Source organism: Drosophila biarmipes, chromosome 3R (assembly GCF_025231255.1).
Source record: "Drosophila biarmipes strain raj3 chromosome 3R, RU_DBia_V1.1, whole genome shotgun sequence".
In the NCBI taxonomy this organism is placed as follows: Eukaryota; Metazoa; Arthropoda; class Insecta; order Diptera; family Drosophilidae; genus Drosophila; species Drosophila biarmipes.
This window is the reverse complement of record NC_066616.1, coordinates 31,259,171-31,716,254: the sequence shown is the minus strand read 5'-3', so window position 1 is coordinate 31,716,254 and position 457,084 is coordinate 31,259,171. Positions and strand designations below refer to the sequence as shown.

Genomic DNA, 457,084 nt, shown 5'->3' with positions numbered 1-457,084 from the left:
TCAAGCGACGTGGGTCTCGACCAGGAAAACAAACAGGATGTGGATGTCGGCTGTGGCTGGAGTTTTTGAGGTTCGGAGAAGACAATTGCCAAATGGTTTATTGTTTTTGCGGCTGCTCTGTGGAGCGTTGATAAGTCCACCGATTTCGCCTGTGTGTTTGATGATGTCGCTGCTGGATAAACAGGGTCTTTACAGGGTTTTTTTACCCACCCCTTGGGGCAATATACTTTTGAAATTGTTATTAAAATCGCCATGCGATAAGATGCCACGGGTGTATCTTTTGGCAATTATTTCGATTTGCTTCGCTTGAGTTGGAAATGGAACTGAAAATGGTACAGTTTTGCAGGATATTTATTTAGTGAAAGATACGAAAATCTTCGAGATGAATTTCAGAAATTATCGGTTAGTTTGAATTTTTAAGATAGTGGGAAAAGGTCTCTTTAAATTTATTTCTTCAACAAAATGGTCTTTATAATGTTTTCAGTTGAGAAAACTCGGACTGACAAATTACAGAAAAATAAACATGAATATTTGCATTATTAAATTATGTATTTAAAGTTATTAACTCAGATTTTATATCTCAACAGCTTAACTGTAGTATAATTTAATTTATTCATCAATTATCATTCGCAAACTTGTTGCGGCTTTCTGCAATTATTAATTCGCGCACTGAGCAAGCCGCGTGGAAAATGATTTCCAGCCGATACGTGACATTGGGCGAAACGAGACGACTGGCGACATTCACCTTCGCTTGTCAATCGCTAAATGCCCTGATTAATCCACTCCAAACAGGGCGAAATTCAGTAGAATCCGAGGGCGAGATTCAGTCACCTACGTGGAGCGGCGGCAAAAAGTGGTTGTGCCGAAATGAAAATGCGACTCGGCTGAGATACTCGCGTATCGCTACGTGCGAGCCGGCTGATTGCATTTACGTGTTGTCACCCAGTGCACCCGTCTCCCATTTAAAAACCCCTTAAACCCCTTGACAACCCTCCTGAAAACGCGCTGAAAGCCCCCTCTCCTACCCTCAATCACTGCACTTCAGTCTGCAACTAATGCGAATGAATGGAGGCAAGCCACACGCAGCCATCGATAACCAGCTCGCTGTTTGCCCTCCTGTTGTATGTTACCCGAAAAGCGCCCAAAATCCCCCGAAAAATCCCCATAACCATCTCGTAACCCTTCCCATATCTTACCCCCTCCTTTTTTGGCAACACCGAGACATGGCAAACTTCGAGCTAATCAGATGCAGTTGTAATTGCAAAACTCCAGCGTTGAGAGTTCCGAGAGTAACGAGGTTGGGAAATGGGATTACCAGGGGGTTCTAGTTCTAAATTGGCGAAACGAGGAAATCCTTTTAATGTGATAAATGTAGAGAGAGAAGACATACTTAACTCTATTCAAATAAAACCCTTGCCGATTATAATTTAGAAACTAATGTTATTCAATTTCTATAAAATCTATTCAGGGTTTTTTAAGATGTGGTTTACGGAGAGATTTTTTAAAAATTGTGGATAGAATTTATAAAGAAAGATAAGGTAAGGATAAGGCTTTGAATCTTTATGGGGTGTCCACATATCGCGCTTTTCAACGGGGTGGTATAGGAAATCAGCTCATGCCCCCTGTGAAGGGTTATCTGCGAGGGGGATCTCGAAGAGAGATAGTGGTTGGGACAGTCGGGGGACTGGGAATGGGAACGGGAACGGGGCAAAGACGGAGGCACGTCGGGAATTCTAGACTTTGACTTTCGGCAAACTTTAAGTAAATCTGCTTATCTTGCTGGAAAGTTTCGCTTCTACGTGCCGCCGTCGCGTCGCGGTCGCCAGTTGCTTTGTTCCACCCACTAAACCACTCAACCGCCAACCAGCCAACCACCCACACCCGCTATAGGAAAGCCACCATCTAGAGAGCCCCTTTCTGAACCAGGAGGAATGCTGGCTTGTCATAACGTTGACAAAGTCTGACACGTTGGCATTAGGCCGGTCAAAATGCGGACTCCCTATCGCAAGGGTCGCTGTCAATCATCCAAGTTTGTCTGAAACGGGAATGGAAGTGGAGTCATGTGCTGATTCCACACTGTTGCCAAGTGAAATTTAATTGAAATTCCTGCTTGCAGCTGGAAATCATTGGTAGTGTCCTGTTTGCTGGGGGAATCCTTTGCTGCAGGGGTGCAACGATGGTCCTGCATGTGTGTTTGCTCAGGAGGAGGAATAATGATGATGGTCTGTTGACAATGCATCAGACAAGGGAGAGGTTGTTCATCGATATATACCATCTTGGAGTTCATTGTTTTGTGATGGTGTGCACAAATCATTTGAATTGTATTTCATGAAGTACTAGAATAAATAGATATTTAAAATATTAAGAACAATACTATTAATTTAATCAAGGAATGCTTGCAAAATCGGTAGGTTCATCCTGGTTGCGAAGCCCTTTCAACAAGACCTTTGTCGATATCTAAATTTAATCACTGGATTCAACATGCATAAAATGAAGTTACTATGAAAATACGATCAGGATTAACAATTTATTATGCTGATTAAACTATGTGCCACGTCGTAAAATTTAAATATAGTTTTTGAGTAACTTTCTCACATGCTGAGGATCCAAGTATCTTTTCCTACCAATCCCAACTCCAGATTTAGTTTTATTACCTCATACATCCTTTGATTTAATTCGCAAGTTTATTCCTTTAACGGCACTGGCTGGGAGCCATTCAACCCATCGAAGGCCTTCCTCTTGACTGGGGCTCTTAAAGGCATCTGGCGCAGGACCTCCATGGCCACTCTATCCCCGTTTCGATTAAAGGACTGCTCCCATTACCGCCCTGGCCAAGTGCAAGTGCATGGCCCAATTTATGGTCAAATGCTAATTTTGGCCATGTCCTCGCACAAAGCGCGAATTGCTCTTGTCGCAGGGGGAGGAGTGCCGCAACCAGGATCTGGACACCACTTTGAGGACTCCTCTGTTGGAGTCCGTTGCGGGCCAGTGGCTGCAATAACTCGTCTCCGTGTCCGCTGGTCTGCTCGTCTGCAGCTGCCAGATGGCTCCGAGCACGGGGATTCCCCGGGATCCCGGGATCCCGGCAACTTTGTGGCTCCCGGTAATCCTTGTTGCATTTGTTGTACGCCTCGCCGTCGTTGCCATTAATGCCCGCAAAAAACCAGGGGGTGGGCAGCTGCGGAGGCAGTGCAAAAAAATGCTATTATCTTTTTAAATTGTCTGCCAGGCGGCGGAGCAACGGCAGCAACAACGGCCAAAAGCCACAGCAGCAACATCAGGCACGGCAGCAGCATCAGCAGTAGCAACAGGGAGACGTCCACTCAAAACAACTTAAGCCAACCTACTTAAAAATTAAAAAATATTTCCTTGAACCATAGTACTTACTTAAATGTCCTAAACACATCCTTTATTAAAACAAAATTAGAAAAATATATGTTAAATCCTTCAAGTTCCTTCACTACGTATGTACATTTTTTATAGGACTTTTTTCCGAGTGCTGTGACAGAAGAAAATATGGATTAAAATGTTGCCCGGGGAAAAGCCAGAAGGAAAAGTGGAGAACGGCGGAGGCTAGGATCCTTGTGTGGCTGGCGCGTTAACTTGATTTTTTAAGTGCCTCTCCAGCGCATTATGAACACGGCCCAGCCGATTACGGCTACCATTTTTCTCCATTTTTTCCGCCCCGCTTTTCATTTCTGCTCATGCATACGAAATTAGTGGCGATACGGAGCCAAATTCGCTGTGAAGTGGAGTAAAAGTGGAGGAAGCTGTCCAGAGAAGCGTTTATGGCTTACAGCGAGTTAATCGCGCTGTTATCATCCGTCGCTCGTTTGTCCAACTCGCGGCAATTGTCGCAATTGCAGTTGTGTATATATGTGGCCCAGTGTTTGGCGCCCTTGAAGTAAGCGGCTTAGTCGGCTCAAATCCACTAAAAAATCTTCGAGAAATGAAACTTGAGACTCCTGACGGAAAGGCCTTTATTGTTTCCCCCTTCCGTTATCGAATAATGGTGACCGTTTGTCTGTAGTACACAAATGCGGGTTCCTGTACTTAAAGGTAGGGGCGTACGACTTTATAAAAAAACTGCGGTCTAAATCTACTTGAACAGTCTTTCTGTTGATTTCTGTTAATTTTTAATCAACTGCTTACTGCTTGCCAGCACGTTCCAACCGAAAATTCCTCTAAGTGGGTGTGGCGGGGTCGTAAAAACTGATTTTAATGCTCAGCCCAAACTAGGGGGCAGTTCCGAAAGTTCCAAGGCCTCACCCCCCAGCTGGCGTCTTTGTCTTTTACAACCTTTTGTCAGTCGTTAATTTTTATGTTTATAGCGCAAATTCTCGCCTTGCTGCACACACGCTCACTGAATTTTCAAAACCGCAAAATGGCGCGCCAATTGATAGGTGGAGGGGTAAATTTCGGGGACGAGAACGACGTCGTTCAAGGTAGTTAAAACAATAACAATTAGCTGCAAGCCAAAGTCGTTGGCCACACGCCGAAATTAATTAGCGAGCGAAAGCGCTCCCTTTTCAGGTTAGGTTGAGTACAAAAGTGAGGTTAGCTCGGGGCTCAGAGTGAGGTTAGGTTTCGTTCAGCACACACAAAGTGCAACAACCAAATCGGAAAAACCAAAGTTAAATTATTGTGCTGACTGGACTAAAGTCAGTCGGGGCTTGGGTGGGAAATCTAATCAAAGTAGTGAAAACTTTCGACCGGAAAAATTGCACATTGAAAGTTTGTCCGCCTCTTCAGAGAAAACTTTTTCTTGCCTCTCTCCTTTCCTCCTCTTCCTTGGGCGGAATAATTGCCAAAATGGAAAGCCAAAACTTAAACAAAAACGCAGACATTAATGAAATTTTGATAAACTTTTTGTCGAGGCTGCAGTGCAACAATGAAACAGACGAAAGAGATAGAGAGCCGAGTGCAATTTGAGCAGACAAATCAGAGCAAATTATGATTTATTGAATTTTAATTTAGTGCCAGTGCGGAAAATTTCCCATAAATATTTGAGGAAGCTGCGCCCGGAGCTAAAGACTGAATCAGAATTAACGCTCATTGCGAAGTTTGTGGGCTGTTCGAGTGCTTTGCAACCCTCGGGGTGGCGCCGAAAAGTACAGTCGCCCCCAGCTTTTAGCTCTGCGCGTGCCTGACTCACGCATTATTCAGTAAATCGGAAAAGGAGGGGTACGGCTACAGCTGCCCGGAGTCGTATTCTGCTTGCTTTTCGGGTGTGGGCTAGGCCGGGAGTTTGCAAATGTGCGTGTGCGTATGCAAATTACCGGCCACATGTCATTTCTGACCATTTCCACTCGAGGAGTCGAGTCAGTAAAGCCCAAGGAGCTCAGAAACAATAGGGGGAATATATAACTTCCGCAAACGAAGTTTAAAATACCCTTACACATTGATCGCACTCATCGAACTATTTCATTCTCAGATAATTTTTAAAATAGATATATAGATATCAAAATTTAAAACTTCCCAAACTATCTCCAAAATCGTAGAAAATGAGGTATTTTTATTATACTACAAAAAGTTTTAACAACCATAAGAACAGCTAGGAAACCAAATCAGTTTAAAGAGTATTTAAAGGGTATTTAAGATATTTTTAAATACCTATTCATAATACCCACTGGAGGGTATTAAAATAACAAAATAGCAACCCCTTGGTGGCTAAATCGGGGTGGCTCTGGCGAGTTCCAGCTTCCTGATGGGGTGCCTTATGCGACTTGCGAACTTTTTTGCAACTTGTTTTACCCACTGACCTTGAAAAGTGAATTCATGCAAATTGAGCAGCTGAAAAATCAACAAAAACAGTCCAAGGGGTGGCTGTGGACCGGCATCAGGTTGCACTGGAATACATATATCCTGGCCATCCCAACCCCCTTTGGAAACCTCGGCGGAATGGCGAAAAATTGCATTATTTAGCAGCAAGGGAAAACAAAAACAGAGGGCGGGAATCGCTCGCTTATCAGCGATTCGCTTATCGCGAATTTCCACATGGAAATCCATTAGTCAATCCCCTGTCTTTTTGCCATATTTGTTTGCTTGTAAACCTCTTACCTCACCACTCGATTGCCTGGATAATCGCAAAGTCCCCCAGGAAAATTCCCTCCTTTTCGAGATGATTGAACAAATGGCTCGGGGAGCTATCTATTTCATAACAATCTATATCACTTATTTGGCTAATCAGGTATCTTTTATGTTTATGCTTAAGACGCAAATACATCGAAGAATTTGTTTAAAAGGTTTAATCACATATAACAATGGAATTTGATGGATTTATCTTGGAAAGATAAGCCGAAAATGGATGAACTGTTCAGTAAACCTTAGGAATAGATAAGAGATTCCTAACTAAGGTTAAAATACCCTAGCATTGTATATTACTTGTCTATAATGTTTTTAAATATATTAAACAATTTTAAATTCGACAACCTTAAATTTTCTGTTGAGGTCCTGTTGAAATGTTTGCATTGTGATAAGGATGCTTATTCAGTGCGCCCGTCCCCGAGCAAAAATTTGTTAATGAAAAATGCAAACAATTTCGCTTCTTGGCCTGTCTGTCTGCCTTGCCAGCGAAAACATGGTGAGAAACAAAAGGACAGGAGACAAGACTTTTCATTAAAATTGCACACAGGCGGAGGTGCGGAGTGGGTGGAAAAGGGGGCTTATGAGGTGGTTTCGGTGGGTTGGTTCAAGGATTATTTATGGGGAGCCCGGCGGAAGCTGGGGCGCAGCTGCCCTTCACTGGCTGCAAATGGCATTGCAATAAAACGAAATTAAATTGCTATTTTGCATACATATTATGTGTGTCCCGCCTGTCCTGGACGCATACTCCACCCATACCCCCCATACGGTTTCGCATCCATAGTTGTCTGGCTGGCGAGCAATAACCGAAATATCCCGAATCCTTTGACAACATCTGGCCTTCCGAATAGTTTTCCAGCCCCTGCCCCCATCGAAGCCTCGACCTCAACCCTTTGTAATTGCCTGACGCTCTTATTAAAATGCATAAATTAATAGAATTACTTTCGGGCCAAAGACACCTTTTTGTGGCCGCCATTTGGGGCATGTGTGGAACCAGCTTTGGGCCGCACAATTTGTGCGATGGCTTACGGCCAAACAATTACAAATGACGAAGTTAAGATCCTCGCCAAATGCACCACAAATGACCGCAATTAGCCACCCTCCCCATCGTTTGGGTGGGTATTTACAGGGAGAAAAATAATTCCTTGTTTATTTGCTTAAGTATAATTAACAATTTTTAATTTATTAAGTATTCCTTTTAAGACCCGGTATAATATTTATTAAAAAGAGTAGGTATTATTGTGAAAAAAACCATATTATTTTGAATTTAATCCCCATTTTTCCTAGTGTGCTTTGAGGGCATAACGAAAACCACTGAGGCAGCATCCATCCGCAAATCAGGGCAATTAATATTAAGTGGATTATTATTTAATGACCACTGCACGCACTCGGAGACACTGAAGAACCACACTGGAGCACCCCCACCACCATGGCAGCCACATCAACTCCAATCTCATTGCGTCCTAACTGTTATGATCTCCCCTTTTGATTGCCATATTCTAATTACAGGAGAGCACGCGGTTATTACACAGATACGGATGCTGCGATTTGATGACCTCTGACCCCTGACCCCTGACCGCCCAACCCACTGTACATAATAGTTGTGGCAGCATTAAAATGGCAAATTGACGTTCGTTTCACGTGCCAGTGGACCGTATCCGGATGTGCGGCGACATGAGCATAGTCCTCATTGAATGGGCGTCGCTAATTGATAAATTGCGCAGATGCGTGGCTGGGATCCATAGTCGTGCCCGTATAATAGGCACTCAAATGCTTTAGAAATGCTTAGGAAAAAATCTCAAGAGTGATTAAGGAGAAGTTCTTTAAACCTTATTTCACACGTTAATAGAACATATGTTAGTTCCTACGTTCTTAGGGTTTTAAAACCACTTTTTACTCAGTTATTTACAGATTTATAGTAGGCCAGGACAGTGAGAAGCGAGAAGGTGATAAGGAAACTGCGATGCAAATTGTGGAGACAATAAAAATATGAGATTGCATCGCCTTACGTATGAAGGCGAGATCCACGTCATCGCGGAGGTTCCGACTTAGTCAGCAGGCTGCCAAGATGGCGCCCGAATCCCCATTCCGGCGGAACCTCTCCGGACGGAACAGCAGGCCGTGCGCACTGGGTCCAGATACTGATAGGCTGGTAAGGGAGAAACCCTCGTGGAACAGCAACCAATTGAACAACGTGGCCCCACTTTATCAGGCGGAGAAGAGGGTGTCACTGATAAGGTAGAGAGCTCCTCTGAGCCTAAGAGATCCCTCGGAATATTACTGCAAGATCTGAATGATTTCGCGCTCTTAACAAACGATTAATGTTGGCAAAATATACAATGTAGATGATCTAAGGTTACACCAGGATTAAATATATTTTAGACCATAAAGCTCTTATACCTTTTTTTTATTATAAGGTATAAGAATTATTTAGAATGGAAGAGTTCCCTTTTGCATGCTGCTTGTCATATATATTTTTAAGAATTCTAATTTATTTTTAGGAACGTTTTCAATCACCCCCCACTAAAGTTCAAAGCAAAAACACCACAACATTCTAGAACATTAGTTCCATTGTTCCATGTGGTATCCGAAGTACACTGCCTGCTAGCCAGCGGCGCTATCAGCGAGCAGACGCCCCGCATTGAGGACCAGATCCCAATTGCAAACCCCAACCTTATCAGAGAGGCACAGTCTGCTGTTCTACTAGTTGATAGTCAGTTACTTGTTGTGTTTATTTGTTCAAGCGGTAACGTACATGCTAAAGATACATTTGCTGGGGCGAACTTGCTAACTTATTCATGATAACATTATCACAATCTGGTGTGCTGGTAAATCAAGGTGGACTCGTGGAGGGGGTGTAAATCATTCATTTTTGGCTGCTTTGATAGTGTTGCTGCTGCACTGCGATTTATTGATGAACAAACCAAGGAAACAAACTAATTTATAGGGGAATTATGAGAGCAATTTTGAGGGAAAAGTTTGGAGGAGGAGTAGGTGGAGACCGCTCCTTACTGCTTCTGCAGGTACTCGTCGAACAGGTAGACGGACAGGGATGGGTCCGGCACCTTCATCAGCTTGGCGAGGTCGTTGGCATAGCCGGACAGCTTGCGCACGGTCTCGGCCTGCTTGCCCAGGAAGTTCTCCTCGAGGTAGTGGGCCAGCTCGGGGTCGCGGTCTCCGTCGGCGGCGTGGGTGGCGCGGGAGTGGACGTGGGTAGCTCCGACGGCCAGTTGCTTCTCGGTATCCAGGGCCAGGGCCAGGGAGTGCAGTTCATCGACCTCCAGGGTGCCGCGCTTGGTGCTCACCGAGCCGGCGGACTCGTGGCGGGTGTTGAAGTCCACGATGCCACCACGGCGGGTCACCTGCTTGATCAGGGCAATGCTGTCGTCGAAGGAGCGGTCCGAGAGGCCCTGGTACAGCTTCTGGAAGCCGGGCCGGTTCTTCTGGTACGAGTTGAAGTGGGTGGCCAGCAGCAGGTAGTCGTAGGACTTGGCCAGCTGGGCGTTGATGTACGACTGGATCTCGGGCTCCACGTGGTCAATGCCAGCGAAGCGGGCGTTACAGATGGAGTTGCCTGCGGAAGGGGGTGAACAAAAACATTATAATCTATGGTAATGGGAGCGAAAGGCACACATAGAGGTCGTTTTACATGTGGTTCCTAACCGGAAAGAAGTACATTTAAAGTTAGAATATAATTTAAGGTTGGAGATAGGATGGCTCTAATTTTTGTTTGTTTTTTTTTTTTAATATTTAAACTAAAAAGTACAATTTTTTTACGATAATAACAATAATTTTCTTCAAACTCAAATTGGAAATGTGCTGAATAATTTTAAAAAACATTTTCTAAACATCCATTCTACTTTTCACTTACTTTTGCCTGTGAAAAAGCCCGTGAGCGCTTGTTTTTATTATTTATTATTATTATTTTCACAAAGATACAAAAATAGCAACAACACAGGGGACACAGATTAGGTTCTCTTCAAGCGAGAGGCGCTCTCTTTCTACTCACCGGAGAAGGCCGAGGAAGAGCAGGCCGTGATTACGGTATTCTGGCAGTACTCTTCGTTGCTGGCCAGGGCAAGAGAGCCGAGGCACGCGAAGAGAGCGAGTGCAATGAAGAATTTCATCTTGACGGCTGTTTACTGCAAATTAAAATCGAAATTGGAATGCGAAAACAAAGGAAATTAGTTTCACAACAGTTGACAATTGGAAAACAGCCACTTTTCCTTTCGTTTTGTGTCGAAACGGCCCTTTTGCGTCGCAGAGTTTTCTTGAATTTTCTCTGCTCTTTGTTTTCGTTTTTCACAACAAAACCAAACCACCACCGACGGAATTTGTGTTTTCCCTGTTTTCTGTGGTTTGTATTCTGTTTTCCAGAAACTTCTTGGTAGTCGCTGGCCAGTAAGCACCCACTTTAAAGTTAGTAATTGATTAAACTCACTTGCAGTGCGATTTATTGACTTTTCGAACGCTGCTTTCGTGTGCTGCTTGTTGGAACTTTGAAAATGAACTGCTGTTTATAGCGTCGCGTTCGTCTCTTTGTATGCGATCGATAAGCAGCGTGTGTGTGTGTGTGCCTGGAGAGAGTGCATGGGCATTTGTGTTTTGCGCTCAGTGCGGGGATTTCGCCGTCACTCAAACATGGCCGCTCCGCCGTGTTGCTGTTGTTGCCCCCTGGAAGGTGACTCACGGCAGGGTTGTCACCGTGTGCAAAAAATGGACACTGCAGTTCGGTTTCAAGTGGTTTTTGAGAGTTTTATCAAGAAGGGAATTGATGTTTCGCAAAAGATAGGTCATAAACAAACTAGAAAAAAATGAAATCTATTTAACACATTTATAGTTCAGTTGGCCTAAATATTTTTATTTGCAGCTAGTATTCTAGCACCTTAGAACTTTCTATTTATGTTGTGCGGATTCATGCAGGATACCATTAGATTTGGCAAGAATTTAAAGAGAATGGACTTTTGTAACTCTATGGAATAAAAAGGGGTTCTAAGAAAACATATAAAAAGTTCGATGTCTCCACACACATAATTTTTAGTTTTGAAAAAATGCATTAATGTCTCACAACGAGTATGCTATATTGTAGGGTTTTCCCAATCGAAGAAACCATGATGTAACAACTATAGTTTTCGCAGCATTTATCCCCCTTATCAAGTGTCACTCTGGAAGCTCTGCAAACGGCACCGAGAAAGAGCCGTCGCCATATTTAGTAGCTATCAGAGTTGCTGATTGATCCCCCCGCCGAACGTGACAAATCAACTTGACTAAATAAGAATTAAATTGTCATCGGAAATTTAAACCGCCTGGCAACCCATGACGTGTGCTCTCTCCCAGGGCCAAAACAAAAACAAAGAACAGCTGACGCAGAGCGCAAAGAGCGGCCATGTTGATGATACTGTGACTTTCTGTGTGCACTCGGATTATCTGAGGAGGAAACCCGACTTTCCACACAAAGTATAGCCGCATTGAGGACGTGTGTATGAAATCAAGTGCGTCTATCATCGGGAATATTCAATTATCGGCCATTAAAATGGTTGACAAAGAAAGGCGACATGTTGGAAGTGGCCAGATAACAGGGCACACTCTCCCACTCTCACGCACACACGGGCACCCATGAGAGCGAGTTCCGTTTAAAAGTGTTTTGTGCGCCGTTTGGAACGACAGTTCGCTTTCGAGTTCGCTAAAAACACAAAGCAGAGGCATTAGCTCCACTGAAAAATCAGATTAGAGCTGTCAAGGCAGAAGGTACTGGAATCAGAAGTAATCCCCAATCAAGCCCATCAAGTCGAAGCAGGCGTCGCCTTCTGCGCCAGTGTGTGTAAAGGCAGCTAGCTAAATAAGAGCTATTTAACATTGTAGCCCAAGTCGAGTAGCCTCATTCTCATTGTGCATCTCAAGCAAAACAAACTGAAAGTGACAAGCAAATTTTGGTTCTGTGATTTTCGTGTTTCAAAGACTTCTACGACGAACAAAGATGGTGAAATTGATCGCTAGCCTGCTCCTGTTGGCCGTGGTGGCCCAGGCCTATGGAGATTTCAAGTGTAAGTACGATTATTGAGTAGTATTTACGACAAATTTCAAACAAAACAAAGGAAAAACACTGAATTTCGACGCAATAAGTGGAGAGCGGAAAAGAACGTTAAGAGCATGCGCGCACTCTCTCGGCGCTCTTTCTCTCTCTTTATTTTTGGAATACTGGACAAAAGTGAAGTTACCAAACCAGTTGATTTTAAAAATATTGACACTTCCGTTGCGGTTTGGGGAAATGGTAAACCCGTTTTATAAATAAATCTGCATTATTAAAATATGCGAATTTCACTTTCAATTCCATGAATAAAACAACTAAGTCAGCCTTACGTTTCCAAGTTCATTCCAATTCCAAGCTCTCTTTGCACACGGCTTGCGCTGTGAGAGAGAGATAGAGATGCCCTCAAAAAGCATGCTTTTGCACACGGCACCAAACCAAAACAAATACCGTTACTATGGCGGCGAGCAATGCGCACGTTACCAATGCATTTACCAAGAGAGTGAGAGAGGAGCCATTGCAGTTTTGCACACGGTCTTTGGTGCCCTAGAATAACGGCATTCCAAGCGCAATTTCAAAGGTTTATGCAATACCGCCCTCTTAAATGCAATAACCCAGCACCCCTCCCCCTCAGCCAAGCCAGAAAGCAAGAGTTTCGCCAGAGAGCTGCAGAAAGAGCGAGAAAAGCAAAGGCAACAGGAAAGCAAAAAACAAAACCCAAACCATGACGGAGGTCAAGATCAGGGGTGCAAAGGTTTCTATAACAAGGGAACGAACCCAAGTCAGGCTTACCACGGTCGAATTTTGAGTAACCTAAACATTGTTTTAATTTAAAAGAATTTTAATGGTTTTTAATATTTTATAATAATATTTTTAATTATAAATTCTAATTTAAAAAAACTTATAAAAAGGTTACCTTAAATAGTACCTATAAGAAAGCATTAACATAAATAAATTCGACTTAAGCCTTTATTATTTACAATACACCCCCTATTAAATCCTACCCTATACCATTACAGGCTCTCTGGCTGTTCCCGAGATCACCAAGGATTGGGTGGACCTGAAGGATGCCTGCTTGAAGGGCATGCGCCACCAGATCCAGGAGGAGATCAACGCCTCCTACCAGTACTTGGCCATGGGCGCCTACTTCTCCCGCGACACCGTCAACCGCCCCGGATTCGCCGAGCACTTCTTCAAGGCCGCCAAGGAGGAGCGTGAGCACGGCTCCAAGCTGGTGGAGTACCTCTCGATGCGCGGACAGTTGACCGAGGGAGTCAGCGATCTGATCAACGTGCCGGTAGGTCTAATGCCCCAAAGAAACCCCTGGAAAGCCTACTAATCCCGGCGAATCCTCCACAGACTGTTGCCAAGCAGGAGTGGACCGATGGTGCTAGCGCTCTTTCCGATGCCCTCGACCTGGAGATCAAGGTCACCCGCTCCATCCGCAAGCTGATCCAGACCTGCGAGAGCAAGCCCTACAACCACTACCACCTGGTGGACTACCTGACCGGCGTCTACCTGGAGGAGCAGCTCCACGGACAGCGCGAGCTCGCCGGCAAGCTGACCACCCTCAAGAAGATGATGGACACCAACGGCGAACTGGGCGAGTTCCTGTTCGACAAGACCCTGTAAAGTGGGCGGAGATAGCGAGTGGAGCAGCCCGGTCACGCATCAAAATTATCAGCCAGTCGACTTCATAACGTGTTCTGTTGTTATCTGTTAGCCCAAAGAGCCTTCCCCGAGGGTCCGCTTCTAAATCATCCAACCAACCAAGTCAACCGAGACTGGCCAATAAATTATCCGTTCGACTGCGATCCTCAAAGCAGCACAGCAAAATTCCACGTCTGTTCTTTCTTATCGTACATCAACAAAGCAGCGCATGTCTTAGGTATTTAAGTTCTTTGAGTTGTGATTTTCCGTACACCTCGGGAGGGGCTCAGCATTATGCAATCGCCGAGATTTCGCCTAGGTTTAAGTGGAAGCGATCACGCGCATAGGAAGACACTCAAGCACAACCCATTCAGCACATCCTATATCTTTATATTTTTCTGTCAATTAGACGAGCAAGTTCTTAAATAAACAATATATATGTAACTAAATAAATCTGATATTTGCAGTTTACTGGGTGTTGTTTTTCAGACGGTGAAACTGGTTATTTATTGAAATAAGATCTAAAATATCTATACAGAGTTCCGATAATACCTTTGTTGTTCAAGTAAACCTTACTGGTTGCAAAGGGTCCCTAGAGCATTGAGTAAAGTGCTGATCATTTGATACCCCCATTCAATTGGTACACTTAAAACTAATACTTCGGCTAATTTGCTCTCCCTATAAGATCCGCTTGGTAAGAGGATAATATGGCAATCCCTCTGTCAGCCGATTAACCCTTTATTGTCCCATGACAATGCACTTGATGAGCCGTATCTGGGATCACGTCTCGCCTGTCCATCAGTGGGCAGTGCCTAATGGCTCGTTCGCATCGCATATTCCGTTTGATAAACGTCGCTTCTTCGTCCCGAGTCCCATTATTGACCCTTTCATGTAGTCACCTCCCACCGAGCGTAACCTCGAACCACCAACCCCTTTCCCAGGCTAATCTGATTGGAAAACACAAAAAGCCAACCATAAGAAGGGAGCTAGGCGAGACGAAGAGTGCACTGAGAAAAAGATAATAAGGATTTATTATAGAACTTATATCTTAAGATACATATTAATAACAAATCAAATTATATGAAAATTAAATGTTTTATATTTAATTAGGGCCCTCTTATCATTGCTTTCAACATTATTGCACCCCATAGGAATATATATTTTAATATATTTCGGATCATAATATTTTAGAATACTTTTCATGGTTTTATTTTCTGTGTGGGACTTGTAAATGGACAGGGGAGAGTACGAAGAATAATTCATAAGTCACTTGTAAAAATGTCCGCAACCATATCGGCCAAATCCACCCCCGCCCTTGGGCTAATGTGTGCCCGGTTCACCCCTTCGATGTCCACGTCCATGTCCATGTCGATGCGAGTGATTGACAGGACATGCCATGCATTGAATTATGATAAATTGTGGCAACTGTCAAAAGGCTGAGCTTGGGTTTCCTTTTCCTGTCCTCCGCCCGAAACCAGATTTTGCGATTTCGGAGCGTGACCAGAGTGAATGGGTTAGTGCCTGGCATTTTAAACAATTTCATAAGCTAATATTTGAGCAGATGTCCTTGCTCGATGCGGATTTAAAATTGCAGCAATCCGATTCCGACAATGGGCCGCAAATTCTGTGATAAGCCCCGCAAATATTTAAGCGCGATTCGTTCGATTGACCAAAAAGGGGCGGAGTGCTACGGGTGGTGTGTCCAGCATATAAATGGTCCTTCCTTGGCAGTTGGACCCACTATCAATCTTGGCCAGCCGAGGCCAACTTTTCTTCATGCCTCTCGACCAATTTGCCAATGATTTTTATTGCATTTTTTGCGAACGTTGTTTTTTATCAGCGATGGGCACCCTTTAAATATATAGTCAAATGGAGACGAGTTATGGTTTCAGAGGGTTTTTTGTTTAGTAACATAAAAAAAACAGCTGAAATTTCTTTAAAAAGAGTACAAAAACAGCACTATCCATTTTAACATTTTTAACAAAATTTTATCTCAGCATAAACCTTTTTACGTTTTTTCCAATTTCTATTTAAACATGATTCATATATTAGTCTGATCTTTATTTGTAATTCTTCCATTAAGTGGTTAATATAGGGTATTTCGATTTAGATCAGTAGACCATATAGTTTTTTCCATATTTTGTTTAGGGTGCGGGGTTAGATAGCCAGCCAATTTGGAAGTGAAATATTCCGGGCAGAGACGTGCGAGTGATTCATCCTGCGCATATCCTTCAGATAAAAGTGCCTGCACGCTTATCGCGCTGACATTTGTCCTGCTCCTCGTTCGCTGACAAATTTGCAACGCCGGCCAGGACAATGGGCATGAAATGGAAATGAGAATTGGAAACGAATGCCACGGAGTGGTGTCCTTTCCGCTTATAGGATCCTGTGTCAAGCCGAACCTAACCGAACCGAACTGAACTGAACCGGTTCTGACTTGAAGTGGCAGCAGCCAGCGCCGCAGGACATTCGCCGCCTGCCGCCGGGAGATGATTTATGTCCGGATAGCTCCTTTGTCTTTCACTCATCGGAACACCACTCCTCGCACTCCGATTATTTTCCACTTTCTCCGCTTGTTTGCCGTTCTCACCATAAATCTCTGGGCGCCCATTTAGGAGTGACAGCCATAGCCCCCGGGAAATCCTTTCAAACCGGTTGAAAAAGTCAGCCGAGCAAAATAAATTGGAAGAGTACGTACTACGAAAACGGCGAAATTGCTTACTTATCCATTGAGATCAATATATGGCATAACTCAGAATATTAGGGAATTCCACCAAACACTCAGAGGTATCCCTAATCTTAATCAGAATCCGAGTTTTGGATTTTTATTCTGATACCCAATATTTAAATGCAGACTGTTAAAGAATTAAAACACAAACTCAAAGAGGTATCCCACATCGAAATCGAGATCAATTTACCCCAGTTATGGTTTCTAGAAGTGCAGTTTTTGGCTCCTATTCTGAAACCCATGGGGAATACGGAAAAACCGAACATGAAAATGGGTTAAAATTTTGACCCTCGTAAAATGGAAATATTTAAATGCAGACAATTAGAGAATTAAAACACAAACTCAAAGAGGTATCCCACATCGAAATCGAGATCAATTTACCCAAGTTATGGTTTCTAGAAGTGCAGTTTTTGGTTCCTATTCTGAAACCCATGGGGAATACGGAAAAACCGAACATGAAAATGGGTTAAAATTTTGACCCTCGTAAAATAGAAATATTTAAATGCAAACTGTTTAAGAATTAAAACACAAACTCAAAGAGGTATCCCACATCGAAATCGAGATCAATTTACCCAAGTTATGGTTTCTAGAAGTGCAGTTTTTGGTTCCTATTCTGAAACCCATGGGGAATACGGAAAAACCGAACATGAAAATAGGTTAAAATTTTGACCCTCGTAAAATAGAAATATTTAAATGCAAACTGTTTAAGAATTAAAACACAAACTCAAAGAGGTATCCCACATCGAAATCGAGATCAATTTACCCAAGTTATGGTTTCTAGAAGTGCAGTTTTTGGTTCCTATTCTGAAACCCATGGGGAATACGGAAAAACCGAACATGAAAATGGGTTAAAATTTTGACCCTCGTAAAATAGAAATATTTAAATGCAAACTGTTTAAGAATTAAAACACAAACTCAAAGAGGTATCCCACATCGAAATCGAGATCAATTTACCCAAGTTATGGTTTCTAGAAGTGCAGTTTTTGGTCCCTATTCTGAAACCCATGGGAAATACGAAAAAATCGAACATGAAAATGGGTTAAAATTTTGACCCTCGTAAAACAGAAATATTTAAATGCACACTGTTTAAGAATTAAAACACAAACTCAAAGAGGTATCCCACATCGAAATCGAGATCAATTTACCCAAGTTATGGTTTCTAGAAGTGCAGTTTTTGGTTCCTATTCTGAAACCCATGGGGAATACGGAAAAACCGAACATGAAAATGGGTTAAAATTTTGACCCTCGTAAAATAGAAATATTTAAATGCAAACTGTTTAAGAATTAAAACACAAACTCAAAGAGGTATCCCACATCGAAATCGAGATCAATTTACCCAAGTTATGGTTTCTAGAAGTGCAGTTTTTGGTTCCTATTCTGAAACCCATGGGGAATACGGAAAAACCGAACATGAAAATAGGTTAAAATTTTGACCCTCGTAAAATAGAAATATTTAAATGCAAACTGTTTAAGAATTAAAACACAAACTCAAAGAGGTATCCCACATCGAAATCGAGATCAATTTACCCAAGTTATGGTTTCTAGAAGTGCAGTTTTTGGTCCCTATTCTGAAACAAATGGGGAATATAAAAAAATCGACCATGAAAATGGGCTAAAATGTTGACCCTCGTAAAATAGAAATATTTAAATGTAGTCTGTTAAAGAATTAAAACACAAACTCAAAGAGGTATCCCACATCGAAATCGAGATCGCATTACCCAAGCTATGGTTTCTAGAAGTCCAGTTTTTGGTTCCTATTCTGAAACCCATGGGGAATACGAAAAAATCGAACATGAAAATGGGTTAAAATTTTGACCCTCGTAAAACATAAATATTTAAATGCACACTGTTTAAGAATTAAAACACAAACTCAAAGAGGTATCCCACATCGAAATCGAGATCAATTTACCCAAGTTATGGTTTCTAGAAGTGCAGTTTTTGGTTCCTATTCTGAAACCCATGGGGAATACGGAAAAACCGAACATGAAAATGGGTTAAAATTTTGACCCTCGTAAAATAGAAATATTTAAATGCAAACTGTTTAAGAATTAAAACACAAACTCAAAGAGGTATCCCACATCGAAATCGAGATCAATTTACCCAAGTTATGGTTTCTAGAAGTGCAGTTTTTGGTTCCTATTCTGAAACCCATGGGGAATACGGAAAAACCGAACATGAAAATAGGTTAAAATTTTGACCCTCGTAAAATAGAAATATTTAAATGCAAACTGTTTAAGAATTAAAACACAAACTCAAAGAGGTATCCCACATCGAAATCGAGATCAATTTACCCAAGTTATGGTTTCTAGAAGTGCAGTTTTTGGTCCCTATTCTGAAACAAATGGGGAATATAAAAAAATCGACCATGAAAATGGGCTAAAATGTTGACCCTCGTAAAATAGAAATATTTAAATGTAGTCTGTTAAAGAATTAAAACACAAACTCAAAGAGGTATCCCACATCGAAATCGAGATCGCATTACCCAAGCTATGGTTTCTAGAAGTCCAGTTTTTGGTTCCTATTCTGAAACCCATGGGGAATACGAAAAAATCGAACATGAAAATGGGTTAAAATTTTGACCCTCGTAAAACATAAATATTTAAATGCCGTCTGTTAAAGAATTAAAACACAAACTCAAAGAGGTATCCCACATCGAAATCGAGATCAAATTACCCAAGTTGTGGTTTCTAGAAGTGCAGTTTTTGGTTCCTATTCTGAAACCCATGGGGAATACGGAAAAACCGAACATGAAAATGGGTTAAAATTTTGACCCTCGTAAAATGGAAATATTTAAATGCAGACTGTTAAAGAATTAAAGCACAAACTCAAAGAGGTATCCCACATCGAAATGGATATCGCATTACCCAAGCTATGATTTCTAGAAGTCCAGTTTTTGGTTCCTATTCTGAAACCCATGGGGAATACGAAAAAATAGAACATGAAAATGGGTTAAAATTTTGACCCTCGTAAAACATAAATATTTAAATACAGTCTTTTAAAGAATTAAAGCACAAACTCAAAGAGGTATCCCACATCGAAATCGAGATCCAATTACCCAAGTTATGGTTTCTAGAAGTGCGGTTTTCGGTTCCTATTCTGAAACCCATGGGGAATACGAAAAAATAGAACATGAAAATGGGTTAAAATTTTGACCCTCGTAAAACATAAATATTTAAATGTAGTCTGTTAAAGAATTAAAACACAAACTCAAAGAGGTATCCCACATCGAAATCGAGATCGCATTACCCAAGCTATGGTTTCTAGAAGTGCAGTTTTTGGTCCCTATTCTGAAACCCATGGGTTTATGAAAAAACCGAACATGAAAATGGGTTAAAATTTTGACCCTCGTAAAATAGAAATATTTAAATGCAGACTGTTTAAGAATTAAAACACAAGCTCAAAGAGGTATCCCACACCGAAATCGAGATCAAATTACCCAAGTTGTGGTTTCTAGAAGTGCAGTTTTTGGTCCCTATTTTAAAACCCATGGGGTTTATGAAAAAATCGAACATGAAAATGGGTTAAAATTTTGACCCTCGTAAAATAGAAATATTTAAATGCAGACTGTTAAAGAATTAAAGTACAAACTCAAAGAGGTATCCCACATCGAAATCGAGATCGAATTACCCAAGTTATGGTTTCTAGAAGTGCAGTTTTTGGTTCCTATTCTGAAACCCATGGGGAATACGGAAAAATCGAACAAGAAAATGGGTTAAAATTTTGACCCTCGTAAAACAGAAATATTTAAATGCAGCCTGTTAAAGAATTAAAGCACAAACTCAAAGAGGTATCCCACATCTAAATCGAGATCAATTTACTCAAGTTATGGTTTCTAGAAGTGCGGTTTTCGGTTCTAATTCTGAAACCCATGGGGTTTATGAAAAAATCGAACATGAAAATGGGTTAAAATTTTGACCCTCGTAAAATAGCAATATTTAAATGCAGACTGTTAAAGAATTAAAGTACAAACTCAAAGAGGTATCCCACATCGAAATCGAGATCGAAATACCCAAGTTATTGTTTCTAGAAGTGCAGTTTTTGGTCCATATTCTGAAACCCATGGGGAATACGAAAAAATCGAACATGAAAATGGGTTAAAATTTTGACCCTCGTAAAATGGAAATATTTAAATGCAGACTGTTTAAGAATTAAAACATAAACTCAAAGAGGTATCCCACATCGAAATCGAGATCAATTTACCCAAGTTATGGTTTCTAGAAGTGCAGTTTTCGGTTCCTATTCTGAAACCCATGGGGAATACGAAAAAATCGAACATGAAAATGGGTTAAAATTTTGACCCTCGTAAAACAGAAATATTTAAATGCAGACTGTTAAAGAATTAAAACACAAACTCAAAGAGGTATCCCACATCGAAATCGAGATCAAATTACCCAAGTTATGGTTTCAAGAAGTGCAGTTTTTGGTCCCTATTCTGAAACCCATGGGAAATACGAAAAAATCGAACATGAAAATGGGTTAAAATTTTGACCCTCGTAAAATAGAAATATTTAAATGCAGACTGTTAAAGAATTAACACACAAACTAAAAGAGGTATCCCACATCGAAATCGAGATCAATTTACCCAAGTTATGGTTTCTAGAAGTGCAGTTTTCGGTTCCTATTCTGAAACCCATGGGGTTTATGAAAAAATCGAACATGAAAATGGGTTAAAATTTTGACCCTCGTAAAACAGAAATATTTAAATGCAGCCTGTTAAAGAATTAAAGCACAAACTCAAAGAGGTATCCCACATCGAAATCGAGATCCAATTACCCAAGTTATGGTTTCTAGAAGTGCGGTTTTCGGTTCCTATTCTGAAACCCATGGGGAATACGGAAAAACCGAACATGAAAATGGGTTAAAATTCGGACCCTCGTAAAATAGAAATATTTAAATGCACACAATTAGAGAATCACACAATCCACCCACCTTTCTCCGTTTCGTTATTCACTTTCTCCCACTCTCGCTATCGATTGAGTTGTAGCTAGGTAGCATTCCCCACTTGGGGCTGCATCACGCAAATGATTAAAATTCAACAAACATCGGTCGGGGGAATTCGAGAGGAGCATCCAGCCAAGAAGCATAAGCGTTGTCGCCTTCGGATGTACCAGCATATATACCGGCTTCCAGCTTTATTGAAATGTCTTAGCAGCTGTCCAAACATCCTTCCCGGTGAATCCTTGCAGGGGAGGAAAGGATTCTGCTGATTTAGCATATTGACTCCTTGCCAAGGAGCGAACTTATACAAGATTTATGCGCCCGACGCACGCCAGGCGACAGTCGAGATAAAAAGGATTCGTATAACTCACGCCCGGCCAAAGGACAACCAGGATGGGAGCACTGAGGAAAAAATACTTACAAAATTCACTTACATATTAAAGCAAATTTCTGGAAGTCTAAGTTTGTTCCACAAAAACTTTTAAAGCCTTAATGTTTTAAAAAGTTTATGTCCAGTAAACCAATATATTTTACAATATTTGATATTTTTCCGTAATTTTGTCTTACACATAGTTTCCAACATGAAATAACTATTTTGAACTGAAGTATGAGTTACAGTATATATTTTTCTCAGCGCAGAACAGAAAGTGTAGAGTTTGGGGAGGGCAGTGCAATAAATTGGATTTGCATATTAGCACACTACCCGAAAGGAAGCCGGGGGAAATGGAGAGGCTGCGCCCTTTTATCTTGGAGGCCGGGAATTCCAGTGCCAGAAGGACCGGGTGACCACTGACCTTGTGCCCCGGGGGTGGTGGGTGCCAAACGGCCATTAGGCAGAGCGTCTTAAGTACCAAATCTTGCTTAAATTGGAAATAAATCATTAAAAATATGTCCACAAGCGGTGAGGAGGAGCGGGGCCACTGAATCCTTTGAGCTGTTTGCCGAAAGGGTTTGCAACAATTTCCACAATTTGCGGCATTCACATGTGGGCTGTATTTCTGAGAGGGGGTTGAGAATATGGGCTTGTAATTCCCTTTGATTTATAAAGATAACGACGCAGTGTCGTGTTTAATTTGCAGCCCACCTCCTCGCCCTCTAAGATTTACATACATAAATCCTGGCACAGGACTCTTGTCCGTTTGGTCACTTGGCAGGAGTATGACTTATGGGTCCCGGCCGCAAAGTTTGGTAATTATGCATGCCCAGACATATTACTTTTGCCATACTTCGGTGCCCTTTGTCTCAGTCAAGCATCTTCAAACGGGGGTTGACATTTTTTAACTGACCACTTTCATTGCCACGAGGGAACTGCCAAAGTTTTGGGCCACAAACTTTGGCTTGACATGGCTGAGATGAAGATTAGGTCCTGTCCCCAGCACTGAGAAATGCGTTTCGGAAGGCAAAAGCATTTAAGGTTGAAAAAGGGATTATGAAAGAGTAATTTCTGAATACTTAAGATCGTAACTAATACTATTTTACATGATTTTGGTTTTAGAATATTTTAAAAATATATCATAAAACATTAAAAAGAAAGTCAGTCGGTTCCATAAATCTAAAAGATAATAAACATAAACCATTGAACATATATATTTTTGCTTCAGTATTATTTGTTATGAAATGCAGCCAACTTTCTATTTCATTTCCCCAAATATAAATAAACTTTTTGGCAGTGCTGCAACTTTGGCTATCGACTGTTGTGTTTATTGCCTGTCCCTCTGACTTTTTAGCCCCGAACAGTTCAATGGCCACCAGTATCAACTATGAATTTCCCCAGAGGGTCATTCCGTGGCGAACTTATGCACCCAGGTTGGCACTCTGGGATCGGGATAGGGATCAGGATCTGAGAGGCGAGTCAGTCGGGAGGCCAGTCGAATAAAAAGCTGATTTGCATGCTCCTCCGCAGCCTCGGACCCCGAGCATTAAAACTAAAGAGCAGCATCAGCAGCAGGACCTGGAAAAAGGACCTGCAACGTGTGAGGTTAAATAGATTTGACGCAAGGACATGGGCGGGGAAATCGCCCCCCCTTTCGCCTGTCTGCCCCACGCGCAGTTATGCCGCAGACATGGCTCGCTTTTGATTTAAGCGCATTGTTTGCGTTAAATATTTGCCATGCCGGCCACGTTACCTCCCCTTCTTTCGGCCAAGCCAAACCAAAACCACCTAGGACCATTTCCTACAGTCAGGACGAGGACCAGGACCAGAGCCCGGGAGCCAAAGCCAGAGCCACAGCTGCGGCCAAGAGCTCCGGGCTGAAAGGGAGTGGTCTGGAGCTGAACCTGAGCCCGCACCACGAACCCCCCTTTTCCGAACCCCGAAAGTCAGCGTGACAGGGGGCACTCGAGAGGAGGAAACGTTTCTGCACTGGGAGAAATCAAACAAAATTGAAATCTATTTATATACAGCTAATCAGAAAAAGAAAATGCAATTATAATTCTGTACTTATTTTATAAGATAAATTGAGGATACTCTATATTAATTATCATAGAAATCGAACACATTTTGAGCTTTACATTTTAAATTCCTGGTTTAGTAGTCATATTTATTTCCCTCAGTGCACCTTCCTTGCTAATCGGACGAGGGAGTACTTCCTCCCTAGCACCAAGATGCTCATCTGCGGGCTAAGAAGCGAGCAATCCTCGCCTCGTGTTTGATTTCCGCTCTCAGCTCCTTGACTCGCCGGGCACACACATCCTGGGGCGAGGCAGGAGTCCTTCGTGCCGACCCTGCGCCCGCGGCCAAACAGCTTAGACTTCACACGCAGACACGTCTGCGGGAAAGTGGAGAACTGCGTGGTGCGAGGATATTTTGTGGGCAACTGGGGGCCTCCTCACCCAGAAGACGCATGAAGTGCATTAGTTGCAATTGAATTTGTACATTGTGTGTGGCAGTGGGAACGGGTGAAGCAGACTCCTTTCGAGTGCAATTTTGTTGCCGAGCTGAAATTGGATTCCATATTGCCACTCAGCGAACGTCGTACAGATGTGGCTAAGTCCGCAGCCCGAAGTACCACATCCACATCCACATCCCCGGCAAAGTTAATTAGAAAGCCGGGCAGGTACTCGGTAGCTGCTTCAAGACGCTAATTGAACTGCCACAGCTGGACTCTAGCTGCGATTATCGGCTAAGCTAAGGGAATTGACCCCATCCCAGGTCGCCCCACCGAAAACAAAAGTGATTCTGCCCCAAGGGCACTTATCGTTGGCCACACATCAATCCGAACTCACTTTATCCCATTCTATTCACAGATTACTTAGCTTATGGAACTACTAAGCTCTGGACACAAAATAAAGTACTCCAGTAAATGTGGCGGCAGAGCATCGGCAGAAGCTCACTAGATAGGCCTTGGGGACTTTATAATCCTGTTTCAAAAAACCACATTCTCATTTAAAAATCTATCCACCCATCCAATAAATACAAATTTCCTAGAGTTTTGGGTTCTTGATGATTATAAGCGACAATGGTCGCGCTTTATTGAAAGTTTCTTTGTGTTCTTTAAGAGTCTGCTGGATCGATCCAACCCGATCGCTTATACAAAATATATATATATATATTTAGGTATATAATTAGAAGTGTAATCGATTCATAAGGTAGTACATAGTAAATGTTACATATTCTGTATATTATTACTTTATTATTATTATAAATAGAGACAAATACGCATATCATGAGTGATTTATGTATGAATGTGTTAAGTGCTAAATGTGGGAGTACAATATATGCTTGTAGTGTGTTTCTAGTATTATCTTTTCTTTTCTTTTATTTTTTATATTTTTTTAGTTTGATGATGTAATGCCAATGATGAGTGTAGATGAGTGTGGATGAGGGTGTGAGTGTCTAGATGAGTGAGTGTGTCGAGTGTGTGTGTTAGCTTAGAGAGAGGCTGGCAAAGGAATATTGCTGCTGGTATCGATAGACGATATCCGGTAAGCTTCTACGGGTTAGCTTTCTCCGAGTTAATACTAATTTTACATTCGTTAGCTTTTTGGTTTGGTTTTTCTTTTTCGGTTGGTTGTTCGGAAGCAAAGTTGGGCTGAAACTATGGATCGAACAGAATTCACGGTGTGGTTCTCAGACTCCGCCTGCCTATCGACACCAATCGATAATTATCGATCAGTTTGCCATTTCAACTTTGTTTCGATAAAAGATCCTCTCACAATAAAAACAATTTGTACTTTCGAAAAGGGGGAGGGGCGCTTTTGCTTTTGCTTTCGCTGACTGCTTTCTCTGCTTTCTCACTGGCTCTCTTCGCCTTCTTGGCTCTCTGCCTTCTTCGCTTTCTTCGTTTGATTCGCTAGGATTTGTTTAGGGTTATCTTTTTTGCATTTTGTTACATTTGTGTAGGATGCAGGAGTGCTGAGGTTCATGTTTTTTGTATCGTTCAATGTTACTTTGTAATTTCTCTCCGCTCGCTCTTCGCTTTGTATATTTGCTTTAGTTTTCAACAAGGAAATCAAAGGATGCTCGCTTTTTGTTAGCTTAGTAAGAGATACACAATAAATATTCGTTTTACATTCGCTTTCCAGGCAAAACCCAAAATGGAGGAGTGCCCAAACAGGATGAGGGACCCACATTTCGTTATTCGATTTTTCGGTTTCGGCTGGAGCCTGTTTCTGTCCCCATCCTGCGGCACATTTGTCTATTTTTAGCAAGTATTTTATTTGATTTCTTTACACATTTAATTGTATTTTTTTGTGGTTTTTGTATTTTGTTTTTGTTCAGGTCCAAAATCAAATTTGACTAATTCAAGGAATTAAAGTTTCATTGCATCTAAATAAGGTAAAGTGTACTTTGTTTAATATTATTATCTTATTATTTGCATAAATTTCCTTTTCAATAATAGAAACGAAACAAAAAACTTAAACAAAATTCCACTATGGCTCCTCTACTTCTCGCTCTCTTTCCTCGCTTTCTCCACCTTTCCCGCTTTCTTCTGAGCCTCGAAGTTTGAAAGAGACGGAATACTAGTTTTAACTAAATAAACGGAATTTAACACAAAATCCTTGGCTCGATGCATCCCGTCCTGGGTCCTTCGGAAAGGGGCGGGGGTGGTGGGCGTGTCCTGGACCGGGCGGGGCGTGGTCAACGCCTTTACCTGAGCAGCAGAAATTCTTCTATGTGAGTAGGCGCGGCCACGCCCAGCCGAGGCTTCAGGACCCCGTCCCGCCCCCTGAGGAAAGGACCTCAAGGATGACCAGTGTCGGTGTGTTGGTGTGTGTACGAGTGTGTGTGTGAGGTGAGTGAGTATGAGTGGGTGTGTGTGTAGGTGTGTATGAAATATGAAATACTTATAACGAAACATACAAGGATCCATCTCCAATAGATTATTAAATAGTACAATGAAAACTTCATATACAATATATGCCATATATAATAGATACTCGATACTCGATACTCAATAATCGATATACGATACTCGCAGTGCGTAATGCGTAATAATGCAATAATAATAGCCAAGATCAATATATGTTAAAAGATATACATGTATAAAGTCCCTACAATATGGTACTCCTCTCTATTCTGTCTTGACTTTTTTTGGTTGAGCTGGGGCTTTCTTAGATTTTTGGGAGTTCGATTTGTGGGAGTGGCAGCTTCGATATTCTTTGTTTTTGGCAGCGTTCTTGGTCTATATGTATATGAGTATTTATATATAATATTTACGGGGGAAACATTAAAAGTTTGCATTAATTTACTTTAGTTAGTTTACTTGACTTGGTTTAGTTTAGTTGAGATTGCATGCATTTTGATGTATGTGTGGTATTTGCTTAGGTAATTATGTGTTATTCCTTCTTTGCCTTTGTATAATAAATTGCTCTTGAATTTTACTATTAAAATTTCTCATAACTCGCCATTAAAAAATGCTCGTTTCGTTTCGCTCGTTTTTGCGGAGTGTATAAGTGATTTTCATAATATTTTCGTTAGTTTTGCTTTTTGGTTTTGGTTTTCTCGTCATTTAACATTTATATGTATATTTGTAAGAATTAAACTAGAAAAATTCTAATCTGAGGTAATTATTCCATTAATTTGTATTCGTGTGTGAGTGTGTTAAGAGAGTGAGTACAATGATGGACCCCTTGGAGCCCCTTTTTGGGCCCAGGGGGTTAGTTGGGAAGCGTGCTTAGCCTAGAGCTTAGATGTCTATGCCTGGGGGTCCTTAGGGGACCCAAAAGCGGTTCTACTTAGCGAGTGATTAACCTTTATTTCCTTCGAGGCAGCCACAAAAATGTTTCTCTTTCAATTTTGATTAACTTAGGGGAGAATCTGTGTCTCGAATGCCGGCGATTGTGTAAATTTCGTCACAGTTATGAGTTTCGAAAGGGGCATGATTGTTTCGTTTCCTAGCAGATGTGATGCAGACTCATTTTCAATTTTCGTGGAAGAACTAAACCTAAGCTTACCGAAGTACTCGTACAGTATCCAAAATAGACGATCGAATTCGATTCCTATGCGAATTTTACAAATTTCAAGCCAAAAAATATACCACATACGATTTCCTTAAATTTCATTTGATTTCAGATCTCTGACATCTTCAATGCGCTCACAGTTGGTGTTCCGAATCCGAATCCGATTTGACGAATTTACGGATCTAAATACAAGTATATATAATCCTTAATCTCTTTCGAACTTAAGTGCTAAGCCAATGCTCACAGATGTTGAGTTTCCTTCGCGTTTCTTAACCTCTTCCCTATCCACTTCGGTTTCAAATTCAATTTTGCAATTACCAATTAAATATCACATATCGGGGAGCTCTTTTCAATCGGAAATCAAGTGAATCCAAGTGCAAAATTTAAAATTAGGTGCGTTTCAGTTGCAAAATGATTGTTAATGATGCCAATTCTGGTGCTTATCAACTATTTTGTGGCTGTCCTGCTCGTCGCTTAGCCTAAATGATTCGTTTCGAGTGCTTCGATTGGAATGATTTGATTTGCCTTGGTGTTGTCTTCTTGCGCGTGACTTCTAACTCTGGGTATCCCTAAGATAATGGAATGCGATGATACGAGTGGGTCCTGAGACTGTGGCAGTGTGTGTGTGGCGTTTGACTGTGTGTGTGATATGACTGACGTGACTGGAGATGAGGTGGTATGACATGGAGATGGAGATGGAGTGATGACTACTAACTCGTAATACGTATTCAAATTTACACTGACAGTCCTTCATCTCGTCTCCTGCTAAATCCTCTGTTCTCTGTTCTCTGCTCTCTGCTCTCTCCTCTTCCCATTTCAATCTTCAAATCTCCTATCATCGATCATCGATCATCGATCATCGATCTTCGATCTTCGATCTTCGATTCTTGGTTGGTTTTTTGGTTCTGCATCTGAGGTATTGTCGGGTGCTAAAGAGCCACACACTCGGCTACAAACGTTTCAACAATGAGGTAGAAAGTTCTGTTTGCTTTTGTTGCTTCGTAGTTAGTCTCTGTGTTCGCTGGAAGTCCTTGAATTCTTGATTAGTTCGCATACCTGAATGGCCTGGATGTTCTATATAGTACTTATGCTTTATCCCTATCATCTGCCTTGCTTGGAGTTATTTCAGTCAGTCAGTCTTGGATCACAATTTCAAGTATCGACACACACGCGCACAGGATCAGTCCTTTGATTCCGGATGTCCGGTTATCGCCTATCGCTTCTCGCCCTCCCTATCCCTACACTCTACGTACTCTATATACTATATACTAGATATATCTGAAGCTTAGGCTATGCTATAGTCCTAGTCTAGGGTAATACATGATCCTACAGAGAACAAAACACAACATCGAGGGTTATAAGTTAAAAACGAACTGTGGGCACTGCTAAAACCTAAGTACAACACATAGACACGACTTGGACTGGTGACTTATAGCGAAATAAATGGCAACGATTGTTCGACAATTCATACTCCACATCATAATCAGCACGAGTTCGCCTCGAAAAGATATATAATATTAAGTAGATATAGTGTGTGCTGTGTGGTGTGGGGTGTGGCTTAGTGTGGCGCAGTGTTTCCTACTATGTAACCTATTAGCTAAATCAAAAAGCCCAGAGGCGGCGAGTCGGGGCTCTTGCAGTTTCCGCAGATTGGCTGCCTTGTGGGGCCTTCGCTCGTATTGCTTGCTCAACACTCCAGTTTTCGGTAGGTCACCGGTGGTGGGTCACCTACACGCCTACGCCTACGCCTACGCCTACGCCTAGTAATAATGATCTTACGAGGACCCAAAGATCTGATCAACCGACTGTTGGTCCACTTAACCAGCGGTTCGTCACACATCGGTTCTTCCTTCTCCTGCTCGCTTACTTAATCTAGGGATAATTCCAATACAATATTCAAATACAATACCAATTACGGACACGAATTATAGTAAGTAAACCAAATTCGTTTCTAGCAAAACCTGTGCAAAATGCCGAAAATGCAACTAAAGTTTTCTTTGGGATCTCCTCTTTATATGTATCTTCTTGACTCGCTATCGTATATAAAGTACACTTAATGCTAAACAAGTGCAGCCCATTCCTGGGGACGAGGCCGTGACGCCCTCAAGCGAACTTAGGTTGGTGTTTATAAACTTCAAAGAAACGGGGACCTGGGATAGGTATTACGATAGGTGTTTAGGAATTACGAAGAATTGATTTAAGGTTTGTACTTTGGCTTGAAATCTTCAACTTAACGAGAACAAACGTGAACAAAAATTCGACTACAACATTGACCATCATCCTTCTCATCTCAGCTTTCTGCGCTTTCAACTCAAAATTCAACTAAGAAATTGATTTAGTGCATCAGGGGACGCAGGTAACTCAGTAAGCAAGTTGGCTAAGGAACGGAAAGGGTGTAATCCAAAGTCGGGGACTAGGCCGGGGATCTAAATAATCGTTGCACACTCCTCATACAACTCTGGGTGTTCTAAGCTATCCTTGTGATTCAAAAGCTGCGATTAACATGTTCCTACGTCGAGTAAATATGTACTTTAAGACTTCAAGACCCTATCGATGTGGCTAAACTGAGGTAGCTGCTAAACTTAGTCGCGATCGGAGGAGACTGGATCGGGAGCCAAGGTCTGGGTGGGTAGTTCCCCACCAGATGCTAAGCAATACTGCTCCTTCTAGTCGGCATTTCTTCGTCCGGCAGTTAGTTATATCTCGTTATCAATGCAGTTGCAACCGAAATAATACAGGGTACCAAATAATATGTGGGGTAAATAAAACCAAAGAGAAATTATTAAAAATATTTCATTTAATCATTTGAAAATTCAACAAAAATTCAATATTAATTGTAGTAATAATAATAGCAGAAAGTGTGTAATTTTTGTCCTTTTTTCGTTTTTATTGAAATACAATTAAATTTATTTAGTTTTCCATACGGAGTACGAATAATAATAATAAAAATCAACTAAAATATTCAACTAAATTACATTAAAAGTAGACATTCAAGTTGAATTGCCAAAATGTGTAGGAGAGGAGGAGCGTAGGGCGAGGGGATTAAACACTGGGCGAGGGATCGGTTCCTGGCGGGGATCGGGATCGTGGGGATGGTGTATAACATAAAAAGGTACAAAGTATACATATATTACACATTATGAATTAGGCGTAAACAAAGTGTGCTAAGTGTGTATATTTAATTAAACAAAATTACATTCGGGAGCATAAAATCAATCTATAAATTTGGTGGATGGGTTCGGGGTGGATACAGAGTGGGTGCTTTTTGGGAGTATAATTTCGGAAATATCTGCTGCGCCATATTGCCTTGGCCTTGGGGAATCGGAGGCGGGGAAGGATCGCGGTTGAAAGTGCCTAAACTTCACCAATTTGTACATTTCGTCATCAGATGATCTGAGAGAGCTCGGAGGGAGCCATCAAAAATTGGTTTTTAAGAATTTCGGTTAAAGTTTAAACATTTTGCTGCTGCTACACGGGTTTTGGCATGTTCCAGAAACTGAAGACCGTCAGAGGACCGAAAAGGGGCGGGGTGAAGGCGCGCAAATATTTCATTCGTTAACATAAAATATAAGTGTGTTTTACTGAGTAGAAATTATGAACTAAACAAAAACTGCTTTTAATCGTTTATAATTAATTACTTGATTTAAACGTACATATTTTGTTTTACTTCGCCTTGATTTATCATAGTTTAATATGCATTAGAAAACATTGTTACTTGTTATTCGTTATTTGTTATTGATTTTTGCTAAGGAGGTAATATAAATTACATTTTAATGTGTTTTACTCTCGCTCAAACGCCGTCTCTTCGTCATTTCTTAAGGACTCCTACTATGGTATCCTTCGCCGTCTAGGGTTTACGATTCATTAGAGTTAGTTGTGATCGGAAGTCTGACTATTAATGTTTAGGGCTCTCTACAATTCGATTCTCTGCTTCGTCTTCTTGGTGGCTGAGGTGGGCATAAGTTTGTGTTCCATTTATTTAGCACATTTAACTAAAACAAACACTGAATCAAACTAAAACACGGGCTGACTTACGAGTAGTTGGTGGTGCGGGTGCCACTGCCTTTTCTCTCCCGAAAAGGCAGCCTTAGCTTGCGTAGAACTTATTACCAATATAATTTGTAGTGTAGTGTAGTGTAGGGCTACGGGTTACTCCAATTAAATATCTATATAACTACATGCTGTATCTGTATCTGTATCTGTGTCGAGTGTCATGTGGGGTTTGCCTATAAGTAAGTTCATTCCTCTCCTTCCTCTGCGCGTACATGTATATTAGATTAAAACCTTAAATTTAGACGAAAATTATATATAACTGTGCCAAACCTATATATAATCCTCTCAAGTAAATGCCAAAAGTGTCGCTTGTCGTTAGTTTCTATCAATTTAGGTATAGGTTTAGGTTTAGGTTTAGGTTAGTTAGGTGTAGGTTTATAGGGTAAAGGTTGTGTTCTTATAAACTTAATGGTAGTTCTATAAGTAGGCATAACGAAGTCGTCTCGCTAGCGTAGGTTTGTATACAAAAAATTTACTATCACTCAGTTTGTCCCTTCCTGCGTTCTGAAAAATTGTCGTTAAATTAACGTGTATTATTTGGTATGTAAAATGGCGGCAATGCTAAATGCCCAAAAGGAGGCGTTCGATTTGTGATTACTGGAAAACTGCAGCACATGCGGGCTTGGGATCCCACTCCTGATCCCCAGGGTTTTTGTATTTCAAGCAGGTCCCTCACCAAAAGTCACCAAAGGGGGCAAATAGGGGTTGTTGGGGGTTTTTGGGATGGGGTATTCACAGATACTTGAGGGTGGTTTTGAATTCTTTTTGAAAAAATTCCAGGCAATGCCTTGATCGAAACACAGAAGTGAAAAACTATCCAAAATGAACGGAAACCAAGGAGGTTAACTGCCCATTCTAGGCGCCTTCACAATTGCTTTCGGGTTTGGGGTTTTAAATTTTTCTCAAAATCAGAAATCCTTTCGAAGGATAATTTCACAGGGGGTTGAGCAAATTGGGGGATCTCACAGTTTGGCTGTCTTAAAGGAGGCAATTTTGGTTTGGGGTCTGGGTTTAGACATTTTCTGAAAATGTTTGTTCTCAACTTGGTTTCACAAGGGATTTTTTGGCCTGGCCTAGTCACAATTTCGTGTGGTTTTAGAATTTTTTATAAAAATTTCGTTCTTTTCGAACTTTCACAGTGAAGGTTTTTAAAAAGAGTCGCAACTTTTCGCTAATATCTGTTTTTCGGAGAGGAATACTATTTGGAGAAGGAGCGACACTCTGCTCACAGATGATTTGACGAAGCTTAGGGGTCTACTTTTTAGGGTTCGTAACGAACACGAGGGTTTTTCAGGGAATGGGGTTATGTAACACAGTTCCAGCTGATCGATTTATGAGTTTAGGCTGCCTAAACATTTTCTCACAGATGGGAGGTTTTACTTTTAATTTTATTAAAATGTCTCACAATTTTAAAATGGGAAAGTATAAGAAATGAAAAACGAGTATAAGGTTTAGCTGGCCTAACCTTTCTTCACAGATGGTACCATATCAAGGGTTTTATTTTTAATTTCATTAAAATGTTCACAGAATTTTAAATTGAAAAATAAATAAAACCAAAAAGGAAAATTTAACACAGATTCAGAGAGTTGAACTGGGTGTCACAGACGGTCATATCAAGTGGGGTTTTACTTTCAATTTCATTAAAACTTTCACAGAACTTTTGGAAACGAAAAAGAAATAGTTTTTTAAGGTTTAGCTTGCCTAAAGTCCTTTCACAGTTGGGTCATATCAAGTGGGTTTTATTTTCAATTTTATTAAAATCGTCACAGGGTTTATGAAAGAATTTAAATTGGAAAAGGAAAGGTGTCCTAGACTATTTTTCACAGAGAGGGGAGTATCAAGTGGGTTTCTATTTTCAATTGAATTAAAAATTTCACAGATAGGGGAGTTAAAGTTCAGGCTGCCCAAACATTTTCACAAATTTGGGAGGGATGGGGACAGGAGAAGGACATTTACCCCGGGGATTTGGTGACTTTTCTAAGCACGGAATAAACACAAAACAGGAAACATTGAACCGCTCTATAAATTGTTGGATGTTTGCTCGCAAACCACATTTAAAATTTAGAAAAACCGACCTTACAACTACTAAACCTATCGACAGTGAGTGCCGCATGTGTGTTTGGGCGCACCTGCGGTCGTCACTCTACCTTTAGAGATCCATCACATACGGCTGCTCTGCTATTTAGACGAAGAGAAGAACCCTAGACATTTACAAGATCGCTATAACCTAACCTTAGCTTAATAATTAATGATCACGCTGCGCCGAAAGTAGTTTAATTATATTTTCTTTTTCGAGGACTTAACTAAGAGAGTTGGGGGCGTGGGTGGGGGTGGGCTGCTTGAAATACTCCCGAAAGGGGTGGTGGTGGTGGTGACCTTGCTGCATGTGCCGCCCGGCTGCTATGGGTGTGTGAGTGGGTGGGTAGGTGGCGTGTTTGGGGGTTGAATTACCTTGAGGACCTAACTGAACTGTTCCGAACTGGAGGGAGAAACTTAATCGGCTCTAGAGGTTCTCGTTTCGCTTACTAAACTAGGAATAATTACCAATCGCTTAGGTAAAGATGTGCAACTTATCGCTTATGTTGTTTGTTAAATTTAGGTTTTGTAATTACGTCTCATAAATTGTAGCAAATGTTTCATATTCTCCCCTTCTCGCTTTTACTCTCCTACTCTACTCCTTCCTTCTTTGCTTTTCTCGCATTTTAATTTGTGTTATTGAGCAGCACAGCAATTATCATGATTTGTTTAAACAATTTAATGCCCTGCCTTCAATTTTTGCTAAATAAAACGTGTCCCTCAATCGTGATGTAAATGTGTTTCTTTTTTTGTCCCTCTTTCCTCGTTTTCCTTTTTTTTTGTTTTACATTTCGCTTTGTTTTTTTTTGGTAAAATGTATAAAAAATTTGCTTTATAAAATAAAACTAAAAATTGCTTCTCTTTTCTGTTTTAGGTAGGTGTGTAAACAAAGAACTAAAAAACTCAACAAAAATAACAAGAAATCGTTTTTAGTTTGCATTGTTTTCTCTCGCTTTTTAGATGTGTGTGGTGGTTGTATAAAAAATCAAATGATTTTAAAAACTAAAACTCTCGCTTCTCCTTCCACTCCTGCTTACTCATTTTTCGCGTGTTCTTTTTCTGTTTAGATAAATTTAGCTAGAGTAACAAATGCTGCAGGCCTGGCGTTTAGTTCATGTTGAGATAGTCGTTGAAGAGCTGCATGCAGGCGGCGGCGCCGCCAGTGGGCTCCTCGTTGTACAGCTGGCTGGCGTACTCGGGAAACCTCCAGATGTTGGCCGCCTCCAGGAGCTCGCCGGCGGAGGAGGAGGAGTTCGAGCTGACGTCCGAGGCGGAGGCGTCCACCTTGGCTTGCTGGCCACTGCCGTTGTCCTGGCTGATGCTCAGGTTGCACAGGAGATCGGTGAAGAGGTCGTGGCTGCTGGCCGGAGTCCTCTGGCCAGCCGACGATCCCGATCCCGGCAGCTCCCAGATGTTGGGCTTGCCGTAGTGCGAGGCACTCCAGCCGTTCGAGGACGAACTGGAGCTGGTCAGCGAGGCCGTGGGCGAGGCTGCGTGGGCGTGGTGGCCCTGCTGATTGTGCTGCTGCTGCTGCTGTTGCAACTCCTTGAATCCATCCCTGAGTGTTGCTGCTGCTGCTGCACTTTGCGGGGAGCTCTGGGCCGCCGCCCACAACATCATCTTGGAGCCATCGTTGCCATGGCTGCTGGCCGTCGGGCTCAGCGAGGGCTGCGATCCGCCCGAGGAGCAGCCGCTGCTGCTGCTGGAGCAGCCCCACAGGGCCGAGATGGCGTCGCTCTGGCCCCAGGTGGGCTGCATCTTGCCGCCTGGATTGCCGGCTGAATTATGGCTAATGATTAAGTTACTAATACTGCTGCTGCTGCTGATGCTGTTGCTGCTGTTTGTGTTGCTGTTGGTCAGCAGGAGGCCCTCGAGTCCTTTCTGTGCTGCATGTTGCTGCTGCGGCGGCTGGTTGTGTTGCTGCTGGCGCTGTTGTTGATGCTGCTGCTGCTGCTGTTGCTGTTGCTGCTGCTGCTGGTACTTGCTCATCACATCTGCCATGGCCATCATATTCATGGTTTTATGGGGCTGCTGAGTGAAGTTGGCCCTTTGAAATGCGCTAACCGCAGGCTGGTGTTGCTGCTGCGTCGGCTGCTGCTGCTGTTGTTGCTGCTGCTGCGGCTGTTGCTGCGGTTGCTGCTGCTGCTGCCGCACCTGCTGCTGGTGCTGCTGGGCATGCGGATGGGCTCCGATCAAGTCCGGATTAATCTGCTGCTGCAGCGGGGCCGAGTAATCGATGGCGGCATTGTAGAGCGGCTGCTTCGCTGGCTGCTTGTTGCTGTTGCTGTTGCTGCTGCAGCCGGAGGCCGTTGGAGCGCCCTGGGCATTCGGCACCTGCGTGGCGGTGGCACCTGTTCCCACGGGCGACTCCAACGGGGCCTCATGTTATGCGATCGTCGGCAGCCGCGCCGCCGGGCTCTTGGCGTAGCAGAAGCTCAGCGGCTTCACGAAGTGCGTGTCCTGCGTGTTGCAGTACGGGCAGGTCACCCCGTGCGAGTAGTCACTGTAGAAGCTCAGACGCTGCTGCGGATGCATCAGCATCTTGAAGCAGTTATTGCACTGGAAAGGCAGGGAAAAGATGGGGAGTGGGTCAATTTAAAACGAGTTCATGCAAGTATTTGGGTAATAATAGAGATATAATTTAAGGTCATATTTGGGTTACGCTGCCGCCACACTCACAGTGTACAGCAGAAAGCGGACCCTATTTATGGTTAAGAACACATTTTTCAAGGCATAAAATATAGGTTTTGATAAGTAAACCCCAGCTGAGCTTCTCAAAAGACCTAAAATACAACTTATTGGACTGTAAACTCACCTTGAACCTCTCGGAGCAGCAGGGCATGGCCGCAAAGATGTCGTAGGCGTACATGGTGCCCAGCACCAGGCTCGAGCCATCCCAGGGCTCCTTGCAGAATCTGTGAACGAGGCAGAAACACACAGTTTATCATTTATTTATGCATTACTACAGCCTTTCCCCCGATGATGCTCACCTGCAGTTGATGACGCGGCTGCTGGAGGTTCCGTCCAGGCAGCTCATGCAAACGGAGGTCAAGTAGAGAGTGCGTCCCTCGTATTTAACCTGCAAAAATACAATAAAAAAGAGGATTGGAGTCAGGGTTGTGTGAAAGCGGAAGCGGTGAAAAAGGTGCAGACAAAGGGACAAAAAGGGGCAGGACCCAGCCGCATAATTCAAGCAGGAGCCCAGGGGCCGCCACACCAGACACTCGCCAGCAATGAAAAATTATGGCAGGAAAAAGAATGAATTGCAAGGGCGACTTCTAAGCCCCCGAACACTCTGCGCCAAATTTGAGGATATACCTTTGTGTTAGCCGAAAGACTTTGCATAAATAATTGGGTTTCTTTGGGGTATTAAAGTTGGGACTTAAGTTTTGATTGGCTCTGCATAATGTTTAACAATTTTATTTAAATTTTTTAACAAATGTCTGGCAATAGTAAATATGTAAGGGGCTTATGCATTACTTTTTAAAAATCCCTCACTAAAGTAATGAGTAATCCTGCATATATTCCGTAGGCAAACAGACTGCCAAAGATCCTTTTGGCAGACAGTTTTCGTTTTGCTAACAAACTTACAAAGGAATTACGTTTATTTTTGCCCATTTAAATACCCTTCAAAGCCCTGGCAAGGCAAATAAACCGCCAGTTAGCAAACGGCTTCTTTTGTTAGGGTATCAGCTTTCCGCTCTTTGTGAAAGGGCGAGGAAGCGAGGGTTTTTCCCAGAGAACTGAGTGCATTCTTGCATGCCTCCTGACAAAAGGCCAAGGACTCGGGGGGGAAGGCGCAGGAGTGGAGCTGCCAGTGCGACGCGACATAATAATTTCAAATAAAATGCAAAATGCATAAACTTGCCCAGGAGACTGCCGTTGGCCGCCCACGAACAGAGGACTGCGGAATCGCAGTGCCCAAGTCAAAGTCAAGGGAGCAGAGGCACACACTGCACAAAGGAGCCAATTCCGATTGCAGCAGCAGCAGCTGGCAATGAATTATAAATCCAGGCTTAATTTAAAGCCCCCAGAAGCCGGGGAAAAGGGGCATCTAGCGCGACTGACAGGCAGCTGGGGAAAGGCAGGGAAATCGGGGAAAAGTAAGGCCCATGGAGGCGTAGGTCGTGCGTGCAGTACCTCCATATCAAATGCAAAATGTGCAAGCTGCAAACTGCAAACTGCAAACTGCAATCCCCGACTCTTCTTGGGGGCGCTGGCGTAATTACGCTGACTTAAATGGGTCATAAATTGCGGGGTCTGTCTGTCCCCAGAAAAAATGGGAAAAAGACGGAAAATAGGAGTGGCTGGCGGTCGGAGGCGACTCCAAATGGAGGAGATGGAGCAGCTCGCCCCGCTAATTGCAGCTGAAAGTTCTCCGGGGCACGTGGGCGAGTGAAAGCTGCGTGGTCGTGGGTGTGGAAGAGGTTGCCATGCCACATTGGACGTTTAATAAATGATGGGTACACAGAGAGAAACTATCACTAAGGGGACAACAAATATGTTCAATTCATATGTGAACCAAATAATGTTTATAATCAGTCACAGATAACAACATTTATAACATCTTTTGGTCACAGAAAAAATATTTTAATATTTTTTAGTTACAGAAAAATATTTAATCTTTTTTCTAAAAATTGTTTTGTTCCTTTTCTCAGGTCAAAATAAATATTTAAGCTAGATTTTCAATCCATTTAATTAGTAATCACTTTATCCCTCTGGATTATATTGTACTATACTGATAGTAGATCATTTTTCTGAGTACAGGACATGGGCTAAAGACTTGCTAGATCGTTTCTCACCTCGATGCAGCCGCTGGAATGCTGCTTGGGACTCAGGAAGAAGGAGCCGTCGACCAGGGGATAGCGATCGAACACGAGCAGCGGCTCCTCGCACAGAATGCAGGCCACCCGGCTCATCTGGGACTGGGCCAGCGAGGAGAGGATGAAGAGGCGCGTCTCATCGTTGCCGTGGTTGCCCTCGTCCTCGATCTGGAAAACAGAAAGAGAAAATACAAAAATATTAGTATCTAAATTTAAAAGGACACATCTCTGGCTAGAATATTGAAAAACACAACCGAAATAAAGTTCGTCTGCCCTGAAACCACCGAATTCCAGCTCGAAGCCGGCGGTCCCATGAACATTCCGAATATATGTCTGCCGAGGGACTAAACGAGGCAGCCAGCCAGCGTCTAAGCGCCAACAAATGAACCATAAAATCCAAACGTGCCAGGGCAACTCTCCTCCGCGCGTTGTCTAAGCCAAAGTGGCCAACACGTTGCCCAAATTGAATGCACACAGCATAGCCAGGTGTGCACAGGTGTGTGGCTGTGTAGCCGAGTTAAGTCAGTCAGCCAAACAACAGTCCAGGCCAATTCCCAAATCGATAATCAATATGGCGAGCCGGCAGATGGACTCAGACCAGCGCACTTTCCTTTCCCACCTGGTAATAAAGCCGTCAAAAAGCCAGGAGGTGTTGAAAGGATCCACGGAATATATGACTAAGGTGGGAATAGTGCGGGCCACCGCCAATCAGAGCCAACTAACCCAATGATGAGGGAGTATTTGTGACTCTGTTTGGGTAATTGACGATGGTCCGGCACCTGACCAGACGGCATAACAGCACTCAGACTCGCACGGAGGGGGCTCCGACCAGGTTGAATAATTCACCAGAGAGAGTGACACTCGAATGTATCGAAATGACGGCGAAGGACACGTAGTGCCAATCAATTGCAGCCGAGGAATGTCTTTCTGGGACAGGTTTAATGCACTTTTAATATGGCTCGAAAGCCCGGGGCAACTCTTGCCAATATTTGCCCAGAACTTTGTGCTCCGGCGGAGATGACACCCGGTCCCGCCTCTCCAGCTAAATAATCAACAAATTAATATTTGCACGGGGCCCACATTGCAGTGTTTGTCTGTTTGCCAACTTCTTGGGGGACCCGGCGAGCTCATAAATCTTGGCAACAATAAAATCAACTCCCAACATTGTTCGCAACACAACGGATTCGATTAATGAATGTTTGCATGCCGAAAAAGCAGAAGGCAGGGAAATGGGAAATGGCAAGAGCGTTTCCCCGCGTAAGCGATACCAGGCACAATTTTCACTCATTAAACAAAAGAATCCCGGCCCAGAGTCTCGGGGTGAGTTGCTAAAGCAATTAAGCTGATTGCTCAAGGAGAATGTGCGTATCTGTGGGTGAGTGGTCCTTGTCTAGGATTACGGACAATAACAATAACCCAGATAGCACGGGCAACTCAAATGCAGCAATAATCCATTCCTGCTGCTCTACGGCTCTGTACATGGCCAAAAATGAAATAAAAAGGATGCAGACGCACATGTAGCGCACATTCCATCAAGCCTTGGCCCGACTTTGCAGTTTTTCTAGGGTTTCGCTACACAGGAAGAAATGTTAAAGTCTTATAACTTTCTTTTCGATCGCTAAAAAATAATGAGGTACATTTTAAAAACTTCCTTTATTAAGTAGCTGCTGTTTTAAACTTAAGTTTTTTGTGTCTGCCGCCTCTCTGCCGACACACGCACAATATACACCCACATTAATTAGAATTAACACCATTGTATCTATAATCTTTAGTTGTATCCTCAATTCACAAATTATTGACTGCTCCCCCTCTGCCGACACACTTACAGTACACACAAGCACAAACCTGATTTTAAATATCGACTGTTTTTTTCTCTGCTCGAGCCATAAATATATTCGCTCCCCATGTTGGCTACGTGACGATTTGCTAATTTCATCTGCGCTCGAGACCTTCTGAGATGACGGTCGTTGGCCAAAAACAGGGAATGAACTCCGAGTCGGGGCCAAAGGATTGAGGACCTCCTCTCCTCTTCATAATTTATGGGAGTCGCGTGTGCAAAGTTTTGGCAAACCGCATCGGGGAACTTGAACAAATTATAAGCATGAAATTATTATTGCCAAAATTTCAGATTATTTGCTGGTGAGCGCAACAACTTTTCATGGCCCCTTGACAGAAGTCAAAAGTCGAAGTGCAATAAACTCCCGACAATCTCTAGAACTGAAGGCTTTAACCGGGACTCCGTCGGAGGACACTAATGAAGCCATTGAGTTGTCACTTCCCTTGGACGCATAAATCAGGCAGCACTTCCGAGCGACCATAATAAATATCAACACCCAAACTCGCTGGGGCCACAAATCAAAAAGGTTTTCGCCACACCCCAAAGGCCCGGAGACCCAAAGACAATGGGCTCTGGAAACTACTGCAATTCAATTGAATTCGCATTCGATTCCCTTTAGTTTGGCCTCAAAGTGCTGGGCTTTTCATAAACACATTAAATTAAATGGCATTTCTCGGCCTAAGTGCTGACGGAAGTCCAGGGAGTTGCTGCTTCTATTAATCCATTAAAAATGCCAGCCATAAATATTGTAGCTCCCAGACTTCTTTTCTGGCTTCTTTAAGCTTTGCGCTAAAGTTAATAAAAGTGTTTAATATTCCAATTTGGCTTTGTGAGTTTTCGCCGAGTGTTTGTGCAGACAGTAAGCAAACATGTGAGCCTCAAATTTCGCCAGCTCCAGCGCTTCGGTTACCTTTTTCCCCAGCTTAAAGGGCAGGAAAATTCCTCATTAGCCAGCGTGGGCGTAGCTGCCGGGAAAAACTATTTTATTAGCCCGGAAAAACTGTTTGTTCTCAATTGTCAATCTCGCGTGTGTGTGGGGAAATTGAAAAATTGTCTGCGCTTTAAATGGTTTTTCCGCACTGGCAGAGCCGTAGGCGTTTTCGCCACGCGAAAGACAAAAGAAATGGCAGAATAAATTTGAAAATTGTCATCGGCAAACTGACAGTCCTCGTGGGCTGAGTGCGGCCCCCAGTGGGCGTGGTGCTAGGTGCTTAATTTAAGCAGCGGAATAAGTTTGCTGTCTCCCCGGCAAGACACTTTGATCAATGGGCCAGATGTGACCTGTGGATTAGGAGTTAAAGCCAATGACAAGCCAGCCGCAATGGCGAGCGACGACTGCTCCTCCAACCGGCAAGACAAATACAAAATACCAAACACAGAACGCAGAACACAAGACACTGACAATGAAATGGAATTGCAGTTGGAAAATCCCGCAGAGGGGGCCGCAGCACTCTTATAAATGAAATGGAGTAATAATATTTTGCGACAACAAATGCAGCGAATAACAGCAAGAAAAACATAGCATACCGCCATGAGCAGCTGGGCAGGATATCCTAGGAAATATAAGCAGGGGGGAAATTAGGGGCGGTGGAAAGCGCCACCAACAACTACACAGGGAAAATAAAGGGAACAAATGTATTTTTAATAATTAATAATGCGAAATCATAATCCGGAATTCAGGAATCATTCAAAGAGAATACTATGTAAATTTAAAAGCATTCTTAGAAACTGTAAATCAACTATTCCTGGTAGGCCATTTTTATTTTCTCTGTACCTTAGGGCATGGCAGACAAACAAACGTTTCAATAAATTCAAAAAGTACCAAGCCAGACAATGAAAACTGCACCGAAACGGGGGAAAACAAGCAAAAGGAGTGCCAGGAGCCAAGTCAAAGGGAAAAGTCGACGGGGAAGGCCGAGGGGCGGCCCTGCACTCTGTTGTACAACTGTGAAGTGGCTTAAAAGCTTGTCGAGGGTTGCAGCTCCTAAGAGGCAGCTGCTATTCGCATTGTTTTCCCCCGGAAAATCTCATGTCATTTGCACTTAATTCAAATGCGCGACACAATTGCGAAATAAAAGTACGCAAAAATAATAACAGAGGGGCGGGAGGAGGAAGGAGCTTTGCATATCTAGTCAGGGTTTGTCTGGGCTATAACTTCATTAGGCGGCGCAGTGGAAATGCTTTTTTGATAAGCTGCCTTCGCTTTTTCGCAGAGTTCAAGAAACTTTCTGAGCCCCCGCCCCAAACTCTGGGCCATGTCCTGTGCCAAGTTTTTGATGTCCCCCTGTCATAAGCACAGTTTTCCTTTCGCTGGAAGCTTTCCAAGAGCAAATTTTAATTTCTCCGCACTCCAGTATATGTACGTTCCTCGGCATCTTTTGCATTCGCCATTAGCCAAATGCTTTTGATGGCCCTAAGCTGCCCTTGGCCGGTTAGTATCCCTCTGACCTTTAAATATCAATTTGCAAATAAATTGTATTTGGCCCTTGTGTTGCCATAGACTGGACTTGGGTCCCTCGTTATTTATCGGGCGTTCAATGTGCTATGGCATAATGGCTTTCTTCGATTGGCCAAGAGCTTTTTGTATAAGCCAAAAGGTAAAAACAAATGCAATTTCCAATTTCATTTTTCTGCCCAGCAAGAAGCGCCCTGAAGCATGCTTTTGCCTTTTTACTCGCAGTTTATTGAACTGCATGCCGCCGCGAGGCTGCTTTCCCTTTTTTTGCACATTTTTCCTTGGCTTGTCCTCCACTTTAAACCTTATTCTCGGCCATAACAATTATTTCGGTATGAAAGGCAAATTTCAAAGGCATCTCCCAGACATTCGCCAGACATTGATGGTTATTGGATCCGCGTACTCCAGGACGCCCCCGCACTTTCCTCGCTAAGCAAGCAATTTAAATGCATTCGGTGGCAGTTAATAGTTTTATTATGGTGCTCTTGTTAAACCTAATTGTTTAATTATTTTTTAAGGCACTCCCTGCTTTTTTCCTTTTTATATATTTTTTCCAGCTGCATTTTACGGAGTCTCAGTACATTGCTTTGATTCGAACTTAATCCCCACGACATTAGCAGCCAAAAACTAAACGAACTGTAAGCCATTTCTCTCGGGGGAAAGCCGGGGAACCGAAGGAGAAAGAGTAAGTGTATCCTCTTTGGTGTAATTTCTTCCACTTAACTTAATCCCCCTGATGCTTTAAGGCAAGCAAACATATGTATCGTTTCGACTCGGGAGGTGATGTGATGCAACTCACTCTGTTATTTATATAACGGCTGGGAAGAGGGGTTTCTATTTGTTTTTCTTGGCCAGCGAGCTGCTTATCAACTTGGCAACGGTGCGTATGCGTTATGTGCGCTGCTGTAGAGTCAATCTAATTACATTTAAACGAGTTTAAGATTTGTAAAAGTGGTTATTAATAAAGGAGAATTCAAAAATGTAATTCGATTTAGTATTTACAAAGCTGTCTAAATGTATGCAACAAAAAATAAGAAATCAGAATACTGTTTTGTTGCATACTTGCAGACACCTTTGATAGCCATTATTCTACTTTCTGACAAAACTCGCACTACCTGCATAGTTTTTTGTTCAGATATTCTCCACATCACTAGCACTCTAGGGTTAAGCACCCATTTGTAGCTCCCTCGAGGCTTTATCGCACCCACGGATCAATGAACCTCAACCGAACTAGACTTTTCCAACTCCAGGCGATAAGTGCTGTCAACAACAGAAATAGTCGGGCACATATAACCCGTGGACAGGCCTCCATTTCGAAGTGCAAATAGTTGGTGGAAATGGGGGGGGAAAATGGGGAAACACAGATAAGAGTAGGGCCAAGTGGAAGTCAACAAACTGAGACGGTTGCATTTGCCCACCAATTGATCGCCTGAAAGGGTGAGGAGCCCAGTTGAACCTAATTAAATTTGCCTTTTTCCAGGCGGTTTCTATTTTCTCCCAAGCATTGCTGTAATTTTTATCGCCCAAGAAATGGCTTGGAATGGAACTCATTTGGAGCATATCTTTATAATTGCCACACAGCCAAGCTGGTTGAAAAAATACAGAGAAATGCAAAAATAGTAAATAGAGGAGTAAAGAAAAAGGAGCAAAGACAGCCGTCTGCATTTTAATTACAATACAAAAGAGGAAAAGCGTGGAAATTCTAACCTCAGGGAAAAGTTATAAGCTTGGAAAACAGCAAAAAAAAGAGTAAGGAGGGGGGCCAAAGTTTGATTAAAACAAAAGAGACGACAAACTTTTGCCTTTCTGGCCAAAAAGGACACTCGATAGGCAACTGCGAAGGAAAGTTTTTAAGAATTCCATTTCAAATGCAAGTCTCTGCCACCCAAAAAAGAACCAAAGCAAATGCACTCAACTCTGTTGGGAAAACTTTAACATTTCCAGGTTAAAGGTTCAAAATAATATAATTAAAAGGGGGTTTTGACTCCAAACAAAGCTCAAGTGAAGGCCAGAAAGGAGGTGGTTGGATGGCAACCATAAAAAACGCAGCCAGACGCAGACAATGAATGAATATACACACACACTTAGCCACAAACAAGATACGCACATAATGAAAATGTCAAAATAAACACGACATTAAAAACCTCCAATCCCCGACACCACAATTCCCCTCCCAACTCGTCCTTTTAGCCAGAAAATACAGCACACACACCAAGAGTGAAGGAGACAGACGGCGGGAGTGTGAAAGAGACGGGCAAACAGTTGGACAGACAGACAGACAGAGACGGGGATAGAAGCCACTGCACTCGATGCCGCTCTAAAGGCCAATAAATGACGAGGGTCCTTGTGGCTGCACCTCAATGAGGGCTTATTCGGCACTCCAAGGATCTGAAGGATTTTCCGAAGGGGGAAGCAGAGGCACTTAAAGTACAATGCAAAACACCGAAGTTTTTTCGGAAGAGAGGCTTCTTTAATCTAATCAACTTTTGCAATAAGTTTATTTCTTAGATATCTTTATAAATTTCTTTTCTATGTTTACAATTTCTTCAGCATTTCCTTCAGAGACAGAACTGGTTCTGTCCGTTCCCTTTAAAATCGAAGCACACCCATTCCTGATACCCCAACTCATGTGATGATATGGCGATGATATCAACCTTTCTGTTGCTCATCAAGAGCGCTAATCGTGCCACAAAAGAACGCAAACGCAGAGACAATGCTCTCTAAATCTGCCACCGAAATCCCTGAAATCCCGAGAACCCCCATATCCCCGACTTCCACCTGCGGTTGAATCACTTTCGAAGGTGTCACTAACATCGCTAAGTAGCTTTTTTGGCTGGGGCTTTGGCTCATTAGCATTTCTAATTAAAGAGCACGAGCTTCTCGTCGCCGTCGCCTCGCATATGAGCCGCAAGGATAATGACACCTGCCACAGTTCAGACGCTGAAATGAGGGGGATTTTCCAGCGAAATGGAAAGTCTTTTTCCCCTCATCGCATTCAATTTAAAGCTGGCCAATGGCCATGTAAGCTGCATGTTTAACGGCAATTAAGAGCGTACCGCCCCCGAAAAGCAGAAAAACTGACCCAGACAGAGAGGGCGCGGCTGGGCTTCTATTAAAAGTGAAAACATTTACATTAATAATTAGCCAGGGCCCCCGGCCCTCCTGGAAAATACAGCACTTTGTTGGACACTAAAAACTTCATCAACAACACAGCGCACACAAATTGCAATTAATCAAGAAAAGCGTGGAAATGGCGGGGAAATCTTGGGGAGTGAGTGGCTGAGTGAGGGGTTAAAACTGCTCTCGTCCAAGCTGACAGTTTAACTGACTAAACAAGGTGCGATAAGTGCTTTTTGGCTCAGACGGCAGGAGCAGGAACACAGCCAAGTTGAACAGCCAAAAACAGAAATCAGCGCAGGACAATGACCAAGAAACAGATGGAGGAGGGTCCTGGAGCTGGGAGACACGACGCAGGACCTGCGAGTCAGGAGGAGGATCCGAAAGGAACAACAGCCACAGCTGCTGTCAGCGCTCAGCTGAAAATGAAAATGATTTAAAGCACATGGCCAGCAACACGAAGAAGGGACGTGCACTCAAAAAAATAATAAAACAAAGCAAAAGAATTTTTCAAAAATTTTAATTTAGCCGAAAGTTGTAAATAAAAAACGAAAGCACTACGTTTTAGAAACCACTTATGTAGCTGCCTAAAAGTATGCCAGGAATGTGACTTAAATGTATGCTGCAATATATAATTTCTGGACAAATTTGTTGCATACTTTCAGCCACTTTTATAAATGATTTCGAAATTTAAAACATAATTTCTGTCACTGCAACAGAGGTGAAGTGCCTTTGCCACAACTCCTTGGCAAACTTTCGCTGGTTTGTTGGCCCACAGCTTTTGTCAAGTTGTTCATGTCCTTTTTTTCTGGTAATGGCTTAAAGTTCAAAGTGCTATCAACTCGGGGTAACTTCTCTGATTGCGTTTCTGAATTTTTCATTGCATATGTTTCGGGCGGTCCGAAGGATACCACGCCTTTCAGTCCCCTCGGTGCTTTTGCAACTCCATTTCGGGGTAATCAAACTAATGAACATTCGAGCTGAGTTGAGCTGGGGGCACAAAAATGCTTACAAATTGCACTGGTCAGACGTTATGTGTGAGGGTCAGTCAGTTGAGTTTGCGTTTTCGTACGAGTTTGAGCTGCCCAGGTGCTTGACTTCGCTTTTATGAAAGGCAAATTCCTGGGCTTCCAGCTATGCCAAAAGGATACCCACATGCATAGGAGCAAACTGTTTTCCAACAGTAAACCGCAGAGTAATTAAATTGCAGGCGTCTCTCGTCTGCTGCCTTTTATTTTTTCATAAGGCCGGGATTCAGTCACGGTTCAGGACTGAAGGACGAATTTTGAACTTGTCCGGGGGATAAGGATAAGTGGGAATTTGAAGCACGCAGGATAATTCCATTACACCCGCACAGAATGATAGACAGTGAATCCCTAAATGAATCCCGAAATGCCGAGTGCCGAAATAAATAAATAAAGGGCACAACGGCGCAGCTAACAAAAAATTCAGCAGACACAAGACATGAAAAGGGCGTATCATGGCTTTTTCAAAAAGAGCCAGGGGCGTGGCCCTTCGTTAATTAATTTTTGCAATCACTCCGCCGACTGAGATTTTCCCAATTCGACTTGAGCTGCTTACTGCTAATGAACAGAAAATAACAAAACAATACTTAAGGGTAAGGCAAAAAAAGCAGAAGGTAAAAGACAAATCAAAAACCAATAAAAGGCAATAAAGGCAAGTGCTGCAGGGACAAGTTCAATGCACTACTCAACTAAGATTTCTCCTTTTTTTTTGGATATTTATTTAAAAGAAGCTTAGGGATCAAAGGAGGAGCTGGCTGATAGCAAAGGCAGCGCATAAATTTTGCCGGCGCTGCAGAAATAAAAAGGAAATCCATTCAAGGATACAAAAACGCGTTAAGTGCGCCAAATAAGGCAAAAAAACGAGAGAAAGGATATGCCAGCGATATTGCAAAGTTAAATCAATAAATAAAGCATCAAGAGGAGAATGGAGTAGGGGCAAAAGGGGGTCTGTGGGGAGTGGCGCCCCATCAATGTCATTAAATCAATGCTGCCTGTCGTTGCCAGCAATAGATAACGACCAGGACAAATCGAAGAGGGGGCAAGTTTTGGATGGCGGGATTCTATGGGATTCTACGGGAGCAGAGAGGAGGCACATGAGACAATGACGGCGGCGAAGACGACGACGATGCAGCGAAAGTTTGCCAAGTGACATTAACACAGGCGCTGGGTTGGGTGGGTTCAAGCTAAGGATCTGAAGGTGGCCTAGAAGGAGCCATTGCGAGCACTTAAAATGCAGGAAGAGTACACGGAAGAAAGTGGTGTCCAAAGTGTTAAAATTATCTACATTTAAAGGTATCAGTATCATAAGATCAAATCAGTTATCATAAGATATCACAGGTTTTATGTTAGGTATTTTAAAAGGTATGCTGGATATTTCATAAATAATTCATTAATGTTGGGGCTCAAAAAAGGATAACAACTAAATCTGATAATAGATAAAATGGATAAATAGATAAGTGATAAATATGATAATCGTTAAATATGACAATGAATAAATATGATAATGGATAATTACGATAATGGATGAATATGATAATGAATAAATATGATAATTGAAAAACTTGATAACAGATAAATATGATATTTGATAAAATGGATAATAGATAAGTATGCTAATTGGTAAGCCAGATAGGTTTTAACCTATAACTTTGTAATAGTTTATAGATTTTAGACTAGAAACGTAACTTATATATTTTAAAAATTTTTTTCTTTCCGTGTTCGAGGAAGACACCTTCTGCATAGTGCGAGTATCCTTTCAAAGAAAACTCCCGCTGAACTTTGGGAGCAGGAAAACGGAAAGAGGACCTGTGACAAGTGGCGTCTGCCGAGAGTTGTTGTCAGACACAACCCGCGACAATGCCAAAAACACAATTGGGGCGTGTCCAGGATTCAGGTGGTGGCAGGGGTGAGGAAGTGCCAGGATGGCCAGGAGGAGAGTCCGCAGGCATGAGTCTATCTATCCCAAATCCAGCGCCCACTCAAGCCGAGACAAACTCAATTGTTTTTGCGCAAAGCCAAGGCAAATTTTTGATTGAAATGCAGACAAAAGAGATAATGACGGGGGGTTTGAGAGGGAGGTAGGATTTTCTGAAGGAATATCCATCATGGAACTGCTGATGGATTAGTTTAATGAAATTTAAGCGACCGAACCAAGGACTTGCATCAGATGTGGAGGATTCAAGGTTTAACCTGAGAGATGTTGAGGCAATAACTGAAATAATAGTACATTAAAGAACTAAATTTTTCAGATTTCTTGCTCAAATGATTTACTTACAACACTCTTTATAGAAACGGGATAATGAGTATTATGATTTCTAATTAAATTAGTTATTTATAAGCCCCTGAAACTGTCGCCTCTATGGGGTTAAGCTTATTGATTACTGCGACTGGCAACTTGTGTCCTTGATGCCTGAAAGGAAGTGAAATCCCCGACAAACAAAATCGAAGAGCAAGTTAAATCCCGACAGCGGCACGTGACCATAGGCGTCCAGCAGAGCGGAAATGTTTGTCTGCCTCTGGTCCCTCCACAGCCCATACTCCCAATGTATATCTACGGGATGATAATACCCCCTCTGAGTCCCTGTCTGGCTGCAGACTTCTAGAAATCCAGACGGCAGCAACAAGATATAGCCATGTAGATGGGCGATAAGGCGTCAAAGTGGCAACAAAGTCAATAAGCAAAATGTTTGTGGTGCACAAAATGTTTGCCACCAGCCCAAGGCATTGAAATCCTTTAATGTGCTGTTAACGATAAGCCAAGAGGGCGATAGACAGAGAGGGGCGTGGACTATATACTATATACACACCATTATCCCCCACGATATGCAAAGGACTTTGGGCAAAAACTAGCAAGAAAACGAGCAGCGAATATTAAAACAAATAAGCCGGCACATAATGGACTGCCCCAGGATGGCTATAGAAGGCGAAAGCATGAGACAGGGGCGACTAGAAAGAGATAGAGTGCCGGGAGACGACTAGAAAGGGATAGGGCTCGCCGCTCTCACACTCACAGCCCGTTCGACCCATGTCAAATAAGTTAAACAGACATGAAAGGCTCCTCTGTCCCTACAAACCGAAAAAAGGCGAAAAAAAGAAAGTGGACACCGGGGAAAAAGCGAAAGAGACGGGGGGCCAGTCCAGAGAAAGAGACGGGGATATGTTAGGGACCGAAGTTGGTCAATGACTCTGCAAAGTCTGGAGTTGAAGATTTGCCAGCAAACACGAGCAAATAAAATAAAATTAAACAACAAACAAAGTGTATTTACTTATGCGAGAGAGCCAACGGATGCGACTAATTGCCGCCTAAACTCGAGGCCAAATTAATGAAAAAATATGCATGTGAGGGTCCGATTTTTTTGCAGGTAGGAACCCGAACCCGGCACCGTGTGTGCGCAGTTCGATGAACTTTACCTTTGGCTGGTCGTAAAAATCAATAGGCGGCCCCTCGCCGCCTGCCAGTTTTAAAATAAATTTTACATTTCTCCAACGCCAGCGAAATGAGCATCAAAGGCACTTCAAACATCTCGGCATCATCAGCATGTTTCGACAGCCGCTCCGTTTATGAATGAACGAAGTGTATGTGTATTTGGCGGGTACAAAGCCAAAAGCCCGCAAAAAACACTCCGTCGACGAATTCAACTCGACGGCAGACTCACTTGAAGTGCAAGTTTTTGGCTTTTGGCACAGACTGCAAGGCGATTTCTCCCCATCTTCCGGCTATTTAAAGGCATTTTTTGCGATTTTTACGAGCCACACGACGAAGAAGCTGAAAACGAACTGAAATCTGCAACTGCAAATGAAGGAAGCCATTAAAACGCCTCATAATTTAGCCCGTAAGCACGTTTGATTGGAGCAGAAAGGGAAAAGCACTCACTCAGATGCAGTAATGATGGCATGTGCGGTTTCTAAAATAAATAGGGATTTTATGACAAGCACAAAAACTGGTGGGCTACTATTTTGTATGATAATGTGTAAAATTTAAGCTAGAATGTCACGAAAATGTGCTAGTATTGTAATGTTTATTATTTATTTCTGTGTTTCTATTATTTTAACTTCAACTTTTCGTATCTATTTATGAGTTTTACACCATTTTAAAGTTTAAATATTTTTCTTTACACTTTGGATTGCAGTTTCAGAAGCCCAATTGCTGTTTATTCAAAGCTCGAGAGAAATCAGCTAACATCTAATTTTCCACTGAGCCCGTAAATAATGCCTGGTATTTTTCTGCTTCTTTATGGGCGTTACTTCTGATCGCCTTTTCCCGATAAAAAGCTTGCCACACGCTCGTGCCCCCAGGAGAAATGAAACGAAAAAAATGTGCAGCAGCTGTGGGTAATTGAGTTGTTGCAACTAGCGAGCTGTAAGTTATCGCTGATCTGCAGCGATTTGCATTATTAATTAGAGGCGATTCAAGCGAAATATTACGCATACGTCCCATGGGCAGGCTCATCTTAAAGAGCCGCGCTGATGATGATAATTTCGCTCTTGGCCAAACACCATTCATCAGAGAGCCGGTAAGCCACAGCGGCAGCCAACGTTTACTTAGCCCAAGTGGTAGGTGTCGAACCCCCGGGGAAAAATTGCACAACCTTTTTCGGCGGCCTGCAGATAATGGAAAATGAAAATGGAAAAGCGCCGAGAGTCGTCGGCAGTCGATTCAAATTTACACAGTCAAACAGGCGGCGGCGAAGTCAACGAACTGCCGTTCAAATGAAGGCCCTGGTGCTGCCTACTTTGCGGCTGTCCTGCCAAATATCAGAAATCAGACAAACAAAGCTCTTTTTCTTTATCGCTGTTGTAGATATATATATTGTATTTGAGTGCCCTATCTCCTCTACTTTGTTTGCTCGGCTAATTATTGTCATAGGTTAGTGTGTAGGCAGCTATGAAAAAGTTGGCTGAAAAATGCTGAAAGCAAAAGTAGGTGTTGCTCGGCGTTTATGGCCACACAAGTAGAATATTTCTAGAATAGAATATCGCACTATTACAAATTGGAGTTCCGTTTTCCAGAATGTATATCTTATAAAAACTTAAATTTGATCTTATATTTCAGTGATATCCCTAATGTATTGATTTTAAAACCTAAAAAATGATTTTTTCAATACATATTTTCACATAAAAAACTAACGAAAATAACATCTTTGTTGAACTTTTCGTCGCGTTTTCCCCCGCCTCTTTACATCTTGATTTTTTCGTATGTTTTCCTTTCGGTTTCTGCTTTTTTGAGAATTATTTAAGTGCCGCATATGCTGGGCTGGCGTTTTTGCTGGCATTTTGTCAAAGCGAACATGTGCTAGCCATCTTTTGGACTGGCCGTCTCTGTCTTTCGCTGTCATTAGAATGGATAATTGTGGAAGACGACCACTTGATTGACAAGCTGACAAACGAAAGGAAGCGAGTGGAGCGGGGTTTTTAAAAAGTGGCGGGGCAAATGCAGAGGTACATGCCGTGCACCATAGAGCAGCGTGTGGCAGATGTCAACAATTGTTTGCTTTTATGGCCGGGCTTCGTTTTAGAGCCACATTCTTACGTTCTTGACGACGCGGCGAAGGAGAGACGCTCGAGCGCAGCCAAATGGCAGATTAAATATCGCTTACATGAGAACCAAGACGGGCCACAGTGGATGGAAGGTCTTGGGATAGGAATTTCATTTGAGAAATTAAATTTTAATTATTAAAAAAGAAATATAGGTATATTTTATACCTGGTTGAAGAGGTTAGGGATTGATATAGGTTAACTTAAACTTTTCATAATATTTAATATTTTCCAATACCTCGTAAATTCATATTATCCTATTTACACCTCTAAAACTGAGAAAATCCCTTAAAAAATAACAATTCTGGCTTCAAACTCTTCAAAATGTACTTAACCTACAAAATATTAAGTATCCGCCTCGTTGTCTTGCATTCCAATCATATGAAAACACAAATATTAAGTATCCGCCATGTAATCCCTCGAATTGCAAAGCTTTTGCTAACTACATATTTAATAATGGTTTAACACTCCACAACAAAATATCTTTGTATGAACCTTCAGATAAAAGATCTCAAACACATGTTCCCGAGATCATCATCATCTCCATGTTGACCCCTTATGGATACTATTTTCGGCCCCACTGTGCGCTTTTAATTCTAATTTGCATTCATCAGCGCGCCAACTAATTGCACAATGTGCGAGTGCGACAGGGACGGCGACGGCGAGTGCGTGCATTGTGCTATTTCTCGGTTTCTGCCGCTCTCCTCTCACTCACACACACTTGCATTTCGGTGCCGTTGCAGTGCAGCCGCGGCCGCGGTCGTCGTCGCAGCCGAAGCGAGGCGGGTTAGCGACCGCAAAACTATCTGACATTAGATTATTGCGATGGCGGCCAAACGACAACAGCCGACGTCGACTGCGGCAGAGGTGGGGGCCGAGGCGGAGGCAGCGCGGCAACTGCAACAACGTTGGCACGTATGCACTCACATGTGCGAGGGAGATGGAGAGTGAGAGGGGGAACCTGGGCGATTATGACACCACACGATGCCAAAAACGTAGGGGACCTCAGCGGTTAAGCGGGCCTCGGGGGGTTAAGAGCAGGAAGAACCGTGTGGCTCCGGGCCAACTTACTTTACCAACTGTGCGTAATATCTGTGACAAATGCTGCCTTAAAGCCCACCGAAAAGTTGAGTTGAGTGGGTTAAGGTGGTGGGGCATGAGTGGCTCAGAAAAATATAGTTTTGGGAGATAGATAAATAACTAGATTAACTGTAAAATATATAGATTTAACCATTGATTTTTAATAGAATGATAAAACCTATCCCATACCTATTCATAAGATATTATCATCTTCTTATTAACTTATTAAAGCTTCAAAGTATTTCAAACCCCTATACTATATGACGAATGGTACTTCAGCAAATACTTTCCATAGATTGCATAAAACCCAACACTTATATCTTTTTAAGTCCGCGCAAGCCCCAAAAACCCACGGCAAACCCCATAAATAAAGATACATACCCCCTAATCTCTGCGGCAAGGCATTCACTCAGCTGCTTAGCTCACTTTGGCATTCGGCACTCGACATTTTTAGCCATTTTCTCGAGGCAGCGGATCAAAAAAGCGCTGAACAAGCGTTTTATTTCTATTTAGTTTTTCGCGCGAATTTTAAGTGCAATTTCTTGTCGATTGGCAACAATGTTGCTCAACATTTTCTTATCGCGCCGGTGGCATCTCGCCCCCCCTTCGGGGGCGGGGCGGGGGTGTTCGCGGCTCGAGATCTCTCAGATAGATTGTAGCACTCGCGCTTGATTGACTGCGTGCCTTTGGAGCCGCAACAAATCAATTTACTCGGCGCAAACAGCCGAGCGAGATGGCCGATGCGAAGTTTGTTGCACATGGCTCTTGGCTGGGGGCACTCCCACACCCACTGGCCCCCTGCCCCTCCGCGGCCACCAAAAACTCCACCTTGTGCGATGGCCAAATTAAATGCCCAGCAATTTATTGTCTGCAAATGCAGCGAAAATTGCAAAACATTTTGCCATTTGCCGCTTTTGGCGGCGGCAGCAAATGCACACCGGCAACTTGCAACTCGCGATGTTGCACTTTGAATAAAAGTCGTGAAGGTATTTAAAAAATAGTTCACAAAATATTTTAGCAGTGCGTGCCCAACTCTTTTTCTGTTTAATTTTTCTGATTTTAATAAAATTATTCTTCCAATTAAAAAGTAAAGTCACTCTGTATTAAACAAATAATGATTTAAAAATTATTTTTGTTGTTCAATGAAATACTTTCTAAACATTTTCCTATGTCTTTCTTAATAAGTTGATTGTCCTAAATCCAACTGTTATATTTTTTTCAGTGCCTAGTTGACGCTGCGCGTTGGTGGCGCCTGTCGATGATCGCAAATTTGAAAATTGCCAGTTTACCTGGTCGCCTCCCCTGCCCCCCGCTGTTAACCCTCTTCTGCCACTCGCTTGGCCAAATTTACAGCTTGTAAACTGGTGCCGGGGCGGGGGGCGTGGCACGTCTGCAGCCTAAGTGATTTGCCACAGGAATACCCCCGTATTTTGTCTTCAAGACGGAAATGCCGCGGTTTTGCTTTTTGGAGCGTCATGGAGCTGCTCCACCCACTCGAAGTGGTGCGCATTAACCCATGACTGGCCGAGCGGCCTAAAAAGCAAATCTCTCATAATTTCGATTCGATTTCGCTGTCTTTGATCTGCTGCCGAAGGTCTACGATTGTTTTTCTGGGCAGCTGCCCGTTATTAATTAACAGCTGTGCGCTTATTATGCAAATTAGCCCCCATCTGTGGCTACCAGAATGATTGTGTGGGTAAAAAAGTCGAACAAGCGGGTTTTGATTCATCGTTTTGTCTCCGACTGCCGCTTTGTACTCACGATTGCAGGGAACATATAGATCTATAGAGGAAGTCTGCTTGGAACATACCTGCAACGAGATAAGAACGAGAAAAAGGTGATTAATTAAAAGGTAAGGTGGGTACGTATACCAGAGATAAGGGTTCTGCATAAATAAAGAAAATTCTACAATGGTAAAATATAAAATTCAATGATCGCCATACGAAGACGTAAATGGTGGACTGCCATAAAAAAGTATCTAAGAGATACAAAATCCAATGAGTTCTATCAAATTACATCTCGAAACTGGTAGCCATGGCCGGCTTTCAAGGCTTAACCCACAAAAGCGAATCTCCTTTTAAGGAATCGCTGGCCGAATAGGCACACAATTTATTTACCCATTAATTGTCGAGTGCGCTCTTCTCTTCCCCAGCCAGCCCCAGAACTTGCAAACTCCATAATTCAGCATTAAATTATGCAGATTATCCGTGCGCTTCCTCTGGCCACTTGCCACATGCATCATCTTTGGACAATGTCAACTGCAGCAGTTGGCGGCGACTAATGAAGAAATCGCGCACTCGAATTTATTCCGCAATCAAATTGACAAATGTGCAGAGCCTACATGGCCGCAAGATGGCCGGCCAGAGATAGCCGCAGGCCCAAATGGCCAACAGCCAACCGCTTTTATAGGTCTGTGGGATACGGGGATGCCAAACGAAGTAGCCGCCGTAAACACACATTTTGTGGCCAATTGTTTCGAGCGGCCAAGAGCACAAAGGCCAGGCTGACCCGTACAGTGCGCGTCATAAATCCAACGCTCACATCACCGATCAGCTGGCCAAACACGGGCAAACATTTTTATGGCCGCCTCATAAATGTCAGCGAATGTCTAAATTAGAAGCCAAGGGGAGACACAATTTAGGGGAGTGCTCTCGCGGTGAAACGGATTTCCCGACATTGACCCAGTTCGTTAAAAGAGGAAACTATATTGAAACGAACACCAAAACACACAAGTTAATTATGCAAATTTGTGTCTAGTAGGTACAAATTATAAGAAGGTAATAAATGGGTGTATCTCTTGTAGAGCACTGGGAAAAATATTTGAAATGTGGTTGCTAAAAGGCAACATGTAGATGCAATCCTCCAATATTAAAAATTCCTTTTTATATTATTTTATTTTATAATTCAGCAAACCTTTAATTGTAATGATTTTCCACATCAGTGTGCCATTTATTCGTGTCTTGTAATTAAAATGCATTTTGAGCGGCCAACCTCATTAAGGTCAAATTACAGTCAAGCCTCGCTTTGTCTGTCGTCTGCCGTCCGTCTCGGCGTTGTCCATTGTCAGCGCCTGTAATTATGCAGCCCCGCCCCTTTTCTATGTGAGTATGGCAGACAAAACCTGGCAATTAATTTGCCGCCAGACATGTGCAACTTTTCAAGAACAAATGCAAAAAAAGCAGAACACATAAACTGCAAGTACAATTTGCTGCGCCTGATCTGCTTCGATCTGTAGCCGCCGTGGGTGTCACATGTCACCCAAGTCGTGACCGAACTCAATGCCTCCGATAGATGGGGATTTGTCCAATAGCCGATAAATGCCCTGCCAAGTGCAGTGCCTAGCGTCGAGGAATGTATTAATTAAAATATTTAATTAGCAGTTAAAATAATACCATTTTCCATGGGTTTTTACTAAGATCATCTAGGTTAAAACTATAAAATGGGGACCCCCCTATAAGGGGCTTAGGTCTGCAGCATATTGTAAATATTTAAAAAATATATAAATATTTTTAAAAATTTTTTAGAAGTATTTGTTCGACCCTTTTACTCTATCCCCATCCTGCCACTAAAAATTCCTGACGTGCCACAAACAATTTGTTATTTAAATGATTTCTTCGCAATTGACGTTCGTCATTATTGTTTATGCTCAGAGGCCGTCTCTTTCGCCCCCTGTACTGCCATCTCTTTCGGCTGTCCGTCGCTTGTTTGCCGCCGTTTGCCTCTGTTATTTATGCATTTTTGTCATGGACACTCCGCTCGTCGGTCATTACCATGAAAACCTCGAGAGCAACTGCCATGTAGAACACCCCCTACTCTCCAGCGGCATTTTACCCGCAGCAAACATTTTTAATTGATTTTCGCATTTAAATGTTTGGTGTGAAAAGTGATGAAAATGCGACGACGACGACGACAAAAACGGCAAATGCAAATTGCCAGCAAGCTGTGAAGGACGATTTGCGTCTGAGTTGCGAGCATGAGTCTGATTTATTCATGAATTCATTTGCCAGAGTGCGTGTTTTAATGCGGGGGAGATATGGGAGATGGGGGTTCCGATCATCGATCGTTCAGACGGCGATAATTGGTGTCGAGTGCGGGCGGCAAAAAATATGAATAATAATTGGCTGTTAATTATGACATTTGAACGCCGAAAGCGATGCAATACCATTGAAGGTTCTATGACGCCCTAAAATCTGCATATATTTGAAAGGCTTTTCAGATTCAATTACAATGTATGCCGTTTGTTTTTTCATCTGTTATTATTTACGTGACTGAACTATTACCTCCCCTCGTCAGGCCAGGCAAAAAATGTGCTAATGCTGTAATCCGAACAATCGACTCTCATAATTAACACATTTAGCTAATAAGTTGGCGCAGAATAAACAACATTAATCACAGTTTAATGGCGAATTAATCAGACAAACAGCTTCAGCTGGCGAAGGAGCTCCCGATCCCATCTCGCTGACTCTTTCTGTGGCAAAGCCCACGGCGACGGCGACGGCAACGGGCAACTTTTATTGAAAGTTCCAATAACAATAAAATAAATCTTGGCCAAGAAAAAGAGATAAAAACAGCATTAGCTGGCCGTAAAGCAGCCGGCCCACTCGACTTGGTTGCAAAAAGGGGGAGAACGAATATTGTCAACCGATGTCTGGCGAGAAAAAAGCAGAGATATATATATATAGTCAGGCAGACAGACAGACAGACCGAAAGACCGAGACGGAAAGTCAGACAAGTGCCAAGTTAATTGCATTAAAACTGAAATAAAAAGCGAAGCTCAAGATAGCACAAATTATGAAGTGCAGCAGCGACGTGGCTGATGGTGCTCTTGTTGTTGCAGTTGCCGCTGTTGATTGAGGCGCATAATCAGCGGCAAGGGGGCGGGCAGGTGGCGGGGCGGCGGCGACAAGCGCATTAAGTTGTTAACAGCAAATATTTGCTTCATTTGCGCTATGATTGCAACAACAACCAGCAGCAACAGCTGCAACGCAGCAACGCTGCAATGTGCAACATCCGGTCAGCAACATCTCATGTTGCAGCCTCTTCTTTTCACTGAGCGATGTGATCATCTCAAACGTCAGAGTAATCAAGCAGGGAAAAAACACATTAAACTTTAACTAGTTTATTTGAAAATCTATATTTGCAAAATGCTGAAGAATTCGCGTTCAGTGAAAAATTACATTTTTGTAACTTTAAAGTGGCGTAGATGCACAGCTTATGTGAACATTTAATTGGAAATGTTAATTCATCCAAAACGACTGATTTCTGGGGAATTCAATTTCGAATTTCCCCGAATCACTTGAGTGAAATTCCTTATGTGACTGGATTTTTTTTTAGTGGCTTAATGGCTTGCGCAACTAGCTTAGTTTTAGTTGTTTTTCGCGGCATTTTTTATTTTTTGTGTATTTTCAGTTGTTTTTGCCTCCGTTTGCCACATTTTCTTATCTATAAATAGTTGGGCGTGCTGCCAGCGGCGCTGCTGCCGACGTCCACGGCGCTGCCGCTGAGCTGCCCACGCTGAGCGGTCAATAAACTTCGTGAATCGCGACACATGCAAATTGCAGTCAGCGCAAACAATTAGCAACAGCAGAAACATGCAAAAAAAGAAGCACAAGCTGCAAAAAGGGGGAAAAAGCGGCGGAAAATACGCGGCACACACATGAAAACTCCGACCTATCGCACATTTTTTGCTATTGGGCAGTCGCCCCGTCAAATGTTTTGTTGTTACGTTTGTGTTTTTTCTCTGTGCGCTGCCATTATCACAGGAGGCGAGAGAGAAGCGAGCGCTTAACAATTTCGCTTTTTGTTTTACAACTACATCAGCTTTGCTCCACACCCGAGTCATAGATTGCACAAATAGCTCCTTCTGAATGAAGATACAAAAAGTATCTCAGAAATAAATGTGGGATATGCAGTTGTTGAACCAAAGGCCTTCAGAATTCACATACAAAATGGTATAAAAGATACAAAAAAGCATCTAAAAGATACAACATTTTATAGATCTGACGATTTCCCGGTTCATAAAATCAAAAAGACCTCAAAGTATTTAAGTATAGTATCCAAAGAATTCGCAGCCAGCAATTGTATCTGAGAAATTGCTTATTTTGCTAGCTATCTATTGTATCCATATAAATGGTTATGCGACTAGCTAGAAACTAGCTAGGTACACAGCCCCACCGCTGCTCTCTCACCTCTCCCACCCACTCCCACTCCCACTATCTGTGCTCCATCTATCGCTCGCTCCATCGCACACTATTGGCGCTCTCGCTATGCCCGTCTCGCTCTCGCCCGCTGGCCGAGTGCATTGCACTCATTCCTCCCGGCGCTCATCAAATGCGACGCCGGCAGCGCAGCTCGCTCAAATCAAATAATGCAGCAACAACAACCAGGCAGGGCAGCGTTCGTCATCTGTTGTTGTTGTTGTGTATCTGAATTTGACTAATTGCATTGAGCAGTGTTGTTGCTGCCTTTGTATCTTTTGCTGCTTTTGATGTTTCTCGCGGATTCGACTGTTGTTGCTTTTTATGTGCAACATGCCGGTACAATTTGTAATTAGCCGCTAGTTGCTTGGCTTTTAATGTATTTAATGCTTAATGCTCCCCGTGTTCACATTAATTTGCATTGTTTTTCCTTCTGGTTGTATCTGTTTATCTGCTTTTTATTCCTTTTTTATAATTCGCACAACGGATGTTTGGCATCGTTTTTCTCGCATGTGGGAGAGTGAGAGCGAGACAGTTGATTGAACAAAAAGATCTAGCACACACAAAAAATGTAAATTAGAATTCAATAAAATGTGCCGAAAAACAAACACACCGCTGGTCGTTCAAATAGTTTTTCCCCAAACTCGGTAGTTAGAATTCCAGTTCAAACGAGTTTAAATTGTTAACACCAGCCACCTAAGTTGATTAATGAATGGCCCGCTTAATTAATTATTCGATTAAGCGATGTGTAATGAAGTCATCAACCAATCATTGGATAATAAAGACATTATAAAGTAAATAAGTTTATTTGAAATGCTGAATCACAGGCTTTGTTTCGGTTTTTTGTCGTTATAAGTATGTATTATTCTGGTATTATTAGTAGTAAAAGAAATAGGAAAAAACTATTATTTCTTAGTGTACAGATCCAAACTATGTTGTATAGATTTTTATGAGCAAATCAATTACAACATATGTTCTTGGTATATTTACAAAACCCCATGTAAACCCAAGATCTTCAAATATTGTATATTTCAGTTGCCCAGAATCATATTTATCTGACCCGGACTATAGTCTCAAGATCTGCGAGATAGCAGAGATCAGCGATCATCGTTTTCCGCTGAGTGAACGCTGCACTTCGGAGGCTGACGATGATGCTGATGTTCTCGCTATCTGATCTGCTGCCTCGGCCAAGAGTCAATAGCACACACTATCTCAGGGATCGGAGATCGGAGATCGGAATATGTATTTATTTTCTAGCGCTTACATTTATATCTGTGTTGAGATACACACAGGTATGTAACCTCCACCGCTCGCCCAGTTCAGTTCAGTTCAGTCCGTTTCATTGAATTGGAGCGATGAACTCGCTTTGCTTTTGTGAGCGTACGGGAAATGCAAAAACGCAACGAAAACTACTACAATTTCAGGCAGTCAATTGTTTAACGATGCCACACATAGTGTATATATACGCAACTAGGAAGATGCATTGCCAAAGGTGTAAGAAACTGGAATCATAACTACTATTATTCTATGCTTCTTAATGGCGAAACAACATTAGCTGCCGGGTCCCTAAGACTTGTGTTCATGCCTATTATGAAAAACTGCATGAAAAGCGAAACGAAGTGGAATGCTACGCTTTCAATCCCCCTGCCTCCCCCACGGAAAACACCCACGCCCCTGGCAGGCGGGAAACTTGAGGTTTTTATGTGCCCCAGACAAGGTTTATGGTTTTGTTTTCGATCCCCCCACACAAGTACATGAGAAAAGCGCATAAGTCACGTCCTGGGACAACATAACACTGCTCTCCAGCTATGGTATCCACACAGTATCCACAGATCCGATCCCCACACGAACAACCGCAAATGGCATCCGTCCGCGATTGTTTACGGCCACTATTTCAAATTACACAAAGTACTGCGCACTGCTCAAACATATGTGCGCCTAGTGATATGTGCCCCACTGTACAAAATATCATATAATAAGCAGCAAGCACATATATTTGAGTCCGAACAACCTTCGGGGTTTGCGGACTGCCCCCCTTATCGAACGCAAACTTTGTTGCCGCTTCGCTGTTCCATTTACTGTTTTTGTTTTGCGGGCATACCCGGTATTTTTAGGGGGTATACAGGGCGTATTCGCTCACCTAAATGTAAGTAACAATTAATTGGCATACGGTTCCGATCCTAATTTTAGGATGTGCATCATGCAGTGTTTGATCTACCTATTTGCTATGATTAGGATCATTATCAAGCCTGATCAAAGCCAGGATCAAGAAAGGAAGTTGGTACAATAAACCCAATTGAAGACATTTATATACACTTTAATATCATAAGTTATTAACCATTATCGCAGCAAATTAAAGAGACTACCCATAGGGTATCCCGATAGCCTCCCCACTTTCCCCCAGACAAAGGCAAGACCAGACTCTCGAGTCCGGCCAGAGTCTCTGATTTACTTGAGCTTAAAAAAGCAATTTACTCGCATTTTTATTACTTATGGTAAATATTGTTGGGGATTTTATGGCACTCGCATCCTTGAGCAGCTCAAGTTGTAGCCGATTGAACCTTATCGGACCGAGCAGCCATAAGTCGGCGGGTTCAGGGGGTAAGGTAGTGCCATCAACAAGTAGAAATAGCTGCGAAATCCCCCCGAGGAATTTGCGGTTCGCTGCAAATTGGGTCGTACAGCTCATCGAGGGAAGGAGAGGGGAAGAGCGATTTCCACCGTGTATATAATAAATTAAACAATACCATGACGCAATTTGGCTCAATCTCCCTCTATTTTCGTCTGAATTTTTATGCAAATTGAATGGTTAAAACAATAAACACAAAAACAACTGCAAATAACATGGCTCTCTGATCATTTGCATCTCAATTGAAAATTTCGTGTTGTTTTTTAAGAGAGAATCGGACGGATTAAATGCACTTCCCTAATGCGAAGTTGTCATGCCAAAGGAAAAAGCATTACATAACTGAGGAAAATCTTCATAATACTAACTATGATTCCCATAAACTATCACTAATTACTTAAATAAATAATCTAGTTTATGCTTCAGGCTTCTGTGATCGACAATCAACCTCACGTTTTAAACTGGTTTAATTAAATAAACTCCCCTTTCAAATCCTTAATCATCTTTGAATTTCTCAACTTAAATTTGCGATTTCCCCAGGGCACTGAATCACACTTTGTACATCAAGAAATATTCGCCTTTTCCATCTGTTGTGCACCCCGCTTATTGGGTTAATGTCTCATTGTCTCCGCGGCTGCAGACGATTCAATTTCGGCGATAAATAAAATAAAATTATAACAGATACCAGACAAAGCTGGGCGACCTTAAGGTGCCTCAACTTTTCGGAGGGGCAAGAGCACCACGACATATGTGTGCTGTCTCTGGTGACCAGGGCAATTGCTTGATTTATATTCCGGCAGATACAGCACGACGACGAAGGAATAAATACGCTGAAATGAGTTACAGCCCATGTAAAGTAGGGAAAAGTATCTGGCAGATACAAGAACGCGATCTCCTCGCTGGAGATAGCAGAAAATTAGCCGGAAAAAAGGCGACGTGCCTACACGTGTGTGTTCGATGACCCAAATGCGATTAAGGGCCCTACAAGGGGGCAAAAAAGCCCCACAACTAACTAACTAAAATCCCAAGGTGGGCCCTTCTATGCTGATTCTATCGGTCGGCGCGGATTTCTCATAAATTTCGAAATTAATTATGTCACATTATGTAATCTGATCAGCTTCGTTGCGGTTGCCGCCGAATGCCTGGCTTGTCAACGCATCCCAAACTCGACCCTTTTCACAAAAACTGGAAGGGGTGGCAGACAGATCAATGAACAATGGGAAATGCGAACTGGGATCCGAAAAAAAGAGACCGAAGAGAAAAACAACAGCGGCACGAATTCCAGTTCTTCAGGTAGGACACACAGAAGGCAGAAGATTCCGCCTCTTCAGATATTTTATCTTCGGAGGTGAGCTCTCTGCACTGAGAAAACTACAATTAATCATAGGGGACTGTGGAAACTGAAGAAGAGTTAAAGATTTTAGGTTTAATATTTAGGTTATCAAGAGGAAATCAGGTATGATATCTTTAAGAACTTAATAATGATATGATCTATGGGTTCCTTGGAAATTCTCTTATCCTTAAAATTCGTTTAAAAATACGAAAGCCTTTAATATTTCCCTTAACATTCCTATAAAATACATATTACATTTGAGAATCCCGGTTTTTTGCAGTGTTCTTGCCTTTGGCTGGCACTTGGAATCGGATTCAACTCCAGCTTTGGTTCTACAATCAGGATTTGGCTTTGTCTTTGCTCTTTTCATTCATCGAGCAGAAGCGGGAAATTTAAGATGACAAACCGAGCGAATTCGGATTCGGGGCAGGTAACGAGGGCCATATAATTTGGGTCTGAATTACGATACCCGCCAGATACTCGGTGTGGCTATCAGCGCGAATGGCGAATGGGATCAGTTGAGATCGGTAAACTCGGTTTTTGGGGGCGTGCATTGTCAATGAGGTGGAGAAATCGGCAAAAGGGGATAATTAAAGGTAATACCATACATATTGAGCAAAGTTTATTGCTGTAACCGGAGATGGAGAAATCCCAGCTTGGGGAAGTGGAAATCATAAAGAAAATGATTCAACCCATCCCCTAAACAGCTCTTTATAACCATTCAAAGGGATTAGGCATCGTTAAGGACATTAAAAAATGTATAATTCGAATTTATGGAAGTAGTAATAACTTCCCCTAATAAAAATAAAAAAGGGCAGGGGATGGGGGGGATATAAAATAATTTCCTTGGGCATCCAAGCTTTTGTCTCTTCTTCCAGTTGGTTGGCATATCTAGTGGATGTAACTCACGGTCTCCTGAACTTAATCCCCATCTAATGTTCCCTAAACCCAAATTATGAGCCCTGCGGAAAACCCTTTCACTTTAACCCCCGCTCAAAGCCATTGATAAATCAAATTTCCATATCCGAAAGAGGTAAGCGAAATGAGCTTAAAATTAATTGAAATTGTATCTTTTTTGTGCAGCTCGAGAGCATGAAAATAAAAACGCATAATTGGGGAAAAGCTCTTTAAGCCCCGGCCAGCGTAGTTTGTGCATTATTCAAGTGGCAGGAGTTCGTGGCGACTCCCTGCCTGGGCGAAATAATTCGCTTTTAATTGCATTTTTAGCGCTTCGCAGTTGAGAACTACCCATTTTCAATGGCTGGCCAAAATGTTAAAGCCAGTCCGCTTGTTTGGCTTTCGCTCGCCGCGCAGACTTTGTCTGGCCAATTTAAATCCATTTTGCATTTGCATAAGGCCAAAAGAGCCGGGGAACGGGCAAGGTTGGCCATTTTTACTTATTTTGACTGCAAAACTGCTGGAAAAAGGGAAAAATGTGTAAAAGGAGTAGGGAGTCGTCCCCAAGGAAGCAGACCAAGTTGAAATGTTGTCGTTTGTGTCATTTGCATCAGAGCTTCAGCAGCACACAAAATGCACTTTATCAACTACTTGCAATCTTGCAGAAGGATGTCCTGGCTTTTTGCTCCTTTTCCTGCCGCAGTTATTCCCTGAAACGACCGCAGAAGTAAAGAAAAATGGGCAAAAATATGATTATTTGCGGCGATTTATTAGCCGCAATTTAAATTCATAATTTCAGCGAAGTTTCCATTTCCATTTCCAGCAAGTGGCTGGCGGATTGCAGTTGGTAAAAATAAATATAAATAAAGGAGACTGGCCTTTCGAGGAGCATGCCAGGCCGAGGAGGACGAGGTTTGTGTTATGCTAGACGGCTAATCCCAGAACGACGTCTGTCTGGTCTGCCGAATGCAGCTTAGCCTCATAATTGGCAGCCTCGAAGAGACTGCACGGGCTGCCACATCGATATTTGCATTCCATTTGTGTGCGGAATATATGGAAAACGGGCGGCAGACGTCTGCAACATGCAGCAATTAGGGAAACTACTTGCAACACTTGCACACAGCCACTCGTGCGGCAATTAAAAACGAGTTGCCAGCAATTCAAACGTAACAAATTGAGGCGGACGCAGACAGGATCATCGCAAAGGACGAATGCAACTGCATGTGCAACCGCAAAAGGGGTGGCAACCCCTAAAAAAGGTTGCAAGGGGGGAAGAGTTCACCAAATTATAATCTCTATTGTGGAATTTTTACTGGTGAAGTAAACAACATTAAATATGCACAGCTCAAGGTTTCTTTCCTAAAATATATGAATGCAATGGAACCAACAAATCAGTGGATTGTGCTTATTGAAACTTTAGATATAAGTTTTTCTAAGCTATCTTAGGTAACCCCATTATTCATCATAATAATACCTAACCTCTTTCCCCAAAATTGTATAAGCTCCCATTTTATTAACAGCGACTTTGCAAAACAATCGCCACAATAGGCCCAGGCAGCTGGAAAAGACTTATGTAATTCCCTTTGTCTGGGTCCCTTTGTTCCCTTCGATTTGATGATCTCGCCCTGTGTGTTCGGGTTCTTTCCGTCCAACCAGATCCTGACTTCTTGAATGATAGGAAGGGGTGGAGATCCAGCAGAATATACCCCCTGAGCAGGCGGAACCTGCGCAGTTGGAATTGCGTCGCCAGCTGAGCCAAAAGGATTCCCCGAGCTCGTTGAATGCGCAGTTCGGCAGATTGACAGGCATTCCGATACCCGAAAAAGGAAGGTGTTCGAGAAGTGCGTAGTTCTGCCGCAGGCTTCAAAGTGACAGCTTATAAAGGACTCGACACCGCAGATAAGCCCAAGGACGAAGCAACTCGAATTGAGACGCAAATGGGTAGCGACACTAAGCAGCGGGATTAGGAGTGCTGGGGGACACAAAAGAAAGGTAAACGGGAGTCAAAACGAGTGGTTTGTTCACCTTTTCAGCTCCAGCGAACTGCGCAAACAAACAGCGGCAATAAAAGCATACAAATTCAGCCATTGTTGGCCATCGCAGCCAATAAAATTGGCCCGCCAAACATAAACCAGCAGCGAAAACAGAAGCTGCATATAAAAAGTTGAGTGGGAAAGAGGAAAATGCTCTAAATAGGGGTGTACTCTTCATAGGAAGGTATACCAATTATAGGAGAATATATGTATATTATAGGTAGAAAATATATACAACTCATAGATGTGCTCTACAACTCCAACTGGAATGACTTGAGTTCTCAGATTAACCAATACTTCCAAGTCCCTTCAACCTTTAACTTTATTGAAGAAGTATCTAAGAATCCATCTACCTTTAGGAAGCGTATCTCCCAAGCCCGCAGGACAGACAACACGTCGTATGAGCGATGAGCAGAGGTACAAACTAGAAGAAACTGCTGGCTGGCTGGCTGGCTGCTTGGATGGCTGGCAACTAATAAACTTTTTGCCATTCCCCCTGGCCAAGTTGTTGGCCAACTTAATGCAGCGGAACTTCGCCTCGGCCATTTCGCCGTGTTTTACAACTCTTTCGGTGCAGCAGAAGGCAGCAAAAACAGTGTGCAACGTGCCGCATTCGCCATGTGCAGCGTGTTTATTAAGCGCATTTATGCGTTGTAAATAAAAAGCCAAAATTACGCGCTCAGGAAATTGCATTTCGCATCGGAAAGAGCTCGCAAGTGGCTGCCAGGCACTAGGGGGTTAAAGGGAGAGTGACACAATTTGGCCCATAAAAGTTTTGAATGCCCCAGACGTGTGCAGACCTTCCAAAAAGGTGTGCTCAGCCAGGCTTAGCCCTGGGGAACTCTAACTAATTTTATATCTCAATGCATAAAAGAAATGCTTTAACTTTGAGTGACGCACTTTGCAGGCCATCATTTGTGGGCTTTAAAGAATAATCCATGTAGTTAATCAGATTTTGGATAATAATTAATGCATGCAAGAGCATCAAAACGTGATTTATGCCGAGGTCTATATAAAAATGCATTTAAATTGTGAAAAAGCAAAGTTGTTTCCTTTCCAATATTTGCTTTACATCTACAAACTAGCAGACCAACTCACCCGAGATTACCATTATCATTCGGTAGAGGCAAAAACGTAAACTCACCTGCAAGGAGAAAGAAAACATATGAAATTAATATCAATTAAATGGGATTTGTGTGTTTTGTTTGGCGAGGGAAAATTAAAATTTAATTACACTTGCGTCCAGACGAAGGCCACAAAAGGTCGGCGGCAAATAAATGAATAAGAACCCAAGCCCGGGAGCTCAGTGAAAGTTTTCCCAGGCTGTGCCAGGACTTTCCCCGGACCTTCTCGTTGAAACTAACATAAACTCCTCTCTTTTCCCGAGCTATAAATGTTTTTGCCCTGGCCATCCATTCTGGTCCGTTCAGATCCCATTTTCCCTCCCTGGAGGAGCGCCGAGCACCTGCAGCTGCTGGCAAGGATTCGGATTCTTTGTCTGGGCGAGCGTCATAAATATCACATTTGTAGCAGACACATTTCCACACACACGCCTTGAAAGCCGTGTATGTTCGGGGATATGGCTCTGAAAACTTATTTGGCATTGTGTTGCATACAGCACGGCGCATTTGCCGCATTTTATGAGGTGCAAATAAAAAGTTTGCCATAAAAAAAGCTATAGACATGTGAGCACAGCGCAGTGGAAAAGAAACTCGGACTGGGAAAATGTATAAGCTGATAAATAGTTTGAGTTGGTTTACGTACCATCATAAAATATACCATTAGTTTGGTCAATAAATATTTTCCTAGATATATTTCGTAACTATCAACTTTGTTACTTTTATCAAAAGATTTTAAAAAAAGGTATTTAAAATCTAGCGTTTTTAAATCTAGAGATTTGAAATCTAAAGATATAAAATCTTAAGATTTAAAATCTAGAGATATAAAATCTAGAGATTTACAAAAGATTTAATATTAGGGAGAGATATCTCTTAATGTGGATGACCAATTTAAATGGCATTTTCTCCCTGTGTAAGCTCCTCTGGTCGGGACAGCAAACTAAGTAGAAAAATGCATGTCTGGCACTCTGGAGTGTGTCTAACAAGCAATCGGAAACACGCCAAAGGAAGTTAAGTCCCCGACCTCTGAAGAAGTTCCCTTCCTCGCTTTTGCCCCGTCATTTCCGCGGGCTTAAAGAGAACCTTTTCAAGGGCTTTAATTAATTTGAGTGAAAAACGCACGTCAGGCACAGGTGCAACTTGCACATACACTTTGCCCACTCCTTTGGATACGCCCCACCGAAAGCAGTGCTTGAAACAATAATCCTTGACTGAGGAGCAGCACATTTATTATTGAACTATTTATTCCAGGGCCAAGTCAAGTGGAGTCGCATTTCTACGTGCCGCGCGAACTAAAAAGCCAGCAGACAGGAAAATAAATCGGAGGGGGAACCACTCGCATGTGTCAACGACATTCGCCCACTGTTCCTTCCAGAACCGAAATTGAAATTGATTTGCAAGTTGATCTCCGGCATATTAAATAAAAATGCTAGTCGAGTGGCTCAAAGCGAATGTGTGTGCTCTCCGAATAATTTTCGGGGGGAAAAAGAGGTGAAGCCCCGAGTTTAATTGCCAAAGTAAACAGAATGTAATTAGGGAAACAAAGTTGGTCTGTGGAGTTGGGCAAATCGAATTAGTTTCGTTTACATTGGGGATTAGTTGCATTTAGTGGGGAGTTTGCTCGCTTTCCAGTGGCAGCAGCAGGTGCCACATAAATGATGCTCCGCCAGCGGAAGTGGACTTCAAGAACTTACTTCAAAATCGAATTTCCCAGCCAGTGCTTTATCGGCGAAAGGTCAGACTTTTTGGGTGGGTGGCACTTCTACAAATTTCTTATGCACACAAAACTAACAAAAAAGTGAGGGGGAGTGGGAAGAGGTAAGCACTTGGCGAGTCTATGGCCCAGACACTTGAGTCGGGTCGAGCGGCTATAAAGGTGACAATAACTAACGAGCAATGAACTCGGTTTGTTGTAGCTGCCTGTTCTTGATGAGCTTGTTGTAGTTCTACACGGAAAGAAATGAGGTGCCTATTCTAGTTAGAAAACGAGGAAACATTTCAATAGAAGAAGTTCACGTATTATTTCCCAATTTCGGTTTTTTAATTTCAGCCATTTTTGATATAGATTACTCCTCCACTAAAAACTCTCTATTAGTTATTTTATTCTGTGAGTTTTAAAACCAAACACATTATTCCCAGTGCACCTGTTTTTGTTACAACTTCTGTGACCGGCGACGATGTTGCAAGGAAGTGCCACTAAATTGTGGCAGATAACAACTAAAAGGTAGGGGCATGTGGTCAGAGCCCGGGTCTTCCCCCAGTTTTTCCCCTAAAGTTCCAGCCTGTTGTTCACTTGCACCCACCCTTCTTTCCGCTGTTTGTTATCTTTGAAGCCGACGACGACGAAACTCTTCAATAGGTAGGAGCCCCGAAAAAAAGCGAGGAGAAAGAAAACATTTTTATATGCTTGCTCGAACACAACAGTGCGTATGATGAATGGCAGTTGAACTACCGAGTTGAGCTCCTCCAGCTGCTCCTTCCCATTTTCCCCGATTTCAGTCCGTTTGTTGATTTGCACGTGTGAACCGGGGAACAGGAGACAACGAACCCGAAAGCGAAGAAATGAGCTGCTGAAATGGCAATTTAAGTGACTGTCGACCTGAAGTGAAGAGCTAGGGGATCGCAGGGGAAAAGGGAACTGCTGTTTGCCAGATGCCAGGATAAAAGCTCAAAGGCAAACACATTCCCATCCAAAATACCCAGCCAAAGAACCAAACATACAAATATTCAAACACAAAAGGAGCAGCCGAGGCAGCAGATGAACAACAATAATAAGGGTTACCACTCAAGTCAATGGTAAAGTACTCTCATTTCATAGTATTCAAATTTGCAGTTGATAAAGTAGTTTCTCTTGTAAAAAAAAAAACAAAAAGATAACAAAACTAAAAAAATTTAACTTACACAAAAGGTGTCTGAAAGTATGCTACATTATAGCTTATTATTTTTCATTGCATTTTTCATTCCAATACCGCTATTTTCACCTCATAAAACTAAATTATATGTTCAATAAGTATCCGTAATAACAGGGTATAAAAGCCATGCCACAAACACATTTCCATCAATTTGCAAAACGAGATTGGAGCAGAAACACAAGAAATCTCCTGGTTCACAGTCCAACGCCTCTTCCCTCATCATTTGAGATTCCTGCGCAGCTCATTCCCCATTCATTCGTTCATTCATTCAGTCAGTCATTCATGATGGATGCACTTTCAGGTGAGAAGCACAAGCTGCAAATGCATCAAAGTGGAAGACGTCGCTCAAGTGGAAGCGGCGGAAGGGAAACCCGTGGAAAACCCGTGCCGGAGGAAAAAGTCATTAAAATCGCATAAAAGTGGGCCCAGGAAGAGGTCCAACATGATGTTAAGGCTTTGACATGCTCGGTCACTGGCCAGAATGATTAATTGTTCTTGCCAGCCAGCTTTCGCGGTATCAAAAAGTCATCAAATCCTCACCTCAATTTATATTAATGACAAAAGTGTTTGACAAAATCATTAAATGCCCACCAAAAAAAAGACTCATAAATAATTAAATAAACACCCCGAAAAGGGAATATTAAAATAATAAAGAAAACGTTTCGAATGCTTTTTTAATAACTTTTGTGACCGCGAAATAAATGATTCAGACTGGAAATGTGAACTGCTCCCAAGCGCTCATTAATTTAAAAATTTTCGAGGAGAAGGGGAAAAACTCATTGTTTTTTTTTCTTTTTATGTGAAAAATCATTTACGCTTTTTTCCCAAACACTTTTTTAAACCGCAACGGCAATCCCCGACTGACGTGAACATGAACCATTAATCATCGCCAAATGTAAGCGTCGCACAAAAACACAGCGAAACTTGTCACAAAAACTGCTTTTCGGTGGGTTCATACATGTACAACATATTTATATGCATTACTCCATCTTCAAATAATAACTCTTACTTTCCGCTGAATGTCAGGCAATTAAATGACTCCCCCGTATGAGTCAGCCACTCGTTTTTTTGTAGCTTGCGATTTTTCATTAAGCGAAATTAAACTGCAGACAGCGCGGAGTGCAAATAAGAGGCAAACATTGAAAAATGAAAACTCAAACAGAAAAAACACAGAATTGCCAACCAGCCAAGAGGAAAAAAATAAAAGAGGAGCAAAAACTTGACATTAATCATTACAAGCGCAGACAAAGAGCAAACGCTGCAGAGAAATGGGGGAAAAAAGATTGTCGCGTGTGTAGTTTTATTTTCCATTTTTTCCTTGCAAACCATATGGTAGAAGTCGATGGGAAAATGGGGAAAAACCGATGATATACGGTTGAAGTAACTGCTAGCTAACCAGAAATTAAAGAGCACCAAATAGTGGGCGAATGAATAATCGCGGAATTATTTCAACAATCTTAAAATATTTATAAATTAAACCATTTAAAATGCAAAATAAAGCATATATTTATGCAAAAATGACCACACTTAAATTGGTTTAAATTTTAATGAATATGTTTAATGCATGAGGCCATGAGGAAACCTTATTAAAATATTAATTGATTCAATAATCTATTCAGAAACACCTTGCAAATTTCTGGCAAACCAAAATTAAACTTTGAAATACCCAGAAAGCCTAATTTGGCAACTCTTTCACCACGATTAAAATGTTTTCATTGAACATTCCGGAAAGTGAAAGATTTCTAAGATGCCTAGACGAAATTCAGGCCCCATTTGGCCCTCCGCTCTGCCGAAAATTCTTATTCATAGGTCAAAGTGGAAACTCATGGGGAATTCGGGCGCCCCGCGTTTCGCCATCAGCCGTTGATGTTAAGCGCAGCAATTCCAACGCCATAAAGTATGCCATAAAAAGCCAAGTATTTCAAAAATAGACAAGGATAGGCCCAAAAGGACGCCGCAAGGCGGCACGCCATTAGTCGCCACATTAGTCACGGGGGATTTCAGAGGCTCCTCCAAGCACACACACACCGCCGAGGAAACTTTCTCAATTTTCCAAGCTGGGAAAAGCCCAGAGGTTGTCTCTACACGGCTGCAAAGGACATTAAACCCGCGCTGCAGGATGGGAAAATCGCCGAGAGAGAGGAGAGGTTCCCACGCAGGCGCCGTAGGCACCCAAAACACCGAGGCTCCTCCATTCGGGAGCTTTTCCGGCGAGAGAAAAGCCGGCCGGCTTCGGGTTTTCCTCTCATGGCCATGGCCGTGACAATGGCCCTGGCATTGAAGTGCCATCGCCCCCACTTTCATCCCCCTTTCGTCCTTTGAATGGTTGTCCTTGCACTTGCCCTTGCGTAGGCGCAAAATGGGGGCCCCTAAGCCCGAAATGAAAACTCCCTTCCCTCCGCCCTTTCTTTTCAGGCTCAACCTCAGGCTGTTTTTCGAGGGAAAAAGGAAGCAGCAGTGGGAAAAATAGGAGGTACTTTTGCACTTTAATATAATATATGATATGATATAATGTTAATATGGTATTATATAATGTGATATGATATGATCTCATCAGATATATATGATGATATGATATATGATTTTAAAATACTAAAATAAAAATGTTTTAAGGATTCCATTACATTAAGCCTTCTTTTTCTCCATTACTTATTTCACTTGATGGATTTTTTACTTCTGCAACTAAAATGTTTCTCCCTGTGTAAGAGCCTCCTTGTGAATGTTAATAAACCGTGGCTACACACTCGAAGGCGTGCGCAGGCCTACACCTCCGCGGAGCCCCCCGTTTCCTCACCGAGGCCCAAGCTTTGCCGGGTGCTTTGACCTTGTCCTTGCACCTATCTCCCGCCCACGCCGCCCCCTTCCGCCTCCTGTGGGAGTTATTTGGCAAATGTGTGCGGCACGCAGACTTTCTGACCCCACCGAAAAACCAGACTGACGCATTTATATATTATTCAAGGCGAAGGTCGAATTCGTGAAGAGGGGAACACCGCCTTCCATTTTCATATATATATGCGTGGGAAAATCTGAGTTTTCAGGTTACAGCGGCGGGGGCGGGGGGACCAACTTTAAGTGGGCTTTTTATGGCATTTCGTTGTAGACACAATTTAATATCAAAAGGAGAATAAAAAGTAAATACGGCGCAAGGTGTCTGAACCGGCAGACAATAAATAGTCGGGGTCCTGGCAATAAAAGTTGATATTCCTTTTCTGAACTGCGACCCCGTCCCATAACTGTAAATATTTGATATTTAAATTTCGGAATTTCGGAACAAAGTCAAAAGGAGGCGAAGCTTTGTCATAAAATTGATTGGTTGCCCTGGCTTTCTTCCATTTTTCAGGTTCAGAGCGCATTTTCAGCGGGGTTTTGCTCTTTTTTCTGCGTTTTTTTCAGGCTGACAGGTGTTGGAACTGCTCAGCGAAGCGAAGTGGCAAAAAAGGAAAAAATAAGATGAATAAAATAAAGCGGCAGCAACAACAATTACTCAATTGAACGAGGTCAGTGGCTGGTCGAAGGCAAAAAGATATAAAAAATTGTGAAAAGGAAAAGGGAAGTGGAAGTGGCCAGGGAAATGGAGTTGGGTTCAGGCTGCTGCCACTGCAGCTGCTGTTATTAAAAAGTTTTCGCCTAATTGGCAACTTTGTAGACAGACGAGTGCAGAAAAACCGCCAAAAAAGCACAGGAGTTTCGGGCCAAAAAGAGGAAAAATATGCTGGGAAAATTAAAAGAAATTGTAGTTGTCACTGATTAAAATACTGTAAAATTTAGTAAATATTTTATGGAATTTATTTTATTAGAAAATAGTTTAGAGATCCTAAATATACCCGAAAACATATTTAAAGCACCCAAACTAATTAAAATAAAATTATAAAACCTATAACATTAAATAAAAAAATTAAAACCAATTCCATCTCCCCAAATGGCCATAAAAATGCACAGAAAATAAGGGAAATTGAAAGCAAAATTCACCCAGGATGCATCCTTAACCAGATCCCCCGGTAATGGCCCACATAAAGCCAGCTTAAGAGTCGTTATGACTGCAACACCAGAGTGTGCAGCAAATGTTGCAAGTTGGAGGGATAAAAAGCAAACACTTGGGGTTTGGGGCACAGAATGGCCAACTTGTTCTCTCTTTGATTTTATGGCCAGAAATTGGTGATTTCAACGCACATTGGATCAGGGCAGATGAGGCGAGCGAGGATAATGACGTTGTTGTCCCTGTCGTGCTGCATGCGAATGGGCCATAAAAAGCATTTGGCCCGGCTCAGGGCAGCTCAGAAATATCGTTCGATTATTTGGCCATAAGCTAAAGCCAGTCAACGATCTTTGGTAACAAAGTTTTTCGGCTTTCTCGGCGAGAGAAGGGGATTCGCCAAGGTCCTGTGACTTGTGCTAATGGTTAAAAAATAACCCTGAGTGCCACTGCAATTTAAGTACCTTAACAAAGGCATAATTAACATTTTCCATTTACTTTTGTTTATGCACCAACTGGCCTTGTTGTTTTTGGTTGTTCGTTGTCATCCGTCAGCCCAAAAACATTAAAATTCGCTTTTGCATGCCCCCCATCGCAGGCAGCCGCAAAAAATTACTACTAAACAAATTAAGCAATTTATTTTCATTAACGCAAATAAAACTAAAGACTGCAGCCGTCAAGCGTGGCGCACACATCTGCGAAATATGTGACCAAGTCGAGGAAAATTTTAATTGAATTTCGCTCACATGCGCTGACACTGCGCCACATTTTCGCCAGCGTGAAAAACCAGCTAACAATTAAGAGAAAAATGTAGCATAAATCAAAGTCAAGTGGAAAATCGAAAACATGGGGCACTAAAACTAGAGCCAAACTAGGCAGATTTATAGAGCTTACGAAAACTAAGAGGGTGATGTATGTAGGCGGCTCGACTTGAGGGTGGCACTCTGTAGGAATTATGTCATCGCCAGCGCTGAAATCGAAATCGATTCAATTAAAATGTTTTTTTTCCAGAGGGGGCTCTCCGAATCTGGGGCCTGCCAGTCGGGCGAATTACAATAATTTTCAATAAGCTCTCCTTCAGTTGCAGTTGCTGTGTCGCTCCTCTGACACTCGAAAGCGCTCGACACACGGCGATAATGGTGATTGCACTGGCGATGATCGTCATTAGCATCGGGGCAATCGGACATTATGTCAGTCAGCCAGCTGTCATACGGACCCCAGACCCCAGACCCCGGGCCCCGGAGCCCGATTGCCCGCAGACCGGGACTTGAAGGCAAACAATCCCCGAAATTCACTCCGGCAAATGGAATAAATAAGGGGAAAAGTGAGAAACGTACGTACAAATTACATTTCAAGACTGTGGACTACTGCTGCCCATGCATATGGCATAGGCCCCTGCTCATTTTGGCCAATTTCTCCTCGCCATCGCTGCCCAGCTCAAATGATGCGTTAAAAAACACTGGGGAAGAGGCGAAAAAACAGCAAACAAAATTGCAACCCGATGCGGTTCAGTGGCTCTTCAACCGGCAGCTGCAATTTCAACTGCAAACTGAAAACCGAAAACTGAAAATGCAACTGCAAAATAATTCCAGGCCGAGCCTTAAAAATTTCAATTAACTTTCCAGCGGGGAAAACAATGCCGAAGAAATGTGGAAAGCGGCCGGGGAAAAATGTGTTAAATATATGAAATATTTAACCGAACCTCGAGGGCAATACAAGTCCTCTTCAAAATAATTAAGTGAAATGTATTTTCCTTTGGCTCTGAGTTAATTCATTTTAAATTTAATTACTACGATTGCTAGCTTTAATTTAAGTCAAATTATTAACAATATATTTTCCATTTTCACGATTTATTTGCCATGATTGGCACCTTATCGAGTTTGCCTTTGAAAACACGTACATTTAAGTGGAAGCTGGATTGAAATGTCAGTTGGCCGACCTTGTTGCACTTTTAGCCAGCTGAAAACCTTAAACAATTTTGATTTTTATGTCCACAAAGGCCTCGAGTCGGTGTCCGAAAATTCCAACACCTCCTCAAGTAAGCTAAGAAGTGCACTGAAAGAAATGTTCATATGAAAAAAATCCACTTTAAAAGTTAAATTAAAGCATTTTTCTATAAGAAATCCATATTAAGTATTTTTATTTTACTGGAATATTTTGCAAAATACGAGTCTAAATTAATTTGTTTGTTTTCTGTGTAATTGCTATAAACAAAGCCCGGCTTTTGTTGTTACTTGCACAACTTTTGGTGTGTGTGTGCGATAAATCTAAATGAAATCATAAAGTTGAGACGAGACAACGTCGAAGTTTTGTGGGTGTGAGATTAACTCAAGCGGAGAACGAACATTAAAAAACACAAAATAAAAAATCGCCTTTGTTGCTGCTGCTGGTTTTCTCACTCTGGTGTTATTGTTTTTATTGTTGCTCTTGTGGATTGTAAACAAATGCTTAATTGTCGAATGCAAATGACGCTGACATGTGTGCTTTTTTGTGATTTTTTTAATTTTTCGAATGTGTGGGCAGCAGGCTTTGAAGTGCTTTTGCCATTTTTTAGGTTAAATAAATGTGCGTTTGTGTGCGTGCTCGTTAACATCGCAAGTCAATGCATTTTAAATTTGTTTAATGCGCGCCTTTTTAGCAGTTGCGGTTGTAATTAGCGCGGCCAACGAGAGTTCACTGTGGAACCAGTCGGTTGGAGATTGTCAAAAAATAAGTATTTTGAACTTCCTCGAAATGTGGTTATTATTTTATTAAGATAAAAACTGATGAGATTTTTCGTATAATACAAAAAATAATAATTTGCAGATTCTCAGCAGTGTACTCCATTTTTGAGTCACTGGTAGGCTGCATGATCCCCACATAAAAATCCATGTAATAATATTGACAGCTATTCTATTAGCTGATTACCAAGCCCTGTTTAATCATTTTATTTGCGTTATTCCTCCACCCATTTCCACTGTGTTCTCTGCCTTCACAAAGAGCTAATCGATGTGCTAAAGTAAATATTCGATGCGAGATGACGGGCAGGACAGACCGCGAGCCTGATGCCTCCGTCGAGCTGTTCATCAGCCTCACCTTCTGCCATAATCCACCTGGGTTGACATTTGGCATCTCTGTTTATGGCGGCAGAAAACCGAGGCAGGTTCAACAGCATTTCAATGTCGGTCGCTGGGTCCTCAGACTCCTCACCCCGGGTCTTCTGGACCCCACCTGGAACCCCTCCTTCGATCATTCTCAATGTCTGTCGGTACATGTCCTCGTCCCTGTCTGTCCATGTGTCCTTGTGTCTTCCCCCTCATTCTGCAGGGGGACAAGGACGGCGCCGGCATTATCCTGTGCCTGTCTCAGCCAGGCGGCAATCTTAACGACGGGAAATGCCAAAATCACCTACACACAGAACGGCAGAGCAGCGCGGAAAGAGATGGACTGAGGCGGGAGCGAGGGAGACAGAACCGCAATAGGTTGATGAGGAAAATTGAAATTAAATTTTCCCACAAATGCCATTCAAAACTGACTACCGAAAAAGGACCCTAAGCCGTTGGGTCACTGAACTTTGTTCTGGGTTGAGAGATAAGTGTGCATAAATTGCTTAAAATAGTAGAAACACACAATTATACATTGTAATCGATAAATTCGATTTTTAAAACGATAGTGTCGATAAAAGGCTCGATTTTTTCGATACATAACTTTATTATAGGGCTTTATAGCACACTAAAAAAACTCTGCATATCTCACCAATTTTCAACCGCAGCACTACTGTCTTGGCCCCGAGTGTAGACATCTCCCGGCTTGCTTATTAGAAATATGTTTTTGTCACTGCCTCGGAGGCATTTAATTAAGCATACCAAACAAGCAGGGGTTAAGAGGCAAGAAAGGGGACACGTCGCACACAAACCCCATGTGCAATATGCAGACAAACATAATTATTCATTTTCATTGTGCACTTTGGAGGCACTTGAGCAAATTTTGTGCAATTTGCACCACGCAAAAGTGCAGAAATTGAAATAAATGGATGATAAGCAAAAGGGGGCAAAATGTGGGGGATAAATGAAGTGGAGTGCGCAATGTTTGTCTGCAGCAGCAGCAGCAGCAGCAGCAGCAGCAGCAACAGCAGCAGTGAAATGCAAACAGCAGCAGCAACAACAATTGCAGCGGTGTCTGCAACATGTTGCCATGACAATGACTGTCGGCGTTTGGCGCCGTCTGGCAAACATACAAGCATGCCCGACGAGCACACACAGCCAGATCTATAAGTACACACAGAATCAGCTGAAATGCAGACAGACACACCACAATGCATATCAAATGCTTAAATGACAGCAACATCTACTCTGCCAGCAGCAACATCAACAACTGCACAGGGGAAAAATAGTTAAATGGTTTAACCGAGAGTTAGCTAAGAGTTAAAAGTTAAAGAGTTTTAGGAAGAACCACCTTCAAGGCGTAAAATTATATCTAATAAAGGTGTTAATTGCAATGTTTTGTAAAACATTCAGTTACTGATTGAAAATCGGAGGATCTAAGTTTAACTGGTGGTTAGCTGAGGGTGAAAATGGGCATCCGGCTGGTAGTTTTACTGGCGGTTTAATTTATGGTTCTAAAAGTTATAAGAAATGAAGACCTGCGATCATCGATTGTCATTTACACTATGCATTTTATAATTTATTTTAACAACTAGCTTTAACTGGAGGTTAAATTTTCTTCTCCGTGCAGTGGCGACATCAACGTGCGACAAAGAAAGTGGCGGGGGAAATGCAGGAAGAGCGGGAAAAGTGTCAAAGGCAAATGGCAAGGGTATATATCCCCCCAAAAGACAGTTACAATAAATGTCATGTTTAAGGCAGTCAAGCGAGGCACATCACTCCTCAAGAAGAGCAGACGACTCGACGGCCAGCCAAACTCCATCAGCAACATCCGCGCACACAGCAGCAGCAACAGCAGCAGCAACAACAGCAACATGCGACAATAGCAACAATGGCAACAACTTTGGCAAACATGGCCCGAAGCAATTCCACTCGCACCTGAGTGGGCGTGTAGACATGTCTGAGTTTGGAGAACTTTTGCATAAATTTACTGGCTTTAATAAAAATTTAATTCCAAGTGGAATTTGCCCATTGCAACGACGATATTGCTACATATGCCACATTTTTTCAGCACTCTTTTTTCGACTGCATAAATTTCGGGCCTGTCCAGTGGCGCCCATCAACTCTGAATTTTTGTCTCCGCTGCCATTCCGCTGGAATTCGGCTCAAAAATCGCTGACACTGGCAAAGAACTGAAAATGGAAAATGGAGGACTCTTGGCGCTCTGAATGTGCAGCCATCAATCTGGGAAAGTGTCGCCACTCCAAGGACCACTAAAAATATTTGGGAAAATCATAAGGCGAAGTGAAGGTAGAAATACCCTCTTTTAAACTACTCTATTCAAAGATTTGAAAAGGTTTTGAAATTCTCAGAAATATATACATCAAAGTATATCACTTCTTAAATATTAAACCTATTGTTTCACTACAAATCCTATATCATTGTAACCCGTTTGATGTCCCTTTCTAAGAGTATCAATAAACCAAGAATCCCGCACCAATAAGTGCCTGTCGTTTCCCTTCAACTTTTGAGTTCGACAACAGCTCGGGAAAATTTCCGCCAGCCAGAAGCAAAAGGAAATGCCCTGATGTATAGTGTCAGTCTGAAATGAGTGGGGGAAACACAAAAAAAATGATCCCAAACAGCCAGCGAACATTTATTTATTTCTATTCAAATTTGAAATTTCAAATTTCAGACTGCGATTGCGATTTCGGAGCGAAAAGCACAGACACACATGGCGAGGCGCTCATCAATCATTCATATAAAAACTTATTTTCTTGCTTAAAGTTCGCCAGAGACAAAGATTGATTGGCGTATTAAAAACGCGCAGAAAACGGTGCAGATCTGCGCTGAATCATCGGTCACGCCCCTCGGAAAAAAAGAAACCAAATATAATAAGGAAAGGATTAAGGAAGAGCCGAAACAATTAGCAGATGCGCGGAGTCCGAATTGAAGTCCGATTCCCGGGGCTGTGTTAATTATAATTATAGCTGCCTCGTTTTTTACGCTCTCGTTTTTGACGCAAATCCCCTGACAGCCGAAATGTTGACAGCTGATTGGGAAAAAGGTTAACCCCCAGAAGTCTATGATATGCTGATTAAAAAATCAGCGAGGCGGCAACAACCCTTTCGGGAACCGTGGAGTGCCACGGCAAATTGCTGGATGATTAACAAGTTGACTTGTCTCAATTATGACGAACCGGTTTGCTTTTTATCCGTTTTGTTTGGCTTGGAGATTACCCGGGAAATCCTTTGGGCAAACAGCGAAAACTTAGCCCGGACAAACTTGAATTTTCCTTTCTATTCCCTGTTCCAGTTCTTTAAGCCCGGCTAAAAACTTCAACCGACGAAATCCTAGACAGTTTATCCCAAAAAAAAAACGACACGAAACGAACATCTCGCCTGGCTTGCATGGCATTTTGGGATGGCATTAAATATTTATAAATTCAATACGAAATGCAATTCGGAATGCATGCCAAAAAGGGGGATTGAATTGTAAAGTTTTTAAAAGCAATTCGCTGCCAGACAATGCCTTCTCTTTCTGCTTTCCTGCGTGCAGACATCGCATAAGTTGGCCAAAAGGGAAATTCCCCGAGACCAGCTGCAGATACAGATACAATTTTGGCTACGCAAAACATATTCAAAGCTCTCTGGGGTGGCTGCAGCTGGAGCAGGGCAGACAGGTGAGAGGCGCGGTGCAGGCCAGGACTTCCCCTCGCCAATTGTCCTGCGAGGAACTCACTCTGTCTGCCACTTATGAAATATTCAGGGCGCACTCCAAGGACCTCTGTGCATCCCCATATGCACACATACCTCGCAGATACGTATATGTTATGATTTCATGAGCTCTGACCAGGATGATGGCTGGTCGGTTTGGCAACCGCAAATGCCGAGGCTCGCCTGCGAGGCTCGCTAATTGCCACTTGAAATAATTCCCAGTGCAGACTTGCGGCCTCAAATCGGTTTTCCTCGGTTCAATACCCGTCTGCGCTCGCCTCAGCCTCAGCCTCAACCACAAGCCCAATCATATATATCAATCGGAGCAGCAGCAACAATGGGATTCAGCCGGGCATAATCCATAACAGTCTGCGGCTCGAAGGGCTCAGGCGGGCCTCAATCTCAAGACCCAACGACTTGCAGGGCACCGGAAAAAATAAACAATAAAATATAATCCACACTCCAAGTGAGTCAGAATGATATACCATTTTTTAACAATATTTATATTTTTTAAGCATTGGCATTTGATAATCATAATCAGCATAAGCCTTTGTTGAAAATATTTTATTTTAAGACTGCAATTTTAAAAGAAATATAAACCTGAATAAAAATTATTATTTTCAAGATAAAAGTTACTTGAATTGAGAACATATTTTTCGTGAAAGTACATTACTCTACAATACTTTTTTAATTACAAGATAAAATTTTCTTGAAATGGGAGTACGTTCTTCTTGAAAGTACCTACATTTTTATTTATCTTTCCTTATTTTTTTCAGTGAAAGTGACGTCACATTGAAATCAACTTACACTTGAGCCAGCCATCTCCCCTACTCCCACAACCATGAAATTGTTTGGCTGAGCATTACACCGAGTGTAAACAGAAATCCGAAACAACTCGCAGGGGAATCGAATCGGGGTAATATCGGGGGCTCTATATAATGGGAATAATGGCAGAAAAGGGGGTATTGAGAAAAAAGGCTGAATGAGGCGGCGAGATTGAAAGATAGGCAGGCGGCCCTAAGAATTTTTCCTCTTGATTGGCTTCCAATGCACTCATTCACAATCGATGATGAGGTGCACCGGGAAAATAAGCCAAATAAAATATGCAGTAAATACATATTTAACTTTTGTGAATTTTAATATATATATTTAATTTATGCGTTAAAATGTAAAGAAGATCTTGCATTATCTTGCCTTTGCAGTCAAGCTTTTTGCTTTACTCATGTGACTGCAAAAATAGCTTAGACAATGAATATTTGTATTTTTCTACGCTGCACTTCCCGGGAATTCTAGCTCAGCTCGGCAGCCTCCGCGGACCAGCTGGAAATTATCTAATCCAACAAAAATAAACCCCCATTTAGACCAGGGCATATCCAGTTGCAAGTTTGCCGAGTCAGGCAGATATTTGTTTGCCTTTCCTTCCCAGAAGGCAGCCGAGTCAAGCTAACTCTGCGGTTTCTCAATGAGTGAATAAGCGAAACACTCAATGAGTGTGTGGGTCTGTGAGTGGATAGCCTAGGATTTGATTTATTTGCATTTGTATTCATAACTCACCTTGACTTGATAAGAATTCAAACGAGTCTTTGGCAGCAAGTTGAACGACGAAAAGTCCAGGCGACGCGAAAAGATACCATTGCAGCCAGATGTGGAGCTGAAAAGAGTCGCAGAAGGGAAATATATGCATAAATCAGAAAAAGATAGATAAGCGAGAATAGGAATGCACAAATTCCTCTAAATAAAAATGTAAATTCTCTGACAGCTGGAAAATTGCAAATATGACAGCCGAGCGGAAATTCCTCTGGTCTCGAGTTCAAGCCGGATAGAATGGCGATAAGGATTTCCCTCTCTAAAATGCCATACACATAGTTATTGGCTGTAAGCCACGTAACTTGGCATTATTCTGACTAATCGAATAGTACGTGACTTCTTAAGTTTATTTTTCTCTACAGCATTTTCTTGCACACACTGACGTCAGAGGGGCCCGAAATGAAGTGAAAACAAAAGTGGCTCGAGGGGCCTTAAAAGCTTGAAAATGACTTTATAAAATTAAAACAAATAAAATTATATTTAATTCCCTGCTGGGTGTTTTTCACATATTTTCTTTTCAGCTTGCTTTATGGCCTACGGCCAAAGCAAATAAAGTTATCAACAATGCCCAATACAAGGCAGAAAAGCTACACAAAAATGTACAATAAAAATAACGAGAAACGAAAGCAAACAGAAATGTGAAAAAGTTAAAGAAACGACATGAGACAAACAGTCGAATTCATTTGTTGACCTTGACATTGAATAGATTTGTTTTGTTTTATTTTTCCCGGCTCCCCCGGGCTTTATTTGCATTTATTTTAATTTTAGTGCTATTTCTACAGCGCTCTCCTCGCGCTTATCAACTGGAATTTCAACTTATCTGGGCGGTTCGAAAAATACCTTATCTGGCTGTTGGACCCGTAAGCTAAAGCCATTAGGAACGCTATAATACGTTGTTTATTTACACCTTGGCTTCGATTATATAACATAAACAAAGCAGACCGAATGTCGCGTCATTCCTCGACTTAGTCACCGCCCTGCTAATCAGCAAAGCGGTGCGAAATTTGTAATTTATTTTCGAAACAATTACAGGCTGTGGGGAAATTCATTTCGAAAGGTTAATTAAGCCAAGCGGCGTACATTCCAGCGCTCGCCCCACCCACAGAAAGCCCCTCGAGATGCTTCCGCTAATTTGGGCAATATGAATTCTAATTCGAATCGAAAACACAGCTGGTCAGTTCGGACCGCTCATATATCGACCCGCTCTTTATTGTTAGCTTATTTTATTGATCGGATCTCGCACTCCAGATCGAGATGTGCACGGCTAATGAATTTTAATGGCCCAAATGCGTTGGCCTTCCTTCCTTCCTTCCCACCGCCTATTATTATGGCTCACTTTTGGCCCGAACACGTGCGCTCTGCTCTTTCTTCTTCCCATTCTGTAGAATCGACAAAAGGCCCCTCCCATTAAAAGCGATCTTAATTTTTATGAGTGTACCCTTTCTTTATAAAGGGGGTGTACCGGGTGCTAGAATAAAATCGAGCAGCCTATTTGGGCTTGGGTTATGAATTTATCGATTTTATTTGGTCAGCGCATTATGGATTATTATCACATATTGCTTATGCGAATTGAATTGGTTTTTAATTGTCAAAGTTTCGAATTTTTATTAGTATTCTAAAACTGCACGAATGATATTTCGTTGAATACTAACTATATTATAGTTTATTAAAGAATTTAAGTACCAATTTTATGGTAGTTTAAACGATTCATCCAAATAAGCCTAACTGACTGATTAAACTAATTATGTTCCTCATCGACTATCAACTTAATGGCCAGCTAATTGACAATTCACATGTTTTCAAATCAAACCTCTCGTTTGAGCAGTGTATCATTGTTGGATTTTTAGAACCCATTATAGCCGAATTTTTAATTCGACCAGGCCAATCGTTTCAAGATCTCTGAGTCAGATCCGCCTCCTGTCAGCCCCGGCTATATGGCTTATGGCATATACCATATAGCACATAGCTGTCAATGGAACAATCAATGATTTGGGGGCTGGCCGGTTCTTCCTGTCTGGACCTGAATGGAGTTCAAAGTGAAGTGCAGTCACAGCTGGCGAAGTCCGAATCGGAATCTGAATCAGAAACCAAGTCCAATTCCAAGACCGATGAATGTGCTGTAATTTATAGGCGGCGTCGCTTCCGTCGCCTGTCAAATTGAATGAGCCAAATGAGTTGAGCAGCCAAGACAAAGGCGTTTCAAATTAGAATACCAAACATTATCACATGTTCCGAGCAGCTGACTCTGACCTTGAATGGCCGAAAAAAAACATGGAAACACAAGCGAACTGAGTTGCCATATAAGCTAGTTTGTAGCCAAATAAGGTCGTTTTTAATGGGAGAAAATAGTGTAATTTAGAAAAGGTTGAATTTTAGAGTGACCATGGTTTATTAAGAAGCAATCGATTCTTTAGAATGGTGCAGTGTGACCTTACCACCTATAAAGGGATATTATTTAGGTGTTTTTATTTAATATATTATTTTGACTGGAGTACTCATACTCTATAGGGCGGTCGGATCGATCAGGCGAGGCCTTCGGCCTGCTGTCAAATAAGAGATGAAATGTCGGGAACCCAGGCTCAAGTCTTGCTGTTGCTGCGTGAATCTGCGGATGGGCTGCAGTTTTCTGGCGCTATTCGAGATTTTCTCATCGATACTAGGGATCTTTGCGGGAGAAGGTAAGCAGAGGTAAGCTCTGACTTGAAATTTCGGTAATTTAGATTATAATTTAATTTGGCAAACCATATGTTATATGAAACACAGGTGCTCGGCTTTTGGTGATTGGCAGGGCTGCCTATATGCTGCATTTTATCGGATCCATTTTCCTTCTGATAAGCACTTTCATGGTATGTCATGACCATTTGAAGTCCCCTCTCTGATCCCCATCTCTTGCAGCAGATCGAAGTGCTGATCCTCATCTATCTGGTGACCAACATAGTCCATCTGATCTTCTCAACAGCCTTCCTTATCGAGTACGCCGCAAGCTGCGGTTTCTGCACCCTGGAAGCCATTCCGGTCTTTATCACACTGAGTAGGTACAACATTATACAGTGGCTCGAAGCTTATTTCGTGCAAGAGAAAAATTAAATTTTAAATCGTCATTGCTGCTAAACTAGGAACGATATCAACAAAATTTAAACGCAGTAATTCAAATAAACTCTTAATTTATTAATATAACAAAACAAAATTACTTAATCTAAAAAAACAAAACAAATTTTTATATAAAACTAAAAAACAAGGCATTTCTGGCGTCGAAGCTTAATTCGTGCAAAGACTTTAAACTCAAAAAAAACATAAAAAAGGGACTTTTCAATCCGTTTTTTTTCTGTATACTTGTTTATTTGTATTCTTAAATAAACATTTTATACGTTTTCGGAGCTGGTTACACTAAAGTAAAATTTACCGGTAATTTTTGGCTATGGGTCCGCGAACAACGATCGAGCAAAGGGAATTAGTCCTTAAACACTTTAAGGATGGATAAACCCAGCGTGCCATAGCCGAAATGGTTTGCTTAAGCCCCAGTACGGTGCAATATATAATTCAAAGATTTGTTCGCGAAAATCGAGAGGAAGATAGGGGCCGAGTTGCGCCGAACAAAATTTTTAACGACCACGAGGAGCGCCGAATAGTCCGAAAAGTTAGGGAAACCCCCAAACTATCGGCTCCAAAAATCGCTGCAGAGATAGAAGAGGAAATGGGCAAAAAATGTTGCCCAGACACAATTCGCAACGTACTGCACAAGCATAATTTTAATGGTCGAGTTGCTCTAAAGAAACCATTCATCAGCGACAAGAACAGAATTGTTCGTTTCAAGTTCGCCAAGGGGATGGAGACTAAGCCGATTTCGTACTGGAATGACGTTATTTTTGCGGACGAATCCAAATACAACATTTTCGGGTCGGATGGGAGGCATTATGTTTGGCGGCGTCCGAATACGGAGCTAGATACAAAAAATCTAAAAGCTACGGTCAAGCACGGTGGAGGCCATGTTATGGTTTGGGGCTGTATGGCTGCGTCTGGGGTGAGAAACCTAGTCTTCATTGATGGCATTATGGATGCTAAGATGTATTTAAATATTTTAAAAGAAAACTTACTACAAGGCGCAGAAAGCTTGGGAATACTGGACCGTTCCATTTTTTATCAAGACAACGACCCGAAGCACACTGCTGCCGATGTGAAGTTTTGGTTGGTCTGGAACTGTCCACACACCATAAAAACACCAGCACAATCCCCAGATTTAAACGTTATTGAAAATTTGTGGGAGATTTTGGACCAAGCGATCCGCAAAAGGAAAATTTCTAACAAAACTGAGCTAAAGAGTGCCTTATTGGAAGAGTGGCGTAAAATTCCTGTGGAAACAACAAAGAAATTATTGGAGTCCATGGGAAATCGTCTTAAATCGGTTAAGAAACAAAAAGGCGGTCCAACAAAATATTAAATTTAAGAAATAAAAATGTTACAATATATTTAAGTGCTTGCACGAATTAAGCTTCGACGCCAGAAATGCCTTATTTTTAAGTTTTATATGAAAATTTGTTTTGTTTTTTTAGATTAAGGAATTTTGTTTTGTTATATTAATAAATGAAGAGTTTATTTGAATTATTGCGTTTAAATTTTGTTGATATCGTTCCTAGTTTGGCAGCAATGACAATTTAAAATTTAATTTTTCTCTTGCACGAAATAAGCTTCGAGCCACTGTATATGTTATGTCCAACAGTCAGTGGATTTTCCCTCAGTTTTAAGCCTATATTGCTGGCTGGTGGCCTTCTCCTACTTGCGACGCCTTCAATGGGAAAACAATCCCGAAAACGACGACTGAGGCTGACGGCATATATCGTTAATTCTGGATCTTGAGTGTTTATTCTGTGCCTTTTGTGTTGCTTCAGCGCTGTGTACTTTTCGTTTTTGGCCTTAATTTCACACTAATTTGTAAATTTGCCTTTAATGCCAAAGACAAAGAAGAAACCGAAAAGAGCAAAGTTCCGCAAATTGTTTGCACAGGGAAATATATATTTTGTATTCACCGAGTAGAGGAAGAAGTAAATGAATTGCAGGCAATCGGAATTGACGAGGAGGGGGGATAGAAAACTATGTATTTTTCCTTCTCGGAGGAACCCAATCACTTCATTCCCGGGCAATTTTCAATCACGTGCTAAGTGCTGCCAGACAGAAAAGAGTCGATTTGTCTGCCCTGCCACGTTAGCGTGCAGTGCACGTGGAAAAGGGGGGAAATCGGAGGAAAACTGGAGCTGATTTGTGTGCTGCATAATTTTCCGTGCCACAAACAGAGCGGAGGAAAAGGGAGCGAGCCCCCATCAAGTGGCAAAACTATTTGCCCTATCACGTACAAATTAAAAATGTGAAATGTTTCAATTTCTGTGGGTCTCCTCCGACTTCTCGGTTTTTGGGATTGCCTCACACCAAACAAAAACAAAGCACTGAACTGAGCTCCACTCCAACTTCGATTGTGGATCCCCCGGTGCCCTGGAGGCCCCTCCTCATGCCATCCACTATCCATCGGTTTATGTAAATTCATTTGCGGTGACTTTGCTTGGCGCCCAATTAGTTTAATTTATGCAAATACAGCGCGGGCCACTGACAGTGCGTGGCGAAAATATAAGTCAACGGCTGTGTAGGGCCGCCACATGGTGGCAGTAATCGATAATTGGGTGATTGGATAATTAACAAACTGAATGTGTTCAATGTACCACTCGAGAGGCCATTAATCGATTATGGGGAACCGTTTAATTTGGGACAGCCGACAATGTAATCACACATTTTCCAACTTTCGATAGGGCGGTAAACGATAACTTTAAATTTGAAAGTTCAAATCATGTTGGAATAAAGCTGATGGTTATCGAATGAGAAATGGTACAGTCCCGAAAGAGTTCGATTATTTTACGATAGATCATCGAATATAAATGTATTTTACGATAACTGATCATTATGATACGTGGCCTTATTTTTCTGTTCCTTACTGTCCCTCTATGATATTCATACCTCGAGGCCCGCTAAATTTAGACATGTCTCCAAGCAGCTGCCTCGGCGAATTTAATGATTTTCATGTTTGTCGATGTTTCGTCGGTCAAACTCTGCTCTGCTTCGATCCGAACTGATCTCATTTTCGTTTTGATCATTTAATCACTATTCAAAGAGCTTCTTTAGGTCAGTTTTTTCTTACGATTTTGGTTTGGCCTCCAAGCAAATGTCATAGCAGCGTGATTGCAATTAATCGATAACTTCTGGGCGCCGCCAATTGTGAATCTATAGTTAAATATTTCCTTTCGCAGTACCTGTCCGTGCGATTCCTCAAGCGCCTCAAATTGTCGTTGAGATTTGTACACTTGATAATTTGATTGCGATTGCTGTTATTTCTGCTTTTGGGGGCCACACCTCTCAATAAATTAGACACTGCCCAAAATGCGCAAATGCAAAAATAATAATAATAATGGCCAGAGTAAATAGACGAGCGCCGTACACAGTTTTCGTGCAATCGCCGCTTCTCACGTTTTTCCCATAAATAACTGGCTGTGGGCCACATTGCAATTCAATTTTGAAAATATAAAAATAAATAAATCCATGCATACTTCTTTGTTTGCTGGTGGAGCTGCTGCTGCCGCTTCTGGTTATTGATTAAGCCTGGCAATCCCACCGCCCTCCTTCGGTCACGCCCCATCTTTTGATTGAACTTTTCCCTAAGCGGAATAAAAATTGGAAAAACTGCAGTAGGCCAAACAAAGACAAAGCCGAGATAAATCAATGCAAAATCGGAGAGTGGTCTTGGTAAAATAAAAAATAGACATGAAATGGCAAAGTTAACACCGCAAGCGTCGAATCAAAGTCCAAATGAGTTTCCATCTCGCACCGAATAAGCCAAATCAAATTAAACGGCAAATCACATTTTACTTTCCTTTCTCTGTTGGCGAATTTTCCCCTTTATTAGGCGCTTTTTTTTACTACTCTGGTGCCTATGGGTGCGGTCTTCAATATTTCCCATGCTCTAAGCACGCACCCACCTAATAAAAAGTAAATAAAATCCCAAATCCCAGGCCAATTTATTAACATTTAAATCGAATTTTTCCTTATCGCTTTTTTGGGAGAGGAGCTAAAGCATTTCCATGTACTGGACATAAACAAATTACAAAATATATGTGAAATTCAGTACAATTATGTGCAATCTCGCCTGCAATTGAAACCAGTAAACAGTGGGGACTGGGAAGGTGAATTCATGTTTTCTCCGATTTTTTAAAACAACTGAAAACTAAAGGTACTCTTCCTAAAAGGCACTTCAAAGACTTTTAAATACAAACAATTATTAAGCATGGTTATATTTTATTAAGAAACATTTGTTTCCTCTTTATCCACTACCCACTGTACTGCAATCTGAGCCCGGGCCAAAAAACTGACCGCATCGCATCGCAAGATCAGCGGCGAGTGCAAATTGATTAATGGATGCTAAATATTTAAAACATTTTCCAGTTGTTGCGGCCAGTAGTTGTTGTAAGCGAAACCATGAAAAGTGGCCGCTGCGTTTGTTGCTGTTATTAATTGTTGTAGTTTATGCCTTAAAACGGCAACCAGTTTAGTTGAACCCCGTTCCCCCACCAAAACCGAGCTAGGCCGACTATCGCATCTGTTCGATCTAAGCAAACGATCTCGAGTTGCAGTGGAAAATGGAAACAAACTTTTAGCTCCGCTTAATTGCGCAAATTTAGCCAAGAGGCTCTGATTTAATCCGTGGAAATAGCAAATGTTAATCATGTGGGTTGTGTCTTTTGGGTCTCACACAAAGATACATCAGGCGGACAGACGTACGAGCTCGTTTCTTGCCACACACTCGCGGGTGCTTGGCTTTTTCGCCTTTGTTCCAAGTACGAAGCGGGCAAATTAATTAATAAAATACAGAAAAGTAATGGAGGAAAAGGGAAACAAATCGAAATAAGCATAAACAATGCTGAGCTAATTAAAGCAGCAGCCCGCAACAACAAATGCCAGGCCAGACCGACCCACATCTAAAAGTTGATCGCTTTAAAAACGATTATGCTCGACCATCAAAATACTCAGTGCTTCAGTTGGGGTATTCAAAATGTTAATGCTCATAAATATTAGAAAATTGGAAAGACGAACTACATAAAGCAATATATGTGTTAGAAAGAGATTTATGATTTTTGTAACGTAAGGTGTTTATCCTGCCTTTGTTGTTAAATTTAAATACCAAAACAGAAATATTTTATCATTTGGAGAGTGGCAAATATTTAGTTGCTCCTTAAATCACCCTGTTACCAACCGACTTTACAAGCCATTAAACCTCCTCGCTCTCCCACTACCCCTTTTAATACAATAAAAACTGTTGCACTTGAAGCGCAACGTGGAAACATAAATCATGGCAAAAGTCATTTTACAGCGATGCCAAATCGGAATCCGCCGCAAAGGCCAAATGGAGGCGGTGGGGCCAAGGGGCAGGGGGAGGGGCGGACAAGCCACGCATGAACTCGAACTGAACCTGGCCTGAACTTTAAGCCCAGTAGCAATTGTTGGGGGAGGGCGTGTGCCAACCGCCGACAACCGACAGTCACAAATAGCAGAGGGAAATCTGAATGCACGGAAAAAAAACTCGAGCTTTTGTATAAGTATACCAAGGAATTCTTTCCTAATGTCAAGTACAAAAATCCTTTCCCGTGGTTGTATGAAGTTTTTTCCCTTACCTTTCATCACTGCTTTATAGGTTCTAGGAAGCATTCCAAAAAGTTGAACCTTTTTTTTATTTTTCGAATTTTACTGAACACAAAACTGACAGAAACGCTTAATAATGCTAATATAAAATCATCTCTTAACTGAAATCGGAGTTTATTAATTTTGTTCTTTATACTCCCCCTCTGAAAACTGAGACTAGTTTTCTCCTGTGTACCCCTAGTCGTGCTCGGTAGTAAAATCAGGTTGATGAGCATTGGACAGTCGCTGAAATTAAACTAGTTCTTGTGCGATCTCCATCTCGCGAGGAGCAACAGGCCAGCTTATTCTGGGTGCGCTAGCCTCCTTTTGCCGGCACGAACTGAAACTTTAAGCCAGGCCAGAATGCACATAGCCAATAGCCGGGGGAACAGAGCAGGCTTTAATGCCTTTCCCGGGCCCCGGCGGAGAGTGCAAGAAACCCATAAATTAGCCGGACTGCGCCTTCGTCCATGTGTGTGCCGTGGCGGTGCTCCATCCGAGTTTGTGGTCAAATAAATAGAAAATTAGCCAGACATTGGCCAGCCAAGCAGCAAAAGCACAAGGAACGTACAAATAATGTGGATGTTGCAGCAGCATAAAGAGAGCAATAACAAGCCGAACAGCACAAACAACACAGGCAACGACGCACATTAGTTGCCATAAACCCTGCGAGTCCAGAAATTCTGGAACTGAAACCGAAACTTCGGAGGCAGAGGCCACAGCTCATTGCCGCTAATTAATTGCGAGCGGTCAGGCGGGCCCCACGAAGAGGTGTTGGCCATAAAAAATGGAAAGGGGAAAGGGCGTTGATAGGGGCTCCTATAAATTTGCCCACGTCAGCAGCTGCTGGTCAGGAATTTAAGGCTCCTTCAGCTGGAAGAAAGCAAGACGAGGCGGTGAAAGGGAAAATTCCTCGTTCTGCTTTAAGAAGATGTCTAGCTAATACTTCCCCAAGATTGCCTTTCAAACAGCACATCATATCGAGTTAACTCCCAAAACTGTCACGGCATTTCGGCCAAGTATACCTAATCCTTTTCCAATCTTACCTCATCGGTACCTCCCATTTTCCCGGCCCCACCCCAATATGAATCACGTAGAAACGTCCGAGACTTGTGAATATTTTTTACGCTCGCGTGTTAATCGCAAACAAATTAAAACCAAGACACACACCGCGAGCCAGACTCATATGAGGCCTGGGGAGGAGGGGGCTGTTAATGAAAATGCCACAAAATTCCCATAATGCATTTCGAGCCTGTCTAGGAGACAACTTCGACTTCACGCTGCGCCACACAAAAAAGACTACTAGCACAAAAAAGAGCTGTGAAAAGTCTCATTACTTTGGACAAATATGCAGTGCTGGTGGGGCAGAAAGAGTTGGGGGCAAATGTGCAAAGTTGCCAAGTTTTTGTGGGGCCAAGCTGAAAGAAGAGGGCAGCAACTAGACCGCAGCAGCTCGCGTGTTTGCGGTGGCAAGTTCATAGATACAGTGTATCCATGGGGCAGGCCAGGCGGCAACTGTGACTTGATCCCTTTTCACTACTTCTCATGCCACACGCACAGCCTTTGCAATTAAATGGATATTCTGGCCCTCTTGCAACACACACAGCGCACAGCACATGTGGGGACACATTTTTTCCAGAGGCGTCAAATTAATTGCCACAACTTTTGCCAGCCACTAACATTTTATTTCGCATTCAAATGTTTCACTTTCGGGGAAGGGGCGAGGGCACTGCCGGGCGACAGATCGATGGGCAACATGTGTAAGCCAGGCCCAGACACATTTGAATATTATTTTCTGTTTAATTAATGCCTGCCTTTCTCGGCTTTTGCCGGGCAAACCCTCTTAGTTACATTTAACCCAAGAGCCCGAGAGTTTCGTGTGAAAGAAAAACATTTACAAAGCATGCTACTAATGTGTGTATTTACTGGTCTTCACAACTTAGAGACTGCCTAACGATCGATATTAAGGGGGATTATATTTTATTAGTCAGAGAAATGGAAAAAACAAGAAATTAGCTGGTAAGCCCGTGCTAAACCGTCCTTGAAAGCCGTATTGTTTCTTTGAAAACCCTAACAAGTAGTCCCAATATTTGGGCATTAGTAGCCTGATCCCCTTGACTGAATGTGCCAGCAAATCAGGCAACATTTTGGATATTTGCAGTTCGCGGAATTCGTGATCAATCAATATTTGGGCAGCTCAAATAGCGGATGGTAAATATGGGGGATAGCTCAGAGACTCCCATGCGTAATACCAGTTGGGAGATCTTTGGGCAAATAGCAACCAGGAGAAGGTCGCCTCCAGTTTCGTGTGTATCTTGAGTATCTTTGAGTAACGTGTCTGCAGTATCTGTATCTCATGACAAATTGAGCTGTCAGCGGCGGCTCTTTGAGCCGGGCGGCAAACTTCCTCTATAAATCAATGTGTTTTTCGATTTTCGTTACTTTTGAACAGCCAAATAATGCCGACAAGTGCAAATAGCAGAGAAATATTCAAAAATAATTGGAAACATGTCTGCGCGACTCTGAAATCTCATCGCGAGTGCCCACATTAATTCTAATTGGCAATATTTTTCCAGCGCTCGCCGTATTTCAGTTTCATTTGTTATTTTTTGTACTTTTTGTGTGTGTGTCTAACTATTTCTTTGGAACGCCGATGGACGAGAGACAAAGGCACGATTCGAGGTGATTCGAACTCCACCCATTTTCGTTTTCAATCCACATTTTCAGATTCAGAGTTTGTGCAACTGACACTTGACATGCCAGCGAGGGGCGGGATCGAGGACTCTAAATGAATGCACTCGCTTGATTTATGCATTCAATTAAGCACGACCACTGTGCGTAGGAAAACTTTAGGCCATTTCGCAACACAAATTTCAAAAGCCCATATTAGCTGTCATAAAAAAGTTCATATTTATTTCTTTAACAAACAAAATGATGAGGATTTTTAGCAAATCATAAATATACATGTAATCTCCTTCACCACTTTTACAACCATCAATCAGCGAGCCATAAATGTCTTTGGAGCCATGTCTCGCACTGTACGAACAGCCATTTCAGGCAAATCGCACTTAAACTTTAATTGCAATTATCCAATCGACAAACTCCTAAAAATGTGCTCATGGTTTCTGAATCATGTCTCGTACTTGTGTATTTAGTTACAAAATCATTTTATGCGCCTTTCTTCTGGCGGCTGCTGGTAAACAGTATTATTATTATGGCTGGCCAGTGGCATTGTTATACTCGTACTATTGTGGCCGTCTGGCTTATTTATGACCGCCAAGCTTAGGCTTAGATTTTTAATTAATTCAAGGCTCTTGCGCCACGCTCCCCCTCTCGCACAATTGTGTAATTGTTGTCTGTGGTCAGCCAACGCACACTGGAAAAAGAAAAATATACCTACGGAACATAAAATGAAAACAACCACCTCCCCCCGTTCGTTGAGTCATCATCACCTCATCGCCACACAATTTGTTACGACTTCGTGGGCGTTGGCGTGAAAATTCTGGGGTAGAAATACTGCGGAAAACCGGGGAAAATGTCAGCGGAAAATTGTGGGAATTCCCTGGCGCAGGGGTCACAGTGCACTATGCCCCTCTCCGCTGGGCAAATTGCAATTAAAATTCATTAGCGAGCGGACGGCCAAAAGTAAAACAAACGAAATTAGTCGAGTCACAAGGCAAAGGCAATTCACTTAACAACGCGGCAGCAAACAAAACAGCAACCCACATGGCAGCATAATTAGACCAAAACCAAACATGTTTGCTGGCCAACTACAAAGGCGGCTCTTTTTACACTGCTTTCGGTGACAACTTGGGGGAGAAAGGAGGGAATAGACCATGAAGTTGGGTTGGGACCAACCATAAGATTCGTAAATATTTGGATTGAATTCCTGACCACCCAGGTACTTAAGAAGATTCCAAAATGCCCTATCTACACTCAATGATAACATATTTACCAGCTAACTTATAAAAGAAAAGCAGATATCTGATCCCCCGAGTACCGAAAACTTTCTAAGCAAATTAAGGCAACCTCTTACAAAGAGTAGAAAAATATACGGCTAGGTACAGCCGAAATAACCAAGCGAATTTCATATGAAATATGGTCAAAATAAAAATGGGAAAAGGGGAAGTGAGACAACAGAAAGGGACCCAACCAAGACCAAGGGCCAAATGTGTTGAGACCACAACATGTTAAGTGTTATTTATGCGGTCGGGAGATTTCTTATTAAGATAGGGCTAGACTTCCCCAAACTTCTTTACCTGTTAGGGCCTTAACAAATGTGGCCCAGACTTATGACAACAAAAGGGTTACTTTTGGTTTGTTTTTTGGGGTACAAAAACCTACAAGAAATTGCTAAGAAACAGCTGGCCAGACAGGAATGGGAATCAAAATTATTTTTTCCTCAGGGAATAAGCGGAAATCTCGCCTCGAATCGGGCATGACATAAGCCACCGCACAGGAACTTTGAGTGAGTGCACTCACATTAAGCATACGCCGGGTATGCAGGCGATAAGAAATTCAAACCCGCTGGGAAAAAATAACGATGGTGAGCAGAGCTCAAACAAAGGAGCGGGCAGTGCGATACATCCAATAAATATTACACTCGGCTTGGGCGAAAGAACAAAAAATAAAGTAATTATAATGATAATCGGCTCACACCGCTCGACATGACTAACTGAAAAAGATCTTTGAATAGTGCTAGAAAATACCAGGAAAACGCCCATGCAAAATATTCTATTAGAAGCACCAGTGTCAAGAACACCAGACAATGTCATCATCATAGCAGATATTACTAAGTGCACGGCGTAAAAATAGATTTAGCTCTATGCAATCCATAAATTACTAAGCGTTTAATTGTTATTCAAACAAAAGCGATAAACCCGCCGTCAACTAGAATATTTTCTGTAATTACTGCAATATTCAATTAGAGGGAGACTCAACTCGAGTCGACAGTTGCGATCCATTTGCGATCGATCGTTCATCGATCCAATCGATTTGTGCAGCGACATTTCATTAATTACTGCTAATTTGCCTTCTTGGGCGCGAGAACGTGAGAGAATGCACTGAAATTACGTTTTTCACTTTCACTCTAACATTTTAAACTTGCAAGATATTTTAAGGTTAAAAGTATCTTAAGATTTTTCATCTGTCCGAAGTCAAAGATAATTTTTAAACTGACTACTGAATAAACCATGGTAATTCCCGTTTTTCCGCGTGCAAGCATTGCGCAAGCTGACGAGTGAATCATTCGAATCATTCGATTGAGCAGCTCTAGTCGTTTTGTCGGTTTTATTGCTATTTGCCATTTTACTGTTAGAGCGACAACAAGTTGACTTAAAAGTGCATTGCAATTTCTAGCTAAATGCAGCAACAACAATAATAATAATAGTATGATGTCAGCGATTCAGAGCTGTATCAATAAAGAGAAAGAGAGGGCTATGTGGGGGGTGGTCGAAAGAAAGAGAAGGCACTCGCACTCACATTGTGTGTGGGCGACAAGTTCAATTTGGTTTCATTTAAAGCTGGAGGAAGAGGGAAAAACATTGAGAAAATGAGAGGCCAGTACACAAAAGCAAAAAGCAAGTCCATTTTTTATATATAGGTAATTCACAATAATTGTTAACAATGACGTTCGTTCGCGCGCTGCCCGCTGAGGCAATTTAAATGCAAATAATTTTGTAAGAAATTTACATGGCTTCAAATTTGAATATAATTACTCGAATTAGACGCCGGCAAAAGCAACAGGCATATGGACAAATTGCCCGAACAGCCCACGCCCACAATTGCCCACTTGTTGGCTTTCTACTTCATACACTTAAAAATTAATTTTGCAACAATCACACACCGGGAGCGAAAGACAGAAGCAAAAGCCACTACAACAAACGAGGTTCAACAAACGCAAAATTGTGCAAAGCGCAAAAAAAATAGTAAAAAATGACAAAGCAAACAACAAAAGTACCAACAACAACTAGGCAATTGTTTAAGTAACTTGTAACAGAAGCAGAAAAAACGAATTTATTTGCCATTGCAGCAGCAGATGATCAAAATGAAGCAGCAGGAAAAGTGACGTGGACAGTGGGTTATAAAAAATTGGAAAATAAATCTATTAACAGAGTGGATTAAATGAACAGCTACAGGATGAACATTTCAAAAATGAACGTTTAAGAAATGAACCTTTGAGAAAATCATCCAAGAAATGAACATTCATGAAATAAACTTTCAAGAAATGAACAGTCCGGAAATGAACATTCCAGAAATGAACATTAGGGAAATAAACAATCAAGAAATGAACATTCTAGAAATGAACATTGAGGAAATGAATCTATAGAAAAATGAACTTTTTTAAATGAATCAAAAAAGTTTATACAATTGAATGGTAGTGAAATGAATACACTATGTATTCCAACTGTTTGAAACCACTATACCTTTGCTACCGATCGCTAATGAAGATGATGTTGCAAAAAAGCGAACACGGGTAATAGAAAAATAACGGTCGTTGGCAGCTGCCAACTGAAAAAAGTGGGCGTGGCAAACAGAAGCGAAAAAGAGATGGGGACAGGCAGATTGCATTCAAGTTGATACCGAAATTGAAAGCGAATTTGCTTTCCATTTTAACTGTGCTGCAGTTTGGAAATTTAATTTAATTTTTTTTCCAGGGTGACAGGTGGGCTTCGAACTGCAAAACTAATTAAAAAACCTAAGGCAGAGTTTCGTTTTTTGTTCTCACGCTGAGGGGGACAAGCTTTAAAATAAAATTTAAAAAAGCTGCCAACACGCGCACGAAATTTTAAGCACATTTTATTTGCTATTATTATGTGGATTTTGTTTGCTTTTGCTTGGGTTTTTGCTTTTCACCCACTTACCGCAGGAAACGTGCCAAGATCGACGGTGCCTCAGCCCCCTTAAAAATAAACAAAATTAATATGCAATTAATCGTCCATCACAAAGGAACATGCTGCCAATACAAACACACTGGGCTAAAAAATCTTAAAAAATAAAAACAATTGCCGTACGTGCACATGTCGCTCGGCGAAGAGGAAGAGCCACGATAAACATCTGAAACAGCTGAAAAGTCACCTACTCACAGCCCCAAAACGAAAAAAGCAGGAAAAAACAAATCGAAGCAGGCCAAAAAAGCCGAAAATCAACAAAAAACCGCGGGGGGAGGGCCTGAAGAGCCGCACCCTGAAATGTGTCAAAGATCAACTGACAAAAATCGTCAGACAACGATGAGGGCAATAACAAGAAACAAATGTTTTGCAGAGAAGAAAACATTTGGTTTTCATATGGATACAAAGAGATGGGTACTAAAAATAAATATTAAAAGGAGAAGTATTTATCAGATTAAAAAAAAATATTATAGCAAATCATTTTATTGAAATAATACATACCAAGAACAATCTTATTTTGATACTTATAGCAAAAACAATTGCTTTCTATAATAAATTATAATTATTTTTTTCAGTGCAAAAACACACCAGAAAGTATTAAAAAGTGCAGAGACCCGTCTTAAGCAGAGCAGGAAACCAGCAGACAGCCGAAGTGCAATTGAAAACGAAACTGCAGAAAGATACCCAAAAACCATAACTTTGCGCCGTGCGAATATTAATTTGGATATGGACGGGATTGGCCGAAAACTTGGTCGGGTCTTTATCTCATGGGAACAATCGTATTCTCCGCGGACGTGGGCGGTGGGGCGTGGCCAGGGTTAGGCCAAGTTGACCAGAAGATGGCGCCAGGAAGGAGACCCATGGCGAAAACAATGCAAGTCCATTGACGGCGGCGAACCAGCGACCGCAGAACAATTGTCAATATAATTCCTCATTATTGGTTAGCTAATGAAAGGGCGCGTTTATTCTGTGCAATGCAAAAATAAATCTTGTAAATGAAAGTCAGAGTTTAGTGCCGATAAGGCTGTGGGCGCTGTTTGCTCAAGAGCCAGCTGCAGTAGGGAAAAAGAAACGATAAGGTCCGGCCCCCTTCCTTTGTTCAAAAGGCTTCTTATCACGCCACGAGCCCAAGCCTTGAGCCTGAAAACTTCGCTATGCACACACAGCTGTGTGTGAATTACTGGCACCAAAGTCGAAAAGCACTTGAAATACCTACGTATGCCGAATTTCGTGTCGATCTAGCGAGGGGGTACCAATAATTTTCCAGTTCTGTTTGATCAGTGATCCATAAACTGCGCTTATCAGGCTTGGAAATGTGGCTTCTGGAAGAGTGGGTAAATCTCTGATTGGTGGACTCGCATGTGGGCGAAAACTACAAGGCACTTCGACCCCAGTCGTATGCAGATACACTCAAGTATGACAGCTGATCTCTTCAAGTGACCCACTTAGCGTGTGCTGTGTACTTTCCTTTTCACAGCCCCCAAACAACAATGCAGGTCTTTGTGCCCACGAAATGAGGTTTGTTTCACAAATATTTGCTGCAATCCGAGAAACTGAAACTGAAAACGAAACTCGCGCAATATTCGGCCTTTTCCAGCGGCTCTTTTGGGGAACTGTATTTTTAGAAAGTGCGTGCGTAATTGAAGTTTTAGTCAAGTTGGCAAATAAATTGCCGCAGCAAAGTCAATAAATTAAGCAAAAGCAGGCGGCACAAGCCCAGAGCAAAGGCAGCGCTGCCCGTCAGACGGCAGCAGAAACTGCCACTGCCACTGCAACTGCACTCGAGGCGAATGAACGCAATGCAACGCTCTGCTACCGCCGGCTGCTCTGCCGGCAATGCACTTTGCCAAGGACAGATCCATTGAAAAACCGCGAAGCAGCGGCTCTGTTGCAACGACGGCATCGTGCGGCGGTGTGCTGAAGTACACGGGGAAAAATAGGTGGCTTTCATTAAAAAGTATTACATTGTAAGAGGTGGTATATGAAGTTATTATGATGATACTAAATCGCCTCATCGCGTGAAATTGCACCTAATATTTAAGGTATGTACTATTAAAACATGAACTCTACAAATGTCCTCCTCAACAATAAAAGTAATTATTAATATTTTTTTACTTTGTCCACTTTTTAGTGATCTGACATAATTAAAATCCTATATGCATATGTCATATGAAATCATAGTCTCAAAAAATCTCTGAGTTTCTCCCGGTGCACCTGTGTGCCAATGCCTCTCCGTTTTATGTGCGTGTAATTTATAAATATAATTAATAGAATTACACGGCGTACGGGCGCAATATTGACACTGATATCGTAGACTTTCGTCCCATCCCGCTCGCCCGCTCGGAGCTACTCTTCTCTCCCACAGTCGTAGTCGTAGTTTAATGCCCGCTGAAACAAAGCCCCAAGGCTATAACAAAAATAAAAAGAATGCAGGCAGAGCCTAAGAACCCGGGGAAATAAGAATAAAAGCACGGAGGGTCGGGGCAAATAAAATATAAAAGATTTGAAATATAAAGAAATGCTAAGAAAATTATTTGTATAATCTAAAATACTATAGATTTCTGCTGTATCTAGTTAAAACACCTTGAAATACTTGCATTCCCCAAGTTTGACTGTGTTTTAACGTGGTTTTAGGGATGGAGAACCGTTCCCGGCAGACCACTAAATCCGATTGCTTTGTTTTGGTATTTCACTTTGCGCTCCTTACACATTCGAGGCACGTTCAAGGCTTCCCTAGGCTCCCCACCCACCCACTGGGCTCATCCAGTTGGATTTTCGTATATTTTTCTACACTTGCCACTGGTTATTTGCTAACTAGGAATTGGCAGTTGAACAAATGGTGCGCTTTTCCCTGGCACTTATTTATCCCAAAAATTTCAATTCCATTGCGCCCAGCTCTTTGTGTTTATCAGCACATCAATCAACATGCAAATTTAAAGAAAATTGAAAGTTTCCTTTTTCGTCAACTGGTTCGGATGGCTAATTAAAAGTCATAAACTGTCGCCTAATGCAATGTGAATATTTCATAAAATTCGCCGGTGTACCCGTACTCCTCATTGTAACTTGCGTAAAATGGAAATGGAGGTATGAAAAAAGGGGCGTGGCAGCGTGTGCAGAGTGCATTTACCTCCCAGTGCAATAAATAAATAAATAAAGAAACAAAAAAGAAGCCAAAACCACGGGCGTGTGATTGACTTCACTCAAATGCGTGGCACGTCTTTTTGAGCAATCACTTCGCATTTGGTTAGAGGAAAATAGAGAGGGAAAGGTAGAGTGTGAGCTACGAAATTTTTTACTTTGAAAACTAGTTTTTAACGCGTTTTTCCATGGCCAATTTCAGCGATCGAGCGCATCGGATACTCGGGCGTATGAGTAATATTTCCCAGCGGCCAGCGAGTTAATTAAATGCAATAGCCGAAGGATGGGGTGAAATATAAGAACTTCTTCGTTGAATCACCCGCTGGTCGTAAATTCTACTTTTTATTACAAATTATATTTAAAAAAAAATTCCCTTAAAGACATTTAAAAAAAACTCAAATTGTTGGGAAATAAATCCATACGTTTTCAAGAACCATTAAAGTCGTCTTTTAATTAAAGAAAACATTAATGTCATGTCTCAAAAATTAAGATTAAAACCAATTAAAATGAATTGCAAAATATAATAATACAAAAAATAATAAAAAAAAATATAAAGAATCCATTTAAAAGGCAATAAAATAATGGTAAAATAGTTTTTAAATGTAAACGAATTGTTGAAATGACTGTTGAAAAAATACATTTAAAAAACACTAAAATATTGAACAACCCATTAATAAAATGCCAAATTAAGGTCTCAAAACTTAAATTAAAACTGCAGTCTGCCTTTCTGCTCGCAAAGCAAGTTGCGTATTTCAATTCAGGCGCTTTTGCTTTACTTCATTTTGCTTGCGTTTATTTGTTGATATTTTTTTGTTTTTATATTTTTTGTTGCTACTCAAAGTTTACGAATTTGGCAACTGCAAGTCAAATTTAATTTGACAGGCCGCGTAATGAACGAAAAGAGAGAAAAACCAAAAGTTGAAAACTGAAAAATGGCAGCTGGCAGCCGAGTGGCCAAAAACAAAGCTTTTTATGGCCACAAAACCGAGTTTGAGCTTTGACTTTTTGTTGTTATAAGCAATGGCAATATTCGATTTGGATTTTCATCGGCCGTTTTTCCAGTGGCAGGCGGGCAGGGAAAATGCAAATCAGCGAGGATGACAGTCCCAAAATTAATGACGACAATAAACAATTATTGAATAATTGAAATTGACTGGGGGAAAATTGATTTGTGGACTGCAGAGCTGCACAATGGCCCCACATAACAAAACTGTAATCATAAAGGAGCCAAAGGACAGCAAACAAGCTGGGAAAACGGGGGAAAATTAAGGAAAAGCCAGACGAAACAAACAAAGCGGAAAAATGTTGACAAAACGTGAAAAGCAACCAGCTAGGGCAAAAAGAGAAAAGAGTTGCGGCCAAATTGAAAAATAAAAGTTACGTATTAGCCAGACGACAGCCAGCCATAAAGTTGGATGAATGAAATGTCTGGCTGGAAAACTCGCAGTTTTCCCCGGCCCGAGTTGAGTGGTGCTTGCGAGGAGGAAGGACGACAGTTGATCGGGTAATTAGCGTGTCTGACCTTCTGCCCCACCCCATTGCCTTCCATATAAATCGGAAAACTCGGGGGAGGGGCTTTCTGCGGCACCTCTGGGGCCACTTGATATGGCCCTTGGTAAGTGCCTGCCAAGATGGCGCCACGATAATTCCCACTGAGTAGCGAGAAATGGAAATTGATTGCCGGCATTTAAATATTTTATCGATTGGGGGGAGGCACCAGCTTTAAGGACCTTTCTGCGTGGACAGCACAAAGTCAATCAGTTCCAGTTAATCCTTGGTGAATTAAATACATAATCTATCTTTAATCCCATCTTTAGGCCAATGGTTCTTAAATATATAACAAAACCAAATGACATTGAAAACTTTGTTTAAAAACTAATCTGTTTATAGTGGACACTCAATATAGGGCTTAAAAAAAGCCCAAAGACAATGTCAAAGTCGAGTTTAAAGAAAAGCCTCCCGCTGCGCTGGGAAACCTTAGAAAAGCGAGGATGACAAAAAAGCCAACTTCAGCTTAAGACAGCTTTAAGCCAAGTGCAGTCGCTTACACTCGGCGAAAAGGGGTGGGTTAACTCCAGCCACACTTAAGAAACTTGCTCAGCTGCTGCTGGGTTCAATATCCAAAACAAACCTGAAAAATGTATTCAATTAAAAAGTTTTCACTTGCAACACGCTGGCACCTCTTGGCCCTCAGCCTTTTAGCCTTCTTTTCTTGTTCTGCTCCTTTCGCAGTTGTAAGAGTTCTGCTCGTTTTTTGCCAAGTTGCCTGGGAATGCTCTGCATAACTGTAAATGAGCCAAAGGAGGGGGGCGGAGGGCGTGGCAACCACATTGCGGTTGCCTTCTGTCTGAGCTTCGGTTTTCCCCCCGGTTTTCCCCGCCCTTTGTCTGCCTGCTTAGCATGTAAATAATGTGCACGAAATTATGAATGCAGCTAATTAGCAGGGTGGCAGACGAGTCCTGGGATCCTGGAATCCCCTTTTGTTAGCCAGCTTCTTGTTGCAGGCTCTCCTGCACAGGCAGAAAATGTATATCTAGAAGAAAGAGCCACAAACTCGGACCTGCAAAGGTCTTCCTAAAATTTGTGGAAAACTTTAGTCATCCACTATTTAAGCCCCTCATTTTTCCTAGTGTTTAAATTCATTATGTCATTGAACCGTTAAACTGCTCTTAAATGCTAGCCGCTTGTTTTTGTTTATGGCGCCACGGGGAGCGTTTAACTTAAAGCGTCGACAAATAATTCAGAGGGTCCGGAGGAGAAGTGCTCCCCGGGAAAACCCCATCTCTGGCCCATTAATCACCTTCCTCCCACCTGGAGTATGGAGCCAAAGTTCTGCGTTTGCCACTTGCCGCGATTTATTGCCTCTGCACTTGAGAAAAGGGAACTCGACTTACCTGCAAAGATAAAAGGGAAAATATACTTGGGATTAGCTTTGAATTGATGGAAGGCATTGGGGATTTCGTTGAAATAGGGGCAATGCAACTAATATAGTTTGGGCTAAGCTCAAGTATACTTAAGTAATAAATGATGTCGGTAATTTTTACCCTTTATTTCCCCCGCTATACTGCAACCTTGCTTAATTAACCATAAACATTCGTACTGATTATCACCTGAAACAGGTCCCGTTCTGCTCCAACTCTTTTTATAGGCCTGGCCGGAAACCTTGACAAGTTCGGTTCTTGATAAGGAGAGCCCTCGCCCTGCCCCAGAAAAAAGGGAATTAAAAAGAGTTGGATGTCAGCTTGCCCCGCAGATGCTGCCTTAAGATTAAGACCCCGCAACCTTAGCTTGGCAACGGAGGCTCAAGGCTTTTGTTGTTGCCTGAATTTACGTTTAAGCACTTTTTGCTTTTTCCCTGGTTTCTTTGTACAACAATTTTATCGCGTGCATAAACAAGATGCGGGACAAAAACGAGAAGAAAAAATATAAATAAAAAACGAAACGAAGTCCACTCCGGGCTGAGTTTCAGGTTTACTACAAAGTCATGCAACACGGTCATGTGCAGCACCGCCAGAAACCCGGCTCCTTCTCACCCGCACTTTCAAGATCTCGGCCGCTGTCAGTCGAATGCCGCAAATTATTGCAGGACATTGGCCGAATGGCCAAAGGGTAAACATTTTTCGTTTGCATTTATTTATTTTACTGCAACAGGCGAAGAAGGTTGAGCAGCCGCCACAAGAGAAAGTGAAGAAGGTAAACAAGAGGCCTGAGATGGGGGTCCCAAGAATGGGATACCCTCGCAGAATCACCACGAAACTAGGGATTCGAATGTATTTTGGAACAAAAAAGTATTGTATAAAATATGATCACGATATTTTGCAAAACAAAAGAGTTATTTGACTTTGAAGAAGTTAAGAACTGTGATGGAAAATCCAAAATATCTTTTTTGCTATGTCTTCAGTAACACCCCGTGGAAGAGTATTGCAATCGCTTTCAGCACGAACTGCGAGAAACTCGTACATCAACATGAAACAGGAGGGGAAATAAGAAAAGGAAGCTGCAGTACTATCAGTCAAAGCAATTACAAAGGCATCGACAGCCACAGCGTTTATTATGAGGTGTGCAGGGCTTTCGATTTTCCAGGTCAGCGGGGAAACAGGAACGAGGACAGAAAAAGAGCCAGAAATCGAAGGCGAGAACTGTAAATATTTATTTATAGGCTTTTTCGGGGCATATACATTTTAGTGGCCGAGTGTCACTTTCCTTCGCTTTTGACCGTTTTCAATTTATGTATTTTTATTGATTTAAATCTCAGGCAAACGCAGTCTTTTTCATTGCACTCACATTTTCAATAAAACGAAACGAAAGTAAAGTTGATCGAGGCAACGGCCATATCATCGATGAAATGCCCCTCCGCCGGCTTCCCCCAATAAATGTTGCATTTTTATTATCATTTGCCGGCGGGCTGTCATCAGGTGGAGTGGCGAGGAGCGAGAAGGGAGGAAAGGAGTTGCACTCGAAAGTGAAAGTTAACTTTTTAAGGCAGAAAGAAAGAAAAAAGATTGCTTGACTCAACACACATGTGTGTGTCTTTCTTTTTTCTGGTCTCCTTCGTTTTCGAGCCCAATTTTTGTTGATTAGTTTTGCGCCTTAATTGAATCAGCGACAACATTTGGTCCGTTTAAGGTTGGACACACTGCAGTTGCAGTGGCAGTAGAGTTTGCTGGATGCCCCCTCCTGCTGCCACTCTTAACATTTCATTTTAATTGCCCCTGGCGCCGCCTGCCCAAGTTCAATAAACTCGTCTTGCCTGATAGCAGCAATGATGATGATGATGATGTTGCTGCCAATCGATGTGGCATGCTGCAATAGATACAGATACGTTGCATTTTCGCATGTGCAACGAGCCTTTCAGCAATTGCCGCTCTGCCAAGGCACACAATGAACTGCAGCCGTTCCCCTTCCGATTTTCCTCGCCTCGATTCGATCCAATGCGATCCGCTCCGATCATCGGATATCAAAAGGCGGCGATCGTTGCCCCAAAGAGTTGCACACTGTGTATACGTACGACTCTGTTATTGTTAATTGCAAATATCGGTGATTGGGTTGCTCGGCAGCAGTGTGTGCACAATATTGAGCATAGGAATAATGGCGTGAGAAAGTTTGTTGCGAGCTTGTGGGAGGGGATTCCCCGCTGGGGATCTCTTGGGGGAGGTGGATGGGGTCAGAAAATTGGTTATTGGTTAATATTGATGATATGACTTTATGATATCATTTTATGTTCTTCAGAACTTAGTATTGGAATCAGTAACTTTATATTATTAGTATAGTCCTTTAGGTTCGTTACGCTCCTCTTCCTTTTTTTCTGGGCCACAGGAAATGAATTTCGCCTGATTATCCTGCAATTAGCTTAATTCCTTTCCACACTTTCCCATTCCCTCATGCGATGAAGAAATTTGGTGTGCTTCCTTTGTTTCCCTTTTCTCCCCATTTCCTCGGGTTTATTTTTTAGCGATTTTTTTAGCCCTCTGCTAATGATCTGTCACGCCCCGAGGCGAACGCAAAAATGCATTTGGTGTCGTCGCCTCTGAAGTAATAAAAAAGGCGAAATAAAAGAGGGAAAAGCCAAAAAAAGGGGGAGCACCCAAGGAAGAGGCTGGGACGAAAACCTACAAAAATGCATTTATTTATTTGCGGCGGTTTGATCGTAAAAATAATTTGCTTTTATTGCCCAAAACGGGGCACATGATGTGGCCGCTGGTTGCATGCACCCAAAAATGGGGGGAGAAAAATGTGTAAGAGACCTTAATGCGTTTTATGTCCTCGTCATGCTGCTGCAGTCGGGACCTTTGAGTCTCCCTGTGTCTTTAATTTGCTTTACTTTACTTTACCCTTTTTTTTTGCAGCAGAAAATCCGCAAATCAACGCCTCAAGCCTCGAATTTTTATATTTATTCTTGTACCCTGGGAGCCATTGACATTTGCCGGACCGCCCAGGCACTTATTCAATTAAACAAAACGCAATTGTTGTTAACACGAAAGAAACAGCACTCCGTCTCTTTCGCCTTCGGTAGCCCATCTCTTTCTGTTCGCCTGCAGCATATTGTCCCTATCCAAAGTCATGAAGCGTCAAATTGTTATGGCCAAAAGATGGAAAAGATACAAATGGCAACGGTTATCGCACAACAAGCGCAATCAGTCGTGTCGCAGGATAGAGATAGCCATAGTGCAGAAGAAAGAGACCGCGAATGGGGACAGACAGCCAACAAACAAACAAACAAGCTACAAACGGGCAAACTAAGGGGCGGGGTAAGCACTTGCCTGAGTGCAACTAAATAGATATTATATAAGCATAAAGAATATGTTTGGCTTCAGCTACGCACCCACAAAAAAAGCAGCTTTAGCTACTAGAACAAATATCAAATCAGGGCAGTAAAGCCAAAAGGATATCCTGTATACCAACAACATCTAAAGAATTTTAGGAAAATATTGCTTAAACGATATGAAACTTTGTGGACTGTTGTATTATGGCCTTAAACAACATCCTGTTGAATATTAAGCTTGTAAGTATCTTGTTTCAAAAGTTACAGCCTATCTAGTAGCTAAGTATCCCTTATTTGTGTACCCCGAATACAGGGTATGGCAAATGGTGGAAAGAGAACTAAACAAGCTAATAATCATAAAACCAAATGACTTTGAACGGCGTCGAAACGTTCTCGCCGCTCGTTGTCCTTCGACAGGATGCATGGAGCACCCAGATGAAGAAGAGGAAACTGCAGAAGAGGAAGAAGAGCCCAAAGGCGAGACGGAGGCGGAGAAAAGCGTGGAAAAATAAGACGAGGGGCGGGAGAATCATCAACATTATCGTCAGAGTGACGATTAAAATTTAAGCTTCATTTGTTGCTCTTGTCTGACTCCTTCGAGAGGGTGGGGAAAACGGGGGAGGGCAAAGAAATAAGAGAGTGATGGGGGTTTTTCATGGCTAAGCCAAGGATACTGTGATTGAGTAGGTGTCAAAAGTTGAAGGGGGAAATGGAAAAACGGCAAGGGTTAAAATGTTGCTGCCAGACTGTCAATTTTCAATTTTTCCCCCTCCACGTTTCCCCTTTTATCTAGCTTTCCCCCACTCACCAAATGAAAATGCAACTAATAAACAAATAAACTCGGAAAACCGAGAGGCAGGGCAGAAAAAATACAGAGAAGCCAAAACGAACTGCAAGCGACACAAATTGCAAATGCAACACAAAATCCGTACAGTTCAGGGGGCACCACGCCCACAAAAGCCCGAATGCATTCGCAATCAGATTGAATGGCAAAAATGAAAGGGGGCAAGTGGGGAATTGGGATCGGAGAAAGGGGGAGAAAGTAGGGACAGGGTCAGGGGCAGCAGCCAGACGCCGAATGTGGAATCGTTTTAATGGATATCAAATAGGAAACAAAACAAACATTCCCACACAAATATACACATGCGATGCAGGCAGTCCAAATGCATAACCAGCACTGTGAGAAAAGGGTTCCGATTTCAGCAGAAAAGCGCTTAAAGTGTGCCAATCGTTGGAAATCTTGGTAGCTTGATGTATTTCGATGAAATTCCTCGGAAAATAGGGATTCAAGTGTAGTATAATCCAAACACATCATTATATTTTTAATTTAATATGGTATTGAGTGCAGCGAAAAAGGCCTGTTCTAATATTATTTTTCCATTTTTTAGGCTTTTATTAATTCAATAATGGGAAGCCCCGGGAAAATATTCCGTAAGCCATCAAATATACATGGAATCCATTACCCCATTTGCTTTGTTTTTTTTTCAGTACAGCCTGATAGGATCCCCACTGCAGCAGGAGAGTTCCAATCAGAACTCCAGCTGGGTCCGAGAGAGACCGACAGATAGGGCGGGAGTGAGAGGGAAGAAGGAGGAGCCGGAGGACCAGGACACAGTTTTGTTTCATTTGCACAAACATTTCGTGTTTTGTGTTCCGTTCCTGTTCTGTTTCAGTTTTCTGTTTTACTTTTCGCTTTTCAACTTGTTCATCCACGCCCCCTCCGCCCACACCACACCGTATACCTTTCATCCTTGCTCTTTCATTTCGCCAGGCTCGTTTTTACTGTTTCCACTTCTTTTTTGCAGTTTTTTCTCGTTTTTTGCACGTTGCGTTTTATTTTTGTGTCTGGCAGCTGCTCGACAACAACAACAATATTGATTGCAATTCCAGCCTGCAGTGGAAAGGAGAGGGTGCGGGGAGGTTAGGGGCAGTTGGGGGGAGTTGGGGTTCTTCTCTTTCTCATTTGGCTGAATGGCCCAACACAAAAGCCTAAAAGCACACACACAGACGGCAGGCAGACAGATAAACACTCACACACCCAAAAGCTTGGCTTATGAACCAGCAGACGACATCATGCTGGCAGAAACGGGGAAGCAGTGCAGCAAGCAGTGGGTACCAGGGAAGCAGTGCACTGCAGGAAATCCTTACGATCCTGAGATGATAGTCAAAAACTACTTTATTTAGGATATGTGTAGTAGTACTGATTTCAAACCCCTAGGTTCGGCATAAGCAAGGCTTAATACACATGAACTGAAAGTTTCATAACAATTAGTTAGCTTTTTGTTAAACAATTTTTCCTTCCAGCAAAACTGAGGTAAGAACCCTTCTAATTGTTTTCCGTGTAGATTTAAGTTCTGCATAAGAGGATGAGGCAGAGGGCAGTGGAGAGGGACGGAAACTGCTGAGCCAACGAAGCCTTTAAAGTTGGCAAAAGCCTGCGGATGGAGCCGCACACATGTGTGTACATATAGATGGGTGTGGATACGGATGTGGGTGGTAAATACAGGAGGAGGTTCAGGGAAACGGGAAGAGCCGGAGATGGAGTTGCCCTGGCATTGTCTGTTGGCAATGAAAATACGACAATAATGACGTCGAGGGAACTTTCCGGCGTAGAGTCATGCGCCGTTCGATAGGCGCCCATAGAGTGTGTGGGTGTGCGGACTGCTGCAATGCACCAGATACAGTGGTTAGATATGCAAATTTCCAAGTGCTAGCGAGTTGCATTTATTTTTTATTTTAAAACGAAGGAAATTGGGGGACCCAAAAACTGAAATTCAGGTCGTTATTAACCAATATGAGATCCTCCTCTGCCGGCGCACACAGTAAGCTTTAGTTAGACCCGAGTTAAGTCCTGAATCTTGTGTCCCAACTCGCTGCAACCACTGTATCGTTACCCCGATGTGCATATGTTTATTTAAGTTCCAGTGTGCGTGTCGTTTTGCAAAGATTTCATTAATAGCCATTGCGGTTGTGAGGGCGGAGGACCAAGTGGAAAACGAGTAAGCAATGCACACTTGATTTGATATTCCACAAAAGGTGAGTGTGTTCCCCCGACTTCCTCGACTCCCTTCGCAGGCCGCTCCTTTTCCCCGGGCTTCCTCCATTTCTCCGACATTTCTCTTTCTGCCCACACATCGTTATGCGCTTTAATTTGCAAATGGTTTTGCAGATTTGGTTGCGGTTACGAATTTTGTGGGGGAGTCTGCCACAGTGGTCACCCGTTGTGATGGAGTCACTCAGCGTGTCCGCAACAAAGCTTCCAAAGAACAAAACGTGTCTGGTGTGGCGCCGTTTTTTAATGTTTCCTCAATTTGACTGCCCAAAAAAAGGTCGTTAATTGCTTAGTTTCCCCATCCCCTCGAAGGTCTTTTATGGACCCTATGTGTAAAACGCACTAACTACACATCAAGAAAAGGGAAATATTTAATTTTCATTTCTAAGTAACAGATTGTTAAGCAAATTTGCCAGATATTATGTAGATTAGTATCACAACTTATCAACCATTCTTCTATAACCTTCTTAGCCTCTGCTTTTTAGTGGTCCCTAACTAACTTTAATTTTTTCTGTGCACATCCAATCCGCACCATTTCATTTCATGCTCGGCTGCCCCCGTCTTTTGTTTGTTTATCATCGCCCGGCGAAAAGTGAAACCTAACCTCACACAGAGTATACTGAAATATATAAACAGAGCCCCAAGCTGCCGCCTTCCATCGACCAAAACAGGCAACAATCGTCATCGATATGGATGGTGTAATGGGGTTCCGCGTTAATAAAAATTTTACAGTGCAGAAATTTATGCTTCGAGTCTAGACGACAGTTTTTGGAACGTGCTCAATTAGCACAAAGCCGAGGGGGGTATGAAAACCGAGGGGGGGCGAGGAAAAACTAACGCGAAAAACAAAAACAGAATTTAAATGAAATTTTCGCCAGGCCGCCTCACGACCATAATTCACTCATATTTACTGGGGAACCCAGAACCCCGCGGGTCTCAAAGATAAACTATGCACCGATAGGGAGTATCTCTACCTCGTTCTCCCTCTCTAAATCTTGCGGTCTCGTGCTGTCTCACTTTCGTAGCTGTAGTCACAACAACAAAAGTCGTGCGAATGTTGTTAATTTTTCGTTATAGTTTTGTTTTTCACACCATATCACAGCACTCGGAATGGAGGGGGATTGGCATATTGTCCGACGATCTGAACAACAAATATAAAGCGAGTGGTTCGGGCGTCGACGGGGTGAATACCTCAAATTCTGATGTTACAGTGCTGGGGATATGAAACTTGGCGGTAAGATGTATTATGACAGTATAAACAGGAACCCATAGGTTTATTTCGGATATAACAATGATCCGCCATCATATCATACCACATTATAGTATGAATATGAATTGTAGTATATGATATGAAACTTGGTGGCAAGATGTATTATGACAGTATAAACAGGAACCCATAGGTTTATTTCAGATACAACTGTGTTCCCCCATCATATCATACCATATTATAGTATGAATATGAATTATAGTATATGATATGAATCTTGGCGGTAAGATGTATTATGACAGTATAAACAGGAACCCATAGGTTTATTTCAGATATAACTATGATCCGCCATCATACCATACCACGTTATAGTATGAATATGAATTATAGTATATGATATGAAACTTGGTGGCAAGATGTATTATGACAGTATAAACAGGAACCCATAGGTTTATTTCAGATACAACTGTGTTCCCCCATCATATCATACCATATTATAGTATGAATATGAATTATAGTATATGATATGAATCTTGGCGGTAAGATGTATTATGACAGTATAAACAGGAACCCATAGGTTTATTTCAGATACAACTGTGTTCCCCCATCATATCATACCATATTATAGTATGAATATGAATTATAGTATATGATATGAATCTTGGCGGTAAGATGTATTATGACAGTATAAACAGGAACCCATAGGTTTATTTCAGATATAACTATGATCCGCCATCATATCATACCACGTTATAGTATGAATATGAATTATAGTATATGATATGAAACTTGGTGGCAAGATGTATTATGACATCATAAACAGGAACCCATAGGTTTATTTCGGATATAATCATGATCCCCCATCATATCATTCATTATAGTATGGTATCGTAACTTCAACGAGAGATACAGCTCTTACCTCCCCATATACCCATTATCCACCCGTTACTTATGAAATATCCGACTAGTCACGCCCTCTAGAGCCCCCCGTTGCGTTTGGTATGCAAATTCAAGACGCTGACTTTGTTGCTTCTTTGTTTTTATAGCTTGTAGCTGCAATTTGTTGTGGATTTTCTATTCTCGGCGTGCCTTTCGCAATTTATTTGCAGTTGTGCCCGCGATATTTTGCGAATGTTCGGGAAAGTATTGCGCCACTACTTTGGAGATGGGGTGAAACTTGCAAATAATAAGGGGGCAGAGTGCTGCGCCCACGTGAGAGTTTTGGGCCTACGAATTGGGAAATTATCTGCAGATGACGGCGAGAGAGCGACAGAGAGAGGCGAACGGGAAGAGCTTTTCTGCAAAAAAGTTGGGGAACCGAACAGACTTCCGCACCACCCACCCACCGAAAATGAATACATAAAATGTGTCTTAACCTTGACATTGGACGCCAAATACAAAATGCAAAAAGAGGAAAACACAAATGTGCCGGCAGACAAAACAAGTTAAAGAGCGAGAGCGGGAGAGCCAGCCATTCATTCATTAAACAGAGACGGCAAGTTTAAAGGGAAAGGCCAGAACTTTTTGTGACTTTCTTCGCTTTTGCTCACCTCTTGAATCGGCAAAGTTTGTTTATCGTGGGCCACAACAACAACAATCAAAGCACTGAGCAAAAATTAAATAAAATAAAAATGGGCCGCGTGTGGCGCTGAAAATAAACGCCAGTAAATACAAACAAAACAAGAAATAAAAAATGGAAATAATAAAAAAAGCGAAAGGCGATAAACAATTTTATGGACGTTTATTTTTGAATTAAACGCAAATCATCACAAAAAAAATGCTGATAAGCAAAAATTGCAGGCAAAGAGGAAATAAAAATAAAAATACTACTAAAAACCAGGGGGAAATATCAAAACGAATGTAGTATTCCCTTTCAGTTATAGTAAAAACTTAAAAGATGTATTATTAATATTATATGATACCTTAGTTGGAAGCAGAGAACAATATCATATGGCTGGATTCCTAAACCTTATGAATGGGAAAGTTGGAACACCCTCTGGAAGGGTATAAAACACACAAATATAGTGGCCTTGAAAAGTGGGCAAAAACAGAAAGCGAAGAGAAAGATGGAGAGCGAAAGGCAGAAGAATGAATGGAATTATGCCGTAGAAGGCAAAACAAAGTTCCCAGCTTAGAAAGAGAGGGCCGTCCGTGGAGTGAAAGAGACGGCCAGAGGGTGAGGGGTTGAGATTGCGATTCTAAAAACCTGAAGATCGCGTTCAAAGCGACAATAACAGAAACCTACAAAAGGCGATCCAATTCTTTTTCGTGTTTTTCTCCCTCTGTTTCTCTTGGCTCTTTCGTTGTATCTTTTTCTGATCGCTATGAAATAAATAATAACTTTTTGTTGCTCTTGGAAACGGAAATATTAAAATTCGGCATAAAATAAATAAAATAACACATGTGGAAAACATACCATACGAGAAGTGTCTGTTGCTATATGGCAGCAAATAAATTTCAATAATTTTTCGTTTCATATGATTTATGAATAAGAATTCTGGGCAAAAGATACAAGAATCGCTAAAGATACGAGAAGCCTTGACCCAAAGCAACAAACAAAAAATAAATAAGAGCCAGAGAAATTCCAAAAAATGTGAAATTGGGGGAATACATTTAGAGTGTTCTTTTTTGTATCTCTTGAAAAGATAGAAATCATCAACTTCCTTAGGAAAATATTCACGAATTTCGCAGATAAACAGCGCATTTTATTTAATATTTCTGCAAATATTGTCCGTATTTTGCAGCTGTTCGGCCACCAAGGTTATATAAGCTGTGGAGCCGGCAAACGAACGAAAAACGGGCAAACAATCGCGGCAATTGTTGATAGCACTGTGCAACACGATAAAGGAACCCAGAACATCAATCTGATATCGGAAATTGGAATTCTGCTTGATAAAGTGCTGTGACCTAAGAGTTCTTAGCAAGAAATGGCTAAAGAAAACAATGAGGTAGGCGTATATAATAAAAAATGAAAAAATCTTCATGGGCCTACAAATATTTTTGGTAAATTTGAAATAATTTTCTTGAGTTCTAAAGGAACTAAGTTGTACGAAACAAAATTGAAGAACTTTTCCTCTGCTCTCGTCGGCTAGTGTAGTTGGTAAAAGTTTTGTGAATAAATACTAAAATTGCCGATGTGCTCAACCCACATGTTGGGGAATTTCGCTCAAATATTTCGACCTTCCTCGGCTTTTGCTTTGTCAAACAAGTTAGCCAAGGTTCTGGGTTCAAGACCAAGCATAATTAAAATGTTCGCCTGAAGAATTCGCGTTCTCCGCTCGGTACTACAACGAACTGTTTTTGCACGGGTAGCTCAGTGGATTGTGCGTTCGTCCCAGCGAACTTGTAGCTTAAAAGGACTGAAGAATTCGCGTTCTCCGCTCGGCCTAAACGACTGAAGAATTCGCGTTTCTGCACTTACCGCACTCGCTCGGAGTAGAGTTCGACCTCCTTGTTCTTCTGTTGCTGCACGAGCTGCTGCTGCTCGTAGCTGGCCAGGGGCTTAAAGTTGCTGATATTGGCCAGGGCGGGCAAATTGTTCTGCGCCTGCTGCTGCTGCTGCTGCTGCTGCTGGGGAGCCATCAGGAGGTTCTTGGACAAGCCGAGGCCGTTCTGCAGAAAGCCCACGGGCTGCATCAGGAGCGTTTGCTTCAGCTGCTGCACCGGCGAGACGGGGAGCTCGCCACTGGACTGGGAGGCTGAGGGCGATGTGGAGCCGCTGCCTGCTCCGCTGGAGGACAGGCTGCCCGCTCTGGCCCGCAAGTCCAGGCCGAGGACATTGTTGGGATTGAGGATGTTGCTCAGCGTGGCCACCACACTGGGCTGCAGCAGGTCCGAAGGGGCGTTGTTGCCACTGCTGCCGCCGCTGCTGCCATTGTTGTGGGGCAAGCCCGACCCTATGACGCCCACGTTGGGATTGGGCGTCAGGGCGCCGTAGCTGCTGCCGTTACTCTGGCTCAGGGGAGCCTTGGCGCTGCCATTGCCGTTGCCGTTGCCGTTGCCATTGCGATTGCGCTTCTTCTTGGCCTTCTTCTTGTCGTCGTCCTCGCTGAGGTTGCCGTTCAGCCCACTCGAGCTGCGAGTGCCCGAGCCACTGAGGTACAGGACGCCCTGGCCGGCGGGGGCCACCCACTCGAGGTCCTTGCGCAGCTGCCCGCGGCCGCACTTGCAGCTGCAGGCCTTGTGGACCAGCTCGTAGCCCTTCTTGGTCCACAGGTGCTGGAGGCGCTGCCGCTCCGACCAGGAGCGGGCCCTGCCGCTGGCCTTGAGCGTCTGCAGCACGCCCGCCTCCCACAGCTCGAAGCACTCGCGGTGCATGTACTGGCCGGCGCTGCAGTTCTCGTTGTTGCACAGCACCCGGACGCAGTCGGCCAGGGCCGGTTCGTTGAGCGGTATCAGCGCGTCCAGCTTGCGGCACTCTCCGCTGGGCAGGCAGCAGCGCGCCACGCCCCCGCCAACGCCTCCCTGCATGGGCGCCATGAGGACGCCTGAGGAGTTCGCGTTCTCCGCGTAGAACTGCAGCAGTTGCTGCTGCTGCGTGTGGTGTTGCTGCTGCAGCTGTTGCTGCTGCTGCTGCTGCTGCTGCTGGGTGCTGCTGTTGCCGCTGCTGCTGATGTTGCTGTTGCGCCGCGGAGCCATAAATTTATTGTTTTTCCCTGCTCTCAAGTGTGCACTGTGTTGCCTTTAAACAATTTGCTGGGCTGCCTCGAAGAATCCCCAATCCTCAATCTCTATTTCGGACCAGCATGTTTGCCACCATTTTAAACTTGAAGATATTGCTTGTTGAGTCTGGCCGCGAATTTATGCTGTGACTTGTGGCCCATAAATGCTCTCGGTGTATACTTATCGAATGCCTCCAGTGCCTTGTTTTCGAACCGATTTCAGAATATTTTCGAACCGATTTTTGGGTATTTCCAGTTTGGGAAATTATTGGCCACTTCTCATTGGCTGCTCGAAAATTATTTTCTCTTAGGGACTTTTTATTTTGTAGAAAAGTGGGGATGGCCAGACAAAAGTCTGTTTTTATCGGAATTAAGAATGTTTTTTTTTTAATTTTTCCGGTTTTCAAGTTTTAGTTTGTCGGAGTTTTATTAAGTTTTCTTGTAAATGCGACTTTTTAGATTGTTTTTAGATTCTTGGTTTGGTCAAGATGGTTTTGTTTTTAGACTTGGTGATTGCTTTTTTATTGCTTTTAAAATCGTACACCCCTGGCTGTGTGTATCAAAAATATTTCGAAAAATTCCCGTTTACGCAGTCTGCTTTACTCTTAGTTTTTGTTGTACCTGAGCTGAGTTTATTGTTGATGTAGAACGTTAAGTATCAAAAATTGTTGCTATTGTTTATCTTCGATCGCCGTCCCTCTCTCACACGTTCGTTTTCTCTCTTTCACACACGCGGCGCCATGTCCGGCAATTTTCACATTTTGCTTCGCCTTCTGCGTTTGTTTTTGCTGCCTCTCCTTTGCCGCTCTTTGTTTTCGCCGGCAAACGGGGTCGGAAAAGCAAGGAGGAAAATCCGCGAGATGTCACTGGGATGCAGGACTTCCGATTGGTTTCCATACACAGGACAAAGATACAAGTGCGAACTGCAGTTTGCTTTGCCTCTTCTTCGGCTTCAAAGTTTTCCTGTGTTTTCCGTTTTTCCCACCTACGAACGGCGCACGCAGAGAGAAGCCAAAAAACACAACCAACCAGATCGAAAGCGAAATTCAAACTGTTTTTCGTTTGCGTTTCGTGTTTGCCGCTGCGTTCGAACCTCGTGCGTCGCCGTCGACGGCGGCAGACCGCGCGGCGACCGCGCTGCCGGCGCCGCTGCTTGGCATTGGCAGCGAAGTTGGAGTTTTCCCTCCGCTTTTCCGCCCGCCGCTCTTCCTCCTCGCCGTCGCCGGCTCTTGGGGGTTGGTGGGTGGTGGTTGGCTGGTTTTCACTTTCCACCACCGCCGCCAACCGCTCGCTTTTCATTCGGCGGAAAACTCCACAGATTTTGGCGCTAAACAGGGAAACGGTGGGGGAAAATGGTGGAAAGGGGTTGGGAAATCGAAGGTGGGGACTTGTTGGGGGTAACAGGAAAATAGATGGATTTTAGGGGACTTAGTTTAATGATATTCCTTCATTTTATATGGCACATGGACATTTTTTAAAATATTTTTATTCTTATTTTAAGGGAATTAAAGGAAGATATTTTTTAGATTTTTTCTACACTTATTTTCTAAATCGGTTCTACAAATTCTGAAGATATGTACATATAACTACGACTTTTAACTTAAGCATTAAAACACCTTTTGAAGTACAAATACATAAATCTTATTTTTCAGGAAGTTTTAAAACCCATAAGATATGCAGACAAATAAGATACTTTTTGTTTCTTTGCAAATGATAAATTTTAAAGAAATGTACTGCGGTTATTTAGTATTTGGTAAATAAATTGTAATACATTTTCAAAAAAGATACATTTAATTTGCATCCTCTATACGCTTTGCAAAAATTCACTTTCGTTGCGGTTCGACCAGGTTCGAAGCGAGTTCGAAACCGGCCTTCCCCTCCAACACGCTCGACCGCAGTTCCAATGCCAGCGTCGAGCAGGTTCGCTCTGACTTCCATGCATGAAGGTGCACTGGTGTTTGTGCAAAAAACCGGCAAAGTAAACAACATGGGAACAGGGTTGCCGAGTCTCGGGAACTCGCAGCGCACTTTTGCTTTCCTTGGCTAATCTCTTAATTCCAGTGGAAGTGGAAATGCTTGCATCTCTCTTTGGCGGAACTAGCCCTCCTTCTCGCACTCTTCGCCTGCGATTTTATTTTATTTGTCCGATTGTACATAATCCCCTATATGTAGGCACACACAGGCTGACAAGCATACAAACATTGCCTGCGAGTGCCGGCAATAAAAGAGGCCTTAAAAAACACACACACAACAACGGCAGAGACAACAAAAAAGGAGAGAAGAAATATAAAAATGGGGATATTCGACTTGGAGGTACCCTGCATTGATAGAAAGCTAAGAAATTCCAAAAAATATGTTTTAAAATTTTAAAAATTGAACTCCAAAATGTTCAAATTTGCTCTTAGGCTTTCATTATATTCAAAAATTTCTCAATAAATTCCACAAAAATATTTTTGGAGACCTTTATTTAATAATTTTAGAATGAAGTAATTTAAAGCATTAAACTGTTTAAAATTGAAATTTTTTAAAGTATCTAAATATTATCTAATGTTTCAAGCCCGGCAATAAAATAGGCCTTAAAAACAGACACACAACAACGGCAGAAACAAAAAAATAAGGAATAAAAAATGGGGATATTCGAGTCGGAGGTACCCTTCAATGATAGAAAGCTTAGACATGCCAAAAAATATGTGTTAAAATTTTAAAAATTGATTTCGAAAATGTTCAAATTTGCTCATAGGCTTTTATTATATTCAAAAATTTCTCAAATATATTTTGAAGACCTGCTTTAATAATTTTGGAATGAAGTAATTCAAAGCACTAAGCCATTTAAAATTGCAATTTTTTGGAAATACCTAAAAGTTATCTAGTTTTCCAAAGAAAGGGTATCAATGGCGTTGCCAATTAGATTCAAAACGTAGATCCTTTTTATTGCATCGCCGCCAGCCTTATGTATTGTCCTGCCCCTCTCTTCCTCTCATTCCCTCCGTTTTGACTCCCTTTTATATAAAAATGCCCGCTGCGCGTGTTGCAAAAAAGTATGCGAAAACGAATAAGAAGAAGCGGTAGAAGCGGCAAAACAAGGGCACGTGTGGAATGGAAAGTGAAAAGCGGGTGAGGGGAGGGGCCTCGGAGCCAGATGAGGATTTCTTATAGGACTCAGGACCCTGGTGCGGTACTGGGCTCTATTCTTTCGGGGACTGCGGTCCAAAGTCAAGGTCCAATTCCACTTCTTTCCAGTCAAACTGCGCAGTTTCCACTTCTTCCTCTTCCGACCTGCCAGGAAGAAGGGAGGGGAAAGAGGGTTCTGATATAATAATTAAGTCAGTCAGGTAGGCAGATCGGCAGCCATTGCGTAATAAGATCGTATACGGGTTGTTTGTTGTTCTAGCTAAAGGATCGAAGGCACCCAGATGAGGAGGAAGAAGGAGAACAAAGGGAGCTGAACTAGTTTGTTGTTGTCATCGCCGCCTTATAATTCTCAAGGATTTCGCTTTGTGTTCCCCTCGGCTCTGACCTAATTTTAATGACCAATGCATAACGAAAAAAAATAAAAAAGAAGAGGACGACAAAGCACACGATGGCATGTGTTAAAAGATGGAAGAAGGAGGGGAAGAGCCCAGAAGGAGAGGAGGAGAGAGTCTGGAAGCCTGGGGCAAAGCTGAGCTCATAATTCTTCGGCGACACGCACCAAGTTGAATTTGCATAATTAATGGCAACGCTGGTTGCCCGAGGGGCGAAAAAGAGTTGCCAGGCTGCAATGTGATGCACTGGCTGGGGAGAAACCGAAATAACACAGTAATATTTAGGATTTATTCCAGAATTGCCAAGTGAATACTTTAATTTTAACCATTAAATTCGATCTTTATATTTTCATGGTTGTTTAAATGATATTTGCCAACCTCTAACCTAAAATCATTTTAATAAATCAACTTGTTCCTTTATTGGTTCCAATTTCAAGTACTGGTGTGATGACTTTGCTTGCTCTTGGCAACTTTCTGCGTGTTGCTGGGCTTCCTGTTTGGGCTTCTAGGGTGTGAAAGCGTGTTCTTCTAAGGAACTTTGCGGTGGCGTAAGAGTATCCACAAGATAGACAGTCCCAATCCCCTACCTCCGCCCACAAGTTGGCCCTCATCCATTTATTCCAGGCCTCTCCTGGTGTTTTTCGCATTCGCTCCGTTTGAAAAGCCCTGGGGGTGTTTCGGGCAGATGTGCTCGACACCCACCCGAACTCGTACTCCTCCAGCTATAAAGCCCTCCGTTGCCACTCCGCTCCTCCCGGCAGAGCGGCATTATTTGTAATTACCCATACTCCCGCACTCACCCAATCGGAAGCAACTTTGAAACCCAAAATAGGGTTTGAAATTCGACGGCCATGGCAACCCAACTCGACCTCAGACCGCCGGAAGAACTGCGTACATAACGGTGAACATAATACATGCCCGGGAATATATAGCCATAAAAAAGAGACAAATCGGTGGAGAGAGTGGCGTTTTTCGGTCGACGGAGGGTGTCGTAATTTCGTTTCGTTGCCCAAAATAACCCAAACTCCATTTTGTTCGGCACTTGTCGAAGGACGATGACGGTGGTCCGCCACTCGGGATGAATCCCTTTTTCGCCCCTTGTGCAAGGGATCCGGATTCCAGGTCCCAAAGTGGGTCTGATTCACGCCGCTCTGCTTACATAAGCGAAACGAAGTCAGCATTCGCCCCATAGACATACATATTCCCGTTTAGCGAACGGATGTAGTACTCTCGAATCGAATTGGAATCATTTTCGCATCCATGAGGACCACGCATTTGGAAAACTTTCAGTAATTTGTATAGTCCTTACTTCAAATTGTGCTTAAATTTAATCGCTTGAAAAAATGAAGAAAATATATGAAGCGTTTTTAGGTAATCGGAAGAACTAGTGATACAAAAATGTATCAAAAACATGTTTTTCTTGAAATTGTTCAGGAATAACGATATCTTTTTGGAAATGGAATGTTTTTATAATAGCTGATAGCTGATAATATAAAATACATCGGAAGAAGAAAGATTTTAACGATCCCCTTAGAAAACAGGGTCTTCCATGTTCCAAGTAGTATTTTAGGAGGCTTGGGGGTTGCCAAGTTCCCTCCCACTTTGGCCTGTGTCCTGTATCCTCCTTTTGTGCGGACCTTTCTCCGGGGCGCCAAGTGAAAGTGAGCGAGACGGCACATCCGTGCTGAAATTTCATTTGTCCTTTGTGGCAGCAACCACAAGGATGAAGGATAGTGGTAGGGGGTGGTGGAAAGAGAAGGCGCGGGAAGGGAAGAGGAGCAGAGAGGCGGATGACGAGGCGCACGCACTTTTCGGCTCAGCATTTTCGGGGTTATTTTTTATGCTGGTACTCACACATTTAGAATAATATATGTATCTGTACGTACATAAGTACAAACATACAGGGTGTTCTTTCTGAAATACTTCTTTCATTTTAGCCCTAATTCCAGAGGTAGAATGGGAAACTCCGCCCACTCATGACCGAAAACATTCTTCTTTCAGGTAGAAATGCCCAGGTAAGCCGGAAAATGAAGTCGGGAAAACAAACATTTTCATGAAAAGGAAAATGAAGAACATTTCTAGAAATGGCGGCAGTATTTTATTTGGTGATTTTTCACGAACCTAAGAACATTTTCCAAAAAAGTGGCGGTTTAGTTATCGATAAACTAAGTTTCCCTCTATAAAACTTTTTAAGGTTATTAGGACCAAGCTTGAGTAAAAAGATCTGGCAACTCCAGATAGATTTGGTATTTTTATAAGATTTAGGGGGTATCACCTTAATTTAAGGTGTTTACTTACAAGATAATGAGATTATAAACAAGGTATATTAAGTATTTCCTTCAAGTGGGTCCCTCGACGTTAATTTATCTTCTAATCCTAGCAGATTTTGGTCCTTCCATCCTTTTGAAAAACAAGGCATGACTTCAGTTTCTAAGTATTGTCTGTTTAAGATTCTTTTTATTTTTGGTTCTCTTTTTTAGACCTCTGTTCTTCCAAGTCACTAAGAAACTCCAATTTAATTTTTTAAGTTTTAATCAAGTTTCTTCCTGTTTTTCCCCTGCTTGAGTGAGCCAAGCTTCTTGTTTGTTTGCCGAACTGACCAAAACTCCCTAAAATTTCGATGTGACCAAGTTTGATAAGCCAAAACACACGAAAACACATGCAAAATAATGCAATTTTCGCTAACACGCTGACCTTCAACATCAATTTGCGAACGAGAGAGGAAGAGGGAGAGAAGAGGCAAAGAAACAGACCCAGGCGGCGCAAAAAAGAAGAAAAAGGAAGTGGCGAATCGACGGAGAGCTAAAAATATGCAACTCACAGACATACACACGTGCATATGAAGCCAAGCCACTAACACCATTGCAGAGTGCGCGATTTTATAACATGAAATTGAAATTTGCTGCATGAAAACGAAATTTGCAACATGCCGAAAATGAAACGCAGTCGCCGCTGGCGGCGCAGTCACCGTCGCTGCCGCAGTTCGAGTTGGAGTTGCAACAAAGCGCAGGAGAGAGCGAGTGAGAAGAGTTGCGCGCGCATTAGAACAACAAAAACAACTGCAGCTGCAGCGTCGACGGCGGCAGCGCTGCCCGCACTTCGGTTTTCAAGTGCAAGGTGCTTACGCCCCCAACCCGCGCCACGCCCCTTTCCCCACGAGCTATTCAACTTCCAAGGGCAACTGCAGCGACAGCGCCGCCAGCGTAGGCAGCGGCAACGGCAGCGGCAGCGGAGTTCTCTCCACTCTCTTCTGCACTTCTCTCTCGATTCTGCAGACCTTGAAAGCAGCTTCTCGAATTTACTCTTCTTCCTTTGCAACTCTTCACAGAGAATAACAGGACTAGTATTTCATCAAGAGGATCCTGGAACTTATTGGAATGTTCCGCAAATGTTTTTCAATTTTGTATCTGTATTATATATTTGTATTTCTTGGTACTTACATATTAAATTTTTTTTGGGTTATTTAAATGTATCTTTTTTTCCCTGTGCACCCCAATGTTTGAAGCCGGAGAAGCGGCAGAATTAGACTTGAGTGGGCAGCAGTGTAGAACAGGCTTCTTCTTCCCCTCCCAGTCTTCGATTTTTCGCCATTCTCTTCTGTGCTGCCCACTTTTTGACATTTCGCCCACTTTTTCCTGTTCTTCCGGTTTTTGTTTTGCCTGCTTTCCTGTTTTCGACCCATAATCCTGTCCCGCAAAAGTCCCTCTCCGTCTTCTTCTGTCCATCCCCCGGGATCCCCGCCTCTCCGGAGATTCGCTTATGTAATTCCCAAAACGTGTTTGGGACTTGGGGCTTTGTGACAACATTCTATGTATCGAAATTGAATGAAATTTCTTTTCGCTTCGTTTTTTTGTGGGGGAAACAGTGATATCAAGCGGGGGTTTGGGAAGATTTCCAGGGGGATAATCCGGAAAAGTTTGTACATATTTTTATGGCGAAACTTGGAGCCCGGTTACCTAAGCTCCATGTTGTCAACAACTTTGTTTACAATAAAAGGACATTATTTGGCTCTCGGAAGAGTATAGGAAATCTATCGATGACAAAAATTGTATGTAAATGTTCAGAAATACATTGGAAGGTTACAAAAAAGGAGTTTTCCTATTTTGGAATGATCTTAAACATAAATAATGCTTTATGAATACATTTTGTTATGAGTTACAATTGAAAACTATAACAGAAGCACACTCTCCAGTGTTTAGAGGTACTTGCTTTGAGTGTTGAGAAAGACTGTGGTTTTCAGTGTTGAAAAAGACACTATTCTGCATTTCTTTAATTCGTTCTTTATTCCTACACTTTTTCCTTAAATATTAAGTACTTAACGTTAAAACTACATATTATAAATATTATAAAACCAAGATTTTAATGATATGTTTAAAATTGTATAATTTTGGCAGGACTTTTCACAAAAATCTTCATATATAAAAATGTGTTGGCTAAAAACAAGTTAATTAAATTTAAGTTAGGTACATATTCCTTTTGAATTCCTCTGTATTTCAACAAATTGTAGTTCTATCCTCCATTCAATTGATTTTCCCTTCTGACCATTTTGTTTTGCGCTCCCCTTTGAATGGGCAGGAACAAATGAGTCATTTGTTTTCCTTTTTTAGCAACCGTTGTCCTGCGTCCTCTCCCTTCGCGGGGCCATTATCTATGCCAATGTTTTCCTGTTGGCCCAAACTCCCTGCTTTTTTTATGCCAACTCCAACAAAACACGTGGTATCAAAATGCTGGCCAAAAAGCCGTGGGCCATAAATAAACCTCAAAGTCCTGGAAACCCTGGAAACTACGCTGTGGGAGAGGTAGAGTGTTCCTCCCACTTCCACGCCCGTTCTACTCCCTCACTTTCCCATTCTTCTGGAAGGGGGCAACAACAAAAGGTAGGCTGCCCTTGGGGGTGAAGGAGACAGAGAACCAGCCCAGTCAAACTCCATTAGCTATCTCCTTCTCGCCCACAGCCCCACTCCTTTTCCCCACACTCCTTTCGCTCTCTCCCTGGCTCTCTCTGCGCAACCTCTGTAGAAAAACACCACCAAAGGAACCCCCGCCCTTCTCCTCCTGCGAAGATTTTTGCGCGTGTCGCTCTCTCGACTCCAAAAACTCCGAAGAGAGCGGTGGAGAGAGTGAGTGGAGAGTGCGGGGAGCACAACTTTCCATGTTCTTGATCGTGAATTTTCTATGCTACTGGGGCCTTGAAACCTTGAAAAATTGTTGTTGCCGACCACGAATGGAGTGGAAGTGGAGCGAAAGAGAGGATGGAACAGTGGGTGGGGGCGGGCGGCTTTATATGTGCAGTGGCGGAGTGGGAGAGGGACGGAGATAAATTGGAGTTTGGCGCAGCATTTGCCGCATTACGTCAGTACGTTCTCCCTCCCTCGTCCCCCTGCGCGCTCCTTTGGAGTCGTGTTGGTGTGAGTGGAGATTTCTGGAATACAGCGGTGGTCAAAATAGTAGTAATTCCAGAGCTCTAAGTCTTCGTTAGCGTGCAAAACTATATTTTTGTAGAGTTTTAATAACTAACCTTAGATGACATTGTTAGGGGACTGCCAGTATAAATTCATAGCCTACTTTATGGCGCGTTTGCTTCAAAAATTATAAGGTTCCTATAAAATGGTTTTAACTTCCTTAAGGTATAACAAAAATGAAAAACTGTTTTTTTTCTATATTTTATTAAAAGAAATGCTCCTATTTTTTTCTTATGATATTTACCTTTTTAGATTATATTATTTTGCCAGAACTGTAAGTGTGTGGTTTTGTGACGCCTGTATGCCTGTATGAGTGTGTGTGTATTTGCACATGAAACATTTTTCCATTTTCCTAGGCTGTCTTCTGCGTTGTTTTCCGCCTCTTGGGTTTCCTTTTCATCGCATTTATTTGGCTTCGCTCGGTTCCCACTTGCCCCACAACTCCCTTGTCCCCCGATTTATCCACCCATTTCACCCCACCCACTTTCCCTTCTTTTTCTGCGGAGTTTCGTCGAAGTTTGAGAACATTCTCTTCCTTAACCGAGGTCGTGTTTCTATGTATGGGTGAATGCGGCGTGGGGTGTCATAAAAAAGTGAGTGGGCGGGGAAGAAGAGGAGGGTAAAAGTGGAGGGCACAAGGTGTTTCTTATTGGGATTTTCCACATCCATATATAATAGAAAAAATAAGGGTCATAATAAAATCCTATGTTAGGGTGTTTGTTTGCAAGAATTATACAAAACATAGTATTAAATACCATGATATTATAAAAAAGATATATATTTCTCTTATTGGGATTTTTCATATATAATAAACAAAAGGGTCATAATAAAATCCTATTTTAAGAAAAATTGTCAATGTTCTTAATTTAAGAATAAAATGATAAACTAATATATACTCTATCTTACAGATAGATAGGATAACCCTAAGATATTAAAAATAAATTGATCGCAAAGATATAGACTTAATCTTTTTCGGTGGACTCTGTCTCCCTTTAGAAACTAGAAACTTCTGGTGGGGATCTTTTGCTTTATCGGCTTTTTATATCGCCTCGTTCTGTTTATTTTTACTGCGCACTTTGTTGGGCGATTTTGTTATTTTGTTGCGTAGATTTCATCTTTGGGGCAACATACTTATGCTCATATTTAGTTCTGCGGTCGTCCGAGTGACTCATAAAAATTCTTGGTGGGGTGTGGAAAAGTGGGCGGGGGTCGCTGAGAGGGCGGCTAGCAACAAATTCATGTTTGCTTTGCCATAAGACGCTTACACGACTTAATAAAGTTAAGAACACAAACATTTTCCGACATAATATGGAGAAAGATGAAAGGAAACATGGACAAAAGCTAAACCTATAGAAGAAGGGAAAATTTGTGTGATCTCACAATATGTTCAAGGTGTTAGCTTAAGAAATTTGTTTTTTATGATGTTTTAAGGTCAATTATTTGATGCCTTAACTACAGTAATTTAAAGGAATTAAATTACCAAAGTAAAATTGAGTTGTTACGTACTAAAAAGGATGGTATGTTTAGTTTTTAGTTTGATTTTGAGGCAAAGTTTCAAGATCACTTTTAGAAAGTATTTAATACACTACATATTTTATTAACCAGCCTTATCTATAGGAATTTTGTATAGGACTCGGAACCTTCTTTCCCCCTTTGAACAAACGAAAAATGTTCTGTGCCACGTCATTCGCTTGGCTGATTTTCCTTTTGTTTTTCCGTTTTTGTTATTTTTTCTCGCTTTTGCAAATGAAAATGAAAGTTCTGGCTGCGAATACAAATACAAGCACACTCACCCGGAAGCAACCCCCGAATACACAGGAAAATGGCATGTGTATACAGAAAGAGCTCCACGAAATGTTGGGGCTCCTCCCATCGGGAAATCCCCAACCCTCCCCACTCGCCGCCCACTCCGCTGCTTAAAATTTCATTTACTTATTTTTGGTCATTTATTATGGCAATTTAAAATTTTGCTAGGGCCGCCAGCGTTCTGCATCCCAATCTCTCTTTTTCGGTGTGTATATGGTACGTATGTGCAGTCTGCGACATGAATATCAGGCCAGCTGGCGTCACAGCGGTTTAGCAGGTTAATTACATGGCACCAGACCACACCTCCCGATTCCATCCCCCATCCCAGTTATTTGACAGCCCAACTTGCAACAAGTCGGTGGAGTATATGGATTTTTGAACTATGTGATTACCTTTTATAAAGGTTTTATACTACTATACTATGTAATGATCTCAAGAATTAGTATGCGTAGAGAAGTTGTTCTAAAATATAGATTTACATAGTGTTTCTATTTATTTCTTTATAAGATTTTGAAATAGTACTAGGGAATCTGAAGAATTCGCGTTCTGTTGTTAGCGGACAAAAGCTCAGTAGCATGCGTAAAGCAGCTCTTGCGTTTAAAAAAGATACAAAGCAATCTCACTTTAAGACTTTATGTTTATTTAAAGAATTTCTTAGTTAAAATACGTTAGCCTGTCAACTGACTAGATCTCCAGTATACCTTTTTTATCGGTAATTACAGGGTACACAACTACAGTTGCCTCAGTTTTGGCAACCTGCTTTTCAGCCCGCCCCCATTGTAATGCAATTTTGCTGTGGCAAAGAATGGCGTAGTTGGGCATAAATATCCAGGGGCTGGGGAGGAGAAATGCGGAGTTGGACCTTTGTTGCACTTTCCACGAACATCGCGTCATGCGATTTTTTTGTCGTTTGCTTGTGGACCGTTACATCCGCTGGCGCTCTTGTGGGGAATTGTCACAATTGGAATTGGATTAATGCGCCTCGCTGGTCCGAAGTCGCCCCTTCGGACTGCACGCCCCTGCCATTTTGCATTTTGATCAAATTTTGCATGTCTGCTTAACCCTTTTGGGTGCAATTAGACCATGACCGTCAGCGGTGCGGGGAAAAAGTGTGGATGTTTAAAAAGAGTAATAAATCCTGGGTAAGTTAGTTATAGCACGGAAAACTTTTAAGTTATTTTTGAAAAAAATATACTTATATTTAAAATAAATTTTATAGAACAAAAAACCCCCATATAACAAAAACATTATGAACTAGGGTGGAGCCACTTGATGAAAATATACAAAAAATGATTTTTTCATCCTTCAGAACATTCAAAAATAATGACCCATTATTATGAATTGAATGACTTCGTAGTAGTTTTTATTCACGCATGGCCCAACTATTTCTGAGAAAACTTTCCCACAGGATTCCACTTACCCCTTTTGAGAGTTCCATGTCGGAATTGCCTCAATTGTTGACTTACGTAATGCTGTGGCCCCCGCCGAAGAAAAGAATCCCATATATCAACACATCCGCTCAAGTTCCAGGAACCGCCCATTTCAGAGGCTCCGTCTATTTCATTATAGAATGAAAACCAAATTGTTGCTATTTAATTGGGGGCCAAGTGTGTGGGGGACCGGCCATCGTAGGAGACTGTGCTCGTTTTGGGGGAAACCGAAGTCTGGAGGGCTGTCGGCGTGCGTAACTACGCATTGGATTGGATAGGAGTCGAGTTGGGTTGGGTTGAGGAGCCCCAAATGGAGGCAGGCAAAATTTCGGGGCATAAATCATTCACATGCTAAGCAGCCATGGAGATGGGGAAAAATAACCGAAAGAATATGCATAGAATACTCTTTTGCAGAGAAACAAACATAAGTGTTCCAATAATACTCTAAAAGGTGCCATAATTATAAAACGTTTTAAAATAATACTGCAAAGAGTTTAAACATTTTTTTAAGATCAAAATATTTAAGAAATCACAGAATGAGTTTTTATAATCATTTATACTTTATAATCACATTTAATAGTAGATCAAGATCAGCCCCCGTTGATCTGTTATTGCTACGCTTCTGAAACTGGAACCTTGAGAAACTGTCTCCCTGCCTGGGAGCCCTTGAAGACATCTGCCCATTCGAAATTAGACAATCCCCAGAGCTTACACAGAAAAGATCAGAAAAAGCAGACGTTGTGGTAAATTAACAAATTAAAATGGACCGAGCTCGAGACCGTCTTCCCATTTCGCCCCAATCCCCTCAAAAGTCAACGATTCCCTACGCACATATCGGAAATCTTTACTTTTTGTGCGTTCGGCCCCGCTTTTTATGAATCTATTAATTTTCTACGACCATAGATTTTGTGTGCTTAAAGCAATCAAAGTGCCGCCTATAAAATACGGGAATAGACCGAAATTTGCGTGCCCCAAAAATGTGACCACTGAAAAAGGCGGGGTCAAGCTGTCATCTATAAAAACGGAGCGCGTCACAAAAGTTTTCCTGGAAGTTATTGTGATTCGCAGCGGTTCAGTAAAAAGATAAAAATGGGATAGTTTTGGGGAACTTTATTTGAATTATAAGTTTAATAAATAAATACTATCAAATATAAATCTTTAATTTTAATATTATAATTATTAAATAATACCCCTATCGCATTAGTATCTGTTATGCAACTTGTGCCATTGTTTAGGCTTTCCAATTTCCATCTATCAATTCATCTGCCAACCCTTTGGCATGCCCACCGCAAAGTCAATTGGCTGTCATTAATTTGTGACTGTTGTGTGTCCAGCTCATTGGTTTTTCCTGGAAAACGATGTGTTCACACTGCCAAGGGGCAAAGTTCTGCAGAAAATCGGAATTCATTGGCATGGCTCTTGTGCGAGTGCCCATGCAACTGGCCCCCAAAACGCTGCAACGAATCTGCTGCAAATTGGCTAACGAGCCACTATCTAGTGGGTTGAATGGCCCGCAATCTGTTGGCCGCATTGAGTAAATGAGCAAAAGTGGGCGGGGCCGGCAGTGCAACCGGGCTCAAAGGCAAACAATGGCCACTTCGTTAGCCGCTTATCACTGTGGCGAAAGGGAAGGGTTACCATCCATACGGCCAGCTGCAACAACAAATTATCTTTTGACAAATTGTTTGGTGTCAGCGCCTGGGGAATTGATGGGCCGATCGGTTGGACATGAGAGCCTACATGGGGAAAAGCGTAGGAATTAATTTTAATCTTTACGTAAATCATTTACATTTTGTGGTTCTCTTTAATATTAATATTTAATATCTTTGTTTAATAGAAAATATAATATTTTAAAATTTATTAAGGAATCTAAAGAATTCGCGAACTGTACTTTAAAGCTCATAAGCACTTGATAAGCGATCATAATAAACTATTCAACGATCATATTTTCATACTTTTCCTCATTAGTGTTATAAACCAGTGTTGTAAAGTCGTTTGTAAAACAGTACAGAACAATGTGTAATGAATTATTTTAAAATGAATAGTATTTACAGTGTTTCACTATATGTTGATTGAGAGTATTTAAGTACTGTTTCAGAATTTTAAGAAAACGTTTTCCCTGTGCACACATGGGTGGAACAGGGCGTGGTCGTCAACGGCTAATCAGTTGGCAACCGACTCGTTCGGCTATTAGCTAATAATAGGAGAGTCCGCGCGAAGGGGCACACACATTTCCCTGGCCGGCGAGGTGTTTAAACTTTTTCATGGCCAACCGAACCCATGGCGAATGCAGTTGCAAACAATTGCAGGAAAATCGAGGGGGAAGGTCGGGGCGAAAAAAGGAGGTATTTTACCAGCTAACAAAGCAAACGATAAGCCAAAAGAGAAGGCAGCCCAAACAAAAGGCATGAAAAGTGAAACAAATGGCAGTGTCAACGCCGCCAATTGAGTCGTTTGCTGTGGAGTGTAGCACCACCCCCCCTTGCACCACCCCCCGCCGCACCACCCGTAGCCTTAAACTTGAGGATGGCTTTGTCGCCGTCTAGGTTTCAAGGCCCCCGAGTCCCTTGGCGGATTCCCCCTCCCGCTGTGGCTCCCAAGTCATATGCAAATGCCCGGCGGACGAGGCTGAGGGCCTAGGCAACATCGGCACCACCAGCACAAATATCAGAAACAGAAACAGCACCACTTGCACCACACCATCATAATCGTCGTACACCACCATGCCCAAGCCCCTGCCACAAGCGTACGGCCGGGCACTCAGACACTCGAACTCTCATATGCCAACCCACACGACTCCCCACTAAACAGTGCAACGTCGCTAGTATATCTGATTAATTTTAAAACATTTTCTGGACTGTTAGAATCATTGGGTGAAGAATTGGTAGCATTGGATGTTTTAACACCAATATTATAAAATCTAGAAAAGCTAGAAAATATATCTTCTATATCTTCTTCTTTTTTTAATGATAAATACATATCAAAGATTTTAAAAGTTTTGTAAATAAATGAATATGTCTTTAAAACTTGTAATATAACATCTTAATAGACCACTTTTGGATTTATAGAAATATTTATTTTACATTTTTGTATACCCCATCTGAATTTCAGGAGTCTTCACTGTACCTGAAGAATGCATGGGTCTTTGGTTGTGCGGATTCTAAAGTTAACCGCATGACGAATCACTTCGCATAAATTGAAACGCTACGTTGCATGCACCATGTCTGGTTAGAGAAAAGAGGCAGAGGCGGGGGAAAAGGGGGCGGCGGAAAAGCGAAGAAAATGGGGCGGGGAAGAGGGGCTCCGGGGAAGATTTGTAGCTGTTGCGGCTCCTTCAGCGAAATGTGCGTTGCTGCCGCCTCATAATTCTTCAAATGCGTGTGGTGGGTCTCAGGGGGTTAAGAGAGGGGTTTGGAGGGCAAAGGGGGCTGCCCTCAGGGTAAACTGAAAAAAAAATCTGAGGAAAAGTAGAAGAATACAAAACTTACCTAGTTGCTAACTAGTTTTCTTAACTGGTAAAATGTATTGCATAGTTTTAGGGGACACTCATTTTGGTATGTCTCCAACAATTTTTATACCCTTGCAGAGGGTATAATGATTTCAGTCAGAAGTTTGCAACGCAGTAAGGGAGACGTGTCTGACCCCATAAAGTATATATATTCTTGATCAGCGTCACTAGACGAGTCGATCTAGCCATGTCCGTCTGTCCGTCCTTCTGTCCGCCCGTTTGTCCGTCCGTCTGTCCGTCCGTCCGTCCGTTCGTCTGTCCGTCCGTCTGTCCGTTTCTACGCAAATTAGTTTCTTTTTTTACTTTTGATCTAAATTTAAAAAGATATACACGATAATGATGTTTAAATTCCCATAAGTATTTGTAATCCCACATAGTATACTATTTTTTGTCAGTGGAAAGGGGGTTGGTCAGGGGGCCTCAGCACACTACTGACGCGTTGATGAAAGCCTCTGTCTTCTGTCCCCGTCTCCGTTCTCCTGTCTCCGTCGCAGTTCGCGTCGCCGTCGCAGTCGCAGCTCGTTAAATCGAGCGGCAGACCCCTGCGGACCCCCTTCGGCCCTACGCCCATGGTGCTTAACCCGCAACTGGCAACAATTTATTTGCGTGCATGCTAATTACGCATACACACACACGTGCACTCACTGCCCTTCGTGTGTATGCGTTTACTTATCAAGATTACTATGATAATTCTTCTGCAGCCTTTCTTTTGTGCAAAAGTGCTGGCGGGGCTTAACCCTATAGGGTTCCCCAGAAAGGGTAACGCTTCATGAATGGATTGGCGAGGAAGAGGTTCTTTCAGCTGCAGAATGGATATGTTAATTGATGGTAAAACTTCACTTTTATGAAACAGTGTTTAGGGTCTTCAGAAGGAAAAGGTAGGTTGGGGTGTTTAAAGCATTTGGTTGATGGTTTGCAAGGGATTAATTATTTTTTTGAGAGGAAACACCTAAATACGTATACGTAATTTTATTAAAAATGTGATTTTAAAGCCGATAAAAATATTATTTGTTACATAAAGTATTACAGGCCTTTCTGGACTTCCATAAATTATAGCTCCTCGCCCGAAAAATGAATATCTCACGTAGTTCTCATTACTTCTCTGCTGCACTTTGTGTCATCTGCTGCTACCTTATTGAGTAAAAATGCATAATTATTTCTGTCTCCTGCGGTTTGTCGGTAACTTCGCTTTTCAGCAATTTTGCATTTATGCCCTTTGGATTCTACCTTTCGCACCGTTTTGTCATCCAGTGGAGTGCACTTGAAAGTGCGCCTGCGATTGCAATGGCAGTGCGACAAGGAAAGTTGCATGATAATTTGCAGCTCGTTCTCTCTGCACTCTCCACCTTCTGCCCCGACTCGCCCTTTCTCCAGCCATTTCTCCGGGACAAGAGGCACGCACTGGCCATAAAAAGGGTTCACCTCCCCTGCAACAGTCGCAGTCACAGACGAGTAGTTCATAAATCCATACTTTAATTGGATTAAAAACGGCTCGACTGGGCTCGGCTCGATGCACTCAGAACAAAAGCTAGCAATAAGATAGAATAAAAAATATTTTATCTAAGAAGTAGAGCAATATATATCTTAAATTCATTGTAATTTCAAGTTTCGGATTATAAGAACTGTGAAATATATTAAAATGTAATAGTATATTTTGCACTATTAAGATACATAGATACATGTGTATCTTCTGTGGAAGAGTTTGTAGAAAATGTCACCATTTTTATAGATTCAATGTCTTATATAAAATGAATATGAATATTTTTAAAGAAGGTTTTTAAAATTATTGGTGTTACCTTTCGAGTTTTGGTGTGCATATTTGCCATTAAGTATATGAAATCTATCTTCCAGTTTGTAAGTTGTTCAATGCCTTTCTGTACACTTTTTCCAGAGTGTAGTTTACAACGTTAGGGAGGTGGTTCACGGCTTGGGTCGTTGGCTCATTGTTGTCATAGGAGCAGCCGCCACGTCTGACAATCTCCTCGAAGTATGCGGCTCTACAGAGCTACGGAGACCCCGACCCAGACCCCGTGATTGAGATGATTGAGAGGGGAGGGGTGGAGCTGCGGAGCTGCAGAGACAAGCCCACAAGGCGGGGACAACTTTATTATCTAATTCGAGCGACATGTCAATGCGGATTAGGGTCACACGTATCGCCGAGCAATGCAAAGCCGACCATTGAGATTACGGAGTGCCCGGAGCAGAGCTCTCCATCCCCGAGCCGAGACTCCAGAGCCAGCTGCACCTACCTGAAAATCGTTAGAAACACCTAAGCCCAGGGCCTGTATCTGAAGTTTATCTCTGGTGCATCCGGTGCAGGGTTTTTGCATTCGCCTCCGCCACGAAGAGAAGGGTCTTCCTTACTTGTTTTTCTCCTTTTCAGCCTTCTGCCGGCGTGGGCAGATCCAGAAAGCCATTGTCTGGGCCTTTTTAATGAACCCTTGAACTTGACACGGCCGCCAGGCCAGGCGGCCCATGTTGCATTGTCTGGCCGGACATAAACAATAATTAATGTGCAGCAGTGTCAGGGCAGCAGTGCCAAAAGGCCATGACCAAAAATGCAGGCGCTCCGGGTCCCTGGGCTGGCCGAAACCAAAATCGAAACCAGCAACAGAATTTGGATCACACTCGGAAAACTGCAGTTTATGTATTGGAAGTTTATTTCAAATTCAAGAACCCCCTAAAAATATGAAGTTTACAATTGTAAAATTTTATATTTCAACCTTCATACTATACTATATTGTATTTATTTAAACTTTAAGATATTTGAAAAATATTTCTTTTATATTATATCTTATTATAATATTCAATATCAAGAACATCTGCTCTTAAAAACTGTTTAGTGATTTGCCTGAGTGCACCATCGACAGGCCTGAGTCCGTGTTTTGGTTTCGCCTCCTGGCCATTCCTCGACTTCTGGCGAAGGGGTTCCTGTGCTCCCTTCTTCGAGTGGGTCAGTGGTTAGTTGGGCACCTTTCGAGGGTCTGGAGCCCTCGGTTTCTGAGCTCTTTGGCAGTCCGACGTTAGAGAAACTGCACACTTGAAATTTATGCCCGGAAAGGGAGAATCGGGATGTTCTGCATCTTCCATCATCTTAAATTTTGAGTGGTTGTGTCGTGTCTTGGCAGGCGAGGACATAAAACGAAAACATTTGCACCCCTTTCTTGGAATTTTGTACTTTTGATTAACCCTAGAAACAATTTAAGAGAATTAAGGTGATCATTGAAAAAATGTTCTTTGCATTTTTAAAAATATTTTAAAAAAGAAAATATAACAATGAATAATTCACACAAAAATAAAAAGAATTTTCTGGGCTTAGAACTTTTACTTGTGGCCAAGAATTTGGCTCTACTCGTTTCGTTTTCGTTCGGGCCAAGTGAGTTGGTAAGCTGGTAGGTTGGCGAGTCTGCGGCGGAGGCATTTTCAAGGCCAGAACCGAGAAAATGCAATTTCAAGTGCGGCTCGCTCCCACGAAGGAGATGAAAAGGCCTGAAAAAGCGGGCGGATCGGGGGGCTTGGGCAGGAAGACGTTCTTATTTTTATACTTTAATGCCTTGGCGTATCTGTCGACACCAGCAACAGCAAGCAGGCAACAGCAACAGCAACCAGCAACAGCAACATTCATTGCAACTTCGTGCACCGCGTGTAAATATTGCTCCAGCGGATGGACAGGGGCAGGATAAGGGTTAAGGGGCCAAGGGGAGGACAACGACGACATTTAGTGCTAACAATGTTTGTTCTGGCCAGGCGTCGTGCCAAGGCATCCCGAACTCCCAATGCAAGGCACAGTGGGTTCGGGGTACTTTATTGGAATTAAAATATTTTTTAAAAATAAAAAAATGGGTTAAAGAAAAATCATATAAAAACAAATTACAAATTATTTGGAAATCCAAAATATTCTGAGCTATATAAAAATTTCAAGATATTCAACAAAGTTATAGATTAAATTAAGAATCTACAGATCAGTTTAGTACAGTTTTTTTTGTGGAAGCATGGTGCAATTTTCGATAGTGATTGCCCTACTGATGTTGATGGTGATTTTTTAATAATAAGGGACAGTTTTAGCCATATAAAAGTATATTTTTTTGCTATACCTTGAACCACAGTGCGCTGATTCCGCTGTTTACTTTGCACGCCGCCTTTGTGCTGATCCCGCGACCAAAGGAAACTCGGAGCTCTGGAAGATTTGGGGGAGTGGGGGCTGGGAGCTGGGAGCTGGAGGATGGCAGGCGGAGAAACCAGCCCTCTGGCTGTCGTTTTCAAGGTTTTCTGGCGTGGGCCATCCTCCATCCTCCAAGCCCCATCCTCATCTTGTCTGCCGCGAAGTTCCCGGCATGCCGACCGCACATTTCGATGTCATTGAGGATCGCAGTGGATTCTCCGGCGATTGCATGACTGATGAATAGTTGCCCCACGAAGGGGCTGCGGCTCTGGGATCCGGAAAGTATGGAGGGGTATCAAAGGGGCGAAAACCGGCAGTACGGCCTCCTGCAATTGTGCGTTAATTGGGGCGGGTGTGAACCGAACGGGATGCTGTTTCCAGTGGCAGAAGTAATGAAAATTATCCCTATTAAATGCGCCGATCATAAATCATATTTATGGCAATTGAAAGGCGCGCTAAAGAGAGCCCCTTCCCCCTCGCGGGCACCATAAATTCTAAAACTAATTTCCACAAGGCAACCCTTTGAACTCGCCTCGGACCTTTGGCACCAACCCCCCTGAGGGACCATAACAAAATTAGCCCACTTTTGTTGTACGATTTTTTTCCCCAGCTTTTCCACATTTTTTTGCTTACATTTTTCGTGGCATTTTTAAATTGAATTTTAATTTCCTTGGAAGCCGTAGGAAAACAGGCCGGCAGCTAATTTAAATTGAGACACATGCAGGCGCCAAATAATTAAAAGAGCCCTTTTCCTTATACTTTTTTTTTAGTTTTTCCCCTTTTCTTTGAGCCTGCAACCTGAACCCTCTGCTCGTGATGCAGTACATTTTCCACATGAAATAACCACAAAAAGCGAGACATTTTTTTTCGCATTGGAAATGGGTTAAATTTAATTGCTTTTGTCATTTTGATTTGCATTTTGCCCTGTAAGCAATTTGTTTGTGGGCGGGGATTGGGCAAAATGTTCCCCAGAGTGTCGTTCATCAGGGGAAGTCTTTGTGCTGCCCAAGGAAGAAGTCGTTTTTCAAAATTTATTTATATTTTTCGGTTGTATTTTTTGCCCTGACTTCGCGGCATAATTAGTGCGGGGTTGGAGAAGGGTTAAAGGTGGCCACTGTCAGCACTGGAAAACGGAGGCCATAAGTTTAACTTGGGATTTGTGCGGACCTTTGATTTATTGAAGGTCACCGCTGGGGATCGAGGTCCTTTGGTTATCTTCCTTGGCAGTCGAACTCTGAAATTGAGATCCCTCCCTCAAAACATAAAAACTTTATTGTTCACTGCGATCGATGGGCGAAAAACAAACAGTTTGATTCTTCTTCAAAAGAATTACGCCTTTTACAGGCGAAGAAAAAATGTATATAATAAGAAAACTTATGACTAATAAATATTTTATGATGAATGATGTACTCTATAATATTTGGCAGATTTCTATATAAATATTGTATAAAAATAGGTTGAGTTTTATTAATTTTTGTAATCTCCCATCAGACCCAAGCCTAATCTTTAAGATTTTTTCCAGTACACTTGGAGTTCCTCTCGAGTTGTTTTCGAAACGATTTCGTTATTTATGGCCATCGCTGAGCCGCACTGAGCTAAGCCAGAACTTGACACTTTGGGGCATGGACATTGTGTCACGATGAAATGGAGCCACATGCTTAGAGGAGCACAAGCACGACCGGGGGATCGGATCGCGTGACAAAACATTTGCTGGCTGGGATTTATAAGGCCAGAGAGCCAGAACAAGTGTAAATATTTGGAATAAATCATTCGAGCATGTCGGAGGAGACGTTCGAGAGGGGGCCAGAGGGCTCCAATTAGCGGCCGTCGAGGATGCCATTCCCATGTTGCAGTTCATCAGTCGCTGACGACCCCACACCGCCCACCGGGCACACATATCCAATATCTGCGACTTGAGATCTAAATACTCGGCGGTACTATTTTTAACCAACACACTCTCGCCAAGGAGGAAGGAGGATCCCATCTCAGCTGGAGTCGGAACGTGATCTCGAGCCGATAGCCCCATCACGATCCGCGATTAATCAGCCGGCAGCTGGAGATTCATCCTGGATGAGAAATCACTTTTCATTGCAGTGGGTATTCGGGTTTTTAGGAGGGTATTTTGGGTTTGCTGGCAGGAGTAGTAGTACATTATGATAAGTTACCTTACACACCATAAATAGTGCAGATTATTTCGAATGCGAATAATAAGTTTCCTTACGATCTAAAAGGCAATATACAATAATAATGGGTGCCTATTATTCCAGACCCTCCCCTCCACCAGGCTGCAACAAAGTTGCATCCGATGAGCTGTCTGCCGTCGCGGGGAGTTGCAGAAGGGTTAAATAATTAAATGCCCATTGTGTGGTGGCTTAAAAAAGAGCAGAGTGGAGTGGGTCGGAAGACTGTTCTATCTGCACATGCCAGCAGTCCGAGAAACCTCCTGCCTTACTTTAATTTCTGCTCCTTGTGACACACATAGATGCACATGGCGCACACATACCACATAGTCTTCCCAACTATGTGTATGATGGGGTCTACCTACTGACACCGACTGCGGCAACAATTGTGTCTACTGCTCGGCCCCCTTTTTACCCACAGCTCGCCTGGTCTTTGCTCCCTTTGAAAATACCCATGGAAGACCCCTGGAGTCCTCCGGTTCCCTCTATCGCATTCTCCCTTTCAACGATCGTTGTGCAATCAGTGGAGCATTAAGTGCGATCGCCTTCGCTTTTGGCTGCTGATTCTACAACTCTGGATAGAGCGGTAGTACAAGAGTTTACAAAAATCTAGCTTAATACAATATAGAACAATACAGAACACTTAATGGGAGTGTGACCAAAAATCCATAAACAATTTTGTTTATTGTGTTTTAAAGTCCAAACTTTGCTATTACAACCAAATTGAATGGAAATCATAAAACTAATTTAATGTCAGGAAATTGTTCAACCATTGTGGCTATACGAAACACATCTTGCTTTTAGTGTGACCAACTTCATATAAGATGCTTAGCATTTCAAGGTAGGAATTTATGTATATCTTTTTAAGGAACTACTATTATTTTGAAGCTATCTGTTGCTGCTTCAGCTGCCTGTTCCATTTTTATGCTGCGGCACGTAAAGCTGTAACATTCGTTCGCATCGGATCGTCAAAGTTCGGTACGACGTTGGGTACATAGCCAGTTCCCTCGCTATATAAGGCGCGTATGTGGAATTCTGCGTTTGTGTGAGGGGGAATCTGCAAGTTGGCGCTGTTGTTGGGCACTAAATAAAAGCGAAACTTGTTTGCGACTTTTTTTCCCAATGCCCCTCACCCATTGTTCTTCCTCTTGCTGGCAGTCTGCTGGTTGGGGCCTTGAATGGGATCCTGCCTCGCAAACTTGAACTTGCTGGCGTGTCTGTGTGCGAAGAGTGGGGATGCAAGTGAGTCTTCTGCTGTCTCTTTCGCTCGTCAGTTGGAGTATGTACACTCGAAATAAATTATAGCTGAAAGCAAAGCCTAAAATTGAGAGAACTTATTTATATGCTATTTTTTCATTTATATAAATTTCAGATAAGAATCGTAAATTTCCTACAGAAATCGTTACAGGTTTGAAACCATTTATGAATACGTCGAAAAGTATGCAATGGAATTACATTCAATATTTTATTTCAAAGTGGTAATCATAAACATGGTATTGTAAATTCGTTTGGAAACATGAACTTTCAAAGTTTTTTTTTGTGTACTACCCCTTTTTCCCCAATGCTTTCCTGGCCCCCCAATTTTCTTTTCTGCGGTTTATTTCAGTTTGCCTGGCCTTACTCGTCTCTGGTGCTTTCTGTTTCTGTTTCTTCGATGATATCATGGCTGTATTTTTCTGAATGTGTGTGTCAGTCAGACAGTTGCTACTTCAGTTTTTGTGCCTCTCCTCTTATAATTTCTTCTCTGCGTTTTTTGCAACATTATCGCTTTATCAGTTGACAGAGAAGACCTTGAGACGCCTCGCTGCCCATTAAGAATCGCTGCTTAGAAGGGTCCCAGAAGGGGGATAAAAACACTTAGGAAGAGCAGCCCAACAGGAAGCCCTGTCCCCCCGCGAAAAAGGGAAAAATATAAATTAAATCAGTTTTAGCCAGTGCTTACTGCACTTGTTCTTGTTATCCTCCTTTTTGGCCGGCCACAAAAAATGAAACCCCAAAAAAGCAGACACCAAATTATAATTATAATAACCATGATGATAATGAACCCTACCCACTGTCCACTCATCAGGGCTTTTGTGTGTTCGGGGTTTCGGGGAAGCTCGCTCAGGTGAAACAGGTTGAGCGACCACAAAAAAGGCAAGATGCATTCACGAGTAAATACATATGTTTGTGCATACGATTGTGAGGATAGGTGCACTGAAATAAAATAAAATAATTCAAGGTGACTAAAAGTAGGCATTAAAAGAATCAAAACTACGCATACGATTGCTAGCATAAGTGCACTGAATTAAAATAAAATAAATAAAGGTGACTAAAAGTAGGCAATATTATATCTTTGCATTTAAAAGTTTTAAAACTATTCATCAATGTGTCTAAAAGTAGGCAATAGTGTATTTTGGAAATGAGTTGACAATTGAAAATACATTTTTTTGTTACCAATATTTGAATATATTTTTTAGTGTAATAAATATGTATTCGTATACTGCCATTTGCACACTCTTGACGTTTACTCATATTTTTTGGACATATATTTTTATGACAACGACAATTTGACAGGCAGACGGACCAAGACAAGCGGAGGGATGGGAGTGGTGGAGTTGGGGGAAACGGAGCATAAAAAAGAATTATCATAATTATCGAAACTTTTGTTTATGGCAAACATCAGGAGCAGCTTGCGAAGGCATGTGCCTGTTTAAATTGTGTGAGGACATGTGTAGAGGATGCGCTGCCCATTTGCTCAATTTTGGGACCGTTTTATGGGATTCCTTTCAGTCTGGTACTCAAATGCCTCGCTCAAAGTTACACAGAAAAATTTAAATGAATATAAAACATCACAAAAATAATATGTTCAACTGAACTATTATATTTTGTCTTGCCCAGTAAAGCTTTATTCCGATTCTGAAGAAAGTAAATGCGATCGCATACTTCAAGAACCCGCGGTATGCTAATTTCATTAAAAAGAATCAACAGATCCACCTTGTTGATTCGCTTCCTGGCTGGATTATGCAGTTTTCCGGTGAGCAGAGTTGTGCCTGTCATTGGAGCTATCTCCGAAATAACCCAAAACAATCCTGGCAGTCATTAATCAAGAGAAACTCACTCCTCCCTGCTGTTGCCCAACACCCTTTCCACTAACTGTTACTTCTGCTGACGGGTTCTGTTTACCCCGCAGTTTAAATGAATTTTTTCCACACTTCATTTTCATTTATTCTGTGTCATGCTCTATCATCATTAAAACGTCCGAATCGTTTCCTTTGTGCCTCTATTTTTCGGCAACAATTTGCTTATCTTGATTCACCATCATCGGGCAACACGAGGGTACCACAAAGTACAGGTGACTGGGTGCATGGGAGGGGCACGTCTATCTGGGGTCTGTTGGTGGCATGGAAATCACTTGAGCGTGTTTCCTTTTGACCAGGCCACGGCGGTTGTTCAACGTTTGCACTTTGCGGCTTTCCATTTGGGCTAGCCGCCCTCCGCGCCCCGCCCCCTTTCCACCTGCAGCATTTTCACACTCACTTCATTTAATTTAATTTGTGCACATTTTTTCGGCCGCGGCGAGGAAAAACATTGTAAACTGATACGAGCTTAATGATGTCGAATCCCCCGCCCTTTGCCTGGGTCCTAGATGTGTGTTTTAGGTGTTTTTACACTGTAAAAAAATACAAAGCTTTCATTTGTTAGCCATAATATATTATATATTATATCTATTTTATACGCTTATATATATAGGTTTATTTTTAAAATTTTTAATTTTTTATGGGCTTGGATTTTCTTTTACAATTCTTAACGGGGAAAAAGTAAAAATTATTTTATCTACTGAAATATAAGTTGATTTTTGAATTCTATTTAATTCGAAGTAATAAAGGTCTTAGTTTAATGAAATAAATTAGTTTAGGATTTTCTTTTCTAGTATAGAGTAAGGAATTTTTACTAGTGTTCCCGTTTCAAGTTGTGCCTAAGCATTAATTAATTTTAATGAAGCTGTTGCCGATGTGCGTGTGAAGTTTCGCAAATTAAAGACAAAGGTCCGAAAGTTTTATTTTTCGGGAGTGACAGTTGACAGGCTGAAATTGCGGCGATTAATGCTGCAGTTGGTCTTTCATTTTTTCGCGGATCGTGGACGCGCATCGATAGTTAACCAAATCCCAGATTCGTATCTCCTTGAAAGACCCGGGCTCCGAATTTACTTTTCGTTTTGGTCAAGTGTCGATAAGACAACCTTTGGCTTCTCTCACCCTGCAAAATATAAAAGGGGGGCAAGAGGAGTTAGGACTGCAACGACGTAATCGAAAACCAGTTCTGCGGCTGCAAAAATGTTCATTATAGGGATTTCTCCTTTGTATATTGGGTACATAAGGCTCTAAAAGTGGTTTGGCAACCCTTTTTGACACACAAACACCATTGCAAACCCTCGGGTAAATGCAGTTTTTTAACGAGGCACGTACATATGCCTGTTTAGATGCCACTTCGATGCATTTGCAGCTTTTTTTGCTGCATTGCAATCACGCCGCTGTTGCATGTTGCATGATGCATGTGCGTGCCCCTGGCGTCGACAGTCAGGGTGGTTCACTTTTGATCTTGGGGGATTATCTTTTCAAGGTTGCCGGTTGCTGAGAAATTTGTTTCCCCCTTGAAGATGCAATGTTCTCAATTATTGTAAATAACTCAGATATGTGCTCAGTGATTTAAGTATTTACAATTTTAATGTTTTGTTACTTCACAAAAAAAGGAAATAATTTCCTAATCATTTTGACGAATTAAAGGTATTTAATACCATTTTTAGCACAAAAGCTTTGTCCGCTCAAGAGAGCGTCCGTAATTTTTAAAAGAGTTTTGGGAACCCTATGTGTGAATATTGTTAGTGAACCTGAGACACCCTCCCAACATTCAAGCGACTCGCTCCCCCAGCTTTATATATAACTCGATTTATGTACGTGCCCCGACAGACTTTGTACATACATTGTTTATGCAATTCTCGTGACTCCTTTTGGTTCTGTTTTCCGCTCGTTGTGGTTTCATATTCGCTGGCCCTCTGCTGCTCCTCCTCTCCGGGCCTGCTGTTATTGTTTATTCCGCTTTGGCAGCATTCATGCCAATACCATATAGCCGCTCCTCGGAGGAGCAGTCCGTCCGGGAGTCCGCTGCTCCTTAGACCTTGACCACTAACATAGAAACAGGCCATAACCGGTTGGCGGGCCAACTCGACTTGCACAATTGGCCGTCCTGCCAGCAGACCCCTCGATTGCCAGACCCCCAACCACCGCACACTCGTATATCCCATATACAAAATAAATGCACATACCTAGCCGACGGAGTGAAGCCGGTTGTGCGATTCAATTACCGAATCACACCCACGCAAATGGTAACTGCGATCCGTGGATTCCGCTTTGAGGTCTTCAGCTGTCAAACCGCCAATTAATGGCCCAAACGTTGACGGACAAAGAGTGTCGCAAATCATTGAAAGCGTTTTCTATTATCATAATTATACCCTTTGATGAAGGGGAGTTTAATTAAGTGGGAACTTTAAGAGGGGTAAAGCAGGGCATTTAGATAAAAATCTATAGCTCTAGTGAAAAGGTGTTTGAAATAATATATATCAAAATATTATAGTTATTTGTATATTTTTTAAAGTTAGTACAATTTAATAATTCCCACATATTCAAACAGTTTCAAAGGGTGCTTCAAGTGGGTCCCTCATAGCTGCAGTCCCCAATTTTCGGCTATTATAATATTTATCTAGCAGTCGCACGCACCTCAGCCAGTCATGTCTGGTGGGTGGGGACTATTACCGCCTGTGCATTTTAATTGATGCGGGATTGCGGGTGCTACACAGCCAGGAGGCGACCAAAACCAAAGGGTTGCCGAAATTAATTACCAAAATGTTTGTTAATTTTCATAATTACAGGTCTCGGAGCTGGCACGACTTTTCCTCCTTGGGGGGAGATCGTGTGTGCCAGCGGAGGAGGAAGAATCGAAATTTGCCGCTCGATAAAGCCACTTAATGGAGGGCCTTCAGCGACGAGCTCTGAGAATGTCTTCCGGAGTGTAGAGACCCTCACACCTTTCCCCCGAGACCCTGAAGCCCCGTATCATTCCCATTCCCCTTCGAGATGACCTAGTTCTTGAGGCTTCGAGGAACAAAAGCAACCTACTTGTCATAATAAAAATTATTCAAAAACCGGCATGTGTGCATGGTGCTCCCCCCTCTCCTGATGGCTTTTAATTTCTGTTCTTTTTTTGGAAATATGATCCCCTAATGTTGTTGGCAATCACGGGTTCCGGCCTTCGATTCACCACGTATCATTTGACCCCTTTTCCATTCTGGATTCTAACCCCCGTTCGGGGGTCGAGGGATCTGGAGCTGAAAGCAGATGCACTCGTTGTCGATTTGGAACCCGACCTTGTTTACTGTTCTTAGATTTCAAAACAACCCAACTAATTGAGAGCCAACTTGTTGATGAACTCTGCCCAAATTGGAACACAAAGAAAGCACTCACTAAGCTCTTTGGGCGATTGAATATTTATTTGTTAATTGAACGGCTTGAAAGTTGCTCAGAGGCTGGTGATGGCACTCTGCGAGGGGCACGAAATTCATTACTCATCAGATTAGCAACAGTTTTTAAGCACCACTTACTGCCAGATCGCCTAGGCCAGCATTATCTGCCTTATGTAGGGGGCAGCGGCATCGGCAGCAGCGGCAATTGTCTTGGCACTCACGGCCTGAAAATAAGTTAGATGTAAATACTGTTCTTTCTTTGGAATATACAACTTAAAGATAAACTTACTCCTCCTTCGGCTACGATAGAAGCGCTATCAGACTAAGGAAAAATGAGGAAACATATGTCAGTATTTCTTCATTGAGTAGACTGTCTACTTTTTCTATCTTTCATTCAGGTCCTTAAATTATGTCATTATTAAAAGCTTACCGAAAGACTGCGACCCTGGGGACCCGTCTTCATCTGAAGACTCAGACTGGTGATGGCGTTCTAAAAAGATTTTTGAAAATAAGATTGGTTTTTGGGGATAGCTCACATCTATAACTTACAGCCAAGTCACCAAGGCCAGTGCCAACTCCACCCAGAACATCGCCCAACAGATTGGTGGCCTCGGGTTGCACATAATCATTCTCCACTCTCAAACTAGTGATGGCGTTCTAAAATATTGGGAGGTACTTTTAAAAATTCCAGATTATCTGGAAAGGATCTCACAGCCAGGTCACCCAGGGCATTTCCCATATCGCTGAGGATATTCAGAGTGGTTGGCTGGACGAAATCCGATTGGGAGCTGGCCACAGCGTTCTCCAGTTGGTGGATGACCTTCTCCCCAGCGACGGCCACTTGGGACACATCCCCCATCAGGGATCCAAGGTTGAGGGAACCAGCCTCGGCTCTTCGGGCCACCAGGACGATGGCAAAGAGGGTTAGGATGGGGAAAGACTGCATGTTGGTGCTCTTCGTAAAACACATGAATTACTGAATCACTTCCAGTAGCCACACTGCATTTATAGGTCGTTCTTATCGCTGGGTTTTTGGGGGAGTTACTGACTTCTTTGACGCCGCCAATAAAAGCAAATCACTCCTGAGTGTTCAATGATTCCCCTGATAGTCGGCAACATTTTGATTCTGATTGATCAGTTATTTGACTTAACTTCGGGGTATTCCTTACGATATCTACCACGTTATGAATTCTTACAGACGACAGTCTCAAGAGGTTTTTAATAGCAGGAGGCAAACAAATAAGTCCAGCAGTCAAAACCAATAATTACAGGGGTTTATCTGTAGATCTGGGGCTTAAAACAATAAAAAATGCCGCATTGTTAATTGCTCGTTCATTTATTGGGTTAAATGAGTAAAATTACAGAGGGTTACTCTAAAATATCGAGTGGAAAATGCTGCCTGCATCATGTGCAATATCGCCAGCGGCATTTGCAACATCTCCAGCCACATTTCCAGCTGCATTTGCAACATCACCGGCAACATTTCCAGCTGCATTTGCAACGTCTCCAGCTACATTTCCGGCGTCATGTGCAATATTTCCAGCCGCATTAGCGACATCTCCGGCAACATTTCCGGCTGCATTTGCAACATCACCGCCAACATTTCCAGCTGCATTTGCAGCGTCTCCGGCAACAGTTCCAGCGGCGCTAGCAACGTCTCCAGCTGCATTTGCAACATCTCCGGCAACATTTCCAGCTGCATTTGCAGCGTCTCCGGCAGCAGTTCCAGCAGCATTTGCTGCACTTCCAGCGGCATTTGCCACACTCGAGGCCGCACCGGCAGCATCGTGAGCAATAGTTCCAGCGGCGTTTGCTGCACTTCCAGCTATATTTCCAGCAGCATTTGCTGCACTTCCAGCGACATTTCCAGCTGCATTTGCCACACTCGAGGCCGCACCGGCAGCATCGTGAGCAATAGTTCCAGCAGCATTTGCTGCACTTCCAGCAACATTTCCAGCGGCATTTGCCACACTCGAGGCCGCACCGGCAGCATCGTGAGCAATAGTTCCAGCGGCGTTTGCTGCACTTGCAGCTACGCTGCCCGCCGCACTTGCCACACTTCCAGCGGCATTCGCTGCACTTCCAGCCACACTCGAGGCCGCACCGGCAGCGTCGTGGGCAACAGTTCCAGCGGCACCAGCCACACTCGAGGCCACACTTCCAGCAGCGCCGGCCACATCATGTGCGGCATTTGCGGCAGACTCAGCCGCCTTTTCTGCGGCCTTGTCAGCAGCTCCATCATCGTAGCAGGTGCAAGCACAGGTATACGCAGGACTTTCAGAGCCAGAGACGACTTCTCTCTTGGAGGCAGAGGTCTAAAATATGCGAAAGTTAATAAAATAATTAATATTTTTGTGCTAAGAAATTGTTTAATCAATAATTACTTTAGTTGCTTGGCTGGCAGATTGCGTTTTGCGTCCTGCACTGGCTGCAGCTGCCTAAGAGACACATGTTAAATAATTGTCATTACTACTATAATATATTTTATAAAATATTTATAGCTTACCGCCTCCTGGGCGACTTGGTTTCCAAAGTTGATGGCACTGTTGGCCGCCTCATGTCCTAGTAAAGTGCCCTCTTCTCCCAGTTCGTGACCAAGAATATTGCCATCCATTCCGAGCTGCCAGCCGGATGAGGCATTTGCCTGTGAAAAATACATAACATATGTATTTGAATATTATAAAAATTACCAAAGGTTTTTGCTACCCACCGCTGCCTCTCCATAATTCAAGATGCTTTGGGCGCCCGCTTGACCAAACTGAATGATCTCTTGTCCCAACTGATCGCCCAAAGTGGAGGAATCTTCACCGATTTCGTTGCCCTAAAGTTTGGTTATACCATAAATAAATCTCATCAAGTATAATATATACTTAATTACCAAGGTACTATTCAGCACACTCTTTGCACCGATCTGGTGTTTTCCCACCAGGGAAACCACCAACAGAACACTGACTACTATAATTTTCATAATTGAATATCGAACTAAAGATATTGGCGTGCTTGGCTTGGTTTATATAGCAAAAGTATAGCATTTTATCGTGGGTGCAAAGTTCTTATCGAAGTCCCCCTTTGTGATCGATCCATTTTAAACACTATATGACTTTTGACAATTATTTCCTCTAGTCTGGGTGGTCAGGAAAGGAAAGTACACGAAATAGTATGAGATAACGTATTCAATGTCTCCTAGGTCTGGTACCCTATCTGAAAAGTGTCTAGCATTTGATTAAATACCTTAATTATGTCTTAATTACATATATATTGTATGATAGTAATGCACTTGATTTTATGATTTTATCACCTTCACAGAGTTCAAGTAAAATTTTTTTTAAGCCGCCTTCTCTTCTTATCAAATGAAAACAAAATGAAAATTGACTAATTTGGGTTACTTTTTTGGTGAATGAACAAGCAGTAAGAAGTTATTTTTATTATCAGTGAGTAAACACTTTGGGTTCATTGTGAAAGCAAACAAATCAATAGATAGCGCGGTTTTATTTCTACATATCTTCGCCTTTGAGCGGAAAGTACTTGTAGGGATTGGGCATTCCATTGGGCAGAAAGCGACTGTGAATTCGTCGCATTTTCACCTTTTTCGAGAGCTTCTTTCGATCCAGAGACTTTCTGGGATTGCGGTAGTTGTGAAATACAAAATTTAGGAAATACTCGGCTTTCTTCTTGTTCTTGCCAGTGAAAGTAGGGGGTCTTTTTCCTTTAGCTAGTTCGTATAAAAATCTTATGTGGGCGACGCCGGCGGACTTGATGTTGAAACTGTTGCTCTCCTCTGAGCACGACTAAAATGGAAAATGAGGTCCATTAAACTAAGTTAAGCCAAGTTTTTGATTAAAACTCCTTACCCTTCCCTCAATATGTTTGGAAACCAAAATGAAAATACCAAGAAGTATTAACAGAAGGGCTGACATCGTAAAACTGGCTTACAAAAAATGTAAATAAAGTCCCTTAAGTCTGAAACATATAAATCAGTTGGATTCACTTAATTAGATTTGAAACGCACTTCAAATGGATCTCGTATTTATTTATTTCTTTATATTTTGAAAAAATCGAAATGGAGAAATATGAAGATCTTAGAATTAACTAAAAGTAAAAAGAGCCCATTTTGAATTTGCTGTTACATTATGTTGGGTCTTTTTCTTTATAAAGTCTCCGAGTTTCTTCTGAAAAAAATAATAAAAAATAAAATACATAAAAGATAATAATTTTTTTAGATTTAAAAGGAAGCATTATGAACTCACGAATGCCTTTAAGATAACTCTGGAATGCTTTCCGTCGATGCCGTTGCCCTCTTCAAAACGCTTTGCCATATAGCCCATCGAGGCCTCTATACTATTTTCAATCTTTCCAATCTCTAGGGACTCTTCTGACTGGTTATTCAGTTTCGCAGATTGGGTACAAGCAAAGAGGAGAAGGCCTGCGACGGCCACCGTTTGAGTGACCTGCTGCATCTCATCGACTGGAGTGCTTAAAGTTGCTTTGTAGTACACTATACTATACTTGTAGTAATACCCTATTCGATACGGAAAGCGCTTCAGTAAATCGCTTCGTTGCACTGCTCCAGTCTCGAATATATCCATGTCAGCTGCTGGAGTTCTGAGCCAAGCCCAATCGCTTTACGACGATTTTTATGCAGCCCGCCAGCGATTTGATGGATTTTTGCATAAAATGATTCCCAGCACTTCCGTTACGTGACATTTCGGGTGGTGTTCGCCAGCTCACTCGCCTAATGTAAACAAGTTATAAAACGCTCGTAAAAGGCCAGTGCGAAAGCAAAACTATGGCCACATAAAAAGACCATAAAATCTGTAGCTTCTGTTACCGCTCTGTACAAAAAACGACAGGAGGAGCAGGGAAGTGCAACAGGAATATCCAATACACTTCTATAAATTAAAAAAAACCAAATATTTGAACTTGTTTTATTGTTTTAGTTTGTTTATGCTCTATACATTAGTTTTTATAAGCCAGCAATTGTATCTATTTTTGTCTATCTTTAAATGCTTTAAAACTTTTTATTAAATAATACCAATAAATGTTAGTATTATATTTTCTAAATAGATAGACATTTACAATTTTTTATAAAATTATCTGCTTGCCTAAAATTCCTAGAACCCCTTATAAGGAAGGGTAAACAACAATAACAACAGGACATATTTTTTACGTCTTTTGCGAACTTTGCAAAATGCCGAAATCGTAAAGCAACCTCATGACCTCAGAAGGGGGTTCAAAAGGCTGATGACAGGGGAAGTTCATGTCAAAGGTGTCCGGGGCCCGAACCACCATTGTAACCCCAACTCTCATTATCGCAAAATCAAAATGCGTTTGTCAATGAATTAGAACCGCTTCGATGGCAATGCCGCTCGTAAAGTATTTGCCTTTGTTACTGACTTTTTTCGGTAATTTTACTACCGCTTAAAAAAGTACGCAAATGTATAGTGGAGGAGGACCTGCTTGGTTTATCCTGAAACAGTTTACTTATTAATTTTTTGCTCGATCTTAAGCAAAAACACCCGTAAATTGACTATACTTATTTGCTTACTAAGTAATACTACTTTTTTAACTACTCTTTCTGAGCAAGCGTCGGCAACACTGCCCAGAAACCAACCCCAAAACTATGCCAGCAAACGTAGTGTGTTCGGGCCCAACAGCCGCTGTCTTGAAATCTCACTTTTGACACAAACCGAGCACAGGCAGCGTGGCCGAGCGGTCTAAGGCGCTGGTTTTAGGCACCAGTCCGAAAGGGCGTGGGTTCGAATCCCACCGCTGTCACAGGGTTTTTTTGCTTTTTTTTTCATTTTTAAATATTAAATAAAAATGTTATTATTATTGCGGGGTAAAGTGAAGCTTCAAAATGTTCTCTCTCCAAAACCACCTCGGCTACTTTTAGCTTTTAAGCAAGTTTATATATTTTAACTTAAAATTAAAGTTAAGCTAGAAGAATGTTATTTTTCAGAGCGCACTGTATTGTAACCACATTTTATTTTAAGTAATCTTATTAACCTTACAGGTGATCGATACTTACTTACAAAAAGATTGAAAGGAAATTGCAAAGATAGGTAAATTAGTATTATTTTTACTAATTATTTATTTTTATTTCTGTTGGGCTTAACTTTATTGTTGTTACTCACAAAAAAAAAACCAATTCATTAACTAACTTCCTTATAGTAATTGTTATTAATTGTGCCATTTGTTTTTCTCGAGTCCAAAACGTGTTTTGGACTGTGGGTCTTTAGATCTTAAGAGGCTGTTTAAGGCTTATCTAATGTGTTCTTATATATTAGAAGATTATCGTCATAATAAGCATTAAACAAAGGGGAACATATGTAGAACAACTGCCGTGCTATCCTAGCAAATAGTGTGCTATTTAGCGTTGAAAAATTATCCAGCTTGAGGCTAATTACAAACACAATTACCAGTGAGCCATTACTCAAATAGAATTGTTCTAAATTTAGAAAAAAAGCATTGTAGTTGCTGAGAACCTTTTGTTCAGTAGGTGGCAGATGGCGCCTCGTTGCGGCAGCGTGGCCGAGCGGTCTAAGGCGCTGGTTTTAGGCACCAGTCCGAAAGGGCGTGGGTTCGAATCCCACCGCTGTCAGGGTGAATTCTTTTTTTCTAATTTTTTTCACTTAACAGCAGGATCCTGCGTTCTAAACATATTCCACGCCTAATTAGACCTCGCGAAACGGGACCCCCTGACCCGGGGCTCGCTTTTCCGGGACACAAAGACTCCGTTTATCTGCTGCTGACATTTTCCGCGTGTGGCCTTTCAACTTTCAACTCCGCCAGGCCAACCCTTTCTGCGGTAACATGTTGATCCCGTTAACAACCCGCAAAGCGAAAGGGAAATGTCAGGAAATTAAGGAAAGGGTTTGCCGTCGAAATCAAATGGATAAAAGCATCAAATGTCCGAGACGTATCCCGCGGTTATTTCCGGCCACCAACTGACTCTTAAAGACCGCAAAGATTGTTATTGCAAGATAGGCCACTGAAACACTGGGTTTTGTGCGCATTAAGAATTTACGTAGCTCATTTACGAGATACACGGAGAAAATAATAACTATTTTTGGAGATTTTTTCAAATGAAAATCATGTTTTTTGTTTATTAATGAGTACCCCCAATTTTCACGCTCTAAACCACTTAAAAGGCTTCATTTTTAATAGCTTACCCCATACCTTTTTTGATTGGCTGAAAACCAATTTCATCACTTGATTAGGGAATTCCCTAATTGATTTGAAATAATCCTATTTTCTCTGTAAGTTTTCATGTTTTTCTCATTTGTTTCTTTCGCCTATGGAAATTTTTCAGAATCTTCTTCGCGTTAGGAACTGGTTTACATATGTAGCCAGCACCTCGTTAGCTGGTAAATCACCTGGCCAACCGGGGAATGACAGAGTTTGTTCCGCCGGTGGATTTTGCATGAAGTAGTTGATATATATCATTGACGAGAGTACAGGTCTCTTGCCGAGAGATGATGCATGACAAACGGGCAAGCCCCCAAAGGGATGCATGCACCTCTTCAGATACAAATACCCTTGAATTAGACGTGTCATAAAACGATTCCATTTAGAACATATATCTTGCATGAGTAACTCGGGTAGAATTAGACTGCTTCCTATTCGTCAAATACATTGTGACGTGGACAGGAATTCCTAGCCAGCGTCATTGACTCGAGGTCTTGGCTTTCCTAAGTTCGTTGCACCCTAAAAGAGAGGTTTTCTTGAGCATAACTTTTGGAACTGAAAACCTTCGGTGTCACCCAGTGACACGCATCTTTGAGATACTTCTTAATACTAGCCACTAGACTTAAAACACCTAACCGCAGAGCGCAGAACAGAGGCCCTCTATTGATAAGCCCGCTCTACAGAGCTGCGATCGAGAACCGATCGAGAGATCTCGGTCCACGAGGCCGAGCAGCTGCGGCTATAAAAGCTCGGACCAACTCCAGGTATCTCACAGTCTGTTTTAACGGGTCAGCTGGATGCCTTACCACTCGGAAGTGATTTAATAGCTGGGGAAATACAAGCAAAAATGAAAGTGTTCGTGGCGGCTGTTCTTTGCATTCTGATTGCCCACGAGGCCAGAGCCCAGTGTGAGTGTTGAGTGGGCCTGAACGGTCCACTGAGCATTGAAAAATGCCCAAAATCAAGGGGAAAACGCCCAAGTGCACTTCTAAATGAGCCGGTTGAACCTGTTAACCGGGTGAATTGCACGCGCCAAAAGCCGAAGTGGGCAGTGCCCCGAGCCAAGTGATTTGTAATTGTGGTCAAGTTGTGATTGCATTCGGGAAAATAGGATTAAATCCCCAATTACATCGGAAAATTACCCAGGCAATCATCACTGGATTTGCAATTCAATTGAGTGTAAAACAAAGTCATTTAATATTTGAAACAACTTTTTTATTCGTTTATAGCTTTGTTTAGTAAATATTTTTTTATAGGAGTTTTCGAACTTATACTTATATGATATACCCTAAGGATTGTCCTACATTTTACAATACTTGAATTTCAAAGTTAAGCTCAAAATACCTATGGTTATACAATTTAAATTAAAGATTTAAGACCAAGACATTAATTTCCCAAAGAAGTGCAAGGCCAAACATATTACCTTCGTGTTTCTTTGAGTGTGTCATGATCAATCTGTAGAATGGAGCACCTGCTGCGACCGCAAGAATGTCAGTGAGGAGGCGCGTGCACCTCGGGGCATCCCCTGGAGAACCAGATTGTAATTTTTTTCAATATCTCTTCTGCAGATTCCAGATGCCTGAACCCCAACCAAAGGCCGGGGCTTTGTGTGCACATCAATGAGTGTCAGACCCTGTACGCTGTGTTGCAGAAGGCCAGGTTAAGCGATCTCGAGAAGAGTTTCATCAAGAACTCGGCCTGTGGAATGGGCGCGGATAACCGACCCTTTGTCTGCTGCACTCAGGACACGGGCTATGCGAGGAGTCAACGGAGGACCCCTTCCTTCCCCGACTACGACGGCTTTGGGGGAGACTGGGAGGAGGAGAGGCCGCAGAGCTTCGTTTTCCCCAGACAAGAATCGCGTCCCTGGAGCTTTGGCAGCCAAAATAACCAGCCTGCCAGGGAGAGAGTCTCCATTCAGCAAACCTCCACCGGTGATGGCTCCAGTCTACTGCCCCAGCCGCCCAGCTGCGGGGGCGTGGCCATCAGGAACAGGATCTACGATGGCCAGGACACCGATCTCAACGAGTTCCCCTGGATGGTCCTGCTGGAGTACCGCCGCCGAACTGGAAATGGCCTGTCCACCGCCTGCGCAGGATCCCTCATCAATCAGAGATACGTCCTCACGGCAGCCCATTGTCTTACGGGAAGAATCGAGAGGGAGGTCGGATCACTGTGAGTACTTTTAGGGGTAAACCCTCTCTATAGAGAGTAACGAGTGCGTTCTTTGAGACCTCTGTTTTCTTATGTTATGCTAAGTTTAGAGCATTATTATTTTTGAGAGGCAAATCAGGCAATTAATTGGTTTGATACATTTGTTTTATTTAACACTTATTCAGAGACCAGTGTATCCAGATTTGGAGAGGTTGTTGTGAGTCTTAACAGTTCTTCTTTGTTTTCATTTAGATAGTTAAACTTAATGCGGTTTTGCCTTGCTTATGTAGATATTTTCTAACCGCAAGTTCGCTAATCAAAGAGAGGGGAATTTTCCTATCCTTAACAGATCTATACACATTTTTAGAGGCGCCAAACAAACACTCGAGTCACCTGCCCCTTTTAGATAAACTTCTCCTTAAGTGATCCCAAATAACCAGATCTTAAAAATGACTGCTGATGTTCGTGCCTGTAGCATTAGGGGGTTTACTACAGATCTGGCCAACGGATTCCGATTCATGAATGGGCGGCAGTTCAATAGCCCACCGGTGAATCCAGTTTGAGTATTACGAATGCTGAGATCTGCTCTCCAATCCAGTTTCTCTCAGTGGGCGAAAGTGGCTTATTCACGCTTGTTTGTGCGATAATTCCGAGAAACCGACTGCATTCTCCGGCTAAAAATCGGCCAACGAGGTTAAAGGGATCCCCAGGCCCGGACACTTGGCTAATTTCAAGAATATTCATTAGGCGGCTAGCCAGCTAACCAGATTGTTTCGGTGATTCACCTGCTTGGGCCGGGGCATGCGGTTCTCGATTCGCTCTGCTCTTGATTTGGCCAAGCCCCAATTAGCGGGTTAATTCTAGTGTTTAATGGCTTAAACGCTCATTAATTTGTTTCGGCTTTTTGTCCGTTTCTTTGCAGTGCCTCGGTGAGATTGGGCGAGCATGACACACGCACGGCGGTGGATTGCCCCCCGGGTGGAGGAAGTTGCTCGCCGGAGGTCCAGCGCCTGGGCTACGAGGAGATCCGGGTCCACGAAAGGTACAGCGAGAAGGCCACCAACCAAGTGCACGACATTGGCCTGATCCGCCTGGAGCGCAATGTGCGCTACTCGGACAACATTCGCCCCATCTGCCTGCCCTCGTCTGTGGGGGCAGAGACCCGTCAGCCGGGTGAGCAGTTCACCGTGGCCGGTTGGGGTCGCACCCTGAAGATGGCCCGTAGTGCCGTCAAGCAGAAGGTCACCCTGAGCTATGTGGACCCCGCCAAGTGTCGCCAGAGGTTCGCGCAGATCAAGGTCGCCGTGGAACCCACGCAACTCTGTGCCGGCGGACAGTTCCGCCAGGACAGCTGCGATGGCGACTCCGGCGGGCCTCTGATGCGGTTCCGCGGCGACTCCTGGGTCCTGGAGGGCATCGTCTCCTTTGGCTACAAGTGTGGCCTCAAGGACTGGCCCGGAGTCTACACGAATGTGGCGGCCTACGACATCTGGATCCGGCAGAATGTGCGGGCCTAGAGGAGTCCACTGAGCCCCCGCAGGCTCAAAGCGAAAATTGTGATCTTTACTATCATTAGCTTAGTTAGCACTAGCTTAGATTTTTATTAGTCCCTTGGAATATTTATATTTTATGCAAATACAAATCTTAGAAAAATTATAAGCGTCTTTTTTTTACAGTTTGGTGAGGGAAAGTGACTATGCTTCAAAGATAGGTTCTTGAAAGGCGAAATATAAAATAGTTTCGCATATTTTTTTAATTTATTAATATAAGCGGGATAAAAGAAATTCTCTGTGAAAGTCAAACGCATTTGAACTCCTGGAAGTATGCTTTAAAAACATATTCTACAAATTACAGGAGTCTGTTTTGCAGTTCAAAAGGAAATACACAGATATCAGATCCTAGATAGTTTCTTTCTAATTTGTTAAGGCATACAACCAACTTTTTACATAGATCTTTGTTTTGCTGAAAATCAACCAACTAAAAAGCCCCTAAATAAAGCCTATAAAGAACTATATAATTTTTAGATATACCTACAAATATATAATATATTATCTTTGTCTTCGCCATATCATAACTTAACTATTAGAAAATATACAATCTTCCTTAATGTTATAATTGTTCTTATTGTTATGTTCTGTTATAAGCCCGTTTTTATTATAAAACGTCCAAGTTATAAGTTCAATAAATAATATATAGCTTTTGTAAACATTTCCTAATTTTAAGCAAGCACTATTCTTAACCAGTTGTGTAGAGGGTTTGAGTTTGGAGCCTCCCCAGCAAGGTGAGTGACCGGCGGCGAAGAACCTTTGGATTTCCCAGCAGCACACGGCACCTCCAACAATCTAGAGCCACAATGACATTGCCACCGCGCTTTAATTGGTGGCTTTTACGGCGGTAGAAAACCACAAGAAAACTTCCGGTATTGGCAGGTGTCTCTTGCTTGGCTTGGACTTTGGCCAAAACGAGGCCCAGAGCTTTGTCAATTCGATACAGCCCCCCAAAAGTGGGCTCCATGTCAGAGCCAGAGCTTTGTCCGGGCCGCGACGCGAGTCTCACCTTCAACGAAAGTGAAACCAGCTGGCCAGCTGAGTGGGTTATGCAATGGCTATCATAACCGGACCATCCGGACGATCGGTATCAGTCGACCTGCCGACTACTGCACTTTTGGACTCGTTTTTCGCCGCCTAAGTGGGGCGGGGGCGGGCTCATTTGTTGACACCTGAGCTGGAGCTTTTGTAGACTGAAGACTGACGACTGAAGACTGCCGACCGGAGAGCCGGCGGGGTCTTTCTTCTTCGGCTCTTCCGACTTTTCGGGGTCTTCGGTTTTTCGCTTTTTGGCACTCCGCTCATACAAACTGCGTTGCCATTCAGTTTCGGTTCGTAAGCCTTTGCCGCCGCTTCTTCTTGCCCAGTCGATCGGCAGTATTATATTGTATCTGTGATTCGAGACCATATGTGCCCCATGCTCGGTTCGCTTCTTCGACTATGGATACTCCTCGGCTGCTTCTACCGCTTCCTGGCCCTCCAGGAGTGCGACATCCCCAACGAAAGCAAACGGGGAGTTTGCCTGGAGGTCAGCCGGTGCAAGGCCTATCTTCAGGTGCGCAACGCCACCAATCTGCCGGCGGAGAAGGTGAATTTCCTGAAGAAGGTGCAGTGCGAGGTGGAGCAGCAAGCCTCGGAGGCGGAGGGTTCCTATGAGTCCCTCGTTTGCTGCCCGGCCAATGGCCAGGAGTACCTCTTCCCCGTGCTGCAGTTCTCCAAATTCGAGTACCGCAGATTTCTGGATGTCACCGCTCGCTTCAAGCGGAAGAAACTGAAGCGGAGAATTCAAACCGTAGAGCCAAGCTCGGGATTTAATTTGCTGAACGAGTGCGGCAAGCAAGTTACCAACAGGATCTACGGAGGCGAGATCGCCGAACTCGACGAGTATCCTTGGCTGGCCCTGCTCGTCTACAACTCAAGTGAGTATCCTAACAGATGGGAGTACCAGCAGTACTACACATTTTTGTTCCTAGAAGATTGACTCTATTTAACCCCAGGAATTACGTAGTAATTTGTTCAAGTTCCCTATAATTTTCTCTATATTTTTTTAGATGACTATGGCTGCAGTGGAGCTCTAATAGATGATCGGCATGTGCTAACAGCCGCGCATTGCGTTCAGGGCGAAGGAGTGCGCGATCGCAGAGGATTGTGAGTAGAACTGAAATATACAACCCCAGTTTTCCACAAGAACTTTCCTTTTCGATTAGAAAGCACGTGCGATTGGGCGAGTTCAATGTGAAAACCGAACCCGACTGCATCGAGGAACCCAACTATTTGAGCTGCGCAGACGCCGCCCTGGATATTGGCTACGAAAAGATCCATGTGCACCCGGAGTACAAGGAGTTCTCGAACTATAAGTACAACGACATAGCCATCATCAGGTTGAAGCATCCCGTATCCTTCACCCACTTCGTCATGCCCATCTGTTTGCCCAACAAGTCGGAGCCCCTGACTTTGGCCGAGGGCCAGATGTTCTCCGTTTCCGGTTGGGGTCGCACGGATTTATGTGAGTATATCACTAGTGTTGGGTCTGGTAAGCATAAGTTATTGATCTTTAAAAAACAATATAATTACTTATCATACAGGAGGTTGGAACCTGATCATACAGCTTTGTCTTGCTTTTCTCCGTTTTGAATCCAAGTAGACAATGCGTGCTTGATTAAGGGGAACACGAACCAATTTAGTGATAAATAACACTGTTTACTGCTCTGCCAATGGAAGTTTTTAATAACCAAAGAATGGGTTTTTCCTCGGCCACATTAGGCGCAGTTCACATAATTTGTTCAACACGGAAATCTGCTGTTCATACAATCTGTACCTATAGGTTTAATTGTCTGACTGAAGAAGATGTTTATTTAAAGTATGATAAACAGAAGTTTTAGTGTCATATTTTAAAGTTACTTAAAAATAATGGGATAAAAACATATGTTATCAGTGCTTTAAGAATAGGCCATCTTATATCTCAGATCTTTAAGATACATTATTGTTTCCTTCTCCTTCCGCAGTCAACAAGTACTTCATCAACATCCACAGCCCCATAAAACTGAAGCTCCGCATCCCCTACGTGTCCAACGAGAACTGCACCAAGATCCTCGAGGGCTTCGGGGTGCGACTGGGACCCAAGCAGATCTGTGCCGGCGGGGAGTTCGCCAAGGACACCTGCGCGGGCGACTCCGGAGGACCTCTGATGTACTTCGACCGGCAGCACTCGCGGTGGGTGGCCCACGGGGTGGTCAGCTACGGGTTCACCCAGTGCGGAATGGCCGGCAAGCCGGCTGTCTACACCAACGTGGCCGAGTACACGGATTGGATCGAGAGTGTTTTGCAGCAGCAGCCGAGGAAAAAGAGCCAGGCACAGACGCAGCAGGCCCAGCTGCCTTGACGTCACCTCAGATTTTTTCTGCTTTCGGGCGGGGACGAACAATGGGCGCCTAATTGAGGGGCATGGCTCCGATTCAGATATATTTACCTCTACCATATTTGTACATATTTTGCTAATTATCTAACAGCCATCAACTATTTGGTTAAGCGTGTATGTGAATGAGTGCGGAATGCGAGTTCTCGCTAACAAAAGTCTGAAAAACATGTTTCTATTTAAATAAACTACTGAATATTTACCCCTGCTGTTGGGTTTAGTTGAAAGGCGAGCGGGGAGGGTGAAAAAGTTGCTAACGATTATGAGGTACTGCTGACTCAGCCGGGAAATCGTGTAATAAAAGTATAAGCTATGACCAAAAACAGTAAAAAATGTTTCAGTTTTTTTTTTTCATTCATTAAAAGTTGGAAAAGTGCTTTTTATAAAAAGTGTGATGTTGTATCACGGCATTATTTTGACCGAAATAAAATAGTCGCACTCAATCAGAAAATTGTTTTTGTCTTAAAAACAAGTTTTATTTTAATTTAAATCTTGTCATTAAGTATTATTAACAATTATGTCAAGTAAATATTTTGCTGCAATCCTATTGTTAAATTTAAACCTCATGAAACTTGTATCTTTAGGTAAGCTATAATTTTTTATTTAAAGCAGCTTTTATCTGGGCCCCCTAATTTTTTCGAGTGCACTTATTGGCTGCTTATCGATCTGGTCAGCTGTTCGCCCGCTCGGGCCGCTGGTCAAACCCGCTGGTGCAGTGGTCCTCGGCTTGATGTCGTCATTGATTGCCACACTTTGCTTTCACCCGCCGTTCGCGTGCACTCAAAACGTGGCTCAAAGGAAAGATACAAATACGAGATACAAGGTGAAAAACAAATGGCCCAGTGATGCAATGGCTGCCAAAAGCCAAGAGCCGCACGGCAGCCCATCCAAAACTCAGCCAAATCGCTGCCCAAATCGAAGCCAGGCCATTCATCAGGTCTGCTTTGGGTCCCAAAATAGCCAGAAGCCCAGAAAAGAGCCGATCCGCTGGCCATTTGTATGCGGTGCGCAGGTGTCGTGGCCAAGTGCCAGTGGGCCACTGACCAAAATTGGCCAAAAACGGGCGAGTCGAACAAATCGAGCAAGAAATCGAATGAACCGAAGTCCAAAACTCGCGGGGCACACCATGGGGAGGGGTGACTGCTCATCAGTGCGTCATGGAGTGAAAGTGAACTTGACTCTTTCGACGGGCTGCATTTGATTTAATGCCCCCAAGCGGTGATTATGATGTGTGCATTAATATTCATGATGTTTATCAGCTGGCGACGACACCTGCTCGAAAACCAGATCCCAGATCCAAGACTTTGGGGCGCCGGTCCCGTTCCACAGCCATTCATACCTATGCTTGTGCAGCTCATTATCGGCTTTTTGGCGATTTTTTTCGGTTAACCTTGAACCACATATGCGGATACAGATACAGATACCCATACCCACTCGCAGATACAAACGCTCAGCCGGCCGAAATAGATATGGGAATTGGCAAACATGAATGACATTGAAACGCAGGGCTTTTCGCGGAACGGTCGGCCAGAAAATGGGTGAGATGATAACCGGTTTTCAATAGGAACTTAGGGTGACTACCCCAACAAAGAGGCTTCTTTAATGGTGTACTGATATTTTGGTTTTAAATTAAGAATTGGAATAAATATAATAGGTAGGAGTTAAGAAAGTATTTTGGAAAAAGGTGTTTTGAACTGCAACAGTCTGTAATTTCTCACATAAACATGGAACACATTTATCGTAACCTTGAACTGAATATTTATATTCTATGTATATTTATATTCATTTTTATTAAACATATATCACTTATCATTCGCACTGGCACTCTTTCCCCGGTTTGTCTGCAACGCATAAGTCTGTTTTTGCGTTTTAAATCAGTTTCTATTAAAGATACAGTGCATAATGTTCGAAAAAGGTATTAACGCTCGCTAAAATTGAATTAAATATCAAACCATATATTTATATAAAATATTATTTGACCCTAAAGCTAATCTGCACAGTTGCCGGGCCGGCAATTCCCGTGTCAATCAAAACATCGACCGACTGGCAACCGCATTGAATGGCCAACTGGGCGTAGTAACTCGGTTATGGCCACGCCCAGCCGGCAATTATGAAGTCAATTTGAGCTACTTTAGCAGGGGTCCAAGGACCTGGAAAATATCACAAAAGAGTGAAAAGCGGGAGCGGAGGAAAGTCTTCTAATCAATTTACCAGAAGGCAACCCCTCGGAAGTTTGATAATTGCATTGGGCTGCGCTCTGTGAAAAGTTTGTTTTTGTGAAGAGTGGGAAATTAGAAGGCAGGCTGGAAAATTAGCCATATGGCGGCGGAAGAAGGGGTTTCCAGGTAGAACAAAGCTTTTTCCTTCTTTCCTCCCATCGTATAAAACTGGCAATTGCATTTCCATTTCCATTTATCGGCAGCTGAGACCCCATGGACTATAAAACTTTATCGACTTGTTAACTGAGCGACGTATCAATAAATGCCAACGTGCCACACAGACGTTGACATGCCATTAAATGTCACTGCCAAGTGCGTCTCAGGACACATATCCTTCGTCCTTTGAATTTTTGCATGAGCCCTAGGGGTGCTCAGAGCCCCTCAAACCCCCGAAAGCCTGAATATACAGCAAGGGTAACTGCCAGCATTTGGGCCAAATTGTTGTATAAACTCAATGAAATTAAAATGCGAAAAAGAGGGAAATGAAAATAAAAATGGCAAAGTATCCGGATCGCTTTCATTAGTTAATGGATTGTCCGCAGAGAGAGGGCATTTCCCTCCTATCAGAATAGAAGCATTTACATAAAGACGTAGTATTGATATCTCAACTGCATTGTCGTTCATTCATAAGAAGCGTATAATGCGAGCTGCAACTATCACTCAAAATGTGCAGCTCAAGTAAATGGGTCGTAATGCAAAGCGGTCTGCTGTTTTTTTTATTTTGCGGATTTGTAATGATTGACGGACAGGACACTCAGTCCCCAGAGGTAAGACAAAAAATAACATATTTATAAATCTTATATCTTAATATACTCTTTTTATTCTAAGAAAAATACCTACGCTAACACAAAACTATCTGAAAGAAATATTTACTACAGCAACACTGAGCCTTTTCTACACAGAGCATTTAAAGATAAGGTAGGTATTTACAGACACGTATATAACTCCAGTCTTAAGAATTTCCTCAAGCAGATAGAAAATGTCTCCTCAACCACAACTTTTCCAAATATTTATTTTGAGGTAAATTTAAATGCTTAAATCTAAGTCGATGCTATATTAGTATTTTATTCTATCTGACAGGCTGATTACTCTTCGAAGAACCGCCTGAACAGATCGAGTTTTGGTGTACGCAGACAAACGGACCACTTGGGCAGAAGAACTCGAAATCATCGTCGAAAGAAACACTAAAATTATGCCACTTTAATACAAAAATTAAGTTAAGATAAATAAAAAATATTTTACCAGCTATTATTCACATCGACTTTTCCAGTGCACCTTAAATCTTGGAGCCACATTAGAGAATTCAACCAGCAACTCATAGAGGTATGCCACTTTAAAATCTGGATCGAATTACCCAAGTTATACAAGTCCTAACCAAAAAATCTGGACAAGAAAATGGGTTAAAAATTGGACCCCCGTGTTAAAGAATGGTTTTAATGTAGATAATCAGAGAATTAAGCCACAAACCCATAGAGGTATCCCACATCAAAATCGGAATTCAATCACCCAAGTTATCCAAGTTTGAAGTTCGGTTTTTGGCTTCCATTGTGAAAGGCATTGGAATACCAAAAATCTGGACATGAAAATGGGTTAAAAATTGGACTCTCGTTTTAAAGAAATATTTGAATGTAGATAAACAGAGAAATAAACTACAAATTCAAAGAGGTATCCCACATCAAAATCGGAATTCAATCACCCAAGTTATCCAAGTTTGAAGTTCGGTTTTTGGCTTCCATTGTGAAAGGCATTGGAATATCAAAAATCTGGACATGAAAATGGGCTAAAAATTGGACTCTCGTTTTAAAGAAATATTTGAATGTAGATAAACAGAAAAATAAACTACAAATTCAAAGAGGTATCCCACATCAAAATCGGAATTCAATCACCCAAGTTATCCAAGTTTGAAGTTCGGTTTTTGGCTTCCATTGTGAAAGGCATTGGAATACCAAAAATCTGGACATGGAAATGGGCTAAAAATTGGACTCTCGTTTTAAAGAAATATTTGAATGTAGATAAACAGAGAAATAAACCACAAATTCAAAGAGGTATGCCACATCAAAATCGGAATTCAATCACCCAAGTTATCCAAGTTTGAAGTTCGGTTTTTGGCTCCCATTGTGAAAGGCATTGGAATACCAAAAATCTGGACATGAAAATGGGCTAAAAATTGGACTCTCGTTTTAAAGAAATATTTGAATGTAGATAAACAGAGAAATAAACTACAAATTCAAAGAGGTATCCCACATCAAAATCGGAATTCAATCACCCAAGTTATCCAAGTTTGAAGTTCGGTTTTTGGCTTCCATTGTGAAAGGCATTGGAATATCAAAAATCTGGACATGAAAATGGGCTAAAAATTGGACTCTCGTTTTAAAGAAATATTTGAATGTAGATAAACAGAGAAATAAACTACAAATTCAAAGAGGTATCCCACATCAAAATCGGAATTCAATCACCCAAGTTATCCAAGTTTGAAGTTCGGTTTTTGGCTTCCATTGTGAAAGGCATTGGAATACCAAAAATCTGGACATGGAAATGGGCTAAAAATTGGACTCTCGTTTTAAAGAAATATTTGAATGTAGATAAACAGAGAAATAAACCACAAATTCAAAGAGGTATGCCACATCAAAATCGGAATTCAATCACCCAAGTTATCCAAGTTTGAAGTTCGGTTTTTGGCTTCCATTGTGAAAGGCATTGGAATACCAAAAATCTGGACATGAAAATGGGCTAAAAATTGGACCCCCGTGTTAAAGGATGGTTTTAATGTAGATAATCAGAGAATTAAGCCACAAACTCATAGAGGTATCCCACATCGAAATCGGGATTCAATCACCCAAGTTATACTAGTTTGAAGTTCGGTTTTTGGCTCCCATTGTGAAAGGCATTGGAATACCAAAAATCTGGACATGAAAATGGGCTAAAAATTGGACCCCCGTGTTAAAGAATGGTTTTAATGTAGATAATAAGAGAATTAAGCCACAAACTCATAGAGGTATCCCACATCAAAATCGGAATTCAATCACCCAAGTTATACAAGTTTGAAGTTCGGTTTTTGGCTTCCATTGTGAAAGGCATTGGAATACCAAAAATCTGGACATGAAAATGGGCTAAAAATTGGACCCCCGTGTTAAAGAATGGTTTTAATGTAGATAATAAGAGAATTAAGCCACAAACTCATAGAGGTATCCCACATCAAAATCGGAATTCAATCACCCAAGTTATCCAAGTTTGAAGTTCGGTTTTTGGCTTCCATTGTGAAAGGCATTGGAATACCAAAAATCTGGACATGGAAATGGGCTAAAAATTTAACTCTCGTTTTAAAGAAATATTTGAATGTAGATAAACAGAGAAATAAACCACAAATTCAAAGAGGTATGCCACTTTGAAATCGGTATTCAAATTATCCAGATTGCAAAAAAATCTTTAAAATTGTAAACTAATAGTTCAGACCGCTTGGTTATTCACATTTCTACACTTGATGTAGAGACAGCACATCCCCATAAATATGCAACCAAATTCGCTAGGAAAGTGTAAAGCCAAATTCGGGACTGTACCCACTTGAATAATAATAAAGTCGTTCCGCGCACGTGACCTCCAAATTAAGAGTAAATAAAATCAGAGTTCGGAGTCCAATATCCATCGCATGCCATCATCATAATCGCTCTGTAATGGGAAAACTGTCTCGCGATAATAATCATCGTCATCACGGGTTTTTTTATTCCAGCAAAATAATAATGGCGCACGTGAGGCGAGCAAATGATGACTTTCGCTTTATGCGAAAATTATTATTCGCAAATTTGCATAGGCCTTTGGCAACCCTCGCGAAAATCTGGCACTTGAACCCGCGTTCAATGTTTATTAAAAATTAGCAACAAGCTGTTGAGAAATCACAGCACAAACAGAATGTTATAGCAAAATCAAGCAGTCGCTCCATTTCCTTCCGGTTATAATTTTTTGGGGGATTAAGGTTTTGAAAATTAAGTGTGGGTTCAAAAATGTTCTCTCGGTGGAAAATTGGATAAGAGACTTTCTTTAGAATGTAAAGAATTTTATTTGTAAAACCTGATGAAAAGTTACACTTTATTTAAAGGAAAGAATGTTATTATATCGGGCAGTGGGTCAGCCCTCCAGGGCACTTTAAGGTCCTTCGATAAAGGAATATTTAATTCCAATTACACAAAGGAAGGCGCATTTGCATACGAAAAGTGAAACTTAATTACAAGCATTTTGTAACTTTTTTCTAATTGAACTTTTCAGCCGCTGAGCAAACAAACCACCGCCCTGAGGGCATTTTTTTCATTTGGTGGGTGTGGCTGAACAAACAGCGACATATGTGAATGTCAGACGGAGAAGGGTGGGGTGGTTTTCACAGCGTGTTCGCGACTGTACCAAGATGACAAATTCGTGTAATTTGGGCAGCGAAATAAATAAATAAGGTGAGCAGGAAATGCCACATATGAGGGTAAGGAGAAACACTTGCAAGTTTCCCAAGGTTTCAAGAGGTTTTCCCCTTATACTCCCATTTTTTACCTCCTTGAAGAGGTTGCCAAAGTTGAAGTTGCTCAACATGGACAGTTTTTGCACATTAGCACGCAGCACTCGAGATAATGCGGTGAATTGGGAAAATCGGGGCGAAAGGACCTCTTGAGCCTGTCAGTCAGACACTTGGAGGAATTTTTCCCCCTACCGCTCAACAGATTTGGAAAGTCAAATACAATTTGATAGCCGGGTCGGACAAAGCCGAAAAGACCAGTTAACGAGGAGGGAGAAAGGTTAGAAGAGCCGCAGGCGGGACTTCAGATACAAAACGTTCCAAATTGGACCACATGCGGACCTTGTCCTTATCCAAACCCAAACCAAACCCATCCCAGCGATCCCGAAAACATTTGGGCAACCCACCAACTATGCAAATAACATTAATTGTTTCGCCAAACAAAGGAAATGCAAAACAATAATCACGGAAAATAGGGAAAAATGGAAACGGGGGAAGACGAGGAAATGGAAACGATACAATTTGGACTTCGAATTGATGTTGGAAAATTATAATGCACATAACCCTAACTCCGGGCAGTCGCGCTAAGCGGAAGCGATTCGTTTAAATTTGATATGGGATATGGTATGTGGAAGGTACAATACGGCACAGACAGTGCGGACCCACCCCATAAGGCCATTTCAATGGGCCTGCAGGGGTGGGAGACGAAAAGTCGCCGAATACATCAAACACCAACATCCCTGGCGCAATTTTTGGGTTACGAGGTGAAAATCCCCTGCTCCGCAGACTCCTTTAAGACGCCTCTCGATCCCAACTCACATGCCAAGAATGCACTTTGGAAAATCAAAACGAATAATATTTGAAATTTTGTTTATAAAATTTAAGGTAGAATTTTTAAAATATTTTCAGATTTGACTACTAATTTTAAAGCTTTCAATATTTTCCTTACATTGGTTTAACTTAGGGATGGTAGAGTTACCTCCTTTTATTATTAAGTTAATTTAGTTATCCTTAAATAAAAATCATTTCAGAATGATTTGAGAGCTTTTTCCACTTTTTCTGGCAGTGTCTTCCGCAGTTTTCTTTTAATCGCTCACAGCGAATGGCGAACAATGAGAGCAGCCTCTTTCCATTTCCTCAGCCTTTTCCCGTTCCATCTGCTTTTCCATCTCCAGTGACTTTTCCCTCTTCACGGCCTTGTTGTTGTTGTGCTTGTGTTACAGTCCAGCGATTTGCATATGAATGAACGTAATAAGGCAGGGCAGGCAAATTAAAAGTAAGCAGGGTGCTCTCCATCTTCAGAGCCAAATCCATTCGCATCCTCACAAAAGAAGGCACACATGGAGTATCCGAAAGTGCCGCTTGTAACTGGTAATGAAACATTCCACGAGTGCGGAATTAATGGGAATGATTTGTCTTTTGTTGTTGGTCGGGAGAAGGATTCTCTAAATTGCATTCAAATGTTTAATTGGGCGGAAGGAGGAGGACCAACACGTAGAGCTCTCGGGGGGAGAACAATGAGGAGACGTTTGATAAACCAATCCATTTATAGGGTCGAAACATTTGGCTATTCAGGGTTCTTCCATTTAGAAGAACACTGCCATTGGAATATATGAAATATCATTATGAAATAGTAAGCAAACACATTCAATAAAAAGAGTCTTACTAAGAATACTTATGACGATCGTATCTAATGATGGATTCTCCTTGAGAGCTAAGTCCCTAGACCATTCCAATTAAACTATTACCCATTGGGCTCGGCTAAATTAAGGTATCCCCCTGAAGAAGTAATAGCACAGGCCGCTCTAAGGTCCAAGTTCCTAATTGCAGTCCTAGTGAACTGTTACTAATCAAGTTCCATTTCCCACTCACGCCATTCCCTTTGATTGACTCCAATTATCGGTTTGCTCCGCCAGATCCGAATGCCATGTATACGTATCACAGGCCCATGCACGAATGCTAAAGAAGGAAATTACTTAAATCGAAATTACGCCGCATTAGAAGGAAGGCCAAGGGTCCAAGTCCGTGTCTAGTTCCTCAGTCCTGGCACGACATCAACATTGAAATTTAATCAACTTGGTTTTTCCGGCCAACTACTCATCGATGTTGAGTTCCTTCTTTTTTACTATGCTAAGCGCACACATCATCTGAGACGGAGTGACCAGGGGAAAGACCCTTCTCGGCACACGCATGGAGTTCATTGATTAACGATTTCCACAAAGGCGAGGAGAGAGCGTTCCACCCGAGGGAAAAGCAGGACACGCACACATCGCATAATCAAAAAATTAAAATCTCTTTATGTTTTTATGCGCGCTGATTGAATGGTTCCATTGTTGTTATTGCCGGACAGTTTGATGTGCCATTGATGGACTCAACTAATCGCCGGACCGTCCACCCCTCGGAGTCATCTCATCGGAACACCCCTGGTCATCGCCAGTCGAGTGTAATGGATACGAGAAAAGGACCAGCAACATTATCCTTTGGCCGCGGGCGTTGGAAAAGCGCCGGGAAAAGCAGTGGGAAACCGCGACGGGGAAAATGGAAATTGTTGCTCCTTTGTGTGGCTTCACTTTCACATGTGGTTTCTTTCATTTTCCCGTTTTCCCAGGTAGCATTTAATTAAGCCCCAGTGCCGCGAGCTTCCTGCTAATCTCTAATCAGGTTATTACATATAGCAGACTTTCCAGCGCTTCCCTTTGAGGTTGGGTGCTCTTTGATTCGCTAATTGGGAGTGAGTGTGAGCAGGGGATTTCACACCTCGTGTCCTCGCAAAGACAAGAGAGCCGGTCTGACAGGTTTAAGGTCCTTTGAAGTGGGCCTGGAACAAAGAAACGCCTCAGTTTGGCAACTTTTAAACCACTTTTCAATGCTTGCACTGGGAAATATTATTCTAGAGTTCTAAATTTATTTGGAATTAATAAATTTTACAGATTCAAACATAATTTACATCAAACAACGATTTATTTTAACACATTTTGTAAAGGTGTCAAAAAGTATGCTGTCTTTCGCAGGAATCAATATTATTGCATACTTTTCAGAACCTTTGTTAGAAATTTTGATTATGAATATAATTTTTTCCTGTACAAGCACTCCAAACTAGAAATCTTCTAATGGGAGTGACCCTGGACAGCTGCTGGAGGAAGGCAACTGGAACTCCTCGAAAGCGCTTCGCAAAGAGCCTTAAAGTATCACTCGAGGAATCCAATAAGCCGCCCGGGGCCAAGACAATGGCGCACCAATGATGACAATCATCCGAACGATGATGGGAGCTTCGGCGATGAAATGAGTATGATGACTAAGCAAGGTCCACCCTCGGGGAAAGTCGTTACCCCCGCTCCATTTTCCCTCGCTTTTATTGCAATTTGCGAAAATTTACTAGCGGAGAAAGTGAAAGGAGCAGCTACACACGATATTTGATTACGAAACGCGGGGGAAACTATTCACGAGTCAATAATGATAAACATAAACCCAGAGATTGTGAGCAGTAGAGTGCTGACATCTGATGCCCAAGGACTTTCGCCAAAGGACCTTCGCCAAAGGACCCCCAGTGGACCGAGGCAGGCATTAATTGCCGAAATTAAATTTATTTCCTTCATTAATACATGGATACACCAGGCGAGATGTCAAGTAATCAAGCGCATCCTGTGCCCGGAAAATGAGGAAGTGGAGGGCACGTGGTACCCTATACATTGGCTACATTTGAATGACAGCCGAGGTTTGACATTTGCAGCATGTCATGTTGCTTATTAAAAGCATAAATAAGTATAAGTGGATAGTTGAATGACAGCGATAAGGGGAGGATTATGTGGGGGTAAGTCCACCCCCGGGCCGAAATATAGAACAACCAAAGGCTTGACCACGGGAAACCCTAGATGGAAGCCAGGTACTCGGTTCTCGTAAAATTCCAATCAATTTGCAACAAAGAAAATGCCTTGAACTCACCGCATGACATTTTACGGACTACAATGCCGGACAATTTGACCCGAACAAAGGCCACAAATCAGTGTGGAAATTGTACAAATCTCTCTAGGAAATTCTGTGCCGACAGATAAACAAGTTTTTCCTACAAGGCTTCCTTTCCCCTTGTCAAAATGTTCCACTTTTCAACTGTTCGTGTCGTTAATCAATTAACTTTGGACCACTTTTCCTGGGCCGGACACGCCCCCTCACTTTGGTAACTCCCTTCTCCGCTTGACCACTTCAATATGTCAAACAAATCAAACACATAAATCCACCCGCCCAGTTGTAGTTAGGGCCAGATGACAAAAGATGTTGTCCGAGCAAATATTGAAAAGTGAAAAGTTTATATGCTGCCAATATGCGACTCCTTGTGGCCGTCCTTTCATCCTTGATTTATGTGGCAAATTTCTGTAATTTATGGCCGCGTGTTCAGGGGAGGATTAGCAAGGACTGTTGGTGGAATATTTGATATCCTTGAGATACTACTTGCAGCGCATGGTAAAATATAATTAAATCTCTAGGGTATCTAAAATTAGAATTGTTCAATAAAACTTTGATTTATAAAAAGGTGTCTAGAAGTATGCAATAGCTTATCTATTTAAAATATATGGCTGCATACTTTCAGGCACATTTATAGGTGATTTAAAAAACCTGTGATTTTAAGACTAAATGGTATATGGTTTTCATGACATACCCTGTAACATCGAGGGGTGAGTACTCATTGGTTATGGTCTTGATAGATTTCTTTGTGTTTTTCTTTGTCCGGCAAGGGCAATGATTGAAAGTAGTAATTTGCAGAAGTCTTTTAAGTGTAGCAGGCATAGATTTATTCCCCAGCCCGGCATTTTGCCGGGCAATTAAAAGGATACTCCCCCGAAATCAAATGTGCAAGTCAACGGGACGGATGACGAGTGTATGGCTGATTAATCCGCAGTCCAGTAATCAACTGGTTGCCCAGGGCCAAGATCCAATCTGTGTGGGCAGCCCTAAAAGCCGTTTTGCGGTCACACACGTCCCATCCTCAGGACCCTTCTGCGGTTAGACCCCATCCAGACCCATACCGCTGACCAAACTGACCGAAAAGGGACATGGAAAGGGCGTTCTGGCGTTATGTAATCCGAGGACCTCGTTCTCATTTATAACTTACCCTTCCGTTTCCCCGGGAAACTAGAGCTCGAGACTCGGACTGATTGAGCCCGAGTGATGGCAACAGTTGGCATGATTGAATGCCGTCCCTTGGCCCCCGGCGTAGTTTCCATCCGGTAATATATTTCATCGCCTTGGCAATGATGGATTCCCAGTGAAATTAGCCCAGTAATTCCGACTAATTAGTGGCAGTTCGCAGCTCACAGTTGGTCGACATTAGTTACGGCACCTTAAAATTCCATCAACCGAGGATGGCCACCCAAATGGCCCATTTCCCTACACTTGGCACTCTATAATAATGAAATTATGAGTGCTTATGACCATCGAGAGACCCCTTTACTCAACCATCGCCGCCCTCGGCTTTCACGCAGATGCTGTCCTGATCCTGTGTCGGGTCAGACTTTCGCCATTAGTCTGGCAGTTCGTCCGGCGAACAAGGAATCCATTTCCGATATTGGGTGATAAAATTTTATGAATGTAATTTGCAGCGATTTGTTGCGACGTCTTTCGAGCTGGTCCTCCCAGAACGGCGAAGGGGTTGTCCTTGGGGGTTTTTTCTCCGGCACAGGATGCCTGTGTCATTGCCAAATTGTTATTGACAACATGACGGGCGAGTCGTAAATACTTATCTAAATATATATCTATGAATGTAATGTGTAATGTGCCATCTATAGTCGGACGTTTGCATTTTCCCTAAATAATTGAAAGCATTTTCCCCCAGACAGCCAAAAAATGTTGTCGTTTGGATAAAAGTTTGCCCAGACATTTCTTTCTTGGCGAAAGTTCAGCAGATGCTTGAAAGATTAAACGCAAATTAGCCACAAGTTGGGCTTTCAAAACTCGCATGGCTCACAAAGGCAGTTCTTTTAAAAAGATTTGTAGCTGAGTTGCAGAACTTAAATTTATCCTAACGAGAGTGACTATTTTACTTAGAATAAAATATAATTTATTGAGAATTCTTCTTCTTTTCTATAAATCACTGGATGTGTTTAAAATTTGTTTGCACAGAAGAGAAAATCTCTAAGGCTTCGTTAACCTTTAAAATTGTAGTTCGATGATCTGAAGTTTAAGTGTTTCCTCTCTTATAAGTTAAGTTCTAAGACTGTAAGCCTTTTTATGGCCAAGGCACGTGGGGTCTCCTCTCAATTAAAAGCTCTGATTTCCCGATAATCTCGATGGCTTCTCAGCCAGATAATAATTCATAATTATCCACAAGCGGTTTGGTTTATCGCCGAAGTTTTCCCGCCACGCCCCCAAGTCATTGAGGATGATAAATGACGTCACCTAGACCTCGTCGATCTACTTAGCATAGAAAGCACATAAAATCATAAACAGCTCGCATAAATAACCACATTAAAAAATCGAGAACAATGGCTGCGGCGGAAGGAGAAAGTCGGATGGCGGGGGAAATTTTGAGAAAATAGTGAAAATGTGCAAATTAGACATAGCTGGCGGTGATTTTATGGGCCATTTTAAAACATTAAGTTCCGGCGGGCTGTGGGCGCCACTCCCCCTACAAAAATTTGGATACACCACCTCATCTGCACGCATGCGAGCTGATTTATGGGCAAATATGCTTGATAAATGTGCAGGATTTGAGGGATTTTGCACAAATTACAATGAGAAGAAGGCTGAAGAGGGCGACAGAAGTGGATGTCCTGCATCCTAGAAAAATCCTCCGGCTCCTCACATATGCGCATAATATTCTCGGCAACGGAAAAATTCGCAATTTGATTTATTGGCCGACTTAGTGAAGGGGAAACATCTCGGAGGAGGGGTGGCGGACGTGCTTTTGCAGCTGAAATTGATTTACTTTGATTTTCAGATTTTGCATTTTAAACCGAGGGTTGCTGGTATTAGCCGGGCAGAATAACAGAAACCGGCACCAGGATCGATGTCAATTGGTGACGTCTTTTTGGCGCTTTTGTTTCCCTGTCGCTGCCAATTTATTTTCAATATCACACGGTGTGCGCCGGGCCCTAAGCAGCCATAATTCCCCTTGCATTGTACGAGCCGAATGACAAAACACTCGAAAAGTCCCAGGAAGAGCACACGCGGCCTGCACGCAATTTTAAATGGATTTATTGATACGCCTCGGCAGCCACAGCAAGGGGAAATGGAAAAGTGCAAGGACCAGGGGGTTACAATGTTTGCAAACATGTTTTGGCAGCGGCTATTTCTCAATTGTCACCGGCGGACGACGGTTTGGCGAATTAACCCATCGGAAAGGTCGATTCGGCAGCCTGGGAACCCGGTTGGCCACAGCTCACTTGATTACGCGCATCATTTGCGAATTTCGATTTTAATGGAGAGACCGGATTGCGTTCAGAAATTGAATTTTGATTGGTTTCCAACACGCGACGGGCGGAAGAACGTTGAGGGTCCTTTGATTGATGCGCCTTATTTGTCAGCGATGTCAGGCTGCGGTTGCATTTCTGGGTAGCCCATTTGCTTGCTGCCAAGTTATGGAAATTAGCCCGTAATTGATATACTTTTTCGACTTGCCTAATTTTAAATTATTCCACTTTTGCGCGGTAATTTCCCCCGAATTGGTGGCGCAACATTTTCATTTTCCCCAGAAGCGGCCGCCTTCCTCTTGAGGTTTTCCTTGGAGTCCTAATTGAACGAGTGGCCTCAAAATCAATCTAAGGTGAGGCAAAAATTTAAATATTCCCTTAAAAATCTCTGGAAGCATTTTCAATTTCTTTGTCCCCCCACCAACACAAAATAAACACACTTTTGCGTATGCACCGAGGACGTTGGCAAACCAATCTAAAAACCCGAGACCCTCCTTTCGTATGCATTGCTCATAAATGGACGAGCAGGGAAAATTTAATGGACCTCAACCTCAGTGCCACAGCAGTTCCGTAGAGGACACTCACAAAGGCGGCACCACAACAACAAGAGTAATAAATAATAAATAATATTTCTCATAAATAATTGCTTCCCCTTTGCCCGCACATCGCCGACCCGTGCCACTGGCGCCCGACGAGGAGAATAAAAATATGTTAACTAATCACCGTAGGAAAGGATTTTTATGGGCTTTCATTTCCGCATATAATCGACTTATCCCCAGCATTTTCCAGCGGCCAGTCAAGGGGAAAAACCAAAGGCGGATATGTGGAACATTTGGGCCGAGCATCTCTCCGCATTTCGAGGTGATATATGTCAGTTGGCGAAAGTTGGGCCGTAGAAAAATGTCATTTCCCCTCCAGAAGAGCCGGCGGAAATGAGCGGCCGACGGCGGGGGAATATTATAACCTTATAACGCAAAACCATAAACAATCCCCGATTGAGTGGCCCCACAACTTTTGACACAACCAAATCAAGTGAAAGTGCAGTCAAGTCGGCGGGCAATAAAAACTCCGGGGGCTGGGCTAGTTTCTCACATTTCTGTATTTATGGTTATTGAGGCCGATAGCTGGACGACCCTCCGTCGGCAATTACGGCGGCTTAATGACTCGGAGACTCCTGCGAGGGCGCGGACTGGAGGTTGCCAGGATACCGGGATACTAGAATACCATAATACCAGGATTCCTGCAACGCTGGCCAAAAGGGCAGCCAAGGCGACCGGCGACGGATGTCACTCGCAGCGCTTTTGAATATCCTGCCACGAGGTGTCCTGCGCGTAATTAGAATCCTGAGACGCGACGCATGCCATATTCCAGATTCCGGATAACAACACCGCGGTGGTCTGGTATTTACACTCAAAAAATATTTGTTAAACATATTTTTAAGAATATTTTTAACATTTTCCTCCCTAATAGAAAACAAAATGCCTTATTTTTTAAAATTCAAACTTCGTTCTATATTGAATACTTAGAAATAAATTTCATAAATTTAAAATACATTTTTTTTAATTTCAAGTTTTGTTTGGTGTTGAACTCAAGCTTATAAGCTACGTTTGGGGACTTAAGCAATAACATAAAGCACTAAAGGATATAGAAGCACACATAAATAATCAATATAAAATTGAAATATATTCATTTGTCGCTAGGTATTTTTCAGAGTGCACCTCTAGCCCTGCCTTCGATTGGCACTCGTCACTGACCCGCGAGGTGAAATAAGTTAGGAAAAAAGAGGAACACAAAGGAGGACGCCACAGGACACTGGCTGAAAGGCAGTTCCTGCTCTCGAGCTTTATCAATTGCCACACACCATGACGACCCCAAGGACTCGAAGCGTCCGCGGCTAATTGTAAATTCAGGACTCCTTCTTCCTTCCTGCCAACTGCCCTGAAATACGACTGGAGAAATTTATTGCGTTCCCTTTTTGATAATGACATAATATTTTACGCTTCGACAGAGACCTGGACGGGGCACCACTTGAGCTTCGCGGGGTTTTTATTTAAATTTTATTTGTGCGTGGCGTTGGCTACACATTTCCATTAATTTTAAGTGCTCACTTCGGGGGACTTCCCCGCCAGGTCCATTGTTCGAGCTAAGGCGAAGGCGACAGGATCTGTATCTGTATCTGCATCTGCATAATGTTATTGTTATTGACTTTTGCGCGCCGCTCAATCATAATCATAATCAATTGTTGGCCGGAGTCTTACCTGCTGGAATTCTTATCGCCAGCTGCCATTTGCATAATGGAAAAGTTTCCGTTCCTGTCAGAAGTGGACACACTTTTGTGGCAGCTATGCTGGAAATTCAATCCAATTGGATTTGGTACACTCTAAAATACAGTCTGCAGTAAATGATAAGTGGGAAATGGATCATATTTGACTTGCATTTTTTAATCTAGAAAAATATATATTCTAATATATTGTTCATTCTGCGAATACTTATCAAGGTGGTTTTATTGTGAATAGACATTCTAAAACCTAAAATCTAAGGAATACTTTTCTCTGCAAGGCAGAGCACTGAAAGCTTTCCCTGGAAGTCCAGAAAATGAAAAGGAAAGATGGCCCAAGTCGCTTTGTCGGTGGCATCACGATAAACCGCTTGAAAAATCAAAGATTTGCACAACAAATAACATTTGGCAACATGTTTACCGTTCGACTTAAGAGCCCGCAAAACTGAAGAAGGTCTTTTATAAAAATCTCGAGTGGTTTTCGGTTGAGACAACTACGTGGTCACGTGAGCTGCAAGCGGAATCTTCAAAGGTACCCGGCCAATAGGCAAACACGGAGTGAAATGCGCAAAATTGCGACCTTAATTTGCCAAAGTAAATACGGAAAATAAAAGAAACACAGGCTGAAAGGATTTTCCAAATCTAATTTCCAATTTTGTTGGCGGAATTGGCGGTTTCCCGGGAAGGGGAACCCCTTTTTTTCCTGCCCTTTCTTTGGGAAAAATTTACATGCCATGGACACGCACTCGCTAAAACACACACATGCGTATTATTTGCAAATTAGCCTGGCTGGCGGAGGACCAAGGGGATGCGAAATTGGTTGGAGTGCTCGGAGCCCACTCCTCACATGCGAAATGGAACCAATAAAGCGTGAAGCACGCAGTCGTCGGTCGCCGGTCGCCAAACACCAGCCACGGCTCAATGGTCCTGATTGTTGTCCTGATTCATCTCAGGGTCCCCGGTTGTGGTCCAGAGTTCCAGAGATCCCGCTCCTGCTCCTGGGCCAGGTCCTCGCCGGGATGTCATTTTGTCAAACGCATTTGAAAGTCGCTGGCCCGAGGGTTGGATAAGGGATATGTGAGGATGGAGTGGGTTGGCTGATATAGGCTGGGGCCTTTGTTTACTTTAAAGTTTGCTAAATTTGGTTTAATGCCCATTGATGGAGGGTATTTAGGAAGTTTTTAAAACAATTTCTAAACCTATGAAATAGTCAAAGTCCGAAAAAAACATTTTTTAAGGCAGCTTTCCTGTTCAAGAATCTTGTATAAAGGTGTTGAAAAGTATGCAGTAAAATAATAAGTGTATGCAATATGATTCTTAAACAAAAAATTTGTTGTATACTTTCAGGCTCATTTAAAAATGATTTAAAAATACCAAGGAGTTCTTCGTTATTTCCGGTATCCTGTGCCGTGTTGTAAACACTATTCCGTTTAGTGGGTATCTTTTAGTCCAAGCCTCGATATTATGCCGTTCGAATTTTTTCTGTTCGTTGTCCTTTGCCGGTTTCTGCGGCAACCACACGGGCGTTTCATTAAAGGGTTTGCCCAGGGGGAGATACAGGGGACAGCGATATCTGGTAAACTGACATTGGCCCTGTTTGTCATGTGTGGCACATGATTTGAGGCATTTCTGCTTCGATTGGCTTGAATGGGCTGCTCCAGTGCCGGTAAATTGGGAATGATGAAAGAAGAAAGCCAGAGCGCCATTTGCATGCCCCCTGCCCACTTTCTCCCACCCCACCTTTGACTTACAGGCCATGCTTTGAGCACAACTGTACCTCTCAGAATTGATGACTTAGGCCTTCATCTTGACTTTCAATCGCCCGCCGACAAGCGGTCATAAAAATTATTAATGAACCATGTTAACAGAGGAATGAATAATCTCAATTTGGATGCAATAAAAAAACGAACATATCAAATTTCGGGGGATTGCAGCTGCCCCTTCGATCGCGTGTGCCACCAAAACAAATCATTAATCATCGAAGTGTTGCAATTTCTGTGGTTAAAATTAATTTCGTTGAAGAGTACAAAGTGCCGCAGGACGAAAAGGACGAAGTGCCCGTAGCCTCGGGGAGCAAAGCAACATTAAAAACTACTAAACAGGCGTAGACAACCCCACAATGGGGGTCCAAAAAAGGAAAGGGCGGTGGAGTGCCCCTTGAGCCTGTGGCTGACACATGCGGAGCTTCGTTTTTTACTTTTTTGGGGTGCCACCGAGCGGCTGCGAGACAGAAAAAACTTTCACACATTGTTGTGAGGATGTGTAGCGAAAGCGCCGCGGGATATTTTTTGGACCCCGCCCACAGGACGGCGTGAAAACGCACACATTACAAGGGGGTGGGAAGCTAAGGGTGCGGTTGTACATTTCAAAAAATTGCCATTTAAGTAACACTATTTGTAGAATTGTACATTTTTGAAAATGTATTATAAAACACTTTTTATATGCCCAAAAGTATGCAACGTGAAATCTCGAAATTCGATTTACAAATGATTTAGAACTTATTAAAGCCCACTTTTAGACACTTTTTTAAGAGATATATTAACCCGATTTGTTTAAAAACTGTTGAATATATAATCATTTTACTTTATGAGTATTTAATATATAAAAATAGGAGAACTTTTTCCAAGTGTCTAAACTCTTTGTTGTGCCGTAAAAAACGATTTGCGACGATTTGTGTCATGTGAGTGTGCTGGGCTGACGACGGCGCTCCCAAAACCGGGGGAAAAGGGATCGAAGGACGGGTTCCGAGTCATCGGCAATGGCATTGATACTTTGTCAGACGTGTAAATTACATGGCGCATTCCACATGCTGAATTCCGCGCAACCCAACCCCGATTTTCCGCATGCAAATTTTCCCAAAAATGCGGATGAAAAGCCAGCGACGACATCATCATCATTATTCAAAGGACTCGACGATGTGGCGAAGGAAATCCCAAAGGGTTTCGAGCCCGGCAAACTACTTTAAATTTCAACCAATTTCAAATGACTTCTTGTCACACATGTGTGGATTACACGGGGGAGTGTGTGAAGTCGGTGGGAGGGTCTTGTAGGAATTGGGATTGCATCGTTAGTGCAAATCGCATCATCATCAGATCGGCGGAACCAAGTCGACGCTCGTCGCGTGTTTTGATTGATGTTGGACGCTTGTAAGTCCCCGAATTCCCAGTTCCAAATCCTGCCTCCCCTATCCCTTTTTACCATGCGGTTTGACTTGGGAAACCCCTTCTCAAATATTCGATTCTCAGACGGGGTTGGGGAACGCACACACTTTGCATCCGCGTTCATATTTCGTAATTTTTCACTGGGAATCTCTCGCTTTTCCATTTGACGGCTTGATTTATGGTGAGTATCGGGGTGATCCGACGGGGTTAAGACCCCTGACAGCTGTGACTTGTTTATAAGGGTTAAGCTGTTTCAATTTCACCCAGTTATTAGGTTAGATAAAGGCAGCAATGATAAGGTTGTGACAGGCCTGACATCGTTCGGCTAACAAAAAATAATAAGCGCGAATAACCCTTTAGAGATTGGTATCGCGAAATGGTGAAGAGTATTTAATTGCAAAAAATTTTATTACAAAAATTTTAAATAATAAAATATAAAGTTAAGAATAAAATTTAAAGCTAAAATGACAGTTTTGGGTTTAAATTCTAGATCCCCTTGCAATTACGGAAAATTCAGTCATGAAAATGGGTTAAAAATTGCACAGTCTTTTTAAAGAAGTTTTGAAAGCCATTGGAATTACCTAAAATTCTGACATAAGAATGGGTTAGGCATTTGACTTTCGTTTAATAGAAATTAAAAAGAAAATTAAATTAAAAGAAAACAATCAGAGAATTAAACCACAAACTCATAGAGGTGTCCCACATTAATATCGAGATTCAATCACCGAAGTTATACAAGTTTGAAGTTCCGTTTTTGGTTCCCATTCTGAAAGACATTGGAATTACCGAGAATTCTGACATGAAAATGGGTTAAAAATATCATCCTCCTCTTAAAGAAATATTTGAATGTAGAGAATCAGAAAATTAAACCACAAACTCATAGAGGTATCCCATATTAAAATCGGGATTCAATCACCAAAATTATACAAGTCTGAAGTCCAGTTTTTGGCTCCCATTATGAAAGGCATTGGAATTACCAAAAATCTGGACATGAAAATGGGTTAAAAATATGACCCTCCTTTTAAAGAAATATTTGAATGTAGAAAATCAGAAAATAAAACCACAAACTCATAGAGGTATCCCATATTAAAATCAGGGTTCAATCACCAAAGTTATACAAGTTTGAAGTTAAGTTTTTGGGTCTCATTCTGAAAGGCATTGGAATTACGGAAAATCGGGACATGAAAATGGGTTAAAAACTGGACCCTCGTTTTAAAGAAATGGTTGAATGTAGAGAATCAGAAAATTAAACCACAAACTCATAGGGGTATCCCACATTAAAATCGGGATTCAATCACCAAAGTTATACAAGTTTGATGTCCAGTTTTTGGCTCCCATTATGAAAGGCATTGGAATTACCAAAAATCTGGACATGAAAATGGGTTAAAAATATGACCCTCCTTTTAAAGAAATATTTGAATGTAGAAAATCAGAAAATTAAACCACAAACTCATAGAGGTATCCCATATTAAAATCGGGATTCAATCACCAAAATTATACAAGTCTGAAGTCCAGTTTTTGGCTCCCATTATGAAAGGCATTGGAATTACCAAAAATCTGGACATGAAAATGGGTTAAAAATATGACCCTCCTTTTAAAGAAATATTTGAATGTAGAGAATCAGAAAATTAAACCACAAACTCATAGGGGTATCCCACATTAAAATCGGGATTCAATCACCCAAGTTATACAAGTTTGATGTCCAGTTTTTGGCTCCCATTATGAAAGGCATTGGAATTACCAAAAATCTGGACATGAAAATGGGTTAAAAATATGACCCTCCTTTTAAAGAAATATTTGAATGTAGAAAATCAGAAAATTAAACCACAAACTCATAGAGGTATCCCATATTAAAATCGGGATTCAATCACCAAAGTTATACAAGTTTGATGTCCAGTTTTTGGCTCCCATTATGAAAGGCATTGGAATTACAAAAAATCTGGAGATGAAAATGGGTTAAAAATATGACCCCCCTTTTAAAGAAATATTTAAATGTAGAAAATCAGAAAATTAAACCGCAAACTCGTTTAGGTATGTTACATTAAAATCGGGATTTAGTCGTCCAAGTTATGGAAGTTTAAAGTTCAGTTTTTAGTTCCCATTCTAAAAGCTATTGGAATTGCGAAAATAGTTTTAAAGAATTTTTTTAATGTAGATAATCAGAGAATAAAACCACAAACTCAAAAATATATGCCACTTTGATATTGGGATCTTTGTACCCAAGTCTTTTGTGCTTTTTTTTGTGTTCCATTTTTAAACACTGAAAAACCTAATAAAAATTTAAGCAATTTTTCAACACTTGTATAACAAGTTCAAAAACAATTGTGATTTTAAGCATTGTCTGAAATATAATTTTACATAAAATAGTAATCCCCAGCAGAAGTGCAAAAGATTGCTTGAATGGGCTGTGTCAGTGGACAACTGTTTAACTTGTGTGCAATGAGAAAGCAATTGTAGCAACGCCCGAATATTGCCCACTCATGTGAGACAATTGGACAGGACGAGCCGCCGCGACCCGCTTGACCAGCCATTTGTCAAATTTGACAGTTGCCCTCGCACGGGTGGCAACCCTGGTCGGCGGGGAAGCCCACGGGCGCGGCAATCCCGGCAGCTGGTCAACCTGTTTGAGGTTGCAAGCTCAAGCGACAAATGTGCCACGCAGAGGACTTTAAATTCAATTCACACACAATGACTTTCAATTAGACAGCTGGACGCCGAGTGCGGGAAGGGGTTGTGCAAATCGGGGGAAAACACTTTCTCCGGCTGGTCAAGTGGTCAACGGTCTGTTAATTGGCCAACACGGAGGCTAAAAGGGTTGAAGGTTGCCATGATGATGATGCTGCTGGGCGAACTTCAAAACGCATTTTACGCTCGTTAGGTCCTGTTGGGAGGTCTTCAATTTAGAGGGGTTAAAAGGACACTGCTGGTCATCGAGGGACTTTTTGGCCCCCCGACTAATCAATGTATTCATGAGTCGAAAACGGTACAGTCACGCGTAGGATGGCTAAGAGATACTTTTCACACACCTCATCCCCCAAGTCGGCTCATTCGCTGGGAATCAGTGTTAACACGAAGTGCAAATCAAATTTGCCTCAACTTGCCATTTTTCAAGCTGTCACTAGCACTCATGGCCTTCATCCCGACCCTAACCCCGCTTCCCTTGTTTTCTCAGATCGCAATCTTCTCATGACACAATGAAGATGCGAACAAACATATTGACAGCTCGTTGCCATTTAGCGAAATGTTTAAATAAAAATTTGCATTCATTTAGCGGCAATGATTTCGCCGCCAGAAGGAAGTTATTCCTTTGGCAGTGCTGGCTGCTTGGCTGGTTTATAGCTAACAAGGGTAATTGGTAAAAAATTTAGATTTAAAATTTGGCATTGAAAACTCAATCCTGAAACTTATCAGTATGCACCTAAATAGGAAGATGGAAGAGATGAAGTACATTTTTATAAATTAAACTTATCTTTTATAAAAATCTTTGAGGCCCTTTTAAATTTTATAAACCTTATAAAGTAAAATGTTAGTGGTTTACAAAGGCTTAAACAATTTTATTTTAATAAGTCTTATATGTTTTTAAGCCCATATCTAAATTCATAGATTTGAGAATTATAAAAAGTATGTTTATCATTTTTATTGTAATCTATTACCTGGTTACCTTCAAGCTACTCTGCTGCATTTTCTGGGCATCTCTGCTCGCCACCCTCCAAAAGAAGTGGCAAACTGCCATTGGCGCCAATCAGCAACACGTCAAAAGTAACTGGCTCTCGAAGACACTTACCAACTCCGTGGAACTCGGCGCAACATATGTTCCAGCCAACTTCCTTTGCGAATTTATAAAATTGCGAATGCCGCGACGAACACAATAGCTGGGGAGGATTCTACTTTTTTTCGGATTCCTTGGGTGAAAGTGTCCTGGCGTGACAGAAATGATTTGGGCGTTGATGTCATCAGCATCAGCATCAAAATTTAGACGTTGCGATTGTAAAAATTAATGATGTTTTGTCGCTAAATAGTTGGGCTGGGAATCAGGGCACATGTGTGACGGAGTGACTTCCTGGGAGAAGAGAAGGACTTTCCATATCCGTTTGCAATTTTTAAGCCCTGTGCAAAGTGTTTTCGTTGGCTTTTCTTTGGGTTTCACTGGGGCTTTTCCTCTTCCGTCGCTGGCGCGTAAATTGACACGACTTTGCTTTCTTTTCCCCTATTTTTTCCTTTCTGCCTCGTTATGCTAATGTCCTTTGGGCCGTAAAAAAAAGAGTTTTGATTAATGATGCCACTAGATGATGCAAAGCCGTCGCAGCTGGCCCACCTATCTAGAATTGTTATTAAAAAATATGGTAAAGCCCTGTGGAAAACTCTCCGCTTACACTCCGCTTCTAGTTTTCCTTTTGAGGGGTAGCTTCATATCAGGTTAGCCTCGAGTTACGCTACTTTACTCTTTCAATATTTAATCAATGCTGAGAGCAAACAATCAACCAACGAACCAACAAGGCTGGGAAACCGAACCTTAATCAAAAAATCAAACAATTGACATTCAATATGGTCTAATTTTTTACGCTGCCATTAAACAAATTATTGGGGAAGTTCGATGGCGAGATGAAAAACCCGAAACGAGTCCTGGCAGGCCATTTCCCCAGAGGACCTGGAGAACATATCAATAAACCAAACAACGGCCAGGACAAACAATGCCTCTGAAGAGGATGGCAAAGAAAACTGAGCCCTAGATGGGTAATTGAAAAATGGCAATGAAACTCTATATAGAGCACGGGCCATCCCGTAATTGGGGAAAGCTGAGCACGACTGTACTGGGCAACGAGGTCAGAGGTCAGACTGTACCTGCCGCTGACAGGAGTACAAAGAGCGACAATAATCGCGCCAAATTTTGTGTAAAATGAGGCGGAATCGTTGGGAAAACTCAGAAAAACTCTCTGCAAGATTCACGCATAATTAAGTGCACTCAAAAGGTGGCCGCACAATATACACTTCCTTTGGAGCACTTGAAAAAACTCCGACATAATTTAAAAACATAAGAATTTATTTATTTGGGAATCCTTTTTGATTATTATTCTAATAACATTTATAATGAAAAACGGAAAAATATTTACGATAGGCTGAAATATACCACTGAAACTATTAAATAATATATCATCAAAAAGTAGGCAACACTATTTTGTATCTTATCTTTTTTCATTGCATACTTTAAGACGCCTTAATAAGAGTTTTGAGAGCACGTCCATTTTTCTGCTTTATATCAGAACTAATTAACAAATTTATACTTATATTTTTATAGAAGCAGTTAATAGGATTTCACTTTCATTATTATTTTTCTCAGTGCAGATTCGAGCTAAGCAGTGCCAAAAACCGTACCAGAACAGGACAAGAATTCACATTTACATAATGCTCTTTAGAGGGCAGAGGATTTATGTGTGGCACTTGAGTGCCGCAAATTAATTCAAATGAAATGCGTCCAGAACTTAATCCTCTGGTCCATTGTTGTCCTGGATGTCCTGGATAACCAGCCCCTTTCAGGACGACTAATTTGGTGCAAGCGCGACACCTAGGAATCGCTTTCTCTTCTTTGATTTGCGCTAATCGCAGCAGTGTCAGCCACCAGGAGAACTTGGTGTTTGCCTCGTTTCCGCGTTTAATCACCCCTGGCACAAGGTCCTTTGTTCGCCGGCACAGAGACCCTGGGAGACCCAGATTCCGAGATGACAGAAATCAGAGCAAAACTAATTTCCCGTTAATGAGGGTCGCTCGTCCAATTTTCCTCATTTTCTTGGATTCCTTCTTTGACCCTGATTACGAATTTTTCCCACTCACCCACACATGCGCCTCATTAATAATTTTTTCGCCACTCGCTGCCAGGATCGAGATTAATTTACGCCTCGAAAGGATCTGACGTGTGCCTGTCAGTCGGAAATGTCTCTCTTTTTCGGACCAGCGCCTTCTTTCATCCTCGTAATAGTATTAGGATGTGGCTGGGGAAGTCCTGACTCAGTTTTCCCTACTTTGGGGGCGGAGCTGCGCTGAGGCGTCAAATTGTTATTAATTGAAAGTCAAAAGTTTGCTGTGCGGTGCCAGTTTTAATTGGATTGTTCGCTTATCTGTGCGAGAATTAATTAATGAAAAATCAGCAACGGAATATGAGGAAAGCTGTTCAATACAATGAGGTTAGTACTCTATACATGGCAATGAAATACTCGTACATAGATATTTATGATAAATAAACACTCAACTCCACACATTTTTAATAATTGGTAATGTTATAAAAGTTGCACTTTTTGTAACAATCTGTTTTTGAATGTTTAAGGTAATGTATCTTATTTTAACTTTTCAGTGTTCTTTCCTCCCATCATCGGTATTCCTAATAAAAAACCCTGAGCCCATGAGGTCATCCAGTGGTGACGCATTAAGTGAGGCCCTAACTCCGCCCCTTGGGCATTCATATTCATATTGCCGAGTGGAATTTTCGGCACTGCGACCTATCTATCTCTCCTCACGCGATCTGATCTATGGGATCTCATTGGGAGGCAGTCGCCTGGAAGCTGACAACAATTGAATTGATTTTATTGCCCGGGAAAGTTATGCGCTGACAGGACCTTGGTTCACTGGATGGGCACAATGTCTCGGGTTCGGCAGGATGAACACAATAAAAAGTGCCTATATGCCGATGCCAAACAATTTCATTTCGTTTGCCCTGAAAAGGCACCCAAAAGCCCGGCCATTGTTGTTGGACTGTTTATTAAATTGTTGGTCCAAAAGGGGTGAGTCACTTATGCCAGCGGAGGGGGTCCAAGTCCGGACCCACCTTTGTTAATCGTCAAGCCGGCAATAAATCTTGGCCTTGCCAGGGAATCCCGGTTGCGTATGTGTAATTCCCGACTTGACATTTTCCACGAGCACTCCACTACCCACTCGCACATTTATTTTGCCATAGACAAAGGACGCGGACCGGAGGGCAAGGGTTCGGGGAGAAATATTTCATAAATTGAATTGTTTTGCATTGTTGTCGCCCGAAGAGTGCTGCTCTTATTTCGCATTGCCTGACAAATCCGAGTGAAAAGCATCCAATATGAGTTCTCGAGGGCAGACAAGTGTGCACATGTATGGGTTGTGTATCTGTGTGATTTATAACTGATTTCTAGCTTTATTTTTTCAATGTTTTAACTTTTATAAATAATTTTCTTCTTCTAATTTAAATCTTTTAATGCTAATTGTGTTTCCGCTTGAGTTCATTCGATTTATCATTAAGTTCGTTATTTTTGAGACATGGATTTGATTTGTTCCTCCGCATGTACTTTTTTTGTTTTCGATAAGAATTTGTACACTGGCACTCTAATCATGTGATATCAAGACTGCTTCTGGGAATTTAAAAAATATGTATAAATACTTATACAAAAGCATTAAAAGAAACATTGTTGTTTAGCTAAATATTAATATTTTATAATATAGTACTTCTGGCTTTCAGATTTCATAAGTTATGCCTCTCAGTATATACAGTTTTTGAAATAGTCGGGTATATAGTATTGTGTACTTTCAACACCTTGATACACGAAGAGGATTAAAGAGTTGAGTGTACTTTAGCGGAAGTCCTGGGTCCTCGTTAGCTGCCTGGGAAATACGATTATGGCGTTTTAAATATGATAAATTGTCGCTCAGAGCTCTCAAATGGAATTGCCAGAAAGTGAAACCGCAGCTTACTTTGTGGACTGGATAGGACGGGGTACCATTTCCAACTGCTTCTGACACTCTGGAGAGCGAATTGAATTTAAATTTGTTGATTATGCTCGGGTGGTGCGAATAATGGTCGTATTGAGCCATAAAAGAAATTAAGTCAAACATTATTCTTGGCCGAGCACCCCGTCTGTGGGGAATATATTTTAAAACAACTTTCACCACCTCTGAACTGGCTGGGCAAATATTATTGATACATCGGCGGCTTCTCAATGGCTGGTGAACGATTTCTGGAGAGGATTTCGGTTTTCAAGGGGCCATCCAAGCGGGGGGCCACATACTTATTCCACTTAACCCGCAGCTACAACGCATATTACGCTTTTTGGCAACAGATTCTCGAGTGCTGTTCGAGGGGCTTACGCATGGTTTTCCGGGATTTGCTTTATGAAAATTTCAAATTTTACAATCTGCGCCACGGGAGGGCCGACTCAGGAAATTGCACCACGAGTCTACCTCTCCTTTTTATTTTTTATGTAATTTCAAAATGATTATTACTGCGAGGGGGTGGCGGAAATCAATGCATAAATTACAAAACACAGCCGGCAGACAAAGGCCGATCTTTATTGTTATTCAAATTCAAATCATTTGGCAGCTGCCACGGCTCCAACTTGAGGGCTCCGAGGCGCCGGGAACGGTGATAATGATTGACTGGCAGACAATCCCGGTCTAATCTGTCAATAATTCAGAGCATGTGCTCTGGCTTTTCGCGCTTTCCAGCCCGAGGCGTCGAGTTTTGGCCGCCAAGCTGTCGATTTCCCAGGCGAGTTGGCCTAATCCGCGGCAGAGCCGTGTAATTAGGCCGCCGCGACATCGGAAGTGCCTTTAGAATTGATTCGGATGCGGTTTTTAAATTCAGCTTCGGGCGCTTTTATTGGAAAAATAAGTACTTGAAAAAATGGAAAATATTGCCTGCTCGAAGGGTTTGTTACCAAATGCTGAACAGCTTTTTTTATCAGATAAAAAATGCATTTAGAATGTAAATCTTCGTTGGTATATTGTTGCAATGGGACATTTTCTAACAACTTCGTTACTTTTATCTAACACCTACATATATTCTATGTTTTATTATCAAATAAATATTTATTCATAAACACGAATTTATTGACTAACAGAATATTACAATTTACTTATTTTTGGTTAGTTATGTCTGGCAGATTTATAGAGTTTTAAAAACACATTACATTTCATACTACGTTTTGTCGTGGAAGGCAAACCTTTATGCGTATTAACATATTATGGAAACTGTATTTTTTGGTACTTACTCTGAAAATCCCATTAATTTTATATGACCATCCACACAGATATTCCAATTTAATTACCCCCCCTCCGAGTGTTTTCCTTTCGCGAAACCTGTGGATCGTTTGCACGCGGGCTCCGATAATTTAATGTAAACTTTGCGGTCACGTGGCGCGACCTCCGCTCTCATGTAAGTAAATCAAAGCAAATGGCCAGCCGAACACACAAAATGCGAAGTACACGGCACAACACACAGCACACATGGGCCAAGGGCAACTCTCACCCACTTCCAGCATTTGGGCACCCCGAGACCCCGCCCTGAAAAGGGTCCGCAAGTCGCAAGTGTTTTGACATTTAAACGCGTTTTGTGCCCGAAATGACCGCCAACAAGAGGTGGACCCGGGGCACAAGGTCGACGGCCCAAGGGAGCCCTTACACTTGTGCCCTCGTCCCGAGAATGCCCGGGAAAACTGTGGGAAACGGGAAAAGCCCAGCCCACCCTGGGAAAGTGTAATCAACCCGGGCAACACCGTAAACATAGACACATATGCACATGCAAATTACGGGGATGTAAGCTAGTTTATTCCTATGTGTGATTGCAAATAAATAAGTGTGTGTAATTAAGCAGGTGTCCTGGCGAGAAGCCCTTTGCAGGACTTTTAGAGCTCATCCTCTGGCGGTGGCTGCCACATTGGCGGCTTGTTGCGCAATCCCCAGACCTTGAATGGTGGCATCTCGAGTGTGCTGGCCAATGCGCTCCTTAAGAACAAGCATATAACATACATTATAACATTTGATTACTATAATTATATCTTTTAAAATAACTTACAATTCTCTTGCCCAATTTCTTCAGCCAACCTGCTTCAGATTGTCCGAAACTAATCGCCAGGATGAGGGCCACGAACACGAAGATCTTGTTGAAGTTCATAGTGGGATATCTGGATAGGATTCCTTGGTTTTAGAAAAGATATTCAGCTGGGGCTGCGGGAACTGAGCGACTGATGATCGGACCTGTGGCAATGGCACCTTTATAGCGCAGACAGCGGTTCTGATAAGGTGTCGAGGGGGATTTTTTCGCCGCGAGGTGGATCCCCTTCTTTATGCGGCACCTAAATTATCTGTTTGTCCAGCTGCTAATAAAAATAGAGCTTTCCAAGGGATGAAACAGCCCACGCTTTTGGGCATTTAATATTTATCACTTTTAGAAGAAAGCGAACATTTGATTTACTACTTTGATTTAGCTACTGTTTCTCGTAAACTCTGTTAAGCCCATGAATATTTAAAGCTTTTCTTACATTACCTATTTTATAACTTTGGTATTTAAAACTGATATATAGACAGCCTAAAAATGGTCATTTACAAACCGAAGAGCAGGATTAATTCACCATAAACACACTCACGCAACTGTACTTGATTTCTAAGAGGGGGATGGCCCGGGTCTCAGACCTTTTCACATTGGCAAACAGTATCAACCACCACGAAAATGTAACTTTAATTTCAACCATAAAAAACCAACTCGAGGGGCACACAATAGACTCGCAAAGACAACAAATGAATTAAGCCGGCAGGGAGGATACATGGATATAAGCCCATTGGGGTGGAGAGGGGACTAGGAGTAGGGCAAAACCGAGGATGATGGGCGCCCTGTCAGGATATGCCACTAATTTCCTTAACAAGTAAAAACGCTTTATCCATCTTGGGCCTTGACTGCGCTTCCTTTCCGAACCGATGTTGCTCCTTTCCGGTTGCATGGCCTCTGCGAAATGTAAATAAAATCGCTCGAATTAACCGCTGAGTGACAGCTACAAGTGGCAGACGGGGACACAATGGAGGGAGCCGCCAGTCCTGCGTCATAACCGCCAGGACCGAGTCATCCTCATCCCCATCCTCTGGAGCAGCCGGAGCTGGTGGAGCCCACAGCAGCGGAAGTAAGTCAGTAAATGCCGCAACTGGTTCCGAAGGATGGCTCAACTACTCCAGCTGGAGGGAGGCACTCCCAGATGACAGGAGACTTAAATGACATTAAGGTGAGGAAACGGTTTGGGAGGTGAGCTACTACTAATTCTGGAGGGGAACTTATAGAAAAGTAGAGAAACTTGATGGTAAGTACAAGAAAGATACTTCTCAAATATGTATCTTTTGTTGTCTCAGGTTATATAATTTCAATCCTAGCGCTATTTTTTATTTATTTGTTATTGAAAACCCACTTTTGTACTACATTTGATTTTATCTTATATATTATTTGTATAAAGTTTGTAGAATGACTCAGTCGATTTTCAGCGACCTTATAAGCAGGCTTCCCCGGGCTCGAAATTCCCGTCCCAGTTGGCCAAGATTAACAGTCCACCTGGAGACAATGGCTGTGTCAATGTTTGAGCATCTTGGCCTTGCCTCCTCGATAGGGAAATAATCAGCAGATGCCGTCGGGGAACTTTTTGCCTGGGATTCACATTGACAGAGACAGCGGCACCTAAATTGATAAACGAGAGTTCCACTGATAAAGAACAACGACCATACAGCCAGAGGAGAGGCAAGAATCAGCTCAATTACGGGTGTGCCCCGCACCTTCAAGTCTGAGAGATCACTCACCTAAATCACAACAATAAATAATCCGATCTACTGGCTGTGGGTTCCCACTTATTGGGGGTAGAGAAATCACCCGCGTGCAGTTCCATTCATAAAACTCAGTCATAGTAAAAACCGTAGACCCATTACGAGGGGTATTTACTGGGTGCACATTACTTAGCATATAAAACATAGAAAAAGCTCTAATTAACTGGTTTATTAAGCGTAGGTTAAATGAGGTTCTCTACTCAAATAAGACATTCTTCTAACAGTCACCCGGTATCTGTAAGATCCGTCGTATCTAAACATCTGTTGACTAACAATGCCCTAAGTCATCAATTAAGACTAGTTCGAGGTACTGCGTATGTGTCAGTAGATTCTACGATCGTTCAACCCGTTGAGTAATCGCCAGTTGTTGTTTTGTGTAGTTTTTTGTTTTCTGAGTTCTGTTGTGGGGAAGCCAATGAAGCGGGCTTGCTGATTAATCCATTTCGCCGGCCGCTCGAATGTTTGGCGGTATTTCCCGAACTTTTTATTCAAATTGCTTGTAACCACAACTAGTGGAATTTATTACTTTTTGAGTGGGTAAAAGAAGGGAGTGTTTATTCAGATTTGTAGTAGAGATACCTTAAAAAGCTATGGGGGTAGGGGGGATTTCTTATGTTCAGGAAATAGGTGAGAGGTGGAAACACAGTTGCTATGCCGAGAGATTATAGGAATTCAGTTGTTAGCCCTACTGATAAGCCATCGCATTGTGATTACTGGAAGTGATGCCGGTAAGGCGACAAGGGGTACTTTTCCGGCAAATATGCATGAAGAGCCACGAACCTTTCTCTTCATTGAGACTGGATCCTAGCAGTTCCATTAAAAATCACTCCAAATAACTATTACTATTTTACCATCGAATCTCCAAAGTTAGGGGTAGAAACAGTTTTCGCGCAAGAACAGCACTGCGTAATATACTAGCCACAACATTTTAAATGAATAGAAAGCAGACGTTGTAAATTGCGCTGAAATACAGAGATATAGCTGAGGTACTACACCTACAGAAAGGAACTCAGTATTAAACTTTACGTACCACCGAGCGGACGGATTTTAAAACTCTTCATTCTGTTCTAATAAGCTGATACAACTCGAGCATTTAATTTTGGGTTGAAAGTTCTGATCTGAGTCCATCTTGTGAACCTTTGTCGCGTCAAAAAAATCCCCGTCTGTGCAGCAGCATCTTGTTTTCGCTATATAAGCTCAATATCTTCGATGCCCAGTCATCAGTCTCTCAGTTCCCAGTGCAACCACAGCTTTCTTTCAATCCGGAAATAAACCAGCAATCTCATCATGAACTTCAACAGTATCTTCGTCTTCGTGGCCCTCATCTTGGCCATCAGTTTGGGAAGTTCAGAGGCCGGCTGGCTTAAGAAGCTGGGGAAGAAAATCGTCAGTATTCCTCTTAAAAATAAATATGCCAATATTAATTTACGTATTTATAGGAACGCATTGGGCAGCACACTCGGGATGCCACCATCCAGGTCATCGGGATTGCTCAACAGGCCGCCAATGTGGCAGCCACCGCTCGAGGTTAAAAAATCTCGAGAACGCTCACCACACCACTTAGACTTCCTGTTAATCTAATTTATTTAATAGTAATCCCCCAAACACACACCAAAACGTGTTCCATATGTCAATCTAAAGAAAAACATATATAAAAAAACCAATAAATATAATTAAAATAAAAATAATTAAAAAATCAAGTGCTGATAACGTGTTCATTCACATTCATGACCTATGTGTTTTCTTTACAGGCAGTTTTGGCAAATTATTTCAGGCTTTTCACTTTTAAAACAAGCGACATGAGGTTCCAAAAATATTGCGCAAAAAGCCCGGCTTTTCCATACAATTCCTATGATTTTATAAAACTAAATAATTTTTATACATTTACTAACAGTTTTAAAGTGTACTGATAATAAAAAGGAGTAAAAGCAAGGAAATATGTTTTTCTGTAATTTATTTGTGATGTTGTACTTAGAATTTAATTTAATAAGAATGTGTATGATTTTGTATTTATTCCTTGTTGACAAAGTAAGTATTTATGCCAATAGCCGGTGATCTACCGCCCACGACAGTATACATTCAGCAACGAAATATGTTTCGTGTAATTATAAAAAAGAATTAATTAGCTAAAAGACACATTTTTTGTTTAACCTAATTGCTGAAAAAAAAGAATTCGATATTTTAAATTAATTTTGAGGGAATTAAAATTTTGTTGGCCAATTTCAGTTTGGTAGTTTTTAAATAAATAAATAAGGTCCTAGTGAACTTCAAACTCATCCTCTAGCTGTGGCAGCCACATCGGCGGCCTGTTGTGCGATCCCCAGGCCCTGGATGGTGGCATCTCGAGTGTGCTGGCCAACTCGTTCCTGTGGAGGAAAATCAGCTTAAGTCTCAGATAAAATCTGTAAAAACTTAGGACTTACAATTTTCTTGCCAATTTTCTTTAGCCAGCCAGCCTCAGATTGTCCCAGGCTGATGGCCAGGATGAGCGCGACGAATACGAAGATTTTGTAGAGGTTCATGGAGATTTAACTGGGTTGTAGGGCAAATAACTTTTGCTTCAGATATTACTGTCGCAATGAGAACTGGACTACTGTGGATGCACCACGAATGGAAAGAGCTTTTATAGAAAAATCAGCCTATACATCGGTTCCTGATAAGAGGGGGATTTTCACCACGGAAAAAGTCCACTGGATTGAATCCAGAATCAGATTTGGGGGCTTTTGCACTCTTTTTTGTTTTATTGAAGCACTATTTATTATTTGCTGAATATAAGATAATTTTAAGAAGATTTTATGCACAATATTATATTGACTTTTGAAGTAATTTTATTTTTAAAATACTCTTTCCAATTCAACTACTGCAATTTCTTAGAATAGCACTTGAAAATTATCCTTTTTGACTGCCTCTGGCTGTGGCTGCGACGTCGGCTGCCTTCTGTCCGACCTCGATGACCTGAAGGGTGGCGTTTTTAATGTACAGCAATGTGTCCTCCTGCGAAAGGTTCTTTTCTATTATTTAAACTCTAAACCAGGCGCTTCGACGAAAATCCACTCACAGTTCTTTCTTTAAATTTGCGTAAAATATTAGCTTCCGCTTGGCTCCAGAAAATAGCCATAAAAAGCGCAATAACAGCGAGGATCTTATGGAAATTCATGATTCGTAGGTTTTATTGCTTTTCTGTTCAAAGACGGCGGGGTTTCCCGAATACGAGCACTAGGCGACTGTTAAGACTAACATAGAAGGCTGGGCTATTTATAGGCGATTAGACGGCTTGAAAGGTCGCAGATAAGGCAATGCTGATTAAGTTCATAGCAAAATAAGTTTGCATTTCAGCTGTTGTACAATTATTTTGGATAAGATAGTTATTTTTCACATGTTTTATTTCTTAGGACAATACAATAAATAGGATTTTTTAATCATAGATATGAACAGCTGTTGATCATCGCGGTCCACCTCGGGCAGTTGCTGCCACATTGGCGGCCTGCTGAGCGATGCCCAGACCCTGGATGGTGGCATCTCGGGTGTGCTGGCCCACGCGTTCCTATAAAAAATAGAGCGATATTAATATACCATTCATAACTTTACATTATATAATACTCACAATTTTCTTGCCAATTTTCTTGAGCCACCCAGCCTCCGATTGTCCCAAGCTGATGGCCAGGATGAGGGCCACAAAAACGAAGATCTGCTTGAAGTTCATGGTGATTTAAATTCAGGGAAAGCAGAAGTAGTTATTCCTTTGATATTGCTTCTGCAGTGACAGCTGAGCGACTGATGATTGCAACAGAAAGGTTGAGCGCTTTTATAGGCGAATAAGTTTACAAGTCGCCGCCTGATAAGGCCTAGCCGGGGATTTTTTTGCGGAAAAAGTACACCGGAGGAAGCCAAGCCCGGTCGAAGTCACTCTGAGCAACTGGACCGAAGAGTCCAAATCGGATTCAGGGGGTTTTTATATGATTGACATGGCTTGGCTCAGGGATTTACTCACCATTGGGATGTACCATTAAATTCAAAAATTTTAAGAAAAAATACATTTTCAGTTTTAGAACCCACAACACATCATACAACATATGGTCAATACGCTTTAAGGTTAGTAATTGGAAAAATATTATTCATGATTAAATTATTTATTTGTTGAAATATAAAACAAAAGAGTAGAAGCTTTAATTTTATTTATTTTAACACTGATAAGACATATCGGTTGCGTTTTGAAACGTTTTATAGTAAATCATTTCATAAATTCTTCAAAACCTTGTTATTTCTTACTGATAAAAATATCATTCAATCAATATAAAATTATAAACCCTTGGCAGTAATTGCGACATTGCCTGCTTTCACGCCGACCTCTGCTACGTGCATAGTTGCATTGAAAGCATACAACCCAACTCCCTTCTGTGGAAATCAATTTTACTCAGATCCAATGAAAATCTCTGAAGGAAAACAACTTACAAGAGTTTTGCCAACATCATGTATCCAGGCAGCCCTCGATTGCCCTATGTTGATAGCCAGCAGAAGGAACGCAAAGCCGAATATGTTTTTAAAGTTCATTCTTATTTCTTTCAAAACTGACTAATTGAGTTTAATCTGTTTTACTGGGCAATTGGCGAATGCTAACTGGAATTTAAAAGCAAGCCCCTTTATAGGGAAAAACACTTGTTCATTGAGAGATAAGACGTAATCGTGGATTTTCCCAAGAGATTTCAAAAATATTGGGAAGGGTCAAGATCTTAACATAATTAATTGCTTGGGTCTCATGCCTTTATGACACCATCTTTCAATTCTATTTACTGGCTGAATTTTGTATTTATTTTGACAAGAAACCTGATAAGGTTGGTAAGATAACGTTGATTTTTTTTTTGTTTATTTTAATTTATTTTACTGTTTCCCATGTTAGTTACGATGCCCGACGATCGAAAGCTGCCAATAAATTACCCCCAACAGGTCGGCAAGAAATCATTCGAAGTTACTAAAAACACTAGATTCTAAATCTGAACTTTATCTATTAACTGTAATGCATAATATGATGAATTCTGGTTGTGCTTGTAAGCTTGAATTTCTTATAAAACTAATTAAAAATGGTGTACTTTTTCTCAGAAATTTTATTTACTTAGAGCCATAGAATAAATAATAGTTTAAATTTATATCCATATTTGACGGATATTCATCGCAGTTAACCCCGAGCAGTTGCTGCCACATTGGCAGCTTGTTGCGCGATTCCCAGACCCTGGATGGTGGCATCTCGAGTATGCTGGCCAACACGTTCCTGTAAAAATAGTCGGGAGTTAATTTCAAAATAAAAGTATTACAAAACGAAGGGCTTACAATTTTCTTGCCAATTTTCTTTAGCCAGCCAGCCTCCGATTGTCCCAAACTGATGGCCAAGATGAGGGCGACGAAAACGAAGATCTTGTAGAAGTTCATGTCGAAGTTGCTGGTTTGTTTTTGTTGATTACAAGAAGTCGAAAGTAGTTGATACTGAGAGGGATTTCAGCGACTGATGACTGGGTTACGAAAGGCATCAGCTTTTATAGGCAAACGGATCGCACAAAAGCGCTGCCGATAAGGCTAAGGGGATTTTTCGCTTAGCGAAAAAGTACACAAGCCAGTCGGAATCAGATTCTACGGATTCAGATGCATACTCAAACCAAAATAACCAAGTGATATTTTAAAAACCCATTGCCAGATAAGAGTAATAAATACAAAAATGTTCTTACTAAGCACATACGAATTTATAAATATATTTTCAACTGTTATGGGTTAACTATGTTTGTAATGGGCTAATGCTTCAATTGTTTTTTCAGCAAGCCCTCTTCCTTTACCTTTAATATTCACAATGTCGCTATCCTGAAAAAAGTAGTTAATATTAATCTTAATTACTGCTATGATGGATAGTTAAAACATACAATCTTTTCAAGTACTCGAAAAATTAGTTTTGCTTCGGATTGTCCCATGGCCAAAATAACAGTGAGGAAAACAAAGATCAAAAAGATTTTCATTATCTGGTTTTTTGGTTGAAGAAAGAAAATAATTGTAATTGTACTATGAGGAAGAATGTAAAGAAACTGATGAGCTGGTTTAAAATCGCACCTTTTTTATAGACAATAGATATTCAGAAAGCACTGCCGTTTATTTTTAAGGGACGATTTTAGTTAATTACCATACAAAACGTGATTTTGCATTTTTCTGGCTTGCTCAGTTATATTCATATTCATTTTTTTTAAAGAAAAAAGATAAAACTTAAGATAGATAGGGCACGTGCAAGCCACAAAATGTCTAGTTCAGGAACCCTTGTATTTTTTTGGTTTTTCGTAAGTTATAGTCAATATCATAACAAACTATTAGTTTCTGGTGTGATTTATATATATTTATTAACTAAAAATCGACTAATTATGTCAGCTGATAAATGCTTAGTTCGGATTTAGGAGGAAATCAGTTTGGGAGAACGAAAAATAAATTGAATAAAACAAAGCGCATCCTAACAGCTCCTAAAAAAGGAACAACTAAACGCCTTCAGTTCTGCGTATTTTCGGTGAGAGCTTTTGTATGTCAATTACAGGAGGAAAAAATGTGAAAAGTCTTGGAGATTTAGAATGTTCGCCTTGTCAAAGGTTAACTCGAACAATACATTTATTGAAAAATATTAAGTTATTACGCCAGAGTCCATGCTTCATACGGCCTTGGTAAGGGATTTCTCAATGGGCTCAGCTATACGCAATCCAATTTTTGCTAGCTTGTGGAATATTTCCTCCTAAAGTAAACGGAAATAAATGTATTTACTTTGAAATAAAATATCTCCTGGAAGGCGTCGTCAAACCAGTTGTTGAAAAGGTCCGATAAAAATAGCCTCCGACTGTCCCAAGATGGCCAAAATGAGGGCGACGACGATAAAGATCGCAAAGTATTTCATAGTAAAATTGCTGGGACTTGAAAATGTAAAATATGTGGACTGATGTTCCCGGTGCGACTGATGGCTTATTCTAAAAAGGCAACCGTTTTTATAGGCAAAAGAACGCTTCCAACAATAAGTAGGTTATAGTTAGTAGGTACTTAAAACCGTTTTATTCATGATCACATTGCTTTCATGGAAAAATGTTAATCAGTGTAAGCGTTTCTGTAGAAAACACATAATCAATATAAGCTGTTTAAAAAAACGTGCACGGATTTCCTAATAAATATTTATTTATTTTTAACCCAACAACATCTTTGTTAATGGCAACATAAATTAAGTTTAGTAAAATCTATTTTGTTTTCTTCAGCTTGGTATTCACCATTATAATGTTAACCCAAACATGTTAAAAGATGATACCATTTGTTATGTATTTATTACATTTTTGAGATACATTTTAACATAACTGTTTTTAAAAACTGACCTTTGTTATGTAAAATATAAATAACGAAACCTAAAAATATGTTTATACGTCTTTACTTGTTTCTACATTTTTAAGGACTAGCAAGCCTGGTCTAAAATGAAAACTCCACAAACATTACATTAAATAAGCATCATTTATTTATTTCAAACAATACATTTTTTGAAAGTAATAGATACAGTTGCTGTCGTCACTTTTCCCTGAGCATATTACCGATGGGATTAGTAATTTTGAATCCCATTTGTGCGGCGTTGTGCGCTATTTCCTCCTGTAAAAATACACATGTTTTACTTGGTTCATAATATTTTTTGAAAGGGTCAACCAACCAGTTTTTTTAAGAAGTCAACGATAAGAGTACTCGATTCACCCTGATGGATGATGGCCAAAAGGAGGGCGACGAGGATGAATACTGAAAAGTAATTCATATTTATTTTTGATTTTCCGAACGTTGCTTGGTGAGCCAATGTGAATTTTGCTACTGATGACTTACTCAGAAAGGCAAGAGCTTTTATAGGCTTAAGTGGGGGAAAATACGTTGGCAATAATAAGTAGTTTTAATAAATATTAATATTTCAACTTAAAAACAATGTATTTTTATATTTGTTTTTTGGAACTTTAAAGGTCGTTACAATAGCAGTTTTCCATTTTGTTCTTTGAAAATCTCGGCGACCCACTCTAAGGGCGAAACGCACATGCGCTGCGCAGGAATTCCTAGAATGCCTAGAATTCCTAGAATGTATTATAGCCTTTTTAGTTTCCGAAATTGACTCTACTAACGTGCATACATATATAAAAACTCTACTAACGTATATAAAAAATGTTTAAAGAAAAACAGAGTTTGCGAGTTAATCAATCATTTATTTGAAACAAAATAACTAAAATAGTACAGACGTAAAAAAAATATTTACTTCTTACTGCTTACTAGTTTTAAAGAGGGCAATCTACTAACTAGTAGACCAATAATAACTAAAAAATCAAACTTTTACCTAATGTTTATTAGTTATTATTGGTCATTATTACTCCAGAGACCTTTGGTTTTTATTGGCAGGGTTGAAAATAAGTTGTTTACAGATTATTCGGCGCTATTAATATTTATTTATTTTGTAATCTTTCAAAATATATGCCCATATCTTTATATTTGTTTTTACATATTAAACAACAGTTTATGCTTCAACATTTTTTATTTGCGAAAATTCAAATCACATTAAAAGAAACATAGAGTTCAAAGCTTAATGAACTTATTGCTTTTAACAGTACTTTTTTAAAAATTACTTCTTAAGACTTCCTACTATAGCACCAGCGAAGGGCTTTGTAAGTTCAATCCCCTTTTGTACCACGTTGTGCGCTAGTTCCTCCTGCAAATATAGAAATAAGTATAGATTCTTTAAAAGATCTTACTGTGTGTAGAAAAGAGCCTACCAGTTTTTGAAAGAAATCAATGATAGGAGTATTCCCCGATTGTCCCTGGTGACTGATGGCCAAGAGGAGGGCGACAACTACGAAGACCGAAAAGTAGTTCATCTTTTTTTTCTGATTTTCCGAAGGGGTTTTTTCGAACAACGAGAACTTTACTACTGACAACTTGGTCAGAAAAGCAAATGCTTTTATGGGCTTTGAAGGCCGAAAATACGTTGCTAGTAATAAGCAGGTTCAGTAAATAGTACATTTTTAACTTTAATGCGGTATATGTATATTCATGAGTTTGTTTCTTTTAAAGGTCGTGCAAATATTTTACCGATAAGCCTCACAAAAGTATTTGCCCAGAATTCTGAAACTTGTCTGTTCGTCCACAAGAATTAAAAAACAAGAAAGGAAGTTGACTTCGGCAAGCCGAAGTTTGTATAACCTTGCAGCTATAATTCTAAAAGTATAAAAATGTATATTCCCAATATTATAAGATAATATGTCAAAAAGCCCCAAAGCTATAATTTGTTTCACATTATTTCCCACCAATTATCCGTTCGTTGCTGTGACAGCTATATGATATAGTCGTCCGATTTTAATAAAATTTAATTCGAAATTCAGAACTAATTAAAAAATGTTATTCAGAACTAATTAAAAAATGTTATTTTCAAGCTCATAAGGTTATATGTTAAAAAACTCGAAAGATATAATTTTTTTAAAACTTTTTCCCCGATAGTTCCTATGGGAGTTATAAGATATAGTTGTCCGATCCGGCTGGTTCCGAATTATTTACTACCTGCAATAGAAAGAAGACTTTTGGGAAAGTTTCAGCCCAATAGCTTTAAAACTGAGAGACTAATTGACTGAAATTATAATACCCTCTGCAAGGGTATAAAAATAAATTATGAACAGAAAATATTTCCTAGTTTCAAAGTACTATATAACGGGATGGGAATTATTTTATGTTTTAAAGGACACTTTTAAAATTAAAATTATTTTTAAAATTGGCGACCTAGCCAAAGGGCCATAAAAAAGGAGTTGGCAAAGTGGTTCGGCACAAGCAATAATACGCCACCCGAAACCACTGCAGCCTTCTCGTCTTTCTCCGTTTTATACTAAGGAGAGAAACGAACTTTGGATTTGATTCAACAAACATATGCTTCTTTAATGAAATTATTGTTTTTAAATAGTACATTTATTAAAAATTACTCCTTTAAACTTCCTGTTATGGCACCAGCGATGGGCTTCGCAAATTCAATCCCCTTTTGTACTATGCTGTGCGCTAGATCCTCCTGCAAGAATAGGAACAACTATAGTTTCTGTAAAACATCTTACTTTTTGAAGGCTGGTTATCTCACCACTTTTTGAAAGAAATCCAGGATTGGCGTATCCGCCGATTGTCCCTGATGGCTGATGGCCAAAACGAGGACGACGACGATGAAGATTGAATAGTAATTCATAATTATATTTATTGCTCTTCCAATAGTGGGAACTGTGAAGCTGATGAATTAGTCAAAAAGCTATAAGCTTTTATAGGAAATACAACGCTGAAAACCGTTGCCAATAATAAGTAGACTAAATAAATATTAAAAGGTTAACTTTTAAATTATTTTAGTACTGTAGAGCTTCCCTTTTTTGAATTTTATGTAAAACTCGAAAAAATCGGGAGTTATGCTAATTGCAAAATTTTATATCAATGAAAGAATGTTTTTGAGCCTAAAGAACATTTTTCTTTCTCTTTTTTCTCTAGCTCAAGGTCTGTATACAAATTTAAAACTCGTCAGACCGATGTTCGAGTTTTCGAAGTTGGACTGTATGTTTATGTTCTTGTTTTGACATTCAATGTGCTTGCGACAATTGTATGCATGAGCATATTTCTCTCCTGAAATAACGACAAAACTTAGAGTCATCAAAACCTCAAGTCATTAAAAAATCTTTAAAAAACACGTACAAGTTTTAAATAAATATTAATTCTCATCTGGAGGCGGGCTAGCGCCACCTGTCGGCACATGCCGCAACAGCAGCGGAGACACACACTGCCAAACCATGGACACAAACCTTTATTGTGGAAATACATTTATATTTCAGACTGCAGTAATTACACAGCAACAATAATGTATTTGTTAAAAAAAGGCTTTTTATATTTAAATTTTTATGAAAACTATCAACAGATTGGCATAATTTATTATTGATATTATTTTGATACAAGAAAGTTGTACTAGTGGTATATTTTTCAGAATTCGGCCCCGTTTACACTAGGCTGAACAATTTAATAGGTACGGTATTCCCTTAAGTCTTGAGTTGCTGAATTTTTGAATTAGGCACAGATGTTTTTTAAGAGTTTCTTAAAAAAATAATTGTAAAACAATCTTTCGATAACAAGAGTTACTTATTTTATTAAAAATAATCACTATTATATAGATATCTGCGAACCACTTATCGAAGAATCAAGCAAGAGATGATATTTGCATCTATGTTAGTTATTCTCAGCAATTTAAAATTAAGAAAAAATGTTGTATAAGTGTAGTTCCGAAAAATTTGAGAATAAGGTAAAGTATTACAATTAGTTTATAAAAATAAAAGTAATACCCCATACGGCTTCCTTCTAGTATATTTTGAGCTTGAAAATGGTATTGTTGGTATATTCTAGCGATTACACCGGGTATTTTATGGATTTTCGTCATCACACTGACCGCGTGGTCCGACTTCCTTTTCCTGTCAAATAGTCGACTAAGGTGGTACTTTTTTTCTTTCGCCGCTGAAAATGGCCAAATTCCGCGTTAACCACAACGCAGTGCAGCAAAATATTGAGAGAAAACGTGCGAGGGGGAGATCCTCCGGAGGAACCAGTGAAATGCTGGCGGAATGCCGGCGATTCGCGACTGTACTGCGTTGTGGTGGGGCGGCTTACCTCAGCGATTTGTGTTTTTAACTAACTGAAACCCGAAATGCGGTGCTGACAATTGCAGATGGCTATCGGCTCCAAGATTATCAAGCCCGGCGGCGCGGATCCCGATGATTTCGAGAAGTCCATTGCCCAGGCCCTGGTGGAACTCGAGGCCAACAGCGACCTGAAGCCCTACCTGCGGGATCTGCACATCACCCGTGCCCGCGAGATCGAGTTCGGCAGCAAGAAGGTATAACCTAAGTGGACATGAACAAACTGCCAGTTGTACTATAACCCAGTTTCCCCCCAGGCCGTCATCATCTACGTGCCCATTCCACAGCAGAAGGTGTTCCAGAAGATCCAGATCATCCTGGTCCGCGAGCTGGAGAAGAAGTTCTCGGGCAAGCACGTCGTCGTGATTGGCGAGCGCAAGATTCTGCCCAAGCCCACGCGCAAGGCGCGCAACCCCCTCAAGCAGAAGCGTCCCCGCTCCAGGACTCTGACCGCTGTGTACGACGCCATCCTCGAGGATCTGGTCTTCCCCGCCGAGATCGTGGGCAAGCGCATCCGCGTCAAGCTGGACGGCTCCCAGCTGGTCAAGGTGCACCTGGACAAGAACCAGCAGACCACCATCGAACACAAAGTGAGCTTTAGAACCAGAACTCTCTATAAGGGGGGTGTGCATCGTGTGTTTTGAGGAGCGTACCCTCGATATTTGGGCTTCCTTTGCCGTGGAGCCCAATCTTCGCCAGGGGACGCAGAACATTCAGGCCAGTTACTCGTTATTGCAGGCATTACAAGCCTCTGCGGACCTGCATCTCCAAATATTGGCCACACTCTGGTCTCAAGCAACGTTCTTGTGTTATTCGCTGGCAGTCTTAGCCAAAGCCAGTGATTGTCAAACAGAACGTATAGTAAAAACCAGGCAGCTAATCACTCCATAATGTTGAGCCGGCTTGCCAGGGCTTCTGCATTACTAAATGTATGCCACATTCCTACATCTTCATTATTTGAAGTGCCCTTTGATACAGCAGTTTAGAACTTCAGGAGATGCCAATTATACACACGTTTTATAGGACCGTTTTTGTGTTATTTGCTGGAAGTTGTATCCAAAGCCAGTGATTGTCAAACAGAACGTAGACTATACACCAGGCAGCTACTCACTCCATAATGTTTATCCTACGACAATCAGGGATTCTGCATTACTAAAGGCTTGCTACATGCCTATTAGGGAAAGGATATTCTTGGATCCCTTTAGTTTTATTTGCTGGTTGCTTTATTCACAATCAGCGGTTGTCAAACAGAACGCAGATCATACTCCAGGCAGCTACTCACTCCATAATGTTTATCCTACTTCAGCTAGGGATTCTGCATTACTAAATGCTTGTCACACGCAGATATATGAACCTAAATAGATCGCCACACCGTTCTTGTGTTATTTGCTGGACGTTTTCCCTAGTCCAGCGATCGTCAAACAGAACGCATAGCAAAGCAACTAATCACTCCATAATGATGGGCCTACTTTGACCAGGGCCTCCTCATTACTAAATGTTTGCTACAGTCCACAACTCATTAGGAACCTTGTCTTCAACACCGTTCTTGTGTTATTTGCTAAGCGGTTACCCAAGCTCAGCGATTGTCAAACAGAACGCAAAGTAAAGGCAGCTAATCACTCCATAATGTTGAGCCGACTTGCCAGGGCTTCAGCATTACTATATGCGCGCCACACTTATGTCAACACCTCGATTCCAGCACCGTTCTTGTGTTATTTGCTGGACGTTTCAAAAGTCCAGTGACTGTCAAACAGAACGCAAACCAAAACGCAACTAATCACTCCATAATGGTGCGTCTAACTAGCCAGGACTACATCATTACTAAATGATTGCGACATTACTAGACTATGCTTACTATTGCTTTGAAACCACACACGATGCACTACGACAGCCGCCTATTTGCCTCCCGAGCGCCGTTTATTTCGCCTGGTGCCTCGGGACTTCCTATATAAGCGGGAGATCAATCCAGCTCTCCGTGCGATATCTTCGCTGCAGTTTTCCTGCTGCAGCGGAGGTCACGGCAGCTGTACACCCTACCATAAGCCTAAAACCCTTGAGATCGTGCCACTAATATTTGATGTTTCCCCTCCTCCAGGTCGACACCTTCACCTCGGTCTACAAGAAGCTGACTGGTCGCGATGTTACCTTCGAATTCCCCGACAACTACCTGAATGTCTAGAGCGGGTTCTCGTTAGCAAGTCGCATTGGTTCGCCGGTTCATCTGGGAAAATCACCGCTATTCTGTAGTGCAGAAGATGAGTTTTTTACATGAGCTAGAGAACGTGAATAAAAATTAAACAATTTAAAACTAAGCCAACCTCCAATCAAGCCGACCTCCGCTCTGTTGTCCTGTAATTAATCAGCGCTAATGGGGTCTACCTTCGTTTGACATGTAATCCTTTGGAACAGCATTGTCCTGCTGGGATGTCTCACACAGTATGATTAAGGGCAGCCATAAAAGGCGTCATTATATGGAAGACTGGAGCTCTTTTGTGCCATGTGCTGTCTTCTGCTGCTTAATTAAAAAGTGAACTTCGTATGTTCATTATAAGAGATCCAAATTGTAGCTTTTATTTGAAAGCAGCACGTGTGTCAAAAGGGGTTAATCCTGTGGTGCGTCTCATTTGCATGTGCTGTAATAATAGGTTTTCCAGAATTTGGTTAAATTACACGCTTTACGCTTCTGAATAACCACATGTGTGATTGGGGGTGGTGGCAATTTGATAGTGTGGGTTTTCTGGGACTGATTAATTTTTGATTTTCGGGAGCAGAAAGCTCCGGCATGGAACACCCTATTTAAAGCTTTTTAACCGCCAGTTTGAAGGGTTTAAAAACAATTTCTTCATAGGGTTGTCCCCTAGTTTCAGGATTTTTTAAAAGTAGTTATAGGTTAGCATGTTGTTTTGTACAGTTTTGGAACCTAGTTATAGGTTTTTAATAGTAATTTTCTGCTTTGGATATACACTTTCTCCTGAAACCCCTTCGTGTGTTTTTGTTTTATCACCAAATCAGTATAGTCACTGCGTTGACCAGAAAGGCTTTGTTTAACCAGAAGGCTCCTGGTTTATTTAAGGCTCTGCTGCATTCCTGCCCACTTAAGCTGCCCCAGTCGATTGATTGCAGCTCTGAAATTCAATTAGAAGCCGCCGCGAAATCACGCAATTCCCCACTTCCGAAGGGCTACAAGCAAGGGGAACTACGGGCAATGAAATTAATACTGGGGGTTAAAGTCAGCGGACTGACAGGACATGAACATGAAAACGAACACGAATGGTGCTTTAAGTTGGGCAGCTCTCCCTGCTCCCTAATAGTGCTCGTGGCACTTTCGATTTCCGACAAATTGTTGATGTTGTGTTTTTGGGGGACTGTTGTGTCTGGGGAATTCCCGGCGGGTGGCGGCGTCGCAAGGGGGCGTGACCCCTGGGCGAGACAGGTGCTGCGTTGACAAGTTGGTGGGATTTCTGGGGGCGGTGGCCGCCGACTATCGGTGATTCCATCTAAATGACCCCGCCGGGTCATCTATTATTGATGTTGCCTAATTGTGCGCCATTCTAGACGAGCGGTTGTCATTAGGGGTGCTGTTCTGCGGGCGGCGGGGGTGGTGTGGTCTCCGTTCGTCCTTGGACCCGCCGCTGCGTAATGTCGTCTTGAGCAACTCCGTTCCACACCCTAATTAAAACGCAGCCCACACATTCGAGGGCAGTTTGTATGTAGATTTTATTTGACATGTGCTGGGCGGAGAATGTTTATGACAGCCGCAGTTCGGTTCCCACCACATCCTGGCGCTGGGCTGGGGATGGTGAGACCCCTCCAGGACGCGTCAGCGCCTTGACAAATTATTATGTCATCTGTGACGATGGCGACGGATTTCTGAGTCACGCCTGGGAATCACAATCTGCAGTGAGCGTGCCTGAGTTATCAGTGGGTGACCAATCAGTCACTGGCTTATTAATCCATTAAAGTGTGGTGCGGTTTTGAGTTTGCAAGGATTGCTCACAAAATTTTATAACTAAGACTACAATTCTATTTTTTAATATATTTTTATTACCTAATGAACTTAGTGAAAATATATATACCTTAAATATTATACTGATTTTGAACTTAGTTCTTCGTTACTGATAAGATAATCCGTATAAATGTGCACTTAAATGCTGATTTAAATTTCGGGCTAGCTAATTTCTGCGTAACTAGCTTTTTATATCAGGGCAATAACAAAATAATACCACGAATCCATATCAGCTTTGAGAGCTAGTGCAAGCATTATCGCAAGCACACAAAAAGTAAACGTACAGTACCATTTCAGTATATGAAATCAACATAAAATATGCCACAAAGTTATCGAAAGCACAGAAAAATAAGTTATTACGTACAATACCATTTCATTATATAATTCCCAATTGAGTGCGGGAATTGGATAGAATATTTTTCGGAAGGTGAAGTCCGCGGTTGTAGGAAGTTTATCAGCTTGTCGGTTGATCGGCTTTGAGCACTGGAATCCGCAGTGCACCTTTGGGTTTATAAGGGGCGGACTCGGGGGGATCTGCTGTGCGTCGAACCAAAGAGTCGGAGTGGGCCAGACACTGGCTGATAAGCCCCGATAAACCAGCTATGAGGTTGGTAAATCATCCAGTGAGCCCCCTGCCGTCTGATGACCGCACAGGCATCGTTCAGAATCTCTTGCCTCGCTGCGTTTTCTATATTTATCCAGAGCTAGCGTTACATCATGCCACTAAAGATGTTTTTTCGAAAGGAGGCAATAAATTATGAGTATTACCAGGGCGAGTGGATTTCACTCGGTGCTGTTTTTATTTATAAGTCATACGTTTTTTACGCTTATCGTAGCCCGAAGGAATTTAGGTAGTTGCAGCGATAGCTTCGAAATTGGGCTTCCGGTTTTGGAACGGGCTTAAAAAACGAGGTTTTCCCCTATAGAAGCGAGCTAATCTCTAACCTCTTTCGGTGTTATTATCGGTAGACAAAACATGAAAATATGGCAGACCCTCTATCTATAAAAACCAGAAAGTGAGAAAGAAAACCGATAAAAGCGACGAGGCGATCATAGGCAACAAACAAGTGGAGAGAAACTTGGGCTTCACTCTCCCCCGCTCTGGGAAAAGTGGGCCAGTGGGAAGAGTGAGCGACGGCGACTGGGAACTTGGCCGATATTTACAGCGCTGGGATCTCACGCGATGACGAAACGCGGCCCTCGCGGCCCACTACTCGTATACGTGCTGTGGGCTCCTCTTGGCCACTCGCCTCGAGTGCCGTATTGAGTATACGACCCGTTGCCGGCTTCGCGGCTGTTGCTGCTCTGCCGACGCCAGCGTCTGCGCCGGCGTCTGCGTCTGCGTCTATGTCACACCTACTCACTGTGGAATACCCTACGACTCTCCGGTTGAGCATAAATAGTTTCTGGGATGGTGTATGAAAAAACAATGCGATGTAGGAAAGGTTTTATACCAATACGACTTTGGGTGGCATGCAATTTATTCTTAATTTTGAAATTAAATATTAAATAATAAATTAAATACCAAAGAGAACTAGTCAAGTAGGGTACCCCTGTTCGCCTACGCCCCGCGGTTTTCCCTGAGAAGCGGCCGAGTCGCCAGGCGGCAGCATTGACTTTGAACCGAGCGTTGTTTGTGTAATGTTTACGGAATGTGTGAGCACAACAGAGAACGCAAACAGAGTGGGCGGAACGGGGGGAGGAGGGGCCTGGCGAAAGGGGGTGCGGACGAGCGGGCCAGGCAGAATGGTAGATAATAACTGTAGACGCAGCGAAGCGACAACAAATAAACTACAAATTGAATGCTCCCCACCGCGGCCGGCGTCGCGGCCGCAGCTGGCGTCGCTGCCGGCAATAGTTCTGGGTGCCGCTGGGGCAGCGCAGTCGACGCCCGCTCTTCGGGATGTAAAATGTCGACCGCCTTCAGCGGGCTTCGTTAGTCACTTGAGTTCGTTCGCCTGGTCAACAGCGGCGGAGAAAGCGAGGCGAGCAGAGAGAGCGAAGCGCGAAGAATCCCGGCGAATCCGTGTCCCGAGAGTCCCGACCATCCGATCCGTAGTTCCAGAGTTTGCGCCGCGGAACCGCGAGTCCCAGCCACCCAGAGTCCCGAACCTCACCAAAAGTAGGTTCCCCAAAAGTGATCTCAGCCATATGGCTTTCTTCCAAGAGCTCTCCAGAGTCAGCAGCTAAAAAGCATAATAGTGATATTTCCAAGTTCCATTTCCAAGCCTCAGACCACCTCTTTAAACACTGACTTTGTGAAGCGGGTTGGCATGGTGCATCTCATCGAGAACTACCTGAATCTCCTGGATACTTCCAGTATAGAGCATAAAATGCGGGCCAATAATCAGCCCACGCCCACTTCCAGTGCCATTTGAACAGTATTCCCAGTCCCCGAACCCATTCCCAGTGCCCACCCTCTCCAAGCACACCGCTCACATGCAAATTGTAACCCAATTGTTTGCTCACTTCTGTCATTACCAGCGGCGATTGGGGGAGTGAGTGGGGCAGTTCGGCGGGAGTCAACAGAGCGAGTAACATGCACACACCACCTCCCCCACAGGCAACCTCCAGAAGAACCTCCCCCAGGTGTTAGCTCTCGGACTGGGCACACATTATTATCCCTCACGATTTGATGGCCGCGACACGCGTTGACCCACATCAATAAGCCGACCCAAACAGACTGACTAACTAAGGAAGGGGTCCCCGAGACCCGAACTCCCGATGGAGTCGTGAAGTCCCACTAATTTGGGGAAAGGAATTATGAACTGCTCGCAAGCCACACTTAATTTCACTGAACTGTTTAATAGTGTATGCAAACGAAGGAGTTGCCAAGTCGCCGAGCATTTGACAACAAAAATGTTTCTAAAACCGGTGATTTCGCGGTTTGGCGGAATCAGTTATCGTTCTGTTCGTCGTCATAAGTACTTGTTTGGGGAAAGTGGAGGGTTGCTTTGACATTCTTCAGATCGAATCGCCCCCAAGTGGCGACCAAAATAAATACCATTATCTGTTCATGCTAAAAAATTGGTCACATATAGCACACTACAACCTTAGTACAGTATGCTAGGATCAATAAGCCAACTCAAATAAAAAGGGGTTCTTGGAGAAGCATTCAAACCGCTAGTTCCTTGGAAACCCTTATCGTCACCCTTCTACGGGAACAAACAGAAATACACAGTGGCAAAAAACGGAAGAACGTATGTTTTTCTTAAATGGTGACACTGTGAAGCACATTTTTCTTGGACCTAACAAAACTTAGTGATTCTTCAATAGTCTCCCCTTGAACAAGTAGTGTTCTAGCTCGTATTTCTGCCTGAAGATCACTTCCAATTCAGGTCGGTTCTTTCCCGCAGTGTAACTGTAGTGCACCAACGATCTGGCCTGAATTATCTTCAGATAGCGAGTGCCTTCAATTACCCCGCGACCATTAAAAGCTCCAATTAAAGGTGGCAGCCGGGCAGCAGGTGGCGATTCGATACTTGATCTCTTGCCGTCGCCGAGCTGGGAAATCAGTGGGGTTTTCTTTTCGCTCGATGCGAGGCGAAAAAGCTCCCTGCTGTCACACGGGGGCATGGAAAATTCCCAATAAAATTCGGCACTTCGCCATTAAAATCGCTCGCTGGGTGACGGTATAGGAGAATAGTTGGTGATACGTCGACGTGCGAGCCATCAGGCAATTAGCCATGTCTGCAAAACGGGGAGCAGTACGGAAATCGGGAACTGGGAACGGGCTCCGCCGAACCTCTCGATGGGCGGTCAGCTTTATCGCGAAAAGCACTCCAGAGCGAATGGGGCGCGAGTGCCCATGAAAAAGTGGTTCGGCGGACGGTGTATATGTTTATTATTATTTATTATTGGGCCGAAAAGATTGTTTGTTTGCCTGAGCAGTTGCCAACGAGAGTGAAGTGGCTCTCTTTTCCATGAGGAATTTAATTTATGCATGCCAGAGTCGCGTGCTCGCGGCCCATGAAGGCGTTGATCAATTCCTGTGACAGCGTTCGTCAGTGGAAAGCGCCCTAAGATAGCCCATAACCCTCGGTTTCTTCCTCCCTCACTCAAACTAGCGTGCGTGGCTACATTTTCTAATTAAAAGATGGGGCGTGTTCGGAGGCCCCCAGTGCGCCGAACCCCTCTGCGTCTGCCCTCCTATCAATATGTAAATCGATCAGCTTCCCCGGCAATCTTATCGCCCCGGCGACTTACGTAAGGGGAGCGATTCCTCGGCACCCCCATTACTCATGCCACTCGGAACACCTGGAGGGGTCAGACAGGGAGTGAATCACGAAGCAATAGGCGCACTTGGAGTGTTTGCCATGGCGATAGGGTCTTATCAATGCTCTTAGCCCGAAAACGCTGAATGAATCAGGGGGGGGCCGGGGGTGGTGTGGTCCGGCCGGAAAATGTGGGCCGGGTGTGCCAGGTGTGCAATGCTTATCGGCAGGGCAATAAGCCATCACACGCACGAGAAATGGATCGACCATTCCCTGGCCGAAAATCGTAGGAAACGTTCTGTGGGGGCGTCGACTATACGACTTTACTACCCAGTGTTCCGAGGGTCCAAAGGTATATGGGGTGCGTAGTTCGGGAGGGAGTGCGCCACGGTAAAATCAAAAGCTCGGCAATTTACGAGTGCAGTTCTCAGCTAACCGGGCTAATATATCATACTTCGCCCACCCTTAAGACATTCCAAAACACACTTAATCAGGAGTGGAATATTTTCAAGACTGGAAGCTAATCGGAGTGAATAGAAATGTTACGATCTATACTAATGGTTTTAAAATAGTAATTGGACATGTTTTATTTAACGTCTCATTGAAAATCAAATCAACCTAATAGCCTATCCTAACATACAATGTGTGTGCTTTCCGATTTAATGGATATACTGCTTTCGTTTTCCATCGAAGAAAATCTAGGAAAATCATAAGTTTTGCTATGTTTGTTTTCTCAGCTGCCCAAGCTATTTAGATGTGTTTGAAAATCTATTCATGATTTTCGCACAGCCCACATCTATTTATTTGTCTGAGGTGCATTAGTAATAGGATTTAAAGTTGGGATATGGCAATAAAATGTTGGCTATTTAAAGAAATAAATATTTTTTATTTATTTTGTAAATTGAAGTAATAGAATATAAAGCAATATACATTTATCAGCATCTAAAAATAAGTGCATAATTTTTTGCTCATAGCTGGAGCCTCTTACTCAAAAACCTCTGGCCTGCAGACTAAGTTGTTATGTTTTATTGGTAGATAGAGGCTAGGGGTGTTAAGATAAGGAAACTATGGAGCAATCGGGCGCAAGAGATTAGGAATGGTCGCAATCCCGGCAATTCGCAGAGCCGAGTGACGGGGCAAAACCATCCACCCGGTGCCTCTGTGTCACACTATCCCTCAAGCCATTAGTTTGAATTTTGGCCCACCTGCGTGGCTCGTGCTCGGCAGATCCACCTGTTGGCCACCTGCCTGTGACTCACTGTTGTTGCTTCTTTGCCAGCCGTAATGATGTTGTGAAGCTCTATTTGTTTCCGCCCAGATAGTGGCCAACTTGCAGATCGGTGATTGCAACATGGAGCTCGGCAGGCGATAAGCCGCGATAAGGCCGACCCTGAGTGCCGCAGTTTGTTCCACAAATAAACGGAATTCTGTTAATATCCAGAGCAAACCCTTTGGGCCTTTGGGGGCTGAGGCTGGCAACAGTTTTCACACCAATTACAGTCGAAGCCCGCTGAAAGGCCTGCTAATAGTGCGCGCTTATAGCCATCCTAAACTTCAATTAGCGCGTCTCTGTGGATTTGCTTTGATAGCACTGCGAGAAAAGTTCTATTGTGGATGATGGGCTCTTGAAAGCCGTAACTAGCTTAGCAGTCAACAGCAAATGTTTACCTTATGAAGGGTTTATTAGCCTTTTACTGTTTGCCTTGGCATTACTCATGGTTGGCTAGAGGTGGCTTCTTTGATCACCAGATTAGAGATCATGGTGCTGAGCCTTTAATCCGAAAATACCTAATGGCAACACTGCGTATGAGCCACTTTTCTGTGTGAGAGTTATTTAGAGAGATCTCCCCATGCTTCTTTTGTCATCTATTATCACACAATAGATTTAGTTGAGCTTTGTTGTTATATTTAAACGTTTAAGAAAGTACAACCATGAATCGTGACTTATGATCAATTAATTACACTGAGAGCGTTGGTTTATTGCATGTGTAATTTCATAGCACCCTTAAGTGATTATGACATCTTGTATTGCAGCATGTGCCTTTCATCCCCGGTTCCCGGCCAGAAGCAGGCGCCTGCCGTGGGCCACTGCAACGGATCCTGCAGCCTGGACAGGAATGGCAATCGCAGCTCTCCGAGTGTCCCCAACGGAGGCGAGCTGAAGCACAGAGGCACCCATGCCACAGACGCTACATCACAGACCCTGATCCAAGATGAGGACAATCTGGGGTACAAGGAGGAGAATGCGGTCTACAAGGAGAATGTCCTGGAGAAGCAGAAGTTGTTACTCGAGCAGGAGCAGAAGGTGAAGGAGTCGCAGGCGGAGGAGGAGGAGGAGTACCACCCACAGATCAGATGGCCCGATCTGGGGGCCCAGGCCTTCCTGCACATCGGCGCCCTCTACGGACTTTACCAGCTCTTCTACGCCAACTTCTACACATTCCTCTGGGGTGAGTGTCCACTGTTCGGAATCCCCCTGCCCTGGGTAATTAGCATCTGGGCAGCTAATGAGTTGCCGCCCCCGCTGCCACCTACTGGCCACCAATCTGCGTAATTGCATCTGCCAACATGCAAACAGTGTTCCGATAGTCGGGCATTAGCTATTTTGTAACCCAGCGCCACTTGCTGGTAACTGGGCCAGTTTAAATTAGCTGTCTATATTACAAATTCCCGGGGGTGAGGTAATCATCGAGTTCTAAATGGAGATGTGGGGGATATTAAGGGGAAACAAAGTGTGAAGTAATGGGAATCTAAATGTTTGATAAGGTATCGGCAGAACACCAGATATAGAAAGTGTTATTTAAATCATTTTTTTTTATATTGTTTAAATTAAAACCCAATAAGAAAAGACATTAATACCATTTATAAAACAAACAACTCACTCAGGGAGCTTCAATACTACATACCTAATATGAGCAACAGATCAAAGATCCAAGATGACGCACGTCGTGGAAATCGAAATAAGTTAATATTATGCAATAGGTAAACAACCATCGCGTGAACTTTGACCGCTGGCAATTTAACTTAACGAACGCTTCAATTGCCCGATATAATTCGGCTGGTGATCGAAGTCGAAGCATAGGAAAGATTTCCGAGCGAGCAGGCGACGAAATAGGCCACCCCGAAGAAAGGGGGAATATGTAGATATATTTAGAGTCCAGAGTTGTGTCATCCGCTGAGCAAATCAAGCGAGAAGCGTCACCAGCACACCAAACTATTCAGATGGGTCGGGCAAATGTGGTACATAGTATATGTATGCTCTGTTTGTTTGTTTGGACAATGACAAGCGTCTGTTCCCCGCTTTTTTTCAGTGGTGGTCACCGTTTGGGTCTCCGGAATCGGCATCACGGCGGGAGCCCATCGACTCTGGTCGCACAAGTCCTACACGGCCTCCCTACCACTGAGGATTCTGCTGGCCTTCGCTTTTTCGATCGCGGGGCAGGTGAGTATATCATAAAAATGATAGCTTGAAACGATATTTGATATCTAAATCCCCACAGAGAGATGCCTACACGTGGGCCCTGGATCACAGGATACACCACAAGTTCTCGGAGACCGATGCCGATCCGCACAACGCCAAGCGGGGCTTCTTCTTCGCCCACGTGGGCTGGCTCTTCCTGACCCCCCACCCCAAGGTGGTGGCCAAGAGGAAGGTCATCGACATGTCCGACCTGGAGGCGGATGCGGTGTGCATGTTCCAGCGGAAATACTACATCCCGCTGTTCGCCCTCTGCTCCATCGTCCTGCCGGTGGCTGTGCCCTGGTACTTCTGGAACGAGGACCTCTGGATGTCCTTCTGGATCAACTTCAACATGCGCTTCACCTGGACCCTCAACGTGGCCTTCTTCGTGAACAGCGTGGCGCACATGTACGGCAACAAGCCGTACGACAAGTAAGAGAGACCACTGTAGCTCGAGGGGGTAAATGTGAAATCGGAAAAATGTAATCCGTTTATGTTTAGTAGTCAATCTATTTCCAATGACCCCCTTATCTACTTTTATATCAATCCATATTTGCTCTATGTCTATTCAAAGTCTCTTTTATTCATTTTTGATCTACAATTTATAGTCAAATGAGTTTAGTTCCAGACTGTGAATGCTAGAAATAGGTTTAATTGGCTAATAACTCATTTTGATTTACTTTCTACGAGTATAATGCGAATTATTTCGATCTATACATATGCATACATGTGGTTTAGTTTTTCTGCCAGAACAGAAAATTGTAATTATTAAATGCCGAATAAATAGAAGATTTAGGAAGAATGATGAAAATATAACACTAATGGTACTACCATCTCTTGCAGGAACCTTATGTCCACTGAGGCTCCCATTGTCTCCCTGCTGGCCATGGGAGAGGGCTGGCACAACTACCACCACGTCTTCCCCTGGGACTACAAGACGGGCGAGTTCGGCAACTATAGCCTGAACATCACCACCGGGTTCATCGACTTCTGTGCTTGGCTGGGCCTGGCCACAGGACGTAAGTTAACCCTATACTTCTTAATAAATCGCCACTAATAATCCCAAAATCCCATAGGCAAATCGGTGTCCCCCGACATGGTCTTGAGGAGAGCCAGGAAGTGCGGCGATGGAACCCGCTTCCTGGACGACGACTTCGCCCACAAAGATGCGGTGTGGGGATTCGGGGACAAGGACATTCCCCGCGAGGACATCGTGGAGCTGGCCAAGATGCAGAACTAAGCTCCGGCCATGTATTATGTTTTCAGCCTGTGGTTTTCCTAGTATTAAGTTTGTAGCACCAAGCCATGCCTTGCGCCTCAGCTTGAACGATCTGAGCTTTCATTTGGGGTTCCTCGGAGACTTCAAATGACAGTTCAGACCCTTCGGACTGGGCACTTGACCCATCCCCCATCCCATCCCATCCCGGATCACTAGGATCGTCGCATAGGGACGCTAATCGCCCGTCGTTGCTTTCGTTACTTACCTGCGGGTCAATAAACTATGTTTTGTATTATAACGCCGCTCCACTCTGAAGACCCTTGGGATTCTCGGGGCTATGCATAGGCAATTGGCCTATGAATAATCGAATGCCGATCGCCTCATTGGCTTTGGTAATTATGGCGGGGTTTTAGTATAGTCCGAGCTGCCGCAAGGGGCGGAACCAACTGGGATTCAGGACAGGGAGTTGGCATTACCATGGGGGAAACTAAGGTAAAGGAGCAGGATTCTGCTGGAGATTCCATCCTCAAGAAGCGCGATGCCATCTGGCCCTTGGTGCTCTTCTACATTCATGTGAACATCCTCGGCATATATGGAATTTACATTCTGCTCACCAGTGCTTCGTGGGCCACGATCTTATTCAGTGAGTTCGCCGGGTTAAGTAGCTCCACGTGCCGCATCTTAAATAGAAATATCTATCTATCTATTAACTTAGCTGCCCTATTAACTCTGCTTGGCACCTTGGGCGTGACGGTGGGCGTTCACCGCCTTTGGGCTCACAGGACCTTCACCGCCTGCAAACCCCTGAAGGTTTTCCTCATGTTCTGCCAGACGACCGCCGGTCAGGTGAGCAACCCCCCCGCAGCTTTTACCTACTACGCCTCTGGTAAAAGCTCTTGCTTGGGTTTTTACCTGGGACACAAACCCTATTGATAGGGCTTATAAGTTCGGTTTTTTTGTTCCGGTTCAGGGCTCCATCTATAGTGTGGTTCAGGCCCATCGCCTGCACCATGCCAAGTTCCAGCAGGACGAGGATCCCTACTACAGCAAACAGAACTTTATGTACGCCCAGGTGCGAGGGAGTCTGTTGAAGTACTCTCCCCAGCAGGAGGAACTGCTCAAGGATGTGGATATGTCGGATCTGGAAAGTGACACCATTGTCATGTTCCAGAAGCGGTGGGTTTTTATGGTTTATAAGTCCAACTTATTTTAACTAACCAACTTATGATATACTTTCCAGGTTCTATGTCCTGCTGTACATCTTCCTGAATGTACTGCTCTCGGTGAACACCCCGTTCCAGTACTTTGGGGACTCCCTGGCCACCTCCATGTTCGTGGGCTTCTGGCTGCGCAGCCTGATTGTCATAAACCTGGGCAACCTGGTCCACTCATCCCACTTCATATGGAGCATACACAAGGGCTTCAAGCCCACGGACTCGAACAGCATCTTTCTGATCACGAAGAGCTACTGGCCGCAGTACCATTACCTACTGCCCAGGGACTACCAGAGTGGGGAGTTCGGGGACTATGCCTCGGGCATAGGATCTGCCATGATCCGGGTCTTTGCCGCCCTGGATTGGGCCAAGGACCTGAAGACCATTGGATCCGTGGCCGTGCGTCAGGGACTCACGAGGGCGGTGGAGACGGGCCGACCCATTGTGGAGTGCATCGAGGAGCAGGTGGAGTTGGAGGAGAACGCCCTGCCCGCCAACCATTTCCTCAACCGGGAGAAGTTCATGTGAGCACATTGCATCACTATGCGACAAACGGTCGCGCCAGTCGTAAAAATAAATTAACCGCCATCGAGCAGGCGGGGTAGAGTAAACTGTGAGCCTAATTATTGGTCGGCATAAAAACACGGTAAACAGAGGTGCAGTTCGTGGGCTGGAGTGGAACTGGAAATGGAGATGGCGATGGCGATGGCGACGGATATGGTGACCCTCCAAGTGGGCGTGCCTGGATGCACTTGGCGGCCCTGTCTTGCCCAAGAGCAAACAAACTAGCTTACAAATCACAGTTCGGCCTAATTATGCATTCCCATTCAGACAAAGGGAAATTCATTCACCTAATAGTATGGGGTTTTTCATCAGCTATGTAGGTGGTAAATAAATATGTCGGATATGTTGATGCTGGGCACATGTGGGCTTAACTGTATTTAGTTCATGTTGGTGGACGGCTCTTATGAAATGCGATTTCAACAACAATTATAGAGATATGTTGTATTCTGATAAGAGCTAGTAGGTGTATTTTCCTTCTGAGCACTCCTACGATTTGCAATCCTAGCTCGAGTTCGTCACCTTCTCCTATCCCCTTTCGGCTGTTTACGGATGCCAATTCATTTGGCAATCGCTTCGTTTGCTTTCCCAAGCTCGAATCGGTTGGGTATCGGGATTTGGCTACGGCTGTACACATATATTAGTTTATTTTCGGCAGCAGGTGCTTTCGGCCGGGTTTTATGGGTTGCGCCTAATGATTTTATTAGCCATACGCAATGTGTGCCCAGTGGCTGCGAGGCTGATTGATTCGTCAATATTGACACCGCACTCAGTCAGTGGCCGCCCAGAAGCCTTTCCCAACCTATCCTGCCTTTTGCTGCCAGCGTGTTTGCCCATCAAACGTGGTTTAAGCAAACTGAGCGCCTGACTTGGATCACATCGATCGGTGCTAAGGAGCCTGGCTGCGCCATTCTAATGTACACATTCTAATACCCATTCGCGGAGCATAATACACCTGGGTGTGAACATTCCGCACTCAACGCAACCCCACTGACTCACATTTGAGCCGGCCACTTGTACCAATTCCTAATGACTCCGCACTGAAGTGATTACTAATGAATTTGCCTGCTAAAAGCCGGCACACTTAAAACCTTTTGTGGCCCATGAAATTACTACAAAAATAATAACGTTTTACGTCAATTTGAGTCTGATCAATAAGTTAAGTTCAGAACTGTAGAAAATATGCTAGATCAATGGAATAGGCCATGATATGTTATATAAGCATATACATTAAAATTTCATTTACGGAATAACCACTTGGGAATTATAACAAAAACCTTTTGCAGAGCTTTTTGTACCAAACTATTTTAGCGTTTTTTATCCGCCTTTCAGCGATTTCAGATAGTTTTTCTCGCTGAGTGTATCCCTATTCGCTTTAGCTGTTTGCGCTGTGGCAGATTTAAGATCTGAGATCCGCTCCGCTCTGTGGCAAATTGCAGTCGCGTCGCGTTCTGCGCTTTGTTTAGTGTTAATTTGTTTTCCATAAGCCGACTGAGCGACAGTTGAAGGTTGCACAAATACGTGGAGTACGCAAAATCGCTGTTGACTGGCGGGCTTGTGCAACTCCATGGCAACCATGGGCCACCACGGGCCCGGAAAGTGCCCGGTTCCGATTTGGGCAGGTGCTTGGATGCTGGGGGCTCAGCCCTGCTGAAAACACCTCACCATTCACGGCCTAATCGCTGGCAAATTGAAATATCTCGCGCATGAATGGCTGTCTTTTGAGCCAAGAACAGTGGAACGGGAAGCGATTAGGCGAAGAAAAAGCACACACATGTGTACCTCACATTTATGGGTATGTAGGCACCCGAACAATAGTGAGCTGGCTTTGTTCGGGGATTTTTTGCACTTTTTTTGGCCAGAACCCTCATATAAAACGCTGACAGTGCGAAAAGAGGAGCTGCGCAATATATCAAAGTGGTTTCCAATGATTTCGAGTAGGCCGCCTTCCCCGCCGTTTGTTTATAAACAAAGCGCAGGCAAAGCGGACAATTTCCAAGCGTTTTTCTGTTTTCTGTGGCTTTGCATAATTGGCTAATGGGGCCTTACAACATCAGCACCTCATCAGCAGCAGCTTGCAGATATGCCATATGCCATATGCCATGCCATCCCATCCACAGTGGGTCGAGATCAAAGGGTTCGGTCGCGTGACACTGCAAACGAACGTCCGCAGATTCGGATTTCGGATTTCGGCAATGGTTCGGACTTTCAGGGAGAGCAGAGCTGAGAAGCCGTAAACCCAGTTTTATGATGGGCTTCCTTGGCTCTGGGGTTTTATTTCGCCGCGGGTTCGCCGCTTTTGCTTTTGGCTTTTAATTAAGTTCGGTTTCTGTTTCTGTCGCCTGGGTTACGTAAAGAGAAAGCCACTCTCGTCTTCTGCGTCTCCGGACTTCGGGAGCTGAACTTCATGATCATCGAACGGCTTTTGACTTTGGCCAACAGCACACACACAAGCCCGGCCCAAAGATGACGACTGGAATCGATTTTTATAAATACATCTTGGGCTTGCAAAAGGAGAGATTGTCCGTATGCAAATGGGCAGCAGAACCGCAGAATCCGGCGACTGCGTTGAAATAGAAATCGCCGGCAGGGAAAGGTCTTATTTGCATACTATACCCCCCTGGGTCGAGAACCTAACGGGCGTTCGGGCTCGGGGCCCTTGACAACAGAGATCGAGTGTGCGAATCTGTCATGGAGGAAGCCTAACTCTTTCAATTAGCGTGCCGCAACACATGGTCCGCGTTTCGAATTAGATTTCGATTGCCAAATGCAATTAGAACCGTCTGAGCGGGACCCGTACACCGGTAGTATCTCTGGGTCTTTCGTGAGTAATCGTGAAAAGTGCCGGCAGACTTCTTGTCGGTCTCTGGGTTTGTATTTTTCGAAGCGGTCAGAGGGGCATGAGTCGGGAGCGAAAGAGACGGGTGGTCGAACAGACAAGAATCGAGTTTTGGGGGAAGACCCTATGTTACTGTGCAATGCGTTATGGTCGAAATACTCAGGGGTTTGTAAGCAACTTTATGGCCAACATTCTTTTTATAGATTCTACATCAATTCATTTTTTTCTTTCATTGAAGTTCCTTGGTTTCCCTAAAAATGTTGATGGAGATCAATGATCCCAATATCATATAGTACTGATTCGTTTTCTAAGCAATATCATTAGATATAGCTCGGTTTAGTTTAGTTGATCTAATACCCAGTGCCCCTCTGCCCCAGCCCAACTATTGATACTTCAGAGCCAGCTCGCAGGTGAACGTGAGTCTTGCCCAATTCGGAAGCCCAAGCCCCCGAAAACCTTTCTTCTGGGTCTTGCGTTTCCAGCGGGGACAGAGTGTGACCTACTGATGCACGACACCCAGAGACCCACACACTCGGCCCAAACTCGAGGTAGCTGGAAGCCCGGAGCTGTTGACTGCGCGGCTGATTCTTCTCTGCGACGGAGCTTCGGGTCCCGAAGATTTGCTCGAACTACAGCCGAAGCCGAAGCCGAATCCGAACCGCAGACACAGGTGCTTCGGGCGTGTGCGAGTGGTGGCATAATCTTGGCCTTCTTGGCCATTTCGGCTCTCCATTTCTTTTCCTCACCTTTGTGCGTCGGATCGGAAACTCCGCTCCGTCAGTCAGTCGGTCAATCAGTCAGCTTTGGAGCTGCCTTTGCTTTTGGCTTTGGCTTTAGCTTGGCTCAGTCGCCGCCGAAGTCGAAGTCGAAGTCAAAGTCGCTGCCGAAGCCGAAGCCGCCGCTCTGCCCAGGTGAGCCAGCCGCATAGGTAGGAACCTACACCTTTGGCTACGATCATTTGTCTACGGAACGGCGCCGCGTTGAGTTCGTTAGACGCGGAAAGGAAAGGAATCCCCCACGAGTAGCCCAAAGCCCTGAAAACCCCCTACGAGCGAACCGCGTCCGCAGAAGTGACTGTGTGCCCGCTGGAAGAAAGCCAAGCCAAACTCCACCTCCTACTGGGAAGCCAAGTGCTCCGGCAATTTGAGTGTTAAGTTGTGAAGAAAGTTCGGCGAGTGTTTCGGCGCGGCAGTTACGAAACGCGGTTTCCGCCGGCGAGCCCAAAACAAAAAGTACAAATAAGAGCCTAAAATGGGTCATCTGTCCACCTCGGAGCGAGTGTGCAGCAAGACGCCGGCTATTTCGCCTGACTCCAGTCCCCCTCTCCTGGCCAGGAGATCCAAGCTGCCCAACGGGGATGCCCAGCAGCAGGTGCGCCGCGGCGAGGATTCCTCGCCAGAGTTGCCGCCCCGCGGTAAGCTCCAGCTGCCCCAGAAGCGGGAGGAGCTGCCCCGCGCCGTGATCCCCCAGGAGATCGCCAACCACGTGCCAAAGGACGCCATCGACCTGGAGGAGTACACGCGCACCTTCGTCGGCGACCGCGTCCTGGGCTGGCAGTTCCAGGCCCCGCTGAAGTGGGACAAAGTCATCCAGATCTCGCTGCTGCACATCGTGGCCGGAATCTGCCTGCTGACCTATCCGCTGCGCAACCTCAACCTGTACACCACCATCTGGTGTAAGTATTGGTGCCATCTAGGCCACCTGTCCATATCCATTCCATTCCATTCCATCTCATCACATCCCATCCGGCATTGCGTAATGCCCACTCTCTCTTTCTATCGCCTCGAATTTGGAAATGGTGGTCGGGCATAGGTGTAAAAAACAAAGAGTCATCTCTGATCGATGCTGTAAAGGGGGAAATAGTGCACTGGGAGAAATCGTGGGGTCGTGGCATTGATAGGCAGCTTCGCAAAAAATATATTTCATCAATTTCAACTGGATACGAAATTCTAATATATGTTTTTGCATATTTGGCTTATTTTTTAGGGACCCAGAAAAGAGTTCAGAAAGAAGGAATGAATTCTTGTATCATAAACACCCTGCTTAAAGTTGGTATAGGAGTATCTTGTTGTAACGTGACTTGATATTTTTCTCAGATGGTTTCACATTTTTCTCCGAGTGTAGAGAGTGGTTGGCGCCGCTGATGATGTTGTCTTTGCGGCTCCCACTCCCCCGAGAAGAGAGTCTGTTGCCCCACCAATTATTTGCAATTTAGCGCGCCCAGCGCCTTAAGCCCGCGTCGTTTCTTTCTCTGGGCCATTACAAAATGCGTCCCCTTGTTATTGCCTTTAATTGATTGCCGCTTAACACTTGCCCCCCTGGCCTTTCCCCAATACCCTGCCATTGTGCCCTTCAGCTTCTGCTTTTTGTTATACGACGTGTGTTGAAACCTCTTTCATTGGCTCCACTTTGGGTTTGGGTTTGGCTTTGCTTTTGGGTTTTGAGTTTTCAGTTTTCAGTTTTCGGCTTTCGGCTGGCGTGCAATTTCAGTCTCAGCATAAAAATTGACTGACACAGGTGGATTGCAGAAAACAAAACCAAAGCGTGTTGCTTTAGATACGCGGCCAAGAAGAGAGGTTGCCGGAGGGAAAGAGCAACAAGAATCGCTTGACACAAATTTATTTGGGGCTTTGAATGATCTACCCCACTGTCGGCGAACCTCGAAACACGGTAAGCAAGGTTGAGCGAGAAATATCTGGGATTTCAGCCAATACATCAGCGTTTTCGAGGTCTAAGCTCGGAGAATTGTCACAAGAATGCATTACTTCAGTATTATGTAAACGGTTCATGGTTTTCAAGGAAGTTGTAGTAATATTTGGGATTATAAATATTTGGTTAGAAATTTCTGGGGTTTCAAAGCTTTGAAAGATCTTCAAGGTTTCCAAGGTGAATCAGAGTTTTAAATGACTTTACCATTTTAAATGGTTCCCGAAGTTAGGCTAGAAAATTCTAGGATTTTCCGATCTTAACTGGCTTCACAGCACCTTAAGGGGATTTTTCTGCTGGGTAAACGCAGACCTCAATAGTAACCAAGGTTTCGACAAAGTACTCTACCATTTTAGATCTCATTTTACATGTCCCAAAGTCGCCGATTTCGCAAGACAAAAGATGATTTATCTGTTCGTTAAACACCGACTCAATTTATGGGCACTACACATGCGAGTAGAGCAAAAAATCAGTTGACATTGAGACAGACTCCGCGGGGAAATCAGTGGGGGCATCCTCCACAGCCGATTTCGTTTTCATCGGAATTACCAGGGGTACTTGGGCACTTCCCTCTTAATGGCTGTACAGCGAAAAATGCCTTAATACCTGGTCATTTTCCATATTTATTGCGCATTGTGTGGCATGACAGGCTAAAAAAACGGCGAGGTACAAGGAGTATCCTTGCACGAAGCGCATCCCCTTTTGGGGCGTCGAGCTCGTAAATATTTTGGCAAATTGCCGGACGAACGTGCAGCGCCTAAAGAGTGCTCCCCGCATGCTGGGAATTATCATCTTTTGCCGGTTTGTAGATGGCGAAAATTGTCGTGCTCGGTCCCAGATATTGATTAAGTTCAGCGGGCTGGAAGACAAAAGTGCGGGGGGAAAGGCCGCCAAGGGGCCTTACATAAACGCATTAACATTGGGCGTTAATGAAGCTGGCCAAAAAACTAACATTTATATAAGAAGCCAAGTCGGCAAGTCAACGCACCTTCTGCTGGCCCAGGGACACCTGTTTTTTCGACTTACTGGGGATCACCCAAGATGGTCAGCGGAGTCAACTCACAATCTAATTTCGAAACTATCTGAACCTGAACCCTTGCCCTTCTGCACTGCACTTGAAATGCAAATATCAAAATGGAACACTCTAGTCAGGCGATTCGAAAACATGGGAAGTGTGCGTTTTAGAGTATTTAAATAACCGACAACTTCAGTTCAGATTTTGAAGACTAAACTACTATCCAATGATAGCTAGGGATTTTGAAATATCTTGTGGTATAATTTTTATTATACCCCTAGATGGGATTATTATTACGGTTCCTAAGTTACACCTTTAAAAGTAAGCCATTTGTGGGCACCCAATGTTGAATTTGATCGTTTCCGCACTCTGCGTTGGCCTTTAATTGTTCATTTCGGTTTTTTGGTGAGACGGAACTGGTTTTTGTCGCAACATTGTGAAGGCTAATCTTTCCTCCAATCGATAAAATTCCCATTCAGAGAAATCGTTAATAGTTCATTAGTTGGTTGCCGAAATGTGCGAGCTATGAGCTATTTCCGTAGGATCCCCCGCCTTGGGGCGTTGGGTGAGGCGGAAACCCCTCTTCGGATCAAATAGTCATTACTTCTAATTGCATCTACGGCCATTACCCAATTCAATGGGATGGTGACAGTGGCGTTTTGCATATTCTAATTGAGGAACTAATGGTGGAGATCGTCTGGAAGGGTTTGGCATCTGGTATTTCTGATGATTGCCGGAATCGTGATCAGTCATTCACCGGGCTTCCATAAAGATCCCCTCATCGGGCAGCCTTGGGCGAGCTCGGGTCTCTTTTATACTCCATTTGTTTGTCGGGGGAATTAGCACCCAGCCTCAAATAGCTCAATTTGCGGAAATGTAATTTCGGGTTTTTCTTTTGGCATCCAATTAGCACTGCGTTTGTCCGAAAACTTTATGGCCGACACTTACATCTATCTTTTTATTATTCACTATTAAATCCTCTAGCGTTCTTCGTCGGTGGCGTGGCTGGCTTCGGAGTCACCGCCGGAGCCCACAGATTCTGGACCCATCGCAGCTACAAGGCCAACACCGTACTGCGCTCCATCCTGATGGTCTGCTACTGCGTGGCCGGACAGGTGAGTTTTTGGGAAAAGGGCGGGGATCCCTCGACCTTTAGCACACGTAATGCCACCTGAAGACTTGTCCGCAATTTGCCAATTCACCACCTTCGTTTTTTCGCCTTTTGGGGGCTGCAATGCAATTAACATTAATGGCATCATTAAGTATAACAACTTAATGCCTGTCGCGACTGACAAACTGTAAAATTGACAATTCCAACTACTCGGCAAAGTGCTTTGTGTATCCCGCAGATACATTTGTCTTATTTAATGACTGCAGCGATTAAGCGCAGCCGCAGAAGCTTAGATGCGGAGCGTGAAGATATATATTGTAGGTACTGAACGAATGCGAACTGAGCGACCTGGAGACTAAGAGGAGCATCAAATTTGATGGCGTGCTAGGTGAACCCCGCTGACCCGCCAAAGATTGTCACTTTCCGACGCAGATACTTTAAGAGATACACGCGTTTTACGATCAGTTTTAATACTAGTTGGTCTGCTTTTTTATGGGAGATATTTTCTTGATGTGTTAGATGTGATCGAGAAATCTCTACTATAACTTTTTAGGAATTTCCTCATCTAATATTCCACAAACCCTTCCAGAACACCCTGTACGACTGGGTGCGGGACCACCGAGTCCACCACAAATATTCTGAGACCGATGCAGATCCCCACAACGCCAACCGGGGATTCTTTTTCTCCCACGTGGGCTGGCTGATGATGCTGAAGCACCCGGAGGTGCTGCGTCGCGGTCGCCAGATCGACATGAGCGACATCCTGGCGGACCCCGTGGTGCGCTTCCACCAGAAGTACTTCATCCCCCTGAAGACCTTCTTCTGCTTCATCTTGCCCACCGTGATCCCCGTCTACTGCTGGGGCGAGTCCTGGACCCTGGCCTTCGTGCAGCAGTGCCTCTTCCGCTACGTGAGCAGCCTGAACTTCACCTGGTCCGTGAACAGCGCCGCCCACCTCTGGGGATCCCGCCCCTACGACAAGTGAGTATTGCGGGGAGACTACATTGTTATTATGTCAGCCAGATGCTGACACTTGCTTATTGGATTCGGAGCACGAATGCAGGTCATTTTCCCACTTCTCCCATCGCCACATTGCTGCCTTTGTGGCTCGTTCTGATGACATAGCAGGCGAATAGCAAGTCTCACGTGTAAACACCTTGCAGATAAAAATAGAGTGAAGAATGTGCGTGTTGTATAGAAAAGACAAACAAGAACCGCGGCCGAACAGCTTAAACTATTTTCATTGTTTTGGTTTTGATGCCAATTCTTAAAGATTGTGTTGCTAATAATGAAATTTCTTCATTGCTCAATTACAAATATTGTAATATATTGAATGATAAAATATTTATAACCTCTCCCCCAGGCGGATCATGCCCAGCGAGAACATCTACGTGTCCCTGCTGGCCATGGGCGAGGGATGGCACAACTACCACCACGTCTTCCCCTGGGACTACAAGGCAGCGGAGCTGGGCAACTACACCGTGAACTTCACCACCATGGTGCTGGACGCCTTCCACAAGCTGGGCTGGGCCTGGAACATGAAGCAGCCCTCCAAGGAGCTGGTGCGCCGCACCCTGGAGAAGTACGGCGACGGCACCCACGCCTCCCAGGCGGGCGGTCCCGAGGAGTTCAAGGACGGAGTGGCGGCCGGGGCCACCATGGTGGGCCACGTGCACTACGCCGAGGTGCCCGACCCCGATCTGGAGTACGATGCCGAGTCCAGCAGCACGGAGAGTGCCAAGCTGGACGAGAACGAGAACGAGGGCGAGCGGATGAAGAAGTCCAAGTCCAAGGCGGCCAACTAGGGAGCTCGGTGGTCGGGACACGGGATACGGGATACTGGCGTCCAGTCATCCCCAGGCGTCCAGAGATCGAGATGGGCTCGCGGATCGCTGATGATGGGTTGGGATCGTCACTTAATCTTGCGTCTGTGCGAGGGCGGGACGTAGTCGATAATCGTTTTTTAAATTAAACCCTATTCTATTTTATCATTATCTATATATCCTCACACCAGATCAACACACCTGCACCGCAACGGTTAACACTCACACGAATCAAAAGAAACACCCGCATCCACTCATTTTCGTATCTTCATTTGTGTAGGTTTAGGTATTTAGCAGATAGCACGGTACGACATAAGTTATAAGTCACACACAAACATTTACGTATAAACGACAACAACTTCAAGATATGCTCTCCGTCCGAGACAAATAAAATGAAAGTAAATATTTACAAATAAAAACAAATTAAAAATTTAAAGAGAAGCGCATTTCAATTGGTCGATGATCGGGGGTCTCTGAGCAGCATGAAGGTGACTAATATCCAGGCATAAATGTGAAGTAATGCCATTCACTCTGGTACGATCCAAAGATGAGATGCTGGAAATTTTTGAATGCCTGGAAAAAAACTCCCTATGCAAATGAGCCGCAAGTGCGAAAAGTGTTTTTGAATTCATTTACCCGACATGGGTCACTTAACGTCACTTAAATTTTGGATCGTCGGTTCTAGGAAGCTCTGAAAGTTCTCTGGGAATATCAATTATGGTAAACAAGATGTGCGAAAACTGTTTCTGATTACCACAACCTAGCCTACATCAACTATTGACGTCAATGCTAAGGTTGCGAAATCGGAAAACAAACCCATTTTGTGAATTCTACCTTATAATGGCTAGTGAGTCACAAACAATAAATAGGGCAAAATGTGCTAAGATCGATTACAAATAATTTTCAAGCGAAAATAGATCTATAGAGGTCCAGGAGATATAAATACACAGTTGAAAATGGTGTACACTTCAAGTGGTTCTACTTAGTTGGGCTTACACTGGCGGAATTTAGAGTGTTTTGAGGGCTTTATTTGCTCATCTGTTTTTCTGGAAGTACAACTTGTCATATTAGACACAAAAGCATCTCCAGATTATAAAAGATGAATGTGCTAGAGCAAATATGTACCCCTATCAAAGGTTACAAAAAGCGGTGATAACCGGAGCTGCAAAGAGGCCACTTCGAATGTATCTTTACAATTATAGCAGGTGAAAATATCGCCCACTTTGAAGCCCATTTTAAATTATTCGGTTTAGATGCAAATTAAGCTAGCAAACCCACGGTGGGACTTCCCCCTCAGCCACCCACTGAAACGAAACTATTACCGCTCACACTTAACCATAATTTGAGGCTGTGACGACATTAAGATGCAAATGAAAATGAAAATGGGAAATGGAAACGCCTTTGTTCCATCTAAAGCACCACTATGTGGGATGTGGGCCGGGGAGGAGGCGGGCCTTAGTCGGCGTTAGTCGCTGTGTTTAGACGCCAACTGGTTTCCCTTGACTTTGGACTACGTGACGAAAGAGGCATCCCACTGGCAGCTCCAGAGATTGATATGTGCTTTGGTGGCAGGAACTGACGCAAGGAATCGCGACTAGACTGTAATAGTTCCTTAATCGATTAGCTTCCTCGGCTGCCACTGAGTTCCTCCACTTGGACGGGCCTACGTGCACTTGGCACGTACACCGAATAGCGAACTCAAGCTCAATCTCAAGAACGAGAACCTTGAAAAGGTTCAAGCCGCAGACACTCAAGGGGAATTCCTGGAGCATCGCCCTCTTGAGCAGGGGTCTCCAGCCTCAAGAGGATGGGAGTTCCCGATCGTCATTACTCCTGCCCCACTTTGTTTTCATGACTTGTATGCTTACAGAGGGAAATTATGATTGCCTTATGAATATTTATGAGGATTTTTGTGATTTATAATATGTATTTTAAATAAATAAAGGTGTTATACGGACAGTTTTTGGTATAGTACATATTATTTTTCGTGAAAAGGATGATCAGACAGTTGAAATCCCATAGTTTTTGCTGCCGTGTACCCAACCTGTACTTCAATTGGCGGGAAGGTCAAGTGCTTTGCCAATATCAACAGTCCAAGCAATGGCCAAAAAATGCCAGGCCAAGACCCCTTCGTGTCATCGTCACCTCATTAGCGTTTTCTGTGTGGCTGGGCCGTCATCGTCACCTAATTGGTGACGAGCCAGTGGTCACCAAACGAGCTCTCCATTCAGCCCATTTTCGTGGGCCTAGTTAATTGAAGGTTGTGCCAGGGGGCTGGATCGGGATTGCATCAGCCCACTCAGCGGAAAAGACATGTGAACGGGTGAGCGAAAAAATATCTACCAGGAATCCACCTAACTTTATTTTAAGTCCGTTAATGCTGGCAGAACTTTGCCAGTTTTTATTAAATGGCCATTTCTCTAACATATTTTTAGTTAGTTAGAAGCCCTTATACAAAAAAGACCAACAAGACCATGGAGCCAAATGAACTTTGTCCAACAAAGCCCGCTAATCAAAATTAGGTTCACATCGTTTTAGATTTACATATAAATACGGAATCAATAAAAATCATTCGGCTACAAGAAAGAACCTATAAAATGTGATGAAGAAGATTCTACTTGTGGCAAAGAACTTTGATTTTATCTCTATAACGCTCCTCCTAAAACGCGACACGTGCCTCTTTACTTTCATTTAGCAGATGCCCAATCTAACTTTTTAGTTGTATTGCGTTCGCCTTACATGTTATTAATCATACCGGTTGGCTATTTTTAACCGGCATTAATTAGTATTCTTTGGTTTCGAGTGGGAGATAAACAAATGAGTCTCGTACCATCTTGACCGCCGAGTCCCTTTGGGGTAAACAGAGGTGGCCCTTCCCTGAACCCTGCTTTATCAAGAGATTTATGCGAAAGACACCAGATTTCTTTTCGAGCATTTCCCCCAATTTGGCGCGGCAAAGCCTCCGCATTTGGTAGGCCAACGCCAGGCCTATGAATTTGCATAACATTTCAGAGCTGGCTGGCTTATGGGTATTTTGGCAGATCAGGTCCGCCTCCGGCCGAAAAAAGGGCCTTGATCGCCGCACGAGAGTAGTGTGGGTGGTCCCACCGCCCCTCCGGCGGTGTCTTCTGTGGATGGGCCCATCCACAGATGCGAGTGTCTTTCTCCGGGGAAGTAGACAAAATAAATACCCGGCACAATTGCTCGTTAAAGATTTTAATTACGCGCGGGAAAGAGGTTGCAGCGGTCGTAAAGCAATCAAGATAGCGGTCGTTTAATGACGTGACCGGGCGACAATTTCCAATTCCTAAGCGCTGGCCAGCAAGCCGTTAATAACCTTGCGATCCGGACTCCGGAGTTTCGAAGTGACGAAAACCCCGCAGAGCCGCGACGAGGGCCCGAAATTTGCGTAACTTTTGCGAATGGAAACAGAAAGCTCCGACGCCGGCACTCCGATCTCCCTCCCCAAGATCGGACTTCGGAGTTCGACTCTCCACGACCCACGGCTAATTGGAAGCCGATGCGATGACATCGAAGACCCGTACCCATGGTAAAGGTGTCGGTATAGGTGGACACCCATGATCATCGGCGAAGTGCAGCCTCTCCTTGGAACTGGTATCCATAAGACACCCATCTACGACCTGAGTGTGAGCGTCTGTCTATGCATTGTCGATTTTGAAAGGGCACCTTTGGTTTGATGGATTTTGTAACCTGTGCGTGCTGTCGGGCTTTCAAGTCTTCGGTTCTCCTCGGTGGTCCACGGTCTCAAGTCCAGTCCAGATCCATGTCTCTGTCCATCATTAGCTCTTGATGTTCGGCTCGGCATTTGATTTATTTGCGTTTTTTCGGCCCATTGGGCGTTTGGCTTTGAAATTGATTTCTTCGATCGCGGAGAAAAGAAACCGCTTTGTGGTTCCATTTTTATTGTCCCGCCAGCGGCTTTTGCAATGCGTGGAAACCCGTTTTAAAAATTCGTCAAAGACAATGCGAGCAGCCACAGAAAAAGAGCGCTAAAACATACAAAACATATTTAGTTCAAACGTCTTGTGACTTGCACAAAATGTTTTGAATAAGTGAGACATCGGGCATATGGCGTAGAGTATCTCCGCAGCCATATTTGTGTATTGCCCGTTCATGGTGCCGTTGAAGCTACGACCGTCCAACCATCCGACGGAACGTCGACCGGAGCCAAAGCGACTGGTTTGGGGGCTCCACGTGCTCGTGCTTCTCCCCCGATTATGGATGCATTCTGCAAATCATTTTCATTTTCCGCGGCAACAACGGGCAGTTGCGAAAACCCTTCAGCTGTCTGTCTGAAATTGCAGCTACACGGCCAAAAATCTGTGACCGCTGATTATATCACATGGATTGCAACCAAACTCGCACTCCCATCCTCCAGCTATCTGCGCATAAATATGCAAAATAGATGGCATATCATATGATAAATAGAAATTTTAGGTGCCTTATAAATTCGGAAAAGGTAAACATAGATGATCTTATCAACACGGTCTTCCACATTCGAGGTTTTGGAGGGGTTTTATAAGAAACATCTCTAGAAAATAGCAATTCTCACAAGCTTTCTTAAAGATTTTAGAAGTTATTTACAAAAATAAACAGGTTTTGGTTGGGGTTTTGATTGTAATTTAGGAACAAGAGGTTTTCCAACCTCCCTCATTATGAACCTTATGCTTTTCCCGGTGTAATCCCTTCTAGCCTGCAGCACCGCCCGCTCAGACATGCAGACAGTATGTTGATCAGTTGTGGGACTGGCTGAAACCTCGAGTTGCCGCAACCACTTTGACATTTGTCCCCCTTTGTCAGCGCTGGTCACTGGACAGCGGACAGTGGACCCCGGACAGGGCACAACAGCAAAGACAGGGCTTGCGCAACTCTGAGGCCAGTTTTTCTCGCTGGCCCCGCAGACATTTTTAAGTGCATGCCATTTCCGGAGCCCCGGATCTCGGCGGCTGCATTTCGAAGCACTTGCCAGCGCAATTTGCAATTCAGAGCTAATGACATAGACCTTACAGTTTCAGAGGCGGAATTTGCATGTCTTGGTAATGGGAATTCGAGCTTAAGGCTATTTATTCGCTTAGATATTGCGGATGCCAAAGATGGGTGACTGCTTGACGAACTCGTCGAGCTTGGACTGGAACAGCTCGGAGGTGACCACCGTGCCGGGGGTCCACAGCGGGTCCCGCACCACGAACTCCACCCACACCTTGGCGTACAGCTGCTGCAGGAGCTCCTTCACATTGATGGCTGTGGTGTCCGTGTTGAGAACGAATCTGGGGATGGTTTGTTCGGGGAGAAGAGTGGTCAGACGTCGTATGAGGAGGCATTAGGCGAACTAAAGTAGTAGCAGTGCTGAGCTAACTAAAGTAACATGAAGTATAGTGCATGTTATGGGGCTGCGTGCTTGGTTTGATCTCAATGATCATGCATATGGTATGTTGGGTGGTATGCCTATGATGGTTGGGAAGCCTTAACCTATGTAATCAAAAAGAAAGACTTACTTTAAGCCAGAGGGAGTTTCCAGATAGTGCAGGGCGTATCTGTTGGTCTTATAGTACAGGAACCCTTCCCGCGGATCGTGTGGCGATATCTTGCTCACAAAGGACTTTATGGAGAAGAGCATTCCGTAGGTGAGTTTGGCTTCCTAAAAATGAACACATTTAAAGAATCGTAAATGATATTTCTGAATTTGCAGCTTACTTCCTCGCGGGTGATTCCTGACTTCTTGGTCCGGTTCCACTCTGCGTAGTGTAGCAGTGTGCCGAACTTGTCGAATATGTACAGATTGAAGATGGTCATCTTGTTATGGTTAATAGGAATGGCATTAGCCCCAAAAGCAAGGGTTCTTTCACAAATTTATGGAATGCAAATTACTATAATTTTCGATCCAATGCAAAACAATAACATTAAAACGGGACTGCCAACTTATTACGTTTTAGTACCGAAAAATACTGAAAACAGCTGATGGAAGGCGCTAGCTGATTTTGTGGCCAGTGCTGCCCATCAAACGTTGCTTTCATTAAATTTGAATTTGAAATGATGTTTTTAAAGGCAATCTTTCTAATTTATGAAATTAAAGATCTGGTATTACAAAACGGGTTACAAAACAATTTTATTAAATGCCTTTGCCGGGTTTATTTGGTTTGTGAAAAACAGTAATTTGGATAAATGTTTACTTAGTTCCTTTACTTTTTCTTATCGCCTAACATTTCTTTAGATTTTGCAGAAAAACTTCCCTTTTTCTTTTTCTTTTCTTCCTGCTCGGGAATCTCTATTACAAATGGATACTCCTTGGGATTGTTCACTGGTCCACGGCTGCACTCTTGGCTCTTATTCTGTGTAGTATCGGGCTTGGTATCCCTATCCGTAGCCTTTTTGGAATTCTTTTTGATTGCCTTCTCTGTCGAGCTATTACTTTCATCGGTGTCCTCGCTCTCAACAGTCTTTGGATACTCGTCGAACTGGATAGTTTTTCGTGACTCAGTGCTGGTATGAGAGGGACTTTTGGAACAAACAATACAAAGAACATCTTTAGATAGGGAATACGATCACCTACCTCTCTGCTCCACTTTGGAAAGTAGACTTTTTCCTAATACTACTCCGGTCCATTTCAAAGTATCGTATTGGGCACGCGATAGGGTCTGTAACGATGACTGGCATCCTTGTTGGGATTACCTAGTTAGCAAAATATTTATGAAAAGTGGTATAAAACTGATCGATATGCCCCAGTTTACTTACTCGATTTCATGTTCTTTTGGGTTTCCCTTTTGTCGAATTGGCGATGAGGTCCTATGAAGTTGTCCTGTTTGGTGAGTAAAGCTCCCTCGGAGGTGGGATTACTCAGGCTTTGCCGGAATCCACCTGCCCCACTCGCCTGCAGTCGCCGAGCCTGGAACTCTCGATTCTCCACCTTCAATCGCTCGTAGTGATCTTCCGGAAATTGCCTTCTAGTTACCCCAGAATTTCCGTTGCTGCTCCGTCGCTGTCGTGCAGGCTCCTCAGGACGACGACCTTGGGGAGGATATGCTTTCTCCGCAGGACGACGGGACTTGGCTTCGCCACCACCTCCTCCATCTCGATGACTATGAGAGGGTCGACGGGACTCTCCACCACCCTGGGGATGTGAGCTCCTCCGGGATTCCTTCGTTTCAGTGGACTGTCTCTGCGATTCCCTTCGGGACTCTCTTCGAGATTCCTTTACTTCATTGCCAGTTTTTCTCGATTCGTTGGTATTGCTTGTGATATTTTGAGCCCTACGGGAATCCTTTACATCACTACTAGTCATGTTGGGCAACCATCTGGATTCATGGGTATTGCTGGTCACTTTCGGTATCCTTCGGGCTGCTATGATCTCCCCACTGGTTATGTTGTGCAACTTCCTGGTTTCGTTGGATATCCTTCGGTATTCCCCACTTGTGATATTTGGGAGTCGCTTCAGCTGCTCACTGGTCACATTGGATAGTCTCCTGGCTTCCACTACCCCACTGGTGATGGTCGGGATTCGCATGACATTCGAAATCCGCTTGGACTCGCCTCCTCCACCACCTGCTCCTCCGCCACTGCCATGGTGAGCTTTCTTGGAGGAGTGGGGCAGTTCCCTTTCCGTTTCCGCGTTAACAGACCGCCAGTAGGGACGCTCCTGGCGGTGTTTCCCCGCATCCTGCGATTCCCTATGAGAAGAGTGACCTCGGGAACCACGGGATCCCCTCCTGTTCTCCTCATCCTGCCTTTTCCTGGGGTCCGTTTGCAAGCTGGTGGTCCTCAGATTTTTGGTTTGCAAAACAGGCAGTAGCATGGGCATATTGAGGTTAGTCGGGGTCACCATGCCACTAGTGTATTGCTGAACCTTTGGACTGATTAAGTACTCCCCTAAGACATACAAGTTAATTACAGGGGGTTTGTTTCAATTATGGCCATAATTACCAGGTGAATCGTCCGTGTCGGATGTAAACGGTGGCAGATTGGCAGAGGTGCGAACATTTCGGAACATCTTTATACCCCTGTGACCAAATTGGCTGATTTCAGGGAAGAAGGTCTCCCACTAAGGGTTCAATAGTATTGGAGGATTATACTTCAAAAATTAAGATCCTCTTTTACCAGGTAGAATATCCCGTAGGCCAGCAAAATGGCCAGCAGCAGGACGGCCGTGAACTTGGTGAACTGCAGCAGGATGAAGAGGACCACGCCTGCGATCACCTCCGTATGGGCCACTCCGAGGAACTCGAGGCAGTGCCGAATCTCGCAGATCCTCAGCGTGATCAGGTAGTTCACCACGGAGTTAAAGGATTCGCAGGCGCATCTGATTGCGTCCGCCATGGTTCGAGTCGAGGTGTTTGTGTGGCTCCCAGTGAAGGCATTTCTCCCTGGCACAGGGTTTTCAAAAAGGCTTCAAATGCGGCGACACTTTACTGGCAAAGCAAAGGCAATGGGATTTTAAATTAAAATAGGGGACTGAAGTTTAGAGAGAGGCGCCCAATTGCTTTAATTTAATTTCTAAGTAGAACACAAAATTGTATTATTTGGATTGTATAACTTGGATCAAGTTTACTTTTATTTGTACATGGTATTTAAAAAATAATGATTTGAATTTTCCCGCCTAAATTAGTATTTTTATAAATTTGAAGTGTAATTCGGTCACACTGCCAAACAGCTGATTGCTTCACCCTTGCCTTATTGTTTTTGTTTTTACATCTGCGGATTTCTTATCAGCGAGTTTTATCTACTTTAACTACAATAATAACTAGTTATCCGGGCTTATATATAAAGCGAATTATCCATTAAACATTTCACAATTAAATGCTGAGGCGCACAATGGCGGAATTCGACGTGAAAGCCGGCTTGCAGCACGTGTTGAAGCGGATTGACGAGGTGCTCCTGCAGCGTCCCAAGGTGAAAGTGACTTCTATAACTGCCATTTATGATAACCCACAAGAATGTTACTATCTTCCCCACAGGATGTGCAGGCTGCAAGACCTCTTCTCGTGGCGGTCAGCAAAACAAAGCCAGCGGAGGCCGTAATCGAGGCCTACGAAGCCGGGCAAAGGGACTTCGGCGAGAACTACGTGCAGGAGCTGGAGGAGAAGAGCCGCCACCCGGACATCCTGGCCAAGTGCCCCGACATCAGGTGGCACTTCATAGGCCACATGCAGAGCAACAAGATCAACAAGGTCCGCCGATCCATAGCTCTATAAACAAAGGAGTTTTTGGAGCTTTCAATTAAGATTTATATTTTCAAAGAAAACCTTCGGAAAACTGCACTACAAAAGTGGTTAGACTTCAGTCTATAGGGTTTGTTATTAGTTTAACCTTTAAATGTTCTATGAGAAGTTGCAAGAGGACTGAAATGGAATAGCAAACAAATTGTCGAGCCTGTAGTAAAGGTGTCCCACAAGTGGTGGTAAAAAGATACTAGTTAAAAACTCGATTTCTTAATAGTTTAGGAGATTGTCATAGGTCGTCTAGTTATGAAATGAAATCTTTTGAAACTCCTTAAATTCTTATATTTTCTGTTCTACCCTTTCAGGTACTTGCCGTGCCAAATCTGCGTATGATCCAAACCGTGGACAGTGAGAAGTTGGCCACCAAACTGGACGCAGCCTGGGCCAAGCGGCAGCCAGCTCCTGAGCAGCCGCTGCAGGTGCTCATCCAGATCAACACCAGTGGCGAAGAGGGTGAGTCTGGTGCTCCTGGCCAAGTCAACTGTATACTTACCACCCTCATTACTTCTCCACCTAGTCAAGAGCGGAATCGAACCCAAGGATGCCCCTGCACTTTACCAGTTCATCAGGAGCAACCTCAAAAACCTCAACCTTTTGGGCATAATGACCATCGGTGCCTATGGCTTTGATTACAGCAATGGACCCAATCCGGACTTCGTGTCCCTGATGCAGGTGCACCGATCCATCTGCGAGGCGAACTCCTTTGCCCCCGACTCGGTGCTCGTCTCCATGGGGATGTCCAACGACTTCGACAAGGCGGTAAGTTGGAACCCGACTGGCCAGGATGCGCCTCTATAATCCGAACTATTCCCCCAGATCGAAATGGGCAGCACAGTGGTACGCGTTGGCTCTTCTATTTTCGGCCATCGGGCGGCCAAGGCGTGAGGAGAGGAGCGGAGCTGATCGAGGAATGCGCTGCGGGCACTGAATACAGTTGATTCCCAATGACGTCCGACCTCCCGAATGGGCAGCCTCCAAGTTCGCCTGTGTATCAGGTGGAACTCTGTGTGTACCTATAGTAAATCGTTAAATATGATTTGGCGTTTAAATTTAGAAAGCCATGAGATAAACAAATGTTACGTGTGGGCTGTTATAGTTGCCCCTATTTGATTGCTAACCTCTCCATAAACAATGCTTCCAGAGTGTCAAAACCATTAATATTGCCAGATGCAGAAAGTATCTTGGAAAATTGAATACATTTGACGCAGTTTTCATTATTTTAACATTCCTCCGACTGTTTCTTGCTCTTTTTCTGCACTTTGTTCTATTTATATTTTCGCGCACATTCAATGCTACATTGCGTATTCGATTGTGGGCAGTTTTTCCTTCTATACCATCTTGTTTTTCTTTTTTTTGGCCCGAGGCCAAAATGACGCCTGGTTACGTGCCAAAATTGCAGCGCCAAGAGAGTTTTCGCAGAAAATCACTTTCAATGGAGCACGAAGAAGACTGCAGCCGCAATCGATTTTCATTATGTCTGATCGATGAATTATGAAGGCTTTCTCGCACGGACCCCATATTTAATTGAAATGTTTTCCGTTCGATATTCATGCGTTAAGCCCTCATTAATTATAATATTAGCCCAAGCGGGGGAGAACTAAGAAATTCGGGTGGCAAAAATGACGTCAGATTAATGTTGTTTCACGAAATGTTTTGCCATATATTATAAAATATTATTCGCAAGGCTAAGGACCTTTAAAAAAACCGTTTTCATACAATAACCGTAGATTTATGCCAGTTTAATTATATCAAAGAATGTGTAAATTTCTATAAAATTGTAAGTGGACTATACGAATACTATTTTATTTCAGTTCATTATAGACCTCAATTGCTTGTAACAAATGATAACTACAATGAAAAGATAAAAATACATTTTCTATTATTTTGAAAAATTTTCCATATGAATATCTGAAATGTATAAATATAAACATAATAGATAAAAAATATATGTTGTATCGAGGTTAATGTATCCATGACGTGGTAATACAATGTTTAGCTGACATAATTGAAATGGGAAAACGGAAAACCTGAAGTCTTCCCATCGTTATGCAATGTCCATGGATGACTAGCGTATAGATAGAGTCAGATGTTTATTCCACATTTGTTGCCGAAATAACTCTGGTCCAATATCGGGTTCGTTGGATATTTATGCGACACGAAATCCGCCCGATCTCTGCGTGTATACCAAGGCAGATCTATAGATTTGGAATTCTCGGCGCTCTATTCATATTGCACACTGTGCGGGCATTTCGAACAGAAAATCAGAAAAAGAAACGTGGGCAAGGCAAAACATCGAGTATATAGGCGTGAATAGACACTTAGACATATGCTATATGTTGGACGCCCGACGTATGTACGCTGGCCGCTGCCAAGGGAAATATAGGTGATTTCAGCGCAAGAGGACACCTTTGGGAGGGTGGCCTCTGGCAGAGAGATGGGCCGACCCGCGCCGAGCAAAATAAAAGAAAACAAAACAACGTCCGAGGATGGGGAAATGTATCCACAACAGAGAGCCGGCCAGAGTACGAGCCAATACGAATCCGAATCGAAAGCCCCGAAATAAATTCCGAACATATGTATAGGCTTGTGCTGCCCAAAGCCAAAGGCAAAGCATTTTCTCTGCCTTTTAAAATTAGATTTTTGATTAGAGCAGCGCCCGATGAGTAAACAACTCGGATACCACCACACCATAGGCTAGGCTATGGCTATAGCTATATCCATATAGATATGGCCGTCAGCACCCCGCCGATCGCCTGGGCGGACCTCGCCTTGCAGATACTAAAAAAGGCAGCACGAATATTGCAGATACAGATACAGCGGCTGCCGAGTGCCACCCGAAGATCCCCAAAGGGGGCCGAACCCCCAACGAACGGCCCCGACGGGTGGAAGAAGCAGAGCGCCTCCGAGCTCTTAAAACATCATTGTCTTGGCGATAAAATCAGCCAGAGATTCAGTGTGCTCTGACGGCTCGACTCGATTAGACAACACATCCAAGTTCAGCACCATGGTAAGGATACGTCCCGGAATACATCAGCAGAACCGAACCGAACCGAACTATACCCAACTGGATCCCAGTGCCTGGATACATGCAGCAAGGATAATGCCGAGCAGTGCATCAGTGAAACATTTGCATTTGAGAAACACTAAGAGATTCCGAATATGAAGTGAACTCGAACTCCAACGGCGACCCCAAGTCACCTTTTCGAGTAGTGAGAATAGTGCAGACGATTCTATAAATGGATCGATCCGAGTCCGAGTGTTACGCGTCAGTAACGTAATCCGATATCCGTGGCGGGGAGCGAGCGAGACGGCGAGTGGCGCACGGCGGAGAGCTTACGTAATATGCGTCCGGTTTATTTATAGCCAAGTGGAAAACTTTTCGCCCCAGATACATAATTCTGGCCAGGAAAAATTCCTGATGGATAACTTTTGACTTCAGTAAGGGTACATCCTTCGAACTGGATAACTTTCGGGAACACTTCCGGAAGGCTTCCTTGAATTGAAAACGTTTCTATTGGATAACTTCCGATTGAAGTAATTCTAAAGTTAGGACCTTCTATCATTAGGAATCTATAGATCCTTAAAAACTAGATCCCTCAAGCTCCGAATTTCAAAGGAAGATCATCTGAAAGCAGACTATAGGACTGACCTACCTACCCATATCCCTTCCCTGCCGAACCCCTTACTAATGGAACCCCTTCTTTTTCCCCCAGGCCGATGAGAAGAAGAAGGTTAAGAAGAAGAAGACCAAGGAAGAGGGTGGTACTTCCGAAACCGCTTCTGAGGCCGCATCCGAGGCAGCAACCCCGGCACCAGCTGCCACTCCTGCCCCGGCCGCATCTGCCACTGGTTCGAAGAGAGCGTCGGGCGGATCCCGCGGCTCCAGGAAGTCGAAGCGCGCTGGCTCCTCGGTCTTCTCTGTGTTCTCCCAGAAGCAGATCGCCGAGTTCAAGGAGGTGAGTTTCGGCGCACCCAACTGCACATCACTGCGAACCCATCCTATCATCCCACCATCCCACACCATCCCGTGCCATCTATATACCATCCATACTTGTCAAAGTACCAAGTCACCAACCCGCTCTTTCTTTCTCTCTATCTCTCTGTTTCTGTTCGGAATCGGATCGATTGGATCGATTAGGCCTTCCAACTAATGGATGCCGACAAGGACGGTATTATTGGCAAGAACGATCTGCGCGCTGCCTTCGACTCCGTCGGCAAGATCGCCAACGACAAGGAGTTGGACGCCATGCTGGGCGAGGCCTCGGGTCCGATCAACTTCACCCAGTTGCTGACCCTGTTCGCCAACCGCATGGCCACCTCCGGTGCCAACGATGAAGACGAAGTTGTTATTGCTGCCTTCAAAACATTCGATAACGATGGTCTCATCGACGGTGACAAATTCCGCGAAATGCTCATGAACTTCGGTGACAAGTTCACCATGAAGGAGGTCGATGATGCCTACGATCAGATGGTGATCGACGACAAGAACCAGATCGATACCGCCTCCCTGATCGAGATGCTCACCGGCAAGGGTGAAGAGGAGGAGGAGGAGGCCGCCTAAGCAGGGCAACCACCGATCACATCCTAACTTCTAACTCAGCATCCATACAGCCAGAATCAGAACGTTAAAAATCAATCAGTCAAATCAGTAATAATAAACGTAATTAAAAGAAACGCTCGTTTACATATGTAGATTCTCAGTATCTTGTAATCTCTTTTTGTTAACCATCACCAAGAACCAAGTACCAAGTACCGAAAACAACACCACCAACAAAGATCAACAACATCCGATCAGAACTGAAAATGAAAACGAAACGAACTTCTTCAGCAACACTTTGGTAGCGATCAGAACCATTTACCATGTATCTGTCCATCATAGTTAGGGATACTCACGATCACGTTCACTGTCACGGCAAGAACTGACGCGTAGTTTTCTAGTTGATTTACTGTTAAATTTTACACGTAAAATTTATAAAACAATGCTATCTATTTATTTAAAACACCTATAAAATCAACAAAAAAACTTAAAAACAACAACCAAGCCGTGTCTATTTTTATACCGCTGAAGAACCTCAGAGAGAGATGAGATCGAACAGAGGATGTGATGATATAGGGAGGTCGAGGACGAGGACGAGGATGATGATGATGATGATGATGTTGATGGGTAGTCAGGCTGGATTCGTTAGCTCTGGACCCACGAGTTGAATTTGAATTTGAATACGATTATGAATATGAATATTGAACATGAGTTTTTAGCCAGTTTTGTGAGTTTAATGTTTTTGATGTTCGTTAAATCTCGCAGGACCAGGAGAGAGAGAGGCAACCTATAGCAAACTATTGTTAGGGACATTTAACTGAGAGCCAAATATTTATCCTTCTATCACAACAATATTTATCGTTATGCATATCTATCTATATCGTTCGTTACGCAGTTTCAATTTCAATATCAATTACGATTATCAGTTATGAGTTACCAATATTATTGCAAGTTATCGAGAGTTAGGCTAATAACAGAGAAACATTAAGTTCATTCACTCAAATTGTTTAATGCGAATTTACATAACTTAACCACCACCACCGCCACCACAACTTTCTGCTTATGAACTATCAGCGTTATAAACCACCCGAAACAAACACCAAACAGAACCCGAAATGATATCTGAAATATGAAGAAACGATCAAACAACCAACCCAGTGTTTCTAGTTAATGCGTTTCGAAGCTTCGAGGAGGATCCTCCTCCCCCCGGGGATACTTTGTAGTGGGGCGGGGGGGTTTTAGTTTGATTAAGGTACCCTCAACCACTAGCACCTAGTACCTAGGCTGATCGGAAGAAGCCACCACACACCACTGTATACTATGTACTAACACTCGACACGAGCACACACCACACACCACATACTGTGCACACCAATCCATTTCAAAGTGCAACATGCAACAAGTTGTTAAATGCGAATCGAATCTTTACTTCAGTATAAATTAAGCTATACACGGCAAGATGAGAAAATCTGAAAATTTTTTAACCCGGTCAGAAATATTAACAGAAAACAATCTAAAAAAAGAGTAGAAACAAGTAACTGTTTTTATACAACATAACTAGATGATGATACGATGACGAAGTCTTGGAATAAAGCATAAGAGAGTCGTCTTGAAAAAACAACTGAGCCATTGCAGTTTGACTTTCCCAGGGGAGGGGTACACGTCTGACTCAGCTGAGCCGTGCCGGAAACCAGTTCCAGGTCAAAACAAAACCACCGATAAAGCTGGGAGCTGGGGAGCCAGCGAAGCAGTGGGAAACTCCCCACAGCTGGCCAAGTCGATGGCCAAAACCAAACCTTCGAGCGACCAGTTTCCAGTCGAGTTTCGAGGCGCACGCATGCGCACTGCGATGTGAAAGTCTGCCACGCTTGCCACACATACTTGACAAGCTCTCGGTTGCAGAACCAGGTTATTCCGGCAGGGAAAACCAGAACTATGGCGCAGGCGGAAGGCCTTTTGTGGATCACCTCGGTCTGCTGGATTGCATCACGGATAAGTGGAGGTAAGTGCTGGGAACCGAATCGATTGCATTGTATGCAGATCGCACATTGCGTGGCCGAAGAAAACGAAAGTATCTCAGGCTGTGTCTAAGACATCTCACCATGCTCTCGAGGGCACTGGGAAAAATCAAGGGGTAAAGTGATTTGTAACGAATCATGCAAAATCGTTAAGTATTCAAAAAGATAAGAGCGGGTAATGAAATCAGTTTTGTCATATGTGAGTTGCTTTCATGATAACTTGGCGTAAAATACTTTGTTTTAATATTTATGATTATTATTTCTTAAAATTATTTTCCCCTCTGTGTCTTTGTTGTACCCTAACTCACCACAATCTCGTTTGTGGCTCTCAGCTGACGCCCAGCACCTGATCGCCTACATCTCGCAGAGGGGTCTGCACGGAGAGATTACTTTTCGGCAAATGAATGCCACCACGGTGGAGATCAAGGCCAGCCTGGAGGCCACCCTGCAGTATCCCGACCAGGTGTGGAGCTGGGCAGTACGCCGGTTCCCAGTGGATTACTCCAACACCGATCCCGAAGGGCGCTGCGAACTGAGTCGCTTGGGATCCCAGGTTGTATCCTTCGACGAGGACCTGGAGTACCTGGTGCTGCCTGGTAACGAGACCGCCACCTGGGAGCGCAACATGCAGCTGATTGGGGATAGAGGGATCTGGGGCAAGTCGCTGGTTCTCACGGAGGTTAGCTCCAATGCCCGAATTTGCGCCACCATCACCACCATCCAAAGTTCCGTCGAGCACATGGCGGAGGCTCGTTTCAACACACCCGTGGCAGGATCTGTCCACTTCCGTTGGCTGGCTCCTGCCGAGGGAGCAGTTGGGGACACGCTGATCTACTCGGATCTGTACCACATCAGGGAGCAACCACCTGCTCTGGACGAGGGTAAAAGTAAAGCCGGACCCTTTACCCAGCATCATTGGAAGATCTTTGTGACGGATATCTTCAAGCACGATCACCATCGCACGGAGGACAACTGCAACTTCCTTCAGCTGGTCTTCGATCCCCAAGGAGGTGGCGCGGGAAAGGGAATTGGGGATCTGGATGCCCGTCTGGGCCGGATCGGAGTGGCCAAGAATGCACTGCGCTCGCCACAGCGCAGTGTATTCCGGGATGCCCAGCTGGCCCTGTTGCCCTCGGATCTCACCATTCCGCACAGGACCCTCTACCTGGTGCTTTTTGATAACCTGCATCCGGATTCGTATCTGGCTTGCACCAAGATTCGCCATGTCCAACCGCTGACCTACAAGTGAGTGGCATCTAACTAAGGCTTTTAGTAGAGTTTTTCGTTATATTGTTCTTTTTTCAACCGCAGAACTTTCATCAACTCTGGCGGGGTCAAGGGAGAGGTCACCTTCACGCAGCGCTCCAAGTTCGACCCTACTTTCCTCAATTTCACCTTGGGAGCCCCACTTTCCCAGCGTGTGAGTCGCAAGTTTGCCGAAGATGTGGCCGCCTTCCGGATTCACAGCCTGCCACCGGTGCCCCAGAGGATGGGTCATGAGGACTACTGTTGGACCACCGGGGAGATGCACAATCCTCGCGAGACAAACGATAACATTCCCCCACCCGGCTATGGCACCCAGGAGCAGTATCCCCTGGGCGATCTCTCGGGGAAGCTGCAGGGCCGCAACAAGGGTTACTTCCATCAGTATGTCCTGCCAGGAACGAGCTCCGAGTTGAATGGCCTCTACTGGGACGTCTTCCTGCCCCTCCAAGGGCGGCATAGCATAGCCCAAAGGAGCCTGGTCATATACACCTTCAATCGCACGGATGTTTCCAATATAACCAAGATGATCTGGGGCTGTTCCACCCTGGGGCAATATCAAAGGAATGGAGTCTACCAGCAGAACATGGTTACAGCTCAGGTTGGTGATCCATTATCCATTACTTTATGTGATTAACATAGGTTTTCTTTATAATTTCCAGGTCCTTTTCCGTTACCCAGTGGTGGGTCGTGTGATCTTCCGGCAGCCGGCGGAGCAGCCTTGGCAGGACACCACCGTGCTCTTTGAGTACCTCATCCAGGCGGATGGTTCCACGCAGAACACCACCCATGATCACCGCTGGGCCATCCACAGCAATGCGCCTGGAAAGGACTTCTACGACTGGCAGCAGAGGTGCATCTCCGCAGGACCCGTCTTCAATCCGTTCCGAGTGGACTGGGGCAATCGCAGCGTGGATGACTTCTGCCAACCCAGCTTACCCTCGATGTGCCGAATGGGAGCCATGGATGCCAGGTTGGGGACTCTAACCATCGCCGGAGGCAGGAGGGTGGCCCAGAAGATTAGCCGAAGGATGTTCGTGGACGGCAATCTGCCGCTCTCTGGCAGACACTCGATCCTCGGTAAGTCCCTGGTCATCTACGAGGATAATGGCCCCAAGGCCAGGGGCGAGAGGTTGGCCTGCTCCGCGGTAATTGGTCATTTCCGGCGGAAGGTGGTGGCCAAGGAGTGGTATGCCAACGGAGATCCCCTGACTGTGAGTGGTCGCCTGGAGATTACCCAGCAATCGGAGTACGATGTCAGCAATGTGGAGGTGCAGCTCAAGGGATTGCAGGATAATTCAGGGTATCATATACACAGGGTAGGTACATTGAAATATAAGAAAGGAGTATAAACTATTTATGAAACCCTCAATTGCAGACCCCTGTGGAAGCCAATCTGGCTTTTCCCTGCGAAGCCTCCACTTTATATGGCCACTGGAATCCTTTCGCGGTCAACCCCAAATCTTCACCGCCCTCCAAGAGGGGAACAACCGATCAGTACGAGATGGGGGATCTGAGTGGAAAGTTTGGGGGTCTTGAGGGAGTCACCCAGTTCGAGGATGCCTACAACGATACGAATCTACCGCTCTTTGGCTACAACAGCATCATTGGAAGATCTGTGGTGATACAGAAGAAGCAGAAGAATGCGCGCTGGGCCTGCAGGTGAGACACTCCCCTTCCTCCCAGATTTCTTTTTACTTTAAGCTCTCATTCTAGTACCCTAGAGCGCGGCTATAGTCCCAGTGAGGCCAGGGAACTTAGAGCCATTGCCTCCTTCCACCATCCCACGGGCTATGCCTACGGTTATATAAAGATGACGCAGTTGATCCACAATGATGGTAGCCAATCGGAGACGGTGATTGAGGTGAAGTTGCGGCATCCGGGCAAAAACGACAGGAACTCTACGAGAAACCACAACTGGCAGATCTTCGTTAATCCCGTGGGCGTGGATGCAGCCGTAAAGCCCACAAATACTAGGTGTGTGGCTGGAGGATACGTTTGGAACCCGTACTACACGCAACTGGCAGATCCCCTGAATGTTTGTTATTGAAACGAAGAAAGTGCATTTACAATTTTAATATAAATATCCTTTTTAGCTGGATCTCTATGAACAGGAGTGCAGTCCGGACAATCCTTTGCGCTGCTACGTCGGCGATGTGGGTGCGCGTTTGGGAACTATAGGTAAGGGATCTTTAATCCACCCAGTTTTATAATTGCTAATAAATGGTATTTCCAGATCTTGGGGGCGAAAGGGTAGTCCTCACAGACTCCAACTTCCCCCTGGAAGCTCCTGTGGGAGCCATTGGCCGTTCTATTGTGATCTTTGGACCTGATAACTCTCACGAGAGGTTCGCCTGTGCGAATATAGAGCCCGATCACAATGTCATTAAGTACATCAACCTGCAAAAGCCACCTCGCTTTGTGGTGTAAGTATATACAACGCTACCCCAAATGTACTTCAGTTAATAATTCTTGATAATATTTATTACTCAGTGCCCAGTTCCTGGAGGAGCTGAGAACCGTGATGGGCATTCCAGAGTGGATGTTGGATGTGGATGCCCGAAAGACCAAGGAACTTCATGGCGGCGCTTGCATCCAGATGATCATCCACTTTAAGGGACCCCTTGCCCACCGTTTGGAGCTGGATATGTCCCGCTTGATAGCCGCCGGGCGGTTGGATGCCCCTAGTCTGTTCATCCCAGGTTATGTGAACCAAAAGCGAAAGGCGACCATTTCATACCGCACCTGTGGTGTAAGGGATACCAATGAGAAGCGTAGGTAGTCCTGCTGTGGAGACTGCAATCTCTAATAATATATTCAACTTTACAATAGGAACCAAGAATTTCAGAGGTGGCTTCTATTCCTCGAGCTCAGCTTCAACCGGACCAAAGCCATTCGTATTAGCTTTTGTAGTCATTGGCTTAGCCCTTAGGTTCCTCTAAGTTGTATGAATGATTTTATTATGTCAAATACTCAAATAGATTTAAATATCTGCGTAGTCACTAGCTTAGTTTCTAGATGGTTGTAAAATGTAGAGCTGTTCTTTTATTTTATTTCCTGTAAATATTTTGTGTACAGTAATGTTATCCAAATTGTTGTCTAATATGTATTAAATGTAGTACAGGAGTCTAAAATTCCTGAGCATGCCTTTTCCTTAGAGTGTTTAAACTAAAGATACGTTACAGAAACACATGGTGCTCAAGTTGGTGGTGGGTTTACTCTCCCTTCGTAGCCCAGAAGAACTGACCTGGGAATTCGAGCATATTCCACCACCCATGGAGACCCACCACTTCTGGTTTATTTCTGCGCATGAGTCTTGCCCAATCGATTTTTCAGTACATACATACATCCCCCATTTCAATCGAGGGCAGCCCGTCTTTGGTGTTAGACGCACATTTCCAGCCGACTCTCCAGAATGCAGCTGATTCTCGTTGCGACCTTGCTGTCCGTGGCACTCGGCAGCTGCAGTGCCTCCATAGCCGGACCTTTTATCCTCTGGGGTCACTCCAGGGTAACCGGACTGCAGACTCAGGCTCTGGTGGACTCTAGCAGCAGGGAGCTGCCGCTGACGCAACTCTTCACGGAGGCCAAGGCGATTGTGGTGTTCGTGCGGAACTCCACCAACCGACTGGAGGGCACCAAGTATCCCAGGTTCCAGAACCTCGTCAAGAGCGGAGCTTGGACCTATCTGCCGCAGAGGAGTCTCGCAGCGGAACCCTTTGGGCTAAATGCTAACATTGAGGTGAGCTGGGAGTTATGAAATACTTGAATTTGAGGAAAAATGTTCTATTAGTCAAGTCATTTTTAATACCCTTTGGTTTATCAGGTGGTGAGCCTCTCGGGACACGGAGAAGAGGATGACTCGGAGATCCTGTCGGCCTACAACGAAGCCCTGAACACGTACGGCCGCGGGGAGGTGCTGGGCATCCTGGCCAGCCGCGAGGAGGAGGCCCACTTCCTGGCCAAACGGGAGGCTGCTTCGGCTGCCGAGGAGGAGGAGAAGGAGAAGGAGAAGGAAAAGGAGAAATCCAAGGCCGCCGAGGGAGGCGGACCAGAGGAGACCGAGGCCAGTTTCATCTACGTGGCCGAGGGCAACAAGGCGGTGCTGAGCCTCAACGGACCTCTGGAGCTCCGGCTGACCAACGACACCCTGAAGCTGGAGGAGCACATCAAGCAGATCACCTTCGACGACCAGCGGGCCAAGGGATATGGCCGCCTGAGCATCACCTTCATGCATTCCGGGGAGAAGTGCACGCTGCGCTTCAAGTTCTCCCTCACCCGGGGATCCTGGACCCTGAGGAACGTGGAGGTGGAGTACAGGGATCTGAAGAGTGTCCTGGTGGCTCGTGGTGACGAGTACACGCTGCCCAATGCCCCGCTGGGATTCTCCTACCGCTGCTCGGCGGAGAACGTGCACTTCCTGAATCCCGCCAAGAACGAGACGATTCAGGGCCTGGTTCTCAGTGACTTCCAGGTGCAGCCCTGGCTGAATGGGCGCCAGGAGTACGGCGAGGTGTACGATTGCGTGGGCTTCGTTTCGGCCCCCATCCTGGCGGGACTCTTCGTGGTGACCCTGCTCCTGGGCATCCTGGGACTCGGAATCTCCGCCATGCTCAGCATGCACACGCCCAATCGATTCGAGAGCTCGCGCAGCAAGCAGTTGACCTTCACCATCCAGGAGTAGGGACCTCCGATGAGCGAAGAGAGCTCCGCCAGCCATGTTCATCCAGATCACCTACGTGGCTTTCAAGCCCCTGGCCCTGTTCACCCTGGCCATCGAGCTCTTCCTCATCCACCTGCTGTTCGTGCTGATCGTGCTCTATGTGTATGTGCTGTGGTATTACTGAAAGGTCGAAATCTCGAGCCGAACGATCCAAAATATACGTCTGCAGTGCAAGCCAAAGCCAGTGAAGTTTCCTTGAATGTGGTTAAAGTTTGGAGTTATCACATGAAGTATTTGTTACAAACAAACTAAATATATCTGCCATGCACTCTTAAAAGATTACTAAGCAGTCAGACATACTTACATATTTAAAGGGCTTTAACAAATATTATTACACTATTATGCCAGCTATAAGTCAAATAAGGCTATAACCTATAAAAATCTTTGGGTAAATGAGTTCTGATAACAATAAAGCTTGCATTTACTTATTTCCGATAGGGCTGGGGAATGTTATTAGAAACCCCTTCTACAAGTACGTTCCCAATATATCTTATATCCCGAGCCTCTCTCTTCGATCTCAAGCCAAAGTTCAACCGACAGAAAAGTGAAAAGCGATGAGATTCTGCACAGACTGCCAAAAAAGGATGAGGGGAGTTGGGCTGGAAATTCTGGTTATCTCGGCGGCGGCTTACTTTTGTTTTTAGCCATTTCCCTCGCCGGCGATCGCCAGCTCACTTTCATTGGATTCGTCGGATTGGTCCCACAGCGGCCGAGTGCGCAATTAAGCGATAGAGATGCGTGCGGCAGCTGGATTTGTGCACTGAAAAAAATCAGTAACTTTTGGGAAAAATGAATTCGATAAGTCGAAGTCGGGATTCTGCCTCAGAAGTAGTTTATATATATTTATTACGTTCTTAATTCATGTTAATAAGTCTTTTGTTAAGAACATATTTAATATTTCCCTAACATGTTGGACTAAAGATAGTATTTATTAAATCGTATATAAACATTTAGGCTCTTGTTCTTCAAGGATGTAAATCACGGGATCCAAGCATGGTAGTGTGAAAATCCTTTTCTCCACAATTTATTTCCCTGTGCATTAGTATCTGTATCTTTCTCTGGACCTCGAACCAAGCCCAGTCTGGTAGTCGGAGGCTCGTTTATTTATGCATCATTAAGTCACGCCAGTGGCTCGTTTGGGCCACTTTTGGTTTATTTTGCGTGTGCGTTTGTGCGGCCAGTTTTTGGGTTCGATTTCTGTTTCTACGACTGACACTCGACACCCAAAAGAAGACAGTGGACGGTGGACGGTGGACAGTCGCTGCTGGCTGTGGGCCACCCACTTTTCTCCACAGATTTCCCAAAAATATGTGTATATGGAAGCAGCATCCCCGCTGCCCCCCGCCGAGAAGAGATAGAGATGCAGATACGGATCGGGGCGACTTATTGTTGGGATCGGGAAGTGGGTCGCCTTCGATTGCGTTCACTTTTCCCGCGCGGCTTTACTTTTACTGTCAACCGAACGTGCCCCAAGTTGCAAGTGGTGGCGGCCAGTTCAGTGACTCAAAGAGAGAGTGAGAGTCCGCACCTGATTCTGTAATAAGAATCGCGATCGCTGGCAAAAGTTTGTGAAAGTTGTTGTCAAACGGCTGGCCAAACCGAGCGGAGCCAAGGCGAACCAAAACGCCTGTCAAGGAGCTGCGCATATCAGCCACATGATGCGCCGATGCACTGAGAAAAATCATGTAAAATACATATGTATTTGCTTAGTTAGGTGATAGCTAAGAAAACATTTTCTAATTCTTATTCAAAAGGGTAGAATTGGTTTGAAATCCTATTTGCAAGTAAGGGTTTAAACTTGTCATGACAAGATACATATTTTTGTCACCTATAAGTGACTTTCTTAATAAAATCCAAAATATTTCTCTGTTGGCTGGAAAGCTCAGCCAGCATTGCCTTTCAATCTCAGAAGCGGGCTAATTTCTCCCCCATCCAGCAATCACCGAAGTGACGAGTGCGCTGTCCATTTGATTAAATTGCAAGTGCAGCCGCAGTAGATACTTTCCTCGAGGGCCTTACATAAGAACGCAATCCATAGAGTAAGGGCGCCCAGGTAATGCGGCATGAAATTGAATTATTTTCACGGAAGCCAGGGTGAGAGATTTGAGCCGCGGATGCACCACAATGAAGTGGCTCTGCGAGGGGGTTTAATCAATTCAAAGGGCTGCGAGCAACGGAAATGGGCTTTGTATCTGCAGCATTGTATCTCCGTATCTGCGACGATTGCCGAGATGCTTATCTGCGAGATTCGTGCACTTGGCTCGGTGAGGTAATGCTGGTAACATTCATGGGGACTACGAGTGCATCTCGGGATGATGGGCCAGTAGTCCGTCTGCGGGATGCACTCAAGTGGTTTCTCCCCTCCAGACTGACCAACTTCTGCTGTCGCCTGTGAAACAAATGGTCATGGCTCAAGAAATCGGGCCAGGCGATCAATCCTAACGATCAATCCAGCCGCTGAAAGTGGCAGTCATCCCGCGTCCGCGGCTTGTGAGGGGCCATAACTAGTCGTGGGTCTCATAATTACTCCGCTCAATATTTGTGTTAGAGTTTTACGATTATTGCCACATTTTTCCAGCGAAAGAGAAATCGCCAATTGGCAGGACTGGCAGATGTCGCTGGTTTCTGCCGCGTTTCGTGGCACAAACAGTTGCCCCAGCGGGCTGACAAATAACTAATAGCCAAGAAAAGTGCGCAGGCGCACTCGAAACGAAATGGAAAAGCAAAGTGGCTGAAAACTGGCGACATTTCGCACATGAACATGAAGTGCGGCTCGTCGAACAGCAAACTTTACCATTAGCCACCAGCCAACGGGCGACAATCCGATGCGTTTAGTAAATCAAAGCGTTAATTACTTGATTTGGTAAGCGGTTTCCCAATGCCTCGCTTTTTTGCGCTTTGTTTTTCCTGCTTTTTGCTCTTCCTCTGCCCCATCTAAACAATTTCTCGCGAATATTTGCCCACCTGTCTGCCGCGCAAAAGTGAAATGCGTTTAGAAAGGAAAAGGAAGATCTGCCATCCGCGGTCCACTCGTTCCCCAGAAGAGATGGATGGCTTGGTGCGCTCCATTGCCGGGGACCTTGACTTATTAACACCCAATCTCAGAGACCTGGTAGTCGGTGGGATTACGGCAGATGAGTACGCTAACTCCGCCAGATGTACTGGTGTTTCTTTATTTTGATGGCCGTGTCGCAAGCTTAACGCCCTGTTAAGCCGGCTAAATGCAAATGCGGCACATAGTTGCCGCGAATAAATGGGCTCGATCCGAAGCCCCCTCCCCGAAGACCCCTGGAGGAGGCCCCCTTATTATTCCAACTCACCTTTGTGGGAGCTCGTTAATTGCTCCGCTTTGGCTGGCTTACGGCTTGTGGAGCGTCTTCCAATTGCGCGCAACACGTGAAGGTGGCGCAATTTGGACCCGCGGTTTACGGGGTCTTTGGTTTGGGTTTTGATCTACATGCATGCAGATAGACCGTTTGCCCCGAGGCCGAATCTTCGGCCAAGGCGCTGGCAATGGGCCGCCCCAATCAGTTCCCGCAGATCTCGGCCCATTCTGGCGCATTTTCCCCCACACCGAAAATAATCCAGCTTCGATACTCCAAATAATAATATGGTGTTTCTTTGTCACAGGAGAATCCCTATTTTTCATGGTACTTATTTTACTTCTTTTACCATATTTACCACGCCAATAAAAACCTGGAATAAACTCAATGGATATTGTTAAATTCATATTGAGCGTTTTTGTGATACATATTAAAAATATTTCATTTAATATCTAAAGAAACAACTTGTAATCTTAAAAAAAAATACTCTAAATTTCAAAGCGCTATTTAAATAAGTGTAAATTGAATTTGCAAATTAGCGGCTTTTTCCCCGTGCATGCCAAGCGATGGGAGTTGGCAGTCAGCTCTGGCTCGCTTTTGTTTTTGAGCCAACATTTTTCACCGCTTGCCACTGGTGCCGGTGAAATTAATCCGCCTCAGGCATTGGGTAATTAAGCTAATTAGCTGAGACTGGGCTGAAACCCCAAGTGCAGCCCACCCAAAAGCTGTGCAAAACTGAAGCAGAAAGGTGGCAAAGGCCCTTCCCACAGTTGCATCATCTGGAGTCATAAAATCCGCAGATTCTTGTGTTGGATCTATGATTTTTTGCAGCCTCGCATCTGTAGAAAGCTCGTCTTTTGGCCGATTTCCTCGGCAACTTGCTGCTGCCAAAACCGCACACACTAACCCAAATTCCGCAGTCCCATGATGCGCACAGCCCCCCGCGAAGGCGTCCATTACTGCAATTAAACTAACAATCGGTAAATTGTAAATGGTAAGATGGCAAAAGAGCAGCTGCATCGGCAGCGGTGGCTTTTTGGCTTGCAGGCTTGCACTTTCCGCCCGAAGCGGCGAGCGCTTAACTTGGCCAAAAACAAACAAACACCGGCCATTAGTTGGCTCAATTCAAATCGTCGGGCGGCGGCAACAGCTGCCACTGTCGGTGGTGCACTGAAACTTGAGTTTTCGGAAATAAATATATTTAGAACAATATTGTACTACAAATCAGCAATAGAAATATTATTTATTATATGGATGCCTACCTTTTGGACGCTTAACCGTCACATTCTCTTTGGTTATTTAGCTAGTTTTAAGAAAAGAAGGCCTTAGAGCCTGACATTCTTTATTCATAATAATACCTGATTGATATTCTTTATGTAGTCGAGCTAAAGAAAGTATCACATTACTAGAACCAGCTAAGTTAGGATCATTATAGGTAAAACTCGAATGTTGAATCCTTTTATCCCTAAAAAAACACATTTGGTAAACATTAAGATATTTTATTTCATTATTATAGGGAAATTTAATAAGTATATAGTATGTATTAACTTATCTAATAAAGAATGTTCCTAAATATATCTGATTAAAAGGTATTCGAAGCTTAAACTACTAAGGATCCTTAAATATCCATATTAAGATCGTTATTTCTTTCTGTGTACACCTTAAGCTGACCAAACCGCTTCTGCAGAGGAGCTAATCTCGGGGTCTTCGTGGGGCTCTTCTGGGCCTCTCAGCTGCCTTGATCTGCGTCTTTTGAGCCGACTTTGAGCTGAAGGTGCGCACTCGCCCCTCTCTTTCAGCCCGACCCTCTCTCCGGGCTCTCTTTCGCCACCGTTAGTAGCCGACAGTCTGCGCCGCTTGGTCATGACATTCGCTCGGTTTCAGTCTGCTTTGGACTTTTACTGCGATCGGTCGTGCTCCGCTCCTCGCGATTTTCCATTTACTACCATACCATACCGTACCACACCGTACCACACCATACGATACCATACCAAACCATACGATACCATACGATACCATAGCATTTCCCAATTTCGATTCTCCTCCGCTGGAGACGCGTGCTTAAACGGTAAACTGTGAGAAGAATCGGGCGCAGTGGCGAGGAGTGAAGAGTGCGCATTGCAGAAGACTGGCAGTTTCTTCGCGGAGACGAGGAATTTCCCGTGGCATTTGCCACACAAATGTTAGACGAGTTAATGAAGTGCAAAAATGTTTGTAGACTGAGTTGTTGCCGCTGCCAAGTGAACACGAAGACGCCGTCAACTTTGTGACTTGCGGTTGCATTCTGCGGCAGATACAAGCTATCCCAAGACCCCAGAAGAAAGACAGCTCGTAGCCGTTGACCCTGTCGCTTTCGGCGGCCAAGTGAAAATTGCTCGGCAGCCGCGGAAAACTGTGGAGAATCTGCGACTTCTTTGGTGTCGAGCGAGAAGACGACCTGGCGATTCTCCTGCGGATTAGTGGCACACTTACCCACAACCAGCGCCGCGCGAAACCATGTAAGTGGCACGAAAACATCTCGAACTTACTGTGTGGGTGTGAACGGAGTCGAGATGCAACTACCCAGCGGGTTGAACGCTCCTAGGATAGAAGCATCACAGAAATCTCCACGTATTTAGTGGCAAGCCAAGCGCATAACAACCGACTTTCCTCAATCGGTTGGGCACCACAACTGGGTGTTGTTAAGGCGAAGATTGGTAGTTTCAATCTAAAAATAATACACTCTATAAAAGTAGACAAGTTCAATACATATTTAACCTCATTTTGATCAGTAAAATGCAGGAACGTCAATGTATTTGGACACACCCAGAGAAAACCAATAGAAATACCTCAGAAACCATAATTAAAAGCTCACAGCCTGTCATGCAAACTGCCCAGTTAATTGCTTTCTTTTCTGAGCTCTTAATTATTTCCTCTAACAAAGACCATAAAGATAGGTTGAATACTCCCCAACAAAAATGAGAATCCGCGCATAATGAGATGCTTTCCTCAAATCGGATGCTTAGTCCCTCATTATGGCTGCTTAGGCAAGGGCCTGTGTCTTCTGTGCTAATTCATGCAGATTCAGAGGCGCGTTTCCAGAGAAGATCTTTCCCAGAAAGGCAGACTCTGCGGCAGGCGACGCCAATTAGCGAGCCAACTTGCCACTTGGCCGTAAAACCCGCGCTGCGCCTATTCTAATTGAATGAGTGGAATTAACCCAGTTTCGGACGCGACTTGTTCCCATCATAATTGAGGTGGTGCCGCTGGCCAGAAAAAGTTAATACGAATTAGATTGTTGGGGAAGCCGTCAAACTTTGACGGGCTGGTCGTCAGCCCGAAAACCCAAAGTAGGTGAGCTGTGCGAGGGCCGCGGGGCTCTCCCTTTTTTGTTTTAGCCGCGGACTAAATGTGCTTTATGATGGAATCAATCAGTTAGATCGTATGTATAGATATGCTAATTTTCGGCCGATCTGGAGACCTCGACATGGGAACTGAATGGGGCCGTTCTTCCCTTTTGTGGCCTAGGTGCGAGGAACAGTTAGCGATCGTTCCACAAACGAGTTTCTTTGGCACTCTCTGTGTAACATGCAGAACCTGTGCGTTTGTTCTACGACAATAAATTCGCGACGCTTTTTGTGCGGCTTTCGTCGGGATTTGAGGTCAACTTGATTGGGGCGCTCTCTTTGATTAACGACTAGCGGAATGGACTCGACTGTGCGTCTGTCCGCTGTTCTTCTTGCCCTTTTTTGGCAGTTCCCGTCTGGCGGCTTAGTGCCCCGGGCAGAGGTGTACAGGTGTCCGATGGAACCCCAGCATGCCACAGATTGCGGATCGCCATCAAATCTCAATGACGGCCGCACGCCAGCAATGGCTCCCAGCTCCAACTTCACTGCGAGCTCGTTATGGATACCATTACGACAAAGTCACAAATCGAGGGGGAGCAGAAGGAAATGGGAGCTCTAGAGCCCGGGGAGTAGCCCAGGCAGTACTCCTCATTTGCCGTAAGTCATGGATCAGCTTTCACAAATATGACCTTGGGCTCTTGGGCAGATAATTGCCCTTAAAGTAGACATACCGAAGTTTAAGTTTTTAAATTAAAAATCCCAACTGTAGCAACTTAGGCAATACTGGATTTTTATTACCATGCGCAGCTCACCGTTTCGGTAATACATTTTAGATTCACAAAGATGGCCTTGGGTATGCAGCTAGACAATTGCCTGTTAAGTAGCCATACCAAATTTCAAGTTCCCAAAATAAAAATCCTGGCTTTCAGAGCACCTATATATATTTTTATAGTATTTATATAGTAATGCAGACTCTGCTCTCTAACATACCCCTGAAATCCCCCACAAAATCGGATCCAAACCTAGCCAGAATAAGAGCCCCCTCGATTGCATGCAGAGCACGGGGTCGGGGCAATTAGAAGTTTGTTGGCCTGCGAAAATATCAGAGCCAGCGACTTCATAACGAATTGTTGTAATAACAATAATGGCGAGCCCGCGAGCTGTGTTCGCCTTGTGGCCGGCACAGCAAATCATTTCACATCGCCACATTTCTATTTTCGCTGGGTTCATTAAACCAACTGAGGCCCGGAGTGTAACTAAAAGCCGCAGCCGCAGATACAAAGATACAGCGATATGAAGATACAGATACAGATGGTGTACAGACTGGTGTTCTCGGGCTGTGGCGACAAGTTTGGCTTCCGTTCTCAGCCCGCTCATTTGTCACCGGCTTACATAACACATTCTCCGGACCCCCTCCCGGGTCTTCTGTTTTCTTTTTTTATAGCCCGCGAACCCGCCGAAGCGCATCCCCAGTGTCATGGCCACGTTTCTATGGCTTTCCCAGCAGCTCAACTCCGCACGATGGCATCTTTCAATTTGTCGCCCGTGTACTCATAATTGTCTGGTAATCTCGGGGCCCTTTCTTTGTGTCGGTCATGTCTGGGTTCTCCGCGAAATGCGGTAACTTTTGTTTATCTCTCGCATTTCGCACACTGCACACATGCGGTGAGAAGATGATCCTGCCCGCCAGTTTGGCAACACGTACGCAGATCGGAAAATCCGCTGTACGATCGCAGATGTGATCTTGTTCCCACAGGGCCACGCCCTCGGGGGGAGCATTCTTTCCCAGCCGGAGGAGACACACCCATGCGCCGGCTGGTAACGGAAAGTATTGCCAAAGCGCACTTACCGGGCCTTCAATTAAGGCGTCTACCTGTCCGTTAAGCCGGTTCAGGCGGTAATGCACGACGTCTGACCTTTCCGAGCTGGGTCACTGTCACCTCCGGCTCCAAGTCGGTTTTTAGCTGGAAGTGCCACACAGACACTCCAAAAACCCCATTAATTGGAGTTACCAATTTGAAACCATTTTGGGTGCACGCAGAACGGAATTACAAGGGTTTAAGTTAATAACTAAGGACTTATGAAGTTTCTAGATTATAAGAAAATAAACATCTGGGTGGTTCCATAATGAACTGTGTTATATATTGATAGTTATTGTTCTCAAACTAAGCCAATTGCAGATACTTCTTAGTAATAATATCTTTTAAATTGCATACGTTTTATGTAAGATTTCGTGTTGTGTGATCTATAAGTAGGATGTAAGCTATTTATATTCGGCATGATATGGTTTATATAGATAGTTTTTTGAGTTTTTAGATTAGCTTTTCAAACTCACTACTAGTTTTTCCCGGTGCAGCCATATGAGAGCCACTTACCTAACCGCTGTGCTTGGCTGCCCTTCCGGACTTTTCGGCTTGTTGGTAAACATTAAACGCTCTCCTCTGGCCGATTCTCGATTCTCGGGAAGACAAACATGGTCAGTTCTTACTTTTCGGTTCGGGTTGGTTGCCCCAGTGTCGGATTCCGATTCTCAGCTGCTCCATCTAAGCACTCAGTCCCCGGAAAGGGGGAAAAGCGAGCCTATAAGCCTGCAGGTGCCCCAAAGTTCTAACTCAAATACCTTCAAAACTCTGTTTACTCATTAACCCCGCCTAGCAGTGCATTACCCACTCCGAAGCCGAAATTTTCAATTAAGTGCACTTGGGGCGGGGGCTAAACGGCATTTTCCTGGCCACCTGGGAAATGGCTGGCATGCGAGAGGTGGCCTTTGTGCGGGGGCCCTAACCATTTTCCTAGTTGTCTTGGTTGAATGGTAGTGGTGGAAACTCCCACAACTAGCTGACAACTTGTGCGATTGTACGGGGATTGTGTTAGGCACGCATGTGGCTAAACTTATGATAAATTATGTCGGCTGGTCTTGTTGCGCCGGAGAAAGTGCCAATTGTTTGTTTGCGCGAATTCTTGCCGAAGAGATTTCCTACTCGCCATTAATTGTGGTATTGTGTCTGCCTGACTTTCAGTTTTCCAGGGAGCCCGCCCCCGGAGTTCGGAGCCCAGACCCCAAACGCATCGTCATGGAGCCCGCGCCCACACCCAATATGCTGTAAGCAGTCCCACTGAACTCGCCTCTCAAACTCCGCATCCGCATCTGAACTCGCATCTGCATCTCACTGACTTCGCATCTGCATCTGTAAAAAAGCCATCCCATTAACCCACAAGCGAGTCAACCGAGTAATCCGCATCTCCACACGCCTCCAGGAAGCAGTTGCTGCTGAAGAACCACCAGGACGCCATTCTGCAGCTCCAGGGGAGTGCTCCGTCGCCCCATCTGACCTTTGGCGCCGCTTCCATGGCGGACAGTAGGGAGCGCATCCGCGGACCCTCCCGCGACGGCCGGGAGTTCCTGACCAGCCCGCGGCAGGTGCTCCGCCGCCTGATGCTCCTCTCGGAGGGCAGACAGTACAGGGAGGCCGCCGGCGTGGTGGGCAGACTGGGTCCCTCGGTCCTGAGGTCGGTCATCGCCGAGCTCCCGCTGGACCTGCTGCTGGAGCACCTGCCGCACAGTGCCTACCTGCTGGAGTCATTCTTCACCAGGTGAGTGGTCGGCGAACCTTAGACTTATTTCCAGTTGCAGGCTTACATATTTAGTTCCGATATTACCTACTGTAACCTAAACCCCATTTCCCCTCCAGGCTAACCACCTTGAACACCACTCCAAAGCCAGAGGTGCCCAGTGAAACGGTGGCCTGGCAGCTGGTGCGTCTGTTTGCCAATCCCCACGAATCCGGGCTGCGGCAGCGGTGCACCCGACTCCTGCAGGCCCTGGCCCAGTATGAGCCAGCTCTCCGGCAAACCTTGAGGGACAGGAGACGCAGCTTCGATAATGCTGTCCAGGGCCTCGGAGTCCACGGACTTACCACCGACGCCTCGGGACAGCTGATTTCCCTGCATGTGGCCCTGAAGACAGAGCTGCAGCGCCATGTGGACACCTACAAGATGGCCATCCACAAGCTGGAGGAGCTGAGCATGGTGACGGTCAACCAGGACCCCGCCCACTCCTCCCACCAACGCCTGCTGGCCATCAACTACGGGGACATCCAGCAGCGACTGATCGACAACAAGACGCTGCTCACCATGCTGGACAAGCCGGCCCTGAAGCAGCTGGCCACGCTGGTGGAGAACCTCAGCACGCGGGTGGAGAACGACAAGGAGGTGCTGACCTGCGTGGGCCAGGTGCGTCGTCTGGACGCCCAGGCGCTCGTGGAGAAGCGGCCCGCCGCCGGCCTGCTGATGAACTTCTCCCGCGGCTGCGAGGTGGTGCTCCACATGATGGGTCCCGAGGGCGGTCCTCCGGGCTCCGCGCTGTCCACGGGCAAGGCCACGTCCCCCGGCGGAGCCAGCACGAGCAGCTGCAGCGATGGCTACCACTCGGATGACTCCGGCAGCGATGACGGCAGGTGGGGATGCTCTCTATCTTCTATCTCCCAAGAATAAGCCAGTTATTAGAATAAAGTAGGAATACCCATTTTCTCTGCCTCCGCTCTGCCAACACACACACAGTATACACCATATGCCAAGCCAGAACAATTGTGTAACATAAAAGATACCAAAAGAATGAGGTATTCCATATTTCTACAAAATTTTATAAGACGTTCTTTATAACAAATGCCATTTCATTTTATACATGCCTCAACACATTGAGGTCATTTCTATGACTCGATTCTAACACTTGACCGAGTTCCAATAAGGTTAACACCCACATCACACTCCCAGTCAAATCAGATCGCGGCCGCAGCCAACTCTCACTTGCCCACATCCCATTTCTGTTTCTATCTCCATAGTATTTCTCATTCCACTTCCATTTCTCCACAGCGAAATGGTGTCGCTCTATCGGAATCTCTACGTCGAGAACCGAGCGGACGCCTTGGAGGCGCTGGACAGTCTTCCGCAGATAAAGCACGCGCACAGCCTCAAGGGGAAGATACTCTTCTCGATGATCGTGGTGAGTATGGAGTACCCGAGCTAAGTACCTGCTGTGGGATCGGTGGTAGATTGCCGCTGGAAGATACGTCCGAGCACTCATTTACGACTTGTTAAGGGGCCGAACTCAATTCGAGATTACCTCAATCGGGAGAAAAGAGTGCCAATTGGGGGCAGACAATGTTTTCACTTTTTGGGGGAGATAAAAAATGTCTTACTGGGTGTGTTCTGTTAAATATTACAAGTAATTACAAGTTTTAATTTATAAAAGAAGCCGAAAAGCAATAAGATATTAAGACAAGCAAGAAATGGCTGCCAATTGCACAGTCAATCATTCACTTGTCGCTGGAACACAAATCGCCAACAAGGGATTTTTACCTCTGTAATTATCCCCCCGTTTTCACTTGTCAAGACAACACAGAGTTCGTTTGTGATTTATGGGTGTTCGTAATCTTTTAAAGTGCCAATTCGGTGTCAATAACATTTTAACTTTTCCATAGATTAGAGATATTTCTCTGGCAGCTATTCAAATTCTCAAAGCTCTTTTGAATGTTATATTATTGTTTTAAAAATGGGACGATCGCGTTCCAATTGCCATTTAGTAAGTCAATAGCTGTCAAAAGAATTCAAAGAACACCCATTAATAAGGTGACATTCGATGCACAAAAGCTGAAAAGTAGTTAAATTATTATTTTAAGGGGCCTGTTTGCCAGCCCAGTGGCTCTCAAACTGTAAGGCCAGTTTAGCTGGCGAAGATTGCTTTCAATTTTCAAGAGCTCGGAAGGCCGTCAATTACGAACCAAGAGCCCGTGGGCTCTGGATGCTTCAGATCCTGTCAGACCGCAGATGGCGATTGCAAAATATCAATTTGGCCAGATCGAAATCGCGTTAGAGGATGATTAGGCGTTGGAGCAGCGAAAATGTGAGGGAAAGTGGAGCCCCCAGGGCGCCAGAAATGACGTAGGCGCCGCGGATCGAACCTGTAGTGATCGAATCACTTTCGATCGGATGTGGGATGAATGACACTTTCCCAGGGAAAAGGCATTTTCAGTGCCAAGATCATCACTTTAAGTTATGGGAAAGATTGCAGCCATGATGGTAGCTGAAGCCAATTTTAAATCTAAAGATATTTTAGGTTTCAAACAATTGAAACATGGCCCTAATATTAGCTAATACCGTATCATACTTTGTTGCCGGACAGCTCTCCTTCCGCCTCTGCCACGGGATGCGCGAGAGGAAGGTGCTGGAAGTGCGGCGCGTCCTGAACTGCCCGCTGGACAGCAGCAGCGAGACCACCTTGTCCCTGGACAGGTCCGTGCGCCAGCACCTCTTCGAGACCGCCGACAGCTTTCCGCTGGGCGAGATCGAGCGGTCGGTGTTCAACCAGGTGCTCTCCACGCTGCACGAGTACCCCTGCCTGGAGTCCTGCCCCCCACTGACGCACTACGTCAGTGCCTGCGTGCGCCTGGCCTGGCGGATGATCAACCAGAAGGCGCCCTACTACCTGGACATGGACTTTAACTTGGGTTTGTGCTCTTAAATAATGTGTATTTAATTGACAAACTTAAAACTGATATCCCATTCAGGCTTCCTGAGGCCCGAGAAACACGAGCGGCATCCCCAGGCGGACCGGCGATCCGACCTTATAAAGGCCTTTCTGTGGCCCGCCTTGATGCAGAACAACCAGTGCGCCTTCAAGGCGGTGGTGGCCACCTGAGGATAGTCCTAAGTTAACCCCATTTGTACATACATACGCCCCCACTCTCTTATGCAATAAAGATTTACCCCCTAACTAAGCGTAGCTGATGGGCCGCAGTTGGATGCACTGACTCCGCACTCTGTTGGTGCAGAGCAGGGGATGCTCCGAGTAGAACTCCACGATTTCGGAGGGGGATCCAAAGCAGCGCTCTTGGGCCTTCTTTTGGCCTATGGCATAGCGCTGTCTCCTGTCCACCTGCCTTATGAAGAGGTGATAGAACTGATCCGCCGCCCAGATGCTCACTATGTAGCGGATGCACGGGTCGGCTGCCTTGAAGGGACGGACCAGGCAGGATCCATCCTCGCGGCCATGGAGCATGCGTTCCGCCGTGGGTCGGTCCACGGTGAAGTAGTACTGCTCCTGCTCCACATGCCGCTCCTCGATCTCCGCGTAGTTGGCATCCGCATCTTCTATGGGGAGAATGGAATTTGGTTTCACTTAGTGGGGTATCAGAGTATAGGTTACTTATATATCCTTGGTTCTTCAGGAGAGTGGATCTTAAGTAGCTTAGCATATCTTGTAGGGGAATTAATAAGATATTCTTAGTACACACCAAACTCTAACTTTCATAACTATCTCTGTTTTCTAAAGCCTTTTGTAACAAGCAGACTTGTTATCAGATGCTTGTTATCTTATTTCCCAATTTAAGAATTCGCATTTGTTGACTGTTTTTGTTTACGTTTTTCACTCTGTGGACTTGGCTTGGCTTGGGCTCGGCGAGAACTCACCCACAATGACGTAATCCCGACGGGGCTGCTGATGGGGATCGTCATCGGCGCTGGAAACCCGTTCGGCGACGTCACCCTCCTCGCTGGCCTGCCGCCGGTAGCCGAAGCAGCAGCCACAGCAGAAGGGGGATCTCAGCTCCATGAGGTTGTCCAGCAGGCGGACCAGAAGGTTGTGCAGAACCGTCCAGTAGACACGTGCGCACCAGCAGCACATGGCGCCAATTGCAACAATCGGAACTATTATCCCCGCGACCTTGGCTTCGATGGATCGTTGGGAGTGGGCTTGGAGTGGGCTTGGAGTCGGCGCGGCCGGCGCACATCTTTCGCCGTCAAGCGGCGCCGAAGACTGAGCAGCTAGTAGTGAGCAGCCAGCACTAGACATGGGACCACAGCCAGAGCCCAGAACTCGGAACCCGAAACTGGAACTAAAACTGAAACTGATCAGAAGCCGAGCCAAAGCCGGCTCGTCTGGCGCTGCCTCTTAATTAAAATGTGTTTAATGCGCGCTCGAGGGGCAGGGGCTGCAGAAATGCCCATATGTAAATAAGATATGGATACGACTGGTAAACAAAACTCACAACGCTGAGGGGTGGCGATGCACAAAGTTGGGGCCCAGGAAGCAACTGGATACCCCAAGTGCTGGGCAGTGCAGCCAAGTGCAGATCATTGTCGTGGTCTTTTTGGTTTTTAAGTTTAGTTAAACACTACATATTGCATTTCTTAATCCATAGTTAATAAAAGTTATCCATGAGGTTAAAAAATTATATTTATATAATTCTAAAAAACATTCTGTAGACCTATCAAATACACATTTTTTGTAAAAGAATAATTTAAATTATATTTTTATTAGAGTGAAATTTTGCTTTACAGTGTACAAACGAGCAGCAAGAATTATTAAACGTTTAGCACCCAAGAATGTTTGCTCCCCTCTTCTTCTACTGACTGCGGAATTCATTGAGTGGGGCTGCAATTTTGGCGGGGAAGGGGATTCCCATATCACATTTCTGTTGACAGTACAAAACCGAAGTCGAATAGAGACGAATGGCCAACATGTGATTTTGAGCACTATGCGCGCCTTATTAAAGAATTGAAATCATTATTTATCTGAGACCCTTTCTTTATCGATGTTACGAAATCTGTTTCTGCCCTAAGAACATTTTTCACCAGGGAATGAAAGAGCTAGCTTTCAAATCAAAGCTAAACAGTGTCCAAACGTGGAATGTCATATCGCGTTGAGCTCGTAATAAAATTTCCAATCGATTGGCGTTCAAATCTGAATAACAAATTTTTAGACACTTTTTTTCACAAAAATCTGATGCACCCCCTTAAAAAAAAATTAAAAATTTACCAAAATTTAGATTTCCCAAAATCTTTCCGGAATTTATGTGGATCGTTAGCTTAGGTAGTAAGCTGATCAAAACAGTCTTTCTTTTGGCTGAGGGACTCCCATTTCCGAAATTACCACAAAAAATCACACAAAAAAGTACCTGTTTTTGCCCCAAAATTAAAATCCTGAATTTTATCGAAGAAATTTGTGATTTTTGGTCGAAAAAACGACAAATGTTGTCCAAATGTGGAAAGTAACACCGCGTTGAGCTCGTAATAAAATTTCCAATTGATTGGCGTTCAAACCTGAACAACTAATTTTTTGACCCTTTTTTTCAAAAAAATACAATGCACCCCCTTACAAAAAAAATCAAAAATTGAAAAAAATTGAGATATCCCAAAATCTTTCTGAAAATGATCTATATCGTTAGCTTAGGTTGTAAGCTGGTCAAAACAGTCATTCTTATAGCTGAAAGACTTCGATTATTGAAATTATGACAAAAAATCACACAAAAAAGTACCTGTTTTTGCCCCAAAATTAAAATCCTGAATTTTATCGAAGAAATTTGAGATTTTTGGTCGAAAAAAAGCCAAATATTGTCCAAATGTGGAAAGTAACACCGCGTTGAGCTCGTAATAAAATTCCCAATTGATTGGCGTTCAAACCTGAACAACTAATTTTTTGACCCTTTTTTTCAAAAAAATACGATGCACCCCCTTACAAAAAAATCAAAAATTGAAAAAAATGAGATATCCCAAAATCTTTTTGGAAATGATATACATCGTTAGCTTAGGTTGTAAGCTGATCAGAACAGTCTTTTTATAGTTGAGGGACTTTTATTTCCGAAATTACAAAAAAAAAATCCTACGAAAAAGTTCCTGTTTTTAAAAAAGAAAGGTTTTTGAAAAGATTTTGGAATTGCAGAGGTGAAATTCAGTGCTGTTTAGATTGGACACCAACCTCTTAAACTTTTCCATGAGCTTACACCACAGCTACTGTGGTGAAGCTCAGTCTCCGTCACTTTCGCTCGCTCCAACCATCTCCCTCGCACGAATTGAAAAATTTTGAAAAATTCAAAAGCAATTAGAGTGCGGTCGTAAATCGTGCGAGTTGACGACGTTCCGAATGGTTGCAGCCAAATCTCCTGGTAGAACCCCAAATGGACGTGCAAATGGCCAGCACGTGGCCCCTACCCGTAGATATGGTCCCCAGCAGATCCCACAAATCCGGCCGAAAGTGCTGCTCATTTCGTTACGTATACGCCCGAGGGGCTGCAGCGAGCACTGCGATTTTGTTTGCACATCAAAAGCAATGACTACCCGCAGACAAACATCTCTGCAGGCCGGTCACGTGCTCGGAAAGTCAATAAAACGAGACTCCCCTTCGATGGTATGGCAAGGGGCATTAATAACGCCCGATAGTCGAACAATACGATCGCGCACTCCGCCTCCCAAACAGTGGCAGCCATAACGTCGGGCAATTAATATGCGGCAAACAATTTTGATGAACTGCTAACAAGCCGGTGGCTCGGTGGCTCGGTGGATCGGTGGATCCGGGGGTTTTATGGGGCGCTCTATGCCGCGAAGGCATCCCATAAAGCCACAAAATGGCACAAATTGATTTTGGCCAAACGAGTGCTTCGGGGGTTGCGTGCTCTCGGGCACATCCGCCTGGAAAGCGCCATCCACAGCCCCTCCGCCACCTTGCCCGGAGCCAAGGATCAACCAGCCGGGCCATCAATTTCAATGAGTCTCAGCGGCGATTGATTGAGAGACCCTCAAATTGATTAGCACGGGTCCAAGAATAAAACGTTTACGTCTCCATTATGTTGGTGTAAAGAATATACACTCATACATAATTGGCGGAGGGCAGTGAAATCTCGGCGAGAGCCATAAAGAATAAGGGCCAGCGTATGCCGGACGGAGGCCAAGCCGTAGAACTGCAACTCACCACGCTTCTCCGCTGTCCGGCGCTCAACAGGCGCTCCTGCCCGCGGTGGGTGGGCGCTACGAGGTGCGGACTCGGGTTCCGGGTTCCGGGGGCCCGTCCCGAAGTCCCGGGCCCAAGTCGCTACCGATTCGCACTCGGATGCTCCGAACCGAGTGCGCATACGAGTCCGAGTCCCAACCGCTTCAGTTTTTGGTCCGCGGCAAGCATTCGCGCATTTTGCCGTCGAGCGTTGGCCAGCGCGGTGGATATTTCGCGTATCCGCAGTATCCCAGTGCGTAACGGGTATTGAAATTCGATTTTTAAACTTCGAGCGCCATAAAAAATAAATAGCATACGCAAGTTAATAAACAAATCCGGTGTGCGTGCCAGTGTCTGTGTGCTTTGTCTCAATGAAATGCCAAACTAAATAAGCTGGAAAAGTTTTCCATCCAGTTTTTATGGCAACTTAGTGGGGCCCAAAAAAGTGTCAATTGAATTAGCGTCTCGGGGTTTTTGAAAAATCGAAAATTTTAAGCAAAAGAGAGATCAAGGCGCAAGCGGCTGATTGGATCGCGGACTTTATTCGCATTTGCAGTGGCGTTTCTTTCGCCACAGCAAAAACAAACCACCTGTGGCTCCGCCTCCTCCGATTTTTTGGATCCTCCTCCGATTCCGGGTAACTACACTACACTATTTGCCCAAGCAGTTTGCTTTAATTTGTGTCGGCCGCTAATGGAAGCATATGAGAAAACCACATATGTGTGCTAGACCCCCCATCGAAGGAAAATCAATAGAATTCGGACAGCGCATTATGTTTATGCTAACCGCGAGGGGGCGAATTATTTACTTTTGAGGGCGGCAAAAGTGGTGGAGAGCAGCGAAAACTCTTCACCTGTTGCACGTATCGCATGTCCTGTCGATTGGCTAATTGATAACAGCCAGTTCCGGCCATCAGCCAGCTATACGTCCACCAGTCCATCCATAAATCCATCCACCCATCCATCTATCCCACCATCTGCTCTTGACCCTGCCAGCGGGCTGCCCATTAAATCATCGCGAGCAAACAAATTAGCGGAATGAGTGCATCAATAAACAAAGTTCACCTGTGGCCCCCCGTAATGTCCCAAAAATAAAGAGAAGACATCTGCGGTGCGCCCCTAGAGATGCAGCTTGTATCTTTTGGGTTGCAGTTTCCTACGACTTGCGGCGGATTTTTGGAATTGCGCTCGATGGGCTGGGAAATAAAGCGAAATGAACCGAACCGGGCGAGTGAACATCAAAAGCGCTTTATCGCCGTGGGTTTGGTTGGGATGGCTGGATGGCTGGCTGGCTGGTAGGGCGGGCGTACTGTATCTATCTATCTATCAGATGCACACGGCGCTTGTAACCGCAATTCGCATGCTACTGCACCGCCTCCCCGCCGCCCCGTCCTTCGAGCGCCTCAAGTCGCCAGTGCTCTTGATTGCGCCTTTGTGTATAAATTAATTAAATTAAAAGTTTCCGGTTAAGCCTCCAAACGCCGACAAACGCGCCACTCGGACGCAGTTGCATTCGAAATTGCAGAGGCGAAGCGATGGGATTGCCGCTTTCACCGCGCCTTCGAGGAGCCTCTGGTGCTAATCGCACCCTGTCGATAAAAAAGAAACCCTCTCCTGATAAAAATAAATAAAACCAGCCCAGGCGATGCAAATATTTGGAGTTTGTGTCAACAAGTGCTTGGGATTCCCCGTTTGAAAATATAGAGCTCGATTGCAATGGCCTCTTATCACCAACTTAAGCTGCTGCAACAATTGCGCTGCTCTATAGATACAGATACACGCAAAATTTACAAAAGAGGTTGAAGAACCCTCTGATAAAAGCATACATATTATTACAAGCAAGCAATAGATAAATAAAGCTTGTATTTTATTTTTGTAAGCAAATTTAATAATACTAAGCTTGCTTAAGTAGTTTCTTGCTCACGTGACTCATTTGGAATTAATCATCTCAACTAAATACATTTCCTTATCACCATATGTCTGACTTCCAGGAATTTCCGGACCATACTTTGTTGGGGTAATACTCTCGAATAAAAAAGTTGGAATAAACACTCATATTAGTTAAAAGAATGCTTTCTGTGTTTATAAGTACATTTTATTTACAATATGTATTTAAAGAAGTTTCGGAAACATTTATCTACCATTTAAAACAGTTTTAAGATCTTGTGGACCCTTCCCCCCAACAAGATACAAGCTTATGCACCAATTGAAATGACCTTAAAGAGCACATGTAATTTCTTTGCCTTTGTGATAGCCGAGTGGCTATTTCAGGCACGTTCCTCGGGCCCAAGGCTCCCCGTAGCTCCCTCATTGGACCGGCCATCCCTTTCCTGGGTAAGCGAATGGGAAACCCTTCTCCCCGCTGGGAGACGTGTGCAGCGAGTCGGCAAAGTCGAAGCCCGAGATGGATTCATTAGGCTCCTCCTGACACCGCCTGGCACCCATGCCCTCCCATCTTATCCGGCCAACCCAATTGCTTCTATAAATATTCGGCAGACACATCAACAACCTACCGAAAACGTCAGCACTTGCCAAAATCCAAGACCGCGACGCTGGCGATTTCCAAACTGCCCTGTGTCTGTGTGGCCAAGTCAACAGCTTGGCCAAATCTGATTTCGATTCGATTGTACGAATTTAAAGTAAGTCACGCAGTGTTTTTAGCATCTTCCCTGGTCCGAAAAGCGAAGGTTTGGGGCTGTGTTTACGTAGATACATAAGTGGGTTGCGGCTGGGAATTAGCATCCAATTAGAAGATAATCGCCCGCTAATTCGCTGGGCAAACTGCTCGCGAAAAGATGGCCCAAAAGTGTCGCAGATTTACGGGGCTTAGGCCACGCCCCAACCCTGTAATGGCCCCCTTACCATCCCGTCCCATAAAAGTCCTTGAGTGCCTGCAGTTAATGTGCAGTCGACCTTCACGCCAACTAAAGGCCAATTGTCAATATTTTGACACGGGGCGAAAGGGGTGGGCTTTCGGTGAGGGTGATGAATATGTTGGCGACATATTGCAAATCCCAGTGGATGAGTTCGACCCACGTGTCCAGGAGCGGGCGGTGGGCGGTGGGCGCTGGGGGTGGGCGTGGCTCACCTAATGTTGACATCACTTGGCCGTTTGATGGCCGCCTTTATGAGGGCTTTTACAACCCGATGATAAAGAGGCCAGCGCGATGTGAACTCACCGAACTGGAGGAAAGTGAGGCGCCCTTGAGTGGACTCCAATTGATGGCCAATTTAGCGCGGCTTTTTGATCCCGTGCTCGGTGCAGAAAGAAGAAAATGTAGGTTTAGGGAAAGAAAAAGGGAAAGATACAGATACAGATTCAGAATTATTATTATTACGACAAACTAATAAATATAATAAAGAATAAAATAGAGATAGCATAAATAATAGTATTTTTGTTTTTAATTGCATTTCTGCTGCTGAAAACCTTGTTTTCTCTCAGTGTAGGCATTTATATTGGCTTCCCCAATCACATGCTCCTCCATCCGGCAATCGCCATCGCATTGTCCTCGCATTGTTCCCCGGTCATATGGTCTGGAACCCTTCAATTACATTTATCCTGCCTCAAATTGATGGGGCTACGAGCAACAGTTGTCGTACAGGGAAAATGGAAAAATTGCATTAAATTTGCATTGATCAGGGCGTCCTCTGCCCCCTCGCAGCGGATAAACCTCCGTGGTGCCGAGATAAAGATGCAGATGCAGTTCCCCGACGTGGATTAGTTCACTCAACTGATGGCCCCGCCTGAGGCCATTACCAGTGGGGTGGATCTGAGTGGATTGCTCCCTGCAATAGCCACCCGCGAGATGAGAAATTATTATATTTGCAAATTTTACATAGTACCAAAATAGAAACGAGCATCGCGCATCGAGAGATTCGTGATTCAGGGCCGGCACGTGATGGGCAAAAGTGAGGAGCAGGAGGTGGCACCCAATGGACTGTCCACAGCGCAAAAATGCCCATTAATTGCTGCTCAGATTCGAGTTCAGCCAGCTGGCCATTCGGCGGCTATGGCATTTGTCTGCCTGCATAATTAACAAGTCGAGGCGCTGGCTTTGCATTAATTATGCTCGAATTAAGTCGGCGGACGGCATCAGAACAGAACAGTCATCTGTTCAAACCCTGCAAGTGATAATTCCCCCTTTTGGCACCCAAAGCCCCTGGTTACCGGCGTTCGTATGTATGTCTCCAGTGTTTACTCGAGCCATTAGACTCCCAGGTAGTCTAATTGGTGACTCACCGCGATCAATTTAATGCCTGCCCGTAACCAGTATAGCATTCGTTCGTATATTTATTTGCTTTTGAGCACATTGCACACTGAAGAAGTTAAAATTATTCGGAATTCTTAAACTGTTTACAGCTGTGTCTCTCTGGGTGTGAAATATCGAGTAAAATATTCAAAAAGAAGGCAAACGGAGCACAGGGAAGCCTTAAATGTTCCACACTTCTTCAATGGAAACCCCTCGAGGGTTCCTTTTTTAGGAAATAACTATATATGCTATCTAAAATGTATAGCTCCCCTTGCAACTAAGCTCTTTTCTTCATTTAGGGTTCATAATACATTTATACTCTGTTTCATAGATACATCAATACTTTGTTAACATAACTAACTTATATAATCCTTCACAACAAGTGTCTCATCCCCTTGGAACCCACCCTTTAGAGCGATCTGGGCTCTTTCAAAACCCTGCCAGTCCCACCCAGTGCTCCAGCTGCACATAACCCATTAGAGCTCTTGATCACACCCACATCCGGCCGAACGGATGGGTGGTCCGGCTCACCTGAGCACGTCGCGGTCCACCCCGAAAATGGGTGAACGCAAATCGGAACGCAATAAACTTTAATAACTGCGCATCCCTAAACGACAATGGTCGACAATATTCGTTGTTAATGCCGTTTGGGGCTCGGTTCGATGGACAGAGAATCCGAGATCGTTTAAATGCAAATGCCAAGTATTTTAATGGTTTTCTAGCGAGGAGCAGGGCGGTGTGCGGGGCTCCAGCACGCAGGCTGCATTAATTTACTTGCAACTTTGTGGAATCGTGGACAATGCGAATCACATCCGCCGGAAATGGGCAACTTCGGTCGGGGCGAAGGGGGAGTGGCAGTGGGCGTGGAGGTTGCGGGGGTGGGTCCTCTAAGCCAACTTGCAAAGTTATTAAGTTTCAACTAAGTGCGCCACTTGTTGGCCAAGTTCCTCTTTCAGGCGCAGGGATAATGGATGGGCCCGCCGGCCACGATGGTCACGTCCTTATGAACAGCTCCACACATCATTAGCGGCGGCCTAGGCTCCTCCGGCCTCCAGCGACTCCGGTTACAGGTTATTTTTTCGGGGCACTGCAATTAAATTTAACTGCCTGCCAGGAGGCAGGCGAAACTTTCCAGTAAGCTGACAGCTGGCTGAAAGAGGGCACTGCGTCCCCGCAGATGATCCTTCCAGCGCTGGCAGGAGTAATGCGCCATTAACACCCAGGCGAATGCCTTCCCGACTGGCCCCTGCTAGCCCCTGCGCTCTCTCATCCCCTACTGACATTCATCCGCCGGAGAAACCCCCTCAATGGCATTCCGAATGCAGAGCTGACAGGACGTAAGCTCCTGGCGACGGCCACACATACACTCAGCCAAAAAGCTAGAGAAAGTTCTGTAAAATACTGTCCAAGGTGGGGACACACTTAATATGATTTAAAATTGCCAACCCCAGAAAGGAAATAATATAGAACGCAATATTCCCATTATTTGATAATATAATATACCATATCATTTGCTCAGTACACTTAATATCTTGTTTTTGTTAGCTTTTTTTTATAGTATGTGGTGAATACATTCCTTAAATAATTACCATTATAAATTATAAAAAGTATCTGAAGTTAACTATAAGTTTTAACCGATTGGATTGTCTAACCATTAAAATTCCCCATAAGTAATCCCTAAATTTCGTATAACTATTTTGAAGCTCCTTTCCCTCTCCTTTTCCTCTTCTTCCCTAACCCCTTTCCCTTAGTATTTTTCTTCAATGAAACCCTTTTTGGATAACTGGTCCACTTTTGGCAACCCGAATTCCTCCATGTTGTGCGGTTAACCTATCAAGTCCCACATTCCGCAATGGCTACTCTTGAAGTGTAGAAGTAACTGCTGCGCAAATCGCCAACCCGGGGTCAGGGGCTCGGGCGTCCGGGGGCCAGTTAGCAGGGGTCAGGGGTCAGAGGACAACTGGCTGGGACCAGCCAAGCGGCAACTGTAACGAGCTGCGTGTCATTGCGCCAAAATCAACAGAAATGCAAACGACGAAACGATGTGTGCTGTTGCCGGTCGACAGATACATGTGGACTTGGGCTGGCAAGCTGTCCACTCCTCCCTGGGAAGCTGGGTGTCCAACAGACTGGCCGCCCTGTTGACAATGAAATGCCAATCTGCCAAGCCGAGGGATGTGCCGGCGCGGTCAGGACGTGGTGTAGAACAAGCAAACATCAATGAATCTTTATTGGCTCCATAAATATTTGAGCTCCGCCAAGAGGTGGGCCTCTGTTCGAGTGCCAACCCCTTTAAGGGGCCCGGGGATCGGGGTAACTTATGCAAAGCCGGGGATCCGCACAATCCCACATTTGTCCTTGGCAGCGGACGTCTTAAGCGGCTTTAAAACCAACTTTCTGCCGGAGTGGGCCAATCTGATGGATGCGGCCGCTGAATCTTTGTGACTCCTCATGCGTAAGCCGAATTCAATCACAGGACCTCCTAATGGCCGGCGAAAAGGGCTGGGGAGCCGGGTCCTTGGGGGTTGGTTGGCTTTCGGTGGCTCCGCCAGAGCTTCTTTATGGTTTCCACTGAAATAGAAAATGAAATTAAGATGGCAGCTGTCGGTTTTTTGGGGCCAAGGGGGCCTGCAGCTCGGGGGAATACGAGTCGTATGAAATATTACGCATACGCAGCGTTGTGCCGCATTGCTTTGTGTGGTGAAATGCGGTGTCTCCGGCTTGATTGATTCGACTGTCCGGCTGGTGGACGAACAGAGCCACTGAAACATAGCCCCCCAGAGGCTATGTGTCCCACATACGGATGCCAAATAGTTGGGAGACAGCCTGGGACCCCGAGAAGGCCTCGAAAACAAGGCGCGCAGATAACAAACTCATAACATTTAATTACGTACAATTTACTCATATGTTTACACCGGCCCAAAAAAAGTGCGATAAGCGGGCCAAAACGATGATCTCGCATTTGTGGCTGCTCCATTAGCGATGGCTCACCTCGGGGCACAAAGGCTTTTCGCTTTTTTCGGTTCTGATGGAGTTGTCACTATCACTATCACTACCACTGGTACTACCATTACTGTCACTGTGACTGTCATTGGGATTGCGACGGCGGGTTTCACTGGGCAATGCGGTAGCCGCCGGACTTTACTCGTGTTCCCCGGCCATATAACTCATATAACTCCTAGGCCGATTGGCGATTGTCAACTGCCGAATTGGGAATTGGTGGGACAACTGCCCATCCCGTTCTCACTGCGCCGCACAGTGGGTTCGGCATAAGTTCCTTATATAAGGTATGGAAATACAAGGAGATGTGGGACCTTTATGTGTTATAAACACTAGATACTAGAAACATAAAATATATTTGAAATCAGTGATAATTATATTGCTTATTCTGTACTTCTAAGCTTACTTATAATGAATATTAAGGTCGTACATACGTACACTTTCCTAATTCAAAAGTAATCATACTTAAATTCTAAATAATGGTTTTAAAATTAAAATACACTGGAATTGTTTATACTTCCCGATAAATAATATTTTTCAAGAAGCTGTATATCCCTTAGTAAATTTTCTTTTATTACTTACTCATTACTAACTTACTTATATTGCCTTACAGTACAATCTATCTTTTGACTTCGTGAAGTTTTTGATTACTTCAGCGCCTCCTCCCGACCCACTGTGGCCCGTCCTGACGGGTGATTATTCACCCCGCGACTTTTGCTGGCCCGGCGCATTTATCTGCCAGACCAGTCCCCTCTTACTATGTAGTTATCTATCAACATGCCAGCGCCCTGACATGGGAAACCCGTCACTTGTTCCCCGGAGACGAAGGATCCCTCTGTTATTTTTCCAGTAGGGCCGCCCCATGAAAGATCCCCCATATCCAGTATTCAAATGCAATGGGCGGACTGCACGTGATCCCAACGTGCCTGGGCCCTTCAGCAATGCAATCCCCACCGGAATGGGGAAATCGAGCAATCCGGCAATCGAACAGCCAATCCGATCCGATATTGCCAACGATGACTGGCCGATAAGCCACCTGTGACGTGTGAAGACTTGAGCTATTTATGGTCTCGTTCCCAGCCACTGAGGAGATATCCAATATGTATATTTAGCACCAGGCTTTTTCCTGTTTTCCCTTTTTTTGTTTCACTCGGAACCGGTTGGAGCCGGAATCTATATTGCATTTCCAGTCGATTGCCCTGATGAATGTGTATTTGGGTATCACCCCATTTAGAAGGATTCGCAATTACGAACAAGAACTATGCAAAGTGCAATCAGCTCGCGCCGAGGCCGAGGCCGAGGCAAGAGAAGAACTTTTCGCCAATTAATTTGCCAGCTCTGCAAAGCGGAAAAAATGGCATATCACCGAGGGTGGAGACGGGTGGTCTATATTGTTACTATATATAGGGGGTTTTCCAGCTGCAGCCACTCGTTTTGCCGTAATTAAACGTGTGAAGCGACGCAGGATGACCACGCACAAAACGCAACGAAGACAAATGGCCCGGGGAAAATACGGAAGTATAGAGTGGGAAGGAGGAATATGGAGAGCCAATCCTCAAGATGCAGCTTCGCCCCATTCTAGATACATTTGAATCCGAGCCAGCAGATGGAGAACGTGTCGACTGCATCGGCCATCGGCCACAGTTCAACTTTTACCAGAGGGGTTATGCGTGAAGGTCCTTGGACCGCGGTTCTTCCTCCATCCTTATCGCCACCCTCATTTTTCAACGCCCCTCCCCAGATAGCGTCCTGTAATAGAAACGCACTTTATCTGCTGCCAAGCAGCTCAAAGAGCAGCCACACTGAGGCAAATCATTGATATTTTGGGGCATTTAAGAACTATTTTCAATAGTCACATTGACTTTTAATTATATAATACATCATAAATAGCTATAAGAACACAAATATATCTTGAAGATATTTCATTTTCATTTGAAATAGATTTACCGCGTGATTTATTGTTTGAAGCTAGTCCCCAGTTTCTCTCAGTGCCCAATTATGCTGGAAGGAAAAGCGCTAGTGTGCACTGCAGCTGCAGCGAGCTGGAAACACTTTTCTGGCTGTTATTCCGCTGGCAAGGCCAAGAAAGTGGCCAATTCGATGGCGACATGGTAATAAACTTAATGCCAACTGATTTTGACAGCCCTGCACTAAGGCCTTGGGAGGGGGGTAGCCGGGATTAGGCGGAGTCCAGGGAAACGGAAGCCCACGCCACTTGCCACCCCTTCATGAGCCTGACAAATGCGCGAAAAGTTTGAACACTTGTTCCGGCTGGGAAATCGGCGAACCTCGGGGCGTATGAGTTATGCCAAGGAGCGCCACCGCCTTGAACTGGAGCACTGGGTCCGCTATACGGCGGATTCCGGTTCCCAGTCACGTACGCCCGCCAAGCAGGCATACCATATCATGGCACAGGCCTGTCCTAGAGACCGATTCGAATTATGAACGCGTTAGAGCTCCCTCGCAGCTCGTGATTGAGCTACGGCTTGTCATGCCGAGAGTGTCATAATGAATTCGGCAAATGAATTCAAACAAATCATAGGTGTACTGGCAGAAAAATGTACTTAAATTCATATAGTACTGCTTAGTTTTATATGGAAGCATTCTGTACATCTTCTTCATGAGAGGGGGATGTGAACTGTTTCGAGAAATCTGTAAGTTCTTGAGGGAGACGTAAAATTCCCCACATAAGATACAACATTCTACCCCTAATTCTTCACGAGCTTCAAAGACTACCCCTGGTTTCTCCCAGTGCACCGATTAAGCGCCGAGGTGTCAGGTGCACTGACCTGAGGCTCTTCTTGGGGGCGACTCTTTGGCATTGGCCTCACGCAGCCCATGGCCACGATCGCTAATTGCGTTTGCCAAATTAATTAAATCGGGCCATTTGTTGATTGAGTTTTTAACTGAAACGAGAGTGGAATGGGAATGGAAGGGGTAAGAGAACGGGAGTGGAAGGCCATGGAATGGGAACAGAGTGGGAACGGGAGTGGGAATGCAAATGTCGCCTGCCTGTTGCTGCCCCCTTGCGATTGAATTAATTAGGCAAAAGGCAATTAAGTGAATCGACCTGCTCCGGATGTCGACCCGAGGACCCAGCACGCGAGCAGGGTCTACGGGGAGTACTCCTGACCCCTGACCTCGCCTCAGCATAAATTCCATAGCCAATAAGTTGGGCAATAAGTGGGTGTCTCCCACAAGGGCTGGCTAAATAACGGCGTTAATTCGACAAGCCCTTGGCCCGGGCTCTAAGTGCTCCGCGTTGATGAAGTACAATAACCACCTCACCCCATCCTCGCTGGCTTTCACTTTCCACTTTTCCACATTCCACTTTTCACTTGATGAATCGCCAGGTGGCGGCGAAGGGGGGCCGGGGGGCCAATTAAATGGAAAACGTTTTCATGTCCCGCAAACTGTTGTCGTGGCTTTTGATGGATGCACTCTCGCCGCCAAAACACTCGATTGAGCAGTCTTACCCCTGTCCCTAGCCACCCCACGTGTGCGTCCCATCCATCCTTTGCCCCCTCTGGTTTCCCGTTCGCCTCCTGCTCCTGAGTGACGACTTCCGGTTGGCAACCAGCCGCTCTAAGCCCGCCGCTCACACGCTTCCTGATATCGCGGCGCGACTTCCTGCAGGACAAATCCCGGGACCTCTCTCAGCCCCACTCCACGCCCGAGTGGCGGTAAACAAGGGAAATCCTACAAGAGATACGGGCAGTGCACCCGGAAAAATCAGTCCGAAAGTCTGGATACTCCTTAGTCGTGGCTAGCTAGCCGTGAAGTAGATTATCCTTATTATTGTACTGGAAGAATCCCGATACTTATATATACTTTTTAAGCACTTCATAACCTTGCTAAAGAAACGGAGCATGAAACATTTTTAAATAAAGCTAGTGAGTAAGTAAGTTTATAACAATTAAATAATTTAAATACATTTTTGATAAGGAAAACTAAAGAATAATGAAAGCGTTGACGTTGTATTGCCGAGGTTTTATTTTTAATTTTCATTAAACTAATCTTAAGTAATGACTATTTATTTCTAGTGCAAGATGCTCTTCCGTCTGTTTCTGTATTTTATTTTTAATACATAAAAAAAAAAATATAAAATATAATAAAACTTTTTTTTTCGAAAGAGATTTATGTTGTTTTCAGGAGATTACATTTTCTTATAGCTCCAAAACTAATCTTGAATGACTGTAAATGTTTTTTCCCAGTGCAGGATGCTCCCTTATTTATGGAACGTCTGTTTCTGCGTTGTTCTCGCTGTTCCCCTTCTTTTCATGCGTTTTCTATGATGCTCTGCAGCACCCGGTTCGATTGTCTGGCAATTGATTTCGTCGCTGGTCGGAGTTTGTTTGCTTTTCGAGCTTTGTACTTGCTGCACGCGAATCAGATAGCTGTGTGTGCTGGCCAGAGATACCCCCCACTCCATCCCCCATAAGCCAAAACCAAAACCACCCTGGAAAGCCATGGAAGTTTCAACATTTTTCAATGTAATCCTTGAGGCCAGAAATTGATGGCCCTCGAGTACCATCTGATTATCCAGGGTACTTCATAGTTGGGCGTTGCCTTTGTTGTTTTCCCCGCTGTAGCTTGCCGCCTCCTTATCGCCATGGACATGTATTTTTTGGCAAATATTTATCAATTTACTACACTAAAAAATTGCTACAATTAAGTAGTGTGCTGCGTGTGTGTAACAAACGTGCCGAACGATGATTAAGTTTTTCTCTTTTTTCCAGCTAAATACAGAGCGTTGACAGCAGAAAAACAAATACATCGGGGCAAAGGAAAGCAGGGGAGAGAGCGGTGAAAGCGGGAAAGCAGGAGCAACCGCAGGGCGGCGGGCATGGCGTATACGCAATGCGCAGCATGTGCCATTACTATCGCTGCTACTGCCACGGCCACCTCGAGTCAATTAGGGAGTTCACACGCCAGCGGGCACTGTAATTGAAGTCCACCCACCTGCTCCACCTGTTCCGCCCTGTTCCGCCCTCCATTAGCCGCTGATACCAGCCTCGAATACTCGATCGGAGGAGGGAGATCCCTGCCCGGGAAAACCGAAGCCAAAATGTCCGCCTTCCGCTACTTCTCGATCACGGACTTCTCCTTCGAGGGACCGCTGCTCCCGCTGCACGCGGCCCCCACGCCGAAGGATGTGAAGGGCTCGGACAGCCCGAGCTCCGACCTGAACATACCCTACACCGTCTTCGAGGTCCTCGTGGCCATTGTCAGCATCATCGGCAACATCCTGGTGATCATCGTCTTCCGGCGGGAGCGAAAGCTGCGCCGCCGCACCAACTACTACATAGTCTCGCTGGCCATGGCCGACCTCCTGGTGGGCTGCCTGGGCATACCCTTCGCCATCCTGGCCTCCATCGGCCTGCCCAGGAACCTGCACGCCTGCCTCTTCACCGTCTCGCTGCTCGTGGTGCTCTGCACCATCTCCATCTTCTGCCTGGTGGCCGTCTCCGTGGACCGCTACTGGGCCATCCTCTATCCCATGGCCTACTCTCGGAACGTCCGCACGCGCACAGCGATTTGTGAGTATTCTCTGGTGGTATGGAAGACGTATAAAGGTTATAATGCAGTCGTTGAGCCCAGAAAATAGATAGAGATATATATGCCAAAAGATAGATAGATAAATAATTTCCCCTAGATATAAAAAGTATATATATCCAGTACTCGAAGTACAAGCTCTAGGGTTGCAAATATTTTTGGTCTAACACCTACATATTTTAGAATAGGGATAAAATCTCAAGGAGAACCATTCGGTCCCTTTAAGGTGAGCCCCTTTATAAGGATATTGTCAAACAATTCTCGCCTTCTGGTGTCCATTGTTTGGTTTCCTGCCTTTGTTGCCGTGATGCTAATGACTCTGGTTGGCTAATATAAGCCACATTGTTCTCCCTTCCATTCTGGCCATCGACCATGTTTGAGTTGTGGCTTGGCTAAGACAAAGGGCTGCCACATCCGCACTGCAATGAGTCCTTAAAAAACAAAACAAAAAAGGTCTCAACTAAACTAAGTAACGTCCTATAAAGCAGAAAGAATGCTCAGGATGAAGCTACATTTTCTGAACTTCTGAACAGCAGCAGAATCAATGAAGTTGTATAGCATTTTTCAAACTCAACTGCTGTCCCAGAAGATGAGTGATTAAGGTCCACTTTATTTGCGTCATTTGGTCAGAGCCCACCCTCTGCGACAGTTTAGTTCCCCGCGGCTCAATAAAAGTTAATATAAATCCGTGCGGAGAAGCAGATAGTTTGCTCCGGGGACTGCCTGCTCTTCAGGGGCTTCGGTTCATGGCCCTCTGTTAAACGCGTGTCCATCTTCCTTGCAGTCATCATCTCGATGTGCTGGGTGGCCGGCACGATAGTGGGCTTCCTGCCCCTCTTCGGCTGGTACAACACGGAGTTCAAGTACGACGAGGAGTGCCTCTTCGTCGAGGTGATGGACTACAACTACCTCGTCTTCCTCTACTTTGCCACAATTATCACCCCGGCTCTCCTCATGCTGGGCTTCTACACGCACATCTACCGGGTGATCATTAAACAGGTGAGTGGGGTGAATGTTACAAAAAAGCCCATGAACTATGCCTAGTTTAAAAGCCATTTATTTTGTACCCATAACTTTATTTCACCTGTCCTGCAATTCCGTTTAAAGATTAAAGTCACTTCTCCTCTGCACAGCACATAGACTTGATATTATTCCCTACACCTTTTCCTTGTTGTAATCGTGCTAATCAAATCGAGTTCCGCTACCCCAGGTCCGCCAGATCGTGACGATGAACCCCGCCTCCGATCTCAGTCGTCGCTCCTCGGCGGCGGTGGTGCAGGTGACGACTCCCGGACGCGCTGGGCACACGGGCACAATGCTGCGCGTGCTGGGTGCCGCCAGGAAGCGGGACGTCAAGGCCACCCAGAACCTCTCGATCATCGTGCTGTTCTTCATGATCTGCTGGATTCCCCTGTACACGATCAACTGCATCAAGGCCTTCTGCCCCACCTGCTACGTGGCGCCCAGACTGACGCTCTTCTGCATCATCCTGTCGCACCTGAACTCGGCCGTCAACCCGGTGCTGTATGCCTACCACCTGAAGGACTTCCGGGCTGCCTTGAAGAACCTGCTGCTGAAGATGATGGGCGTGGACATTGACCAGCAGGCGGAGGCCATCCACCGCTTCTCGGTGGCCAGCCAGCACCGCCTCCAGTCGATGGACTCCAACATGCGCTCCACGCAGCCGCGCCTCTATGTGGGTGAGTGTGAGTGCGCGTTGTCCCCTGGGATTTGGCTGCAAAACCCCTATAATTTGGGATACCTCTCTCCGCAGATTCACCCATCTGGCTGAGGCAGCAGCAGGAGGCGCTGAAGAACTCGCAGCTACTGCCCAAATGCGGAGTGGTGTCTCCCTGCTTCAACAACATCAATCAAACGGTGGCCGCCGTCGCCTCGGTGACCACGGAGATTGAGCGCGAAATGTGGAACATTGTGGAGGCCTCCAGTGGCGCCGAGCTGGGCGAAACCAGCTACGAGTTCCCGTCCCCCGCCGCTCCGGCCTCCCAGCGAAGCAGCAGCTCCACTGTGCCACCTGCTCCTCCTGCTCCCGCTCCCGCTCCTGCTTCTGCTCCTGCGTCGGCGAAGCCCACCGTTCCGTCCACCTCCTATGACAACCACAACTATAGCTTCAGTCAGGATGAGGACGAGGATGACGACGATCTGGACTTCGAGGATGTCTTTGTGCCGGCCAGCTCTGTGCCCAATCCCGCGCAGTCCGGCATAGATCCTGTGGAGCTGCGACGCTCCCTGGCCTTGGTCATGCGGGAGAAGCTGCGCTCCGACGACACGGACTCCAGGTCGCAGATGGGAAACTTCCAGGATCTGCCAATAGACGCAGAGTCCAGGGAGAGACCGCTGTCCACACAGATCTCCCCCACAAATGGCGCCCTTCCGGCTCTGCTGAGGGCCAAGCTGCTCGCCGGCAGCTCCAACAGTGCTCACTGCCTGCCGGCTTCCAAGGATTCGGTGTCCGGATCTGGTGTCTTTGTGATCGACAGTGAGGCGAGCCCCGGTTCCAACGGGCACAAGCCCAAGTACCGCAAGGGCACCGCCATGACCAGGAGTTCCCTGAAGAAGAGCAGATCCTGCAATTGCAGTGCCATTGCCAAGGGACGGGGAGCACCCGAGGAGCACAGCAGGGATCCGGATCCGGGCCAGAGTTCCTCCGCCCCACTGCAATCGCAGCCAGCCAACCAGCCCTCGGAGAACTTCTTCGGTCCCTTGAGATCGGTGGGCAGCTTCATGCAGCATTCCAACCTGTTCCACTTCCTCCAGCCGCACAACGCCCGTCCCACCTCATCGACGGCCTCGTCCTCGGCCGCCACACCCACGCCCTCGCCACCGCCGCCCCTGCTTCCGGCTGCGGTTCAGGAGCCGTCGCCTCCAGGGGCCACTTCCGGTCTGACCGCCTCCTCGTCCTCTCTCCTGGCGACCAGTGCGGAGAGTTGACCTTCGCCAAGTCGCCGGGGTGTTCCAGGCGAAGAGGGGCACAGTCAGGATCAGAAGGATGTGGAAGGGGCAGAGGACGACCCCTGAGGAAATACTCGCAAGTCAAAGCTTTTACCTTAAGTACTTCTCTCTGTCTCTGCCTCCCCGCAAACGTTGTCAAATTCTCCATGGGATCTAGATCAATTAGCTGGGTAGTGACATACGAGCCTAGGAGCTACGCGCATTTATTTCGAGTGTACATATGTTTAATGTTGTTAGAGTATTTAATGTGTATGTGTCTGCTTATGTATACCTGAACGTCTGTGAAAACCAAGTTAAGCCGTGCGACATGAATTTCCAAGTTGAAGTTAATAAAGCGATTAAACATGAATAGGTGGTAGTGGATGGTTTGCCTTTCAAGGGGCCCTATGGATCTGAAATTGTTTATCTATATAATATCTTAACGCTGTTCAAGAGTAATATAGGGTATGAAAGCAGTCGTTGTTTGGCACATTTCCCATAGCGAATGGTGGTGGCAAGCCTGTTTTCAAAAAGCTTGAATGCAGCTTTTTGGAGCTGACGCCAAAGCAGCTAGAAACCTCCCCCATCGATAGGGTTTCAGTCCCAGCTAAACTGAGATCTAAAATTTGAAAATGCCAGCAAGCCGATAATATTACGTTAGAAATACTATTTTACTATCTGCGACAACAGCACAACACTGAGGCACTGCTCTGGAGACATTGAAAGCGCGCCGGAAATGCATTTGGGAGTGCTGATCAGGGAGCACAGCAGCAGAATCCAGCGCATTCCGACAGTGGCCCTGCTCCAGCACCGCCAGCTCCACCAGGAGCGCCCCCACACCAGCCCCACCATGGACCACAACCACCCCACCGTGGGTGGTGTGACGGCGGAGGTGCTGAAAGGCGTCGTTTCGCAAGCTCTTCTGGGCAAGTTCACAGCTGTTTTCCCAAAGCTCTTCAAGTGCCAGTGGAAGACGTACGAAGGTCAAAAGAAGGTTAGTACATCAGCAGACGAACCTCGAGGTGGGTCGGGCAAAATCGAGAAAATAGGGGATAACTAAGAGGAAAAGTTGACGGCGAGCCTCCCGTCACCGAGACACCCACCTGAACCTATCAGTTCCCAACACTCGACTTATAGACACCCCTGTTCCCAGTTCTACGCCAATTTCAGTACCGAGTGCACCGACAGCAACACCAGCGACACCATGAGCGGCCGCAAATTCTGCGTGGGAGGCAACTGGAAGATGAACGGCGACCAGAAGTCCATCGCCGAGATCGCCAAGACCCTGAGCACCGCCTCCCTGGACCCCAACACCGAGGTAGTCATCGGCTGCCCGGCCATCTACCTGATGTACGCCCGCAACCTGCTGCCCTGCGAGGTGGGTCTGGCCGGCCAGAATGCCTACAAGGTGGCCAAGGGCGCCTTCACCGGCGAAATCTCGCCGGCGATGTTGAAGGACATCGGCGCCGACTGGGTGATCCTGGGCCACTCGGAGCGCCGAGCCATCTTCAATGAGTCGGACGCCCTGATCGCCGAGAAGGCCGAGCACGCCCTGGCCGAGGGCCTCAAGGTCATCGCCTGCATTGGCGAGACGCTCGAGGAGCGCGAGGCCGGCAAGACCAACGAGGTGGTGGCCCGCCAGATGTGCGCCTACGCCCAGAAGATCAAGGACTGGAAGAACGTGGTGGTGGCCTACGAGCCCGTCTGGGCCATCGGCACCGGCAAGACGGCCACTCCCGACCAGGTGGGCTCCCCCCTCCGTATACCTTGATGCTGCTGGACACTAATCCTTGTATTTCTCTTGCAGGCCCAAGAGGTCCACGCCTTCCTGCGCCAGTGGCTGAGCGACAACATCTCCAAGGAGGTCTCCGCCGCCCTGCGCATCCAGTACGGCGGCTCCGTGACCGCTGCCAATGCCAAGGAGCTGGCCAAGAAGCCCGACATCGATGGCTTCCTGGTGGGCGGCGCCTCGCTGAAGCCCGAGTTCGTGGACATCATCAATGCCAGGCAGTAGGGATCCCGCAGTCGCAGTGCCGATCTCCAAGCATTCGATCACTTGCTAGCGAACTGCCCGCGGCTAAGGATCTCTGGCGGATCTGCAGATCTCCGGGTTCCGGACTTCGGATTCCACGCCGCATATGCATTACGCACACACCTCGTCACCACCAAGTGCAGTTCCAAATTCATAGTTACCTCCCTGTTGTTAACCGTATAGTAGTCCATTGTGTAAACCTTAAATTATTCTGGCAATAATTATACGCTACTCATTTACTCATACACCGAACGGAAGAAATGTCTTACTTTTTGCTAGAATTCCTGAGCTATTTATAGGGAAAGTGCTTTGATGACAAGGTGGGGCAAGTTGTGCACTCATAAGTGCGGACCTTAACCGGCTGAATTATTACTTAACCTTCGATAAGAACGCGTAATATTGATTTTATAGATTGGCAATGTGTCATCAGATCGCCTTAGTTGAGATTAGAAAAGAGAGTGGTTTATTACTTATCAGGGTGTTTTTAGTTTACGGGTACACAAAGATCAATTATTATGCCAACCATTTGTTTTTGATTAGAAGAGAATGGCTCGGCACAATCCATATAATCCAACAAGGCGAAACCATATGTCCCAACCCCAGTAATCTTTGAGATCCTGCAGTCCGACAACCTCGTAGCTTGTCATTTTTAGTCACTCTATCTTTAACATTCGTTTCTGAACACATCGATTTTATCCAGACTGGAGTTTTATATATTTAAAATTGAACAACGTTTTAGCCAAATCTTTAGACAGTGAAAAGAGTTACCAAAACCGATTTTATCTTTACTTTCGCGAGATGGCGCAGACCTACGTGTTCGATGTGATCCTGGTGAACTCCAGTTTGCCGGTTCCTCGTAAATCCGCGAGTTTCAGTGCAGGCAGTGGGAGAGCCGTCTATTCGGTAAGATTGTTCGAGGACTTCGAGGAGTTGTCTATGGAGCGTGTTCTGGTGGACCAGTTCCCGGCGGAAGCTCTGGGTGGCTTTACCGCCAGTCCCTGTGAGCTGATCGGAGCCCTGACCTCCAAGGGCGTGAGCGTGACCCTGAAGGAGAACGACGAGCTCATAGGGTCGGGCAGTGCCATGCTGGACTCGCCCGTCCTGCGGCAGCTGACGGAACCCACCTTTTCGGTCACCGAGAAGCTGCTGGTCGAGCTGACCAAGGGCAAGAGCAGAGTTGGCGAGGTGGAGCTCCTCTTGAAGATCAGCGCCGCTTCCCCAGACATCAAGTAAGTGCACTGCCATAGCGGACTATGAGAAGTTATAGATAAAAGCTCGCATCGTTTATCGTTTACCCAATCCCTATGGTTGCTTCAGTATCATAAATTGCGATCCCTTCCAGCCACGGCTTGATTCCCTTCGGCTGCTACGATGTGTGCAGGCCGGTGGAGAACACGATTAACAAGAGGGACATCATCTTCACCCTGGGCCGCTCTGGGAAGTGCCCCACTAACAGTTGCATCACGGATGAGCGCCTGATGTCGCACGCCGGAGCCCCCTTCCAGTGTCCTCATGCGGCCGGCGCGAATGAGGAGGACCAGGACCACAGGGGCGGTGCCACCTCGGGATGCGGATGCTTTCTGAGGGGGATGCAGGTACCCCAGGATGAGAAAGCGGCGAAGAAGCGTGAGCGTGCTGCCCTGAAAAAGCTCATCGACGAACTGGGTCTGGATCGCACGCAGGTGCCCATGCCACCCAGTTCACATGACAAGTCCCGGCGATGGCACTGCAAGTGCCGCTCCCCCAAGACCAGCAGGGACACTTCCTCCTCGACGTCCTCCTCCGACGTCAATGAGTTCAAGGCGGACAGGCCTCCCAGAAAGAGGAAGGCTCTCTCCCTGACTGCTTCCAGGGAGCAGGCGGCGCGTCGCCTGCTGTTGGGCCTGTGCCCCCTGAAGGAGCCCCAATTGATGCAGCAGGCCTACAGGCCGCCTAATCTCTGCCAGCTCTGCCGTTCGGACATCAGTTGGCTGCCCCAGATCTCCGCCTGCCCCTATTGTGGCTACAAGACTTTCGAGGACATACATCCCAGCGAGGAGCCCTACGATCTTACGACCACAGCTCAGCAACTCCTCAGGGACTCCCTGCGCAAGGAGCCCTGCGAACTGGGCTCCTCGAAAGCCTCCGAGGGTGATCAGGCGGTGGGCGACAGGATCCGGAAGCTCAACAATGATCCCAATGTGGCCAAGCAATGCGGCTGTCTGGGTGGGAAACCCTGCACCAGATGTCGCATTCGCCAGCTCTGCGAGAAGTTCTTCAAGGAAACCGAGTGTCCAGTAAGGCCCGTTGCCCTGCCACAGGCTCAGCCAGGAAGCACGGCGAGATCCTTGCCTGAAATCCAGAATCCGGCGCGGAAAACCAACTCTGACACCTCCCAGCGTCGCAACCAACTGATCTCCATCTTCACGGAGATGCGGAATATGTATGGCAAGAAGAAGGGCGCCGACGAGGCGGATGCGGTGGCCCAGGAGCTGAGGAGGGAATGCGGTGCAGCCTGCCGGAAGTGCAAGTCGCTGAAGGCGCGCCGAAAGGCCAGGAAGTCGCTGCAAAGGGCGCTGGACGAGATTGACCGGGCCTACCCCAAGCCGGCGAAAATCAGGGTCAAGAGGAAGCCCGTCCCCCGCAGGAAGTCCCGATGGTGAGAGTTGATATAATCGAGTAGAAACGCTCTTAAAATCGAAACGAAAGTGACCTCGAATTCTTTTTTCGAGATATGGCATGTAGTATGTAGTATTGTTTTGGTTTTGATAAGAAAGTACTTTTCAAAAATTCATATTAAAATCAAATTACTAACAAGACTATAATGGATTAATTAATTACTTAAATGGAATACAACATCTGATCAAAAGAACGCGGAAATTCGCTGACTTAATCTTAAACTTAAATACATTTTTTAGCTTCACCTTTGAATTTAAATAATTAAAAATAAATCAATTTAGAGTTAAGTTTTTGATTTCATTCAGCAGTGCAGTAACTTTTTCATTTTTGTCAGTGTATTTTTTTTGTTATTAATGAATGCTTCCTACAGCTACACCTTCCTGAAGGCGAGGAAGGAGTCCAAGGACCCCCGCATCGGGCACACCGACTGCATATCGGACAGCAAGTACACCGGCTACTGCAAGATACCCTGCCACATGGGTTGGATGTGGACCAAGAGCGAGATGGCGCGCCACAGGTCCTGGCGACCCGGGGCCATTTCGCGGCCAATCCGCCAGCTGATGGCCTACTTCCTGAAGGACTTCCCCGCCGACAATATCTGCCTGTCGCGCTACCACTACCGCCGGCGCAAGGGCCCCAGGGATCGGGGTGACCAGGAAGATGAGCCCCTGGTGCAGCACCCCACGCTGCACATTAGTCGCCGCGGGGACGAGTACATCATCACGCTGCGGCCGCTGAAGGAGCCCCGCGAGCTGGCCACCAGCGCCAACCCGTATGCGGACATGAGGCCCGTGGTCTTCCGCATCACCAAGGATCCGCTGGTCGCGGGTCTCCGCCAGATGCGGGTGGCCCTGCAGGACAAGGGGTTTGCCCCCTGCACCTGCCGCCGCCCGGTGGCCAGCTGCTTCTGCCGGAGCCACAACGACAAGAAGCGGATGCAGTTCGAGCTGGCCAGGGAGTGTCGCCAGCGCGGCTGGCCGGACAACTCGGACACCTTTGTCTACTCCCCCAACAGCGACGACGACGACAGCGATCGGGAGTACGAGTTCGGGGTCACGCCTCCCGCGGGCGTTATTAAGCCCGACCGCCGGCGACAGCCGGACAGGGCGCACGTGGAGACCCAGTACGTGGATCACGACTGGACAGCGCCCACCATGTACCCGCACCCGGCCAACATGATGGTCCAGCACGGCGGCTGTGTGATGGGCGAGCGGAAGAAGAAGTTCCCCTGGCTCTACGGCAAGGGCCACATCCACGCCGATCCTCCGAAGCCCCGCCTGCGGAATCCGCCCAAGAAGAAGCCACGCAAACAGCTCCCGTTCCGAAATGTGGGGGGCTACGACGATCCCCGCCGCTTCGACCCCACCCCCCTCAACAGACCCTGGCACAGGTCCAACCTCCCGGGGGGTGGCCACACTTATTGATCTCAGCCATCGTCGTTTTAGTCCACAGATAGACTATGATTTTAGCATTTCTAGTAAAGACTGCGATTGAATTCAGAACTGATGGGCAGGTTTATGATCTCTGAACTGACCGCGAGTTTTTAGGAGATAGCCTGTAGGTCGGACCATAGGAAAGACTCTACACCTTAAAAAAAATGCAGAGCGTATACTTTGAGAACGAATGTTCTTAAAAATCTACCAAATCGGTCTTAAAAAAGAATTTGCACTTAACTATAAGTGCAAGGCGAATTTCCATTAGATTTTAAAAAGTTAAGTTTAAATAGTTATAAGCCTAAGAGGAGCGCGCTCTTAAATTAAGAATTTATCGTTCTTAAGGTAACCTTGCCTTGTGTGCTGATTCCGTTTTTGTCTTTGCGTCAAGTTCTAAATTTCGGTCTTGAATTATTCGAAAATCAATTGAATTTCTCGATTTTAGCTCATTCGTTCTTGACTTGACAGCGAACTACGCTACTTTTTCCTGAGTGTACGGCCCACATCTTTATGCGATTGTGTTGTGCTGATAAGATTTGGCTTTATATACGTAGTACCTAGTCTGGGATTTTTGGAAACGACTAGGAATCGCCATTCTGTCACTTATGTACAACGTATGTCGGGGCCTATAAGATTGGAACACCTCCGGGCTTGAGCTCAGTTCCGTTTTCGCAGTCGCTGATACACAGTTCACGTACTACCCAAGATGAGTCCGCGCATCTTGGGAATATTTCTGGTGATTTCGGTGTTGGAGCAGCTTCACCTCGTCGCCGGTACCAATGGAGTGCAGGAATCGCCGAGGTCCGATCTGAGTTGCGAGAGCGCATGCAAGGAAAAAATTGATCTAAGGGATCAAATTTGCAACTTTAAAAGTCAGCTGGCAATCACTATAAAGGAAAAAGAAATGGCTGCAGCGATTAATGACTTAAACAATAGGTTGCTACTTGCAGAGCAACAACAAAAATTTAAAGATGAGCTCCTACGAGAAAAAGCAAACGAATTGGAGAAAGGTGATCTCATCAAAATGAAAGATAGGCAAATACTCGAAGAAAAAGAAAAGGTGAACTTTATGATGGGGAATATAAGTAGTCTGAAGCGGCAGTTGGCGAAGGCAAGAGACGAAAGTACTGCTCAAAGGACGGACATTACTGAAAAAACAGAGCAAGTGAAGAGTCGAGATGACATTATAAGATTAAAAGAACAAGAACTAAGTGATAAAAGTGAAAAGATTAAAAATATAACTGAAGAAATTACCAATAAAGATGCCCAACTGCAGAACCTGAGGGCCCAGATTTCGAGCAAAGACAGTGAAATAGATGCCCTTCAAAATCAGATTAAATCTGATTCGCAAAAACTAACTGAAGAACGCTTTCAGTTGGCCAAGGCAAGAGACGAAATTAATGCAAAAAACAAGGATATAATTAATGAAACTGAGCAAGTGAAGAGTCGAGATGACATTATAAGATTAAAAGAACAAGAACTAAGTGATAAAAGTGAAAAGATATAAATTATAACTGAAGAAATCACCAATAAAGATGCCCAACTGCTGAACCTGAGTGCCCAGATTTCGAGCAAAGACTGTGAAATAGATGCCCTTCAAAATCAGATTAAATCTGCTTCGCAAAAGCTAACTGAAGAACTCTTTTTGTGTCGTGAAACGGAAAGTTGTCCAACTGGCCGTCCAAATGGAATATACAAAATTAAAAAACCCGGAATACCTATATTTGAGGCTCCCTGCAATTCGAGTGGTTGGATGACCATTCTAAGGCGACAGGATGGATCCGTGGACTTCCGCCGGGACTGGGTTAGCTATAGGACTGGGTTTGGAAACTTAGAAGGAGAGCTGTTCATCGGACTGGAGAAGCTGTATCAGATGACTAAGGATAAGCCCCACGAGTTGTACATTAAGCTTGTCGATTCGATGGAAAATATAGATCACGCTCACTATGACAACTTCCAAATCGGAAGCGAGCGGGAATCCTATGAGCTAAAATCACTGGGAACGTTTTCTGGGACAACTGTGGATAGAATGACAGCCAACAAAGGAATGAAGTTCTCTACGTACGATCGGGACAACGACTTGAGTTACTATAACTGCGCTCTAGAGTTTAATGGTGGTTGGTGGCACCGAGATTTTGAGGATTGGAGGTACAAAAATTAAATTCAAAGCAAATTTAAATTGCATCACCAAGAGAAAATTTAATTTCAGCTGTCTTACTGTAGAATATCCGCAATGGGTGCCTTTCTATGTACTTACCTTTTCTGAAATGTTGATCAAGCCGAAGTCAATATGATCTTTAAGTGTAATCAATTTATGTGCGCAAACTCAAAAAATTAAAAATAACAATTATGAATAGATTATTTTCTCGACTTCTTGTTATTTCCCAGATAGTCACGGTTGCCGAAAGTGGTAATTCAATCACCACTCAAGCGAACCACTCTTCGTTAGGTGCACTACATTTACACCTATTAATTTTTTATTTTTTTGGCATAGAACGTACTTGTCTTCTCGTTGGTGGATCCCAGGATGCCCTGATTTTGGCTTCGCCCGACTCTCCACGTTGATTTGCCACCGCACTCATTCTCTATTGAAAGTTCAGGTCGATCGCTTCGGGCTCAGGGTCCTAAATAAATTGTTAACTTTTATGTGAATTGTTGAGGCGTTGCTCGAGCGCTTTTAAATTATTTGTGCAAGGAAATTCTTGACTCGTGGACGACCCGGGAACCCCAGGATGGAGAAGTTCCAGTGCAGGCCGGAGCCGGCGGAGAGGAAGGAGAAGCCGGCGGAGGAGCTGATGGACTGGGACAACTACTACAAGCACCGCGGGATGATCAGCACGCGACTGGCCAGCTGCAAGGCGGAGTACATGCACTGTTCCACCTACCAGGAGCAGGGCAGCAAGGACAGCAAGGACAAGAAGGACAAGAAGGACAAGAAGGGCAAGAAGGGCAAGGGCGCCTCGGCCTGCTGCTGCTCCTCCTGTCCGGTGCGCAACCGCGAGACGGTCTACGAGCCGCGGTGCCCGGCTCCTGGCCAGAAGGGCAAGCCCAACCGGGACTACATGCGCTGCTTTGCCGCCAAGCTGATTGTCCAGCGTCTGGACATGCCGGGCCGGGACTTCGAGTGCCGGGACAAGCTGCAGGTCAGAGCCAGCGTGTGCCGCGGCTGCAAGATCTGCCTGGATGCCGGCAGCATCGGGGTCAACTGCCTGCCTCTCAATCCCGACAAGACCTTCCAAATGGAGCCGGAGTGCCTGCAGCGGCAGCTGGCCGAGGGCATCACCATTTCCGTGGTCTACCTGCGCAAGGAGATTGGTGAGTAGGCTGTTTTGCCTGACCGGGGCCCCCTCATCCGCCAATCTCGTCCAGCTCGCGGCTGCTACTTCCCGCCCGCGGCGGTGGTCAACCGCATGATCAACGAGTTCGAGGAGATCGTCCACGATGCCCACGTGGAGCTGACCTGCAAGGGCTGCACCGTCGGCCTGTTGAACCTCCGCTTCGCCATGCAGATGCGCTGCCAGACCCTCAAAGAGTAAGTAGCGCCACCAAGGACCCGATCCTTGATAGCACCTGAACTTCAATAGAGACGCGGTCGTCGGACGACGTTTGGCGGGCGGCCAGGAGCGGCCAGGATGCTCGGCGGGCGGCGGCATGGACATGCACGTGGATCCCCAGGACGTCTCCTTCATGTCCTCCTCGTCGCTTGATCCCTGTGCGGGCTTCATGCCCAGCGACGTGGAGGTTTCTCGACGGGATTCCCCCTCCTGCAGCGAGGATAGGCGCCAAAATTGCGGGGACTGTCTGGTATGAAATTTTGTTGGCATTTATTTACTAAATTCATTTATAATTTCCACCGCAGGACGCCCCTCCCCGATTGGTGGACATGGCTGGTCCCTATCCCGTCTACTCCTGCCCCAAAGTGGACGACTGCTGTGTGTCCTTCGCGCCACCGGCGGGTCCTGCCACCCAGTTCTCCTCCTGCCAGCGGAACATCCTGGGTGAGGGGAACTCCAATCGCCTCTGCCCGAAGCATTCGGCGCCCAAGCTCCGTCAGATGCACATCAGCAACACCCGAACCTGCGTCCTGTGCGGCGAGGACGTCTCCTGGCTGCCCAAGGTGGCCGCCTGCCCGGCCTGCGGCTACAAGCCAGTGCCAGAGTTCAAGGAGCGCCCCTACGACGAGGCAGCCACCGCCCAGTCGATTCTTCTGGAGCACTTGGAACATCCCGTCGAGGAGCTGAGCTTCGACTTGGGTTCGGTGGAGGGCTGTGCGGCGAGTGGAGAACGGGGAGATCCCGGACGCACTTCGGAGGCATTCGAGACGATTGTTAGGGACTACCAGCTCCTGCGGCGCAGCATTCGGGAATCCAACACCAAGGCCGCTGCCCAATCGGTGGCCAAAACTGCCCAGGAGGGTGACTCCAAGCCCCAGGAATTGGCCAAGGTGTTCGCGGAGCTGAGGGATCTCTTCAAGGTCAAGACCCCCCACGATGAGGCCCAGAAGATCCAGGACATCTGCACGGAGGCTTGCAATCTGGCCAGGGCGCACAAGAAGGCACAACCGGAGCGCCGAAAGGCGGGAAAATCGGAGTCTCCGGAGGCTGCCTGCGGAAAGCCGGCTAAAGCCAAAAAGCGTCACTTGAAGGCCAAGCGGCCCTTCAGGTCCAGGTACTACTCCATGTACCGGCCACCGGAGAGGCCGAGAGACAAGAAGGATTGCCCTGAGGCGGAGAAGAAGGTGCCCGGCCACATGGGCTGGCTGTGGACCTCCCATCCGCTGGCCTCCAAGCCGGGATGGCGACCCGGCGCCATCCGCCGCTCCATTCGCGGCCTGATGCGTTACTTCCTCAAGGACTTTCCCGTGGACTCGGTGCCCGTGTCCAAGTACATGTCCTACTACCGGCACAAGAAGTCGCCCAAGTCGCCGGCCGGGGAAAAGGCGGAGGATCTCGTGCAGGTGCCCACCCTCCATATAGAGAAGAAGAACGATGTGTACACCATCACGCTGCGTCCCTTGAAGGATGCCAAGACCCTGGCGCGGTCCGCCAATCCCTACGTGAAAATGAAGCCCGTTCAGTTCCGGATCGTGAAGAACCCGCTGCTCAAGGAGCTGCGCGACCTGAAGCGCTGCCTCAAGGGAATGGGCTTCAGCAAGTGCTCCTGCCACAAGCCCCTGATGAGCTGCTACTGCCGCAGTTTCGTGGACAAGAAGCGTCTGCTATATCATGTGCGGCGGGAGTGCGAGCGCCGCCAGATAGATTCCTGCGAGGATGAGTTGCTGCTCACGGACACGTCGGACAGCGAGGCGGAGTTCGACTTCGGGGTCACGCCGCCGGCGGGCCTGATGCACCCGGAGCGGCTGAGGAGCTCCCACGTGAAGCACAGCGAGACGCAGTACGAGGAGAGCGACTGGGTGAGGCCCAGCCTGTTCCCCCACATGCCCGATGCCACCGTTCAGTACGCGAGCTGTGTGATGGGCGAACGGCAGAAGCCGTTCAACTGGATCTACGGCAAGGGCGTCACCCAGGAGGAGCCCAAGCCGCCCAAGATGCGCAACATCGCCAGGAAGCCCAAAAAGCAGAAGCCGGTTCCGGGCCGTGTGGCCGGTGGCTTTGCAGGTGCCCAGGAGCCACAGGTACGCCGGCCTGCTGCAACCATTCGTCCTCCGCCGGACTACAGCACCGACTCGGAGCTCCCGCTGAGTGGCAACCACATGCGGCTCCTGGATCAGGCCGCCTATCCACCCTCGGCCCCCCAGCGAAGGGAGCCCTGGTCCCGGGAAATGGCCAAGGAGCGCCAGAGGCAGCGGGCCAGACGCAGGACCAAGAAGCTGGTGCGATTCGATCCCACCATCGGCCCCCACTCCTCCGACAGCGGAGTCCCTTAGTTTCCCCTGACCCTGGGGTCGGTCCACATCCCCCCTTCCCCGTGCACTCACGATTTTAGCCCACCAACGTTCCGAGTTTAGTCAGCCGCGTGAAATTTTAAGTTTTAATAAACAGCTAAATTATGAAGTGCGACTTTTGCAATATAGACGTTTATAACGATTAAAGGCTTTTTATATTAGAGCAAAAATTATGTTAGTTTCAAGAAAGTTATAAATGAATCGATGGACTCCTGACATACCAACATTAGGAACACCTCCCAACTCAAGCTGTGGAACTACAAATAATATATTATAATCCCCACTGAAAACTTTGGTGTTAGTTTATGCAACGTGACAGCTCTAATCACATCTCTCTGTAATTATATGTTTTTGTCTGCTTATCTAACCTTAGCCTAAATTGACCCGCAACAATTACTCCACGGATCCTATACTTTCCGGCAATTATTCGAAGGCATTTGCTTTGCTAACCCACACCTACGCGATGGGTAATACTCACGTTGAGGTCATTACCCCAACGCCAGTTTGTTTATCTAACCTTAACTGTTCAACGCACTTACCCGCTGAAATGGTTAAAGCACTGGGGAGCCCTCGAGATCTTGCTCAATCCCGATTTGTTGGCCCAACCTTTGTCGCACTGCTGGTGACATAACTGCGGCCCACAGGTGAGTTCAGCTCGCGGAATATGCAAATTTTCGAGTCGCCCGCCAATGTCTTTCTAATAAGGCGAGTTTACCCGAGATTCCCAGTGCACCGGAAAAAAATTGAGGCTTGAAAGTAATTCAACTAAATATTAGCCATGCAATTACGAACCATTCATGCTGGGAAAGAAGCAATTAATAAGAGCCAATTGTTACAACTTATCATTCAAGAAGTTATGATCCATATATTTTCCAAGATACAGAATTAATAAACGTATCTTTAAAATTCTTTTCTCTTACATTAAGATACATTTTCATGAAAGCTATTCAGGTTTTTAATATGAGTACGCTGGTCAATGGATATGATAATATTATTATTGGAGCTGCCCGTATGTCATGCGTCGGGTAAATTCTCTGCCTGTTAGTTTCGTCGCGCACTGTGGCATCTGCTCTATCAGCGGCACCATCTGAGTTGGTTTCCATTTGTTGAATCACTTCCCTAGGTTTTCCTGCTTTCCTTCTTATCTCCTTTGGCGAATCGTTATCGTTATTCAATCAATCGTTGGCCATCTGACATCGCGAATCCGCAGTCCACGGAGCGTTAAAGTCGCGCCTCCGCCTTACGCTCACGTTTCCCGACTAAATGAATATCATACTGAGTGATTGCCGGCGGAGCATGGGGCATGTAATTCCGCCCGGCTTTGGGTGCTTTGCTGCGGAGTCTTGGAGTCGCGATCAGACGAACTCGAGCCGCTCGCACGACAGCATGTGGTTGGTGCGCATCTTGCATTGGCTGGGTGTGGGGGCCCTGCTTCCACTCTTGGCCTCCTCCGGCGAGCGTGTGGCTGGCAGCGATCTGAGCTACGGAGACTTCTACGGCAACGCCAGCGCCCGAATGCTTCGATTCCGCGACTTTGAGCCGCGTCAGCAGGGCGGAAGAGCGGAGCTTCCTTTGGGGCAGGACGGAAGCCCGCAGTTGGAGCGCGAGGCTCGTGGCTTCCACTTCCATGCCAGCGGCGAGGACGTCAGTGTGGAGCTGGAGTTCATAGTGCCCTTTCTCAAGGTGCCGGTCAAGAGGAGCATGGGTCTGGCCCGCGACGCGCTCCAGGGCATCCTTAACCTGCGCACCGGGGCCCTCATCAACACAGCCGTCGTCGTGGCCGCCGGAGCGGTGATTGCAGCGGTTGTGCGGCTGCTTATAGCCCCCCTGGTCATCACTTCTGTGGCCGGTGGCTATGGCTATAAGTCCGAGCCGGACAGGGGCAGTAAGTGTTCAATGGGCACACATCCAGGGTTCGCTTTTGAAACTGACACAGTGTTTACTTTTCATTTGGATAGTGCGCCGCCTGACTGATGTGGTGGAGTCCCAGCTGGAGGAGCACAACATCGATGCGTCCATCTGCGTGCAGCGCATGATCTGCCAGTACCTGCAGCAAAACGTATCTTCCGGTTGTGCCAGGGCTCTAAATGTCTTGACCAGGTGAGGAAAAGTTAAAAGATTGTTTTCAGTACTTATATTGTAATTTCTATACATGTATATTTTTGCAGCTCCCCTTGGCTGCACTCCTTTATGGACGGAACTGCAGTTTTCCAGGCCATTCAATCAGCCAGGAGCAATCGCAGCTGCACCCACACCTACAGCAGTTGCAAGTGGCCAAGTCACCTAAACTGGAAGACTGGGGGCTTACCCCAGGTTCTTAGGATCTTTAATGGATAATTCAATAGGCACGCCAGGAAACATTGCTATAGTTATTTATTTATTTATTAGTGTGTAGCTTTCATTTAATTTCCTATTACAATAGTTTGTAAGTTATACATTTAAAATAAAAACAAAAGCGACACATATCACTAATGTTTTTTTGCTGCCCAACAAATGTTTTCTTATGCAATGGAAATGCCGGAAAATTGGATTAATTTCTGCCACTTCTCCCCCAATTAGAGAAGGTGCTTATCGCTACCTTCCACTTTCATCCGGCCCGCCATTTCCTCCAGCTAATCGTTTTCGCACCTCCCTACCTGTTATGTCACTCTCCCCACTTTGTAGCAGTTTGTTTTCCACACAAGAGTGGGAACTGGAGTCGCAGTCAAAAATTATAGCAGCCAAGAGGCAGCCAAGCGGCATTCACACTGTGAAAAACTCCAGAGCATTCAGTTGAATCCCAAAATCAGATATAATAATAAATTCTTAGATCTTATGCTCTCCGAATTCGATATTTCCATGAAAGATAATATACTTAAAATGTGAGTATATAAGATAATATACCTAAAATGTGGGTATATAAATAATTGGCACATTTTTCCAAGTGCACAGGCAACCCATCGAAGCAAAGCGGCGGTGACGGATGAGAGGTCTGCAGGTGACACCGCCTGGGAAATTGATTCAAATGTTCATCAACTACGCAGTCGAACGGACCTGTCGGCGGGAAAATGAAGTTATTGTATCTGACACTCGCGCTCCTGGCAAGCTGGGCGGTTGCTTGGGCCGCCAGCGGGGAGGAGGAGCAGCAGGAGCAGCAGGAGCAGGAGGAGCCAGGATCTGGGAAGCTGTCCAAGCAGGCGGGGCCCCATCCTGGCCAGGGATTCAAGCTCATATCCTTCGATGCAGTGGGCAAGCACATAGCCCTGGGCCTGGACTACCTAGTGCCCTTCCTGGAGGTGCCCGTCAAGCGGAAAAGGAATGCGCCACCTAAGGTAGGGTTCGGTTGGAGAAGTGCACATTAGCTCCAGATATTGTGGTTTACTTTACGTCCCTCTTCTCCAGCCCCTAGTTATAGTGAACTCGGCCGCAGTGGTTAGCTGTGGCCTCGTGGTGGCCGGCGGAGTCCTTGTGGGCCACCTGATCCGTAGTTTGGGACTGGAGGCCATCACGGCAGATGATCAGCGGCCCATTTTCGGCAATTCCTCCGCCCACAAGCCCAAGTCTTCGGAGGAGGTTCCGCCCTCTTCTGCACCAGCAACCAGTGCACCGAACGCCTCAGCCAGGGGTCTTTTCGACGATAGCCTAAGCTTTCCTGGAATTTTTGACAACTTTAAGCTGATCTATCGCAACGAAACTGGAGATCGCGTGGGTAAGCTTGCAATACATATTCTCCTAGTACTCTGATAATTACATTTCCCACTTTATTTAGCTACAAGTCTTCCTAACCTTTTGGGCGTAATCGAGCGAACGTTTCTCAAGAACGACGTGGATCTGTCCGTCTGCCTGCTGAAATCCATTTGCCTTTTGACCCAGCGGGCAGGGGAAAAAGTACTCCAAGGTCAGGCCTCGGATATGGATCACCTGTGGGATGGGGCCACCAAGTGGTCCTGGCTGCTGGCCTGGCTGGAGCAATCCGCCTTTCGAGAGGCCATCGAGGCGGGGAATGTGGCTGTGCCCCATCACTGCTCCATCAAGTATCCGGAGTGCAAGTGGACGGCTCCTGAAGAGCAGCTCCTGGAGCTGTTGCGCAATAATGTGCAGTTTAAATAGCCAGCATTTGGTTATTATTCCCTGATAAAATGTAACATTTTTTAAGTTATTATGTACTTATTTTTCAGTCACCACTTGTATACATTTAAGATACAAATAACTGACATCTTACATTCGCCGCATGCACGGTTCGTGTCTTTGCTAAACGGTAAAGGCGAATTCGCCTGCCGCGGCGAATTGGTTGAGGAACTCATTAAATCCCGAGAATTCTGAAAAATAGTCCACTCCAATCCCCCGACAAAGGAAAACGAGGAACGATATTCTGCATGCAATTTTCATCGAAATTAATTCTATATTTATTTGCCAATTGATAGTTAAACAAGTTGTAAAACACTGAACATTGATTGAATTTGGATTTAAGCAAGCAAACAGTTTGTGTTGTATGATGCGCCTTAAACAGAATTAAAACTAATTTACACAAAGAATCGGTACTCAAGGGATACGAAAATCGAGAAATTATTGAAAATGATTGACACAAGGTTAATTTGTAGAAATGCACTAAGTGTAGCCTGGAGTTAAGATCAACTGAATCGGGCACAATATTTACTTAGTTGAATTAATTACATTAAAAATATTATAATAACTACAAACTTTTTCTTGTAGCATTTGAAAACATTGAAATTAAAGTCCTTAACTAAATTAACCATTAGGGTATACATTTTTTTCTGTTTTTTTTTTCGTTTTTTTTCTTTTAATAATATTTACTTGTAAAACGTGTTCAAAAACTTTTTTTCCGTCACAGCTTTTTTGCTCGAAAGTTATAAAACAGAATTACAACCATCACCAAAAAACTTGTTTTTTGAGCCTTCCAGCAACAAAAACTATGAACATTTTCCAAGATACATTCTTTTCGTAATTTATATCGTAGTTTATGGTTATTTCTTTCGACTGGTACTCCTCATCCTCTCACTACTGCGCCTCTCATCCTTTTTGTGGTGTAAAACGTTTTGCATATAGAAAATCATTAAGACTAAATTACATACGTGTATATTCTTCTGTTCTAGGCAGTTAACATGGCTACAAAACTATTCAAGTGTGATTAACCCTTCCTGTTTGTAAATGTGTGTCGGTTAGCATGGGGTCATCAGGGGTCAAGGTTCGGTTGGGGCTGGGAAATGGGAATCACCGGTTGGCGGGGTCACATAGGTCTTGTCAGGTTGGTTTGTGCGGACTTCTACTTTCACGCAAGGCTCAAAATCAATCTTTTGGTTAGCTCAGTTTAATTTCAATGTTTTCCTGTCCTCTCAAATAAAATGCCCCCCTCAAATGCCGTGCATGTAAGGATGGTGGTCACTCTAGGCGATCTCTGGCCATCCCAGCACCTGCTCCAACTGGTCCTCGCTGAACTCGAAGCCACCCTCGCCCATGATGTAGTCATCGTTGCACAGGTCCATCATCGCCGGCGTGTGGAGCAGGGGATTGCTGCTGTCCATGAACGAGATGGAGGTCTTCCTGCTGGGGGCGTTACTGCTGCTGCCACCGCAGGCCTCGAGCTCCTCCTCTGCCGACTGCTGGATCACTGGGCGGATCGCCACATCCAAGGGCGGTGGTGCAGTGTCCAGCTCACCACTGGTGGTGGTGGAGCTTAGGGCAATCCTCTTGCGCGGTGACCCCGACGCCCCGTCCACCAGGCTGTTCTCATCGATGCCACTGTCGCTGGACGCATCCGTGTCGCAGGCCGTGAGGCCCGGTGGCACGGAGTCATCCAGGGAGACCACTGACCCGGTCTCGCAATCACCTCCTCCAGCATCTGATCCTCCGAAGACCGGAGACAGCTGGAAGTTGGTGCCACTGATCAGCGGATTGTGGTGGTAGTCCCGCAGCACCGCCGACGTGGAGGTGTGGCAATGCAGGGGCAGTCCATACTTGCCCAGAGGATTGCCCTGCTGCTCCAGGGAGCTGTCTTCATCGATCATCATGGGTTCCGATTCGCCAGCCTGTTTTTTGGGGGGCAGAGAAAGATGAAAAGAAGAAAATATAAATCAATTAGCAGTGGGTTAATAACAGAATACAAGTTTAAGAAAGAAACTTGATGCGAGTTGGCAGAATTACTTATGGAAATATCGAAAACAAGTTTCTTTCTGTGTAGGAAGCACACCACAGCTTTAAATTACACAAGGAATCATCATTACAAATTTGTCTCGGTAAATGGATCGATTTACTTAATCCAAACTTATTGGTATTCATAACTAATGGCTTACAATTGAAATTACAATTATGACTTAAGCACCGCAATCTGTGCGTAAATTAAATTAGATTAACCGATTTATAGCTAAATTACTCCCCGATTCCCCCAGCCCTGTGGCTCCCTGGGGAACGCAACTTTTGGCCGAGTTTCGCTGCCATTCCTATGCAAATGCGGGCCTATTAACTCGATGAGACCTGTGCCAGGAGACTCTGATACCTTGACAGTCGAGCGAAAATCGAGCGGAAAAACTGGGGCTAAGTCGCAGGCATGAAGATGTTTAAAGTCACTCGCCCAAGGCCTGGGAGTCCCTGTGGAAAAGCCACAGCAGGAAGCTCTTAGGCAGTGAAAAGCCAGGCGGCCAAGTCCGCCCCGAGAGGACGGAGGGGTGGGAATACCCGCAATAAATCATATTTTAATGATGGTTGGGAATGGGTCCTGCTGCTAGCGCTGAAACAGAATCCAGCGGCGGGACATTATTGTGCCTTGGATTTCGGATTGACACAAAGAGAGCCCCCACTTTCGCCTTGAGAGCCACCAGTCCGTGCCCATTTCCATGCCCGCCAGTCAGACTGACAGGAAGTGGGGAATATATCAATTTCGACCGCTGCCAAGCAGCCGCCTGCATTCTTGATACAGAGAAAATAACTTATTTATACCGGTGTTGAATTGAAGTTCCTATTGGTTTAATAACGGCGTATCAAAGTTTTTAAATATTTAAAAGTGTTACCGATCTTCATTAAGCATTTAGAGTGACCTTACCCCGGAATAACAGACCAAAATTAGGTCCATCTTTCGAACTAAGATAACTTTTGATTAGAAATATTAAAAATATTAAAATAAAGGCGACTAATGCAGATATTTGTTCCCTGTGCAGACTTTGACAACGGCTGATGACGAAGATAAAACTGCCAAAAATTACCCGACGGGTGTGACGATGTCCCTCGGACAAGGGTTCAACTGCAGTCCATTGAACCCCGCCCCAACCCTCTGTTTGCCAAGCTTTCATCGCCGATTGTTAGTCTTCGATTGCAGCTAGTGCTAATTGCAGCAATTACCGACTGAAAGCGAAAGTGCTGTAAGTTGAGCGATGGGTAAACAGAACGAGAGACAAAGAAAGTGAAAGTCGGAGCCGGCACATCTGTCCCAGAAAGAACTCGCTCCTGAGGGCATTATACCATCGAAAATGGCGGTGGGGAACGCCCAAGAACGTTTTTCCCCGTCCTGGCTGACACGGCGTATGCGTAACGAAAGGAGCAGAGACTCCGATGGCACGCGCACTGCCCCCCAGGACATCATCATCGATGGCAAAAAAGGGAAAGTAGGAGCCGTGTAATAGGTTTATTGTTTGATATATTGTGTGGCATGCCTGCCAGAACTCGGGCATTGGTCTAATATGCTCTAATAAATTATTAAAGGCAATTGCCGCCACGCAAAAGGCAGAAACTATTAGATAAAGACGCTAAAGGTTTCCGGAAATGCCAAGGCATTACAATAATTGGCAGTCCCCTTTTTCCCAAGCCATTTCTCCTCACTTTGATGACTTAGACGGCAGCTTTGAGCCGACTTTATGGCGGATTTCCCCTGTGTTCTGCTGAGTTGGCTTTGCAGCAGGACTCTGCGTTTAAAGCCGTCTAATTGGATTTTTCCTTTTTATGGCATCGCATTTCATCGACGCCTCGCACGTGCCACGCCCACTTGGGGGGTCCCCCTCGAAAACGAAAGTCCAATAGAAAAACAAAAGCAATTAAAGCGAAACTTTTGCCACCAAGTTTCTGCAGAAAAATCTGCTGTCACCGCATAATAAAAAGGAAAAGTAGGCAGCGAATGTACTTAAGCAACGATTTCCTGAACTCGCAACTCGACTCTTCTGGCGCGATTCCCTGGGGAGGAATGCTCGAAAGGATTGCTCGTCTCTCATAACGAGGTGAAACCGAAATTGAAAACCGAGGGGCCAAAATCAATAAGCAATACACCCAAGCAACGCGCCTCCTTTGAGGAGACAATGCGGCGTATGCGTAATGCAATTGTCGCCCATTTCGGCATATTTTCCGAAATACAGGGGGTGGTTCTCCAAGGTGGAATTTAATTTCGTCACAGCGCTCGTGTGTGACGAAAATTCGTCATTTATTTACAGGCAAACGAGGCGAAAGATTTAAATTTGCCCAGGAAAGTGGGAAGAACATCTCACATCTCGAGATGAGAGAGAAAGTTGGCCGAGTCACTGGATGTGCTCGGCATACTCAAGTGGTTGCGACTTCAAGAGCGGACAAGACAATGGGGAATTCAATTCCAGAGACAGCCCAAGTTCGGGGCAACTTGATTAGCCCCGGCAGCATCATTTATTCCAATCGAAAGATTTTAATAAATTGCCAGTCAGTGGAGCAGGCAAATACACAATGCCGAATGGAGATTAATCAATCCGCAGGCTGGCCTGTCAATACAAATATGCTGGCGGGCCAGCCAGACAGCCAATGTATGCACATAAATCGAGGGCAGAAACGACGCCTGTTCTCAGATACTTCCCGAAAGAAAAACACAATTTCCCCGCTGATGTTGCCTTATCTGCTGGATCGCTGACTTCGCTGGGGGTTTGTTTATTGGATTTACTAAAATATTTATTAAAAGTTTATTAAAATACTTTATAATCCAGATATCATATCATATGCCATATCGTATCGTACTACATTCGCTTGTATATGTATAGTTGCTTGACATCTTGTATATATATATTGTATGTATATAGGTGTATATATGTATAATATTGCATACTTTGCGGCGTTTACACACTAGTTTTTGCCTTACTCATCGATCGATTCAAGGCTAGTTTTGCTCTACGCTCTCAAATTGGGCTAACATCTTGTGGAATTGGAGGTATTCTCGGTGTTTTTAGGTGTCTCAGTGTGTGGGCTGGTAGGCGTGGCCTTTGAGGGATAGGGTTCCAGTGAGCGGCTTAGTCTTAGTCTTAGTCGACGAAGCACACGAGTGATTGTTGCAAATTAGCCGAGATTTGTTGGCATGGCACATAAAGGCAAGTGTCCCATGAAAATGACTCTGCATTTGCCCTCCTCCTCGCCACTTCCGACAAATGAGTCTCGGGGCCAAAGGCTACGGTTTGCAGACAAAACCCTGTAACCCCTGCAACCTGTTGACTCGAGCCTTCGTAGCACAGCTTTGCATAATGCCTGCACAATTAATCAGGGCAAATCGACTTGGCATGAACTTCAAATTGACTGCTGGGATAAGGATAAGGATCCCGATCCCGATCCCGGTCCCAGTCCCGGTCCCAACATTAATCAAAATCAGCCAGCCGCCAAATCAATTGCAACGCACACAAAGTGCTTGTCACCTCGACTTCCCCACTCTGAGTTATGATGAGTTGGCCAAACGGATATGTCAGGGGTGTGTGGGTTGTATAGCACTTCATTTGCTAGCCCGGGAAATTACAGCTAATAAAGTTGTATTTCCGGGGGAGATGCTGCCGCGGTGACTCACAAAATTTCTCTAAGTTTAGTTTACTTCTCGTTACTTTACTGATGCATTCGGCGCTCATAGGTAGGCTATAAAAATGACACAACATTTAGTTTAGTTTACTTTCTCTAGACTTGCTTTAGCTTTAGTTTAGTTTAGTTAGGGTCTAGGGTTTAGTTTTAGGCTTAGGCTCTGGGGTTCTAGTTAATCCTTTGCTATAAATGCGAGATACACACACAACAAGAGGTAGTAAAAAACGCGGGTTATCAAAGGGTCGGTACACAACATTCACTAGGGTGTATTGAACTATCAAAAGTCGGATAAGGGAATAGTCGTATGCTTGAGGATAGGTATATGTATGTATATTTTAGTTAATGTTATATGTATACACGAGGTATGTATGTAGGGGGCGCCGATCCGGGGGACATATTCGAGGTATTCCCCACCCGGATGGCCCACACGATCGTACTTATGCATGTACTGAGGTATATGTGGTATATTTGTGGTGTTGTATGTACTTTCTGTTCGATTCTCGTCCTGAATTTGCACTCCGTCGCGATAAAGCTACCCATCTTGCCCGTTCTTCCTCACTCTCTGCCATACGTAACGCGAAAAATTTCAACTAAATGCGATGATTGGGATCCGTGATCGTCCACTACAAAGTCGTTATTGTTATTGTTATCGTTAGTCGATTTGCATGTGACTTGCGCGGCTCCTAGTTAATACTATCTCGATATCATAGCTAAATATTAGGCAGATTACTGGCTACTGGTTTAAGTTTAGTTAAAGCCACATCGATTAATTTTGAGGGTTCTACTGGCCTAGCAGCCTGCTGTCTGGTGTTTCCTTATCTACGTCCCTGCTTAAGAGCTAAGTATAAGTCCGCGCTACGTGTATATATTCATAGTTTTTCAGAGTTTTCGGCTCGCAGTCTTTTCGGGCTATAATTATTTTCTTTACTCAAATACTCGCAGGACCCCAGTTCGGAGCTCTGGCTGAATGATTATCGAGGGAAATACATACGCTAGCTTGTCTGGTATTTGTCTAGTTAAATATCTCGAGGATTGCTTGTCAATTTGCTAAATAGCACATACATTACACAGAGTACGGTAACAGTAAAAATTTCCTAGAGGCGACTGGTTTTCTTCTATTTACTCATGATTTTTGGCCTTAGCTTGAGGTTACTATTTTGCTGGCTGATCCGGAGGTAGTTTCGGTTTCAGTTTCATTTGTTCGATTTACGTGCCACACGAGGTAGATGCGGTTCTGAACTGATCTATCTGGCCATTCCTCCCACGAATTGTTCTACTTAGCCACAGAAGCTTTCCTCCTCGCCCAGCCAGGACAAGCAGAAAACGGAAAAAAACAGAAAAAAACAGAAGTAACAAAGTAAATAAGGCAAACAAGGCTTGGATGGATGCTCCTAAGTGGGAGCAAATGTTTAGCCACGTACACACATGTGTCGCCCGAGAATAATGCAAATTGGGTTCCCCAGAAGCTGCAGCCAATTACGGAAAAGTCGGGCGATTCATTAATGCAGGGGCCACGCAAAAGTTGCGGCTGTGACGCAAAAAGGCCGCCGACCCCCCGAGAAGCGAAGGCTCGTGTAGGCCATAAAACCGGAGTAGTAAACCCGAGCCGGGAACCGGGGTTTAGGGGGTTTTCAGTACATAAGAGCCACGTGCCGCGGAACAAAAGAGAGCCGAGTCCGGGCGGGAAGAGAAAGCCGGGCCGCAGTGAAAGCGAAAGTCAAAGCGAGAGTGAAAGTTGTGTCGCAGAAAAAGAGAGGCGTCAGCTGTGCGCAGCGGAAGGAAAGTAAAGCTGGCAAAGGGATAGACCCAGATGTGGGTGGGGCTCCCCCAAGTTGGAGGTGCAAAATCAATACGAATGGGAGGCCCAAATGCGGCACGCGCTGCCTCCGGGTCTTATCGGAATGCCAAGAGCTTGGGGGAGGAGAAGGTGGCTAGAAGGTGGGTAGAGAGCAGAGTCCCTTGGCCAGGGACTTGGCTCGGGGACTCAATGGCCTGACTAAAGCCGTGTCAATAGTGGCCGTCCTGGCATTTTAAATTCGTCGCTAGTTGCGTGTAAATTTGTGTGCCGCCCCAGCTTACACACATAATACACATCCCAGCTGGATATTTATGATTTCGGTTTCCTAGGGCCATCGATGTGCGTCAGACACGCCATGTTTTTCGAGGGCTTTGGAAGTTAATTAAGCTGCCAGGCGACACAATGACATATAACAACCCCTTTTCACGTATGTAGGTCAGTACACGACGGAAAATCAATGGGTTCTTAACAATTCAAGGGCCCCGGTTTAATAAAAATCATATGCAAATCATTAAGGAAAACAAACACAGCGTTCGATAATGTTTTTTGGTTTTTCTTTCGTCTTGGAAAATTGGCTTCTCCTTCGCTTTAGGTGTATTTAACGCTAGTAAAACAAAACAAAGGAACTACAAACTAAATTAAAAACGACAACTAATAAGAAACGAAAGCCCCAGCCAGGTTAAAGCTTCAGTGGCGACCCGAGGTTTGTTCTACATACGCACTATGTCCATACAACTAGGTCTATGTATATATATATATATATCTATATCTATGCTTTATGTGTTGTGCGATTGCAACGCCTGCAACACGAGGATTGTTGTTTAATTGCTAATAGTTGCGCTATGCATATGTGTTGTATGCCATTTGTTTAGTTCTGACTTTTCACTAGGGTTAGTGTGCATAATTGCCTAGCTTAAATGTGGCTTCTTCGTCTAACTTGGATATAGGGATTTCCTTTCTCGTATTTTCTTGCTTTTTGTACCTTCAGCGCTCGAATTTCAGTTTTCAATTTTGCTACTTTTCGTTCACAAATTTTGACAATTTACATGCTCCTTCGTGGTGTCTCACCAGACACGACAACAAAAAGGCCAGAAATGAACTCGAAAACAAACGCGTCCTGTCTTTGAATCATATGGTTTATACCAGATTATCAGATTATCAGATTATCATACTATCAGATTATCAGATCTTTCATATCCGTGTTCCTGCACTGCTGCTGCTGCTTTCCGCTCAGTCAAAGCTTACACATCTAACAAATTGCTCGAATAAGTTAACAGAAATCATAGGGATAAGGCCTAGGAAAATAAACCTGATGCATGCCGGTAACTCAAACAACAAAAGCAAATGCTATCACAGTAAAAAACTTAAAGTTGCCGTATTTCTTTTTGAATTTACACAGTTTACAATTTTATTGCAATCGTTCTCTGATTCGCATTCCTCGACTCGTCTCTAATAAAAACTACGTCCAGAGTTTGCGTGTGCATCTGCGACCGCTGTGATGACTCTCTGCTACGGCACGGTGATCACTCGCTATAACTACTCGAATAGTGTGTATTCCTACCGCTGCTCCTCCTCGTCGTATGTACAACAGAATTTTTGCTCAACAGAACAGAAGATTTATAACAACTTGCTTAGGTCCTTAGGTCGGTAACTTAAAAAGAAATCAACAAATCGCGCCAAGCTACAATGTAAAATTATCAACCGATCCGGCGAGCTTTCTCGCTCTTCTTCTGGTTTTCATCGCACTGGATCAGTTGGGCTAGCACTATTTTAAATAGTCTACCAATTTAGTATAATTTTAAAGTCCACGCTGCAGCTGCAACTGCAGCTCTCTTACACATCTAGACTAGATCTAACCGCTACATGGCTAGGCATATATGTATCATACATCTAGGGACTAAGGTCTAGGGACTACAAAAACGAACTAAAACTAGGCCCGCCTTCCTCTCGCAGCGGGAGGAGGTTGCTTTGTTGGTTACAGTGTACAGCTTAAAGTTTAGAGCTACAAGTTACAATTTAGCTGATGCAGTGGTAGTCGTATCTCCTAGGTTTAGCAATATAAAATCGATCCATTTACAAAGACAAATTGTAGAAATGGGCTTGTCCATTCGCTTAGCCTAACAATCCTTGGTTGTATCTCCTCCTTCTCTGTTCTCTTGACTCATAGCCGGCTGTGGGTGCTTCCATTAGCTAATTGAGAGGCGGGTGGCAGGTCGGTCTGCTGTCCAGGGACTCTGGAGTCTAGACCTTGGCCAGCTGCTTCTTGGGCCGCATGGGCACAATGCAGTAGCCGGCACTTACATCGCGTCCGCTGACCAGCAGGTTCTTCAGCACCGAGTTGGACTGCTGTTGCTGCTGCTTCTGCTGCTTGCTCTCCGAGGTCTGTTGCCACCGCTCGCTGCCCGCTCGCTTGGCTGCTTGGGTCTGCTGCTGGGCAGGATCCTTGCCAATCAGCTGCTGCAGGAGCTGCGGGGACTGCACGTCCAGGCAGAGGGTGCCGCTCTTCAGGCGCTTCGACTCCACGGCATTGCCTGCTCCTGTCGCACTGTTCAGGTGTCGCTTATTTCCATGCTGCTGCTGCTGCTGGGGGATGAGGTTCACCTTGGCCACGCGGGGTGGCGTCGTGGCGGCCGGCTTGCTCTCCACCAGGCGAATGGTGGCCTTGGTCGTCACCGGCGCCAGGCTGGCTCCGTTCAACAGCTTCAAAGTGGGCTGCTGCAGCTGCTCCTGCTGCTGCTGCTGCATCAATCCCTTGTTGTTCTGTATGGTAATCAATGGCACTGCATTCAGGATGATGTTCTGCTGCTGCTGCTGCTGCAACTGCTGCTGCTGCTGGAGCAACTGGATGGTGGTCACCTTGCAGGGAGCCGGCGAGGAGGCTTGGGTGGGACTCACGGGAGCCGCCTCCGCCACCTGCATCTGCAGCAGATCCCAGCAATCCAGGTTGGTGGCTAAAAAGTAAAGGCAAAACAAGAGTTAATGGCAAATCCAGAAGCCTTTTGCAGAAATATGCTGTCTAATCCTCAAATTTATTGAATCGAATGGCCAGCCAAAAATTAATTCCTTTGCCCATGACATTGGTGCTAATTTAAAACAATAATATTTGGCTACCTCAAGCATTTTGCACATAAATAAGTGGCCACATTCTGCGGGATATATATCTGTACGTGCCTGCCTTTGTGTCTGTATAATAAGTGGCTAATATCTACAGTTCGCTTTGCTTTTTCGCCTGGTGTGTGCGACATAAATCAGTGGCGATTAGCTGGTGGAAAATTCATAAAGGCCTACAGGCATCTGTCAATATCCTCCGATGTCCCCCCTCCTTTTTTCCCTGCCTGTCATATGTCCCAGCACTTGCAGTCAATACAAGTGACAAGGGCAGGGGCTGGTGCCACCGATTCCGTCGGTTTCTGGGCATCAATCACAGAGCTCGTGCCGTGACATGTGTCAAAGGTAAGAGAGCAATGTGTGAAAATTACGCAAATCGCCTGCAAACCACTGGAGTGGAGCGGCAGACCCACATCAATTAGCTCTCCCGCAGTTCCCCGAAACAAGAACAGAAAACAAAAAACACAAAACAAAAAGCAGATATAAACCCAACCCAAAGTGACATCTTCCGCGACACGCAACAAAATTCTGAAATGTTCTTCATGCGTCCCTCTATTTTTACATGTAGGCGTTTGGAGTGCGTGTGCGTGTGCGTTGGCAGCATATCATAAAAAATAAAGCAAGTTTCCACGGTTATTTTTAGCCAGGGAAGTGCCATAAAATTAGGCCCCTCCAAATGCAGGGGGCGAAATTGTGGAATATTTCCGAAGCCAGCAGGGAGAGAATGGTCCCAAGAGGCCGTAAATCAATCTATTCAGCTCTATTAGATCTATCAAAAGTCGCTTTCTATTAAAGAACGAAAGTGTCGTAAAAGTTCCACTCCATAATTACCCCTCAATTGCTCTTACGTTCTTGTTTTCTTTTATATTTAGTTTTTGACTATAATCTCTGTCTTTAAAATGATCTATCTGACAATGTGTCTATTAAAATATCATAGGCAACTTAGTTATTTTAATATATTTCTCTCTATTTTAAAGTGGACTGTTATATTTTTTTAAACCTTCTAATGATCTGATTAATCAAATACATATTTCACTATCTATCCCATGTCTTATAATTTGTTATACTTTTATAAAGCCCCATCATATTTCCTATGTTTTAGGACCTTTAAATTCTTTAATAATGGGATACTTTCTCACTTCCCCACTCTTTCTCCCAAGATACTTACAGTCCTTGCTGTAGTCATTCTCAAATGCATCCTCCATAGGATGGCATAAACTAGATGCCATTTGCACATCGTATTTCTCTTTTTTGCACTCGATGCTGAGGCTCAGTAGCTGCTGTTGCTGCTGCTGCTGTTGCTGTTGCAGCTGCTGCTGCTGTCGCTGCTGCTGCTCCTCCTGCAACTGCAGCTCCTGCTGCAGTTGCTGGAAGGTCCTGAACTCGTTGCTATTCTGTTGCTGCTGCTGATGGTGTTGCTGCTGCAGTCGCTCGCTGCACTCCTCCGCAACGGTGACTCCACTCCCGCCCAGAATCGAAAGGGTTCCATTTCCGGATCCGCACAGCAATGCCGCCAGTTCGCTGGAATCGCTGGTGAAGACCGCCGCCTGTTGCTGCTGATGTTGCTGTTGCACCGGCGATGGCGATAAGGACGAGACCGTCGAGGCTGGCGATGAGCACAGGGAGTTGGAGAAATGCTGCTGCTGGTGTTGCTGCTGCTGTGGCTGCTGCTGCTGGTAGCCAGTATTGCTGGTGGCGTACTGCTGGTGATGTTGCTGCTGCATCTGTTGCAACTGCTGCTGTATGGCATCGATGTCCTTGGGCACCATGGTTTGCAGATCCTCCGGTGGGCACCACATGAGATCCGTCTCCGTCAGCAGGGGCATGTCGTCATCGATGGGGATGTAGGGAGCACGCATGGCGAAGTCCTCGAAGGAGAACTCGTCCTCCTGGGTCAGCGAATTGGGGCTGCACAGCGATGGCAGGCTGCTGTCCTCGGGACTCTGTGGGAATGCAAGGGAATATTCGGTTATTGGGGGTAATTAAGGGATTGGAATCTGAGGAAACCCACCTTTGAGGCGATGCTGGGCGAGTGCAGGTGCTGCGAGCAACTGGTGTCGTTCGACTCCTCGCGGTAGTTGAACAGGGGATCAATGTTGCTGCTGCTGTTGCTGTTGTCGTGGTGCTGGGCATGGTGTTGCTGCTGCTGGTGTTGCTGCTGCTGCTGATGGTGTTGCTGCTGCTGGTGCTGCTGCTGCTGCTGCTGATGACTGGTATTCCTTTCAGCGGGCGTGGGTGTGAGCGGGCTGAGCGGACTGTTGGCATAGCTATTGCTATTGCTGCTGCTGGTATTGCTGGTTGCTGCGGTGTTGCTGCTGGTGCTGCTGCTGTTGGGACTCTGGTAGTGCTGGCCACTGGCCGTCGTGGAGCAGGTGGTCGAGTCCAGGGAATTGATGTCCTCGGGCAGGTACGAGCCCATGAGGCCGACCAACACGTCGCTGAAGGGCGTCATCTCGTCCAGCCGAATGCAGTTGGCGGAGGCCAGGTGGTGGGACAAATCGTCGGGTTCTTCCTTAAGCACTGCAATCGAAAAAAGACAGAACAGACGGGCAGTTAGTGGCGGTTTCACCTAGTTTCACGCCGCGGTGCCACATCTCAATTCGGTTTCTGCTGCTCTACTGTTAATTAACTTTGCGCCGTGGAAGAAAAAGAAACCCTTGGCTTGTGTGTGCTGCCGAAATTTCAATTATCGCTCGCCGGAGTCGCCCCTAATTGACAGATCTCAATTGAATCTAATTGAACGCTCCCCTCGTGAATTAGTCGCTCCAATTGCCTCCACAGTGGAATCGAAGCAGAGCCATGATTTTAATGGCCGGGCGACTCATTAATCAGCATTTTGGCCCTATTGACGTACGCGGAATAAATATGCAAGCGAAGCGCTGCGAAAACAAGCCATCCCAGCCCATCTAATCCTCGAAACAGGAACTCGAGCTATTTTTACGGAATTAAATAACTATCGGGTGCATCGCCCCAGATCAGGTGCAAGGGTGCTTATCAACATGGGGGTCTTGAACCAGGGGCGATCTTCCCGCGAGATTCGGGCTGTGCGTCATCTGAGACAGAAATTCCTAAAGCCGAGCCTCAGCTATCAGCCCGTGCCCTCACCCATACCCATCCCCATCCCAATACGAGTCCCATTCCCGTCATGGGGTTTGCTATACTAGATGGAATGCTAATAAAACTGGTCCCAACCGCCTGTGTGTGCCGACTATTAAGTTGCAAAATGGAAATGAAAAACTAACTAAAACAACGGAGAGACCGCAGGCCAAATAGAATTTCAAATGCAAGTCCAAGTGCATTGTTTGCCTTTGGCTCAGGCGCTTACTTCTATCAAAGAGCCATATATAATGCGGATAAATCCCAACTGCGGCAACTGCCACCGGGCAGCCATATAAGCCAGAGTATAGCAAGCAGATTGCCTGGAATGGGTTTGCGGCTCTTCAGCAGCCCACACTAGCCCTAGTTAATGCATTGTACACGGGGAAAAACCTATAAAGTCTCACTGAATTAATCTTCCCAACAAAAATCACCTAAATCAGACATGATATTTGCCATCATGGTCACACTGCGTTTGCCGTTGCATGCAAGAGGGATAGGGTCACTCTAGAATTCTTCTTTTCAGATATAGTACAAAGAATTGCTATTTTTCACTGTGTATCACATTTTCCAATGCCATTTCCAGGGGAGCGACAATAAAGATCAGATTAGCGGTGTGTAAGGGATTTGCACAGCTTGTAGCTGGAGCTGCCCCGGCATCTGCTTGCTCTTGCGGTCGCTGCATTCGACACAAACAAATTAATTAACAATGCACGCCCAAAGGTCTAGCCCCCCGCAAACCGCACCACTACTTTATGGAGCCCCCAACCCGGCAGTGCGACTTGTAATTATGGCACTCAAGTGCTACTCAACGTTGCCAAAGCTTTTTGCGGAAAAAACAACAGAAATTATGGCGCACGATAATACAGAACGGAGCCCCCCATTCAACGTCCATTGGGGGTCTATCTATATCGGAATCGAGGAGTGCATTTTATGAGATGTTTGCAAAGTGATTCCATATATTACAGCTCATCGAATGTGTTGTTTTTCGCCAAAGTGCAAGGCCGGGAATGGCATTTAGCGGCTAGCTGGCTAACTGGGCCTACACGCAAGGCTAAGGAGAACCGAGCAGCCGCAGCCGAGTCTTGGCCATCACCCAGTGATCCAGTCACCCAGTCATCGAGTCACCCGGTCAGTAAGTAACCCAGTTCCACGGGGAAAAATATACTCTTGACTTCTTTAGATACTAAAGGAAGTAGAACTTGTTTAGAAACTCTCTGATCTGATCTAGGGCCATTCTCCAGTGGTTCCTGGCAGAGCACTTGATGTTGCCATATTATTTTACCATCTAGAGAACCCAATATTTTTCACTGTGCAACCGATGAGAGGTCGGTCGTGAGGCACTTGTGAAAGGCATCTCTGCACTTGAGCCACATTCGGTGCACTTGAGGCGTGGGTACGGGTATTATATTCGAAAGTTTTCGAGGAAACAGGTTGCCACATTAGCACACACACCGAATTCATACCCAAAACTCATGATAGACGCGTGTGACTGGGGAACACTAGAAGAACCCAAACTCGAGCCGAGAGCAAAACGGCTTCAATTTAAATAAATTTATGTCATCATCTGCAATTGAAGACGATGGCGACTCGTGACGTGACGTAGTTCCAAATCAGAATCGAAAGATGTAAACAACGGACACGGTCACTTAAGAGCCCGCAGAGAAAAATGGGAACAGGGCGTGATACTAGTCTATATGAGCTGGAGAGCTTTATGTAAGAGCCCGAAAAATATTGACAATTTACACAGCAGCCAGCAGACTGAGCACTGCAAATCGGCGCCGAACTCATCACCATATCAGCTGTGAACTTGAACCCCGGGCGATTAGCAGAGAATCCAATCCAACCATTCGTCCGTCTGTTATTTTCGATTCCACAGTGGTGCTGCGCTGGACGTGATGGGCGTGCTTATCACGCGTGCTAATCACGATAGAAGTGCGTTGTCCACGTTCCCCTTCGATCCCTATGTGTTCCATTGCCATTTCCATGTCCACAGCATAATTGCCCAGCCACCGGCCAAAGGCGAAGCCCATAAATTGATATTTATGGCCGAGAGTGTGTTCCCCCCGTGCCATCGTTACAAATATTTGCCTTTCCTAGATTGTGAGCGGATAATTACACCGGGGACCCGCTGTTTTTGTTTGTCAACGGGTTGCCTTTGTTTGGCCATCGAGAAGAAGCCCCCGAAAGTGCCCCCAGTCCCCGGTTATCTCCGATTCCGCAGTGTAACGCCTTGAGAACCCGGGTATCTGACAGGCGATCGGGTGTTACAACCGCTGATTAGGCCAGCGAGCGGAATATTTGAGGTGCTTGGAAAAATTCCGAATGCCAAAACAACTGCGGTGACAAGAATTACATAAAAACAAACATCCCTTAAGGCAGTTTGATTATAGATGAAAATAAAGCCGATCCGAGGCATTTCCCCTGTTTATTTACGTTCCGCGACGCAACGGAAATAAATATAGACGACGCGGTGGGAAGAAAGTTGAGGATGGTGAAGTGAAGTATCTCTATGTGTCCGCGTCCGCGGGCCCAGCAAAATGTCAACACGCAGAGGCCGAGGCTGAGCGAAAGCGAAAGCGATTAGGGGCTGGCTGCAGGTCCACTTGAAAAGTGTCGAAAATACCGGGGTATTCGTCGGGCTCGGCGATGGGGAGTGCGGTCTTGGAGACGGGGGCCTCTGGGACACATGCTTGATCCACCGACGGACCTTGGCACACGCGCCAAAAAACACACTCTTTCCCTTTGAGAGGGGCCCTCCGCTCCCCCCGATGACAGCCGCAGCGCTTAGCATATTAATTGGCTCAAGTTAATATTCATATTTCTGTTTTTGTCACCAGGCGGCAGAGGAAAAAAGAGCGGAAAAATTCACTCGACGGGCAGCAGAGGAAAAAAGCATCTGAAACACACAGATACTTCCAAAGAGAAGGAAAACTAGCGGGCAAAACAAACGGTGACGATTTTCTAAATAATCTAATAAGATGATGCCTAGTGGAAAATATAGACACAAGATGTTTATGATGATTTTCCATAAAGAACAGTTTTACGACTACTGTTTTTATGGATTCTAGGAAAAGAAGTCTAGTGTCCCCAAATGAAAATCATTGAGAATCTATAGTTACTCAGTGCAAGTTCGGAATTTTAATGGAGCCTATTAGAGTAGAAATGGGCGAGTAAAGTTATGGCTTTCCCTGTAACACACTGCGTATGCGCCTTGGGTAACCCACTTTACGGGCCCCAAATATATTGACAGATTCCATAACCGCGATCTGCTCTTGAGGAAAACAAACCCAACACCGGCAAACTCTAATCTCTCAATTACGATCCCCTGGGGTCCGAGCGCCCAACACTGCGTATGCGTAATGCCGGCAAATTGTGACATAAGAGCCGGGCAATCGCATCGGCAACCGGCTTGCGGCCAAGTACGGATGGGAATCCATATGCCATATATAAAGCCGAGCTGTGTGTATAACCCTCCCCATATGCACGGCACTACGCGGTGTGCACTTATCAGGCGAGCGAGCCGAACATTGTTTACTAATGCACTTTCCGAGCGAAGGGTTGGCGCGGGGCGGTTGCGCCTCTACAAATAAATAGTTTTATTTGCGCAAATTGCGGCCGCAGATAAGCGAGGCAAGGCGATCGTCAGAGTGACTGACCAACTGGCCGACTGAACGAGTGCCAGGTTGTCAGGTTGTCAGGTTGTCAGGTTGTCAGATTGCCAGAATGACCAATCAAATCGCACAATGCGTCAAATCACATCAAAGGCGCGCGTCACCAGGCTCCCCTGCCTTCGGTCTGTTCTCGCCCGTTTTTGCATAGAATTTACACACCAGCCCTCCGGAATGCATATGTATAAACTCGCGCTTCAGCCTTGAACGCAGAGCACTGCACCTGATGCACTTCACGCGAAAAGCGCTCCCAAGTGGCCTGCGAATCTTTCCTGTTTTTCTATTACTTAGGCTGCCTCAGCTATCAGCTGACTGAGCCGCACCTTCCCTAACAACCGAATCGAGTTGTGCGCCTCGCTGAAAGGGGGTGTAACAGAAATCTCTATCAACCTGCTATCGCGGCAAATACACTTTTAAAAGCCAAAAGCAACAAGGGCTCTGGATTGTAATGCATTGTCTTGATTTGGTATAAGATAAAACATTAGAATTGTATTAAAAGTTCGTGCCTACAACGCGAATTCTTGAGGAAAAAAGTAGTTAACTGGTCTCTATAAAAAGAATACGCGAATTCTTGAGAACAGACATTTGATCGGTTAATTCAAGATTTACTTTACTATAAATATAAACTTATGGAAGCAAAAATCATAAATAAAACTGCGTTGAATAAGAAAATGTATAGTACGCGAATTCTTGAGAAATAAGTTGTTAATTGGCCTCAATCGAATAAGGAAAGGCCTCCTACGCGAATTCTTGAGAAATTACAATTGTTCGGTTAAAAATAATCGTAAAAGGAAATGGCTACAGCGCGAATTCTTGAGACACAAGAGTAAATCGGTTATTTTGAAGCTTTACATGCTAAAAAAAGTGGTTATTCTTTTAAGTAAAACGACCCTAAATACGAGTTTTTAAATAGCTACCACGCGAATTCTTGAGAAACAGCAGTAACTTGGTTCATTTCAAACCCTGGATGCAAATAGATAGAGATTTCTGGGTCACACCCTACTTATACAAAACAAAATGCGACTACTTACTTGTCAGACCTCGTCCATCGTCGGCGAAGAGCGAGCAGAATCCCTTATTCATATCTTGAGCTGTCTGTGGGATCTGCAACTGCTGATTGCTGGAGGAGATGATGGCTGCCGTGGCGGTGGTTGTGGGCGGCAGAGTGGGCTCCACGGAGTGGAGTGGATTCTTCTTGCAGAGGACCGCCGCTACTGCGGGCGGTGGCGGTGGGGTTGATATTGGGGCTGGGGTCAGAGGTGGAGCGGAGCTCGGACGGAAGACCGAAGCGGTCACAGACTTGGGACGCTTCTCCTCGTGGCGCAGTCCGCCGCTGTTTGCCCCGCTGAGCAGCTGGGCGGTGATGGTTCGCGGTCCTGGCGAGTGATTCTCCCGCTTGATCAGCAGCTCCGCCTGGAGGATCTGCTTCAGGGGAACGCTCTCGCTGCCCAGTGGCTTGATCTGGTCGGTTGCTGGTGGGCTGTTGGTATTGGCAGCCCCTCTTCTGGTTTCCGGTGAAGCTATCTTCTCCGCTTCCTGGCTGGGAATCTCCGGGGGTTTGTCCTCGACCTCAATGGGTGCGGGCTTGCTTTCTGCTTCCTTGGTCTGTCGGGGGATTATTTCGGGCTCGGCGGCTGATTTCTCTGGCTCCTGCTCGGTGTCAGCTGCTCGGTGTTGTTCCCTTTGCTCACTTGCCGCCGTTTGTTGAGCGAGTGAGTATATCTCATGTTTATTCTCAAGATTACTGCAAGATGGAGAGGCACAAGGCGCGTGTCGATTGGGTTTAAGTGAAATGCTTGTTTTCGGTAACTTATTCGCGTTGCACTCGTTTGTTACACCACGGCGAGAGAAAAGAGCGGTTCGCGGCATTCGGTCGAACAATAAAACATCCGCACACACTGTATCTCAAAGGCGAGAGTCCAGTGCTCGGCACTTGTTCTGGGTTAGTAAACACCAATTAACCGGGCTTAATTCACTCTGCGGGTCCCCTAATGAGCCGAATTGAGCCGCAGTTTCCCTCCCAGTACACCGAAAAGAAATCCATATCGTTTTCTACCAGCGTAATGCCACTTATCAGGCTCTGTTTTTGATAAGAGGGTTCAGCAATTGCCTGCATTCTGATTTTACTGAGACTTGGCAAGACAAGGGCGGGCTATCTTTAATTTTAGATTATATATTTTTATTTACCAGTCTTGGAACATGCCTTCTCTTAGGGTCATGGAAGATTCCTGGCCTACTAATCATCGGTAAAATCCAAAAACTGCTTTCTGTGCACCCCTACAGCACCTACAAGTCCCCACTTGGTTGGCTCAAACGTGATCGCCGATCATTCCTACGCCGAAGCAGCGACTTCTGGGCGGTTTCCTAGGTTCCACCAGTGCCATTGGAAAATTTTCGCCCGCCGATAAGTCACGTTTCCCCAATGCCAGACCGCTTTCGAGACTCACCACCTTGGCTTATCAATTATCCGGGCGAAATCAAAAAGCGACGACGGCCGGGCATCGTGCAAAGTGCTTTTCACTCCTGGTAGATAGCTAATGGAACTAGGTGGGTGTGTCACAACAACAACAGCGCGAGCAACGACAAGAACAACAGCGGGAGCAGACCCAGATTGATAAGCCCCACAGGGTGTAATCAGTAATCCGACGGAGCTGGAACCCAGACCGCAAAATCCGTGGAGAACCCGGCAACATGACTGCTGCGGTGTGATGTCTCAGGAACTTTTGTTTCCAGGTTTTTTCTTCTTTTCTTCGTTTTCGTTTTCGATAAGATACGGGCGTTCGCGCGATCGGCCGACTCAGCCTGATCCTCAGCACGGCGCAACGTCTCGGGCCCGCGTTTCTCCACGGACGTATAGCCGGGCCGGCACAGCCCCATAAAAAGCGGAAAACAAGCTCTGTGCATGCACGGAGTGGCTGAGAGTCAAGCGGTGGCCGCGTGAAGCCCCCGTGGGGCCCCCGTGAAACCCCCGTGGAATGCGTGCTACGAGTGATCTGGCGATACGGGCGATAGGGGCGATAGGGACGCCATCGCACGATAGCCGCGCTATATTTGTGCCCGGCCTCGAGTGCTGGACATGATGGGGCGGAATATCACCGACGCCAGCGCCAAAACAAACAGCCGAGCAGTATTTATAATTTCCAGTTGGCAGAAGAAGCAGCAACGACTCTTTTTGGGGGCTCGTCCCTCTGGTGAAATAGTACAAGTCGCAGAAACGTCGTTCGAGAAGCGGTCAACGCAGAGGGGCAGCCGACGCTCTCGACATTGAAGTGAAGGGTCTGCGGTCTTCGGTCTTCGGTCTTCCGCCTTCGCTCCTCCGTCCCCTGGACAATCGCAGATCTACGCCCGCTTCGGAGGCGACCAGCCCACTTTGGGGGGCCGAAAGGGGGCCCAATGTCACACGACTCTTGGGCGTTGCGCAATTCGCTTCGGGGCAAATCGATTGATTAGGACCAACTTGTACGCCCCCGGAGGAGAACACACCCACCTGGCGCAAAGCCGGAAGGCCCCGCGTGGACAACAAAGATACAAGCCTCCCAAGCGATACGGATACAACTGGTCGCCGCTACACTCGAATAATTGCTTCATCTCCATTGTGGGGCTCGGCAATTGTGGGGGCCAGTGGCAACCAGTTAGAACCGACGATCTCTACCGGTGGGTCGGCGGATCGGCCCCCCTGTTCCAGAGGGGCTTTCATCACGTTATTAATTAAAGGCCCCCGAAAGTACGCACAGCTGCGGTTGAAATGGTAGGAGTTGGCAGAAAGGTCATTTCGAAATGAAAGCAGTTGAAGCGGGGCTTCCAGTTTATTAGATCAGACCAGTATATCAGTTAATCTGGAGTGCTGCGAAGAAGGAACCTAGCGACTGGCGACTAGAGGCAATCAATGATATCTTGTAGAACGTTTTAAGTAATGGGGGAGCAATGTACTTGAAAGAAAACTTTAAAATTTAATACTTAATGGGCCCTTTGTACTAATTAAAGTCAAGGTGTAACGAGTACTCTAAAAGTCATTGTTACACAGCCTTGATTTATTACTCATTAGATCGTGATTATCTCGGCTGTTATTTTTACAGTCTGTTATGTCAGATTGGAGGAAATCGAATCAGAACAAATCGAAATTCAGTTAATGAAACCTGTAGCAACAAACCAAAGGTTTTGGTTCTGTTCCCCCATAATCAAAACTAAGTTATTACACAAGAACCCCCCTTAAGTAACCGATTTTAAGATTGTTGCAGGGGAAACTCTAGGATACTTGAACTTGGGATGGTGTGCTATTGCTGCGACCGCTGCTGTGTGTAACAGGCAGCGGCGACAAACACTCCAGGCTGCTTGAAGTGCTGGTGATTGGCTGAAATGTTCGAGAACGACTGCAACTACTGATAAGGAACCCAGATAGAAGCTGCACCCGCGATCTTTCCTCCCAACTCTTGAACTGTGCAGCTCGATTCTGGAGTGGGGTCTCGAATGTGTGGTGGGTAATGTGGAACGTGGATCGTGGAACGTGGATCGTGGATCGTGGATCGTGGAATCTCCAAGAGTTCTGATGGGTTTTCAAGTGCGAAGTCAGCAGCGCTGCTCCGCTGCCCCGCCGCTCGATCGCCTGATGTTTCTGCCGCGCCCCTTTTCCCCGCGATTTTCGCAAATGCACAAATTAATTACCCAGCGCAACTAAACAAGCTGCGCTTGAGTAACAAATAAAACAAATAAGGCGCAACCATGGCGAAGAGAACTACTTGACTGGTTCCCAGTTTGGAAATCTCCGATTTTTTGGGGGATTTCGGAAATGGATGAATTTCAGTTTCAGGATATCAAGGTTGCCTTTAAATTGTAGAATATTTTGAGGAAGGCCATGTGTTTGAGATCATACGAAAAAGCTCCCCTTTGGAAAATCCTTTTTTCGAGTTCCGCGCTGCAATCGAACACATTTTCTTATTGTGTAACAAATTGCGTCGAAGAACGGAAGGCAGGGGAAGAGACACGAGAATCGGCGACCGTAAAAGAGAGGAGCAAAACAGCGGACGACAACAAACACAAATTGTCATCGTCTCGAAAGCGAGAGGCTGTAAATTCGCTCTTCTTTCTTCCCTGCTCTGTATTTTGCTCCTCTTTTACTTGCCCCTCTTCAATTGCAGGGCAATAACGGGTGGCCCCTGCCCCGCCCCCGCCCCCGCACAGCCCCCCCAAAACAGCAGTAATTGTCTGCGTTCGCTGGTGTGTGTGTGCAGTAAATTGAATGAACGAAAAAGACAGTAAGGGGAGCAGATCGAAAGAGTGGAGAATCGAGAATTGTGTTTGGGAATTATGTTTGCTGAGAGTTGTGTAATCGGTTGCAGCTAAAATGTGCCTAATTACACGCACTCTGGGCCGCAGAACAGCCTATTGAAGATTAATAAACAAATGCAAGTGCTCGGCAAATTTATGTAATGCAAATTTGCAAGTGCAATGTGGCGAGAGGCGAGGCGCAGAAGGAGAGCGGGAGAGATGGGGAAAGAGCAATTCTTTCCGTTCTGTTTTCTTTTCCTTCTTTTTTTGGACAATGCACGCAGAATGCAATTTGCCGCAGTCGGCGTCGCAGCTGCAGCGCTGCAGCAGAGCATTTACAGGTTAGGAACGAGTGTTGTGTAAAACTTGGTCTCTCTTGGTTGAATTCACTTCTGGTTTTACTTCGATCCATTCGATCGTTTATTAATTTCCGGATGGCTTTTCTCTTGCGCGCGTGTAACAGACTTTTGCACACTTTTCTAGTGAGTTTCTGACTTTTCCGATTTTTTAGATTTACTCTGGACCGTTTCTGATTGTGATAATCGCTCACACACACGAGAAGCGGCCGATTAAAATAGCAATTATGTGTTTTTAAAATACGTATACGTCGCCCGCTTGTGTGAGTGATTAAGTTTATTTTTGTCAATTTTTTGTATTTTTGTTTTATATTTTTGCTGGTTTTTTTTTAATTTTTTCACGAGCTTCACTAGGTGGGCATAAAAAAACTTGGGGCTTTTTATGTAATTTATTTACTTTGCCTGATCCTTTACCTTTCGAACTTCGGTTGTTCGGTTTGCTCGGTTTGTTTTTGGAGTAGTATTATTTTAGTATTTACAGTTCCGCGGGGCTTGTTTGGTTAGTACATTGCCTGGTGTTTGGCGCTCTACTCAACTCTATTTATTTTTGCACTTCGACTCGACTCGACGGCAGCTGGCGAAGTAAAACAAAACGTCAATCGGCGATTGTTTTTAAGCACGGCGCGGCGATCGGAGAGGTGCGAGCGAGATAGCAACGGCGGCGGCGGCAGAGTTAGTTAATAGTTTTTTTTCTGTTTTTTATAGTTAGTGCGCCTCTCTGTTTTTTCGGTTCAAGTTGTAATTTTTTATATTTTTTGTATTTTCGGGGAGCAGTGCACGGAAAAAGTGAAGCGAGCGCTGCGAAATTTGAGAGACGAATGAGTGGAAATTCGAAAGCGAAGGCTTTTTCAAAGCGGCAGCGAAGCGACGCCAAAAATAGAGAGCGCCCTGCTCCCGGAGAGCCGAGCACTCCCACTCGGCAGAGAGCAGAGCAACGCCGGCGCACTGAGCTCTCAGCACTTTCCACTCAAAAGACTCGTTCTGCGGCCTGCCTTTGAGTGCAAATGGTAATACGTATACTCCTCTCATATTCACCAGCGATTTATTATTGTTTTTATGCCAAAACAAATCAGCTGAGCGCTGCAAAAATACGAAGCCCACGCTCCCACTCAAAATCCCCCCTCCGCTGGCTGCCCAGAATCAAAGAGTCAATTTCGGGAATACCATATTCCTTCCGTCATGCCTAATCTTTCTTCTGTCTACCGAAACTTAGCGCTAAACGTTGAACCCGAAAACACGAATCAGCTGATAGCGATGATAGGGCCAAATCGACTTCGTATTACCAATGTCCAGGTAATACTTCTGTACTTATTTATGCCTCGCAGGCGCCCAAAAGTATGACAGAAATAATGAAAAGGACAAAAAACAAGTCGTAAATGGGCAAAGCGGAAATCGATGCATGGGCAAAAGGAAGCACCCTCCCACTCCACGGGGAAAAACAGTCGTAAAAAAGAGCCAAAAATATTCATGTTTATCAGCTAGAAAGAAGAACTTACTGCTTTTCAATTTCCCGAAAAGGGTTTGACCATTCACACACCAAAAAGGAAAGATACATATAACCAACAGGGCGGATGAGCAATGTTTCCTAAAATTGTTATTTTACGCATTTTCAAAGCATTCAGTAGTTGTTTACTCTCTACCAAGTATCGCCAATTATTAGGAACCATAAAAATAAATTTACAGTGTGACCATACAGCTAAAATTGCAGTTAAACTAAGTAACGAAAATGAAAAAATGATTATAACCAACATGGCGGATGAGCAATACTTCTTTGAATTGCTACTTTACGCAAATGGGCAGTCAGCACTTGATAAAGAATCGATTTACTTACTTTTTCACTAGTAGATTAGGAAATAAATTTACAGTGTGACCATGCTGCTAAAATTTCTGTTAAATTTAGCCATTCCTTAGCAAAAAGTTCTTATTTTTCTCTGTATATCATAGGCATAATCCTATATTTCACAAATATGAGTTGGCATTGCCCGAGTCGACATTCGCTAATTTCGCCATAAAACTAAAGCCATTGCGTGATGGGCATAAAAAAGGACACACGAACCAACACACGCATACTGTCAGGGGGGGAAGGATAAATAATAGGCCTGCCAGGACACAAAAGCGAAAGAGAGAGGGCTCGAAAGAGAGTGAAAGAGACGAGAGGCGGGCAAAGTATTTGCAGAAATTTTACGATTCGCCTTGAAAACGAAATAAAGCGTTTAAGTGTGTAGGTGAGTGCGTAAGTGTGCGTAGCTCGGTGTGAGCCTGTGTGAGTGGGCATATCCTCGTTAGTGGTATTTGTCTTCTCGCTTCTCGAGTGCATCAAATTTACACAACTCGCTGATGAAATCTCGTGAGCCTCTTCGTTAAAAGCTCACTTAAATGGGAGGTGTGGATGGAAAGGGAAAGGTGAAAGAGGGTGGGCGGTTGAACGGTGATTCCACCCGCCCACCGGCCCTCAAAAATGTCAGAATATCCCCAGAAATGTGTTCCCTCAAACCAGAGCAAACAAATCCGACAGAGAGGAGCAGAGAACATGGCAAACACCATATTAAAGTCGGAACGAAGGCAAATAAATTCCAAATGTTTATGCAGTTTTTGTTGCTGCGGAGGACAGAAATAAATTCAAATTAAATTCGGGCCAAACATTTTCCACACCGAGGCGTACAATAAATAATTGGAGGCACAAGAAAAGTCAGACAAAGATACATAAAGCAACAAATTATTGCACATTGCAAATATCACAAGATGTTCAATATAAACTCTGAAGATTTTTCCAGTAGGGAATGCAGGAATGCAAACACATATTTACAGTGTGACCATGCCTCGGAATAATGGGTCAAATTTAGGTTGTTTATTATATATTCATTTAGTTCCTATAACTTAAAGACATATTTAAATGGTAAAAAACAACATAAGTTTGAAATGTAACAAAACAATCTCGTCCCGTCACTCAAGACATTAATCTTTCTGGAGTCAGCTGGAATTCCCATGCCCATTCAATCCATTAGCGACTCTTTAATGAATCGATTATTATTAATCTTGTTGACTGGACAAGATCGAGCAGTTATCACCTTGTCAGTGCCGACATTTTCCGCATCTTTTATGGGAATATTTCGCGAGCCATAAACGCGAACCCCATGCAAACAGTAGTGGAAATTGTTTTAAAAATAAACTCAAAGTGTGCCAAAAGCAAACAAAATAAACCAAGAGGAGGGCAAAAAAATATATAAAACCGGACAAGAAAGACATCTTTTGCTAGCTGGAAAGGAATTTTCACCCCTTTCGAGTTTATTTTCGGAGGCTGCATTGGCATCTAGGGGATTTTGGGACCGAGAAAACGAGGAAATGGAACTGGATGCCACCGCAGACAGCTGAAGCATTCTGCAATTCACTTGGCCACAATACGAATCAACTGTCGGACTTCAATCACACCGAAAGCATGCATCACCCAGGAACTCCGGAATATATGACCCAAATAAATCAGGCGTCGTCCGGATAAACCGGTCTATGCATTATATACTTGAGAATATACTCGTACACAAAATGCAATCCGACTGTCAGATCGCAAAGTGCTGCATCATGCTCCGTCGCCGCCCCACGGAATGACAAGCCCCCAAAAGTCGACCCGGCTAGAAGTTACTCGTAAGCATAATAACAGTCCCATGATGACTCAAGACCATGACACAGGGCTTGGGACGACATTCGGCGAGAGGGGGAAAGCCTTATCTTTCGTGGAATTCGACCGCAAAGTAAGGCACTTCAGCACTCTGGTGGCACTGTATGTGCGAATTTATACAGAAGAACAGGGGAAGCCTTTACGTACCTAAATAAAAAGCCAGTTCGATTCAAAGCTGTTGAAATCGAAGCTTGGTATCAGGAAATCGCTTTATACACAAATCTGTTGAAACAGAAAAATTAAATTACTTTAAACGGCCTTGTAAATACGATTTCTTTAAAGTCATACTGCAAGTCATTAAAATTAGTTAAAAAACGTTTTAAAAACTTATCAAAGGCCGACAAAAGATCTTTATATACATCCTTTACGAAACACCTCCCCCAAATGCATTCAAAACAAATTGACTTAGGGGCGCAGATACCTATTATAGACCTCGCATCTGCCCACATGCATTACGACTAGATCCACATCCAAAACCATGTCCATATCGGGAGCACTGGGTCTAGACATGGGTGAGTAAATCATTTGCGCAGTTGCAAATCGGTCAGATGCATATCTCCCTGCCGCAGCCCCCGAGTCCGCCTAATTCATAGCTCTATCATGGCATCTGGAGAATTATTTCATAAGTTCCGCCGGCAGTTACAGCGCATTGTTGCTATTTTTTTAAATTTTTGCTGCTGCTGCCACGTAATTCTGGCAACAGTTTGCGAAACATGCTCAATGGGCGGCGAACTCGTGAAATCGAAAGGGGCGACGCCGTTTCACTCACGTCGCCGTCTACTGGATTTGCAGATACATAGATACAATACAGACGAGGTGAAAATAGTAGCGTAGGCTTAAGGAATTTTTTCTGAACCTATTCCCCCAAATATTAATTACAACAATTTATATAAAAGGACCCCAAATATTTAAAAGCTGAATGTTATTCTTCAAAAGTTATAAATAATCACTTTCTTTTCTTAGTAACCAAATCGTGAATCAACATTTGATGACATAGGGCTGCGCTTTCAACAGCTTGAAAACAAACTGGGTTTTTCTGCATTAGATACGGATTTGTTCTTATAATAACCCCATAACAAAAATTGATCAACATATTTGACTCACAATACTGAAATATTCTGTTTTAATTTGGAAAACGTTTGGAGACACATACTTTAAAGGGGTATGGATATTATTTTAAAACTCGGAAGAAAAACTTCCCACACGTCGACCTATTTTTTCTACCGTATCTGTTCATAGACTCATGGGGCAGCAGGTCCAAACGGCGTTGGAATTCCGCCGAAATACCCCCGCAGATTGTGGGTCTTGGTCTGGGGCCAGTCTGGTTATGGGTTTTAAAATCTGGCATACGTGCCAGGCCGGGCGGCATGAACTGCTCGAATGGATCACTCAAAAGCCACAACTCAAAACTGAAAGCGGAGAGACCGAGTTGAAGAGAAGTGGTTCCATTGATCGAGAGCTGGGTTCGGGTGGTGTGTTTTGCCGGGTGCTCGGGTCTACAGGGGACTTCTATAATACTCGAAAATGTGCAAAAAGTGAGCAGTGCCGCCTGGCACCAAAATTCGAATGTGTGCCGCCGCCTGTGTATCTCCGCTTCTCCATTTCTGTGCCGGCCGGCATCTGGTGGAACTGGTTTCTTCGGCGGGCGTCTCTCCAGGCACTTTGCAAAAAGCAAAGAAAACGAACAAAAGTCGGCGAAAAGATTTGGCAATGCACAGGGAAGACGGGGAACAGATGATAAGGCAGACACGTACGGAGGGAGTGATGCCGAGAAAAGCAAGAAACCAAACCGAAAATCAAATCGAGTTTCGTGTGCAAGTAAGGCCCAGAAAGCGAAACAAAAACAATGGGCAATGACGAGGCATTCACAAAAAGTTCTGAGCAAGGGTAAAAGAGGGAAGTTCTTCAGATAATTCGGGGGTTCTCTTCCTATAACCGCCCTTTCCCTTGCTACCTACCTAAGCAGCTACTGTTTTTGGGGCTTCGCTTCATTTGATGATGATTTGACGATCAATCAGCCGGATTTCATTTGAAAATGTTTGGCAAACAGGTGTTTGGATAGGTGTTAAATGCTTAGGAAAGTGAAAGAACTGGTTGGTTTTATTGTGTTGTGACTTAAAGAAAGTTTCCTATAAACCTTACATATTAATAATATCTTAAATGTCACTCTAAAATCAGTTGACAAATGGAACCCTTTCGGTACAGGCTTTTCCGCAGTGCACAGCGAACCCCCATTAATGGGTTGGTAAGTACTTTATAAATGGGCCATAAGTTGACCAGAAGCTAATTGCGGATGGGGGTCCCAGATAAGATTATTAGAGCTGACGCAAATCGATCGGAAAGCTTCGTGGGGGAGGCGAATTGTTTGGATAATCCACGATTTACGAGCAGCCGAATCAACAGCGAATCAAAGGCCAAATCTTGGTGCTCGGACAATATTGATTTATCCTTCTGTGACAAGCCAAGGATTTTATGTTTTTTGCAGGACGAAGGGCTTCAGCGGCAACTCAAGTGTTTGACAACTGTCAAAGGAATGAAAAAATGCCGCATGGGTTAGGGGAGACAGCTGGCTATTATATATCACACTTTTTGTGTGTCCTCAGCCAACAGAGGCCAGAAAGTCCTCAACGTCCTGCTGCCCTGTAAATGTATCTGTATCCGCAGTGTCTCCATCCGCGTATCTCTCAGTCCGTGTGTTTATCTAAGCGCCGAGCAATAAAGCCAACAAAAGGTACAAAAGCCACCGCAAAAAAAGATGGAGCAAAAGTGAGAGGGGGGACTCACCAACTGGCAAAGCGGATGAGTTATAGCCGAGATACAGAAACAGATACAGATACGCCGGTAGTGATGAATGTTTGAGCGGAAAAGTGAGAACACAAATAAACAATTATCATTTGTTGGCGGAGCGAGCAAAAAGTGGCAGCACTTTAAATGGAAGATTGATATAGGCAATGTCCACTGAAAAAAATGTTGAACCAAATTTCAACGCTATGAAAATATAAATGTTTGTGGGGGAGAAGCACCAAAATCGCAAGGTTTTTAAAAAAATCATGAAAGTGCTTTAAAGTATGCAATAATAAAGAAACTAAGCGATTGCAAATATATTGTTGCCTACTTTTAGACACTCCTATAAGAGTTTTTATAGGTGTCGATAAATTTGAGTGCCGTTTCTTTCTGTGTAGCCTGCAAATAAACAAAGGTTGTCAACAATCCGTTTGTTTGAACGCCGTTGAAGATGGCATCGCCATCGAATAATTGTGAAAATAACAAAATTTGTGTCACACGTTTCGAAGCTTGTCATGTGTTCTCGGTTTAGTTGTTTTTGTATTTTTTCTATCCTCCTCTAGGTTTAATTTCAACAAATTAGCGACATAATGAAACGCTTAATTAAAATAACAAGCCACAATGATTCCAGACAGCGCCGACACGCAAACAGCAACAAAATAATAATAATAAGTTAGAACAACATTTATTCTAAACAATTTGGCGTGGCATGATTGATGGCTGGCATGTCGGAGATGACGAAAATGATGATATGAATGATGATGATGAGTACTTTTACACTACGAGTCGGTAATAAAAAGGCCAAAAGCGCCGCAATTGAATGCCGACCGCGGGCCGAGGAAATGGGCTCCATCCAAACAGATGACGAGCTGCCCTCCGAAAACGAAGTCATCAAAGGAAAAGCCATTTTCATTTCCACTCCCGCTCGCTCATTTATTCATTCGCTTAGTTAGCCAGTCCGAAAAATGGAAGGCCAGTCTTCATTGATTGCTGGCCTTCCGGTGGGCGGGCATTTTCGGGGGCGTTCGGTCACGAATTAATATTAAACTTGGTCTGCTGTCCAAACAATGTCTGGCCAAAGGAAAGCAAGCCGAGTCCACTAATAATGACCAAATGGCACGCAATGGTCAAAAGTGCACATAATCGGCATGGGCGTGGCTGGGATCAGCTGTTAAAATTTTTATTACGACAAATAAAGCTAGCATTAATACTTTAGTACTTGAATTTTCTAGCACCTAAAATGCAATACAAAAAGTGTCCTACCAAACTAGGTTCATACTATGTGACCTACAAGAATTCCCCACATTTTTAATAAAACTCCAAAAACTCCTCATAACCCAAAATTCCGCAGATGTCCAACTGATTTATGTTCGCCATTATGCGAGACAAATATAAATCTAGTTTGGGGCCCGGAAAATTAATAAACTTGCTCGCAAATTGATAAGAAGAAAACGGCCTTAAAAAATGGGACAATGGGCCAACAAAAAACCAGGAAGCAAAAGGAAAACAAATAAAAAGGCAGTCGAAAGCGAGGGTCCTGCAGGATGTCGGATGTCGGGATGTAGGGATACAGGCGAGGCGTGGCATCCATCAAAAGTCACTCAGGAACATGTGTATCATGGATGCTCCAGCCCCTTGCCTTCGCTCTTCCATTCCCAGTTCTCTTTCTCTGGTTCCCCTCCGCTTTCCCCTGCTATAAGGGGACCAGCCCACGTGCCTCCGATTTTCCCCTCGACTCCCACAACGCCTTCATTTTCATCGTTCTGCATGTGACCAGAATTCTATTCTGCTTTTTTTATTTCGGCTATTTTGGAAATTCTCATGCCACGCGCTGCTCTCAATGCCTCCCACTTCTATTTGAATTCCGATTTCTCGCTGCACAGCCAGAAATATTCTTAACGGGCTGTTGTTTTTCGAAATAACTAGATAAATAAATAAAGCATTTTTATTCTGATAAATATGCATATTGTTCGAATAAACATTAAAACTGTGTGCCTGCTTTTACCATCTTTTGACATCATTATATCATCATGGAAGTCGATCTTATTTCTTTCCGTGTGAGCACACGCTGTCCACATGAAACCGAAAGTGAAAATGAAAATGAAAATGGCTTTCAGCATCGACAAGACCGCGAAGCATTCGAATCAATCTAGACACGGCGACAAAATTCATGTGACTCTCGATCAGCCGGCATTAATTAATATACGACTAGGGGATACCCTGTATTGTACTGAGCTATTGAAATATTTCAAGAAGCACTGGAAAAAGTAAGTAATATCTAATTATGTTGTAGATTCCTTAAGAATATGCCATGAAATACTTAAAGTTAATAGATGTACTGAGATTCTTCCCTATATCCAGCTTTTGTAAGAACAGGGTAAACAGGTAACCCAGCCAAATGAAAATAGACCTCGCACAACCTATTCCACTTGATTCCGCCACCGATTCCCCCGAGGCTTGTGTAAACAATTTTTTATTGAATTAGGCGAAACAGAGCGGAATCAGATGCGAAAAAAAGAACTGAAATGGGTTGTTGGTGACAAAAACAAGAGGCGAGCGAATATTAAAATAATATTGGATTTAAAGCGAATTGCGTGGGACATAACCACCCCGTAACAGCCCCGTCGGGTCACATGTTGCAAGTGGAGCAAGAAGCAGACAGCAGCCAAATAAATAAAAGAATTAATGGAAAAATTGGGGAGAAGAAGAGCCCCAAGATTTATGCTTTCCCCTGATCCGATTATAGTCAAGCGGTTTGTCGCCCGATGTCGAGCACGGCAAATTATCATTAATATAAATAGCCAGATCGCCCGGAATGTGTTTATCTATGTAGCGCCCGGCTCTGTGTAAGATCTTTGAACATTAATTTTAAATAATTTCAGGCCTTGGCATTGCTCCAGCTCACGTAGGCCGAAAGGGGGCGGTGAGGAGCTGACCTTCCCTCGGAAGGGGGAGGATGAATTTCGGGGAAGCTATCCATGTCGTCATGGTTTGGTCTAAAGACTTTAGAGTCTTCCTAATTTATGGGTCCAAATGTATATAATAAATAAAAACCTAACGAAAAAAGTTTTATTTAGTAGTGTCATAAGACTTGGAAAAACATTATAATATCATATAAAGTTATGCCTTGAATCAAAAACATAGGTATTTCATTTGAATATATGCTTGAAGCTTTAACTCTTTTTAACTATTTAAAGCAATGTACAACATATGACACTGTTTAGCATTTGTAATTCGACTAAAAAGTTTGATTTATTAACCAATATATCATCACTCTTGAGGGTCCTTAAGGATTTTCCTCAATTCCTTGGAAGCTTGTTTACTACTTCAGGCCGAGTGTAAAAATGTAATCTCCTTTCTCCTACTTTTCCTAACAGACCCCCGGTTTTCCAGAACTCTTCCTTTCCATTTCTCTATCAATCGACTCGCTGTTTGTCTTCTTTATTGTTTTCGACAGCGGCCTGTGTCAACTTGGGGACCAAAAGTTCTTTAGTTTTATGCGTAGTTGGCGTGTTTTCCTCACTTCCCATCTACTTTGTCTGCTTTTCGGGGCCGACGCTTTGACGCCCTCAAAACGCCAAAAAACATTTCCATTTTGATAACTCGGCTATGTCTCTGGCTTTCTCCGGGTTCCTCCACTTGCGTAATTTGCAATTACGATGGGAAACTTTTCCCAACCTCCTCCGGCCTTTCTTCAGACTTGTGGGCCCTTTGTACTCGAATATTTGCCAGCCGTTTGCGCCCCAAATTATGCAATGCCAAATGTTTGAGCCCGATAAGATGCTTGTCTCTCTTTCCCACTCCCACTCGTTTATCTCTTTTTTCCGCTGCGTTCCCGAATTCTATTTCACCTTCCAAAACACCTAAATGATTAAACTTTCCTAAAACTTGTGATTTTAAATGTCCGTTCAAACATTTTCAAAGATTATTAAATTTTGTATACTTTTTTATTTTATAATCTTGGACACATTTTCTTATCAAAAGAAATACCTAAAAATTTATGTATTTGAATGTAGTGTTCTACGTAATTTAAAATGAAATTAATATCCAAAATGCCGAAAATGAATCGCATTGCTTAAAAATTGGCTATTAAATACAGTGCCTCAGAAATATAAGCCTTGCGATTTGCATAAAAAAGTGAATATGGGAGCACTCCCTTGAAAGAAAACCCTCCCTCTCCATTTCCTTCCCTTTTTTATCGCTGAAAACCGGAGTTGAAACAACAAAGCAAGAACCTGGCATAAAAGAAGGCGCCGCCGACTGGAGACAATTTAGCAGATAGCATAAGTATTACCTGCAATCGTTCTCGAAATTTCGCATAACGCTACACGTGCCGCCCCCTCCAGGAATCTCACACCCCGAAAATTTCTCCGCTCAGCTGTTTTCTGATTTTCTGGTGCAAGCAGGAACTTGTTACCCACGCCCCGGGAAAAAATGTGGGTGGAAAATGGGAAAATTCACACATCTCCATCAATTCACTCCAATGCGGCCTACTTTTAGGCTCAAAATAGAGAGCATTCTCTCTTTACCGCCGTGAAATTTCTCTTGAGCATGCGGCCTACGAGGGACCTTGAACTCGAATTTTTTTCTGAACCACTCGGCTTTCACTTTCGCTTTCGCCGCATTATGTAATCCCCCGGGGAGAGCGCAGAAGAGCGTGGCAGAGAGCACCATTTAGGCTCGTGCAATGGCATGGAAAATGAGCAAAACTTTCACTTTCACCAGTCAACGACACACACACACACACACGCACACATCAAGAGAGCGAATAGAATGCGGAGAAAGCGAGAACGTTTAGGGTACAGAAAAAAATAAAAGGCAAACACAAATGCGACGCAAAAATATTTGCAGGAACAACAAAACATATGATGATGTTTCCCCATCGTTGTTCCTACTGTTGTTTATTCCGATTTTCCCCTTGTTTTTCCTGTTAAATCGAAGTACCATAAAAATGAAGCTCGGCGAGCAAACAAATAAATTTTGTAATAGGCGGCGTGGAGGTGAAATTGATTTGCCTTTTGCTAAGGTTTTTTATTGTCCAACAAATGTCAGGGGCAGCCCCCGAAAAAGTATGCTAGGTAATTGTCACATCATCAGATAGCGAGGGGATGGTGGTTTTCGGGGCTTTAGTGAGGGGTGGACCTGGTACAATGTTCCCCAAATCACACGGCACGTGTATTTATAGCTGTGGTGTGGAGGGTCAGGACAAAAGAGACTTTTCCCGGCCCCCAAAACAGCGCCTAAAAATAATACCTGGAAAAAAGAGTGTTGGGATACACAAAGAACTCCAACTTAGTATTAGCTTTTTCAAATCAATTTTATATTATCCTATATTGCCACTATTTTTGTTTCTTTATAAAGATAACTTTTTAAACATTCAAAAGCAAGACTATATTTTCTCCCTGTGTATAAAGCATGAAATCTAACAATAAATTGAGCGGTTAGAAAAGGCAGGCGGTGAAAAAGGCAAATGGCCCAGAAGAATAATGCTGATGTTTATGGGGCCCCAACTTGGCTGCCTTGGCCAACTTTAAAATTATGGAAAAAGAAAATACATTTCCGTGAGCTAAATTACGCAATTTGCTGGCCGAAGGACGAAACAGCCTGCCAGGAGCAGGTGGAAGCGGAAATAAACAGGTAAGCACACGCACACACGCACACAGGAGACACGCGTTCAGTTCGTTGACTTCCGTTTGAGAGGAAAGTGGGAACCCCCGGAAGATTGGCCAGCCCAGAAAAAAGAAGAGGGAAAACTCCCACCTCAACTCTCTCATCTCCTTTCCCCCTGCTCTCACCACTTTCTCCACATTTCTCCGTTAAGTGTCAATTACATTGACGTTTATTCAAATATGCAGCGCACGGCCAGGAATACTCAACATCGGGAAAAAGCAGTAAGGAAGTGAGGAAAGCGGGAAATAATTCGAATGCCCTAAAGTGCGAGCGGGATGGTCGGAAAAACCCCTGCTGGTGTGCGTGTGTCCCCCTCACGCCGTCGGAAAAGTCACCTCTTTGCGTGTGAAAAAGTCCTCAAGTTGGTAACATTTTGTGATTTCGGGCGGATTTATCGGGTTTTATTGTGCGTATCACACAAGGCCTTTCCTTGGCATTTGCCGCAGATATATGTTAATATGGTAATCCGGCACTTTCCCCGCTGCCAACCCTCTTAGCCAACAGAGGGCCAAGAGGAGAGCTCTCCATCAACTTTTAAAGCCTGTTCTTAAAGCGGCTTCCCATCAAATTATGAACTGCCTGGGTAATCGAAAGGCTGAGGCCATCAAAATGGGCTTACAATAGAGAAGAAAGTTTGAAAGCAAAACGGTGATTTAGCTAACAGCTCAGGATCTTAATACCATGAATATTGTGTTTTATAAAATCAAATCAAGTTATTAGTTTTATGGAGGAGTCTAAAAGTATGCAATGTTTTCATTCAACACTTCCATCCCAGTTCTTAACCAATAATATATTGTTGCATCCTTCAAGGCACCTTCAATATATTTAATCTCATTTGTCTTGTTATACTTTTTTTCCAGTGCTTTAGCCAAGCGATTGCTTTGCAATTCGATAACGTTGAAGATCCATTTTTGATGCTGGCAAATTTACAACGTTTACGTTCCGTTTGTCCGAAAGAGCTTGGCTTTTCCAACGCAAATTTTATGCGGAGCATAAAAACGTTTTCATGTGCAATCAAACCCGACTCTTCGCCGGGGAAAAGGGGAGCTACATAAATATGGAGAGAGCTCAAGATGCTGTCCTATCAGCGGCAGCAACAAGCCAATCAAAATGCAATTTCCACTCGTGCACAGGACATAATTTAACGACACACATGTGGAGCTGTAACAAGCTTTTCACCCGCTTTTGCCCCGGCTTTCCGCTGTTTTTCCATCGCCTTCCCATGCTCGTTCCTTGCCATTTCCATCAAGGTACAAATAATAAATATGCAAACAAGTTGATTCAGCGGGCTCAGCTGTGACTATGAATTTGTCATTTTGTTGGCGCATCAGCGCAGGAATGATGAAAATATTTATACAAATAATGCTCGTTGCGTATACGCAATGTGGACGTTGATGGGGTCACAGCCACACAACGCAGATATAAAGATAAAGATAAAGAGCGAGAGACTTCATCAAAACAGAACCAGCTGCAAGGCTGGGCGATAGGCAAACAATTGCCCAAGGATACGAGAAAAACTCTATCCATAAACCGGCTTTTCCGTTTCAGCTTTCCAAATTAAATTCCTCCAGGAGAGCCGAGCAAAAATCCCCTACATCAACGTCAAATGGTTGAAAATTCCACTCTCACCTCTCCCTTTTTGTGTACCTTAAAGATTTGCTCGGCTTACACGTGTGTGAAATGTTTTCCCCATCCTCGCAGGATTTTCCGAGCATCCCCCGAGCAAATTTCCAACTTTAAATGTTGCCCCATTCGCAGTTAATTATCCTGACGTCACTGAGCGGCCACTTGAGTCAGCCCGGAAATCAACCAACATTTCCGCTCAGTTTTCGGGATTGCAGGAAAAACGAAAAAGGGCAAACATTAGCATAATAAATTGGCCCAGGCTGGTTTATCGAAGGCGAGTGAACTTCATCGCTTAGCCGCATTAATAACGCGGCTTTAATAAGGACTTGCCCAAGGATTCCGCCATCGAACTGGTGCCGACTACGTGACCAGATAACTAAGCCCTGTGGGTGGGGGAAAAGTAGGAGGAAATTTATAAGGAGCGTTATTCTTCATTCTGGAGTACATTGAGAAAAAGAAACAAATTTATTTTTTTCTTAAAAACTGAAGTACCAAATTGATCTTTGAAATCTCTGTAAACATGAAAAAACATGCTTTGAAAAAATATAATTTGTAGCCTACTTTTAGGCACCTTTCTATATTCTTTCTGAGTGTTATTCTAAGTGTTATTCTTTTCTTCCCTTATTTTTCTCCGTGTTTTGTATTTTCCCGGCTATCAAGAATAGTTCTCCCACTCCCCCACGTCGGTAGGCCATTGTAACAGCCTTTAGGTAATTTTGCGGCCATAAATCTCTCCTTTGGCTTACTGCACTGACTCCGGGGCAATTTAACGCCTCTCCGGGTGTTGCTGCCGAATACCATTCCCATTAAAGAGACACCGGAGTCGGGATGGGAATGGATGTGCAGGTGCGGATTGAGTGGAAAATCGATCCAAGGCAATTAAGGTCAGCGAAGAAGAAGGTATAAAAAGGAAAACAGTGAAACTGCCTTCAACTTTTTCAATTAGCCAGGTGACCAAAGTTATCGCTCGGGAGAAATCAAAATCAAAATTACGACCACGCAAACATCAAACTCCGAAGGGATGTGAAAGGAAGGAAAAACTTTGGGTTAGGGGTTTTAGGGAACATAAACTTAGAGAACCCTTTCCCGAAAAAGCAAGGGAAAACCCGTCAATAATCCCGATTAGAGCATGTGTATTTGAAATATTTATGCTGTGGTCTGCAAATGGAATTCGCTCTACGAAAGGTCGCCCCAGAAAGCATGAATAATGGATGGAAAATACAAGGCTTCACAATCTTTAATTTGCTTTAAAGTCATCTGAGCATCTTTCAGTTCATTTTATGGCAGGTCGGGCAATCATAATGAAATCCCCTTTTATTGCCCCAAAGTATGCAACACATTTTTCGGGCCTGGAATGATTTTTATCCCAGGCCCGGCCAGTTCTCCTTACTGTCCCAAATTTATTGTTTTAATTTTTAGTCGCACGGCCACAAAATGGCGTCCTGAGCCCCGAAAACCCGGGGAAACTTTCGGGGAAAGTGTTAAGAACTCGTGTAAATTCCATTAGGGCTAAAAAGTTTCTGCCAAGGGGGGGGTGGAGATTCCAGTCGAAGGCTCTGTCAAGTGCGATAAATCAGCAGAGGCAGGAGCGCAGAGCAGCTACAAGACAAAGTGAGGGTAAATTTGGTAATTAAAAGCAACGCGTGGCTGGAATTATGCAAGACTACGGCTATAAGCTATAAAAATGCAAATTTCTTCCAGGACAACGAGCCTGGGAGGCCCCAGAAACATCAACTAATCAATGTTAATTGGATTGGCGTGGGAAAATGGCAAGTTACTCGCCGCTTTTCTTGGCTCTGCGAAAACGTAGGAATCTAGAATCTATAAATATGCAGCGGCAATTACGCATCTGAAACAGATTGCACCGCTCCCAAAGATAAGCGACCTTGAGCCAGCTGCCAACTGAGTGACAAGCTCATTAGGTGGAGAGAGCGGGAAAGAGCGGACTCTGCACTGAGAAAAATATATTTTAATCCTAGTATTAGGGGTTCTGTTTTGAGATCAATATAAATATTTTATGGATGATTTTCGTTGCTAATCTGTTTCAAAATAAAGCATTTAGTAGAAGAAATCCTTGTTTAATTACTCTGATCATCTTTAATAACTATATATCATATTATTTCGATAGAGTTTGATGTATTTCAGTACATTTATTTAATAATCACGATTAATTCCCGTGTGGCAATCATCACATGGCTGTTGCGTTGTGAGAAACTGTTATCAAACAGTTCATAAATCAAGCCGAGCCCCAGAGTAAATCAAGCCCCAAACAACAACAGCCCGTGAAAACAGTGAGAGATCCCCAAAAGGTAAACAAGGTTCAAAGAGATTCTTCAGTTGGCAGTCCCCCAAAGACTCTCCCACTGTCTTTTTGCTTGTGTAATATTGTTTTTATTCAATTAGGCAAACAGCAATTACAAAGGCAGCAACACATAGGTCTACTATTTGCAAGCGAACCAATATATTTGTTGTCATTCAAATGCACACGAGTGGAAAATGGAGGGCAACTAGATATGGAAAGTAGTCGAATAGCTGACACACTATTTTTAGAGCACATCAAAGGGGCAGGGATCAAAGAAAGTTGCTTCTATTCTACGAACACTGCACCTAATCTTCTAGAAAATAGTAGATACTACACTATTTATAGCCAAAGATACGTGTATACCAAGTTTAACTTCAGCTTCTTAAACTTTCCCCCCTCTTTACGGCACATCGCACACGCATTGCGTAGTTACACAATCGATTTGTAAGAAGTTTAATCAAGAATTGAACAATTGAATCAACTTGATTGACGCAGTTAAAGGAACAACAAAGACGCGAGGGAAATGAATGGAATAGGGGACACTGTTCGAGGGGAGGCTAATCACATGTTGTGTGAATTAAAAGCAAATTGTCAGCATTCATTTGCACCGCATCACTGCACTCGTCATCATGTGCGGGTGGGGGGAGGCAAGGGGTGCACAGAGAGAAATTACTCTAATTTGTAAAGAATTAAATTCATTCACCAAGTTCCCAGCTACATTTTCCAACTAATTCATCAGTGCTTTAACCTGTACTTTCTTCTTAAACTTATAGCACATGTGTTATTTTTTACCGTGTACAAGTGAAAGTGCCTGATGATACTAATTCTCCTGCGCTACCGAATTAACGAATTTGTTTGAAAACCGACACGAGTCTCTAAACACACAAAAAGGTGCACAATTAAAAATGAATTTGTACTTTTCTGGCAAAGGGAGTTTATAAACCGAACCAGTCTCGTTTTTTTTCTGATGATTTTTGTTTAACAGGCAGGCAAGTGTGAAACTCGAAAAAGGTATATATATAAGGAGAAACGAAACAATGCACAAATATTTGCTCATACACGCTTAAATAAAGTAAATTCAAAATCGTGCGGGGTACTTACCAGTCGAGCTGAAAGAAGAGGAGGTTTTCAGGGGGGTAAATGGGGGTTCTAGGGGGTTTCTCGGGGCAGAGGTGCTTCTTCATTAGAGACACGTGGACGCACGCAACGTCCGTAAAAATAAAATATATATACTACATGGAAAAACGCAAATGGAAGAGGCAATAAACAGGGAAAACGTTGGAAATATCGAATGGATTATGAGTGTGGAAATTGGGGGGAGGGAAATTCGATTGCGGGATGCTGATTTCTGGCCTGTTATCAAATGGAAAATCTGGGCCAGGCGTCACTCAGCGGTGACAATTCAATAAATGACGGATTAGAAAACCAAATCGATGCGAAAATAGGAGAGGAAAAGCTTACATAAAGCGCCAACTGAGGCGCAGAATGCTTTATGCAAATGTCGAGCACACGCACCGCCACCCACTCGAGGAAAACCACCCCACCACCCACAATTACCCGCCATTCAAGGCTGTTCAAATATCTCGAGAGCGGGGAAATTAAATTCGGTCGATTAAAAATGGCAGGAATAAAGGGAATTGTGAATTTCACTTCCCGCTTGGTGGCTTAATTAAAAGATAAAAAGAGTCCCCCCGAAAAGTGTAATGAGCAAATATCCGGCATTGTTCCGGTTCAATAGAAAACCCAAAGTCCCGCCCCCAATTGGCTCAATTCGGTCTCTTTGGGACCCGCGTTTCTACGGTTAGTAAAACATGGTACATAGGATAGCTAAAATCTGGTATCTGGTATCTGACTGACTCACCTTATGACGTAGTTGACGCAAACGACGCTCTGGGGCTTCAGTTTATCATAGACGATCGTGGCCTGGCTGAGAATCCAGCAGTAGCCACCGTACTTTCCCAGGAATCGGTAGCGAGAGGTCTCCCCCTGCCCCTTGCTCAGCACTGCAAGAACACAAAGAACATAAATCAGGGATTTAGTTGGCGAAAATAAGTGCTGTAGTAAATTAGTTAAAAGCCCGCCGCAAGCAAATGTGGTTCAAGTCCGCCCCGTGCTCTTGGCAGAGAAGTCGTATTACGATCGCATAGTAACCGCCACCACAAAAACAATAAACAACATCTTCTGCGGTCTGAACAGGGGCTGCCTTTAAATGTGTCATAATCGAGACCCGGAGCACTTGAACCAGATACAAAACCGAATCGGTTACATTTTGACACATTCCCGGCCCTCCAGAGATCTCTTGGCCTAAAGAGATACCCGGAAAGCCTTATCTTGGTTTCGAAGTAGGGATGGCAACGGAGGTACACCGGGAAAAATATTTAGTACATTTTAATATAATATTGTGATTGAAATAAATATCTGGATGTTAAAAATCTCTTTTAAGCAAAATTATCACTAAACTTTTTATAAGTTTTAAAACTAAATAATTAAATTTCAGGTATTCCTTATTTTTAATTTAATTTAATTTTAATTAAGGTATATTTTTTAATCCGAGTTGAAATCATTTATTTTCTGACAGGAAAAGTTTTGCTTATTATTTATTATTTCGCCCCCCTTTTTCCCAGTGTTCTTTAGCTGGTTGGCAAATTGTCAAGTCTCAAATTACGGCGCCAAAAGCGCTGGGGCATAAAAATTTAATAATAGCAACTTGCTGCGAGGGGCGCAAGAGATGGGCGTGGCAGGGGTCTTAGGCATTTTTATTGATCCTTTTTCTGCGAGACGAAAAGAGACAGAAAACTACCAGAAACGTTGCCAAGTAATTTGGCTCAACGAGGCCGACACATAAACTCGATTTTAATTAAAAGCGCCTCCCAAACCTGTGGAAAAATAAGGAGCAGGAATAAAATAAATATAAAGGACCGACCACACGTAGGTAAAGCTTTTATCTGTGTTCTTGTGACAGCTTTCCTGGGCCCCGAAATCATTTCAATCAAATTTTTATGGACGCCACTGGCAGCGACAGAACATTAAATAAATGATGAAAATTCATAGGAACTCGGGCAAAAGGCAATTGAAATTCATGGATGCTTGGCGGCACAGGTCCAGAAATCGGGATTAGCTTAAGTGCAGGTCACAGGTGCGCCAAAGAGGATCATATCCGGTTTAAGTCGCAGCAGTAAAAACAAATTTGCATAAAAACCACAAAGAATTAATTGAATTACTAAAGTTTATAAGTGGCAAGCGACCTTTGCTTGCAATTAAACCAGACAAATTATTGTCAAAAAATACATATATTTAGAAGTTTAACTTTTACTTTTAGGCTACGTAAAGAAATGTATTCTCTTGAAAATGAGAAAGAAAAGCGCCCACTTAAAGTCGTACTTTCCCAATGAAACCCACAGTATCCCCAGGCTAAACCTCAAGAAAAATATCCTTAGTCTCTGTTCCTTTATTTATTCATTCAGTTAATTCGAAATCAGCAGCAGAAAATTAGTTTTTCCTTTTCTTGCTGCTCAGTGGCTTAGTGTCTTGTTTTCGTCCCAAAAAATGGAGGAAGGAAATACGCGGGAAAACGGTTGGGGTAATTATGCGGGGTCATTAACAAGACAAGATCTAAGGAGGCCTCCTTGAAGCCCTCAAATTCCGCTGACAGCTCAGTGAGATTGATGCGAGCCGGACATATGTGGCAGCCAGTCGAGTTAAGTCCTTGGGTTGCGGAGATTGAAGATGCCCCCAGGAAAGTATGCTACGAAAAAGTGTCCACTAAACAAGGAGGATTTTCAGAGTTGCTTTGGAAAAGTAGCTAAAATACGTTTATAAAATTAAACAAATGTATATATTCTTTTATTTATTAATTTTAAAATCAATAACAAATAGTAATTGGAAATAGGAAGGCAAATATGAATGAAATAATAATTTTGAGAACAAAAAATTAAATCGGTTGGCTTAAAAAAATTATTTAATTTTCCGGCTTTTTAATAACAAGAAAAGCCAGCCAAGCCCAGCAACACCGCCCCAGAGCTCAGACGATTGCCATTTGGCAGTGTTTATGTGGAATTAGCAAAGTGAGCAGACGGCCAGGCAGCAGCAGCAGGAAGACGCAGGAAAATCAACTGCAGTCGGTGGAAAAGCAGCTGCAGCTGCAGCAGTGAACTTGATTTGCCCTCAGCCAAGGACTTTTCCCGGGACCTTTGCCGGCGCTTTGAGCTTGAGCTTGAGACGGAAAATATTAAAATATCTACGCGCGGCAGCAGCAAAGATCATTTATCAGCAATTTTTTAGCAGCATTCCTCGGCTGCCATTTGGAGCCATTGCCATTGCGGGTCCAACAATTTATGAACACGAATGCAATCCGCTCTCCGCATGGCAATGGCCATGGCCATGGCAGTGGAATATGGCCGGGACCCCGCAGGACCCTGCAGTGGAGTGGGTGAAATGGAAGGAAGCTGGCCATTTGTACAAATAATCAAACAGAGAAGTTGGCAAAAGGGATAGGACCAGACTCTATTCGAGTCGAATGCAAGACAAACATCAAAACCGCATTCAAGGTTATGTATCAAGCGGGATGAGCACGGAATGCTGGGGATTCCGGGGATTCGAAGGATGCAGGATGCACAGGAAGTGGATGTGGATGTGGGATTCAGGATGCGCACAATGCATGCTCAGACACGCTCGAGTACACGGGCAAATCCTGGCAGCAACACAACAGTAAATCATCATCAACGCAGCGCACGAACCGAGAGTTGCCAAACGGATCAGGAGGAACAGGTGCAGCAGGGCCTTAGTAAGGTGAATCCTTGGCCGGGTCAGGTTCGGCAGTACTTCAAGGATTAGATGGCGAAAATACGATAATCGAAATATAGTATAATAAAATACTCTTTATATTTACGGACGAATATAAAATACCAATATATTGGTATTGGTATTTTCTAGTATCTAAATCGATTCGAAAATTTAAAAAAATAAAAGATTGGCATTTATTTTATTTCTCTCGACAAAATTACTAAAATTATAAATTGGTATATTTTTGTAAACAATTTCTAAATAAAATGTTTCAAACATTTGATGTTAGTTGATGTTGATGTTTGTTTGATGTTGGTAAATGTATCATACCAACTTATATTTTTGGTATTTTTAGTATATTAACTATTTTTGATACCCAACAAAACACTTTTCTGAGAAACCCCCCATTTCCAGGATGATCGAACCCCCGCCAGGCAGAGTTCACTGTACCCCATTCGTTTGCTCATCCTGATTGCTGACCAGAGTCCAGAGTGAAAGGCAGATGGGTCGAAATCACATTGGCACAAGTGGATAAGGAAATAAATGTTTGGCTTTGGCTGCCCAAGGATGTGCGCATAAATCAAGGATTTGTTTGCGGATTGTTTCGAATACATTCCCCAGCACAAAGGTAGTTGACTCGGGAGCGTCTTAAATTTGGAGGTAGCAGTGACCTTTTGGCCTTCGCTTTAGGGCGGCCACGTGGCGTATGCGTAATCTGTCCTAATTGAATTAAGCCGTGACATAATCCGCAATCCACAGCGAGGGCGGACTTAAAGTCAATATGTGCTGGGAAATCTATGCAAATTTACCTCCTCTCTTTTCATTTTTTACTATGGCTTATTGAAAAGGAGCTGGGGCGCTCTTTTCCTGCGTCTTCATAACCCGCCAGTCGTGTGGAAAATTGCATTTTACCACCTTTTCTTTGGCAGCCAAGACAGCACATTACACAGGACTAAAGGACCAAAGGAACAGAGCAGGGAGCTCAAATCCCTGTTAGTGGCCAACGACTTGAAAGGGTTTCTCCGGGCGAAATGCCAGCTTACTGCCAACAAATAGAGACTTAAAGCTGGTCATTATAAGTTGGAGTTGCCTGCAGTGCCCATAAATGGGTTAATGAATGTGCCAGGACCTCTTTGTCCGGCAAAGGGAGAAGTTTTACTCGAGGGAGGAATATATATTATAGGCCAAGTTTTGTGGTCATAGGGGAGAATATATCAGGGGTCCTTGATATATACAGCTGGCCAAAAAGGAAAGGAGACCGCCCACAGCGAGGAAAGTCGACAAGTTTGTCGGGTTCGATGGAGCCCATTAAAAACTACTCAAAATGTCAGCGGGAATATAAACCACACGCGGGGCATGTGGCAGAAGGGACGAGCCACAAAATGTAACAAATTTGCTTCATTTGCCATTCTGAAATACAGTAGTGAAGTATTTTGCACAGCAAAAAAGGGAGATTTCAAAAAAATAAGTAAATTTATTATTGTGTTTAAGAAATATAAGCCAACAATATTTTTAAAAGAAAACGTTATATAAGTATGACAAATAGATATGTCACATTGAATTTCAAATACTCTCCTCCATTCAAGCGGAAAACTGTATTTTCGCTGTATGTCGCAGAAGAAAATTTAAAATTCCCGGTGAGAAAGCGGAGGAAAGAAAAGAAGGCAAGAAAAGCGGAGGGAAAAAGTTAATTGAAAACAAAAGTCAAAGAATTTGCATATTTATTTGCCGCAAAGCCTCAAACTTTCGACGCCTTGCCACAAGCCAATATTTATTTATGCGTGCGGAAAATTTAAATCACTTAAAAGCTGACGAGGCAGAAGAAAACTAAAGTGCAGCGCGGCCCTCTCTTTGTTTTGCATTAATTAGAATTTAACAAAAATAAATGCTGGGTAATTGAAAACTTTCTCCCCTCCGCCGCAGAGAATCCAGCCATTATGCTCATTAATTCCATTCGCCCGGAGAAAGTACATATCTCCGCCTCCTGGGCGTTCATTTAATTAACTCAATTTGAGCGGAAGGAAAGACATCATCAAGACATCAAGAGGGAGGAACTGGGATTGGGAACTGCCTCCAGGTGTTGTGAATATCTGAATTCGGTATATCCAGTGATATGGGTGGAAGGAGTTAGCGGAAAACTCCACTGATTTCCCTCTTGCCTCTTTTTTGGACTGTGGAAACAATTAAGTGCTGATGGCTGGTAATTTTTTCTCAGCTCTCCCCTGGCGCAGCAGCTGCAACTTTATTAAGCAAAATTTAATGGCGGTTGTTTTCCCCCCTTAACTATTTTCTCCCACTCCCCCTCAGCTCCTGTCGTTTTTCATTAGCGCCGCCAACTGACTTGCAACAATTGTTGCACAAACAACAAGCCGGGAAAACTTTGGCTGCAATATTTTCTTGCTTTTTTTGCCGCTTCATGTTGAACAATTAGTTTGGCTGGACTTTTCCGGACTCGCTGGCTGTTGTGTGTCCATTTGCCAAACGTCTAATTGGACTTGCTAAAGATTTCTACAGAGATTTGGGGCAAGTTTTTTCATTTGCCGTGGCACCTCCCTCTTCTATACTTTCTTCTCTTTTTCTGGCCAATAATTCTGAGGCAAAACCCTCTTTTCTTCCATTCACTCCACGAAATCCTCTTCTCTACTTAATTTTGTTGGGCTTTATTAATAATTTCGGGAGAGAAAGGGCCTTCATTCATAATGGAATTACGTTCGTCACTGGTCAGGCAACCAATCAGTATCGAAGGTTTCCAAATCCTTTTGGAGGTCCTTTTGTCAGCTTACTAATTGAAACTATTAGGGATAGGTACAATAGTATATATAAGAAATGTATTCTGTAAACTAAGATACATTTGGGTCGACAACTTTATATTTATAGTTCAACTATTGTAGTTTTACCATTTAATCCCATATTTATTCATTCTTTGTAATCCCTATGGAAACTTGATTGACAACGCATAAAATAGGAGTCAGCAAAGCCAGGAAGCCGAAAAGTGTGCAATACTCTTGAGGTAAAGTGCCAAGGCCCATAAAAGACTCGCGGATGGAGCACAAAGTTTTATGATGCATCCAAATGCGCACGAGAAAGGGACGGGGCGCTGCAGATAGAGAGAGACAGCTGAACAGAGTGTTGCTTAAATGTCAATCTATCTGTCTGACTGTCAATTTCAGCAATTGCAGCGGCGACGTCGGCAGCGGCTAAATGCGTTGAAGGAAAATTTCATTTGCAGATATCGTGCTGTCATTTAATAAACGAATTGTGAGACGGGGAGCGAGCGGGCGAAAGAGACGGCAAGGGTGGGGCCGAAAGAGACGGACAGACAGACGAACGCAGCGATGCAGTAACAGATATTGGCAACACTTTTCCCACAGACACGGAAAAGGGGGGAGAGGGAGCGGGACGGGGAGTGGGAAATAGAAAGAGAGCACACACATGTAAAGGAAGTGCGGCAGACTGGAGAAAAAACCAAATGCTGAGCGACAGGCGGAGAAAAGGGGCCGCAGAATGGGGATGGGGTAAAAGGGGGACTTTCTCAGCGGGACATCGCGTAGGTGAATGCACCCATTGTATAACTGAAACCATCGCCAGGCAGACAAGTCCCTCAGATATGCGGGAACACTGCAAAATTCTAAACTTTACGTTCGAGTTATGAAACTTTTTAAGCACTTGAGAGAGCTCTTTTGGAACCGGAATATATCTTTGCATACTTAGAATTGAGTTTACTTTATTTCCCATAATTTATTATAATCCTAGAAACAAAATTACTTCATAGGAATTCATTATTTTTAAAATCTGAACGTACCTTTTTGTACACTTTTATTTTGCTTGATTCTGATATAATTCAAAATAAATGTTTTTTGTGTCTCTCTTATATTACAAATTTGTTCCTCTATCTATCATAGTTTTCTCTCAGTGTACGTGTGAATTTTAGAGTGTCTGTGTGTGCGTTTGCGGGTGAGTTTTGTGTAAATCCCGTTCGTCGCCAACTAAATGCCAATTTCAGAAAATGACGCGGAAAAAAGGAAGGCGCACACTGTGTAGCTGACACGCAATGCTCATGGAGAGGGGGTTCCAAGGAACCCAGGGAACCCAAGGAGAGGGACTCTGGAAGACCAAAGCCCGAGGCGGTTTCCCTGATCCGCCCCGGCCATAAATAATTGACAATGACAAAGCGCGCCGAAAGACCAGCGCCAAAAACAACAAACTTAAAATCATTCCCGTGTCGGGCGACAGGCCAGAAATCAGCGAGGGGCGGCCAGGTGGGCGTGGCTGCCATCAATCTGTCAAAGATTTCACATTTCCACCTTAAAAGTCAAAACTTCTTACGAAAATAGAGCTTCACTTTTCTCCGGTGCGGGAAATTATGGGGAATAATATTGACACTCCGTAATGAGGGCAAATCACAGGGCAAGCACAAGCAAGTGGAAAAAAAGGAAAGTTCATTGACTTTAATATTAAGTACTTATACGTAAATATATATTGCAATCTGTTTCCAGAAAAATGTAAGTAATCCACTTTAAAAATTTAAGGAATATTAAAATGTAATTAATCTTTAAAAAACTTCACACTTTATACTGTTTCTATGTACTGATAATAAATTTCCAAAAATAAACTCAAAGAAAAGGACGTAAATTAATTTTCGTTGGGGTCACAAATTTCTCTCTCTAGACCGCTCCCTTCCCCCAAATCAAAATTGTAATAACCTCCTTGAGGGTTCCCCGAAAAGCAGCAAATAAAACCAAAACCGAAATTGATATTGATGGAAACAAACGGGGACTTGGGCACCATTTCAACATGCTGACCTGTCAACGAGTCCTGCGAATGGCCGATGGGCAAAGGGCCAAGAACAGAGTTCAACACTTCATTAGAACCCTCATGAATGGAAGGCCCGGTAGTCCCCTGCCGTTGACGAGGAGGAAATCCTTCGCCGAGGACCGCAAATATTTTGCCAGTTTACACGACTTATTTAGCAGCGGCGGATCAAAGGGGGTTCCAAAGTCACAAGCGTCTTTTGATTGATTGAGCCAGGGACCCCGGGGACCACAAGGAGCTCGAGGGAAGCACAAGGAAAGCCCAAGTCAAAAGGTTTTTTGTTAAGCAAATTGTGGCTGGCATTGTGAGAGGTTTTCATAAGGAGTTGGGGCAAGGCTTGACATTTTGTTTTCGATTGTTGGGGGATTTGTTAGGAGATTTGCAGTGGCAGCAAAAAAGGGGGGACAGGCAAGCAAGGCGCAGTCAAGAATGTGTAAATAACATATTTATACAAAATTCGAATCAACCAAGTGTTCGTTTACTCCTTAATTTCTTCAAGTTTTTTCCACTTTCAATCTAACATTTAGCAGAAAAAAATTGTTGCATAGTTTCAGGCTCATCACTCCTTTATCGATAAGAATTTTACATGCAATTTCTGCGCTGTCTTTCTTTTACTTTTTTCCCGCTTGCCTAAGCACATTTATTCGTTTTGTCTGACAACCTTTCGGAAAACGAAGGCCCAGGAGGGCTGAGGGGGGAAATTGGGAACGACTATCATCAGCAGCACCCACAGAAGAAAACCAACCTCAATGCAACTAAAAAACGTAGAGGAAAATTGGCAAAGGAAAATCTCCGCCCGGCAGCCAAAAACATAAAACTTTGCACATTCATTGGGTTCGCTACTTTTCCTATGGCTCCTTTTCTTCTCTTTCTGTTGCGACAATTTTGCCAGTAGTGGGAAAATTGTGCGCTTTTTTAATTTAATGAAAATTTTCCACTTGGTCGATTGACATTTTGTGTTCTTTGTCGTTTTTGCTTTTTACCTCCCGCCTCGCGAACTTCACGGGTGTTGCAAGCAAAGTTTCCACTGAGGTTTGGCAAATAAACACACAAATTTACTTAGTTTTTGGGTGGGTGGGAAAATTTCAGGGAAAAGGCGAAAAGTCGTTGCATACTCTGCGGCGGCTGGCGCGCAACTTTTATCATTTTGCCTTTGTTTGGAGCGTGTAATCAAATGCATATTTGCATGCCACCCACCTCTGTCAAACCCTTAAGCTTTTCGCCTTCGCCTTTTGTATAATTTTCTGCAAGACTTGCGCAAAACTTGCAAAGGCGGCAAAACTTTGATTTCCATCCAAGCGCACAAAAGTATGCAATGCCAGGCCCCCGATAAAGAGGACATACGCAGTGCACATTGCTCCAGAGATAACATTTTATGGGTACATTTGCTGAGTATATGCAAAATATATCAAACTACGAATTTATACTATGCACAATATTTAATTTTAAAGTTTAGTTAATGAAAGCTAAACCTAAAAACTATTAAATTTAGACCACTGTGCACTGCCAGAGGGCGAAGATTACGGTTGGGAAGGATGCCAAAGCGATTGAAGCGACTATAAACTCAATTAGCCAGCCCCCGGACCCTAAATGGTGGCCATAAAAGTGTTGAAGGAATCGAAATGAACTTGGCCAAATGTCATTAGCGAGGGGCGGCGAGGGCGTGGCAGCAGGCACATTAAATGTTATTAACGCATTCGCCTTTGTTGCATTCAGCAGTTCGATGGAATAGTTATCTAATTTGATATGCTGGCTGAAAAGGGGAGCAGGGATAAAGTGTCATGAAATGGTTAGGGGAAAAGTGAGTGGGAACATCCCCACCATTGTGACGTGACAATGGACCCAAACACGTAGCGCAAAATTCAGCTGGAAAGGATGTGCAACCTTAAAGCGTGAAATCCTGCAGCTAAGCGGAAAAAACTGCCTGAAGGTACGAAAAGTGCAGCATTTACATTCATCATCATAAGTCACTGCCCGGACACAAATGAAATGAAATATTTGCAGGGAGAGGTCCAGGATATTTTTGGAAAAACAAGTGGCCGGGGCTATCCTGTGAATCCTCAAATAGAGCCATTCAGCTAAGCCAGCCAGCCAGCGGGGCAGAGCACAACAGAGTGCATCCACCGGGAATCGGGATCGGGCAGAGCAGGAATTTTCACTTTGCCAACTAATGGCATCCTCCGCAGGACTCACAGGACTCCAAAGGAGTCCGCAGGATGCGCGGCACTCACGTAGAGGAGCTGCTTGCACCGGCATATTTAATAAACTCTCGCAAATTAAGCGCCACGGGAAGGGGAATGCCATAAATCAACAGGTAAGAGGAGCGTGCGTCCACCTGGGATGCTGGCTCCTCCCAATCTCCACCAACAATCGCAGTTCATTAACATTAGCGAAACGAGGAATTTCGAGGCACAAACGGGCATTAACCCGAAAAGATATTAGTCTAATTTGGCGAAAACGAATCTTAATGAGATCTCCTAACCCTCTGCCTGGCTATAAATAAATATTTGGGCAAAATATGGCGAGATTTTGTTACATTTCTTGCCAAAAAAGAAGCAAGGAGCCCTAAATAAGCACCCAAACATATTTGCCAAGGTCTACGGTTACATTTGAAATTAATTATAATAAAAGGGTGTAGTGGAAATTATTTTAAATGGCTAGATACCAAGCCTTAATGCAAGCTGCTTTAAATGTAATTGAATATGGTGATAATTAATATTTCATTCATTTAAATTTGGACTAGTGTTATTCCTTTGACGTTGCTCATCCTGAAATTTCAAGCTTTAAGCCCCTTTACTGCATAAAAGTCCCAAGGTAAAACCTTAAGCCTCCGTAATAAAGAGATGATGGACTTCAGGCCTCTGAACTTTGAGCCACCTGTTGGCAAAGTGATGGACACAAAAAGAATGGGGAAAAGTGCAGCTGGAAAAGTAATTTATTTGGCAGCTCCCACAGGAAGTCGCTGGTGCCAGCCAAGTCAGTCAGCCACATCCGGCGCAACTTTAAGCCGCATTTCCGCTCATGCAATTTTAATTTGTCAAATGCAAGCAACAAGAACGTGGAGGATGCTAAAATTAACTGGAAAATTTTACAATCCTGGCAAGGCGAGGCGAGGCGAGTCGAGTCAAGGATTACAGAGCAGGAGTGGCAGGAGTCAGCCCGCTGCCGAAATGAGGATGCCGGCGAGCCACTCGAATTGGACCATTAGTTTCGACGGCATTAGTTTGGCGCTTTCATGGCCCAGACGATGCAGACGAATAAATAAGAGACGAGCAGTGGAGTTGGGAATAGATGCGGGTTACACGGACGGAGGAGCAAGTGGACCGAGGCGGACCAGCGAGGATCCCTCGGCGGAATTATGCATGTAATAAAATGCGGCTGCCGCAAACAACCCGTGCCCAGCCACGCCCATACGCCCACTATCGCCGCGAACTAAATTTAAGTGCATTAACATAAAGCGGTCTCGCTACAGTGGGATGAGTTTGTAAATTAAATTAAAAAAGTTATTTCAAGTTTTGTTATTTTCGTCCTAAAATTCAATAGAACTTAAAATTATCCAGGGGTCTAAAAGTATGCAGCAGTATATGTTTATGCCGAAAAACGTAGTTGTATTCTCTGCATACTTTTAGGTACTTTCATAAATGATTTCTAAACTCCAGAAATGTAATTTCAAAATCCCAAGATCAAACAGCTGTACTTCTTTATTATTATTTATAGCAATTCCCTACCCCACTGTCCATGTTATCCAGAACAAGATAAATAAACTTTTGTGTGAAACCGTTTTCGGGGGGAGTTAGGTTTTCCCCCCCGAAAAAATGGGGAGTTTCAGCTGCTCTCTGATGAGTGCAACGACTTGGCAGCAGCGCTAAGCGTCAGCATCATCGACACTTTTGGCAGGAAGCATTCGCGAGGGCTCAGACATATAGTTTATATAGCACCGACCGACTACGGGACATGGCCAGGAAACTCGTCTGGGTCTGGATGGGAGTCTCCGGAGTGTGTGAGACATTAACAGACTCGTAAACTGCCAGTTGCTTGTTATGTTGATTACACAACCCGCCTTGGTGAGGGGGCGAATGAAAATAAAGTTGCCAAGTCAAACTTGCACTTGAAATCCACGAATTCCAAGCTGAGTTAAGGCAATAATGAACTTGTATCAGCCAAAGTCTTGGATAATGTTAAGCATTTTTTAAAGAACCATGGATTATTCAATTGTATTGCACACTTTTAAATACCTTTACAATATTTTTTTTACGAATTTATTAGCTTGAGTACTGAGCTCTCCAAAAAATCTGCAATCTTAGTTAGCATGAGAAATGTGATGCTATTATTTTAAATAGTTATCTTCATATGGCGTTCTTCAGAATCGTTTTGAAGTCACCTCGCGTAGGCCATCGCCGAAAAGTATGCAACACTTGGCGCCACGCCCCCTTTCGGTACGTGCCTGTCAAGGATCACCCGTCCCTTTTAACCCAAAACACGCCACCACCCCCGGGAAACAACTACTGTCAGCTGCCCTTCGGAAAATCCAAGAAGGAAGCACACACAACTAGAGGAAGGAAACTTAAACAGAAACAAACAGCGGGAACTGAAACTGGCTTGTGGCAAGAGTTGAAAGTTGAACGCCTGGCAAATGCCGCGGCAATGCCCCCAGAATGCAGCTCCAGCTTCAGTGGAAAATGCATTTTCCGAAGGGGAACTTTTCACACGCAGCGCCAAATCTGCCAAAGCCACTTTTCGGTATTGTTTTTTGTTGCTCTTCAAAATTTATTGCAACACTCTACCCCCAAAAAATCAAAAAAAGGAGGAAAAAACCCAAAAGATGCGGGCTTTATCTCTTCGCTGTCTGTCTTTCTGTCTGTCAGAGGATATTTATCTGGCACATTAAGTTTACTTTTGCCCCCTTCGATCCACTGCCACGTTCCACAGCCATTTTCCTCCTTTGCCCCCCGCTCGTTTCATAATTTTTCGCCTCGCGGCCAAATTGTCGTCTTTATTTGCAGCATGGAAATGCTCGAATGCTCGAACGCAATTTCCCATTTCCATTTCCATTCCACTACACACACACATCCGAATGGTAAACGCTGCCCGATGCGAGATTTTCCCGCATGACATTTGCGATTTTCCGCACATTTTGTACTTTATTGAACTGTTTGTCACATGACGTTTAGTATTTTGCGAGCAGCGCCATCTGCAGGCGAACAACCATGCACAAACATGCACAAGTGCACATGCATGGAATGGAAACGGGAAAATAAGCTAGGAAATGGGAAAATACGAGGTACAGCCGTACTACTTTAAAAAAAAAATTATCTATACATTAACTAGTTTTAATAACCCATCAACATTTTCTCATTACATTTTAAAATACTAAATAGTATACTAAAAAACAATCGATAGTATTTCGATTTTTACGATAATTACTTAATATTTCTACTTTTTTTTTAAATCAACATTTTACAATACTTCCATAACGTTTAAAGATGTTTCTAATCTCGATTAGTTTGCAAACATTCTTTTAGAATAGCTTGTTATCCTTTCAAACATTTTTTTGGTATATTTTTAAAGAATTTAACCAACAAATATTTCAGAAATGATTAAAAAATATTACATTAAAAACCTTTAATGCTAGAATGTTAAATCAGACTTTTGGTTGTTGGAAGTCTCACTGTAGCTCAGCCCATCATCATCATCGAATTTTCATAGAATAAAAGGGGTGGACAGCTGGAGCTTTTAAGAGAGAACCAACAGCTGACCCCCTTATTACAAAGCCATGTAAACTTGATGAAAATCAAATGGAAATAAAAACGGACAGCACTCATAAACAATAATATGGCGAGCTGGCAGCAAGCTTTCAAAAGGAAACTTTTCGGTGAAAAAGGAAGAAAAAATGGCAAACTTCGCCGCAGCAGCGAAGGCAACTTAATAAAAACAAAAATGTATGAAATACTTTTACGACTTTCGAAGACATTTTTACAACTTGCTGGCAAGTTTTGCTAACGATATGCGAGATGCACACTCGGAGAACTCGGAGGACTCAGGATCGGCAGCTGCAAGCGAGGACTTGAGCGTCCTGGTCAAATGGATACGTCGCATCATAAAACCGAAAGTCATTTCGCACAGAACGTGTCTACACGAAAAGCTGGAGGATGGGCCAGTGTCCGGCCAAGAAGCCAAAGTCATCGCAGCCAATAATAATTCCAATTGCAGTGCAGTGACAATTTTCTGTTACTCGACGCCGGGATGCTCCGGGATGCGCCGGGATGCGCTCTTTTGGGCACTTTTGGGTACAATGTACCCCGAACAATGGTCAGCACAGGACTTTTTATTGCCCAGCGCGTTGGCGTTGGCGTTGGCGTTTTAAGTGCATCCCAGCCAAAGGAGCTTCCACATCCACAGCCACATCGGCGGTGGCAACATTATTTGGCCAATGTAGACGACATGACGCGGCCATTAAGAGCAACAAATAAGCAAACAATAACAAGAAGCCGCGCCCGATGAGCTGGGGAGAAATTAAGAAAAATGCTTAAGAAACAGCATTTCCTTCCCGCACTTGGAAATCCGAAAATAAATGACTTTGCTGCACGGTCCGAAAATAACAATCTAATTCTTGGTCAACCTAACGACTGAAATCGTAGTATGTCCTATCTCTTGCATGATATTACATTGAATTCTCACGAAAAACTGATTTCATTTTTTCGAACTAATTAATCACAACACTTATCTACATGACTTTAAAATATTACAATGAATTAACACGACTGGTTTAGTTTTGGAAATGGTTCATGGAAAAATATTCCCTAGCTACCACTTATCTACATGACATTAAAATAGTAGAATGATGTTTTATAATTTATCAAAATGATATGGTTTGATTAAAGCTTAATTTGCACTTTTTGGTAGAGCAGTTTATAAACATGACATTAAAATATTGCGATGATATTTTTATACAGTATTCGAGGTTATTGCAAAAGTTAATGGTACTTGTGTATATCTAAACCCCCAATATTATGCATAAATTAAAATATACAACACCTAAATAACTATTTCCTTATCCCAAACTGACACTGATAAAATATTTTATCAAAAATACTTTGATTTTGTTTTTACCCAGATAATACTCATTATAATATTCGTTTTTCCCGGTGACCAGACCCATTTATCTATCGATCGAGTTGGATGTTTCACCGCGATAGCGCTACTTTGGCTCATGAAAATTGATTGCAAATGAGCTGAGGGCTTCGGCGAGGCTTCGATTCCTAAGCAAGATGGGTGGGAATGGTTCCCTTGGGGGATTGCTGATGGGGCGCCAATAAGGCATAGCTGGATTATATAGATTCACCCACTCAGCCAAAGAAAAATGCCATGCCAGATAAATTAATCTACGCGGAAACATAATTGAATCAGCAAAAAGGAAAAAAAACAAACTCGTTGAAATGAAAAAATAGAGATTTGAAAGGGATAGATACGGACTGAACAGAGATTTCAGCTGTCTCGCTGCCTGACCAATTCGTTTAGTTTCGCAAAAGCTAATTAGCAACTAAAGTGAAATTAAAGCAGAGCCAAGTCAAGCCAACGACTAATGGTCTTTGTGTTGGAGACAAAAATAAAAAAACGGGAACGAGCAGGGTCCGAACAAGAGGAAGGTGCTACAACTAATTAAATGCAATAAGCTATGGCAACTGCTGGACGTGAACAGGAACTACTGGGGGTTCCAGGAGGCCAGGACACCAGGACGCAGGACAGGTAACGCCGGCGGACGAGTGACAACTTTGTTTTGATGTGCCTCACTCTTCCGGCATCCTTCCTGTCCTCTGTCCACAGTTCCATGCTCCCTCCATCTCATCCCATCTCATCTAACGACGAACGCGTTTTAATTTGCACATTAAAGTAATTAGTTTAGCATTAGTTAGCTGCAGTTTGTTTTAATGAGTCGCGAGTTTCGAGAGTCGGACGACGCCACTCACCGCTCTTGAAGGTGGCCATCAGGCGCTCGGAATCAGCTCCATGCTGGCAGACGTACAAGGAAGTGTCGAGCAGATCCCTGGGCGAGTATCCCAACAGGCCATGCATCCTGAAAGTCATAAAGGAATCGTATTAGAATAAACTTTTGAAAATGCATGCTTACAGACGAGTTTCCATTTTATTCCTAAGTTAGAATGCTTATTATGTCTCACTGACGGTTTAAACCTTTAGGTTTTACCATCTCACATTAGGAAATCCTTTCTGCTAAACCCATTATAGAGCTTTTTAATGGATTAAACTACAAACTATTGACCTATTATTGAACTACAATGAGTGAATGAGGGAAAATGTAGTTAGCTTTTTATATAATGTCTTAATTGCCACAAAAACAATTGATGATTTATAGACAGAGATCAATTTTAATTATTTAAATAGCTGGCAAGTTTTGCTACAGCAAAAAAGCCAATGATTTATGAAGCAGACTTTCCGCATTTGGCAGAGCAATTCAATTATATTAATTTTTGGAGCAGCCCAATAAAAAAAAAAGCTTTTGTGATTAAAATGGGAACTCGTCTGCGATAATATGTATCTCACTTTTCGTCCACATAGGTGAAACGCATGTCCAGGGAGTGTTTGGTTAGGAAGGTGCTGGTTCCCAGAGGTATCTCAATGTTCGAAGGATGCGGAATGGGTCGGCCAATGGCCAGGAGCAGACGCTCGCCCTTGGCATTGACCACCAAGTGTCCAGTAATGTGAATGACCTAAAAGGGCAAAGCAATATTTTCCTTGTACAATATGATCTTTATGGGATGTACTTCTTTATCCCACCTTGTAAGAGGCACTCTTGATGTTGATGCTGCGTCCGCGACTAGTCAAAGTGCACTTCAAGCGCACGAAGAGGTCCCGGTGATGGGTGCTCACTCCGGAGTCCTGCTGCGGCTCATCCTTGACCTTTTCGGCGAGCTCGCGCTTCAGGCTGAGCGCCTCCTTGATCTCGGCGTGATCGCACTGGTGCGAGTACTCCCAGATCTGCTGGCCCAGAGTGTCGATCTGTGGGCAAAACGAATGACCAAATTAGATACTTCCGATTCAGGAAATATTTCAGACACACCCACCTTGGTAATGCCCAGATACTCGACCACGTTCTCGGACACATAGGTGATGTCGCCCTCGTGGGACAGGACCAGCAGGAATCCATCCATGGTCTGCTTCAGGAGCTCCCTGGCCTCGGCTCCATTCAGCCAGTCCTCGCTGCCCATTTCCAGCTTGGGCTTGACCTCCGGCTGATCCTCCACAGCCTCAATGTCCTGCTTGATGGCCTCATTGCAGTCACGCAAACTGGGCACTAAAGTAAAAGCATTCGTTGGTAAGGGTAAAGAGGTAAAGTACTTAATGAAAACCCACCAAACTTCAGCATCTCGCGAATCTTGAGGAACGCAATGGTCATCCGCATCACGGAGGCCTTGTCCAGTTGATTGACATCGTCGGTTTTCAATGGCAACGACGCCGAGAGCTCCATGAAAATCTCCGTCTCCTTGGAGCGCCGACATCTGGCCGCATCGCGTGATTTTTCCTTGCGCTTTTCATTGTTCCTGCAACGAGATCGATGAGGCGAGAAATTAGCATAAGTTCAAAACGATCACGTACGCCACTGGCGAAAGGGGGCGAAAAGGGGGCCGAGATAGGGCGGCGGAGGCTGTCTGAAATATGTGCGTGCATTTCAATTGCTGCACTTTTATTCCCGTTTGATTGCTTCTGATTCAATTCACGCGGCCAGAGCTCGCAATTTTCCAATTTAGCAAAACGCTTGTAATTTTCGCGCTGGTTGCCAGGCCAAGCGAAAAAGCGAAGGCGATCGACACGGCGCAAAAGTTCACAGCAGCTTTAGTTGTTAGTAAAACGAAATTAATACATTATAGCGACAGTACCTCCTTTTTGTTTAGAAACTAAACCCAAGTTCTTATCAACACGCTCTATAATCCACACGAGTATAACCGAATTTCGCCAAAGAATGTCAATGTCAAGCTGGTGAAATTAGTGGCATTTCTTACAAACGATGCTGATATGGAGGTTCTGTTGAACTCCCTACCCCCAGAGGCTTGAAAAATATGCGGAGTATAGCCATTATTCATCAGTACTCTCTCTGGAGGATACTGACCTACAGCGCAGCTCTCTGGGCACCACTGTGCAGAGGAACCCAAGCCCAGGGGCTTTAGATATGTGGTTTTTAATGCCTGTTCGGGATTCCGAGAATAGCCAGCAGTCACACGTTCGCCTGATAAAGACCACCTCTGCCGCCTTGGCACCAATGCCCAGGTGTTGGAGTCTTTGGAAACTTTTGGATATTTCGGCAGGGGATTGACGAAATATCGGAGCATTGAAGCGTCTCACCTGCCCGCCGAGTTGGCAATTAGCGACTCTGCAGACTGGTCTTCGATCGGCCGAGCCAGACCCATTTAAACCCAGGGTTTCCACTCGTTTATATTGGCGACAAGTTGAAATCGTAGACAAGCAGGTAAATCTTTCTTATACATCTATATGACAGAGCACTGACCCCACACATACGGGCACTATCACTATATATACCTGGCTACATGTCATTTGGGAAATTCTAAGAAAAGACGGATGGGCCCTCCCTCGGGAGTGCGGGGAGAATTCACGAAAGTTTTGCCAAGAAATTCTCGTGAGCTGCCGCCTGCAAGAAAACTAATTCGGGAATTTATCCACGACAACAACATAACTCGTGCCTTCTTAATATTTTATTTATTGTCGAAATGGAGGGCGGACTTGTATAATCCATGGGAGACGCCGGTTTTTGCACGTACATTACATTAGTGGCCCTGGCCTTTTGGTAAATTTGCCAACGCTGCTTTATTGATTCTATGGCAAGGTATGAAAAAAAGAGCTGCCTACGTCAGGTGTTTCATTTGTGAAAATCCGGTTGGCAACATTGCGAAAATTGGAAACTTTCCTTGGCTTGTTAACAGCCTTAAGTATCACCTGTCAACAAGGGAGTCCACATGAACAAAGGCCATCATATCAGCCGCCAAAGACTGTGGAATCTGCATTCTTCAATGTGATGTCCATGTCAGTCTTCCAGCTGTCTAATAAAAGCCTAAGTATCTATTTAAAAAATGGTATCTCCACGTCCCAAAACCTTTGGGAATAAGACATGATATGAATTTAAAATCCTCTATTCTGAAAAGTTACCCATTCAATAATCTAAAGCAAACAACTCGTAATAATAGTTTAATATAATCTTTTATTATGACATCTTTAAACATGAGATAGTGTCGCATTAATCGATCGATTGTAAACAGGGGAAAATCTAAAAATAAACAGCCTAAGGTAAGCCATTTCTTGAATAATAGCTATTCACTTCAGGCGAATTCCAAATATAATACTTCATATTGGCCTGGTATAAAAAGAGTGTTCGGGTCTCCAAGATAAAACTTTGATAAAGACAGAGCGGGAAAACCAGGCATTGAAAGAAAGTAGACTAAAGATAAGAGGGCTTTTCACTGTCAATCATTCGTCTGATTGATGGCAAGCCAGCCAAAGTTAAAACACAAGTGGAATTATTATATAGTATTATATTATTTCACCCGCTATCAAAGTGCACACAAATATACACCCGTAGACTCGTGGGTTTCTGTGTATTATATATGCATTAATAAACAGAAATCCGATAGTCGGTAGCCCATAGAAAACGGCATAGAGTGGCTTTGAATTGCATGCTAATGGCCTGCATAAATGTAGTGATATTCCAGGGGGTTTCGCGCGGGGGTAGGTGTATTATTTTGTTTTTTCGATCGAGCCGTTGTCTGTTCATTAAAACAGAAGCAGCTACAGCCTTTTAAATATTCTGGTTGTGCCAGCAGAATTGCCTTGTTATTGTCCAGTAGCCGCTGTTGTTGTTGCTAAGTATTTCCGCTCCGAAGCGCAGCTCAGTACACTGTTCAAAATTCAGGAGTACTATAGGGTTCCTTATATGTTAATAGAAGAGTGTGATACAAACATAAGAAACTATTTAAATGATATCAAGCTTAATCTATTTAAAAAGTTTCTAACATTTTTAGACTAAAGTTCATGTTTTCAACTATCATATCATAGATCTAAATGGGTACAGTACGTTAGATATACCGGTAGATACTAGAATCGGGGTTTTAATAGATCCCAATGTTCTATATCGAATAATCCTAAGTAAAAAAGTAAACCTTTTCATTTCATTTCTGCTCTAAGAACTGAATGTTCCCAAATATTATAGCCACGATCCCATCTCGTGTTCGGGTAAACCGAGGTCTATCCTAAACACCTTAGGATACTGACCCGCTTCTGTTTGAACTGGAATTGCGGGCATTGCGAAATGCTCGCTGGTGGAGCGGCCGAAATGCGCCGTATCTCCGGGCGAGATACCAGCAAAAACACATAAAATACAGCTCAAGGTGTTAATGCCAAGTTCATGGGGCAGTAAATCGAGCCAACTTCGGGTCAGGGATGTTTGGATGGGTCTTGCAAGCAGCAAAATGTGGGCGGGAGTGTTTTCGGGCAGCGTGTGCCCTCTGCAATTGCGTCAGCTTGGTCTTGGCTCATTAGCATGGAGATGGGCAAGCACAAATTTGGCTTAAACGTGTGCAAAACGTAAATAAACGCAAAAACTGGCGACCATTCCAGAGCCATTTGATTTCCGCGCACGTTGCATGTTAAGTTTTCGGGGAGAATGAGGAGAAATCCCGGGAAAAAGGGGCCATCATCTGCGTCAATCGTTGATCAGCTTTATGGACTTCGGAACCCCCAGGGCGCCAGGAAAACACCTACCCTACCCCACGTGCCGGTAAACCCCTGGGGAATACCCCACATAAAGTCATCGATGTCAGATAACAATTACACAATGAGTTTCTTGAGTTTTATAAACTAGATTGCGGCCCGTAAAGATTTCAACCGATCAATCGAAGAGCGGGGGAAAGTCTTCCCGGAGAAACCCACTGAACCTTGACTCATCCAATAATCCACCTCTGTCGCGCTGTATCTCCGTCCCCCTCTGCCTATCTGTTGCTGCGTATCTAAATATTATTATAAAAGCGATCCACAAATAAGCATAGATAAGAGCCCCGCCGTTTGCTTTCGGCTTCGGCTTTTACAGTAGGACACAACCAATTTTTAAAATGAGGCTTTCAGCGCCTGGAGAACAAAAAGTTTGGATCGTTAGAGGCATTCTTCTAACCGATTCGAACTGGTTCTGCACCTTGTTTGTTTTGATGAGCTGTTCGCAGTTGTGTAATTCACTTTCTTATGAGGTGAGGCGGAAAATTAACTTTGATTTTCTGTTCTCATTTACCTTCTAAATTATGAACCATAAAGTTTAAAAAACGGAACGTTGGTATAAGTAGCTTACAAAGTTTCGTAGAAAAGTGTCATCTTACTTCAAATTGTTATCTAAGTATATATTTAGGAACCCTCATGTCGCCAAATTCATATCAAAATTGGGTAAACCTAGTTTTTTAAAGATTGATTTGAAAGTATCCTTTCAGGAACCCATTTTTAAGCTTATTCCAATCCTTTTATGATCGTTTTAGAGATCTTTAGAATATACTAAGCAGCTGCTAAGCAGCCAATCAATGGATATAATATTTGGATACTATTAAAAAGTATTCTAAAAGAGATTTTCCTGAGTTTTAGCAAAACAATTTCCCCTGCAGAGGATCACTCACATGAAGTCCTCGATGTCGACGAACTGGGAGAACTGGCAGGGCTGGGTGTTGGTGGGGGCGTAGCCATAGCAGTAGGCGTAGCTCCAGGGGCGGCTCTCGCGGCAGGGCGTGGCCACGTTCAGGAGACCGCCCCTCTGGCGGTAGAAGGCGTCCTGGCCCTGCTGCTGCTGATAGGGATGATACCTCTGCATCCCGCCAGCGGGCGTACTGGAGCCCAGGATGGCGCCCACAAAGGGCTGGGATCTCTGCGGTGGGGCATTGTAGAACGAGCCGTTGCCGAAGTTCACGGTGGGCTCATTGATGGGCGTGCGCCCGAAAAGAGAGCCATTATCCAGCCGTGGCTGATGCTGATGCTGCTGCTGTTGTGAAAACTTGATATCGCACTCGTAGAAACTGTTACTGGGGATCACATCGTCGCCGTAGAAGGAACTGTCGCCGGGACACGAGAAGTCGCAGCTCTCGAAGGAGTTGAACATTGGTTGCGCCGTTTCGTTCGCCGGAATCCGGCTAAGCCCATCGATGGTCGAAGGAACACACACACGCGTCCGATAAGAACTGATAGTATTTCGATTTGGCCTCAACCTGGCTGCTACGTATATTCCTCTTTCGGACAGAACACGACGCACGGGAGTTCGGGCCGTAAATGAGCGAAAGGTTCCATACCCTCGAAGCCATCATATTTATACCCTGGCTGCCAGCCGAAAAAAGTGGCAAGAGCGGGAGAGCCCGACATTAACGTCAGATACCAGACAAGTTTGCCTATCCGGACAAGTGCGCTCCGACTACGGGTTCGATAAGATAAGGCCTCGAAAACATTCAGCCGAGGGCAGGGTGCCAGCCGTTCGGCCATGCCCGATCGCGGCGATAAGCGGAGCCGCCGCCTGAGTGGCAGATTCAAATTAGAGGCATATAAATTACGCCAGTGCGCTCCCCTTGAGCCGATAATTGCCCCGGCTAATATAGCCTACTTTGCAGCGCCCCCGGAAAATCTCTGCACGTCCAGGATTCCATTTTCCGCCCTGATCCCACAACTGCATTGCACGTCGCTGTGGTATTGTAAATTAAGTAAATCTGCACAGAGAGAAATTCAAAGAAGCAGTATTTGCCCAAAAAACACACAACTGGAAAATCCACATAAATATAGAATTTAGAAGCGAACTAGGTTTGAAAACTTGATAATCTTTTCTTCAAAACAATATCTTTTATTCCGTATTTGATTGCAGATTTTGTATTTGGATTTTAAGAGAGATAGATAGACTTATAGTCGATGTTGATAGTTTTTTTCTGAGCCAGGAAAGCAGATTGAGATGACTAAATATTTTGCCACCTATCTCGGACCTGTACAAGATTTCCCTGGTCGGCCGAGCGGCCCGATAAGAACTATAGCATAACAGTTAAATATTTAGATTAGTTTGGCAAACAGGCACGGAAAGTGAATGGCGATAAGAGTTATCAAATAACAATGTAATCAGACCGAAGGGACGGAAAGGGAGGCGGAAAGGGAGGCGGAATGGACAGGCGGGGTCAAGTTAAATCACCACGATAACCCCTTGTTTACCTCTTTATGCTACAAATGTCCATCACTTGCTAGCTAGTTATTTTGAGAGTGGCTTAACGAAGTAAGAGATTTCCATAAAAGGAAGTACTGCTAACTAAGTTCCAGACAGCGCAATTATAGCCTGTAATTAAAATTCGAGCAGATAGTGGTTGTGAAAAAGCACCCAAAACAACGAAATTTTTAGCAGTTCCATAAAAAAGCAATGATTTATTTTCCAGGCAAATAAGTCTTTCTTTATTCGAAAAAGTAGCCCGTACCAAACGGACGCACATTTTAAAATGTATAAAATATAAATCTATGAACACGGACTGCACAACATCTCTGGTTGAGTACATCCTTTTCATGTTCAACCTCACTGTTTTGGTAGTCAGCGATGGATGTGCCTTTTTCTGAACGCTGATCCTGAAAACCATCGGAGAACTAGATGGCAATGGAGAGGCAGTCCTCCCGATCGCACTGATCATCTTGTGCTCTATTGCAACCTTCATCTTGACCCTGGGATGCTGTGCCTATCAAGAGTCCATCTTTATCACCCAAAACTAGGCCGTCCTCCTGCTGATCCACATAATCCTGCAGCTGGCACTCCTTGTCCTGATGTCCACCAACAGGGAGCAGATCGAAAACTTCTCAGCTGATGCTATAGACCGGGCTTGGAATTCGAGCCATAAGGAGGGAGGCACCTTCGATGCCGTCCAGAAATGATTCTCCCAACGATTATAATGAAGTAGGACAAACAAAACCCTCAAGCTGTTATGATGGCAGCCATGTGAAATCCAATTTGTACCAAGGATGCCGTGGAAAAATAATCGAATACAAACAACGTGAAAATCTACAATCGTGCCGACCGCATCTACAACTCGCGAATTTGTTCTCACAATTAAATGAAAAATTCAATTCTTAGTATAATTTGTATTGTATGTATTTGTAATATTATTTTGATAGCAAATCTATTTGGATAGAAAAATAAGAATTTTCAAGAGAAGATTCATGTAAGGCATTTCCAGCACACGACCTTCAACAGGTGGTCATAAAGATCCCTATCCCTACCCATAAAAGAAGTTTCGTTGTTCTTAGCAGTGTTCGTAATGTAAACCGTGGTATTTCCCATAGCAAAATGTTATTGCGAAACAGGTTCCTTTATAATAACAATCCCCAACGTTTTGCCCAATTTCACAAGTCTTGTAAAGCTTTTTTCAGCGACTTTATTGCAAAGTATTCGTCTTTAAATATAAATTTAAACTTTCCCCGCCAGCAAAAACAGAATCATAATTTACACCGAATCCGAGGCATATTGGGCCCATTCAACTGAACAACTGAAAAAGATTCGGAGGCTGCGTTGCCTTCAGTCTGTCTCCCTCGTTTTTGATATATCTGTCTTTGTCGCTGCACCAAGTTCAATTTTATACACGGAAAGAAATCTTCTAGTAGTATTAAGAACAATATTTACATTTTCTTTGGTTTATATTAGAAAGATATTCTTATTAAAGTGAAAAATCTGCAAACCAAAGAGACTCATAGAGGGCATTTAAGATATTTAATATTTTTCCGCTACAACTACCAATTTTTCCGGTGCACCAGTAGCAAAACAAAAGTGTGTGGATAACAAATAAAGAGGAAGACGAGAAGAAAACCAACAATAACTCCACGAGCCTAATACTTGAACACCATGCCATCCGTCTCTCTCTCTCCCTGTACAGTGTGCCCCATAGTACCCCCCTCGGGCGTTTCCAACCTCCCCGGGTCGTCACATTTTTAGTTCGATTGCGCAAAAAGTAGGTCGTCGTGGCCAGACGAAAGCAACAACAACAAGGGAAAACAACAACAGGGCATATCATTTAAATATTTTACAATACACACATGTGGGACTGTGTGTGAGCGTGTTTTACTCTTGTGCGTTTCGTTGCGTTGGTATTGAAATCTTATTTATTGTCAGTTGTTTTTAAGTTTTATTTCTCGTTTTCCGAGCTCCTTGGCACAGGTCTGACAGCTTATAAAACCTATTTAAAACAAACCACCATTTCGATTAAGATTCTTGCCTCCCCCGAATACCCCTTATCCATGTCAACTTGTAATAATTCACTTTTATTGAGGTCACACTGTTAGTGCAGTTACGCTTCATTCAAGATCGCAGTGCTGCAATCGAAAGAGTAGGTCGATAAAGTATCGAAAACCGGTGGACAATCGAAAAGAGACCCGATTAACAATATTCGATTATGAGTTGAAAATCATTAGATATGCTTTTTAAGATTGATATGAAATTGATATATTTCTGTGCAAAGCTTTCTCGGTTATAAGTTGGCATTATATCGAAGCAAAAGTCAATTGTTTGACATGTCGCACACGAAAATATAATCGAAACCAGTTCGAAGCGAATGGGAAATCGCGAATAGTCGGTTAGTGGGTCTATTCAAAGCCAGAGCACTTTGTGAAAATGGTTATAGAACCGCTTTTCAGCTTTTCCACATTTTTTTAACTTTTGTTTTATGGCTGTCACGTAGGCCAAATCGAAACTCTGTTTCAATCCAATGTAAATGTCTTGAGCAAAACATAAACTTGTCGGTTTATGGGCTTATAAAATAAATAAATTTAAGTTTTCAGAGGGGCGTGGGCCAAAAAAGCGAAGAAACGAAATCGAAAACAAAACAAAACTGATAAAACGAAGCACGAGGAGCGAAAAACAGGTTGTTTTTTTGGGGCGGAGGGGTAGACATAACTGGTTTTCCTCATTGTTTTTGATTTTAGCCCCGACCAAAAAACAGCCCACAGTGCGTAAGGAGCACCGAAGAACAATGCACTCGTCTAAAAATAAACCCCAGCCACTGGGGGCTTGGCCTTTAGGATGAGAGGGCCCTGGACCCTTAGAGGACATGAGTACCATCTCTAGGGAGCAACAAGTGCTTCCTAGCCCAAGTGCACTTGTCAGGTATCGTATTCCACTGCGGAAACCAATCATGCATATGCAAACCGAACGATTTCGGTTCGGATCGTCGCGACTTTTGTCTTTGAAAGTCTATATCTGAAGGTCGTGGGTCTCGGCCGCTGGATTCTCCGTCCCTATCGCTCCACCTCCGTCACCGGTTCGTATAATAATTACCGCGAATGCAAAAATTTTTTCAACGCGTGTTTAATGATTGGCTTTCCATTTTTTCCTAGTCTCTGCGGAGTCTCTTTCGTCAAACAGTGACGCCCAATAAGGGGTGTTAATGAAATCAGTCGAAATTTAAATTCATTTTAGGACCTTAGAGTCAGGAAAAAGTTGGTATGGCAATAGAATGGGGAGCAGGAATTTTGGTGATGAATGGATCTAAACTATTTTGAAATTGACTATATAAAGGCTAAAGAACATCAGGCAAAAGTGAATTATTGAAGAGATCTTTTATATCAATAAACATTAAATAACAAAACCTAGAAGATATGGGAATGGAAATTTTTTATGACCCTAATTTACACTGATCTATCAAAAAAACATGCAAATCACACAGAACCTTTTGCTTAATTAGTTATTCCGGTTTAAGAAAGAGACGTAAGGCCTGGTCTAGAAGAGGGTCTAAGCAATATGGTTTGAAAATAACTCCAGATCAATACAAAAATCATTGTTTTCTACCGTTCCAAGATACCCAAAGGAAACCACCCCTAGATATTTTAAAAGAAATGTGCATTCTCATAAAAGAAACAATAAGCCTATGGAAAATTAAGAAGTAACAAAAAAGCAAAGATAAATAAATAAATACGTGGCGTATCTTACCTAGGGAGACCCCGTAAAAAGCAACCCTTTTAAGCGAAGGTATCTTACGGATTAAAATGATTCCAGGGCGTACGAAAAAACGAAATACCCCTTGGAAACTGAGAAGAAATGCGAAAAGCAACGGATAGCAACCAGAGCCGCCACGAGCTCTGCGATCGCTGCGCAGAGGCGAAAAAGAAAGCAGGCGCTTATGCAATGGGCAAACAACTGATCTAGGCAGATCCGATGGATTCGGATGGGGGATCGAGATACTCTGGGTCAGGGTATGCGGATAATCAGATAGCTCATCTATCGATCACTATGACTTACCTTCGTTTCTCCTTCGGTTTGCCGCTGGCCGTGAGATTGGACTTTGGGGCCGCCGAAGATGGGGATCCCGCAGACGAAGATGGTGGGGAGGAGGAGTACGAGGAGGATGAGGCGGAGGAGGAGGCGGAGTTGGTGGCCACCGACTGCTTCTGTTTCTCGGCCGCCGCTTCGATTGTGTCAATTAACGAGACCATTTTGTCGCCGGATCTCGGGGTGCAGCAGCATTCAAAACACAAAACAAAAAGATCTGTCGATGTGGAGGTTCCTGTTTCTCCCTTTTCTTGCTTTAATTTCTTATCGCGAGTTTTCCAGCACTTTTGAGACTCTTCGTTGTTGTTGTTGTCGTGTTGCTCGGTATTATTTATCGCCGTTGCTTTCGTATTTTCCTACGAAAACTAGCTGTGCGAGTGTGTTGGTTGTTGCGCTTGTATTGTTGGCACTACGCACACGCACTTACCGTGACTATGTTTTCCTTTTGAACTTTTGCTTTTTAACCACGGTAGCTGTAGCCAATAACACACTTCACCTGCCGTATTTTGAATATATTTCCGATTTCTGATCGACAAATTAAAAACAAAACACAAGGTTATTATATTATTTCACTGCTGCTGTCGCCGTTGTTGTTGTTGCTGTGGTTGTAGTCTCAACTGGTCAATTGCACTTTGGTATTTTCGATAATTCGAGTAGTACTATTATTGCACCTTGAAGTTTTGCACCGATTTGATGTCGAATTCGCGTTTAGGCATCTCACAAACGCGATTTATCAGCAGTATATGCATTTTACACTGCGCCTACAGCATTTTTGCTTTGCACACGAAATCTTAATACGCTTTTATTTTCACGTTTTCTTTGCTCGCTTCTTCGTAAACAGTGTGGCAGCAGGGTGGCGAAAATACCGCTTCGAAGTACTAGCGCTTCAGGAAAACACCAAAAATATACGGCAAAATCCAGAAAAACTGTCTAACGGCCTTTTGGGTTCAGTGAATACCGGGAATATTTTAAAAAAGTTTAACTTGGTCTGGAAAAATATGTTACAATCTGTAAATTCAATATTATGTATGATAAGTGCAAAAATAAAGGTCCTACATTAAAATACATTTAAAGATTGCGAAACATGTATTCCCTCTTATAAAACTTATATATAACATTTTAAACTGTATCTACTTAACATACTCTCCTCTTCAACTTTATATTCTTTGAAGAATTTCATTTTATTCATTCGTCGACTTCTACTTCTTCAGCAGAAAAATACAAAATTGCAACAGTCACGATAGATGGTGAATAATGATGGGAGCCCGAATGGCCCAGAACTATGACAAGCTTTATTTATTTTGTACGAAGTCACACCTAGCTCTTATCTTTTAAGTATTTTCAATACGACACATATGCTGCAGCCTAGGCCTTGGCCACCACCGAGTTGCTCTTGGGGGTCTCCGCCTCATCGCCGCCGCCTGGATTGCCCACATCCGCCAGCGGATCTGCGTTCTGGCCACCAACCGACCCGGCATCCGTGTCCAGGGCATCGCCCAGGGCGTCGTCGTCGTCGTCATCGCCGCCTGACTTGTTGTACACGGTGGGGTACTTCTGGAAGCAGTCGCGCATCTTGGTGAAGGCGTCGTAGCAGTCGGAGCCCTTGGGATCGGCGGTGCTGTTCTGGAAGCAGGAGAAGGCCTCGCGGAAGTCGACGCCACAGGGACCGGTGGCCATTCCGCCGAGGCAGGGGCAGCTCCAGTTGATCTTGCCGTCCTTGGTGATCACACCCTCTGGCTGCTCCGGTGGCGGCAGCTCGATGGTGCTGGCGGTGGCATGATCCTCCTTGGTCACGAAGATCACCTTGTCCTTGCCGTACTCCTTGCAGTACGAGAACGACATCCTAGTTAAATGATATGAACTCCGCGTCGGGTTCCTCGAAGTCCAGTGGTTTTCCGGATGTGCTGAGCACCTGGAAGTGGCAGGGCTCCTCCTGGTAGTAGCCTATTAGGCAAATGGCTATGCGGACGCGGTCCAGGAAAGCCTCGGGCACCCGAAAAATAGATCGCTGTTGGCTAGAGCTGAATTTCACGATTTCCAGCGTGGTTTGGCCACCGATTTCGCCGAAAACACTGGCCAAGGAGTTGAGGATGCAGCCGCAGAGGAAAACGGGCGTCAAGGTCACGGAGTCTGGATCTCGGAGTTTCCTGGGGGTAGAAAACATGGATTACTTTCACTATCTTCGAGATGATGCACGTGCGCACGTGTGGCAGATGGAATAGGGACTTTCCGGAACTCACAGCTTCACGTCCAGGTATTGGTAACCACTCATGCTTTGGTCACAAGCAAGTCCAATTCCCGGTAGTTCTGCGCGGGACCTGTTTTCGGTGGAAACTTCGGGAAATGCGGTCCAAAATTGCCGGTCAGTGTGTTATTTTTATGTAATTATTGCCTTTTCGCCGATTCTTGCTGCTTCTCGAACAGCTGTGCGCAGGCAGAGATGGCGGCTTGGCGGTTTACAGGAAAAGCTAGTGAAAAGTAGCTAAAAATATATCTTAATTTGGTGAGCCTTTTTTTGCTTTTACATAAATACATTTATAAATAAAATATCTATGAATAATATAGTAATTATAAACTTGTCCCTGTCATAGACTGAAGACATTACACATTTTTAAGAGCATTTAAATGTTTTATTGATGGCAACACTAATTCGTTGTGAATGGCAAATTTTCAAATATTTCGTAACGGTTATAGTGGTTAGTTATATATTTTACAATCAAAGTTTTATGGATAATCCTAGGTATCGGGCAGCTTTACGTGACTCTTCTCAATGTCCTTCTCAAAGTCTAGCGCTGTTTTTGAGGTTTCGAGGACCTGGAAATGGCATGGCGTTTCCTGGTAGTGGCCTATTAGTTCCAGGCAGATACGAGTCATCTCAAAGAGTTCTTCAGGAACTCGGAAAACAACGCGTTGCTGCTGGGCGCAGAACTTTACGATCTCCAAAGTGGGCTTCTCCTCGCAGAAGAAACTATCCAAGGCACTGAGAACACAGCTACGAAAAAGTGCTGGGGTCAAAACCACTGTATCCGGTTCTCGAAGTTTGCTGAGGGAGTAAGTGTGATATTTATTATTTACCATTTTGTGTTGAGTTCTGAACATTGCGTCACTCACAGTTTTATGTCAAAGTAATAATATCCCGCCATGGCGATCTTTCGTGTCCCCTTTAGGCGGTGTCCACTGTGGTGATATTGCAATAGTTGTGCGTTCGGGGCGAATGGCAAACCGATTGTTTTGGTGAATTGCGCGGCGCCAATTTTTTGACGAAATTCCCTGGTCTCATGCAAAACGTAGAATTTAAAAGGCAAAATTTAAAGCCATAACAAATAGGTATCTGTCAAATGGAGAAGCTAACGAATGGCCAGGCCCAGGAGGAGGAGGAAGAGGGTCCCCTCAGCGTGGCCAAACTGATAGTGAGTACTCAGCGATCTTGGCCAGACTTTTGGGCTTATCTTAAATGTACATCCTCCAGGGAGGCAGCATCACGGCCAAGGACATCAAACTCCTTCAGCAGGCCAGTCTGCACACCGTGGAGGCGGTGGCCAATGCCACCAAGAAGCAACTGATGGCCATTCCCGGCCTGGGTGGCGGCAAAGTGGAGCAGATCATCACGGAGGCCAACAAGCTGGTGCCACTGGGCTTCCTCAGCGCCCGCACCTTCCATCAGATGCGTGCGGATGTGGTGCAGCTAAGCACGGGCTCCAAGGAGCTGGACAAGCTGCTGGGTGGCGGCATTGAGACGGGATCCATCACTGAGATCTTCGGCGAGTTCCGCTGTGGCAAGACACAGATCTGCCACACTCTCGCGGTCACCTGCCAGCTGCCCATCAGCCAGAAGGGCGGCGAAGGCAAGTGCCTGTACATTGACACGGAGAACACCTTCCGCCCGGAGCGGCTGTCGGCCATTGCGCAGAGATTCAAGCTGAACGAGGCCGAGGTGCTGGACAACGTGGCCTGTTCCAGGGCTTACAACTCAGATCAGCAGACCAAGCTCATCCAAATGGCAGCGGGCATGCTCTTTGAGTCCAGGTATGCTGGGTGATCTTATCTCACTTAATAACCCACTTTAATCCGCTCCCATCTTGCAGATACGCCGTGGTCATCGTGGACAGTGCCATGGCTCTCTACCGATCGGACTACATTGGACGCGGTGAGCTGGCGGCCAGGCAAAACCATCTGGGCCTGTTCCTGCGCATGCTCCAGCGCCTGGCCGATGAGTTCGGGGTGGCGGTGGTCATCACCAACCAGGTGACTGCCTCGCTGGACGGCGGGCCGGGCATGTTTGCCGGCGATGCCAAGAAGCCCATCGGGGGCCACATCATGGCCCACTCCTCCACCACGCGGCTGTATCTGCGCAAGGGCAAGGGCGAGACGCGCATCTGCAAGATCTACGATTCGCCCTGTCTGCCGGAATCGGAGGCCATGTTCGCCATTCTGCCGGATGGCATAGGCGACGTAAAGGAGGGCAACTGATCCATAGCTTAGGACAGCGAATGAATGCTTAATTTACGTTAGATTACAATACCGTTTATGTTTCTCTACTAGTAATATACTGTTCATTATGTTAAATGCTTTTATTTTGTATGTCTTGAGCATAGTCAATGGAAATTCAATATAAATTCAAACAAGGTCTGAGAGTATGTACCATCTATATTTAATTCATTATCAATCAAAATCATCTACACACTTAGTAAATATTGGGGGATCCGAAGCTTAAAAGCTTTTAAGTCTGGAGGTAATATTAAGCGGGTGCGGCAGGAGAAATCCCATCTCGAGCAATGCACGGATATGCGCCTGGTAGGCAAACAAATGAGGGGTTCGGCTTTCACTGAGGGGAATTAAATGAATTGTTATCCTAGAAATTAAGCAATAGCACACTCGGCTTATCAAAACTCCGTCGTCCAGAGCAAGGTCTTCAATTGCCCGGTTTTTAACGCTTAGTAGTAACTGCAAGAATAAGAGCGTTAAAGGAGACTCAAGTAAAATGTTGCTGTGTTAAGAAAGCGCACCTTATCGTACAGTTGGACTAGCAAAGCTGGTCCTCAAACACTCGTCTTCTACTGCGGTACGGCTTCGCCGGCGGCGGAGCCCTCTTTGGCCACAACCAGACTGTTGTAGCTGCGCTCGTTCATTCCCACGCGAAGGTTCTCGTTCATATTTTTCGTGTAGGTCTTGTAGATCTTAACCTTCTCGCAGAAATCGATCCAAAAGTTATCCTCGGCCTCGGGCTCCGGATTGAAGAGACTCTTGAAGCCATCGTATATGCCGGAGGACACCTTCCGAATGATTTGCGCCTTCTCCTTGAACTCCACCTCGTCGGAGTGGTCCATTTTCCAGAGCTCTAGGTTGCCCACATAGCGACGCAACCGCCGCATAATGTCCACGCACTCTGGGTTTCGCAGCAGCATCAGCTTGGTGAGCTCCACCTCCTTGAACTGGTCGAGAATCTCCAGGCACTTGCCCACATTGGCTCGCCGCAATCCCAGGCACTCGCGCAGCTGCTGGGAAAGTTGGATGAAATCGCGCTCCATGAACAGCGCATCTTCGTGCTCAATGAGCTCCTCAATAAACCGCAGGGCCTCCTGCTTGGGTATCTCGCTGCGAGTTGGCTCCACCACTATCCTCTCGGGCATGGTCTCCGGCTCAAGTTGACCGCTCTCCAGCTTCAGCTTGAGCTCCATGGCCTCCTTGCGGGACTTCTCCAGCCATGCCTCCTCCGCGGCGGCGCTCTCGAAGATCTCCGGCTTGTTGTAGTTCATGTCAATGCCCAAACACTTGGCTGTGGGCATGTACACCATCAGCATCTCGTTCCTGATGTTCTGAGGGGGCAAAATGATACTAGATTAGCAAACTATGACGATTGCATCAGGTGATAAGAAAGTTTTTTATGTCACAATAAAATTTGTTTTTAGCTTAATGTTGTTTTTATTAGTTCGAACTTTATGTTCGGTTAGGTCAGGAATTCGATTCCTAGTGTTATTATATATTTTAATTTTATTTAACTTTAATTTTTAAACAAGTCCCTCGATTTTTTTAAGTTGTTCAGGTACACTGGCTTATTTAAGTACCTAGTTTATTTCCCATCACCGTGACCTATTTAATTGGCTCATACTTACATTGATTGGCCTTGCCCGCTTCTGGATGGGAGTTACTGCAGCCGTGGGCTTGGATTTCTTAACGGATTTCTTGGCGGACGAGGTTGGCGTGGACGCAGGAGCGGCATTTCCGCCGCCCAGACCCTCGGTGGGAACGCGGCGCTTGGCTGGCGGAGGAGCTCCCTCCGTGCCGGGGGAGGAGGTGGCTTGGCCGCCCCCTTCGCTGTCGCCGTCCACATGACGTGGTGGTGCCTTGGTCTTCCGGCTGACTGACTTCTTGGGCTTCTCTGCCGGCGGTGGAGCTGTTGCAGCAGCTGGTTCTCCTGCCTCCTTGGCTTCCTCCTTCTGGGCCGGATCGGCTGCAGCGGCAGCAGGAGCTCCAGCGGCGGCGTCTGCGGGAGGAGCAGCTGATTCCTCGGTGCCGGGCAAATCGATGGGCGCCGAATCCTCGCCGCGCAGGGCGCTCTCAATCTGCTCGATGGCCTCGATGAACTTGGCCCGCTTCATGATCTTCTCGGTGGCGAAGCGCTCCTTGTTGTCCGCGTAGGGGAACAGGTCCTCCACCTTGATGTTGGCCGTCTCGCCCGTTCCGTAGAAGTAAACATTGTACTTCTTGTTGTTGTTGCTCTTGGTGATCTTGGCCGGCCACGGCGGATAGCCCTTCACCTTGGCGAACACCAGGTCGCCAATGCTGAACGACTTGGCAGCCTTATCCTTGCCCATCTTGGATTTGCTGTAGCTTGGCTAAATCGTGTGGGATTCCAATTTGTTTTCGCGGAATTTCTGTGGCGTCTGCTTTTTCGTCTCGCGCTTAGTTAGTGGTGTGACCGTGCTCGCAGAAAATACCATTAGGTACCACTTGGGTTCCATTAAATACCGTTTATATACCACCACTTTCGAATTACAGAAATAGTGTGCCCATATGAGTGGGTTCTATTGATAACGTGTTCTAAAAGCGCGGGAAAAGCTTAACATTTTATAGACTTGTAACCGTTTTCTAAGTTTTTAAAGTAGTTTTTATATAGAGTTTGAAAATCTAAATTTTAAAGATTTCTAGACTAAAGATCCACTATTAGTTTACCTTGAGCATGAGGCAAAAAACGGGGTATTCGTAAGCAGAATAGGATAAGTAAATGATAACTATATCTTATTTTTAACTTCCGGATAGGGGTGAAAATAAAAAATAAGAGAGAAAGTTCCCACGGATAGTTACTGCTAGAGAGCAAAATATATACCTTGTAGAGTCGGAAACGCTTTCTTTTATCCAGTACATACTTTCTAGGGAATACAATTTACCATTTTACTAACTTAACAATATATTAAAACATTTTTAAACCCGTAACAAAAATAATGTATAATAGTAAAATGTAGACATATCTCTTATGCTGAAAATGATAAGCCCCACTATCAGGGTATCTAGTTGGCAACATTATCCAAGTGCACGCAGTGCATTCGATTTTCCCACATAATTACGAACCAAAAATCGCTGGCAAAGCTCCCACAGGTGGAATGCCCACCTCGTGGCACCCACACAAAACACCTTTACGCACAAACTCACCACATCAGCTGAAAGCAGAAAACGTTTTCGAAGGCATTTCTGTTCGCCGCCGCTCAGTCGTCGATGGTTTGCCAAAAAGAATAGTACCTATCCGACCATCCCACTGAATTCCCAGAGAACTTCAGTTTGTTTACCGCATCGAATCGCCGCAGAGAGATAAAGGCGGAAGATAGTTTTCCATTTTCCCCTGGAATCCGAGGAATTTCTTTGTTGCGAAGCGAAAATTCTTGATTAAGTGGCGCGCGAATTCTTGAGCCCATAAACATGCAGGAGCTATTAGTCGCCGGCATCGGAGGAATCGTCCCATTCGATAAGGAGAATGTCGAGAACGAAGGCTGCCAAAGGTGAGTCATTTGCACGCATATATCGTGGGCTTAATCCATTTGCTGCGGTCGCCATTTGAGCCCGTTTTTGTTAATCACTAACACTAAAGTGGCGCCCTACTAACGTGTGTGCATAGTCAAGGTTGCGCTGATGTCACCTCAGGCGCACCTTGTCGCCGCCCGACAACCTAATTGGTTCAATTTGAAAGTAATTAGTGATATTACTGCTCTGAAATAGAAAACATATTCGAACTATCAAATATTTACCCTTCTTTTCTATAAAAATATCATCGATTTTTTTCTATTAAATAACTTTTTCGAACGAAAATACTGTCCCTCCACTACATAGAGATATTTTTTAAGGATTTTTTTATTTTTTTAATGAATATTTTTCCAATTTCTACTTCAATGCTGCAAAAAACTCCGAAATTGTAAAAATGTAGCCCCTTTTCAAGCACAATGAAGTCACGGCTCACATGCACCCAATACGGCCACATGCGTTTTTCAAATCTAATTTGTTTTTTGAACCGAATTCCATCCTGAATTCCAATGTATTTACATCTGGGCATATTTCGAGCATGGCCCGCTTTTCGCTATTGTCCCATTTATTCGACGCGGAAACCATGTCGGAACTGAATGTGTATCCAAAGAACCCATTGAAATTCAGAATTTATGGGACTTTATTTAAATTATACTCGGGTTTTTCGGCGCAGTCTTGGCATTCCTTATCGGAGGCCCTGACTCTGACAATTGAATTCAAGGACAGCATAATTGCGAAAATTAAATTAGTCATTTATCATGGGGCAGACGGAGGTCTGTCCGCAGGTCTGTCAAAAAGTTTGGCAGTCGAAAAATAGCCAATTTTCTGGTAGCGAGGTAAAATTTTAATATCCTGACTTTGGGGAATTTTTTGGGTTGGAATGTTTTGCAATTTACAAGAGATACAAGAGAATGGCGCACTTTATAAGCCCAAAAGATCGTAGTATTCTTCCCATTCCACATTAACCTAGTTTTTCCCAAAAAAAAAAACGAAACCATGTGATTGACAATGCAAAACTAGCCCAGCGACAAGGATTTCAGATTCCACCTCTCCACAGCGAATCCATAAATAATGGACTTGGAATCCGAAAACATCTCAATTTGTTCTTGGTTTTATTTTTGCATTCGCTGATAATAAAAAACAAAATCACCATAAGGCGGGCGGTGTGAAATATTTTAATTTCACTTATTTTCAAATCACACAATTTTCTGCCGATGCCAGTGGCTTTTGGTCTAGTGAAAGTGACCGATGATTAATTTGGCGCCTTGCCAGCGGAATTCGTGATTATTATTTAATGACGACGCCAAGTCGCCGTAAACATATAATAAAACCAAAAAGAAATGTGATTTTTGACGCGCAGAAAATGGCAATACTCTTGGGAATAATATTTGGATTTAAAATCCATTAAAGGGTATCGAATATATTTTATTTAATATTTATTCAGCGGTATCCTATATGTATGCAACGATATTTTTAACTCGCGAAAGTACCAGCCTACTTTTAGACACCTTTGGAGTAATTTCATATTTTTACTTTTTTGAAGGGTATCAGTGGTTCGTCGCATAAATAAGTCGAGTGTTTAATTTTACATTTACATTCCTCAGTGGCAGGAACTCTTGAGTGTGATGACAGAAGCGGAAAAATAAAGAGGGGGTCGCTTTGGGCACCTTCCATTTGATCTCCGACGACAAGAGGGGATGTCCAGGGGATCGGGTTGATGGATAGGGCGCAAAAGAACCGGATGGCAGGCCTCTATTTTAATCATCATGTTGCCTTATAGGAACATTAGGAATGCTTCGATCCAAAATAAAGATAATAATAGGTTGACAGATCTATCTTTCTACTAGACCAATATGACTAATCCTTTTGTTTACTGGGGCAACCAAAGAAATGCAACAAAATAAAAACATAATTGACTGATTATAAAAACAAGATCGTAGACGTCGCAGATAATATACCATTTATGAGATGACTGATCTGTTTGTTTACGCATTCGCCAAATACCATTTTAGAGCCAGTCTATTTTCACCTCGCCTCCATTTAATGTACACTCCGCGAAACTAATTATAAACAGGCATTCTTGAGGTGTACAGATACGAATTTGGGTACACCTATATGTATCTGGGCAATATGTTTATTGTTTGTGCCTACGCAGCGCAAAAACCATGACGTCGCCCCATAAATACGTAGGTGCTGGGATGGGATCTGCTGGGACTGGATGGCTTGGGATCGCTTGTTGATGCCGATGGCTGTTTTAGTTCCCATTCACAAAATTACCCCGCCTGCTTCATGTCGAAGAGCTTTTGCAGTACTACGCAAAAAATACTCGAATACCTGCCATTTGTTTATGGGATATTTGTGTTTGGCTTAACACCAAATGTGCTCCTTTGTTCCCCTGAGAAATGTTCTTATTTTATCGGTTTTTTCACCCTCTATTAATACACGAACATATACGAAATGCATCTGGTTATCCAGCCAGGAATTCGTACGCAGTTTTACTTGGCAGTAAACCCGAAACATTTGAATATGAATTATTGCCTTAACGAAATATGATTAAATTGCATAAGCAATTTTTTACGATTCTGTTTTTATCTATTTTATTTGGCTCGGAAAGGTGTCAGTCATTAAACAAATTATGGGTAGTAAAAAATCTTGTTTAAATAATACCACATATATCTGTATATATATTTCCAAAATCAAAAAAAATGTATTTTACACCATTTAAAAAGGATTTATCATAATAAAATGGTTACTTTTCAAGAAACACAACAATAAAAATTGCAATTTCCTTCGCTTTTGCAGCAAGCTAAGTGCTTCAGAGGACCACACGCCGTATCCTGGCCTGTCCCGCCTCACACCATCCCTGATCCTTTGCGGAGCGGCGGCGGTGGTGCCCGCCTACATGGACAAACTGGGCGTGAGCTGCGTCATCAACGTGGCCCCCGAACTGCCGGACACCCCGCTGCCCAGTCAAAAGAGCCCTCTGTACCTGCGGATCCCAGTCCAGGATCGCTCGGAGGCGGACTTGTACAAGCATTTCGATGAGGGTGCCGATCTGATCGAGGAAGTGCGCCTCTCCGGGGGCTGCACTCTGATCCACTGCGTGGCCGGGGTCAGCCGATCGGCCAGCTTGTGCCTGGCCTACCTGATGAAGCACGCCGGGATGAGTCTGCGCGAGGCCTACCACCATGTGCAGTCCATCAGGCCACAGGTTCGTCCAAACTCGGGATTCTTCCAGCAGCTGCGGCGGTACGAGCAGGAACTGAGGGGCACCAGCTCGGTGGCCATGGTGTACTTCGCCTCGCTGGACAAGGAGATACCCGACATCCTGGAGCCCCAGTACCGGGCCATGGAGGACTTCTACCAGCGGTACCGCAGCTCGCTGAAGAAGCGATAGATCGCTTGGTCTCATCGACGCCACATAATCTTACTTGTGATACTCGTACCCTACTGCTAGTCCCTAGATTAGATCTTAATACTCCACTATGTGCTTATAGATAACCATGGAAATGCTGAAACCTACATAAGATGTATGCTTAAACTTCGTAATTACAAATACACTTTTATTTTCGATTAAGAACATTGAAATTACAGCGTAAATCATTCAGTTTTAGTAACTTCAATGAATCACAAAGTCATTGGCGAACAAACAACACACTCGTATTATATGGTACATCACCTAGTATTATTTACACGCACTCGTAAAGTAGCTAACTAAACCGTAACTCGTAGTTTGGGTACCTTTAAATGCTCACGTGGTATTGTACTTGGCATCCGCGGGGCGAATTGAATAGATATACAGATATGAGGAGGAGGGGAGGAGCAAGTGGCCTCCGCTTACGATGTGTATATGTACATTAACACCTAGAATTCAGCATCTCAACACAAGCGACTTAGACGAGACTTAACCGAGAGAAATAATTGGCTAGCTAAAAGGCAGAAGTAACCGTTTGTGTACAATCAGCTAAGTATCTAGTTTACTCCGAGGTCAGCGGGATCTGCGGCTGCTGGTGCATCAGTTTCTTGAGGTTTTCGTAGGCCGTGTTCATGATGCCCCAGCTGATGAAGGAGCGGCCCGTGTTGAAGGCGCATCCGCGGTAGAAGTTCGCGATGCGGCAGTCGCGCTCTATGTAAATTCGCTTGCACGCCTGCCAGCTGCCCTCCGACCTCTGGCCCATGTCGCTCTGCAGCGACACCTTGATCACGTTGAGCGGGTAGAAAATTGTGCTTATGCTCGCCCCGATCACCGCGCCCGCGATGAACTCCTGTGCCGTCCGACTGGATACCGATTGCTGCGGGTTGGAGAAACAGGGGTTTAATAGGCGTTTCTATGTGATGTGGGCCAAGGTACTCACTCTATTGGGCAGTCGTACGCTGGCCTCCTCCCGCAGCACGAAGAACAACGCGTTGGACAGGCCGTTGCGCCAAAATACTGGTTCAAGTCCCCTGTACAGCTCCCGGTAGCCATGGTGGGTTACGACATACCTGGGAAATAAGAGAGTAATACATGTGTGGGTGAGATGGTTATTTCCCAATTGGCTGCTTAAATATTTCTATCTATAAATCGATATGATTTGAATACCTCAGCGAAATATATCAAACTATATTATGCATGATAAATGAAACCCCAAACATAAAATAAGAAAGTTTTGTGGTTCTGAAAAATTGATTAAAAACGAAAATGTACTTTCATTAATGGGATTTCTTTCTTATCTTGTTTACCACTAAAGTAGACCCACTCATGGAGATATTTTTTAACAGTTTTAATATTAATCTTATCTTTTAAATTCCCTCGCAAGGGGGATTGCTCTACTCAATAACTAACTTTCCCTTCTTCGCTACTCACAGTTTAATAATTTGTTTTATTTTATTAAGAATAAGAATAGAATCAGAATATGAATAAAAAAGTATGTCTTGACATAAGCTTCAACTTAGTTTCAGCTAATAAACTCGAATTCCTAATAATATATTAGAAAACAATACATTTATGACCCTCACTTAGTTGTAACCAGCTCACCTGAATGCATTCGGTGTGTTGGAGAAGTGCTGGTGGAACTTGGAGTCCGCCAGGAGGGTTTGCACCCGCTCGAAGGGCAGGAGGATGGACTCGGCGCTGCCGGCGACCACCCCGGCGATCACCTTGGCCCCGTAGTCGTTCAGGCGGTAGTCCTCCACGAGGTACCGCCGCGTGCCGTCGAACACGCCGAACATGATGGACAGGGAGATGGTCTTCTGGGCGAGGGGCGGCAGCATGCCGCGGTACAGGAAGCCCAGCCCCTCGTGGCGCAGCTGGGCGAAGGCCGAGGTGATGGGCACGCCGTGCAGCATTTGGCGGAAAATCATCTTGTAGATGGGGTAGGTGGCCGCGATGTTGACGAAGGCGGCTCCGCACCCACAGGCGAACTCCTCCCACTGGAAGGCCCCGAAGAAGCGGTCGGAGAATACGCTGCCGCCCCGGGACAGCTCTACGTCCGTGCGGTGGGCGGGGGTTCCGCCAGATGGAACCCGTTTGGGGGGCGGTGGGTCGGTGGTTTTCGCGACATTCGGTGCTCCATCGTCTTTCATCTTGCTCTGATCCTAACTTCAGTACGGGCGTGTGGAGAAGGGCGCATTGGTCACCGCGTTACCATCGCAACTGCTCACACACTGGGTTTGCGCTGGTTTGTTTTGGTTTCGCTTCACATCGGTTTAATTATATAATGATTTTTAGAAGTAAATAGACGAAGAAGACCCACGGTTTGACGGCGCCCGCCAGTGTGACCGTATGTGGGCCCTCGAGGCATACCGAAGGACTCTGTTATTCAAATTTAAATTGAGTAAGGGTTCTATGAAAATAACTTTTATTATAAAGGCGATTTAAATGATTCTCTCTTATATTTAGTTGCTATTAATTATTTTGTATTTGAAACACCTTAAAACAATCAAATCACTCATTACATCGCTAGTTACGCTGCAGGAAGGCATACAAATTTATAAATATTTTGAAGGCCTTGATTACAAGGAAATATATTTTTCTCTACTGATCTTTATGTTAATTAATATAATTAAATAAATTAAGTAAAAATGAGAAAACTATTTTAAAAAGTATTATCAACAGTGCGCTCAACAGCACTCAGAACACGCGCTAACAGCACCGTCGCCTAAATTTAACCCCTTTTGCGCGCGCGATGCAGCCACACTTTCTTTTCGCTTCTAATTTCCGGCAAGGTATGTACATGATTTTCGATCCACGTGTATTTTAATAACTTTTTAGCCATAATTCTCGATTCCAGCGGTATTAAGATCAACTCAGTTGGTGCGTGTGCTGTTTGCAAGTTAGTGGTTCGTATTTTGCCCAGTTTCGGACCCATTTCTGTGAGTCTCCGAGGAATGGACGCTGTTTGTGTTGGAAGTGCTCGGGGAGACGGACCGGAAACTCCCTGGATAAAGCGGGAAACTAACTGTAAAAGCCTCCCCAACTTTGTTGATCTTAATCCTAGTTGTGAATTTGGTGTATTATGACCTATTTAGTGACACAACCTACCTAGAAATGTATAAAACTCTACTACAAAGTGATTTCATTGTGCCCTTCCAGCATCAAGATGACCATTCGCCCAGCGTACAGGCCCAAGATCGTGAAGAAGCGCACCAAGCACTTCATCCGCCACCAGTCGGATCGCTATGCTAAGCTGTCGGTGAGTGGTACACCATAGACTGCATTGAAAACCCTGTGTTTACGAGACATTTCCCCCGCAGCACAAATGGCGCAAGCCCAAGGGTATCGACAACAGAGTGCGTCGCCGCTTCAAGGGACAGTATCTGATGCCCAACATCGGTTACGGATCGAACAAGCTCACCCGCCACATGCTGCCCACCGGATTCAAGAAGTTCCTGGTGCACAACGTGCGTGAGCTGGAGGTCCTGCTCATGCAGAACCGCGTCTACTGCGGCGAGATCGCCCACGGCGTGAGCTCCAAGAAGCGCAAGGAGATCGTCGAGCGCGCCAAGCAGCTGTCGATCCGCCTCACCAACCCCAACGGTCGCCTGCGTTCTCAAGAGAACGAGTAAGCTTAAGGTTCTTGAGAGTTCTTATAACGTGGTCGGAATACAAGTTTGAAAACGTTAATATACCGGACTTTTATGTAAAAATGATGCGTGTGATCCGTGTGGCGGTGCTTCTGAGATTGGTTATCTGGATTTCTTGGTTTCCCTTTGGTGCACAGCTTGCACTGGGATGTATCTGGGATAAAACGATAAAAATCTCTGATGAGATAAAGATAGATAGTGATAAACTTTAGTAATTTGTCTTTCAAAACTTTAGGCTTGCAATTGTTTTTGATATATTTATTGGCAAATAACTGATTACAGCAAGGCCTAATTAAAGTATATACAGAGTTGGAAAAATAATTAATCGCATTGTGTAAAGAATTCATATAAAATCATAGTGTCAAGAAGAAAGATTACAGCATAGTACAAGGACTCCAGCCTAAATGAATCTAGTTTTAGATCGAATACCAGTAAATTATATTTTGTAGGCTTCTACAATTATCAAGTACACGGAAAAGAAGATATACTAGGGAGATATAATTACTTAGCGTAGGCAATGGTAGTTTATTTCAGGACAACGTCGTGATCGAACTGCAAGTGGTGCTCCAGCTCCTTCTTGTTCTCGAAGCTGGTGTTGCATATCAGGCAGAAGCCGCTGTTCTCATCGTTGTCGGACATGATGACGGTCACGGCCGCCTCCGATTCGTCGACGTCCACGTGCAGCTCCTCGACCACTTGCTGCTCGTCGGCGGGCGCCTCCTCGCGCACGCCGTACACCACGTCGCCCTCGTGGGTCTTCATGTGCATCTTGAGGGTGTAGCGCTCGGTGAAGGACTTGGGGCACACAGAGCAGTAGTGCCGTGGCCGGTTCTCCTTGTGTATGAGTGTGTGATGGTTGAAGGTCTTGCGCGACTTGAACGACACATTGCAGATGCTGCAGATGATGGGGTTCTCCTCGGCTTCGTGCCGCAGCCGGTGGTTGTAGAGCAGGTTGTCCTGGGAGAAGCGCAGACCGCACTTCTCGCACTGGTACTTCTTCTTGTCCCAGTGCATGCGCATGTGGCGCAGTGTGTTCACCGGACGCGAGAAGCTCTTGGGGCAGTAGCGGCACTGCTTCTCCGTCTTGCCCTCGTGCAGGTTCATGTGCAGCTCCAGGTACTCCTCGTCCCGGCGGATCACGCCGCAGATGGGGCAGACGTGGTTGGGCTGCTTCGAGTGCTCCTCGCTGGTGTGCTTCTGCAGCTGGTACCACGAGTTGTACACCTTGCCACAGGTGGCGCACTCCTGCTTGACGCGCTTCTTCATCGGCCTGTCCTCGCCGTCCGAGGACTTGCCGTACTGGCCGGCCTCCGAGTCGCCCACCTCCACCTCCTCGCAGATGAACTCCTCGTCGTCGTCGTCCTCGTTGTTGTCGTCCTCCTCCTCGTCTTCGAACTCCTGTTTTATGTCCGTTTCGGAGCCCTGGTCCTGCTCCTTGACCAGCTCCACGAAGAGGGCGTCTGCCTCGGCATCGGCGTCTGTGTCGGCGTCGCTGGCGGGGATCTCCACCTCTTCAACCAGTATATCCTCGGCGGACTCGCCGACCACCTCGAAACCGGACTTTAGAGCGCCCTTCAGCTGGTTCGTCAGCCTCTTCTGGGTGGTCATCAGGTTGACCATGATGGTGTCGTACTCGGAGAGCTCCTGGAAGCAGCGCGGGCACAGCCGGGCGTTGGGCTTCAGGTCCAGCGCCGTCTGGATGCAGTTGGCCAGGTGGGTGAGCACCAGCGAGACGGTTTTCTGCGAGGAGGGCACCTTGGCCGTCAGCTTCTCGTAGCCGCCTTCGCCCAGCTCGACGGCGCCGCAAAAGAAGCACGAGTCCATTGCGGCGAGCGGATTTCGATGTGCAGTGCTGTGCGGGGCCCGGTTTAAACGGCGGCCTATTGTTTACAACCTCAGAGAGGGGAATTTGTGTATAAATTTAATAGAGTTGGCAAAATGAACGAATATCGGACGCTATACCAAAACGCGTGAAATGCAACCATGCGCTGGAAAACGCGTTGGCAGCTCTGCGGTGTTCCGAGAATGTGTTGGCAGCCTCTCTTTCTACTCGACCAGGGATGGCGCGGGGCGGAACGGTGGAGTGGAACGGAAGGTAAAACCGGAAACATAAATGGGTTTAAAAGATATTTACCAAATTTTGTAATTAATTTAAAGGGATATTATAGTTTTTAAAATGTTTAAAAAGGTGTTAAAAATAAAAGTTTCTATGCTACTGGATAAACTTTAATTGTGCCATTTAAATAATTAAAGTTTAAATTTCACTTTAAATGTTGTTCTGACATTAAACTGTTTAATACTTTTTTATAAATGTAGTTCCCCAAAATATATGTACTTCGATGTTCTTGTTTTTCAAAAAAATTTAATGTGCCTAGAATTATGTGAATAACTTTAAATTAATAAAGGTATTACAAATTAGCAGATTACATTCGTTTATAAACATACTTAATTAAAATATTACAGGAATTGGAAAACATATAGCAAGGCCCTTTTGTATTTACCTTCGAATATTTTAAAAATATCTTCAAATAAATGAAGCATTTAAAAATAATTTCACTCTATTTTACAGACATACCTATTTATAATAACGTGTGCCATGGCTGCTCAATTTAATCTAAGAACCTCGTTCATCTGAAAACTAATTAGATCGCTTTCACTGCTTGCGGACTCGGTGAAGGTGTCCTGTGGCCCAAAGACCGAGCAATTTCCGGTTTGCTTCACAAAGGAACGATGCCTCTTGGACACGGATCTACTGTTTCGCACAAAAGTCCTGGTGGCATTTGAGGGAATCGGGGCTAGGGAGGCAACGGAACAGTCGGTTTCGAGATTATCCTTGCTTATCAGGTCCCTCAGCTTGGCCAGAACGGAGTACAATATCTTGAGGCGCTTGACGATGCGCTTGGGCTCCACCGGGATGTCCAGGTTAACCACAGCCTGGCACTCCCGCAGGATGAGGATGAGATCCTTGTGCACCCGCTGGCCATCTTCACTGAGACCCGCGTAGTTCACAGGCAGCCGGAAGTGCTCCACCAAAACACTGCCCCGCTGGACAATCAGCTTCAGGTGACTCTTCTCCTGAACCTGGATGCTCTCGCCCAGCATATCCAGGTAGTTGTTGATCAGGGAGCAGCTGTCGATGATTTCGTGGATCACGTTGCGGAAGATCAACAGCTCCTGGTTGAAGTGCTCCTGCAGGATCTCCACATGCTGCCTGGATGCGGCGGATTCGGGCAGCTGGAGAGCTGGCACAATGCAGGCATCCAGGGACTCCAAGGAGGCCAGACAGCTCCTCACAATCGTCTTGGTTTTGATGTCCTGCGAGAAGGCTATGGCCAGCACTCCAATCTGCTGGATGCGGTCCATGTTGATGTCGAAGGCGGAGATCAGTTCTTGAGCACCAGCGGCGTCCTTTCGCAGTGCCTCCTTCAGTTTCTCCACCGAAGTGTTCTCCAGTTCGATCAGGCTGACGAAGAGCAAGTGCAGCAGGGCCTCATTTAGGAAGGATTCCAGGGCGTAGAGCGCTCGCTCCAAGGAGAGTGCCTCCAGCTTGCGGTGCCCACAGTTCGGATCACCTGCCTCCTCGTGAAAAGTGGCACATTCGCTGAGCAGAGTCTCGCACAGAGCGGTCAGGGCCATCTTGTCCGATTTGATGGCCACATTGGCGAAGGCCAAGACGTGGCGCACTATGTGATTCACAATGCTGGCCAGCTGGAAGCTGTCCTCCGTGAAGCTCTCCTCCAGGATGTGCAGCGAGTTGTTCCTCCGCTGGGAGAGCTTCTCCATGTAGTCATCCAGGTGATCCAGGGCCAGATCCATCAGCTCGACGAACGAGTGATCCTCCAGGTTCTTCACCGGGGCCACGCTGCTCTCCAGTTGCGTCAGGGAGATCAGCATTCGGCGCAAACACCAGTCCAAGCGATCGAGGAAGTGCTGCCTGGTCATCTGCGAGGCCTCCAGGCTAATGGTCCGCTCCAAGTGGGTGATGCACGTGACCACCTGGGTGAGGCACAGGAAAATGGTCTCCACCTCCAAGTTGGCGCCACTGGGGGCCACCTCCGGCAGTCGGGCCTTCAGATCGCTGGCAAAGTCCAGGAAGGTGGCGCAGAACTCGTTCAGCCAGCCCATGGTGCCTGTGCTGCTGTAGCCCTCGGCGATCAGCTCACTGCAAGTGCTTAACTGAACCAACAACGACTCCATAGCTCTGTAAGATGTGCTGCCGGTAAAGCTGAACTTTTCTACTAAGTGCTAAAATTGCGCGGCATGGCCTTATATACGGCCCGCACACAGGTAGAAGGACCTCTTCTGGGAATCGGGAAAACATCTGCCAGTTTATTACCATGGCCGGCGAAGTTTCGCGAAATCCGCGATTCTACCTGCGAGAGTTCCTAAAAGACAGTCCATAATCTGGGTATTTCCGTGAATGATTGTTTAGATTTAATTTTATGATACATACGCGCTTAGAGACCCATAAGCTGGGCTTCTTAGATTAAACTAGCAGGGATGACTACATCTAAAAGAACGTCGCCGTGGTCTCCTTGGCCACCTCCGCCGACTCTGGCTTCTCGACCGGCTGGTGGACCCGCTTGTGCACCTTCAGAGTGTACTTGTCCACGAAGGACTTCTCGCAGTCGGGGCAGGGATAGCGCGGCCGATCCGTCTGGTGGGTGCGCAAGTGGTGCTTGTAGGTGCGCTTGGTCTTGAACTGCTGGTGGCACACCTCGCAGATCAGGGCGTTCTCCTCGGCGTCGTGGCGCATCAGATGGTTGTACATGAGCCACGACAGCGAGAAGCGCTCGCCGCACTTGTCGCACTGGTACTTCTTCTTGTCCCAGTGCACCTCCATGTGCCGCAGCACGTTCCGCTTGTGGGAGAACTTCTTGTCGCAGTAGCGGCACTCCAGCTCGGTCTTGCCCTCGTGCAGGTTCATGTGCAGATCGAGCACCTCGTCGTCCTTGACCTTCAGGCCGCACACTTGGCAGGTGGCTTGCTCCGACTTCTGGCAGGTGTCCGCCTTGATGTGCCGCTCGAGAACCTCCTGGCTGGAGAACATCTCGCCGCAGATGTGGCAGGGTATCTCGGTGGTCTCGGTGAAGAACTCCTCTTCCGAGGAGGGCATGCTGTCGTCCGGCTCGCTGAACTGGAAGTCCTCGTCCAGCATCTCCTCCCGCATGAACTCCTCGCCGTCGCCCTCCTCCTCTTGCTCTGGCTCATCGTGCTTCTCCGGCGACCGCTCCTGCAGCGGGGTGGCCTGGATGATCTTGAAGGCCGGCACCTGCACCCTGGCCCTCTTGGAGGCCTGCTGTTTGCTCTCCGGCTTGCCCTCCACCTGCCGGCAGCCCAGCAGTGCGTCCGCAATCTGGCGCTGCACCTGGCTGAGATTCCTCACCAGCCGGTCGTAGTTGAAGAGATACTCCAGGCAGTCGCGGCAGGCGGCGGAGTTGGGCGCGAGGTCCAGTCGGTGGTTGATGATCTTCTCGAAGTACTTCAGTATATCCTTGATCGGCTTGAAGGTGCCTGGCACTATGCAGCCTGCAAAATGTCGACTATTAGGATTTCCCACTGGGAGGCCGGGCCATCGTTACCTTCGATCAGCTGGAACACGCCCACGGACTTCTCCTTGCCGCAAACGAAGCAGAACGGTCGCGTTGAGCTCATCTCGTCGCCTGGGAATCGGAAAATTCGGCTTAAAACAACTTAATTTGTGTATATTTTGTTGTGAACGCTAGAGCTGTACCGATGGTATCGATAGCACTATCGATAGTGCTTTACTCAAATCTGCGCAACAACACGAATGGTAGGTGTCCTCGCTAACCCCGACACGGCTATCGATAGTTTATCGATTGCCCTAAGAGTGTTGGAAAATACTCGAATGCTTCAAAATTATCGATAACTCTTGAAGACACCGGGCTGCCATCCCTGGTCAATGTTTTTTACACGAGTAGGCTTCTATTTGGTAAGAATAAATTGCTATTTTTAAGCACTCCTCCGCAATGAATCGTCTTCCACTGTTCTCGAAAGGACTAAGACTGATACACAAAATGTCAGAGGAAGCACTTGCAGGCGTGCCACTGGTGCACATCAGTCCCGAGGGCATCTTTAAGTACATTATGATCAATGTCATCGACGGAGGAGATGCTTCCAAGGCGGTGATTCGCGGCTTTTCGGATTGCGAATGGCATGGTAAGTGGGTTTTCCTGTTCCTATTACTCAACTAATTATTCTGGTAACCTTTCCCCCAGCCGACATCTTCGATCGCGAGGAGAAGGTCTTCAAGAAACTGGGACTGCGTGCCGAATGTCCTGGTGGCGGCCGCATCGAGCACAATCCCGACAAGAAGTACATCAAGGTCTACGGGTACTCCCAGGTGGGTCTATGTGGAGGGAGCACCCTACAGATCTTGGCCAACCAGTCCCATAGCCGTCGATCATACTATTTTACACATTTTACTTACCCCCTTTCTATAATAACCATTTCAGGGCTTTGGAAAAGCTGATCACGCCCAGACGAAACGCATCCTGTCCACCAAATACCCCGATTATACAATCGAAACCTCAGATGAAGGATATTAGCTGCAATTAAAGCATGAAAACGGAGTCTTACTACCCGAAAATCATCCTACGATCCCATGAGCCATGACTTTTATAGAAATGTCATTTGAAATTTTCGAATTTACTTTGTAACACAGTTGGTCAGGAGCTGTGCTCATTACTAAACCTTTCGGATCTAAATTATTGTTGTGTAGAAATTCCACTTGTATTCCCTTTGAAAAATAAAATGAAATTAATCAAGTCCTTGAGTCTGCTTCCCCAATGTGTTTCTCCGTTGCGTAAGTTATGAAATATATTAAAATAATCAAAATGCAAGCTAATAGTCTCCATGCTTAATCTTAGAGAAATGTTATTCCACCGATCTGATCAGTTTGGTGGGAATCCCGAGGGTTAAGATAACCAAGGGGGAAAATCGTTACTTGTTGGTTATGATCCATACACACGGGTTTACGAACTTCGGAAGAGTCATTGTTCGCGGCGCCGATGTCGACAATCATTGTGAGTCCAGGGTGCTCAGAAATCCCTAAGTTTTTAACACAACCCATTTACAGTGGACGTTTTTGACTCTGTTTTGGAGGAGATGGAGCCCCAGGGCATATGTTCCAAGTGCCTGGGCGGTGGGAGAATTCTCAATGAGGCAGACAAGAAGAAAATAAAGATTTATGGCACCTCCAGAGTAAGTAAAAGGGGTTACTTTGCAGGAACAATTGGCTAACTATAGTGTAACCCCAGACATTCGGCGGTGCTGATCACAAAAGAACGAGGAATATACTACAAGCGTGGACCACATACAAGGACTTCAAAATCAGCGTTAAGAATTGAAGTTGAACATATTTAAGAAATGTTAAATTAATCCAAATACAAATGGCACAGTTAAAATGAATATAGTTTTGGGTCTGGTCTAAGGAAATACCCTCAGTTTCATGTATTTAAAGGGTAAGAAATGTTGATTTCCTTGCAGAGAGATATGTTATTATGCATTTTTATGGTTTACCCAGTACAATTTTCAAAGAAAGTTCCGATCCTAGGTGCTCTGACTTTTGTGACACTTTCTTATTTATCTTTTGACCTGAAGGCCTCGTATATAATCAGTCTAGCTGAAGCCTTGCTACTGTTCAGACCAACAATTTCGGAATACTTCATCTAAATTCCAGCGCCTTTTATAAAAATTCTATCCAAAATGAAAACGTTGAACTTTTTGGCTCCCATTTCGCAAATAGTTAGGCCTATTCGGGCGCAAAGTACTTCGCGAGTTAACGCTCTTCTGATAAATGTGCCGAGAGTTCAGATTTCGAAGGGAAAGAACAAGTACCTATTGATGACGATCCACATGCACGGCTTTACCAGGTTCGGCAGGACGATCGTTAGGGGATCCGACTCGAAGGACCACGGTTAGTTTGGCCACTTCTTCGCTGTAAATATTTATCTACTAAATACAACTTCCCAGAGCAAATTTATGAGGAAACAGTGGAGGAAATGGACGATATTGGCATATGCACGAAGTGCCTGGGCGGCGGGTTCATCAATAACAAGGAGGATAAGAACCTGATCAAGATTTATGGGTGCTGCAAGGTAAGTATAGTGGCATCTTCTATTATGGAACTGATAGTGATCGAATCTGTGCGCAGACCTTCGGGGAAGCCCCGCACGGCAGGACAAAGGACATTCTGCTGTCGTGGACCAAGTACCAGCACTTCAACATCGTCTTGCCCAAAAAGAACTTGAATGCGTATGAGGAATAGGACAAAGGCTCAGTGAGGCGCAATGAAAACCCATGTTAATTTTAAAGTATTCCTTATTGGCAATTTTTAGCAACAAAATAAACTGTCCATGGCTAAGGAACTATTAATTATTTAAGGGGTTTATATGCAAAATATAATATGCAATTTCACTTGTATTTTCAATTCAATTGAATATTGAATAATCTTAATGCACTGATGCCACGAAAGAATTAATACAATTAAATTAATTTAAATTGTGCCCTCTACTTGAAATGTAAAATATAATGTAGATGTCGATGTTTTATTTTTGAGTGTTCACCCCTGGTCACCAGTATTATTCCAACATCGATACAGCGATACAGCGATACACCGATACATCGATATACTCTATTGACCAAGCCAACCAAGTCCGATTTTGTAAATAAATTCCAGGCCGTCGAGAACTCGGAAAATGAATTGCTGCATTTGCCAGTTCTCCGTGCGCGTGCCCAAGGACATTCACACGGAGACCGTTGGCCACCCGCCGGTGCTGATCAGCGAGCTGGTCCTGCAATGCACCCGGGGCACGGACTACGTCCTGGCGGACGAATCGTCGACGATCTGCAAGAAGTGCTGCGAGAAGCTGGCCAGGTACCACAAGTCCATTCAAATCGCGCGCAAGCTGCGCCAGGAGATCCTTGAGCTCATCCACAGCCCCTACATGCCCAAAGACCTCAAGCCGTCGCCGCTCAAAGAGGAAGAAGTCGCTAGGGAAACCAGAACTATAACCAAGTTCGATGGCAACATTGAGGAGGTCGAGGAGGAGGAGGATCCGGACGGGGAGGAACATCAGCAGCTGGTGGAGGTGGACACCTCCGCGGAGGGCATCACCTTGGTGGATCCCACCAGTATCGAAGAGGAAGTGGCCGAACAGGAGGAACACATCTTCATTATAAAGCAATCGGAGGAGGAGGACGAAGAGTATCAGTCCGTGGACCTAGACATCGACAACGAGATCATAATAAACGAGGAGGAGGCCCACGAGGTGGGGGAGGAGGACGAGGATCTGATGCCACATGCCAAGCACGAGGGCCAGGAAGCCGACTTCTTCAAGGAAGAAACCATGAGCGACTTTGACGACCATCTGGACGGCACCATAGAATACATAATATCCGACGGCGAGGGCGACGACCAGGACCAGGATCACGACAGCTCCGGCGAGTACGCGGTCAACATACAGTGTCCCAGCTGCCCGGAGAAGTTCACCAGCCGGCGCGCCTACAATGCCCACACGAAGCGGGAGCACTTTCCCGGCTATGTCTGTGATCAGTGCGGCAAGACGCTGCAGTCGTACTCCGGCTTCATAGGCCACCTCCAGAACCACGAGCCCGTCAAGCAGTTTGCCTGCCCCGTCTGCCCCGAGCGGTTCAGCCGCAAGTTCCGGCTGAAACACCACATGGCCTGGCACACCGGCGAAACGCCGTACCAGTGCGAGGTCTGCTCCAAGAGATTCGTCCACAAGGTGGCCCTGTACAAGCACAAAATGATCCACGACAATGAGACCAAGCGGCTGGAGTGCCAGGTGTGCGGTTTCAAGACGCGCACCAAGGCCCACCTGGAGCGGCACATGCGCTCCCATACGGGCGACAAGCCATTCGCCTGCCCGGTGTGCAACAAGCGCTTCTCCCAGATGTACAACATGAAGGCCCACCTGCGGGAGCACGAGAGTCCCGGAACGAACCGCCATCGGCGCTACCACTGTCCCAAATGCACGCACACGTTCATCAATGAGCAGAACTATGTGGCCCACGTCCAGAGGGACGACTGCACGGCAGTCTAGCCCAATCCCACTGAAGTATCCATATAGTAGCGATAATTAACTAAGGCCCGATCCCGACCATCATCGCGTAGTGATCACAATCACCCATCCAACCGAATGAGTTCCAGTCATTTGGCGCATTACGTTCTATCCATGTACTTTTTTTTATTAAATCTATATGCATTTTGCTCACAAATAAAATATGTTTGATATAATAAATTTATCCGTTACTTGCATATTTCTGCGGTTATTTCAGTTTTCTTAAAAAAATATGTATAGTATGTGTATGCATTAACTTATTTAAATAAATCAATCGATCGATATCGTCCGTTTCGGCCAAGAGCCTCCAATACATGCCCCCAGACTCTGGAGTGCAGATCTACGTCCCGATATTGGTCACTGCTGGACCGAGTCGAACCCGAAAACTAAATGTGCTTAATGGTAGATCGGTAGATGCAATTGACGCAATTACAATACATTGTATAAATACATAAATGTTAAGTGTGTGTATGCTGTGTTATAGATTATACAAAAATAAAACAGATTATCTTTTGATTTTTGTCGAGTTGAATAGAACTTTGTTAATATCATCATATCATCATAAAATGCACATTACAAAAATATTAACAAAATTTATTGCAGGCAGTCCGTAGTTAGTAAAAGTAACAAACAAATCCCAATCGTGGTAAACCCATAAATCTTCCTAATGAACCGATTTTGTGCAGGTCCTAATCCTAATCCCAGCCCCTGGCTGCGGGGCCAAAACGCTTTTCGGACTCGCAAACGAACGGCCTCCACAAGGAGTCAACGCAAAGAGGACAGTGGCCCGAAATTTCGTTGGGGGGTTACAAATTCAGATCAGTTTTTGTTGTACAGAAAAATACATTGCCCCCGCAGAGAGTAGTTTGTGATGCTTACAAAAGCCGGTCGGTCGCCCGAGCAGATATCAGATATAGCTTTTGATTTGTCGGAAATAGCTTCTCCAGTTGCTAGCTCTAAGATGCGTACACTTGGTGCGTTCGTTATCGTATTCGTACTCTGGCGAGTGCTTCAGTTTCGTCGCTGCACCAAGCCACACTCACGGTTTGCCTTAATACAAAATCTACGCTAAATGCTTAACTATTAATCGGATGGCTTGACAAGACCCATCGCTTTGTCTCCGAATAGGGGCAGTATGTCGGAGTCGTTAACAATCTCTTCCTGAATCACTGGACTGTCCGGGTCCTCGCAGTGCGTCTTGAAGAAGAATCTGAGGGTGGAGAATGCTGGTAAGAAACAAATTCCATATGGAGGGAACCAATGCACTACCTAAAGTGTCCTCTTCTGGGCAGATAGTCCTTGAACTGACGCAGGGTTGGCTGAGTACCGGGTATCTTTATTCTGTACGGCACCGGCTCCTCGCAGAACGAGAACACCACGATCGTCTCCGGCGGCTTGGCCGGCAGAGGCGGTGGCGCCGCCGTGCTCTGGAGCTGCAGCTGGTGCTGGTGGGGCAGGCTGATGCTGCCGCCGCTGCTGCTGCTGCTGAAGGAGGCCAGTGGCTGGTGCTGCATCGGCGGTTGGGCGTATCGACGAGAGCGCCGCGGCTCGTCTTCCAGTCTTCGTTTCGCCTCCTCCAGTTTCGAGGCCGTGCTAGAGCCAGATCGAGAGCTTTAGTAAAGGGTTATCAACCGGTTAGTTAGCGATCCGTTGGGTTAGTCACTCTAAAAGCTATGCGGACCCACCTCGCATCTTTGTACTTGGTAACAGTGTCGGCCGAGAACATGCTGATGCCACTGTCTGTGTTCATGGAAGGCCATTTGTTTGTCAGCTTCCGCGAGCAGGAACTGTGATCCGGCATGGACTTCGAGTGCTTCATGGAGTGCCCGCCTGCGCAAAGATTTTCATTTAAATAACCACTCCTGCCGTGAACTGCTCTGGCCTTACTCAGACTCATGGCGCCATCGCTGACCATCCCGGAATCGTGGGTGGCCGTGCGTCGGCGCGACGGGATGGGCGGGCAGGGCGACATCGTTCCCGGCGAGCGGTGTGGCGTCTGGTCCTTCCACACCCGCGACACATGCTGGTCCAGAATGTCTTGGTCGTTGTCCTCGTCCAGTGCGAACTTCTCCCGTATCGCCTCGGCGAAGGCTCGATCGCTGGCACTGGATCTCTCGTTGCTTAGCAGAGCAGCTCCGGGATTTCTCTGCGAAAGATTGCACATTCAAAAGAAATGTTTTGGGCCATATCTCAATATAACTCTTACCTCGCGGGCTCTTTCCTCCAGGTCTCGCTTTCGCTTCACTTCCTCCAGCTTGGGTATCAGCAAGGCCACCAGTTCGTCCTCCTTCAGTGGCCTGTGCTCGTTCGAATGTAGTCGTTGTGTGCGAGGTATCACCTGTTCAGCAAATAATAAGTTATTTAGTCTATCTATATATCCTAACCTTATCCCAACCCTAGTTACCTGAAAGGTGTTGGTCTCCTTGTTCGCCATCGCGCTCTGGCGAATCGCCTTGCTCTCCGTGGAGCTGTGTCTGCGTTGTATGTACGGGCGACCGTCCCTGAAAAGAGGATCATTAGTCAGTCGAATAGTTCGCCGGGCTGTTGTAGTTCCATGTCTCAAGCATCCAATTCGTCAGGGACCTCTGCGCGGAAGACGCCGCTACTCACATGGAACAGCTGGAGATCGACATGGTGTCGGAGTCAGTGCGTCCGCCGGAGCTAACGCTGGCCCGCTCCGAGTCCACCCGCGAATTCGGCACATAGGAGGTGTTGGTGGTGCTTGGATTGTACACATAACCGTGGGCACTACTCGCATGCAGATCGGATCGGACCAGGAACAGGAACATGACCAGGACATTTATGGTTTCCATGCAATGGCGCCCGGTGGTGTGATTGTGTTTTTTGTGAGTGGGGTAATCGTCAAGATCCACAAAACAAAAATGTTCAAAAACAAATAAGGAAATCGCAGTGTACAGATGGTATTTCATCGAGTCAGTAGTCAATGCATGTGCGGGTGGTGTTTTGAGGTCCATGGTGTATATATAGTATGCAGGTGGGTTCGTGTTTGTGGCGTGCGTGTTTTTGTTTTGTGAGCGTTCATGTACAACATATGTAAAAAAGTAAAAGAAACAAAAGTAACAAATTAGGAGTTAATCACAGAAAATCATCATCAGTAATAGAGAACTTAGGACAAACATAAGAGTGAGGTGGATCTCGGCAGGTGTACAAGTTTTGAGTGGTCTTAAACACTCGGGAGTTCTAAAAACTAATATTGCAATCAAAATAAACCACTCTGAGCTTTAACTTTTATACACTTTTTAGAGGATATATTCACTAATAATATGGTAAGTAGAATATTAAGTACAGTCCTAAGTGTTCCATGTTAACAGCAACTCTTGTATGCCATACACTAGCTTAATATGTACATCCTAGCTTAAAGTTAGTTATCAAAAAAGATTTACGTACCCGGGAGGTCGGATTTCCAGTCTTCTTTTCTGAGTTGCAATTAGTAGGTCCCGCGTCAGTCGGATCGGGTAGTCGGGCGCCCGCGCACCTGCGCCCACGGAGCCGGAGCCCAGGGACCCGCCGCCCTCCTGCATCTGCACCTTCTCGAAGTCGTCGCAGAGCGACAGCACCGAGTCCTCGTGCAGCGTGGGCAGCGTGGAGCTGCGGGGCAGTGTGTCGGTGGCGCTGATGGAGCCGCTGGAGCTGGCCGACGTCGAGGGACCGTACACACTGCCGCTGGCACTGCATGTGCCAGCTGGCGGCCCGCTCACGCTGCTCACCGGCAGGTTGATGAAGGCACCGGGCGGCACCAGGTGCTGCAGCTGCTGCTGCTGCTTGGTGCTCATGGCGGCGGCGGTGGCAGTGGCTGGCGGAAGGGCGCAAGCGCCCACGAGACTGCTGCCACCGCTGCCACTGCTCCCGGCACTGCCCGATCCCGTGGCGCCGCTGCTGCTGCAGCGCTCCTGTTGGGCGGACATCTGCTGGATGTACAGGATGTACATCTCCGAGCAGAGGAACGTGGGGTAGATGTTGTCGCGGATGGTGACCTCCACATGGCGCTGCATGGGATCGAAGATGTGCGGGCTGAGCGGCAGCTCGGGATTCGTCTTGATGGCCTTGATCTGGGCGCGCAGGTCATCGGAGATGGACAGCTGACTCTTGCGCAGGAATCTGGATGGAAGGACAGCTCAATTGGACGGGGCCTTACCGGAAAGCATTGGAGACTCACCTGTAGATGGCTCCGATTATCTGCTTGATCTTCTCCGGATCCGTCTGCTGCTTGAGGCCCTCGCAGGCGAAGTAGAAGTTGAGGTGGTCGTTGTAGGCGGGCGCCTCCTCCTCGACGTACTTCTTGAAGAGCTCGACCCCATCGCGGTCCTCCAGCAGGTGGTTCAGCGTCCGGGCCCAGTTCAGGTAGGATGGCGGTGAATTCTTCGAGGTCTCTGCTACCCCTTCGGTCATCTGAAGAATGCGTTTATTGAGATATAACAGGGTTCTCTTTACAATCTGTTCAAGGACCCACCTTTTTAACACGGCTCTCTTCTCCGGGTACTGGTGGTCGTGGCCCACTACACTCATTATCATCATGTTTCCGGAGTCCCGATGGATGGCCACTCATGCCACTCTAAATTGGCTTCCCAGGACGAGCGATCGCTGCTAGATATTTACTATTCCTACGCTAAAGTTACCAGTTACGATTAACGAACGTGTTCTCTCGGTTTCAAATCACAAACGCCCGTATTTTACAAATATCTGGGACATGGAAGATGCGCTCGTTTGCGAATTTGGAAGGCAATTAGACAAGGCCTGGAAGAAAGAAATAGGTTCGATAAAAAGGTTATAGGTTTTTGATAAAATAAAATATATATTTTCTCGTGAAGTAGGAATGGATTTATACAAATGTTTTCATATAAAAAAATTGGTTCCAAATTTCTGGTAAAATCTTAAAATATATGCTAATGAAGCTATTAATACCTTTAAAATATAGTTTCCTAGACTCAGCTGATCTAGCCAGAAAATATTCCATAATCCTTCTTTATAAAAGCTATCATTAATAGTAACATTGCACAAAAAATTATTTTCCAAGTATGCTAGCTGTAAGAACCCATTATATTTAAGGTATCTGGCTGCAGATGAAACCCACTCCATAACCAACAGACTTCCCCCATAACCCACTTTCCCGTCTTTGGACCGCAATTTGCAATGCAGAAATCGAAATTGAAATGGCAATGGTAATTGGAGCCGCAAAGGGAAATCCTCAAGGATGCGGAAGCTGAATGAGTGACCACTTGGCGGCGGAGGCGACGGCTCCTTTGCCTTTCGGCTCTCGCATTTCGTATTTCTTATATTTCTTATCAACAGGACACAAGGAAGGGCCCCGCGCGAACTGCAAAGTGAGGAGCGGGATCGAATGGCGGCCATTTTGAGGGCGCTTTTGATTGGTTGACGATATCGACCAATGCAGCAAACGGGGCGCATGGCAAAGGGAAACGGCAAAAGGACAATAATCCATTATGTACAAAATTTGAACACGAAATACGCACACACTCACTCACCAGCGACTCACACACCCCAATAGTGCCGGGCTGAAATGCTAAATCGGGGATGGTGCCAGGACTTCCTTCGCTCCTTTAAAACCCCCGGCGCCTCCGGATTCCTCGGGCTGTCTGACGCGTTCGAGAGCAGGCCAAAACTAGAAAGCAGCACGGCGTCGTGCTTTTGGTAAATCAAAAATATTCCCTTTTCTTCGTTGTTCCCTTTGCCTCCCCTTTGCAATAAAGAGCGTCCCAGAAATGCCCCTTCAGGCTTTTTTGAGTTAGGAATCACTTAGGAGGATGGTATGGTATGGTATTCAACGTGCTCAAACTTTATAAGGAATATAAGTCACATAATGTTGTATAACCATTTTTGTGGGGAACAATTTTATAGGATGGTATGGTATGTAAAAAACCATTATCGGGCTTACGCGCTTTAAAAATCAGTGCATCTAGGAAAAATAGATATATCGTGGATTATTATTTTCAAAGTTTCGAGCAATATCAGCAGTATATACCCAGCTTCCATGGTATTGTTGAAAATGGAATTCAAAATCTATAAATCTAAAAGTGTTAACTCTATATAATGCGGTTCAATAGAGATTACAATAAAATTCAGAGCTTTCTAACACTTCAGCATTTTAAAAATCGTAAATATTGTGAGGGAATGCTTTATACGTCTAATTGTAATCATTTTAATCTGAATTATCTAAACCTTTTGAATGATCACTCTACATTATATAAGTTATGATCATTTTTATAGGTTATCCTATACCTCCCAACCTTTCGACCTCGCTCATTTGTAGTTCTGGTTATTAAAAAGCTGTTAGAAGCCCGACATCACTGGACAAGTTTGCCGCCAACAACAGAGCAACGACAAACACAACAACAGGGCGGCACAAAGGACATGAGCAGAGCCAGGAGAAGGGTTTGGATGGGGGTTCGGGTTCGGGTTTGGGCAGCACTTCCCTGCCAGCCATGACTTGCAGACACACACACACAGCCGCTGGAGCCGAGCTGATGAAAGGGGATGAATGTGCTGCTCTTGTTTGCTTTCGTTGTTCTCAGCAGGGCCAGGACAACTGGGGAACCGAGGAACTGAGGAACCGAGGAGCAGCCACAAAGCGATAGCGCCGGCGGAGAGCCAAGGAAATTCATCAAAACGCCATTTGCATAGCACTCCATTACGGCGAAAAGAACAAAGAAAGGCACAATTAAAACGCTCGTCGCCGCAAAGGAATCCGCGGGAGGACTAGAAGGACTAGAGATGGCGTCCTCCTGCACGAGAAGGACATGCTCCGCGCCTGGCCACTTGAGGCCCGCATCTCCCCCGTGGGCACGGCATCCGCCATCACAAAGACAGCGCCAAGCAGCCAAACAGCAGGGGAAATCGGCACCTCTTTGGTGCATCATCACGGAGGCCCCTCCATCCTTTCCAACCCAGGCAGGCCCTGCATCTCAGGACTAACAAGTGCCGACATCAAAGATTCGGCTCGACCTTAATGGCATAATTGCTACTGAAAGCCCCGCAGAAGCTGCTTTCTCTCGGGTCACAAAGAAAGTTAGTTGCTGACGCTTTTCGAGTCCACCGCGAAGGTAAAATGAGGACCGCATCAGGCAGAAGAGGGAATTACCTTTGACTTTTCAGCGTGTAGTTGCCAAAGCGCTCTTTTAATCATTCAGGAATCATTTTAGCAGGCTAAAGCCTCTTAAGATCCCACAGTGGCGCATAAGGGCGTGGAAAGGTTACTAGAAGATCTTGGCTGATTTTAAGAGATATAAACATATTCCACACTATATTAGAAATCAATTTCAATTTCAATTTGAAGTAACAATTATGTCGGGTTCCTATACGATTTTTGAGCAACGTGTTAGTTAAAATGGGAAATGAAAAATATAAATTAGTGCTTTAAAAATAAAGGGATATCAATTGTTGGATTCTATGTTGTTATTTTGTTCACCTCAAATCTTTTTTCTAGTTAAGCAATTTTACCGAAGTAAAATACTGAACTGACTGAAATATGAAAAATGTATTGTTGGGGTAAGTAAAGAAAAAAGCCTCATAACAGGAATATAGATAGTTTCAGCGGATTATTTATACACATGAGAAAAGGCAGGTCCTTTAAGAGATCAGCAGTATATCCTCATTAATCAATATTTTATGGTAATAAAAAGGATTATACAACCTCTATGTAACAAAAATAGATTTTTTAAACTGGATATTGATGTTATAGTAATCCCAAAACTAATATTGAATCGTTATAAGTATGCCGCCGGAGATTCGTTCTCCTATCCAGTCTAATCAAATGTGTGTAAGTCACAAACAGCCAGAAACAAATATAGAAGCAAATATTCCTTCCTATAAACGAATGAACTACACACAGCACTCTGCATTCGTAATAGTTAAAGTTCAACCCCCGGTGAAAGCAACTATTTTGTTTGATTGTTGTTCGCATGCAGTTGAACGGAAATTATGAAATAATTAAATAAATCCGTATTGATTTTGCTGCGAGCAAACGCCGAAAAAACAACAATGGAAACGGGAGCCATGAGACCCTCTCGAGGGCAGATGATGATGATTTTTCTATCCCTATTAGATTGCGTACGCATCGCCGGATAATTCCTCTCCATTCTTTTCAAGTTATGAGTTCTGATGATTGGCAGGTAAGTCTAGCGTGAGATGAGGGCTTCGCGTCCACATCATCGTCGTGGCTGGAGGCAGCCGGAGGCTACTGCTTAGTTTCCCTGAAAACGGTTGCCCAGGTGAGGCGATACCAGCAGGATTTGGTTTCCACTTCTTTGAGGGATCCCAGCCTAGCCGCAGGTATGCGCTGCGGTAGACGGGATGTCACTTAATCACCTTCGATGCACTCGAAAATCCCTCGACAGGTTGCTCACTTCGGGATCGGCGCGTCTTTTCGGATTATTATCGCCACTAATTGTTGACAAACCTTGCCACGAGCCACGGAGCACGAAGTATTCGGGTGACAATGCCTTGACAAGCGGGAAGTCAAACTGAACGAGTGCTCTGCAACTGATTCTCGTTCTGATTGCGATGCTGCGGCCCATTCTGAGTCTGAATCCTCAGCGTTGACAGCGCTCGCAGGGTGAAATCCGCCCGCCACGTATGTGCGCCCATGCCCGGGCAGCCGGAGTACATAAACCGTTTCGGGGTTGCCTCGCCCGGACCAGCCCTCGTCCTCCTCCTCATCCTCGTTTACATCCTCATCGCCAGCCCCATCCCCACCCACAGCCTCTCCCATTCACAATTGTTGCATGCGGACATCGAGGATGGCGCTTACGTCGTTTATGTACGGATATCGAACTTAATTGACGAGCACATCGGAGTCGGAAGGCCACGCAGAGAAATGATTGGTACTCTGATTAGGGACTAGTCCTATTCAGAAACCATCTTAAATAAAATAAATTAGTATTTTTAAAAATCCATCTTAGGGTGGAAAAGCTTTTAGTAAAAGTCTCCTTTTCTAGGAAATTTCAGAACTTTTTATAACTTTAATCCAATTATGCTATTAAGGATATGGAAAAACAAAAGATTATGAAGTGATTTTACTTATAATAACCTTTACCTTTCACATACTTTTAATGTTATAATATTCATTCAAAACCTCTTTGGGGCCAGCTCAGATAACTTTCTATATTCTATACTTCCTTATCACTATGTTTATATGGGTCAAAATATTCGAAACATTTCCAGAAATGTACCTTTACCTAAAAAATGTTTAATCTCATTTTTAAATATTTATCTTTTTATTCTATTTCTCTCTTCTTTATTATTCTTCACTGAACTTGACAAACCCTTTAAAGTGTTTATGATAATTGGATCTTAGGTTTCCTGCCACATCTCAAACAAAAAAGTATCCTGAATCACTTTGAAAAACAATATTATTATTATTAAGCTAACGTCTGTGAGCCCTGTTCTTCACGCACCTATAATACTTATGCTTTCCAATTTGATCTACCTAACACACAAGTGGGTATTTTCGCCTAGTGGAGCACCACTGCCCCTCAAGTTCCCGACCAGCTGTTGATGGACTGCCCAGCGGAGGAGCCGGAGCGGGAGCACTGGCGCTGGGGACGACCTCCAACATAATGATGCTTCATGTACTTTGTACAACAACATGGTGCACACAAAGGATGTTCTTTTCAAAGTGTCCGTGGTTGCGGCGGAGCAAGCGAGACGGCAGCAGGCGAATAGGAGTCATTGTGTGCAACCAATATGCGCAGGTCCAGATTCGGTCCTCAGTCCTCAGTCCGCGGCCCCGTTCCCCATTCCCCATTGCCGCGGCATCGAGAGCCCAGACCAAATCCTGGCCCACTGCCAGAGTGCCGGGGCAAAGGAAAAAGCAGACGCCCGTCCGCTTTGTACATAAACAGAGCAGCGAAGTTGGGTTCTATTTGTAATCCGGCGAGCGCAAGGGTTGAGTCGGAAGACCCACCTCCGATAGCATTTCCTCCCCTAAACGCAAATGTGGAAATTATTTTCGAATAAGTTGGAAAACAATGCAAAAAGGGGGAGGGGCGGCAGCCTCATTTGTTCCTAATGAGGTTAAGACCGCCATTGCGGAACCAAGCGAACCCGCCGCACAAGGGGCGTCTGCCGGTGGTCTAGACTCCGGGTTAACCCGGCTGGCGAACTGGGGGAGAAGCACGGCAAATACTCACTACGGCTGCGAGTATTGCCGAAGGTCAATAGTGGCACTTTGTGCGCGGCAAAAGTTGCCAGCAAAGCCAGAAAGTTCGGCACGGAGCGCCCGCCTTTCAGGTGCAGCGCCCATTGCAAGGACACCGAGGATGCACTTTGGCGCGGAAAACTGTTGCACTTCACTCGGGCTCGGCACAAAGGTAAAATGTATTGCTTGCTTTTAATTGATGGGAATAACTAACAATTGGGACGCCCTTGGAAAGCACGATTCAGAAAGCACTTTTCCGTTTTAAAAAACAAACTTTTGTTGTTTTATGGAAGTAAAGTTGGATTTAGAGCCAACAAATAAGCAAACAAGTTGTGTGTTGAATATACTATATAACGTATTAGACAATAGAAACAAGTTAACTCTTTGGAGTTCATAAGCTCCATAAAATAATTCACTGATTTTTCTTTAAAAAGAAAATGTGTGCTTACATTATGGATTTAGATTGAATGAGATAATGAATTTTGGTAACCATATTTGTTTAACAACTAGAGAAAACAGTGACGAATAGTTTTTAATTGCCTTGGCATCAGTTTAATAGTAATAATTGTACTGTTTAACTAGTAAAAATATTGTTAGGACCGCTTAACTATTATTTTTCAAGCCCTAACAATCTTTTGTCTACAGAATGGAAATCAAGATCATTCATTGTTTTATACGTTTTTCTCCAGTTTTTATGGATTATGAAGTCATTCAGAATGACTCTTATCTAAAACTTTTACAACTAGAATATAATAAACGGTGTACTCACATATGTAATTTGCATAAAAAATTCAACATGAAAATCAAGGGAAGATAATAGTATTCCAAACGGTTTCGGTAGTTCCTGAAAAAAATATTGAGATAAATTATAAGATGTATATTAATATAATCTTTTCGATTTCAATTAATAAACTAATCGAATTATTTGTTATTAAAGTCTTTTCGATGTTTCCAATATGTAATAACGATTACAAATAATTTAAATTTAAAAAAATGAAACTAATATTTTTCCAAAACATCCAAGTATGTCTAAAAAAAGTTATCAAGACCTAAACCCAAATTTCTAATTGGATTAATATTAAAAAAAAGTTAAATAGAAATTGGCATTCAATGAGTAAATACATATATGAAATTTATTTTTTTAAACTCAATCTTACCTAAGTAATATTAGAAGGTAAAGTAAAGGTAACGTAAAAAAAAATTTTATTTGTAAGAAAAATATGTTAAAAATGAACCCTTTTATAAAAATGTAAGTGTGGTACAAAACAGATTAAATTAATTTCTTTAAGTTTCAATATATTGAAACACAAATATACATTTATTGGTAGGTATTGAATACTGAAATTTTTCTGACAATAAATTTAAATTGAAATTGCTTGTGGGGTGGCTTACTCCAAAACAATCAAGTAAAAACCATCTCCCCCAGCAAACGCCTTATTCTATAACCCTTTTATATTAGTTTTGTGGGGGGGGAAAAATATTTCTCGCACGAGTGCTTCAAATTTCCGCCTAAATAAATATAAAGAATGCATATGCAAATAAAATAAAACACTCACCGATTAAACGCAAGTGAGAAATGGCCAACTTTTGAGAATATATGAATTCAACGTTATGCGAGACGGTTGAATCTTTTGACGTCCGATTTGTAGAAATGTTCAACTCTGGGTTTCACTTAGTTTTTCTTATTCGCATTAAATCCTATTAATGTATCTTATATTACAGTTGATGTAGTACCTGCAGTACCTAAAAAAGCGAAATAAAATTGCTGTTAGTCAATTTTTCAAAATAAAACGAATAATAAGAATATAGGACAGGATAGAATGGCTAGGTATTAAGAATCTTAAATAATTTTTTAAATTAATCTTACCGAAAGGTAAGTTAATGTCTGATGATAATTAGAAATAAAATAAGTGATGTTTCTCTGAAAAGTTAAACAAGAACTCAGTTTTTTCTTATTGAACAACTTTAAAAAATTAGCTTATTTAATTTTATAAATTTTTATAATGGGATATGCTGATTGTCATTTAAAGGGCTTGGCTAACTCTATATATTATTTTGTTAGTTTTTTCATTTAAGTAAATGTTAAGAGTTCTTATTTGTTCCTTATAAGCTTTTTCTCTCATATAAAATGTACTACGATTGAAACGTATAAGATATATCCGAATCAGACATGGGCATTAAATGAATAACTATATATGAAGACAGTACTTTGATCAGATGTGCAATATCTCATGTTATTCAGATGCTAAATCATTATAAATGGGTTTAGCACTTAAATTTGAATTCATAATTTAAGAAACTCCTAGACGCCTTGAACTGCATGTATCAAATATATGCAGAATCATTAATAAGCAATTGTTACATCTCAGCCAAAGTACTGTTGTAGTCATTGGAACCGTTCTACTATCTATATCCATCCATATCCGATAATCCGTTTTACGAGAAACATCACAGACTGAACAGGGAAATGAAACCATTAGTCATTGATTAGGCAAAGAAGTTCCAAACCAAACATACCCTTAGATTCGTGTATCCTTGGCTTCACTCAATTGGGATGGCAGACGAGGACTGATCCTGGCGAGAAATCCGGCTGGTCCTGGCGGCCCTGGCTCCAATCTTCGATGGCGGTGACGACGACGAGGTGGGTTTGGACGGGAGTAATTTGATTGTAGCTTTAACGGCTGGACGCTTCGATTTCAATTGCAAATTCAACTTAGAACTCAGTTTCAATTTCGATATCGACGAGGATGGTGCTAGCATTTTGATTAGTGTGCTCAACGAGAGGGATGCGTGACTAACAATTAATGGAAGGACGATTTGTGGAGTTCAACAAACAAGCGTAAACGTAAACAAGAGAGTGTGGTTAACAAGGAGCAGGCACAAAAGACCGGTTCCGGATTAAATGCTAAACAAGGCTGCTGCAGATCCTCCTCCTTCTCCTGCCTCTTCTCAAGCGGGTACCTCGGCTCTCCTCTCTCTGCAGTGGAACTACCCAAGGGGCATTTCCCAGTCCAAGCCGATTCCTGGATGATATATATGCGGAATATATATCTTTAGCTTCCTGGTTCGCCAGGAGCAGTCGTCATCCTCGTCGTCCTCTGGCAACTCTGGTCCTCCGGAGAGGGAGAAAATCGTGCTGAACCGCCGCCCACTAGAGCATCTTTGGCTGGTCTCCGTCTCCGGCGGTTCCTCTTTCCCTGGAGCGTCCCTATGTGCGTGCTGTGGCCTCTCCTCTCAGTTCGCCACCATTTAAACACTTTTCCGTCTGCTGCTTCTTTTATTTTGTGTATTTTGTTGCTGTTGTTGCCTCTGCTGCCTTTGCTGCTGCTGCTGCCGTTGCCGTTCGATTTTCATGGACGTATCGTTGCGGATTCGTTGTGCGGCGAGTCTCCAGAACGCGGACACTGTTTCCGGGCCCGCTAGCACCGCTTATTTAGTGGTAAATAATAGATTTATTGAATGGCAAAACAAAATGTAGTTCGACACAAATGTTAGACGGCGAGACGAACGATTACATGCTAGAGTTGCGTGGTTCGAAATCGAACTGGTTCGATAGCAGCAGGAGTCTGGTTCTGGGCTGCTGTGCTGGTTCCGTGAACCAGTTCGATTTGTCAGCTGGTGTCCCAAAGACCGAGCTGGCAACGCTAGTCCATAAAATCGGTTACATGCACTGGGAAAAGAAGGATGCTATTTGAATAAAATGTTCTGTTTGAGAAATAGCAAATAGCTCCTCTATTTTTTTTCGAGGATCCCAGTGCTGCAGCACTTATACGTGCTCATTTTAATTTGGTTTCAGAATTATCAGCAAACAAAATTCTCTAACTTTAAATCTTACATTTCAAATAATCATGGACAAGCCAGTATACGCTCGCGTGTTGAAGATCCTCGGCAGGACAGGATCCCAGGGTCAGTGCACTCAGGTGAGGGTGGAGTTCCTGGGCGAGCAAAACCGCCAGATAATACGGAATGTTAAAGGACCTGTACGCGAGGGCGATATCCTTTCCCTCGTGGAATCCGAACGAGAGGCCAGGAAGCTGCGTTAAGAAACCCATGACCAGTATCCAGTATCAAATCATACAAAATATAAACGAAATGATTATACAAATAAAGGTTTCAAAGCAGGCCAGCCCTTCTTATTTTTAAAAGCAAGCTCTTGCCCCTTGCAGATACCCCCCAGATTATCGACTTCGCCCCGCTGTTATCGATATCCGCCCACCCCCAGCCGAACAGCTGTTTGTGTTGCGATTCCGATTCGCTCCGTTCCTCCGAGATACAGATACAAATACTCAGATACTCGTTCGGAACGGACGGCCAGCCGGAGATACTCGATCGCGAGCTTTGTTGTTGGCCCAACGAAAGCGAAAACGGAGTTCACAAATTAGCATACAAACAATCAGAAGCAAGAGGCAGCCGAGGAAACCCAAGGCAGCCCCTTGCAGATACCCCCCAGATTATCGACTTCGCCCCGCTGTTATCGATATCCGCCCACCCCCAGCCGAACAGCTGTTTGTGTTGCGATTCCGATTCGCTCCGTTCCTCCGAGATACAGATACAAATACTCAGATACTCGTTCGGAACGGACGGCCAGCCGGAGATACTCGATCGCGAGCTTTGTTGTTGGCCCAACGAAAGCGAAAACGGAGTTCACAAATTAGCATACAAACAATCAGAAGCAAGAGGCAGCCGAGGAAACCCGGGAAATGTGAAAATGTGCGAGGAAAATGTGTCCGCTGTGCGTGTGCGTGTGTGCAGCGGGGGCCGCGGCAGCTGTTAGCATGTGTGTGTACCGAAAATGCAAGAGTTTGCATGGCAAAAGCAACAACAATAAGAGCAAAAGCAACGACCACGAGAAGCAGGGCTAAAAGTAAAAGATTTAGAATATATCTCAGTTCGAAGATGCCCGAAAAGTCATAGGAGGGCGATTCGTTACGCTGCGTTCGGGCCTTTCGGGATGAAAAATCGATTGGCTGCACGGAAACTGGCGACCGCGAAGTAATGAAGGATTTGGGATCCTCCCAGGGAGCTGAACTCCTGGAAAACTCAACCAAAGGTGGGTCCACTTCACTTGACCCGAAATCAACACCCCCGTACAAAAGACAACAAACATTAAAAGCCAAAGTCTGTCGTTAAAAAGCACCCGTATAAACATGAAAGCAGTGCAAAGCAAACGGCGCATTTACCTGCGTTTGTTTTGGTTTTCTGGCTTGCCATTTATTTCGTAACAACCAAACCGAAAATACCTGTTCGACCTCACGCCCCCTGGGCCCCACCCTCGGCACCCACCGCCCCGACACACCCTGCCGCCCCATAAAAATACAAAGAAAGTGCCTGCACTTACGGGTAGTGGTGGTTCCTACACTGGAAAAATATATATATTCCGGCCTAACCCAATAATCCTTTCCGCTTTTCCCTGATTCTGAATGCTAACAGTAGATTTTTGGCAAATGGTTAACAACACTCAATGTTTCCAATACATAAGTGGTTCATTTGTTTGAAATCTCTTTTAACATTTTGCGGGTGCAACCTTTCAGTCCCAACTTCCGTGTGCGATTTTATCTATAGGCACGAAACCATTACCATACATTTTTCATTCATAAACTTGCAAAACAAAGTCATTGATCTTCGATAAGCTGGTGAAAGCGGTTATTTATTCATCGAAACTAGTTTAAATGCTAAATTGTTGTGCCTCGAATGTATATTTTTTATATTTTATTATAATTTTTAATAGTCAGATGATAAATAAATAGTTGTTGGGGCTAAGATGCTTTGAACATAAAGTTTGCCTACATTTTCAAAGCGACCTAACAATTGCAAATGTTATGAAAATACCACTTTTTTATTTTTAATCAAATGTTAAGATATTCTTTCACGTGTAACACTTTTCTACAATTTTTCCGCCTTCTCCTTGCCCTCCCTGAATTTCAAAGTCGGATTCTATCGTCAATTTGCCCCACTTACAATTTATTAATAAAGGGGCCAGTCATTAACTCGGGCTCATTGATTTTATTCATTAAGTGCGTCAGATCGACGTTACCAGGAAACATAATAATTAGCTGCCTGGCACAAAGGGGCGTAATTAGATATTCATGCGGAGTGGGAGTTTCCACTAATCGAGAGTGCTGCATTAGCATTTTCCATCTGTTGTATGTGGTTTCCCCGTTACTAAGGTTTGCGGAACGTATCTACATCGTAGTTGTGCGCCCAAATTAAAGTCGCATGTGACTTGGTTTTCAGATGTCCACTTGTGAAACGAAACTGCTTTTTGCTGGCGACCGCTCGTCGCCCAAACAAACTACTTGAATTCCGGGGAAAAGCGTGAAGGAATCAGCGAAGTCCGTTAAGGAAAAGCTTAAAAGTGCACTTTTAATTACCCCACCAAGGGCTTGGAAGCCTTGCTGCCAACTATAAATATAGGACCTTATATGAAAAGTTGAATCGTGCCCATATGCACAGGGGAATTTTATGTTTATACACCTTATTAGTTAGTTTTGACCTCGAAAAAAGCTGATATGAGCGGGTTTTTGTTATTCTCCTGAGAATATATTGTGTTTTCGTACACGAAGGTACAGATCAACAATTGAATTTGTTCGTTGAATCCAATTCCCATTCCACACAGTAAACAATGATTAAATAGATAAATTATTTGTATTTCCAAAGGCATATCATTAAATTTATACTGGTTATCAAAATCAAATATAGAATTTATGTATGTATCTCTCTTCTTTAAATGCTGATAAATGATTAGAGCACGAATTCCTATCTTCTAGTGATATAGGTCATTGAGTGTGCTTGGAGAACGCCCCCATAAGTCCCAAGTAACACACGTACTATTACACGATTTAGTGGGTGGACCAGTATCTAGTTCTTTCCTGTTTCTGCCACAGAATTGCGCTTCCTCGAAGCACAAGCGTTTCACTTGTGAGCCGCCCGCTGCCGAATCTATTTTTATGCCAATTGACGCGAGGCCGCGGATTTGTGATTTCAGAATTGAGATTTCAGACGGCGGTCCGCCCACTTTACAGGCTCTCCAACTGCGTGCGCTGCTCCATGCGGCGACTACGTGTTCTCCTGCCTCCTGGCCCCCGCCCCATATCCCATCCCATTCATCCATCCATCCATCCAGTGAGCCTCCACTGCTAATTAAACTCAAGTGCCAAGTGCCCAGTATGGATCCAAGTATGGATCCGAGATCGCAGAGCCGTGCAATTGAATTCGCGTACTCGTTACTCATCTGATTAGCATCCCCGTTCCGAATCCCATTGTGCGCACCAGCCCTGGAGCATCAGAGTGTGGGCACTATCTGATTTAATTGGAGAGCCAATCACCTGATGATACAGATTCTCTTAGAACCAATTGATTGCAATTTATACTAGATACGATGTATTCGTATTTCGACTTTCAGTTTCTGGGTGTTCTTTCGCAAAACCCAGTTTAACATCGAAACCTTTAAAAATATGTTTGTCTGGAGAGACCATAGAAAATATTCTAGAAAAGCTAAAAATGCCAATATGTTTTAAGCTTTATCTAGTCTAATCTTGATATATCAAAAATCTTTTTAAAAATCTGTACTCGATTCTTTTACAGTTTAAAAAACATTTCTTGATAATAAAACCGACTAGGTATTGATTTAATATCCCTGTCCTCTAGGGACTTTTTCTTTCGGAAGTGTGCCCTTAGGGGAAGCTGAGTTTGGTTCTTAATAAAAATGATCACTTTTTCACTCCAGATGGCGTGGTGAAGGCGGTCTGCCAGTGAACCACAGTCAGTCATTCGATTCCGGAGGAGAGACCAGGCGAGAAAGAGCCGCGGAAATGTCGAAAATGAGGGGTAAAGGATCCTCGAACCAGATGCCCTAGTAACAAAGCAGGCCAAGCTAACTCTGTTTGATTTAACACAGGTCGCATTCTGATCCCACTGCCCAATACCGGAGCAATGGGGCGCAAGCGCAACAACTTCTACATGAGGAGTGTATTCCTGCTGGCCCTGTGCATCTTCGGCCTGCTGCAGTACCACAATTTTAACTACTGTAAGGGGATAATCTGGTAATTCCGAATTGTTATGTAAAACCATCCCTTGCAGTGGACTCGCGGGACAATGTGCTGGGCGACGCGGTTACCAACGACTCGGATGATGCCATCCTGGCCATGGTGCCCGCCCCCCTTCACAAGTATCTGACGCCCCACTCCAGGAATCACACCACCCCGGCTGCAGGCGTCCTCGCCGGAGCGGGTAAGTCGCTGCAGAACTCGCTGGAATCGGTTCTTCAACCGCTCTTCAACCCCTTCCAGCCCTGCTGGTGAACACCAGCAGTTCCGGGGCTGCTACTGCCACCACCATCAGCTTCGACGTCTACCATCCTCCGAACATTACGGAGATCAAGCGCCAGATCGTGCGGTACAACGACATGCAGGTGGTGCTCAACGAGGACGTCTTCGGGCCGCTGCAAAACGACTCTGTGATAATTGTGGTCCAGGTGCACACAAGGATCACCTATCTGCGCCACCTGATCGTGAGTCTGGCCCAGGCTCGGGACATTTCCAAGGTGCTGCTGGTGTTCTCGCACGACTTCTACGACGACGACATCAACGACCTGGTCCAGCAGATCGACTTCTGCAAGGTGATGCAGATCTTCTATCCGTACTCCATACAGACGCATCCCAATGAGTACCCCGGCGTGGATCCCAACGACTGCCCGCGGAACATCAAGAAGGAGCAGTAAGTCTCCGGCATAGAGTGATATTACTAAGCTAATGTTATATGCCCACCAGAGCTCTGATCACCAATTGCAACAATGCCATGTACCCCGATCTCTATGGGCACTATAGGGAGGCGAAGTTCACCCAGACGAAGCACCACTGGATTTGGAAAGCCAACAGGGTGTTCAACGAGCTGGAGGTGACCCGCTATCACACAGGTAAGGGTAGTTACTCCCAAGAGAAAATCATAAACTGTACTCATACTGTAATCCCACAGGACTGGTGCTGTTTCTGGAGGAAGACCACTATGTGGCCGAAGACTTCCTATACCTGCTGGCCATGATGCAGCAGCGAACCAAAGACTTGTGCCCCCAGTGCAACGTGCTGTCCCTGGGCACCTATCTGAAGACCTTCAACTACTACACGTACCACAGCAAGGTAAGGTCTAGGGACAGAGCGGTTCCACCCACCCAAATGCTAGACCATTGGCTGCGAGCATCCAGAGAGCGCTTCGAGCCCACCCATCTTATGTATATCCTTCAAGCTTCCGTTGCTACAGAACACACACATCCATCCAAAACTCATGCAACCCATCCATTTGTTGGGACCTGAGAGGGCGAACCCGTTGCGGCAAGGCCCTTGCCGCAAGGGGTGGCCCAAGATTCGATCATAGACCCGAAAACCACACCCATCCAGACATCATGTGACTACTGTAATTTACCATATTGTATATCTGTTCTATTCCGAATTCTGGCACGCAGACTAACAAGAAATCCTATGCTTCCTCGCTGATCTCGACAAACAGTCTCTTAGGATACAATAGGAATAACAATAGAAACTCTGTGCAATTAGCCGTGTCGTCCTCTTACTCCTCCTCATCTTCAGCATCAGCATCACCGTCATCCAAAGTCTATGTGGGCGACACCACTGACCACCAGAGAGCCAGTGAGGCCACCAACAGTAACAGTAACAGTAACAGGCGGGGCAACAACCTCATCAACACTGTCACCGCCACCGCCACCGCCGCCACATCCGACACCAACAGCAATAATAACGAGCAAAGTAGCCATAGCAGCAGCAAAAATGGTGCACAAACATGGAACTATCATGTCCTGCCGTCATTGTATTCCGTCTATCAGAAGGTAGCGACACCGCACCGCTAGCTCGGGGATCCCCCGAGGGTCCCCATCCCCCTCCCGCCGTTAACCGCACCAGCTCCGCGCTCCAGCTCCTCCGAATCACCCGATCCTGCCTGAAGCCATCAGAACCCCGTTTGCGTAGACTGTCCCACATTCTGTGTTGCATAGTCCATCCATTTACGCTTTGGCACTTCTGCATGATCTGTATCTGTACCCTAAATGTGCTGTTCTCCTTTGGCAGTGATGGGATGGGTCCTCTTTATATCCTATAGCTAGTTATCTTATCTTACGAAAGTGATTCCCTTTGTATACTGTGTGAGTGGCGGCAGAGCTCTGCAGGTCAGCCCCATTTGTTCCCCTAGTTTATTAAAAACAATTAGCTTAAAGTAAAAATTAAACGATTTTTATAAGTTAAAAAATAGTTAAAACCTTTGTTATCCCTTTTGATATCCCATCACTGCCCGTTTGTTGTTGTAAACGTTGTGTTTAACCGTACTTGTCTATGTGTCCTTGATGGCATGCCACACCTCCGTCCTCTGACCCTCCGATCCGCTCCTGAACCGATCTGATCTGCCAGTTGCACGCCCGCGTACGCACCACGAAGATCGACAGGCAGAGCATCGTCAATGACTATCGCAAGGTATTTGGTATGGCGCGCACTGTACCCCACCCGATTCCGAACATCCGGCTTGAGCACCTCGCATCCAACTAGCGGCTAGTCCAGGACCCAGGCAGTGCGTGTTGAGGAGCACTTGGAGGGCCTCCTATTACTGAAATTGACCTCATCGAGTGAAATTTGCATGCCCCTTTTCCTACTTCTACTAATATTGTTACTTACATTGTTACTCCTCAAATGTTCTCCACTACAAGTGGCTAATCTGGGCCTTCTCTTCGGCAGGTGGAGGTCATGCCCTGGGTGAGCAGCAAGCACAACATGGGTTTCGCCTTCAACCGCACCACCTGGTCGAACATCCGCAAGTGCGCCCGCCATTTCTGCACCTACGACGACTACAACTGGGACTGGTCGCTGCAGCACGTCTCCCAGCAGTGCCTGCGCAGGAAGCTCCACGCGATGATCGTCAAGGGGCCGCGGGTCTTCCACATAGGGGAATGGTGAGCTCTTAGATCCTCCAGTGAAGTGCTAATGATCCCAATGAGTGTCCTCTCCCCCAGTGGCGTGCACCACAAGAACAAGAACTGCGAGTCCAACCAGGTGATCTCGAAGGTGCAGCACGTGCTGCGGATAGCCCGCAACTCCCACCAGCTCTTCCCGCGGTCCCTCACCCTCACGGTGCCCAGTCTGATGAAGAAGTCGAAGCTGCGCAAGGGCAACGGCGGCTGGGGCGACCTGAGGGATCACGAGCTGTGCCTGAACATGACCCTGCCCACGAGGTAAGGCACCAGGCGGGGCCCATATCGTTCGGAAAACCCAAACCGGACACGGAAACCAATCAGTCAGTAGCGAGGAAGCCTAGCTCTAGCGTTATCTAAGTAGGACTATTAAGCAGTAGCCGTAGGAACACACACACTCTGTAAACGAACATTCAGCAAAGTACTCTGTATCAGCTAACTAACCGAAAATAATCGAAGCCGGAAGCCCAAAGACCCTCGCCCCGGGCGCTGCACAACTCATACTCTAAGTAACCTCCTCTAGTCACACATATTCTATGGACAAAACGCCGCGTTGTAATCTCCTACCTGGAACCGTTCGCCCTTCAGTTCGTCGGTGATCAGTGCTCACTGTGTCTTGTCTAGGCTCCGTCCAGACCTGGAAGGGACGACAGAGTTCCGAGCGACGGGGTAGCAATCCTTATAACTGAACCTAAGCCTAAGCCCTCGAATACTAGCGATAAACATATGATATACACTAACTCGTATCCCCAGATTGTGCCGAAGCCGTTTTGCAAACGGTCATTTAAACTCGAGTCTAGAGTCTGGACCCTAGGGGCAGCAGATCGCATAAACTAGTCATAGCCATGTACCACACATGCACACGCTACTCGTATGTTACGTCTTAGATAAAACTTTTGATATACCTACGATCCTACGTTTTAAGCCTGTACATAGATGAATTGCGTTGTATACATTGCATAAGGTCTTTTTATGATACAAACGCGTAACTAATGTAATTTGTTATTTTTTAATCGTTAGTCCAAAGCGCTTTTATGTATTAGGAATTTGATTAATTGAACGAATAATCTTAGTGAATAAACGCCAAGTAAATGCTCTAACAAATACGAATCTTGTATCATTTTTGTTTAAGTTTGTCAATATATAGTATATGATTTCTTATCAATTTTTAAATTTGGCGCTCATACTCTTTCGATATTTTGGACCACCGATTACTATCGATAGCCGCAAGCTTTCGCAGCCTTCGAACGTTAGCCAACACAGGCAGCTGGTTGTTTTTTGAAATTTTAAATAAAATGTTTGCGTAAACTAAAAAGGATCCCCCAAGTCACTCCCTGAAAACGTTATAGATGAGCGATTGAGCGCTGTTTGAGGCAGACACTCACGGCGGAGCGGAGGAGGAGCCGAGATCGGGAAACAGCTTTTGCCGCAAAGCTCTCGACGCGCCGATGTTTGGCTGTTTGGGCGAGCAAGTTGCGATTTCAGTGCCGCCGTGGACGGAACTCAGTCTCTGAACTCTCCCCAGCGAAAACCCACCACCAAGCGCCTCCTGCATCTCGCCAGCCCCTCGTGCGTGTTCTTAAGACGTTGCGTTCTAATACAATATAAGCCATCATGAGCAAGCAACTGGCGCGCCATGTGGGTCAGCTGAACAACCTCCTGAAGACGGCCACCACGGCGTCCTCGGTCTCCGCCCACAACAACTACTTCACCTATGTCAGGGAGCTGTCGCATCCCATCGCCCGGGAGCCTCCAATCGTGAAGCCGGAAGAGGCCGTGGCATGCATCAAGTCGGGTGAGTCTTTGCCCCTGTATCTTGGTTGGCAACCGGAGCCCCCTCCCCGCAAGGAACTGCCCCCCACTATCGCACTGTGTTGGCAATCTCTCCGGTTATGTAATGTTCTAGTGGGCCTGCTTAGGAAAACAGAATGAAAACGAGAACGCCGGGTTGTGGGGGCATGCTAATGTAAAACAAACCCATGTGTGCTCGTAGTGCAAACCACTACTCTCGAGCACTCGGCGAAGGGCAGTTACAGGGTGCTCAATATGTGGATTGATGGCACTAAATTGCCCGTGATTAGGGGCTCCACAGAGGTGGGGTGGTGGCCCACAGCAAAGAATGGGGTTTCGACAAGGAAAAGTGCAAAATATATTAGGTGAAAAGCAGGTTTGGGGTAGGAAAAGTATATATTATACCACTCTTATGAGTCAAAATAACTATATATTGCTTAATTATACAATGTATATTGCTTTCTTTATCAAAGTAGGTACAGTCGGGGCTCTATAGCTCCAACCAGTTACTCATATCTCACATTATTCTTTCAAAATACATCCTTACATCCTTTGTAGGACGTCCCACTGGAAGTAGTTCATCCTTATCAACAGCCTTTTAGCTACTTTCTTTCCATCCATCACTGATACCCCTGGTTATACACCCAATTCCCATGTTTCCAGCGGCACAAGTGTAAATTATATTAATTTAATCTCGCGAAAACAGCTGTGCGTGCAGATACATATTAAAATATATTTATAGATGCACAATTCAGCGCCGCAGATGAGTTCCAGGCGAAAGTTGTACTTTGCCCCGTACAAACACAGCGGCAAAAACAACAGAAAAATGCAATGCAAAGCTCGGCTTAGGGGCAAGAACAAGTATATAAGTATGTAGCTCATAAACAAGTCTATCCACACAACCGGCCTCTGGCTGTCGAGCTGATAAGACCCTATATACCATACAAGACCCCATGCAAGTATCATATAGTAGCTTTATATGGAGGCAAGGTTATGCAACCCATGCCAGTAGGTGAACTTTTGTATCACCATGCGAACTAGGGATTCTTTGGGGAAAGATCTTTGAAATAATTAATTTATTGTTAAGTAATATAACACTAGGACAACTTGCTTATCGCAACGATATACTACAAGGTTAGATAATTTTGATAACCAATGATCTGATTTTTTTCTGTGCCTGACAATTTTCGGGACCCTCTGCCTTGATTAAATTCAATTGGCGTTCTCCTGAGAACCAAACAAATATGCGGGCCCGCCCACAGGGCACGAAATATCTTCATCTCTTAGCACTTCTAGGGGCTCTCATCAGCAGGTCCATGCAAATTGATAACAATATTGAAGGGGCGGGTTTCGCAGGGGGAGTGGCACATCGCGGCGACCCACAAACGTCACCAAAATCGGTATCTCTAATTTTAGCCAAAATCGCCACACGAGCCATGCCAAATCTGCGACGTAATTTGATTTGGAAAACTTTTTCGTTTGGCACGTTTTCGGAAGATAATAAATGGTACAGTGGGCCCCAACTAAGTCAGTTTACGCGACAGGTATGTGTCCGGATTGCAACTACCGAATGAATTATGATGAGGAACGCAGAGTAGGGGAAACTTGACATTGTCGACGTGGCTCAGACGTCTGCTGATAAGGATCGCACTTATCGTATGATTTCCCTAGCTGAAGGGGCTCGTTCGACTTTGTTTGCTTAGCATTGGTAGCCTGTTTTCCTATAGAGAAAGACTTCGGCACACCGGCCTCTAGGGGGTGAAACCAAAATAGATTGGCAGAGCATGATGCATGTGCTCAGAAATGCATTAAGGCGGACATTTGAAGGCAATACTTAGATGCAATCTATTATGGAATTTAAATGTTCGGTATGCTCCCTGTAGATACCAATGTTTTAGGTACTAAGTCAAAACTTTATCATCATGGAATCATCTTTCACGCTTTCTTTAACCTTTTTGCAAGGTAACACAGTTCTTTCCGATAACTTTTATATAATTAACGTTCTCCTAATCGACTGCCAAAGTTTAAACACTTATCATTTAATCTCGCTCTGTCAGAAATGTTTACCATGTAATGCCAACATCGAAACCGGTGTTATTTATTTACAAACATTCATTATCACGAGTTCAGGGAAATAAGCTCACCCACTCTCTATTAGCTAATATAAATACGAATCTATACATACACCAGCTATAGCTTTCAAGCTTTTGAGAGTATGAGGTATGTACGCTCAGAGAGGGAATGATCAGAGCAAAACTAAAAATTGGCACAAGTAGTCTTGGAAAAAACCTATAGACTTGTACTTTGTTAATAGAAGCATGACCAGCACAACGAAAATGATTACCTACAGCACTAGCTGGCTAGTTAGTTTCATAAAAACTAACCATTCATAAGATAAACCACACATTTCTATAAAAATATAAATGTTTTTAGAATCTGTGTACTAATTTTATAAACTGGTTCAGTTCTTAGCAGCATTATTTGGAAGATCAGGTTTTTTTTTTAATTCTTGTCTAATTATATATCAGCCTTTTTAAATGATTACCATTTTAGAAAAGTAATTAAAATCTAAAAATGCTATGCAGCGAGGAGATTTCAATAATATCGAAACTATTAAATATTTATCTACTCATTTAAACATCAATAACTAGGCCATATTGAGAAACTTTGATTATGGGCTCTCGTATTCATGTCATGTCTATCTTTGGATGGAGCCATGCTCCATAGATTATCGTTTCATAAAAAGAGCAGTATCTACGGATTAGCTGATTAGCAACGTGTGCCAAATGAACTTATGGATAGTAAAACCTGCGGTTTCCTTCTAATCCAGGTGACACGGTCTTCGCTGGCGGAGCCGCCTCCACGCCCGTGGCGCTGCTGAACGCGATGGCCAAGCACGGCAAGGAGAACAAGCTGGAGTGCGTGACAGTGTGCCACATGCACACAGAGGGTCCCGGGGAGTACGCCAAGCCGGAGTACAAGGACATCTTCCGCTCGAACTCCTTCTTCATGGGCGCCAACGTGCGCAAGGCGGTGGCCGAGGGACGTGGCGACAACGTGCCGATCTTCCTGCACGAGATCCCGCAGCTGTTCTACAAGAAGATCGTGAAGCCAGATGTGTCCTTCATCCACGTCTCGCCGCCGGATAACCACGGCTACTGCTCCCTGGGCACCAGCGTCGATTGTGTGCGAGCTGCCCTGCTGCACTCCAAGCTGATTGTTGGTGAGCCTTGGATTCCATAATCCTCCTTATCCTCAGACTTAATGGTTGCCATCTCCAGCTCAAATCAACCCCAAGATGCCGCGCACCTTCGGCGATGCCATCATCCACAAGTCGCACTTCGACTATGCCATCGAGGTGAACGATGACCTGCCTCAGCATGGAACCGGTGAGATCTCCGCCGTGGAGAAGAAGATCGGCAAGCTGATTGCCGAGAACCTGGTCAAGGATGGCGCCACCCTGCAGATGGGCATTGGCAGCATCCCCGATGCCGTTCTCGCCGCCCTGCACAACCACAAGGATCTGGGTATTCACTCCGAGATGTTCGCCAACGGCGTCGTCGAGCTGGTGAAGAAGGGATGTGTCACCAACAGCAAGAAGAAGATGCACCAGGGCAGGATCGTGGGCTCCTTCCTCATCGGCGACAAGGCTCTGTACGACTTTGTCGACAACAACCCCTTCATCGGTAAGCAGATTCTGAAATTTAACCACTTCGTTAAAGATTTCAAGGGTATGAGTTGAATTTAACAACCCACCTTCCGCCTTTCAGAGATGTTGGCCATCGACTATGTGAACAACACCAGCATTGTGAAGCAGCAGCCCCGCATGACGGCCATCAACAGCTGCATTGAGGTGGACCTGACTGGCCAGGTTAGCTCCGACTCCATCGGCACCCGCTTCTACTCCGGATTCGGCGGTCAGGTGGACTTCATCCGTGGAGCGGCGGAGGGTATCGATGGACTGGGTGTGCCCATCATTGCCATGCCCTCGACCACCAACAAGGGCGAGAGCAAGATTTCGCCCACGCTGAAGCCTGGTACGTTGTTTAACCATCCGCTTATGATGAGCTATAACTAATACCTAACCTCTCCAGGTGCTGGCGTCGTCACCTCGCGTGCCCACGTGCACTACATCGTTACGGAGCACGGCATTGCCTCGCTGTTCGGCAAGAACGTGCGCCAGCGGATGTACGAACTCATCCAGATCGCCGACCCCAAGCACCGCGAGTCCCTGGAGAAGCAGGCCTTTGAGCGCATCAAGGTCATGCCATCGCCGAACTAAGCACTGAACTCCTAGAGCCAACTATTTCCGAGCAGCAACCCGCAATCTTTGAAGGCATTCCCGAACTCGCTTGATCCACTTCATAGAACTGCAGTCATGATAGCCCTTATAGCATTACCAAATGTGAAATTTCAATCGATGAGTAACGAATTCATGGGAGAAATAAAACTGAAAATTAATTAAAAGGCTGCTTTCAATAACAACGAGGTTAAAAGTAATAATTCAAGGATGAAGAGAAGGGACATTCGTTTGTATTCCGACGACAGTTTATTTTCATACTGCAAATATGAAGGAGGCGCGTACAGGAAGTCCGGCTTAGCTTTAGTTATATTTTAATATATATACAAATCTGTGTGTTCGATTGGTGTCCTATGTGCTCCCAACGGGGAGCAGCCATGCAGCTCCTGGCTGTGCGACAGACCATTCGCTTAGGATAACACGACCCGAGCACACAACGTTGTCTTTGAATTGAATGTAAAAGGAGCTGTTCAAAAGGAACTAGATTGTATTCTCAGTATGCATCGTATTGTAATATAGGGCCTAAAACTGTTTTGCTTTAAAATCTACACGTTCATAGCTTAAACCTCGATGGATGATTCGCGGGTTAGCTATGGTTTACTTCTTCTTGTTGTTCTTGGCATTTTTGCCATCGGCGGCGTTCTCGATCTTGGCCCGCTTCTTTGGGTGCTCGTCCTCCTCGTCCTCGGCCACGTCGTCCTCCTCATCATCCTCCTCCATGTCGACCACTTCGACGTCGTCCTTGATGTTGTGCCCGTGGATGTAGACGGGTCCGCTGCCCTTGATCAGCTTGAACGTCACCTTGGACTCGTAGAACTCCACGTCGGGATTGACGGCGCGCGTCTCGCCGGCCTTCAGCACAGCGATCGGAATTTGCACGGAGTCCTTCAGTGTATTGACCTGCGTAAGTGAGGAGGGGAATATTTCTGGATTAGATTGGTTCAGATAGATTCCCTGCATGGGCTTTTCGAAGCTTATAGATAGGTGTTTAAAATAACAACGCATTCGTCACGTTTCTAATGAAATCTGCTTCTCGATTAAATCCTACATCTTTCCTTGTCTTTGCCTGCATTAAACAAACTGAGATTCGCACTCAAGATTGACCCATATATCTCCCCGCCGCCATAGGCCTTGTGAAGTGCCCATAGATACTTGTTGCGTTCACAGATTACACAAAAATTTCGAATCTGGACGAGCAGATACGCCGAGGTTCATCACTGCTGGCCCACTTAATCGCTCCGCAGTCTTCGCGTCTATCTCTTATCGTAGTCAGCCGAACACCTTCCCCAAAACTAAGCAACTGTCCGATGATAACCGCCTACGCATTCACATACTTCGCACACTCGCCGTGCAGTAATAACCCCGCCGACTGACGGCCGCTTGACCATTCGTCTGCCCACGCTGGAGCGGATCGGTTCGTTCCCTTTCCCACTGCAGGCAGCCGGCGGGCACAGGCTCATCCAGAAAGTGCGAATCTAACAAGTGACCGCTAATTAATCATCCACAACGTGTAGTTCAAGTAGAAACTCCCACCAAGTATTAGCCGACTGTAGAGTGCTTTCCAGATCTTGTCGGCATGTGCGATAATGAAGGTAAGTGGAGAGCGCGTTGCCTCAAGAGGACAAGTGAAAGCGGTGCGATTCCAAGGAAACCTCAGTGAAATTTAGAAACGCGGAAATAAAAACTAATCATTAATGGGTTTAAAAATATTAGTGTGCAAAATATAAGAAAATGTTATGCAAAGCAGTTATGATTAAAGGGTCATAAGTTACCTAAAATTCAAAAACAGATTAATCAAACTCATCATGAGACACTGACCAAACAAAGATCTGCAAGATACTGAGGTTGTCTGCGTCTACTTTATTTATGGTAAATACTCTGTAATGAGTTCGTAATTAGACATGAAAATCCACAAGCTTAAAGTGTTGTTTTGGGAAGAATTATCTAGTGCTCCAAAAGTGGAATTATCAATGACAAGGCAGCTTTCGCGGATGAACCTGTCCATCAGCATGGATGGTGTCATAAAGTAAACTTCCCCCAGTGAATAACATAAATTCAGACGATATAAAACTAGTCAAGGATATTTAAGATACTAAAGGCAACTCAATAAAGTTGTCTGTGATATGAGACATAAAAGGCAGAAAGTCCAAAGTGCTAGCAGCGAAGAATTATCAAGTGTTCCTGGCGCTGAAATATCAGAGACAAGCCTGCCTCCTCTGGATGAACTTGTCTATCAGCTTGTCGACATCTTTGGGTACTTTTCCAGAAGTCACAAGACCCCGAACTCGCCGAGCCTAAGAAAACCACCGAGGCACTTCAAATCACGGGCAGAGATTATGAAAAAGAGCGTTTTCAATCAAGTAAACCACTTAACCAGAGCGGATATCAAGATTTCATCGATAGACCCCACAGGGCACTCACATTCAATGGCCTATCTACACTCCCATTCCAGATGATCTCTACAGGGAGCGCCTGCCAAATGTGTGCGGGGCAGTGGGCTCCAAGGCCCGGAGCTGCTGCAGCATGCGCTCCGTCTACAAATACCTGCCCGTCACCGTTTGGCTGCCCAAATACCAGTTGAACTTCCTGGCCATGGATCTGGTGGCGGGACTCACGGTGGGTCTCACGGCCGTTCCACAGGCCATAGCCTACGGAGCAGTGGCCAATCTGCCACCAGCCTACGGGCTCTACTCGGCGTTTATGGGCGGATTTGTGTACATTCTACTAGGAACCTGCAAGGACATCACAGTGGGTGAGTTGTGGGGCCTCAGGAGTTGTTCTTGGCCAGGCTAAGTCATCTAAATCTTTAACCACCAGGTCCTACTGCCATCATGGCACTGATGGTGAGACCTTATGTGGATGGCAATCCTGCGTATGCGGTACTGCTGTGCTTCCTCTCCGGCTGCATCATCACCATAATGGGCTTGCTCAATCTCGGAGTGCTGATGCGATTCATTTCGGTGCCGGTGACGACGGGGTTTACGATGGCAGCAGCCATAACCATTGCCACCGGCCAGGTTAACAGTCTCTTTGGCATTAGCAGTAGCGCCAATGGCTTCTTGGAATGCTGGATACACTTCTTCGGCCACTTAACGCAAATACGTCGAAATGACGCCATCATGGGCTGCTGCACGCTGATTCTCCTGCTGCTGATGAGGGTGGGTGGCCAAAAATTTCGTAGAACTATTAAGTAAAGCGCTTTTATAAACATTTTATTAACTTTAGCAACTCAAAGACCTGCCCTTCGGCATCAAGAGCGTGTGGAAGTACATTTCTTTGTCCCGCAATGCTGTGGCCGTGATAATTGGAATCCTGCTGTGCTATCTCTTGAAAAGTGACGGCAAACTGCCCTTTCTAGTCAGTGGCAGCATCACTCCTGGTTTGCCGCCCTTCAAGCCGCCTCCTTTCCACACGGAAGACTCGGAGACGGGAGTGGTCACCAACTTTGGTGGCATGGTTTCGAATATTGGATCTGCCCTGGCGTCCATACCACTGCTGTCCATACTGGAGAGCATAGCTGTGGCCAAGGCCTTCTGTGAGTGATCCACCTCTCCGCAATAAGTTCCCCCAAGCTTAATCCCATCCTGCTTTCAGCCAAGGGCAAGATAGTGGACGCCTCGCAGGAGATGATTGCCTTGGGCGTGTGCAACATCCTCAGCAGCTTCTTCTCCTCCATGCCCATCACTGGATCCTTTACCAGGACGGCCATCAATAATGCCAGTGGAGTGAAGACCCCGCTGGGAGGAGCTGTTACCGGCGCCATTGTCATCATGACCCTGGCCTTCCTCACCTCCACATTTGCCTACATTCCCAAGGCGACTTTGGCTGCTATCATCATAGCAGCCATGTTCTTTATGGTGGAGTACGAGACCATTGGCGAAATTTGGCGGGCAAAAAGTGAGTGCTCTTTTAGGACCAAATGGTTATTACAACTCCTGCTCCCTTCCAGAGCGCGATATGCTGCCTTTTCTGGTCACCGTGCTGACCTGCATCTTCTGGACCTTGGAGTACGGAATGGTGGTGGGCATTGTCTTCAATGCGCTTTTCCTCCTCTACAAGAGCATGAAGCCGCAGTTTAACTTGGATACCCAGAAGGTGAGAGTTATAAACAGGCATATAGATGGTCTCTAAATCTCCCTTGATGAACCCCTAGTTTAATGGAATCGAGGTGACCATAGCCGATCTCAAGGGCAGCGTGGATTACGCGGCGGCCGAGTACTTGAAGATATCAATTGTGTCGCACGTGACGAGTAGGAACGAGGAGGGAGGTGCCCCCACCACACTGGTGGTCATTAAGGGGCACGAGATCGCGTCGATTGACACGACCGTGGCTTTGGTGAGTGCTGGCTTCATTAGTGACCCCTTGATGTACAACCTTTGACCCGGAAACTTTTCCCTTTCTGCCCCGCACAGAACCTCAAATCGCTGCGCGAAGATCTCGCCCTGCTGCAGTGCGACATGATCTGCTGGAACTGGAGTATTCCGGCGGCGGGAGTGATTTGCCGGATGGATAGGAAGCTGCGCAGTATGTTCAAGTACTCGAAAAGCTTTCCCGACCTAATGCAAACAATTGCGGATGGCGAGCCGGCAGCCGTTTCGTGTATTGCCGTTGACTTGAGTCAATAAAGAGAGCTCTTTTGTCTTGTCGTATATTTGTGGGTACAGTTGCGTCCGTATTGGGAAGGGTAACGTATGTATGCTTTTTAATAGGTGGGGTATTTAAAAAATATAAAATAATACCATATAATATGTAACAATTCTAAAATTGTGTTTTTAATTCTATTCAAAAACAAAGGGTAAAATCAAAAAAATTTCATAATTTAAGATTTTAATCTAAAAATAATAAAAGATAAAAATGTTGACTGTTAAAATATAACGCATTTTTTATAAAATTGTCCCTAAAATGACAAGCATAGGTTTGTGAAGTACCTAGGCTCACATCCAGTACCTTCATGTTCTTGAAAGGTACCCAGCATGTGAGGCTAGTTAACCACTCTTCATGGCGAAGGTACAGCCATGGCAGTCGGAAGCCGGGGGCTGGTAACTCTGCAGTCTGCAGATGTACAGACAAAATTACCCTAACCCAAAAGCGAGCGAAAAGTTTGTGGTTGTTCTGGACTGGGAAAAATGGAAATGGAAACCGGTCCTTGCCCCGCCGGCCGGAAAAATGCTAGCAGAAAAAAAACAGACACCAACCGGCGCGCGCATACACAACTTATGGGATTTATTACATGCAATGCCCCCCATACCGCAGATCTATCACCATGGAAATGGAGTACTCACCTCGACCACGTTGAACTCGTTCTCCTTGGCCTCGGCGCCCAGGAGGATCTGTTTGATGACCAGCTTCTGGCCGCGACCATAGTCCTCGTCCACATCCCACGTGACGCTGTCGCTCTCGGCGGTCAAGGTGACTCCTGCAAAAGGGACCCAGTACCATCCATTAATCATATTTTTCGCACATCGCATATCCAAAGCCCGGGAGTGTGGGGCCAGACGGCGGCAACCTTGGAGCAAAAACACCGGCAAGCGTCGCAGACACCTCGCTTTTTCGCCGGCTAATAGCCCTTTTCCGGTGCCGCTTTCACCCCATTTCGCTGCCCACACAGTTGGTCTTTTGAGTTGTAGTTACCGTAGAATGATTCCTCAGCCATTGTTGGATATATTTAATATTAATTCCACACGAAACCAGCGGCGAACACGTGTTGAGCAAAATCTTTTGCAAAATGGTAGCTGGAACAGGGTTGCCAGGCCTAGCTAAAGCGGGAATATCGATAGGTTAGTACCAGCGGGGACTATCGCAGCGCTGCCACCTTAAATACGAAAATTACCTCTAAACTATTTATGTACTTGGCAAAAAATATAATATAAAACCATAGAAATTTGTGCTAAACATTTTGTAGGATTACTTTTATACATTTAAATTTAGTACTCTTACTTTTAAAACACTGAATCACAACTATCGATGACCGCACGCTTCGATAACTAACGCTTCATAGAACTGCAGCCATCGCCGTTTTACGGGCACGTGTAGAAGTACAAAAAGTTTCCATTATTAATTGACTGTACATCTGTGTTCCAAGGCCTGCAAATGGAGTCCGAGTCGTTTTATGGTGCGTATACTTGGGCTATCTTGGATTGGGGAGCCCTGTAGTGGCGCTCCCAGGTGGCTCCTGCTTGGGTGCTCCTCCGGCCGGCAAAAAAACGAGTCAGCAATCCAACCCTCCTCCATGTCCTCGTCCCCAGGTGTTACACTCAGCGAGAAGGAGCCCATCGCACAGTTCGACGTGCCGGATATACCGGAGGAATACATCGTCCACTCCCACAAGCTCATCATCAAACAGATTTCCCTCGGGCCCGAGGCAAAGTCCGGCGAATTCAACGTTGTACAGGTGAGCCCAGCCATAGGATACTACCTTGAGCCGCCGGCGGTCGTAAATCAAGAACACCATTTTCTAACATGCCATTGTATGTACACCTCTTCTGGGAGTAAAACGACCGATTCGACTATCTTGTTCTGATGATAGTTTCCTCTTATATCTTACAAGATTTCCGGTTCTTTTGTAGGGAAACCCATTACAATCTTTAACAACAAGCTGAGATTTATAAATATTTTTGGAATTTAATCCTAACATAACATATTTGATATACTAAAGGAATATTAAATATGTCGTACTATTTAATATCCGATTAAACTATCCGGAATCCAATATCCTTTCTATGTAAATGTAGCCCCGGACTAAGCAAATTTATTTTATTTCCCAGGCGGAAACGAACATAAACGACGATGGCGAGAAGAAGACGGTGAAGATTCCCATTGCCGTACTGAAGGTCGGCGAGACCCGCAGCTTAAGACCAAATGTCGAGTTCCCCAACGGATCCGTGACTTTTAAACTGGTGCAGGGCACTGGACCCGTCTACGTTTGCGGCAAGGTGAGTTTCCTGCGTCCGTCTATGCATGTCTAGTTCTCACAAGCTCCCTTACCCCTCAGGCGGAGATGAACTTTGGCGAATTTGACGACGGTCAAATTTACGAGGAGTATTCTGATGAGGAGGATGATAGCGAACTGGAACTGGATGACGAGGCAGCCCCACAGACGAACGGCAAGAGCAAACAGAAGAAGTAGAAATACATAACACTCCAGTAAGCTAACTAAATGATCCGAAAAAATAAAAGAATCCAGTAAGGTAACAAAAACCAAGCGCGGAAGCTCTTTTCCTAAGACTATAAGCATGTAAACGAAAACTGATTTACGGAAACCATCCAATTATAATGACAATTATGTATTCGGTCTATAGTATATGGAATTTTATTCATTTATGTGTTGTGTATGTTAAAATATGTTACTTAATGCAAACGAATTTGTGGCAGTTTTGAGAATAATGCTCACGGAAGATTAAAAAAGGAACCCAACGGGTTTTTGTGCTAGTTACAGGCTCGGGCAACCGAAATCTTTTGCCGCGGCACACTGAAATAGTTTAGATTAATTTTGATTAGTTAGTTATGGTATTATAAGTATTTTGGACCTTACCGAATGTGTATCACCCGACGCCGCTCGTCACTGGGATGTATAAGGTCCAGCTTCTGGCTCCATTCAATCAGCTTCATCTCGTGGCGCAGCTTCTTGCGATCGAAGTAAGAAATGACGCAACTGATGGGTATCCAAAATACTGCGGTGACCAGGACGACGGCCACTGAACGAGATATACGTTAGTTTTAAGTTTATAAATAAGTATAATAGATTAATATGTATTTTTTACATATTTGTTTGTGATACTTACTGACAATGTTGTCCTTGAGAAACCGCAGAGTTTTGGCCACATTTATCTCCTCGATGATGTCCCAGAAGCGCTCCACCACATCCTGAATGGTCTTCTCGCAAACACCCTTATTGCAGAAGCCAGTGATGCAGGGCGTACCATCGGGAAGGACATCGGGTGGCTCCACGGGGAAGCAGGTCTCGTTGATGCTCATGCGACAGCAGCGCTTGCAGGCATCCGCGATGATGTCGCACATGCAGCTCTGGAGACCCTGGGTCTCGCAATACGGCACGCACTTGCCATTCCGGCACTGGCCGCGCTCCTGGCAGGTAGTTCCGTCCGCCATGGCCGGCGATTTGGGACACTCGGCATGGGCGCCTGTGCAGCGAGCCTCCTGCTCGCAGGTGGCGTACTGGGCCTCGCGGCACTTCATCCCGGAGGCCATAAACTGGCAGTTTTGGCAGCACGGCGAGTTTTTGTCACTGCACATGGCTCCCTGATTCCGGCGCAGCTTGCAGTTTTTGTCGCAGCACGAGTCGTTGTCCTCGGTGCCCAGGAGACCAGCGTCGCACTGTTCATCGCCCTCGACGCGCAGATTGCCGCAAAAGGACTCTTCCGGCTCGGAGAAGCACCGCCCCGACTTGGCCTGCAGCACTTTGCGGATGGAACGCAGGGAGCAGGGAGAGAATTTCTGGAACGGAATAAGGACAGCTTAGATTTTGCATATTTTTAAGGAGCTGTACAACCCACCTTGTTGTTCACATCGTAGCCACTGACGGAGTACGTGTACATGAGGAAACTGCCGCCCTGTGAGGCACTAGGTGAACACTCCGGGATGTCGGGATCATGCTCCGAGCCCCAATTGTGACCAAACTCATGGGCAGTGACCAGATCCGCCTCCCTGGTGATGACCCGCTGTCCATAGTGATTCCGGGAGCTGCTCAGACCCGAGTTCAAATACAGGGTGTAACCGTTTTTGAAGTATTCTTGGAAATGGAAAGCAAAAAAGAGGTTATAGCAAGACGATAGCACATAGGGGTGTTGCAGAAATCGTACAATTGTAAAACTTAAATAACCAAGGAGAACCAAGGGAAACGCAAATCTATAAGCCAAATGAAAAGGACAAACATGAGAGTTAGTGGGTTTAGCAACCTGGAGTGCAAATGCCGCCCACGGAGTTGCGACGCGGGGAGCCCACGTATGCCAGGCCCAAAATGCCGCCTTCGAACTTGAGATCGGTAAAGAGATGGGCTAGGCAAAAGTCTTTGTGGCTGTACTCCCGGGAGAAGACCTAGCCGGGTAAATGGCCACGGAGGAGTCGCAATCAGAGTGAGAGATACAAGAGTTAGATGACGCATGAGGAAGAGCAGCTACTTGAAAAGTGGAGGGACGAAGATTAGGTCAACTCACCTCCAGCAGATTGCGCACATCCCACTTCTCGCGGATCATGTTGTAGTGGGCTTCGCCACCTCGCAACCTCGTGGGCTCCGAGTGGACTACAATCTTCTTGATCACGAAGCCCATGCCCTTGAATCCTTCCTGGTCCGATCGATCCTGCCACACAGTGTCGTTGTAGATCTTGTGCACCCGATCTATAAGACTTATCTAAGGAGTAGAAGGTATTAGATTATCATAAGATGCATTTGTTATGATCATACCAGGTAGTTAATGGTGGTTTTGGTGTTGCCTCCGCCCATTTCCTGAAAGAATCGATAGTCAGCCACCAGGAGCAGAGGACATCGCGTCTTGGTGGGCGTGTATTCGTACTGATCCGATTGACGCTTCTCCCTCGTATGCAGCTCATTGTCTAGGGTGTCCCCGTGCTCCTCCTTGTCCTCCAGTTCGAGGCCCTCCTTGATGTAGCCGCAGGTTTTGGGACTTGCACCAGCCTCGTTTTTGTGGAGCTTCACATCCGAGGCCTTGTAGGCCACCATGGTGTCCTTCTTGGCCTCGGGAAGGTGTCGCCAGGAGGGCTCGATGTGATACGTTTCCTCCGGCAGATGGATGGACATGGTCATGGTGCCGTCCTCGATGTGGGCCCTCACGGAGGACTCCAGTTCGCCAAACACCCGGCCCGAGTAGAAGCTATCGTGATCTGAGAAAATGGAATGTTGAGATATATATAGTGCAGTATAGGATAGCAGTCCTACCCATGTGGACCACCGTTTCGTTGCCATCCGCATCCACCGCATAGGCCCTGAATTTGCTGTGCAGGACATCCCTGTGTGGGTGCAGGATCAGCCGGAAGTTCTTGCCCAGCGTGGTGAACTCCACCTCCTTGATGGTGTTGAAGGGATTCGCGCTGTGCTTGGCACCCCTTTTGACCACCCTGTGCACCACATCGTCCTTGTGGAAAATCTCGTAGTACCGCAGCGTCTTTTGCAGGGCCACTGAAAAGACCAAGATAAAGGCTTCTGGATGAAAATCGTTACTTTTCCTGGGTTGTCCCCGAGCTCACCGCAATTCTCGACTAGAAGGCAGGCGAAGAAAGCTGATATTATGGCGAGGGAACAGCAACTAATGCATTTTGTAAACATTTTCTTCGCCCGCTAATTCTGCACTATCGATTTTTACCGTTTGCAGTGTAACCGTCGCTGAACCGTTAGAAACTTACCACAGGAAATAACGGGAGAAAAACGGTCCTGTCAAATTGCAACAGTCTGGCAACATCCTTAAGTGGAGAATTTAAGTTTGAATTTTTGTTCGTTACTTGTTTAAAAAGTGTTGGATACCATCTTAACATATTTATATTTATATTGATGAACTCAGTTTAGTTTATACCTGAAATGAAGTATTAAGTAATCCAAATATTTATTTATTCATAATTATTATATTATTTTTTTTAATTTACTAGTAATTTAAATTAAATTAATTTAAAGTATTATTTCTGAAGACTTGTTCCAAAAATAGATTTTTTATCTTATTTTCGATGTTGTGGAGATCGGGGATCGGCAACGGCAGGAACTGGAGCCAGTTTGTTATCCACTCCGTAGAATTGACCATTCAGACTCTTTCGCCTTGGCTTGGGCATGCTTATTTATATTTATAAGTAACGATATTATTTGGGTATCTCTTTTAATAACTTACTTGCTAACATTGGAGCCATATAAAGAGATGGTGACGTAGTTGCTCGGAACATTGTCCAGAAATCTGCGAAAGCGACATCGCATATATTTGTTCAGGCGAGTCGAGAGATAAGGAGTCAGATGCTCGAAATGGTACTTGAAACTGGGCAGAACCACCCAATTATTGTCGGGGAGATTGACAAAATCCCTTGGCGACTTGTCCTCGTCCACCACGCCTCCCTTCTCCTCCGGTTGGAACTCCTTCACCAGCTGGTTAATGTCGAACTTCATTGGCCAACTGGTGAACGGCTCGCAAATGGGGTTCTGCATTTTGAAAAACAATAAAAACAACCCAATAAATTTTCACAATGTATGTCGAAACGAACTGAAACAGACGAGTGCCTACTTGTAATTCCACTAAATTTTATATTTGGCTTAAGTATTTAAATTGTTACATACACATATGTTAAATGTACAAATTCAAATGAGAATACAAGTGACGGGGACGCGACCTATAAAAAGCACAAAGACAAGAGGACACATTGCATGTTCAGCCTTAAACCTAAAGTTGTAGTTAATAGCTCTAGCTAAAGTGATCAATCTATTTCGGGCCTATCTCGGCCATGTTGGCCTCGAAGATGGCTGTGTTTATGCGGTGCTTGAGGGCGACGAGCACCTCCCGGTTGCTGATGGCGCGCATTTCGTTGGCCACATACTCTCCGTACGTGGCGAACTCATCGCGCGCCGGCGGCAGGCTGACAATGGTGGGCGGAGGCGGACTGGCGATGGCTTGGGCCTGGGCTGGCTTGGGCGGTGAGTTTACCTTGGGCAGGCGCAGGTTGCTCATCGTGATTCCGGGCGTGTTGGTGAGCACATTGCTGGTCGTGCCGTTGGCATTGGTCTCCAGTGCCGGCGAAAGAATGGAGGTGGTGCTGTGCGATGCTGGACTGGCTTCGAAGTACATGCGCTTCACCGGCGGCGGATGCAGCTGCGTGTGCTCCTCGAAGTAGCTATCCTCCTGGCCGCCAGCCGTGTCCCGCCGCTGAATCTTGATGATTCGCGTGGGCATCACGTGCACCGAGTTGTTGTTGCCGGTGTTCTGGGCTGGAGTGGACTGATAGTGCAGCTCGCCGCTCTCGTTGGCCTGAAAGCTGACGGCCTCCACGGTGTTGCCCTGGTGGTGGTGCAGGTCCATCAGGGTCTGGTGGTGGTTCTCTAGCGGCTCCGTCTCGTCCGGGTCGCTGAGGTTTACGAATCGCACGCTCATCTCCTTGGTCTGCTTGGGCTTGACCTCCCCCTCCTCCAGCTCCGGCTCATCGATGTCGTCCACGTCTTTGGTTGTCTCCTCAATGAGTTTCTCCAGCTCCTGGGCCCGACTGCTGGCGTGGCTCTTGCGCAGGTACTCCTCGTTCATGTTGGCGTTCGTATTGCTGTTTTGGTTCGCCGGATTGGTGCTGCTGTCGCTGTTCTGATCGGCGTTTACCTCGCCCAGGGCAAACTTTCGCTCGTCGGCCTGCAGATCCGTCTTCAGGCGACCCTTGGTGGAGCGGCAGGCGTAGGGGGAGCTGAGGAACACCAGGTTCTTGAAGCCAAACCACTTGGAGTTGTAGGGCTCCTTGCGTTTCATGCGACTGATCTCGCGGTGGTACTGCGTGCGCAGCGTGTGGAACTTCTTCTCCAGCTCGTTAATGGGGATATTCCCGCCCAGCACCTGGCTGACTTCGTTTAAGAGCCGCTGCTTGACGTCCTTCTTCCGGTAGTCGTCACAAGTCATGTCCCACAGCCCGCGACGGCTGCGGTACTCGCCTATCAGCAGCAGGGTCTTTTCGCGCGTCCACTCCATTTTTAGATCGCTGTGTCGGATCTGGCCGGGCAATCTCGTTTCGGTGTCGGAACAATGGGTGATCCCTTTGTTTTGCTGCCGGGGACGGGCGAAGGAATTAGCCTGCCACTAATATTAATAGCCCCCAGAAGTTACCTCGATGCGAGGCGGGTCGGGATTCGCTCGGGAGCGGGAGCGGGAGCTGTGCTCTGGTTTATTTTAGCTGCTCTACTCCAAAACAGCAGCTGGGGGCGCACTCTGCCGATGTCGAGGTGTCTCCGCCTATTGGCTGGCCCGGGCTGTCCGCATCTGGCTGGAATGGTTGGCTAGAGAAGCTGGCAGAATGCAGAGTCCACTTCCATGGGCTGAAATGCCTATTTTGTTTGTTTAAAGCGCACAAAAGTACAGCAGATTTTCCTCCCCCTCGCGTAAAAACAAACGCTGTGTATCCATCTTGGGCGCAATCGATTGATCGATAGTTTTGGGGGTTTCAGTGAGACCGTTCGGGCGCGACACGAAATTTGAAGCTGTCATTCGTCACGGCACTAAAATTATTTATTTAAAATAATAATGTGTTACAATTTTGCATTTTCATTAAAAAATTTAATCCATAATAATGCCTAAAGTATCAAATATTTGTGAGAAGATAGTAGAACAAAAAGTTTCATTAGAATAATTAAATATTTTCTAGCTTTACACTAGTGACGAAAGAGATAGTTATCGATAACTGATAGGCCAATCATAAACAAAACAATAATAAAACGCGGATCGGCTTAAACTAAGTGAAATCTCAAGAAATATAGTATTATTTCGATCCTAATCACCATATGGGCATCATGGACAACAATGGCGTGGGCAAGCTGACAGAAGCCTCTCTGAAACGAAAGGAACGCCTTCAAAAACTCCGGGAACAAGCGCAGAATAAAGGCGAAGACTCCTTGGAATCCAATGAAAAGCTACCCAAGTCAGTAATTTTAAAAGATTTAATCAGAATCTCCTATAAAACTATATAATCCACCCTACAGACCCGTTTTTCGGAGCTACAAACCACAGAACGAGAGCACTGAAGGCGAAGTGCTGACCCAGGAGCCCACGGGAAACATAGAAAGCGCTGTGGAGGATCAACTGAGTCTATTGCAGCAGCCCATGGTCATTGATGAGATTGATATAACCAACCTGGCACCCAGGAAGCCCGACTGGGATCTCAAGCGGGATGCCAGCAAGAAGCTGGAGCGCCTAGAACGACGCACCCAAAAGGCCATTGCGGAACTCATCCGGGAGAGGCTGAAACTGAACCAAATCGAGGACATCAGCCAGGCGGTGAACGTGGCCACTGCCCATGCAGGTGAAAGCGTCCACGAGGATTATGACTAGAGCCGAACAATACAACTAACTTTACTGAACTTGTACAAAAAACGAGAAATGCACTAACAATAAGTTGATCTACCGACGATTTTCCTTGCCAGTGGGAATGGATAACCGTTCTTTTAGGATGAGGATCTCTGAAATGAGTCAAGTATAAGTGTCAGAAATCATACGATGTAGCCATCACCTACGTTTGGAATACTTTTGCTCTAATCCCTGAGCAAAATTCCGCATGGATTGCAGCTGTAGGGGGATTTCCTCGCGCAGTTTTTCTATGGTTATTCGTGCCTCACGCAGTTCATCCTCGCGCAGGTTTAGCAGACTCTCCTTGGCCTGGACAGCCTTCTCCTGTTGCAGAGCCACCTCGGTGCGCCAGGCAATGGTCTTCTTGTGGTTGAGCAGCTTCTGGCTCTGCTTGAGAATTATCTGGTTGGCTTTGGAGATTTCCTCAGAAGCCATTTCCAAGGCCTGCCGCTTGGTGTGCAATATCTTCTTTTCCGCCTCCAGTTCAGCGGATAGGTTGGCCTGCGAATTATTAAGGTTTTTGTCTTCTAATGTGTTAAGTCATCTTACAAACGTACCTTCTCCTTATTGCCCTTTTGGATGTGCTCCTGCAGCTCGGCTGTGTGCTGCTTGAGATCTTCGATCTTGTACTCTAACTTGCGCTCCTGCTTCCTGGCATTGGCTAGCTCCCCTTGCAGTTTGTCATTCTGCTCCTTCAAGGTGCACACTCGCGACTTGCAGCAGGATAACTCCTCTCCTAACGTTTGACATCGCTGCTCGGCCTGTTCTTGTGCTGCCTTAAGGTCCGCTTTCTCCTGAGAAACCTTTTCCATTTGCGCCTGCAGGCCAGAGATCGCTCTACGATTCCGCTCCAGCTCGTTACTGCGCTGCTCGTTTACCTTCGCAAGCTTTTCCTGGTACTGCTGGATATCGGCGGCATGCTTCTCCTCCAAAATGCGAGTGTTCTCTGCTATGGCTTCCCTGAGATTCTTGTTTTCTGTACCCAATCTTTCCGTGTGCGCGCGTTGTGAGTTGATTTCCACCTGCATCTGCTGGATACTCTGTTCCAGCATAAATTGTTTTTTGTGGGAGGCGTCTAGCATGATGTTGATGTAGAATAGCACGGTGTTCAGTGGAGCAGAGCGACAGGGCAGGCTGAGGTGAACCAGGTTCTTGAAGGACCTTATTTCCACAAACTGCAGATGGTAGTCGTGGGTTTCTCGGCCGGAGGAAATGTTCTGGTCTCTGACAGACAGATGGAGCTCCAGTTTGCCCGACTGGCAGTCCTTCAACATGCGAACTACATTGTCCAGGAATCCCGAGAAGGTCACATTTAGCGACTGATCCTGTTTGAGCTCCTGAAAGGAGGTGCTGTCCACGGTGGTGATGTACATGCGCCTTTGATCGGACTTCTCCGCCAAACGGAGTTGCTGAGGGCGAGGGATACACATGAGATCCTTACTAGAACCCAGCTAGATTCACTTACCAGCAGCTCCTTGAAATCCATCCGCTCCGCGTACAGTAAGCAAGCCCGCTTATTGGAACGCGTCATGTCGCCATTGAAGTTCACCAGCATCTCCACGCTGGGCAGGATGTTCACCACGTTCTTGCCGTAGTCCATGTTGCCGGAGTAGCTATCCTCGCTCCCGGGAGGCCACATTTCAGTGAAGGCGCGTGAAAAACCTTAATTTTTTCAAATTATTTAAATTGTAAACAACAGCAAAGGCTTGGGTCTATCGATATCGATAGCGATTGTAGCTGGCAGGCAGAGATGCCCTTGCCAATCGGTCAGGTGGACCACCAGATTGTGCCATCTCCAATTCAGTAAAAGAAGAAAAAAGGCGAAAAGTTGTAGAGAAAAATAAATACATGTCTACTGTACGTAAGCGTTGAAGATGTAGCCGCCGCCGGATTGTCCAGAGTAATCCGCTAGCTTTCTCCATGCAGACCGCCAAGGTGTTCGTCGGCAGCCTGCCGCGCTGCAAGCCGGACGAACTGCGTCGCCTGTTCTCGAACTACGGCTCCGTGGTCGAATGCGATGTGATGAACAGGTGCGCCTTCGTCCACCTGGAGACCACGGAGATGGCGGATGCGGCCATCGCCGCCCTGAACGGCACCGTCTTCAAGGGCCAGCCCATCGTGGTGGAGGCGGGCAGGCCGAAGTACGGCACAGGGAATGGCAGTCGTGGCGGTCCTCCGGGCTCTGGTGACAATCCGGGTCGCAGGCCCTCAGAGAGTAGGCATTACCCACTCCCAAGGTGCACCAACTAAATCATATCTCTTCCAGGTCAAAGTGGCGGGTCAGACAAAAGACCTTCCGAATCCGGCAACAACTTTAAGCGCGGCTTCCGCGAAGAAACCGGCAGTGGCAGATATTCCAACGAAGGCGGTGGCCCAAGGGGCTCCAATGCCGGCGGAAACAAATTTGGTCCTGTAAGGAGCGAGTCCAACTACAGACAACAGCGCAGTGCTCCCTATTCCAAGGGTCCGCCACAACACAGCAATGAATCTTCCAGTCAGGGCCAGGGCTTTAGGAACAAATTTGCAGGCGGTGGCAAATTTGGCGGCAACAACGAGGGAAACGGAGGACGCTTCGGCAACAGTCGGTTTCAGCAGCGGGACAACAATGGATCTCAGGCTGGGAGGAGAAACTTCAAGAACAGTCCGACCAGTGCATACGGCGGAGTCAGTAATAATGACTTCCATGGGGGCAGCTCCTCTGGCGGGGGAGGAGGATCCCTGCATCAGAGGAGTGGTGGCGGCGGTGGATCAGGAGGCAATCATGTGCGACAGGATCGCCGGGGCTTTGCCCTGCCCGTAGAGCATCAGCAGCATCAAATGGGCTTTGGACGCTTTGGCAACGGGCCCGTGAACTCGGGAAATCGCGGTGCTAATGGGTTAGTTGTATAATAGGTTACTCTCCGAATTACTTACAATTTTGTACCTCCTCCCAACAGGGGCAATCCGCCAGGAGGACGTGGCTTCTTTAATGGAGGCGGCGCTGGAGGCTTTAATGCCAGACGTGGCAGCAGCCACGAATCCAACAGCCAACAAGGCGGCGGCGGTGGAGGCCCAAACAAGCGCGGCGGAGCAGGGGGTAAAAATCACAATCAGAATGGCATGAATGCATATCACTCGGAGTTCCCGCCTCTGGGCAGCGGAGGCGGAGCGCCAGGCCAAAGAAACCGGTGGGTTTAGCTTTAACCACACCATATAACCCCCAGTAATCTATGGTAAACTTACCTTTCAGCTTCAGCGGACCCAGACCCGGACCAAATACGGGCGGTAATAGGAGATTTTAAGCAAGTGCAACGCCACCACGAAGTTTGCCAGTCCTTGTGTACTCCAGTTCATAATGTAATAGCCGAATTTTGTTTTCCATCGTTTCGCGCGCGGAATCTTTTAGTTAGGAAACCGACGACTTTTCTTTTAATTTGTCCTTTAGCCGTGTACTCTTAAGACCAACATCAGCAGTATATTTGTTATTCGTAGTTAAGACTGTTTCGATATTTATGCAATACTTAAATAACCATATTACTTGTGTGCAACTAGATACGAGTCAATCAATACAATCATAGATACCAGTTGCGTGTTTCACTTTCAAACTGCCCGCCAAGCAGTTACAGTTACGAACCAGGGTTGTCTGTGCCGAATAATCGTTATCGGGGGAACAAAGCTTTGTGTGTGGTTATCAAACTTGTTTCCAAAATTTTATAAACAAGGAAATCTGAAATTTTATAAACTTCATACTGCCAGGTGTATATATGCAAACGACGCACGACCAGATCGCCAGTTATACGGTTGAGGTAAAGGCATGATATACTCCCCCCCGAATAGCCGTAGACCCCATAGCTGGCATCGACACATGCTCACATATGTTTTCCCGCAGTCGCTGTGCGTCACTTGTAACAAGTGTGGCTCTGAAGATGTGGAACCACCTCCGCCAGCGCTGCCTCATCGTGGTCCCCCTGCTTTGTGTGCTGTCTCTCGGCCTGGCCAATGCCCTCCACGGCAATGCTAATGCCGAAGGTCAGCCAGCAGAAATGTTGGCCACATTGCCTGGCCAACTGAAGTTTGTGCATGTGGTAAGAGTTTCGCTTGTCTGGGTGGAGAGCGCCTGCTTTATCGGTTTTATGCTCTGCAGATATATCGCCACGGCGACAGAACGCCCGTGGATCCGTATCCCAAGGATCCCTGGGGCGACAGGAAGTTCTGGTCCACCGGCTGGGGTCAGCTGACCAATGTAAGTGGCCCTAAAACGGGGATTAACCTAGATTAAACCCAGTATAAACCAAACTTTAACTTCACAGCTTGGCAAGCAAGAGCACTACGATCTGGGGAAATGGCTGAGAAATCGATATGCTGACCTGTTGCCCACCCAATACTCCAACGAGGATATCTTTGTCCAATCCACCGACGTGGATCGCACCCTCATGAGTGCCCAGTCCAATCTGGCTGGTCTGTATGAGCCCCAAGGTGAGGACATCTGGAACACAGACATTAAGTGGCAGCCCATACCCATTCACACGATGCCCGAGAAGGAGGATCCCATCCTGGCCCAAAAAGCTCCCTGCCCCGCCTACGACTACGAGCTGGCCACCCTGGAGTCCTCGCCAGAGTTCAAGGCCATGACCGAAAAACACCGTGATCTCTTTGCCTACTTGAGCGAAAAAACGGGACGCTTAGTCAAGACCTTCGTGGATGGCCAGTATTTGAATAACACCTTGTTCATTGAGAGTCTGTACAATATGACGCTGCCGGAGTGGACTGAAAAGGTTTATGGTAGCGAAGAGCTTACTTATGTGGCCAATTTCGCTTTCGCTATCAGCTCCTATACGCGAAAGCTGGCCAGGCTAAAGGCGGGTCCTTTGCTGAAGGACATTTTCAAGCGGTTCGAAGAGAAATCCTCCCGGCGCCTAAAACCAGATCGTTCAATGTGGGTCTATAGTGCTCATGATACGACCGTAGCCAACGTTTTGAACGCGCTAAAGTTGTTTGAGGTAGTATTAAGACTTAGTTTGGACTCGTACGCGATTTTAAGTCATATTTTCCGATCCTTCAGCTGCACAGTCCTCCCTACACGGCTTGCATACTGATGGAGATGCGTCTGGATGAGAGCAACACGCCACTGGTGTCCATTTTTTATAAGAACTCCACCGCCGATCCCCTGCCTCTGGACATTCCAGGTTGTGGTCCTTCCTGCCCACTGAAAAACCTGGTCAAACTTTATCAGGACGTGCTCCCTGTGGATTGGGAGCGTGAATGCAAGCGCACCACAATGATGATGACTTATGAGGAGGCCAATCTGGGCACGGCGACGGGTGAGTAAATGCTGATTGCGGTCTAATGGAATTAAAGCATTATCGTTCTTTCGCCAGGCATACTTATTTTAATCGTCATCGCTCTGCTGTTCGCCAGCTATGGCCTCATGATCTACTACCGCCGTCGCAACTACAAGCTGCATACCTCGTACTCTCAAATGGCCTAGCTGGATATCTGCGCCATGCGGTGGAAGGCACTACCTAGCTCTCAAGTTGCCAAAGTGATTTGCCCTACGTTGCTTCTGAGCGGGACGGCCAGTCTCGGACGTCAGTTGTTGTTTATCGTGGTTACTACTTAGTTAAGGCGTGCATTTCACACAAAGTCTGTTTGTATTGATTAGTTTTGTTAGTTTAAGTTTGTGCATTTGAAAACACACAAAATGTTCGTTGGCATTTAAAGTGGAATGATAACTGGTTTTGTTGTTATTCAGTGAAAGATACGGAATACAAAGACTGTGAATAGCGATCTTGAAGTTGCATACATATATACATAACATATTTATACACATATACATTTTTATGAAATTATCTTGTATGATAAATTTATTGTATTAAAGTCGCTCAAATCGAAGGTGCTCTCGTTTGTTTGCTAAAAGTTATAATAGTAAGTTATTGATAAGGACAATTAGGTTTCGTTACTATTTAATGAAATACGTAATAAGCACACTACTGAAATTCATTTCACAAGTGAAATGTTCAATCAAGTTCAAGTCAAGATAAGGTTATAAATTGTTTCTATAGGTAGAAAAGATAATAATCACAGAGGAAATCGTTTGGCCAACTAGAATTATTACATTTTTAGAAGTTGTTCAGTGTGAAACGTCAAGATCTCAAACATTTGTCTAAAAATATTGATCTTATCATACCACTTGATAGTTGATCTAGTTAAAAAGTAGTGGTAGACTGCTTTTTTGGGATTTCCGGAGACATACCTGATACACAGCTGGGCAAACAGATTGGGACTTCCCCACCCCCGCAAATAGACTCGAAATGTGTATTATACTAAATTTGTTTATTCCGCGTAAGCGATTTGCTTGCACTTAACTATGGTTAGACATAGATATAGTTAGGGTTACAGTTAGAGTGTTTTTGTTTAAGTCTATATACAACGTTGGCTGAGAGCGGCGATATAATGTAGAACCTGTTTGCGGCGATGCGCCTGACTGACTGACTGATATTGAAATGGACAGAATGGAGGAGGCGGTTGAGGAGGAGTGGGAAAGATGAAGACGCCCTCGATGTCGGCTTATCTGTAGGCCTTGTCATCCGAGTATATGATGTAGGGCTGGTGCTGGTGCGGATGCTGATGCGTGAGGCTCTCGGCCCCATCGCCATTGCCATTTCCGCCTGCTCCTCCTCCGCCCGCTCCGCTGAAGTACGACATGCGGGACATGGTCGAGTAGGCCGCCGCCGCCGCTGCCGCCTGCTGCTGCTGCTGCTCCCGCTGCTGGCGCTGGGAGAGATTCTGGCTGGACTGGTGGATGGAGGCGGCCTTGTGCGGCAGCGTGGCATAGCTGGCTTGGTAAGGAGGCACCGCATAGAGGGCGGCTCCCGCTCCGTTCTTGTAGTTGTAGGCCGCATTGTGGGCTCCCATTTGCATGCCCGCCGGGATGCCTATCATGGCTGCATTCTGCTGGTACTCCGCATTGCTCATGCGCAGCCTTATGATGCAGATGATGATGATGAGGATGGCTATGAAGGCTACCACGCCCCCCACGATGCCTATGATCAGAGTGTCATCATTGCTTATGATCGGGGATTGGGCCTTCATCAGCGGAGCCTTGGTCTTGATCTTCTTCAGGCTTGGAGGCTGTGTGGGCTCCAGGCTCCAGATGATCAAGGGTTCCTCGGTGGTGGAGCTGCTTCTTGTGACCAGCTGGCTGGAGGTCTTCAAGAGATGGGGCACTGGGGCAGTGGGTCTGGAGGTGGAGGAAGTCATCCTGCGGGCATCACAGGTGAGTTCATCGTCGCCCACTTCGATGAGCTTCCGGTTGACCAGGTAGGCAGGCGCGGCACAGGTGACATCCGGCATTCCAGAGCTGGGAAGCCACCTCCGGAGAGCTCTAGCATTGCAATCGCAGTTTATGGGGTTGCTGGCCAAGCCCTGCAGCTGCAGACTAGCACGGCGATCCTCAAGAGCGTTCAGAAACTGGGGCACTAGCACTGAGATCTTGGATCCCTCGACATCTAGGTTGAGGTGGGAGGATCTGGGCACCGGGAACAGCAGAGCTGGTGGCAGGGCACTCAGAGAAGTATTTCTTAGCTGGACACTCAGGTCACTGCTCTTCAGACCCGCCAACGTGCCAGAGGAAATGGACTTTAATCGTTCTCCTCTAATGCCCAGGCTTCTGAGACGCGGATGCTTCAGTGGCTGGATCTGCTCGCTGCCTATGCTGGAGTCCTTAACTTCAATATCCAGGACTTCCAGACCGGGAAGTAGTTCCAGGATGCCTTGCAGATCCAGGTAGCCAAGCAGGGGAAGGTCATAGGCCTCCAAGTTGACCAGATTGGGCAGCTGTTTAAAAGCATTCTTCTCGATCCTGGTGCACTGGGGCAGGTGGCTCAAGCGCAGCGAACGCAGCATCTCCAGTTTACCAAAGTTCGACTGGGAGACGATCTCAAAGCTGTTGTTGGACACATCCAGGGTCTGGAGAACCTGCAGTTGAGGCCAAGCCATGGAGAGATCGTCCAGGGACTCCAACTCATTGCTGGAGAGGTCCAAGGTCTCCAAGAGAGTCACTCTTTGGAAGACCTCTGGCTTTACATTTCTCAGCTTATTGTGGGAAAGATTCAGGAACTGGAGGAAGGGTGTCTCCAGAAGCTCCAAGTTCTCAATACCCGTTCCGGCCAAACTGAGTTCCCTCACGGTCTTGGGTTCATTAAGAACATTGTGCACTGCCTTGGGACTCAGGGGATTGAAGGAAAGGTCGATCCTCTTGATGTTCACCATGATGCTATCATCTCCGGGCAGCTCCTTGATCTTGTTGTAACTCAAATCCACGGAGGACACAAAGAAGAATTGCCTTTGCAGGGCATTCAGAGGAGCATATTCAAAGCGATTCCTTGCAAGGTTTATATTCTCCAGCATCTGGAGCTTGGAGCGCTCGAAGACCCCATCCGAAAGCTCCGACAGCCGGTTGCCCTCCAGGTTGAGCTGCTCCAATCGCACCAAGCCCTCAAAAGTCCTCTCTCCAATGCGATCCAGGTTATTGTGGGCCAGGTCCAAGATCTGCAGTTGGGTGGAGTTGTGGAAGGCCATCTCGCTGACCATGTCCAGCTGGTTGTTGGCCACCAGAAGCACCCTAAGGCGGGGCAGTCTAGCAAAGTCTAGTTCCTCAATGGTTTTCAGTTGGTTAAAGGACAGATCAATGTGCTCCAGGTACTGCAGGGAGGAAATAAGTTCCGCCGGGAAGAAGGAGAACTTATTATTAGCCGCTCGGATTTCCCTCAATCTCGGATGAATTCTGAAGGAGGAGGGAAACAGGTAGCTCAGCTGGTTGTCCGAAATGTCCAACTCCTCTATTCCCGTTCCCGTATTGAAATACTCTCCCTTGAAAGCGGACAACTGGTTGCCATGAAGATTCAGTTTCTGCAACTTCATCACATTCACAAAGGCTCCGGAGCGAATGGATCCAATGCGGTTGTTGGACAGGTCAATGGAGCTGATGTTCCACAGGTTGACGAAGCTGCCATCCTGGAGCTCCTGCAGCTGGTTATCGTTGAGGTAAATGTGCTTCAGATCCTGCAATCCTGCCAGAAGGTCACCGCTTATCTGGCGTATGTTACAGCGACTTAGATCAATGACCTGCAGGCGATCCAGGGGCTTGAAGAGAGCTCCAGTAAGTGGGGTCAGGTGATTGCCACTCAGGTTGAGAGATTGCAGATTCTCCAGTTCCTCGAAAATGTTGCTGGGCAGCTCGGTAAGGCTATTGCCACTCAGATCCAGTGCTCTCAGCTCGGGCAAAACCCAAGGAGCTCCTCCAAGACCAGTTAACCTGTTCTGCGATAGCTTCAGGGCCATCAAAGTGCTCTCCAATCCCGCAAAGGTATCTGCATTGATCAAGGCCAGGGAATTTCCGGACAGATCCAAGGTGTGCAGGCTGCTGAACATCTGGAAGCTTCCCGGGGGTAGTTCCCGGATGACATTCCTCGACAAAGTAAGGGTGGTTATATCTCCCGCCTGAAGGGAACCCAGGATCTCGGAGGAGAGCGCAGCCACTCGATTGTAGTCCAATTGCAGGGATGTCAACTGCGGCAGGCGACCCAGGGCAGTGCCTGGCACCAAGAGGATGTTGTTGTCCTTGATGATGAGCGTCTGCAGGCTGTCCAAGCCCTCCAAGGCATCGTCTTCAATCTGTAGAATCAGGGTTTTTAAGAAGTTTCAGAGTTTCTGAAGTATTACTCACCGTTCTCAGAGAGTTCAAGCTAAGGTCCAGATACTTGAGAGCACCCATCTCCCGGAAAGTTCCTGGTGTTATGCTGGTGATGGTGTTGCGACTGATATCCAGGCTTTCCAAAGACCTTACCACCTGCATGTTGGTGTAGTCCAATTGCTGTCGAAAGAGAATATATTAAGTAAATTATATAATATGGCTGTAGTTGTTAACTGATTAATAGGATCTCCACTTATATCATCATATCATATAACATCATATTATTTTATGTACCTGCAACATGTTTGAGGACAGATTTAGGTGCTTTACTCCGGGAACTGCAGCCAGAGCCACTGTGGGGAACTGACTGAAGAAGTTCTCGGACAGATCTAGCTTCTGCAGCGACGGCAGTTTCTCGAAGACATCACTGTTGAGGTTACCGATACGGTTTCCGGCCAGCTTGATTTCCCGGATCTTCTGCAGACCCCTAAAGGCCTGGCTGTCGATGCTGCGGATGACATTGTGCCGCAGATCTATGATCTCCAACTGGCGCTGGGCATTGAAAGAGTCTGGAAGAATGGTTCCTGTAGCAAAGAAAAAATCAATTTTAGAATCCAATGCTCCCAGTTTTAATTGCCAATGCGTATTCAAGGTTGTGCATGATTTTTAATTTGTTGCCCTTACAACCACAAATAATTGCTCTCTTTACGATTACGACTTGGGGGCTTGCTTTAATTATACCAGTTGCGGTTTCGATTGCATTAACTTGGCTAGTCCGTCTTACCAATCTGGTTCTGGCGCAGCGAAAGGTGTCTCAGGGCACTCGGTCCATTGAGAGAGTTGGTGGGCACTGCCGTCAAGCCGTTGCGATCTATGTAGAACTCCTTCAGGTCCACACAGCCCTTGAGAAGACCCTCCTCGATGAGCTTGATCTTGTTTCCGGACAGATCCAAGATCCTCAGGTTCTTCAGCACATGCAGTTCGGCGGTGGAAAAGATGGGATTCAGATTGTCGCCCAATAGATTATTGGCCAGCCGCAATTCGTTCAGCGATTCCTTGAGACCATCGAAGGCTTTCTCCGGAATCCTGCGGATGAGATTGTAGGACAGATCCAGCTCCTCAATGGTCAGCTTCAGCTGGCCGAAAGTCTGCAATTGGAGAGAATAATAATAAAAATATAAGATTAAGATGACATGAATTTATGATTTTGTATTATTTTTATTTCTTTATGGTAAATTCCTGAATAACTTTAATAATATATAAACAGAGATCCAAGATTATTATCAGTTTTTACTGGGCATGTCACATCAATGGTAAACAAGATCTGATTGACACCAATCCGAACCGTTTATTGGGCCAGTGAGATCATCAAAAAGTGTCGAAATCCCCCGATCTCAGTGCGGTTTATCTCTGGCATATTGCAACACCCAACTCACCTGGGCGGGCAGCACCTGTTGGCCGCTGTGACGTTGCGTATACGCCACGATGGGCGCTCCATAAGGCAGTTGCGGGGCATCGCCGTGGAAGACAACGCGATCGCAGTCCATGGCCACGGCTCCCAGCTGACCAGTCGCCGCAAACGGAACCACATTGCACCTGTAATTGTCGTCGGTCCACGATCGGTGATTGCAGGGGAAAACAAAGCCAAATTAAATTGCAGTTGGCGGTAATTTTGTGATATTAAAATAATACCCGACCGACAGCGGAAATTCGCTGTCGCTCTTGCCATGCTGGTCACCATATTGAGTGGTACGGTATGGTATGGTAAGGTATAATGTGGTATGGTTTACAATGGTATACTATATATTATGTATAGGATGGTATAGGATGGTATAGGATGGTATAGGATGGTATAGGATGGTATAGGATGGTATAGGATGGTATAGGATGGTATAGGATGGTATAGGATGGTATAGGATGGTATAGGATGGTATAGGATGGTATAGGATGGTATAGGATGGTATAGGATGGTATAGGATGGTATAGGATGGTATAGGATGGTATAGGATGGTATAGGATGGTATAGGATGGTATAGGATGGTATAGGATGGTATAGGACGGTATAGGATGGTATAGGATGGTATAGGATGGTATATAATGGTATGATATGGCATAGTACGGGATGTAGAATGGCACAATGCCATTGCTATAGGCACGACAACCTCACCTGCATGGCAGACGCAGGGCGGGACTGAGCTCCGGACAGGGGCGCCAGGCGGAGATTTGCTGCCCTAAGTGGGCGATGCAGACCAGGAGTACGAGCAGAAAACGCCCTCCGTTTGGCAGCTGCTTCCACGCTTCCATCTCGCTGCAATTGAGGAATGGATTGGCATTATTATTACTTTTGCGTTTCTGGTCTTGCTGGGTGAAACTCGTTTCGAGAGCAGAGATCTCTGTGTTCGGTGTTCCGTATCGTATTTGGTCATTTACCCATTATCGCCGCGTTCGCTTAGAACATTTGATTTGCATACCGATGTCTCCGGCTATTTCGGAATAAGCCGCATACTTGTGGCCAACAACAACAACAATCGTCGACACCAAGGTCCGATCGAAAGAAAAAAGAATGAAATGAAGGCTATAATCAAGCGAGCTGGCCAACAAAGAGCAGCGAGTGAGGCTGCCTACGAGTGGTATGAGTAATTTTGGTAATGCCGACATATTCGAGGCATTTGTGCCGTCTTGTTCGTCATTCTAGCTATCAGAGGTGTCACTGAAGTAGCTACTCTATAAATACCACGCGGGTATTAACTCTCGGTTTTGTTGGTATCACTTTTCGTAAAGCTCTGTAATTTTAGACAGGTGTATGCTAAAAGTAACTACGGAAGATTAGTTCACATAATAATTAGCAAACTTCCAATTTATGCTTGATAAGTGGTCGCTAATTATTTAAGCATGCGGTAGAGTGCTTGTAAATAAAACCTTTTTATCTTAAATAATGTGAAAAATGTTGTGGATACCATAATAATCTGCTGAGTACCTTAGCTTTTTAGATCTTTGTCTTATAGAGAACCCCATTTCGTAACACAATTTATTTTATATTCTGTTTTTTTAATATTATTTCATTCCTGTTTTGCGTGTATAACTTTATCTAGTTTTCTCTTTGTATGTCATTAGGGATATTATAATAAAGTTTTGCGTGCAGAACTCTATTTCTATCTATCTTGTAGGCAGACTTCTTTAGGAAAATGTAAATTTGTCGAATAATTTAGCTATCAGCATGCATAAACTAGTTGATGATAGTCACTGGAAAAGTTTTGTTAAGACATGCTTTCTTTTATACTCTGTTATAAAAGTTATAGAACGGGGCTTGTAAGAAACTATTTGATTGTTATCTTTGGAACAGATTCATTAAAGATATGAGCTTTTCATGGAACCTAAAAATAATTCCTGTGATTTCTGATCAATGAGACACCCATTAACATGCTGGGAATTCGGCTGAGGTAGTTCCACTCCAAGGCAATTATCAAAGCGCCTTTGGCAGCGCATGAGTGATTCGTGGAGCCATGATCTTTCGCGGCTCCGGCACTTGGGACCTGGATTCGGAATTCTTGGTTCTCACTCTCGCGGCATTGGCTGTACCGTTATTGGTAGTACGGTGGTCGGCGGTGGTTGTTGTTGCTGTTGGTTGTTGGCCGTGTTCATTGGTTACTGTTTGCTTTTTAATGCGCACCGACAACAACAAGCAAACACGAGAAAAGATGCTTTTACGTCTGGCCGTATTTCTATTTGCATTACTTTTGGGTTTCGCGTTATTTGTGCTATTTACTCTGCGGTCCATGGGTCCAAATCATGGAAGGTATTTGGGATTTGGCATAGGTATTTGGCCAGTCTTTTGCGCCCCTGTTTGCTGAACGATCGTAGATACCCACAGCCAGACAAAACAAGCAGAGGCTGGCGTATGTAAATTTATTGAGTCCATAAAACGACTCTCGGGGTTTCGAAAACGAATAACGAAAATCGAAAATCTCCCTGAAAACGCTGTTTTGCCCATTGAAATGCATGGGCGCTATGCGATTCGATGTGGTGGACAGCCTCAAGGTTGCATTGCCACACGGAATGGATGGCACTCGAAATGGGATGGGATGGGACCCGATTGGATCCACTTCTTGTTTCACAGATACGCAGATACAGATACAGATACAGCTGCAGATACACGCCGAGATAGCCGAGCTAGCAGATACACAGGCACACTTTGCATTGCGTGTAAACGCTTTGATGGGAAATATGTTAATCACACATCTCGGCTCTTTCTCGTAACCTGTTTCATTATATTTTTGTGATTTATACTTTTGGCTTACATTTTCGGGCGCTGCTGGTAAATTGCACTTTATGCTGATGCCTGGGAACCACTGCTTCGCGGGTCTTTTGTTTTTGTGGCCGGATTGCACAAGTTCGCGATGTTTACGTTTGTTTTTTTCGGATTTCTGTTTGCGCCTAGTTCTCTTTTGTTATACACAAAAAGAAAGCTCCGCTCGGGAAGAATGTTTTCCCAGAGAGATGGCCTCTAGCACTCACACTGGCACACACCACCGTTGAAAAATGCAGACAAACAACTCGGGTCGGTGGCTTTTCCGGGGCTTTTCCGCGGGGGGCGTTGGTAATTAAGCCGCGATAGCGCAACAACAAGTACGGCCTGTCTGCGCATGCGCAGCGGTAACAATTTCGCAGCGTTCGCTTCTGCGCCTGCGCCTGCGTCGTTCTCCGCCACTGCCGGTTCTCCAAAACGGTTAAGATCGAATCGAATCGAGTCCGGATCGTATCGCATCGGTCTGAATGGGCCCGCTTCACTCTTTCACTTCACTTCCGCCAAGTCCGATCCATCGAAGCGCCGCAGCTCAACTGAAGCTGGTCGAAACCGAGCTGACTGGGCTTCGCCTTCTGGGCCAAGCTCTCTGGAGCCGCTCTGCAGGTGAAACTGGTTTGCCCCGATGCACAGCAAGAAATTGGATCGCAAGATGGCTCATGGTTGCTCTACAAGAAATGTATCTTTAGTAACTCCCGGTAAGGTCACTTGGAAGAAATGATATAAGGGCAAGAAAAACGTATTGTCAGTGAAAATACTTTAAATTTAGTTTCCATATTCTAAATAATAAAAAAGAAGAAGGAAGAAGAAATGGCATCGCAAGATATCTCATGGTTTTTGCTGTACAAGAAATGTATCTTTAGTAAATTATGGCAAAGTCACTTGGAAGAAATGGTGTAAGTTTTAGACATTATGTTCATTAACATAGGTAGTAGCTGTGCGATATAGTATCTTTAACTACCCTCAAATGTTTTAAGAAGATCATGGTTCTTGAAGAAATCGTTTACATATATGCATATAAATCTTCTATAGGTAATTTAATTAATTGAGTGTTGTTCAGAGTAAGCTTACAAATTTCTATCAATGGAAAATCTATAAAGACATCTCATTTAAGGCTATTATTTTTACGCTTTGAAATATTTCCTTTTAGTACCTGAAACTAGAGAAAACACTTTTATAGAGGTAGGAAAATACCTTTTAAGCAATCAGCAATTGATATGATCAAATGATGATCATTTCTTTTCTTTCTCTGCATTCTCTGAATGGATCTAAAACCGCGGAGGTACTAAAAACGCGAGACCTGCCCCCGAGATGCAGATGCTCTCGTCTTCTCTGCCGGAGAAACACCATCCAGCTTCGTGAATGAGTTTACATTGTCCGACTTTGTTTTCTTTTGTTGTTTGATGTGGTCTTCGGTCTTTTTACTTTTCTGGCGCTGGGTAAAAGTTTCGTCCGCTGTTCTTCGCAGAAAGTTGGGCTTCTTCTGGCCCTTGTCTTCTTTCTACCTGTTTCTTCGGGTTTCTTCGTCGATCTTTGCAGCCGATTGGCAAGTGCGCCAATTCAGCTAATGGGGTTAAGCCTTCAATAATGCCGCAACAAAGTGACAACCAACAAGAGTTACTTTCCTCTTCGCAAATTGTTTGGCGTGGCAGCTAATATCGCAGCGACTCAATGGTTGCCTGTGATGAGGATCGGCGAGGCACGCACCAACCATGAGCCAGGTTATTCACACCAGTCCTAACCAGGTACAAGTACAAGTCCCACTCCAGCTCCTCGTCCAAGTCCAAGTCCAAGTCCAACTAGCAACTACCAGGTCCCAAGTCGCAATCGAAGAGCACAAACCCAACTGGCAAGTATGTGGTTATAATTTTTATGTTTAGGCATGCATGTTAGCATTAACATCTCAGTGGGCCGCAATTTCTTTTCTTTCTCGCCAACCATATACTTTCCATTTTCATGAGCAAGTGCTCCACAAATGGCAGCCAGATAAAACACACATAACATAATAATGAAAACCGAGTAAGAAACAATAACGGGCACACTCGAAGAAAAAGGTATTAGTTAGAATGAATTTGTGCTCGAATCTCTAGTAATCTAATTCGTTTCATAGATATAATTTAATGTTATACCTTTGGCAATTTAATCCCGATTAACACGCGGGACACCTTTATAAATTTGTGGTTGAGTTCTCTTACATTCTACATTCAAATATTTATAAAAAGAAATGGTGAAAATTTTATACAATTTTTAAGCCAGATTTTTCCATATTTCCAATGGCTGACGCATGGGAGCCCAAAACGGAACTTCTAGATTCCATAACTTGTGTAATTTATCTCCGATTTAGATGTGGGATACCTCTATAAATTTGTGGATTAGTTTTCTAATAATCTACATTAAAATATTTATTTGAAGAGATGGTCAAAATTTTAGCCTATTTTAAAGTCAGATTTTTTCATATTTCCAATGGGAGTCGCATGGGAGCCCAAAACGGAACTTCTAGATTCCATAACTTGGGTAATTTAGCTCAGATTTAGTTATGGGATACCTCTATGAATTTGTGGTTTAATTTTCTAATAATCTACATTAAGATATTTATTTAAAGAGATGGTCAAAATTTTAGCCTATTTTCAAGTCAGATTTTTTCGTATTTCCAAAGGGTTTCAGTATGGGGACCCCAAAACGGAACTTCTAGATTCCATAACTTGGATAATCTAGCTCCGATTTAGATGTGGGATGCCTCTATGGATTTCTGCTTGAATTCTCTAATTTTCTGCATTTGCAGTGTTTCAAGCCCGAATTTTACTTATTTCCAGTGAATTAACTAGGTTTAAAGTAAAGTTGTTTACTCGTAACTTATAAGCATTACTGAAAATATGTTAAGTAGTATGTATTTTCAACATTGTTTCAATTTTTCCAAGTGTATCCGCAGCAGCCCTGACGTGACGCATGCCATGTCTAACCATATAAATCAAATCGTTCAGCTGATAAATTGTGTCTAAGCTCAACACTTGACTGGCTCCGGCTGCAGCTCCTCCTCCGTCTGCAATTTCGGTTGGAGTGTAGTAGATGTTTTGTGAAAACGCCGGTCCACACACTCCACGCCCATCGGCGGATCCGTAAAAAGCCCCTAACCGCTCTGTCTAATAAAAAACAGCCTCTGGCCCAGTTAGAGCAATCTGCATAAATGCAAATTATGAAAAATGAATCATGTCCAAAGGTTGAAGCAACGGCAGGCACTGAAAACAATTTTCCACACTGTTAAATATAGCTGAAATCTGAGACTCTGCTTTATAGATTTTTGGAAATGTAAAAATAACTAATAACTAATTTGATTTTGTAAAATTAGAGAAGAGAATTAATTCAATTTATTACTCTTACTACTACTTAAAAGTTCATAAAATAATTAAAAAAAATATATTTTACATTTATAAGACTTGCGAGTAATATTTGCCTTTAACAAATTAAAAAGAAACACCTTTTAAACAAATTTTTAAAAGAAGCAAAATGGGTTAAAATCTTTACCTTGTCTTAAACAACCTTTCGTATACTTCACAAATTCTAAAAATTATTTCAACATTATTTTTTAATTTTAAAAATAATATTTGGTATATGTCTTTTAATTTATATATTTCTTTAATTTCTCTGCCTGCACTGTGAGCTCTGTCTACGATAATATTTCGTCTGCATGTAGGCCGACGATGCAATCTTGACTTTAGCCCACTAAGCCGCCACTGATATTCATGGGGCCTAATTAACCGCACGTAATTGCCGAGGGCTGAGTCCTCCGGGATCACGTCCCATTCATGTGCAAATATAAAGGCCACCTCATCTGCTCCTGGCTGTTGACTTTCCCATTATGATTTTGGGATGGCGCCGAGGGGCATGTAGGAGGTGCGTGGAAATGGCTTGTCAACTCAATGCGTGCAAAATGAATGTACTTTTCAATTCCCATAAAGATTAATGTCTTTGCATACGGGTCATAAATTATTGTTTAGCTGCGACACACACTCACGTGGATTGAATGACCCACTGGGGACTGGGCGGAGGCTCTCCTAACCGGGTGAGCTTTATTGGCGTAGCCGAACCTAATCAATTATAGAACCGCCTTAGCCCTCCTCCGATACCGGAATGGAATGTCAACATAATAAGTCCGCCGTCCCGGCGACCAACTCCCTTTTTATTTTTTTATTCTCGCTTCCATTCTCATTGTCATTTTGCCTTTCCTGTTGCGGTTGCCCTTGTCGTTTAGTGTCATTTTATTGTTAGTGCGGCGGAAGGCAGGGGTGTAGGTATAACCCTATAAGGGGGGTCTTCTCATTATATATCTATCGCAAGCAATTCGCCAAAAGTTTAGGTATTTAGTAGTCACATTTATTATTATACACTTAAGATCTTTTTTACTTTGCTATGTAAGTTACAGAACTCAAGATCAGTATGTATATAACATGATATTTGCATTGTAATATGGAACCCAGCTTGTATCTACCCTAAGACTGCATTTTTGAGATACACATCATCTAGTTCCACCCCCTAAGGCTCCTTCCATGAAAGAAGCCCCCGTCCTTTGCATAGCTCGTCCATCACCATGGTATATTAGGAAGAGCGGACAGCCCAGTGGGACTATGCCCCTTTTCCGGATTTTTATTTTGATAAATTATTTAAACGCCTAACTTGTGGCATTCGCTGGCCGTTGTTTGCCGCTTCCCTCTTATTTAATGCCAGACTTGTTGGTTCGGGCCATATCCTGGTTACATCCTGGCCATACATCCCATAGGCCGGACAGGATATTCAATCAAATTAGACGGCGAGTGACAGCAAACACAATCATGAGCGTGGAAAGTTTGGTTTATTGAGCGGGGGCAATCAAAGGACTCGGCATTTGGACAGAAATTAATATGCTGCATTCCCCTTAATTTCCGTGTTTATTTAACAGCCGAATGTGCCTATTTCTGGAATGCTAAGCAAATAGAAAGGTGTCCTCTTGGAACTTGTTTTTGAGTCGAGTTCGGGGGAACCCCGTCTATAAAATTACACTTATTTCAATTGCATTTGGGCCAAATTTGATACGGTATTCAAGCTGGCAGGCCTCGTAAAACCGAGTTAAACCCCTGCTGCCACTGACACCTGGCGCAAAAATTCACAAAGTCGATGGCTGGGCTATTTCGGGACGCACACTTTGGCCACCGGCAATCGACTTTACGGCCGAGTTGTTTTAGCCAAAAAGTTTTGGCCTTAACAAGCTTTTCGCCGGCCTGCCACATCAAGCATACGCCAAGGTGGCCCGTGCGACCTGGAGGCAGAAGCAGAAGGATGCGGCCTTTTTTCGAGAGGTTCGAGGCGGAGAACTCGGAGATCCGATGCACGCACAGGTGCAGAAACACAGGTGGAGCCGTTAACGGTAAACGAGTCAGAGATTCCAGGCAATCAAGTGTGTTAATTGCACCATAATTGGTCAGACAGGCAGTCAATAACAGCAGCAACAACCAACGCACTCGCTGCAAGCAGCGTGCACTGCGAGAAAAGGTTGTAAGGAGTGCCATCCCTTTTGGGAAATTTAATAGTAGTGAAACTATATATATCTATCATTCGTAAAGTGATTGCATTTGTTTGTTCAAAGTACGTTATATAAATCTTGTAATTTAATTTGAATATTTCACAAATTAAATTAGGGTAAAATTGTAGTTTATTATGATTTACCGGTTATTTGACATATAAATCCTATTTGTACTTTATTAAATAAGATAAAATTGACCTTCTATGAATATTAACATGATCTTTTTTATATGCAAGGGTGCAGAAAATGGGTTCAATTATAGGATTATTTTATATTCAGAATTATATATATCACATAAAATAACTTATTTACTATATGTGCTTAAAAAATATCACATCAACACATGGTAATGTACTTAAACCCCTTTTGTGCTGTAATCCCTTAAGCCCCGGTAATTAGCGAACAATTAACGTTTTTTCCGGTGCAGGCGGCTGAAGTTCACAGTTGCGTGATTAATTCAGTTGCCTTATTGACGGATGCATGCACAAACAGAAGCAGCCACCCAATGGCAAAGGCAAAGGACCATCCACCTTCCATTTTCCATTTTCCCCTCCCGAAGCGCCCACCTGCTCAGGTGTTACTGAGCCCACCTATCACGAGCACAAAACACAGAATCGCTTTGATGCATTTCAGCTCATTTAAAATGCAAACAGCTTTAAATCGGGACATTTGGGCGAAAGTCTGGCAAATATTTAAACCAATTTCGCGCCAAGTTTGCCCAACCACATTTATCTCCTCTCGGCGGGCTGCGCTTTTCGCTTTCAACATAAGTAAATAAATTAAAAAGCGAAAATCCCCCGAAAAAATTATAAAGGCAAACAAAGTTGCCCAGGACAGCTAGGTAGATAGGTGGAAAAGGGTTCCTCCAGAGCCTGATTAGGGACAGGAGATCTGGGCAGCCGGGAAAGCAGGGAAAGCTGGGAAAGCCGAGCAGCGGGGCCAAGTCAGCTCGGGAATTTCCGAGGCTTTTCCGTGCGCCGTATTCGCAACAGTCAATTAAAACTTTTTGCGCTGCTCAACAAACGAAACGCAAACCACAAACAAAGGCCAAATTAGTGGAGAACGAGAGGAGGTGTCTGCCAGCCACCCACCACCCACCGCCCAGCTTACCACCCACCACTCGTCCTTGCGGCATCCTTTTCAGGGTCTAGGGGATGTACTCGAAAAAAGATCCCGAAAAATCAGAACATCTATTTCATTTTCGTAGGTTAATTGCAACAAATTCTTAAAGCATGGGCCATTAAATAATACAAAAATGTTACATTATATTTCGACATTCTTTTAGAACTTTTCAATTAATAAACAAAATATTTAAAAGACTTGTTATGTAAAATTCTATAATTTTTATCAATAAATAATTATCAGTATCTATAAGATATGTATTAAATAACAGAAAATCGTTGTGGAATGTTTTATGATATAACAGTAAATTTGTATAATCATTAAATTTTTTTAAAATCTATAAAATATTAAAATATTTAATCACTATACAAATACCAAAAAGCTATGTTTATTTGTGTGAATCTTATGGAATTAATAAAATTGATTTAATATATAATTGTTATTTTTTGACTCATACCTTATGATAACATAATTTACATTACTAAGCAAACATTGAAGGTAGTTGGCGGTATTTTTTTCTCTGTAGAAAACCCGAAATGGAGCTGGTGCTCCTCCCCCTGGGCTGGCATGCTTGAGTTGAGTGATTTGATTTGGGGCCGTTCTGTGTGCGCCAATGAATGCGTAAAATGTAAAACTTTTCGCACGCGCATTTTATTTAATTTAAATGCAATTAAATCGTTTAATTTCAAAGCAAAGCCCGGCGAAGCTGCTCCCCGAAAAGAAGTCTTTAGAGTGGGTGGGTGTCTGGCCGGGGGGCCTTTGTGCTTCCAAGGACACCTTTCTGAGCCTTTGTGGTGGCCTGTCAAACTAGCACACCCATGTCATACATCAAGGGAAAACACACACCCATCCTTGGGAAACACATTAGGAATACGCCAGGCTCGGATTTCAGTGCAATTTACTGGCAGAAGTGAGCCGCGCCATTGGATATCCATTCCACCGAGCGTTCCCAATAATTGAAATACTATATACCACCTTTCTTCGCAGGTAAGCCTAGGTCGCCATTCATTTATTGACTTTAGGGCCCCGAAAATCTCTGTGACAAGAGCACCTTTGCTCCCGGGGCCCGAAAAATTTGCATATTTAATGCCCGGGGAACACACTTTCATATTCATTTTTTATCCATGGCCAAAATCAAGCAAGCCAAACAAACTTTTCCCAGGAAAAGGCAACAAGCCGAAGCCAAAGTCAAAGTACACCCACACGCCATCGAGCATCAAAGATCCAATATGCACGGCTGACATATTGGATATATATACGCAAATATATAGATGAAGTCCTCCGCTTTGGGGGAGTGGGCTGAAGTTCCTAGTCAAGTCAATTTTCACTGCGCCCCTCCATCGAGGTGTGAAATTGAAATTCGTATCCTTGTTGCATACTGAGGGTCCGGAACATTTATTATAATTATAATTCACCAGGGAGCGCTGCGCCCAAGGTTAACTGGCAGACTTTGCCGTTTAGATACTAACCGAGGGCCTACTATAAGAAACAATAATTGCGGCTGGCTCGGGGGGTACGAGCATTAAGCTCTACACTTTATGGCAATTAAAGCCCGTATCCCAAAGGCTAAGGTAATACTCGTATAATTGATATTACGCTTTCAGCCGAAGCTGGCAAAACAATGTTCCTTTGTAATTTGCATTTGAGCCACTTTGTGATGGGAAATCAATTAAAATTTATTGACTAATGGCCATAAACACCAGCCGTAAAATACACAAATGAACCCGTGCCAAAAGGTGCGCAATACGTACCTATAGCATATAATGAGCGCACAACACATCGCCGTGCTGTGTGTCTGTGTATTATGCAAATTTCGCAGATTTGACGGAGAATAAATTAGCGAATATTCTGCGGCTTACAACCGCATAATTGAATTCATAATGGAGTCAATGGCAATACAAATTAGTTGTCGAAAGTTGCCAAAGGACGGAAGTCATAATAGTCCTGCTAAGCGGAAGTTCATAGTGGGCTGCGCCCGCCCCTTTTGAAATTAAAACTAATTTCGAGGCTTCTCGGGCTCCTTCAAATAAATATGCAAATCAACTGAAAAGTGCTCGAAATGGCGCCACTCGCCCTCATGAATATGCAACAGTGGTTTTCAATAAATGCCTCCGACTGAATGCCCCCGTCGTAAAAAACAAAGCCCCCAAAAACACCCATTATCAGGGCTTTAAGACAACATTTGGTCACAAGGACAGGCTCCTCTGGTTCTTTAAGTGGCCTGAAAGGAGGATGATATACCCTGTTCAAAAAAACGACAGGTGTGCAACAAAAAATATATTACAGGTCACGGTTTTAAGATGGACTCCTTAAATACTAGTCATCAGGCGATGGTTTCACTTATAGAGAAGGAAACTAGCTTAGCAAGCCAAAGCCTATTCACACTTGCTCTAAGAAAGTCCTAAGATATTTTTTCAAGTGTGTTTATGCCATGCCTTTTTTTTATAAAATAAACAGTCTTTTTCTGGGGCTAAGATCTGAGATATTGCACTTGTTTAAGCCATAATAAATATATTTATCCCAATTTTAGGCTACTATGTACGTGATTTCTTTCTGTGCTTTGGGAGTGACACCCGGTGCGCCACGAGGACCAACGAAATTAACTTGTGAGTGACTTTTGACATGGCTGCCGTTGCCGATAAGTAGGCAAGACTTGTCAGCATTCCTGCACAGAATCCCTCCCTGGAAGGGGGTCCTTGGATGTGGGACATGGGATGTGGCAGGGAAAGCAATTTTCGGGGGCTGCAGATGGAGTTCCCTCGGCTGAAACACTTACATAACTTTCGGCTGAGGTAGTCGAGTCGTCGTCGTCGTCACCTGTCGATGGCGTGACATGTGCAAATCTGTGAGCAGTGTTTGACAACTTGTGAAAACAAATACAATTTTCTGGAATGAAGCGGGCTGTGGGTGAACAGCTTTCAGGCAGAGCGCTTTAAGGCCGTAAAACTGTGCTCTGCGTTAAACGAGTTTGCCCCCGGAGGATGGGGCAGGAGCAACCCCTGAGTCCTAAGAAAACAGTCTTCTTATAAAAAAAGAAAAATAATAAATGGAATTGATATTGTAAAAAAATTATAAGGTAGAACGAAGGCTGTATTGTATGCTTAATAAACTTTTTACTTATTTATATTAGAAACCAGACAAATACAAAGTTCCCACAAATTCTGTGCATACATATCTTATAAATATATATTTTCAAGTACCCCTCTTAAATATTGAACCTTTTTAAATCTTTTAGTTAGTTATTTTAAAAATTAAAAACAAATTCGCTCTGCGATTTCCTAACAAATAGGGTTAAATATACATTTTTCTTTCTCTTCCTATTAGGAAATCAAATCCATTTTATTTTAAGTGTGCTTTTCTGAAATACATCTATAAAATTCAGAAATTTCTTTATTTATTTACAAAGATTTTGCCCTTAATCAGCTAGATGAACAGCTCTGACCCACTGATTGCGAGGAAGTGGGCAGCGTCTGAAGTCGGGGACCCCTCTTGACCAGAGGAATGTGGCCCACATTAATGGGCATAAATTCTGTCTGCGGCAATCTGTGTAAGTATATATATATACTGAAATATATATGCCTAACTGGCCGCGAAAAATTACATTAGCAGCACAAGTGGAGGGGACAAAAGAAGCCAGGGCCCAAGGAATCGGGGAGGGAATGGAGCATATTAATTTAATATGGCGCGTCGGCGGCGCCTGGGGTGAAATAAGTAGGACTCCCAGCTGTAAGCTCATTTGCCTCCGATTGTGTGAACATTTGCACAATGTGCCACGTCTGAGGATCCGCAGGATTCGGGCCGAGCGGCTGCTACTCTAGGCCTAGATAAGGTCTCCTCCCAGT

At 44.4% G+C, this 457,084-nt stretch overlaps 66 protein-coding genes, 3 long non-coding RNA genes and 8 other non-coding genes across 114 annotated transcripts; 45 read left to right on the top strand and 32 right to left on the bottom strand.

Moving 5' to 3' along the window:
* Positions 1–8,782: 8,782 nt before the first annotated feature.
* On the bottom strand, positions 8,783–10,683 carry LOC108025465 (ferritin heavy chain). Its single transcript, XM_017095968.3, has 3 exons — positions 10,526–10,683; positions 10,094–10,226; positions 8,783–9,658 (listed from the first exon to the last, which is right to left on the bottom strand). Exons 2-3 carry the CDS (start codon positions 10,209–10,211, stop codon positions 9,093–9,095), a joined length of 684 nt encoding a protein of 227 aa, XP_016951457.1. The 5' UTR covers positions 10,212–10,226; positions 10,526–10,683; the 3' UTR covers positions 8,783–9,092.
* Positions 10,684–11,705: 1,022 nt separating this feature from the next.
* Positions 11,706–14,233, top strand: LOC108025424 (ferritin subunit). Of its 2 annotated transcripts, XM_050888424.1 has the most exons (5): positions 11,706–11,832; positions 12,043–12,128; positions 12,747–12,866; positions 13,132–13,409; positions 13,472–14,233. In XM_050888424.1, exons 2-5 carry the CDS (start codon positions 12,062–12,064, stop codon positions 13,742–13,744), a joined length of 738 nt encoding a protein of 245 aa, XP_050744381.1. In that variant the 5' UTR covers positions 11,706–11,832; positions 12,043–12,061; the 3' UTR covers positions 13,745–14,233. The 2 variants fall into 2 exon arrangements, with proteins under 2 accessions (XP_050744381.1, XP_016951398.1); XM_017095909.3 differs by lacking the exon at positions 12,747–12,866 and having other exon boundaries at positions 11,708–11,832.
* A 16,376-nt stretch (positions 14,234–30,609) lies between these two features.
* On the bottom strand, positions 30,610–118,266 carry LOC108025207 (headcase protein). Its single transcript, XM_017095540.3, has 6 exons — positions 115,989–118,266; positions 83,274–83,370; positions 38,762–38,950; positions 36,950–37,038; positions 36,775–36,874; positions 30,610–36,518 (listed from the first exon to the last, which is right to left on the bottom strand). Exons 1-6 carry the CDS (start codon positions 117,203–117,205, stop codon positions 36,345–36,347), a joined length of 1,866 nt encoding a protein of 621 aa, XP_016951029.2. The 5' UTR covers positions 117,206–118,266; the 3' UTR covers positions 30,610–36,344.
* On the top strand, positions 85,805–88,336 carry LOC108025208 (uncharacterized). 6 transcript variants are annotated; one of them, XM_050889280.1, is made up of 4 exons: positions 85,805–85,984; positions 86,070–86,152; positions 86,205–86,337; positions 88,024–88,336. In XM_050889280.1, the coding sequence occupies exons 1-4, from the start codon at positions 85,864–85,866 to the stop codon at positions 88,158–88,160; spliced, it is 474 nt and encodes a 157-aa protein (XP_050745237.1). In that variant the 5' UTR covers positions 85,805–85,863; the 3' UTR covers positions 88,161–88,336. The 6 variants fall into 6 exon arrangements, with proteins under 6 accessions (XP_050745237.1, XP_016951030.1, XP_050745236.1 ...); XM_017095541.3 differs by having other exon boundaries at positions 86,202–86,337; positions 88,043–88,336; XM_050889279.1 differs by having other exon boundaries at positions 86,202–86,337.
* A 27,541-nt stretch (positions 118,267–145,807) lies between the features above and the next one.
* On the bottom strand, positions 145,808–146,762 carry LOC108025145 (uncharacterized). 4 transcript variants are annotated; one of them, XM_044095495.2, is made up of 6 exons: positions 146,512–146,762; positions 146,349–146,456; positions 146,230–146,289; positions 146,089–146,121; positions 145,938–146,023; positions 145,808–145,876 (listed from the first exon to the last, which is right to left on the bottom strand). In XM_044095495.2, the coding sequence occupies exons 1-5, from the start codon at positions 146,743–146,745 to the stop codon at positions 145,949–145,951; spliced, it is 510 nt and encodes a 169-aa protein (XP_043951430.1). In that variant the 5' UTR covers positions 146,746–146,762; the 3' UTR covers positions 145,808–145,876; positions 145,938–145,948. The 4 variants fall into 4 exon arrangements, with proteins under 4 accessions (XP_043951430.1, XP_050744469.1, XP_050744471.1 ...); XM_050888512.1 differs by having other exon boundaries at positions 145,808–146,023; XM_050888514.1 differs by having other exon boundaries at positions 145,808–146,023; positions 146,620–146,762.
* Positions 146,763–147,116: 354 nt separating this feature from the next.
* Positions 147,117–148,794, bottom strand: LOC108025096 (circumsporozoite protein). The gene is made up of 5 exons (XM_050888510.1): positions 148,678–148,794; positions 148,510–148,620; positions 148,306–148,443; positions 148,184–148,237; positions 147,117–148,114 (listed from the first exon to the last, which is right to left on the bottom strand). The coding sequence occupies exons 1-5, from the start codon at positions 148,765–148,767 to the stop codon at positions 147,173–147,175; spliced, it is 1,335 nt and encodes a 444-aa protein (XP_050744467.1). The 5' UTR covers positions 148,768–148,794; the 3' UTR covers positions 147,117–147,172.
* Positions 148,795–149,167: 373 nt separating this feature from the next.
* On the bottom strand, positions 149,168–149,716 carry LOC108025010 (uncharacterized). Its single transcript, XM_017095266.2, has 2 exons — positions 149,651–149,716; positions 149,168–149,587 (listed from the first exon to the last, which is right to left on the bottom strand). Exons 1-2 carry the CDS (start codon positions 149,714–149,716, stop codon positions 149,294–149,296), a joined length of 360 nt encoding a protein of 119 aa, XP_016950755.1. The 3' UTR covers positions 149,168–149,293.
* A 98-nt stretch (positions 149,717–149,814) lies between these two features.
* On the bottom strand, positions 149,815–150,619 carry LOC108025182 (uncharacterized). Of its 2 annotated transcripts, none has more exons than XM_017095492.3 (2): positions 150,047–150,619; positions 149,815–149,965 (listed from the first exon to the last, which is right to left on the bottom strand). In XM_017095492.3, the coding sequence occupies exons 1-2, from the start codon at positions 150,383–150,385 to the stop codon at positions 149,885–149,887; spliced, it is 420 nt and encodes a 139-aa protein (XP_016950981.1). In that variant the 5' UTR covers positions 150,386–150,619; the 3' UTR covers positions 149,815–149,884. The 2 variants fall into 2 exon arrangements, with proteins under 2 accessions (XP_016950981.1, XP_016950980.1); XM_017095491.3 differs by having other exon boundaries at positions 149,815–149,968; positions 150,047–150,598.
* Positions 150,620–151,494: 875 nt separating this feature from the next.
* Positions 151,495–151,574, top strand: Trnal-uag (transfer RNA leucine (anticodon UAG)). The gene has a single exon. It is a non-coding gene; the product is annotated as a tRNA-Leu (tRNA).
* A 746-nt stretch (positions 151,575–152,320) lies between these two features.
* Trnal-uag (transfer RNA leucine (anticodon UAG)) lies at positions 152,321–152,400 on the top strand. The gene has a single exon. It is a non-coding gene; the product is annotated as a tRNA-Leu (tRNA).
* A 1,372-nt stretch (positions 152,401–153,772) lies between these two features.
* On the top strand, positions 153,773–160,299 carry LOC108025045 (uncharacterized). The gene is made up of 7 exons (XM_017095300.3): positions 153,773–153,895; positions 154,556–155,162; positions 156,064–156,656; positions 158,029–158,607; positions 158,740–158,836; positions 158,896–159,194; positions 159,694–160,299. The coding sequence occupies exons 1-7, from the start codon at positions 153,835–153,837 to the stop codon at positions 160,068–160,070; spliced, it is 2,613 nt and encodes an 870-aa protein (XP_016950789.2). The 5' UTR covers positions 153,773–153,834; the 3' UTR covers positions 160,071–160,299.
* Positions 160,300–162,965: 2,666 nt separating this feature from the next.
* Positions 162,966–163,558, top strand: LOC108025046 (uncharacterized). Of its 4 annotated transcripts, none has more exons than XM_017095301.3 (4): positions 162,966–163,089; positions 163,151–163,240; positions 163,295–163,342; positions 163,403–163,558. In XM_017095301.3, the coding sequence occupies exons 1-4, from the start codon at positions 162,988–162,990 to the stop codon at positions 163,508–163,510; spliced, it is 348 nt and encodes a 115-aa protein (XP_016950790.2). In that variant the 5' UTR covers positions 162,966–162,987; the 3' UTR covers positions 163,511–163,558. The 4 variants fall into 4 exon arrangements, with proteins under 4 accessions (XP_016950790.2, XP_043951592.1, XP_043951591.1 ...); XM_044095657.2 differs by having other exon boundaries at positions 163,292–163,342; XM_044095656.2 differs by having other exon boundaries at positions 163,280–163,342.
* A 25,640-nt stretch (positions 163,559–189,198) lies between these two features.
* LOC108025098 (cecropin-C) lies at positions 189,199–189,639 on the bottom strand. The gene is made up of 2 exons (XM_017095360.3): positions 189,468–189,639; positions 189,199–189,397 (listed from the first exon to the last, which is right to left on the bottom strand). The coding sequence occupies exons 1-2, from the start codon at positions 189,564–189,566 to the stop codon at positions 189,305–189,307; spliced, it is 192 nt and encodes a 63-aa protein (XP_016950849.1). The 5' UTR covers positions 189,567–189,639; the 3' UTR covers positions 189,199–189,304.
* Positions 189,640–192,309: 2,670 nt separating this feature from the next.
* On the top strand, positions 192,310–192,947 carry LOC108025100 (cecropin-B). The gene is made up of 2 exons (XM_017095363.3): positions 192,310–192,637; positions 192,691–192,947. Exons 1-2 carry the CDS (start codon positions 192,539–192,541, stop codon positions 192,781–192,783), a joined length of 192 nt encoding a protein of 63 aa, XP_016950852.1. The 5' UTR covers positions 192,310–192,538; the 3' UTR covers positions 192,784–192,947.
* Positions 192,948–193,188: 241 nt separating this feature from the next.
* LOC127011513 (cecropin-2-like) lies at positions 193,189–193,831 on the bottom strand. The gene is made up of 2 exons (XM_050888515.1): positions 193,675–193,831; positions 193,189–193,617 (listed from the first exon to the last, which is right to left on the bottom strand). Exons 1-2 carry the CDS (start codon positions 193,771–193,773, stop codon positions 193,525–193,527), a joined length of 192 nt encoding a protein of 63 aa, XP_050744472.1. The 5' UTR covers positions 193,774–193,831; the 3' UTR covers positions 193,189–193,524.
* A 785-nt stretch (positions 193,832–194,616) lies between these two features.
* Positions 194,617–195,022, bottom strand: LOC108025040 (cecropin-A2-like). The gene is made up of 2 exons (XM_017095296.2): positions 194,856–195,022; positions 194,617–194,795 (listed from the first exon to the last, which is right to left on the bottom strand). Exons 1-2 carry the CDS (start codon positions 194,952–194,954, stop codon positions 194,694–194,696), a joined length of 201 nt encoding a protein of 66 aa, XP_016950785.1. The 5' UTR covers positions 194,955–195,022; the 3' UTR covers positions 194,617–194,693.
* A 387-nt stretch (positions 195,023–195,409) lies between these two features.
* LOC127011514 (uncharacterized) lies at positions 195,410–195,852 on the bottom strand. Its single transcript, XR_007764513.1, has 2 exons — positions 195,704–195,852; positions 195,410–195,646 (listed from the first exon to the last, which is right to left on the bottom strand). It is a non-coding gene; the product is annotated as an uncharacterized LOC127011514 (long non-coding RNA).
* A 483-nt stretch (positions 195,853–196,335) lies between these two features.
* On the bottom strand, positions 196,336–196,763 carry LOC108025041 (cecropin-2). The gene is made up of 2 exons (XM_017095297.3): positions 196,577–196,763; positions 196,336–196,517 (listed from the first exon to the last, which is right to left on the bottom strand). Exons 1-2 carry the CDS (start codon positions 196,673–196,675, stop codon positions 196,425–196,427), a joined length of 192 nt encoding a protein of 63 aa, XP_016950786.1. The 5' UTR covers positions 196,676–196,763; the 3' UTR covers positions 196,336–196,424.
* A 1,068-nt stretch (positions 196,764–197,831) lies between these two features.
* On the bottom strand, positions 197,832–198,246 carry LOC108025183 (uncharacterized). The gene is made up of 2 exons (XR_001768199.3): positions 198,069–198,246; positions 197,832–198,002 (listed from the first exon to the last, which is right to left on the bottom strand). It is a non-coding gene; the product is annotated as an uncharacterized LOC108025183 (long non-coding RNA).
* Positions 198,247–198,738: 492 nt separating this feature from the next.
* On the bottom strand, positions 198,739–199,095 carry LOC108025192 (uncharacterized). Its single transcript, XR_001768200.2, has 2 exons — positions 198,948–199,095; positions 198,739–198,889 (listed from the first exon to the last, which is right to left on the bottom strand). It is a non-coding gene; the product is annotated as an uncharacterized LOC108025192 (long non-coding RNA).
* A 3,589-nt stretch (positions 199,096–202,684) lies between these two features.
* LOC108025430 (40S ribosomal protein S7) lies at positions 202,685–205,277 on the top strand. Its single transcript, XM_017095918.2, has 4 exons — positions 202,685–202,760; positions 202,995–203,162; positions 203,223–203,555; positions 205,061–205,277. The coding sequence occupies exons 2-4, from the start codon at positions 202,995–202,997 to the stop codon at positions 205,142–205,144; spliced, it is 585 nt and encodes a 194-aa protein (XP_016951407.1). The 5' UTR covers positions 202,685–202,760; the 3' UTR covers positions 205,145–205,277.
* LOC122817822 (small nucleolar RNA psi18S-1377) lies at positions 203,764–203,907 on the top strand. The gene has a single exon (XR_006367393.1). It is a non-coding gene; the product is annotated as a small nucleolar RNA psi18S-1377 (small nucleolar RNA).
* On the top strand, positions 203,991–204,136 carry LOC122817826 (small nucleolar RNA psi18S-1377). Its single transcript, XR_006367397.1, has one exon. It is a non-coding gene; the product is annotated as a small nucleolar RNA psi18S-1377 (small nucleolar RNA).
* Positions 204,162–204,307, top strand: LOC122817827 (small nucleolar RNA psi18S-1377). Its single transcript, XR_006367398.1, has one exon. It is a non-coding gene; the product is annotated as a small nucleolar RNA psi18S-1377 (small nucleolar RNA).
* On the top strand, positions 204,337–204,475 carry LOC122817821 (small nucleolar RNA psi18S-1377). Its single transcript, XR_006367392.1, has one exon. It is a non-coding gene; the product is annotated as a small nucleolar RNA psi18S-1377 (small nucleolar RNA).
* Positions 204,506–204,643, top strand: LOC122817824 (small nucleolar RNA psi18S-1377). Its single transcript, XR_006367395.1, has one exon. It is a non-coding gene; the product is annotated as a small nucleolar RNA psi18S-1377 (small nucleolar RNA).
* Positions 204,667–204,805, top strand: LOC122817825 (small nucleolar RNA psi18S-1377). Its single transcript, XR_006367396.1, has one exon. It is a non-coding gene; the product is annotated as a small nucleolar RNA psi18S-1377 (small nucleolar RNA).
* A 3,625-nt stretch (positions 205,278–208,902) lies between the features above and the next one.
* On the top strand, positions 208,903–216,162 carry LOC108025333 (stearoyl-CoA desaturase 5). Of its 2 annotated transcripts, none has more exons than XM_017095762.3 (6): positions 208,903–209,093; positions 213,220–213,635; positions 214,497–214,627; positions 214,686–215,077; positions 215,489–215,664; positions 215,722–216,162. In XM_017095762.3, exons 2-6 carry the CDS (start codon positions 213,221–213,223, stop codon positions 215,883–215,885), a joined length of 1,278 nt encoding a protein of 425 aa, XP_016951251.1. In that variant the 5' UTR covers positions 208,903–209,093; position 213,220; the 3' UTR covers positions 215,886–216,162. The 2 variants fall into 2 exon arrangements, with proteins under 2 accessions (XP_016951251.1, XP_050744466.1); XM_050888509.1 differs by lacking the exon at positions 208,903–209,093 and adding an exon at positions 213,141–213,156.
* A 117-nt stretch (positions 216,163–216,279) lies between these two features.
* LOC108025296 (acyl-CoA Delta-9 desaturase) lies at positions 216,280–217,689 on the top strand. Its single transcript, XM_044090897.2, has 4 exons — positions 216,280–216,507; positions 216,580–216,710; positions 216,835–217,040; positions 217,105–217,689. Exons 1-4 carry the CDS (start codon positions 216,342–216,344, stop codon positions 217,604–217,606), a joined length of 1,005 nt encoding a protein of 334 aa, XP_043946832.1. The 5' UTR covers positions 216,280–216,341; the 3' UTR covers positions 217,607–217,689.
* A 1,726-nt stretch (positions 217,690–219,415) lies between these two features.
* Positions 219,416–221,406, top strand: LOC127011512 (uncharacterized). Its single transcript, XM_050888511.1, has 2 exons — positions 219,416–219,434; positions 220,856–221,406. The coding sequence occupies exons 1-2, from the start codon at positions 219,431–219,433 to the stop codon at positions 221,404–221,406; spliced, it is 555 nt and encodes a 184-aa protein (XP_050744468.1). The 5' UTR covers positions 219,416–219,430.
* Positions 221,407–221,420: 14 nt separating this feature from the next.
* On the top strand, positions 221,421–227,574 carry LOC108025295 (acyl-CoA Delta-9 desaturase). 5 transcript variants are annotated; one of them, XM_017095684.3, is made up of 4 exons: positions 221,421–222,153; positions 225,184–225,314; positions 225,900–226,291; positions 226,674–227,574. In XM_017095684.3, the coding sequence occupies exons 1-4, from the start codon at positions 221,730–221,732 to the stop codon at positions 227,113–227,115; spliced, it is 1,389 nt and encodes a 462-aa protein (XP_016951173.1). In that variant the 5' UTR covers positions 221,421–221,729; the 3' UTR covers positions 227,116–227,574. The 5 variants fall into 5 exon arrangements, with proteins under 5 accessions (XP_016951173.1, XP_043946830.1, XP_043946831.1 ...); XM_044090895.2 differs by lacking the exon at positions 221,421–222,153 and adding an exon at positions 224,196–225,075; XM_044090896.2 differs by lacking the exons at positions 221,421–222,153; positions 225,184–225,314 and adding an exon at positions 225,337–225,627.
* Positions 227,575–232,163: 4,589 nt separating this feature from the next.
* On the bottom strand, positions 232,164–233,083 carry LOC108025535 (trafficking protein particle complex subunit 1). The gene is made up of 3 exons (XM_017096064.3): positions 232,849–233,083; positions 232,650–232,792; positions 232,164–232,421 (listed from the first exon to the last, which is right to left on the bottom strand). Exons 1-3 carry the CDS (start codon positions 232,945–232,947, stop codon positions 232,226–232,228), a joined length of 438 nt encoding a protein of 145 aa, XP_016951553.1. The 5' UTR covers positions 232,948–233,083; the 3' UTR covers positions 232,164–232,225.
* Positions 233,084–233,235: 152 nt separating this feature from the next.
* Positions 233,236–235,586, bottom strand: LOC108025534 (uncharacterized). Of its 2 annotated transcripts, none has more exons than XM_017096063.3 (5): positions 235,246–235,586; positions 235,072–235,189; positions 233,887–235,017; positions 233,705–233,823; positions 233,236–233,634 (listed from the first exon to the last, which is right to left on the bottom strand). In XM_017096063.3, exons 1-4 carry the CDS (start codon positions 235,462–235,464, stop codon positions 233,759–233,761), a joined length of 1,533 nt encoding a protein of 510 aa, XP_016951552.1. In that variant the 5' UTR covers positions 235,465–235,586; the 3' UTR covers positions 233,236–233,634; positions 233,705–233,758. The 2 variants fall into 2 exon arrangements, with proteins under 2 accessions (XP_016951552.1, XP_016951551.1); XM_017096062.3 differs by having other exon boundaries at positions 233,236–233,649; positions 235,246–235,585.
* A 208-nt stretch (positions 235,587–235,794) lies between these two features.
* On the top strand, positions 235,795–237,591 carry LOC108025252 (pyridoxal phosphate homeostasis protein). The gene is made up of 5 exons (XM_044091134.2): positions 235,795–236,037; positions 236,103–236,315; positions 236,672–236,819; positions 236,884–237,125; positions 237,183–237,591. Exons 1-5 carry the CDS (start codon positions 235,945–235,947, stop codon positions 237,249–237,251), a joined length of 765 nt encoding a protein of 254 aa, XP_043947069.1. The 5' UTR covers positions 235,795–235,944; the 3' UTR covers positions 237,252–237,591.
* Positions 237,592–239,238: 1,647 nt separating this feature from the next.
* LOC108025255 (myosin regulatory light chain 2) lies at positions 239,239–242,056 on the top strand. Its single transcript, XM_017095608.3, has 3 exons — positions 239,239–239,373; positions 240,080–240,322; positions 240,505–242,056. Exons 1-3 carry the CDS (start codon positions 239,371–239,373, stop codon positions 240,925–240,927), a joined length of 669 nt encoding a protein of 222 aa, XP_016951097.1. The 5' UTR covers positions 239,239–239,370; the 3' UTR covers positions 240,928–242,056.
* Positions 242,057–242,625: 569 nt separating this feature from the next.
* On the top strand, positions 242,626–247,333 carry LOC108025012 (uncharacterized; the record flags this gene model as incomplete). Its single annotated transcript, XM_017095267.3, has 10 exons — positions 242,626–242,905; positions 243,254–244,166; positions 244,233–244,785; positions 244,847–245,503; positions 245,563–245,846; positions 245,901–246,222; positions 246,281–246,365; positions 246,421–246,610; positions 246,678–246,958; positions 247,017–247,333. Coding segments are annotated over 10 exons (3,675 nt in total), but the record flags the coding sequence as incomplete, so codon positions are not given.
* A 173-nt stretch (positions 247,334–247,506) lies between these two features.
* Positions 247,507–249,344, top strand: LOC108025253 (uncharacterized). Of its 2 annotated transcripts, XM_017095607.3 has the most exons (3): positions 247,507–247,926; positions 248,011–248,843; positions 248,890–249,344. In XM_017095607.3, the coding sequence occupies exons 1-3, from the start codon at positions 247,600–247,602 to the stop codon at positions 249,029–249,031; spliced, it is 1,302 nt and encodes a 433-aa protein (XP_016951096.3). In that variant the 5' UTR covers positions 247,507–247,599; the 3' UTR covers positions 249,032–249,344. The 2 variants fall into 2 exon arrangements, with proteins under 2 accessions (XP_016951096.3, XP_016951095.3); XM_017095606.3 differs by having other exon boundaries at positions 247,511–247,926; positions 248,011–249,344.
* Positions 249,345–254,131: 4,787 nt separating this feature from the next.
* Positions 254,132–262,328, top strand: LOC108025530 (uncharacterized). Its single transcript, XM_017096054.3, has 7 exons — positions 254,132–254,728; positions 258,577–258,659; positions 258,815–259,150; positions 259,249–260,013; positions 260,429–260,558; positions 261,738–262,062; positions 262,123–262,328. The coding sequence occupies exons 2-7, from the start codon at positions 258,631–258,633 to the stop codon at positions 262,251–262,253; spliced, it is 1,716 nt and encodes a 571-aa protein (XP_016951543.1). The 5' UTR covers positions 254,132–254,728; positions 258,577–258,630; the 3' UTR covers positions 262,254–262,328.
* Positions 262,304–263,423, bottom strand: LOC108025531 (uncharacterized). The gene is made up of 2 exons (XM_017096056.3): positions 263,024–263,423; positions 262,304–262,705 (listed from the first exon to the last, which is right to left on the bottom strand). Exons 1-2 carry the CDS (start codon positions 263,403–263,405, stop codon positions 262,329–262,331), a joined length of 759 nt encoding a protein of 252 aa, XP_016951545.1. The 5' UTR covers positions 263,406–263,423; the 3' UTR covers positions 262,304–262,328.
* A 15,012-nt stretch (positions 263,424–278,435) lies between these two features.
* On the top strand, positions 278,436–282,442 carry LOC108025245 (uncharacterized). 2 transcript variants are annotated; one of them, XM_017095596.3, is made up of 4 exons: positions 278,436–279,107; positions 279,908–280,122; positions 280,334–280,823; positions 280,898–282,442. In XM_017095596.3, exons 1-4 carry the CDS (start codon positions 278,636–278,638, stop codon positions 282,070–282,072), a joined length of 2,352 nt encoding a protein of 783 aa, XP_016951085.1. In that variant the 5' UTR covers positions 278,436–278,635; the 3' UTR covers positions 282,073–282,442. The 2 variants fall into 2 exon arrangements, with proteins under 2 accessions (XP_016951085.1, XP_016951084.1); XM_017095595.3 differs by having other exon boundaries at positions 280,334–280,829.
* Positions 282,443–282,753: 311 nt separating this feature from the next.
* On the top strand, positions 282,754–284,356 carry LOC108025247 (triosephosphate isomerase). Of its 2 annotated transcripts, none has more exons than XM_017095597.3 (3): positions 282,754–283,066; positions 283,226–283,816; positions 283,880–284,356. In XM_017095597.3, the coding sequence occupies exons 1-3, from the start codon at positions 282,809–282,811 to the stop codon at positions 284,084–284,086; spliced, it is 1,056 nt and encodes a 351-aa protein (XP_016951086.1). In that variant the 5' UTR covers positions 282,754–282,808; the 3' UTR covers positions 284,087–284,356. The 2 variants fall into 2 exon arrangements, with proteins under 2 accessions (XP_016951086.1, XP_016951087.1); XM_017095598.2 differs by having other exon boundaries at positions 283,053–283,094.
* Positions 284,357–284,749: 393 nt separating this feature from the next.
* LOC108025541 (uncharacterized) lies at positions 284,750–288,264 on the top strand. Its single transcript, XM_017096071.3, has 3 exons — positions 284,750–285,333; positions 285,447–286,742; positions 287,133–288,264. The coding sequence occupies exons 1-3, from the start codon at positions 284,903–284,905 to the stop codon at positions 288,184–288,186; spliced, it is 2,781 nt and encodes a 926-aa protein (XP_016951560.1). The 5' UTR covers positions 284,750–284,902; the 3' UTR covers positions 288,187–288,264.
* Positions 288,265–289,014: 750 nt separating this feature from the next.
* On the top strand, positions 289,015–290,549 carry LOC127011522 (ficolin-3-like). Its single transcript, XM_050888600.1, has 2 exons — positions 289,015–290,343; positions 290,405–290,549. The coding sequence occupies exons 1-2, from the start codon at positions 289,949–289,951 to the stop codon at positions 290,487–290,489; spliced, it is 480 nt and encodes a 159-aa protein (XP_050744557.1). The 5' UTR covers positions 289,015–289,948; the 3' UTR covers positions 290,490–290,549.
* Positions 290,550–290,766: 217 nt separating this feature from the next.
* On the top strand, positions 290,767–294,209 carry LOC108025454 (uncharacterized). Its single transcript, XM_017095955.3, has 4 exons — positions 290,767–291,510; positions 291,565–291,727; positions 291,780–291,999; positions 292,055–294,209. The coding sequence occupies exons 1-4, from the start codon at positions 290,928–290,930 to the stop codon at positions 294,080–294,082; spliced, it is 2,994 nt and encodes a 997-aa protein (XP_016951444.1). The 5' UTR covers positions 290,767–290,927; the 3' UTR covers positions 294,083–294,209.
* A 1,051-nt stretch (positions 294,210–295,260) lies between these two features.
* LOC108025190 (uncharacterized) lies at positions 295,261–296,486 on the top strand. Its single transcript, XM_017095500.3, has 3 exons — positions 295,261–295,985; positions 296,059–296,200; positions 296,269–296,486. The coding sequence occupies exons 1-3, from the start codon at positions 295,364–295,366 to the stop codon at positions 296,435–296,437; spliced, it is 933 nt and encodes a 310-aa protein (XP_016950989.1). The 5' UTR covers positions 295,261–295,363; the 3' UTR covers positions 296,438–296,486.
* Positions 296,487–297,147: 661 nt separating this feature from the next.
* LOC108025189 (uncharacterized) lies at positions 297,148–298,360 on the top strand. Its single transcript, XM_017095498.3, has 3 exons — positions 297,148–297,411; positions 297,482–297,788; positions 297,849–298,360. Exons 1-3 carry the CDS (start codon positions 297,148–297,150, stop codon positions 298,187–298,189), a joined length of 912 nt encoding a protein of 303 aa, XP_016950987.1. The 3' UTR covers positions 298,190–298,360.
* Positions 298,361–298,449: 89 nt separating this feature from the next.
* On the bottom strand, positions 298,450–366,985 carry LOC108025187 (protein similar). Of its 2 annotated transcripts, none has more exons than XM_017095496.3 (12): positions 366,109–366,985; positions 356,190–356,377; positions 355,901–356,130; positions 355,614–355,835; positions 355,380–355,546; positions 354,788–354,894; positions 339,088–339,229; positions 316,582–317,294; positions 310,795–311,303; positions 309,952–310,726; positions 307,977–308,626; positions 298,450–300,126 (listed from the first exon to the last, which is right to left on the bottom strand). In XM_017095496.3, the coding sequence occupies exons 1-12, from the start codon at positions 366,300–366,302 to the stop codon at positions 299,485–299,487; spliced, it is 4,539 nt and encodes a 1,512-aa protein (XP_016950985.1). In that variant the 5' UTR covers positions 366,303–366,985; the 3' UTR covers positions 298,450–299,484. The 2 variants fall into 2 exon arrangements, with proteins under 2 accessions (XP_016950985.1, XP_016950984.1); XM_017095495.3 differs by lacking the exon at positions 366,109–366,985 and adding an exon at positions 360,497–361,035.
* Positions 366,986–367,390: 405 nt separating this feature from the next.
* On the bottom strand, positions 367,391–367,980 carry LOC108025361 (mitochondrial intermembrane space import and assembly protein 40). The gene has a single exon (XM_017095821.3). The coding sequence runs from the start codon at positions 367,978–367,980 to the stop codon at positions 367,504–367,506; it is 477 nt and encodes a 158-aa protein (XP_016951310.1). The 3' UTR covers positions 367,391–367,503.
* LOC108025362 (uncharacterized) lies at positions 367,846–368,583 on the bottom strand. Its single transcript, XM_017095822.3, has 2 exons — positions 368,379–368,583; positions 367,846–368,285 (listed from the first exon to the last, which is right to left on the bottom strand). The coding sequence occupies exons 1-2, from the start codon at positions 368,408–368,410 to the stop codon at positions 367,982–367,984; spliced, it is 336 nt and encodes a 111-aa protein (XP_016951311.1). The 5' UTR covers positions 368,411–368,583; the 3' UTR covers positions 367,846–367,981.
* Positions 368,584–368,758: 175 nt separating this feature from the next.
* On the bottom strand, positions 368,759–369,391 carry LOC108025013 (uncharacterized). The gene is made up of 2 exons (XM_017095268.3): positions 369,250–369,391; positions 368,759–369,181 (listed from the first exon to the last, which is right to left on the bottom strand). Exons 1-2 carry the CDS (start codon positions 369,279–369,281, stop codon positions 368,875–368,877), a joined length of 339 nt encoding a protein of 112 aa, XP_016950757.1. The 5' UTR covers positions 369,282–369,391; the 3' UTR covers positions 368,759–368,874.
* Positions 369,266–370,786, top strand: LOC108025360 (DNA repair protein Rad51 homolog). The gene is made up of 3 exons (XM_017095820.3): positions 369,266–369,548; positions 369,608–370,164; positions 370,224–370,786. Exons 1-3 carry the CDS (start codon positions 369,477–369,479, stop codon positions 370,606–370,608), a joined length of 1,014 nt encoding a protein of 337 aa, XP_016951309.1. The 5' UTR covers positions 369,266–369,476; the 3' UTR covers positions 370,609–370,786.
* Positions 370,768–373,067, bottom strand: LOC108025359 (PC4 and SFRS1-interacting protein). Its single transcript, XM_017095819.3, has 3 exons — positions 372,252–373,067; positions 371,145–371,954; positions 370,768–371,082 (listed from the first exon to the last, which is right to left on the bottom strand). The coding sequence occupies exons 1-2, from the start codon at positions 372,951–372,953 to the stop codon at positions 371,193–371,195; spliced, it is 1,464 nt and encodes a 487-aa protein (XP_016951308.1). The 5' UTR covers positions 372,954–373,067; the 3' UTR covers positions 370,768–371,082; positions 371,145–371,192.
* Positions 373,068–373,846: 779 nt separating this feature from the next.
* LOC108025464 (dual specificity protein phosphatase 18) lies at positions 373,847–377,739 on the top strand. The gene is made up of 2 exons (XM_017095966.3): positions 373,847–374,132; positions 376,954–377,739. The coding sequence occupies exons 1-2, from the start codon at positions 374,053–374,055 to the stop codon at positions 377,546–377,548; spliced, it is 675 nt and encodes a 224-aa protein (XP_016951455.1). The 5' UTR covers positions 373,847–374,052; the 3' UTR covers positions 377,549–377,739.
* On the bottom strand, positions 377,694–379,920 carry LOC108025463 (mitochondrial nicotinamide adenine dinucleotide transporter SLC25A51). Its single transcript, XM_017095965.3, has 3 exons — positions 379,169–379,920; positions 378,507–378,636; positions 377,694–378,443 (listed from the first exon to the last, which is right to left on the bottom strand). The coding sequence occupies exons 1-3, from the start codon at positions 379,714–379,716 to the stop codon at positions 378,129–378,131; spliced, it is 993 nt and encodes a 330-aa protein (XP_016951454.1). The 5' UTR covers positions 379,717–379,920; the 3' UTR covers positions 377,694–378,128.
* A 408-nt stretch (positions 379,921–380,328) lies between these two features.
* On the top strand, positions 380,329–381,256 carry LOC108025499 (60S ribosomal protein L32). 3 transcript variants are annotated; one of them, XM_017096014.3, is made up of 3 exons: positions 380,329–380,358; positions 380,726–380,825; positions 380,887–381,256. In XM_017096014.3, the coding sequence occupies exons 2-3, from the start codon at positions 380,733–380,735 to the stop codon at positions 381,196–381,198; spliced, it is 405 nt and encodes a 134-aa protein (XP_016951503.1). In that variant the 5' UTR covers positions 380,329–380,358; positions 380,726–380,732; the 3' UTR covers positions 381,199–381,256. The 3 variants fall into 3 exon arrangements, with proteins under 3 accessions (XP_016951503.1, XP_016951504.1, XP_050744571.1); XM_017096015.2 differs by lacking the exon at positions 380,329–380,358 and adding an exon at positions 380,360–380,384; XM_050888614.1 differs by lacking the exon at positions 380,329–380,358 and having other exon boundaries at positions 380,707–380,825.
* Positions 381,257–381,459: 203 nt separating this feature from the next.
* On the bottom strand, positions 381,460–383,047 carry LOC108025525 (serendipity locus protein delta). Its single transcript, XM_017096050.3, has one exon. The coding sequence runs from the start codon at positions 383,038–383,040 to the stop codon at positions 381,742–381,744; it is 1,299 nt and encodes a 432-aa protein (XP_016951539.1). The 5' UTR covers positions 383,041–383,047; the 3' UTR covers positions 381,460–381,741.
* Positions 383,048–383,187: 140 nt separating this feature from the next.
* LOC108025455 (serendipity locus protein alpha) lies at positions 383,188–385,438 on the bottom strand. Its single transcript, XM_017095956.3, has 2 exons — positions 383,792–385,438; positions 383,188–383,262 (listed from the first exon to the last, which is right to left on the bottom strand). Exon 1 carries the CDS (start codon positions 385,411–385,413, stop codon positions 383,821–383,823), a length of 1,593 nt encoding a protein of 530 aa, XP_016951445.1. The 5' UTR covers positions 385,414–385,438; the 3' UTR covers positions 383,188–383,262; positions 383,792–383,820.
* Positions 385,439–385,470: 32 nt separating this feature from the next.
* LOC108025457 (serendipity locus protein beta) lies at positions 385,471–386,964 on the bottom strand. 2 transcript variants are annotated; one of them, XR_007764533.1, is made up of 3 exons: positions 386,799–386,964; positions 385,670–386,745; positions 385,471–385,601 (listed from the first exon to the last, which is right to left on the bottom strand). XR_007764533.1 is itself a non-coding variant. In XM_050888613.1 (2 exons), exons 1-2 carry the CDS (start codon positions 386,869–386,871, stop codon positions 385,727–385,729), a joined length of 1,092 nt encoding a protein of 363 aa, XP_050744570.1. In that variant the 5' UTR covers positions 386,872–386,964; the 3' UTR covers positions 385,628–385,726. The 2 variants fall into 2 exon arrangements, 1 of the variants encoding a protein (XP_050744570.1); XM_050888613.1 differs by lacking the exon at positions 385,471–385,601 and having other exon boundaries at positions 385,628–386,745.
* A 101-nt stretch (positions 386,965–387,065) lies between these two features.
* Positions 387,066–388,007, top strand: LOC108025289 (sex-regulated protein janus-A). Of its 2 annotated transcripts, XM_044091711.2 has the most exons (4): positions 387,066–387,169; positions 387,235–387,396; positions 387,456–387,580; positions 387,693–388,007. In XM_044091711.2, exons 2-4 carry the CDS (start codon positions 387,255–387,257, stop codon positions 387,783–387,785), a joined length of 360 nt encoding a protein of 119 aa, XP_043947646.1. In that variant the 5' UTR covers positions 387,066–387,169; positions 387,235–387,254; the 3' UTR covers positions 387,786–388,007. The 2 variants fall into 2 exon arrangements, with proteins under 2 accessions (XP_043947646.1, XP_016951162.1); XM_017095673.3 differs by lacking the exon at positions 387,066–387,169 and having other exon boundaries at positions 387,183–387,396.
* LOC108025293 (sex-regulated protein janus-B) lies at positions 387,901–388,647 on the top strand. The gene is made up of 4 exons (XM_017095680.3): positions 387,901–388,042; positions 388,107–388,262; positions 388,316–388,440; positions 388,497–388,647. Exons 1-4 carry the CDS (start codon positions 387,991–387,993, stop codon positions 388,584–388,586), a joined length of 423 nt encoding a protein of 140 aa, XP_016951169.1. The 5' UTR covers positions 387,901–387,990; the 3' UTR covers positions 388,587–388,647.
* A 202-nt stretch (positions 388,648–388,849) lies between these two features.
* On the top strand, positions 388,850–389,606 carry LOC108025292 (sex-regulated protein janus-B). Its single transcript, XM_017095679.3, has 3 exons — positions 388,850–389,155; positions 389,212–389,336; positions 389,393–389,606. The coding sequence occupies exons 1-3, from the start codon at positions 388,945–388,947 to the stop codon at positions 389,504–389,506; spliced, it is 450 nt and encodes a 149-aa protein (XP_016951168.1). The 5' UTR covers positions 388,850–388,944; the 3' UTR covers positions 389,507–389,606.
* A 147-nt stretch (positions 389,607–389,753) lies between these two features.
* On the top strand, positions 389,754–391,521 carry LOC108025291 (zinc finger and SCAN domain-containing protein 12). The gene has a single exon (XM_017095678.3). It carries the CDS (start codon positions 389,937–389,939, stop codon positions 391,302–391,304), a length of 1,368 nt encoding a protein of 455 aa, XP_016951167.1. The 5' UTR covers positions 389,754–389,936; the 3' UTR covers positions 391,305–391,521.
* On the bottom strand, positions 391,424–405,029 carry LOC108025290 (axin). 5 transcript variants are annotated; one of them, XM_017095674.3, is made up of 13 exons: positions 404,014–405,029; positions 403,053–403,239; positions 402,266–402,340; positions 395,794–396,077; positions 395,500–395,732; positions 394,731–395,441; positions 393,933–394,070; positions 393,727–393,823; positions 393,529–393,660; positions 393,210–393,468; positions 393,008–393,152; positions 392,592–392,933; positions 391,424–392,532 (listed from the first exon to the last, which is right to left on the bottom strand). In XM_017095674.3, the coding sequence occupies exons 4-13, from the start codon at positions 395,887–395,889 to the stop codon at positions 392,406–392,408; spliced, it is 2,280 nt and encodes a 759-aa protein (XP_016951163.1). In that variant the 5' UTR covers positions 395,890–396,077; positions 402,266–402,340; positions 403,053–403,239; positions 404,014–405,029; the 3' UTR covers positions 391,424–392,405. The 5 variants fall into 5 exon arrangements, with proteins under 5 accessions (XP_016951163.1, XP_016951164.1, XP_016951165.1 ...); XM_017095675.3 differs by having other exon boundaries at positions 392,592–392,915; XM_017095676.3 differs by lacking the exon at positions 393,933–394,070.
* Positions 405,030–405,344: 315 nt separating this feature from the next.
* LOC108025168 (40S ribosomal protein S28) lies at positions 405,345–405,548 on the top strand. Its single transcript, XM_017095446.2, has one exon. The coding sequence runs from the start codon at positions 405,345–405,347 to the stop codon at positions 405,537–405,539; it is 195 nt and encodes a 64-aa protein (XP_016950935.1). The 3' UTR covers positions 405,540–405,548.
* Positions 405,549–406,020: 472 nt separating this feature from the next.
* Positions 406,021–413,566, top strand: LOC108025406 (alpha-1,6-mannosyl-glycoprotein 2-beta-N-acetylglucosaminyltransferase). Of its 2 annotated transcripts, XM_017095884.3 has the most exons (10): positions 406,021–406,546; positions 409,223–409,323; positions 409,394–409,522; positions 409,576–409,725; positions 409,785–410,211; positions 410,265–410,410; positions 410,470–410,630; positions 410,954–411,334; positions 412,230–412,444; positions 412,505–413,566. In XM_017095884.3, exons 2-10 carry the CDS (start codon positions 409,308–409,310, stop codon positions 412,725–412,727), a joined length of 1,848 nt encoding a protein of 615 aa, XP_016951373.1. In that variant the 5' UTR covers positions 406,021–406,546; positions 409,223–409,307; the 3' UTR covers positions 412,728–413,566. The 2 variants fall into 2 exon arrangements, with proteins under 2 accessions (XP_016951373.1, XP_016951374.1); XM_017095885.3 differs by lacking the exon at positions 410,954–411,334 and having other exon boundaries at positions 406,036–406,546.
* Positions 413,567–413,812: 246 nt separating this feature from the next.
* Positions 413,813–418,720, top strand: LOC108025443 (4-hydroxybutyrate coenzyme A transferase). Its single transcript, XM_017095940.3, has 5 exons — positions 413,813–414,257; positions 417,084–417,476; positions 417,535–417,939; positions 418,024–418,290; positions 418,348–418,720. The coding sequence occupies exons 1-5, from the start codon at positions 414,077–414,079 to the stop codon at positions 418,533–418,535; spliced, it is 1,434 nt and encodes a 477-aa protein (XP_016951429.1). The 5' UTR covers positions 413,813–414,076; the 3' UTR covers positions 418,536–418,720.
* Positions 418,721–418,779: 59 nt separating this feature from the next.
* Positions 418,780–424,306, bottom strand: LOC108025451 (nucleoplasmin-like protein). Its single transcript, XM_017095951.3, has 3 exons — positions 424,186–424,306; positions 423,837–423,970; positions 418,780–419,453 (listed from the first exon to the last, which is right to left on the bottom strand). Exons 1-3 carry the CDS (start codon positions 424,205–424,207, stop codon positions 419,151–419,153), a joined length of 459 nt encoding a protein of 152 aa, XP_016951440.1. The 5' UTR covers positions 424,208–424,306; the 3' UTR covers positions 418,780–419,150.
* LOC108025450 (sodium-independent sulfate anion transporter) lies at positions 419,996–423,262 on the top strand. The gene is made up of 8 exons (XM_017095949.3): positions 419,996–420,145; positions 421,006–421,305; positions 421,371–421,711; positions 421,779–422,088; positions 422,148–422,450; positions 422,503–422,648; positions 422,707–422,889; positions 422,967–423,262. Exons 1-8 carry the CDS (start codon positions 420,130–420,132, stop codon positions 423,177–423,179), a joined length of 1,812 nt encoding a protein of 603 aa, XP_016951438.1. The 5' UTR covers positions 419,996–420,129; the 3' UTR covers positions 423,180–423,262.
* Positions 424,307–424,510: 204 nt separating the features above from the next.
* Positions 424,511–425,854, top strand: LOC108025460 (nucleoplasmin-like protein). Its single transcript, XM_017095961.3, has 4 exons — positions 424,511–424,666; positions 424,800–424,945; positions 425,319–425,486; positions 425,546–425,854. Exons 1-4 carry the CDS (start codon positions 424,645–424,647, stop codon positions 425,678–425,680), a joined length of 471 nt encoding a protein of 156 aa, XP_016951450.1. The 5' UTR covers positions 424,511–424,644; the 3' UTR covers positions 425,681–425,854.
* Positions 425,855–425,875: 21 nt separating this feature from the next.
* On the bottom strand, positions 425,876–429,075 carry LOC108025459 (ADAM 17-like protease). Of its 2 annotated transcripts, none has more exons than XM_050889433.1 (9): positions 428,929–429,075; positions 428,465–428,704; positions 427,973–428,409; positions 427,725–427,919; positions 427,467–427,605; positions 427,065–427,300; positions 426,336–427,005; positions 426,086–426,248; positions 425,876–426,022 (listed from the first exon to the last, which is right to left on the bottom strand). In XM_050889433.1, the coding sequence occupies exons 2-9, from the start codon at positions 428,466–428,468 to the stop codon at positions 425,980–425,982; spliced, it is 1,887 nt and encodes a 628-aa protein (XP_050745390.1). In that variant the 5' UTR covers positions 428,469–428,704; positions 428,929–429,075; the 3' UTR covers positions 425,876–425,979. The 2 variants fall into 2 exon arrangements, with proteins under 2 accessions (XP_050745390.1, XP_016951449.1); XM_017095960.3 differs by lacking the exon at positions 428,929–429,075 and adding an exon at positions 428,773–428,902.
* A 68-nt stretch (positions 429,076–429,143) lies between these two features.
* On the bottom strand, positions 429,144–429,767 carry LOC108025483 (uncharacterized). Its single transcript, XM_017095998.3, has 2 exons — positions 429,402–429,767; positions 429,144–429,346 (listed from the first exon to the last, which is right to left on the bottom strand). The coding sequence occupies exons 1-2, from the start codon at positions 429,707–429,709 to the stop codon at positions 429,235–429,237; spliced, it is 420 nt and encodes a 139-aa protein (XP_016951487.1). The 5' UTR covers positions 429,710–429,767; the 3' UTR covers positions 429,144–429,234.
* Positions 429,768–429,785: 18 nt separating this feature from the next.
* Positions 429,786–431,666, bottom strand: LOC108025482 (uncharacterized). The gene is made up of 2 exons (XM_017095997.3): positions 431,358–431,666; positions 429,786–431,297 (listed from the first exon to the last, which is right to left on the bottom strand). The coding sequence occupies exon 2, from the start codon at positions 431,220–431,222 to the stop codon at positions 429,981–429,983; it is 1,242 nt and encodes a 413-aa protein (XP_016951486.1). The 5' UTR covers positions 431,223–431,297; positions 431,358–431,666; the 3' UTR covers positions 429,786–429,980.
* Positions 431,667–431,924: 258 nt separating this feature from the next.
* Positions 431,925–432,643, top strand: LOC108025282 (coiled-coil domain-containing protein 12). The gene is made up of 2 exons (XM_017095658.3): positions 431,925–432,165; positions 432,227–432,643. Exons 1-2 carry the CDS (start codon positions 432,029–432,031, stop codon positions 432,573–432,575), a joined length of 486 nt encoding a protein of 161 aa, XP_016951147.1. The 5' UTR covers positions 431,925–432,028; the 3' UTR covers positions 432,576–432,643.
* On the bottom strand, positions 432,566–434,326 carry LOC108025279 (spindle assembly abnormal protein 6 homolog). The gene is made up of 4 exons (XM_017095652.2): positions 434,056–434,326; positions 433,148–433,999; positions 432,758–433,091; positions 432,566–432,703 (listed from the first exon to the last, which is right to left on the bottom strand). The coding sequence occupies exons 1-4, from the start codon at positions 434,227–434,229 to the stop codon at positions 432,645–432,647; spliced, it is 1,419 nt and encodes a 472-aa protein (XP_016951141.1). The 5' UTR covers positions 434,230–434,326; the 3' UTR covers positions 432,566–432,644.
* An 18-nt stretch (positions 434,327–434,344) lies between these two features.
* On the top strand, positions 434,345–436,153 carry LOC108025281 (heterogeneous nuclear ribonucleoprotein A0). 2 transcript variants are annotated; one of them, XM_050888595.1, is made up of 5 exons: positions 434,345–434,447; positions 434,503–434,805; positions 434,857–435,466; positions 435,527–435,757; positions 435,820–436,153. In XM_050888595.1, exons 2-5 carry the CDS (start codon positions 434,511–434,513, stop codon positions 435,869–435,871), a joined length of 1,188 nt encoding a protein of 395 aa, XP_050744552.1. In that variant the 5' UTR covers positions 434,345–434,447; positions 434,503–434,510; the 3' UTR covers positions 435,872–436,153. The 2 variants fall into 2 exon arrangements, with proteins under 2 accessions (XP_050744552.1, XP_016951145.1); XM_017095656.3 differs by having other exon boundaries at positions 434,385–434,805.
* Positions 436,154–436,214: 61 nt separating this feature from the next.
* LOC108025280 (prostatic acid phosphatase) lies at positions 436,215–438,461 on the top strand. Of its 2 annotated transcripts, XM_017095654.3 has the most exons (6): positions 436,215–436,375; positions 436,459–436,654; positions 436,714–436,812; positions 436,880–437,569; positions 437,632–437,890; positions 437,948–438,461. In XM_017095654.3, the coding sequence occupies exons 2-6, from the start codon at positions 436,496–436,498 to the stop codon at positions 438,055–438,057; spliced, it is 1,317 nt and encodes a 438-aa protein (XP_016951143.1). In that variant the 5' UTR covers positions 436,215–436,375; positions 436,459–436,495; the 3' UTR covers positions 438,058–438,461. The 2 variants fall into 2 exon arrangements, with proteins under 2 accessions (XP_016951143.1, XP_016951142.1); XM_017095653.3 differs by lacking the exon at positions 436,215–436,375 and having other exon boundaries at positions 436,445–436,654.
* Positions 438,462–438,887: 426 nt separating this feature from the next.
* LOC108025278 (protein artichoke) lies at positions 438,888–447,088 on the bottom strand. Of its 3 annotated transcripts, none has more exons than XM_017095651.3 (7): positions 446,562–447,088; positions 444,431–444,571; positions 443,700–443,859; positions 443,048–443,411; positions 442,558–442,847; positions 442,297–442,443; positions 438,888–442,244 (listed from the first exon to the last, which is right to left on the bottom strand). In XM_017095651.3, the coding sequence occupies exons 2-7, from the start codon at positions 444,565–444,567 to the stop codon at positions 439,137–439,139; spliced, it is 4,206 nt and encodes a 1,401-aa protein (XP_016951140.1). In that variant the 5' UTR covers positions 444,568–444,571; positions 446,562–447,088; the 3' UTR covers positions 438,888–439,136. The 3 variants fall into 3 exon arrangements, with proteins under 3 accessions (XP_016951140.1, XP_043947382.1, XP_050744820.1); XM_044091447.2 differs by lacking the exon at positions 446,562–447,088 and adding an exon at positions 444,694–444,871; XM_050888863.1 differs by lacking the exon at positions 446,562–447,088 and adding an exon at positions 444,735–444,871.
* Between the last annotated feature and the right edge of the window lie 9,996 nt (positions 447,089–457,084).

Bases quoted from the DNA above. Each gene is read 5' to 3' on its own strand.
- LOC108025168 (XM_017095446.2), top strand. From the start codon at position 405,345: ATGGACAAGCCAGTATACGCTCGCGTGTTGAAGATCCTCGGCAGGACA.
- LOC108025525 (XM_017096050.3), bottom strand. From the start codon at position 383,040: ATGGACTCGTGCTTCTTTTGCGGCGCCGTCGAGCTGGGCGAAGGCGGC.
- LOC108025295 (XM_017095684.3), top strand. From the start codon at position 221,730: ATGGGTCATCTGTCCACCTCGGAGCGAGTGTGCAGCAAGACGCCGGCT. The intron at 222,154-225,183 runs GTAAGTATTGGT...TAAATCCTCTAG, and splicing joins CCTGTACACCACCATCTGGT to CGTTCTTCGTCGGTGGCGTG. The intron at 226,292-226,673 runs GTGAGTATTGCG...CCTCTCCCCCAG, and splicing joins GGATCCCGCCCCTACGACAA to GCGGATCATGCCCAGCGAGA.
- LOC108025252 (XM_044091134.2), top strand. From the start codon at position 235,945: ATGCTGAGGCGCACAATGGCGGAATTCGACGTGAAAGCCGGCTTGCAG. The intron at 236,038-236,102 runs GTGAAAGTGACT...TCTTCCCCACAG, and splicing joins TGCTCCTGCAGCGTCCCAAG to GATGTGCAGGCTGCAAGACC. The intron at 237,126-237,182 runs GTAAGTTGGAAC...CTATTCCCCCAG, and splicing joins CCAACGACTTCGACAAGGCG to ATCGAAATGGGCAGCACAGT.
- LOC108025534 (XM_017096063.3), bottom strand. From the start codon at position 235,464: ATGGCGGACGCAATCAGATGCGCCTGCGAATCCTTTAACTCCGTGGTG. The intron at 235,018-235,071 runs GTAATTATGGCC...TGTATGTCTTAG, and splicing joins CGACACGGACGATTCACCTG to GGGAGTACTTAATCAGTCCA. The intron at 233,824-233,886 runs GTAAGTAAACTG...TTTGCTAACTAG, and splicing joins CCAAAAGAACATGAAATCGA to GTAATCCCAACAAGGATGCC.
- LOC108025096 (XM_050888510.1), bottom strand. From the start codon at position 148,767: ATGAAAATTATAGTAGTCAGTGTTCTGTTGGTGGTTTCCCTGGTGGGA. The intron at 148,444-148,509 runs GTGGGTAGCAAA...TATTTTTCACAG, and splicing joins TGAATTATGGAGAGGCAGCG to GCAAATGCCTCATCCGGCTG. The intron at 148,238-148,305 runs GTAAGCTATAAA...TGTGTCTCTTAG, and splicing joins ACCAAGTCGCCCAGGAGGCG to GCAGCTGCAGCCAGTGCAGG.
- LOC108025296 (XM_044090897.2), top strand. From the start codon at position 216,342: ATGGGGGAAACTAAGGTAAAGGAGCAGGATTCTGCTGGAGATTCCATC. The intron at 216,508-216,579 runs GTGAGTTCGCCG...CTATTAACTTAG, and splicing joins GTGGGCCACGATCTTATTCA to CTGCCCTATTAACTCTGCTT. The intron at 217,041-217,104 runs GTGGGTTTTTAT...TATACTTTCCAG, and splicing joins ATTGTCATGTTCCAGAAGCG to GTTCTATGTCCTGCTGTACA.
- LOC108025443 (XM_017095940.3), top strand. From the start codon at position 414,077: ATGAGCAAGCAACTGGCGCGCCATGTGGGTCAGCTGAACAACCTCCTG. The intron at 417,477-417,534 runs GTGAGCCTTGGA...TGCCATCTCCAG, and splicing joins GCACTCCAAGCTGATTGTTG to CTCAAATCAACCCCAAGATG. The intron at 417,940-418,023 runs GTAAGCAGATTC...TCCGCCTTTCAG, and splicing joins CGACAACAACCCCTTCATCG to AGATGTTGGCCATCGACTAT.
- LOC108025359 (XM_017095819.3), bottom strand. From the start codon at position 372,953: ATGGGCAAGGATAAGGCTGCCAAGTCGTTCAGCATTGGCGACCTGGTG. The intron at 371,955-372,251 runs GTAAGTATGAGC...TTGCCCCCTCAG, and splicing joins AGCGGGCAAGGCCAATCAAT to AACATCAGGAACGAGATGCT.
- LOC108025457 (XM_050888613.1), bottom strand. From the start codon at position 386,871: ATGAGCTCAACGCGACCGTTCTGCTTCGTTTGCGGCAAGGAGAAGTCC. The intron at 386,746-386,798 runs GTAACGATGGCC...GACATTTTGCAG, and splicing joins CGTGTTCCAGCTGATCGAAG to GCTGCATAGTGCCAGGCACC.
- LOC108025278 (XM_017095651.3), bottom strand. From the start codon at position 444,567: ATGGAAGCGTGGAAGCAGCTGCCAAACGGAGGGCGTTTTCTGCTCGTA. The intron at 443,412-443,699 runs GTGAGTTGGGTG...CTCCAATTGCAG, and splicing joins AACAGGTGCTGCCCGCCCAG to ACTTTCGGCCAGCTGAAGCT. The intron at 442,444-442,557 runs GTACATAAAATA...CTCTTTCGACAG, and splicing joins TGTCCTCAAACATGTTGCAG to CAATTGGACTACACCAACAT.
- LOC108025189 (XM_017095498.3), top strand. From the start codon at position 297,148: ATGAAGTTATTGTATCTGACACTCGCGCTCCTGGCAAGCTGGGCGGTT. The intron at 297,412-297,481 runs GTAGGGTTCGGT...CCTCTTCTCCAG, and splicing joins AAAGGAATGCGCCACCTAAG to CCCCTAGTTATAGTGAACTC. The intron at 297,789-297,848 runs GTAAGCTTGCAA...CACTTTATTTAG, and splicing joins CGAAACTGGAGATCGCGTGG to CTACAAGTCTTCCTAACCTT.
- LOC108025013 (XM_017095268.3), bottom strand. From the start codon at position 369,281: ATGGCGGGATATTATTACTTTGACATAAAACT. The intron at 369,182-369,249 runs GTGAGTGACGCA...TTACTCCCTCAG, and splicing joins TATTACTTTGACATAAAACT to CAAACTTCGAGAACCGGATA.
- LOC108025281 (XM_050888595.1), top strand. From the start codon at position 434,511: ATGCAGACCGCCAAGGTGTTCGTCGGCAGCCTGCCGCGCTGCAAGCCG. The intron at 434,806-434,856 runs GTAGGCATTACC...TATCTCTTCCAG, and splicing joins GGGTCGCAGGCCCTCAGAGA to GTCAAAGTGGCGGGTCAGAC. The intron at 435,758-435,819 runs GTGGGTTTAGCT...CTTACCTTTCAG, and splicing joins GCGCCAGGCCAAAGAAACCG to CTTCAGCGGACCCAGACCCG.
- LOC108025290 (XM_017095674.3), bottom strand. From the start codon at position 395,889: ATGAGTGGCCATCCATCGGGACTCCGGAAACATGATGATAATGAGTGT. The intron at 393,824-393,932 runs GTGAGTAGCGGC...TCCTCTTTTCAG, and splicing joins TCGATCTCCAGCTGTTCCAT to GGACGGTCGCCCGTACATAC. The intron at 393,661-393,726 runs GTAACTAGGGTT...TTTGCTGAACAG, and splicing joins AGGAGACCAACACCTTTCAG to GTGATACCTCGCACACAACG.
- LOC108025333 (XM_017095762.3), top strand. From the start codon at position 213,221: ATGTGCCTTTCATCCCCGGTTCCCGGCCAGAAGCAGGCGCCTGCCGTG. The intron at 214,628-214,685 runs GTGAGTATATCA...AAATCCCCACAG, and splicing joins CTTTTTCGATCGCGGGGCAG to AGAGATGCCTACACGTGGGC. The intron at 215,665-215,721 runs GTAAGTTAACCC...AAAATCCCATAG, and splicing joins GCTGGGCCTGGCCACAGGAC to GCAAATCGGTGTCCCCCGAC.
- LOC108025255 (XM_017095608.3), top strand. The intron at 240,323-240,504 runs GTGAGTTTCGGC...TGGATCGATTAG, and splicing joins AGATCGCCGAGTTCAAGGAG to GCCTTCCAACTAATGGATGC.
- LOC108025450 (XM_017095949.3), top strand. The intron at 422,089-422,147 runs GTGAGTGATCCA...TCCTGCTTTCAG, and splicing joins AGCTGTGGCCAAGGCCTTCT to CCAAGGGCAAGATAGTGGAC. The intron at 422,451-422,502 runs GTGAGTGCTCTT...GCTCCCTTCCAG, and splicing joins CGAAATTTGGCGGGCAAAAA to AGCGCGATATGCTGCCTTTT.
- LOC108025455 (XM_017095956.3), bottom strand. From the start codon at position 385,413: ATGGAGTCGTTGTTGGTTCAGTTAAGCACTTGCAGTGAGCTGATCGCC.
- LOC108025041 (XM_017095297.3), bottom strand. From the start codon at position 196,675: ATGAACTTCTACAAGATCTTCGTTTTCGTCGCCCTCATCTTGGCCATC. The intron at 196,518-196,576 runs GTAAGCCCTTCG...CTATTTTTACAG, and splicing joins AGAAAATTGGCAAGAAAATT to GAACGTGTTGGCCAGCATAC.
- LOC108025098 (XM_017095360.3), bottom strand. From the start codon at position 189,566: ATGAACTTCAACAAGATCTTCGTGTTCGTGGCCCTCATCCTGGCGATT. The intron at 189,398-189,467 runs GTAAGTTATTTT...CTTGTTCTTAAG, and splicing joins AGAAATTGGGCAAGAGAATT to GAGCGCATTGGCCAGCACAC.
- LOC108025531 (XM_017096056.3), bottom strand. From the start codon at position 263,405: ATGTCTAGTGCTGGCTGCTCACTACTAGCTGCTCAGTCTTCGGCGCCG. The intron at 262,706-263,023 runs GTGAGTTCTCGC...TTCTCCCCATAG, and splicing joins TCGGGATTACGTCATTGTGG to AAGATGCGGATGCCAACTAC.
- LOC108025245 (XM_017095595.3), top strand. From the start codon at position 278,636: ATGTCCGCCTTCCGCTACTTCTCGATCACGGACTTCTCCTTCGAGGGA. The intron at 280,123-280,333 runs GTGAGTGGGGTG...CCGCTACCCCAG, and splicing joins ACCGGGTGATCATTAAACAG to GTCCGCCAGATCGTGACGAT. The intron at 280,830-280,897 runs GTGAGTGCGCGT...CTCTCTCCGCAG, and splicing joins GCGCCTCTATGTGGGTGAGT to ATTCACCCATCTGGCTGAGG.
- LOC108025282 (XM_017095658.3), top strand. From the start codon at position 432,029: ATGGGCATCATGGACAACAATGGCGTGGGCAAGCTGACAGAAGCCTCT. The intron at 432,166-432,226 runs GTCAGTAATTTT...TCCACCCTACAG, and splicing joins TCCAATGAAAAGCTACCCAA to ACCCGTTTTTCGGAGCTACA.
- LOC108025541 (XM_017096071.3), top strand. From the start codon at position 284,903: ATGGCGCAGACCTACGTGTTCGATGTGATCCTGGTGAACTCCAGTTTG. The intron at 285,334-285,446 runs GTAAGTGCACTG...GATCCCTTCCAG, and splicing joins GCCGCTTCCCCAGACATCAA to CCACGGCTTGATTCCCTTCG. The intron at 286,743-287,132 runs GTGAGAGTTGAT...TGCTTCCTACAG, and splicing joins CCCCGCAGGAAGTCCCGATG to CTACACCTTCCTGAAGGCGA.
- LOC108025535 (XM_017096064.3), bottom strand. From the start codon at position 232,947: ATGACCATCTTCAATCTGTACATATTCGACAAGTTCGGCACACTGCTA. The intron at 232,793-232,848 runs GTAAGCTGCAAA...GTTCATTTTTAG, and splicing joins CAGGAATCACCCGCGAGGAA to GAAGCCAAACTCACCTACGG. The intron at 232,422-232,649 runs GTAAGTCTTTCT...AACCATCCCCAG, and splicing joins GAAACTCCCTCTGGCTTAAA to ATTCGTTCTCAACACGGACA.
- LOC108025289 (XM_017095673.3), top strand. From the start codon at position 387,207: ATGAATCGTCTTCCACTGTTCTCGAAAGGACTAAGACTGATACACAAA. The intron at 387,397-387,455 runs GTAAGTGGGTTT...CCTTTCCCCCAG, and splicing joins TTCGGATTGCGAATGGCATG to CCGACATCTTCGATCGCGAG. The intron at 387,581-387,692 runs GTGGGTCTATGT...TAACCATTTCAG, and splicing joins AGGTCTACGGGTACTCCCAG to GGCTTTGGAAAAGCTGATCA.
- LOC108025482 (XM_017095997.3), bottom strand. From the start codon at position 431,222: ATGGAGTGGACGCGCGAAAAGACCCTGCTGCTGATAGGCGAGTACCGC.
- LOC108025045 (XM_017095300.3), top strand. From the start codon at position 153,835: ATGAAAGTGTTCGTGGCGGCTGTTCTTTGCATTCTGATTGCCCACGAG. The intron at 155,163-156,063 runs GTGAGTACTTTT...GTTTCTTTGCAG, and splicing joins GAGAGGGAGGTCGGATCACT to TGCCTCGGTGAGATTGGGCG. The intron at 156,657-158,028 runs AGAGGAGTCCAC...TCGGTTCGTAAG, and splicing joins CCGGCAGAATGTGCGGGCCT to CCTTTGCCGCCGCTTCTTCT.
- LOC108025182 (XM_017095491.3), bottom strand. From the start codon at position 150,385: ATGGATATATTCGAGACTGGAGCAGTGCAACGAAGCGATTTACTGAAG. The intron at 149,969-150,046 runs GTGAGTTCATAA...TATTTTTTTCAG, and splicing joins GAGTTATCTTAAAGGCATTC to AAGAAACTCGGAGACTTTAT.
- LOC108025362 (XM_017095822.3), bottom strand. From the start codon at position 368,410: ATGAGTGGTTACCAATACCTGGACGTGAAGCT. The intron at 368,286-368,378 runs GTGAGTTCCGGA...TTCTACCCCCAG, and splicing joins CAATACCTGGACGTGAAGCT to GAAACTCCGAGATCCAGACT.
- LOC108025361 (XM_017095821.3), bottom strand. From the start codon at position 367,980: ATGTCGTTCTCGTACTGCAAGGAGTACGGCAAGGACAAGGTGATCTTC.
- LOC108025530 (XM_017096054.3), top strand. From the start codon at position 258,631: ATGGAGCCCGCGCCCACACCCAATATGCT. The intron at 260,014-260,428 runs GTGGGGATGCTC...ATTTCTCCACAG, and splicing joins TCCGGCAGCGATGACGGCAG to CGAAATGGTGTCGCTCTATC. The intron at 260,559-261,737 runs GTGAGTATGGAG...GTTGCCGGACAG, and splicing joins TACTCTTCTCGATGATCGTG to CTCTCCTTCCGCCTCTGCCA.
- LOC108025406 (XM_017095884.3), top strand. The intron at 409,523-409,575 runs GTAAGGGGATAA...CATCCCTTGCAG, and splicing joins GTACCACAATTTTAACTACT to TGGACTCGCGGGACAATGTG. The intron at 411,335-412,229 runs GTAGCGACACCG...TCTCTTCGGCAG, and splicing joins TGTATTCCGTCTATCAGAAG to GTGGAGGTCATGCCCTGGGT.
- LOC108025046 (XM_044095656.2), top strand. From the start codon at position 162,988: ATGTGCAGCTCAAGTAAATGGGTCGTAATGCAAAGCGGTCTGCTGTTT. The intron at 163,090-163,150 runs GTAAGACAAAAA...TTTTATTCTAAG, and splicing joins AGGACACTCAGTCCCCAGAG to AAAAATACCTACGCTAACAC. The intron at 163,241-163,279 runs GTAGGTATTTAC...TCCAGTCTTAAG, and splicing joins ACAGAGCATTTAAAGATAAG to AATTTCCTCAAGCAGATAGA.
- LOC108025454 (XM_017095955.3), top strand. From the start codon at position 290,928: ATGGAGAAGTTCCAGTGCAGGCCGGAGCCGGCGGAGAGGAAGGAGAAG. The intron at 291,511-291,564 runs GTGAGTAGGCTG...AATCTCGTCCAG, and splicing joins CTACCTGCGCAAGGAGATTG to CTCGCGGCTGCTACTTCCCG. The intron at 291,728-291,779 runs GTAAGTAGCGCC...GAACTTCAATAG, and splicing joins CGCTGCCAGACCCTCAAAGA to AGACGCGGTCGTCGGACGAC.
- LOC108025253 (XM_017095607.3), top strand. From the start codon at position 247,600: ATGCAGCTGATTCTCGTTGCGACCTTGCTGTCCGTGGCACTCGGCAGC. The intron at 247,927-248,010 runs GTGAGCTGGGAG...TTGGTTTATCAG, and splicing joins GGCTAAATGCTAACATTGAG to GTGGTGAGCCTCTCGGGACA. The intron at 248,844-248,889 runs GTTGACCTTCAC...ATGAGCGAAGAG, and splicing joins GAGAGCTCGCGCAGCAAGCA to AGCTCCGCCAGCCATGTTCA.
- LOC108025360 (XM_017095820.3), top strand. From the start codon at position 369,477: ATGGAGAAGCTAACGAATGGCCAGGCCCAGGAGGAGGAGGAAGAGGGT. The intron at 369,549-369,607 runs GTGAGTACTCAG...TACATCCTCCAG, and splicing joins TCAGCGTGGCCAAACTGATA to GGAGGCAGCATCACGGCCAA. The intron at 370,165-370,223 runs GTATGCTGGGTG...CCCATCTTGCAG, and splicing joins GGCATGCTCTTTGAGTCCAG to ATACGCCGTGGTCATCGTGG.
- LOC108025207 (XM_017095540.3), bottom strand. From the start codon at position 117,205: ATGGCTCCGCGGCGCAACAGCAACATCAGCAGCAGCGGCAACAGCAGC. The intron at 83,371-115,988 runs GTAAGTGCAGAA...GACTCTTTTCAG, and splicing joins CTCTACTCCGAGCGAGTGCG to CTCCACATCTGGCTGCAATG. The intron at 37,039-38,761 runs GTGAGAAACGAT...GTATTTTTGCAG, and splicing joins ATTCCAGCGGCTGCATCGAG to GTTAAATACGAGGGACGCAC.
- LOC108025293 (XM_017095680.3), top strand. From the start codon at position 387,991: ATGAAATTAATCAAGTCCTTGAGTCTGCTTCCCCAATGTGTTTCTCCG. The intron at 388,043-388,106 runs GTAAGTTATGAA...GCTTAATCTTAG, and splicing joins CCAATGTGTTTCTCCGTTGC to AGAAATGTTATTCCACCGAT. The intron at 388,441-388,496 runs GTAAGTAAAAGG...GTGTAACCCCAG, and splicing joins AGATTTATGGCACCTCCAGA to ACATTCGGCGGTGCTGATCA.
- LOC108025208 (XM_050889279.1), top strand. From the start codon at position 85,864: ATGAAATGTCGGGAACCCAGGCTCAAGTCTTGCTGTTGCTGCGTGAAT. The intron at 86,153-86,201 runs GTATGTCATGAC...CATCTCTTGCAG, and splicing joins TTCTGATAAGCACTTTCATG to CAGATCGAAGTGCTGATCCT. The intron at 86,338-88,023 runs GTAGGTACAACA...TATGTCCAACAG, and splicing joins TCCGGTCTTTATCACACTGA to TCAGTGGATTTTCCCTCAGT.
- LOC108025100 (XM_017095363.3), top strand. From the start codon at position 192,539: ATGAACTTCAACAGTATCTTCGTCTTCGTGGCCCTCATCTTGGCCATC. The intron at 192,638-192,690 runs GTCAGTATTCCT...ACGTATTTATAG, and splicing joins AGAAGCTGGGGAAGAAAATC to GAACGCATTGGGCAGCACAC.
- LOC108025483 (XM_017095998.3), bottom strand. From the start codon at position 429,709: ATGCAGAACCCCATTTGCGAGCCGTTCACCAGTTGGCCAATGAAGTTC. The intron at 429,347-429,401 runs GTAAGTTATTAA...AATATAAATAAG, and splicing joins TATGGCTCCAATGTTAGCAA to CATGCCCAAGCCAAGGCGAA.
- LOC108025190 (XM_017095500.3), top strand. From the start codon at position 295,364: ATGAATATCATACTGAGTGATTGCCGGCGGAGCATGGGGCATGTAATT. The intron at 295,986-296,058 runs GTAAGTGTTCAA...TCATTTGGATAG, and splicing joins GTCCGAGCCGGACAGGGGCA to TGCGCCGCCTGACTGATGTG. The intron at 296,201-296,268 runs GTGAGGAAAAGT...ATATTTTTGCAG, and splicing joins GCTCTAAATGTCTTGACCAG to CTCCCCTTGGCTGCACTCCT.
- LOC108025451 (XM_017095951.3), bottom strand. From the start codon at position 424,207: ATGGCTGAGGAATCATTCTACG. The intron at 423,971-424,185 runs GTAACTACAACT...TCCCTTTTGCAG, and splicing joins GGCTGAGGAATCATTCTACG to GAGTCACCTTGACCGCCGAG. The intron at 419,454-423,836 runs GTGAGTACTCCA...TCACTTACGCAG, and splicing joins ACGAGTTCAACGTGGTCGAG to GTCAATACACTGAAGGACTC.
- LOC108025040 (XM_017095296.2), bottom strand. From the start codon at position 194,954: ATGAACTTCAAGCAGATCTTCGTTTTTGTGGCCCTCATCCTGGCCATC. The intron at 194,796-194,855 runs GTGAGTATTATA...TATTTTTTATAG, and splicing joins AGAAAATTGGCAAGAAAATT to GAACGCGTGGGCCAGCACAC.
- LOC108025279 (XM_017095652.2), bottom strand. From the start codon at position 434,229: ATGTGGCCTCCCGGGAGCGAGGATAGCTACTCCGGCAACATGGACTAC. The intron at 433,092-433,147 runs GTACGTTTGTAA...AATAATTCGCAG, and splicing joins AAAAGGGCAATAAGGAGAAG to GCCAACCTATCCGCTGAACT. The intron at 432,704-432,757 runs GTAGGTGATGGC...GACTCATTTCAG, and splicing joins AGAGCAAAAGTATTCCAAAC to AGATCCTCATCCTAAAAGAA.
- LOC108025464 (XM_017095966.3), top strand. From the start codon at position 374,053: ATGCAGGAGCTATTAGTCGCCGGCATCGGAGGAATCGTCCCATTCGAT. The intron at 374,133-376,953 runs GTGAGTCATTTG...TCGCTTTTGCAG, and splicing joins GAGAACGAAGGCTGCCAAAG to CAAGCTAAGTGCTTCAGAGG.
- LOC108025460 (XM_017095961.3), top strand. From the start codon at position 424,645: ATGGAGTCCGAGTCGTTTTATG. The intron at 424,946-425,318 runs GTGAGCCCAGCC...TTTATTTCCCAG, and splicing joins GCGAATTCAACGTTGTACAG to GCGGAAACGAACATAAACGA. The intron at 425,487-425,545 runs GTGAGTTTCCTG...CTTACCCCTCAG, and splicing joins CCGTCTACGTTTGCGGCAAG to GCGGAGATGAACTTTGGCGA.
- LOC108025145 (XM_050888512.1), bottom strand. From the start codon at position 146,745: ATGCAGTCTTTCCCCATCCTAACCCTCTTTGCCATCGTCCTGGTGGCC. The intron at 146,457-146,511 runs GTGAGATCCTTT...CCAATATTTTAG, and splicing joins ATGCCCTGGGTGACCTGGCT to AACGCCATCACTAGTTTGAG. The intron at 146,024-146,088 runs GTAAGTTTATCT...ACTTATTTTCAG, and splicing joins CTATCGTAGCCGAAGGAGGA to GCCGTGAGTGCCAAGACAAT.
- LOC108025499 (XM_017096014.3), top strand. From the start codon at position 380,733: ATGACCATTCGCCCAGCGTACAGGCCCAAGATCGTGAAGAAGCGCACC. The intron at 380,826-380,886 runs GTGAGTGGTACA...TTTCCCCCGCAG, and splicing joins ATCGCTATGCTAAGCTGTCG to CACAAATGGCGCAAGCCCAA.
- LOC108025010 (XM_017095266.2), bottom strand. From the start codon at position 149,716: ATGTCAGCCCTTCTGTTAATACTTCTTGGTATTTTCATTTTGGTTTCC. The intron at 149,588-149,650 runs GTAAGGAGTTTT...TTTCCATTTTAG, and splicing joins CCAAACATATTGAGGGAAGG to TCGTGCTCAGAGGAGAGCAA.
- LOC108025187 (XM_017095495.3), bottom strand. From the start codon at position 360,972: ATGTTCAACTCCTTCGAGAGCTGCGACTTCTCGTGTCCCGGCGACAGT. The intron at 339,230-354,787 runs GTGAGTGGCGTC...GTGTTCTTGCAG, and splicing joins GATGGCCACCTTCAAGAGCG to TGCTGAGCAAGGGGCAGGGG. The intron at 317,295-339,087 runs GTGAGTCAGTCA...TCCATCTTGCAG, and splicing joins TGCGTCAACTACGTCATAAG to TAATCTTGAGAATAAACATG.
- LOC127011522 (XM_050888600.1), top strand. From the start codon at position 289,949: ATGACCATTCTAAGGCGACAGGATGGATCCGTGGACTTCCGCCGGGAC. The intron at 290,344-290,404 runs GTACAAAAATTA...ATTTAATTTCAG, and splicing joins CGAGATTTTGAGGATTGGAG to CTGTCTTACTGTAGAATATC.
- LOC108025459 (XM_017095960.3), bottom strand. From the start codon at position 428,851: ATGTTTACAAAATGCATTAGTTGCTGTTCCCTCGCCATAATATCAGCT. The intron at 428,705-428,772 runs GTGAGCTCGGGG...TGGTCTTTTCAG, and splicing joins CCTTCTAGTCGAGAATTGCG to TGGCCCTGCAAAAGACGCTG. The intron at 427,920-427,972 runs GTATGATCATAA...TCTACTCCTTAG, and splicing joins AAACCACCATTAACTACCTG to ATAAGTCTTATAGATCGGGT.
- LOC108025424 (XM_050888424.1), top strand. From the start codon at position 12,062: ATGGTGAAATTGATCGCTAGCCTGCTCCTGTTGGCCGTGGTGGCCCAG. The intron at 12,867-13,131 runs GTTTCTATAACA...ATACCATTACAG, and splicing joins TCAAGATCAGGGGTGCAAAG to GCTCTCTGGCTGTTCCCGAG. The intron at 13,410-13,471 runs GTAGGTCTAATG...AATCCTCCACAG, and splicing joins GCGATCTGATCAACGTGCCG to ACTGTTGCCAAGCAGGAGTG.
- LOC108025292 (XM_017095679.3), top strand. From the start codon at position 388,945: ATGAAAACGTTGAACTTTTTGGCTCCCATTTCGCAAATAGTTAGGCCT. The intron at 389,156-389,211 runs GTTAGTTTGGCC...ACAACTTCCCAG, and splicing joins ATCCGACTCGAAGGACCACG to AGCAAATTTATGAGGAAACA. The intron at 389,337-389,392 runs GTAAGTATAGTG...ATCTGTGCGCAG, and splicing joins AGATTTATGGGTGCTGCAAG to ACCTTCGGGGAAGCCCCGCA.
- LOC108025247 (XM_017095597.3), top strand. From the start codon at position 282,809: ATGCATTTGGGAGTGCTGATCAGGGAGCACAGCAGCAGAATCCAGCGC. The intron at 283,067-283,225 runs GTTAGTACATCA...CCCTGTTCCCAG, and splicing joins CGTACGAAGGTCAAAAGAAG to TTCTACGCCAATTTCAGTAC. The intron at 283,817-283,879 runs GTGGGCTCCCCC...TTTCTCTTGCAG, and splicing joins AGACGGCCACTCCCGACCAG to GCCCAAGAGGTCCACGCCTT.
- LOC108025291 (XM_017095678.3), top strand. From the start codon at position 389,937: ATGAATTGCTGCATTTGCCAGTTCTCCGTGCGCGTGCCCAAGGACATT.
- LOC108025430 (XM_017095918.2), top strand. From the start codon at position 202,995: ATGGCTATCGGCTCCAAGATTATCAAGCCCGGCGGCGCGGATCCCGAT. The intron at 203,163-203,222 runs GTATAACCTAAG...GTTTCCCCCCAG, and splicing joins TCGAGTTCGGCAGCAAGAAG to GCCGTCATCATCTACGTGCC. The intron at 203,556-205,060 runs GTGAGCTTTAGA...CCCCTCCTCCAG, and splicing joins AGACCACCATCGAACACAAA to GTCGACACCTTCACCTCGGT.
- LOC127011513 (XM_050888515.1), bottom strand. From the start codon at position 193,773: ATGAACCTCTACAAAATCTTCGTATTCGTCGCGCTCATCCTGGCCATC. The intron at 193,618-193,674 runs GTAAGTCCTAAG...TTTCCTCCACAG, and splicing joins AGAAAATTGGCAAGAAAATT to GAACGAGTTGGCCAGCACAC.
- LOC108025465 (XM_017095968.3), bottom strand. From the start codon at position 10,211: ATGAAATTCTTCATTGCACTCGCTCTCTTCGCGTGCCTCGGCTCTCTT. The intron at 9,659-10,093 runs GTGAGTAGAAAG...CCCCTTCCGCAG, and splicing joins CTCTTCCTCGGCCTTCTCCG to GCAACTCCATCTGTAACGCC.
- LOC108025280 (XM_017095653.3), top strand. From the start codon at position 436,445: ATGTTTTCCCGCAGTCGCTGTGCGTCACTTGTAACAAGTGTGGCTCTG. The intron at 436,813-436,879 runs GTAAGTGGCCCT...TTAACTTCACAG, and splicing joins GCTGGGGTCAGCTGACCAAT to CTTGGCAAGCAAGAGCACTA. The intron at 437,891-437,947 runs GTGAGTAAATGC...TTCTTTCGCCAG, and splicing joins CAATCTGGGCACGGCGACGG to GCATACTTATTTTAATCGTC.
- LOC108025463 (XM_017095965.3), bottom strand. From the start codon at position 379,716: ATGAAAGACGATGGAGCACCGAATGTCGCGAAAACCACCGACCCACCG. The intron at 378,637-379,168 runs GTGAGCTGGTTA...CTTATTTCCCAG, and splicing joins AACACACCGAATGCATTCAG to GTATGTCGTAACCCACCATG. The intron at 378,444-378,506 runs GTGAGTACCTTG...TCCAACCCGCAG, and splicing joins GCGTACGACTGCCCAATAGA to CAATCGGTATCCAGTCGGAC.